The sequence below is a fragment of the Macrotis lagotis genome, chromosome X (assembly GCF_037893015.1).
Source record: "Macrotis lagotis isolate mMagLag1 chromosome X, bilby.v1.9.chrom.fasta, whole genome shotgun sequence".
Lineage (NCBI taxonomy): Eukaryota > Metazoa > Chordata > Mammalia > Peramelemorphia > Peramelidae > Macrotis > Macrotis lagotis.
The window spans coordinates 185,056,217-185,601,216 of NC_133666.1; the positions used below are offsets into that span (position 1 = coordinate 185,056,217).

Here is a 545,000-nt window from a genome sequence, read left to right on the forward strand (position 1 = left end):
CTCCACCCCAACCTCTCCCTTACCCCCAATTCTTTCTGATCTCTGCAAGGTCCTAACCTGGATTTCAGTTTGAGCAGCAATAGACAGTTGCTAGAAAAGTCCCTATCAGTCATCTTAAGAACTTTCAGAATGAACCACTTTGCTATTAAATTCCTATCTAGTTAACTCGTCTTTACACTTGACTAGATGCTGGGACTAAAACCTTGTTCTATTCCTGGGATCTGAACCCCACTACTCTTGCTTGCTTCTGAACCTTCTCCTTTCTCAATATACCACATAGAGCCTTTCTACCTGGTTATCCCCCTCTGCACAGATCACCATGGATCTATGACCTAGAACTTGGTAGCAGATACAAAACTGTCAGCTGATACCTATCCTGATTGCAGTGCCCTTGATGGGTCTGGTGGTGCCTCAGTATGGAACTGGGTTCTCCTCTTTCCCTAGTGTACAGTCTCTCCTTGGGTGCTGAAGTTCTTCATATGTTGTATTCCTGGTCCAACAACTCACAATTTCTATAGACCTTTCTCCTCATATGTGGATCTGGGTCAGATAAATAATGCACTGTGACTTTTTCTGGGTTTCCTAATTAAAATTTGGACTGGTGAATTTTCTAGGAATTTTACTTTTTTTTTTAACTTGGATAAAAACAAAGAACAAAGTCTACTAGATTTTATTTCCCTTTGGCCCCCCTCCCCAATCTAGTTCTATAGATCAGTAAGTGGCTGTAGTCAATTGGCTGTACTCTGGGAAGTTTTTAGACCAACTTTGGGACATTACAGAATAAGTGTTCCTGCATTAGAAAGATTCAGGCTTTGCTACAAATATTTAAAGAAATGATGACCAGTTACCCAGGAATATTATCCTCAATAGAAATGTAAATGGATAACATCTTTCCTATGTCAAGTGCAAGGTGGATGGGGAAAAAAGAAAAATGTAAGATACTCTCTCTACCTAACAGTGGTTCACCAGGGAAAGCAACATTGCTCATATGAAAAGGGAACTTTAGAACTCTATAGGCAGCAACCCATTCATGTTCTTTGGTTTGAGGTTATGGATCCGTGGAGACTGTTTCCTTCCATCCCTAAAAGGTCCATCTTAGGTCACTTGAAGGCTGCCAGGTTTCCTGCAATTTTAGTAACCTGAAACAGAATAAGTTCCATTGGTGATGGCTTCTGATTACCTCTGTAGAACATTGAAGGACACCTCTGATTACCTCTGTGGAACACTGTAGGACACTGAAACCTCAGTCAGATTCCTGAAGGGTTCTTCATCCAGAAAGACTCCATTTTTTCAGATTTCCAACATTCATGGTACTGATGTCTAGGCCAGGTAAGGAAGTAGAAGATTCATGAGAAAATGCCTCTGGGCTTTTTGCTTGGGAGAAGAATGGGGGTGTACTACTTGGAGTGGACTGGACTGAAGCAGCCAATCTTCTTTTGTCATTTCTACACTTTGTAACTTCAATTTAGGAACTGCCTCTGCCACATAGTGATACTTGATTTCTTCTCTGGTGAGGCCTTTGTGGGGGGGGGGAGTGTATCCCCCCTCTCTCAACCCTGCCTGATGGGTGCTCTCGTGTCTCTTTTGTATTTATAAAATACATGATGAAGAATGTAACTTTGGGACATTATTAATTTGATCAATGAAAGCTGATGGGGTTATGGAGAAACTATTTTCTCCCTTCTCAACCTGTGCAGGAAGGATGAGGAAACACTAGGAAAGCTTTGGTACTTCTGATCTGGAATGACAGACTTTTTCCACCACATCTTACAGCACAGGTCAGATGAAGGTGGAGTCATCAGTCTGGGATCCTCCAGGATATCATCATAACTGCATTCCAATTGGCAGTCATCTTGCCTAGAAGCCCACCTGTACTGTGCTCAATAGCACAGTGAAAATCTATGGAAGTTATGGAGATAGGACAAAGATGTCAAAAGGGAATATTCTGCAGCTAGTGATGAGACTAGCAAAGAGGTGCAAGCAGCGACCCTGTAGAGGTTCTATGACAGCTGTATCCATCAGGAGGAGGGTGGGATGGAGGAAAGGGATAGGGTGAAGAGACCATCTGCAGCCTGAGGCCCCAGACTAACAAGGATCCAGGACCCCATCACTCCCAAGCACCTAAGCACTGGGTCATGAGACCCAGACTCAACTGGCAGAAGTACAGTGAAGTTTCTAGGACATTTTAGAGAAATCTTGTGGATGGGGATTGACTATCCTGCACTATTAATGTACCATCTTGGCTTCCAGGTATGAAGTTCATTATTCCTGTTTATTCTTTATTGTTTCAGTTGTGTGCAATCGTTCATGACCTCATTTAGGATTTTCTTGGCAGAGATACTGGAGTGGTTTGTCATTTCCTTCTTCAGTTCATTTGACAGATGAGGGACTGAAGTGTCTTGCCTAGGGTCACATAACTAGTAAGTGACTGAGGCAAGATTTGAATTCAGAATGTTGAGTCTTCCTGACTTCTGACCCAGCACTCTATTCAATGCACCACTTGGCTGTCCCTATTAGTCTATTAGTGGATATAATCTTTGCATCCACACGTGGAAAAAAATGGATAGTGGGATTCAACTATACAGATTGGGTCAGAATCTAAGACAGCAGTGGTTTGGGAAAAATGAAACCAGGTCTCTAGTTCTGATTCAGCCACTAGGGGTAACTCTGGGAAAATAACTGTGCTCCTGATCCTCAGTTTCCTCTTCTAAGAAATGAGGAGGTTGTTAGCACTAGACATGTTAGGCTGGATGATGAGAGTTTCCCAAAATCTAGAAGGGAAGATCAGGTCAGAAAGAGCAATGTTAGGGACCGGGTTTGTGCCTGTTGATATTTTCCTTGTACAAACAAGGGCAGGCAGGTTTAAGTTTGCAAACCCCCAATAGCCGTAAGCAGAGGGGCAGAGGGGCCAGTTGCCTTTCATTAGAGCAGAGGTAGAGTTATCCTGTGAGATTAGCCACACACCTGTGATTTGCTTTGAAAAAGAAAAGAAAACAAAAAACAAATCCTTCCAGTGAATTTTGAAATAGCTTCTTGGCTTCATCAGGAGGAGGCTTCCCTTTTGCCCCCAAAACTCTCAAAGGGCTATATTGCAGAGTTCCAAGAAACCAAGAAGGAAACTTCTCTGAACTGATGCAGAGTGAATGGAGTAGGAAGAGAACAGTTTGTGCAATTACAATACTATAGAGAAAAACAACTTTGAAAGTCTTTAGAACTTGATCAGCTGAATGATAAAACACAAGTACAAAAGAATGAAGATAACTGCACCACTTGCCTCCTTCCTGATTGAGAATGCAGAAAGAGAAATTTCATGTGGATATTTGTTTCACCAAACTATATAGCTAGTTATCTAGTGCTTTCTTTTTCTAAGTTTACTCTGAAATAATTAGATTGATTTTGTGTCTTTTTAAAGTTGATCCTATTTATAATTTATTTATTTTGCCTATTTCTACCTGTCCTTTTTTTTTGTCTATTAACTTAGTTCAGAATTCATTCTTAGACTTCCAGCCAAGATGGTGGAGAGAAGAGAGGCACAGTTGTAAAGTCTCCTCATCTTTCCCCATCTATGATATGAAACAAAACAAACCTCTTAACAGAAATATGATCCACAAAACCCAGAAAGAAAAGCCAGGAGAAAGAACATCTACCTCAGGATTTGTCTTCCGCAGCTATGGGTGATCAGATCTGGTGCAGAACAGCTTGATTAGCCGCTGGATTGGAGCCCTGGGAGCCTGAGGTCCTGAATGCCTGACCTGATTGATCACAAGAGCGGCTAGACCACTGGGGCTTGGGTCTACTAGGGAGCAGAGGAACTGGTGTTGGTGCTGACCCTCTGGAGCTTGTTGACAGGGCTGAGGAGGAGAGTTCAGGTGCAGGAGAGCTATGGACACCATCCCTGGGCTCCTTGGGTCTGAAGAACTCTGAGTCCATGCCTCCATTACAGCTGAGGCCTCTTCCCAGAACAAACACAATTACAGACTACTTCTGCCTCAGGCACAGGTGTTTGAGTAGAAGAACCAGCCCAGCTGACTATAGGAAGAGGGATGACCTCACCCCAAGGTAAAGCCCACCATTGATTTAAGACAAAAGTATTCAACAGCTTCAATCATTCCCTCCAGACTAAGGGAGAAGTCCTCAATCAAGGTCACAGACACTCCAGAGAAAGCAACCATCACCCCTTACTGGCCAGCTGGAGAAATTACACTCAGTGAGGAAAGCCTCCAGGGATCCCAGCACCAAACCTCTGTGAACCAGCCCCTCCCCAACACAAGGTCTTAGTAAAACAAAGAAAGGTCATCAGAAAGGTGGATCCATAGAAAAATTCTTGGAAGGAAAAGACCATAACTTGGAGAGACCTAGAACCTGTGAGGAGAATAGGATATGGTCTCCAGCACAGAAAGACTTCCTTGAAAAAATAAGGAAGGAGTTTAAAAATCAATTAGAAAATTTGGAAAAAGAAACTCAAGAGAAGATTAACACCTTGCAACAAGAAAACAAATCATTGGAAAATACAATTGGACAAATACAAAATGAGAATAGTTCTCTCAGATCCTCAATTGGGCAAATGCAAAAAGAAAATAATTCTCTCAAAACCTCAATTGGTCAAATGGAAAGTTCTTTCAAAAGTAGAATTGAGGGGCAGCTAGGTGGCAGCACAGTGGATAAAGCACCGGCCCTGGAGTTGGAGTACCTGAGTTCAAATATGGTCTCAAACACTTAATAATTACCTAGCTATATGGCCTTGGGCAAGCCACTTAACCCCATTTGCCTTGTAAAAAGCTAAAAAAAGTAGAATTGACCAATTGGAAAAGGATTTGCAAAACTTCCCTAAAAAAAGAATGGAGTCTGCAGAAACTAATGACTTCATGAGACAGCAAGATCCTGTTAAATAAAATTAAAAAAATAGAAAAAATAGAAGAAAATGTAAAATAACTCATCCCCCAAACCACTGACATTGAGAATGGGTTGAGGAGGGGCAACCTGAGAATTATTGGACTTCCCGAAAACATTGAAGAGAAAAAAAGCCTGCACTTAATATTACAGGATCTAGTGATGGAAAATTGCCCTGATATCATGAAATCGGAGGGCAAAGTAGTTATTGAAAGCATACATTGATCCCCTCCAGAAAGAGATCCTAAGATGAAAACACCAAGGGATGTTGTGGCCAAATTCCAGAACTATCAGATAAAAGAGAAAATCCTGCAAGCAGCCAGAAAATAACAATTTAAATATCAAGGAGCCACAGTAAGGATCACGCAGGACCTGACTGCATCAACGTTAAGGGTTTGAAGGGCCTGGAATGAGATATTCTGAAGAGCAAGGGAGCTTGGAATGTAACCAAGAATCCATCATCCCGCAAAGCTGAGCCTTCTTTTTCAGGGTAAAAGATGGACACTTAATGAAAAGGAAGAATTCTAAAAATTCCTGATGAAAAGACCAGAGCTAAATAGAAAATTTGGACATCAAATAGGAGGTTCAAGAGACACATGAATAGGTAAAAATGGGGGGGGGGGTAAAGAAAAAATCTGCTATCCAATAAGTTGAAACTGGCTATATCCCAGCATGGGGAAAAAAGATTCTCATAACTCTTGAGAATTGTAACTCTAACAGAGAGAATATACCTAGCCAGAAGTGATATACATTCATGACTTATCCATGAGACTGCTATCCAATGGTATGTAACTGGCTATAAGCCCACTTGGGAGAAAGACTCTAATAACTCTCAAGAATTGTAACTCTATTAGATAGAATGTACTTAGCTAGAAGTGACAGATACTCAGAATTTTCTGTGACTCAGATAGAATGATTTTAAAAACACCACCTCCTTAAAAAGGGGGACAGGAAGGAGATGGGAGGAAGGAGGGGATTGAATGGGGTAAATCTCATTACACTAAGAGGTACAAAACACCTATGGTAATAGAGGGGGAGAAGGGAGGAGATGAGAAACACTTGAATCTTCTTCTCATCAGACTTGGCTTAAAGTTAGCTTACATGCATACTCAGTTAACTTAAAAAACATCTAACCTTTCAAGTATTAAAAGGGGAAAAGGGGAGTGGGGACAGGGAAAGAGGAGGGGAGGAAAAAAGGGGAACTAACAAAAGGAAGAGAAGGGGAAAAGGAAAAAGGGAAAGGGGAGAGAAGGGAGGGGTGGACATAGGAGGGAAAACACACTGAAGGGGGTGGTATTCAGAAACAAAATACTGGGGAATATGGATAAGGGGGAAAGGGGAAAATACAAATAGAGGGAAGATAGCATGGATGGCAATAAAGAATTAGTAATTATAACTTTGAATATGAATGGGATGAACTCTCCCTTAAAACGTAAGCAAATAGCAGAGTGGATTAAAAACAAAAATCCGACAATTTGTTGCTTACAAGAAACTCATTTGAAGAAGATATATATATATATATATATATACGTATATATATATATATATATATATATATATATATATATATATATATATAGAGAGAGAGAGAGAGAGAGAGAGAGAAAGAGAGAGAGAGAGAGAGAGAGAGAAGGTAAAAAGTTGGAGCAAAATATATTTTGCTTCATCTGAAGTGAAAAAAGCAGGTGAAGCAATTCTTATCTCAGACAAAGCAGCTGCAAAAATAGATAGTGTTAAAAGAGCTAAGGAAAGAAACTATATTCTCCTAAAAGGTACCATAGACATCAAAGTAATTTCAATACTGAATATATATGTACCCAATGGGATAGCATCCAAATTCTTAGAGGAGAAGCTGAAAGAACTACAGGAAGACATAGACAGAAAAACTCTACTAATGGGAGACCTCAACCTTCCACTCTCAGATCTAGATAAATCGAATCACAAAATAAACAAAAAAAGAAGTTAAGGAGGTAAATAGATTGTTAGAAAAACTAGATATGGTAGACTTATGGGGGAAATTGGATGGGGATAGAAAGGAATATACCTTTTTCTCTGCAGTACATGGCACTTATACAAAAATTGACCATGTACTAGGACATAAAAACCTAACGATCAACTGCAGAAAGGCAGAAATAGTGAATACATCTTTCTCAGATCACAATGCAATAAAAGTCATATGCAATATTGGGCCAGGGAGCTATAGACCAAGAACCAATTGGAAATTGAATAATCTCATTTTAGAGAATGAGTGGATCAAAAAAAAAACAAATTATAGAAAAAATTAATCGTTTTATCCTAGATAATGACAATAATGAAACAACATACCAAAACCTATGGGATTCACTCAAAGTGGATGTCAGGAGATATATTATATCTTTAAATGCTTACATGAATAAATTAGAAAAATAGAAAATCAATGAACTAAATATGCAACTAAAAAAATTAGAGAAAGAACAAATTAAAAATCCCCAATTAAATACCAAATTAGAAATTCTAAAAATTAAAGAAGAAATTAATAAAAGCAAAAGCAAAAAAACTATTGAATTAATAAATAAAACCAAAAGTTGGTCTTAATTTGATTAAAAAAAGAAGAAAACCAAATTGCTAGTATCATAAACAACAAAGGTGAACTTGCCACCAATGAGGAGGAAATTTAAGTAATAATTCAAAATTATTTTGCCCAACTCTATGCCAATAAATGTGACAATCTAAGTGAAATGGATGAATAGTTACAAAAATTTAAGTTGCCCAGGTTAAATGAAGAGGAGATTACATACCTAAACAACTTTATCTCAGAAAAAGAAATTCAACAAGCCATCATTGAACTCCCTAAGAAAAAATCTCCAGGGCTTGATGGATTCACAAGTGAATTCTATCAAATATTTAAGGAACAATTGGTTCCAATTCTATATAAACTCTTTGGGGAAAAATAGGGGAAGATGGAACTCTGCCTATTTCTTTCTATGAAACCAATATGGTGCTGATACCTAAACCAGGAAGAGTTAAAATAGAGAAAGAAAATTATAGGCCTATCTCCCTGATGAATATAGATGCAAAAATCTTAAATAAAATCTTAGCAAAATGATTACAACAACTTATCACTGGGCTAATATATTATGATCAAGTGGGATTTATCCCAGGAATGCAGGGTTGGTTCACTATTAGGAAAAATGTTAGTATAATCAATTATATCAATAACAAACCTATCAGAAATTATATGAGCATATCAATAGATGCTGAAAAAGCTTTTGACAAAATACAGCACACATTCCTACTAAAAACACTAGAGAGTGTAGGAATAAATGGATTGTTCCTTAGAATAATTAGCAATATCTGTCTGAAACCATCAACAAACATTATATTCACTGGGGATAGGCTAGAGGCATTCCCAATAAGATCAGCGGTGAAACAAGGATGCCCATTAGAAATGTTAGCTTCAGCAATTAGAGAAGAAAAAGGAATTGAAGGAATTAGAATTGGGAAGGAAGAGACAAAACTCTCACTTTTTGCAAATGACCTAGAGAATCTCAAGAAATCATCCAAAAAACTACTGGAAACAATTAAAATTTTAGCAAAGTTACAGGATATAAAATAAACCCTCATAAATCCTCAACTTTTCTATATATGGCTAGCAAGAAACAGAAGGAAAAGCTAGAAAGAGAAATCTCATTCAAAGTAACCTCAGACAATATAAAATACCTGGGACTCTATTTGCCAAGGCAGACTCAGAAACTTTTTGAAAACAATTATAAAACACTTCTCACACAAATTAAATCAGATTTAAATAACTGGACAAACATCAACTGCTCATGGATAGGTCAAACTAATATAATAAAAATGAAAATTCTACCAAAACTAAATTACCTGTTTAGCGCCCTACCAATCAAAATTCCAAAAAAATTACTTTAATGAGTTAGAAAAAGTTGTAAGTAAATTCATATGGAGAAATTAAAAGTCAAGAATTTCCAGAGATTTAATGAAAAAAGTGCATAAGAAGGAGGCTTAGCCCTACCAGATCCAAAATTATATTATAAAGCCTCAGTCATCAAAACTGTCTGGTATTGGCTAAGAAACAGAGTGGTAGACCAGTGGAATAGACTAGGTGCAATAGCAGTAATGATTATAGTAATTTGCTGTTTGATAAACCCAAAGAGTGTTCAGCTATTGGGATAAAAACTCCCTCTTTGATAAAAACTGCTGAGAAAACTGGAAGTTAGTATGGAAGAAACTTAGATTAGACAACACCTCACACCCTATTCCATTATAAGATCCAAATGGATATAGGATTTAGACATAACAAACAAAACTATAAACAAATTAGAAGATCAAGGACTAGTTTACCTGTCAGATCTATGGAATGGGAAGCAGTTTATAACTACAGAAGAGATGGAGAACATCACTAAATACAAACTAGATGATTTCGATTACATTAAATTAAAAAGGTTTTGCACAGATAAAACCACTGCAACCAAGATCAAAAGAAATGTAGTAAACTGGGAAACAATCTTTACAACTAGTGTTTCTGACAAAGGAGTCATTTCTAAAATATACAGAGAACTGAGTCATATTTAAAAAAAAAGCCATTCCCCAATTGACAAATGGTCAAAGGATATGCAAAGGCAAGTTACAGATGAAGAGATCAAAGCAATCCATAATCATATGAAAAATTGCTCTAAATCATTACTTATTAGAAAAATGCAAATTAAAGCTTCTCTGAGGTACCACCTCACATCTCTTAGACTGGCCAATATGACCAGAAAGGATAATGATCATTGTTGGAAGGGTTGTGGGAAATCTGGGACACTATTACATTGTTGGTGGAGTTGGTGGGCAAGAAAAATGTGCATACCCCTTGACCCAGCAATACCACTACTGGGTCTATGCCCTGAAGAAATGATGAAAAAGGGTAAAAACATCATTTGTACAAAAATATTCATAGCAGCTTTGTTTGTGGTGGCAAAGAACTGGACATCAAGTAAATGTCCTTCAATTGGGGAATGGTTTAGTAAACTTTGGTATATGTATGTCATGGAACACTATTGTTCTATTAGAAACCAGCAGGGATGGGAATTCAGGGAAGCCTGGAGGGATTTGCATGAACTGATGCTGAGTGAGATGAGCAGAACCAGAAAAACACTATACACGCTTACAGTAACATGGGGGCGATGATCAACCTTGATGGACTTACTCATTCCATCAGTGCAACAATCGGGAACAATTTTGGGCTGTCTGCAATGGAGAGTGCCATATGCATCCAGATAAAGAACCGTGGAGTTTGAACAAAGTTCAAGGACTATTCCCTTTAATTTAGAAAAAAAACCAAATGTCTTATTGTCTGATCTTGTTATCTCTTACACTTTCTGTTTCTTCCTTAAGGATATGATTTCTCTCTCTTCACACTCAATTTGGATCAATGTACAATATGGAAATAATGTAAAGACTGACAAATTACTTTCTGGGGGTGGGGGGGAGGGAAGTAAGATTGGGGAAAAAAATTTAAAACTCAAAATAAATAAAATCTTTAATAAAAAAAATAAGAATATAAGAATTCATTTTTGCCTCAAGGAAATCTTGTAACTGTGAGGGATATGGATAGACACCAGAGAATTTGATCCAGCATCTTCATACCACTAAACTATCCTTCAAGTATGTCTGGTCCATTATCCATTACCTTTCAGGTGAACTCAAAGAACATTTCTTAGTTACAGGAGGGAAGGAGGGAGTTGTTGCTAGCTCCTCATCCCCAATTTCCAAACTATATTGGCCCTGATACCTCAGTTCTGAAACTCATTATATCGATTTTTCTATTCATTACATTGAATGAATAATCTATAACTTGTTCCCTGCCTACTAAGTCCTGTTCTTCGTTCTGTACTCCCCAAAACTACGAAAGAGAGCTTCCCTCTCATTTGAGGTCTTGGCTTTTCTGAGGAAGTTGAAATATATTTATTAGTATTATGTTATTATGTGTTTATCTTTTCTAAAGCTTTTCCACAGCACTGATTGTTGCTATTTATTTTCAGTCATTTTTTCCATTTGGATACAAAATGAAATCTTAGGATTGTTTTGATGTAATGTGTTATTATTATTATTATTATTATTATTAATATTATTATTATTGGTAATTTAGCCCATTTTTTAATGTGGTTGTAAATATTTTATAATTCTTTTGTGAACTCTTTGTTCATGCCTTTTCATCACATATATACTGAGGAACAGCTTTTTGTTATATATGTAAATGACATTGTCATATATATGAATATTTGTGTATATGTCTATATATGTCTATATATATATTTAGCTTGGATACCAAATTTTATAGATAAATTTGATAGAAAACAGTTTTCATATTTGAACATTTCCTGTCTTATTCTAGATACATTAATGTTGTCCTGTAGAAGCTTTTCAGTTTCAAGTAATCAAAGTTATCTATTTTATCTTTTATAATTATATCTTGTTTGGTTTAGAAGACATCTCTTATCATAGCTGTCAGAGTTGTTTGATGTTTCCTCTTCTCATTTTTAGAAATACTTTAATCTTTATTATTAAGGTAATACATATATTTGAAATATATTATGGAGTGTGGTGTTCTAAGCTAATTCTTGCCAGATTGCTTTCCTTTTTTTTTTGCAAAGTAATAGGGCCTAAAGTCACACAGCTAAGTAAGTATTAAGCACCTGAGGTCGAATTTGAACTCTGGCCCTCCTGACTCCAGGGCCATTACTCTATCCAATGCACCACTAGCTGTCCCTGCGTCCCTTTTTTCCTAGTATTTTTTTGTCAAATAAGGAGTTTCTCCTAGGTAATTTATTCTTTCCACTTTATGAAACACTGTATTATTAAGTTCTATTGTTTCTGAATCTTACCCTTTAATCAGTACCAGATGTTTTTGTTGACTATTGCTTTATGTTAGTTTGAGGTCCAGAAGTAGTCCCTCTTCCTCCCTACTTATTTTCATCTTTTCCTTTGGTATTCTCTTTTCTTTTTCCAAATGAATTTTATCATTGATCAAGTTCTGTAAAATATTCTCTTAATAATTTGATTTGTATAGAATTAAAAGTATGATTTAATTTTGAAATATTGTTATTTTTATTTTATTGGCATAGTCGAGTCATGATCATTAGATTGTTCTTTATATCTTTAAGGAATACCTTGCAATTCAATCTATACAAGTCTTCTGTGTGCTTTGAGAGGTTGATCCTCTAATATTTTATGAATTTTGTAGTTATTTGAAATAAAATTCCTCTTTTTTGTTATTATTGTATAGAAATGATATTGATTTTTGAGGATTTATTTTGTAGCCTGCAACTTTGCTGAGGCTATTGACTCAATAGTATCTTTGTTGATTCCCTGGGGCTTTCCAAGTAAACCAACATATCATCAACAAACAGGAACATTTTATCTCCTTTTTTGATTATCTTTATTTCTTTAATTCCTTTCTCTTATCTTATTGCTAGTATTTCAAGAATTAAATCAAATAATAATGAGGAGGATAGACATTCTTGCTTCACTCCAATTTTTATTGGAAGAGCTTCTAGAGTATCCACGTTGCATGTGATGCTTGTTTTGAGGTTTAGATAGATACTTTTTATGATATTAAAAATAGTCACTTTATGCTTTCAGTTTGTAGATATTTTTCAGCATAGAAAAGGGCTTTTTCTGCTTCTATTGAGATTATTGTGTGTTCTTGGATGCATTGGTTTTTTAATATGATTGTTTTCCTAATGTTGAATTATCCTGGTATAAATCCTCTTTGATTATATTAATAATTTCTTTTGTATATATATATGTAGATATAGATAGATAGACAGATAGATAGATAGATAGATAGATGATAGAATTTAATAGAATTTTGTTTAGAATTTTTGATTCCAATGTTCATTAATGATTTGGGCTTTTAGTTTTCTTTCTGTATTTTATGTTTCCCTGACTTAGCTATTAGGACTATATTTATCAAGCTTTTCTTTCTCAGTTTTTGAGGATAAGTTGTGAAGTACGGGACCAAACTATTCTTTAAAAGTTTGATAGAATTTTCCTTTGAATTCCTCAAGTTCAGGAATTTTTTTTCTTTGATAGTTCCTGGGTCTATTATCTTTTCCAAGATTGGGTGATTGAAGAGCTCTCTCTTATCTTCTGATCATTTGGGTTTTTTATATTTCTAAAGATATTCCTCTATTTCTTTTATGTGCTGTTTATTGGTATATAACTGCACAGTATGTTCTTATTCTTTTTTTCTTTTTTTAACTACAATTTTCCTTGCTCATTTGTTACTTTATCCATTAGATTTTCTGCTTTTTTTTTTCAGTAAGATGAAATTTAATAAGGATCAAGGAATTTCCAAGTGAGAAGAAATCTCAGAAGCCACCCATTCCATACCTAAAAAACACCCCCCAACATTTCCTATATATTCAGTCAGCCACCATTCTTTTCCAAGGTAGCTTATTCTACTACTAAACAAATCTGTTAAGGAGTTTCTCCTTTCATGGAGCCCAAACACATCTCTGTTATTTCTATCCTTCCTTGAGGAGGTAGTTTTGATCCTAGTTTAAAATGCTTTAGAAAATCCCCTTGAGGGGGGAATTTAAAATGCTTTAGAAGTTCCCCACTTCCTACTCAGTAAAATATAAACTCTTTAGTTTAACAACTCTTAAACTATTGAAGATCTTCCAATTCTAGCTTTATCTTTCTACTCAGTTTGTTGGTGTTAGTCACTTTTCAGTCTTGTTGAACTCTTTGTGACCCCATTTCGGGTATTTTTGACAAAGATACTGAAGTGGCTTGTCATTTTCTTCTCCAGCTCATTTTTTCAGATGAAGAAATTGAGGCAAACAGCGTTAAGTGACTTGCCCAGGGTTACACAGGTAGTAAGTATCTGAGGCCAAATATTTGAACTCAGGAATATGAGTCTTTTTGACTCAAAGCACAGCACTCTATCAGCTTCACCACCTAGCATATACTTTATATTCCAGGCCCAATCTGGTGCTTGCCCCCTCTGTACTTCTGTGAACAAAGCACTGAATTTGGAAGTAGAGTATCTGATTCAAATTCTGACTCTGTTGTTTATGATTTATATAATGTTGAGCAAGTCACCTAAATCTCTCTAGACTTCAATTTCATTTTTTTAAATTATTTTTTGAATGTTACAATTTCCCCCCATCTCACTTCCCTCTCCCCACCCCCACAGAAGGCAGTCCAATAGTCTTTACATTGTTTCCATGCTATACATTGATCAAAATCGAATGTGTTGAGAGATAAATCATATCCTTAAGGAAAAAATAAACTATAAGAGCAAAATTACATAATAAGATAACTTTTTTAAAAAAGTCAAGGTAATAGTCTTTGGTCTTTCTTTAAATTCCACAATTCTTTCTTTGGATACAGATGGTATACTCCATTGCAGATACCCTAAAATTATCCCAGGTTATTGCACTGATGAAATGAGCAAGTCCATTAAGATTGATCATCACCCTCATGTTGCTATTAGGGTGTACAATGTTCTTCTAGTTCTGCTCATCTCACTCAGCATCAGATCATGCAAATCCTTCCAGGTTTCTCTGAATTCCCATCCCTCTTGGTTTCTTTCTTTCTTTTTTTAAATTTCCATTTATTTATTTATTTGTTTGTTTATTCTTATTTTGTACAAATAATGTTTTTTATACATTACTAAAATATTCTTGTTTAACAGTAAACATAATGCCCCTCCCCCAAAAAATATAGACCCACATGAGTAATAAAGTAAAGGGGAGAGAAAAAATTAAAATAATAATAATAATAATAATAATAAATTGTAGGTAAGGACAAGTGGCACAATGGACAGAGCACCTGGGTCCAAATCTGGCCTCAGACACTCAACAATCACCCAGCTGCGCAGCCACAGGCAGGCCACCCAGCCCCATTTGCCCTGCAACACCACCCCCAAAATAATAATAATAAAAAAATGTGCTTTAGTCTGTGTTCCAACACCACCTGCTTTGATGTGGGTGAATCACATTCTTTATGATAAGTCCATCAGAAAAGTTCATTCTATATTTTTTCACTGTTGCCATTGCTGATCACAACTCCCTCCTTTCATATTTCTCCACTACGATGTACTATATTTTCGCTCTCCTTTCACTGACTCTGCTGTAGGGTCGCTGAGTGGCGCAGCAGACAGATCCCCAGCTCTGGGGGCCAAGAGGCCCCTAACCCATATACCACCCTTTAGGCCCAGTATCCACCAGGCCCTATGGTCCCGTACAGGCCATTCAATCCCAGCCCCTTGCAAGAAGTCTCGCTCCAGCAGAGGTTCCCCCAATGATACCCCAAGTTGCACCTGTTGCTCCCCTGGGGTGTAAGTCAGGAAACTGCCCTTGCTGCTGTGAGCTGCGGCTCCCAGCACCCTGGTGCTGTGTCTGGGAGGCTGAAGTTCCTTTGCTCTGGAAGGCCACCCCTCTGACCCCATGGAGCTGAACCTTTCCATTCTTTTCCAGGTTACCTTGGATTGGAGAACTGCCTCACTGGATTCCTCTGTGGGTTCTGTCTCTCTCGAAAATTTAGAGTCCTTAGTTTATAAGTTTTAAGAGGGAGAACCTAAGAGACAATCCTCTCTTGTCATCATCTTGGCTCCGCCCCCTGCTCTCTTCTTTTTGATAAGATTATCTAAGGGCTTATTTTATTAATCTTTTTAAAGAACCAGCTTTTAGTTTTATTTATCATTTGTATTGGTTTTTTATTTCTAATTTCTAATTTTTTTTTTTTTTTTTTTAGTTTTTTGCAAGGCAATGGAGTTAAGGGGCGTGCTGGAGGCCACACAGCTAGGTAATTATTAAGTGCTTGAGGCCAGATTTGAACTCGGGTCCTCTTGACTCCAGGGCCGCTTGATCCACTGGACCACCTAGCCACTCCCAAATTTACTAATTTTTAATATTTCCTTTTATGTGTTAATTTTAGATTTGTTTATTTTGGGGGTTTCTAATTTTGTAAAATGAATATTCAGTTCATTAAGTCTCCATTTTCTCTCTTGTTTATATATTATTATAAGGATATGATTTCATCCCGAAGACTCCCCTAGCTGAATCCCAGAAATTTTGGTATGTTGTTTCATCATTTTCATTTTCTTTTTACATAATTTTAATTGTTTCTGTGATTTGTTTGATCCACTAAGTTATTTAAGTTCATTGTTAAGACTTTATTTGGCTCAGTATCTTTTGTTTGTGGCCTCTGAAACAATTTTTATTCTTATTGCATTATGGACTATTTAAAGGATATATTGACTATTTTTTCTTTTTTTTTACATTTGTTGCAATATCTCTGTGCCCTAGTATATAGTCAATTTCTGTAAAACTTTCATGGGGTACAGAACAATATTATAAATATGTGTATATATTTCTTTTGCATGTACATTTAGATGATGTTCTAAGTCTTTGAATGTTAGTTTCTCCAGAAATTTGTCAGTTCCTTATTTTCCCTTAGATTTATCCAAAACTGATAGATTATTAAAGTTTCCTATCACTACTATTCTATTGGCAGTCTGTTTTAAATTCAGATATTTTCTTTATGAATTTGGCTATTAAATCATTTAGAATGTGTAGGTTTATGTCTGATAAAGTGTTGATTCATTGTCTATGATTCCTTTCAATAATTTATTGTTTTCATGCTTATCCCTTTTTATCTTTTGAATTTTTATTTTTGCTTTTTCTCATTGCATGATGTCAACTCCAGCTGTTTTGAATTCACTTGCTGCATAATAAATTTTTTCCCATTTCCTTGCTTTTATTTGGTGCATGTCCTGTTTTTTTAAAAATGTTTCTTGTAGGCATCAGTTTTATTTTCTTATACAATCTGTCACTTTTTTTTGCTTTATTGAATTGTTAAGTTCATTCACATTTAAAGACATAAATGTATATTTTCTCTCATTTAAATTTTTTTTTCTGGTTATCAATCCTTTCCCCTCCTTCTACTATAAACACAGTATTATGTTCTTCAGTTTTCTTTTTAAATTGCCCTGTTCTCACTGGCTCTCTTCACTCTACCCCAATCTCTTCTTCTTGTTCCCCTTCTTACTTTAGGGCATTTTTAAGTGATTCCTTTTGCCCTCCTACTTTTATCTTGTTATAATAGACAAGACTGTTGGTGAAACAGAAACTTTTTTTTTCCTAGAAAGATTTTATTTATTTTGAATTTTTTGAGTTATACAATTTTCCCCCCTATTCTTGCTTCACCCCCATAGAAGGTAGTCTGTTACTTTACATTGTTTCCATGGTACACATTGATCCAAGTTGAATGTGATGAGAGAGAAATCATATCCTTAAAGAAGAAAAATAAAATATAAGAAATTGCAAAATTACATAATGAGAAAATGGCTCCCCCCCCCCCAAATTGAAGGTAATAGTCTTTGGTCTTTGTTCACACTTCACATTTCTTTCGCTGGATACAGATAGTATTCTCCATCACAGACAGCCCCAAATTGTTGATTGTTGCACTGATGGAATGAGCAAGTCCATCAAGGTTAATCATCACCCCCATGTTGCTGTTAGGATGTATAATGTTTTTTCTGGTTCTGTTCACTTGCTCAGCATCAGTTCATGCAAATCCCTCCAGGCTCCCCTGAATTCCCATCTCTCCTGGGTTCAAATAGAACAATAGTGTCCATCACATACATATACCAGTTTGTTAAAGCCATTCCCCAATTGAAGGACATTTACTTAATTTCCAATTCTTTGCCACCACAAACAAGGCTGCTATGAATATTTTTGCACAAGTGATGTTTTCACCCTTTTTTATAATCTCTTCAGGGTATAGACCCAGTAGTGGTATTGCTGGTTCAAAGGGTATGCACATTTTTGTTGCCCTTTGGCAACAAATAATTCCAAAAAAATAATTCCAAATTGCTCTCCAGAAAGGTTGGATGACTTCACAGTTCCACCAACAATGTATTACTGTCCCAGATTTCCCACATCCTTTCCAACATTGATCATTTTACTTTCTGGTCATATTGGCCAGTCTGAGAGGTTGTGAGGTGATATCTCAGAGATGCTCTAATTTGCATTTCTCTAATAAGTAATGATTTGGAGCAATTTTTCATTATGACTATGGATTGCTTTGATTTCCTCATCTGTAAATTGCCTTTGCATATCCTTTGACCCTTTGACAATTGGGGAATGGCTTTTTTAAAAAAAATATGACTCAGTTCTCTGTATATTTTAGAAATGAGTCCTTTGTCAGAAATACTAGTTGTAAAAATTATTTCCCAATTTACTACATTTCTTTTGATCTTGATTACAGTGGTTATTTCCTTAGCAAAAGCTTTTTAATTTAATGTAATCAAAATCATCTAGTTTGTTTTTATGATGTTCTCTATCTCTTCCTTGATCATAAACTGCTTCCCTTTCCATAGATCAGATAGGTATACGACTCCTTGATCATTTAGTTTGTTTATAATATTGTTTTTTGTCTAAATCCTGTATCCATTTTGACTTTATTTGGTATAGGGTGTGAGGTGTTGGTCTAATCTAAATTTCTTCCATACTAACTTCCAGTTTTCCCAACAGTTTTATTGAAGTGAGAGTTTTTATCCCAATAGCTGGACTCTTTGGGTTTATCAAACAGCAGATTACTATAATCATTTTCTGCTATTGCACCTAATCTATTCCACTGATCTACCACTCTGTTTCTTAGCCAATACCAGCCAGTTTTGATGACTGATACTTTATAATATAATTTTAGATCTGGTAAAGGCTAAGTCCCTTTCTTTTGCACTTTTTTTTTCATTGAATCCCTGGAAATTCTTGACTTTATATTTCTCCATATGAATTTACTTACAACTTTTTCTAACTATTAAAGTAATTTTTTGGAATTTTGATTGGCAGGGCACTAAACAGGTAGTTTAGTTTTGCTAGAATTATTATTTTTATTATATTAGTTTGACCTCTCCATGAGCAGTTGATGATTATTTAAATCTGATTTTATTTGTGTGAGAAGTGATTTGTAATTTTTTTCAAAAAGTTTTTGAGTCTGCCTTGGCAAAATAGACTCTCAGGTATTTTATATTGTCTGAGGTTACTTTGAATGGGATTTCACTTCTAGCTCTTTCTGTTGTATCTTGCTAGTCTTATATAGAAAAGTTGAGGATTTATGAGGGTTTATTTTATATCCCACAACTTCGCTAGTTACTAATTATTTCTAATAGTTTTTAGATGATTTTTTGTAATTCTTTAGGTGTACTATCATGTTGTTTGCAAAGAGTGAGGGTTTTGTCTCTTCCTTCCCAATTCTAATTCCTTCAATTACTTTTTCTTCTCTTATTGCTGAAGCTAACATTTCCTTTTTTCCTTGTTTTTAATATTTTATTTGAGTTTTACAATTTTTCTCCCAATCTTACTTCCTCCCCCCCCCCAGAAAGCATTCTTCATTTTGTTTCCATGTTGTACATTGATCCAAATTGAGTGTGATAAGAAAGAAATCACATCCTTAAGGAAGAAACAAAAAGTATGAGATAACAAGATCAGGCAATAAGATAATGGTTTTTTTTCCCTAAATTAAAGGGAATAGTCCTTGAGCTTTGTTCAAACTCCACGGCTCTTTATCTGGATACAGATGGCACTCTCCTTTGCAGACAGTCCAAAATTGTCCCTTGTTGTTGCACTGATGGAACAAGCAAGTCCATCGAGGATGAACATTACCTCCATGTTGCTGTTAGGGTGTACAGTGGTTTTTCTGGTTCTGCTCATCTCACTCAGCATCAGTTCATTCATATCCTTCCAGGCTTCCCTGAATTCCCGTCCCTCCTGGTTTCTAATAGAACAATAGTGTTCCATGACATACATATACCACAGTTTGCTAAGCCATTCCCCAATTGAAGGACATTTATTTGATTTCCAATTCTTTGCCACCACAAACAGGACTGCTATGAATATTTTTGTGCAAGTGAGGTTTTTACCCTTTTTCTTCATCTCTTCAGACCCAGTAGTGGTATTGCTAGGTCAAAGGGGATGCACATTTTTGTTGCCCTTTGGGCATAGTTCCAAATAGCTCTCCAGAAGGGTTGGATGAGTTCACAGCTCCACCAACAGTGTAGTAGTGTCCCAGATTTCCCACAACCCTTCCAACAATGATCATTATCCTTCCTGGTCATATTGGCCAATCTGAGAGGTGTGAGGGGGTACCTCAGAGAAGCTTTAATTTGCATTTCTCTAATAATTAATGATTTAGAGCATTTTTTCATATGGCTATGGATTGCTTTGATCTCCTCATCTGTAAATTGCCTTTGCATATCATTTGACCATTTGTTAACTGGGGAATGGCTTTTTGTTTTAAAAATATGACTGTATATTTTAGAAATGAATCCCTTGTCAGAATCATTAGTTGTAAAGATTGTTTTGCAATTTACTACCTTTCTTTTGATCTTGGTTACAATGGTTTTATCTGTGCAAAAGTGAAGCTAACATTTCTACTACAATATTGAATAGTAGTGGTGATAGTGGGCATCCTTGTTTCACCCCTGATCTTATTGGAAATGCCTCTTGCCTATCCCTGTTGAATATAATCCTTGTTGATGGTTTGAGGTAGATACTGCTTATTATTCTAAGGAACACTCCATTTATTCCTACACTCTCTAGTGTTTTTAGTAGGAATGGGTGTTGTATTTTGTTAAAAAACTTTATAAGCATCTATTAGTATAATCATATGATTTCTGATAGGTTTGTTATTGATATAGTTAATTATACTAGCATTTTTCCTAATAGTGAACCAACCCTGCATTCCTGGGATAAATCCTACTTAATCATAATGTATTATCCTAGTCATAACTTGTAATCATTTTGATAATATTTCATTTAAGATTTTTGCATCTATATTCAGGGAGATAGGTCTATAATTTTCTTTCTCTGTTTTAACTCTTCCTGGTTTAGGTATCGGTACCGTATTGGTGTCATAGAAAGGATTAGGCAGAGTTCCGTCTTCCCCTATTTTTCCAAAGAGTTTATATAGAATTGGAAACAATTGTTCCTTAAATGTTTGATGGAATTCACTTGTGAATCCATTTGAGCCTGGGGATTTTTTCTTAGGGAGTTCAGTTATTGCTTATTGAATTTTTTTCTGAGATAGGGTTGCTTAGGTAATTCATTTCCTCTTCATTTAATCTGGGCAACTTATATTTTTGTAAATAGCAATAGAAACTTTTTAAGAAAGTAAAAGTATATTTTATGAAGCAATGAATCCAAAAAGTGGGATTACACAAAACTTTCAGTTTAGAGGAAAAATGGCTTTAACATTGAGGAGGGGGTGAGAGAATGTTGGGTGGAGAAGAAAGGGGGAAAGGAATAGAATTTATTAAGTTTCTGTTATGTGTTAGACCCTATATCAGATGCTTTAAATCTCAATCAGCTGTTTGGAAGGATTCATTCAAGTACATTCCTAGACCATAATCCTCTGGGGGTCTAAAGGCAAGATATATTCTTTGCCTCATTTCTTATCTAGTCTTTATCAATGAATTGACATTGTTTCAGTCAAACTGAGACCTGAGAAAGGTCCCCAACTGAATCTGGGGCCATCTCTACTCAACATAATCCTATCTGGTCATTGAACTCAAATGGCTCCAGAGGAGAAAGTGAGGTTGGTGACTTTGCACAGCACCCCCTCACTCAAATCTTATTCACTTGCAAGGTCTGGTATCACCTTCCTGATGTTATGGTCCTCTCTGAAACAAAGGACAAACAACAAGAAGACTAAATCTAAAGGAACTGAAATGAAAGACATCAGAGGAAAATGAGCAAAATGACCCTTAAGATTGACTGTTGAAGAGGTTCCTAAATCCTTTAGTTCTCCATGTGTTCTGAGGAAGCCAGAGTCCTCTCTCATTCTCTAGAACAGGGCTATCCAAAATGCTGCCCACTTATGGGTTTATTAAATGTTTTAGTAAATGAAGTTGAGCTACTGCAGAGCTCTCATTAAAATGGCAAATCAAAATATACTATTGTTTCAAAAAAAACTTTTAAAAGGAAGGTTGGACAACCCTGCACTAGATCAAAGGATTGGTTTGAATCTCCTGGGGTTTCCTTAAGCTGATATGAATACCCTGGCTCCCTGAAAAGGTGTCTTCAGGCTTAATTTGACATAACTTTTCAGGGTCAGAAGGAGGCAGAATCACTCATTTGGTCTCTGGATGGTCTGGTCAATTTGCCCAGCAATTCAGTTCAGTTCCCTCTCTCCCATCCCATGGAACAGGACACTTGATGCTGGGAATTTCTCACTAACTTGTGTCAGGAATCCCACCTCCAAGATGATCAGTAATTGTTCCCTCCTGTTTTTCTTCTTGTCATCAAAATAAAATTCCTATTTTTCAGAAGCCCACCCTGCTCCTTCATCCTCTCCCAAAATTCAGACATAATACTCATTTATTTAAGGGATGGTGGTGGGGAGTGTAATAAGATTCATCCCCAAAGTATGCCATGATACATACTGAAATTTTCAAGTATGTTAAGGAACTAAAAAGCAGAACCCATTCTTTGGAAGAATAGGGAGAAGAGTTTGGTGGTGGTGTTAGTCATCCTTCCTTTTTGAAGAGGACCAATGACGTCATGAGGTGATGTCATGTGTGAATTTGATCCAAGTGAGGCAGAATTACACAAAGCCATTAGCCTACTTTGCCATCTTGGACCCTCCCCAGAATTCAGTACTACTGAATATTAAACCAACGTATCCCACCAGAAGCTTCTGAATTACAAAATAATATGATTACTAAATGCCTGAGTGGTGGTGACACCTCAGTGTGTGGGAATGTAGGAAATCATTGGAGTCGGCTGAAGAAAATGGCAGGCAATCTTCAAATCATCTGAAACCATCATATCCTATAGGATTGGCCTTTGTGACAGGTATTGTTTTTTCTCTTCTGGTGTGTGATTGGTAGGTGATAGTCTGAGAACAATTCTCAACACCCAAATATAGAGACCCACAAGGGAACATGGCTCCCTGAAAAAAATAACTAGGTGGCATAGTAAATACTTTGTTGTAACCTGATGTTGGACAGACTTAAGTTCAAATTTGGACTCATTGTCAGTAGCTGTGTGAATCTGGGCCAGTCACTTAATCTGCCTGCTTTAGTTCTTCAACTGCAAAATGGGGATTAAAAAAATGATAAAAATTCCTTTCGAGATTGTGAGGATCAAATCTGGCACATTGTAGGTACTTCACATATGCTCATTCCATTCTCTTCCCCACCCCCACCCCCCAGGCTTTAAACATTAATGGAGCAATTATCCATTTAAAAAATGACTGTACAAGAACAAACTACATTGGATTACTGGAGGTCATGGAGAGGGAGGTGAGTGATAGAAAAATGTGGAATTCAAAATCTTACAGAAATGAATGTTGAAAACTATATGTAATTGGAAAAAAATAACATTTCTATGCTTTATGTAAAAGAATAATTGAATTTGTTGCCTTAATGCTGACATAAGGACATGGAAAATTCCTGCTTCACTTTACTTCAGAGAAAATATGAATGTCACGAAATTGTTTTCTATGGGTTTTTGCTTTTACTATAGGTTTCCAACGCAGGTAGAGCTTAATTCAGTGGTCATTTGTGGTAATTGGCTAATCTTGGGTCTCTAGTAATATGTATTTCTTTTTATCAGAGTAGGAACTTAAATGCCTTCTGAATTACAGAAGTACCTTACTTTATGTTAAGCCTCCTCAAATCCAGAGAGAGAGAGAGAGAGAGAGAGAGAGAGAGAGAGAGAGAGAGCACTCAGTATTAACTCTCTAGTCTCTCACGTTAACTAAGATTATAAATTTTAGAGCAGGTATTCTAGAGTAGTCTCCTCATCAGAAGTTTCATATGCCAATGAAACATTAGTGCAATTTTTAAAAAAAGTGTAGAAAGCATGGGGGTACAAATATGAAAGTGAGTTCACATTTTATTGGAAGTATTGGGGGGGGATTCAACATTTTATACAAAATTAATATTAAGTTATTTGGAGAATGGGGACAGTAGCAACTGGGAAAACAAGAAAAGCCTTGGAAAGGAGGTAGTGCTTAAGATGAAGTCTAAAGGGAGATCAGGGGCCCAAAGTGGAAGTGAAGGAAATAGGCACAGTGGACAAGTTGTATAATTGGAAATTTATTGACTATGGTAGGTGAGGGGACGAAGCCTTTTGACAGAAATAAGGAAGATAGGAGGTAGTGTGTGTGTTTGGGGGGGGGGGGAAGAGATGAATTCAGTTTTAGATAGACTGAGTTCTGCCTCAGTTTCCTCAGCTATGAAATAGTACCTACCTTCCAGGGTTTTTGTGGGATCAAATGAGCTATGTCATTCTGAACTACTCACCACAGTATATAGCACACAGTAGGCACTTAATATTTTCTTCCCCTTAGTTCAGACTAACAGTCTTGACTAATATAACTCAAAAATTATGTGGCTAATTTTGAGATGATAGGAATACAGATGTTATATTCTACCTAAGATTGGGTGATTCTAGGCAAGTTACCTCTCAAGTTTCTTGTAAAATGTGAACTAAATAGAACCTTACAGGGTTGGTGTGAGGACCAAATGAAAAAACCCATAAAGTGCTTTGCAAATATTAAGCACCTTATATTAACTATTATAGTTTGCTGTAGGGCTTGGATTATAAATTATAAGATTAGAGGCTCCAGAAATTCTGATGCAATCTGTTCCCCAGTTCTCAAGGTTGTCCCCCACCCCATGAAGCTTTCTCAAATTTCTGAAGCTAGGAAAAGATTTATCTTTCTTCAGAACACTTTGTATACTTCTAGTATATGATTACATCTTAATTTTACTTGTGTACATTTTAATTAAGATCATAACAAATATCTTTTGGAATGAATGCCCCTTCCCACTGATCCCTGCTAATTAGAGCAAAATTAATATTAAGTGAATTTGGGGTATACATATGAATCCACTGCATCTAGACAATCTAGAAAGCAACACTTAAAACTTGAGACAATACTTTAAGGATAATAGGGTAAATGAGGATCTTCAATAAGGATGGAAGGTCTCTCAAAAGCATTTATGAAATACCTGAGGGCTAGAAAAACATTTGACAACTAGTATCTTTTTCCAGCTGAGCCCTATAAAGTTTTTAAGTTTCTGAAAGGCAATGGGGTTAAGTGGTTTGCCCAAGACCACACAGCTAGGTAATTATTGTCTGAGGCCAGATTTGAACTCAAGTACTTCGGACTCCAAGGCCAGTGCTCTATCCACTGCACCACCTAGCCGCCCCCTAATAAAGGTTTAGACACAAAATTGTTACTTTGCTAGCCACTTTAAAGTCACATCTTAATCTCTAAGGACTTTGTCTTTCATGATCCCATGATCAGGTAAAAGAGCCTTTGTTCCAACCTGCCTCTCCCACTCACAGCATCTACTCTTACCTTCTCAAGTTGGTGAATAAAGAGATTTCTATTTGGGTTATTCTTGCCTCATATAAGAAGAGTCTCTAGGAGACCTGTTTGTTGGTTCACATGTGCTTCAAGGTTATCCTCTGAAAAACCCTGGTTTGGGTATTAATTTTAACTAACCACTTCAATTGTTCTTTGGTGAATTTAACCCATGGTTCTAAATCATGTATAATCTTGTGTAAAAGCAAGAGATATATTCTTGTAAGGGTAAATTTCCATACCTTATGGGTCTTAATAGGACAACAAAGTGGCAGAACAAATGAAAAAATGAAACATGATTTGGAATGCAAAAGACTTAGCTTTAAATTCTGAACTCTGCTACTTGATTATACTGTGACCCTAGAAAACTAGACCCAAAGGGAATAACTTACTGGGCCTAGTTTTCCTTTTATAAAATGAGTTAGTTTGTTCCCATGATCTTTAAAAGCTTCAAATTTTAAATCAATTATTCTAAAAATTGAGAGGATGCAAGCAGTTCAATTTCTCAGTTAGACATGATATGCTAGTTCTAGATTTAAAAATTTTGAAATGCATCTATATCCACAATTTTTAAAAAGACTATTCATTGAGGTTTTAATGATTGTGTATAAACAATTGGAAATAAATCCAATTTCACACAGAGGTCACTTAATCTTATTTTTTTCTTAGGTTTTTGCAAAGCAATGGGGTTAAGTGGCTTGCCCATGGCTACACAGTTGGGTAATTATTAAGTGTCTGAGGCTGAATTTGAACTCAGGTCCTTCTGACTTCAGGGCCGATGCTCTCTCCACTGTGCCACCTAGCTGCCCCCTCATTGATCTATTTTAAAAGGAAATGTTGGGAAGCCAGAAATAATATTAGCATATCAGGGTAAAAATAATAGTAAAAGCTGGGGATTATAGTAAAATATCTATTTTTATGTTGCTCCTTCTCTGATAAAACAGATATAATCAATTTTGTGCTGAAAAGTGGCAACACTTGTATCATTTGGTTTCGGGACAACTCCAGCTGGATTGTGGAACTGCAGAACAAGTGCACTGATAGATGGTGAAGAAGAGAATGTAATTTGGAGATAGAGGAAAATGTAACTTTGTAAAATATTCCCACAAAATCTAAAATAGTTTGAAAAGCCTTGCTTTTTCTCATTGAAGAGTAATGCTAAGTCTTCCAGTCATTGCTGTTTGTAAATCCACTGGCTTTTTTTTCCTTGAAAAGAAGTTTTTCTAAGATGGTCTTTTCTATGTCCCTCCTCCCCAGAAGCATTATTGTGAAAAGGCAGAAAAGCAATAGGTACTTGATCTAGAAAAGACAGAAAGGTTCCTCTTTTTTATTCTTAAGAAAAGATTCTACATTCTGTCTAAATAATTGTCAGAGGGTTTTGTTTTTAAGCTACATATAATAGATACACTAAAGCATCATCACTCTTCATTTAATCAGCTAGCAGAATGCTGAGGATTGAATTTAGAATGTTGAAGATAGTTTAAAACCAAAAACAATATAAAGAAAATGCTAAAGAGGAAAACAATCACATATTTTTTAAAACTGAATCCATCATTCCACTAAGTAATGTGGGTTGATGGAAACTACCCCTGCCTCTCATTCAAAAGGTTTGGGTTCTAGATCTGCCATAACACTGATGAAGTTCTACGTGCCAGAGGCTGGGAATTCAAAGACTAAGGAACTATTTTTTTTTCAAGGCAATGGGGTTAAGTGACCTCCCCAAGGTCACACAGCTAGGTAATTATTGTCTGAGAAAAGATTTGAAATCAGGTTCTCTTGACTCCAGGGCTATTCTCTTTTGGGAGGAACTAACAAATCTATGTAAATACAGAATATAGAAAGGAAAGGTACAGATCTAACAGAAACGATAATTTGTTAACAACCCGGGGTGGGGGGTTCTGAGGACAACAGTCAGGTAGAAAAGAATGGGATCAAGGATGCTGGTGGGATTGAGCTGATAGGAATTCATTCCCCAGGATCCTATGAATCTTTCCTCTTTAGTTTCTACATAAGAATAACAACATTTATACCTCTTATTAGGGTTATTGAGGGAAGTGTTTTGCGAACTATAAAGCAGTATATTAAAATGAACACTGCTTAATAAAGAAGGCAATCATTTTAGAAACATTTTAAGCCATTACTATAATTACTGAAGAATGGTACTGGACTTTGGAATCTTAAGATCTGTCTAAAATAACTTTATATTAATTAAAACTTTACTGCTTGCTCAAGGCTCAAATTTCTGGTTCTATAATTTACTTGTTATATGACATGAGGTGATTCACAATATTTCAAAATCTAAGTACTGTCATTTGGAAAATGAGGGTTTGGACTAAATTAGCTCTAAAGTCCCTTTTAGTTATGAAAATATAATTTTGTGAGTGTAATATTTCAACTCATTTTTTTCATAGGGACTAATACATGATCTGTCTGTTAACAAGGTTATAAACACACACACACACACACACACACACATTTAAAAAACCAAATAAACTAGAAGAACTTTATCCTTTGTTGCAAAGCAGGAATCACAGTTTTGAAAAAAAAGTATTTGGAAGCAGACTTATAAATCAGAACCATTGTTTAATGAAGTAGGTGGAATCATACAAAATTCATAAATGAAGGAGAAAAACCAAGTGACAAGGAAGAAGGATCCAGTTTCCAATTTTATTTTAGGATATCAGGAGTTTACTTGGGGTTAAGAATTCCCTTCTGCCCTCTGGGTTGTGACCCAAGGCAGACACAGAGCATTTAAGGTCTATCTGTGCTCTGCAGAATCTCTCAGGAATCTAGTTCATGACTTAACTTGTCTGACAGTCACTTATTAAAGACATTAATTCACACAGGTTGCATTTTCCCCCTAGAACATCCAAAAAGGATGAGAAAATTAAGCTCGACTTATTTTACTCCAACTCTTCTTACGTATTCATTCCACATGGTTTCAGATGATCATCTGAAACAATTTATATAATCAAGAAGATAAAAGATAAAAAAGAGAAATAGTATTTCTTGGAGAAAGGAAGCTGGAAGGGGTGTCAAGAAACCAGCTTGAAAAAAGAATTTCATGTGAAGTGAGGACAAAAAAAGAAGCTAATGTTCTCCCCTTGAGTTACTGAGAGAACAAAATGGAAAAAAAAATCAGAATGAACAGCAATTCTACATGATGAAATATTAGTGACTGATATCCCTGAGAGCTCTCCTGAGCCATCTCTGCTTGGCAGCACATTTATAAAACAGAAACACGAACACACATTTAAAGGATCAGCAACGTGGTAAACCAGGCTATCGTTTTTTAAAGAGGCCTGAGAAGTACCTTTGTTATATGTATACCCCCCCCCCCCCCCCCGAGCACGAGGCTATTACTTAATAATTACATTTTAAGACTTTCTTGGTGATGCTTTTTAGCCATTATTTTATGTACTGTTTCTTAATACAAGTACATACTTCAGGATGTCTCTAAGATCATAGTGTGGCTGAAAGTTTTAATTGTTTTGGAAAAACCTTAATGGCTTGGAACCACACTAGGATTTTTGAGACACCCCTAGTTGTGTATTTCACTGTTCAGTGAAGGAGAATACTGTGCCTTCTCCAAACATTTATAAAAGCATAAATAAAAATCAGGGGCTCGGAGTGTAATCTGTTTACACACCCAAATGCAAAACCAGGAAGAATGACAAAAAATGCTAAGTATACATCATACATTTATTACTGAACAACCCTCTCAACTCCAAAATAGGGCACAGGGATTAAAAATAAAAATTCATTGCACTACTTAGTAAAGCATTACTAGTAAGTTTCATAAAAAATGTACAAATTTTGTTAAAAATTTATCAAGCCTTCAAATGATTTGGTTACAGGTATTTATAATACATTTAAAACTACATTAAATGATACAATAGAATACAATGAGGAAAAGACTCAACAAATATGATTTCCAACAAAAACTCCTAAGCTTTCATAATCATTAGTAAATTTGAAACAAACAGCAAAATGAGGTAACTGAATGTACCAAAAAGAAAATAAAAACAATTTTAATGGTGGCCCAAAGATATTGCCATCAAAAATGTTTTCCTAAAATGAAATTGAGTTGGTAGATCCCATCCAAAGTATTTACAATAGGCTTAAATTTTTAGAGTTTAACAAATCACAGTTAAGAGATCATATAAAACCTAAACATACTTACACATTTCCCCCATTTTGCTTGAAAAACTTTCAGTAAGAAAATGAGATTTTGATATCTGGAGGCCTTACTCTTTCAAAAATAATCAAATAGAGTTGACAATTCATGCAACAACACAGCAGACCTAAGATGGTAAAGCCAATCTTTTTTTTTTCTTTTTGGAAGGAAAGAGGGTAAAGGCAAGAAAAATAAATATCATATTGGATTCTGGTGCTGTAAATGACCACTGTAGGGTGGGAGTCAGACACATAAGTGTGCAGTAATTCAAAGGCAGTAATAGCTGAGCATGAAACCTTTCCCTTCCCCTTTTGTCAGCCACAACAGGGGAAGATCAATGCAGCTAGTCTGAGCTGGTTCAGAACATTACATGCATGTGTGCTTTAAATACACACTAACCACATGAAATAAATCTGCACACATCTCCAAAAGTCCCATGCAAATAATTTTTAAATTTCAGATTAGCTACAAGAGTGCAACAATTAAATTCAGTATTTTACCAAATTAGTCCTTACTGCCCCTAAACTGTCAACTACTTCACAGAACTTAGGTGGAAAAAGGACATTATGACAAGAATTCTTAAGTTTAAGGAAAAAAAAGTACTAGTTTATCTAAATATTAGTACAATGTGCCTTGTTAATTATTTATCTAAATTAGAAAAAGTGCTTTATTTGCATGCTTCAATAAAGTGAATACTGAGTGTAGTCGTGTTATTGTTAGATCTGTACAGATAAAAAGTCTTTTTGCAGCTATATAAAAGAGTCTATGTATAAGATGTGTGGCATATGCAATTTTAAACATGATTTCCTTATTTTAAAAAAATAAAGGTTAACTATACATGATTTAATTGGTTTGTGGTTGGTTCTGTCAAGAATTCTACTCTACCACATTTTGGGGGAAGGGGTCTATAACAATTTAAAAAATAGTATGCTGTATATTTTTAAATCATTTTTATTTAGTGCTCTTAAGATCTGACAAATATGGGCAGACCCAAAAGTTTTATAATTCTTTTTTAGTTAGGAGTCAACAGTGTCTGAAAAAATGGACAGAATTGTGCTTATTTTACTCAACTTTACGTTGCTATTAGTCTGTAGAGCTTTCAAGGGAGGGCAAAGCAGCATGGTGGTTAGCAATAACACTATCTGAAAAAAATTAGTTGACACTGAAGCCGAATGGTATCTGAAGCATTCAATGTTATGACACAAGGAACTTAAAGCTGGGATGAGACTGCTAATGAAGTGTGCTGCTCAGATATTTGCAACCAAAGTGACAACGTTCACCCAAGGTAAGAAGCAGAGGGATTTAAGAAATAAAACTTTTCAATCTAATTCTTTAATGAAAAATAGCCTAAAGCAATCTGAGATATGGATAGTGAATCAGTTTATTCAAATCTGCAACTATAATATTATTTAGGTCAATTGAAGGGAGATTAACTCCTTTTTCACAGCTTTTTTTTGTTCTAATCTGAGAATGGAATCCTCTTTTATACTGCTAACATCCTGGACACTGATTGTATTACACTTTACTCATTCATGCAAGGACCCCCCCCAAAAGAAAACCCAACAACCCCCCCCCCAAAACCCATGTCCCGAACCCCAGGGTTTGACAGAGAGAAAAAAAAAGCTGGGGTCTCTGAATCATGGAGTTCATCCATATGACAAAAGTTTAAAGGGGCATGATGGGAAATGATATTCTCCAAAAAAGAACTAGTTTGACTATGTTCAGAAATCAGAATTTTTAGTTAAAATACTTTCTAGGGAGAGAAATGTCATTTCCATACAACTTAATTTTGATTGCACTGACAAGGAATATATGCCAGGAATCCAGGTTTGAACTGGTTAACACAAATTAAAATTCAGATGAAGGACAATGCCTAATATTCAGGAAGTGGGATTGCATGGGATTGAGAATACCCTTAGTAACAAATTACTGAAGCATCTTAACAAGTAAAAATCTAACGATTAAAAAAAAATCATAGGTACTTTATTTAACAAGCTGACTGGAAATGTTAAGGAGATGGAACATAATCAACATTCAAATTACTGATCGAACATATTAATATTGCTAACTGAGTACGTGAATATTGCACCCTTCTAACAGGAAACAGCAAGCCTGACATTTAAAATTCACTTTAATAAGAGAATCTAAAAATTAGGTCCTGGTACACTTTTTCTCTAAGTGGCCAGAGTTGAGACCACCAAAAAAAGGGAAAGTATAACAGTCACCTGAAGAATAAAATGGTCTTTGTATCATTAATTATATTGGGAGGGAATTGGGGGAGAGAATATTAAATGCTTATAATTGATGCACCCATAGCATTCAGTGTGCACAGCAAACACAAGGAAAGAAACCAGTGTACAGTACTAGTACTGTTTAAATAACACATGAGATTATACATTGCAGCATAATGAACACTACACACATTCTCAGTACATGCTGGTATATAGGATCTCACACATACATTATGCTACCACACCTCACACAAATACTTTCATACCTTGCAGACATACACGGATATATTACCATACATTTCATTCATTTCCACTCACAGTTTCTGAAGGCTCTATATAAGGTAGATTGCTATATTGTTTGGAGCTACCACTCTTTATAAAAGCACATGCTAAGATCACACCCACAGTAATCTTGCAGCAACACTCGGAATGATCACACAAAAACCAGGGAATGTTAGTGCACACACAAAATTAAGCTAAAGAAAAAGTCTTTGGAGTTCCAATCACACCGTTAGTATAACAATCCCATAATTGTGATGACTAATTGTATGTAAGCTTTATAATTAATTAAATCACACAGTGCAAAGAAAGGTCCATTGACCTTTTTGGTAAAGGGAAGGCTGGAAGCCACACAGGTAAATTCAATGGCGAGTCCATATATACATGTGATGAGGAACACCCAAACTAATTTGTGCTCTTAGATTGGTCATTCTGAATCACGATGCACTTCTGATGCGTCAGCTCGACAAATTGGGCAGGTACGATTTGCCTGAAAGATAAAAGGCAAAACAAGGTTTGATTGAGTTGAAGAAAAACATTTCTTCTCACTATTGATACTCATTGTTAAAATGAAGATATTAAAGATGCTTCCATTCTGTATTCCAATCATCAAAATAGAGCTAATTTAGCATGGGAGAATCAGTATAGTAAAGAACTTTCTTAGAATTTAAAAAAATGCGTTTGAATTTTAGGTCACTTAACCCCTATGTGTCTCTCAGTTCTCTCCCCCATAAGTCAAAGAAAAATAATGTTGACTTGTAAGTTTGGAAAGCAAAATATTTAAAGTGAATTATTACTAGATTAACTTGGGGAACATTAGGCATTTAGCTTGTCACAATGGACATGGTTAAGTATAACCTTTAGATGGAATAAAATCAAACACAATATAAGGCAGCATTTAGCTTTTGATCAAAAAGGTCTTTGAGAGTGACAGTTATACAACTGAATGAGGGAGCAAGATATAATGGAAAAGACCACCTGATCCAGAGAATAAATAATATCTAGGTTTTGAATATGACATGTTTGTAAAGTTTTTTTTTTAGTATTAGCTCAATTGGTCCTGTGCCTAAATCCTGACTCTGAAATACTACCCATATGACTTCAGATAAGTCACTTGACCATTCTGGTATTGTTTCTTCAGGCATAAAAAAATTAGGCTAGATGATCTCTTAAGGATCCTTCCTGCTCTGAAGCTGCAATTCTATATTTTTTAACGTTTCAACATAAATTTCTAAAACAGAACAGTAACTTTCCTCACACCCAACTCTCAGATTGTAATGGGCAAAACAACCCTTAAAATAAAACAATACATTTTGAAATTTAAAATAAAAATCCAAACTGCTTCTTAATGTAGGAATTTATGTCAGTAAAATGCTAGGAGGACAGAATAACAATGAGAGCACTTTAGTACCTGAAATTTTTCCACTTAACTGTCCTTATTCTCTTTACCTTTGGTAGCCATAATTGTATAAGAACCAGAATTCTTTTTTAAATTTACTGACTAAATAGAATTTTGTGTTTATAGCTTCCATTTTATAAAAAACATAAAATCATTTCCTACAACTCTAGCCTGACTGAAATTACCTTTTTCTTTCTTCATGGCCTCTGTTCTTTGAGACAGTGACCTTTTACAGAGTAAATCTCTCACCCTCGGTTTAAACAAATTTAGGTATTGAATCAAAAATGGATATACCTCAGGGCCAATTTTTTTTTTTGTAAAATATGGCAGAGTGACATCTAGTGGTAATCTGGAAACTGTAAATTATATTTAGATCACATAATCTATATACCATTAATTTCAACTTTCTCTTCTGCATGGGTCAAATTACCCATGGGGTGGTTTTACACATGGATTAATGGAACTGGTGTCATTCTGTTGTATCAACAACACACTTGAAACTACCAACTTTGCTTTGAATGGATGGACTATATTAATTTATTCACTAAAGTAAATGTTTATATGTATATAATGATTATTATATTTCTTTTCTTCTTAATGGATGAGGGAGGGACTAAAAGGAGAGAATTTGGAATTCAAAATTAAAAGAAAAAAGATTTTTTTGGGAACCAATAAATGTTTATGGATAATGTATTTTGAAAAAAGTTCTAGAAGGGTTGGTGCAAAGCAAAGATGAACATAGATGGATTTTAAGGAACTTACAAACTTAGCAATGAAGACAATTCCTACATATATATAATTTACAGGTACACAACTTAATTGGGATTTGAAAAGTTACAGAAGAGATTATTTGGGGCAAAAATATCTTTAAAAAGGACCATCCCGGGGGTGGCTAGGTGGCACAGAGAATAGCACTGGCCCCGGAGTCAGAAGTACCTGAGTTCAAATCTGGTCTCAGACACTTAATAATTACCTAGCTGTGTGGCCTGGGGCAAGCCCCTTAACCCCATTTGCCTTACAAAATAAAAAAAGACCCCCCCCCATGGCTATTACTAAATTATGTTGACAAACAAGTAACCAATAAGGTTAAATTTATTAGACACTTACCAGGTAACTGGCAATATGTTAGCCCTTAGAATACAAAGAAAAAAACATCTGAATAGTTGCCCCTGCCTACAATGTTACATGGAGGAAGGTATAAGGAAGAAATCCACAGAGGGCCAAATCCAGTTAGACTGCAATAAAATTTATTTAAAAATATAAAACCATTCTTAGCTTCTTTGGCATTAATACATATAGAGGAGGACCCATTTGGCTTTGGGTTGTAATTTGTGGTTACCTATTCTAAGGAGTGTGTATCCTAGCAGTTTGTTTCAGAGCAGCCTTTCTAACAGATCAGGAATTTGAGGGATGAGCATTTCAATATACTTTGACTCTAAAGATATTTATATTGAAATACTTAAGACTACTTATGCATGAATCATTCCTGATTGGTTCATGTCCTTCATTATCTTAGAAGATCAAAATGACACCACTATGTTAGAGACAAATCACAGTGTATCCAATTATGGCTGACCAGACAAATGAATTCAGAATGCTCAACCACAGGTCAGGTACAAATAGTCCACATGAACACCTGGGATGTAAACTTAAGGTTTCCTTTGAGCTGCTTCAATCCAGCCTTATTCATACTTTAGATGGAATTAAATGCTGCCTTCTTAGAAATGGATCAACTATCCTGCTGGTAAACCCTGTGAAATTCTCAATTTTTCATTTAGCAATTTCCATATTTCTCCATCATTTTCATCAAACCAGTCTTAATGTTTGAGATTTTCTGGTCTAGAGGATCAAATGCAGTGGTGTGCATCAGATTTCTGAAAAGTTGCCCACCACTCCTTTTCTGCTCCACTGGCTGACAACTCTGTGTTGCCTCAATTTTCCCTCCAAGTTAGCAACAAACAGTCCCTGCTCAGACACTCTAACATCTTGACATTAATTCCTCCAAATTTCCAATAAAGCTCATTCATTTAATGCTAAGTCACCGAGATAGCTACATTGTTTATTTTTGTAAAAAAAGGTAGAGCAGAAAGGGAGTGGGCAGTTTTCAGAGATCTGATGCTGCATCTGCTCATGTCAAAAATTTTATTCTGGTCATTGCAACACTCATTTTTAATATAATATAAAGCATAATACAATTCATGTCTTTCAAATTACTTTCTACAAGCAATAAGAATTTTCATATATGTATAATTTTCACCATGTCAATGTAAAATAGGAGTTTCTTTGCTTTCCTTTAATAATGACAGGGTTTAAAGGTCATATTTTGTTTATTTTGACCTTCATCTATATATTTTATAATTTTTCCATTAATTCATCTAAGGCAAAGCCAAATAAATCACAATTTAAACATAACCAAGCAAGACTTATCGGCTTCAAAGCAATATAACTAATTTTTTTATTGAGAGGCAGTGTAGATAGTTTGTCTGTTTGAAGATCACAAGAAATAATATTTGTAAAATATTAAACACTTGGTATTATAGGAATTATATAAATGTTCTTAGATAAGAGTATATATCAGGATGTATCCCTGCTCCCATATATATGTATGCATGTATTCATATACACAATTTGCTTTTTTTTTTTAAAAAAGGGACACAAAGAATCAGTGTTACACTGTGTAATCTAAATTATTATGATGCATCCATGTGTACATTATATTACCAAAATCAATAAGTAGGTCATATAAATGATATAGAGTTGGGAAGATACAAAACTCTAACCCCTAAATTTTTATTTTCTTGCTTCAATAATTCTTTAAGATACAAAAACATATAACAAACTTGATTATTCTGTACTGTTTGAATAGAATGGGACTCTAGTTCATTTCCTTTTAGGCAGAAATATAAAATCACTTTAAGTGGTTCTGTTTCAATATGGGGTCATAATAATTTTTTTATGTTTAAATTTGTTCAGTGGTAAAATTATTGTGACTATAACAAGTCAAAAGCCTACACTATTTTATAAATTTATGTCTGATATTGTAAGATGAAGAGGCAGAAGGTATAAAAGAGGAAAAAGAAAACAAGAGAATGTTTAAACTCTTTAAATATAATAAATCAAAGTCCACTTTTGAGAACCAAAAGCAGTTTGGCATGGCAGAAAAAACAATAGACTGTATTAATTAAATCTAGACTCTCTAGTTCTAGTGTCACTGTTTAAATAAGCATTAAATAACTATGATGGGCATTGGAAGCAAAAACAAAAGGAAAGAATATTCCTACCCTAAAGGAGATTACGCTGATACTTGTAAAAAAAAAAGAATACATAGCCACAGTAACTGATGAGGTAGGTAGAAATGCTAACAAGAGAATCAAGAAAAACTATCTGAAGAGACAGCACATTACTTGAACTTGGATGTAGACTAGGAATTCTAACAGATAAAGGTAGTGCTAACTTTAGTTATATAGCTAGTAGACCAGTCTCTTTATTCATCCGTATAATGGAAATAACTGCATCTACTTTGTTTACTTTATAGGATTTTTTTGGTGAAGATTTTAGAGTAAGGAATGTGAAAGTACTCTGAAATTTGTAAAATGCATTCCAAATGGAAAGAATTATTAGATCCAAGAAACTCTTTCTGGTGCTCAAGAAAAATAAGAGCAATGCACTTGATTTGGCTTAAAAAAAAAATCAGTTACATTGAAAGAGGGGGGCATCTCCTCATTGATAATGTCTTCATGCCAATGAAATCACAGTTTAGGATAAAACAAAGCAGCTCATATTTACATAGCACTTTTAAGGTTTACAAAATGCTGCTCACATGAGAAAGGGAAATCTTATATATATTTGAAATTTCCTACAAACACACACACACACACACACACACACACACAACACACGCACACGCGCACACATCTAAGATACTCAATATAAATAGGGTTAATAAGACTGCAGCTAGTGAATTCAAGTCATGAGGCCCACAAAAACCATATTCTAAGGTATGGTATTAGGATTCTTTGAAAGATTGAAAAGGATAAAATCATTCCAATTTTCAAAAACTGAAGAATAGTGAATTTGCAAACTAGAATCAGTGAACTTGACTTTAAATCCTAGAAAAATTCTAGAGCATATTACCAAAGTGATGGTTAGAAAACTTCTAGAAACTGAGCAAAAAGAGAGAATATAGTTTCATCAAAAAACAGATCATGACAGTCTAACGTTATTTACTTTCTTAAACAGGTTTAACAAAACAAAACACTTCTTTACAGGTTCCTTTTCAAAAAAGGTATCTCCTATTTATATATCAGAATCAAGATTGCTTTGCAAGCAAAGACTAGATTCTTCTAGGGATGTTGAATTCTTTCAGATGGCCTGTTTGCAAATACCATTTGAAAGAGTGCATCAAGATCCAAAACATAACAGTCTCCTAGGAAAGATCTATAATCACCCAAACTCCTTTGAATTGTTTTTGCTTTTTTTAAGAATTCTGAGAACAAAGGATAAAAAGGTAAACAATCTCCATTGATACCCTCTTGATGTTGGGAGAAAGTAAGGAATTCTTCCTGCACAATAAGTAGATCGCTAATGTATATGTAGCTAAAGATGGACAGGTGTGGATGGGTTTTAATCCGCATTGTAAAGGGAACTCCTGAGTCAAAGAAATTAGATCTATTTAAGGACTACATTAATAAATCAGAAAACACTACACATTTGGCCTAGATTTTAACAAAGCAACAAATTTAGTATGATTCTTTAAACAAAATGAACAGATTCAGATTAGATGATGATTATAAGTAGCTTAAAAATTGGTTGAAAATGGCTAAATGTCTAGTTATAACGAAGTCTTCAAGGGTGCTGCTCTAGGGATTTTGCTTGTTTACAATGAAATAAAGGCACAGATGATATACTTATTACATCTGTACATGGCAACCTAAGATAGTCAGTTTGCTAGATGAAGTCAAGATTTAGAAGTATCTTAACAAGTATAAAGTCTGAATCATACATAACATGAATTATAATAAGGATAAGTAAAAGCCTTATACTTTAGTTAAAAAATAACATGATTTACAAGTTTAAGGTGGAGATGTAAGCTAGATAAGACAGCAGTTCATCTATAAATGACTGAATGATTTTAGCATACTGTAAATTCAATGACTCAACAGTGAGGAATGATGATCTAAAATGCCAATCAAATACTATGTTGCATTATGAAAGATATAGTAAAGAGGATTAAGGAAGTCGTTGCATTGTACTCTACCCCAGTCAAACCACATATGAAGTGGGTGAACAGCTGGGGATACTGAGTCAGAAGATAAGCTTCTAGATGGGAAATGATATATCCATTTCCAATTATCTGAAAGGATGATATGTGGAAAAGGGATTATACTTCTTTTGGTTCCTGTGGCAGGAACCAGTGTTTTCCAACTTCTTCCTTCATACCTACACATAAGGAGGCTTTATCTAAGTAAGAAAATAAAGCTGAGACCTGACTGGCCTCAGCTTTCTTTCTCTAGCCTTGACACCAATAAATCAAGCACCTTGGCTTCCCTTGGTGCATCTTCCTGGTCATTCAGAGGCAAAGCAAGTACCAGCCACATATAATCTTCCTCCCAGACTTCATGTGAGTCAAAGATCACAATATACACTGATAACTTATAGTTATCAGTTCCGAAGTATTATCAGGAGGAGACAAGAAAGGGTCCAATTTAGAGAAACTAGAAAAATCGTTTGTTAAATATTTAGTTTGAGGGTATGCTTTTTCATTCTAAAATCAAACACTAACTAAGATAGTACTGGCATTAAAGTCTAGGGGATAACTGACCCTGAAAGCAGATTCATAAATAATGGAGTGGAAATAACAAAGAATGAAGTTCAGGCTTGATATAAATAAAATTCATAACAATTATCCACCCAAAAGTGGAATGGGTTTTTGTCATCGGAATTCTTCAAGTACAGCTGGGGTGATCCAAATGTCCTTGTGCATATACAGGTAGAAATTGGTTAATTATGTCCTGCACCTATTTTTATATGGTTCTTAATATGAAATAAAAACCATTCTTAGTTTTTATTTTTAATTCTGTACAATAACAGCCTACAGGTTAGAGACAGCCTCAGTACTAGGCACTAGACAGATTCTGGGATTCCTTCCAACTAGATTCTATGACCACCATTTATGAAGAACTTTTTCAGTTCCTCTTAACTTGGATTGAGCCGTAGTAATATTTTGGAATGTGTCTTATGTGTCTCTTCCAAAACATGTCCTCTTCACTTCTATCACATTGTATTCTCCATAATAAAAACAAATCTCAACACAAGAATTTCAGGAATCTATCATATTTATGATGAGGAAAACATAAAAGCATGTTAAAATTTATCTATAGAAACTTCTACTTTACCTTAAGCCATTTGTCAACACACTTGGCATGAAACTCGTGGTTACAGGGTAAGACTCTTAGTAGCTGCCTTGACTCAAAATCACACATGCATACTACACACCTAAAGAGAAAACAAAATAATGGAATAATGCTAAGTAAAAGCGTATTAAGAGTTTTTTTGGACTTGTTTTATCTTTAAACATCTCAGAAACTGTCATAACCAGATATATATCTATCTTGAAATCCTGTCACATTTCCTTCTAAATTATAAGTTTAAATTGAAATTAATATATAATTATCTTGAAACATTTTCATTTAAAAATTTTAATCAAGGTATATTGAGAAATATATATATCTCCATATTTTAATATCCTAAAGGTGCTTCTTCAAGTACTGCAGCAAAGAAATATATTATCAGTCTTTTTTTACTATCTGTGAAACCTTTAAAGTTAAAGATATGGAATGTGAAATACATGAAAAAGAAAATTTGGTTTCCTAATGACTGAAACTCAGAAGCAGCTAGGTGGCACAGTGAATAGAGCACTGGCTGTGCAGTCAGGAAAACCTGAATTCAAATCTGACCTCAGACCTTAATAATTACCTAGCTGTGTGACCTTGGGCAAGACACTTAATCCCCACTGCCTTGACCAAAAGAACACCTCCCCCCCAAAAAACCCCAACCTAATGACCCAAACTCAAAAGAAAAATACATGCTTAATATAGACTTAACTCAACAGATAAACACTTACAAAGTCTGTTCTGACTGGTGGTTGTTAGGATTGAACCTGTAAGATGGAAGTTGTTCAATATCTGCTTTTGTTAATCCACGTGGCTTGGCCTCTCCTAGTCGTTCTGCCAGATTTAGTAATGCCTGTGAATGTAGTTAAGAATTAATTCACTTGCAAATTCTACTTATGTTTTTATTAGTCTCTTTTGTGTCTCTATCAAATATACTTTATCATCATGACAATGTAACGGTGGCTGGAGAGGTAAGAGGAGGAGAAACCTGGTCAACTCTGCTAAATGCTTGATTTAAAGCACAACCATGCCACACCCCCTACCCCAAAGTACTGTAAAAATTCACCTCATTTCCATTCCCCATTCATCTGCATAATTAATTTTACTGCTTTTTTTTTCTGAGAGGCAATAGGGGTTAAGTGAATTACCCAGGGTCACACAGCTAATCTGAGACAAGCTGAACTCAGGTTCCCTTAATTCCAGAGTCAATGCTCTGGCCATTGAGTCACCTTAGCTGTCCCACTTTGCTGCTTTATGTTACATTTATCTACTCAAATGCTTCTGAAGTGGGGTTCCATTGACAACTTAGGTAGACAACCAAAAAGGGAGATAGTGCTGCAGGCTGTCACTTAAAAAAAAAAAGGGAAATGACCATGGAATTAAAAAAAAAAAAAGGACAATCATACTTTTAAAAAGTTATTATGGGGGCGGCTAGGTGGTATAGTGGATAAAACATCGGCCCTGGAGTCAGGAGTACCTGAGTTCAAATCCGGTCTCAGACACTTAATAATTGCCTAGCTGTGTGGCCTTGGGCAAGCCACTTAACCCCATTTGCCTTGCAAAAAAAAAATAAAATAAAAAAAAAGTTATTATGTCAGGGGCGGCTAAGTGGTGCAGTGGATAAAGCACCGGCCCTGGAGTCAAGAGTACCTGGGTTCAAATCTGGTCTCAGACACTTAATAATTACCTAGCTGTGTGGCCTTGGGCAAGCCACTTAAACCCATTTGCCTTGCAAAAGTCTTAAAAAAAAAGTTATTATGCCAACTTCTTTCTTTCCCTTCCCCAGCACAAGGTGCTGTCATTACCGATGCTAGAGGCAGGAAAAGCCAAGAACAGATGAATAAGAACACCTGACTCAAAGAAAGTATTTTAAAAAAACCCAACCACTTCTATGTATGTCATGGAACACTATTGTTCTATTAGAAATCAAGAGGGACGGGAATTCAGGAAAGCCTGAAGTGATTTGCATGAGCTGATGCTGAGTGAGATGAGCAGAACCAGAAAAACACTGTACACCCTAACAGCAACATGGGGGTGATGATCAACTTCGATGGACTTGCAAGTTCCATCAGTGCAACAATCAGGGACAATTTTGGGCTGTCCACAATGGAGAATACCATCTGAATCCAGATAAAGAGCTGTGGAGTTTGAACAAAGTTCAAGGACTATTCCCTTTAATTTAGGAAAAAAACTCAGACATCTTATTGTCTGATCTTGTTATCTCTTTTACTTTATGTTTCTTCCTTAAGGATGTGATTTCGCTCTTATCACACTCAATTTGGATCAATGTACAACATGGAAACAAAGTAAAGAGTGACAAATTGCTTTCTGTGGCGGGGGAGTAAGATTGGGGGGAAAATTGTAAACTCAAATAAAATCTTTAATTAAAAAAACTCACTACAATGGCTTTTATGCTAATTACAAAGAATGAGCAACATAATTATTTTATAAATCTCTTAACCTTGGGGGGCAGCTAGGTGGCGAAATGGATAGAGCACCGGCCCAGAATCAGGAGGACCTGATCTAAAAATCTGGCCTAAGACACTTAATAATAACCTAGCTGTCTGACTTTGGACAAGTCACTTAACCCCATTGTCCCTAAATAAAATTCTAAAAAAAAAATTAAAAAATAAATCCCTTTCCTTACAATAAGTAAATTTATCAAGAAAAAAATTTATATTATCTTCCTGGACATACTTTTTAAAAGATGTAGAGCTACTGAAAATATACTCAAAATGGTGAAATTTTAAGAAAGCAGGCAAGTTTCTGACTTTGTGGCTCATTGGAGCTCAATCAATTCCCCAGGAAACTAAGAGCAGCAACCAGGCCTAAAAAAGAAAGCTGGAGTCTACCTATATCTACTTCATACTACAGAAACTAGAGAATCTCTGATGCTCTTTACCCACCAGTAAAGGATAGCAGATACTATGCTTAATCTCATAAAAATAAGTATTAATAGTAATGCTTAAAAACTGCAAATCAAAAATGAATTAATTTTTGTACACAGCAAAGATAAAGAAATCTAAGTTGAAGCAACAATGAACTGCTGTAAGTGTGCAAGAGTACAAGAGAAAAAATGAAATGGGATGATAAATGCACCTTAGCATTAGAATCTTAAAAAGACTAACCCAAGAGAAAAAAGCAACTAGGAAAACTGCAAAACATCATCTAAGAGAGAATATGCCATCCATATCCAGAGAAAAAACTACATGCAGAGCAAAGTATATAATATTCACTTTTAAAAATTTATTTTGTTGCTTTCTTTTCCATAGTTCCCCCCTTTAGTTCTAATTCTTCTTTCACAAGATGATATAGAAATATATTAAACATGTTTGAACATGTTCAGCTTTAAGAGACTGTTGTGGAAGAAAAATATGAACTCATAAACATGCAAATGATACATGCTGAAAAGTACTTTTGCATGTAACTGGAAAGAAAATAGAACAATTAAAAAAAAACCCCACTATCCAAATTGAGGGGGATGTCCATCAACTGGCGAACAAGTTATGGCATATGGATGCTATGGAGTAGTATTCTATAAGAAACCATGAATAGTCAGATTTTAAGAGAAGAATAGAAAGAATTACATGAACTGATGTTAAGTGAAAGGAGCAGAACCTAAAGAACATTATACATATTAACAACAATACTGTGAGTTGAACAACCTTGATGGAGGCAGCTCCTCTAAGCAATTCAGAGAGCTAGGACAACCCTAGGGAATCTGTTATGGAAAATAATATTCACATCCAGAGAACAAAACAACAAAGTGACAAAAACCCTACAGAATCTTAATGAACACTACATTCACTTTCTAAAAATTTCTGTTTTTCTGTCCCATCTCATGGTTTTCTTTCTTTCCCCTTAAACAGAAACTAACTAATCTGTAAAAATGTTAAACACAAATAAATGTCTAAGTGCAATATTCACCGACTGTTTCCAGTTGAGGGGAGAGTGGAAGGAACTTTTGTAACTTAAAAATATGCATACGCATATGGATGAAGACTGAAAAACTTTCAAAACATGTAATTAGAAAAATAAAATAAAAATATCAATAAAAAATTTTAAAAATCACTAAGATCAATTCATATCAAGGGAAGCTACACATAAAATTAAAGATCAATAGCCAAAAAAAATATGAAATTAAATAAAAAAAACCTAGGAAAGCAATAGAACTGAGAAGACAATGTAAACCCTGCCCCCCAACAGATTTGGAAGAGTAAAAGTTACAAAAATTACTGCCAGATGCTAGAAGATAAAGAAAGTTAGACCTTGAATCTAAGACATCAGAAATATTTTTCAAGGCACTATTATCAAGCAACATGCTTCAAAAAAGCCAGCAAAAATACATTTGGCACAAGCAAGGAGAATCCTAATTTGAATTCTTCTAAACAAATAATCACAGGACTCAACCCTCCCCTCAAAAACCCCATTACCTTATATTTAAAGAAATATTTATTAAAGTTTGCAAAAATAACTGAGTATACACTATGTAATCTTTCCTGCTGAATGGAACTCTAGGTTGGACACATGTGAAATACCTGTTCAATCATTTAATTAGGCAACATTTTAAAATAAAGAAATGACTAGCTATTTTCAAAGAATGTGCTATGTGCATTTCTGCAACAACTTAAAAATTCTGAAAAGCAAGACAAGAAATATGTTTGAAATGAATGTATTTGAAATGAAAATCACAAGTGGTTTTACATTTTGGACTGTATTTGAAGTGGTAAAATTATTCCATGTAAAAAGAAGTCAGAGTCCTTGCTTTGTTTAGGGTTTTTTTGGCACGGCAATGGGGTTAAGTGGCTTGCCCAAGGCCACATAGCCAGATAATTATTAAGTGTCTGAGGCTGCAACTCTATGCCAATAAATTGGATAATCTAAGTGAAATGGATGAATATTTACAAAAATATAAGTTGACCAGGTTAAATGAAGATGAGATTAAATACCTAACAACCCTATCTCAGAAAAAGAAATTCAACAAGCCATTATTGAACTTCCTAAAAAAAAAATCTCCAGGGCCTGATGGATTCACAAGTGAATTCTACCAAACATTTAAGGAACAATTGGTTCCAATCCTATATAAACTCTTTGGAAAAATAGGGAAAGATGGAACTCTGCCTAACTCTTTCTATGAAACCAATATGGTGCTGTTACCTAAACCAGGAAGAGTTAAAACAGAGAAAGAAAATTATAGACCTATCTCCCTGATGAATATAGATGAAAAAATCCTAAATAAAATCTTAGCAAAATGATTACAAGTCATCACTAGGATAATACATTATGATCAAGTAGGATTTATCCCAGGAATGCAGGGTTGGTTCAATATTAGGTAAACTGTTAATATACTCAATTATATCAAAAACAAACCTATCAGAAACCATATGATCATATCAATAGATGCTGAAAAAGCTTTTGAAAAAATACAGCATCCATTCCTATTAAAAACACTAGAGAGTGTAGGAATAAATAGACTGTTCCTTAAAATAATTAGCAGTATCTATTTGAAACCATCAACAAGCATTACATTCAATGGGGAGAGGCTAGAGGCATTCCCAATAAGATCAGGGATGAAACAAGGGTGCCCATTGTCATCACTACTATTCAATATTGTATTAGAAATGTTAGCATCAGCAATTAGAGAAGAAAAAGAAATTGAAGGAATTAGAATTGGGAAGGAAGAGACAAAACTCTCACTCTTCACAGATGACATGATGGTCTACCTAGAGAATCCCAAGAAATCATCTAAAAAACTACTGGAAACAATTAGCAATTTTTGCAAAGTTGCAGGTTATAAAATAAACCCCCATAAATCCTCAACTTTTCTATATATGTCTAGCAAGAAACAGCAGGAAGAGCTAGAAAGAAAAATCCCATTCAAAGTAACCTCAGACAATATAAAATATTTGGAAGTCTTATTTGCCAAGACAGACTCAAAATGTTTTTGAAAACAATTATAAAACACTTTTCACACAAGCTAAATCAGATTTAAATAACTGGGCAAATATCAACTGCTCATGGATAGGTAGAGCTAATATAATAAAAATGATAATTCTACCAAAACTAAACTATGTGTTTAGTGCCCTACCAATCAAAATTGCAAAAAATTACTTTAACGAGTTAGAAAAAATTGTAAGTAAATTCACATGGAGAAATAAAAAGTCAAGAATTGCCAGGAGCTTAATGAAAAAAAGTGCAAAAGACGGTGGCTTAGCCCTACCTGATCTAAAATTATATTATAAAGCATCAGTCATCAAAACTGTTTGGTACTGGCTAAGTAATAGAGTGGTGGACCAGTGGAATAGACTAGGTGCAAAAGCAGGAGATGATTATAGTAAATCTGCTGTTTGATAAACCCAAAGAGTCTGGCCACTGGGATAAAAACTCCCTCTTTGATAAAAATTGCTGGGATAATTGGAAGTTAGTATGGAAGAAACTTAGATTAGACCAACACCTCACACCCTTTACCAAGATAAGATCCAAATGGTTACAGGACATAGACATAAAAAACAATACTATAAGCAAATTGGAAGATCAAGGACCAGTCTACCTGTCAGATCTATGGAAAGGAGAGCAGTTTATGACTAAGGAAGAGTTGGAGAACATCACCAAAAACCAATTGGATGATTTCGATTACATTAAATTATAAAGCTTTTGCACAGATAAAAACCAAGATCAAAAGAAATGTAGTAAATTGGGAAACAATCTTTACAACTAATGATTCTGACAAAGGACTCATTTCTAAAATATACAGAAAACTGAGTCATATTTTTAAAACAAAAAGCCATTCCCCAGTTGACAAATGGTCAAAGGATATGCAAAGGCAATTTACAGATGAGGAGATCAAAGCAATCCATAGCTATATGAAAAAATGCTCCAAATCATTAATTATTAGAGAAATGCAAATTAAAGCTTCTCTGAGGTACCCCCTTCACACCTCTCAGATTGGCCAATATGACCAGGAAGGATAATGATCATTGTTGGAAGGGTTGTGGGATATCTGGGACACTACTGCACTGTTGGTGCTGTGAACTCATCCAACCCTTCTGGAGAGCTATTTGGAACTATGCCCAAAGGGCAACAAAAATGTACATACCCTTTGACCCAGCAATACCACTACTGGGTCCATACCCTGAAGAAATGATGAAAAAGGGTAAAAACATTACTTGTATAAAAATATTTATAGCAGCCCTGTTTGTGGTGGCAAAGAATTGGAAATCAAGTAAAAGTCCTTAAATTGGGGAATGGCTTAGCAAACTGTGGTATATGGATGTCATGGAACACTATTGTTCTATTAGAAACCAGGAGGGACGGAATTTCAGGGAAGCCTGGAGGGATTTGCATGAACTGATGCTGAGTGAGATGAGCAGAACCAGAAAAACACTGTACATCCTAACAGCAACATGGGAGTGATGTTCAACCTTTAAGGACTTGCTCATTCCATCAGTGCAACAATCGGAAACAATATTGGGCTGTCTGCAAAGGAGAGTGCCATCTGTATCCAGATAAAGAGCTGTGGAATTTGAACAAAGCTCAAGGACTATTCCCTTTAATTTAGGGCTAAAAAAACCCCCAACAGATATCTTATTGTCTGATCTTGTTACCTCTGAGACTTCTCTTCTTTAAGGATATTATTTCTCTCTCATCACACCCAATTTGGATCAAGTACAACATGGAAACAAAGTAAAGACTGACAGAGTGCTTTCCATAGGGGGTGGGGGTGGGGGGAGGGAAGCAAGATTGGGGGGAAAGAAAGATTGGAGGGGAAGATTGTAAAACTCAAATAAAATCTTTAATAAAAATAAATTTTAAAAAAGTGTCTGAGGCTGGATTTGAACTCAGGTACTCCTGACTCCAGAGCCGGTGCTCTATCCACCCCAGAGTTCTTGTTAAAGAGATTTATCATACTTTTTTTTTTTACTATAACTATTTACTAGCTGTGTAATCTTGGATAAAGACTTGGTCTGTCTGAGTTTCAGTATCCTGAACTGTAAAATGGGAATAACAGGACCAACATTCACTAGGTAGATATGAGAATCAAATGAAATTTAACTAATTGAAAACCTTAAAAGCACATATAAATGTTAGCTATTACTATTACATTTCTTTTCTCTTCATATTCATATGATTTAAAAATTATTTACTAACCTCATAATTTTCTACTTCTCCATCTTCTACATCCAATTCAAAGCTGAAGGCTGGACCTATTGCAGGTGGCACTGGAAGCATTGATCTGCAAGAAAGACAATGAACTATTTAACACATTTAAAAACTCAATGAATAGTGGGAGTGGAGGGGAATTAAAGAGGTCCATTTTGTTCTATTTGAAAAAGTTCAAGAAGATCTGTTTTCTAGAAGAGGTTGACCATAAATACCAAGATAAACAAAGAAAATAATGAGTTTTGATGAGGGGGCAGCTTGGGCAAAGAAAAGCAAACTGAAGTGGAAAAAGGAATGTGGGAGAAAAGAATAGATAGTTGCCAAAACATAGTAGCAGATTATAGAGACAAAGCGGCATAAAGTCATTTCAGTGGTATTAAGTAAAATAAGAAAGATAAAACATGGTGACCAAAAAGAAAGATTTGGTAGTCTAGGGCTATATTTCATTTAACTCTGATGGTAGTCTTTGAGCTCTAAAATGCTGATTTCAGAGATATGTTAATTAATTTTATTAATTTTCTAAAACTAAGAAAACTTTAAATGCTTACATACATACTGTCAAGGAAGGTTCCTTTCATTAAATAACACAAAGTTAATTTTCCCCCCACATCTTTTCTGCTAAAACCATGAGGTATTAGATATAAAAAAATTCAACCTTCAAAGAAAATTTACAATTAACTGTGAAAAATAAGTAGAAAGATTCTTTTAATGACAAAAATTTTCAATTTAATGGAAAACAGAGACATATCGGGAATTTAATCTAAGACTCAGAGAAAGAGGCTATTCTCCTAATCTGAAATAGTGATAGATATAGGTGATACTAGTTTTAATAAAAAACAAAACCTCACATTTTGAATCTTTTCTTGTTACCCATCTCCTTTGACACCTGCTGGCATCTAGTCCTCATAGAAGGACATAAATTCTTTGACAATAGAAACTATTTTTTTTTCTCAGCACCTTGTACATAATAGGTATTTGAAAAATGTTTGTAAAATTGAATTATCCTTGCATACTGTTATCCTTTTTTTGCTTTCCACTTCTTGGAAATAAAGTAAAACATTCTGAATAGGAAATACCCCCTAAAATACACATTTCAATAGCAATTTACTTATATTAAGTTTCATAGGCAGGATGGAGGGTTAACTAATACATAAAAGTAATGAATGTCTAATAAACTAGGGAAAAACATTAAAATAGCCAAGAGAGAACTTACAGTACATATGGTAGAAGGCCAGGATGATAAGGGGGAGGTGGTATTGGCTGCTGGGATCGATATCTACTACGTCCTGTGAGTCTTCGAGGCATAAAGGGAGGATAAGGCTGTAAGTAAAAAAAAGGAAAACTGTTATTTGCCCATGCAATTGGCTAATCAATAACTTTTATACAATATTCATTTTTAAAAAATAAAAACTTTAAAAAATTTTCTTGAGGAAGGGTAAGTTTGTGATTTCATTGCTATAGGAAAATTTGCTTAGTTTCCTGGAAGCATTGAGAGTTTAAGCCTTGCCCAGGATCACAAAGCCAGCATGTATCAGAGGTGGCACTGGAATTTAGACTGTCCTAGGGCTGACTCCAAGGACAGTCCATTCATTATGCAATGAAGTTTTCAAAAGTATTTAATTTTTGAAGGCTAAATATCTCTCAGGCAAATTTTATGCATATCAAACCCAGTTTTTTCATTGACTTTCATTCTAGTCTGTGGAAAAACAACTATTCAAAATATAACAAATTGTACTTTTTTGGGAAATAAATTTAATAAGGATAAGAATGAAGTCTTACTTTTGGATTTAAAAGTCATCATCACAAGGATAATATGTGGGATAAGGTCTAGAGAACAGTTCAATTCTAAGACTGCGAGCTTGCTATGAGTCAATGGTGAGAATTATCAAAGTAATTTCTGTTGTATAAGATGCAATAAGCAATCAGGTTTCAGTTCTGGAGTTCATAAAGATGCTTTTATGACCCATGTTTTCAGTTTCAGGAGCTAAGATCATTCCATAGGAAGATCATTTTAATGATAACGAGAATAATACCAACAGCTCATATATAAGATTTTCAACGAGTGTTAAATATATTATTGTCTTATCTGATCCTCACAATGTTACTTAATTCATAGGATTATTATTATTATCCTCATTTTACAGAAAAAGAAAACGAGGCTCACAAAGGATGAATGACTTTCTAAGGTCTCAAAGTTAGAATGTGTCTGAGGTATGGTTTGAGTATAAAGTTGTCCTAATCTGGAACTGGGGTGTTTAGACTGGAATAGAAGACTTCAAAGGGCTAACATGTAGGATTTAAAAAAAAAAAAAAAACAGAAACCAAAAACAATCCCAAACTATTTTCAATAGCCTCACAGGATAGAACAGGAAAATCAGCAAAAGAGGTAAGGAAGAGGACTTAGGAAGTTTATCCCCACATAAAATCTAACAATTAGAATGAGATGCCACAGGAGGAAGTAGTGGGTCCCCCCACTGGAAATATTGCAGGAGAAGCAGGAAGATCTTTCTAGTTATGTCCAAAGGCTATTTTTGTTCAAGTACAGGCTGGACTAAGGAGTCCTTTTTCAGTTCCAAGACAATGTTCCTGAGACTTAATAAAATTACAAGTATTATTCTGATGTCTGAGAAGACTAGAAAAACAGTGCCATGATTAACATAATGAATAAAGTCAAGGGAACCGACAGGTCTGGGGGGGGGGGGGTAAGTTCAGTTTTGACAAGTTGAGTCAGAGATGCTCCTGCTACCATAGACATCTAAGCCTCTAGAGATATGCAGGAAAAGATTTATGATTACAGGACTGAAATGTCACAGAGAGGCAACACTGAAGTGGGTGTTTTATTCTGGAGAAGACTTAATATATGTGTATATCTATGCTGAGGAAGGTGGAAAAGTTTAGAATTTTGAAGTGTTTGCCTTAGTAAAATATTCTTAATTGCTCCTGAGATACCTGTGAAGCAGTGAAGGATACTACTTTTACTCTATATCCCAATTTTCTTTCTTCACTTTTGTCTTTAAAATACAACAAAGGAAAACAATTAAAGCAAAATGGACAAAGTATCCATATCTGACAAGATATACAATGTTCTCACATCTCTAAATGAAATAATAGATTTGGAAGAGGAAGATACCTCCAAGGTTGACTGTAAAAGTGAGAACTGGTCTATCCCACTGTAACTAAAAAGTATAGGGGCATCCCTTGAAAATCCTAATTTTTACAAAAATTAGGGTATACCTGATTAAAAGACCTGTCATAATATTAAAGTCAAAAACAAAAAGAAAATGGTCACTTGGAATTTAAATTCCAAAAAATTTCTGACTAATTAAGTGCCTTTTGTGAAATTGGGGGGGTGGTTCCTAGAAAGATTTTATTTTTTTTGAGTTTTATGATTTTCCCCCATCCTTGCTCCCCCCTCCCATAGAAGGTAGTCTGTCAGTCTTTAAATTGTTTCCATGGTATACATTTTTGTGATTTTAAAAAAGCAACACTGTCGCATTCTTTAGATTTTATTTTTTAATCTTTAAATGTAGTTGATTACCCAATTATTTACTTGAAGCTAAACTAAAGAAACAAAACAAATCAAAAAACATAATTAATAGATTCTAAAACGCACTCTCTATCCCTAGATTTGTTCATTTGCAAGCCTAACTTTAAACTTTAGAGAAAATACAATAATAAACTTTATGCGAAGAATGAACAAATTACAACTACATAAAATGTCATATAAAAAAAGTCCTTAAATTGTTAAAATTGTTTATTCAGTTATCACTTTTTTCATGTGGTAGAATAAAAAAAAATTTACAAAAATGGCTCAAAAATCACATTTGGCTTTAGATTAAAAATAATGGTAGTATTCCATGTGAAACAATTATTTGAGAAAATATTTACTTTTTTACTATATTTTACAATAAGATTAACCTATTGCAATAAGAAAAATAAGAGAGAGAGAGAGAGAGAGAGAGAGAGAGAGGCAAAATTACTAATACTACTAAAAATAATGTTAACAAAAAAAAGAAACTTACTACTCCAAAAGATACCTCTTGGTGCAAAGGATCATGTGTTAAAAACTGGAGAGGGGCTGATGGAGGTAATGTTGGAGGATGGGCCGATGCAGGATAAGTAAAGCCACCTACAGGAAGGTGTTCTCCCAAGAGTTCGACTTCATTTTCTATCCTTTGTAATGGCTGATTAAACATACACACATAAAAATACTTTATTTCCATTTTCAGACAAACTGGGATCACTTTCAGCTTATGATTTGAAACAAATCTTTGCACAATAGTTTGATATTTAATTCATGAATTGCATATCAATAACCCCATTCTGAAACACCAAGTGAGAATATGGAACACAATGAACTTCTCTATAAGCTTTCTAACTTGAAAATAATATAAAATAAAAAGGCATTAATATGCATTTCCACTATTCAGAATCTTAAAGGATAAACTACTTTTCTTAATGTTTAAAGGGATTCAAATAGTAAAAGAACATCGTAGGATATACACAGTGCTTATGCTTCCGTTTCACAATCATTTGACATACACTCATGATTTTCAGCCACAACAATTAGTGGAACATACCAGTATGATTTATCAAACTAAGAATCAGGACAGGATGTGTATCTTACACAGAACTATTGACATTGGGATTATATAAATAGTGAAAACTAAAATAAATTGGTCCCAATTTTTAGTTATTTTCACATCTCTTATAAGGATTATCTTGCTCTGAGTTTTCAGGCACAAGTCTTTCCTCCCTCCAACCCAAGCAATGTACTGTTTTAAGTCTTTATCTGACGAAAAATCCATATGGCGATTTCTTCTGTATAGAAGTTTTTTTGGCACAACTCTGTAAAATGAAATTCTATAAATTGAAGGCTACTTCTACTTTTACGTATCTTAGTTCTTAAAAAAAGATAAATAAAATCTTGCTAGGGAGAAAGGTTCTAATAGTTTAATCTTTTATGCCACAATCAATTCTTATGAACATCCAAGTTAATAGTTGCTTTGCTCTAGGTTCCCAGCACTCACCTGCTATCGTACCTACATACAGAAGGGTGGAAGAAATGAATGAATATGACAGACAGACACCACATTATTGCTCATATGGAATATACCAAAGCCTAAGGTACTGTCTTCTAATTCATTGCTTAGAATTCCATCTCTGGGGTGGCTAGGTGGCGCAGTGTATAGAGCACCGGCCTTGGCGTCAGGAGTACCTGGGTTCAAATCTGGCCTCAGACACTTAATAATTACGTAGCTGTGTGGTCTTGGGCAAGCCAATTAACCCCATTTGCCTTGCAAAAACCTAAAAAAAAAAGGGGGGGGATTCCTTCTCTGCCAGTTCTCCTTTGCTTCACCTAATTTCTTGGTTGCTGATTGTGGATAGTTATCAATAGCTATCAATCCTGGAACTCATATTTTGACTATTTTTCTCCTGAATATATGGAACTCATGTGTGTCCCCATTCCCCAGCCATATAAGACTTACTGATCTCCACGACATAGCCATATGCTTACATCATACCCACAATATATAGCAAAACAGCAAGTCTAACAACATTTTAGTCAGAATCTGCCAAATGGCTGTTCATGACTGAGTAGGTACCAATATCACGAATGGCTAAAATAAATTTTTTGTATCATCTGAATTTACATTATAGCTGAACCTATTTCTCATGTTGGTTAAAAAAAAAAAAAGAAATCTAGGTTATTGTATACACCTAAGAGAGGTAGACAAAAAAGCATTTATGGGACAGCTAGGTGGTGCACTGGATAGAGCACCAGTCCTGGAGTAAGGACCTGGGTTCAAATCCAGCCTCAGACACTTAATAATTACCTAGTTGTCTAACCTTGCTCAAGTCACTTAATCCTTGCAGAAACTAAAAACAACAACAAAAAAAGAACAAAAACAAAAAATGGGCACTATATTAAGTTGTTCTAAATGTTGAGTAAACGCAGAAAAGGCAAAAAAATTTATGTTCTAATGGAGGAGATAAACATGTATACATATAGAAATATACACCTGTACATATATAAAAATAAATAAGATACATATTAAGTGAATGACAGGCAACTAGTACCTTGGGAGGGGGGAAAAAAGAGGAGAGAGGGGAATAGAAAAATTCTCTTGTGGTCAGTAGCATTTGTGTTGACTTTTGAAAGGAGTCAGGGATACCAGGGGGATGAAGATAAGAAGGGAGTATATTCTAAGCATGGTTAAAGTGGGTATAAAGACAGAAGGATGGGGCACATTATAGTTGAACAGCTAAAAGTCAAATACTGGCAAACAGCAGTGTGTGAAAGAGAAGTACATGTAAGAAAACTGTAGAGATAAAAAGGGATCCAGGATGTGAAGATCTTCAACTCCTCAAATAAGAGGTTATATTTGATCCTAGAGGTAATAAGAAGCACTAGAGTTGGAGGGACTAGAAGAAAAAAGAAACAGACAGGCCAATAAAGAAAGAGAAAGAGACAGACAGACATACAGGCACAAAGAAGAGTACCAAACTTCGGGAAAATTAGTTTGGCAGCAATATGGAGGATGGATTGAAGAAAAGGTCTAAAGAAGAGATTCAATTAGAAGTCAGGGAAAGAGGGAGAAAGATGTAAGAATTAGGTTGTGACTGAATGGAAAGGCATGTATTTAAGAAATACTATGGAGAAAGAAAAGTTATTTGGTAACGGGCTATATATGAGGTAAAAGATTGATGAATTGAGAATGTGAGTGACCTTGACAGTAATAGTAGTTCTGGAAGTGGGGGAGGGTTGTGGAGTTCTAATCTGGACATAATGAATTTGAGATAACTGAGAGGGCAAAGGAAGTTAGTGATGTAGGACTGAAGCACAGGATGGGCTGGAAAAAGATTATCTACACAGTGAGAATACTCAAATCCATAGGAGCAGATGAGATCACCAATAGGAAAAGTACAGGGAGAAGATGGCTTAGGACAGCACCTTGGGTAACACCCAAATTAGTGGGTAGGACATGGATGAAAAAGCCAGTAAAGGAAGTGAAGGAAAAAAAAAGGTAAGAGGAAAACCTAGACAGAGCACTGACATGAAAAGCAAGAGAATCCAGAAGGAGAAGCTGATTAATAGAGTCAAATGCTGATTTAATATTAAGAAAACAGTATTAGATTTGTCATTTTAGAAATCAATGGAAAACACCAGAGATATGCAAGTTTCAGTTAATTGATGAAAGAGAGAAGAAAGGTGCCAAATGTAAAGGCTTTTTCCCCTAAGGGATTTATTGAAAAAAGGGAGGCAATAAATATAATAAGAAGATCTAGAGAGGGCTTTTTTTAAAGATGGGGAAGACTTTGAAGTGCTTGTAAACAGTAGAGAAATGAACCAGTGGATAAGGAGTTTGAATATTATAGAAAAGAGATGAAATCCGGAGTAATTAATTGGAGACAACATAACCAAAGGCAAGTTAAAAGGTACACTGTTAAAGGTCACAGGTGCTAGATGACTCAAACTTAGACCTTTAAGAAAGCTGAGATTATTAAAAGAAAAAGAGAAGTCAATATTAAAACACTGAATCTAAGGCTTAGGGTGATCTTAAAAAAATTTATTCCTGCCCCCAAACTCCAAAAGAATTTTTATTTCAGTTTACTTTTACTACCGGGACCACAAAAGAATAGCAAAACAAAATTACAAAATATCATTAATACACATAAAGCAGAAATTCCTTATTAACTTCAAGTGAATCTGCATTAATTAATAAAACTTCTATTGGTATATACTCTTTTTTCCCTTACTACAAAACTTTAGTTTAACAGATACATGCATATTTGTTCTACCAAATGACAATTATATCAGTTCTGCACTTAAATTTTTGGGCAAATTTATAGGTAAAAAAATAAAAGCATATACATACCGATCGTGATTGCTGTGTTTGGAAGGGGACAAACTGGCCAGGTGGTGGCAAATGAGGAGGATGATGTGGAGAAAGGTGAGGTGGATGTAAAAGAAATGGATCACTGGAAATAAGGGGTGGGAATGCAGCATATGGTACTGGTAAGTGCTGGACAGAACATGCTTGAAGCATCTGTAAGAGAAAAGACCTTCATTTATTTTATGTTCCTAGTAAGAACTGGATATTCAATGATTTACATGAAAGAATACAGCAAAAGAAAGTCATTATATCAGAGAAAATGAGTAAACTACTGAACTACTTCCAAAAGATAAAATTAATAGTGAAATAAAACAAATGAAGAAAGTTCAGAACATGTTATTAATTAATTAAATTTCAATGTTGAAAACTGACATGACCATTAAAACTCATAAAATCACTGGTCCTTTTTCTAGTCACCCAAGTTGGCAACCAAAGAAACAGCAATGACTTCTTTTCCCTAATTACCTGCTTGTTATCAAGTCTTTTCTATTCTACCTTTAGGTCACTGCTGGCTATGATCTACTTGATTCTTAAGTGTTTTTAGACAGGAAGGTTAACTTGCTGCCACCTGGCAGAAGTGATTTAGCTGGAGGACCCTTACTGAAGGGAAATGAGGAAAAAGAAAGAATGTAGCAGTACCCTAGAATGCATCAGATGGTTGAACACTTATGGAAAGGAGGAAGGGATAAGACTAGATCAATTTATTAAGCATATACTGTGTGTGAAATACTGTGTTAAGCACTAAGGATACAAAGATAAAGCTAAACTAAACAATACTGAGGATGGCAGGTAGGGGATGGGGGCAGGATTATGCAATATACACACAAATAAATTAATAAAAGACAATTTGATAAGAAAGAAAAACAGGGGTGTGGAGGAGAGGAACAGATGCAAAAGCGAGAATCTAGGAAGAGATTCCAGCAAGAGGAATAAAACCATGGAAAGGACCTGAAGTTGAAAGATGGAATGATTAGGGAATGGCAAGTAGCAGGTTTAGTTGTAATGCAGAATGCTTCAAGGGGTACAAAGTGAAATAAACTAGAAAATATGGTATGGAGCAGAATATAGAAAAGTAAGAATATTTTAACTTAGCAATTAACTGGGAGCTCCTGAAATTTCTTAAGTCAGTGAATGACATGGTTAGACTTGTACTTTGGTAGCTATATCAAGGATGGACCCACAGCAACCCAAAACTAACTGCAGGATCAGGGTTAATCTCCAAAGGCAATAGGAAGTTACAGGAGTTGAGAGCAGAGATAGAATCATTTTCCAATTCTCTCTCCAGAGCTTGGTATAGCTTTAGAAAGTGTTTTTCTATCCCATTTCATGGCCTATAACTGCTAAGCTCTTACTAGCAGAACTAGATGAATACTTACGGGAGGAGGCACACTACAGACAGGAAGGTGCTGCCCACTGAAAACCACGGAGCATCCTGGAACCTGCTGTGTATTGCAAGCAGGGATGTGCTGGCCAGTGCAAAGTGGAATTCCATGTGGAGCAACTGTTGTTACAGTATAAGAAACTGGGACTGTGCCTTGATGAAGCTGCAACCAAGAGTGAATACATTAATGAGCACTAGTACCAGATGAAGTATAGAAGTCTGTTGAAAATATTGAGGCCAATGGACTTAGTCTCAGGAGATCTGGATTCGTGTGCCAGGACTGAGACTTTTAAAGCTATGGGAACTTTGGGAAGTTTTTCTTCACTTCAGTTTCCATCTCTAAAATGAATCCTTTAGATTAGCAACTGCCTCCAACTCTAACATTTAGAATTGTTTTCAAATGGCTGTTTTTATATTCTTCATTATTCCATTTTGCCTTTATATCTCCAACACTTAAAACAGCATCATCAACATCTGTTGAATCCTAGGGCTTCTCACAGAAGATCCTCTACCTTCTTATATAATGATCATCAGCATTATTTATAGGATACCTGCTATTGCCAGGTACTATATTAGATGTTTTACAAACATTACCTCATTTGATACTTTCAACAACCATGAAAGGATAACATTTTATCCACATTTTAAAAATGAGGAAACTGAGGCAAGCAATGATTAAGTAATTTGCCTAGGGTCACACAATTAGCATTAGCTCAAGTCTTTCTCACTCCAGGTCCAATGCACCAATCACTATCTAGCTTCCAGGGAATTAGTGAACAGATGTCCTTGTCTGTTTACAGGTGAGCAATCCACCGAAATAAGTTTTTTATAATTAGGTTCCCTTTGGCTCTTCTTAAGATCAAACTCTCAAAGAAAACTATCTTGCCAAAGAGACAAAAGCTTGACATCATAGAGCAAATTCAATATTCAGACTAAGAAATAGAGGTTGTCACATTTCCCCTTACACTGGAAAATATGTGTATAAAGGTTCTATGAAGATTCTAAATGATATAGAACACTATTGTTCTATTAGAAACCAGGAGGGATGGGAATTCAGGGAAGCCTGGAAAGATTTGCATGAACTGATGCTGAGTGAGATGAGCAGAACCAGAAAAACACTGTACATCCTAACAGCAACATGGGGGTGATGATCAACCTTGATGGACTTGCTCATTCTATCAGTGCAACAATCAGGGACAATTTTGGGTTGTCTGAAATGGAGAATACCATCTATATCCAACTGTGGAGTTTGAACAAAGTTCAAATTTAGAAAATTTAGAAAAAAAAAATTTAGAAAACCCCCCCTGCTATCTTATTGTCTGATCTTTATCGCTTATACTTTATGTTTCTTATGATTTCTCTTTCATCACACTCAATTTGGATCAACGTACAACATGGAAACAATATAAAGATTGACAAATTGCTTTCTGTGGGGGTGGGGGAGGGAAGTGAGATTGGGGGAAAAATTGTAAAAACTCAAAACAAAATCTTTAATTAAAAGTTAAAAAGAAGATTCTAAATGATAGGTCAATGTTTTATAGTTAATATTTAAGAGATAGAAGTTGGTTTTCTTGATTCTAAGGGATAGTGAAAAAGCCCTCTATCCATTAGACCATATTACCTCATGGGAAAGAAAGAATATGAATGACACAAAAAGAACCTCTCAAAGATCTGAATAGTATTATCTGAATATTATGATCAAACAATTTTAGGTTGAATGGAAAAGGAAACTCTCACTCTATTATCCAGAATGGGTGAATTTTTTTTAGCCTGACACACACAATTGACTTTGAACTAAAATAAAACCAAAACAGTTCCCTTAGGTCTTTTCTGATTATTTTCAACTCCTTAGGAGATTCTTTTCCCCTTTAATTGGAGAGTTCTAATAAAGTGAAACTGCCCATTTAAAAATATGATTTTTTTTCATAACCCAAACATTGATTTTTAAAATTTAGCTGCAAACTCAAGATATCCTGTGTATGCAAGTTAAATAGCTATCTTTTTTTTTGGAGGGGGGGGTAGGAGGAGAGGGATTAGAAAATTTGTCAAAAGGAAGAAATCTCAATGAAGTGTGTATTTAATAGGAACATTTCAGCACAATACCTGGTCATGTATGTCAACCATCACTGCATTCTGCTGAGGTGGATGAGCAGCAGGATGTAACATACGTGGCGATACATTCGGAGGATGGAAGGCTCGAGGCTCCTCTATTGCTTGCTGCTGTCCATATGAAAGATGGTGATAGTTTTCATCTTGACTAATGGAATTATGTCGAGAAAGACGATCCCTCCTTCCTCTCTGGCGTCTAACAGGAGGACTGAAACACATTAAAAGTGAAAATCAGACAAATTATTTAGGCTGCCAATGGAATCCAGTTCATTATTTCGGTTGTCAATAAAATCCTTTCATTGTTGGTTACTATGTAAGAATTTTGGGGGATGAATCTGTTATTTTGCTAGACTTTGGAGTCTCAGCTTGAGCAAGGGCTTATTTCTTGTGACATGGACCCATTGTACTCACAACCACATGCTGTTATATAAAACATTTAGGATTACAAAGAAAAGCAATTATATAGAAATAAGTTATCAAAATATTCAGAAAACAAGTTTATAGGTTGTTCAGAACAGATCCTAGGAAACTGCTTATGGGGCACTAATGGGTTAAGTGATTGACTCAGGTAAACTCCTTGAGATTAGTGATGATTTTATTCTTTCTACCTGTATCCCAAGGGCCAAGCATAGTGTCTGGCTGATAGAAAGTACCTAAAAAAATATAAATCTTTGTTGACTGAATATGGAATATATATGGATCTGAAAAGTTCCTTGTAAATATTAGGCCTGTCTTCCACCAAGTTCTCTCTGAGAACTTACCTCTCTACCAAGCTCTCTCTGAGAACTTACCTCTCTACCAAGCTCTGAGAACTTCTCTATCAAGAACTCTGAGTACTCAAAATTTATTATAAAATTTTAAGCCTATTATTACTCTTTGTAATAGGGATCATAGGACAGAGCTGCTAAGAGAGATAACATGATAAAGTAGACACAATACTAGATGTGTAATCAAATAATTCTACTCATTGCAATTTCTTTAACATCGTGCAACTCAATTCATCTCTTAACTAAGGCTCTAGTTCCTCTCATCTATAAAACCAGGATTAGAGAGATTTGGGGTCTTATGACCAATAACAGAAGACTAGGAAAATTATTCTACGGTCCTCTCAAAATCATCTTGGAAGAGGAACTAGTACAGAGGTTTCAGATTCTGAGACAGGATGAAGCCTAACAAGATTCAGTCTTGGGAATGAAATTGGAGAAGTTCATTCTGAGAAGACAAACTCTTTTCATGCTCTGTAATTTCCAGGTGGCTAATGCTGAGTTAGCCCTTGCCTAGGAATCTGTGGCTACAAGCAAAAAGCTCAACTCTGTCCCGACCTAGAAAGAGGGAAACGGTAGGAAGGCAGCACTCTATCTAGGACTGCACTACAACAGCTTTCAGGGATAGAACTAAAGAACAGAGGGAACTGCTCTGCATGAGGGGCTTGTACTAGGCTTGGAGAAAAGAGACTGAGGCTGATGAAAAATGAATTCTACAAGTGTGGGAAAAGGGTAAGACAGCTTGAGATTCAGTCCTAGGAACATTATCAAAGAGGAGGGAATCAAAAAGTGAGCAGCAGGATAACTTACAGGAGGAAAATGATCTCAAGTGCCAAAGATCTCAAGAAGAAACATCACTTAAAAACTCAAGAGCATAAGCAGATAATTCAACAGGAAAAGCAGAAGTAATGGTGGCTACCTAGACATCTAAACAAGTACAAATGTATCTAAATAAAAGTTGTAAGACAAAGGAAAATGAACCAATACCTCAAGCTTCAGCAGGATGTTCCAGAATGGTTTAAAAAAGAAAAAGTCTTGGAAGAAGTTAAAAGAGGGAAAAAAAGTAAAATTATTCACTCTGCAGCAGAACTAATTAGAAGAGGAAATATATGAAACTAAAGTATTAAAGATCCACTTAGAAAGCAAGAGAGAACAAGTTGTTGGAAATGTAAATATCCAAGTAAAACACAATCTGGAAGAAAAGAAACAAAAACCATTCACTTAACAGAAGGGAGAACTGAGGTCAACAGGGGTAAGGATTTGTCCAGGGTCACATAGCTAGTGTCTCAGGTTGGATTTGAACTGGGAAAGATGAATCTTCCTCAGTTAAGGTTTGGTACTCTAACCACTGTGCCACCACCTAGGTGTCCTAAGATTCTTTTTTTTTTTTTTTTAGGTTTTTCCAAGGCAAACTGGATTAAGTGGCTTGCCCAAGGCCACACAGCTAGGGAATTATTAAGTGTCTGAGACCGGATTTTAACTCAGGTACTCCTGACTCCAGGGCTGGTGCTTTATCCACTGCACCACCCAGCCACCCCCTAAGATTCTTTTTTTTAGGTGTTTTTTTTGCAAGGCAAATGGGGTTAAGTGGCTTGCCCAAGGCCACACAGCTAGGTACTTATTAAGTGTCTGAGACTGGATTTGAACCCAGGTACTCCTGACTCCAGGGATGGTGCTTTATCCACTGCGCCACTTAGCCACCCCTGCCCTAAGATTCTTAAAGAGTTCTAATACTAAGATATTCACTACACAATGTGTTGCTACAATTCAATATATTAAGTTTATAGATCAGGCATTTAAATATTCAGTAACAAGAGCACTGTATTAGTATATACATGGAGAAAAATTTATATAAGATCTAGCCCCTATCCTCAAGGGGACTAACAATACAATAGTTCCTCAAGGAACTAACAATACAGTACAACAAAAAACAACACTGGAGGGCTATTAGAATAAAATACTTGCAGTGAATGAATTTTATGGAGTAACAAAATGGGATATATGGAGGGGAATTCATTACTGACTGGGAGGCTTCAGAGAAACAAGGAGATATCTGAATCTAAAGGGCAGGCATTTCAATTATAGGTATCTAAGAAAGAAAATACATGTAAATATGTAACGTGTTTCTGGGGTGCAGAATTGTTAAGCTAGAGTGAACACAGACTAAGTAGATAAGAGAAGATAGATTAGATAGAATTGCAAAGACAGTTTGCTATCATGTTGTAGAAGGTCTGGTATATAAGATGAAGTCACAAAGCAATTTTAAACAGAGGACTAACATGCTCAGACTGATGCATATTAGAGCAGTAGTGGGTTATGATTGTTTGAAAATGAAAAAGAGTATGTAAATGTGTGTATGAAGACTTACAAGGAGGTTACTACAAATCTTAACGGGTAACTGAATTCACCAAAGCACTTAAATATGGCAGGCCTTGTGGTAGGTGCTGAAGATACAATACAGAAAGCGGACAGTCTCAGCCCTCACTTAAGCAGTTTATATTCTACTGGAATGGGAATCAAATGGGAAACAAAATGTATGCAAAAAATAGAAAATTAAGATTGGCTGAGAACAGCGCATTAAAAATTTAGTGTTATACTAATCACACAATTAGACATTAAAAACATTTTTGCACAAATAAAACCAAGCAACCAAGATTAGAAGAAACACAGAAAACTAAGAAACAATTTCCTCAACTAGTGTTTCTGATAAAGGATTAATTTCTTACACACACACAGAGAGAGAGAGAGAGAGAGAGAAGAGAAGAGAGAGAGAACCAAGTCAAAATAATAAGAATACCGGTCACTCTCTACCTGATAAATGGTCAAAGTATATGAACAGGCAGCTTTTAGATGAAGAAATTAAAATTATCTATAATCATGAAAAAATGCTCTAAATCATTATTGAATAGAGAAATGCAAATTACAGCAACACTGAAGCATAACCTCACAGCCCCTATCAGACTGGCTAAAATGACAAAAAAAAGAAAAATGATCAATGTTGGAAAGGTGTGGGAAAAGTGGGTTGGTGGAATTGAGAGATGATCCAACCATTCTGGAGAGCAATTTGGAACGACAAAAGGACTATTGTACATACCCCTTGATCCAGTAATAGCAGCCTTAGCTAGGTCTGTATCCTAAAGAGATCGTTAAAAAAACACACATGTACAAAAATATTAATAGCAGTACATTTTTGAAATGAAAATTGAGGGGATGCCCATCAGTTGGAGAATGGCTGAACAAATTGCAGTACATGAATAGGATGAAGTATGTACTATTATTCTGTAAGAAATCATGAGTGGACAGATTTCAGAGAAGCCTGGGAAGACTTATATGAATAATGAAGAGAGCAGAAACATGAAAACATTGTATGTGCTCTTTAACAGCAACATTGTGTGATGATCAATATGATAGACACAGCTCCTCTTGGCAGGTTCAGTGATCAAGCACAATTGTGATGGAAAATATCATTCAGATCCAGAGAAAAAACGATGGAGCCTGAATGCAAAACCAAAGCATACTATTTGCACTTTTTAAAATTTGTTTCGATATTTTTTTGGTCTCCTTTTTGTTCTGATTCTTCTTCCAAAACATGACTAATATGGAAATATGTTAAACATGATTGCACATGTATAACCTATGAGATAACCTGATGTCATGGAGGGGAGAGTGAAGGGAGAGATGTACAAAAATGTGAAACTCAAAAGCTTACAAATAGATGCATGTTCAAAGCTCTTTTTTGCCTGTAATTGAAAAAAAGTAAACACCAAAAATACAAAGCACCAGGGAAGTGACAGGAAATGTATATTATCTAACTCACCTAAAGAATCACCTCTGATAAATAAATAATAAAAGAGGGAGAAGAATCTTTTTAGTGATATGAATGTTAATAATGAACAAACTTACAATTTAGTAGCTATTAGGCTGTCAAGCGCTGTGCTAAGCTGAAGGGATTCAAAGTCACAAGGCAAACAGTCCCTTGTCCTCAAGGAGTTTGTACAGTAACATCAAAGACAACAGAGATAAAGAACAAAACATAAGGGGCAGCTAGGTGGCGTAGTGGATAAAGCACCGGCCCTGGAGTCAGGAGTACTGGGTTCAAATCTGGTCTCAGACACTTAATAATTACCTAGCTGTGTGGCCTTGGGCAAGCCACTTAACCCCGTTTGCCTTGCAAAAACCTAAAAAGCAAAAAAACAAAAAAAAAACAAAAAAAACAAAACAAAACATAGAAATTCTGGCATGGGGTAGATGGAAGGCATCAGGAGCTAATGGGGCCAAGAGATATCTCTACTTTATAATAGAGGCAAGGAAGGACTGCCTAACAGATAGTGGACAGGAAGTACAAAGGCAAAGAGATGAACAGTAAGAAAGCCAGTTTGGCTATACTGTATAGCGCCAGAAGAAAAAAGACATGGAATAACTGTGGAATGACATGGAATAAATGTGCAAAGGAAAGATGGGAAGGAAGGGGGCAGACAGTTTAAAATACCAAAGAGATTATATATGAACCTTGAGGGCTTACATTTGATCTTACTGAGAAGGGCTGGGAGGGTGACATGTCACCTACACTTGAGCAGTTGTGTGAAGGATAAACTGGAATGAAAGAGAGTGAGATCACTTTAGGAGGCAATTGCTACACCCAGAAAGAAGTGATGCTGGTCTGAACTACAGTGGCTGTAGTATGAGTAGAAATATGGGAATATTTCAAGCATATTTTAGAAATGGAAAAAAGAAGATGTAGTAAATGACTAGAATGTGGAATCAAAGATGGTAAATACTGAATCAGGTGCTTACCTTTCCCCCCCCCCAATTTATTTTTGAATTATACAATTTCCCTCCCTTATCTTGCTTCCTTTCCCCAACCCCCCCCCCAAGGCAGTCTGATAGTTTTTACATTGTTTCCATTGTTTTGATCAAAATAGAATGTGTAGAGAGAGAAATCAGATCCTTAAGGAAAAAAAAAGTAAGAGATAGCAAGATAACATAATAAGATAATTTTTTTTTTTTTAAATTAAAGGTAATAGTCTGGTCTTTGTTCAAACTCCACAATTCTTTCTCTGGATATAGATGGTATTCTCCACCACAGATATCCCAAGAATTGTCCCTGATTGTTGAGTTGCTTATCTCTTTAGAGGGGTAGGTTTATAGAGAAAGATAATGGATACTATCCTCAGACACAGTGAGTTTGAGATACCTATGGGACATTTAGTTGGAAATGTCCAGTAAGCAGTTTGTGATGCAGGAATGAATTCAGGAGAGAGATGAGGACCAGAGCTGGGAGTCTCTATATAAAGATGATTGATTAAATTAATGGAAAATAAAGATCACCAACAGAGAAAGTAGAGGGAAAAGATGAGAGACAGGGCATGTTTGTAGACAATGAGAAAGAACAATAGTTATGAGGGATAAAAGCTGGGAGTAATAATGGGAGCAATCTGTCAGAGGAGACAGGAGGGGATAGGAGCAGGGGGGGATCTGTAGAGAAGGGCTAACTCCATCAGATTGGAGTAATGAAGGTGACGGCAAGTTTTATCATCTCTGTGATGCTGCACATCTATAGTTCCTCACCTCTCTAAGGAAAAGAGTCAGGTATATTCTCTTCTTTTTTGAATCAAGTTTGGTCATAATTACAGAGTTTAGCACAATGCTTGATACCAACTAAGTGCTGAAAAGATACTTCATTCATTTTATAGCATTTGAATGAATCTTTTTCTATTTTTCCTCCTGACTTTCATAATTGTTATATAGAAATGCTACTCATTTTTGTATTCTGATTTTGAAAATTAATTTTTTATTGGTTATTTGGTGTTTTCCAAGCAAATCATCAAGTCATAAGCAAATAGATAATTCTATTTATTCTTTAGCTATGGTAATGTCTTTTTCTTCTCTTACTGATTTTATTAGTACTTCTAGAATTATAGCAAATAATGATGGTAGAAGGTAGTGATCTTTGCTTTACTCCATCCCCAATGCACACAATAGCTTTAATTTTTTGATGCACATTTAAAAAATTTTTTTCTAGATTTTTTTCAAGGCAATGGGGTTAAGTGGCTTGCCCAAGGCCACACGGCTAGGTAATTATTAAGTGTCTGAGGTCGGATTTGAACCCAGGTACTCCTGACTGGAAGGCCGGTGCTCTATTCACTGTGCCACCTAGCCACCCCCACATTTTAAAATTAAATTAAAAAGTGGCCCTTCTAAGCCTGAACTCTGAATGGTTTAGAGCTTTCAATGCTTTATAAAGAAAAATTAGCTTAGCCTATATAGCATATATTGAACAGTGCACCAAGTGCACCTACATTCCCACAACTCCAAACAATTGTCATTTTTCTTTTAAAATCTGCCAAACTGATAGATGTGAGGTAGAAAATCAAAATCCTATTAATTTATATTTATTTGGATTATTTGTCCTTTGGGGAAAATTTTCATAGAATTGTTAGTAGTTAAAGAAAAAATTCCAGGTATCATCTATTTGAATAAGTTTCTTATACATCGGGATATCAGATCTTTATCAAAGAAATGTCCTACGAAGACTTATCTCCCAGTTAACTGTTTGTCTGAATGTGGGAAGCTAAAGGATGCAGTGGCTAAGGCAAGCTGTGTAGCCAGGAGAAGCTGAGTTCAAATCCAACCTCAGAACTTGACACTTATTAGCTGTGTGACCCTGGGCAAGTCATTTAACCCTGACTACCGCACAAACACAGCCAGCACTAGTCATTTTGTTTTATCTGGCCACTGAACCTAGATGGCTCAGGAGGAGAAAGTGAGCTGGTAATTTTGCAAAGTATGCCCTCACTCAAATTCACATACATGTTATGGCATCATCCCCTTGATGGCATAATCTTCTTCAAATATGAAAGAAAAATAACAGGAATAATAATGATAATTCTTAGTGCATTTATTTTGTTTACACAAGAACTTTTCAATTATATATTATCAAAATTGTCCTTTTAACCTCTTGTGACCTCTTTAATCCTTGTTTGATTGATAACTCTCTCTCATCCAAAGCTGTGGATGTTATCTCCTTCCTTCTCTAAATTGTTTACAATATGACCTTGAACATCTAGGTTATGAAACTATTTAGAGATTATTTTGCTTTATGAGTTGGAAATACTGATGTAAACCTAATTTCTCCTAGACTGCTTTCCTGTTTTCCCAGAAGTTTGTCAAAAGTATGTACTGATCTGAAAAGACTACTGTTTGAATGTTATTCATTATACTACGTATTTACCTAATCTGTTCCACTAATTTACTATTTTTTTTAACCAAAAACCAAGCAGTGACAGCAGATGGCTGATCATGAATTTGCTTTCCATTTCCTTCCCGCCCCCCCCAAGACAATGGAGTTAAGTGGCTTGCCCAATGCCACACAGCTAAGTAATTATTTAAATGTCTGAGGCTGGATTTGAACTCAGGTACTCCTGACTCCAGGGTTGGAGCTCTATCCACTGTACCACCTAGCCACCCCTGCTTTCCATTTTTTGATAGAGAAGTAAAGGATTAGAAGAGTAATAGCTAATATGTTGTTTTGTTTTGCCTGGCAATACTTATTACAAAAAAGGGCACTTAGGGGTGGGGGTAAATGGGTAGTATTAGTGATGCAAAACAGAGAAGGAAACACAAAAAAGAACATTGATACATTTCAAAATTTAGACAAAGCAAGGGGTTTTTAAAAAAACTATTTCTTTATAATAAAAAGGCAAAAAAACAACGTAAACACCAAAAATTTCCACACACTTGAAGTTTTTTACCTCCTTCAAATTTTTATTAGAAACATAAGGAACTATCAGGTGGGAAAAAAGACAGATGCTGCTCAAACTTGTGAACATTCCACAGTTAAGGGAAAAATAATTTCTAATTAAATTTCTTTGATTTGAGAGAAAATTTCCAAACAATATTATGAACAGAAGAATTCATCTACTAACCTGCGTCTGTTGCGAGCAGGTGTGTTGCATCGTTCCCCTGAGAAGTGATGCTGATTAGGTCGAACTGAAGGAGGCTGCCTATTTGATGTCATCTCCCATGGTCGCATTGGTGGTGATGGGGCTGGTGATGCTGTATAATCAAAGACTGAATGAGAAAGCCGCTGTCTCTTGGGACTTGGGCTGTCTTCACTCTGCCAACATAACCAGACAAATACAGTGGGTATAAAGCTCCTCAAATGAAACATTCTATATTGTGTTAGAAAAACGATACTTTCAAATTTTATCTTAAAACAAAAAGATAATTTTTTTTAAAACATATATTTTTAACAACAAAGTAATTACAAAATTAATTTACAATAGATGCAATATTTAGCTAAATCATTTACTTTCATTACTCAGACCATAAACATACATACGATATTTGTAAAAAAACAAAAAACAAAACTTCAAATAAAGGAGTTTTCTCCCTCTTCTCTGTACTATGCTTATTATTGCAGTAATAAAGTTTAAGTAGGAAAAAAGTGAAAGGAGATTTTAAATTATTCTATAAATACTAGTGATCTACAGTTGTACAAAAACTCACAAAGCATCAGGACTTCGATAATTTACAAAACTTTATCCTAGAAAAATAATATAAATCAATTGCGTTTAGTTTCAAAACCGAGTTAGTTATCAGGTAAGTATGACAAAACTCTAGGTTATAGCATTACCAAATGGTGAGCATCTTGAAGTGCTCAATCCCCTCCCCCCCTTTTCAAAAAGATGAAGAACAGAAGCAAAGAAGGATTAAATTATTTGCCCAGTGTCACAGCTACTAAGTATCTGAGGAGGCCACATTTGAACTCAGACTTTCCTGACCCCAAGCCCAGAGTGCTAAACCTAACTGCACCCCTCTAGCTGTCTCAATTTTTTATTTTCATTATTTTACCTCCCTACTCTCTGCCCACAAAGCAACAGACCTGATTTTCTCATAGCATTATCAAAATTAACACAAGTTAAAAATAACGGTTTTTTTAAAATTCTAGAAGACTAACTAGTTAGTGAGATATAATATTAGAAGGTATAACAATATAGGAGATAGTCACTGGACCTGAACTCAGGGAAGATCTACATTATACGTAACCCCTTGGGCAAGTGTTTGAAATTACCTTATTTGTAAAATGAGAGGGGGCTGAACTCAATAATCTCTAAAGTCCCTTTTAGCTCAAAATCTATAACTCTGTTACATATATTAATTCTACTAAAGGGTAGCTTCAATTCAAACTGGACAAAAATAACACTTTGGTTGTAAATTGGATATTTTTCATTATCACTCATCACTTCAAAAGCAGGTATATTCACAGCATTCAGAAATACTGATTGAGAAATTTCAAATGTTGAGGCATACATAAGTTAGTGATTTCATTGAAACTGAAATAAATGCTAACAAAATTGCTAAGTAGTTATAATTTGTTACTTCAAATTATTTAGCCTAATATTAGGCTATTTTCCATTTATATTAAATGACAATATTTCCTTTAAAAATTACTAAATAACCTATATGACCTTGAAGACTCATCTTTTGAAATCCAATTATATTTTCATTCTCTGCACTGAAAACAAAGGAAACAAAATTCACACTCATCAACATTTCTTTTATTAAAAAGTAATAGTATCAGGACCTTAAAAAGACCTTGTCTACATTTTTCACTGTCTGGTTCAGCTACTTGTATGGCTTACAAGGAGAGACTAATTATACATTGCGGATGCTATGTTTTATTAGAACTAATTTCATTGGGCACAAAAAAGCATGGTTATCATTAAATAGTAACCATTTCCTTTTTATTTTTGTTTTGGATCATAAAACAGGTTCAGGGTCCTGCAGAATCCTCCTGGTGTAAAATTCATCAACACACCAAATACATCTGATTGTTTTATGCAGTCATGTCTAACTCATTGTAACTCTTTGCCATTTCCTTCTCCAACTCATTTTAAAGATGAGAAAACTAAGGCAAAAAGGGTTGTGTCTTGACCACGGTGACATAGTAAATATCTGAGGCCAAATTTGAACTCATGAAGATAGTCTTCCTGATGCCAAGCTCTGTCTTACTGCATACCACCTACCTATTCATAAATCTGAAATATGATCAAATTCTTAGCCAGGTTAACAAAATGAGAGTAAAGACTGCCATCCTACCAGTCCCCCCATTTCCAAATATCAAAACCAATTTTTCTTGGCAATTAATTTAACTTGTTATCCTAAAAGCATATGATGGAAAATAGCCTAACAACACAATGGTTTAGGTGGGATGACCAACATAAAATCAGGGCTAGTCCATCTCCTATTTGTATAGCCCCAAACTTTGGGGAGGAGACTGGGTAAAAGAGGAAGATGTCATACATCTTTTATATATTCAAACAGGAGGGAAGAGAAAATTCTTAAAGTTTGACTATGTTAGTCTAAGCCATCAATTTGCATTTGTATTATATTTTAATTCTGGCTGTATGTATATGGGAGTAAGAGGAGAAAAGTGAGCAAGAATGAGGGAGGCCATGATGACATGTAAACAGTTGTATTTTTATATAGGTTTAATATCATTGACAAGGAAACTGACAGAGATTTAAGCAACTTACTCAAGGTTAAACAACACTAAGTGTTGTCAAGAGAGATTCACCTAGGTTTTCCTGATTCCAAGTACACTACTGTAGCCACTAGACTCCAAAATAAAGTACACACACACACACACACACACACACACACACACACACACAAACACTGTTGCTAAATAACTGTAGTTTGAATTGTGTTCAAGTAGTCGTGGCTACCAAAATTTCTTACAGCTAAGAAATGATTTTATGGCTTAGAATAATAATCTATATACTGAAGATCTGAACAGCAAACTCAAAGATGTCTAAATTAGCTATCAAATTACTTTTATGAGTTAAGTGTTTTCAATGAAAATGAGTAATCGAGGGGTGGCTAGGTGGCGCAGAGGACAGAGCACCGGCCCTGGAGTCAGGAGTACCTGAGTTCAAATCTGGCCTCAAACATTTAAAATTACGTAGCTGTGTGGCCTTGGGCAAGCCACTTAACCCCATTGCTTTGGAAAAACCTAAACAATAAACAAATAAATAAAATTAAAAAATGAGTAATTGTATTTTTCCTCCCTTGGCTTTAATAAGGAAACTAATTGTATCATAAGAAACCTAAAAAGGAAGATGAAAAAAATTAATTTTAGATCTAACAAAAACAAAATTAGATGAGTCAGATTTGATACCCACACATAAGAATAGGTTTGAGTTGCCAAATAAAAGTGATTTTAAAAAATACTATCAGTGTGACTTTAGGCAACTACAATGCTCTCTGACCTTAAGTTTCTTCAATTAATACAATAAAGAAGAAAGGGAAAGTTGATATTCACTAAGTTCATTTTCAGTTTCAGTCCATTATCTTGCTTGTTAAATGTTAAATGAATGGAAAAAGGAAACAGCATTTAGTTGTTTTCACTTGATGTATACATTTAGGTCATCCTAAAGAAAACCAGGGCTTACTGGGAACTGTAATACACTGTAATTAGTTTGGTTTGGCAACTATCATTTTTTCAAAGTATTATAAATTAGCTCTTAAAATGAATTAAATATTTTAGTTTCATTTTGGAAATTTTGTAAGAAATATTGGGATGTTGCAAAATCATGAACAGAAAACACAACTCTGAAAAAATTCGAAAATTAAATGGGTTGGAGACATGTTACTCTTTGCCTCAGAAATTTCAAATTGCTTCAAAGCAGTAATATGGTACCTGTAATAATAAATTTCTTATAAGTTCCCTCAAATGAACATATCTCATCAATTAAGGAATAGAATTCCAAATATTTAACTACCCTCCTAAAATAGGAAATTATTTACAAATCCTCTTCAGAAAGAGAAAAGTCACCATTTCCCCCCTTTAATCTACCCAATCTAGGCATGGAAATTTTATGGTTATTCTCTATTAAGGGTTCCAAATTAGCATAGGCATACCTAGATTAGCACAATACAAGTGATCCAAAAAAGTCTCAGCAAGAAATAGAATTTTGGTCATTTAAAATGCAGTGGGAGTATAATGTAACTCTGCAGTGAATTTTGATTTCAAAAGAAATTAATAAAACTGTTACTAAGCACCTACAATATAGAAAGCAGTTAACAAAATACAAAAACTAGATCTTTACTATCAAGAATCAACTGAAGGGGCAGCTAGGTGGTATAGTGGATAGAGCACCGGCCCTGGAGCCAGGAGTACCTGGGTTCAAATCCTGTCTCAGACACTTAATAATTACCTAGCTGTGTGGCCTTGGGCAAGCCACTTAAGCCCGTTTGCCTTGCAAAAAATAAAGCCCTAAAAAAAAAGAATCAACCGAGCACATTAAAGTTTTCTAAACTTTTGGATGCCCTCAGGAAAAGTATGAAGTTGTTTCTTACACAAGCATCTACTTTCTCCCAACAAAAACAAAGTTCAGAGAGAGACAGAGAAACTGACAGATGATTTCACTCTAATAGCAAATGCAGAATAGTTATTTGATAAGGAAGGTAAAAATTTCAAGGGGCACTTGTGCTATTGTACCCTCATGATGTTTACTGCACCTGTCTAAAAACGAACTTTATTAGTACACATTTACTGTGTCCTAAGCAATGGGTTAAAATCTTGGGATACAAATTTGAGATGCAGTAGTCTCCGACTTCAAGAGACAACAAAACACATAGGAAGTGACAACCCACAAAGTTGTTTGTTTCCTCTTCAGTAGTAACACCACCATTATTATAGTTCTAGAGCTTGAAGGGGGAGGAAGAAAAGGGTAGACTCCTATGAAAATACTCAAGATGATGATCTGGATGTCAGTGAAGTATTACTGGAGATTCCTAGATGTAACAGGCAATGTGAAACACTAAACAATCAAGATGATGTGGGCCACTGGTCACAAGACAGATCTGAAATGGTTAAATTTCCCAGGACATAGTCAACATGCACAGAGACTCAAAGTTAAGCCATCTTTGTATGGATGTTACAAATATCATAAAAGCACCTACATTTCTCAACTTTATCATTCATATTGCTAAATATAAGAAACTAAACTTTGCTAAATAAAAATGTTGAAAATAAAAGCAACCTTACAATATCATAAGATCAGATAATTTTATTTTTCAACAATTAAACATAATTATCTGCAAATTTTTGTATAGTTCTAAAATTATTTTATGAGATAATAGTGAGATGAACTATATACACAAATGAGTAGAGTATAATGATGGTAAAGATACTAAAAATATACTTGAAAAAAATAGGATAAATGTTCCTAGAAAATGTAGTAGTGTTACAAATTCGATTTAAAAAGTAGAATTCAACAAAATACTTTATAGGAAACATTTATTCCAGGAAAATTTGTATCATTTTCCTATTCAGGCAAATTAAATATTTAAGCACCTTAAAAGCAATTATACTTAGATACAAATGCAGATATTTATGATGTTACTGAAGGATCAGATTTCTTGTTTGTTTTTGAGTTTTTGGAATCAATCAAGATCAAAGCATTAGGGTAAATGTGAACTCCTGACTCCAGGACCAAACTCTATTCATTTTACCAAGTAGCCGTCCCGTGAAGGTCAAGATTTCCGATTTTCAAATAGATATGGATTATGAAATTTAATTCATTTAAAGCTGAAGGAATGACTATGTCAAATATGCATGGAAAATTAAGGACTATATCTGAAAAGCAACTAAAAGTTTTTGAAATTATTATCAAACTCAAAATAAGTTAACAAGCCACTAAAAATAGGAATGGCACACTCCATGATAAAACTCAATAAAAAGACAGATGATTCTCACAAAACTTTCATGTATGAGGAATGTAGAATGATGGATACTGGAATTTTCATTCATCTTTTTGGGACATGAATATAATCTAAATTTTGCTTTTTTCTATTCTTGTTATCTTCTTTTCTTTCAGATATAGTGTGAATCAATGTCTCAATAGCAATTGGGTGACTTCTAACATGAAGCTCCTTTATGTACAGTTCTCTATTACCACAACCGAACCCTTCTACAGACCCCTCCATGGCTCTAAGTGGTTGGGAGCCAGGCAATTGAAGGTGTATTAGCGTTTGGGCCCCTCCTCCCCACCCCACCCCCAACAGTCCTGCTGCAGCAGAATAGAACTGTATAATTCCTGGAGTCAGAGGGACCCGAGTTCAAACATTTAAATAATTACCTATCTGTGTGACCTTGGTCAAGTCACTTAACCCCCACTGCCTAGCAAAAACCAACTAAAAAAAGAGAACAGCCTTTAAACACCTGTTGAGGAATGAGATTTTGCCTTATTTTTTTTTTAGCTGACCATTTATCTTGGAGACTAAATCATTATTTGAGAAATCTGATACATTGATTTTTTTTCTCCCTGTCAACATTTCAGTTATCAGAGGTATATAAATTTCGTTTGTGCTAAAGCTTTCCAATTTTTTTGTAATTAAAACTACTTTTATCATTTATAACTACCTGTATCCCTTGTTTAGTTAAAAAATTCATCAATTCAGAGTTATAAATGATCCACCTCCTGTTCAAGTTATTTTTTATGGTATGATCTTTCATTGTGTTGGTCAGAAATCAACTTTTTAAAAATTTATTATGGAAAATAATGCATTATTGTTCAAAGTATAATTTATGGCACATTACAGATTTCCTAATTCTTATTCAATACAGAATTCTTTCCTAAAATAATGTTTTTCTGGTTTATTTAAGTGACTTGTTGAATTTTATTATTTCTGATCCTCCCATCTAAACTGTTTTATTGCTCAGTTCTTCTCTCTTCTGTTAGAGGGAATATATCAAATGCTTTTGATGATTTCTGTTTTATAACATACTTTAAAGCCTAGAAGATCTATTCTTCCTATATCTTCTTCCTCCCATCCTCTGCATTATTTTCTCTGACATTCTACACCTTTTGTTCCTCATAAATCTGGCTATTATCCTAAGTAGAAATTCAAAGTTTCTCTTTGTAGCCTGATTAAGTATGGCATTAAAACTAAACTCACTGTTGTAGTACTGTCATTTTTATTAATTGCATAGTCCAACCATAAGCACTGAATAATTATTTAAATATTTAAGTTGTTCTTTACTTCTTTAAGTAATATTTTATAATTGAACCTAGAGAGCATGCCTTAGTAAATTTACTTCCAAATATTTTATGCATTATGTAGTTATTTTGAATGGGATTTCCCTTTCTATAATTTCCTTTTGTATTTTATTAGTATACAGAAAAATACTGTTGCTTTCTATATATTTGTTCTGTACCCTAATAGTTTGCAAATTGTCTCAATTAGTTTATTTGCTAATTCCCTAGCATATTCTAAGGATGCCACAATGTTATTAAATAGATTTTTCTTCTTAATGTCTATTATTCTGTTTCTAAATAGTTTCTCTAGGGTTATTACTATGACTAGCATTTCTATGAAACACAACTGATTCTTCAACATAGAAGAAAAAATTCTATAAAACAGTGAAGTGACATTATTGTTTTACTGCTAGTATTTAGAGGAAAGGCTTCTAGTGTATTCCCCTATTGCTTATACTAGTTGCTTTTGATTTTAGATACTTTAAAAATTATTTCTTTCAAATGAAAAAAACATCTTGCTAAACTGTAGCCCCCCCATATTAGCGAGTTTTACTTTGCCAAAGGCTTTGTTTTTTGCACAGATTAAAACACATGGATTTTAATATTTTTGTTTTTAACATGATTACAATGATTTTTTCCCTCCATAATGTTGAAACAATGCTATAGCCTGGGTATAAATCTAATTTGTCTATGATAAGTGATTTATTAGGTAAATTACTATAGCCATATAGGTTTTTAATTAAAATTTATGAAATTATATTCATTTAGAGATAGTATCTTTCTCTTCTGCACTTCTGTGCATTTATTTTTCTCATTAGAAGAGTTTAGTAGTATCACAATTTTTTTTGAATCATCTTGAATAGAATATTCAAATAAATTGTTAAGAGTTTAACAGAATTCTCCAGTAAATCTATCAGGACTTGCCCTTTTTTCCCCCCTTGGATAATTCCTTTATAGTTTGTTCTCTTTCCTTTTCTGAGACTGGATTAAGATACCCATTTGGTGTTCTATTTGAATATTTTGTATTTTTTAAGCCAAGTCTTTCCTATAACTATGTAATAGGTTATGAGAATCTTTTTATTTTTGTGATTATTTTCAGTTTTTCACTTTTGTTGTTTTATTGATTTAATTTCTGCTCTTTTTAATCAGATCAGCTAAAGATTCTTTTTTTTTAAAATTAAGTCTTTAGATCATTGCCCCAATATAAAAACTTCCTGAACTGTCCCCCAGGCCAATTGGACCCCTGGCTCTTCTCATGGTCAATTTCTTTCCCATATGTCTGAGAATCCCCCACTCTGGCTCTATGCCTACCTACCTTTCTAGTAGCTGGTTGTCCCTAAAGGTCTAAATTCCTTTTTTTTTGTTTGTTTTTGGAAAGGTTGATGCAATGGCCACAGAGGCACAATATTCTTTTCCAGAAAAGCAATCTTAATGTGCTGATTATAATGTATCAAGATTAAGTTTTTTATTAGTTACCTCTAACTAATGCTTTCAAAATCCGTGCAGGTTCACACAAGCAATTTTTAAAAATACCTTTTTGCACAAATATTCACAGTTAAGAGACAAAATTTCTTTTATAACTATAAGAAGAGGGTCAAAATTAAAGTAACTTAAAAAGACTTCTTTATAAAGGACAAATTTTCATTTACTACAATTGAGATAAAAACTTCATTCCTCAAAAGTATGTTGAATGAAGTACAATTGATTTCTTCTATTTAGAAGAATCTTCTATTTAGAAGAATCAAACTATGTTAATTTTTCAAACCTGAGAGACCCAGTGCAATAGGAATCTTACTCAATTTGAAGTCATTGACTTTTAGTTTGAATCTTCACAGAATCATGGTCTTTATGTTCTCTGGGCCAGTTTCCTAAGCTCTTAGATGAGTGAGACAGATTAGATGACTTCTAAGGTCTTGCTTTACAACAACCTTTAAAGCTATATTCTTCTTCCTTAAATATTGTTTTTATTTTTCTCTCAAAAATCACTGAAATTAATGTGAAGTCTGTAAAATGTTTTTCTCACTAAAAGCATGTAAGTCAATTCATAGATAAGGAAACAGAGGTTGGAAAATAATCTGGTTATCTTTAAGAAACAGAAGAATTTGAATCCAGTTTTCCTATATCCACTGATAAGATAACTAGGTGGTTTAAGAGGCAGAATACTAGACTTGGGATTCAGGAAGACCTGAGTTTGAATCCTGTCTCAGATATTTTTAGCCGTTTCACCTTGTAAAAGTCATTTAATCTTTTTCAATTTATTACCTCATCTATAAAACTGGAATAATAGAACACCTCACAGAGCTGCTGTATCAAATAATAAATGGAAGACATTTTGTAAACCTTTAAGTGCTATGCAAAAGTTATCTATTATTATTATTAGATAGCCATAAATCTGAAAAAAGATATGGAGGTTTTAGTTATATACAGTCAATATGTGAATAGGATGATGTAGCCATTAAAAACTCAAATGCCAGAGCAGCTAGGTGGTGCAGTGGATAGAGCATCGGCCCTGGAGTCAAGAGTACCTGAGTTCAAATCCGCCCTCAGACACTTAATAATTACCTAGTTTTGTGGCCTTGGGCAAGCCACTTAAAACCCATTGCCTTGCAAAAACATAAAAAATTAAAAAAAAAAAACTCAAACGCCATCTTTAGCTGAAGTTGGAAGCAAAGATTTGGAGAAAATGACAGTTGACTTTGAATACTTGAAAAACAGTCATGAAGCAGAGAAAAGAGGATGTCCTAAATGAGAGGGAAAGGGAAGAAAGTACCTCTTACAATTATGAACAGGGAAAGAATTCTTAACCAAACAATGGAAAAAAAAAAACAAGAAACATTTTCCAAATATATAAATGGTCAAAGAAATAAGAGTAATTCTCAAACTAAGAAAGATGAGCTATCAATAACCATGTTTAAAATATTTTTTTACAATATTAGTAAGAAAAATGCCATTTCAAACAACTCTGATGTCCTACTTCAAAACTACAAAGGGCAATAATGACAAAAAAGGAAAATGTAGATTGTTAGAGGGACAATGGAAGGATAGACACCCTAATACACGGTTGGTAGGGCTATAAATTAACCCAAACATTCTTAAAAACAGTTTGGAACTACAAGCCTAAAATCACATAATTGCTTTTGGTCTACTAATAACTTCTATGAGGAGACTAAGAAATACTCTATCAGATCTATGGAAAGGAGAGGAATTTATGACCAAACAAGAATTAGAGTACATTATAAACTGCAAAATGAATGATTCTGACTATATTAAAAGTTTTTTTACCACTAATAAAATCAATGCTGCCAGAATTAGAAGGAAAGTAGAAAGCTGAGAAACAATCTTCACAATTAGGAGTTCCAATGAAGGTCGATATAGAAAATTGCATCAAATTTATAAGGTTACAAGTCATTCCCCAATTAATAAATGGTCAAGGGATATGAATTGTTTTCAAATGAAGAAGTTAAAGCTATATATAATCATATGAAAAAATACTACAAATAATTATTGATCAGAGAAATACAAATTAAAACAACGAGGTATCACCTCACATGTATCGGAGAAAAAGGGAAAATGATCAATGTTGGAGAAGTTGTGGGAGGATTGGGACATTGATGAATTGCTGGTGAAGTTACAAACAAATCCAGCCTTTCTGGAGAGCAATATGGAATTATGTCCCAAAAAGCAATAAAACTGTTCATACCCTTTGACCCAGCAATTCCAAGTCTAGGTCTATCTCCAAAAGAAGAAATAAAAAAACTAGAAAACTCCTACATGTTCCAAAATATTCATAGCAGCTCTTTTTGTAGTGTCAAAGAATTGGAAATACAGGGGATGTCCATCAATTGGGGAATGGCTAAACAAGTTATAGTATATGATATTATGGAATATTATTGTTCTATAAGAAATCATTAATGGTTGGACTCTAGAAAAGCATGGAATGACTTGCAGGATCTGATAATGAGCAAAGGGAGCAAAACTAAGAACAATGTACACATTAACAACAATATTGTGAGATGATCAACTGTGATAGAAATAGTTCTTCTCAGCAGTTCAGAAAGCTAGGATAACCATATTTGACCGAATGGCCAATATTACTCCATTCAGAGGAAGAAAAATAAAACAAGGGCAATCAGTGGCACAGTGGATGGAGTATCCACCCTGGAGTCAGGAGAACCTGAGTTCAAATTTGATCTCAGACACTTAATAATTGCATAGCAGTGTGACCTTGATCTCACTGCCTTAAATAAACAAAATTTAAAAACAAAACAAAAGAGAAAAACCAACCCTTCAGAATCTGATGAACACTTTATAAAAATTATCTCCCATCTATCTCTTTCCCTTAAACCTAATTCCTCATACTGAAAATAACTAATATGTAAACATGCTTATCAAAAATATGTATGTATAATGCTAACCTGACTGCTGCTGAGGGGATGGGGGTGGGAAGGGAGGGTGGAAGGAAATTTTGTAACTTGAAAATATACACGTGCATATTGATAAAAATAAATAAATTTACTTCTTTGAGGAATTTGTCTCAAAAAGATCAAATTAAGAGGGAAAGAAGACCTCATTCAGATAAAGATTTTGCAGCACTTTTTCTTAGAGCAAAGAAGTAAAAACAAAGGAAAAGGCCTACTGAAAGTAATGAAACATCATCTTACTGAGGCAGTGTGAATCAAACAGACCCAGGAAAAAAAGGTGTAAAATGACAACACTCCAAGGGTAGACAACTATGAAAAACTATGAAAGAATCATGACTAAGCAATGATAAATTATGACCTCAAAGGAATCTCTCATTACATCTATGTAATGCCAAGAGACATAGAACTGACAAAACAGAATTGACGCATACATTTTTAAAATTTAATTTATTTATTTTGAATTTTACAACTTCCTCCCTAATCTTGCTTCCCTCCCCCCACCTCCCACAGAAGGCAGTCTGTTAGTCTTTCACACAAACATTTTTTGATAAGATCAATGTGTGGACTTGTTTTGCCTGACTAATTTTTTTTTAACTGAGGTTTTTGGTTCTTTTTCTTATTTTTTTTTTTGGTGGACCCCCAAAAAAGGAAAAGTAAAGAAAAAAGACTAACAACATTTTAAGAAACATACCAGAACATTTTAAGAAACATATAGAAATAAGTTTTAGAAAGAAGTTCAGAAGAGGACCAACTAAAGAAGCAGAACTGTGTCATAATGACTATCAAATTTAGCCTAAATTAAAAATCAACAACTTGAGATTTTTGTTATCATCTATCATTACTACTTTTCTGTTCTTTTTATAAGAACACGTTCCCATTGTTAAATTCAGGATGACAATTTTCTTTTAAATAATAAAACAAAAGTTAGCAAAAAATAATCTCATTCCCATTTGTAGTTACTTCAGTTGTATTATAAAGCTAAAGAACAGGGGCAGCTAGGTGGTGCAGTGGATAGAGCACTGGCCTTGGAGTCAGGAGTACCTGAGTTCAGACACTTAACACTTAATAATTACCTAGCTGTGTGGCCTTGGGCAAGCCACTTAACCCCATTGCCTTGAAAAATCTAAAAAAAAACCAAACAAAACAAAAACAAAACAAAACACTAAGAACAACTGGCTTAGGTAGATTCACATTGTTTTCTTTATATTCCTTTTCCTCTCCTCAATACCTTTTTCCTACTCAGTCTTCTATTGTCCTTCCCCAAAATGTTGTTCCAGTAAGTATGCACATTTTTCAAAAACCACTGTTGTCCTTCAGTACATCACAAAAAATAAAAATGATTTCAATAGACAGAATAAATATTAGTTACAGATAGTGGAGTCACAAAAATCAACTGATCCTGAGTAGTCAGTCATATTGCCAACTACTTAGGGGAAAGGTCAAATTCAATGTCAAATAAAAAAAAGGGTAAAGACATTGTGTGAAAATATAATAACTGCAATTCAATTTATTTTAGTCACCGTTTCCTAAAAGTTTAACATAAGACAACAGCCATAATAAACATCCAAATCATTCCAGAAATTACCTCCATTAACACAGTCTTGATCTCCTAGGAGAGTAGACACCTATAACTACAGTGAATTTAGCATAAAAGTTCTGATAACAAGATCTTTTTTGGTAATTAATTTTCATTTCACTTTTTAACCTAGAAATTATAATAAAAAACTTGTGATCATTATTCTTTATACAAGAAGAGAAGACCACTAGAAAGGATTGACATGAAAAATCTACAAGAGCTAAATTCGGAGCCAAAGGACTAAAGCTAAAATTCTAGCTTTGCCCTACAACTCTCTTGACCTCAGTTTTTGCTCATCTGTAAAATAGGAGATTTAGACTAAATTATCCCAAAGATCCTTTTCAACTCCAAATCATCATCCTTAGATATTAACTCTAGTTTCAAAAAGTTGCTTGTTGATGACATTAAAAATTATAAGCCAATCTCCTCCATCTCCTGGAACTTATTTTTATATATAATGCTTCCATTATTCTTTTTATAAAGCAGACAAATTCTTGAGACATGGCAAAATTATAATCAACTGCAGGTTTTTAAAGCCATATTCTACTAGTTATATATCCTTCAAGCAAGGATTGTTTTTGAATAAACCTCTTAAAGATACCAAGAAAGCAGCATGCAAGGAATATGCCTTTGTACACATACGGTTTTCTTGGAAGTCTAACACTTAGAATTCAAGTCTAGCTAATATTCAATTAATATCTTTTAATATGTCTATAATTCTTAAGAATTATTTGTTTTTACTTCTAAGATAAAAGATTAACTTTAAAATTTCAATTTCATGAAGCTTTCATTAGGCATGTAGCCTCCAAAAAGGAAATGATTTTTTCATTTCCAAAATATGCATCATCTAAAACTGTAGATGCTTAGTAAGCAACGATATTAATTAAAAAAAAATGAAAACAACATTGAGTCTTAGAGTTGCCCTATCCTACCCCCCTTATATTTTATTTACCTTGTCTGAGAATCATTACACTTCCTATGGGTCACTCAATACTTCCTTTTAGGTTAATTATACCTATAAAGTGAGTGATGTGGGACAAAAAGGTCAGAAAGTTGTTCAAGAGTATTAGGAGAACAAGTAAAAGTAGTTCAAGAGAAGATAAACATTCTTCAGAACAACTAGCTGAAACAGAAATATTAAAGAAATAATTTACGCGAAGAAGATTCATACTTATACCCACCCACCCCAGAAATTAAGTAGTCAGATGGTAACCTACAAGTGACCTAATGATTTCCATCTTCATGTCAAGCCTTCCTCGAAAAATTCCTATACCCTATAGTAGGGGAAGGGTAAACATATATAAGAACCTGGAAGAAAGCTTTGAAGTGGGCATCCTCTTGAACTGTAGTATCCTGATCACTTGGGATGAGAGGGAACAGGCTCTGAAGTCTCACCCTTTCACAAATCACCTTGTTAGGATGGCCAGGTAGAGGTGCTGAATTGGACCCGGGAGAGATCTGGGAAAAAGAGGGAGAAGAAAAGGATAGTTCATGGCTAACTGCACCAATATGGAGAATCAACCCCATGAGGGATATTCTGGATAATTCAAGTATTTGAAGAGTCTAAAGTGACTGGAAGAAAATCAACAATTATTTTAAAACATTAGATAAACCAAATGAAGGTGACAAAAACTCCCTCTGATCAGTGCCATCTCTTTTGAAAATCAGAGCTTGAAAAAATACACAATAACATTGCTAAATTTACAAGTGTTCACAACTATTTCTTCATCACAGTGCTAATTCTGAAATCTTAAAAGTTATATATAGATGATGGATATGATGCTAGACTCAAAAGATTTTTCTTCTACTTAAAATTCTTCTACTTAAAAAATTAAGGCAATGAGTGACTTGCCCGAGGTCACAGCTAAGCAATTAAAAAGTGTTTGAGGCCCGATTGGAACTCAGGTCATCCTGACTCGCAAGGCCAATGCTCTATCCATTCGTCACCTAGCTTCCCCTAGACTCAAAAGATTTTTGAAGAAAATTATTCTAGCTACAACTCTCATAAGCAAAAAATATATTCATGTACACTAAGAATCTAAATGAACTGAGATCTAATTTGTTTTGGTCTACAAAATTTAAGATCATTAAATAGTTAATGCAATCACATTAATCAAGTAAATTTAACAATTAGATTTTTTGTGGCAAATTCAGTAGAAGAAATATTTCTTTATTCATTGACAAATTCTCAGGGAAAATTCTACAGTCATGAAAACCTTCTGAACACAAAAGATAATAGACTCCTATTTCCAGGAATCATCAAGCAATAGAAAACAATACAGGATCATATGACCCCAGAAGGTTGAATAGTTACATACTTTAAATGTTTACATGAATATAAATTATTATTAAACATGAACAATATAAGTCAATTATCTATAACTTCCACTTTCTATGGTCAAGTATAGTTGGATGATGTTCAGCTCTACCAACATTCTCAATACATCTATTAATTTAAAGAAAATGAAGTTCCAGTCTTTTGTGATGAAAAAGAAGGGTGTCATGCAAGAATGCTTTAAAAAAAAAGTCCAAGTATAGAAAGGAGCAAAATGTAGAAATCAATGATTGTGACAAAATATCTCCAGACAAATGTAGAGAAAGGTACTAAAATATATATAGTTTTAAAGAAATCATTAAGTAGCCAAGACACATTTTAATAAAAAAACCAAAGATGGCATCAGACTACCTTCATTAATCATTATGACACATTTTGTGAGATCCTATCTATACTGCACCCATTCTGATTCTTTAGGATAGCTTTGCCACTCCTCTACATTAAAACAGAACTGCAAGTATTCAGTAAATAGTCTTCCACATCAGATCGATTTATAATTGTTACCAACTCTAAAGCTCCTATGGCCTCAGTCACGTAGAATACTACTATAAAGTAAAACACCATGAACAGGGAAACAGCTGAGGTCTTGGTCATTAACCCTATGGAAAGATTCAATTTATGCAAATCAAATATTACAGTCACAAGAAACATAAGCTAGAGAGGGTAGGTAGTAAAAGAGTCTAGTACAGAGGACAAAAAAAAAGAATACAAAAGAGAAAATAGAAATATTTTGAGAAAGAATAAGAACAAGGTATATTTTCATAGAATAAAAAGATTAAGGGAAAGGAATAAAGGTCCAGTTTTACATTTACCACAAAAGTTTTTCACTAACAGTCAGCTCCTAATTTAAGTGACTGTTAGAGGCAAATTTTAATTGGCAAAATGGAATTCTTTTGTTCACTGATAAATTTTTCTGATGTCCCTCTAGGTAGACGTTTGTATGCATCCAGAAAAGGAAAATAAGTTTTTTAACCTGAGACTCAGTACTTATAGTTTTATGACTTTATTAGATGAAGAGAATTCTCTCTAATAATGGAGAGCAAAACTCTTGGCCTTTGTATACCAGCTAGAAAAAAATGTATCATCTGGAGACCAACTGTGATGATGATCACAAAATCAGAGAAACCGGCTCCTGGATGACAGATATACAAGGCTGTCAGAAGCTGTACTTAAAAATCTTGCCAGAGTTCATATTCTATTCACACAGCCTTCAGGAACTCAAAGTAACAACTATAACACAATGAAGATCTGAAAGAAGACTTTAGTCTTTCCTAAGACATAAATAGAAAAAAAAATGTCTAAAAGCAAAATTATTTTTGGATATGTACCACTATTTTCCTTAAATATACACATTATCTGGAGGCTCTACAATATACTAGTTGTGGCTTGTACCACAAAGAAAATAAACAGACTAGATCTTAGGATGATATAGAGAAATATGCAGTCCTTACTATGTTGCCAGATAGTGTACAAAGCATGGGTAATGTAAAGACAAAGTAAAAACAGTATCTGTCTTCAAAGGGCTTACTTACATTGTAATGAAGAAACATATATATATAATAAGAACATGCAAGACAAACACATTGTAGATGGAAGTTAACCTGGGAGGTGTAAGGGGTGGGGTAGTATAGGACTAGTAGCATAGGGGGCATCAGCAAAGACCTTATGGAGGAGGTTAACACTTTAGTTGAGTCTGAAAAGAAGCCCAGAAGCAGCAAAGGAGAACATTTTAAAAACAGTAGAGTCAGTGTAAAAACAGAAATGAGAGAGAAGATCCTGTCAAAAGAAAAACAAGTCAAGGAGAGAAAATAAGGCTACACAAAACAACGAATCAAGAGAGAACTGGTGTGTTTGTGTATATATGTGTAAATGCGCGCACACACACACACACACACACACACATATATCTTCTACAAATGAATTTTCTATAAAACATTCTTAATGCAACCTTTGAAAAACTTTAGAATCTTTTCCTAAAATACAAGTCTCAGCTTTTTTATATCAGGTCAGGATTAAAAAACAAACCAAAAAACCCTAACTGATTTAACTTCCATTGGCTAACGGTCTGGGTGGGGAAGAAGGAAAAAAGGAGAAGGAGAGAATGGAAGATTAAGAGTGAGAGAGAAGAAATGTGCTTGAATTGGCAAAAACACATGCATTTGGGCAAAAAAAGCACCTAAAATTTGGGCTACTGTGTTTCCATCTAAAATAGCATTAATTACATCATTCTAGATTTGAAATCAATTCTAGCAGTCTACCTGTTCCAATCATCAAAGCAACACATGAACAAAGGAAGAACTTCATGAGGGGAAGGAATGAGGAAGCAATCTTGGGAATTCCAAAACATCAATATTCAAATTATACAAAAGTATTTTTAAAAGTTGAAAAATAAATAAGTTTTGGACACAGTTTTATTCCACTTACTCCAAGAGTAGAATACATAGCAAAATATCAAATTAGCATTCTTTTTTCTTATTTGCCTAATATAAACTGTTGTCCCTTAAGATGAATATCCACAGGGAATGTTTATAATAACAAATAGATCTGTGATCTCCTTGATTTTCAAGCTCCCTGCAATGAGTCAGATCATGAGAGAAATGATTATAAATAATTAATGATTTGAGGAGATTCAGAAATCCCCCTTTTCACTAGACTAATTTCAAGACTTCAGTCTCAGAAGAAGATTGAGCTTACTTTCCCCCCCTCTCTCATCCCTCTGACCTATAAGCAATCTCAAATCTAAGATGACTTCAAGCTTGGGTGAAGAACCAAGGTTGGGGGTGATCTAGACATTGAAATAAACTCTTAGTGCAAGGGTGCCTTAATGTCACTCTTGGCTCCACATTGGAGTAAGCCAATTTCTCTTTGTAAAATCATTAATTTTTAGCCAGAGTTGACTGTCATCCTTTTGAACACTCCTCTTCCACATTGAGAATCCATCATCACGAATGCCACTGGTATAAGATGGAGACAGCCAAATAACTATCCTTTTATTAAAATGCTGGTATTAATAAATTACCGCAAAATTACATCTACAAAATCACACATCATTATATGTGTATGTGCAGTCTTATGACTCTTGTGCAGATTCTTCCATAAATTTGCCACTGAGGGTCCTCCCTAAGTGGTAAGGACTTCTTCTTTCTCCTGACACTATAAGGTACCAGTGGGTCATCCTTACTGTCCTATCCATCCTCTTCCCTCACCCTTGTCATGTAACCATTTGATTTGCTAGGAAAATGCTGAACCCTATAGCTTCTTTTATTACAGATTGTTTCCTATCATATCCAAGGCATTCAAAAATTCTTGAGAGGTGTAACAGAAATAACCCAGTTCAAACATCAGAAAATACTTAAAATTTGTGCTCTTTAAAGGTGCCTATCACCATGGTGAAGGAAATCCAGCAAAATGTTCAAATTAAATAGGGAAATCCTATAGGTAGACCAGTGTGTGCTCATCACACCAGACCTGGAGAGCCTCCTGAAAAAGATCTACAAGTCAGCCAGTGCCCATTCGCACTGAAAAGACTAAGAATTAAATAAGAACTTCTGCTGTCCATGGCATTTGTATGGACATCCTACAGAGATTTTTCATTAATATGTATATGTGGGACAGACTACATTTGGCCATGAATTAGTTCCCAGAGATAATAAGAAGAGTAAGCTATTTACTCTGAGGAAACAGCAAAACTACTTTAAATGTACCCTCAAATTTTATCAGGAAAATAGACAACAATCTTTCCCAGTGTTCTATCTATTGTGCAACCTAATTACCAGGATGAGAGAGAACCTTCTATTATTTGTCAAAAGTGATGGCTATTCAAAATTTTTTTTTAAAAAAAAGTCATTCCCCAACTGATAATGATCAAAGGATATGGAAAAGCATTCTTCTAACAAAGAAATCAAAGCTATTACAGTCATATGAAAAACTGCTCTAAATCATTATGATTAGAGAAATCCAAATTAAAGCATCTCTGAGGTACCACCTCACACCTCTCAGATTGGCTAATATGACTAGAAAGGAAAGTGATCAATGTTGGAAGGGATGTGAAAAAACTGGACATTAATGCATTATTAGTGGAATTGTGAAGTAATCTAATGAACTTTCTGAAGAGCAATCTAGACCTATGCCTAAGGGGCAAAAAAAAATGCACATATCCTTTGATCCAGCAATACCACTGTAGGGTCTGTAAACTTAAGAGATGATGAAAAAGGGTAAAAATCCCACATATCCCAAAATATTGATAGCAGCTCTATGAATTCAAAATTGAGGGGATACCCATCAATTAGGGAATGGTTAAACAAATATGGCATAGGAAATGTATGGAATACTACTGCTCTCTTAGAAATCATGAGGATGGAATTTCAGAAAAGCATGTAAACACTTGCATGAATTGATGCTGAGTGAAATGAGCAGAACAATATTTACAAATTAACAACAACTTGGGGTGATGATCAACCGTGTAGGATGTGTTCATTTCAGCAGTACAATAATCAAAGATAATTTTAAAAGACTTGTGATGGAAAATACCATCCATATTCAGAGAAGGAACTGTGGAGTTTAAAAGAACAGCAAAGCTTATCTCCAATTTTTGAAAGTTGTCATTTTCCTCTCTAATGTTTTCTTTCTTCTATTTGGATACAACTCTTCTCTCACAACATGTTCAATATAGTAATCTATATTTTTAGCATAGTTATAAATAGAGAGCTTATATCAGATTGCTTTCTGTCAGAGGGAGGGGGGAAGGAAGGGAGGCAGAAAAGTTGTAAAATTCAAAAAACATTGCCAAAAAAAAAAAGAATGGTAAAAACTACTGTTGCATATAATTGGAAAAAGAAAGAAAATATTTAAGCATTTTTTAAAAGGCACACAAAGGGAAAAGTGATGACTGCTACTCACTTCTAATAAATGGGGATGGCAAAATTAATATTATCAAAAGGAATTTTGAAAATATTAAGAATAATCAAGTCTCTGGAAAGAAATTGAAGACTAGTGGCGAGTGGTGTCTTTTTCACTGCTACTGATAAAAGGTAAAGTTTTCAGAAGAAAAAGGCAGAATTGAGAAATAAACATGAGCAAATCACATAGCTTTCTTTAAATTTCTTCAACCCTAAAAGAAAGAAATTGTCAGATGTAGTATGTGACTCTACACAAATCACTTATTTCTAGGTATCTAGAAAATGAGAGGGTAGATTTGAAGAGCTAAGGTACCTTTCAGCTCTACATCTATAATTCTTTTCAAGAGAAAGTCTCAATGAAACCCCAGTGCACAAACACATAAAACAGGTTTGGGGTGGGGTAGAAGAGACATAGAATGACAGAGGAGTTTGAGAATAAGTTTTGGATTTTCAGCTCATAAAATAAATGGAATCACAGGCTCTTACCTAGGAATATAAGGGGTACAGGGGTACTTCAATGGTTGTTACCTGATGAAGAAGTTAATGGTACAGAATTCCATCTTATTTATGAAATTACACACACACACACACACTCAATATATTGTAATGTTTCTTTGTGTTCTATTTTAGGATAAAATAGTACATATGTAATACTTATTTTCTTAGATTTTTATGTTGCATTGTTTTCTGCAATTGATTATTAGGTTTTTATTCCCTAGTACATGGTCAATTTTTGTGTGCCATGTACTGCAGGAAAAAAAAAGTATATTCCTTTCTGTCTTCATTCAATTTCCTCCATAAGTCTATCATATCTAGGTTTTCTAACAATCCATTTACCCCCTTAACTTCCTTCTTGTTTATTTTAATTATTGGATTTACATAAATCTGAGGGTGGGAGGTTGAGGTCTCCCACTAGTAGTCTTGCTGTCTATGTCTTCTTTCACTTCTCTAAGAATTTGGATGCTATACCATTGGGTGCATACATATTTAGTACTGAAATTACTTTATTGTCTATGGTACCTTTTAGGACAATATAGTTTCCTTCCTTATCTCTTTTAACAAGATCTACTTTTGCACCAGCTTTGTCTGAGATAAGGATTGCTATCCCTGCTTATAGCAAACCTTCAGCTACAGCAAAATGTTTTGCTCTAAATTTTTACCTTTACTCTATATGTATCTCTCTTCTTCAAAAGAGTTTCAGCATATTATAGGATTCTGGGTTTTAATCTACTCTGCTATTCACTTATGTTTTATGGGAGAGTTCATCCCATTCACATTCAGAGTTATAATTAACTCTTTATTGTTCTCCCCCCCCCCCCCAAGTTAAGGGTAATAAAAGCCACAATTCTTTCTCTGGATACAGATGATATTCTCCATCACAGCCCAAAATTGTCTCCAATTGTTGCCCGGAAGGAATGAGCAAGTTCATTAAGGTTGATTATCACCCCCCCCCCCCCCAATATGTTGCTGTTAGCTCATCTCACTCAGCATCAGTTCATGCAAATCTTTCCAGGCTTCCCTGAAATCCCATCCCTCCTGGTTTCTAATAGAAGAATAAGTGTTCCATGACATACATATACCACAGTTTGTTAAGCCATTCCCCAATTGAAGGACATTTTCTTAATTTCCAATTCTTTGCCACCACAAACAGGGCTGCTAAGAATTTTTTTGTACAAGTGATGTTTTTACCCGTTTTCATCATCTCTTCAGGGTATAGACCCAGTAGTAAGTAGTATTGCTAGATCAAAGGGTATGCACATTTTTGTTGCATTTTGGGCACAATTCCAAAATGCTCTCCAGAAAGATTGGATGAGTTCATAGCTTCACCAACAACATACTAGTATCCTAGATTTCCCACATCCCTTTCAACATTGACCATTGTCCTTACTGGTTATATTGGCCAGTCTGAGAGATGTGAGGTGGTACCTCAGGAGATGCTTTAATTTGCATTTAATAAGTAATGATTTAGAGCAATTTTTCATATGACTATCAATAGCTTTGATTTCCTCATCTGTAAACTGCTAAAGGCCACAATTTCAATGGATCCAGAAAAGAACCTTTATAAAATAACAGAACTCATTTATGTTAAAAATCATTGGCAGGAAGGAGTCCTTGGCACATAACACAGGGCAAATTAATTAAGTTTTTGGTGATTCAGGCAGCATTCAAACAATAATTTGGTGAACATTTGCCAATCAGAGGAGGTTTCCTTGCCAGAAGCTTCCTACACTGATGGAAAAAGAAATCGGAATCAAAAACAAAACAGCAAACAGGAAGAGAAATTCCATTCAAATAACTATGAACTGTGTTTCCAAAGAATTGTGAGCTATCAATGAGAGCACGAAAAATATTCTCTAAATCACTAACAGGAAGACAAATGACAATTAAAACCACTCTCAGGTTTCACTTAAAAAACTGGCAAAGATGAAAAAAAAAAAAGATGGAAATAGTCAACATTAGAAAGATTATAGAAAGGCAGACACAAAGATGCAATATTTACAGAGCTGTGAAGTGTTTCAATTCTTCTTTATATCAATTTGGAATTAACAGAGAAGTGACTAAATTCTGAATAGACCATGACCCAGGAATTCTTTGATTAGGCATATACCTTAAAGAAATCAAAATAAGAAACAATATGATATAAAATAGTCCTTGAAGTACATTTTGTAGCTGCAGACAATTAGAAATAAAGTTAGCCTTTAGATTTGGACAATAGTTTTAAAAAACAAACAACAACAAAAGCAAAACCTCATAATGAATGTCATCTATGCCATAAAAATTTTGAGATTTAAGACAGATATGGAAAAAAAAGCAGCACTGAGAACAATGTGTACCATTATTACATATAAATGAAAAGCTAATTTGAGTAACTGAAAAGCCAGAAGATCTTGAAGGAGATAAAATAAAACATAATCCCTTCCTCATTTAAAAGAGGTGGGTGACCACTGGGGTAGAAAACTTTAAACACTACCAGATATGGTGATATCTAATCCTTTTGCTTAACTGTTTTTCATGGTCACAGACAAAGGTAGGAATTAACTGTTAAAGAAAAAAAGTAAAAATGTAATTTTTGTAATTATTTTGAACCTGGCTTTTATTAGTTAAAAAATTTAAATGGGGGGAAGGGATGGACTGCCTATGTTCTGTTCTAAGAGATTATTATGCAATGTATTATTAAAAAAATGATTACTGAACATCCAGGAAAGGAAGTGATCATTACAACGAACCAGTATGGCTCCAAGAACAGGTTATGCCAGACTAACTTTGTTTTCTTTTTTGACAGGGTTACTAAACTGGAAAACCAAGAGAAGATTGTATGATTTAACCTATATATGAAAAAAAATTGATAAGAGTATTTCATATTATTCATGTTATAAAGATGGAGAGATCAGCTAAACAAAGATATAATTAGAAGAATCTGGAATAATTGCCTGGACTTACCAGTGTAGCCATCAATAGATATCAAATTGGAAGACCATTTCCAATGGAATATTCCAAGGATCTATGTGCAGCCCTGTGCTATTTAAGATGTTTTTCAATTATCTAAATAAAACCAGAATGGATCCTTAAAAGAAACAGAAAGCAAGCTGGGGATGACAGAATAAGGATCCAAAGAGATGCTGACAAGCTAGAATAATGAAATGAAGATGATGAAATACAATAAAGATAACATATGGTCATACATTTAGATTTTTAAAAAGTCAACTTTTTAAGATGGCAGTTCACAGAAGCAAAAAATTTGAGAGCTGAAATGGACCTAAGTAATCATTTATTTAATCTAACTTATACATAAAAGAATCCCTGGGGGCAGCTAGATGGTGTAGTGGATAGAGCACCAGCCTTGGAGTCAGGAGGACTTGAGTTCAAATGTGACCTCAGACACCTTGGGCAAATCATTTAACCCTCTTGCCTTGCAAACAAACACACCAACCAAGATTCCGCAATGTAACACACCTAACAAGGGTTGTTCACCCTTGAAAATCTGTAGAGGTAGAAAGGTGGAAGAGCAGATGGACTCAATTAAGGTCCACTATTTCTTGTGGCCCATTCCACTTTGAATAACTAATTGTTGGGAGGTTCTTTCTGACATGAAATCCAAATTGGCCTCCTTGGAATGTTTGCCTGTTTTGCGTTGAGACCAAATAGAGTAACTTTAATATCCCCCTCTACACGACGGCAATATAAATTCTTGAACAAAACTATCATGTCCCACCAAGTCTTCTTTTCTTTAGTCTAAATATGCCTGGTTCAACCAATCTTCCTGTCATGAACACATAACCTTTCACTGACTTCTCTCTTCTAGATATTCTGCTCCTTGGAAATATTCAAGAGACTGAACAATCACTTGTTGGGGATGCTGTATAAGGGATTCTTTTTCAGGTATAGGTTGTATTACATAGCCTAAAGACTCTCAAACTCTCAAATTCTATAGAGAAATAAATTTGGGTTTTGCAAAATCAAACTTTTCAGATGCCTTGGATCCTTCTGAGCAAAAGTTTAAAGCTAGGATAGCATACACAACATCTATAATATGAAGGTGTGGTTTGGAATTATGTCTGCATGGAAAAATGGAAGCTTAAGAAATAAGATTTAAGAATAAAGATGACAAAGCTACAATAAAGTCCCAAATGGAAGCTATAATTTGTAGGGCACTCCATCAAAGAGTTCTTCTAGAGGGGACAGTTAGGTGATGCACTGGATAAACTTATGGACTTAAAAGCAAAAGGATCCCTGTTCAAATTTGACCTCAGATGCTTACTTAGGTGTGTGACCCTGGGCTAGTCATTTAACCCCTAATGCCGTCCATAAACAAATAAAAGCTAAAAAAAAACCCCTCCAGATTATTATATGGACTATAAACAAACATGGTAATAAAAGAGTTCTCCTAGAAATGTGGGTTGGAACAATTCTGAGGTACTATCTTATACCTACTGGATTAACACTAATAGGACAGAAAAAAGAAATGATGTTGGAGGGGATGTAGGAAAAATGAGACATTGATGCAATCAATAATTTAAAATGTTGGAGGAGTTGTAAAAGGATTCAACAATTTTGTAGAGCAATTTGGAACTATGTTCAAAGTGCTATTTAATATAGCAATGCCATTACCAGGTCTAAATACCAGAAGAGATAAAAAACTAAGGAAAAGGACCTACATGTAAAAGGATATTTATAGCAGTTCTTTTCTGGTGGCAAGGAACTGGAAATTGAGGGGGATACCCATCAATTGAGTAATGGCTGAACAAACTGGTATGTGATTTAAGACGAAAAGCTATTCTGTTACAAGAAATGATGAACAGGATGCTCTCGGTAAAAAAACAAAAAACAAAAAAATGAAAAAAAAACCTTGTACGGGCAGATTCAATGAGAAATGTACCATATACAAAAACATGAGCAATGTTGTAGAATGATCAGCTGTGAATTGACTTATGTTTTCTCAGTAATGTTGGCACCCAAGAGAACTCTGAAGGACTTACAATAAAGAATACTATCAACTGCAAAGACAGAGCTATGGTGTCTGGTTACAAACTGAAGCATGCTTTTTTTTTTAATTTTATTTTTCTTGGGGTTTCTTTTTTTTGAGGGGAGAAGTTTTGGTTACTTTTGCAACATTACTATTGTAGTCAGGTTTTTTCCATGACTACACTTTTTTTGACCTATATCAAATATCTTGCTTTCTCAATGAGGGAGGCTGGGGTGGGAGGAAGGGAGAAGATTCAGAATTCAAGATTTAAAAGTGATTATTGAACCTTGTTTTTGCATGTAACCAGGGAAAATAAGAGTTCTCCTAGCTTGCTTTTTTCAATATATATATATATTATATATGTATATATATATATATACATACACTTAATATTTACTGAATTATAACATTCAAAATTCTAAATTAAAAGGAATACATTTTCTATCCTGATAGCTTCACTCTGTGTGTGTGTGTGTGTGTGTGTGTGTATCCATTTTCTCAGATTATAGAGAATATATAGCAAGAGTTTCCATCAGAGAAGTTAACATATAAAATAGAATACTATGTGGAACATGAAATAAGCATACCATAACTAAGGATTGTCCCTAGGTTAACATCAGGAATTGGAAAACTGACTAAGCCTCTTTGAATGTAAGAAAATTCCAACCATGTTTCAAGTCACTTTGGTAACTAAAAATAAAGCTGTCTAAAAGCATGGATCAGCAATAACTATCAGCTCAGGGTAATTGCTCAAACCCCCAATTCAACTCTAGTTGACATGTCCCATTTAAAACTAGTTCATACTCTGAGTAAACATTTCATTACTGCTGAATGTTTCTAAACTGCTAGATTTTAGTTTGGAATATTTAATAGAATTTGTACTAGCTAGACAGATTATATTTCATATTCATCTGTAGCATTAGACTGGCATTTTGCTTAGTGTCATTAGGGAAGGGTAAGTCTGACAAATATCTGAGGGTATTAGTGGAATGTAATCTCAAACTAAGATGGGAGTGTGATATGAAAGTCAAGAAAAATAATGTGATCTTGAGCTGCAATTAAAGAGAGGTCTAAGGAGTGGGTAATGCTGAATGTTGCTCTGATCAAGACTCCATCTATTATATTGGGTTTAGTATCGTTCATCACTGTTTACAAAGGACAAAGTCAGGGAGAGTGTCTTTAGAAGAGTGTGGCCACGTTGAGAAGGGCAATCAAAATGGTAAAAGGACCTTAACAATCAGATTTTATTCCCTTATTTAACTTCTGTTGTTTCCATCAAAGCTCTTCTTCATTATTTTCATGTTTTTATCAGTTATTATTTCAGTGTAGCATTTAGATTGCCACTGATTATGTCAATTGTTGCTCACTTCTCTATAAACTATAATCATCCTGTACTCCATAATGTAGATGGCCCTTACAAAAAGAATAAACTCATTTCTAAGCCTTATTGACTATACTATTCATAAGTAATAATCAATAATAACCACAGTAGTAACCTGCTTGGGCATGTACCTTCATGGAAGCTGATTTTCAAGCAGAAACTTATTAAAAACATAACTTGAAATCTTGAGTAAAGTAGTAAAGATCCCTGATAATGAATGATAATCAGACCAGCCCATGACTAACACTGAAACATCTATTTCTACCAAAGTCTTTCTCTTAGGTGGTAAAAAGCTCTTTAGTCATGAAGTGATTCTTGTACTTCTGTCCTGCATCTAATGCCTAAAAAAATGCAAAATAATTCTATAAGGGCAGTGGTCAATATATCTAGAAGCTGAGATTTCATTTAGTCTTATGTTGGCACAATTCAGCTTTGTCTGTTTCTCACTGTATAATTCTCTCAGGTCAACAATTGAGACAATATAGATGCACATCTTAATATAACAACTCCTGAAGAGTTGTTTTTAAGGTAAATTTTGGGATATCAAATTCTCTTTTCCCATTTTCAACCTAAAATAATAAATGCATTCACCTAAGGAAAAAAAATTGACACTCTTCCAACTTACTAGCTATGATAAATGCTACAACTTTTAACAAATCTTTTCCTTTCAGTAATTCTAAACCTCTTTAACAAAATAAGTTATCAAATATAAATGAAAAGCATGGGTATGTAGGTGTGTTTTTTTGAGGGAGGCATAACATAAAAGGGAAAATTACAAGATGACTCAACTGACATACTATACTGAAGAAAATCATTCAACTTTTATAAAAAGTCCTCCCCTTATTATTTTTATAGTAAAATAACGTTTTTATTTAGCTACCGGCTACATGATCTGAGCTGAAGAGATTGAGAAATATGGCAAAAAAAAAAAAAAGGATTCAAAGTAAACTGTAAACTAACAAATCACAGCACACACTTAGATTCTCAATCTTATTTCTATCTTCTGTTTAATATTCAACAAACTGGAATGATTTCTGTCTATTTCTGCCCACTAAATTCTTACCAGTACTTTAATGATCAGGTCAAATGGCAAATGCCTCTTTTACAAAGCTTTGCTAGATCATACTAGATAGAAGAAATTTTCTTTCTTTTCTAGTCAAGTTCTAGATATATTCTTTGGTTTTACCTCTTTCAAGGCATTAATACTGCCTTTGAAGTTATCAGCATTCAAAGGCTTCCTAATGTAATGGAAAAAGGCACACAATTTGGAGTAAGAGAGACTAGACAAATTCTAGTTCTACTACATACCATGAATAAGTCACCACTTCTCTGGATCTTGGTTTCCTATTCTATAAAATCATGGGGCAGGACCAGATAAAGTCTAATTGCAGCTTAGTGTAGAAGATAGAAAGAGTACTCAGGGGCCAGCTCCTGTCTCTGACATTTCCTGCTGTGTGACCCTGGATATAGCATTTAATCTCTCTGTGCTTTGAAGAAAGAGGTGTCAACCTTCACTGGAGTTTCCTCCCCTTCTATCATTAGTCACAAATCTAGATCCTATTCCCTATATCAAAATCCAATTCATCTATAGCAATAAATATTTGCTTTCACAATTTCCACAAGTTCTAAGTAAAGAACTGCTCTTTACAGTGAAAGAGAACATTTATTATTAAAATGATAAACATAAGCACTTTGACTTCTATTTCTTGGTACTTCAAATTTAAGAATTTGATTCTAATGAAATCCCCATTTGGTGGTACAGTCTACCCCTCCTCTGTAAATGGATAAGCAAGAAGAGGAAAGAATCAATAGCTTAAGGGAGAATGTTTGGAAACCAAAATTCCTTCTGCTCCTATTGGCTACTAGGATGGTTTCCTTAAGGGGAGATTCATTGAACACAGTACATTCTGCTTAAAAGTGGTTAAAGTAGCTTGGGGTGCAGTGTGAGTGGGAGGTAGAACACCCTAATAAAATCTTTTCTTGAAACCTAGAACAGGGAATATGAGGATCAGAACCTAAAGTGAGATGGCTAACCAGATAGTAACAGATTTGCTGGGGATAAAATAGAAGGTGGGTCAGAAATCTCTCCTTCCTTGCTCTGGAGGGTGCTTAAGTCTATGGAGACCACCAACTATTCCCTATAGACCATCTGAAAACCTCCTTTTCATTACCCCTCCAAAGGGTACTAGCAGAAACAAAGGGTGGGGAAAGCAAAGTAAAAGAGGCTCTAGTTACCTCCAGCTGTAATTTTACTGCAGCCTACAGCTGAAAAATATTCTACTTGTATCTATGCTATTCAGTGTTATTAGGAAACCTGGATTTTTTACTCCTATGACCACGTTCTTGAATGCAAGGTTGGGGGGGGGCAGTCCTTTTAAGGGACAAGAGACATTCTTGTCCTAGGTAGATGGAGTAGGGAGAAGGAAAAAAAAGAGAGAATAAGCATGAGTTGGATAAGATTAATAATCTTCCAAATTACAAGTTCAGAAAACATTTATATATACCCCTAGAACTTTTCCTTTTAATCCAGTTTAAAAAAAATGTTAATAATGGCAAAGCATATGGGAGAGGATTTGTAAAAGATTATCAACTGGTGCTACATGCAAAAGTAATAATGGCTAATGCCCTGGTATTAGAAGGTAATTGGTATTTACATCCTTAAGCTTCCCCTATCCCCCAGTATTCACCTGAAGCTTAATCAGGAACTTTCCACCCACTTGGAGTGAACTCTTCAATAGTCACAGAGCACAATACCCTTTAACACTACAGTAACAACACATTATTTCTTGTTTATTTGAAGAAAGATGAGGCAATGTGTAATGGAAAAAGAGAAGTGTTAGGGAAAGCTCCTATCAAAAACCTGCCGATACTTAGTAGAAACATATTAATAACTGAAAACAAGATGATTACTGGCACTTGAATAGTCATTTTCAGTGTAAACTGAAGCTGTTCCTTGCAGGGGTTACTTAAGGGCAAGGAGAGAACACCTGGGCCTTGTTAAACTGGATGCCAGGGAAGGCAGACTAAGTTTCCTTGATGCTTCCATTCCTTCTCTTTAATCACACCAAGAAATAATCTTGACTGATATGGTTATATATTTCTTTGCTTTCCTCACTTGCAAAATTCCAGAGCTAATTTATACAGACTTTTTTTTTTTGCTTTTACTAAGTTAGCACACATCTTTTATTTCAGGAAAATGTGCATGGATTTGATACAACTGAGTGGGATTTGATAAAAAGAATGCTAGAATCAGGAAGAGCTGAATTCAAATTTTTCTCTAGACATGAGCTCTCAGCTTATTTCCTCATTAGTGAAACTTCTAGTCTAGGCTTTTTTTGTTCCATAATTAAGTTTGTTTCAACACTCATAGAGCTTACTTCAAACAGCGTAATCATTCATCAAAATACAAATACACAACAATATTTATGTGGGAAGAAATAGGTGGTAGCTATAACCACTGTCTTTCCCCAATTGAGCTGAGCTCATCATTCTTTCACTAGCGATTTTACATTACAAATATCAAGTTATGACTAACCCACAAAGATTTGGTAAATCAATGGATTTACCCTAACAAAATTTACCAATAAATAGCGATGAAGTCTGAAAAACAAAGGAATCAAAGTGAATCTTTGTGAATCAGTAAAGGGTAAATGAGACAATATACGAAGATATGCACGTAATAAAAAACATCCTTCAGCTGATATATATGTATGTGTATATATATAGAGTGTACAAGTGCTAGTCTACATGTGGATAATGAAAAATTGAATTCATTTTAAGAAAATGGAATTGAATTAGGAACTAGGAAATGAATAAATTTACTTTTTTCTTGACTAAATTTTTTCTACTGCAAATAGGCAATTGGGGAAAGTGATTAAAAGATTTCCCACAAGGTGAAGGGGTGGGGTGGGGGGAGGATTCACTCTTATCAGCTGTGGATGGATAGATTCTCAATCATGAAGCTTCCCAGCTCCCTCCATCTTTCACATAGAGCTCAAAGTTATTGCCAGTATTTATTAAGTGCTTGCAATATGCCAAGCATAGTGGGGAGAGGTGACAAATTCTGGCTTAAGGATATGCTTATCTGTCAAGGGATTTCTCAAAAAAATTAATTAAGCAGGTATTCTGCAATAAGATTAACTTCAATATACTTCATTATTTTTATTGACATAATATAAATTCTATTATTTGACATATACTCAAAATATTAGGTAAACTAAAAAAAAAAGTGACTCAAGTCAAGAGCTCAGTTTTGAAGGTTACCAGTTGTGAGACACTATGAAGCAAATTCCTTAACCTGCCAGGCCTCTTCTATAAAACAACAGGATTGAACTATTAGATAGTTTTTAAGGTCTTTTTTAGCTCCAAATCTATAATCTTATGAACCTTGTATAGACTAGAATTAAACTAAAACTATTCTGGTAGCCCATTGTTCCCCTCACTTAATGTCCAACTCTAGTGTTTCACTCATTATTAATATTAGCAATATAAGTAATCAGCATAGATTTATAGGAACAACCAGGTGCTCATCAATCTTCCAGCCTCATTATACATTATTTCCCTCCAAGCACTCTATGGTTCAGATTAGTATTTTTTTTTTTTTCAGCAAGGCATTGGGGTTAAGTGGCACAGCTAGGTAATTATTAAGTGTGTGAGGGTGGGTTTGAACTCAAATACTCCTGACTCCAAGGCCAGTGCTCTAGCCACTGCACCACCTAGCCACCCCTCACTCTGGTTCAGATAAATTGTTTTGTTGTTTTTCATCAGAGTATTCTATCAAATCCCTGATGTTCCCCATGCTTAGATGGCAAAGGGAGAGTCCAGGTTTTGGGATCAGAACAACCATATTCAAATCAAGATATACTAGCCTTGTGAACCTGCTTCAATTTCCTTATCTGTAAAATGTGGGTAATAATAGCACCAAACTTCCAGGGCTGTTGTAAGGATCAAATAGACAAACTGCAAAAGCATTTAGCACAGTCCTTAGCATATAGTAATCACTATAAAATGTTGGTTATTATTTCCTATTATCTCCATGTCCGAAAAACTTTATTCTTCAAAGCTGAGTTAATCATGTATTCTCCTAAAATGACTTTGTATCTATTTTGCATCTAACAAGAAATGTAATTTCTTCTTGACTCCTCTGGAAGACAGACTTTTGCCTTTGTATCCCCACCTCGGCTGACACGTGCCTAGCATACAGCATTAGTAAATGATTGTTGACTGTCCACACCTCCCTCCAATCCTGCCTTTAATATAGTTCTTAAATTTTTACTTTTATCAAAACTTAATAATTTACAATTTAAATCTGACTGTATGTGAAAAGGCAAATGGAAAGACAAAAGAAACAATTTATTGCCTTACTTAGACCTGACTGTGCTAGAAACAGTAAGCCTTAACAAGACTTTCTGAAGTGGAATTAAAACCAGTTTCTAAACTGTAGGATTCCAGATTTCTTGTCGTTCCCCCCCAAATAGTGAGCTAAGTTAAATAAGCATATCAAGCATGGGGCACCAAATAAGACCTCCCCTTAAGAAATTTAATGCTGTAAAACGAATATGGCCTACTTTATCCAAAAGATTTAATATTTCCTTGTATGATTATACAGAAATCATTGCTTTTTATACAGGAACTTATTATCCAGCTAAACAAAAGTTCCAGCAGGGAGTGACCACTGTCTGTCGTCCTCTAGAACGTGACGTTAATCATATAGATTATTTTCAGACAAAATATTTACTTGCTTTAACACTATTGAACGCTGAACTCAAATTTTATTCAACTTTTCAAAAGAAATGCAAATTAGTCAATAAACATTTCCTCAAAGTTAGTGCCCTCATCCAAAGTATAAAAACAGATTCTTTACCCAAGAACTAAAAGGGTCCTTGAAGACCATCTAATTCAATACCCTCATTTTGCAAGTAGAGAAACTGAGGCCCGGGGAGAGTGAGTGAACTAAGTACGTTCACAGGTCAGCAACCCCCTTAAAATAACCACGGAAGCTGAGGTACCAAGTTGTAAAAATCTAAACGGGGGTGCGTTGTACTTCGGCCATTTGCCACATCTCTACATAAACCGCAACATATATTCAACTAAAAACAGTTCATTTGGTCTTGAAAACGATCAAATGTAATATATTAAATATTCATACTCCCTAAGAGTTCGTCGCAAGTGAAGGAGAACAGCTTCCAGCCGCTTATATTCACTTCCAAAAGAAAACGTTTTTACTTCTGGTCTCCAAAGAGAAGACCAGAGAGAAGTGGCGATGCGGCGCCCCACTTCCTCACCCGGGGGCCCTCCCCGACAAACTTCCTAGAGTCCGGACAAAAGCCGATCCGCGGCCCGCGCCCGGCCGGCCCCAGAGCTCGCAGGCGGGCCCCGCCGGCCCGGGGCAGGGCGGCGAGCGCGCTTCCCAGGCTGCTCCGGGCGAGGCCTCGGCACCCGGGCCGTCGGGGCGGGCACGAACAAAGGCGCCGGGCAGGCCGCCCCGGCCCCGGCCCCCGCCCCGGCCCCGGCCCCCGCCCGGGCGCCCCCCCCCCCCCCCCGCAGCCCGCCGCCCTACCTGCGGAGGAGGCGCCGCCCCGCGGAGCAGCTTGTCGGGCTTCTCCCCGGCCCGGGCTTATGGCCGCGGCCGCTTCCTCCGCCAGCCGCTGGGGCGCCGCTCCGCCTCCCGGGCCCGGGCCGCCGCCTCTCGGATCCGCCTCCCGCCGCCGCCGCCGAGCCAGTGACCGCGAGGCTCGGCCGGCTTCCTTCCTCCCATCCCAGGAGCCGCAACAGGAAAGAGCCGCTGGGCCCGCGCTGCCCGGGCTCGCCCCGCGCCGCCGCGCGCCCTGCACCCCGGCCCCACCCCGCCGGCCGGCCGCAGCCCGCCCGCGGCGAGCCCCTTAAACCCGCGCTCCCCCCGGGCCGGGCGCGGGCCGGGCGCCACGCCGAGCCGCGCCCCCCGCCCTCTCGCCTACCTGGCCTCCCCGCCCCCCGGCCCGCACTCAGCGCGCCGGCGCCACAGCCCCTCGGCCGCGCGGCCGCCGCTTTCCGGGCGGACTAGGCCGCGATGCGCGCGCGCGAGCGACTCTCCGCCGGAGGGGCGGGCGGGGCGGGCGGGGCGCGCGCCAGACTCCCGAGCACAGGGGCGGCCCCGCCCCGGCCGAGCCCTCTTTGTTTTCACTCTCGTTTCCCCTCCCCTCCGCCCCCGGCCCAGCGCGCGGTTCGCCGGAAGACAGCCCCGCCCCGCCCCCAGGCCAGGTTTAAAGGGCCAGGCCTCCCAGCCCGCGGCCGGGGAAGCGCGCCCGAGCCGGCCCAGCGCTCCTCTCCGGGCAGCCGTGGGGAGCCCGCGGTCCTGGGCGCGGGGTAAGCGCTGACGATGACGAAGCAAAGCCAGAGCCAGCCCCTGCCCCTGCCCCTGCTCCTGCTCCGAGGGCGCCGCACACCCGCCACCGTGCACGCCGGGCGGGCTCCCCACCTCCCCACCCGCGCTCGGACTTCGGAGGCGGCCTTGGTGCGGCCCCAGCGGGCAGTCGGGGGCGCCGGGGGCAACGAAGAGCGTAGTCTCTGCGCGAGCTACATCCCACGGCCTCCCCCGCTCCCGTCTGCTGATACATCTCCTATCTAAGTATATAAATATCCTATTAAAAATTTACATTCCCCACTATTTATATAGTGCTTCATGCACTGCTAGGTGTACAATTATCCTCTCATTTGATCCAACCATCCTGGGAAGTATGGCCTATTATTATCCCCACTGACGGGTGAGGAAACAGAGGCAAGGAGGGGTAAAGCGATTTAGATCACACAGATAGAAACTATCTGAGGCCAAATTTGGGCTCATTTCTTCCTCACTCCAAGTCTAGGTGGTGGAAGTGAGAAGGGAGAGAATTTCCAATCAAGAGATCTCCCAGAAAACATTCAAGCCCTCAACTTACTAAGTTTAGCCCTGGGCAGCTACCCCCTCAATAACAGAAAGGGTAACCAGGAGGATAAATGGCTGTGAAATCGTCTAAATTAAAAGTAATAAATTATGGTGAAGAAAAAGCAAGACAATTCTAAAACCTATGTTTCATAACTCCTCAGAATAGAAAAGCTATTTTAAGAAGCATTTTTTGAGCACCCAGTAAGAGCCAGACATAAAGTTAAACCCTGGGGGATACAAAGAAAAGCAAAAACAGTTCCAGCCCTCAAGGGCTTTACATTCTAAGGGAGAAGAAAATACACAAACTATCTACAAACAAGTTAGACTTGGGGGGAAAAAATTAACAGAGGGATGGCAGAAAAATCAAAACGGTTTGAGACCCCTCTATCAGAAGTAAATAGTTGGAGGTGAAAAGGGGAGGTTGTCAGATCTAGCCAGCAACAAAGTGACAGTGTCTATTAGTAGTTAAGTACTGGAGGAACTTTGTACTCTCCAATTTTTAATCACTCTACTTAGGAAGGCTTTCTTCTTTTTTTTTTTGCTCCTACTTCTGTATCTAAGTACAATGTTTTAAAGCAAATAACTCTACTGACTAGCGGTCACAGGTGTATTTAAGTGAAAAAAATCATTACTTGAATTCAACAAGCCTCCACAACACAACTCTAACAATCACTCCATCAAATAAATGATTTATTGCAGAGAAGAGTGGGATGAGAACTAGAGAATTAGAGCAGCTACAAGTTAGAAAAGGAAGTTAGAGCCAAGTCTATGGTGCCTTAAAATAGGGGAAAGGGACTGGATCTCTGAAATCATTAATATGGAGAACTTCCCATAAGGAACCAGCACCTTCTCTGCAGCTTATAGTCTTGATAGAGCAACAGTGTGCTCAAATTGTTTGGATCACAAACTCCATAAGTTAAAAAAAAATAGATGAACACATTCTTAATATTTACATAGTTCTCTAATTAATTAATCAATTATGTACATCAATTAATGTGCTAATAATTATGTGCATTAGAAAACAAAATATAAAAGACTAAGTTAAGGGTGAAATAATATTTGATCCTGGAGTCTAGGCAAAGTCGTTAGAGTTTTCTAAGTAAGAAAGAAAAAAGGTTAGATCTTCAGGGAAATCAGTTTGGCACCCAAGTAGAGGATGAATTAGAGAAGGGAGATTTATGGCAAAGAAACTAATTAAGAGGCTTAGCCATAATCCAGGCAAAAGGAGATAAGAAACTAAATCAGGCCAGTAGCTGAGTGAAAATAGAGGAGTCAGATGTGAGATCATTATTCTAGACTTAGAGGGAACCTCAAAAGTCTAGTCAAATGCCCTCATTTTAACAGACAAGAAAAATGAGTTTAAGTGATTCACCCAAAGTCACAGAGGTAAGAAACAAGAGAGGTCCTCTGATTTCAGAATCATTACTCTTTCCAACATCCCAAATACAGAGGGAGAGATGACATGATACAGTAACTGACTGGTTATGTTCAATGAAGGAGAGTGGTGAACCTGGGTGATTCCAATTATAAAAATATCAATATTACTAGGAGGAACAAAGATAGTTCCACAACCAGGGAAAGACCTATGGAGTCTGAACGCAGACCAAAGCATACTTTAAATTTTTTTTCTTTCTAATGTTTTTTTCCCTTTCATCTTCTTATTCTTTTACTTCATGGTGAACATGGAAAGGTTTTAACATGACTATAGGTATAACTAAAATAAAAAAAAACATAATAGAGAAGTCTGGAAAAGACATAGGTTTGAGAGGAAATATAATGTAAGAAGACTTTCCATAGATAGCGACTCATCCACATCTATTCATCAAGCTGTACTTCACTTATCTGATCTGAAATGACAAGGAGAAAGGCAAGGCTCTTACCAGTCACTACTCTAGAGCACAGAGGTTAGGGGAAAGGAAAGGAGGCTGGATGATAAAAGTAGGCATAGTTGTTTTAGAGAAAAGCCCCATGCTGGCTAGCTAAGGGGAAAGAGGGAGGCCACCCTCTATGGAATCTGCATTCACATCTCATAATTTTTTCCTCTGACATGGATGCCATTTTCCATCACAAGGTCATTCTCTGAAAGTGGATACTGCTTGATGTCAGGCCACAGCTCCCACACTGGAGACCAATGGACTGGAGTATTGAGAGGTTAAGTGACTAGTTAGTTATGTGTCAGAGGCAGTACTTAAACCCGGGTCTTTCTGGCTCTGAGTATTCTTCTGAAATAGACTGTAGTAACAATAATAATATCTATTTATTTAAGTAGTCATCTACTACATGCCAAGCACTTTACAAATATCTCATTTGACTTTCACAAGAACCCTATGAGATGGGTGTTGCTATCCCTATTTTATAACAGGGTAAAAAATTGAAGCAAGTGACTTGTCCAGGATCACACAGCTAGTGAGTGTCAAAAGCCATATGAACTCAAGTTTTCCTAGGTCTAATCATCTATCCACTGAGCTAACTACCTGCCAATAACATAAGAATGGATTGTAACATGTGCTATACTTTTCCAGAATCTTATTCTTAGGAAGGACATATAGAGAAAGAAGGAACAAACAATAATATATATATATATATATATATAATGTATATGAATAAAAAATAGAATTTTGAATAAATGGAAGTAAAATATAGGTCCAAAATAAAGAAATTTCTTAGAAAAGAGTGTGACAAAAGAATTATTTTTCCAATGATATGTAAAGCTAGTTTTCAACATTATTTTTGTAAGATTTTGGATTCTACTTTTTTTTCTACTTTCTTCCCTTCCCTCCCCTCCCCTCTCCCATGATAGCAAGTAATCTGATATAGGTTACACATGTACATTCATGTTTAACATATTTCCATGATAATCATATTGTGAAAGATTCAGAACAAAAGGAAAAAAAACCACGATAAAGAAAAAATATAAAATAAATTTTTAAAAGTGAAAATAGTATGTTTTAGTCTGTATTCAGATTCCATAATTTTTTCTCATCTGATGTGGATGTCATTTTCCATCACAAGTCAAAAGAATATTTTTTAAAATATTAAATTGAGAAGGACAATTTTTGAGTAACAACCATAGCTGAGTAGGAAAAGAGATTAAAAAAAGAGAAAAAGCAAATTTAAAAAAAAGGAAAAATAACATTTTAAGTAGTTTCAAGTAATGTATTATAGGGCAAAAATGATAGGTCATTTAAAAATGATCTCCTTCTTCGTTTCTCTTCATAAAATCCATTGAATCAAATCCCACTCTCTTTTTCATTTTCTGAAGAGGTGGTCCTTGACCTTGCCAAGATCAACTTGCAAAATTTATAGGTAAGATGATAAATTTTGAATTTGACTACATTAAAAAAATACTCAATGCAGGAATTTTCCCCAATTTCCTGTAGAACAACTTCCTATATGTTCTAGATGCATAATTTTATTTGTGCAAATCTTGAAGATGTAATCAAAATTGTTTTATCTTTTGAGATCATGAAATTGTCTATTTTATCTTTTGTGATTGCCTCTTTCCTCTATTTGGTTAAGAACTCTCACTTTAGTCAAAGCTATGACAGAAATGTGTTCAGTTTTCCTTCTATTTTTTTTAATAATTAGCAATATTCAGGTCATATATTCATTCTAAGATTATTGTAGAAAGCTAGAATAATTTTAGTTAAATTATTGGTCTGTGGTAGGTAGGGGAACCAACCCAGCTCAATCTATTCCATTTAAGGATTCAAGGACTGTACAGAATCTACAATAGGTGGCACACAAGCATCTTTTAGTTGGGGACCATTTTCACAAACCTCTTCCAACTGGAAGAAAAGCATCAGAAGGGCTATGAGAAAGGAACACAGAAAAGAGAGGAAAAAGACAAATTTTATTTTTTCCAAATCTGGCATAGTTCTTTTTTTCAACAAAAGTAATTAGGGAAAAAAAATAAAATGAAAGAAAAAGGGAAGAAAAGAGAGAAAGAAAAAGGAAGGAAGTAAAGAAGGAAAGAAAATAATAATAATTGGTTTAAAGAAATCAAATTGATGACACTAATCTAAACTGACATTGTAAAGTTATGGGAGTGCTGAAAGAGTGTTTCCTTTTGGAGTATGGGGATGTGGGAGCTAGATAGCACTTTACAGGTTGGGATTGGGGGGAAATGTATTATAGACTGGGCCAAAATTTTCTTTCTAAGTGAGTTTTGTGTTACTGCAATATCATTCGTTTGTGTTATTTACCTGCTGTATAATCACTGTGTGTGATATGAGAAAGTATGGATGTATTTAGTGGGGCAATGGGGTTAAGTAACCTGCCCAAGGTCACGCAGTTACTAATTATCAGGTATCTAAGGCTGGATTTGAACTCAGGTCCTTCTGATGCCAGGGTCAGTGCTCTATCCACTTCGCCAACTGGCTGCCCCTGAGTACATATTATTATCCAGTTGTAAATTTTATTCAGAAAGGGACATGCAGGACTCTCTCCCCTAATAGTAACAAGAACAGAGAGGGGATAGAAGTCTGTTTGGAACTGGCAATTTGATGATTAGTAGATATCCCAGAGTCCAACGTATTATATATAATATACATAAAACTGTCAGTTGAAATCTAGGTCACAGTCAAGGAATCCAACAGAGGGTTTATGTGAAAGAGAGATCACAAGATTATAGAATTGAAGTTAGAAGAGAATGTTTAATACCTGTGTGATCTTGGGCTCTTTTGGGGGCTCAATTTACTCATGTGTAAAAGGACGAGGGTTAGATTGTTAAGGTCTAAGATCTCTCCTACTTCTAAGTCTATGAATAGAAAAAAAGAGAATTGGATTCAGTAGAATAAAAGACATTTTCATTCAGGTTGCAAGATGAGGATAAAATGGGTAGAAAGGAGAAAGAAGCATCAGGTGTGGATAATTAGATCCTACAAACAGTTTCAAGAAGTTTGTTACATTTTTGTATCACTGAATAAAGAGTGGAATTTTGACAAACTGGTCATGAAACCTTAGCTTAAATTATGTAAGCAATTCCCCACTTCCTATAAAAAAGTTTTTGCCTTTTCCATACTTTTAAGAAAATAATTTGCCACAAATATTTTTATCTTATTTTTATTCAAATAAAATTAAGAATTCATCACATTTTATAGGTCACAAATGCAAAATATGGCATTTAGTTATAAAAAATGAAGTTTTCCTATTTACAACTTAAAATATAACAATTCTAATAACATCATTACTATGGTCACAAATTAGGTCACAATTTTTTTCCAACTGTGTTACCAGTAATTAATAAACAATGATGTTTAATCTTTATAAAAGCTATGGCAAAAAACCCCCACTTTACAAAGATGTTGGAATAGTAAAATGTATATCATGTGGGGTTTTATTCAACTGTAGCCAAAACATGAAATTTTCAAGTTCAATTGCTTGTTTCATTATAATATACAAAAAAAAATTGATATATTTTTCTTTTCAGATAGTGTAAGGCCAATGTATCATTATAGTCCATGGTAATTAGATTCCTTATCCATTCATATTTAGATGCATCTGTATCTTCACAATACTGAAGTCTATTCTATAGACTAATCATGAGATTAATAAGCAGGTTATTCTGTTTTCAGGTAAAGCAGTTCTTAAATTAAGAAGCAAAAATTGATTTTTATAAATTTATTATATACAGCTCTGATTGTTTTATAAACTCAATCATTTTATTTTTCTATATCAGAGGATGATTTTAAGGTCTTGGCATTAATATATTTATAAAGTATTCAGTTTTGCAAAACTACCCACTTTCTTTTAGTAGACCTCTTAGAAAAAAATTAATTGTGGGTAATAATTTAAAAATAGTATATAGCTCCTCATTATTGCTTCTTGATACAAATTGACTGTCTATGAGGTAGCCAATGTGATCAAACTGCTTGGTGCTGCCCTCCCCATCCCCCACTTCTCCCACATTATAACTGTAATATCTGTTTCACTTAGGTTCTCCCACAGACACTAGATACTATTATTTATCTAAAGAAGCCAAAAGGAATGGAGAAATGGCTATATCTTTTCCAGTAGGGGCTGGAGAGAAGCTAGAGGAGAGAGAGGAAGAAAGGAGATAGCGGGGCTTTCCTCCTTGAATTTTAGTTCTTGATAACAAACTTGGGCTTCAAACTGTTGTTTGAGTAGTGCCTGGGGTGTTGTCTTTCTTTAAATGAAATGAAAATTCTCTTCTCCAATGCACTTGACATATTTGAGGTCACATCTCCACATTCAAAACAGAAAACAGTTCTCTCTCTCTCTCTCTCTCTGGTCTTATCTTGATGGTAGTATTTTTGCAACATGACTGAGATCTAAGTGATTCTTTAGACATTCTCATTGTTTTCAGGATCCAGGAGGACCTGTATGCATCCTTGCTCTCTTCTTCTTTTCCTAAAGTCAATTCTTTAGGATTTTGTTACTCACATGCATCCCACCTTAGGCTACATTCAATTTATGTGTCTGTCAATTCAAGCTACAGTTATAACCATGATATAAAGCCATCAATTTTTTTAAAATGGAATTGTCATCTTTAGGTTTGCAAAGTAAATCTTCACTAACCTTATTTTCAACAACATACCATATAAATATAATCAAATCAGAATCTTTGGTTCTTCATATGCTCCTTCATACATTTATGTGCTAGAATAAAATTTTAGTGTCTCAATTAATTGATCACAAAGACCTTCAGGTATGAGTAGTTCTTCTTTCCATCAAATTATCTGCAAGTGGAACTATTTATTTTTTATGGAAAAGGAGGATTTTTCCAATTATATGTAAAGATAACTTTCAACATTCATTTTTATAAGATTTTAAGCCACAAATTTTACTCTTTTCCTCCCTTCTTCCCTCCCCAAGATAAGAAGTAGTATGATATAGGTTATACATGTGCAATCATGTTAAGCATAGTTAAGTGAAACTATTTTAAGTTGCTTTAGATACATATATTTGCCAAGCATCATTTTGACCACACAGTTGTAGCAGCACTAACATTTGATTCAGGGTATTTTACACTTAGCAATTCTGTAAGCAACCTTATATAATGCAAACAATTTCTGTAATATCACAGATTTTTCTCAAGTCTCTTTTTGCTTGTTAAAAGCATCTAGTTTTCTTCAGAAAAATTCTCTTGTCTTGCCAATAAATTCTACATGTCCACTTTCAAAATGTTTCCATTTGTTAGGTTTCATTCAATCTGTAGCTACTAGCACATTTATTTATACAGGGCAAATAGTAGTCTTTCCAACAGTACTTGGGAATCCCAATGATAAACAGAGTGGATATTTTCTTGACATGGGGTTTCCCTGCCCCCACTTTGAGTTTCAGTATTACTAGTTCTTAAATTGTCTTAAAGATATTTTCTTAAGACACTAGGTTACTGAGTAGGTATTGATCTGCAATGACAGAAATTTCCTCTGTCATTGGGACAGAGGTTTATCTCAAAGGGATTATCTTACTAACCAAGTCACAGGTACCAGAACCTCCCCTAAAACTATCTCACCAAACTCCCTTCTCTCTCTCCCCCAAAGCTATCTTTTCTTATATTGGTTTTAGCTACTTCAGTCAGCCAATAAATGCTTGCTAGATTCTAGGCATTGTGCTAGTCATAGATTTTCTCTTCAATATGATTTTCTCTGTATTATCTGTATTTATTTTGAAGCACTACTTCTCTTTAAAAAAAATTAGAGACAATAAAAATTGACAATTTAATTTCATTACTGAAAATTTCAAATATTATGAATGATTGTTTTTCATTTTTTAATAAAAATTCATGGGGAGAAATCAACTTATTTTTTATATTGATCAAAATGATATTGAGAAATTATATATTGTTTAACTTCACATTTATATACTTCACATTCAAATGAAGTAAGCAGCTTAAGAAAACAACTCAGTTATATCACAGTCCTATTCCAACTGACTGTGACAATGGACAAGCCACTGCAGCACTTTGAGATAACCCAAAAAAAGACATTTGATTTTGTCTGTGCACATCGTGTTAAAAAAAGTTGTGTTGCACTATTGGTTCAAAAAATTTTTTGCCTGTTTTCTCACTTTTGTTGATTGATGTGAACTTTTATTTAAAGTTCATGCAATATTTGCACTTAAAACTATGTAAGAGTTTTTGGCCTTGCTCCACGCAATGAAGATCTCCAGCTGGGGAGTTGGGTCTGTACCATTACTTGGAAAACTTTCCTTAACTAGTCTTCCAAGTTCCAAGTTAAAAAATCATACAACATTTAAACTGGAAAGGTTCATGGAGATTATTTAGTTTCACTCATTCATTTTATAGCTAAAGAAATTGAAAGTCAGGCAGACACACAAAATACACTACCCAGGTTCACACAGTCAGTCAGTGACTGTTTAAATGACAATAGCTTTTGCTTTTTTTGTTGTTATTCGGTCATTTCAGTCATGTCTTGACTCTTTGTGACCTCATATAGTTTTCTTGGCAGAAATGCCATTTCCTGACTTAGCAAACTGTGGTATATGTATGTCATGGAACACTATTGTTCTATTAGAAACCAGGAGGGATGGGAAATCATGGAAGCCTGGAAGAATTTGCATGAACTGATTCTGAATGAGATGAGCAGAACCAGAAAAACGTTGTACACTCTAACAGCAACATGGGAGTAATGATAAACCTTGATGGACTCACTCATTCCATCAGTGCAACAATCAGGGATAATTTTGGGCTGTCTGCAATGGAGAATACCATCTATATCCAGAGAAAGAATTGTGGAGTTTGAACAAAGATCGAGGAAAGTTACCTTTAATTTAGGGAAAAAACCAAACCTAATATCTTATTGTCTGATCTTGCTATCTCTTTTTACTTTATGTTTCTTCCTTAAGGATATGATTTCTTTCTTATCACATTCAATCTGGATCAATGTATATACCGTGGAAACAATGTAAAGACTGACAAATTGCCTTCTGTGGGGGGGGTGGGGGGAGGGAAGTAAGATTAGGGGGAAAATTGTAAAACTCAAAATAAATAAAATCTTTAGAAAAGTAAAAATAAAAAAAATGCCATTTACTTCTCCACCTCATTTTACAGATGAGGAAACTTAGGCAGAAAAGCTTAAGTGACGTGCCCAAGGTCACACAGCTAAGTATGAATCTTTGACGAGATTTGATCTCAGGAAGATGAGTTTTCCTGACTCCAGGCTTTTCACTATACCAATGGAATTCCAAAGCATTCATTTTCAGTCTATTCTTTATGAGTTTATCTAAGGAAAGGATGAGAGTGAATTGCCCTGGTATGTTATAATTTTAAACAAAAAAAAAATGCTCTAAAGAAGAAAAAACTAAACAGCTTTTAGAATACTACAATTTTAATTATACAAATGTCAGATTTAAGGTTCTCATAAGGTTCCCTTCTCCTTACCTCCTTGTTTATATTGCAATAGGAGTCTTTTTAATAAAAAAAATACTCGTTTCCCACTTCTGCCCTAGGTTCTATACCCATTAACCCCCACCTGTAGGGCTCAATAATAGAAAATATAATTAGTGGGGTAATATACACTGTGAATATTTTAATAACTGAGTATCAAGAAGGATATGCATGAGCAAGATGAACAGAACCAGAAGAACACCGTATACCATAACAGCAACATGGGTTAATGATCAATCTTAATGGACTTGCTTATTTCATCAGTGCAACAATCAGGGACAATTTTAGGGTATCTGTGATGTAGAATACCATCTGTATCCAAAGAAAGAACTGTGGAGTTCAAACAAAGACCAAAGACTATAACCCTTAATTTAAAAAAGTTATCTTATTATGTAATTTTGATATCTCTTATTTTTTTCCTTAAGGATATCATTTCTCTCCCAACACATTCAAATTTGATCAATGTATAGCATGGAAACAATGTAAAGACTATCAGACTGTCATCTGTGGGGGAGGGAAGCGAGCTTGGGGGGGGAAATTCAAAAACCAATAAAAATAATAAAAATTTAAAAATTTTATATAATATTTTAGTCTGCCGATTTTCAATTGTCTTTGTTAGTGAAGATCTTCAGGATGAATAGGGGGAATGTATGAATAATCAAAAAATGTCAATTGCTATAAAGACTTCATATTTTCTATTAAAGCTTTTAAAGTAGCATTTCTAAAACAAAGAGAAATTTTTTACTTGTCCCTAGGGAAATGGCATTCCTAAGCAAAAGGCTTAGATACTGTAAGGATCAAAGTAAAAATCCAAAAGGAATATACAGTAAATATAGTTTACAAAAGACTCCCTTTTAATTTCATCTCCAAAAAGGGAATGAATTACTTAGTAGAATTTTAATTTCTAACATAAAAAACAGTACGTGAAACAGTATGAGGAAAAACCTTTAAGATTTAAAGCACCCCAAATAATCTTCCTCTTCCCAACCTCTTGATAGTACATGCTACTCTAGGGTCTTTTCATGAAAAACAAACAAACTTAAAGTCACTGGCTTTTGACATGAAAGATTGTCAAGAATCAGTTTTAAAATGACCAGCTTTGTGGTATTTCAAATAAAATATTTTTCAATATGTACAGAAGGGATCAAGGAGCAGGATGAAGAGGATATGAGTACAGGAAAATTCGATTAAAAAATTCAGAGTTGTGAGATTAAAATTCTAAATTAAACCTTTAAACAAAAATCACTCATATTCTGAATCCACATAAACTCAGTCACTTTTTTATTTTAATGATAAGAGGGTGCTCACACTGTAACTCTCCACTAAAGGAGTGCCTCCTAGCTGTGAAGTCACACCAGGTTCAACCCCAAAGGAGCTTGGCATCTAAAAAAAGGTTCTTTGTGACTCCACTCCAAAAACTTAGGGGAAAAAATAGCTAAAGCTTAGGTTTGTTTCTTGTCTAGGGAATTACCTAAAAGGTAGAAGTAGAAAAAGTACTCAATGTAAAATATAATTCAGATTTAGAATAGTTGTTTTATTTCCTCCACACAAATGAAATATCTAACACAAAAGACTCATGAAATTCCAAAAGGCAAACAAGCAGCATCAATCCAATAATAAATATTTATTAAGTACATACTAAGTGCCAATAACTGTTCTTAAACTTTCCCAGGAGTTTGAGATTAAAAATTCAGAATATGAAAGATCTGTAAAACTAGCATTTTACATTTTAACTAAGCTAAATACTCTAAACAACTCCCTTTCGGAGCACATCTTAGGGCAAGTCTGGCCAAGGATAGAGCCTTCTTCCTGACAATGGCCCTTTTCTTAGACATGGATGTTTCTTGGGTTACTGAACACCTACTGAGGGACTGAGGATCTTTGGACCTAAAGAAGTAACAAGCCTGCCTACAGAAATTTCCACCTACAGATTAATGCTATGATTAATCAATAAACATTTATTGATATAGCATGCACTGTGCTAAGCACTGGGGACACCAAGAGAGGCAAAAGACAGTCACTGCCCTCAAGGAACTTATAATTGAATGGAAAAGAAAAAAAGACAAAGAGATACCACCAGAGGACCAAGGTCTAGGTTCATTCTCATGCACCCAATGCAAATATTTCAACTGCCAAGGGTTCACAGTTGGATAGTTTTAACAGCAGTCATTGGTGCACAGTTGGTGGTTAATAAGTTTTTATTGATTGACTGATGCCACATGTTTGTCTTTTGGAAGTTCATGATTTTTATAGTTCTGGAGTCAAGAAAATCAAAGTTTGAATCAGCTCAGAACAACTACTTAACCACTGCCTGCCACTGTAAAATAAGGATAAAGGGTAGCCTATTCCCTCACCTCTTGGGAAGGTAAACTATTTGCTCCATCTTGAATCAAATTAAGGTTGGGGAAGAGGTTTCTCCTTTTCCCCGTTTAAGATGCACCGAATCAATCTGGAGACATATATGTAAGCTAGAAGTTGCTAGGAAATCTGCTTATCTAAGTGTTCTCATGGGTGATCCCTGAAAGTCTGGCCTCTGCCTGCTCCAGGAGTCAGTCCTTCCTCTGAATAAAAGTGCTCTGATATAAGTGTTCCCCAGAAATGAGTTTTTCTCTCACCCCTCTGATGTGTTTTTATAATGAGTTACCTTTCTCTCGTTCCTGCATTCACTGCTTCAAAAATGTACTCTGGTTCATCATTACATGAAAAATTGTTTTGAAAGATCTTAGGCTTTAGCTGACAGATCCTAACTACAACTCTGGGTAAGGGGCCAGATTGTATTCTTTTCTACTATAATTCTTTTTTCCCCTCCCAAATTGTTTGATGCCTGTTTCTGACCTTAAATAGATGTACCTGAGCTAAATAAATATACTTTCAAAAAATAAATATACATATCATAAAATTATAAAGCTACATTTCATGAAATTTTTTAAAAAGTGTTTCTAGAAATTGATCAATATATTGTCACCTTTCCTATTTTCTAAAACAAACAAAAGCAATAGCTGCTATTTACAATTTTAGATTATGTGAAGTTGAATAATAATAATAATAATAATAAAAAGGAAAGGATCAAAAATTTTTAAAAAGCCAGTCTCTCAAAAGCTATCTGAATAATCTTTTTTTGAGTTTCAGTGAGGTATGGCAAGACCTTTCTAATAAAATAATTGGAACTATATTGATTAGTTCTAATACATATTAACTTGGGCAATAGTTCTAATGTAGGTATCTCTCCTAAACTTGACTGGTCATTATTTCCACTTATTCCCCACTAAAAAACTGAATCCTGCCCTTGGAATCAATTTGGACTTTGAAAGACTAACTTTTGGCCTTATCTTGCTCTCTTCTAACCTTCCACAAGACTTCCTGTACATTTCCAGCCATTCACTGCACCTTTCCTTCTTCCAGCTCTTCCTTCTATTAGAATATAAGTTCTTAGAAGGCATAGAAGTTCTTGTTTTACTTGCTTATCAGTGTTTCAAAAGTCTGAAATTAAAACCTTTGAGATAGTCTCCTATTTTTATGTCTAGAGCTTAGTTTAGCACAATGCTTGGCCCATAGGATATGATTAATAATTTTTTCTCTACATATAGCAGACTCTCTGGTTGACTGACAGTCTCCAAAAAATACCAATAGCATCTCTTCCTCCCCCTATCCCCAACTCCTACCCCAGGAAGAACCCAATGCTGCAGCAGCTAGACAGAAAATTGCAGCTTTGAAAGTTAAGAACAATGGGAGAGGATGCAGTTTCAGTAGATAATGTCAACAGGATACAAGTAAAGAGATGGTGGCAAAAGGAAATTCAGGACTCAGGCAAAGAAGGTGCCAAAAGGCATGAGTCTCAAACAAGGCACAATAGATTGCCAAAGCTTAGAGTGAATGTGGAAGTATGTTGGAATGATGAAAATGATCTTTTTCTTGATTTTTTTTCTGTTATTCATCTAGCTAGTTTCTTTCTTTTTGGGGGTGGGGTGGGTAAGGCAATGGGGTTAAGTGACTTGCCCAAGGTCATATAGGTAGGTAATTATTAAATGCATGAATCTGGATTTGAACTCAAGTCCTCCTGATTCCAAGGCCAGTGCTCTATCATGCACCACCCTGTGTCTAATCTTTCAATTGCAGATTTGACTATTGATTTCTAGTTCCTGCTTGGTTGTATGAGATCATTTATACTCTATAGAGACTTGAACTGCATTTTTGTAACTCTGATGGTCAAAAACAGCTCAGAAAGTGAGTGGTTCCATAGTAACTTGAGACATGTGCTGCATGTTTACTTAATTAACTTCCCCTATTTAACTTCCCTTTAAAAACATGGAATATTTTACTTTGCATCTTCCTCAGAGTCTTGCACATAGTACTTAAAAATTTTCACCCAAAATTTTTATTTAATATTAGGAAAATTATAAACATAATATAAGGGAAAAGGGGGAAAGTCTTGTGTCCATTGGTATAGGGAATTCTGGGATGAGGAAACTCCCTCCCTTAATGCAGGTAAGCACCTTCTCTACCAGGTCAGCATCTCCTGTCTAAGTTAAAATTGCCTAGACCAATGGCATTGAAGTCAAATGGGGGTGGGGGGGAGAGTAGGGAAAAATGCAGTTACAAGAATTGATATGTATAGATGCCTTCTGGCAGCATTACTGCCTTAATTTTAAAATGAGATGTCATCTATATTTCATTGTACCTTTCTTTAGTTTCTTAAATATTCCCAAATACATTTTAATTAGTTTCAGGCCCCAGTCCCAAGTTATATGTTTGAGGATAGAGATAGGCTGGAAACAGTTTTTGACCATCACTTGGAAAATGGCTTAACAAATTATACCATATGATTGCAAATGAAATGTAAAAAAAAATGTATAAAAGTATGCTTTCAGAGAAACTGGGGAGACCCGCATGAATGGATACAATGTGAAGTTAAGCAGAACCAGGATGATGATTTATACAATGAATATTATATTGTAAAGAAAACAACTGTGCAAGATTTAAACTCCCTGATCAATGCAATAGTTAACTGAGATTCCAGATTCCAGGATTCCAGAGGAATCCTGCTTTTCCTCTTTTTGGATACTCCTCAGAACTTACCACATAATAGGTACTTATTAAACATTTGACTGGCTGACTAACAAGAGAGACCAGAAGCATGAATTGAGCTGTATATTTTTGGATATTTGGCAATGTGTGCATTTTTTTCCCTTATTTGTTACAAGGGATGGCTTGGGAGGAGGGGAGAAGGGGAACAAGAGAAATGACAAAATGACAGTGATGCCAAAAAAAAGATTAGAATAAAGAAAAGTGTCCAAAAAAACCCACTTAAAATTGTACAGAAAAGAGTAAGAGTTGGGTTCAAATTAGGTCTCAGACACTTAATAATTACCTAGCTGTGTGGCCTTGGGCAAGCCACTTAACCCCATTTGCCTTGCAAAAACCTAAAAAAAAAAAAAAAAAAGAGTAAGAGGAAATTCAGAGACAGACAAGCAGCACAGTTTTGGAACTACTTGCTCTAAATTTTTAAAAAAGAAAACACGTCATCAGTGACATTCATGATTTCATATTCTCTTTGCATATGGAAATAAGTTATGTTTTTTGTTGTTTGTCAAGTTCAAAATAATACATTTTTTAAAAAATTTTAAAGGTTATACCAGGATCTGAAAAATTAAGTTCACCTTCTATGAATAAGGACTTTAACAAAATAGATACCATAAGTTAATATATCTATTCTTAGAGTAAATATGTCACTGCTCAAGACTGAATTTCAGTTTATGTTGACATAACCACAAGTTCTGACTAATTTCAACATCTAGGTGAAAAACCAACACCACCCTCTAATTTTGTATGGTACTTCATTTTTTTCAGAAGTTCTCTTGCATATATTATTTCATTTGATCAACAAGATATTATATGGCAGTGATTATGACTTATGTTTCCAGTAAAAACTTGCTAAATGTTTTGCAAGAAAAAAAAATGGGTGGGGCAAAAGAGGGAAATAGGCAAGAGACCTAGAATGAAACTAAGGCTTAAAGAGAAGAGGTTTAGGAGAGTCCAGGAAAGAATCTATTAGTTGAGAATCAGGAGGTGAATAAGACCCAGCTTTCCAACTCCCTGGACATCAATGTGATTTTCTCAGAAGCTGCCAGACTAAGATAGTTTTTCTCTTGGGATGCCAGGAGCTGAGTGGATAAGATTAGGCTCTTCTAAAGGTCTCTCTGTTCATAGACCATTCACGAAGTGCTATGGGCTATTCTGTGAACCACTGAAACCAAGATAAAGATATAGTTCACAAAATAATTTACAAGGCTTAGCCATTTACTTAGCCACATTGCTGAATTTCAAGTTACTGAACTGGTTCTGGGGGAGGGGGAGCTCCATAGGTCATAAGCTGTTTTCTATCAAAGAAATGCAGATTCAATGCGAGAAACATGGATATGGGACCAAAACTTTCCCAGGGCTCTTCATTGTCTCCAGGGTCTTAAGCATATGTGCTTTAGAAAAGGAGAGTAAAAAAGTCTTTTCTCTGATCCAAATTCCTGTCAGTCTCTTTTGAAATATGATCAATTTAAGAGAAAAGTTCTGCATTTTTCAAAAACTACAATCATATATTCTCACTTCAAAATTCATGGAGTTAAACAGAAAGAAAATTTAACCTGCTAGATTTTGTTTTTGTACAGAAAATTTCTATCAGTATAAGGAGATGAATGCTTGAACAGAATAAACATTAATATGGCACAAATGATAAGAGTACTAGGCCTGGAATCAGGAAGATTCAACTTCCTCAGGTACTTACTAGCTATGTGACCCAGGGAAAGTCAATTAACTCTGTTTGCCTCAGTTTCCTCACATGTACAATAGGCTGGAGAAGGAAATGGCAGTATCTTTACCAAGAACAACCCAAATGAGGTCAAAGAGTCAGATAGGACTGAAAATGACTGAACAACAACAAAAAGACAAAATCAAAATCTAGTTGTTCACATCTAAATATACACTCCAAAAATTATAGGTTTCTACACAGGAAACCCTAAAAAAGTGATTGGGTTGTTATATTACCACCAGACCAGCTACCAAAAGAAAAAAGGAATTGTATGTACAAAAATATTTATAGCAACTTTTTCATAGTCACTCCAAATTAAAAATTAAGGGGTTATTATCTAATTAGAAACTAAGGGGGAATGATTGAACAAACTGTGGTATATAAATGTAATAAAATATTTTTGTGGGGGCGGCTAGGTGGCCCAGTGGATAAAGCACCAGCCCTGGAGTCAGGAGTACCTGGGTTCAAATCCGGTCTCAGACACTTAATAATTACCTAGCTGTGTGGCCTTGGGAAAGCTACTTAACCCCATTTGCCTTGCAGAAACCTAAAAATAAACAAATAAATAAATAAAATATTTTTGTGCCATAAGAAATGGACAGTTTTGAAGGAAACTAGAAGGCTCTATCAAATGATGCAAAGCTTAGTGAGAAAAACAAGAAGAACAATTTATACAACTAAAACATAATAAAGGAGAACAATTTTGAATGATATTAGAACTCTGATCCATGATATCAAAGGATGGGGAAGAATTTGAAACAAAAAAATTTTTTAAATGAATGATAAATTTTTTTACATGTACTTGGGAAATATATTAACCACTGGAAAAAAAAAGAACTCTGATTCTTATAATGATACTTTTAAGTCCAAAAAAATAAAGATGAAACCTCCCAATCTCCTGCCAGAAAGGTGATGCTCTTCAAGTGCAGAAGATACATTTACATACATATGGCAAACGTGAGAATACAGAAGGCTGTTCAGATTGTTATTTTTTTTAAAGCAAGGTGGATAAGTTAAGAGTATGAATTGAAAGTCCATTTCCATTTACAGAAACAATAACTGCTAAATATATGCTGGACAAGTAGGGGAGATTGAGAGAATTATAGCCTGAATTCTTTACATATTTTCAATCAATAATCATGCTACAATCTATTAAGAGTCTTCTATGCATAATGAAAGCTATGTTAGGAGATACTAAAATAAATAAGACATGATTTCTACTCTCAAAGAAGTTATAATCTAATAGAAGAGATAGAACCTGTACCTTAATTATGAAGCAAAATTTTTAAAAAGTAAGTACATTTTAGGTACAACATGATATGAAAATTTTGAAAAAAGGGAGCTCATGAGCACTTGAGTAGGACCTTGAAGAATAGTAAGGAAAGTCAAATGGAGGAAGGAGAGCACACCATGACTACTTAGGGAATATGTAAAAAGTAGATAAAGTGACAGATTAGGAAGAAGCTTGAATACCATGGTGAAATTTGGACTTTTATTCTGTGTGTGTGTGTGTGGGGAAGAGTCATTAAAGCCTTTTTATAATCACAGAGACATGATCAGATTTGAACAAAAGGAAGATTAATCTTGTTATTATAGAAATTGAATAGGGTGAGGCTAAAAGTGAAAACCAGGAAGTTACAGCACTATTCTAGCAAAGAGGTAATGAGTGTGAACTGAGGTTGTTTGAGAGGTAGTAGCAGTAGTATTTTTAAAAGTGTTTTGAGATTTGCAAAGCCATGTTATTTTATGGGATCCTCACAATAACACTGAATTAGGTGTCATACTATTCCCATTTTATAAGATGACAAAACTGAGAAAAGAGGAAGAATCTTGGTCCTGATTCAATTATTAATTATTAATACAAGAGAGAAATAATCATTTCTCTCATGCCTGATTCAGGATTTGAACTCAGGTCCTCCTGAGTACCTTGCACTATATCATCCAGCTGTCAAAGAAAAAAATATGATGTAGGTTAGTTTAAAATCAATGGTGTCAACTCATATAGAAATAGGGGTCACTGAGTTGTACATAAGGATGTCTGAAGGTCCACACACTGCCTTGGTTTCAAAATGTAATGTTATATACATTTAACTGTATTTTCATTTATCATGTAATCTGCTTTGGACTGGAATCTGAAATGTTGTGGGCTGCCTTTGCATGGGAAACATATTTTACTCCACTGTTCTACATCCCTTAACCCAGGGGGGAGGTGAGTAAACAGAGCAGTTAGAATAACTGAGTTCATAAATGTACTACCTGAAACTCCACTTCTTAATCCACATACAGATCACCCAAGCAAGACTGGGATACCGAGGGGTACCTGGGGCTGATTTACCTTAGATTAGTGTCCTTGGAAAAAGATTTTCATTATAAAAACAGAATAGCCCCAAACTGCCTTAGATCATCAGAGATCATACTGTCTTAGATCATCAGAGATCATACTAGAGAGTCAATTTCTTGGGCTGAGGTTCTGTGTTCAGCTTCCTTTATTAGAACCAGACCAAAATCAATAACCTAAGGTAGTAGAGAGGCAAAAACACCATCACCACTACCACTGAACAAAAGTTTTATTTTCTAATAAGTTTTTGAATTTGATATTTTTCCAGTGGTTTATATGTTATTAATAAATTAGATGGTTAGATAAGAAGTGGGTAAGACTTATGTTTCATTCACTGATATACAGAACTGGACTAATAAAGATCAGTGGATCTAGAGCACCAGCCTGAAATCAGATTTCAATCTAGCCTCAGATGCCAGACTAAATATGTGACCTGGGGCAAGTCCCTTAACCCATTTGTCTCAGTTTCCTTATGTATAAAAGGAGGATAATAACAGCAGTCTCTTGCAAAGTTGCTGTGAGGATCAAATAAGATAATATCTATAAAGTGTTTGGTTCAGTATCTGACACCTAGTAGGAACTATAAAAATTTTATTGATATATGATGTATAGTAGGTCCAGATGTAGAATCAAAAGGATTTGGTAGGGGTGGCTAGGTGGTGCAGTGGGTAGAGCGCTGGCCCTGGAGTCAGGAGTACCTGAGTTCAAATCCAGCCTCAGACACTTAATAATTACCTAGCTGTGTGGCCTTGGGCAAGCCACTTAACCCTATTTGCCTTGCAAAAATATAATAAATAAGTAAACAAACAAATAAAAAAGATTTGGTAAATAATTGGATATAGAAAGCAATACAAAGGAATCAAGTTTTGGGAGTTTTGAGGCAGAATGCCTGAGAAAACAGTGATTCCCTTATCAGCAACTGTATAATTCAGAAGGATAAGGACATTTTGGATTACAAGTGGCAATTTTTTAAGTGAGTTTAAAATACCAATAGGACATCTAGATGGATTCAATAACCAACTGAAAATGTGGATCTGAAGTTCAGAAGTAAGCTATATTATCATAATAAAAGAAAAGCTGAAATAATATGAATTGTATCACATATATTTTGAGAAACAGGTTCAAAATCTGGCTATGAATACCAGGGGGAAGACAAAATAAAGATCCATGGTGCTTCTAGAACTCTTTGGGGATCAGCAAATGTTATGATCTAGTTAGAACCAGTTGAGCAAGGAACTTGATCAACAGGATACAGAAAACATTTCCTTGGCTTGATTTCAACTAGAAAGTTAGTGACCAATTGATCTATTCCTGTGCACAAGAAATAAAAAATGGGAATTAAAGAATTAGGAATAGATGGCCTACAAATAAAGTAACAGTAATAATAATAATTTAATAATTTTAAGCCCAAATAGTCAGATGTTTTAAATATATAGGATTCATCAATGTTTTCTGAGAAGTCAGCTTTATTCACAGCAGAAGGAAGCAAGTGGGATCTTCGCCCTAGATTGTGAGAGTCACAGTGGAAGGAGGAGTCAGTTCCCTCTAATTCACTATGCAGGGGGATGGAGTAGGACAGGGCTCATGCCTTGAGGCCCTCTCAGAGACCTGAGTCCAATGCAATCTCTAGAGCTACCCCCAGATGACTGCATAGGGAGGCAACAAACAGGGCAAAGGCAAACATCAGCATGAAGCCTAAAAGAGGAGGCAAAAGCCAGAGACTGGTCCCAGATGCTCCATGAAGATTTGTAATAGGAAAGGTGCAACAGCATCTAGATTATAGAAAGGAGAGGAGCAAAAAGGTAGGGTACCCATCCTATGCTATCCAAGGGGTAGGAGGGAAGAGCTTGGCCTGGTTCAGGCTCCATCCAAGCAGTAAACTAGAATTAAGAGCAAAGAGAAGAAAATTCTTAATATGATATATAAATACTAAGGATTATGAAAAGTCTAAGAAATAAACACAAATGAGAATCTTCCCACTGTAGATAAGTTTTAGAGTTGTTGTTCATCATCTGCTTTTTACCTCAGTTCTAGGGCATTTTCTGATTTGTTCTCATTTCAGGATCTAAGGTAATCAAGGAGGTATGTTCTGATATTTCCTCATTAATTAATAAAATTGAATCAACTTTGTTGCTTAAGGACTTAGTACCCATGAAAATTCACTATATCTTATTATTTAATAAAGTGGAAAAATTTTCACATAAGCATTTCCTTACCTCTCTCATTTGCTATATGTATACCTGTATACATAAATAATATATGCATATAAATACAAACACATATAAATATAAACATTAAACTTATTCTCCTACATTTAATTAAACATCAAAGTTGCTAGCTATAATATTTATCAATGATGTAACAAACAATATAATAAGGAAATAATTATTTTGGATGAATCAGCTATGAGAGAGATTACAGCCAAAGGCATTACAATTTCTGTTCAACTCTAGAAACAATGGCCCAACTTTCAGGGTGCTTAGGATGCCAATTAAAATCTCTTTGCAAGAATTCATTTGATTTAGCAAATATCTGGAAGCTAAGGAGGGAATTGGGGAATACCTGAATAATATATGGTATATGAAATAATTTTATTGGACCATAATAAATGACTGAAAAGAAGTTTTCAGGAAAACTCTAGAAAGACTTGTATGAACAGATAATGGGTAAAGTAAGAACTGGTACACTAGTTTTTGCAGCAAAAACAACATAAAGACAAAAACCTCTCAAAGACTTAAGAACACTGACCTGGCTAGTGGTCAACTATCATCTCAGAGGACTGATGCTGAAGCCTGCTAGTCATCTACCTCCTAACGAAATGGTGATGGACTCAACTTGAAAAATGAGATATACTCATTGTCTGATCTTGTTAACTCTTGGACTTCTTGTCTCTTCTTTAAGGATTTGATTTCTCTCTCATCACATTCAATTTGGATCAAGGTACAACATGGAAACAAAGTAAAGACTGACAGATTGCTTTCCATGGGGGGTGGGGGAGGGAAGTAAGATTGGGGGGAAAATTGTAAAACTCAAATACTATCTTTAAAAAAATAAATTAAAAAAAAAGAAAAATGAGATGTACATTCTTGGACAGCACTAAGGTGGGAATGTTTTCTTATCTTATGTTTATTTGTAATAAAGGCTTTATTGTTCTTCTTTCTCAAATTGTGAAGTGGGAAGGAGAGAGAGAGAGAGAGAGAGAGAGAGGGGAGATAATCGGAATTTTTTTAAATGACAGAAGAAAACAGAAAGAAGGGGAGAAGGAATCACAGGCAAGCAAGACAATTGTGGAAAAAACATTATGAATTTATTATATGCTTAAATGAAAAGTAGAGTTTATATGTAAAAAAAGATTCGAGGATTCATGTACTAGTTTTTTTTTCTCTTCCCCCAAAGAGAGGACAATGAACTATAATATCTAATCTCCTACTTTATAGATGAGGAACCTGAGTTCCAGGGAAGCCAAATGACTTGCCCAAAATTACAAAGGTGGACCTTTGTTATGGAGCCTGGCAGATAGTTGAGTAGGAGCCAGCAAAAAGCACAACAAAACAAAAAAAACAACAAAAAAACTCGACTCTCTCACAGAGTAACTCCAAAAAGATTGAAGAAGAACAGAGGAGTTATAAGCAAATTTAAGGAAAAATTATAGTGGGAACCATTTTCTAGCAAAGAATATTAGTGAAGATGGTTTAGGCGATTCTTTCCAGTCTTTACTGCCATGCAAATCATTTGAGAACAAAGACTAAAAAGGTCATGCTAGAGCTAAGAAGCGGGTGGGGGTGGTGGTGTCATCTTTTTCCTAATTCACCCCCCCAACCAAAATCATTATACTTCCTTTAGTTTTTTATTTTTTTTGCAAGGCAAATGGGGTTAAGTGGCTTGCCCAAGGCCACACAGCTACGTAATTATTAAGTGTCTGAGACCGGATTTGAACTCAGGTACTCCTGACTCCAGTGCTTTATCCACTGCACCACCTAGCCACCCCCATACTTCCTTTAGATCTATTGTCTCTCTACCTTTGAATCTACAACTCTATTTCTAACTAGTTTCTGATCAGAACAAAACACCCCTCCCAGATTAACAATCTCTCCAGAATGAGAATGAAATTGTTTCACAAGATCCTTACAGAATATTTAAACTTTAACTCCAAGACATTACTTTTTTTTTTGAGGGGGGAGAGCAAGGCTATCAGGGTTAAGGGGTTTGCCCAGGATCACATAGCTAAGTAAATGGATATGAAACTGAATTTGAACTCAGATCCTCTTGATGCCAGGGTCGGTGTTCTATGCACTTTGCCACCTAGTTGCCCCTGACTCTATTGAGTCTTTTCATTTTATTTTATTTTGAATACTGATTATGAAAAGTACCTGTATCTACAATCTCTGAGGACAAGTTAATGATTTTACAGGTACATTTCTCCCCATAGAGAAAAATTTTAATTCTTTGAACATGATTTCACTGTATATCAAAAGAGGTTTGGGATCATGTGAACAATAAGATGGAAGACTAGATATTTTCTCTGATTCTCATGATTTTTCAAACTTCTCCCAAATAGAAAATATGTACTAAAGATTAGCTGACTCCATGACCTAGAATCCAAAAGAAGGAAAAAAAAATTCATGAACTGACATACAGGGACCCAGAGCTTGCTAAGTACCCCTCCCTCACCTATCATACTACTACGAGGGAGGCTGCACTAGCAGACCTGAGGACTTGACATCTATGTAGGAACTTGCAACAACATGGACCCCAGCTCTAGGTGGAGGAAGTCTACTTAGGAAGTGACACAGTCAAAGTGGCAGGTAGCTGCCCCTAAGAAAACTCCATCTAAGAGGACAGAGTCAGAAGATGAATAAGGAAAAAATCAAATGGGGGCAAAAAAGACTGAAATTATCAGACATCTCAGGAAGAAGAAAACTCAAAGGACCCTGAACAAAAGCAGATGAATCAACAGGGAAAACATTAACAATAGAAGGAAATATGGCCTCTAGATCTAGTTAATGAGTTCAGGCATCTATGAATAAATATTCCAAAAACAAAGAAAAATGATCCAAACTTGATGAGACAGAGAACCCTGTGAAATGTAAGGAAAGCAACACAATGTTTCTGAGAAGTTCAAAAGAGAAATGAAAATTATGAGAGCAGAATTTATGGCCTGTATAGCAAAAAATAACAGGCGGAAAAACTGGACTTGAGATGGCAAGTCTTACTGAAGAAATAAGAGAGAACTACAGATTAGGAATGCAAATACACAGAAGCGAAGGAGAATTTAGAAGAGAAGCAAAAAGCAATGACATTAAAAAAATATCGAGGGGCGGCTAGGTGGTGTAGTGGATAAAGCACCAGCCTTGGAGTCAGGAGTACCTGGGTTCAAATCCGGTCTCAGACACTTAATAATTATCTAGCTGTTTGGCCTTGGGCAAGCCACTTAACCCCATTTGCCTTTCAAAAAACCAAAAAAAAAATATCGAGAGAGGGAAGGGAAATAGGAAGAAAAATGTGGAACTCAAAATCTCACAGAAAATGAATGTTGAAAACTATCTTTACATGTAATTGGGAAAAAAACTAAAAAGAAAATATGATCATTATGCAATCTCAGAAGACAAAATACATAGAAACAACCTAAAGATCATAAGTGCCCAAAAATGACAGGACAAAAAAAACCCCTTAAAACCATAATGAAGAAATAGAACAGAACTTCTGAACATGGAAAATACAATATCAGTTCCAGGAAAAGAAAAAGCCAAGGTTGCAAACTCCAAGATATTACAGTAGTTAAATTTAACAATTAAATTCAGAAACAATGTGTTTTGCATTTCATCATGAGAAAGAACTTCAAATACAAAAGAAAGGAAGTTTGAAGAACTTAAGACCGTTCTGCACCCACCAAAAATTGTAATGTAATAATGTATGCCAAAGTGCTAAGGACTAAGGATTCAGTCCCAGGATGCCTCTCCTTGAAAGTTTGGGCTTAACTATAAATGAGAAAAGATGAACATCCAATAAAAAAGACATGTTTTTGAAACAGCTTTTGAAAGAAAAGGGGTGCAGCCAAGATAACAACAGGAGAAGATCCTCTCTTAGGTGCTCTCTCTCTTTCTAATATTCCCAAACCCACAAAATAAGAACTCTAACTAAATTTTTGAGAGACAGAGGGATCCAGTGAGGCACTTCTCCAGTCCAAGGTAACCTGGAAAATAGTGGAAAGGCTCCACTGCCCCATGGAGTTAGAGGGGTGGCCCGCCAGAGTGAAGGAGCTTCAGCCTCCTGAAGGCAGCCCCAGGGTGCTGGGAGAGCTCACCGCAGTGGGGCAGGTTCCTGACCTACACCCAGGAGAGCACCGGGAACAACTTGGAAGATCAGCAGGGGACTTATGCCAGAGCAAGCCATGAAGCCCAGCCCCCAGGGCACTCAGTGAGCAGCTTAGCCAAGGCAGCCCAGATCCAGGAAACCAAAATAGGTGGAACCTGTAAGCAGGAGCCCCCAAGCATGAGTGCTGAGCTTAGGTATGGAGTAGAGAGAGACTGCCAAGCTCGGTCCTCTGACCCTGGAACAGGACTCTGGGGCTGTGACCACATTCAAGTCCTGATCACAGCCTAGGCCCCCCCTCCATAGAACAGCAGGTCCCCCCACCTTAGTCCTGTGGCAGAGGGGTACACTTGTGGTCATTCACAGACCAGGAGGGAAGACAGAGCCTCACACACTGAGATCCTTGTGAGGTGTGTGGCCTAATAATACTCAAAAGCTCAGGAAGCACCCCCAAAACCAGGCACAGGCCAGGGAAATGGGTAAACAGAGAAAAAAGAGGCACATCATTGAGAAATAACTTTGTCTATGATCCCAAGAAGGATCAAAACACTCAACCTGAAGATGAGGAAGTACAAGCTCCTGCATCTAAAAGACTGCAAGAAAAATGGAAATTGGACTCAAAAAAGATTGAAAGAGCTCAAAAAAGATTTTGAAAATCAAGTGAGGGAGATAGAAAAAAAATGGGAAAAGAAATGAGAGATATGCAGGAAAAACATGAAAAACAAGTCAGCAGCTTAGTCAAGGAGATCAAAAAAAATGTTGAAGAAAATAATATGTTAAAAACCAGTATAGATCAAATGGATAAAACAGTTCAAAAAGTTATTGAGGAGAAGAATGCTTTAAAGACCAGAATTGGCCAGATGGAAAAGGAGATAAGAAAGCTCTCTGAGGAAAGTTGCTGACTTTAGGAGAAATCAAGACACAATACTTCAAAACCAAAAGAATGAAAAATTAGAAGAAAATGTGAAACATCTCATTGAAAAAACATCTGATCTGGAAAACAGATTAAGGAAAGATAATATAAAAATTATTGGGATACCTGAAAGTCATGATCAGGAAAAAAAGCCTTGTCCTCATTTTTAAAGAATTTCTACAGGAAAATTCCCCAGATATCCTAGCAGCAGAGGGCCAAATAGAAAGTGAGGGAATCCACCAATCTCCCCCCCGGAAAGAGATCCCCCAAAACCACCCTCAGGAATATTACAGCCAAGTTCCAGAACTCCCAAGTCAAAGAGAAAATATTACAAGCAACCAGAAGGACACAATTCAAATATCACGGAGCTGCAGTAAGGATCACAGAAGACTTAGCAGCAACTACATTAAAAACTCTCAGGGTTTGGAATAAAATATTCCGGAAGGCAAAAGAGCTCAGAATGCAACCAAGAATCAACTACCCAGCAAAACTGAATGTTCTATTCCAGGGAAAAAGATGGACTTTCAATGAACCAGGGGAATTTCAAATGTTCCTGTTGAAATGGCCAGAGCTGAAAAGAAAGTTTGATCTTCAAATATAGGAGTCAGGTGAAGCATGGAGAGTGGAGGAGAAGGGTAAAATATGAGGGACTTAATGATAATGAACTGCATGTATTCCTGTATAGAAAAATGATACTGATAATACTCATATGAACCTTCTCATTTAATAGAGCAGGTAGAAGGAACTTTTATAGATGAAATACAGGCGAGAGCTGAATTTGAAGACATGATATAATATAGTATAAAAATGGAGTCAATGGCTAAAAGGGAAATGTAATGGGAGTAAGAGAAAGGAGAGGTGGAATAGGTTAAGATATTTCATATAATAAATTTTTTTTATTACAATGAGCTATTGCAAAGATAGGGAAGGGGGAAGGCAAGGAGGAATGAGGGAACCTTCACTCTCATCAGAGGTGGCTAGGAGAGGAAACAACATATATATTCAATGGGGTATAGACATCTAGAATAAGAAGGAGAAAAAGGGGACAGGGGGAAGGGGGGGATGTGAGTGAAGGAGGAGAAGGTGGACCGTGGGAGGAGACTGGTCAGATGTAACACATTTTCTTTTTTACTTCTTGCAAGGGGCTGGGATTGGATGGCCTGTCTGGGACCACAGGACTGGATGGATGCTGGGCCTAAGGGGTGGTATGTGGGCTCAGGGTCTCTTGGCCCCAGGACAGGGATCTGTCTGCTGCACCACTCAGCAACCCTACAGCACATTTAAGAAGAGGGACAGAGTGAAAGGAGAGAGAAAATATAGTATATGGTAGTGGGGAGTATGTATGGAGGGAGTTGTGATGAGCAATGGCAATGGTGGAAAAATATGGAAGCAGCTTTTGTGATGGACTTATCATAAAGAATGAGATCCACCCACTACAGAGCTGAAGGTTTTGGAACACAGACTGAAGCACATTTATTACTATTAGTATTGCTATTGTTATTATTATTATTATTATTATTTGGGGTTTTCAGGGAAATGGGGTTGGGTGGCTTGCCTGGGGTTGGGTGGCTTGCCTGGGGTCGCACAGCTGGGTGATTGTTGGGCATCTGAGGCTGGATTTGGAGTTGGGTGTTCCTGGTTCCGGAGCTAATGCTCTGTCTGCTGTGCCACCTGGCCACCCCTACTATTATCATCATCATTATCATCATCATTATTATTATTATTATTATTACATTTTGGTTTTTTGTTTTTGCAGGGCAATGGGGTTGGGGTGGCTTGCCCACGGTCACACAGCTGGATGATTTTTGGGTGTCTGGGGTTGGATTTGAGCCCGACTCCAGGGCCAGTGCTCCGTCCACTGAATCACCTGGCTGCCATTATTATTATTATTATTATTATTATTTTATTTTATTTTAATTTTTTCTCTTTATTGCTCATGCGAGTCTATATTTTTTGGGGGGAGGGGGTGTTGTGTTTACTCTTGAACAAGAATATTTTAGTAATGTATAAAAAATCATTTGTACAAAAATCAGAATAAATTAAAAAAGAGAAAAAAAACTTGTCTTTTGTATACCCCAAATAAGAGAAACACAGGAAGAATGAAAATATGCAGTAGTCAAGGGTAGAATTGGCAACAAGGAAACAGTAAGAGCTTTCTTTTTAAATATATTCAAGGGTTGAATTCTGGAGGAGATATCAGTGGGGGGGTGCACCTGGGGTATGATGGAAAGGACCTGGAGACCCCTCTCCCAAAGATGAATCACTGCTTCTTTTGGGAGGTGACATTACAAATCGGAGGGTAGGTGAGGGGGAACTAGAATGGGGAAGAGATGTATGTAGGAAGATAGAGAGAATGTAGGAAGATAAAGAGGAATGTGATATGCCAGGGTCAAATCCAGTACCCACAGTGAGGAGAAGATGATCCCTGTGATCTTGGCAAGAAAAGAGACTAAGGGAGTCTGAGGCGAGGAGTGGTTGTAGGTGGGGAGGAAGTGAGGGAGACTGAAAAAGAGGACAAAGGAAGGAGGTTTTGCTTTGGTGGTAGCTGAAAAATGCTTCTTTGAGAAAAGAGTTATGATTTGTGAATGGAGATGGTGACCCAGTGCTGAGTGTGGCCTGGAGAAGTTTGTGTTTGAAAAGTCTACTAGTCCAACCTAGTGGGTGGTGGGGAGGGGGTTTGGCAAGAACTGGAATTTGTTGGGGGCAACTGGCCTTTGGGAGAATTTTGGGGAGATTACATGAACTCATGGAGGAAATTTTGAGGTCAATAGGGGAAAAATAGGTAACTAAGGGAAGGTATAGATAGATCAGTGGTAGGCCAAATAATTAGGGAAGGGTGGGGCCCTGCCATAGTCTCTCTGACACCTGCAATAACTAGTGTTTTGCCAGAAATGAAGCAGCTGGAAAAAAAAGAAACCAAGCAGAGGCAGAATCTGCCTGGGGGAAAAGCCTAGAACCGACACTTTGGAAGTTTTTCTGTGGTACTAAGAATACCAAGAAAATGTTTATAGAGGTCATGAACCAGAGAATGAGATTTAGAGCAAAACAGGATAAATTATGAAGTGTTTTATAGGAATCCTTCTGAGAAAGGAGCAATAAATAAATAATAATAATAAAATTAATGAACAAGACTAGAAGGGAAGGAGAGGAAGGGAGAATCTGCTTGACTGAGGTGTAGGAAGGGGTGTAAGAATTATATAATCAGAAAGAGAAAAGAAAAAGGAATGAATAAGCAAAACCTCAAAGGGAAAGAAAGTCCAACAAAAGAAAAAGGAGAAAGGATCAGGAATGAGAAGAGAGGGGTGGGAACAATGTCATCTTTAAAAAAATTTTTTAAGTAAATTAATTGAAGGTCTTATCTTTGCTGAAGAGGGAGGGCAATCATAAGCTGAAAAAAAATTACCCAATATTAGAAACATGCAGAGGAAACTATAAACCTAACTCTCAGTGTAGTAAGGGAACCCCTGGACAAGAACTGTACTGCTCAAATTTCATTACTTTTTGGTCATACCCTTTGGGGCAGGAGAAGCTGTAATATGTGGAATGCTACTCAGGTGTACTGAGTGCTGTCTTAGCCTCTCCTTGGGGACCCCCCTGTGGCATGCATATTGAATCCAGGTGTTTAACCATTCCTCAAGCATAACACTTGTGGAAGGAAATACATTTAAGCAAAAATCCAGGTGGAATCTCTTTGCTCCCAGCCTCACCCTAGGTGCTTCCTTTCTTCTCTTCTTCTAAGCTGATCGACCTGGTCTGGTCCATGCTGCTGGAACAATATGGCTCCAGCTCCATATGCCTTTATCTATGTTTTGGGGTTGGGTTTTTTTTTTTGGTTTTTGCAAGGCAATGAGGTTAAGTGACTTGCCCAAGGTCACATTGCTAGGTAATTATTAAGTGTCTGAGACTGGATTTGAATTCAGGTACTCCTGACTCCAGGGCTGGTGCTCTATTCATTGAGCCACCTAGCCACCCCTGGCTATATCTATGTTAATCTAAGGTTTTTTTTCTTTCCTTTTTTAGCACTTTAGCCTTTTTTTTTTAGGTTTTTTGCAAGGCAAATGGGGTTAAGTGGCTTGCCCACATGTCTGAGACCGGATTTGAACCCAGGTACTCCTGACTCCAGGGCCGGTGCTTTATTCACTGCCACCTAGCCGCCCCCACTTTAACCTTTCTTAAAACTCAACTCTGTTGATCAGCCTCTCCTTTTAAGAAATTCACTATCTTGCCACTTCTCCAAAAAACTTAATCTGTGAACTTTTTGTAGAAACCTGCAAACTTTGTAGTAATCTATAAATGTTTCTGCACCCTATGAATTTAAAGTCCAAGTCTTTCTTACTTCCTTGAGTCAGAGATTGTGGGCTTCACCCTCAAACAAACCCCCATAGGTCTCTCTTTAAGTTCCCTTTCCTGGATTCCATTTCCTCCTGTCTTCAATGTAACTTTAAATGTGAAGGGATTAAACAATTCAATAAAACGAAAGCCAGTGACAGTTTGGATAAGAAAACAAGACCCTGCAATCTGTTGTTTAGAAGTAGCACATTTAAGAAACAAAGATATACACAAAATAAAAGAGATTGGGGAAAAAAGCAGGATTACAACCCAACCATGGTATCTGACAAGGGAAAAACAAACATTCAAAAAATAAAGAGGGGGAAAAACAAGAAACTATATTATGTCGAAACCATTATCATTAATAAACTTACATACTCCAAATGCCTTAATACGTGTATTTATAAAGGAAATATTATCTGAGATAAAAGAAGATATAGACAGAAAGATGATTGTGACAGGAGATGTTAATATCCCTCTCTCAATTTTGGATAAATATAATAGATAAACAAAAGGAAAAATAGAGACTTAACAAATTCCTGTATGAACAAGAGTGAAAAGATTTAAAGTGCCTTCAAGGTACATCAAATTCACACTAATATGATATGTAACACATCTATAATGAAAAGTATGTTCTTTCAAAGAAGACTAAAAAAAATACAAGCCTAAGAACAGTAGTAATGATAGTTAAATATATTATTATGTATGGGCAGTACTATATATATGCACATATCAAAAGTACAAAGTAATAAATGTCATTTAACAATGACTTATATCTAGTAAGCATTTCTCTTGCAACAACATAATGCAACCTATTAAAAGTTTGGATGATTCTAATTCAGAAGCCTTTTGCCAACTATCTCCTCCTTTACCCCTAGGTCATGTGAAGAGGTGGACTTTGTCCCTGTCAAAACAAAACCAGATTTTGCACAAGTATTCCCATTCCATTCTGTCTCCTTTAGCAGATTACCCCCTTTATCATTCCTACTTTCTCACTAATCTTTAATCTCTCCCCATCTACTGACTGCTTTTCCTATGATTTATAAACAGGCTCATGTCACCCACATCCTCAAAAAATGTTCATTTGATCTGTCTGACCCTGTTAGCTATTGTTCTGTATCTCTTTTTATGGCTAAATTCCTTGAAAAGGCTTTCTATAATTAGTGACTCCACTGACTTTCTTTTTACTCTCTTCTAAACTCTGCAGTCTGACTTTTGGGCAGCTAGGTGGTGCATGGATAAAATACTGACCTCGAGTTCAGAAGGACTGGAGTTTGAATCTGGCCTCAGACACTTGCCACCTACTTAGCTATGTGCCTTAGCAACGTCACTTCATCCTGATTGCCTTGCATCCAGGACCATCTCCAGTCATCCAGAATCATATCTGGTCACTGGACCCAGATGGCTCTGAAGAACATGAGGCTGGTGACTTAGCACAGCCCCTGCCCCCCAATCAAATCCAATTCACATGCTTGTCATGGCATCACCTCCCTGATGTTGTGGTCTTCTTTGAAAATGAAGGACAAAACATTAAAAAAATTAGTCTGACTTTCAGCCTCATTAATTCAACTGAGACTACTATTCCCCAAATCATCAAACCCAATAGCTCTTTCTCAGTGTTCATCCTTTTTGACCCTTCTGAAGCCTTTGACAATGTCGATCACCCTCTCCTCCTTGTAACTCTTTTTTCTGCAGTTTTTTTTAATTACATTGCTCTCCTTTTACCACCTGTCTAACCACTCCTCATTCTCCTTTGCTGTATCTTCATCCAAGATGAAGTGTATCCACTACCATCCAAATAACTTTTTTCCCTCCTTTTACTTCTACATTATTTCATTTAATGATCTCATCAACTCCTTTAGATGAAATTAGATCTCTATGCAAAATCCCCAGAACTCCTTTTCTAGACATAACTAACTACTCTCTAAACTTGCAGTCTCAAACCTTCAATTATCAGCTGTTTCAAAATGCCTGTCCCATAGATATTTTAAGCCAAATATATCCCAAAACCAAACTTATCCCTTCTTCCTAACTCCTATTATTATCAAGACCACCACTATCCTCCCAGTGACTTAGGTTGATAATCCTTGACTAGTAATTCTCTTACACTTCCCCATCTGCTGTCAAGTCTTGTTTACTTTACCTTTATGACATGTCTCTTATTCACCCCTTTCCTCCAACACGGTCACCATCTCAGGCCCTCACTCTCACATGTCTGGACTACTACTGAAATGGTCTGCCAATTTGTCTGTCTCTCTCTTTTCCTGTCTATCCTCCACTCAATTATCAAATAAATCTTCCTCAAGTGCAAGTCTGACTATGTCACTCTTCCTTATTAAATAAACTTCAGTGCCTTCTGTCACCTTTACAAGCAAATATAAAAACTCACTACTGGCATTCAAGGCATTGCATAACCTAGCCCATTTCTATCCTTCCCTACTTGCTGTAACTTTCTCCTGCCCTCCTCCCCAGTGCTCTATGATCCAGTGACACTGTCTTTGTTGTTCTTCAAATAAATTCCATCTCTTGATTTGAGGTCTTTCCACTGGCTATTTCCCATTCTTGGAATTCTCCCTTCTGATCTCTATTTCCCAGCTTTGTTCTAGCTAAAATCCCATCATCTGCAAGAATCCCTTCCTAATCTTCCTCAGTAATAATGCCATCTCTCTGGATTATTCCAACTGATCCTGTATATATACTGTTTGTACATAGTTGTTTATTTGGTGTATTCCCCCAATAAACTGTGGTCTCCTTGAAAATAGGGACTATTTTTTTCTCTTCTTAGAAACACAGCACTTAACACAGAATAGTGACATATATTGATCTTTCTCCTCCTCTCCCTAAGCTGATGAATGATATGAGCTCATTATTAGCATTTGAAACTCGAAGACTTGCATCTTTATACTGGAAGTTTTAGAGTTAACATGCTGGGTAAGAAAAGTTTTGCATCTGGGTTCATCCTCTCTCCCTTTGATTGAACTGGCAAACCTGCTCAGTCCTAGTTAATAGGTTTCTATATGAAGCATCTACTTTACTTGGAGTCACACCTTTGTCAGAAGTTCTTTAAGCTAACTAGCCTTTGGGGTGGCTAGGTGGTGCAGTGAATAGAGCACCGGCCCTGGAGTCAGGAGTACCTGAGTTCAAATCTGGCCTCAGACACTTAATAATTACCTAGCTGTGTGGCCTTGGGCAAGCCACTTAACCCTTGCAAAAACTAAAAAAAAAAAAAAAAAAAAAAAGCTAACTAGCCTTCCACTTGTCTTTTTCAAAGTATAAGTTATCTTTCAAACATAGTATAAAAGTTCTTTTAGTATGTTTCTTTATATCCAAAATGCAAATATCTTGATTTCTTATAAATATAGACCTTTGGGGTGAGGGATGGCCTTTTAGTGGCTTCCTCATGAAAACATTCTTATACAAAGATGGTGAGAATGACCTTCAATAAAGCTCTTCTTGAATATCTCTTATCATTGTGGTTCACTGGGAAAGTAAAAATACTATCTGGTTTCCATAGTACCTGTGATTCTTGGAAGATGAGCTAATTTTAAGAACTAGAATGGCTCTCTTCCTGATTGGATATCTCCAAATTTGGTCAGAAGAAATGCTTAACAAGGTTCTGTAAAACATCACTTTTAATAGGATATAGATTAGCTATGACTAATTATAGTAATAGGGCATTGTGATTTTCCTATAGGATAGAGATTAGTTAAGAATAATTAGGATAGGGGTAGCTAGGTGGCACAGTGGATAGAGTACCAGCCCTGGAGTCAGGAGTACCTGAGTTCAAATCCAGTCTCAGACACTTAATAATTACCTAGCTGTGTGGCCTTGGGCAGGCTGCTTAATCCCATTTGCCTTGCAAAAACCTTTAAAAAAAAAAGGAGAAGAATTAGGATAACAAAGATTGAATTTGCTCTGCACTATTTGGGTAGTATTAGTAAAAAGATTGTGAGCTTGTCTTACCAGCCAATGGTGGGGTAAGACAGAATTTAGAAGTAGGATTAATATTATTATAAAAGTGGCCTGCAGGCTTTTTTTGGGGGGGGGGGACACTCCCTGGTTGATGACACTTTAACAACAGGGAGCTGGGTCCCTCCTCATGAGAAGAAATAAAGACCTTGCTGGCTCTCTGACTCACGCCAAACTCGATTCCTATGGTCATTATCCCACACATTTGTTCTACCTCACTTTTCAATTTCTTCTTCAGTTGAGATATCTCACACTGGAGGGTGTGTTGGTGCATTATCTTCTGTTTGCAGATAATTGTGCACTCTCTGAAGCTGACATGCAACAAAGTATGGATTGATTTTCTGCTGCTTGTGCTAATTTTGACTTAACAATTAACACCAAGAAACTCCATCAGCCAGCAACGAATAGAGACGTTTTGAATATTGTGGATAAGTTCACTTCCCTTGGTAGTATACTTTCCGGGGGGGGGGGGGTACACGTTGACAATGAGGCTGTCCATGTCAGAACTAGCTCAGTATTTGGGAGATTCTGAAAGTGTGGAAGAGAAGAGTACCAAGCTGAAGGTCTATAGAGCCCTTTCTTGACCTCATTGTTGTATGCCTATGAAACCAGCCCAATCTACCAGCATCACCTGGAAACTAAATTGCTTCCATTAAAGTTGTCTTAGGAAGATTCTGAAGATCACCTAGCAGGATAAAATATCAGACAATGATGTTGAGTTAAACTGCCAAGCATTCAAATAGTACTACAAAGAGCCCAACTTTGATGAACTGACTATATTATTCAAACACCAAATATATGCTTGTCAAAAAGACTCACACACAGGGAAAGTGCTCATAGGGGTTCAGAAAAAGTGATACAGTAACATTTTCATGATGTCTCTTTAGAACTTGGAATTAATTCTGCAGCATGGGACTGCCCGGCATGGCGTGCCCTCATGAGAGAGGGCGCTGTGCTCTATGAACAAGGCAGAACTGAAGCAGCTCACAGGAAACATGAGATGCTTACATTTAGAGTAAACACCTGGTTGTTCACCTGGAATGTTTGTGTTCCACCTGTAGCAGAGCATTCCAAGCTCATATTGGTCTGATCAGTCATAGTTTGGACCTACTCTAACTTGTTTCTAATATAGGGATGTCATTTTGATCCTCTTCAATAACAAAGGACAAAAACCAATCAATATTCTTTAAACACTAATTTTTCAATAAAGCCTAAATCGTTTAGTATTTGATTTAAAAAAAAACAACTAAACCTTGGGAGTTTCTCAGCAGTGGATATCTGCTTCCTCTAAACCAAGTGATAATTCTTTCAAGGGCACTTGTCCTATTTATGGGCAATTATTTGGTCCACGTTTTAAAGTGGAAAAATAATTATTCTTCTCTGCTTGTATCATGATGGTCAATTTTATTTAAAATTGCTGTAATCTGACTGATGAGGTTGTCCTTGCTAGTTTTTAGGGTCTGAGATGAGCTTCATCCTTGATCAAATCTTTATTTTCAAATATTAATTTGCTTATTTGCCAATTCTGTAGTCCTCTATCAAGTGTATTCCTCACTCCTCTGTTGATCTAGGACATAGTTGTAACACAAGATAATACTGTTTCTTTACTTTGTGATAATTTTGTTTAAGATTGATATGTCCTCTGGCTTTTCTGTCTTCTGTCTTTAGTAATACAAAGATTTTCCCGCCTACAGTGCCACTTTGCCACAAATCTTTGTGAACTTTTATATTTACAATCAATATTATCGTGCAACTCTCTTGTTATGTGCTTGTATGTAGCCCAAAGGACTAGGTGAGGTTGAATCTTCTCAGACAGTTTTGTGGTCCCAATCCATCCTTTATACTGCCATCTATGGATTTTTTTGAAACTGAACAGAAGTGAGTACAGATGAATGACAACTGGATATTGTTTTATCTCTCAGCTCTATCTCAAGTCATTACCCACTCATTCCAGACTAACCTCATCATCTTCCTCTAGCTTTACTGCTCTCCTCCTTAAAATGGCATTCCCTTGGGGCAGTTAAGTTGCATAGTAGATAGACCACTGCCTGGAGTCAGGAGGTCCTGAGTTCAAATGTGAACTCAGACACTTAATTATCTAGCTGTGGGACCTTGGGCAAGCCACTTAACCCCATTGCCTTGCAAAAACCCCAGCTTTCCCCTACAAAATCAGTAGACACTTTCCCTTTCTATCAAATGATAATTTTAACAAAGGAATCATAAGCTTCTCTTGGCAACTCAGAGACACTAAAACATCTAATATTAGAAAGGAGGTCTACCATCAAAGGATAAGCTGTTCCCCCATCCCAAATCCAGAAGCTGATCTTCTGAGGGAAGTTAATTATTTATCTTTGCTAACTGAGATGCCAATCAAGTCCAAAATAATTTTGTTACCTTGTGGATCTAAATTTTTCATGTTTGTTCCCTGGAAGGAACTTTACAAGAAAAGTTATCAGAACTTTATCAATTTCTAACTGACTTGAAATGTCCTTCTGTAATGATAAACCAACTTTCAGCAATACCCACAGGTATTACCTTCCCTGTTCAACTCCAGGGGTAAATTTACCCATGGGGAGTTATCTCATTCTGCTAAAGGGATCTAATTCTGCCCTTATCAGATGAATTATAAAGAACTCTCTAACTCCAGAATATTAAAAAAGTTAGCTATAACAAACCTTTGGAGAAAACTGAATGGAAAAGAAAAGAATATACATTTTTCTCAGTAGTACATGGTACTTTCACAAAAATTGACCATATATTTGGGGCATAAAAACCTCAAAATCTAATGTGAAATTGAAGAAATATTAATGTATTCTTTTCAGAAAAATCTGTGGTATATTAATGTAATGGAATATTGTTGTACAATAGGATATAAAGGCAGATTTCAGAAAAATCTGGAAAGACTTGTATGAACTGATGGAAAATGAAATGAGCATAACCAGGAAAACAATGTACAGACAATCAGCAACATCTTGTGATGATCAACTATAAATGACTCATCTCTTCTTATCAACACAATGATCCAATACAAATACAAAGGACTCACAAATGAAAATATTATTCATATAAAGGAGTGATGGACTCTGAATGCCGATGGAAACAAATTATTAAAAATTATTTTAAACTAAAAAAAACCTCATGGTTTTTTCCCTTTTGATCTGTTTCTTCTACAACTGAGACTAATATGAAAATAAATTTTACATGATAGCACATGCATAAACTATGTCAAATTGCCTACCATTTTCAGAACAGGGCAGAGAAGCAAAAGTAAGAGAAAAAGTTGGAATTCAAAATCTTGTAAAAATGAATGCTAAAAATGTTCTTGATATGTAATTGAGGGAAAAAATAAAACACTATTAAGAAGTCTCTTTAACTAAAGGCTTCAACTCCTCTGATCAACTCCTCTTCAAAATAAGATATGTAAAATAATTTTCCAAGTGCTATATAGTCAGTTTATCTGGTATTCTTTCATGATACAAAAATCAGGTGATGAACAGAATATTGATTGGTCTCCCCACCCCTGACCTTATTATGAATTTATTTTCAATATCTCCATTTTTTTCAATTTCAACTTGCTTATTATATTCTTATTTTTATTCTCACTCTTAAAATCAGGTGATCATATGAGTTTCCAGTTCAAAAATAATACAATATAATATTCATTAAATATGCCAACTTCCTTTATTTCCAAGAGTGACAATATAAAAATTATATTTGGCAAACCAAAGATTGCTAAAGTAATTAAACAAGTAGCATATTCATTAATAAGCAATTAATGTTGTACACAATTAATATATATATAAAATAAAACCATAAATCAAACAAATGAATGCCATTAATTGTCAGATGCAATGTCAGTCACTTTGCATCTATAATGCTACAAATTATAAGAGGTAGATAATGAAAGAAAAATTCTGTGATAATTTTTTTTAAATGATAAAACCTCAAACATGTGTTAGAGGGTTTGAGAGTAGACCATCTTTTAGGGAAGTCTAGGTGGGATGATCAGCTTTTTCTCTACTTGCTACTAAATCATTTTCCTTATTCCTTCTAATCCTAAACCCTAAGACAATCAGGAAAGTAAATTATGAGGGGAGTTAAAAAGGAAAGAAGTAAAATGTAAAAAATCAGTGAACAAGATTGGAATCACTTCAGTAACAGATAACTATGACAGATCCTACTCCATGTCTTTCCCTAGTTTATTCTTTCTTGTAAAGGAGATAGGGCAGGAAACAAGAAAAGGAAAAATTATAAGACAGATTATGATGATAGAAAATCTTAAATTCATCACGTCCAAAAAAGAACTCATTTTCTTTCAACCTTCCCCATCTCCTATCTTCCCTATTACTGTATAGGGCTGTAACATTCTCCCAGTTCCTCAGGCTCACCCCCAGGAATCCCACTGGTCTTCTTACTATCTCTCACCCCCATATGTGAGCTATTACCAAGGACTGTCAGTTTCACTTTTGCTCCATCTCTCAATTGCTACCTTCTTTCCTCTGATACTATCACCCTTCCAGTGCAAGCTCTCATCACTTTATTCCAGGATAAGTGCAACAAATCTGCTGGTAGGTCAGCCTACCTCAAGGCTCTCCCCATTCCATTCAGATCACCTCTCTAGTGACTTCCTATTGCCTCTAGGAACAGATATAAAAGATCCTGTTTGGCATTCAAATTTTTTCCTAACCTAACCCCCTACCCCCTCTCACCCTTTCGGTTACCTTATACCTTACTTTCTGAATGCTTCACCATCAAGGCACCCATTTCATGCCCAAGGTGCTTTCTGGCTGCCCCCCATATCTCGAATGTTCTCTCTGCTGTACTTTTCCTACTGACCTTGGTTTCCTCTAAGTCATAACTAAAATCCAATCTTCTATAGCCTTTCTCAATTCCTTTTCATTCTCTAAAGTCTTTCCTCTGTTAATTATCTCCTATAGGGACAGTTAGGTGACACAATGGATAGAGTACCATCCCTGGAGTCAGTAGGACCTGACTTCAAATCTGATCTCAGACATTTAACACTTATTAGCTAACGTGACCTTGCGCAAGTCACTCAATATTGATTGTCTCGCATCTCCAGTTGGCCTGATTCATATCTGATCCATGGACCCAAAAGATTCTGGAGGAGAAAGTAAGATTGGTAACTTAGTATAGCACTCCTTCACTCAAATCCAATTCACTAAGCTTATCATGGTATTACCTCTCTAATGTCATAGTCTTCTTCAACAACAAAGGACAAATCATCATCACCACCACCACCACCACCACCACCACTACCACCATCTCCAGTTTATCCTGTATAGAGCTTATTGGTCCATATATGTTTACTTGTTTTTTAATCTCTTTAGATTGTGAGTTCTTCCACATGTTCCAAAATATTCATAGCAGCCCTTTTTGTAGTGGCAAAGAATTGGAAATTGAGAGGATGCCCATCAATTGGGGATTGGTTAAACAAGTTATAGTATATGAATATTATGGAATACTATTGTTTTATAAGAAACCATAAATGGTCATACTCTTGAGAAGCATGAAATGAATTAAAGGATCTTATGCTGAGTGAAGGGAGCAGAACCAAAAGAACATTCTACACATTAACACCAAAATTGCGAGCTGATCAAACTTGATGGATGCGGCTTCTCTCAGCAGTTCAGAGAGCTAGAACAACCATAGGAAATCTGTTGTGGGCAATGCTATCCTCATACAGAGGAAGAAAAACAAAACCAAAAAGCCCTTCAGAATCTGATAAATACTACATTTACTTTTCTAAAAATTTTCTCTTATGTACTTCTTGCCTTTAATCCTAATTCCTCATAATGAAAATGACCAATCTGTAAAAATGTTTAACACAAATGTATGTATGTGTATATGTGCAATATTCACCTGTTTGCTGTTGAGGGAGGGGATGGGAAGGGGGGGGTAGAAGGAAATTATGCAACTTAAAAATATAAATATGCATCTGGATTAATGTTGAAAAACTTTCATAACATGTATTTGGAAAAATAAAATAACAATTAAAAAAGATTGTGAGTTCTTTGAGGGCAGATATTGTTTTTTGCTTCTTTGTATCCCCAGTACTTAATATAGTTAAACAATATTAAACTGATTGATAAAAAAATCATAACAGTGAATATAAATTAGGTGAAATCATTCATTTAAAAAATGGGAGAGTAGTAGAATGGAATGAAAACAAAATCCAAAAATAAATCAATTATAAAAGAAATTCACTTAAAACAAAGATTCACATAGAGGAAAGATTAAGGAATGAAGAAGAATTTATCATGCAAATGAAACAAAAAGCAAGAATAGTCTTGATTCCACAAAAAGGAAATTTAAGAAAAAGATGAAGTGATAATGATATAATAGTAACACTTATAGATGTATCAAATGGTACCCAGTATTTAAGTACTTAAAAATAAAAGACAATCAAATTGCAAAGAGAAATAATGAAGTGTCCCATTAAAGACCTAGAAAATTTAAACAGAAATATAAAGAAAGAAATTAAGGGCCCTGTTTAACATTTCTGATAATTAGTTATGTTAACACTGGTTATTACTAAATGAGAATCAAAGGATATGCATAAAAACTTTCCCAAAATAGCCTTATATATGTTATCACATAAAAATGCAAACAAAAGAAGGAAATGTTAAACACAACTTATTGACCACAATGAAATAAAAATTACAATAAAAAAGGTAGTTAAAAAAAGGAATTTAATTATTAAGTGAACAAAATTAAAAGAAGAATATGAAACTTTTAAAAAAGAACACAGAAATAATAGAACCTTTCAAAGAAAACATTATCAGTGAAACTATATAGCCAAAACCTCTAGTATACAATGAAAGCAAACATTTCAGGAAAAACTAAATTTATAAAAATCTTCATCAACATAAGAAAGAAAAAAATCAATAAGGTAGGTATGCAACTGAAAGAAAACACCATAAAAGCAAAAGTTGAAAAATCCCAATTTATCACAGAAATGTAAATTCTGAAATTAAAGAGATAAACAAAACAAAACCAAGAACACCAAAGAATTGTTAAATAAAATTAAGCTTTTTAAAAATTAAGAAAATAAACAAACTCTTAGCTTATTTAATCTTTAAAAGAGGAAAATTAAATCATATTCAATACTTAAAAGGGAGCAATCAGAACATGTGAAAAGGAAGTTTAAAATAATTATTTCAATCTACTTTACCAAAGAAAACTGAGTAATAAATGAAAAAGAATTATTAATTGCAAAAATACAAAATGCCCAAATGAATAAAAGAACTTGAGTTAAAATAGCCCGATCTCAAAGGAAAAAAAAAAACCGAACCCAAGAAAACCCCAGGACCATACAAATGAACAAGTGAATTCTATCAAATGTTCAAAGGAAAAAGAACCCCACAATCATACGGCTATTTGCAAAAAACAGAGGGAATCCTACCAAATTCTTTCTGTGAGACACAATCCCGAGATCTAAGCCAGAGTGAGAGAAAGCAAAGAGAGAAAATAGACCAATAATTCTCATTAAACTTGATAGAAAAATACTGAATTAAATGTGCAAAGGGACTTGGCAATAAACTAAAAAGATTATATGATATGATCATTTAAAATTATGTCCAGAATAAAGAATGTATTCAATGTTAGGAAAAGTTTCAAGATCAGAGATCATATTATAGCAACAAAAGCTAAAAATTAGAAAATCATGATCAACAGATTCAGAATAGATTTTTGACGAAATATAACATCTCATATGTTAGAAACAGAAATGAATGGATTTTTCCTTAGTATAGATAACAGTATTTAACAAAAACATTCTTTAATTTACCTAAAAGAGAAAAAGCCTTGGGAGCCTTTCTAGTAAGATCAGAGGTAATGAATGCAAAGATGTTCAGTGTTATTTGATATTGTTCTTGAACTTTTAGCTAAAACAATAATGCCAACAAAGAAATTGAAGAAATAAGCTTAGGTTTAAATAAAAAGAGAAATAAAATTATCTAAAAATTTCAATAAACCAGAAGGATTTAAAATAACTTCATAAAACATCTACTTTTTCTGTATATCACCAAAAATAAATAACAGGAAGAAAAAGAAATTGGATTCAAAATAATTACACAAACCAAAATACATAAAGATATTATGTGAATTGACATACAAAATAATTATTTATAGAAAGAAATGAAGACAAATAATTGGAGAGATTAATTGCTCAAGGTTGGGCTAGATTAGTATAATAAAAATGACATCACTTCCTAAATTTAATATATAGTTTTAATACCAAACCAATCTAATTTCCAAAGTGTTACTTTATAGAACTAGGCAAAAATAATAACAAAATTTATCTAGCTAAAGATCAAGAATTTCAAAGGAAATACAGGGGGGGGAAATGAGAATACAATGAGATCTAGTAATATTGAATACCTAATTATACTACAAAGCAATAATCACAAAAACTATTTGGTATCAGTTTAAAAAAATTACAAAAGTTAATTAGTAGAACATATTAGGTAAATAAGCTCCAGAAGCAATCAGTCACAGTAACTTAGTGTTCAATAAACACAAGCATCTCAACCATCAGCATTAGATTTAGTAGTTGATTAAAAACTGCTTAGAAAACCTGGAAAATAGTATGGCAGAAATTAGGTTTAGACAAATAGCTCACATTATGTATCTATCATATTAAGCACCAGATGGATATATGATCTAAATGTAAAAGGAACTCTCCTCTCATAAGCAAATGGGAAGACAAAGGAAGATGTTCTGTCTGCTCTATGACCCCATTTGGGGTTTTCTTGGCAAAGATACTGGAGTGGTTTGACATTTCCTTGGGTCACACAACTAATAAAAGTTTGAGACCAAATCAGAACTCGCAAAGATGAGTCTGTCTGACTCCAGAACTTGCACTCTATCTGATACACCACCTAGTTGCTTTTTAACAAGTATACATAAAGGACAAGTGATATAGATCACAAGAGATAAAATGGACAATACTGATTACATCAAACTGAAAACTTTTCACATAAACAAAATCAATAGCACATGTAAAGATCAAAGTAGATATTATACATTTGCAAAGTACTTTGCAAATTTTAATGTATTATCTAAATATTGATTTTTAAATATTGATTCTTCCTATTTTATGAAAACATGCTCCAAATCACACAGTAATAAGAAAAAAACACATTAAAACAAATTTGAAGTTCTAATTAACCAAATCTATCAGACTGAAAAGAGAATGAAGAGAAAAGAAAAGAAATGAAAAGTGCTACAACAGGAGCTGGGGAAAGAAAAGTGTACTAATCCACTATTGGTGGAACTGTGAATTAGTTCAACTATTCAGGAAAATAGTCTTTAACTATTTCCACTAAAATGTATCTAACTTTTAATTCACTGAAAATTATACTATTATACTACATACATACCTAAAAATCAAAAACAGAGGTGGTGATTCTGTGAATACAAACAGGACTTGGGAGTCAAAAAGACCTGAGTTCAAATCTTGATTCAGATACATGCTATCTGTGTAACCCAGGACAAGTCACTTAATTTTAGCCATTATCCTACTGTAAAACGGGATAACTAATAGTATCTATCTCCCAGGGTTGTTGCAAGGAGAAAGTGAGATAATTGTAAAAAGCTTAGCACATAGGAAAAGTGTTTAAAAATGTTAATTTTGAGGGCACTTAGATATCTCAGTGGATAGAGCACCAGTCCTGGAGTCAGGAGTACCTGAGTTCAAATCTGACCACAGATACTTAATAATTACCTAGCTCTGTGACCTTGGGCAAATCACTTAATCCCATTGCCTTAAAAAAAATTATTTTTTTCCCTCTTTTATTTTTTTCTTCTATATGTACAAGAACATTTATAGCAGGTCTTTCTGTAGTGAAAAAGAACTGGAAACAAAGTTTCCATTAATTGGAAAAAATAATTTATAAATTATGTGAGAAATGACAAAATGGGCAGATTTGGAGAAAGCTGGAAAGACTTAAATGAACTGATATTGAGTACAGCATTGAAAAAGGAAAAGATGTTAGAAATTTAATTAGTACAAACATCAATCATGACTTCAGAATACTGATGATGAATCCTGTTATCCATCTCTTGGGCAGGAGGAAGTGGACTGAAGATACATTTTTAGACATGGTCCATATGTCAGTTGTTTTGCATATTTGTTACAAGTAAGAGTTTTTTAATACTTTAAGAACTTTGGAAAGAGTGGCTGGATTATGATAATGATACAAAAAATTTTTTTAAAAGAACACCAAGAAAATAATTTAAAATACCCTGAAGAGAAGAGAAAGAAGTTCAGAAGAGGGTACACAGAAGCAAGGAAGTTTTATATACATTATTAAAATACATACACAAACATACCCTATACCTAATAGAAGGTCATAGTTTCATATACAAATTTTTTTCTGCTTTATTTTTGTACAAAGAGGTATTTATCATAGTTGTCAATGTAGAATTCCACAATAAAAAATTTAAATTAAAAAAGAAAACCTTGAAGGTTATCTCCAATTATGTAATAACAGATTTTAGAAATAGTTTTCCACACTAGAAGGGCAAATGATATATGAAAAATAACCCTACATCAAAATAATTCTAAGGTAGTTCCCTTAAGATAGTTTATAACATGACAATGATGAAGGACACAGGAGGAATTCTATTTATCCCTTAAAAATCAGATTTTCTGGAATAGCTGACAAACAGGCAAGGAGCTAAATAAGATGCCAGTAATTCCTTCCTCATCCCTTCATTTTCATCCTTTAGGCAGATGCTCACTACTCGGTTTTATATATGTATATGTATATGTGTGTGTATATATATATATATATATATATATATATATATATATACATATGAATAAAATAGAAACTAGGGCATCATACATTTCATCCAAGCAGCCATTTACACAGACCTCACCTTGTCACTGTCCTCATTACAGATGTGGTCATGATGTATTGTCTGGCATTGGAAAGGGGCACCAAAATTACCTATAAGAAAGGAAGGGAAAGGAAAAAGGAGTCAACAATATTGCAAACCCTCCATCTCTAAAACATCAAAATATACAGTCAAATAACTGCAGTAATCAGAATATTTTTTTCCCAACAAAAGAAAAGGCCATGTATAGAAATCTCAAATTTAAGTCACTTAATGGACTAAACTGCAGACTTTTTTTTGCATTCTACACATCTTTTCTAGATTTAAAAAATTTGCAAGTAAAAAGGCATTCATGGCATTCAGACTGGCAAGATAACAAAAAAAAAAGGAAAATGAAGAATGTTTGAAGAATAGCAGGAAAAACAGATTCAGGGATTCATTTTGTAGGGGCTATGGATTGGTCCAGGCATTGTGAAAAATAATTTGGAACCAAACCCTTAAAATTATTTAAATATGCAGCAATATAACTTGATCCAGCAATATAACTTACTAGCTATATACCCTAAAAACAAAAATAATAAAAAGGATCTATATGTGCAAAAAGTATTTATAGCAGCACTTTTTGTAGTGGCAAAATTCTGACACTATAAGAAATTATGAAAGGAAAAGTTTCAGACAAACCCAAGAGAATTTACATGAACTAACGCTGAGTGAATTAAGAGAACAATTTAATACAATTACTTCAAACTGCAAAGAAAAATAAATTTCACAGGATGGGAAGAGAATTTAGAAATACTCTATTAAAATAAGTTTAAAAAACTATATTGGGGAAAAATGTAAAATAAAAGATGAGATAGGATTGCTGTTTGGAGAAGGGAATAGAGAAGATAGAGAAAGGTTAGAGTTGCCCAACTCTAAATTTGCTTCCCATCTCCAAACAAGAAGAAAGATCTCTTAATTTTCCATCACACCACAGTGGCTCTTCCAAGTCTTCCCTTTTCTCCTTATCACTTCCCCCTTATTGCCCCCCCAATTCAGTTTCTCTTCAGCCCCTTGCCTCATTCTTTACTGAGAAAATTGAAATTGTTTTACCCCAAACTTGTTCTTTTTTCCCCTTCCCCTGATTTGAATAACTATTTAACCAGCATTTTATATGTATGCAAATGAGCTCCTTTAAAGTCTACCTCTCCTGCTTCATCCACTTACAGAGAAAAATTAAATTTGGTGTTTAAATGATCTCAAAAATCTTCAAACATATGGACAAATTCTCCTACTTAACATTATCAGCAAATGAAACCATTCATGGCAATTACTGTAGGTGGCACTGGCATTTTTGTTTTAAATAAAAAAATAAACCCAGTTTCTTCTCTAGAGTGAACTAAGACAGGGTAGCATGAGGCCTATTTATTTTAAAGGAATTGATTTGAAAAACAAAGAACTTAATACCTCAAACAATAATAGCTTCATGAAGGTCTCTATATAAGTACTAAGGCTAACAGTTGAGAGATATGGAAGCCCTGAGGATACTTACATCTTTTTTGTTATATAAATTTATTTATTTTTGAATTTTATAATTTATCCCCAAATCTAACTTCCTCCCCCCCCCCCCCCCCGCCCCGACAGAAGGCAGTTAGTCTTTACATTGTTTCCATGCTATACATTGATCTAAACTGAATATGTTGAGAGAGAAATCAGGACATTTCCATCTTCATGAGATGCCATAGTATAGAGCCAATTCAACGTTCTCATAGGAGATCCCATATCACAGTATGGAGCTCAAGCAGCAGATGAGGGAAGTGAAATCAGTACCACAATCTCACACTCATTTTCTTTCTTTTTTTTTTTTAACGGTTTCTGCAAGGCAATGGGGTTAAGTGGCTTGCCCAAGGCCACATAGCTAGGTAATTATTAAGTGTCTGAGACCAGATTTGAACCCAGGTACTCCTGACTCCAGGGCCAGTGCTTTATCCACTGCATCACCTAGCCACCCCTCACACTCATTTTCTTTCTGAGTTGCTTAAAAAACTCCTAAGTAATATTGGTTGTCATTGTTTTAACTAGGGTTAAGTGGTTCTATGACATTTCCCTGACCTTCCCCCTAACTCAAAGTCATATGAAGTAGGAATTTAAATATATTGAGGGCTTTTCCAGATGAACAAACACTGCAGAGGGGAAGCTTTTTACATTTAGCAGTTCTATAAGCAACTTTACATAATTGCAAGCCTGCCTTGTGATGCCCCAGACATGGTTTTTAAAAAGTCTGTTTTCCCTTACTAAGAGCATCTTAATGTTTCATATGCTGAATTTCATGTTATGGGCTGCTATTAAACCATTCACAGAAAGCAAATAGAATAACCATTCTCCTCCATCAATAAGATTCATGAATCCCACTGATAATAAAACTGATCATTTTTTTCTGAATTTAGGTTTTCCTCCTTGTTTTTTCTATATTTCTGCTATTAGAAATGTCTCTATGTTTGCTTGTATTAGGTTACCTGCTCCCCTGAGTTCTCTCTTAAAATTATTTACTCATCACAAAGGATATTCTTTCACTTGGATTAGAGACTGTGGTAGAACATTAGTAAATGGCATATTAAAGCATGCATTATTTTTTTAAAATGGAAAAATAAAAAAAATGCACAAAAAGAAAGGTATGGGTATGGGTGTGGTGGATGGTGATAGAACATTGTATTTAAAGTTATGAATGTGATATTGCCAACTATATCCCTTCTTTAGTCAAAGCACATTGGAATAGCGCATTTACTTCTGGGCACCATATTTTATGAAGGTCATTGATAAGATAAAAATTTGGTGGTTAAATCTGGAGATGGGCTGTGTGGCCTTGGGCAAGACACTTAACCCCACTGCCTTGCAAAAAACTAAAAAAAAAAATCTGGAGATGGAAAAGTAGATATTGTAGCTGTTGTAGAGTATTTGAAGGGCTGACAAGTGTTGAGGGATTACTTGTTGTTCTGGATCCCAGAATACAAAGCTAGGAGCAATGGGTACAAAATGTAAATCTGACATAAATAGAGCTCTGAAAAAGGGGAATGGTCTCTTGTGGGACAGATGGGGAAGGTTTCCCTTATTGGAAGTCTTCAAGCAAAAGCTATAATAACCACTATGCTGAATATTTTGTAGAATAATTTTTTCTTTAGTTACAATTTCTGATGTTCCTTCCAAATCTGAAATTGAGTGATTTTTGGTGCTTCAATTTTTAGTTTTTCAATTCAAATTAATTCACTTAATTTGATCTCATCAAATCACAGGATCTCAGAGTTGGACATATTACAAACCCTATCTAATATATGACTACTCTCTGGAACTATTTTAGAAATTAGTTTTTTTTTTGTATGTCCTCTGTTAAGGGTCTAAAATTACTCCATACCAGAAATAATGATTCTTGTAATAGATGGAATAATTTTAAGATACAATTTGCTACTTCTATGAGAAAGACAAAGATATACCCAAACTGTATGATACTTAAATTCAGATTTAAATGTAGAGCTTTTCTATAACACAAGCTGCTCAGCGCAAAAATTAGAATAAAAGAAGTCTGTCTGGAACCCTGACAAGATGAATTTCATTTCCAGAAGTACAAAAATAATCGACTGTTTTAGCACACAGTACCTCCCCCCTCCCCAAAGTAATCTCTGAAGCATTCAATACTGAAGCAGCAATAATACAAAAGTTACCTCTCATGCTTTAAGAAATAAAGTGACTTTTTAAGAAAACTTGGAATGCTAAATTATTACCTTGAAGTCAGAATTAAAAAAGCACTCTTTCTCACATTCCAGCAACCAAAACCAAGAGAATATATAAACAACAACCACAATAATGAAAAGGAAAATAACACTAAATAGAACTCAGATAATTGCAACAACCAATTCTGACCCTGGATTGATGAACAAATAGACGTCTCACCTCTTAGTAGAGAAAATAATAAACTAAAGATAATGAAGGAAGTATGTATCAGTTGGGTCCATGTGTTAATCTCTTTTTCTTAACTGTATTTTATTACAAAGTGGGGGAGGGATCCTATTGTGAAGAGCATTTATTAAGCAATGATAGACATAAAAATATTAATGTCACCTTGAAAAAAGAATAGGTCTCATTGCAGAGCCTCAGTATATAATATCAAAATATTCATAATAATACTTTTAGTATTAGCAAAAAATGAGAAACAAAGAGTGCCTGATGAATAGATAAATTGTGGTATATAACTGTAATCCACTGCACTATAAGAAAAGATGACTATGAACACTCAGACTGGTGCTGAGTGAAGCAAATGAAACCCCCCCAAAAATATGATGACAACAATGTAAATAAAAACAAACTAAAATACAAACTCATCTTAATTACAGTGATCAATAGGAACAGATGAGAAGCCTTTCCTGTTTTAGGGAGAGAAGTGGGGAAACTAAGGGAACAGAATGTTGGATATGCTGTTTCATTTTTAAAAGTGGTTTTGCATGGGGTTTTTTGATAGAAAAGGGAATTTAAAAGGGGCAAGGTTTTATCAAGAAACTACTGCAGCAAACAACACACTAATCAACCTCACATAAGAATAAAAAAAGTCATTCCAGCTTAACCTTTTTGTTTTTCTTGACAGATTAGCTAGACAAAAGATCTTGGAAATATGGAAATAATATTGTATTTCAGCAGAGCATAATAAAATTTCTAATTTGTTCCCCTTTTTCAAAAATTTTTTTTTCAGTTCCAAATTCTTTCCCTCCCTTCATGCCTCCCTCACACATCGAAAAGGCAAGAAATGTGATACCAATTAAACATATGAAGTTATGCAAAACCTATTCAACATTAACCATGTTTTTGGGGGGCAGGGCACAAGAAAAATAAAGAATCAATCTGTACCCAGAATCCATCAGTTTTCTATCTGGAGGTGGATAGCATACAATATAGTTTCTGATACTATCCTTGCTACAGCAATGGAGACTGCATAATAGCTCAGTAAGATGAATTTCAAACTGATAAAATGATGCACACTGAAAAAAATCATTAATAAGTTGATGGTTATTAGTTGATAAAGGGAAATCTTCAATGAGTATCCTAGGGATGTATTCTTGGTCCCATTTTCTTTGGCATTTTACCAACATTCTGAAAAATGGTTTATATATCATAATGTTCAAATATCTGATGATATGATCTGAGCTAAGGCAAGGGTAAAGTAGGAATAATCAATACACTGAATGACAGTGAAGATCCAAATGATCTTCTTCATCAGCTAGCATAATGGGACTGAATCTATAAAAAATTTAATATGAATAAATTGAAGTTCTATACTCTTCAAAAATAGGGCAGGAAAGTTATGGCTAAACAGCAGTTCCTATGAAAGACTTGAAATTTTAGTGGATAAATTCACGATGAGACAAGAATGTCCACCAAAAAAATCAAACCGCATTCTAAGTTACATGGAAAGATGCATAGTGCCCAGCTATAGCCACAATGCATAATACCTACATTCACATTTGAATGTAGCACTTTGCTAAAACATAATCAGCAAAATTTAGTGTAAAAGAAGCAAGGGAGGTGAAAATCAAGCAAAACTTGCTGTAGGGCCCTTTAAAAAATGACTGCTGAATCTGCAGGCTTTTATAGTATCTGTTTTATGATTTCTATAACCTTTCTTATGCTGAGTATAAAGATTTGCTAACTTCTTAGAATTTTGTAACTGCAAGTGCTAGCCTTCCTTTGGGAAATGCAAATGAATTTCTATTGCTTGACAGACATGCATATTTGTTCATTAATAATTGAGGCTTTCATTTCCATGTTAAGATCTTTTGCTATTGAAAGTTTATTCCTCCCTCCCATACAAAATGTGAGTTAGCTTCACAGGTAGATCCCAAAGCGAAAAGTTATTAGCATCACCTTTGATCATCACCTGATTAAAAAAAAATCCCAAGGCTTGTCTGCTTTAAGGCCAAATACAACTTTTAAGACAGAATTCTCTGGAAAAACTTAGGCCCATTGTGTTTTTATACACACACACACACACACACACACACACACACACAAACACACAGAAACAATTTCTAAATGGCTCCATTCATTCCTGAAACTAGCCAAGAAAATCTACTCATTTCCCTAATTAGAGTTTCGTAAATGTATCCATATGTATCTCTAGTCTTTTAGGTCATATATAGGATACTACATCCTCCATGTTAGGTAACGTTGAGTAAAAGGGGAATTATTCCTATTGCATATTTGCATTCCCTTAAGAAATTACTGCCAAGATCCCAAAGAGTACATCTGAAAGCAGAGATAATAGATAAGATCTTGCTTCTCACCAATTATCATCCTGGTTACCCCTAAAAGGAAAGATCATCTCTCACATGTCAGAGATGTAACTTTTTCTATACAAAAAGGGGAAAGCTAAGAAATCATCTTTGGAACTGCCATACTACTACCACATTCTCAACACAGATGGAGAATCACAGCATCTCCTAGCTCCAATTTTCCTGAAGCCTCAGTCAGCTGTATGGAATCTCTTTAGGACACATAAGTTGCATGCATGAATTTCACCCTTTTTTCTCCTCTGAAAGTGCAGATGCTGAATTTAGAAGAGGTTACTGATGAAGTAACTTGTGAGAGCCCTCAATCCAGTGAGTGACTCTAGAGTGGTCCCATGTCAAAGTTTGACTGTATCTATAGCTTCAAACATATAAAGGGTAATCATACTGAGAAAGCTCTGTATTTCATTCAGCAAATATTTATTAAATGTTTATTAAGTACTATGTATAACTCTGGGCAAGTCACATCTGACCATTTCACCTCCCTAATCAAGCAAAATAACTCCAGGACTTGTCTATTGACTCAAAGAGAAAACACAAATTATTCTGATAATTAAATCTCTTTGCAATATATTCCCTTCCTATCTTTCCAGTCTTCTATATTCCTTCCCCTCCTTGTATTCTGTAATCTAGTCAAACACATAAACATATTATCTCCAGTTTCTCTGTCTTCCTACTTGGCTGTGCCTCATTCCTATAAAATACTCCCTCACTTTTGCCATTGAAAAACCCTTGGTTGTCCTTTGAAATAAAGCTTATGTACTACATGAAGCCCTTCCTGATTCTTGTACAACCCCCCCCCAAATATAAGGCAGTAATCTTCTAAAACTATTTGGTACTAATTAAAAATAGACAAGTATATTAATGGAACAGATTAGATAAACAAGGTCTAGGGAGCAATCAAACATAGCCACATTGAGGTTCAACTCAACCAAGGACATCAACTACTGAGAAGGTCTCACTATTTGATACAAACTACAGGGAAAACTGTAAATCAGTGTAGCAGAAATCAGGTTTAGAATAATAACTCCCACATTTAATAAAATAAACCCCAAAGGAATTCATAATCCATCTCTAAAAGGTCACATCCTAAAGAAATTAGAAGAATAGGGAGTAGAAATTTTTCACATGTGTGGATATGGTAAGATCCCTTGACCAAACAAGAGATAGAGAGGATCACAGGAGATTAAATGGACAATTTTTCATACATAAAATGTTTCATACAACGAAAATCAATACAGTTAAAAATAGAAAGGAAGCAGTTATCTGGAAGGAAAAAAATCTTTCCAGAAAACTTCTCTGATATAACATACAAAAGGAGGTGCTTTTCCTTTCTAGTAGCTGAATGTTCAAAGTATATAAACAGTCTTCGAATGAAGCAATACAAGATATTAACAACATAAAAATGTTCCATACCAGCATCAAGAAAAATAATATTTATATAGCACCTACTAGGTGCCAAGTACAGTATTAACTGCTTTATACTTTTCAAAACAACCCATTTTACAGATGAGGAAACTGAGGTACAGGTTAAGAGGCTTGTCCAGGGTCACACATCTAGTAAGTGTGCTCGATTTTTTCTCACTCCAGGTCCAGTATGCTATCCATTGTATACCACCAACTGTTCAGAAGAGAAATGCAAATTTAAACTATCTAAAGGTCCACCTCAGCAAATCCTAAGTGAGGACCAGTGGTTCAGACTTGGTCCTAGAAGGAAACAAGACAGTAGTAAACCATATATAGTTTAGTTAATAATGGCCTAAAAAGAATATTCTGGAAATCTACAGTGTTGCTTCAGCTGGGTACAGTTTTTGATTTCACATTTGCTACAATCAGAAGGATATGCTATCTAGCAAAGTAATGGGAAATTAGTCAACCAAGAGAAGCTCCAACTACTTATGGCATGGGTTTTTATTTCTTAGGTGACAGGGAAGCTATTACAACAGTTGGAGTCTTAATACATGAGGTCTCAAGAAGGATTTCTTTGCTTTTTAGGAAAAGCGTGGTAGAGAAGACCTTCAAATCTTTCTGTCATGGTTACCAATAAGATTATATAGACCAGTAAGATTTTGATTCCTAAGATATCCCATTTTTTTACTGACAAGATCCTATGGGTCTTTTACAACTTAAATAACCTAAATCAATACTGAGGTTTATTCCATACTATCAGATGGAACCTTGCCCAACATGGTGCTGTGCTGTTACCCACTTTGCTGCCTGTATCGCTACCTATTTGGGCTGGTATCAAATCTGTGGTTCATCAGAGACTTTTGCTGAGGACCTACATCTTTCTTCCATAGGACTCAGGAAAGACTCTGTCTTACCTTTACTCAGTAACTCAGTATTGCTACCAAGTCATTTAAGGGATCTTTTTACCTCCAAGTAAATAGTTTTATCTTCCCTTTGTGATTAGAAAACAAGGCATCTCTCAAGAGCCTCTTGTACTGGATTCCCTATCTTCTTACTTCGGAAGAAGTTATTTAAATCATCACAGGAGAAAGAAAACCCGTCATTTAAAAGGGTACATGAGCAATTTCCCAAGGATATATAAAGTCTTCTGAAAAGGCAGGGACTACAAGATCTTGACCATATCCAGAACAGAAAAGAAAAGAGAAAGTCAGCAAGTGTGATCTAAGACATTATCTTAAAGTGATCCATCATTGCCTCGTATATCTTGTTGGAGACCATATCCAAGAACTACTGGATCAGAGAATCCTTTCCTCTCTATAATTGCCCCGATTTATCATGGACACCTTTTGTGGAAGGTAGAAACTCAGCCTGACAGGGTTAAATGATGAAACTGTTGCTGTAAGACTTCATTCAGGGGCAGCTAGGTGGCGTAGTGGATAAAGCACCAGCCCTGGAGTCAGGAGTATCTGGGTTCAAATTCGGTCTCAGACACTTAATAATTACCTAGCTGTGTGGCCTTGAGAAAGCTACTTAACCCTGTTTGCCTTGCAAAAACCTAAAAAAACCCAACCAACCAAACAAACAAAAAAAAAACTTCATTCAACTATTAATTGAAGGGCTTTTGTCTATTCTTTAAGTCTTGGGTAGAGTATAGTTATGGATATTTAACTGGAAACCACAAAGAGCTGCTTTGTCAGTTCCATACTGCAGTAAATAAAGAGCTATGATGGACTTGTTGGCATATTTTTTGGTACCCCAACACTGTACTGCTGCCCACTTTGTTACCTGCATCACTATTTTGCTGTACATCTTCCTAGGGTCTGCAATATTACCTGAACTGCTGGAGAGGGTTGTGTCTCTTGCAGGTCAAGATATCACTAATTTTGGTTGATCACATTGATAAGATCAGGTAAAACTGAAACAATTTACACACCAATTTTGTTTCTTATGTCCCCTTTATAAGCTGCAAGGCGCCAATCATCTTCTTCATGTTGTTATGAGAGAAAGTACTGTGCATACAGCTAAACAACATTACAGTAATTCCCCATATTAACCACTGAAAAAAGGGCAAAAACTCTGATTTAATTCACTTCGTTAAGTCTTCTGTGAGACAGCCAAGCAACATCTTAATCAACCATTATTCTAGCGATTAATTATTTAAATTTATTTAAATTTATTCTAAAAACTCTCAAGTTTCTATATAGTACAATCCTGCCTTTCAGTTTCCCCAGGGGAGGAAATCATTCCCAGGAGGTAGTAGTAGGGTAAGCCCAAGAACCTTACCATAGGGATAGGTTCTCAATTGCCATGATTCCCACTCTAATTCTCCTTTCTTATAGCCCTGATCTCATAAATGTTCAACATATTTTCCTCTTTCTAGTGATCCAGTCTTTTATGGATCATCAGCAATAGCCAGGCACTATGAGGAAGAGTGTTTATCTGTGAGGTCTATAAGGATACCTTGCACATAAAACTGGGTAATCCCATTGTGCCAGTTGGGGTCCCCCTCCTATTTCATTAAGATTTGGCAGTATTTGGCCACAAGGATAACAGTAATAGGATATAAAGTTTCCTCTTTAAGCGATGCAATCAACCAAGGCTTCTCATTACATAACTTTCCAGGATACATTAGTCATAATGTCTTTCCAATCTAATTCTACCAGTTATGGCAAGTGTTTTGACCAAGCCTAACCTAATGGCACTATGATGCTTCAGGTTTAGGAATGGAATAAAAGGAGACATACAAGAGTTATTAAAAAAAAGTTTACTTAACAACAGTATGGATAGGAAATTCTGCAACAATATAGTGTTGGGTCAAGTGGGTATAACTCCCTTCAACTAACATTTGCCAACAGTGATGCTCTATTCAACCAGCTTAACTAAAGAGCACTGGCTAAACTATATGCTATATTTTTAAGCCTTAAGGAAACAAAGCTATGTCAACAATCTGAGCCTTAATTTCTTGGATCAAACCAATTTGCCTATCTTGGCAGTCACTTTTCAGTCTTAATGCCATGGGTCTCAATTAAAATAACCTACATAGCTCTTATCTTCATACTTTCTCAATTTTATGACTATAATAGTAATGGATGTAATAATAATAGAAATAAATGATGCTTCTACCGTTCCCTCATATCCCTTGTCCTAAAAGAAGTGACAAAAAAAAAAAGGAAAATGGCAATTAATGGAGGGACTGTGGGAAGTCAGGTTCACTAAGTCACTATTGATAGAATCGTAAATAAGCAATTTGGAACTCAGTCCAAGAAGTCACTAAACTGTGTGTACCAGTATACCACTAATAGAAATATATTCCCTAAAAACAAAAGAATGAGTAAAAGGATTAATACACTAAAATATTTCCAGTAGAACTTTTTTTTTTAGGGGGAAAAAAACTTACCTATAAATTGTTCAAGCCTGATCAAATTATATGAAGGTAATGGAATATTATGTGACTTAAGAAATTTTGAAAACAAGTTGATTTTTTCATAAACACATCTTAAACATTTATTAAGAGACACAAAGAAGAGGCAGCTAGGTGGCACAGTGGATAGAGCACAGGCCCTGGAGTCAAGAGTATCTGAGTTCAAATCCGGCCTCAGACACTTAATAATTACCTAGTTGTGTGGACTTGGGCAAGCCACTTAACCCCATTGCCTTGCAAAAAAAACCAAACCAAACAAACCTAAAATAAAGAGACACAAAGAAATAGTGAGTTCTCTAGGCATATTCACTTGTACTTGACATAAGAATATTTTATTTAGACTTGGTCAATTCTGAAAGCAACAGTTTCAAAGAAACTTGGGAAGACTTGTTTGAACTGATGCAGAGTAAAATGGGAAAAAATTTCCACAATGAGACAACCATGATTCCAGAACATATATATAAAAATGAATTATACTTCCCCACCTCTCCACAGAGAAGGGATGATCTAATGGTGCATGCATGATAAGACATCATCTTTAGATATAGCTAATGAATATATAAATTTAGGGGAGATTATGTAAGAGAGTGGTTGAGTGATAGTAATACCTCAAAAAGGAAGAAAGGAGTATCAAGAAAATAATTTAAAATAAGCAGAGAAAATTATTTTTAAAAGAAGTACATACAGTCAGGAAGGACAATTCTGGAACTATTATGTTAAATTTATTATGTTCTTTAAAACCATAAGTAGTACACAGATTTATGGTTCAATATACAATTCTCTTTTTGTGTTCTTTGAACAGAGACATCTCTACTCCAAATGTTAATTATAGACTATCTGTATCCAACTTATGGTAGAATCTTCCAAGCTCATACTGATTAGCCACATTCAGACATACTGTACCTTAAACTCTGACATAGTGATGTTATTTTGGTTTTCTTCAAGCACAAAGAACAACCAACCATATATAGTTCTCTTTTTATGTTCTTTGTATATAAAAATGATCATATAATTAGTGTTTGTCAAGTTCAGAATAACAAAAATTAATGATAAAAAATCAGATTAATTTAATGTAATTCAACATACATGACTTGAATGCATAGTTTGAGAACCTATCATGCATGAAAAGCAAAGAAATCTGTCTTGAAACTGAGGTAGAGGAAAGACAGTACCTCATCTTTCTTTGGCACCATCCAGAACAATCAGTTATCTCCCCCAAAGTCATAATGACTGCACTGCAAAGAAAGCCATTATGAATAGTGCACGACCCACTTGATGCAAAATGAACTCCTTTATTCCATAGAAAAGCATAAGTTTTCAGATCTGGCAGAACTTAAAACATAGAAGTTAAAATGTTGTCTCTGGTTCTCAGAAGGCAAGGTTGAACAGGCTTAGATTCTACCAAGTGACCTGAAATTCCTGGAAATCCTAGATGAAGCTTATAGTATATTTCGTTCTACTAACAATGCTTTACCAATCTAAGAACACCAAACTAAGGGAGGATTCTGAGGTAAAGAACTAGATATAATGGCCAACAACTAAGCAAGTATTGTGGAATCAGAAATAGTAAGTAGCAGGTCACCAAGGCTGCTATGAGCTGATGAATGTTAATCTCCAGAATTAAAAAGAGCTTCTAAGACACTGACTGAATGCAAACTAAGCACTAATTCGGGGCACTCCCTACATTTTGTCTGTTTGGCATAAATAAAAAAAAAAACATAAACCCACAAACCCTTGACCATTTGGAACATCTGACCTTCCCTAGATTTCCTGCTCCTTTTATCTCTCCAGTTCTAGCTACACTTTACTTGGATCCTTGGTCTTCTCCAGACCAACTGCCAAGATGCCTGGACCAGAAATCATGACCCAACTGAATTTAACCCCCAGAATTTGATTACCACCTCAGTCATGCTTCCTTTTAAGCTCTGCTCTAGTCATCTCCTTACCAGCTGCCTCTTGCCCATCTCCCCCTAACTCTTTTTGTTAGGTTTTTGCAAGGCAAATGGGGTTAAGTGGCTTGCCCAAGGCCACACAGCTAGGTAATTAGTGTCTGAGACCGGATTTGAACCCAGGTACTCCTGACTCCAAGGCTGGTGCTTTATCCACTACACCACCTAGCTGCCCCCGGAATTCTTGATTACCGGTTTCAAACTATGATCAAATCAAAAGTGTGTCAATCTTAAATACCTATGCCCTTTCATCATCTTAGTAAGTTCTCAAACCAAAATATCCATAAGCACCCCCATTATATGAGTTGTTTCCCCTCCCATTACAGAGTGAATTCCTTGAGGAAAAAAAACTCTCCTTTTGAATCTCTATCCCAAATATTTAGTATAGTTTTTGGTACGTGACAAGCACTTAATCTTTTTATTTCTTTTTTAAACTTTTACTTTAATTTAAAATAAGATTTTTCTTCCTCTCACCTTCCTCCTTCCTTGAAAACAAAACAAATGCGTACAATCAAGAGAACAATTATTACCCATATTAGTCATGTCTCATTCTGCATTTTGAGTCCTTCATCTCTTTGTTGGGAAGTGGTTATTATGTTATAATCAGCCATCAATCACTGGACTTGAGGTTGGTCATTGCATTGATCAGAGTTTCTGAGTCTGTCAAAGCTTTTTTTTTCTTCATAGAGTTAAAAATCATAATATTAAAAACAACATATTATCAACTTTCCAGGTTCAGCTCTCCTTATTTGGCATGTCTTCTTACCTGGATTCTGAGACTTTACCAATGACATCTAAGAAATAATTGATAACTTTGGAGAAAGCATCTTCAGTTAAATAATGAGGGACTCATTCAAACCTCAGACAATACAAAATACCTCGGAGTCTATCTGCCAAGGCAGACTCAGAAACTTTTTGAAAACAATTATAAAACACTTCTCATACAAATTATATCAGATTTAAATAGCTGGGCAAATATCAACTGTTCATGGATGGGTAGAGCTAATATAATAAAAATGACAATTCTAACAAAAATAACTGTTTAGTGCCCTACCAAACAAAATTCCAAAAAATTACTTTAATGAGTTAGAAAAAGTTTTAAGTAAATTCATATGGATAAATAAAAAGTCAAGAATTTCTATGGATTTAGTGAAAAAAAGGTGCAAAAGAAGGGGGCTTATTTCAATATTGAATATATATACACCCAGTGGGACAGCACCCAAATTCTTAGAGGAGAAGCTGAAAGAACTACAGGAAGACATAGACCCTAAAACTCTACTAGTAGGAGACCTCAACCTCCCGTTATCAGATCTAGATAAATCGAATCATAAAATAAACAAGAATTTAATCAGGTAAATAGATTGCTAGAAAACTTAGATATGGTAGACTTATGGAGGAAACTGAATGGGGATAGAAAGGAATATACCTTTTTCTCTGCAGTACATGGAACTTATACAAAAATTGACCATGTACTAGGACATAAAAATCTAATGATCAACTGCAGAAAGGCAGAAATAGTGAATACATCTTTCTCAGCTCACAATGCAATAAAAGTCATATGTAATACTGGGCCAAGGAGATATAGATCCAGAACAAATTGGAATCTGAATAACCTCATTTTAAAAAATGAGTGGACCAAAAAACAAATTACACAAAGAATTAACCATTTTATCTTAGATAATGATAATAATGAAACAACATACCAAAACTTATGGGATTCATTCAAAGCGACTCTCAGGGGATATATTATAATAGCTCTAAATGCTTACATGAATAAATTGGAGAAAGAGGAAATTAATGAACTAAAAATGCAACTAAAAAAATTAGAGAAAGAACAAATCAAAAATCCCCAATTAAATGCCAAATTTGAAATTCTAAAAATTAAAGGAGAAATTAATAAAACTGAAAGCAAAAAAAAAACTATTGAATTAATAAATAAAACCAAAAGTTGGTATTATGAAAAAACCAATAAGATTGATAAACCTCTGGTCAATCTGATTAAAAAAAAGAAAGAAGAAAACCAAATTGCTAGTATCATAAATGAAAAAGGTGAACTCACCACCAATGAGGAGGAAATTAAAGTAATAATTCAAAATTATTTTGCCCAACTCTATACCAAAAAATTTGATAATCTAAGTCAAATGGATGAATATTTACAAAAATATAAGCTGCCCAGGTTAAATGAAGAAGAGATTAAATACCTAAACAACCCTATCTCAGAAAAAGAAATTCAACAAGCCATTATTGAACTCCCTAAAAAAAAATCTCCAGGGCCTGATGGATTCACAAGTGAATTCTACCAAACATTTAAGGAACAATTGGTTCCAATCCTATATAAACTCTTTGGAAAAATAGGGAAAGATGGAACTCTGCCTAACTCTTTCTATGAAACCAATATGGTACTGTTACCTAAACCAGGAAGAGTTAAAACAGAGAAAGAAAATTATAGACCTATTTCCCTGATGAATATAGATGCAAAAATCCTAAATAAACTCTTAGCAAAACGATTACAACAAGTCATCACTAGGATAATACATTATGATCAAGTAGGATTTATTCCAGGAATGCAGGGTTGGTTCAATATTAGGAAAACTGTTAGTATACTCAATTATATCAAGAACAAACCTATCAGAAATCATATGATCATATCAATAGATGCTGAAAAAGCTTCTGACAAAATACAGCATCCATTCCTATTAAAAACACTAGAGAGTGTAGGAATAAATGGATTGTTCCTTAAAATAATTAGCAGTATCTATTTGAAACCATCAACAAGAATTATATTCAATGGGGAGAGGCTAGAGGCATTCCCAATAAGATCAGGGGTGAAACAAGGGTGCCCATTATCACCACTACTATTCAATATTGTATTAGAAATGTTAGCATCAGCAATTAGAGAAAAAAAGAAATTGAAGGAATTAGAATTGGGAAGGAAGAGACAAAATTCTCACTCTTTGCAGATGACATGATGGTCTACCTAGAAAATCCCAAGAAATCATCCAAAAAACTACTGGGAACAATTAGCAATTTTAGCAAAGTTGCAGGTTATAAAATAAACCCTCATAAATCCTCAAATTTTCTATATATGTCTAGCAAGATACAGCAGGAAGAGCTAGAAAGAGAAATCCCATTCAAAGTAAACTCAGACAATATAAAATATTTGGGGGTCTATTTGTCAAGACAGACTCAGAATCTTTTGGAAAACAATTATAAAACACTTCTCACACAAATTAAATCAGATTTAAATAACTGGGCAAATATCAACTGCTCATGGATAGGTAGAGTTAATATAATAAAAATGACAATTCTACCAAAACTAAACTATCTGTTTAGTTCCCTAACCAATCAAAATTCCAAAAAATTACTTCAACGAGTTAGAAAAAAATTGTAAGTAAATTCATATGGAGAAATAAAAAGTCAAGAATTGCCAGGAGCTTAATGAAAAAAAGTGCAAAAGAAGGTGGCTTAGCCCTACCTGATCTAAAATTATATTATAAAGCATCAGTCATCAAAACTATTTGGTATTGGCTAAGAAACAGAGTGGTGGACCAGTGGAATAGACTAGGTGTAAAAGCAGGAGATAATTACAGTGATCTGCTGTTTGATAAACCCAAAGAGTCCAGCCATTGGGATAAAAACTCCCGCTTTGATAAAAATTGCTGGGGTAATTGGAAGTTAGTATGGAAGAAACAGATTAGACCAACACCTCACACCCTTTAGCAAGATAAGATCCAAATGGTTACAGGACATAGACATAAAAAACAATACTATAAGCAAATTAGAAGATCAAGGACTAGTCTACCTGTCAGATCTATGGAAAGAGGAGCAGTTTATGACTAAGGAAGAGTTGGAGAACACCACCAAAAACCAATTAGATGATTTCGATTACATTAAATTAAAAAGCTTTTGTACAGATAAAACCAATGTAACCAAGATCAAAAGAAATGTAGTAAATTGGGAAACAAATCTTTACAACTAATGATTCTGACAAAGGACTCATTTCTAAAATATACAGAGAACTGAGTCATATTTTTAAAACAAAAAGCCATTCCCCAGTTGACAAATGGTCAAAGGATATGCAAAGGCAATTTACAGATGAGGATATCAAAGTAATCCATAGCCATATGAAAAAATGCTCTAAATCATTAATTATTAGAGAAATGAAAACTAAAGCTTCTCTGAGGTACCATCTCACACCTCTCAGATTGGCCAATATGGCCAGGAAGGATAATGATCATTGTTGGAAGGGTTGTGGGAAATCTGGGACACTATTACACTGTTGGTGGAGCTGTGAACTCATCCAACCCTTCTGGAGAGCTATTTGGAACTATGCCCAAAGGGCAACAAAAATGTGCATGCCCTTTTACCCAGCAATACCACTACTGGGTCTATACCCTGAAGAGATGAAGAAAAAGGGTAAAAACCTCACTTGTACAAAAATATTCATAGCAGCCCTGTTTGTGGTGGCAAAGAATTGGAAATCAAGTAAATATCCTTCAACTGGAGAATGGCTTAGCCAACTGTGGTATATGTATGTCATGGAACACTTCTGTTCTATTAGAAACCTGGAGGCATGAGAATTCAGGGAAGCCTGGAGGGATTTGCATGAACTAATGCTGAATGAGATGAGCAGAACCAGAAAAACACTGTACACCCTAACAGCAACATTGTTGCACTGATGGACTCACTCATTCCATCAGTGCAACAATCAGGGACAATTTTGGGCTGTCTGCAATGAAGAATACCATCTGTATTGGTATATGGAGTTTGAACAAAGTCCAAGGACTATTCCCTTTAATTTAGAAAAAAAACCCTGATATCTTATTGTTTGATCTTGTTATCTCTTATACTTTGTTTCTTCCTTAAGGATATGATTTCTCTCTCATCACACTCTATTTGGAGCAATGTACAACATGAAAACAATGTAAAGACTGACATTGCTTTCTGTGGTGGGGTTGGGAGGGGAGGGAAGTAAGATAGGGGAAAAATTGTAAAACTCAATATAAATAAAATCTTTAATAAAAAAATAAATGATGCGGGACTGAGGGAGAAGAGAAAATAGACACAGCAAGCTTTTTCAAAGAGTTTTGACTGTGAAAGGGAGAAGAGATATAGGACCGTAGTTTGAGAGGATGGTAGGATCTAGTGAGTTTTTTTAATTGCTATTTTATTTTTATTTTTCCAATTACATGTTATGAAAGTTTTTCAACATTCATCCACTTGCATATTTATAAGTTACACATTTTTCTACCACCCTCCCTTCCCACTCCCTTCCCTCATCGGCAAACAATCTGGTATAGTGAGATGTTTTTAAGGATGAGCATATTTGAAGGCAACAGAAGAGGAATCAGCAAAAAAGGATAAGTGAAAAAGTGAAAAAAAAAACCCCTGAAGATGGAGAAAGAGACAGAGAAAGGAAGAAGTGGAGGAGGAGGGGAAGGAAGAAGAGAAGATTAAGGAAGAGAATGGAAAGAGAAGAGGTGAAAGAAAAGAAGGAAGAAAGAAGGCAGTCACAATTTGCTAGAGAAAATGGGAGAGCTTGACCTTGGCAAAGCATTGGGGGCACTAAACGCAGCAAGTGCTTAATAAATACAGAACTGTTCCACCTCCAGGACCAAAGATAAAATACTTTAAAGTTTAAAACTTTTCATACACACACACATACACACAATCTCACTCTTTCAGCCTTCTCCCACCTTCCTTTCCTCCAATTACTGGTACACTAGCCTCCTTGCTAGTTCTTCAACAAAACAATTTATCTCCCAATTCCAGGCATTCCCAAAAGCTATCTCCATAGAAATAGTTTCCTCCTCATTTCTGCCTCCTGACTTCTCCGGCTTCCTACATATCTCAGCTAAAATCTATCTTCTGCAAGAAACTTTTCCAAATCTTTATCAATACTGGTACCTTCCCTCTGCAGATTATTTACAATTTATCCCGTATACAGCTTTGAACATAGTTGTTTGCAAATTTTCACCCTCATTAGATTGTAAACTCCTTGAGGGGAGGGATTATCTTTTGCCTTTCTTTGTATCCACAATGCCTAGAACAGAGTTAGCCTTAAATAAATTCTTGCTGACTCTAGGAGCTAAAGAAATAGGAATTGCTTCTAATCAGGCTGTCAGGTAAGATTTTATGGAGGATATGGCAACTGAACTGGGCCAGAGAATTTCATTAAGAAGAGATGAAGAACTGAATTATCCTAAATCCCCATCAATTACATTTTTTTTCTATCCATTGCCTTGTTGTAGAAAGGAAATTTCAATATAATAGGCAATAGTACTTCTAATTAAGCTTAGTTAAATTTAGTTTAATTCATTCAAGCTGTATCTGTGATGTGCACAGTAGGGAATATATTCTGTTTGGAAGGTAGTAGGAGATTGATGCTGCCTTATGAAAATAAACAATCATAATTACTTAAAAATTCCATCAAACTTCCCAGAAGCATCATGCAATAAATGGAAAACTAGAAAATAAAAAAATTCAAATTCAGTCTTTCATTAGTATTGATTTGTTATCTATTCTTCAAGACAATCTACTTTAGAAATCTGTTACTGTGTTCTGAATAGGAAAGTGAACAATTACATCTGAAAAGGTTCCTTACTGAAAGAGGATCAAATTCATTTTGGGGAAAGAAAAATCACTCTCCTAGATATATCAAAAAAAACTTGGCTGTATTGGTTGGGATGCATTTACTAAGAAAATTTAGATATTTATGGGAGGAGAAACTCAAAATGACTAATTTTCTTCCTGTGCGAAATTCTCAAATGCAAGTTTGATTTCATTTAAGAATGACAGAAAGTGTTCCAGAAATAGGAAACAGAAATTCGTCATAATACTAAAATAGTTGTCATAAAGGATAAGATGAAATGCATTTAAATTATAGTTAAATGGATTAAGATTTGAAAAATAACAAGTTATTTAAGGAGATTATAGAATTTCCTTATTTGGGTCTCTTTTTTTTTCCCCCATACATATTCCAGGGAACCTAGGCATTTTCTAATATTAACATATAAACATTTGTTTTCTTTAGAGAAAGCTGCCAATAGCATCTGTAAACACTATACAGTCCTAATAAAGGCACTGAAATCAACAAAAGTTATTGAATCATTACTTTAAAAAACAGATCTTTTTTGGATGGGGTGGGTATCTTCCTAACTGAAAATGACCTTTTTAACATTCTTTCCAAACTTATGATTTTAAAATGAAAACAAATAGCATATTTTGAAACTTATTTTTAAGTCTCAGATACACAAAGAGCATTTGTGATTGTTAAATTTCTGAAAGGACAAAGTTCTTAGGTGAAGAACAAGGATGTGACAGAATGGGATGGGTTGGAATTGTGTAGTGAGTAAGGAAGGAAGGAATAACTGAATTTCAGCATCTATTAAGTGCTTATTATGCAGTATCTCAAAAGACTTAGTGCAAAAAAGTGCTTAAATGAGAGACAGGAGCTAAGGTAAGAGCTAAGATCCCAAATACATGTGAGCAAAACAATCAATCCCTGATTTCCAGAAGTTTATATGCTAAATTAAGAAGACAAAACAGGAAAAGAGCTGATGAAACCTATGAATATTAACTGAATTAAGGAAGAGGAAAAGTAATGAAAAGGTTCTTAACCTTTTTATGGTCTGAAATCCTTGAGTAGTCTGGTGAAGCCTTTTCAGATCCTTTTCAGAATAATTTTCTTAAATATATAAAATCAAATACATTGTATTATAAACAAAGTCAATTACATTAAAATATAAAATGCTTTTAAAAACAAGTTATCATGACTAATATGGAAATGTAAAACATATGTGCATGTATAATCTTGATCAGATTACTCACTGTCATGAAGAAAAAGTAGAAAAATGTGGACCTCAAAAGCTATAAAAAGATGAAAGTTGAAAACCATGTTTAAATGTAATTTGAAAAAATTAAGTAATATTCTCCAAAAAACCCTGAACAAAGTTCATAACCTTACTTTCATCAGATTTCTCTCAAAGAGGGAATAACATATATACTCAGTGGGTTATAGAAATCTATCTTACCATACAGAAAAGTTGTTGGGGAAAGGAGTAAGAGAAGGGGATGGAGAATTGATAGAAGGGAGGGTAGACTGGGGAAGGTGATAGTCAAAAGCAAAACACTTTTGAGAATGGACAGGGTACAAGGAGAGAAAGAGTAGGATAAAGCCGGTGAAAACAGAATTGAAGAACACACATAGTAATCAAAACTACAAAAAATTTTAAAGTAAACTTCTCTGATAAAGATATCATTTCCCAAATATATAGAGAGAACTTAGCCAAATTTATAGAAATAAGAGACATTCCTCGATTGATAAATAATCCAAGGGCAAGAACTGGCAGTTTTCAGATGAAACAATCAAAGCTACCTGTAATTATATGAAAAAAATGCTCTAAATCACTATTGCTTAGAAAAATGCAAATTAAAACTGAGCTACCACCCCAAACCTATTAGATCAGCTATGACATATAGGGGATGGGGAAAGGTTTGGGAGGGAGGGAAAGAAACAGGAACTCAGTTTTTAAAAACAAATGTTAAAAATTGTTTTTACATGTAATTGAGGAAAAGTAAAAATATTAAAAATAAAGACAAAATAAAGTTAATAGATTTCAGGTTAAGAATTCCTTTAAGAATTTGTTCATCTTCCACCCTTTACCACAAAACTTATTGTATTCTGACAGTTCCTATCACAACAAAAACTTAACCTTCATCAGCCTCAAGGCCAAATGAGAAGTTTAACTAAATAATGGAGATAGACTGAACTTGGGTAGGGGGCTTAAGGATTGGAAGGAGAGGGGAAATTCAAGATTTTATGGCAAGGAAGAATATACAATGTAATTTTTGTTCAGTTGTTTTCAGACTCTTCATGATTCCACTTAGGGTTTTCTTGGCAAAGACATTAGAGATTTGCCATTTTCTTCTCCATTTCATTTTACAGATGAAGAAATTGGGGCAAACAGGATTAAGCAATTTAACCAGGATTACTGTAAGTGTCTGAGTCTGAAACTGAATTCAGGAAAATGAATCTTCTTGCCTTCAAGCACTCTATCCACTACACCACCAAGTTTCGCCCTAAATGTGATTTACCCAGTTATTTCCAGTGCTTCCCTCTCTCTCTGAATCAGAAACACCATAAAAAAGATTCTTGAACTGATTAAGATTTAATCAATGAATCTACTTCATGTCAGGCACTATGCTAAGGGTTGAGGATATAATAAGGATGGAAAAACATCTGCCTTCAAAGAGTTCACAATCTAATGGAGTTGAATTCAGACAGACTAAAATGCCTTTGAGGACCTTTTTTTAAACATCTTTCCATAGGTTATTATGAAAATTCTAGTTCCATATGAATTCTCTCACCCTTCAGGTAGCACAAACCTATAACCATTAAAAGTTAATTCCCAGGAGCACAGTTTCTATGCATATGGACCAAATGGATGCAGCCTCACCTGAAACATCCCTTGACTACACTTCAGTAAGTAAAGTAAAAAGGGTGTTATTTGGGTTAAGTGTTGTTATTCTGATCTACTTCTGAGAAGCAGTTAGCCTATAATGGCAGCAAAGCATAAAGAACATTAAACATCTAAATATGCAAAGGTTCAACTAGCCTGAAGTACTGACATCTTACTCTAATACCTCACTGTGGTGGTCTAAAATGTTTCAATGGAACACAAATTTTATCAGTTTCCCTTCAAGATGAGAAAGCTCTAAGAACAGGCCTAGTGATGGATTATCTGTTCTCCAAGGACCATCATAACTAAACAGAGAGAGGATCATTCATGGTTGGGTTGCAAGATCGATAAATATTTCAGACACAGAAAGTTCTGAAGACTACTTGAATAACTTGTAGGAACACTGTGATCTGTGTTGATGAAGGGATTACCCACATGGACAAATTGCAGTGTTATAAAATACTGACGTATGTAAGAAGGTGTGGATTCTAACACAAATTTAAAATGGGAAATATTTGTCAGCATGCTGCTAATCCTAAATAGGGGCCATGAAATGATGGGATGTGTGATTAATGAATCAGAGGGTTAGATTCACAAAGATAGGGTCGCAATTCCCCTCCCCAAATGTGTCTTAGACTTGAACCCAACTATACCCCCTCCCTCAATATTTCCCTCTCCCCCACCCACCCACTACTGGCCTCATGTGTTGCCATTTGCTCAGGAAAAATTATCCTTGCACACTCTCTCCTACCAAGCTTCACTCCAGTGTCCTTGGTGTTGTCCTTAATCACAACACTAAGCCAGCAATGGGTACATCACTTATTATTTAATGAGAAAGTGAAGCACAAGTAAAGTAGACATAATAAGCTGCAATCCATTACTTTTGCTGCCAAACTTCTGCCTCTTCTGAACCTAAACTCAGTTTTATAGGTTTTCGAGCTGGAAGAGATCTTAGAAGTCCTACAATCAATCCAACCATTTCATTTTACAGATGAGGAGACTAAGATGTAGGAAGGTTAACTAACTTGGTCCCAAGACTAGTAAATCTCAGAGATGTTGATTTGGACCTAGGAGTTCCTGACTCTAAACCCAGTAGAACAATTGAGAGGCTTCATGTGGAACATTGGTTGAATCTTGACAGAAACTAGGGATTCTAAGAATTAGAGATGAGAAGAAAGTGTACTTCAAGTCTAGAGGAAATACAGGGAAATGGAAAAAGGAATATCCTGTATAAGGACCAGAAAGGAGGCTAATCTGGCTGAATCCAAAAACTGTGTGGAGGCAATGATGTAGAATATGAACAAAACTAGGTTGTCAGAAGTTTTAAAAGACAGAAATCTATTAAAAATCTAGGAATGAATAGGGAAGAAACTATTCCAAAGGAAAAGTTGTCTGTAACTGGATGGATATCAAGATAATGAGATAGACCCCCTCATACACAAACACAAACACAAAGCGGGGGAGGAAAATCAGCTTTCTATGCCCTGTTTAACTTTGCTGGTTACTCCACATAATAAGAAACGAATGTTGCCAGTCAGGAACAATAGCTTAATTTTGCAGAGGAAAACATCTCAACAATTCTCAGTCTTCTTTGTAGACTCTGAATCATTGATCTGAACCCTTAAAGAAGTGCCTCTACCACTAGGGTAATATGACTGCTACATCTGTCCAGTCATAGGTGAAATCAAAAGGAAAAAAAAAGCAGAAGAAGGCCAGGCCCTTGGGCCTATTTCTGTTGTGATCTCTAATGCTGCCAGTCATCCCTTGCTCACAGGTACAGATGGACTCAGGACATATTCTTCGGAGCTTGTTGGGAAACCACTCACCCACTACAACCAGCTGTGGGTTACTTGGACAAAAACCTAGAGCTGCTGCTAAATTTAAATGCTCCTATAAAAGATGAAAATAACACTAAGAGCCCAGACATCTCAGGACTCCAAATTCAAGAAAGATGGGAAGGTGGCCCAACAGAAAAATGTTCCAGCAAAATTTTCTGTTACTTAAGTTTGGGAACTAAGCAACTACTAAGTATGTCTAAAAATGTTAGAGAAGTCTGATGAGAGGAGAAATGCATTTAAATTGAAAACCTCCTGCTCTGTTGAAATCAAAGACAATTCACTTTTGCAAGTCACTTTGCATGGTATATGGTGTACAACTATAGAGACATGATTCCTGATAAAAACTTATGCCTGCTGCTTATGATGCATTATTTCAATAAAAAGTATCTAAAGAGAAATTTGCTTGCTTGGATAGTTACATTAATCAAGTTGAATAGTTAATAACCATTAATCAATTGCTTTACATCTATCTTTCAAATAAAAGGTATTTTAATTTTAATTTTTAAGTTTTTGCAAGGCAATGGGGTTAAGGGCTTGCCCAAGGCTACATAGCTAGGTAATTATTAAGTGTCTGAGGGCACATTTGAACTCAGGTACTCCTGACTCCAGAGTCTGTGCTCACTGCGCGACCTAGCCGCTCCATTAAAAGGTATTTTAAAAAGAAATTCATTTGTTTGGCTAGAAATAATTAATGAATAAACAACAAGTCTGTGCTGTGCCCCAGCCTAGGACATACAGAGGGTTTTAAAAAATGAACTATTTATTAGATAACATTGCTCTCACTAAAAACACTGTATATATATATATATATATATATATATATGTGTGTGTGTGTGTGTGTGTGTGTAAAACACTGTTTTATATATATATATATATATATATATATATATATATATATATATATATTTTAATGGGACAACTAAATGATTCAGTGGATAGAGCACTAGACCTGGAGTCAGTGAGTTCAAATCCAGCTTCAGACACTTAACTAGCTTGTGACTGAGCAAATCATTTAACCTCTATTTGCTTTAATCTACTGGAGAAGAAAATGGCAAACTACTACTGTATCTTTGCCAAGAAAATCCATGAGGAGTATGGTCCTTGGGGTCTTGAAGAGTCAGATGCAACCAAACAATAATAAATATGTGTCACATTTAATATTTCATTGCCAAAATAATATTATCCATGTTTTAAGCAAGAAAAAGATTCTTTGCCCCATTGATAAATGAAATAAAAATGTTTACATTATTATTTAATCTTTATCTCATCGTTTCTCAGTTTATATTTCTTCTGTCTGCAATATATAATGATTTATCAATATAGATGTATATGTGTGAATTTATAAGCAAATATGCAAATATTAGGGAGTGTTGACATTTTTTTTTTAATTCAGAAAGGCAGGAGATCAAAAAAGTTTGGAGAGAACTACCTTGGAGCATGAGAAAGTACTCTTTCCACAGAGGGCCCAGCTCTGACTTTTACGCGAACAGTCTCAAACCTATCTCAGAGTCTGTAGAATTCCATGGCCTTTTCTGATTTAAATTCTATCCTTCCTCAACTTCATGGCACAAGTTAGGATTACCACAATATCTCTCTTGGTTCTTTTCCTTCATGTTCCCATTGAAATACATTGTACATTTTTTTCCAAAAAAGAAAAAATTCTCCAATAATGATCTTCTCTGGTCTTCCCCAATCAAAACTTCAATTTACATTCTGTATAATGCACAGGTTTTGTTCTATCATAATGACAGGAATGAATCTCTATGACATCTATATGTATGATTTCTATATGCAACAAGAATATTCCCCTCATCCTCTGTACCTGTTGAAAATGAGACCTTCAGTTCTTTCTATTCTATATATTCTCCCACACTAACAGCCTTGGTAGTGAGGCCTACTGGACACAGGACTTCATTATGGATACCTTTGCTATCTTTTTTTTCTCTTGATAAACAGATAAATAAACCTCACATTCAGGGAGACCATTTAATTCATATCCCCAATCTCCTATACATCAACTTATAACAAAAAATAGCTCTATAGCCTTCCCAAAGCAAATAACTAAAATATGACAGAAAACAATCAAGACTGGTCAAATTAAAAACCATTGCTCACTTCTATCACAGATGATGGTGTCAGAAGGAATCTAGCAATCCTAATGATTAAAGTCTGAGATAAGAGTTAGGGCTCAGGTGTTGCCAATTGAAGACAAACGCTTTGATAGGTTAAAAAAAATTTAGGAAGTTAAACAGATGAGTAGTCAGTCAATAAATATTTATTAAAAGCCTACTATGTGCGAGTCACTGAGCTAAGCACTGGAGATACAAAGAGAGGCAAAATACAGTCCCTGCCTTCCAAGAGCTCACCCTCTAATGGTTAAGAAAATGATGGAATTATGTTCAAAGAATTATTAAACTGCCTACACACTTTGGCCCAGCAATTCCACTACTGGGTCTATTTCCCAAGATGAATCAGGGAAAAAGGAAAAGAACCTATATATTCTAAAATATTTATAGCAGTTCTCTTTGTGGTAACAAACTGAAAACTGCAGGGATGCCCATCAATTGGGGAGTGGCTGAATAAGTTGGGGCATATGATTGTGATGGAACACTGGAGTGTTATAGGAAATAATGAGTCAGTCTGTATAACCTACATCAGATTACTCACTGTCATGGGGAAGGGGAGGGAAGGAAGGAATGTAGAAAATGTGGAACTCAAAAACTTACAAAAACATGAATGTTGAAAACTATCTTTGCACATAATTGAAAAAATAAAATAACATTAAATAAGAAGTCAAATAATATTAGAAAAACACAGACAGATTGCCATGAAATAAGAAAGAGTGAAACGGGGGCGGCTAGGTGGCCACTAGGGAGGCTAGGTGGCCACTAGGGCAGCTAGGTGGCACAGTGGATAAAGCACCAGCCCTGGAGTCAGGAATACCTGGGTTCAAATCTGGTCTCAGACACTTAATAATTACCTAGCTGTGTGGCCTTGGGCAAGCTACTTAACCCCATTTGCCTTGCAATAAACCTAAAAAAAAAAAGTGAAATGAGCAGAACCAAGAGAACATTGTATAGAGTAACAGCAATATTATTTTAAGAAAACTTTGAGTAATTAAGTCATTTTGACTATTATAAATACCCAAATTAACTACAAATGACATGTGAAGGAAGATGCTATCTACATCCAGGGAAAGCATTGATAAATATAAATATTTATAGAAAGATTTTTGCATACATATGCACGCACACACAAACACACACACACACACACACACACACACACACCCCAACACATTTATGCCTAATGGCATAGTCATTTCTAGGGTGGGGAGAGGGGGAGGGAAGAAAAAAAGTTACACGTTAACTATATATATATTTAAAAGGAATAGCAAGTTATATGTAATAGATTTACAGTTTTATATATGGTCATCTTTTTTCTACTCCACTATGTTATGGAAATACTTGTTCTATTTCTTAAGGTTGAGAATAAAATAAATATTTTTTTAAAAGATGATGATGATGTCGAAGGAAGGGGTTTGCATTTTGAGATCATTCCATATTTGCCTAACAAGAATTGGTAAAAATGTATTTTCTGGGGGAGGTGGGAGAAAGCTGCATGCCTATATCCACTAGGATAGATACTTTAGAAATTAAAACTGATGTGGGGGTGAGAGAGAAAGTAACAGAAGTGCTCAGATATCCACATAAGACAAAATTGAAGGAAGAAGTCAGAAAGAAAACCCATGATCTTAGATTTATATAGACAAAAACACAGAGTATGAAAAAACAAGCCATATGAACTAAATCAAGGGAGATAAGTTTGACTTCACTGTATCAAACAGAGTTGCTGGAATTGAGACCTCTAAGTAGAAAATGAATTTGGAATGGAAAACATCATCTGCCCAAGATCGCTGCCTGAACAGAAACAGACCATTTCCCACATACCTATCCAAATAAAAACTTAAAATCTGCAGCACATCAAATAATGACCAAGAAATTCAATGAGAAATAACTGTGATTACTGTTACTCCAAACCAATCATTCAGAAGTTCACAAACAACAGAAAAGGGTCTAAAACTAAGACTAAAGTCAGAACCAGAAGTCAAGATGATAGCCTTCCTAGCAGGGCTAAGTCATGGGTTAAGATGCATATGGTCCAGAGGGACTTCTCCTCAGAGACAAGAAGAGCAAAGGGCTCTTCTGTGAAATTTATCTATCTATTATATGTATCCCCCGCCAAAAGCAAGAAGTCTGGGGAAAGAAAGACACTTCATCTCCTTTGAAGACAGGAGGTCTGCATATAATGATTTTTCCCCCCATGTGTTAATTGGTTTGGCTGGATATTTTTCTAAAAAGAAAATTATTTGTTATATATAGTGGCTCTCTGGGAGGGGGAAATGTAAAGAATTTAGGGGAAAATGAAGAGGATATTAAAAAACAAAATACACCAAATTATATGAGACGTTATGAAAGTGTACGAAATGTAATAAGCTGAGACAGTAGATGGAAACAGATGGTGAAGGGCTTTGAATGCAAAGAATTTTATATTTTAACCTAGAGACAAGAGGAAAGCAGCAGAGGTTTTTAGATCGGGGAGAGCTGTAGTCATGACCTTTATTTGTTTTACCAGTATCATTTCAGGATTTCTGTGAAAGACAGGACATGATGCCTCAAACTCAACATATTCAAAACAAACCCCTTATTCAACCCCCCCAAAGCCATTCCCTTTATTAAATAAATAAGCCTCATTCTCTAGAAGGTCCCAGCTCTATATTAATCTCTCAGCTCAGTAATGCTTTGGCCTCATCTTCTACTTACCCTCACTCCAATATCTAATCCAGTGTCAGATTCTGTAACTTTATTTCAACAATTTCTCCCCTTTGCAGTTCAATATCTCCTTACATTGTTAGCAGCTTAATTCAGACTTTTATTACATATAAGCTAGTCTTTGTCTCTTTTTAAAAAAATTCATTTAGGGGTGGCTAGGTGGCGCAGTGGATAGAGTGCCGGCCTTGGAGTCAGGAGTACCTGGGTTCAAATCTGACCTCAAATAGTTAATAATTACCTAGCTGTGTGGCCTTGGGCAAGCCACTTAACACCATTGCCTTGAAAAATCTAAAATAAAAATCATTTAGGGACAGCTAGGTAGTACAGTGGCTAGAGCATCAACCTTGGAGTCAGGGGACCTGAATTCAAATCCAACCTCAGACACTTAATAATTACCTAGCTGTGTGACCTTGGGCAAATCACTTAACCCCACTGCCTTAAATTTTAAAAAAATTTAAAAATTTATTATTTTATTTTTCCAAGTACAGGCAAATATAGTTTTCAACATTCATTTTTATAAGATTTTGAGTTCCATATTTTTCTTTCTCCCTTCCTTCCCTCCCTTGATAGCGAGTAGTTGAATATATATATATATATATATATATATATATATATATATATATCTATGTTAAACATATTTCCATATTAGTCACATTGTGAAAGGAGAATCAGAACAAAAGGGGGAAAACCATAGAGGGAAAAACTTAAAGCTTAAAACATTTTTAAAATGGAAAATCATATGCTTTTATCTGCATTCAGACTCCATAGTTCTTTCTCTGGATGTGGGTGGTATTTTTTATCACAAGTCCTTTAGAACTGTCTTTGATCATCGTACTATTAAGGAGAACTAAGTCTATATAGTTGATCATCACACAATATTGCTGTTAATGTGTACAAGTACTCCTGATACTCATGTCACTCAGCATCAGTTCATGTAAGTCTTTCTAAGTTTTTCTGAAGTCTGCCCATTCATGATTTCTTACAGAACAATATTACATTAATACACCACAATTTGTTCCGTCATTCCCTAATTAATGAGCATCCCCTCTATTTCCAATTCTTTGGCACTACAAAAAGAGATGCTATAAATATTTTTGAAAATGAGGATCTTTTCCCCTTTTTATGATCTCTTTGGGATTCAGTGGTTTTGCTGGATCAAAGGGTATTCACAGCTTTATATGCCTTTGGGCTCGATTCAAACTGTTTTCTAGAATGACTGGATTAGCTCATAACTCCACTAATGTACTAGTACATTAGTGTCCCAGCTTTCCCATATCCCCTCCAATATTGCTAATGGAAATGAGACCCTTTCAACCTCATCACAGATGTCAAAGTGATTTTCCTGAAGCATCAGACTCTCCTGTTCAATAAATTCCAGTGGCTCTCTACTGCCTCTAGGATTAAAATAGATTTCCCTCCACTAGGCTCCTAAAGCCCTTCAAAATCTGGCCTCATCTAATTTTCCTAGACTCATTATACATTATTTCTATTCCCACTTCTTATAGATCAGCCAACTGGCCTTCTCTCTCTGTTCTTCACTCAAATCTTTGTCCTATAAGCCTGCCTTTGTACTGTGTGCCTCCCAGGCCTGAAATACACTCTCTTCAAAATGATTCCTCATAGAAAACCTAACTTTCTCCAAGATGAAGCACCTTCAGAATTCTACACAGTCTTTTCTGATCCCCTTCCAAATCACCTTGTATTTATTTTGTATTTATTCTGTACATATACAGAATTAAATATACATCAACTGTCATTATTAATCACTTTAAAAGTACTAAGATCTGTGGTAAGCTTTGAGAATATAAAGGCAAGTAAGGGGATGACAGGTCAGACATGCATTTCTCTCCCAATAGAATGCAAACTCCCTGAGACCTGAGATTGTTTTTGCTTTTTTATTTTTGTGTAATTGGTGCCTAACATAATTAAGTGGTTAATTAAATTCCTACTCCCTGACTAATAAAAAGGAATATGTAGCATTATATTTAAGATTATATATTCTTTTAAAAATATTTATTTTTCCCAGTTACACGTAAAATTTTTTAACATTCATTTTTTTAAAGGTCTGAGTCCCATATCTTCTCTCTGCCCTTCCCCTCTCCCCTCGTTGGGAAGGTAAGCAATTTGATATAGATTATACATATAAATGTGTATGTAGAAGACTAGTTAAACAAAATATACTACATAACATATATTATATATAAATATATATTTATTTATATATAACATACAACATAAATATATAAACATATATTTACACATAATATACAACATAAAATATGCAAAATATATTTCCATATTAGTTATTTCTGTGAAAGAAAACTGATTTAAAAAACTAACCACAAGAAAAACAAAGTTAAAAAAAAGTTTGCTTCATCTCTTAAGGTACCACCTCACACCTCTCAGATTGGCCAATATGACCAGAAAGGACAATGATCAATGTTGGAAGGTATGTGGGAAATCTGGGACACTAATACATTGTTGGTCTCCTTTCTGGAGAGCAATTTGGAATTAAGCCTAAAGAGCAACAAAAATGTACATACCCTTTGATCTAGCCATAGCACTACTGGGTCTATACCCTGAAGAGATGATGAAAAAGGGTAAAAACATCACCTGTACAAAAAATATTCACAGCAGCCCTGTTTGTGGTGGCAAAGCATTGTAAATTAAGTAAGTGTCCTTCAACTGGGGAATAGCTTAGCAAACTGTGGTATATGTATATCATAGAACTGTATAGTCCTATTAGAAACCAGGAGGGATGGGAATTCAGGGAAGCCTGGAGGGATTTGCATGAACTGATGCTGAGCGAGATGAACAGAACCAGAGGAACATTGTACACCCTAACAGCAACATGGTGGCAATGATCATCAACCTTGATGAACTTGTTCATTCCTTCAGTGCAACAATCAGGGATAATTTGGGGCTGTATCCAGAGAATGAACTGTGGAGTTTGAACAAAGACCAAGGACAATTACCTTAAATTTAGGGGGAAAAAAACCTGCTATCTTATTGTCTGATCTTGCTATCTCTTGTACTTTATGTTTCTTCCTTAAAGATATGATTTTTCTCTCTCATCACACTCAATTTGGATCAATGTATACCATGGAAACAATGTAAAGACTGACAAATTGCCTTCTGTGGGGGGTGGGGGGAGGGAAGTAAGATTAGGGGAAAAATTGTAAAACTCAAAATAAATAAAATCTTTAATTAAAAAACAACAACAAGAAAAGCTCACAGACCTTAGGGTTAAGAAGTCTTGATCTAAATGGATTATTATCTAGCTCTATGTAAAAATGGTAATAAGGTCAGTCTGGCATGACCTGTTCCTGTTGAAGCCCTACTGGCTCTTACTAATCACTTTCCTTTTTAGTTTGCCAAAAATCTCTTTAATTCCAGAATTGCTCCCTGAAATCAAAGTTGTTACACTTAGCAGTCTACAGTATGCAGAATGTCCTTTATTAAAAACCAGGAGAACATCTATCCTCCTATTTGATGGCATCTTCCTTTATCTTCCAGAATCTTTTCTAAAAAAATACCTTTTTATTATGAACTTTGAAAAATAACAACAAACATGACTACTTCCAGTTGTGGGATTCAGCCAGTTCGCACCGGTTTGGCTGAACCGATACCTAATTCTACGTTGACTTCAGCGAACCAGTAGATATAACATGGCACTTATAATCAGGGTTCTTTCTAAGGTTGGCTCCTGAGCAGTTGCCCAATGTGGCAATCACAGATATACATTCCTTACTCTTTTTAAACATTCATCTGCACAACAGCATTTTCTAAGTGCTGTAAATAATGTTCATTCCATCCAATGGTGAAAAAAAATTGATAGAACTATGCTTGTAATATTTATTTATTAATTTCTTAAAATTTTTTATATCTTTGATGAAATAGTACACTTTTAATTTCTGTGTTTTTTGTTTCTGCTTTGTGTAATGCCCCAAATTCCCCCAAGATATTATGAGTGTGCTGGTGTTCCCTGAATGGTGAAACCAACAGGAAGCTGAGACACAATGAACCAATAGGAATAAGATTTCAAGGGTTATCTTATCATCCATTTCAGAAGCCATGTAAATAAAAGAAAAAAAGAGAATAGGTAGAATGAGTTTTGGTTCTGCAAATTTTCCAACATTGGCTGCTGTGGTCATGTGGCTTTCATTTCATGGACATGATTGCTTACTGTGAGTAAAATAACATAATCTAGTTTTGTGTACCTCTTTTATTGTTCTTATTTGAGTATTAAATGCATGAAATATTAAACTACCTTATGGTATATCTTTTTGAATACTTAAAAGGTCATTAGGGCAGAGAACCAGTTGTTAATTTATTTGAATCCCACTACCAACTAAATATATAGCATAGTAGATAGCATGCTAGGCCCGGAGTCAGGAGGACCTGAATTCAAATTGATTTCAGATTTCCATGACAATAGGACCCATGACAAGTCATTTCATCTTTGCCTCAGTTTCCTCAACTGTAAAAAGGGGATGATAATAATACTTGCTTCTCATGCTTGTGAGGATACAATGAGAATATTTGTAATGTGCTTTGCAAAAAATTATTAGATAGGGGGTGGCTAGGTGGCGTAGTGGATAAAGCACCGGCCCTGGAGTCAGGAGTACCTGGGTTCAAATCCGACCTCAGGCACTTAATAATTACCTAGCTGTGTGGCCTTGGGCAAGTCATTTAGCCTTGCAACCCTCCCCCCCCAAAAAATCTCTGGAGTGCAGCAGCAGATATGGAATACTGTTTGTACTTTCAAAAGTGATTACTATTTTAATAGTTTTGCTTCACTGTTTTTTTTTGTTTTAGATTTTTGCAAGGCAAATGGGGTTAAGTGGCTTGCCCAAGGTCACACAGCTAGGTAATTATTAAGTGCCTGAGATGGGATTTGAACCCAGGTACTCCTGACTCCAAGGCCAGTGCTTTTATCCACTATGCCACCTAGCCGCCCCTATTCACTGTTTTTTTACAAGAGACATTTCATTATATAAGAACAATTTATGTATATTTATAATATAAAAACAAAACCTATACATTAAATTTTTTTAAAGAAAAAGAAAAAGGAGATAACACAGATTTGCACTTTGGAAAAATCACTCAGGCACTGTGTGGAACAGTAGAGAGATTTTCTATAAGCTTCTTCAAGTAAGAGTGCTTGTTTTATTCACAGCTCTGTTTTCCTACAATGAATACACAGTTCAGTAAATATTAAATGAATTCAATTATACCAAACAATGGGCAGATTTCTAAACAATATTCCAGAAGCAGTCAAATGATCACCCTAGGTATTCTAATGATTTTTTGACAGAGACTAGAAATTTTCTATAAATTAAATGAAAATATGCACAAACTGCTGTGGTCAAAAATTTCTAGTCCTTAGAAAAGATATATACATATAGGTTACAATCCAGGTTATACATAAAAATTTTATAAGGAACTGCCCCCGTTTTACTTCTATGATTATAAACTCAGACATTTTCCTCAGTCTTAGATGTCCATAAAACAGAAACAATCTGAAGTGTTCTCTACTGGAAAGACTTGAAGCCAGGAGAAAGCTAGGTTAAATCCTACCTCTGCCACTTATCAGCAATGCGGTATAATGGAAAATATTGGACTTGGAGTCAAAAGAAGCCTGGGTTCAAATTCTTCTAAAACTCCTAAGTTGTGTGGCCATGGGCATGTCACAATCTCTGTGTTCCAGGGTTCTTACTGATTAAAACATTAATACAATAATAATTCTAATAACTAAACTTACAGGGATGCTATGAAAGAAAATGAAATAATATACGCATACAAAGCACTCAGTAAACTTCAAAGCTCTATATAAAGTTCAGTTGTTTTTTTTTTCATGTTATTTTGAGCGTTTTTAGGACAAGGATTATTTCACTTTTGTTTTTATATGCCCAGCTCTCAAACATAGTAAGTGCTTAACAAATGTCCATCAGTTGAATGGCTAAGTCAATTACTAGGTGGAGCAGTGGATAGAGCACTGGTCTTGGAGTCCCAAGGAAGGGAATTTGATTCCAGCTCAGACAACTGACACTTGCTAGCTATGTGACCGTGGCTAAGTCACTTAACCCTGACTGCCTCACATCCAGGACCCTCTCCAGTCGTCCTGATTCATATCCGGCCACTGGACCCAGATGGCTCTAGAGGAGAAAGTGAGGCTGGTGGCTTGGTACAACTTCCCTTCACTAAAATCAACAATAGGCAGTGAGCTCCTTGAGAGCAGGGACTGTCTTTTGCCTTTCTTTGTATTTCCCAATGCTTAGAACAGTGCCTTGATCATATTAAGTATTTAATAAATATTTGATGACTTGATAATGTTTGTCTTTCATTCTCTAAGACAACCATGACATCAGGAAGGTGATGTCATGACAAGTACGTAAATTGGATTTGAGTGAAGGGGTGCTGTGCTAAGTCACCAGCCTCACTTTCTCTTCTGGAGCCATGTGGGTCCATTAGTTAGATATGAATCAGGACGACTGGAGAGGGTCCTGGATGTGAGGCAGTCAGGGTTAAGTGACTTGCTCAAAGTCACACAGGTAGTTAGAGTAAATTTTCTGAGGCTGGATTCAAACTCCCATCGTACTGACTCCAAGGCCAGCTCTATTCACAGTTCCACATAGCTGCCCTAAAGGCTACCAACTATCTACTTCAATTCTCTCATTTCCCAATGGTTGTAGAGATAAGGAAAGATGAAATAACTTCCTAGAGTCAAAGAAGGAGATAATAGTAGAGCTAGGTTTCAAACTTAGAACAAGAAAAGTCAGGTTCTTAATATAATCTATAACTAGTGAAAAATGACTAATATTTTTACAAAATGATTGAAGTCTGAAAAAAAATCCTTTCAGGTGAGTTAGTATAAACTTAAAGCAAAAAGATAAAAATCCCTGCTCATCTTCCTTTCCCCTCCCTAGCTATTCCAAGAATTGTAGTCTTTGCTTTGTAATAAATATACAATTATCTATTTCCCCTAAACCAGTGGACTACCTGTTCTCCAACAGAAGAGCATACTACACAACGATTCCACCTAGTTTAGAGCAAGGAACATCACCTAATCTCCCCTCTTTCCATGCTTCCTGTGAATAATGATTATCAGCCTTTGGACACTTGTCTAATAGCATACTTGCTACATTCCTGGCATATTCTTTTCTCAGTTTCCTTCTTTCTTCTTCCTTTCTTTTAAGCTGATAGGATATAAAACTCCACTTTTTGTTCATAAAGACTTCTGAGATTCTCCCATCTAAATCTAAAATCAGTTTTAGATTGCCATGAAGCTAAAGAAAAATATTCAGTAAAACTAACTTAAGGGGTTACCTCAAAAGCCCTACAAGAATCTTTACAATTTTTCTCAGCTATTTATTCATAAAATATCTGTGATATCGAGTTGGAAAATTAAATTTTTATTAATTTGGCTTAAGAATACACCAATCATCAATCTTCATTAATCCTCTAAAAGGGAGTAATAAATATTGGTATATGCAAATCCTTTAATTTTTATCAAGAAACTCTTAAATTATTCTTTAGAAACAAAAAGCTCATGAACAGAAGACTTTCCTTCTAAATAGATTTATTTCCCCTTAAAACAGAGTCATATGTGTCCTGCACCATTGTTGAAATGTTGGGTTATTTTGTTTTTTTTTTTCCTAGGGATGGGGAAAAGTAGGAAAGAAAATCAAAGAAATTGGAGCAGGGCATGATAATCTTTTAAGTAACTCATGTTCTTAAAGCTGCTTTTCATTTGTTTGTACTCTTATATAGAAAATAAAATGTTTTGGCATTAGAGTAGAAAAACCCTATCCTGAAGAGCTCACTCCACCTATTTTATATATTATGTTGACTTTCTTTAGTGCAGGGAAGAGTACTTAATATATGCTTCTGTAGCACTGTAATCTATACTCCATTGCAAAGTTATAGTTTACAAGGTAATCTTGTTAGAATTTCTCATTATGTATACCTGAAATTTTGCAAAAGGCAGCTTGCTGTTATATCTATGCATCTTCGGGAGTTTGAAGAAGAGATTTGTTCTTTTGAGGGAATAAAGAGGAACTATTTTGAAATACTTAAGTTGGAAACTGCAACTATGTAGGAAATTTTTGGGGTTGTTTTTGGTTTTTAGCAATAAAGCAGCATGGGCTGAGAATGCACTGAAAAAAAAACTAACTTAAAAAAGTCTAATGACTTTTCCATTTTCCATATTCCATTTCCCTTGGCTCTGTAGAGAAGCAAGGGGAAGGTTGTACTAGAGACCACTCTGCAAGGATCTAAATTACTTCTAAATTTACTTCTGCAAGGATCTAAATTGGACAATGATCAAGAATGATCAAGAACATCATCAAGAATGATCAAAGAGGGGCAGCTAGGTGGCGCAGTGGATAGAGTACCGGCCTTGGAGTCAGGAGTACCTGAGTTCAAATTTGACCTCAGGCACTTAATAATTACCTAGCTGTGTGGCCTTGAGCAAGCCACTTAACCCCATTGCCTTGCAAAAGCCTTAAAAAAAAAAAAAAGAATGATCAAAGAAATCTAAAGGGTGAAAAACAACAATTATAATAAAGAGAACACAAAAACGAAGACTTTGTCCCTAAAATAATCCTGACTATCCAAATTTCAAAAGGCCTTGTAGTTAAATTACATAATATAGAGAGTTAAGAAAACAATCGGAGCTCTGAGCACAAAAAAAAAATCAGGAAAGGTAGAAGGTAACCACAGGTACACAGGAATCCAAGGTCAAAGTAAAGACCAAACTCATCTAGAAATGTGGAAGGAGGTGGAGTCTGAGCCTCATACAAAGACTTATACCAGGAATTGAGGTTGAAGATATAAATAAAGCAAAGACACTGAAAAAACTACAAGAAATCCAAGGGGGAGAGAGAAGCAGTTTGGCCACAAAGAGGCTGGAAGCCATGAAGCAAGTGATTAAAATGAAATAAAAGCGAAGTAAGGACTCCAGAGGAAAAAAATATAGAGATAATAAATGCTTTGTAATAAGAGGTCAAAAAATCTTACCTAAGTAATCATATTCCTGAAAGTTGGAATAGAGCAAATAACTCATTGATTCAGTAAGACAAACAAATATTAGAACAAAGTCAAAAGGTTGAAAAAATATAAGAAAATGTAAAGTATGATTTACAAAAAAAATTAATCTGGAAAACAGGTAATGGAAAAAATAATTTAAGAATTATTTGAGTATCTGAAAACTATGGGGGAAATAACTTGGATGCTATACTTAAAGAAGTCATAAAAAAAGGCTGTCCATATCTAATTAATGGGTAAAGTGAAAATGAAAATTATCTGCTAATCACTTCCTGAAAGGGATGCTAAATTGAAAAGATTTAAGAATATCAAAGCTAAAACCCAGAGTTTCCAAATTAAAAAAAAAGATATTATAAGCAACTAGGTAAAATTCAGATAACAAAGACCACCCAAATCTTAACAGTAACTACTAAAATTAACAGGAAAATCTGAGAATAGGCTATTTCAAAAGGCAAAACACTAGGGTTTACACCCCAGAATAATTTACTCTGGAAGAAGCAGCATAATCCTACAGGGAAAGAAATAGAACTTTTAATGGAAGAACTTAGTATAGACTTTAAGATGTAAACATAGGAAGCATGAAAAATCTAAACAGGTAAAGAGAACTGAATGACTGACTGGAAGGAACTAAATGATGAAAAAAATATTTTTTCTGATAGAGAAAGGAAGGACATATCTCTCTTGAAAAACCTAATGTCTTCAAGAATCATTGTGGAGTAAAACAAGACTAATACAAGGGCTAAAGGTGGTTTGTTCTATTCAGATGATCTTAAGAAAGGAAAGAAAAGGGTGAGAGAAAGGACTACCAGGAAATAGAAAGGGATAGAATTATTATTTCTCATAATTGAAATGCCTGAGAATCTTATAAAAACAGCAGCAATATGTGTGTGGAAAGTTGAACTCATATACACATAAACACTACACAAATATAGAAATAAATTAGGTTTAAAAATAAATTAAACAAGGCAAAAACAAAAAAGGGGAGCAAATTTTAAGAGGATGAGTAAAGGCAGAGAAGAAGAGCCACAGGCAAAACATTTCTATTTTGGAAGGATTATAAAGGGAGGAATTAAAAGGAAGGAGAGGGAAAAGATAAGAATCAGTGATTGAGGACAAGGAAAGGAGAAGAGGAGGGGTAATGAAATGGAAAATTTTAATCAGAGATTATTAATGCTGATCATATTCCTACTCTTTCACCCCATCTTCTTTGTAAAGCAGGGGAAGAAGGGATATTTGTAAAAGGACGAACTGCTAGCTTTATGAAGAAGGCAGGAAAAAGAAATTTAGGGAATAAGAACTGGCAAAGAGGAAACAAAATAATCATGTTTTGCAGACTAATGGTCTATCTAAAGGAAGCCAAGAGTCCAGTAAAAATACTAAGTAAAACAATAATTTTAGCAAAGTTGCAGAATATAAGTAAATCTACAAAACCATCAGTATTTCTTTATATACCAGCAAAATACAGTGGAAAGGGAAATTCCATTTAAAAGAAGAATGAATATATAAAAATATTTGGAAACTTGTCTACCGAGACACACACACACACACACACACACACACACACACACACAGGAATATACAGGATAAAACATTTCAGAGTAATAACAAGGATAAATAATTGGAGAAATACTTAACTGTTCATAGATAAGCTGAGCCTATATAATAAAAATGGCAAAACCACTAAAAGCAACTTATCTGTTCAGTGAAATATCTATCAATCAACCTATCAAAGAATTACTTTATGGAGCTATAAAAGCCAATAAAACACAAGGTCAAGAATTTCAAGGCAAATTATATAAAAAAATGGGAATTAAAACAATCTTGATGTTTCACCTTATACTCATCAGATTATCAAAGATGGCAAAAAAAGGAAAAATGATTATTATAAATCAGACTCAAAGAGCACACACAGGAAATCACCATAACAGAGATAGAACTGGTCCAGACAGACTGAAAAGCAACTTGGAACTATACCTAGAAAGATTAAACTGCATCTACTTATTTCATCCAGTGATACAAGTACATGCCAAAAGAGATCAAGCCTATAAAAGTTGAAACAGTATACATTAAGTAAGTCAAAAGAGCCCCCAAACTACCTGAGAAATACCTTATTTACTTGCTAAGTGGAGAAGATTGACAGCAAAAGGACAACATTGATTTAGAATTTAAGTTTATCTGGAAAAAAACTATGGAGAAAGCTGAAGATTATGAGAAATATCACAGGTAGTAGTAAGAGGGCAACAATATTTTAGAATATAAACTCCTTGGTAAAACATTATGGAGGAAGAACGTCAAGATTATAAGTAATGTAAAAATGGAAGCAAAAACAAATCTAAAGATAATTTGGTATAACACCTAAATGAGCCACCTCATTGAAAGAATATTCATAGATGAGAATGGAAGGAGCAAAAAATCGAACCTATTTCTCAATGTTCCAGTAACCATCTATTTTCATCATCAGTCTCAGAGGAACATTTGGACACTAACATCTCAGTTCATGATGTGCTATGTGAAAAAAATAAAACAGAACTTAAGACAAAGTTGGGAAGTACCTGGATCATAAAGAAGCTGTGCTGAAAGCAAGGGAAATTCTAGGTGCATAGATAATTCAATGTGGCAAAATGTGGTCCTGCTTATCTGTGTTCCCTTTTCAGCTTGTTTCTGTTCTTTTCAGTAAACTGAAAATGTTTCATTCTTGTTCACTTTTCTCCCTTTTTAACTGTTATCACTTATACTCCCACTCTTCTGTTCCTGCTAAATAAAAGTCCTCCACTGTAATAACTATAGTTAAATTAAAAAAAAAAACAACTGGTGTTGCACTGATTGTGAGTAAAAATGTCTCCTGCATCTCATTTGTTTATGGTATGATATTTTATAACTAGGTCACATATATACTTGGAGTTTAATGAGATATATGGGTGAGAGATACGGATCTACTTTGTACATGGAAATGTTCTTTGATTGTTATTTGTTAAATTCACAACAAAAAAAGTAACTTTTAAAAATATATTTCTCATTTTGCACCTAGTCCTCCCATCTACATCACATGCTAAGATGCATTCTACATTATCAAGACTTCAAGACTCAGCTCAAACATCACTTTCTACACGCTTTTCCTAGTCCCATTAGCTGCAAGCTAGAGTAAGAATTCTTAACATGGGGTCCACGAACTTGTGCCTAATTTTTGTAAATATTTTGAAAATGATATGTCAATAAATTGTTTTCCTTTGATTCAATGTATTTCATGCAATTTAAAAACATTATTCTAAGGTGTTCATAGGTTTCACCAGTCTGGCAAAGGAGCTCATGACAAAAATAAATTAAGAACCTTTACCTAAAGGAAAAGCTAAGATGACAGTCATAGGAAACAATACAGTTCCCCTCCACAAACTTCTAAGAGATCAAGAAAATGTGTCAGATCAAATCTTGGTGGGGAAATTCATAAAATGTCACAAAGAAACCTTTGTCTGAATCTCCTTTGCACAGGGAATCAGACATGGAAGTTTGTAGACACTGAGGACAGGTTAGTCAGCAATGAGATATGATGACCATGGAACACTCCAATACCCAAAGAGAACTCAGGCCCCCACTAGGACACCCCCAAACATAGACACTAAAGCACAGTGACTGAAGAGGTGCCAAGTGTCAGCCTGGTCAACCACCACCCAGTTCCTGGCCACAAATGGAGGGTGGAATGAGAAGGGCACCTGTACACAGAAATGTTCCCAGGTAGGGGAGTATATAGTATGTGGAGAAAGGAGGAAGTCCAAAAGTTAGGGGAAGTAGCAGCAAGAACAGTGATATGTCTCAGACCGCAAATGCAAACCAAGGTCTTAGTTCCATCATCTAGCCAAACCTGTAGAAAAATAACCAGGAAGAGAATCTTGGGCCAAAAGACAGTCACTCTGAGTTCTTCTACTCTGAGCCAATAGAACTTTCTAGTTGGCTGGTAGGAGGGCACTACAGATATAGTTCACACTTGATCAGATAAATTCAGATAAGAAACTGGTATAGCCTTTGCTCTGAATAAGACTACTTTAAGAATACTAGAAGCTTAAAAGTCTCAAACTGTTGGAAGCAGTAACGGGATCTACCCAGATCTTCCTTCCAGAATGCCAGACTCCAGTTCTTTTTTGGTTTTTTTTTTTTTTTTTAGGTTTTTGCAAGGCAAATGGGGTTAAGTGGCTTGCCCAAGGCCACACAGCTAGGTAATTATTAAGTGTCCTGACTCCAAGGCTGGTGCTTTATCCACTACGCCACCTAGCTGCTCCCCAGACTCCAGTCTTAACATCAACTCAACTTCAGGAAGTCCAGATGAATTGGCAAACAAAAAAAAGAACCATATCATAATGAGCTACTATGGTGGCAGAAAAAAATGACTCCAAAACAAAGTCTCAAAGAAAAACACAGTTCAGGCACAAATTCAGAATTCCTACAAGAGTTAATGGAAGATTTTTAAAAATTTTTTAAAAACTATGAAAATGCTTAAGGAAAAATGGAAAAGATATGAGGTTATGGAAGAAAAAACTGGAAAGAGAATTAACAGCTTCATACAAGAAGCCCAAAACCTTACCTAAAGTGACAAATTCTATGAAAATTTGAATGGATCAAATAGAAGCCAAAGACTCAATGAGGCAATTGGGAATATTAAAACAAAATCAAAAGACTGAAAAAAATAGAAGGAAATGTAGGGTAAAAAGCAAAAACAACTAACCTGGAAAATAATCAAGGAGAAAAAATTTAAATCACCAATCGAAAAGGACATCATGACCAACAAAAAATCCTAAATAGTTCAAAAAACCTTAAAGGAAACTTTCTGGATCTTTTTGAACCAGAGGGCCAAGCAGAAATCAAAGTAACCTACCAGTCACCTCCTGAAAGAAACTCCCAAATGAAAACTCCCAAGAACAAAATCCAGAGCTTCCAGGTCAAAGAAAAAAAATACTCTAAGCAGTCAGAACAAATTCAAGTATAAAGAGCCTAAATTGGGATTGCACACGATTTAATCACACCACTATAAAATGTGGAAAACTTGAACTATGATAATCCAAGAGGCAAAGAACTTGAGCTTACAGGCAAGAATAACTTTCCTGGCAAAATAGAGTATAATGTTACAAGGGGGGAAAATGAAAATTAAAGGAAATAGAGCACTTCTAAGCATTTCCAGACAAAAAAAAAAAACAAACAAAACAGAACTGTGAAGAGAATCTGAAGTACAAATACAGAAGTGAACAGAAACATTAAAAAAGTAAAGAGAGGGGTGGCTAGGTGGTGCAGTGGATAAAGCTCCAGCCCTGGAGTCAGGAGTACCTGGGTTCAAATCCGGTCTCAGACACTTAATAATTACCTAGCTGTGTGGCCTTGGGCAAGGCACTTAACCCCATTTGCCTTGCAAAATCAAAAAAATAAAAATAAAAAAGTAAATAATGATAAAGGACTAAAGAAGGATAGGTTAATTATATTCAAATTTGGGGAAAGTATACCCTATCTTCAAAAGAGTTCATAATTGGTCTAATTGACAAAGTCTAAGAAAAGCCTATGTCTTGATTACCTTAAGAAAAGAATGGGGGGGGGGGCACGGAGCCAAGATGGCGACAAGAAGTGATCCAGTCTTAGGTGCTCTGTGATAAAACTTGAAACTAAGGACTCTAACTAAACTTTCAAGAGACAGAACCCACAAAGGGACCCATTGAGGTAGTTCTCCTACTCAAGGTAACCTGGAAAAGAGCAGAAAGGCTCTGCTCCCCGGGATCGGAGAGGCAGCCTGCCACAGGAGTGGCCCGCCAGAGCGAAAGAACTTCAGCCTCCTGGAGGCAGCCCCAGGGCACTGGGAGCCGCAGCTCACAGCAGCGGGGGAGTCTCCTGAGCTGCACCCCGGGGAGCACTGGCACAAAGTGGGGGAACAGCAGGGGACCTCTGCCAGAGCGAGCACTCGGAGCCCAGCCCTCAGGGCACACAGATAGTACAGATAGTATAGTAGCTTGGTCTTTCAGCAGCCCAGATCCAGAAACAGAAGCAGGTGGAGCCCGTAAGCAGGAGCCCCCAGGGCATGAGCCCATTGAGCTGAGGGAGGGGAGTGAAGAGAGACTGCAGAGCTCTGTCCTCTGCCCCTGGAACAGGACTCTGGGGTTCTGACTATATTCAGATCCTGATCCCAGTCTAGGCCCCCCCATAGAACAGCAGGTCCCCCCCCACCTCAGCCCTGTGGCAGAGGGGGGCGCTTCTGGTCATTCACAGACCAGGAGGGAGGACAGACCCTCACACACTGAGACCCTTGTGGGAGTGTCCCAAAAGCTCAGGAAGCACCTCAAAACCAGGCCCAGGCTGGGAAAATGAGCAAGCAAAGACACAAGAGGAAGACCATTGAGAAATATTTTGCAAATGAGCCCAAGAAGGATCAAAATACTCAGTCTGAAGATGAGGAAGCACAAGCTCCTGCATCTAAAGACTCCAAGAAAAACAGAAATTGGGCTCAGGCTATGATAGAGCTCAAAAAAGACTTTGAAAATCAAATGAGGGAGTTGGAAGAAAAACCGGGAAAAGAAAGGAGAGAGATGCAGGAAAAACATGAAAATGAAGTCAGCAGCTTAGTCAAGGAAATCCAAAAAAATGTTGAAGAAAATAGTATGCTAAAAAACAGCTTAGGTCAAATGGATAAAACAGTTCAAAAAGTTATTGAGGAGAAGAATGCTTTAAAAAGTAAAATTGGCCAGATGGAAAAAGAGACAAGAAAACTCTCTGAGGAGAACAAATCCTTCAGACAAAGAATAGAATTCAGGGAGATTGATGAATTTACCAGAAATCAGCAATCAATACTTCAAAACAAAAAAAATGAAAAATTAGAAGAAAATGTGAAATATCTCATTGAAAAAACAACTGATATGGAAAACAGACTTAGGAAAGATAATTTAAAAATTATTGGAATACCTGAAAGTCATGATCAGGAAAAGAGCCTTGACATCATTTTCAAAGAATTACTACAGGAAAATTGCCCTGATATTCTAGAAGCAGAGGGTAAAATAGAAATGGAGAGAATCCACCAATCCCCCCGAGAAAGAGATCCCAAAAAACCAACCCCTAGGAATATTATAGCCAAGTTCCAGAACTCCCAAGTCAAAGAGAAAATATTGCAAGCAGCCAGTAGGACACAGTTCAAATATCGTGGAGCTGCAGTCAGGATCACACAGGACTTAGCAGAAACTACATTGGAAGCTCGTAGGGCTTGGAATATAATATACCGGAAGGCAAAAGAGCTTAGAATGCAGCCAAGAATGAACTACCCAGCAAGGCTGAATGTCCTCTTCCAGGGAAAAAGATGGACTTTCAATGAACCTGGGGAATTTCAAAGGTTCCTTTTGGAATGGCCAGAGGTAAACAGAAGGTTTGATCTTCAGATACAGGACTCAGGTGAAGCATGGAGATTGGAGGAGAGGGGGAAAATATGAGGGACTTAATGATGATGAACTGCATGTATTCCTGCACAGAAAAATGACACTGATAATACTCATATGAACCTTCTCAGTTAATAGAGCAGGTAGAGGGAGCTTTTATAGTTGAAGCACAGGAGAAAGCTGAATTCGAAGATAAAATATGGTGTAAAAATGGAGTCAATAGACAAAAAGGGAAATATAATGGGAGAAAGAAAAAGGAGAGGGGGAATAGGCCAGGATATTTCATATAATAAGATTTTTTTATTACAATGAGCTATTGCAATGATATGGAAGTGGGGAGGCATGGAGGAATGAGGAAACCTTTGCTCTCATCAGAGGTGACTAGGAGAGGAAACAGCATATATACTCAATGGGGTATGGGCATCTGGAGTAAGAAGGAGGGGGGAGCAAGGAGAAGGGGTGGGGATGTGAATAAAGGAGGAGAGGATGGACCATGGGGGGAGAGTGGTCAGATATAACACATTTTCTTTTTTACTTCTTGCAAAGGGCTGGGATTGGAAGGCCTGTCTGGGACCATAGGGCCAGGTGGATGCTGGGCCTAAGGGGTGGTATGGGGGCTCAGGGCTTCTTGGCCCCAGGACCAGGGATCTGTCTGCTGTGCCACTCAGCGACCCTACAGCTGAGTCAGAGTGAAAGGAGAGAGAAAATATAGTACATGGTAGTGAAGAAATAAGAAATGAGGGAATTGCGATCAGCAATGTCAACCTTGGAAAAATATGGAAGCAACTTTTGTGATGGACTTACCATAAAGAATGCAATCCACCCATGATAGAGTTGTTGGTGTTGGAACAAAGACTGAAGCACATTTTTTTTTACCATTATTATTTGGGGGAGGGTGCAGGGCAAATGGGGCTGGGTGGCCTGCCTGGGGCCACATAGCAGGGTGATCTTTGGGTGTCTGAGGCCGGATTTGGACCCGGGTGCTCCTGGCTCAGGGGCCAATGCTCTGTCTGCCACCCAGCCACCCTTACTATGATTACTATTTTATTTTATTTTGGGTCTTTTTTCCCCTTTATTTTGGTTTTTGCAGGGCAGTGGGGATCGGGTGGCTTGCATGTCACACGGCTCGGTGATTGTTGGGTCTATGGGGCTGGATGTGGGCTCGGGTGCTCATGGCTCTAGGGCTGGTGCTTCATCCATTGCGCCACCTGGCCATACCTACAATTATTACTATTATTTTTTTAATTTTAATTTTTTTTCTCTCCCCTTTACTTTATCACCCAAGCAAGTCTATATTCATGGGGGGGGGTATTTTGTTTACTCTTAAACAAGAATATTTTATTAATGTAAAAAAACATTTGTACAAAATGAGAATTAAAAAATAAAATAAAATAAAATATACATATATATACATACATATATATACATATATATATATATATATATATATATATATATATATATATATATATATATGTGAAGAATGGGGGCAGCTAGGTGGCTTAGTGGATAAAGCACCAGCCCTGGAGTCAGGAGTACCTGGGTTCAAATCCAGTCTCAGACACTTAATGATTACCTAGCTTTGTGGCCTTGGGCAAAACACTTAACCCCCATTTGCCTTGCAAAAACAAAAAAGAATGGAAGGAAAGACAAAAAGGAATATATTTTGTTTAAAGGAAAGAAAAACATTAGGGGGAAATTATCTCACAAAATCGGAGTACACAAGTAAAATTTTCAAAAGGGTACACCCCTTGAGGTAAAGGGAATATCTAACATTTAAACCTAGCTTAAATCTAAAACTGTTAAAAAGAATACAAAGAATTGGGAACAGAAATTATTTTTTCCCCAACAGGGAATGCAAAGAAGCAACAGGGAAATAGGAGAAGGGGAAAGTGAATTGGAGAGAGGGATTAGTCCTAAGAAAAATAAATTCTAAGGATATACAATGCTCTTTTGGGGGTGACAAAGAATAAGAGCTGAAGGGAGTGCTGATATATTAGAGAATGAACAAACAAGCTATAGTATAAAAATGTGATAGAATATTACTGTGTTCAACTTGATCTAGAGGACTAAGGATGAAACATATCTCCCACATCTTGAGAAAGTGTGAGGGTTTCAATGTAGGATGATAAAAATTATTTTTTTTAACATGGCCAATATGGACATTTGTTTTGATTGACCACATGCGTACCTAATAGATTGTTTTGTTTGCTTTTTTGGTATTTTTAATGGAGGCAGAATTTGGGGCGGAAGTTGAGAAGGCAAATCTTGGCTGATAAAAATCAGACAAGAGGACAGATAGATAGACAAATAGACAGCTAGACAGCTTGATAGATAATTGGTTCACAAAAAGTCTTTCCAAGTTTCTTTATTTCTTCTGTCATTGTTTATTATGCAGTGATATTCTATTACTTTTATATGGCATAATCTGTTCAGCTTTTTCTTAATTAACAAACATTCACTTGGTTTCCAGTTCTTTCAACAAAATGCTGCCATAATTTTTTACCTATAGTTCCTTTCTCTTTGACTCTAATCTCTGGGTCAAAGAGTAGGCAGAGTTTAATAACTTTTTTAGGTAAAGTTATAAATTGCTATTTCAAAAATGGTTACAGTAATTAACTATTCTATTAACAATATATTATTAGTGTACCTGTCTTAGTGTCATAGTACTTTCTACATAGAAAAAAATTAGTGTTATAGTACTTCTAACAATTATTTTCTAGCCACATATTATCCATACTAAAATTCTTCTGGCATTGTTCTATGGAAGTAAGAAATGGAACACAACTGCCTCAGAACTAAAAATGAATACCACACAGAACATAGTGGAGAGGCATAGGATGGTTATGTACAGGCTGAAATCTACTGTCAATTAATTCAGAACAGGAATCATCATCAAGGAACTCTTTGATAGGAAGATATAAGTTGGTTAATAGGAAGATTACAGGTGGACATATTACAGCACTCCTTTGATACTCTTGGCAATAGCAGGAAAAAAATCAAGGAAGGCCTTCACCATATTGGGTAGATTCCTCATCATGAATATTTTGAAAGGCATGGACACAAGATGAGGAAGCATGAATAAGTTTGCAATCTTTTAAATGAAGGAAACTGCAAAATTGATGGGATCAAAGAAACATAAGTGTATTTAAGTTTGTAGGAATAAAGAAAAACAGCAACCTTATTTCACTATGAATTAGTATATCTTTTTCAAAGTCTTGCCACAAACAAAATCCATAACATTTTTGGGATATTTAAAAATGAGTAAATCATTAAAGAGATGATCAGCAAACATATAGAATAGGAAGTGATGACTTAAAAGAACCTTTTTTTTAAATTAAATTTTATTTTCTTTCTGGTCCACACTCTTTCCCTCTCATTTATTCATCCTTTCCTTCTTTCCCTTCTTCTAATTGAAAATACAAGAAAAGAGAAATCTGTTACAAATGTGTAGTCAAGCAAAACAAATTCCCACATTGATCATATTAAAATGAAAATTTATATATATATATATGAAATGAATATATATATATATATATAACTATAATATATATTAGTATGTGGGTAGTATGTTTCACTATGAGTCCTCTAGAATTATGCTCATCACTGTGTTGATCATAGTTCCTAAGTCTTTCAGAGTTATTTACATTTACAATATTAGGGTTATTGCATAAATTGTCCTCTTGGTTTTGTTCACCTCATTATATAAGTTCAAATAAGTCTTTCCATCTTTCTCTGAAAGTACCTTCTCTATCATTTATTATAAGACAAGAGTATTCCATAACATACATATTTCATAATTTGTTCAGTTGTGGACATCACTTTGGTTTCTAGTTCTTTGCCACCACATACAAAAAAGAGCTGTTATATTTCGTACACAGGGGTTCTTTTCCACTTTCTCTGAGCTCTTTGTAGTAGTAGTGGTATCACTGGGTCAAAGGATATGCCCAGTTTAATTCCTATTTGGGCATGGTTCCATAGTGCTTTTTATAATGATCAGTTCACAATTCTATTACTAATGCATTAAAGTCATAAGCTTCTTCAATAACAAGTTATGTCAGACTAAATCTCATTTTCTTATTCAGACAGGTACCAAGGGGAATATTGTAGGAATGGTTTTATTAGATTGTGACAAAGCAAAATAAATTTTACTGAGATTCTTGGTTTTTATATAACCTACATTTTCCTTCTCCTGACCAGAGAGCCATATCTTACAATCAAGGAGAAAAAATCAAAACTAACAAGAACATCTTAAACTGTTTCACATTTATGGTCTTTTACCAATGCAAAGAAGCAAGAGAGGAAAGACGAGAGAAGAGGGAGGAAGGTGTTTTCTCATTTCCTTCTTTGGGGCCAAATTTGGTTCTTTAGGGTCAAACTTAGTTATTAAAAATTTACAACATACAATTTGAATTTTTTTAGCAAAGTTTTTGATAAAGTACCTCATATTCTTATGGAGAAAATGAATTAGACTAATACAAACAATGAGACAACTAGGTTCAGAACTTCCTGGATCGTTAGATGGCTAGATGGTTAGACTCACAAAATATCTGATAATAGTTCATTGTCAATTATAGCAAGAAATGTCTAGTGGGGTACCTCAAGGTTCTGTATTGGTCCTCTGCTGTTCATCATATTCATCAATGACTTGGATAAAAAAAATTGATAATATTCTCATACAAGGTCACAAAAAATTGCAACAACTAATACAATGAGGAGTTAAAAGATGCTAATAAAGCAATGATGGGTTTACATTATGGTACCTCATTTTTATAGAATATTCAGATGGGTTTCAGACTGGACAGAGGAAACAGTCTTGTAGGACGAGCATTACCTCTCAGTTTTGAGAAGGGTCAGTCAATTAATTGCAAGGATTTTTGGAAACAGTAATCTGCCTTTTTGAATCACTCTGAGACAGAGAAGGGAGTTAGAGGGAGTCTGTCTATGGAAGAGAGATGGGTAAGTATCAGCAACAAAATCATGGTGATCAAGTACTGAAGGCTTCTTGCTATACAGTATGTGCTTCAAGTTTAAAGTCTTAAGCTTACAAGGGGAGCTACTGGTCAGAGATTTTGTCCAAAGGGAAGCAGAACTCAAGACTACATGCCAGTTGCAACCATCACTTTAAAAAATGAGGAATGATCCAAAAGGTTACTTTCTCCAACCCTATCCCTATTTGTTAATAGGTACCTTGATGTGATTTTTTTTTCTTTTTAATGCTGATTTTGTTTCACATAAGATATACACAATCAATAGTCTCACACATGCCTGTATTTTTAATTCTGCATGTGATAGAATCACAGAATGAGATTTTGAAAGACTTCTCAGTGGGGCTCTCAAATCTTGAACCACAAACGGAAGTAATTTCCACTGTAACTATTTGACAAATGTATGCTTGATTACCCCTTCAGACTATCTATCCATTCTACTTTTGCACAGCTCTTTTTTTACTGTAAGGGAGTTTTAGATTTTGTTTTTACCCTCAATAACAAACCTCATAAACAGAATAAAATGAAAGGTACCAGTGAAGAGGTAACATATACAGGGTTTGTTTTTGATATGAGGGCACCAGAGCTGACTGTTTGAGAGGATCTCAAAATATTTGACAAACTGCCTCAATAGGAAGAGTTTAAACTAGATCCTGGAGAGCTTTACTTTTGTCCTTAGGTTAAAAACTAACAATTACTATAGCTACCTATGGGATGCTCAGGATGGCTAATGGGAGCTTCTGTCTCCAAAATGGCTAGGATACAATGGATATAGGCTAGTGGACTACCATAGGCTGCCCAGTGGAAAGAAGCAGCTCCTTACCAAATTCCAAAGAAAGGAGAATTCGACAGAAAAACAAACTTTGCAGCCAAAACTCTGCTCCACAGTGACACCAGCTGGTTTAAAAAGGGGTGAAGTTCTTTCCTCCAGTCCATATCTCTCCTATCCTCTTCAAAAGATCATGAGATGTTTTATCAAAAGCAAGGCAACTATATCAAAAGTACTACTCTTACTAGTTTCCTAATCTTACCAAAAACTAGTTTCTTCTGGTGTGGCTCTCACTCTCTTTAACTTTTCCTTTACTTTTCTTCAAAAACAGTCAAACTTATCTTTGAAAAAAAACAAGCCTGACCATGTTATGCAATCAATTAAGTTTACTAACTCCCTACTGGTTTCAGTATCAAAAAGAAAATTATCTGTTAGACTTTGCATTGATCAGCATTATTTAAGTCTTTACTCATTTGTCTTTTCTATTATTATTGTACAAATGTTTCTTCTGATTCTGATGATTTCATTCTCCTTAAGTTCATACAAACCCTCCTAGGCTGCTCTCAAAAGACCCTTGTCAAATTTCCTTAGGGAGTTATGGTGTAACATTCATATGCAATAATGTGCTCGGGGCCGCTAGGTGGTGCAGTGGATAAAGCACCAGTAAAGTACCAGCCCTGGAGTTAGGAGTACCTGGGTTCAAATCGGATCTCAGACACTTAATGATTACCTAGCTGTGTGGCCTTGGGCAAGCCACCTAACCCCATTTACCTTGCAAAAACATAAAAAAATAATGTGCTTATAGTCATTCCTAAGTTAATGAGCACTTTCTTAGTTTATAGTACTTTGCCACAACAATCATCCCCAAAAAGCTGTTAAACTATTGGTTATATATGGGGTCCTTTTCCTCTTTCTTTGATCTTGTTTTTTTAGGGAGGGATCTCTGAGTCAAAGAATATGCCTAGCTTTTAGTAACTTTGCGATTAGTGCAAAGTTCACTAAATTTTGCTAAGTTTAGTAATTTTTCAAATTTCTAGAAATTAATTTGGGAATATGTTCAAATTACTTTCCAGGCTGGTTAGAACAATTCAGAGTTCAACCAACAATGCATTAGTGTCCCTCTTTTCCCTCAGTTGCTCCAAAATTTGTCACTGTCCTTTTTTTGACATTATTGTTGATCTGATGGGTATGAGGGAGAAACCTCAGAACTGTTTTTTTTTTTTAGGTTTTTGCAAGGCAAATGGGGTTAGGCGGCTTGCCCAAGGCCACACAGCTAGGTAGTCATTAAGTGTCTGAGACTGGATTTGAACCCAGGGACTCCTGACTCCAGGGCTGGTGCTTTATCCACTGTGCCACCTAGCCACCCTGATAAGCACCACCTAGTCACCCCAGAACTGTTTTAATTTTTATTCTCTATTACTGATTTAGAGTGTTTTTCCATATGGTCATTAGTTGCTTGGATTTTTTTATTTCATTTTTGAATTAACAAGCTTTTATTTTCTCATTCTCCAACTCCTCCATACACCAATGTTTGACTCATAATAGTATTACCTTAGAGGGCTGTTGTGAGGACTAAATGAGATAATATTCACAAAACTCTTAGAACATTGCCTTTGACGTAGAAGGTACCACATGAATGCTCTTTCCCCTTAAAGTGACCATAATATCAAATGGCTTAAGAACAGTCAAGTTTTATATTGTTTTGGTACCTTGGATAGCAAGTCATCCTAGTTTTGGTGTCACAAAAACAGAAAAATGATGACACTAGACCCGTGGGAAGATGTTTTTGCAAGGCAATGGGGTTAAGTGGCTTGCCCAAGGCCACACAGCTAGGTAATTATTAAGTGTCTGAGGCTGGATTTGAACTCAGGTACTCCTGACTCTGGGGCTGATGCTCTATCCACTGCACCATCTAGCTCCCCACAACAGCACTTTCAAAGGTAATGAATAACTCCTGTCCTAGTTGCTATGATGACAATGTTCTTATCAACATAAATAATGAATAAAATGAAAATTAAAAAAAAGAATTAAAATTTGGAGAGTTTAATCTGCAAATTATTTTGTTAAAAGAAACTCATCAGGAATGAAATAATGTCAAGAGCACTGAATGAAACAAAAAGTTTAAAGACGCATAGATGCTAACAATAATGTATCTCCAAACACCATCAGATCCAATAAAAATTATGACAAGGGCAGAGTTTTAGCTAATTCTAATGAAAACTCCCTATCAAAAAATGATGACTTAAACATTAACTTTAAATAAAAGGAAAGATTCATTCTGAAAGAAACAAAAGCAAAGGCAAAACTTCTGCAAAGGTTGGACAAGAAAGAATTTTGAGTAATGAACAGTGCAAGGTGGAAAACACCATTTGTTTTGATTTTTTTAAATGCAAGGAGAGATGTACAAAATTATTGTTGTTTATCTTTTGTTCTCAAAGAGGACCATGACACCAGGGATGTGATGCCATGACATTGCAATTTTTAAAAGAAACAGAAAAAAACAAAATGTGGTGATCTAAGTACGAAAGATAAAGAATCAAACTCTGCAATGGAAAACGTCAAAATCTTTGAGATGCCAGAAACTATGGTATCAGAGAACCTCAAAAGTGTAACAGAATGTCCTCTAAATTAACCTGGCTTTTACAGTTGTGGAGCAAAAGAGTTACTGATACCTTGTAGCCATGCTCTCAGTACTTGCATACTTGGTAGTGCCATGGTAAACAGCTGACACCTTTTGGTGACTGTGACTGGGGATGAGGGCAGTTCAATAACCCATCTCTCCTCCAACTAGCTGCTGCCAGCATAGAAATGCTTCCTAATGATCACAGAATTGAAGGGGTGGAACTTCTAACTCTATTAACAGATTGCCCTTATTCAAAATTACTTCTTGTTGGCAGAACTCCAGTGAAGCATTTAAACAACACAGAAGGCAATACTGAGAAGGTAATGTGACTAGTTGGGCAGAATAGTCATAGATATGTTTCCTGAGTTTTGGCCTTTCACCTTGCCTCCTGTCCTCCTTCCCTCCCTGTGGGCTGAGGTAAGAGCCTGGAAGCTCTGTTCAGACTTTTCCTTCCTCTCTTTCCTGCAGCCTAGTGATAAGAGCAACCTCTGGGCTGAGCTTGGGGCCTCTTCCTTTCAAGCAAACATGATGGAGGTCTAGTTTTGCAGCCCTTTTCTTCTTTTTTAAATCTACTTCCTAGTAAAGTCCACAAAAATGTAAATTCAGGTTTGTCCACTGGCATTCATGAGAGATAATCCCATTCCTCTTTTAAGGGATTATTTTGCATATTATATTTCTAGGATTCTTGTCAATTTTTTTTTTAAATTTTATAGATGTTATTTTTCATAAAATTTATGTTGAAGTTATGATTCTTTCATGATCCAGATTTTTATTACTGAGCTAAGAATTCCCTTATAGTCTGAATTCTGACAATAAAACCTTCCCTCTAGAACAAAACTGTCATCATTTTTGTGGGGTTTTGCTTTCTAGCACAAGATCAAGGAAAAAAATATTCCAAGATACCAGACCCCAAAAGATTTAGAGGTGCACTTAAGAGTTGAAAATTAGGGATTTCTTGTTTTTGTTATTGCTGTTCAATTATTTTCAGTTGTGCTCTTCACGAACACATTTAGGGTTTTCTTGGCAAAGATAATGGAGTGGTTTGCCATTTCCTTCTTCAGTTCATTTTATAAATGAGGAAATTGAGGTAAACACAGGTAGGTAACTTGCCTAGGATCACACAGTGTCAGAGGTCACATTTGAACTCAGGATCATCATTCTTCCTGACTCTAGGCCCAGTACTCTAACCCCTGGGACACCTAGCTGCCCCCCTTTCTCTCTCTTTTCAGGCTAATCAACAGTATCAAACCAAGAATCCCTTCAATAAATTTTATCCCTGATACTGGGTCATCTATGCACTGCTTAAAGACTTTTAAGAATGGGAAAGAGGCAGAAAACAAGAGCATTGATGAGACACACTGAGAAACAATTCCAAGAGAAAAGGACCAGCTTAGGGTTTCTGTTTTCTTGTAGAGCTCAGGCTTCGGGTTTCCGTTTTGGTAACTCAGAAGAAAAAGCAATAGAAAAGTACCTGGGCCAACAGGAGAAGGTAGAGGCCCAGAAAAGGAGTAGTGGCCCAATTATTGTACAGACTGTCCCTGAGGGAGTCAAAGGACATTAAAGTCTTCTTTCCAGTGGAGTGAACTACCCTAGACACTGGCATTTCCTATACATCTGTATCTGGTCTGTGCTTTTCCAAGTTGGTGTCTCCTTCCTCCCTACTCCCACCGATCTAGGGGCAATAATATGTCCTCAGATGATGACTCTTGTTCTGTGCTCTATTTAGTAAATATTTAAGGTTAGGAATTAATGGTTATCATCTTAAATAATTTATTCATAATAATAACTAGTATAGGACTGAAAAGTTTGTGAAGCACTTGGTATATGTAATCTTATTTGATTCTCTCAACAAACTCTGTACAGAATTTTTATCCCCATTTTGCAGATGAGAAGACAGATTGATATAGGATAAATAGCTTGCCCAAAGCCAGCTATTGAGTATCTATGATAGAATAGGAACTCAAGTCTTGTTAAATGGGAAGCATACTAGTGAGGCCATTCTGCTGAGGTCTCAGGTACCACAGTGTGAACAGCAAGTCTTCCCCACACCAGAGTTATTCCCAGGTCTCCTAACAATGAAAGTCAACTGCTCAAAACCAAACCTATCAGCCAATAATTTCATCCTTTTCCCAAATTCCCTATTACTGTTGACAGTACCACCATCATCCCAGTCACCTACATTCATAACCTAGATATTATCTGAGACTTCTCACATTCACTCACCCTATATATTTAATAGTTGCCAAATCTGGCCACTTTTGCTTCCATATCCTCTCTCATATACATCCCCCTTTTCTCATTTTCCATAGCCCCAATTCTATTTCAGAACCTCATCTCTTGCCTGGATTCCAGCAAAAACTGGGGTCCCTGACTCAATTCCCTTACCATATCAATTTAACCTCTCTTCAGCTGTCAACATCATTTTTTAAAATCTTACTAGTATTTTATTTTTCCCAATTACATGTAGAGATAGTTTTCAACATTCATTTTTGTAAAATTGCCTCCCTCTTCCCTTTCTCCATTCCTCCTCCCAAGACAGCAAGCAACCTGATATTGGTTAATATGCATCACATTTCTAAAGTATACTTCTAACATGTCACTCCTTATTCAATAAACTTCAGTAGCTTCCTTTTATTTCTAGTTTCAAATACAAAACCTCCTGTTTGATACTTAAAGTACCTCATGGTCCTTTCATTCACTCTACAATCCAATCACGGTAGCCTAATTATTATTGCTTACATACTATGATACTGTATTTCCTAATCACTATTCTCTGGCCCTTGAATGTTTTCTTTCCTCACTTTTACTTCTAAGAAGTAATCTCTAGCTTCCTTTAAGAGTCAGATCAAGAGGAGGAGCAAAGAGAGAGGAGGAGGGAGAGAAAGCAAGGAAGAAGAGGAAAAGAAAATGTTAAAATAAACAAAAACAAGAGTCAATTTAAATCCCATCTTCTGAAAGAGACTTTGCAGTGCCTCTTTCCTTCCTCTATCCTCATCCAGCTACTACTGCCTTTCCCTTTACTTCAATCTACTATGCTATATACCTATTTCTATGCATGTTGCCTGGGTCTTTAGAATGTAAGCTTTTACCTTAAACTAATAGTGTCAAACTCAAATTCCTGCAGGTCAATGATTTCGAAAACCATGCCTTGAATTTTTTCTTTCTCAGCCTCCTCCCCCTCTGATTGGAGGACTGGAGAGTAGAGTACCAAGCTCTATCTAATGCCTTCCTTTATGGAGGGCAATAACTGGACTCTTTCCACTGTTGCCCTACCTGGTCATAACTCCATGGAACAAGATGTTCCTGTGTCAGATATCCCTTTTCGTGGCCCATCTAGCCCTACTTTTTACTGCCTCCTTTTGTTTGCTGTCACTGTTCCCCAAGGGCAGAGAATGTCTTTCTCTTTACTCATTGTATCCCCCACCTCTTACCACAATGTCTGGCATACAGGTGACTTAATAACGATTATTAGATTGAGAAGTTAAGTGTCTAATTATATTGAGTATAGGTCATTCTTGAATCTAGGTCTTCCTCCCTTCAAGATTAGTTTCCTGTAACCTGTCTTTGCTTTGAGGATAAATAAAAAATAAAATGACATAGAATGTTTGTCCAGACCTAAAAGCATTATATAAATGTGAGCTAGTTGATATTATTAACATTCAAAGCAATGAAGGTGATAGAATGATATATAGATATATAGCATAGGTCCTGCCCATAAACATAAGTTAATGATATGATAAAGAGTGTGTGTGTGTGTGTATGTGTGTGTGTGTGTGTGTGTGTGTGTGTGTGTGTGTGTTTTCTTAATGTAAAGAAAACAAATAAGACAGGGGGAGGGGTGCTGGCCCCATGGCACACAGGAGTTGATTATTAAATTTCAATGTAAGCATTTATACCTCAGAAATCAGCAAATGATTTATAATAGGGGCTTGATTTATGGTTCTGTTAATTTTCTAAACTTAAGAAATCAATGTATAAAATGTTAACAATGCTCTTAGATTTGAAAGTTGTACTTAATTTTTTTTTCTGGACAGCTGATTATTAAGCACTTACCAGCAGGCACACTACTGACTTATGTCAGTAAAATGATCCATATAAGCCAGTATTTGATCTCCAACTTGCCCCAGGATAGTTCATACTCTAGCATGGAACTATCTATGACATAAACCTCTATTATCCATGAATATATATAAATCCTTCTTAAATGTCATTATATTTCTATCTATATCACTTTAGGGGGTTTTAAAATTTGATAATCACCATGTCTAGCAGAACTTTGTTTAACATAATTTTATAACTACCTCTTTAATGCTTTGAAGGCAGTCTCTCAATTCTAATATTCAGTAAATCTACATTCATGTCATTATTCATTTTTCATGATTTAATAAATTATTTTTATGGTTCCTCTGCTGTCTTAATTTATTAAACTTGGAAGTCCTAGTATTTTTTTAAGGGGTTTTATTTGCAAAGCAAATGGGGTTAAGTGGCTTGCCCAACGCCACACAGCTAGGTAATTATTAAGTGTCTGAGGCCAGATTTGAACTCAGGTACTCCTGACTCCAGGGCCAGTGCTCTCTCCACTAAACCACCTAGCCACCCCTAGTATTTTTAATATATTATCTCAAGGTATTTATTTTTCCTTCCTGTGTAAAATATTTACCATAGTGTCTATATAGGGCACTTATTGCAAATTTATTTTCTCCTGTAACTCCCATAATATAGTATAAATTCATTATTTTAAATATTTGTGAAAAATTAATTTGGATATTCTATTAAATCAGCTAATAATGCTTGGATCCTCCAAGCAACAATAATTCATCTTATTGCAATTTCTGTAAGTCAGCAAATGAGTAACCATTCAGAAAAATCTATAACTGATCTAATAATATGATCAGGGGAGTATAGATCCAGTGCAAGAAGGAATCTTACAGTTCATCTGATTGAACCCCTTAATTTTACAAATGAGGGAACTAATTAACACAAGAAAGATTAAGCAACTTACCAGAGGTCATAGTTAAAGACAAGATAGAACCACTATTTTGTGCTAATGCACTTTTTAAAACTTTTTTCTATCAGTACTGAAGGTCTAGAAGAATTTGAATTTATGCAAGAAATGAATTTAGGACCAAAAAAAAAGAACTGAATCTAACAAAAAACCTCATCTACTATCCATTTGGAAACAGTATAAATGGTAGAGCTTCTTTTTTCATCTAGAAGACAGGATTATCTGAGAATTTATTTCTCTGTTTTTTAAAAGACTGATTGTTTGCTTTTTGTTTTTACATTAAGTTTCTTTCCATACATGCCTTTTCTACTTCCCCATCCAATAAGCCTTCCCTTGCGGCAAATGTTTAAAAAAGAAGGGGGGAGGGAAGTCAGTTCAGCAAAAGGAACCAACACATCAACCCAAAATTCCACACCCATAATCTCCATCCTCTGTAGTTATATTATTATATTATTATTATAATACAGCATCCATTTTAATTTTAATTGCTATTTGTTCTCTCTATCTACACACACACACACACACACACACACACACACACAAACATTTTTCAATTTCTATTTACTTCACCTGGTATTGGTGGGTGCTTATAATGAAATTATATATCAGAACTTGTTTAGCTGTTCCCCAGATGATGAGAACATATTTTACTTCCAGGTTCTTACTACCATATAAACTGCTGCTGTGACTATTTTGTTACATTACAGACCTTTCTTTTTTGTCTTCAATCTCCTTAAACACATAAAAAAGGGAATCTAGGGAGGGGTTCTTAATCTTTTTTAAGTAATGAATCCCCTGTATTACTTGGAAGTTTGGTTAAGACTATGTACTTTTTTTTTTCAGGTTTTTGCAAGGCAAATGGGGTTAAGTGGCTTGCCCAAGGCCACACAGCTAGGTAATTATTAAGTGTCTGAGGAGGGATTTGAACCCAGGTACTCCTGACTCCAAGGCTGATGCCTTATCCACTACGCCACCTAGATGCCGCTATGTACCTTTTTTAAAACAATTTTTTAAAAATATTTTTATTTATTTGTTTTTCCAACCACATACAACGGTAGTTTTCACTAATCATTTTTTTTTTTTGCAAGGCTCTAAATTTTACATTTTCCCTCCTCCCTTCCTTTCCTTTCCCCCTCTTGACAGAAGGCAATCTAATATAGGTTCATTATGTGCACCTATGCTAAATATAGATCCATATTAATCATGTAAAACAATATTTTAAGTGCACAGAGTAAAATATAAAGAACTACAAAAGAAGCCAATTATAAAGAAATAACAAAATTTTCTTTTTTAAAATTCAAGTTAATAGAGCCTAAGTAACAAATTTAAAGTATCAAGGTACCTTAGCCCTTATTTTATAAATGAAAAACGGAGACTGAGAGGAAATGATTTCTAAATTCTTAAAATCTAAATTTGCCATTAAAACTTTTGAAACGGGGTGGCTAGGTGGCACAGTATAGAGCACCGGCCCTGGAGTCAGGAGTACCTGAATTCAAATCCCTCCTCAGACACTTAATAATTACCTAGCTGTGTGGCCTTGGGCAAGCCACTTAACCCCATTTGCCTTGCAAAAACTAAAAGAAAAAAAAAAAAAGAAAAACTTTTGAACACCCTGTTTGAGGCTGATGACTAAAAATAGTAACAGGCAATATTTATATCTGAACTCCATTTACTTGTATTACAAAATTGTGAAATAAAAATAGAAAGGTGTTAAAATTATGGAATATAATAGGCATCACTACAATTACCATAAAAAGGAGAATAATTATGAACTATCTTTTGCAAAACTTAAAGACTACTTTAACAGTAAGTCTTCTCATAACTTCTATATGAATGGATTAACCACGAGAAGATAGCAAGTAAATTAGATAAACCTAAAACTAATCAAACAGCAAATGTAAGCCTAGAAATGAAAAATAATTCATCATAGCTCCTCACAGTTAATTAGACAATATGAGATAAAATTGCATTTAATTTATGGTCAAAGTAAGGCATGTCAATGAGAAAGAATTTATGGTGATTCAGGATGGGGTCATTACCACCTAAAATTATGGAGGGGTGAACAGTGGTACTGATAATTATAAGTGAAAGAAAAATAAAAAATAATTCAGGAGGCTTCAGAAGGTAGCTTTGTATTTATATTTAAACATAGATATGTCTAATACTCTGAATTTCTGATTCTTCCAAATAATGCAACCATAAAAACCGAAATCTTCATTTCACTCTCCCTGCCTACTGCCTCCCTTCATCAACAGGGAATGGACTGAATCACTGCTCATATTGGTACAAAGGGTCAGCCTGAAGAAAGACTGGGTCTAGGCTTTTTCTATAAACTTGGTGGTTTATACTGTCTCTGCAGGAAGGTAATTGTTTTAGCTGAAAACCTCTTCTTACTCCTGCTGGGCTAAAGTAAAATAAAGCTAAGGTTAATGTCAACAAAACAGTACTTAATTAAGCAGAGTAAAGGCAAGAGAAATTTGAAAATATTTGTCTCAGATTATCAACACTGTGGATAATCTGTTAATATATAACTTCTCAGTGATTCTATATGCTAGTAATTCCATACCAGAATTAGGCAACAGAGAGTAATGGAAAATAAAACCATTTTGTTTTACAATGTTTTGCAATTTTTTTCTTTTAAGACTTTATCTTTAACATTTACCTGGAAACCAAACTGCCCTTCAGTCTGTCAAATGCTGAAGAAGTAGTAACTATTTAAAGTTTTTTTAGTAGCCATCATTTTGATGGTGGAATAAGCCAAAAAAACAAACTCCAAAACCCACTGAAGTGTATTTTAATGCCTTTTAATAATCTATCAAATTTGATTAAGTTAGGACACATTTTCCGAAGTCTTAAAAAAATAAAATCAATGCAAACTACCAAGCATTATAGTTGAAAGATATCTCATTCCTTTTGAACAATAAATTGATCTTAACTGTCAAATCAATTCAACAAATATTTTTATATCTATGGGGGATATAAAAATGAGGAAGACAGGTTCCCTTAAGTTATAGCAAAAGACAAAATTTGATAAAAGATACAAAGTGGTATGGTATGTTTGTTTTTTTAAATGAAAGAAAGGTTATATACAATTAGAAATATCATAAGTCTTTTGGAATTGGGTGATATCATTGAACTGGACCCAGAATTATAGGATGTGTTAAGTCATGTAAGTAAAAGTTATTTGCCATTAGCAGGCTCAAATTTAAAAGAAAGGGAAAAGGTGTGTGTGTGTGTGTGTGTGTGTGTGTGTGTGTGTGTGTGTGTGTGTGTGTGTGTGAAGAGAGAGAGAGAGAACAACAAAAAAAGATGATCACTGAAAGTTATTTTGGTAACAGAGAAGACCAAGACACAAACACAGACTAGGACAACAATGTTAAAACATCTATGCTGTCCAGTTCCTCCTTTTGATTATGGCTTTTAAGATAATTAAATGATTTTGCTATTGTCTCTCTTGGATCTACTTTCCCCAAAGAAAAATGCGAAGTGATTACAAACCCAGAACAAATAAGTTTAAAAATCATATTAAGGAGGAGTGGAGCAAAGATAGTGGCCTGAAGGCAGCATTCCCCAACAACTCCGACCCCCCAAAGCCCAAAAAAACAAAGATGGCTCTAGCAAAAATTTAGCATGGCAGAACCCACAGAAAGACTGAGTGATACATTTTCCCAGTCCAAAATAACTTAGAAGTTCCATGGGAAAGGTATGTATCACCAGGACCAGGGGGTTGGGAAAGAAAGCTGAGAAGCAGCCCAGCAAAGCCCAGAGATCACCTGCGACAGCTTGAAGGGGCAGGGAGAGAACTCTGCTACACCAGAATGAGTGTGAAGTGAGGGATCACCAGCCACAGAACTTGCAGCGAGAATCAGGAGAAAGCATCCTGCACCCTAGAGATGGTAAGGGAAATCTGCAGAGATTTCTCTGCTCTCCCTGGAGTATGACTCTGCTGTTTGCCTGCACTCAGATAATGCAGTTTGGGCTTCCATACTAAGACAGCAGGATTCCACCTTATAGCCCCAGGGCAGAGGGCAGTATTTTGATCATCTACATATCAAAGCACTGGCTAGAGAACATAAGACACTGGAGGAATAAAGGTCCCAGTGCTGTATTCCCCCCCAAAAAAACAACCTCAAAGCCTTGAAGTACTATAAATTAACCTTGGGCTGAGGAAATGAGTAAACAACAGAAAAAGAAGAATATGACCCAAAGAAAATTAATTTAGTCTCATGGAAGATCAAAACACATACTCAGATGATGACAAAATCAAAGCTTCCATATTCAAAACCTCCAAGAGAAAGAGAAAAGGGGCTCAGACTACGGATGAGCTCAAAAAAGACTTTGAGGGACAGCTAGGTGGCATAGTGGATAGAGCACTGGCCCTGGAGTCAGGAGTATCTGAGTTCAAATCTGACCTCAGACACTTATTAGTTGCCTAGCTGTGTGGCCTTGGGCAAGCCACTTAACCCCATTTGCTCTGCCAAAAAAAAAAAGGATTTGAAAAGCAATTAAGGGACTTCCAGCCAAGATGGCAGAGAGAAGACAGGCTGCAGAGTTCTAAAGTCTCCTGATCTTTCCCCATCTATCATATGAAATAAACCACTTAACAGAAATCTGACCCACAAAACCCAGAAAGAAAAACCAGGAGAAAGAACATCTACCTCAGGATTTGTCTCCTGCAGCAGCATTGGACCAATTCGGGCTGGTGAGTCTGGGCTCAGAGGGTAGATCAGCCCTGGATCAGCCAGATTAGCAGCTGAATTGGAGCCAGGAGTCTGAGGGCCCTCTGGAGCTTGTCAACAGGGCTGAGGAGGAGAGTTCAGGTGCAAGAGAGCTACAGACACCATCCCTGGGCTCCTCTGGTCTGAGGAACTCTGAGTCCACACCTCCATTACAGTGGAGGCCTCTTCCCAGAACAAACAATTGCAGACTACTTCTGCCTCAGGAACAGAACCAGACCCTCTGACAATCCAGAGAGGAATGACCTCAGGCCAGGCAAAGTCCACCATTGATTGAAGGCAAAAGAATTCAATAGCTCCAACCCCTCCCTTCAAGCAAAGGGAGAAGGCCTCAATCAAGGTCACAGACACTTCAAAGAAAAGCAACCAGCAGCTCCTACTGGCCAGCCAGAGAAATTGCACTCAGTGAGTAAAGCCTTTAGCAATCTCAGGCCCCTGTGAACCAGCCCCTCCCCAACTCAAGGGCTTCGCAAAATGAAGAAGGGTCAGCAAAAAGGTGGATCCACAGAAAAATTCTAGGAAGGGAAAGACCCTAACTCAGAAAGACCTAGAACCTCTAAGGAGAATACGATCAAGTCATCAGCACAGAAAGACTTCCTTGAAGAAATAAGGAGTTTAAAAATCAACTGGAAAATTTGGGAGAGAGACAATATCTTGCAACAAGAAAACAAATCCTTAGAAAATAGAATTGGACAAATACAAAAGGAGAATAAATCTCTCACATCATCAATTGGACAAATACAAAATGAGAATAATTCTCTCAGATCCTCAACTGGGCAAATGCAAAAAGAAAATAATTCTCTCAAAACCTCAATTGGTCAAATGGAAAGCTCTTTCAAAAGTAGAATTGAACAACTGGAAAAGGAGTTGCAAAAGGTTAATGAAGAAAATTCCTCCTAAAAACAGAATGGAGTTTACAGGAAACTAATGACTCCATGAGACAGTAAGAGCCACTTAAACAAAATCAAAAAATAGAAAAAAATAGAAGAAAATGTAAAATACCTCATCAACAAAACCACTGACATTGAGAATAGATCGAGGAGGAGCAACCTGAGAATTATAGGACTTCCTGAAAACATTGAAGAGAAAAAAAGCCTGGACTTAATATTACAGGATCTAGTGATAGCAAACTGCCCTGATATCATGGAATTGGAGGGCAAAGTAGTTATTGAAAGAATATATCGATCCCCTCCAGAAAAAGATCCTAAAATGAAAACACCAAAGAATGTTGTGGACAAATTCCATAACTATCAGATAAAAGAGAAAATCCTGCAAGCAGTCAGAAAGAAACAATTTAAATATCAAGGAGCCACAGTAAGGATCATGCAGGACCTGGCTGCATCAACATTAAGGGATCGAAGGGCCTGGAACGCGATATTTCGAAGAGCAAGGGAGATTGGAATGCCGCCAAGAAACTAATATCCCGTGAAGCTGAGCTTTCTCTTCCAGGGAAAAAAGCTAGACATTTAACTAAATGAAAGAATTCCAAATATTCCTGATGAAAAGACCAGAGCTAAATAGAAAATTTGGATATCAAGCAGGAGGTTCAAGAGACACATGAAAAGGTTAAAAAAAAGGGGGGGATGGTAAAGAAAAAAAACCCTACTATCCAATAAGTTGAAACTGGCTATATCCCAGCATGGGGAAAAAGATTCTCAAAAATCTTGAGAACTGTAACTCTAACAGAGAGAATATACCTAGCTAGAAGTGATGGACATTCACGATCTATCCATGAGACTGCTATCTAATGGGTTTTAACTGGGTAACCCCACTTGGGAGAAAGACTAATAACTCTCAAGAATTTTAACTCTACTAGATAAAATATACTTAACTAGAAGTGACAGATACTCAGAATTTTCTATGACTCAGATAGAATGATCTAAAAAAACCCTACCTCCTTAAAAGTGGGACAGGAAAGAGATGGGAGGAGGGAGGGGATTGAATGGGGTAAATCTCATTACACTAAGAGGTACAAAATACCCATGGGAATAGAGGGGAAGAAGGGAGCAGATGAGAAACACCTGAATCTTCTTCTCATCAGACTTAGCTAAAAGTCAACCTACACATACTCAGTTAACTTATAAAACATCTAACCTTTCAAGTATTAAGAGGGGGAAAAAGGGAGGGGGGACAGAGAAAGGGAAGGGCAGTGGGAAAAAAGGAGAACTAACAAAAGGAAGGGAAGGGAAAAGGGGAAAGGGGAAAGAAAGGGGAGGGGCGATATAAGAAGGCAAAAACACAGAAGGGGGTGGTATTCAGAAACAAAATACTGGGTAATATGAATAAGGGGGAAGGGGGAAAATAAAAACAGGGAAGACAGCATGGAGGGCAATAAAGAATTAGTAATCATAACTTTGAATGTGACTGGGATGAACTCTCCCTTAAAATGTAAGCAAATAGCAGAGTGGATTAAAAACCACAATCCTACAATATGCTGCTTACAAGAAACTCATTTGAAGCAGAGAGAGATGCATATAGAATAAAAGGTAAAAGATTGGAGCAAAATATATTTTGCTTCAGCTGAAGTAAAAAAAGCAGGGGTAGCAATCCTTATCTCAGACAAAGCAGCAGCAAAAATAGATAGCGTTAAAAGAGATAAGGAAGGAAACTTTATCCTCCTAAAAGGTACCATAGACAATAAAGTTATTTCAACAGCTATGCACCCAGTGGGACAGCATCCAAAGTCTTAGAGGAGAAGCTGAAAGAACTACAAAAGACACAGATAGCAAAACTCTACTAGTGGGAGACCTCAACCTTCTAGTCTCAGATCTAGATAAATCGAAACATAAAAAAAACAAGAAAGAAGTTAAGGAGGTAACTAGATTGTTAGGAAAATTAGATATGGCAGACTTACAGAGGAAATTGAATGGGAATAGAAAGGAATATACTGTTTTCTCTGCAGTACATGGAACTTATACAAAAATTGACCATGTACTAGGACATAAAAACCTAATGATCAACTGCAGGCAGAAATAGTGAATACATCTTTCTCAGATCACAATGCAATAAAAGTCATATGCAATACTGGACCAAGGAGATATAGACCCAGAACAAATTGTAAACCGAATAACCTCATTTTAAAGAATGAGTGGACCAAAAAACAAATTATAGAAAGAATTAACCATTTTATCCTAGATAATGACAATAATGAAACAACATACCAAAACCTATGGAATTCATTCCAAGAGACTCTCAGGGGACATATCATAGCTTTAAATGCTTACATGAATAAATTGGAGAAAGAGGAAATCAACGAACTAAACATGCAACTAAAAAAAAATTAAAGAAAGAACAAATCAAAAATCTCCAATTAAATACCACGTTAGAAATTCTAAAAATTAAAGGAGAAATTAGTAAAATTGAAAGCAAAAAAATATTGAATTAATAAAGCCAAAAGTTGGTATTATGATAAAACCAATAAGATTGATAAACCTCTGGTCAATTTGATTAAAAAAAAAGAAAGAAGAAAACCAAATTGCTATCATAAATGAAAAAGGTGAACTTACCACCAATGAGGAGGAAATTAAAGTAATAATTCAAAATTATTTTTCCAAACTCTATGCCAATAAATTTGATAATCTAAGTGAAATGGATGAATATTTACAAAAATATAAATTGCCCAGGTTAAATGAAGAAGAGATTAAATACCTAAACAACCCTATCTCAGAAAAAGAAATTCAACAAGCCATCATTGAATTCCCTAAGAAAAAATCTCCAGGGCCTGATGGATTCACAAGTGAATTCTACCAAACATTTAAGGAACAAATGGTTCCAATTCTATATAAACTCTTTGGAAAAATAGGGAAAGATGGAACTCTGCCTAACTCTTTCTATGAAACCAATATGGTGCTGTTACCTAAACCAGGAAGAGTTAAAACAGAGAAAGAAAATTATAGACCTATCTCCCTGATGAATATAGATGCAAAAATCTTAAATAAAATCTTAGCAAAACGAATACAACAAGTTAATCACTAGGATAATACATTATGATCAAGTAGGATTTATTCCAGGAATGCAGGGTTGGTTCAATATTAGGAAAACTGTTAGTATACTCAATTATATCAACAACAAACCTATCAGAAATTATATGATCATATCAATAGATGCTGAAAAAGCTTTTGACAAAATACAGTACCCATTCCTACTAAAAACACTAGAGAGTGTAGGAATAAGTGGACTGTTCCTTAGAATAATTAGCAATATCTATCTGAAACCATCAACAAGCATTATATTCAATGGGGAGAGGCTAGAGGCATTCCCAATAAGATCAGGGATGAAACAAGGATGCCCATTGTCATCACTACTATTCAATATTGTATTAGAAATATTAGCATCAGTAATTAGAGAAAAAAAGAAATTGAAGGAATTAGAATTGGGAAGGAAGAGACAAAACTCTCACTCTTTGCAGATGACATGATGGTCTACCTAGAAAATCCCAAGAAATCATCCAAAAAACTACTGGGAACAATTAGCAATTTTAGTAAAGTTGCAGGTTATAAAATAAACCCTCATAAATCCTCAAATTTTCTATATATGTCTAGCAAGATACAGCAGGAAGAGCTAGAAAGAGAAATCCCATTCAAAGTAACTTCAGACAATATGAAATACTTGGGAGTCTATTTGCTAAGACAGACTCAGAATCTTTTTGAAAACAATTATAAAACAATTCTCACACAAATTAAATCAGATTTAAATAGCTGGGCAAATATCAACTGCTCATGGATAGGTAGAGATAATATAATAAAAATGACAACTCTACCAAAACTAAACTATCTGTTTAGTGCTCTACCAATAAAAATTCCTAAAAAAATTACTTTAATGAGTTAGAAAAATTGTAAGTAAAATCATATGGAGAAATAAAAAGTCAAGAACATCCAGGAGCTTAATGAAAAAAAAGTGCAAAAGAAGGTGGCTTAGCCCTACCTGATCTAAAATTATATTATAAAGCATCAGTCATCAAAACTGTTTGGTATTGGCTAAGAAATAGAGTGGTGGACCAGTGCAATAGACTAGGTGTAAAAGCAGGAGATGATTATAATAATCTGCTGTTTGATAAACCCAAAGAGTCCAGCTATTGGGATAAAAACTCCCTCTTTGATAAAAACTGCGGGGATAATTGGAAGTTAGTATGAAAGAAACTTACATTATTAGACCAACACCTAATGCCCTTTACCAAGAGAAGATCCAAATGGTTACAGGACTTAGACATAAAAAACAATACTATAAGCAAATTAGGGGGGCGGCTAGGTGGTGCAGTGGATAGAGCACTGGTCTTGGAGTCAGGAGTACCTGAGTTCAAATCCAAACCTCAGACACTTAATAATTACCTAGCCATGTGGCCTTGGGCAAACCACTTAATCCCCTTGCCTTGCAAAAAACTAAAAAAACAAAAAAAAAAAAACAAAAAAAAACCAACAAAAAAAAAATAAGCAAATTAGAAGATCAAGGACTTGTTTACCTGTCAGATCTATGGAAAGGGGAGCAGTTTATGACTAAGGAAGTGTTGGAAAAACATCACCAAAAACCAATTAGATGATTTTGATTACATTAAATTAAAAAGCTCTTGCACAGATAAAACCACTGTTACCAAGATCAAAAGAAATGTAATAAATTGGGAAACAATCTTTACAACTAATGATTCTGACAAAGGACTCATTTGTAAAATATACAGAGAACTGAGTCATATTTTTAAAACAAAAAGTCATTCCCCAATTGATAAATGGTCAAAGGACATGGAAAGGCAATTTACAGATGAGGAGATCAAAGCAATCCATATCCATATGAAAAACTGCTCTAAATCATTATTAGAGAAATGCAAATTAAAGCTTCTCTGAGGTACCACCTCACACCTCTCAGATTGGCCAATATGACCAGAAAGGATAATGATCATGGTGAGAAGGGTTGTGGGAAATCTATGACACTATTATACTGTTCGTGTTGCTGTGAACTCATCCAGCCTTTCTGGAGAACTATTTGGAACTATGCCCAAAGGGTAACAAAAATGTGCATACTCTCTGACCCAGCAATACAACTACTGGGTCTATATCCTGAAGAGATGATGAAAAAGGGTAAAAATATCACTTGTACAAAAATATTTATAGCAGCCCAGTTTGTGGTGGCAAAGAATTGGAAATCAAGTCAATGTCCTTCAATTGGAGAATGGCTTAGCAAACTGGTATTATGTATGTCATGGAACATTATTGTTCTATTAGAAACCAGGAGGGGTGGGAATTCAGGGAAGCCTGGAGGGATTTGCATGAACTGATGCTGAGTGAGATGAGCAGAACCAGAAAAACACTGTATACCCTAACAGCAACATGGGAGTGATGATCAACCTTGATGGACTGGCTCATTCCATCAGTGCAACAATTGGGGACAATTTTGGGCTGTCTACAAAGGGGAGTACCATCTGTATCCAGATAAGGAGCTGTGGAGTTTCAACGAAGTTCAAGGACTATTTCCTTTAATTTAGAAAAAAAGATATCTTATTGTCTGATCTTGTTACCTCTTAGACTTCTCTTCTCTTCTCTTCTTTAAGGATATGATTTCTCTCTCATCACACTCAATTTGGATCAAGGTACAACATGCAAACAAAGTAAAGACTGACAGATTGCATTCTGTGGGGGGCAGTAAGATGGGGGAAATTGTAAAACTCAAATAATATCTTTAATAAAAATAAATTTTTAAAAAAGCAATTAAGGTAGGTGGAGGAAAACTTGGTAGGAGATATGAGAGCAATGCAGAAAAATCATGAAAACCAAATCAAAAGCAACTTGGTTAAAAGATATACAAAAAAAATCCTGAATAAAATAATGTTAAAAACCAGTAGGCCTAATGGAAAAAAGCAAAACAAAAGGCAAATGAGGAGAAGAATGCCTTAGAAAGCAGAATTGGTCAGCTGGAAAAGGAGATAAAAAAGCTCTCTGAAGAAAATAACTCCTTCAAATGCAAAATGGAACTAAAGGAAGCTGATGACTTTGCAAGAAAGCTGGAAGAAATACAACTCTTCCAAAAAAAGCCAAAAATTAGAAGAAAATGTGAAATATCTCAATGGAAAAACAACTGACCTTGAAAACAGATCCAGAAGAAATAATCTCATAATTACTGGACTCTCTGAAAGTCAGGACCAGGAGAAGAGTCTAGACTTCATTTTCCAAGAAATAATGCAGTAAAATTGCCCTGAGATCCTAGAAGCAGAGGGTAAAATAAAAATTGAAAGAATTCACTGGTCACTCCCTGAAAGTGATCCCAAAAGAAAAACTTCCAGGAATATTATAGCCACATTCCAAAACTCCCAAGTCAAAGAGAAAATTCTAAAAGCTGCTAGAAACAGACAATTCTACTGAGACTCCATAGTCAGGATTACACAGGATCTGGCAGAATCTACATTAAGGGTCATAGGGATTGGAATATGATATTCCAGAAGGCAAAACATCTTTGTTTACAACTGAGAATCAACTATCCAGCAAAACAGAACATCTTCTTTCTGGGGAAAAGACAGATTTTCAATGAAATAGGGTACTTTCAAACTTTCCTAATGAGATGACCAGAGATGAACAGAAAGTTAAATCTCCAAGTACAGGACAAGGGTGAACCACAGAGGGAGTAGAAGAAAGGAACTAACTATGAGGAACTTGATGATGTTGAACTGTTTTTATTCCTGCACAGGAAGAAGATATTGATAACTCATATGAAATTTCTCATTTATAAGAGCTGTTAGAAGGAGCATATATAGACAGGACATAGGAAGGAGAGGAATATAATGGTATGATGTGGTAAAGGGATGGAGTCAATGGATGAAGGGGAAAAGTACTGGGAGGAAGGAAAAGGAGATGAAGAAGAAGCTGAAAGATTTCTTGTAAGAGTCAAAAAAAACCTTTTTCCAATGGAAGGGGGTGGGGAGGCAAGGGGGAATGAGTGAGCCTTCATTCTCATCAGAAATGGCTCAGGGAGGAAATGACATACACACTTCATAGGGTGAGGAAATCTGTCTTGCCTGGAGAAGGATGGGAGGAAAGGGACGGGATGAGGGGAAAGGAGGGAGGAAAGGGGGGAATAGGTGATAGAGGAGAGGGAAGATCAAAGAAGAGGGTACTCAGATGCAACACACTTTTGGACAGGGCCAGGATGAAAGGAAAGAGAGAACAGAATAAATGAGAGTGGGGAGAAATAGAGTGGAGGTACAGTTAGTAATAGCAACTGAGGGAAAAATATTGAAGCAACTTCTCTGGTGGACTTATGATAAAGAAAGCAACTCACCCCAGAGACAGAGGCATTGAAATCTGAACACAGACTAAAGTATATATAAGTATATATTTTTTTCTCTCTGTTCTTGAGGTTTCCCATCTTCTTGGGGGGGGGGGGTATTCTTATGTTTACTCTTATCACATTAAATTTACATCAATGTATGGCATGGAAACACTGTAGAGACTGCCAGACAGCCTTTGGGGGGGAGGAAAGGGAGGGGGGGGAAATTGTAGGATTCAGAGCCTTGCAAAAAATGATAGGTACATATTACTATTGTATATAATTGGAAAACAAAATGTTAAAAAAATCATATTAAGAAAAATAGAAGAAAAACTGGAAAAGGAAAACAACTGTTTAAAAAAGTAGAATTGGACAAACAGATTCCAAATATTAAAGGATCAGGGGTCATGGGAACATGATATTCCAGAGGGCAAAGGAGCTAGAACTACAACCAAGAATCACTTAACAAAATTAATTATAATACATCAAGGGAAAGAAAATGCTCATTTAATGATTATAACAGGGAGTTGATAAGCTCAGCTGATATAAAGTCAAGTTAAATTGGAGAAAGCTGTGATTATAATAGAAGGGCCAATTCCCCAGTTCAGAGTTATTCTATACCTGATTCTGATGTGTCAACATGGTAAAGAGACTGATCACAGCCTGGTTGCAAAGACAGAACTGAGGTATACCCAAAAGGCATTAAATGGCCAAAGGAAGAGTCCCATTCCTGGGGGCGGCTAGGTGGCACAGTGGATAAAGCACCGGCCCTGGAGTCAGGAGTACCTGGGTTCAAATCTAGTCTCAGACACTTAATAATTACCTAGCTGTGTGGCCTTGGGCAAGCCACTTAACCCCATTTGCCTTGCAAAAACCTTAAAAAAAAAAAAAGAGTCTCATTCCTACCTGGCTGTCAATGGACAAGGAGACTGAGCTGTTGAGGGTCTGTAGGTTGGGGAGGTGACTTGGTCTCTCTCTCTCTCTCTCACCTAGTGCTTCCACAAAGTCAAACTAGCCCTGCTTTTGCTTCTGTCTCTGTTGTGTCCATTCTTTCCTATTAGGTATTAAGAATGTCTATGATCTTGATCTACCTTGTGAGCATTGAAAGTTCAGGAAAGCAAACCACTAGAAATTTTGGGACTGGAGTCTACATTGTTGGAAACCATTCTTTAACCCAGACCAGTAATAGCAGAGATGCAATCTGATTTTTCCATCAGCTAGGGCACATTTATTAAGTCTGAGTTAACTGTTCTCAAGGACCAGGTGGGAGAGGAGAGAGTGTGCTGTGTACTGCCTCCCGAACCCACCATATGGGAGAATATTTGTATTGCTAGTCTCTGTTCTTTTTGTTTTTCAAAATAAATATCCTTTTATTGGGCAGCTAAGAGGCTGGTACATAGAGCACCAGGAATGAGGAAATCCTAAATCCAAAACAGACCTCTCACACTTCTTGCCTCAATTACCTCAATTGTAAAATGCAAATAATCATAGCAGGATTATTGTGTGACTCAAATAAGAAAATAAAACAGTAAAGCTCCTGGCACAGTGGCTGGCAATTAATAAGTTCTACAAAAATATTGGCAATTACTTATTACCACTTATTATTCTTATTTTTTATTTTTAATTAACTTACTTATTCTTATTTTGTACAAATAATATTTTTTATACATTACTAAAATATTCTTGTTTAAGAGTAAACATAATACCCCCTCCCCCCAAGAAAATATAGACCCACATAAGTGATAAAGTAAAGGGAAGAGAAAAAATTAAAATAATAATAATAATAATAATAATAATAATAATAATTTTAGGTATGGCTAGGTGGTGCAGTGGACGTAGCATCAGCCCTGAAGCCAGGAGCACCTGAACCTAAATCTGGCCCCAAACACCCAACAATCACCCAGCTGTGTGACCTCATGTAAGCCACCCCAACCCCATTGCCCTACAAAAACCAAAAAAAAAGACCCAAAATAAAATAAAACAGTAATAATAATAATAATAATAATAATAATAGTAAGGATGGCTGGGTGGCAAACAGATCACTGGCACTTGAGCCAGGAGCACCCAGGTCCAAATCCAGCCTCAGACATCCAACAATCACCCAGCTGTGTGGTCCCAGGCACGCCACTCAGTCCCATTTGCCCTGTAACACCCACCAGAAAATAATAACAATAAAAAATTTGTTTCAGTCTGTGTTCCAACACCACCAGCTCTGTTGTGGGTAAATCACATTCTTTAGGATAAGTCCATCACAAAAGCTGCTTCCATATTTTTCCACAATTGCCATTGCTGATCGCAACTCCCTCCATTCATACTTCTCTACTACCATGAAATATATTTTCTCTCTCCTTTCACTCTGTCTCTGCTGTAGGATAGTTGAGTGGCGCAGCAGACAGATCCCCAGCCCTGGGGCCAAGAGGCCCCTAACCCACATACCACCCCTTACCCAGCATCCACCTGGCCCTATGGTCCCAGACAGGCCATCCAATCCCAGCCCCTTACAAGAAGTAAAAAAGAAAATGTGTTATATCTCACCACTCTCCCCCCATGGTCCATCCTCTCCTCCATCACTCACATACCCCCCCTTCCCCCTGTCCCCCTTCTCTCCTTCTTACTCCACATGTCTATACCCCATTAAGTATATATGCTATTTCCTCTCCTAGCCACCTCTGATGAGGGCAAAGATTCCCTCATTCCCCCTCGCCTTCCCCACCTTCCATATCATTGCAATAGCTCATTGTGATATAGAAAAATCTTATTCTATGAAAGATCTTAGCCTATTCCTCCTCCCCTTTTTCTTTCTCCCATTACATTTCCCTTTTATCTATTGACTCCATTTTTATACCAAATATATCTTCAAATTCACTTTTCTCTTGTGCTTCATCTATAAAATCTCCTTCTACCTGCTCTATTAAATGTGAAGGTTCATATGAGTATTATCAGTATCATTTTTCTATACAGGAATATATGTAGTTCATCATCAAGTCCTTCATTTTTCCCCTTCTCCTCCAATCTCTATCCTTCACCTGAGTCCTGTATTTGAAGATCAAACCTTCTGTTCAGCTCTGGCCATTCCAACAGGAATATTTGAAATTCCTCTGGTTCATTGAAAGTCTGTCTTTTTTCCCTGGAAGAGGACATTCAGTTTTTCTGGGTAGTTGATTTTCAGTTGCATTTTAAGCTCTTTTGCCTCCTGGAATATTATATTCCAAGCCCTATGAGCTTTTAATGTAGTTTCTAAGTCCTGTGTGATCCTAACTGCAGCTCCACGATATTTGAATTGTGTCCTTCTGGCTGCTTGTAATATTTTCTCTTTAACTTGGGAGTTCTGGAACTTGGTTATAATAGTCCTGGGGGTTGGTTTTTTTTTTTTTTTTTTTTTTTGGATCTCTTTCTTGGGGAGATTGGTAGACTCTCTCCATTTCTATTTTTCCCTCTGCTTCTAAGGATATCAGGGCAATTTTCCTGTAATAATTCTTTGAAAATGATGTCAAGGCTCTTTTCCTGGTCATGACTTTCAGGTATTCCAATAATTTTTAAATTATCTTTCCTAAGTCTGTTTTTCATATCAGTTGTTTTGTCAATGAGATGTTTCACCTTTTCTTCTAATTTTTCATTTTTTTGGTTTTGAAGTATTGAGTCCTGATTTATAGTAAAATCAGCAATCTCCCTGAGTTCTATTCTTTGTCAGAAGGATTTGTTTTTCCTCAGAGAGCTTTCTTACCTCCATTCCATCTGGCCAGTTGTACTATTTCCAAGATCTAGAACTTTTCAAAAGCAGTCTCCCAACAAAACCTCCTTCCCATTTTCCCTCCTTCTCCCTCTGCCTCACTGTCTTTCACAATAAATCTACTCTTCACCATAGCCTAGATATGGTTCTCAGTCCTAGCTGCCCAATCCAACTTCCCCACTATGCTTTGGCTTGCCTCCATACCCAGCTGTGATCTAGTAGTTAATACTTTAATATTTCACAAACTACTACAGGGATGGGGAATCTTTTTTTCTGCCAAGGGGCATTTGGATATTTCTAACATCATTAGCAGGTCATACCAAATTATCAACTTAAAAAATCTGCCTGCTATATTTGTTGAAACATTTAATTCCACCCCTAAAAAGTTCCTAAATGTATTGAATTTTGAATACCACCCGCGGTTGCCTTGGCACCCCCAGACCACCCCTGAACTGCTACCCAAAATCTTTTGCTTCCTTAACTTTCTGCAAGTCCTGATGTATGTAGATCCCTCATCCCTAGGCAACCCTCACCACCTGAATCTTTTTTTTTATTTTTTGCTCCTAAACTACCAAGCATTGCTGAACAAAGTCATGCAATAACTTAATTTTACCCAGTACAAAATCATGGAACCTAAACTGAGTTAGTATGTTATTGCTCTTTGACAGACCTACTCTTTAACACATCTTTAACTCATTTTCGAAAGTTACTGGTCCAAACTTCTTCTTGTCTGTTGGTCACCAACAGTATCCCATTCACCATATTTTAAATAACCCAGCTATATACATTACTAAAAAACTGAGGGCATATGATGTGAACTTTTTTTGAAGATTACTAAGTGTATATAAAATGAAATTTCTCTAATCAGAATTATAGAGAAATCTAATTTTATATATGCTTAGCAATCAGGATTACAGAATCAGAAAATCTGAGTTGGAAGGACTCTTAGTAGCCATGTAGTCCATCCAACTCATATGCTAAACTATAAAATATACAGCAAGTGGTCAGTTGTAAGAGTTTGAAACCCTCTCAAAACAAGAGGGAATCAATTATCTCTCATGCAACCTGAGCAACTGCATATAACTCTAATTGTTAGTAAATTTCCTCAGATGTTAATATTAATCTAAGGTCTGAGGGAAATTCTAATGGGGCTGTGGGAAAAGTCTCATTTAAGCCATTCATCTAAAAATCTGGAAACACTTGCATGAATTGGTGCTGAATGAAGTGAGCAGAACATTAAAGCAAAATTGAGTGATAATCAACTATGATGGACTCAGAAATATAATGATCCAAGACAATTCTAAAAGACTTGTGATGGAAAATGCCATCCATATACAGAGAGAAAGAACTATGGAGTCTGAATGAAGACCAAAGCAATCTATGCTCACTTTTAAAAAAATGTGTTTCATCTTTTATTCTTTCTCATGGTTTTTTTTTGGTTCTGATTCTGCTTTCACAATATGACTAATAATAGAAATATATTTAACATGATTATACATGTATAACATATATCAGATTACTTGTTGTCAGAGGAAGACGGGAAAGCAAGGAAGGAGGCAGAAAAATGTGGAACTCAAAATCTTACAAAAAATGAATACTGAAAACTATTTTTATATGTAATTGGAAAAATAAAATAAAAATGTATTTTAAAAATAGTTTTTCATCTAATTTAAACTATTCATTGATTGAATTGAATATTGAATTCAATTGAATTGAAGTTTCTGGGTCTTCTGTGTTATTTGAAGTAGGGGCTAAAATCCCATACCTTACACTATATTAATTGAACATATTCAACCATTTCAGTATTTGTTATACTATATAAAATTAAACAATTACCACTGGGGAAAGATTTTTCTTTAATCTGTTAAATAAATATTACTTATCATACATTAAATAAGTGATATTTAAAGTATTGAGGTGGTACTAGCTAATTAATGAGATGGTGCAATTGTATGAATGAGAAAGAAAATAGAGTATATCACTGGATTATTCTAGAACTTACAATGACAAAATTTTTAAAAATGTAATGAGTCAAGAGGGCTAATACACAATAAGTCTCTTCATTCTGGCAATCTTTGTTGTTTTTCAGTCATATCCAACTCTTTGTGACCTTATTTGGGGTTCTCTTGTCAAGATGCTGGAGTGGTTTTCCATTTCCTTCTCCAACTCATTTTACAGAGGAGGAAACTGAAGCAAACAGGGTGATTTGCCCAGGGTACATAGTAAGTGTCAGAGGTTACATTTGAATTCAGGAGCCATCTGGCTGTCTTCCCAAGAGTTTACCGAGAGGCGGGTAATAAAGACAGCTTCTTGTCTTTATTTCATATCTCTCTGTAGAGCAATCCTGACTCAGCTCCTTTAAGCCCATTAGGTTCCCATGACTTTCTGAGTACCCACAGGGACACTGATCACTGTTAACTTATGATACCTATGAACAAAATAAATACTAAAAAATTAATGGTAATTAACTTTCCTTCTGGAACATGAGAAAGATATTACAGAGACAATGCAGCCTAATCAGAGAAAGACAAGCTGATGATGTTTGTCCTACGACATTGGGGAAGGTAATGCCATGACATAGATGTGAATTGAATTAGAGTGAAGGGGAGGTAGTGTTAAGTCACCACCTTACTGTCTCCTCCAGTCATCTGGGTCCAGTGACCAGATATGAATCAGGACGACTGGAGATGGTCCTGGATGTGGGGCAGTCAAGGTTAAGTGACTTGCCCAAGGTTACAGAGCTAGTTAAATGTCAAGTGTCTGAAATTGGACTTGAACTCCCATCCTCCTGATTCCAAAGCCACTGAGACACACACACACACACACACACACACACACACACACACACACACACAGACACACACACACACACACACACACACACACACACACACACACACACACACACACCAGGGCAAAACAATTTTTCTCTTTCCTCATTAACATTCCACTGCATCCACCATATGATTGTTCTAGGAGGTTTTGCTCAGGCAATTCTCCTTTTAACAGTAACCTAAAATGAAGAAGACAATGAATTCATTCCTCCAGTTACCTTATGATAGTTAATGCAACCTCAATATCCCTAGCACATCAACCTGGATCAAATATTCTGAGGAAGACATATTTCTATTCTAGACTCTCTCCAAATGAATCTAGCCTCAAATGGTAGAAAACATTTTGGGTTTTTCATATAGTGCACCCCCCAAAATCCTGAGTACAAAGATATTCAAAAAAAATGTGTGTGTACGAGAGAGAGAGAGAGAGAGAGAGAGAGAGAGAGAGAGAGAGAGAATAGTAACTTAAGTGCTACTTTCATTCTATTTGGTTTAAAACATATCTACCCATAGAAACTCTGCTTCAAAGTACACCTGAATGGAAGATTTGAAACAGAAAAAGACCACCAAAATTCAGAAATTAAAAACAAAGGAAAGCAGTTGTTTCTCAGTGAAGTAATAATGCTGGATAATTATATGATGTCAAACTATCTTTGGTGATTAAATATTACATTCTGATCAACTTTTAAGTAATATTAATGTTGAGTTCTAGACAGGTTAATTCATCACCTGGCTCAAGGTTGTCCAACCTTAGTTTTAGAAGACATATTTATATAGACATATTTTGATTTGCCATTTTAGTGAGAACTCTGTGCTAGCTTGGGTTTGTTTGTTAAAGCATTTAATAAACCCACAGGAAGCTGCATAAAATTGCACTGCGGGAGCTACATTTTAGAGAGCTTTAGGGCTTTTAGAGAGCCCTGACCTAAATTATATTTATTAATATTCATCAAATTAAGAGATAGCCCTTTGTATTCATTGTTCTTATCCTAGTGGTAGCTTAATTAGTAATAGCTGTTTTCACAAATAGAAGGCTGAGGCCCAAGAGTAAGGAAGCCTTATCTTCCTGACTTTAAATCAAGCCTTATGATACTTACTAGCTGTGTGACCTTAGGCAAGTCACTTCACCCCTTTGCCTCAGTTTTCTCATCTATAAAATGAGCTAGAGAAGGAATGGTAACCACAAACCCAAATGGGGTTTGAAATTTGAAAATGAAAATGGACTCAACAGCTTCATTTATTAGGAAATTTTTCTCAAGACTTTTTAGAATAACCATCATATTATGAAGCTTTGTACCAAAGTCAAGAACAGGGTTTATTCAATCCTACAGGTTTTTCCTTATAATTTTTTTGTTCATTTTAATGAAGTTGCCTTTTTATTTCTGACTTTTAAGTCAACTATTAGCTATTGGTCTATTTCCTGATCCTAGATAAAGAAGCTACAATGTAAGGAAAATGGCAATACTTTAGAAAACATTTAAAAAGAGAAGTTTTAGCAGTGATAATGGTGGTACTGAATATTCTGGATAGAATTATATAGTTACATTGTAACTGAGGAACATGTTGGGCAAGACAACATTTATTTTATTTAAATGCTCCAAAAGCAATAAACTTATGTGGATATAGTATTTACTGTTAACAAATCATAGTTCTTCCACCAAAGTCAAAATAATATTAATAAATAGAAGCTAACATTTACATGGAGCCTCATAACAACCCTGCAAGGTATGCATGTGAACATCTCTCTATATTTGTATATATATAAATATACACAGAAACACACACATCATATATACATACATTTACAACCCAATCTTTTAGCTCATAAGAACTTAGATTTAGACCTTCTGTCAAAAATCTCTAACTATAAAAATGGGGAGTAATAGTCATCATCCAATGCCATTAAACAATATTAAAGTGAATTATTTTAATCTATTCAATTTTTAATTTCTGGAAAAATAATAAATGCATACTTTATCTTGAAGCCCTTCAGGATAGGCTTTCTTCTTTAGAATCTGGATTTTTTCCCATTTTCCAGAACATCTGTATATAATAGGTGGGTCTGGAAAGTAGCATATAAATCAGACTTTAAAAATGGCCAACCTTGTCCCTGAAATATATGAGAAAATGTGTTCCTTTCTTTCTTGTAGGTTTTACCAAATTTTTGCCCCCTTTTCTTACTTTTTAAAAAAAATATTATTATTATTATTACAAGGGCTGGCTCACTGGAAAGGGAAGGAAATAGATATATTTGGAAATGAAGATTACATAGAAACAAAAGATAATGATAAAAATTAAATGTATTTGACAATACAGGGCCAGATAAGTGGGTCAGCAAATCCTATTGGGAATAAATTTTCAAAATGAATTTTTATGTAAAGCAAATAATTATCCATTTAACTTTGCTTATATTTTAATTTACAAGGTATATAGAAAAACATTTTACAACTGGCCTTTCTTCTGTGTTTGAAGTGATTCAGCTTTCTCTGTAACAAAGATTGTTCCCATTTTCCCCATGAACAAATTTGTTTTCTCCCTTTGTACTTGGGGGACATTTCTAACTTTTATTTTTCTGAATTCTTAGAAATTTGGCAAGGAAAGGTATATGATAGTAGATAAAATAACTATTTAAAAATAAAGACAATGGAAATGGGCAGGAATGTGGGAAAATTAATATTTGTTAATTAAAAAAGTAAAATTATATAAAAAATAAAGGGTAAATAAAATTTGAAATTAATAAGGCTTTTTTTTTCTTTTGTTAAAGTAGTGTGCTAAAAATGCTCACTTGACTCTAACTCAGGTTTTCAAACTGGAGTGTTTTGAATGCAGCAGACTCCAGACTGCCAGAGAGACTGCTGACAAAAGCTACAGATTTGTGGATTTGCATGAGGGGCAGAGTTAGTGAAAGAATTTTGAAGAGACACAAATTGTGTCAGACTCTCTTTCAGGCCAGCTACAGACGCACACAGAGAGAAAGACTTCATAAATTCGTAGGGGAAGCCAGCTCTTCAACACGTCCCTGGTTTCCTGCTTAGATAAATGGATCTACTCGCTATTCCACGGCATGGTCTTTTGTGTAAACAGAGTTTCAAAGGACGGAGTTATACCTGCTGGTATAAATTTGGGATGACTCTCCTTCCCTTTAAAAGGCAGCACCAGGCAATGCTTTTTGTTTTGAACCTAGAATAATAAAAAAATAAACTGAAGGGGGGCACTACTATAGATTAATTTTAATCCAGTATTCCTCTCAGAGACTAGAGTGTTTCATGGTCCTTCTCCTACTCCCCACACCCCCTTCAAAGCATGAATCAGAGCCTCCCTTGGAGAGGAAAGGAAGTGAGGAAGAAAAGAAGCTTTGATTTGTGTGTGCCAGCATTGCGTTACATTTTTTCCAAACATTATCTCATTTGAAACCAATAACCTGGGAGGTAGATATTTTTTTTACAGTTGAAGAAACTGAGGCAAATAGGGATTGGGTGACTTGTCCAGAGTCACACACTAAGAAGTGCCTAAGTCTAGATTTGAACTCAGAGAGATGGGCAAGATTCCTGAAATATCTATCAATGCCTCCCTTGAGACACATTTAGACAAGGCAGTGGAACATGCCTTTCATACCCAGACACGTACAAAAACTTGATAAGTAGGGTGCTTTATTAAAAATACCATTTCTGAGTGAATGAAAAGGATTTAAGCACTTAAATATAATGCCAAGCACCGTATTAAGTACAGGGAATGTAAACAGAAAAGGGAGATAGAACCAGATCTCAAGGAGTTTACATTCCATCTAATGAAGACAACATACATTTTTGATGATATAATTTTGAAAAGCATAAGACAAATAATTCGATGACACAGTGAAGTGGCATGGCAGATGGAATGCTAGATCTGGAATCAGGAAGAACTGATTTCAAATTTGGCCTCATTTAGAAGTGTGTAACACTGGGCAAGTCACTGTGTACCTCAGATTTCTTATTTGAACTTAAGAACCGTACCTATCTCCAAAGATTGTTTTGAGATCAAATGACATAGTATTTGTAAAATATTTTGTAAAACTTAAGGTGCTCTATAAATGCTAGTTCTTGCTACTACTGTTATTATCAGAATGGAATTTAAGAACTGGAAAAGTTGGTCTAAGTTATTTATGAACCAGAGTCCCCTCAATAACATAGATAAGTGATAATCTAACTTTTGCTTCAAAGCCTCCAGTGAAAGGAACTATTACCTCTAGAGCAACCTAACCCACTTTGGAATAGCTCTAATTGTAATGAAGTTCTTCTTACACAACGCCATTAAATGTATCTCTTTGTAACATTTACCCCATAGCTCCTAGTTCTGCTCCTAATTAATAGCTTCATGAACATGGGTTTCAATTCTCAAGGTCTCATTTTCCCTAGTTATAAAATTAGATGAAATTATTCCTCAAGTCCCTTCCAGTTGTATGTGATACTCACCATTCTGTTAAACCAAGAAAGTTAAAAATTTTACTCACAATTACTATTTTGTTCTCAATGAAATGTAACCAGAGTTTAAATACCTTTTTTTTCTAAGTGTTTTTGATGGTCTTTAAATATCAAAACCAATGCTTTGAGAAATATCATGTCTTGATCTAGTAATTTCTAGACTAGAAATCATAATTTCTTGGCAAGCTTTTGTAATATATAAGCTGGCACAGAGAGGGAGACAGAGATAAGAAAAGAAGAAGGAGGAGGAGGAGGAGGAGGAGGAGGAGGAGGAGAGAGAGAGAGAGAGAGAGAGAGAGAGAGAGAGAGAGAATGGTATGATGTTAAAGAAGAAGTAGAGCAAAATCCAAGAGGAAAATAAATCAAGGATAAGGGGAGAAAGGAAATGAAAGCTCATACAGCATCTACCTCATGCACTGTACTAAGCATTTTTTTTAACAAATATCTCATCTGACCCAACTCTAGGATGGAGGTGCTGTTATCGTCATTTTACAGCTAAAGAAACTGAGGGAGACAGAAGTTAAAGAACTTGTTCATAGTCACACAACTAGTGTCTAAGGGTGGATTTGAACTCAAGTTTTCCTGACATCCCCAGCAATTAAGCTATCAAAGTCATAGTCTATAGGTATATTCATAAATCAGAAGGTAAAAAGATAAATTGTTCAATTCATTTCTATGTATAAAGATGAAGAAATGGATTCTGTTTTTTTCAAAACTCAAATGAAATGTCACTTCTAAAATGACTGTCAGTTTGTTTCTCCAAAAATAAAAAAATATTGAATCAAATTAGCTCATGACACCACATTGCTATCCCCACAAATATATCAAATGACTTTTTTGATGCCAAGAAAAAGTCATGATAGGCACAAAAAATTAAAGAATCAAAATCAAAATCAAAGAATATTCTTTATATGTGACATATATTTCTCAAGCTGCTTCATTTAGGGGCGGCTAGGTGGTACAGTGGATAGAGTACTGGCCCTGGAGTCAAGCTGCTTCATTTATAATGTGCAAAGAGTTGCTGATGGAAGGCCATTGGATCTTGAATTAGAAGACCAAAGCTCCAATCTTACTGGGGGTGGATGGAACACATCCAATCTCAGTAAAACAGGGTTAAATAAAACTTTTACTAGCTACATTACAGACGTGTTGTAAGAATAAAGATGAGAAAATTTTGAGAAAATATTTTATTTTTGAGAAAATAAAATATATTCTATTACTATTATGCAAATGAATATTAACTATATTTGACAATATAAATATATTTAATATTAATAGTTATGATTAATAATAAAATTTATTCTAAATACTAGCTTGTGATCCTGGGCAAGTCACATAACTACTGTCTGCCTCAGTTTTCTCAACTGTAAAACTGGATAACAATGATACCTACTTCCTAGGACTGTTATGAGGATCAAATAAGACAATTTTAAAGCACTTAGCATAGTATCTGGCATACTATACAGATGTTATTGTTGCTGTTATAATTACCACTCTTCTTAACAATTTGTTACTGATGCAACAATTCACATTTATGAATATTACATATTATAATCTAATAATGTCTATCTTTTGTGGTCACCATCCATTAATGCCTTGGGAGCACAGCTGCTTTATAATCAGTGCTTTGTTTTAAACAGAGTTTAACATTTATTTAACATTTATTAAATGCCAACTAAGACATAAAAATAAAAGAATCTCCCATCAAAGGACAAATATTCTAAGGCAAGTGGAGCTATTCAATATATACTCCTCCACAATATACTATGTGAAAAAAATACTTAGTTCATCTCTTATTTCTAAAGCTAACTAATGAACTTTTGATATTTTTAGATAAAAACTTTTTATTTATTCCTTAATAAGACAAGACCATGGTATTTTTTTATTTTTATTTTTTGCAGGGCAATGGGGTTAAGTGACTTGCCCAAGGTCATACAGCTAGGCAATTATTAAGTGTCTGAGGCCAGATTTGAACTCAGGTATTCTTGACTCTAGGGCTGGTGCTCTATCCACCTGATAGAGGTGTCACCTAGCTGCCCCAAGACCATGGTATTTAAAAGCTACTAACCAAAAAAGAGAGACATAAAAATTTAAATTTTTCTTTTGACATCAGATGCATTAGTACTTCAATAAGGCTATTCCCTCTATTACTCAAACCCCCTCTAACTTTTTTCTAGGATTCCTACCCAAATCTTTCCTAAATCCTCTTGCATCGGTGTAATGGAGGCCTTCAAAAAAAATCACCACTAAAAAATTTAAAATAAAAGAAAATAACATAGTAAAACATATGACAACTACTATCTCATTTTGAATGGACAATATCTTATTTAAAAAAAACTAAGAAAATACAGTATTATCTAAAAGAAAGAATACTAATGTTTACTCAACACCAATATATACAAACTACACATAAGAGATGATCAGCTTTCTCAGGAAGAAAATTCAATGAATCATTCTGTGACCAGAAACATATATAAGCAAATAGTCTCACAAACTAGCTATTTTAACAATCTATTCTAGAATTTGTCCTGGGTCCCATGCTAAGCTCCACTGACCTAGACTTGGCAGCATATAAACTGAATACCAAGAATAGGATAAGCCCAAAGGCATGGAAGGAATGGGTTAATGGTAACACATTACAATGGAAAAGGAGAACTCAATTCTAACTGAGAGATTAATACTTACATTGAAAAAGGATACAGCAAGAAGATTCAAATGGGAACTAAAACCTTTACTTAGATAAATTACATTTCAGGGCATTGAATGAACCTATAAATATGATTAGTAAACTTGTTCCTGAAGATCTGTGAGCAATGGCAGGAAGTATTTCAGTTGTAATTTTTTTAAAAGGCAAATTCCATGCACTGCTGTGGCTCCAAAACAAAAAGTGCATAACTAATTATTAAGAAGATGACCACCTTATCTTATTTTTTAAACTAGTGCTCCAAGAACGGTGAATACCAAATAATTCCATAAGTAATGAAATACAAAATCTCAGCACAATTCCAAGTCTTTGGAGATGTCCTTTATATTGCATTTTAACTAACAGGAAAACATTACTGATGTAAAAATTATTTCTGATTCTTCTGTCTGTGAATGGCCCAAACAGGAAGAATGAAAAAAAATGAGAAAAAAATATGGTTTACTGATCAAGTTAAAAGCATTTATTCAACACCTATTATGTACAGAGGCACTGTTCTAAGTCTCGACAGTATGAAGAAAGTAAAAAAAAAAATCACCTCTGCTCTTGAGAAATTCAGTCTGTTGGATTGAGAAAGATATTATGACCAAGGAAAAGTAATTTACTACCACTGAGGGAAATCAGCAAGGCTTCTTATGCTTAGAATAAGGACATCCTCATTTGGGATATCCTTAGGTGGGAACTTGAAGGAAATAGTAAAGCCAAGTGTCAGAAAAGAAGAGGGAGAGAATTCCAGGGATAGGAAAATGTCAATGAAAATGCCAAGAATCGGAAAATTCAGTGAGAACCATCTTTTTTATCAATGAGTTGGAAAAAGAAAAAACGAAGTGGTAATAACTGACAATGATATGGTGCCTTACAATTTGCAAAATGCTTTTACAAAAATTATTCTATTTGAACCTCCTATTAATTCTAGGAAACATGCACTACACACTGGTATTATGACCCTATTTTATAGCCAAGAAGCTCAAGTTCACACAACTAGTTTCGAAGGTGAATGAAAGATATAAAGATCATATTTGTCCAATCTAGAGATGACAAAAAGCCTAAAGTTAATTTTTTTTTAGAAATTAGTTAAGATACTGGCAAGTCTGAAGCAAATAAGATATTTAACATAAAATCCTAGCACTTAGGTCCATAAAATAAATCTTACAAATACCAAGTGAAGGGCACGTGGTTAGAACTATCAGTTTTAACAGAACTGAATGAGTTAATGTAACACAGCTAATTTGATCTCAAATTGCAATGGTAAAAATTGCAATGATGCAGGTTCTAGGAGAAAGTTAGTTATAGTCCAACTGAATTCTGTCCCTGTCTGAATATAACATTTCATATATAATTTAATCTAGTCACATACTAGAAAGAACATTGATAAATTTGAGTATATCTAGGAGAATGGTAATCAGCACAGAAAAACAGTCTTAAACTAAAGATTATTCACCTGAAGAAAATCATGTTGGATTTTTTTTTTGTTAGAGCAAAGAATTAGAAACGAAGTATGTGCCCATCAATTTGTGAATGACTAAATAAACTGTGGTACATGAATGTAATAAAAAAATCATTGTGCTGTGAGAAATGAGATACATGATAAATACAGAGGACAAGATCTACATGAAGTAATGAGACCAAAGTAAGCAAAGTCAAGGAAAAAAATATATATACAATGACTTCAAACTTCAAAAAGGTACACCTCCACACATACACAAACACACATCAACTCTGAATGTTGCAAAATTTAAAAAAAAAGTATAACTCAAAAGAAGAGATGGGGGCGGTTAGGTGGCGCAGTGGATGGAGCACTAGAGTCAGGAGTACCTGAGTTCAAATCCAACCTCAGACACCTAATGATTATCTAGCTGTGTGGCCCTGGGCAAGCCACTTAACCCCATTTGCCTTGCCAAAAAAAAAACTTAGAAGAAAAAAAAAGAGATGGGCTCCATCTATTTGCAGAAGAGGTATGCATGTGTTGAAACCTGAACATATTTTCAAACTTTTTGAAATTTGATCACTTATGCTGATTTTTTCCTATTCTTTTTCTTTTTGGTCTTTAAAAAGATTATTTGTAATATTTAATAAATTTTAAGAAATTCATTTAAGAAATGAAATTCATGATGGAGGAGGGATGGGAGGACAGGACAGAATATAATCACATACTAAAATATTTGAAGTGTTGTCATTTGGAACAGGAATTAATATTCTGCTCAGTCCAAAAGGGGTTAAGATCAGTTAGTAAAAGGTAAAGAAAGAGTTCAGCTCAAGAGGGTTCTAATGTTAACACCTATTTCAACAAGCTTAGTGAATAAGAAAAGTGGAATGGGTTGCCTCATTAAGTAATGAGTTCCTCATCACTGCATATCTTCAAGCATAGGCCAGAGGACCACTTACAGAGGATGCCATAGAAATGACATATTCTTCAGTTAGTTAATATAGGTAACCTCTGAGGTCATCTCTAGCTCTGAAATTTTATGATTCATATAAATTCACAAATACCTTCTGGGTATAGTCCAATAGAGTTCACATTTGAAGGAAACAACAACTCCATATACTTACACTTCAAAATACTTCCTTGAAAAAAGTATTTCAAAGTTCCTAAATCCTAAAGCTTTAAATATAAAACTTCAAAACTTACTTTTCTTAAATATCCAAGTGTCTCCATCATCTAAATAGCCAACTTTCAATTAATGATTTTTTTAAGTAATGATTTTTTAAAATTCTGCCTCTAGTTTTTAATTCTACCCTTTGAACTAAATATTTCTAGGTCAACTCCACCCTAATCATATCTATTAGATAGTCTGCATTCAAGAAATTTTGATATCTTTCTGAAATCAGCCTTGCCACAGAGAATGTCTGGGCAAGTTCCAAGGTTCTAGGAGTGAAATCATCCATAAGAGTAACTGAGGGAGCAACAGCATCACTTCAGTTTCAGGTACAGGTCTCTTTTTGAGTCTCACATAATCTGGTCACCTGGGAGTTAAGAGGTACCTTCAAGGTCGTAGTCACAAGAGTACTACAATTTCAAAGCTAAAAGAATTCTTAGACATTCAGTTTCTTAATTTTACTGATGAGAAAAATGACACCCACACAATCAAAGTAGTTGCTAGATAGTTATAGACCAAAGGCTAGAACTTAATTTTTCCTGACTTTCACATCAGTTCTCTTTCCATTTTCATCCTAATTTTCTTATTAGTAGGTTCAGAAGATCATTCCAAGAGGTGAAAATATCCCACAAAAGTTGAGGAGACTGTAGTAAGCACTTAAATACTCACTATTTCTTTACATTATTACATTAGTCAGGTCTTCAAGAACCTAAGCAGTTCCTATAGCATAATGAACTTACTTCTTTATAGTTCATTATCAATCAACATAAACATTTCTAAATAATCGGAATACTAAAAGCATGAGAACCACTTGTGTCCAAATCTACTATGTGATATTTAGATGATTTTTTCTCCTAGTTTTAGTATCAGACAGAAAGTTTAATTTTTATGTTCCTCGTTATAGAAAAGTGAAAACAACTGTCTAAATATCATTAAAGGCACCTAAGAATAACCTTTCCATTCCCTTTTCTCAAACATTTTATTAAAGAGAAAAGTAAGAAATCACCACTTCAGCTATGCCACTACACCCAGAGTCAGCAAAATCACACTTCCATGCCAACTGCTGTCAAGACACTCTGCTATTGTTTCTAAAAAAGTCCTGTGAGGGCACAGATTCTCTAACCATTCTCCATTCCCTCTCCCACCCAGAAAAAAAAAAGAAAAAAGATACAAAATAACTAACAACCCTTAACAAAATGGACAAATGTTTCCAGAATGTTTTATCTAGAACACCACCATACTCACTGATTGCAGCCCTCTCATTAGAGAAAAAAATTATGTGAATAAAAAAAAATTACTTTCTCCTCAAAAACGAAGTTCAGAAATATGAAAAAGCTACTTCCTTTTTCCTCCTCCCTCTCCCTCAGATACCTTAGTATGTTTATAAATTCTCTCTTTAATTCATGGCACAGCTAGACAGTTATTTATAAATATGGGTATGTGTGCATACATACATACATATAACTTTGTAATAAATTTTCAGCTTTTAAGTATAACCTAAGCTCAATTGAACACAGTGATAAATAAGGTAACAAATAAAATAAGCTTCTCAAAAAGGAGAATTTTTCCAGAACAGTAACTGTTAGGCTGTTCTGTCTTTTTTTTTTTTTTTGGTATCCCCACAACGCCTATCACAGTGACTGACACACAGTAGGCACTTATAATAAATGTTTGTGGAATGACTTGTGGATTGACCTTTAGTTTCAAAAACACATTATGGGTCCAAAATTTAATGATGGATCAAGCCAACCCTCTTAAAGTCTCAGAAATACATGTCGTAATTCAAAAGGGAGACCTACCATGAATATATCTAATCAATACCTAATGCAGGACAAATAGTTCTAAAGCTGTAGCTTGTACAAAGCTTCCTGTCCAAAGTGACTATCAGGGAAAGCTCCTTTTTAAATGAAATTTCAGGACTACACATCATAGGTAAATAATTGCATAGAAGTCATAATCGAATGTTAATAACCATTTGTTAATACTACACTCGTCATAGATTCCCTAGGATTTAAGACAAATTAGCAAATTAGCAAATTTATCATCAGGCTATTAAAATCTGAAAATTAGCTTAAGATCCTAAATTTTGACTGTCTATATGAAACTCAAAATGCAAATATATGAACAGAATGAACAGCTGATAAATCTTGCACAGCAGGATTCTAATTTAAAGAATTTCCTAATCATTCCTTCATCTTCAGCACTGACAGAGACTGAACCACGTCAGGGAGGCAAGAGAACTTTTTTAAAGAACTGACTTCTGTGAATCCTCCATAAAGTAGCAATTTGGTAAAGAGCTCCTACAGCTCCAACACACTGTCTACCACCCCTCCAAAATGATAAAAAATCTAGTACTCGCTTAACTTTTATTCCTTCTCCAGATCAAACACCCAGACCTCCTCCTCTGTCCCATTCTCTCCCCCTTTTAAAAAGGCAAGTCACCCCTGCTTTTGTTGTAAACTTTTTGCAATCATTTTTTTCCCCTTCACTTGCATCTCCTCATAAGTCTCCCCTCAAGGAAAAAAGATTCCTCCAGCCTCTCCCCTTCGAAGCTGCACCCCGATAAAAACAAGGACAATGACTCCGAAACCTAAAAGAACAATCCACTTTGTGCTGCGGGGCCCCCCCCGCTCCCCCGGCGTCCAATCTCCCGAACTTCCTTCCTCCCAGCCGGGTACAAGCAACTTCTGTTCTTGGGCCCCGCACTCCTCCCCTCGGAGGCTCCCGGGGCTCCCGGCCCCGCGGTCTCGAGGGGTGGTCGGAGGCGGCGGCCCGCGGGGCTCTCGAGGGGGTCACGCTGGAAAGCACGTGCTCGCTCTCATTTCGGGGGACAGTCATTCCACGGGATTGTTTTTTTACAGAAACGGACAAAGTGGCTGCGGATTCACACAAGCCACAGAGTCTCGCCTTCACGAGTGGAGGCTGGGGGCGTGAGGCGCCGGGCACGTGAGGCTCGCGGGCCCCCCGGCTCGGCGCCGCCCGACCCCCGGCCGCAAAGTTTCGGACGCGGTCCCGGGGCCACTGCCTCCCCCAAAGTCTGGCGGGGTCGGAGCCCGCGGCGCCGAGGCTCTGCCCCGCATGGGCTTCTTTTCCTTCTTTCCCACCCCGCGCAGCCAGCCTCTTCCGTCCCCCGCGGAGCCCCCGCAGCCGCCTCCCCGGCCCCGGGGGAAGAGTCGGAAGGACTGCACATCTGGACTCCACTCGCGGGGCTTCCCGTCCCACCCCGCCCCCGCGGCCCCGCCCCGCTCCGCCGCCCCCTACCTGCTCCGGGGGCTGCCCTCTGGTGCCCGGGGCCGGGAGGGCCGGAGGCGGCGTGGCCCCCGGCGCCCCCTCCTCCGGCCTCGGGGCGCTGCGGCTGCCTCGGGTGGCGGTGGCGCCGGCCGTGCTCCGGCGGGCTGGCGGCGGGCGGCGGCGGGCAGGGGGCGGCGGCGGCGGCGGCGGCGCTTCCGCTCATGGCGAGCCGCCGGGAGCCCCGGGCCGGGCTGCGGCGGCTGTGCGCGGGAGCGGCCTGGGCCCGGGCGGCGGCGGCGGCGGCGGCGGGGAGCCCGAGCGGGAGGCGGCGGCGAGGGAGGAGGACGCGGCGGCGGCTCCCAGCAGGAGGAGGAGCAGGAGCGGGAGCGCGAGCCCGGGAGCGGCCCCAGCCCCGGAGCAGCCGCGGAGGAGGAGGAGGAAGCGGCCGGGGAAGGAGGAGCGAGGAGGAGGAGGCGGCACCGCCGCGGACCCCGGGCTCCGGGCGCTGCTGGGCGACCGGCCGAGCGCCGCGATGGGCATCGCCCCGGCGCCGCCGAGCTCGGGGGCCTGGGCGGCGCGACCCCGGCCCCGGCCCCGGCCGAGCCCCGGCCCTGGCCCTGGTCCCGGCGGCGCGGGCGGCGCTGGGCCCCGCGGGGCGGCTTCCGGACGCCCGCACAAACTAAGTTCAAGCGCCCAAGCGGCCGGAGGAGGAGCGCGGGCACGGCGGAGCCCGCCCGCCCCTGGCAGCCGCCCGCCCGCCCCTGGCAGCCGCGGCCCCGCCCGCCCCCGGGGATCCCGGCGGCTGCCCCGGGCGCCCACTTCCTGCCGCTCCCTCCCCTCCCCTCCCCAGGCCGTGGCCCGGGGCCGCTCATTCATTGTGTGGCCCCGGGTAAGCCTGCCCTCCTCCTCCTCCCTTGCTCAGGGTCGCCCTCTCCCTCTCGGTCTCTCCTTTCTGCCCTCTCTCCTCCCTTCTCCTCCTCTCTGCTCACTTTCACTCCCCGGACGTTTCCGCCCTCTCCTCCCCTGCTTTCTTTCCCCTTCTTTTCTCTTTGCCGCAGCTGAAAAGAAAAAAAAAGTATCCCTTCCATTCTTAGTATCTACGTGTTGTCTTCTCAGTTGACTCCGACAGATCCAATCCGGGGAGAGGGAGAAGGAGGAGGGGAAGGTACAATGGGGCTGAGCTACTCAAATGTCTTTTTTCAAAATCTTGACACACAGAAGGGACACTAAAAAGGAAAGCCCAAAAGAAAATTTCCAAGCTATCCATGACATCTGCTTCAGGAAGCAGATACAGAACGACTATTTCAGGTCTAATCATTCTTTTCATCGCTTCAGAACCAGAAGGGACCTTCATGATCATCTAATCCAGATGCTTAGTTGACAGAAGAGAAAATGAAGACCAGAGACTGTTTGCCTATAGTCAGACATATGTAGTCTGAACCTGAACCCAGAACCCTCAAGCTCCAAAGCCAACTATGCTTTTTTGCCTCTCACTCTCTGTCTCCCTCTCCACCCCGCCCCCCACATAGACATATACTTTTTATTTTATATTTAGGTTGGCTCCATGTTTATGGATAAACTATAAATATCAAGGAACTGGAGAGCCGATCAAGAAGGGTTCAACCCTGAAAAGAAGATGTTGAAAATGGAGTTGGGTTGAAAAGAGTATCCCCATATAGTTAGGTAGGCTCTTAAGTTTTGCTAAAAGTTTGTTAAGATATTTCCTATTCCTTTAGATGCTCCCTCTCTCTCTCTTCCCTAGTCCTCCTCCTAAATTGGGTATTTATATCTTCAGCTTTATTATATAAACACCTTTTATGTTATATAATTATATAATATTATGTTATATATTTTATTAGGAATTTATGTCTTTAAACAGTGGCATGGACTTGATTACTTTTGTCTTAGTAGACACAATGAAATGAGCACTGGCCTTCCAGAAATAGTCTAAATTCTAAAGCAATCTTGGATTGATTTCTGTAGTTTGATAAATTTAGAGCAGATCTCAGAGATCTTCTAACCTAACTCCATTTTATAGATATATAGACAGGAAAATTGAAGCCCAAAGAGGGCTTACTCTCTCCTGGTTCTCTTCATTGGCTGACGGGTCCTTGGCCAACTTTGCTGTTTTTTCCCAAGGTAAGCCCACTCACTGAAAGTAGTCCCAAAGTTCTGTCCTGGACCCTCTTATCTTCCTGTACTATCTCACCTGCTCCCAAAGAATTCAGAGATAATCTCAATGCAAATATTCTCCAATTTATACAGACCTACTCTCTATCTTGAGTTCTAGTCTCCCATAACTACCCATTGAACATCTCAAACTATATTTCCAAAGTCACCTCAACTCAACAAATCCAAAGTTTTATCTTCCCATCCACCCACCCCATTACTGTAAGCTCACCACTGTTATTGCCATTCTCAACTTCTTTCAAAACTCACCAAATTCAACTGGTTGCCAAGACTTGTCATTTACAGTCTCTAACACATTTGCCCTCTTCACTCCACTCAATACACCAGGTACAGATCTCCATCATCTCAAGGTGATCTTACTTCTTAAGAGACTTTTCTATCTTTCCCCAGTCCCCTATTACCAGTGCTTTCCCTCTAGAATTACCTCCTATTTGTACTATGAATGTTCATAGTTGTTTGCACGCTTTCTCCCTCGTTAAAATGGAAGTTTCTTGAGGGCAAGTTTCATATTTTTACCTATCTCATGGTGAGTACTTAATACATTTGTGTTAAGTGATTGATTTCTCCTACTTCTTACCCCTGAGGCTTCTCTTCTTAAGGCTAAGCATGCCTGTTTTCTTCAACTGATCTTTGTATGAGTTGGCTTCAAGGCCTTCTCCATCCTAAATTGATCTCTAAATTATCAGAATCTTTCTTAAACCATCATGTCCTCCCTCACTATGCCCTTAGATGAGTTCTGACAAAATTGTAATACAAAAGGATCTTCACTTCCTTATTCCCAGTAGCACTTCCTTTCAGCTTTCTTAGCTGTCCTATCACACAGCTCACTTATATTGAGCTTGAAGTCTGCTAATACTGAGATCATTTTCATAACTGTTATCTAATCATAACCTTCCATATTTTATACTATTATAGTAGGTTATTTATTATTATTATTATCATTATTACTTAAGTGTAGGTTTCTGTTGTATTTCAGCTCAATTAATTACTAGCTGTGCAACCACAGGCAAGTTTCAGTTTCCTCAACTATAAAATAGGACTAATAAACACCTATCTCCCTCAGGGTTAGTGTGAAGATCCAATAAAAGAATTTCTGTTTCTTTCCTTCCTTAACTTCCTAGTCAGTAATCCATTTTGGTAGCTAGCTCTTTCAATTTGATTTCATCTGAAGATTTGTTTAGCATGCCCTCTATGTTCATGAAATATTGATTAAATGGTATTGATGACTTTAAGTCACTGATAAAAATGTTAAACAGCACTGGGCCCAGTACAAATCCCTAAGGAACTTCACTGGACAACTACCATATTGATGTTTAATCATTAACAACTGTTCATTGATTACAGTCATCTAACCATCTAATTGTAGTCTGAACCCATCTAATTGTACTCTTGTCTAATCCTTATGTTCATCTTCTCTACAAGAAGAGTCTGAGATACATTATCAAAAAATTTGTTAAAGAAAGCTGTATCCACAGAATTTCAGGTCAACTTGTTTAGTAATCCTGTCAAAAAAGGAAATGAGGTTAGTCTGTCATGACCTGTTCTTGATGGAAACATACTGGTCCTTTGCAATGAACACTTCCCTTTCTAAGTGGTCACCAATTATCTCTTTCATGATCTATTTTACAATTTCCTCAAAAAATTGAAGTCAAGCTCACTTGGCATATGGTTTGCCAACTCTTCACCTTTTTGTCAAAAACTAGTATAGTATTTGCCTTTCTCCAATCTTACAGTGCCTCAAATTTCCCTAGTAGTGACTTAGCATTCAAAACCTACCAATTCACAGAGATGCTATGCTGGGAGGTATTTCAGGCTTGAAGTCAAGGACAGATAGATGAATTTTAACTACCTCCTTACTAATCTTGGTTATCACCTCCCTTTTTTCTAGCCTTGCCAGTTCATAGTCATTTTCTACTGCAATTATCTGGTTTACGAATAATTACCTGTATACCCTTAAGAGTGATAAGAGAATCATAGAGCTAGAACTGGAAAGGATATCAGAGGCCATCTAGACCAATAGCATTTTACAGATGAAGCTGAATCCCAGAAAGTTTTAGGAAACTCCTTGTCCCTCCAGGACCCATCTCCCATTGGTGAGTTCCTTCTGAGTCCCCTATTTTGGGTCATGCCCAGGCAAGACATCCTTCATTTTCCTCTCTGTTTCAGCTTCTGACTACAGTCTTTATCACCATGCCAGGCTCGACTTTTCAACTCCTTTTTATAAATTTTATTTCCCCATTAAAATCAGGAAAGCTCATCTTCCTAAATTCAAATCTGCCTCAAACACTAACGGTGAGTTTTGAATCAGGTCATCTTTCAGTGTTTCTTTCCCTGAGTCACAGTGCCTCCCCCCCTAGAAAATCACCTACTAGTTCTCTCTTCTTCCTCAGACCTTTACTAGATATTCTCTCACCTCATAGCTTTTTTGACAATTTTTCAATCTTAAAACATTTATTCTTTCCTCTTAAGGAGAAACTTCAAATCTTTTTTAAACTCTAATTGCACAGCTGGACAATTTCTTCTTTTCTATTTTCCATCATCCTGATTTCCCTCTGATTCCATTTTTCCCAATGATTATTCACTGCTATTTTCCTTAGGAATATTTCATTTCCTTAACAACCTGTAGCATGGAAAGGTGTTCTTTTCCAGGAGGGAGCCTGAAATATAAATAAGTCACAGAAATAAAAACATCAAGTCATTGACCAGCTTCCTTCTTTCCAATAGTTGAGATTTTCAGCCTTTTATTTGAAGCATTTGTGAGTTTTTACACTACAAACCTAAGTACCCAATTAAACCACTTATAGCCAATTATTTCTTCTTAACAACTTAAAAACTCTATTCAAATTCTTTTCCTTTTTTTCTTTAACTCCCCAGCCTCAGCCATAAGCTTCCTCATCCAGCTTTATACCAACCTCTAGTAGATTACCAAAGTTTTCCCTAACAATCTACTCTAACAATTTGCTTAATTATTCCTTTTTTTTCCATAATTACCTTGCTTTTTCACTGCAACTATCTTCTCTTAACCCTTCTGGAATCTACCTTACTAGATTCTACTCCCTAATTCTCCCTTCTGTCTCCTTAGTTTTCTCTAATCCTTTTATATTCTCCCTAATTGTCCTTGATCCTACTTTGCCTGTTCTTTGGCCAACTCATTATTTAGAATAATATTAATCAATCTCCTTTTTAGTTCATTTTCTTTATTTATATTTACTTTCTGTATTTGTCTGCTTCTTGCCTTTGTTTATAAGTTTTGTATGTCCCCACATGTGATCTGTTTTTGTGAAAGTGCTATGAGATGTTAAAAAAAAGTTAATCTTTGCTATTTAATTAAAATCTCAAATACTAGCAAATATATATAAGGCATTTTAAAATGATTCAACAAAGGATGAATCATTGAGTAAAGAAGATGGAAGGATATATTTTTAAATAATTATGGTATAAAAGATTAATAAAATAAAAACATTTAAAAGATTCTCCTTCAGAGATTACTAAAATGTTTATTATAGGCTCATAATTCAGAGATAAAAGAAGCTTTAAAGATCCTTTAGTTAAATCTCCTCACTTGACAAATGAAAGTGAAGACAAGAGAAGTTAAGTGATTTGGCTATGGTCAAAGTGATGCCCAAATAATAAGTGGCATGCTTATTTAATTAAATTAATTAATTAATTTTTTTTTCCTTTGGGGTCTTCATATATAAGATAGTTTCCCTATTTGTCTCTCTTAATTTTTTAAAAAATTCTGCAAAAGCATAATAAGTTCAAGTCCAATCTCTTCTTTTAAATTCTGCATGAAAGTTTGTTTTTAATGCTATTTTTTTTTTAGAGCAAAGTTTTGGATTTTGCTAAAGAATTTTGATAAAGTAGCCTACTTTGATTTTGATAAAGTAGTCCACTTTATCACTTTCCTCCATTTTATAAATTAGTTCATCTTATTCATATTCATGACTATATTTAAAATTTAGTTTTCCCTCCCTCAAATTTTATTATATTTTTTTCTCTTTAAAAAACAAAAAGGAGGAAAAAAGGAAATTAGCTCTAGGTATTTATAGTTTATTCTCTTAGGATCAATCTGATTTCAGTTACTTTCTTTTCCTGTTTCCTCCTTGCCTAGATATAAATCACCATATTCTGCCCTCTCTTCACACACTCCTCCTTTTCAGGATAATTAGCTTTCCATGGTTGTAGTATATTTTGCTTGAGGATATTCAATTTCTTGCCCCTCACTGGATTCAAATCGCCTTTCCCTCTTTCATTTTTCTTATCTGTAAAATTAACTGATTTATTAAGTCCCTTCCAGTTTTAAATTCTGTGACTCTCTCTCTCTCTCTCTCTCTCTCTCTCTCTCTCTCTCTCTCTCTCTATATATATATATATATATATATATATATATATATACATATATATATATACATATATATATACATATATATTTTGCAAGGCACTGAGGTTAAGTGGCTTGCCCAAGGCCACACAGCTAGGTAACTATTAAGTGTCTTAGTCTGGATTTGAACTCAGGTACTCCTGACTCCAGGGCCAGAGCTCTATCCACTGCGCCACCTAGCCACTTGATTCAATGTATCTTCAGTGATTTCTGCCCAGAAGAATTTCTCTTGAAATCTTTTAGTATCTTATTCAAACCTCCTTCTACACATAAAAGAGTTTGTTTTATGTTATACATGTACATACTTAAGTTCTTTTACTAGATTATAAATTAAATGAAGGTTGGGATTGTTCTTATTCATCTTTAATCTTCCTGAGAATCTAAAATAGAGGCTCCTAGGTGGGTCAATGAGTGCTGAACCTGGAGTCAGGAAAACCTGAGTTCAAATCCAGCCCTAGACACATACTAGTCATATAACCATGGTCAAGATATTGAACTTCTGTGTGCCTGAGTTTCTGCATCAGTAAACTGGAATTAATAATAGCATCTATCTCTCAGGCTTATTGTAAGGATAAATGGGATAATATTTGTAAAACTTTAAATACTTTATAAATCCTAGCAGTAATTATTATACATGGTAACTTGGTGGTGCCGTGGATAGAGTTCTAGGAAGTCAGGAAGATTCATTTTCTTGTGTTCAAATCTAGCCTTGGATACCTAATAGCTCTGTGACCCTAGGCAAGTCACTTAACCTTATTTGCCTCAGCTCCTCATCTATAAAATAAGCTGGAGAAGGAAATGGTTAACCTTTTCAGTCAATGACTGAACAGCAACAAATTATCATACAGAAATTTTAGAGAAGTTAAGAGATTTGCTCAAAGGGTTATAGTAGTGGAGTTGGATCTCAAACACAGGTCTGACATATATTAGTAAGATTCTGAACTGTTAGCTGAGCACCCCTGTGAGACTTTCATGAAAAATTATTTTAATTCATTAAATGGAACCTATTCTTTCCAGACCTTTTAATCTTTTAGACCTAGTTAAGGATTGCACAGCAGGATTGATTTTTCTTTGATCTGGAGCAACACAATGTCACTGTTGTTGTTATAATCATTCTAGTCCTGGATAAAGCAGCCTATCAATCTTTTAAGATGTTGAGAGATTGGGGGTAGATTGGAGAAAAGTCTATCCAAACAAGATGGAACATCAAAGTACCATTAGTAAAAACTTGTCTTGGTCATTATATTTTGACTTTGCTTTGCTTCCCTTTAGGAATTTGACATGGGCATCCTTGGCTCTCACTTTTTCTTGTCACTTTTGACCTTGTTCAGTTTGATTTACCTCAACATAACTAGCTTCCAGTTTTCCTATTCAAGGACCATCCTGTCTTTGGAAATAGATGCCCTGCCCTGATCTTTTAATTCCACAGATCAACTTGGTGACTCCAACTTTCTCCTATCCCCAGATGAATGAATTAATGAATTAAAAGAGCAAGTATTTCTGAAATGCAGACTATACTAAGCATTGAACAAATAGAAATAGAAAATAGAAAAGTTAAACAATCCCTTTTCTCACAGTGTTCCTCAAGGAAGATAGCACTTATAGTTGGAGGTTTGAACTACCTGTTATATGGAAAGACCCAGTGGTACTTAGGGTATAACAATAAGGCAGAAAGTAATGTACTTCTTTAGTGTCATTTCTATTAAGAAAATCATATCAACTTCTGATAGCCATTTGACAGTGGCAGGACTTTTTTTTTTTTTTTTTTTTTAGTTTTTGCAAGGCAATGGGGTTAAGTAGCTTGCCCAAGGCCACACAGCTAGGTAATTATTAAGTGTCTGAGGCCAGATTTGAACTCAGGTACTCCTGACTTCAGGGCCGTATCCACTGTGCCATCTAGCCGCCCCTAGTGGCAGGACTTTTGAGAATTCCCTAATTTTAAACCACTCCTTCTGTACTGATTCTTCCCCTACTTCTTTCAAATATGCCCAAGTCACCCTCATCCTTAAAAAAAAGCCCTTCACTATACCTTACTGTCTTCTTAATAGATTGTCCTTTATCTTTCCTATATTTTTCAGCAAAACTACTTGAAAAAACTATCTGCAACCATTGTTTTCACTTCTTTTTAATCCTCATTTCTATAAATTTGTTTTTGACTACATCAATCCACTAAAATTGTTCTTTCCAAAGTGACTAAATGATCTTAAATCACCAAATATAACTGTTATTTTCTTTTTCTCAGATCATTTTTTTTTTGCAGGGCAATGGAGCTAAGTAACACCTCTTCACTCAATTCATATTCTTCTTAAAGTATCTGGTACAGTTGACTGCATTGACCACTCTCTCCTCCTGGCGAGTCCTAAGTTTTTATGATACTACTCTCCCCTCATTCTCTCCTAATCTATTTGATTAGTTTGTCTCATCTGTTGGCTATGTTATCATCCATATTACACCTTTTATTATGAGTTTTCCCTAAGACTTAGGCCTTTTTAATTTCTACATACACTTTATCAACCTTTACTAGTTTAATTATCATCTCTATGACAGTGATTCACATGTATCCCGTCCCAGTCTCTTCCCTGAATTTCAATCCCACATCACTAGTTGTTTATATGACACTTTAAATTTGCAATCCTGGGGAAATCTTTGATTCTTCATTTACAAAACAGAGCATATTAGCTTTAACTTCAAATCTACTTCTCTTTCAAACTTCCCTGTTTCTGTAAAAAGTACCACCCTTAAAAAAAGTACCCCCATTTTTCCAGGTTCCTACATTTGTTTTTTTTTAAATTTTTTTTATTCTCATTTTGTACAGTTTTTTTACATTAATAAAATATTCTTGTTTACAAGTAAACAAAATACCCCTCCTCCCCCATGAATATAGATAGACTTGCTTGGGCCAAAAAAGTAAAGGGGAGAGAAAAAAATTAAAATAAAAAAAAATAATAGTAATAATTGTAGGTATGGCCAGGTGGCGCAATGGACAAAGCACCAGCCCTGGAGCTACGGGCACCCGAGTCCATATCCAGCCTCATAAACCCAACAATCACTCAGCTGTGTGACATGCAAGCCACCTGATCCCCACTGCCCTGCAAAAACCAAAAAGAAAAAAGAAAAAAAAGACGCAAAATAAAATAAAATTGTAATAATAGTAGGGGTGGCTGGGTGGCAGAAAGAGTATTGGCTCTTGAGCCGGGAGCACCTGGGTCCAAATCTGGCCCCAGACACCCAAAGATAACCCTGCTATGTGGCCCCAGACCAGCTATCCAGTCCCACTTGCCTTGCACCATCCCCCAAATAATAATAACAAAAAATGTGCTTGAGTCTTTGTTCCAACACCAACAACTCTGTCATGGGTGGATCTCATTCTTTATGATAAGTCCATCACAAAAGTTACTTCCATATTTTTCCACCGTTGCCATTGCTGATTGCAACTCCCTCCTTTCTTATTTCTCCACTACCATGTACTCTATTTTCTCTCTCCTTTCACTATGACTCTGCTGTAGGGTCGTTGATTGGCTCAGCATACAGATCCCTGGTCCTGGGGCCAAGAAGCCCTGAGCCTCCATACCACCCCTTAAGCCCAGCATCCACCTGGCCCCATGGTCCTGGGCAGGCCTTCCAATCCCAGCCCCTTGCAAGAAGTAAGAAAGAAAATGTGTTATATCTGACCAGTCTCTCCCCATGGTCCATCCTCTCCTTTATTCCCATCTCCACCCCTTCCCCCTGCTCCCCCCTCCTTATTCCAGATGTCTATACCCCATTGAGTATATATGCTGTTTCCTGTCCTAGCCATCTCTGATGAGAGCAAAGGTTCCCCTCATTCCCCCTTGCCTCCCCCCTTCCATATCATTGCAATAGCTCATTGTAATAAAAAAAAATATTATGTGAAATATCTTGGACTATTCCCCCTCTCCTTTTTCTTTCTCCCATTCCATTTCCCTTTTTTTCCCTATTGACTCCATTTTTAAACCATATTTTATCTTCGAATTCAGCTTTTTCCTGGGCTTCAACTATAAAAGCTCCCTCTACCTGCTCTATTAACTGAGATGGTTCATATGAATATTACCAGTATCATTTTTCTATACATGCAGTTCATCCTCATTAAGTCCCTCATATTTCCCCCCTCTCCTCCAATCTCCATGCTTCACCTGAGTCCTGTATCTGAAGATCAAACCTTCTGTTCAGCTCTGGCCATTCCAACAGGAACATTTGAAATTCCCCTGGTTCATTGAAAGTCCATCTTTTTCCCTGGAAGAGGACATTCAGCCTTGCTGGGTAGTTCATTCTTGGCTGCATTCTAAGCTCTTTTGCCTTCCGGCATATTGTATTCCAAGCCCTAAGAGCTTCCAATGTAGTTGCTGCTAAGTCCTGTGTGATCCTGACTTCAGCTCCACGATATTTGAACTGTGTCCTTCTGGCTGCTTGTAATATTTTCTCTCTGACTTGGGAGTTCTGGAACTTGGCTATAATATTCCTAGGGGTTGGTTTTTTGGGATCTCTTTCTCGGGGGGATCGGTGGATTCTCTCCATTTCTATTTTGCCCTCTGCTTCTAGAATATCAGGGCAATTTTCCTGTAGTAATTCTTTGAAAATGATGTCAAGGCTCTTTTTCTGATCATGACTTTCAGGTATTCCAATAATTTTTAAATTATCTTTCCTAAGTCTATTTTCCATATCAGTTGTTTTTTCAATGAGCTTTTTCACATTTTCTTCTAATTTTTCATTTTTTTGGTTTTGAAGTATTGATTCCTGATTTCTGGTAAATTCATGAATCTCCCTGAATTCTATTCTTTGTCTGAAGGATTTCTTCTCCTCAGAAAGGTTTCTTATCTCTTTTTCCATCTGGCCAATTTTACTTTTTAAAGCATTCTTCTCCTCAATAACTTTTTGAACTGATTTATCCATTTGACCGAAGCTGTTTTTTAGCATGCTATTTTCTTCAGTATTTTTTTGGATTTCCTTGACTAAGCTGCTGACTTCATTTTCATGTTTTTCCTGCATCTCTCTCCTTTCTTTTCCCAGTTTTTCTTCCAACTCCCTCATTTGATTTTCAAAGTCTTTTTTGAGCTCTGTCATAGCCTGAGCCCAATTTCTGTTTTTCTTGGAGTCTTTAGATGCAGGAGCTTGTGCTTCCTCATCTTCAGACTGAGTATTTTGATCCTTCTTGGGCTCATTTGCAAAATATTTCTCAATGGTCTTCCTCTTGTTTCTTTGCTTGTTCATTTTCCCAGCCTAAGCCTGTTTTTTGGGGTGCTTCTTGAGCTTTTGGGACACTCCCACAAGGGTCTCAGTGTATGAGGTTCTGTCCTCCCTCCTGGTCTGTGAATGACCATAAGTGCCCCCCACTGCCACGGGGCCGAGGTGGGGGGGCCTAGACTGGGATCAGGATCTGAATGTGGTCAGAGCCCCAGAGTCCTGCTCCAGGGGCAGAGGACAGAACTCTGCAGTCTCTCTCTTCACTGCCCTCCCTCAGCTCCATGGGCTCATGCCCTGGGGGCTCCTGCTTACTGGATCCACCTGCTTCTGTTTCCGGGTCTAGGCTGCCTAAAGACCAGGCTGCTTGCTGTGTGCCCTGAGGGCTGGGCTCCAAGTGCTCGCTCTGGCAGAAGTCCCCTGCTGTTCCCCCACTTTGTGCCGGTGCTCCTCGGGGTGCAGCTCAGGAGACCCCCGCTTCTGTGAGCCGCTGGCTCCCAGCACCCTGGGGCTGCTTCCAGGAGGCTGAAGTTCTTTCACTCTGGCGGGCCACTCCTCTGGCAGGCCGCCCCTCCGACCCCAGGGAGGAGAGCCTTTCTGCTCTTTTCCAGGTTACCTTGAGTAGGAGAACTGCCTCACTGGGTCCTTTTGTGGGTTCTGTCTTTCAAAAGTTTAGTTAGAGTCCTTAATTTATGAATTTTTATCAGAGATCTCGTAAGACTGGATCCCTTCATGTTGCCATCTTGGCTTCGCCCCCCATGTGCCTACATTTGTAACTTTATTGTGTCCAGTGAGGTGTCAGATTTTGCCATTTCTGCCATCACAAAATCTCACATCTGACCCCTTCTCTCCATTCTCAAAGCTAGTTCAGGCCTTTATCACCCCTAGCCTAGATTATAACATCAACCTACAAGGACAACAATTCTAAACTGGTCTCCCCTCTTCAAATCTCTCTCCATTTCAGGTTCATTCGACATAGTGTTGCCAGTTATCTCTCTCAACCAGAGATTCCACTGTTACTCCCCTACCCAGTCAACTCTAATATCAACTATAAACTCCTCAGTTTCATTTTTAAAACCTCATACCCCTCATTCCAGCCTGTCTCTCTGGCTTCATAGTATATTACTCCTCCTCCCATCAAATTGGCTTCTTTGTTCCTCACAAGGGACACACTATCTTTCACCTCTATGCCCTTTCATTGGCTATTGCTCCATCCCTAAAATGTACTTTTTTCTCACTAATACCTTATAGACTCCATTTTTCCTTTAACCTGCAGATTTAACCTTCTAAGATCCTTTTATGATTCCCCCAATTTTCCAGTGCCCTTCCTCCTAAACTACTTTATTATTTAATTATTTAACTATATGCTTGTAGTTATTGACTCGACATTTATGTGTTATATCTTTTCGTCTGGACTTGTCATCTTGCATTAATATGTAAGCTTCTTGCATGTAGCAAGTGTTTTATACTTTGTACTTGCCCATTGCCTGGCAATAAATGCATGCTGATTGATTGAAGGCTCCCAATGTTTGTGTATCCACATTTGAATACAGAAAAGAGCTCATTTTTTAACCTGCAGTAAAATGTGCTTTGTGGGCAGCTAGGTGACATATTGGATAGAATACCTGTAGTCAGGAAGGCTTATCTTCCTGAGTTCAAATCTGATCTCAGACGCTTGCTGTGTGATCTTTTGCAAGTCATTTAACCCTTTTTGCCTTAGTTTCCTCCTTTGTAAAATGATCTGGAGAAAGAAATGGCAAGCTACTCTGGGATATTTGTCAAGAAAAACCCCAAATAGAATCATCATAACTGAAAAAAAACAACTGAACAATAAAATGCTCATTTCATTGGGCAAAGAGGTCCAAACAGACCTTTTTCTCTATTATTTCAGGTAGCTTTAAAATACAGGTTTATTAATTTTAAAATGATATATTAATTCTTGACCCCTAGATCAGAACTGAAGTTTTATCAGTAGAACAGTGTTCCCCTGATCATTTATTTTCTTAATTCTGTATATTTCCCATCTCTATCCCCACTTCTAAGGTATGCAGTAATTATAGACATACAATAAGAGCATTTATGATCAATTATGGATTTTTGGAGAGAGTAAAAAATCAGGAAAAGAAACAGTTTAAATAAAGAACATGAAAAATAACATGCTAGCAAATAGGCAAGTTCAAGGAGAAGAAAAAGTTTTCAGAGCAGTCCTTAGTTCTTAAAATGGTGATGACAACTGGCATCCTGAGTCTGAGTTTTTTTGTTCCCTTTATCAGAGACTATACCCTCCCGTGCTATCAATGAAGACAAACTTCCTCTCTGTGAGCTGTGTTGTCTGTAATCCCTCTATCACAAAGAGCATGTCCCTTTTTCAAAACTTGCAGTCTGACCCCAGCTCAAAGATTACACTAGTCCAAAGTCTCAGAGCTAAAAGGGAACTTCATCTCTCCAAACTACAAATTCCAGAAAACCAGTAGTTTTCAAACATCTCTTACACAAGATTTAATTGCCCTTGAAAGGTATAACAGCTAATTTCCATTTTTGTTTGCTGAGAATCTATTTCACTAGTCTTGTGACTAGAGCTATCCAACTGTACTACAGAAGCAAAGAGAGCAAGTAAAGCTTGTTGCAAGTAATTGTGCACTGTCAGTCTAGTGTACAAAGGATATTATTTACTGGCCCTAACTGTTGCTTTGGAAAAAAATTAGCAGTTAAGTGCCTTAGCACAGTGCCTAGCACATAGTAGACAATAAATGTTTGTTGATTGATTCATTTATTGATGTTCGAGATTAACTAAAGTAAATCTATATGCTAAACTCTGGGAATACATGGGAAAATGAAATAGTTCTTGTCATCATAGAGTTTACATTCTGATGGAAATTAGAAGGAAATAACAGAAGAAGGTAACTCAGACTAAAACCTGGGAAGATGACCTAGTATAGGAGTTAGCCTATGAGAACCTGGAAGAGTGAAGAATTCTAAGACACCCAAGTAAGCAAGGTGAACTTTCCAGGAAAGTAGGACAGTGATATATATGTAAAAAGAATAGAAGTCGGAGATGGGACATCAAGTATAAGAAAAATCAAGTAATATTTTAAAATAATTAGGTAGGCAAAATGGGAAGTGGATGGAAGATGAAGAGAGACAATAGCATTGTTTGATCAGAAATACTTGTATTAGGAAAAACATGAATGGGGAGGGAAAGAATGGTGGAAGGTATTGGGATATACATCAGTAGATAATGAAGAAGATACAACATTTAGAACATATGAAAAGAGAAAATAAATATGGATTTTTAAAATGGATTTTAAAAATCTAGAATAGATGATTTTATACATCAGTAGTTCTTTCCCCCCCCCAAAAAAAACCAAAAAAATAAAACTGTACTATTATTAATCTCTCGATTTTCCTCAAAGGTAATCTCTTTCTTCAAAAGTCAGAGAAACCAATTCTGGACCTTGTTATCACATAAGGAAAAACTGATTACCAAAGCTGAAATAATTAGAACTTTGGGGAGAATTGACTACATCAACTTTGAATTTATGAGGAAGTAGATACAGTATAACATTTGCCAAGATTTTTGGGAAAACATTTCAAAGGATGTCAAAAAAAAGATTATCAAGAATTCTGATCAATACAATGATCAACCATGCTTCCAGGGGACCAGTTACATACAGTGCTACCCACCTCCTGACAGAAAGGTGTTGGACTAAATAAAAAGAACAAACACATCAACAACATTATGAGATGAACAACCTTGATGGAAGCAACTCCTCTCAACAGTCCAGAGAGCTGGGACAACTGTATTTGACTGGTTATGGTCTATATTATCCCAAGCAGAGAAAGAAAAACAAAACAAAACAAAACTCACAGGAAAAAAAAACCCTTCTGAATCTGATGAACACTTTATAAAAATTATCTCTTATGTATCTTTCTTTCAATCCTAATTCCTCATGCCCAAAATTACTAATTCTGTAAATGTGTTTAACAAAATATGTATGTAAAATGCTAACCTGACTGTTCCCTGCTGAGGGGAGAGAGATGGGAAGGAAGGGTAGAGTCCAGGATATTTTGTAACTTGGAAATATGCATATACAAATAGATGAAAATAAATACATTTTAAAATTTTAAAAAAAAGAAGAAACAAGTAAAGTAGGCAGGTTAGCTGGAATGTATCATGTGGTACTAGAATGTGAAAGACTTTTAATGCCTAACAGAGGATTTAGAATTTATCCTAAAAGTAGTAGGGACTCATTAGAACTTTTTGAAGAGGGGAATGGCTTTATTCTAAACAAAATTATTTGGTGTTTCTTGAACATAACATCTCTTAACTTCATATGCCTTCATATACACACACACACACTTTATTTCTCTTGGTTGAAATGTCCTTTACCATGTTTCTAGAATTCCAGTCACCTCTGATGCCATCTCTAAAAGGAGGCTTTTTCAACAATGAGCCCAGGCTTTCTCCCATTTACTTAGTTTTTATTTTATATATATTGCTTATATTTTCTCATCTGTAGATAACAGGCAGGTTTTCATAATTATCCTAATAATTAACAAGATGTCCCATCCCAAAAGTCTTAGTGTAGTTTGTTTTTGTTGTGGGTTTTTTTTTTTTTTGGCTTTTCAAGGTAATGGGGTTAAGTGACTTCCCCCAAGGTCACACAGCTAGGTAATTATTAAGTGTCAAATTTGAACTCAGGTTCCCCCCTCACTCCAGGGCTGTGCCACCTAGTTGCCCCCTAGTTTTAAACTACTAAAGCTTAAATGTGCTAATAGCCTAAATTTTGAGGACACTGAATAATCTCTTTAAAGCTGTTTAGTTTCTGTCATTTTATACCAGTTGTCTGGTACTTAATGTGATCTTAACAGGTAGTAGAATCCTAGGATCATCTATTTAGAAATAGAAGGGCTTTTATGGGGTTATAGAATTCAATCCATTCAGTTTGAGGAAACTGAGGGTCAAAGAAGTTAAATAATTTGGGCATGAGGTCATAAGTAAAGAGTTGAACACTGAACAATTGTTGTTGAACTAAAACTCCAGCTAGATCTATGATGATCTCAAGAAGTAGGCTTTTATAGACTGATTTATGAACCTGATCAGCAATAAAACTCTCTTTCTGGGAGAAAATGCACTAATTACAAGTTTTAGATTATCAACATACAAATGGAATTTTGATACCGCCTGCTTATAAGTTAGGGACTTCCTTTGATGACTGAATTTTTTTCTTTTAATCAAGTGATTATTGACATAAGGGGAGGGGCTCCTTTCAGAATATTCCTTTCAGAATTGACTCTTTGGTGCCATCTTCAGTTTTTTAAAAAAAGTAATTTATGTTTAACTGCCCTTCATTTATATGCATAGTCCATAGCTAGGGAAACTGCACTCAAACATAGGCTAAAATTGTCCACATTTGATGCTTTAAATTATGAGAAGTTCACAATACATATGATATATGCTAAATTTAAAGTCTAAAATTGGAAATAAGTAAATATTCTAGATTATATGAAATATGAAAAAAAGTCTATCAGAGTTGATTTTTTTGCTTCCTGTTTAACCAAAATGCCTAATGCATAGTTGTCATTGCTTAACTAGTGCTTTAAGACAAGGTTGCTTTCACCTAGGAATAAGTTATATATATATGCTCTCAATGAGACACTTCTAACTTCAGTAATCTGATTTTAGGGTACCTTTTTCCATCCTGGTTTTATTTCAAACTATCATCCATTTTAAAGCACCTACTATATAAGAATCCGTATGGCATAAGCAAAAGAGAACCAGCCTTAGATAGGGAGTCAGTCTCAGAGTTAATAAGGGTTCAAAGTATTTCCTCTCATGCATAGATCATACTTTTTTTTTTAGGTTTTTGCAAGGCAAATGGGGTTAAGTGGCTTGCCCAAGGCCACACAGCTAGGTAATTATTAAGTGTCTGAGACCGGATTTGAACCCAGGTACTCCTGACTCCAGGGGCGGTGCTTTATCCACTGCGCCACCTAGCTGCCTCCCCTCTCATGCATAATAGCAATGTGACCTGTCACTTCCCCCAGGTAAATCTCTAAGATAGTTGATTGCATATAAATTGCCAGTGTGGAGCAATGAAGAAAATATCCCTTACGGTGTTCCCTACTGGTTCCCTGAGGAAACCACTGGTCTAGACCTTCCCCTATGAAAAAATTTTTCTAGGCATCATGCTAAGTCCTGGAAAGAGACAAAAATGATAGTTCTCTTCCTTTAAAGAACTAGAGATTAGCACAAAGTGGGAATTCTGAGATTTCATAGTCAAAACACTTAGAGTGAACATTCATCAGCTGGGAACCCTGCTTCCATTAGCTTCATGTATAAGTTTGTATGACTTCTTTTGGGTCAGAGCATTTGAGATCAATAGAATTGATATATGTCTTGGTTCATATTCCCTCCACAGGTATTGGGATATATAGACCTCTGTCAATCTGCAGATAATTAGAATAACCAGGGGACCAGTATCAGCTAGTAAGTTCTAGAAATGATTAAAAGTTCTAAATGATTTATAAATAAATTCATAGACCAGCAAGGTTATAATGATTATTTTGCAAGATACAGCAATATGTGAACTGAGAAGTTCCAGACGAGCAGGCTGGTTTTTAGAGAAGTGGAGGAACTAAAGACCAAATTGCTAATTTTCATTAAATTATGGAGTATTTTGTTATGATCCCCACAATCACTTCAGCTTCATTGACTATACTAAAACTTTTGATTGTGGGGATCATAACAAAATGTGGCAAGTCTTCAAAGAAATGGGATTACCATATCACCTTATTTGTCTCCCAAGAAAACTGTATGCAGGCCAAGAAGCAATCGTTAGAACTGAACATGAAACAATTGATTGGTTTAAGATTGAAAAAAGAATACAACAAAATTATATATTGTCGGGGGCAGCCAGGTGGCGTAGTGGATAAAGCACCGGCTTTGGAGTCAGGAGTACCTGGGTTCAAAATCGGGCTCAGACACTTAATAATTGCCTAGCTGTGTGGCCTTGGGCAAGCGGCTTAACCTCGTTTACCTTGCAAAAAACCTAAAAAAAATTATATATTGTCATCTTATTTTTTTAATTATAGGCAAGATATATCTTGTGAAATACCAGGTGAGACAAATCAAAAGTTGGAATCGTCAGAAGTATCAGTAATTTCAGATACTGATGACACCACTCTGATGGCAAAAAGTGAGGAAGTATTAAGAAGCTTTTTGATGAGGATAAAAGAAAAGAGTAGAAAAACTGACTTGAAGATTAACATAAAAAAAAATCCTAAGGTCTTGGCAACTGGTCCCATTACCTCCTAACAAATAGAGAAGAAATGGAAATAGTATCTAAAAATCACTGCAGATGGTGACTATAGCCATGAAATTAAAAAGACATTTGCTCTTTGGAAAGAAAACTATGTGAATTTGTACAACAAACTAAAATGCAGAGATATCACCTTTCTGAAAAAGTCCAAATAGTCAGGTATAGTTTTTTCCAGTACCAATGAATGGCTGTAAGAATTGGATTATAACGAAAATTGAGTGCTGTCAAATTGATTCTTTTGGGGCACCTAGGTGGCCCAGTGGATAGAGTACCAGCCCTGGAATCAGGAGTCCCTGAGTTCAAATCGGGCCTCAGACACTTAATAATTACCTAGCTGTGTAGCCTTGGGCAAGCTACTTAACCCCATTTGCCTTGCAAAATCCTAAGAAAAACAAAAACAAAACAAAAACCAAATTGATTCTTTTGCTATAGAAGAACTTTGAGAGTCCCCTGAACAAAAATGAGATCAAATTAGTCAATATTTAAATAAATTCAGACTATTTACTGGAAGATCAAATATTGAAGTGAAATTTAAATACTTTCCCATATAATGAGAAGATGGAACTTATTGGAAAAGACCCTGATGTTGGGAATGATTGAAGGCAAAAAAGAAAAGAGGACAACAGAGGATTAAATAGATAAATAGTGTCATGGGAATAATGAACATAAACATGGACAAACTCTTAAGAGATGGTGGAGGATAGTAGAGTATATGGTCCATGGTGTCACATAGAGTTGAAAATGACTTAAGAAAAACAACATACAGCTAGAGTATCTAGAGTATCACAAGGCAGGGTGGTTAGGTGATGTAGTGGATAAAGCACTGGCCTTGGAGTCAGGAGTACCTGGGTTCAAATCTGGTCTCAGGCACTTAATAATTACCTAGCTGTGTGGCCTTGGGCAAGCCACTTAACCCCTTTTGCCTTGCAAAAAAACCTAAAAAAAAATAGATTATCACATTTTCCTGACTCTACCATTGTAAGAAGGTTCTCTCATAATATTATTTTCATTATTCTGTAAAAGTACTATGAATTTCAGAAATGCAAATTAAAACAACTCTAGCTAATATGACAAAAAAAGGAAACTGATAAATGTTAGAGAAGATATAAGAAAACTGGGATACTGTAGTCTGAGTTGTGAAGTGATCCAGGAATTTTGGAGAGCAATTTGAAACAATGCCCAAAGGATTATAAAACTGTATATTCCCTTTCAATTAACAATATCACTGCTAGGTATGTATCATAAAAAGGGGGGAAGGGGAGGGGAAAAGTTAAATAACATTTGTATAAAATATAGCAGCTCTTTTTGTGGTGGCAAAGAATTGGAAATTGAGGATATGTACATCAATTGGGGAATGACTGAACAAATTGTGATATATGAATGTGATTGTGTACTATTGTACTTTAAGAAATCTTGATAGACTTCAGAAAAGCCTAAAAAGACTTGCATGAACTGATGAACAGAACCAGGAGAACACTGTACATATTAACAGCAACATTTTTTGTTGATCCACTATAATGGACATAGCTTCTCTCAGCAGTTCAGTGATCAAGGACAATTCTAAAAGACTTGTGATGGAAAATATCATCCACCTCCAGAGGAAAAACTATGGAGTTTGAATGCAGACCAAAGAATACTGTTTTCACTTTTTAAAATTTGTGTTTTTTTTTTCCTTTCATGTGTTTTTCCCCCATTGGTTTTGATTCTTCTGTCACAACGTGTCTAATATGGGAATATGTTAAACATGATTGTACATGTATAACATCAAATTTGCTTGCTGTCATGGGAAAGAGGAAGAGAAAGGAGAGAGAAAAATCTGGAACTCAAAATCTTAGAAAAAGATGAATGTTGAAAGCTATTTTTCCATGTAATTGGAAAAAATAAAATAACATTAAAAAGACAAAAAATGTTGTATGATCAACTGTGAATTACATGCTATTCTCAACAATATATTAATCCAAGATAATCCCAAAGACTCATGATGAAAAATATTATCACCTGATGTAGCTTTCCTTTCTGCCGTTTTTCCTTCCCTCCTTCCCATCTACCTTCCTCCCTCTCTCTTTCCTTTCTTCCTCCTTTCTCTTTTCCCCTCCCCTCTCCTCCCTTCCCCTCTCCTCTCTTCCCCTCCCTTCCCCTCTCGACCTGCCCTCTTTTTCTATTTCTTTCACAGAAAGACGAATATAGAAATGTTTTATATAATTCTATGTGTATAACCTATATTGCATTACTATTTGAGGTAGGGGAAGGAGTAGGAAGAAGAAATAGAATTTGGTACTCAAAAGTTTAAAAAATATATTGAAAATTATTTTTACATGTAATTAAGGAAATTTTATCTATCTATCTATCTATCTATCTATCTATCTATCTATCTATCTAAATTCAATAGATAGTTTAGAGTGGTGCTAATTTAATGCTACCAGTGTGTTTATTAATCTAAGATACAAACTTATTCAGACCCTGCTACTAACTAGAATTTGGATTCTAGCCATAACATTTTGCCCATGTTCTCCTAAGCTTACAATATAAAGTTTACTAAGGACAAAGTGCCCTGCCCTTTGTATTCACCTACTATGTCAATGGGAAAGTGGTAATGCACACAAGGTTATTTCCATTTGGGAGTATGGTTCCCTTGAGGTTGCCAGCACAAGCTAGTATTCTGCTGCTTCTACTCTACTGTCTAACATTTTCTATGTACCTGTGAAAATCATGTGGAATTATGTTATGCACTAGCTGCCAACCACAGGATAGAGGTTCTTTTGTTTATCCCAGAATAAACCTGGTTTTGAGAGAGAAGCCAAGACAGTAGAGGAAGTTCTCTTTCTACTATGAACAAGAAATGTTTGTCATCTAGTGCAAAGGGGAAAATTAAACTTAGAACCTTAGATCCTGAGCTAGAAGGAAACTTTGAGGCTATCAGGTCTAATCTTTCTATTTTATAGATGAAGAAACTCAGGTATTGTGGGTACGCTTCTCTTAAGGTCACCCAGAGTAATGACTGTAAGTGGCAAATGTGGGGTTTGAACTTAGGGCCCCAGACTCCAGATTCTTGCTTTTTCCACTGTATATACCATGCTTCATTGGTACAATTTTAAGCACAAATCATTTTGGAAGTTTGATGAAGCCTTTACCCCCTTTAACAAAATAAGATTTTTAAATGTACAAAATAAAATACATAGAATTAAAAACAAGTTAATAGACCAGGGGTTAAGAATTAAGGTGGGAATATGCTTAATATAAGTTTATTTTAGTGATATAGTAATTTCCATTCATGTCTTGGTTATAGTTCAATCATTTAACAGAAATCGATTAATAAATAGTATCTACTGAGTTGCCTCACATTCAAGACAGTGATATTAATAATAATAATAATAATAATAACTAGCATTTAAATAGTACTTATTATATGCCCGGGTACTGTAGGTACGAAGCCCTTTACAAAAATGATCTCATCAGATTCTCCCAACAGCCCTGGGAGATAAGTACTATCTTCATTTTACAGATAAGGAAACTTAGATTTGTCCAGGTTCACATAGTAAGTATCTGAACTCAAATTTGAACCCTGATCTTTCTAACCCAAAGCCCTCCTTTGTTCATAGTACTTTAGTTTCTGGTTATAAAGCTCTTGGACATTTCCAGTTTGGATTATTTTGAACTGTCCTTTGCACTGTTCAGAATCATCTGCCCTGACTAAGTTGTTATGGGATGATTATTACTTTGGTATATGAGTTGACAATCTAGTGAAGATATGAAGCTAAACTGTGAAATCACAATCTTAGTGCTAAGATTAAAGGAGAGAAAAAATATTGAAAGAAATAAGGTAATTTGAGACACAAATAATCCAAGAATCACAAAATTTTAGAGCTGGAAGAGATTTTAGCAGTCACCTGGTATAACCTATACCTCAAAGGAATTCTGTTTAATACATTAGTTAAGAGGCTTGTAATTATAATGACCAAGTTTGACTTTTTGCTAAGAAATAAGAAAAAGCAATTCCTTCCTTTCATTACAGATGAGGGGTACTATAGTTATTGTCATTGCATATATTATTAGACTTGGTCAATAGGTCAGTTAATTTTGCTGAACAATTTTTTCCCTTTCAACTTTTCATTGTAAGGAAAAACATGCAGGGTTGAGGGCAGTGAAAATTTAGCAATTAATGTGATAATAAAACAAAAAGGTATCCAAAAGTTACTAAACTCAGGGCAGCTAGGTGGCAAAGTGGATAGAGCACCAGTCTTGGAGTCAGGAGGACCTGAGTTCAAATCTGACCTCAGACACTTAATAGTTACCTAGCTGTGTGACCTTGGGCAAGTTATTTAACCCCAATGCCTTGTGAAATAAAACAAAAAGTTAATTAACTCCATCTCTCAGGTCAGGATATTTTCTCTGGCTGCCCTCTGTATCTGAAATGCTCTTCCTCCTCAACTCTGTATTGATTTTCCTGGTTTCCTTTAAATCTTAGCTAAAAAAATCTCATCTTTTACAGAAAGTCTTTCTCAGCCACTTTTAATTCTGGTGCCTTCCCTCATTTAATTATTTCCTATTTATCCTACAAATGGATTGCTTTATTATAATTGTTTGCATGCTTTCCTCCCTTATTAGATTTTTAAGTTCCTTTAGGTCAGGAACTGTCTTTTGCTTCTTTTTATATCCCTAGCACCTAGCACAGTGTCTAACACATAATAGGGACTTAATGTTTATTGACTGATTGATTAAATGGTGCAGAACTACCAACCCAATGATACTACTAATAAAGCTATATTCCAAGGATACCAAAAGGAGAAGAAAAGGACCTATTTATAAAAATATTTAGGGAAATTCTATATGTAGTGGCAACTAGAAACTTAGATTTTTCTATCAATTGGGGAGTGGCAGTCAAATTATGGTATATTAATACCATGTGCCGTATGAAATGATGGAAATAATAGTTTCAGAGAAACTTGGGAAAACTTGTATGAATAGATACAGAACAAAATGAGCAGAAACCAGAAAACAATTTTAAAGACAAATCATTTTGAAAGACTTAGAACACTGATCAATGTGATGGTCAACGAAGATTTCAGGGGACCAGTTATGAAGCATGCTATCCCAGTCCTGATAGAAGGGTCTCAAGATGCATGCAGAATGAGATATACATCTTTGGACATGGTAGAAATTTATTTTTGCTTCACAATAATTATTGGTTACAAAGTTTTTGTTTTTGTTTCCTTAAATGATGGAAATGAGCTAGAGAAAATAAATGCTTATTAACTGAAAACAAAAAAGTAAAATTAAGGCATCAATGAGACAAAAATAAATCAAATAAAAATCTTGATAAACAGTCTCCACTACATTCCCTTGCTCTTTAGTTGAGAAGTCCTGACCAAAAAAAAAGGAAATATGCTTAATTTGACATTTTCTATCTGTTCCTGATAAAGTCATAATGGCTATTTGTAATAACTTTCATTTTCTAGATGCTCATTAACAGACTCTTTAATGATTGGTTCTAGATTTTCTCTGTGGTATCCTGAACTCCCTTCAAGACAGGTTACCCAAGCATAGAGTGGGTATCCTGAAGAACAGCACTGTGATATTGAGGAAGGATAGGAGGTATAACATATGATTGGCTGAGACCTTTAAGCCTTTCAAATAGTGTGGGGACACTGGAGATCTAGAGAGTGGACAAGACAGAGAATGATAGAGACAGAAACAGGTATATTTTGAGATAGATAAGATGTGAATTTTTGAATGGCAGATAGGAAATGTTTCTGGAATCATAGATATATGAGAAAGCTGGCTCCTACCATGTCCCTTGATTCTCATGCCTAGATTACCCTCCATCCTAGGTCAAAAACCAGACTACTCCAATCACCTTCTAGTTGACTGAGCTGAATTTTTATATTATTTCCATGATAAGGCTCTGGTGTATTCTTTCATATTTTCTAATCTATTTAACTTTCTCTATTTCTGTTTACTGTTTCTTCAGACAAAAGGAAAGGCAGCTAGGCAGTGCAGTGGATAGAGCACTGACCTTGAGTCAGGAGGACAGAAGTTTGAATGTAGTCTCAGACATTTGATACTTTACTAGCTGTGTGACTTGGGTAAGTCACATAACTCTGATTGTCTTGCATCCAGAGCTATCTCCAGGCATCCTGATTCATATCTGGCCACTGGACCCAGATGACTCTGGAGGAGAAAGGCACCCCCTTACTCAAATCCAATTTATGTGCCTGTCATGACAACACCTCCCTGATGTCATGGTCTTCTTCAGGAATAAAGGACAAACTTCAACAGATAAATGGATTTGTGTGCCAGTCCTTTGGTGGGAAGGAGATACTGGTAGATTTGCCTACCACAAGTCTTTTCCCCTCCAATTCATCCTTCATTCAGCCACAAAATTGATTTTCCTAAAGTGCAAGTCTGATCTTATCACTTCCTCCCTTATCCACTCAACAAACTTCAGTGCCTTCATATCACCTCAAAATCCTGTATTTGACATTCAAAACTCAGCTGCTTTTTAATCTTTTCAGCCTTCTTATCCTTACACCCTAGCACATATTATATAGTCCATAGACACTGGCCTCTTGTTTGTTCCATGAACAAGAAGACACTTTCTTAGTTTTGGGCATTTTCTCTATCTGCCATCCCTGTAAGATTCTCGTTCCTTATCTTTGCCTCCTGGCTTTTCTGGTCTTCTTCAAGATCCAGCTAAAAATTCTATCTTCTACAGGAAACCTTTTCAAACCACCTTTGCTTCTACTGTTTTCCCTTTGTTAATTATTTCCTATTTATCCTATATGTTGTTTGTGTGTATATGTTTTATATATATATATATATATATATATATATATATATATATATATATATATCTGTGTGTATATATTTGTATATATATTTTTCTCCCTTATTGTCAACTCCATTAGATTGTGAGCTCCTTGAGGGATGGGATTGTCAGGGAAAAGATAGAACTGATTTGGATCTTGCCCACTGCCCCTTCTCTGCTAGGCTACTGGTGGTATAGCCATGGCTCTTCTCCTTTTTTCTGATCAGATAGCTATTGGCTATTCTGCCACATTCAGACCATCTGTTCTGTATATTGGATGGCTATCCATATGTATTATACTATCACAAAGTCTAGGAAGGAGTGATCATTTCCCTCCAAGTTTCTCATAATTGACCATCAATTTTTGACCATAAAATGAAGGAAGGGAAATAATGTGTAATAATAATGGAAAGGTAATAATAATAATAATAATAATAATAATAATAATCAATAACCCTGGAGCTAGGTTATGAAGAATTTTAAATCTTAAGCAGGAGTTCAATTTTTATCCTAAGGAAAAAGAGACTCATTGGAACTTTTTGAAATGGATATGGCATATTCAGTTAGGACTATCATTTTGTCAAATGGTGGAGAAGATGGGGTGGGAGATCAATTAAGAGGCTATTATATTAGGCAAGGCAAAAAGTGATAAGGTGAGTTAGAGTGGTAGCCCATATTAGTGGAGATAGATACAAAGATTTTGTAGAATTAGAATCAACAAGGACTATATCTGACTGGATATAGCGGGTGAGAGAGAGTGAAGAGTTGAGTTTATTGATAATGGTTTGTTTATTTGATGTTGATGCTAAGATTTTAAATCTGAGTATCTTGGAAAATGGTGGTACAGCCTTTATTCTGGGTTGGGCTTACCAGATTCAGGTCTGGTAAATTAGGTTTAATATTAGAATAAAATGAGACAATCAGAGATCTTCCAATACTTAAATAAGGAGATTTATTTGACAAGAGAAGGATACTCAGTAAGGATAGGCATTGAGGACCTCAAGTGTTTCAGCAGATTGAAGTTCCCTTGCCTAAGTAGTCTTCCATGGTTTTTTTTTACCAAGCAAGTATGAGAACTCCCAGAGCTTCTTGTGATTGTTTTGTGCTCTAGTGACCAAGAAATGATATCAGCTGTCTTAACCTTTAGTCTCTTGAATCAATGAAGTCTTAAAGTGAATTTCAATATCCTTTAAAAACCAGCCCAACTTGTATGGGTGTAATGGGTGTAGGTATTAGGATTAAGTAATTGCTCATACCATAGCCCTAACCAGAAGTAGGAAAGTTAGGAAAAGGAATTTATTTGGAGTCTGCTTTGGGTATGTTGAGCTTTAGATGCCTACAGGCCATAGATAGTGGGAAACAGTTATTAGGGTGTCAGTGATGCAAGACTGGAGCTTAGGAGAAAGGCAAGAACTTGATATGTTGATCTGAGTTATCTGCATAGTGATTATATTTAAAAATATGTTTTTAGGGACAGCTAGGTGGCCCAGTGGATAGAGCACTGTCCCTGGAGTCAGGAGTACCTGAGTTCAAATCCTGTCGCACACACTTAATAATTACCTAGCTGTGTGGCCTTGGGCAAGCCACTTAACTCCAGTGCCTTGCAAAAAAATGTTTTTATATATCAATATCTATATTATAATATAGAAATAGTATAGATAAAGTTATCCTTTCTACATCATGTCTTTGCCTTCAAGGCATTCCCAATCTCAGATGAACCTAAAAATGGATTGCATTGTATAATATCAACCCAAATTTTACAATTAGATACTGTATATACCCCCCCAAAAGAAAAAGAAAAGAAATTCAGCTTTTTTCTCTGGCATAAAAGAAGAGTTAAAAACTTTTATGAGGATTTTTCTTATCATGGTGATGCCATGTGATAATACTGGATTGGTTTGCCATTTCTTTACAGATGAGAAACTAAGGCAAATAGAGGTTAAGTGACTTGCCACTTGGATCAGTTAGTGTGTCTGAAGCTGGATTTTTCTGACTCAGGCCCCATGCTGTATTCACTGCATCTTTTTCTTGTGCTTTACTTTGAAGAGAATTAGATTGTTAGAATAATTTTTCTTTAACTTTGTTAAGTTTTTCACATAAATATGTTCATTAGTGATGATCAACAAGCTAAAAATCTCTTTTCCTTGTTCAGCCTATATCTTTCATTACAATAGCCAAGAAATTCCCTAGAAATATTATTGAAAGTATTTTTCCAAATACTTTTCCTAGGTTAGTATCTCTGGATAATTAAAGGTTCAATACAAGCACAATGAAAAACAAATATATTAACTTTTATGTATCATATTGGCTATTTTTTTTAAGTTTATTTTTTTTGCTTATTTGTTTTTATCAGGTAAGATCCAACTCCTCACCAAACCTTTACATTCCTACTCCCCAACCTCAGTTGAGAACACAAGAAAAACAAAATCCATTACAAATATGTATACTCAATCAAAACAGATTTCCACATTGGCAACATCCAAAAAGTATTTGTCTTATTCTGCATTCTAAATCATTCACCTCTATCCTGAAGTAAATATGTTTCATCATTAGTCCTTTGGAATCATTGTTGTAGTATTTCAAAAATATTGTGAGCCAAAACTTCCAGTCATTCAGCCATTTATGGATACTTCTTTATATTCTCATTTTAGCTCTCTTTTCACTCTGTTCTATCTAGCTACCTCAAAATTAGATAATACTTAGGTTTGGTACAAATATGTCATTTTATTTTCATCTAATCAATTTTTGAAGAAGACCCCTTCCTGGAGAACTGTTTTGAGTGTGACTGTGGGTCCCTGGGATGTGTTCCTTGAAAGTGATTGTTCTCACCTTAGAGCTAAGACTGTTATCAACTCTGAGCTGGTTTATAACTACAGGAGTATAAGTGGTGAGATAGACTTCTATAATTTGGAGAATTTTTGTTTGTTTGTTTTGAACTGAGTACTGCAACAGAAGCAAGAAAGAGCAGTTGAATGGAGACCTAGAGAGAGCCATACAATAAGGAGGATAGACAGAAAGGCTGGAAGGGATTTCTAATTAGTGAAATCTAGGCCTAGTGTGAGACCTCAGGGTTAAGAGCTGAGTTCATTTTCTCTGGTTGGTGAAATAAAGGCTGGTCCATACCTGTTAACCATAATGTAGATTGAGTGTTTCTTTGCAACTTCTGACACTTGATCACTATCTTCCTAGATACTCTTCTTTAAGTTTTCATGAAATTACTCTTTCCAGGTTCCCTTTAGCTGTTTGAGCACTCCTCACTCTCTCATTCCCTGGATCAGTGATCCCCAAACTTATTAGCAAATTTGAGCCATCTCTAATATTATTTTTTTTAGTTTTTTTTTTTTACAAGGCAAATGGGGTTAAGTGGCTTGCCCAAGGCCACACAGCTAGGTAATTATTAAGTGTGTGCGACAGGATTTGAACCCAGGTACTCCTGACTCCAGGGCCAGTGCTTTATCCACTGCACCACCTAGCCACCCCCATCTCTAACATTATTAAAGATCTGTCTTAGAAGTATTGCCAAAGGGATCCAGATGTCTGCTGCTTTGGGGTAGAAATATCCCAATGTTCCCCTCCTCAACTGCCTCTTCCCTACATACAGTTTTAATCCAACCTTGAAACTAGTAATTTGTCAAGCTCACTTTGCTCCATCTTTTGGATTTATGAGAGTTAGAAAAGTCAGATGAAGGCTGCTGAGGGGCTGTACTGAAGTACTTGGAAGTGAGAGAGGGACTATAGCTAAAAGGTCAACAGGAAAGATTGTGGAACTGAAGTATTGTGGTTGAATATTGTGTTGCCAGATTCCATTTGGGTTGCAGGTGAAAGGTATTGATTGATTCCTTTAGTCCCTTCTCCCCTTTCCCTTTCTCTCTTTAGAAAGGATATGAAGCTGATGTTTCTTCAGGGTCCTGGTAGACTTTGCTTTGTTTCCTGAAAATCTGTTTATTCATTTACTCTTTAAACTTTTACTTTATCTCTTAAACTGGGAAAAATTGTTAACCAACCACGTTGCTAAATAGTATGTAGTAGAGATAGTAATTGGAAATCCTGGGGAGGGGAGATGGAGAGATTACAAATCAAACTATTTTTTTTGCCAGAGTATGGTGTCTGAAAGGTAGAGAAGGCAGTAAATGATTGGTTTTTACATCTTTCTAGGGAAAAGAGAATACATATACTGGTGATTCATTAGGCAGTAGCTGAATCAGTTTCTACTTGGATTTGCAAAGACAAAAAAAAAATGAAACAAATTCCTCCTTGCAAAGAGCTTATATTCTACAAGTGGGCAAGGTAAATATACTTAAACAGTACACTAATGCAAAGTATAAGAGGAAGAGAGATAAAAACTGAGATCCTGAGATGCTTCATGATGAAATTGTCACTTTTGAGCTATGCTTTTTAGGAAACTAGAAACTTTGGAAGAAGAAAGAGAGGGAGTATATTTCCAAAGTTTGGCAAAGATTAAGCAGAAGGAGCATTATATTACAGTGCTTATTAGTACATTCTCAGCTAGTTTTCAAGGACCTACTTGCAGTCAGATGGAAGAGTTGATGCCGGTGGAGAGCTGCCCCCCAGCAGCTGCTGTCAGCGATTCTAAGGTCACCTTTCATCTAATCTGTATTAAGTTTTTATGTACCTATATTGGGGCATAAATATATGTATATATATATATATTTATGTACACACACACATATTTGTATATAGTCTTCTCCATTAGAATTTAAGCAGAGGGGCTCTTAGATCCTTAATACACACACACACACACACACACACACACACACACACACATAGATGTAGAGTCTTCCCCATTAGAATTTAAGCAGAGGGGCTTGGAATTTGCTTTGACTATGCATATAAGGTTATAAAGGTGTTTTTTCAAAACCTTTCTTTTTTTTCCTTGGGGGGGGTTAAAAAAAATCGACCGATTGGCGGACACTGGGTTTGGAGGTAGACCGAGACTCAGATTCCAGTCTCTGTGGCTTTGGGCAAAAGACTTAAAACTTTCCGGGCCTCCGTTTCCCCCTCGGGTCACGACAGTATGGGAGCGGCTGGGCCGCCTGGAGCCTCTTCTAGCTCCAAGTCTGCGGTCCTGCCACCGGGGGCAGGGGTGAGGGAAACAGTAAAGCAGGAAGCGGCCCGGGCTCAGGCCAGCTGTACCAAGGCAAGGAAGAAGGAGGGGAGGCAGCTCCTGCCGGGCGGGCCGGCCCCCGGACAAGGGCCTGGAGGGCCTCGGGCTCCCGCGTGCCACGGGATTCGTGGCCAGTCAGAGACAAAGCACGGCCCTCGCCCCGCCCCCGCCCCGCCCCCGTCCTACCACACGCCTTTTCCGGCCTCTGCGATTTGATTCCATTGGCGGGCGGAAGCGGGGCGGGGAGCCGGGAGGTTTGAACCCGCTCCTCTCCCGGGAGCCTCCGCCGGCTTTCCTTCCCCGAGGCCCGTTCAACGGTTGGTCTCGCCTGCCCGCCGCCCCGCCCTGACCTCTTCCTCCTCCTCGTGGGTGAGTGGCGGGCACGGGAGCGGGAGGCCGGGCGCCGAGCCTCCGGAGGTCGCCCGCCGTGGCGCGGCGCTCTCACCCGCCGGGCGGCGGCCCAAGCCGGGCTGCGGCCGGCCGGCTTCCCTCGGCGCCCCGCGGGGCTGCTGTGGAATGCGGGTGGGTGCCGGAGTGGAGCCCCGGAGCCGTGAACGTGGGGGGCGGACAGTACGGAGCATGCCGCCCCCCGTAATCCTGCAATCAAAACTAGCATTTCCTTCTCCTAAGACCCTCTGTGTGGGCTACGAGTCTGCAGTCCGAGAAGGGGAAGAAAGGGTTAAAAGGGGGTGTGTGAGCAAACTACCTGTTATTCTGATGGGGGGGGGGGTCTGGAGACTCCGGAAGTGGTAATGGGCTCTGAGCTTTGCCAAACCCACGTTACCTGATGTAATAATAATAATAGCTAGCATTTTTTGTAGTACGATTCTATGGTTTGCAAAACACTTTTACCTGATTTAATAATAATGATAGAGTTTTCTATAATAGGGCTCTAAGACTTGCAAAGGACTTCTATGTTACCTGATATAATAATAATAGCGTTTTCTATAATAGGGCTCTAAGGTTTGCAAAACACTTTGTTACTTGATTTAATGGTGATAATAATAATAATAATAGCATTTTTTGCAGTAAGACTCTAAGGTTTGCAAAACACTTTTATGTTACCTAATTTAATAATAATAAAGCATTTATGTAGATAGGGCTCTAAGGTTTGCAAAACACTTTTATGTTACCTAATTTAATAATAATAAAGCATTTATGTAGATAGGGCTCTAAGGTTTGCAAAACACTTTCATGTTACCTGAAATAATGTTAATAATAGCTAGCATTTCTAGAGGGCTTTATAATTTGCAAAACACTTCAGGTGTTGTCTGATTCAATAATGATAGCTAGTATTTATATATTTTATTAGTATATATATATTTTTATAGTATATATATATATATATAGCAGTTATATAATTTGAGGTTTATAGGTGATCTGGTATATAATAATAACAGGGCTTTGCATTCTGATTTAATAATGATTGCTAGTCCTTAATAGCTCCTTAATTTCTTTTTTTTTCCCCGAGATAAGTGATTGACTCAGAGTCAAACAGCTAGTAAGTGACTGGAGTCACATTTGAACTTAGATCCTCTCTTCCCTAGGACTGGTGCTTTAACTCCTGGACCACCTAGCTTCCCTTAGCGCCTTAAGATTTGCAAAGTTCTTTTACATGTTTAATAATAATAATAATGAATATTGACATTTTATAGCATTTAAGTGCTTCCTAAATATCCCATTTTTATCCTCACAAAACCAAGATATTAATGTGACATTAATCATCCCCATTTTATAGGAGATGAAATGAAGATCTGAGTCAGAATTTGAATTCATGTTTTCTTGACAATAGGCCTGTATGCTCTGGGCTACCTGGCTAGTTGTAATAATAATAAAAATAATAATGATATTTAACATTATGAAGTGCTTATTCTATGCCAGACACCATGAAGCACTTTGCAATTATTATTTCATTAGATTCTCACGACAGCCTTGGGAGATAGGGGCTATTTTTAACCCCATTTTATGAGGCAGATAGGTTTAAATGACTTGCTCAGGGTCACATAGGTAGGAAATGTCTGAGGCTGGATTTGAATTCAAGTTTCCCTGCCTTCAGGACTAACCGAGAAGAAAGGCAGGAAGAATCCTCTCAGAGTAACTTTTTTAACATGAAAGCTGAAGGAGAAACATTCCCCTAAGAAAGGAGACTAGGTTTTAGGCCCAGTTTTGCCCCTTAGATTCACACATGCTTTTAAGTTGTTTAGTGGATGTTCAACCTCACTTTGAACACATTCAGTGAGGCAGGTGTTAATAGGAGATCTACAGGGGCTTTTTTAGCTCTGAATCCTATGACAAAAATGTTTGTTAGGAAACTCTTCTTTTATAAATCTCCTTTGTATGTATCACTTCTGCCTTTTGGAGTAACTAGGAATAGATTTTTTTTCTTCCTTCCACATGGATAGTGTTAGACTTGGAATCGGAAAGACTCATCTTCTTGAATTCAAATGTGGCCTTAGACATTTACTAGTGTGTTCCTGAGCAAGTCACGTAACCCTGTTTCTCTCAGTTCCTCCTCTGTAAAATGAGCTCAAGAAGGAAATGGCAAATGACTCCAGTATCTGCCAGGAAAACTCCAAATGTGATCACGAAGAGTGGGAAATGACTCATCTACAATGATTATCTCCCTGTTCTGCCTGTGCAGGCACTTCAGCTGCTTTTAACACATCAGGTGGAGGTATTTGTCTTTCCCTAACATAGTGGTATGAAGGGAGCTCAAGGAGTACAGGGAAAAAAGTTGGTCTTTCATTTTCCCAAACTTTTGAACTCCTACTCTATTCAGGGCCCTATGAATCATGGAGGAAATGAAGAGTAAGACATTCTTTACACTTACCAAGCTTCAGTCTTGTATGTAGGCTTATTTCTGTAGGCAGGGGACTGTTTTAGAGCATTGTAAACTCTTCCTCCCCCTCCTGCCCCTCACTCACTGTCTCATCTGCTTCATTAATTCTAGCTCTCAAAGCAACTTCATATCTTTCTCTGTCTCCAATCTTACGCCCTTTTGATTTTGTTTTAACTTACCTTGTGCTCCTTTGCTCTGTTCTTGCATTATTCCTCCGTTTCATTACCAGCAAAGGCTCATGTACACGCACACAGATAGACATACGATATTGGAAAGAATTTTTTTTTAAATAGGATTTTGAAGTTGGCCAGTTATCTTGATGATCATGAGAAAATTGAGACCAAGAGAAGCTAAGTAAATTACCTGGCCAAACTCATATGACCAATAAGTTGGTAGAGCCAGGATTAGAATCTAAATTGTTACAAAACACTTCTAGGAATCCAGGAATGCAATTCGGAATTCTGCCAAGCATCTTGTACTATGATGGTTTATTGTGCATGATAGATATTTGTCTAGAGGCAGTGTAATAGCAAGATTTATCTTGTTAAAGAAGCAGTCTACTATAAATAATGTTTCTTTCTGATTTATTAGATGGGAATGTCATGGCTAAATTTCATAGATAATCAAACAGTTGCATCTTAACCCAGAATCTTAAAATAATTTTCCTTTAGGCTATTCATTCGCCCAACATGAACTAGGGAGAAACAAGAAACAAAACCAACCCATTGGAGCTTCATCTCCTTTTACTTTCTCAACTCATTGATGGTAGGGATGCCAAAAGAGTGGGGGGTAGGTTCATTAGGAAGAAGAGACGCTCTGGGCCTGAATTTTATAGTTCCATGATCAACTCTGTAACTCAAAATTGACTTGTGTGTGTGTGTATTAACCATAGGTATTGATGCTAATCAAATGACTGTTTTCATCATGGTAACCATGATTATCAGATAGATGTTTGAATATTGAATATGTTGTAAAGAATTGTTGTGGGCATTGAGAAAACAGGATATTTTTGATCTCTGAGAAAGTTCAGATTTGACAATTCCTATCAATCATTTAGATCATCCTTAATTTTTAGTACTAGATTATAATGTTTTTGTGTTACTTCTTCTCAACAGATTGTGTTGCTTGTTTTGTATTTTTTGGTACCTTCAAACAAATTTTTACCATGGCTGTGGGAGATTATGATGAACTTCTCAAATATTATGAATTATATGAAACTATTGGGACAGGTAAGCTGTGTGTGTGTGTGTGTGTGTGTGTGTGTGTGTACACACATACAGACCAGTAACTTTTTGAGTTTTCAGCCCATGAATTCTGATTCCTAACCTGTGTTACTCTGTTAATTGAGCAGTCTTGTTTAATGATCAACACTACTATATATTTATTCTTCATGAGATTAGAAGGTGACATTTAGATAAACACTGATAGATGGAGTTTTGAGTTTTTAAGATTTAATTAATCACAGATTTTAAACTACTTATACCTATATATATACACTCATGGTCAATTATCTGTTGATTGAAGTGACTGTCCCCTAATGAAATGACCATAGTCATTTGACAGGCTTGATTCAATCTTAATTTTTTCAATATTAGTTTTATTTGAATACTCCATTAATTTAGATTGGTTCTTATATTATATTTTTATTTCCAGCCAGCAAAAGTTGTATATATTTTTCTAATTTGTCTAACTACTTAAGTAATTTGCTGTAACTTCATGAACTTTGTGTTCACTGCACAGTATATTACAGTGGATCTTGGAGTACCTGGATCTTGACACATTGATAGATGGTGTGTTGTTTCTCAGATTAAACTGAATGCTGTACAATATTTTCTTTGACTTTTAATTTCTCACAATTCATCTTTCTTACACTGCTGCTGCTCTTGGCATCTATGCATTCTTACTACCTTCTACATTGTTTTGTAACTTAAATCCTTCTATTTTGACACAGTGATTTTCTATTCAGTGGTGTTAATTTAGTTCTGTACCATATCAATCTTTATTAAAAAGTAATCACTTTTTGATACTATAATCATTGTCACACTCACTTCTCTGACTATATAAAACACATATTTTAATTTTAACCCATAATTTATTGTACTTTTTAATTTCCATACTCTAAGTAGAATAGCAATCTTAATTCAGGTTTAATAAATACAGTGAATTTGTAGAACTCACTTTTCCTTGGGGAGGGGTGTTATCTGTTATTATATTGTTTCAGGTAGCCTTCATTAAACAAGGCTTTTTAACAAGTTTGAGTCTATAGATTATTTCCTAAATGGAAATTGTAGAAAGGCAAGAATATTTTCACTAAACTGAATACTCAAATACTGCTGTAATGACATTACTTTTAATAAAAGTAATCAATTTTAAGTATTTTAATATGCGAAAAACCTATAGTTGATATGGGATTACATAATGTGGAATTAGGATGTATAGAATGATTTGCTGTACTCTCTGCTTTTATAGGTTAATATTGTGATGTTTGGCTTGAGTTTTTGGTAGAGAAATTGCTGCTAATGATGTATGTAATCTTTTTCCTCTAGGTTCCCATTTTAGGTAGAGTTCTGATGAGAGTAAATAGTCACTATTTCACTACTTAAATGGTTGGATTAATATCAATAATTTTTAACTAGAGAAATAACATAGAATAAGACATATTACTAGGCATGGAGTGGCACCTTAGGAAACCTCATTTAAAATCTAATGTGGAACTTGAACTTAAAAGACAGTATTTGTAGGACTATTTATACCTAGGAAGGTAGTAGGGAAATTCATTTTTACTCTCCCTGATTTAGATAACTGTTTCATTATTTTAACTCTCCTGCACAAAATATTGATAAGACTTTGGTTTATTTTGTTTTTGTTTTTTTTAGATTTTTCAAGGCAAATGGGGTTAAGTGGCTTGCCCAAGGCCACATGGCTAGGTATTTATTAAGTGTCTGAGGTCGGATTTGAACCCAGGTACTCCTGACTCCAAGGCCGGTGGTGCTCTATCCACTGTGCCACCTAGCCGCCCCAGCTTTTGGTTTATTTTGAAAGATTGTTGCTTATATTTACAATTTTATTAAAAGATGAATTGATGTTGAAAGTGTTAATCTTTTGTCATTGAATGATTATTTACAAACTTCCCCCTTTAATAAATTTTTGATTTCTTTTGTGTTTATATCATCTTTGTTTCCAATTGTATATTTCCTCTATCTTTTGTAATAAAGAATAAAACAGAGAGAGAAAAAGGCAGTTCAGCAGAACTAACTAATGAATTGATGAATCTGACAGCAAATGCAGTCTTGTTTCCATAGACTTCTGTTTCTTTAAGGAAAGGATAGTGATCCAAATTCTTTTCTCTTATCTGGTACCAAGTTTGATCATTATAAATTCACAATATTCAGTTTTGTTCATTTCTGCAGTTGGCTTATATTTGTGTTCATATATGTGTATATATATGTATACAGAAATATCCTTTTTTATATGTAATAAAATATATTTATGTATTGTTAGAGCAGTTTCCTCTGAAATTAGTTCTACATGTTACCCTGAAAAACATAGTTCAGTAATTTTTTTTTAAATGAAGAATTTAAGATAGTAACCTGGTATGCAATCAAATGTGAAGAAAGAATCAGGTTGTATATGGGAAAAGGTAGAAACATCAAGTTATTAGAAAATGACTTGTTTGCTTGAGTCTTTAATTATAGAGATTATTTTTACCTATTTTTATGTTGAAATGTTACTTTTTCTTAATAACTCAGGTGGTTTTGCAAAGGTTAAGCTTGCCCGCCATATTCTCACTGGAGAAAAGGTAGCAATAAAAATCATGGACAAGAATTCACTAGGGGTAAGTGTTTTTGTTTTCAAATGTTATATTAAATCAGCCTCATAACTCAAATTTGGCTTCTAATGCTCATCATGTAGGAATTTGAGATTAAATATTTTTTCTTTCTTTAAAAATTTATTTAGTATTTTATTTTTCCCCAGTCACATGGGGGGAAGAAATAGTGAACCAATCCCTATCCTTGAGTAGCTTGCATTTTAATGAGGAATATAAAAATTACATATATGACTACATATATAATAAGTTCAAATAATTACAAAGTATTTCTACATAAGTTAATTTGGGGAAGGAGAATACTAGCAGTTGAGGCAATCAGGAAAGACGCCTGCTTGAGTTCGGGCTTAAAGGAAAAGAGAGGTTTTTTTCGGAGGGAGTTCATTATATAGACATGGCAGATAATCAGTAGAAAAGCCTGAAGGTGGGAGAGGGTGTAATGTTTTTGAAGAATAGACTTTTAGTTTGATTGGATTGCCTGTTGTGGGAAAAGGAGAAATAGATATTGCAGCTGTAATATGTTAGGGTCAGGTTGGGAAGGGCTTTACAAACTCAACAAAGACACGTGTTTTTTCCTAGAGGCAATAGGGAACCCCTGGAGTTTGAGTAGGTAATTAGCACAGTTAGTTCTGCATTGAAGGAAAATCACTCTGGCGGTAGTGTGTAGGATGACCTGGAGTGAAAAGAGGCAGGAAGATAATTAGAAAGTCATTGGGATAATTTAGGTGAGAGGTTGTAAGGACCTAATCTAAGGTGGTAGCTTTGGGAGTAGAATAAAAGGGTCCGATTGAGATGTTGTAGAGGAAAGAAATGGCAAGAACATTTATACTAAATGTTAGTGTTTGCCAGGCTTGAAGGAGACCATTTGTTAAAAGGTCTTGACACTGAAAAGAATGCCTCTTTTAACCATAGGTTTTTTTCAGCTTGAATCTTGTAAAACTATAAAAATGCTGCAACACTACTATCATAATGTAGGTAGCAGAGTGATATTGATGTATTTTGGAAAAAAAGGGGAAAAGATTTATTATTCAGGTGCTTCAGAGAAAATAATCAGACTAGAATGTTGAGGGTCTGTGGCATCCAACTTTGTCAGAGAGCCGTTAAATAATGGTATGAATCCTATATTAGATGATTGAAATAAGATTTCTGAATAAGGTAGTAGAGCTGATAAAGTCTTCCATAGGGTGATATCTCCTCAATTCTTCACTTGTGACAATGGGTTTGGCATTCCATATTCCTGCTTTTGTAGTTTTTGTGATCAATATAATCAGTCTACTTGGGCCTTTGTCTCATTTGTTTCCACTTGTCTTTCAGTCCATGAGTTTGTTTCTTCTTAACTTTGCAAATTTGGTGAAGTAGAAGAGGGTGCTTACTATTTATGACTTATTGATGTATTTTTCCATTTCAACTAAAATGAAACATTTTACTCATATAATGTGCATTTTGTGAAATTACAATTTAATGAAATTAAATTTAATCAAATGCCAATATGAACTAGAGGTGTGTGAGCTTTAGAACAGAAGCTCAGGGTCTGATTTTCTTATTTTGTTATCAGTTTGGATAGGATCCTGTTTACAAATTGCTCATAATACATACACGGTCATTTTATGATGTTTAGAAGCATGTAAGTATAGAACATTAGTCCAGAACAGTGTTTCATATCAGTTCTTTCATGATAGAGCTATTGGGCTTTTAAGTCTTTGACTGAAGCTCCTTTGAGGTATACTTATTTCAATAGGGTTGTGTTTGGTCCAGTTTATGATTTCTCCCTAAATTGTTAATCTCTGTTAAGAGAAGCTACAGAGAAAGTTAGTTATTAGATATGAGGTACATTGAGATAAGGGGGATGCTTTTATACTTCTTAAATTTCCTTCAGCTAGAGTTCATAGAACCACTCAAAGCATAATGACTGCTTCAGAATCCATTAACATCTCTTGCTTTTTCTAAATTGATGCTCTGCTTCCTTTTAGTCTTTGATACTGTATATAATTCTATTTGCTATTCTATTTGTAAATTCTTTACATTTTTCTCCCCCCCCCTCAAATTTCTTTTATTTATTTATTTGTTTATTTTGGGATTAAAGGCAGTGGGGTTAAGTGACTTGCCCAAGGTCTAACAACTAGGTAAGTGTCTGAAGTCAAATTTGAACTCCGGCCCTCCTGACTCCAAGGCTGGTACGCTATCCACCCAGCCACCTAGCTACCCCTATTCTTTACATTTTTAAGAAGTCTCCCAGATCCTCCTATTTTTTTCTACATTTTCATTCAACCCTCTTGAATTAATGAACTTTCTAGGATTTATCCATTTCATACCAAGTTGAATTTTTAGAGAGAAATTTCAGCTTGTTAGGACTTTTTTGGATTGCACCATGTATTTATATGTATGATACTACTGGTTATAACCTACACAAGATGAGGGAATTAAGGGGGAGCAGATAGAAACCCTTCTTTTCTTCTTCATCTTCCCCAATCAAATATACTCATTAATTTTCTTTTGAAGTTTTGTACATATGAGGTACCGGCCTCAGGAGCCTGCAAGACTATAGATTAAAGAGTAATTGGGAAGTGTTTGACAAAATAAACAAAAATACAGCACAACATAGACAATATTAAGTTGTGATTGTCTTGGTCATTATGCAACTTAAAGGAATGTTTCTGTTTGAGGTTGAAATTACTGCTTTGGCTTGCAGATAAGGAAATAAGACTCTTTAGAAATGTAGAAAATGCAATATTCATTCATATTTAAAAATGACTGATTATTCTCTGTCTCTTCTGGAAAAGCCTGGAAGCTATCATTGTTATGATACAGATATTCTATAACATGTTTCCAATTGCTTAGCAGTATCATTTTGGTTGCAGAATGATTTGCCTCGAGTGAAAACGGAGATTGATGCTATGAAGAACTTAAGTCACCAACATATTTGTCGTCTTTACCATGTACTTGAGACTGAGAACAAAATATTTATGGTTATGGAGGTTAGTATGTAAGTTATACATAAAATACATTTGTAAAACTTAAAATGCTTCATGTTGAAAGTGAATATTCATTGTGAGTATGGATCAGTTTCACTTTCACAAATGCATCTATTAACAAAGTCTTTAAGTTTGTTTGGGATTTTGGACTTAGAACTCTATCAAGATTGTTCCTTTGTTCCTGCACAGTAAGTGTCTGTGCTCCTTGACTTGGAACATTAATAACAAAGGATAAAAGACTTGGGGGACAATAGAATGAAAAACAAATGAGTACAGATGCGAAATGGAGTTGAGTGAGTGGGTGCATGTGGAAGGATAGAGAAGTTAGTTGGGGAAGTTCTGTATTTATAATTTGTATCTCTAGAGGAAGAGAGATCTCTGTTGAATTTGAAAGTCTTAAGGTATAATGGGTAACTTCAGAAGATATTTGAATAATGAGATTGCTAAACAGACTGCTGAGCTAGGGTGTTTCAGCCAGGTGACATGGCTCAGCAATAGTGTTTGTTACCTGACTAAATGGAGAGGACTTAAAGCAGATGTGTCTGAGATGGACCTTGGAAACAAAATGGTGCTGGGGATTTGTTGTGGGGATTTGAAATCCAGGGCGCAAGACTATTGAATTAATTTATAGTGTGTCATTAGGATATATGCAGGATTTTATTGAGGATTGTGATAGTATAAAAAAATAACCTTTTGACAGCAGCAGTGAGATTAAATGATTAGATAGGATTAAGAGAGCTCATTAAATGGAGGTTATACTAGATGACTTTTTGGGGTCCTCTCCATTTCCAAGATTCTGTGAACCCATAGAAATGGGAAGTATGGTAAGGAAAAGATTATAATCTAGACTATAATATAGTCTAGGTAATATAATAAGAAAATGTCTGGACTAAGACACTATTAAGAAGGTTAGGAAGGCGTGCAAATATGGGAAATATGAGAGTGCAACAATTCTAGCAGTAGATTTGAGAATGTGAGGAGTAAGGAATAGTGATGAGTCAAAGATGTCTCAAGATTTCTTGATTGCTGTTTTGTCAAGATAGAATTGCCTGTTACGAAAGCAGAAGCTGCTCTATATTTTCATGTTTATTTTTATTCAAATAGGGTAACCAGTCTAAGATGTCAGGGACACAGTATTACATAGGAGTGATTTTCACGTTTTCTCATATATTCTAGGCTCTCTTTTCTTTGGATTGTATTTTTCCCTCATTGGCAATCAGATTTCCTCTCCTGACTTTACACTCTGACCTCTCATCTGACCTTTAGGTTCATGTAACATTATAGACTGAGAGTAAGAAGAGGCCTTACAGGCCCAGCTCCTTTAATTTGTAACTGCTAGCCCAGAGAGGTAAAGGGAAATGACTCAGTCCTGCAGAATGAAGAATCTAATTTAATCCCAAATCCATCACTCTCTACTATACTCTGTTGCTTCCCCTCCTGGCTCCTTGTTCCTTAATGTCCTGCTAGCATGTCAGATTCCACCTGTTCAATACCAAGCTTACTCTCTTTGCCTTGAAATTTCTTTATTTTAACTATTCATGTCCCTGGTATTAAAATTTGTGTCCTTGACTTTACTTTTTTGCCACCTTTCCTACTCATTGCCTTTTCAAGCTCTGACTTCTATGTTCTTGGCATGTTTTACTTTGGTGTGACTTCAGGTATTAACTTCGCTTTTCAGTCCTTAGTTTCCCTGTTGGTGAAGTGAAAGGATTAGATTAGATGATATCTAAGGTCCTTTTCAGTTCTTAAGTCAAGACCTGAGGGGAAAAAAAGTCTTGGCAGGCCTGTAGTCCCACCAAGTAAGCTGAAGTTCTTTGGACTGATATTCAAGGCCTTCCCCTGCCCAACCCCACCCTGCTGGAGCAGATTGTGTCCTCTTTCATGTCCTCTGTGCTATGGCCACACTGACCCTCTCTGTCTGGACTCTGCTCTCTGCCCTGCTTGGCTCTCTCCTTCCTATACCATCTGCTATATTCTTATATGGCTTTGAGCTCAAGTACCACATGGCTTTCTCCATGACTTCTTGACCTTTACTTTTGCTTACCTTTCTAATGTGCTTTCACTTAACAAATGTTTACTAAGCATCTGCCAATACCAATGCTTAGGGTCCTGGGTCAGCCTCTAGGGATGTAAAGTTGAAAAAAAAATCATAATGCTAATCTGGCACTATTAGTGTAAGTATAACAGTGGTAGAAGGTTAGAAGTGAAAAAGATCAAGACAAAATCCTCTAGAAAAGTTTCAGGATAAAGAACATTCTTCCAACTGGAGATTATGTTTGGAGAGATGGAGCTTCATCAGGGAGTACTTCAGGCTGTTGTGCCTATGCCAAGCCTTGAATGAAGGTAGAGATTCTTAAATGTGTGTGTGTGGGGGGTTATGAGTTCCAGGGACTGAGAATAACCTTTGTGCATTTACACAAGCAGAATGGACATCATAATGTGAAGGGGGGGGGGGGCTGGTGAAATAATTTGGCAGGCTGCTTGGAGCATATTGTGAGGGCTATACTTGTCAGGCTAAAGAGCTGCTAATTTCAGAGATAGGAGGAGACCAGGGAAGGTTTTGAGCAGTCTTGGTTAGATTATTTTTGGCAACTCTGGATGATGAAGGCAAGAGACTAGAGGCACTAAGACTGGTTAGTAACAATTATGAAAGTTCAAGGTAGAGACAGTGACAGATTCTAATGGTGGCAGTGTGGGTGGAGAAGGGCAGATAGCAGATGAGGGAGATATTGTCTTGTAAGAATTGATAATCTGGCAACTGATCAGGTCTGAGGGAGAATGTAGAGGTTTTGAGCTAGGGTGTAGTATATTCTCTAAAGTTGTGGTGAAAGGAGTGCTATACTCTGGGGAACTATATTATATGAGTTATTGTAATATTAACAAAAATATGCAGAAAACTATAATGTATGAATAATAGTTTTCTTTGTATTTTTGAACCCCTACTAATATATTCCATGAAGGCAGGGACTTAACCGAACTTTGTGTCTCCCCTGGGACCTGGCACACTGCCCTGCTTATAGAACACTTCATTGTTGTCTGAAGGAATGCTAAGGGGAGGCTTTTGGTGGATGCAATGGATTAAGAGCTGGCCTTGAAGTCAGGAAGACCTGAGTTCAAATGCACATTCAGGTACTTACTAGTTGTGTGACCCCACCCAAGTCTCCTAATCTATTTACTTCAGTTTCATTAACTATAAAATGGCAATAATAATAATAATAATAATAATAATAATAACAACAACAACACCTCCTCTGTAGAGTGAGGTTCAAATAAGGCAATATTTGTAAAGTGCTTAGCTCAGTGTCTGACACATGGTGGGTACTATATAAGGGCCTATCATCCTACTTTCCCCTATTCCCTTCCCCTCTCCCCCAAGATGGATAAAGAGGATTTTGGAAATTCTCTGAGTAAATTTTTGGAGACCTTAGTGTGAGGGCTACTACAAGCTAACCATGCCACTAAGGCTGGTTATTTCACCTTCTTGTTTTTAGTTTCTTCATCTGTAAAATAGCAGAGTTGAATAGATTATCTCTGCTTTGTCTTTTAGTGCCAATGTTCTGTTATTCTAGATGACTAGAGCCTCCTTAGAGAATAGGAACTATTGATTTTGTTTATATAGCCATGTATGCTTGAATATATTTATCTAAGATACTTAATCATGTTTAAATAATTCAGAACCAAGAGATTTTGGTCTTCTAATTCATTTAGAGAACTTGAGTGGGAACATCCCTCAGTTCTGCTTCTAATAATTTGAGGTGATTTACTTTTTTTGATAAATTAACGCAACCAAAATAAAAAAACCAAAAACTTATGGGAGAATATAAAATCATGTCTTTAAAAGACTGATGTCAAAACACATTTTTAATTGATCAGTAGAGAGGTGATGGAGTAAAACATGATTTCTTCTTCTGGGGTCTGAATTTTTTTTTAAGATTTTATTTATTTTGAGTTTTAGAATTTTCCCCCTGATCTTGCTTCCCTCCCCCCAGCCCCCACAGAAGGCATTTGTCAATCTTTACATTGTTTCCATGGTATACATTGATCCAGATCGAATGTGATGAGAGAGAGAGAAATCATATCCTTAAGGAAGAAACATAAAGTATAAGAGATAGCAAGATCAGACAATAATATATCAGGTTTTTTTTTTTTTTTCTAAATTAAAGGTAATAGTCCTTGGTCTTCAAACTCTACAACTCTTTCTCTGGATACAGATGGTATTCTCCATCGCAGAGAGCCCCAAATTGTCCCTGATTGTTGCACTGATGGAATTGAGCAAGTCCATCAAGGTTGATCATCACTCCCATGTTGCTGTTAGGTGTACAGTGTTTTTCTGGTTCTGCTCATCTCACTCAGCATCAGTTCATGCAAAGCCCTCCAGGCTTCCTTGAATTCCCATCCCTCCTGGTTTCTAATAGAACAATAGTGTTCCATGACATACATATACCACAGTTTGCTAAGCCATTCCCCAATTGAAGAACATTGACTTGATTTCCAATTCTTTGCCACCACAAACAGGGCTGCTATGAGTATTTTTGTACAAGTGATGTTTTTACCCTTTTTCATCATCTCTTCAGGGTATAGACCCAGTAGTGGTATTGCTGGATCAAAGGGTATACACATTTTTGTTGCCCTTTGGGCATATGTGAACTTGCTTTTTAAAAATATTTTGATAACTGTTTAAACACAGTTGATTTCCTTTGTAATCCTCTGATTTTATTTAATGCACTTAAGAATATTTTGAGAAGACTTCTCCAGACTGCCATAGCATTTAATGACATGAACAAAGTTAAGAGCCCTAGACCTAGAGATATGGAAATAGACTTGCTTTCTCATATATAGTCAGAACCTTGATTTGTTTTGCTTGCTTATGTAAATTTGTTATCAAGGAGGGTATCTGTTGTCAAGAGCAATGATAGATATGGGGGGGGGGAATGAGTGTATCTTTAGATTTCTACATATACATGTGTGAATCCACAATATAATAGCACCATGTCAGTATGTTTACGTGCACATACAAGCATAAATTCTGTATGTGGTGGAAAGTTTCTTTAATAGTCCTCTTCCTTTTTCTTCCTATTTTGATATGTGTGTGGTTGTTTATTGGTTTAAAGACAAAACATTGAAAAATGCTCATGAGGGAGGAAAGGTAGCAATCTTTATATTTTTTATAGAGAAAACACTAAGTACTGGTTGTTATGTTCTTGTTGCAGTACTGCCCTGGAGGAGAGCTGTTTGATTATATAATCGCCAAGGATCGTCTCTCAGAGGAGGAAACACGCATCTTCTTCCGTCAGATTGTGTCAGCTGTTGCTTATGTACACAGTCAGGGTTATGCTCATAGGGACCTTAAACCAGTAAGTGTCTGTTTTACACTTAGTTTGACATTGAACTTCAAAATTTCATTTGCTTGTGATTTTCAAATATTCAAACATTCCTTCCATTCAAGTCATTGTTGTTTCTCAGAGACAGTAAGTTTATTTATATGTTTAGTTTATTCTACTCCTCAGCTCCTTGTATTGGCATTACACTGAAGAAGACTGGATATGTTCAGATTTTTATTGAGTGCATATGGAGAGGCAGAATTCATTTCATTTCCAGGGTAGGAGGCCCTGGGGACACAAAGACAAAATGAAAACTTGTCCCTGCACTTGAGAAGCTTCTATTCTACTGGGGGATACAGGCTGTAAAGAGATTAGTAAATATAAGCAGGAGAAAGTTAATGAGATGAGGGAAGATTTCAGAGAGTAAGTGACACCTGAACTTTGATGAAGAGATGAAGTGCATTCCAGGTACAGAGAATGACTGTGAACATACAAAGGGCAGAGATGAATATTAGCAGTAGACCCATTCCTATATCAAATACATCTAAGGAAATAAAAGATACAAGAAGGAGGGAGAGGGAAGGGGATAGAAATGTAAAATATATTCAAGATGAAAAGTTAAGAATAGAAGTTCAGTACTTGAATGGAAGGAATAATCTGGTGAGAATTTTTAATAGACATGATCTATACACCTAATTTCATTTCCCTTCACTTCCGCTTTATTCCTCACTGACTAACTTTAGACTACTTTTTTAAATCCATATTTCAACTTACTTCATTTGATTCTAAAAAAATCCCTTTCATCTTTCCTTCATTGTACCCCTCCTACCTCCCAAAATCTTTTTAAAACTCAGTTCCTCTCCCTGTCTAAAGCACATTAGAAACACTATTTAGGTTGATGAGGTGGGAATCATATCTAGGCCCTCTTCTCAAATAGCAGAGCTTATTCTTTTGGGGTGTTATAAAATCCTTTAGAAGTCTAGTATAGGGTGGCTAGGTGGTGTGGTGGATAAAGCACCAGCCTTGGAGTCAGGAGTACCTGGGTTCAAATCCAGTCTCAGACACTTAATAATTACCTAGCTGTGTGGCCTTGGGCAAGCCACTTAACCCCATTTGCCTTAGGGGGAAAAAAAAAGTCTAGTATAGCCTATGGACTTTTTCTCAGAATAATGTTTTTAAGTGCAGAAAATAAAATACATAGTTACAAAGGAAACAACTATATTGAAATAGACTTATCAAAATATTAAAAAAAAGCAGTGCACAGATCCCATGTTAAGAATTTTTGTTTTTAGGAATTGGAGTCTACGGCTTTAAGCTGGGGAGATTTTCATCTTCAATGAAGTAGGCAGTGTTCCCATTAACTCAAGAGCTGCCCTCATACTCTCTGGGTGGATTTGATGCTTAGGTAGAAGATATAGGCCCCTAGTGGTTTGGAGGAAGTTTGATTTCTCATCCTTTGATATTTAGCCTCCCTTTCTTGAGGCTAGGATGGAATGTGGTAGGGTAGGGGTAATCCCAGAAAGGCATTCCTTGATATGATTCTTTAATCTGGTCCAAATTCTTAAATTCTCTCCTCCTTTGTTTACATGTCTCATCCCCTTAATAATTAAAAGTTTACCCCTGCCCCAGAATTATCTCCTGTAAAATTTATTGCTTTTTAGACATAATAAAGAGGAAAATTATGGTATTAATATCTTTTGATCAAGGAAACTTAGTTACTAGAGATTCTTTTTTTTTTTCCTTCAGGAAAACTTGCTGATTGATGAATCCCATAAATTGAAGTTAATTGACTTCGGTCTTTGTGCAAAGCCCAAAGTATGTATGATGAGTTAAATTATTTTACTTGTCAGCATTGCTCTTTTGTTTTTCAATATTAAAATATTAAATGATGCATCCTATGATAATCACTGAATTTTGGAGTTAGAAATAAGATCAAAAGGGACTATTTTAAAAACTGCTATTCTTTGTGCTTAAGATTGATATGCTACTTTGCATTTACTCCTACCTTGTTTTGATTTGGCTTATTAAATCTTTAAAGAAAGGAGTCTAAATTTACTAGTTGTATCAGTTGGAGAGAGGAAAATGTTTAACAGCTCTGATTTTAATATAATCAACTTTCAAAGAAATTAAATATCCTTTAATGGATCGGTGATCTGTTCATGAATGAGGTGTTCCTTCTTCAAGTTCAAATCATAATTCTGTCCTATCTTCTAATCATATGAATTGATCCTCCACATAAGGACCTTTCCCTCCAGTCTCCCAACTAGAAACCTTATTCTAAATCCTTTGAGGAATCATGAATACCAGAGTTTAAGTTCTCTAAAATTTGTTTGTTAGCCTTTTCTCCTCACAGGAACTCATTAAAACCTGAATGTTGACGTCTATTTGACCATTTCCTATATACTTATTATATATAATATGTTATAGGCTTATACCCTCCATTTTTTTATTTTATTTTTTTGCTCTTTGGATCATGTACAATTCTGAATGTTTTGAAGTTGATCTGTTTTGTGATTCAGTTATTTACCAGGATAAAATTGGTTTTAAAAAGATGAGTTTTTACTTCAGGGAGCAGTTTGGGATTATTGAATGGACTACATGATTTCTCCAAAGCAAAATTCCCTATTCTTTTCCAATTTAAATATGAACTCAACTCACTGTCCAGATGAACATTTCTATTGTAAGACATATCTAAGATATACTATTAATGGACTAGGTTAATGTACTGCTTATTTGGTATAGTAAAATCTTAGCAATTTTCAATCTTTATCTGCTTGGTTTTTTCCCATGTGGATTACTACACTGTTTTCATTTGAGTGATTGTCCAGCTCATTGAGGAGTCACTGTGACATTCCACTGCCCACTTAATTGCTTATGGTTTATGACTTTTAATACTGATAATCAAAGGAAGTTGAATAATTTCTGTCATTGCATCCATGGAAGAGTCTTTTTGGTTTTTGCATGGGAGACACTTTGGAGGAGAACCTTCTGCCTTATTAAGTCAAATGCTTTTATTTTTTTACCTTCAGTAACAATTGGATCTGCTGTTCTCTCATCCTCTCATGTAACTATGAAAATAGGATCTACTATAAAAAATTGTCTTTAAAATCCTGCCCTTTCAAAGTCTTTGCATGTTTTCATCAGTCTTCATGATTGCATAGACCATTCCCATAAAAGTTTATAAAGTTGAAAGGTATGATAGGGTTGGTAGATGCTGATTTTTAAAAATTTCCTTTTTTGGGTGGCTAGGTGGCGCAGTGGATAGAGTACTGTCCTTGGAGTCAGGAGTACCTGAGTTCAAATCCAGCCTCAGGCACTTAATAATTACCTAGCTGTGTGGCCTTGGGCAAGCCACTTAAACCCATTGCCTTGAAAAAATCTAAAAAAAAAAAAAATTTCATTTTTTTTTGAGTTCCAGTTTTTCTCCCTTCCTTTGATTCTTCTTCCACCCATTGAGAAGGTAAACAATATAATACCCATTATATATGTGAAGTCATGTAAAACATTTATTAGCCTTGTTTCCCCCCCCCCCCCCCCCCCAAATGGCAAGGAGAATAAAATGGAAGCTTTAATCTGTACTGAAAAAGTTCATCAGTTCTCTCTCTGGAAGTAGTCCTTTGGAATTATTGTGGATTATTGTATTGACCAGCATGGTTGCTGATACTTTCTTGGTTGAATGATTGAAAAATGTGTTTAAATGCTTGTTACATGCTGATATTATAAATATAAAAGACTCAAGGAGTTTATGTTTCTCATAGCATTGAGTAGTGTCCAGAGAAAGATGAAGTCATTGATGGTGAGTAGAGCCAGAAAGCAGTTGAAAGATGAACCTCTTCCCAGAAGCTCTGGTGGTATTGACTGGGGAAGGATAGGAAGAAGAAAATGGAATGTTTGGTTGACTGCAGGGAGATGTTGGGAGCTATCACTAGGGCAGAAATGAGGGATATCACTTGGAGGCAGTGTAGTGGCATCCCTCAGCAGAAGGAAAGGGGGGGCATGGTCAGGGGATTGGGGCCAGCTTTCTTTGGTGCCAGGACAGTGAGCATGGTAGATGACAGGAGGAGAGTATGCTGGGCTTGACTAGGTGACCTCTTAGCAATTAGCATGGCCCTGGCACTGGAGGAGGACAGTGTGGCAGGATGATTAGGAGTCTTTTTCTTTTTCCCTTTAAAACATGGGGTCACAGATGTAGAGTTCATAAAGGATCTTGGAGTTCATTAATCCAGTTGTTTCATTTTATCAATGAAGAGCTAAGGACACAGAGTTAAGTGATGTGTTCAAGGTTACCTAGTAAATATGAGAAACAGGATTTAGATTTGATATTGACTCTAATCCAGTACCTTTTCTGCTATGCCACATGACCTCCCACAATTTTTTTTAATTGCTTTGTAATCTTCTTTTTGAGCACCTGGATCAGAAGTGAAGTCAGGATTTGATTGTCTTTAACTTGCAGCAGCTCAAGTGTGGTTTTCCTTTGGGGTCAGACTCAGTTCTTCACTTTGTCATCTTGAAGTGCTGTTGCTTACTACTCATTTAGCACTGGATACTGAGATGTTCAACTCTAAATAGTGTAGTTACACAGTCATTGATTATGAAGGTTGCCCAATGTTGCTGGAGTGACAAGGTGCTTTGCTGATATGGGAGATAAAAATTGTCCTCAAGGGCTAAGGGCTCCCATAGCATCACGGAAAGTCCTGTTTCCTATCAAATCAGGCCATGGAGTGGACTGGTTCTGGTAAAGACAGGTGGTAAGGATGTCATTGCCCAACACTCCCTTGGGTATAATAAATATAATCGTACAAGTCATGTCATTAAGTATATGACAAGGTCCTCTTTGATTCTGAAGTTCGAACATCAATTGCCATAGAAACATGGACCTGACTAGTCCATAAACATTCTTGGGGCAATCTAGCTCAGGTAGTACACCTTGTGTAAGCTTTCTGTAAGATTGTTTTCTCCTCTATTAGATCTTATTTTATGAGACAATACAGACCACATTCTTCTGTCATTTTCTATCATATTTTGGAAATCATCTTTTTTTTTTTTTAAGACTTTTGCAAGGCAATAGGGTTAAGTGGCTTGCTCAAGGCCACACAGCTAGGTAATTATTAAGTGTCTGAGCCCAGATTTGAACTCAGGTACTCCTGACTCCAGGGCTGGTGCTCTATCCACTGTGCCACCTAGCTGCCCCAATCATCTTTTATTTTGAACAGCATTGGCTTTGACCCTCACATTTCTTCCCTTGATAAAGAGATGATGCTTGATTATTGAGATAGTCTTTGGGTACTTTTTGTCATCTAATCATGTTTCTTGTTCCCAAATTGTAAAGAATCTTTAAATAATGGTGGTAATTGGGGTGAGTGTCTTTAGTTTTAGCTAGTTACAATTTCCCAGAGGCAACAGCTTGATTAAATAGGTCAATTTAGAGCTATAGTTAATATTCCTGTTGTTTTCTTACCTTTATCTTACTAATTTGGTGGTGGCAATTTTGACCTTTGCTAACCAATCAGTTGATGACCTGATTGCATACAAGCAGTCAATAATGACCAATTTTTCACAAAGTAAGTAGTTTCTTGTCTGTATTTAGGGCATTTCCTTTTTTATGATGTTTAGTGTTTGTCATGGTGAATACTTTCCATTTCTCTTCTTAAAAGAAAATAATTTTAGTCATGAAGTCTCTAATGTGCATGACTTTATGCACTTTCCTTTTTTTTTTAAGTTTTCAAATTTTTTTCCAATCTCTTTTTTCAGTTCTTTACCCTGTGTCTATTAAATACCAAGGTTGTATTGCTCAGTCTCATAGGATCATACAGCTTGGGATAGAAAGGACATCAGAGACTTTTCTAGTTCCATCTCCTCATTTTATAGATGAGGAAACTGAGGTACAGGGAGGGTAAGCGACCTGCCAAAAGTCACACAGGTAGGGGCAGCTAGGTGGCATAGTGAATAAAGCACCGGCCCTGGAGTCAGGAGTACCTGAGTTCAAATCCGGTCTCAGACACTTAATAATTACTTAGCTGTATGGCCTTGGGCAAGCTACTTAACCCCGTTTGCCTTGCAAAAAACAATAAAAAAAAACAAACAAAAAGTCACACAGGTAAAAAGCATCTGATGCAAAATTAGAATCTGCATTTTCTTAATTCTAAAGCCAGTGCTTTCTTCCTGATGTTCTCAGGTTCTTCAGTGGAATTTTAACACTTTATACTTTACAATAAACATTAACCTATAGTAGTTTTTTTTGCTCCTAGATCAGCTAGGTGCTACAGCGAATAGAGCACTGACCTTGGAGTCAGGACTCCAGGAGGACCTAAGTTCCAATTTGACCTCATAACTTGACACTTTCTAGCTGTGTGACTTGGGGCAAGTCACTTAACCCTGATTGCTTCACATCCAGGGTCAGCTCCAGTAGTCCTGATTCATATCTGATGGCTTTGAAGGAGAAAGTGAGGCTGGTGACTTAAACACAGCACCCCGTCACTCAAATCTAATTCATTCACTTGTCATGGCATCACCTCCCTGATCTCATGCTCTTCTTTGAGAACAAAGGAAAACATCTTCTTCATCATCATCATCTTCATTATGATATTATAAAATAAAGATCCCATAAAATAATGTTTCAGCTCCTTTATCTTCATCTTCAAAAAGAATCAACATGTGAGTATTTCTTACATTTAGCTGCAGCTTCATTGTCTATTTTATTTGAATGAATGAAGCATTTATATATGCAGAGCACTTTGCTAAGCACTACAGATAAGCCTCGACAAACAAAACAGTCCTGTTCTGAAGGAGCTCACTTTCTAATGGGGACCATAATACCAATGGAAGACTTTAGCTACTAATCAGATGGAAAGCCCTGAGTACTCAAGGGGCAGTGGCAAAGTGGATCGTAAGAATTATCTTCATGTCACTTTTGCTATTAAAATCCTAAGTGTCTGATGTCAAACCATTTGTCAATGCAAGGGCTTTGGTGGCCCAGACTGCCTCTCTACAGGGATTACTTCTGGGGTGGGGATGACTGTGGGCCTTGGACTGGAGGTTTTCTCAGTCCTAAGTCTCTTGGGTTCAGGGCTAAAGGGAGATGTGGTGACTGGGTCTGCCCAACCCATGCAGATTCTAATCTCTTCCCATGTTGTCTTATGACTTCAGTGAGATTGTCTTGTCCACCCTGTGAATAAGAGTTCAGCAGAAATGTCAGTATAAATGTAGGAACTTTATTACATGTATAGCAATTTGTTGTGTAGACAAAATTCTAAAATTTAAAATGTAAAAATCATCCAAATCTTACTTTTTTTTGAAGCCTTTAACTATGGAAGTGGAATGAAACTGCACAAGATGGAGCCCTTGTGTACTTGTATAATGCATGCCTCATTGGAGTTTGGAAATGATTTGGGTTCTTGAATGTTCTACTGTTGAAGCTCAGGGGTCTATCTAACAATATTTTAGGCTGAAAAGGCTTTTAATACCATATTTTGCTGGAGATATTATATGTTCCCAAATCATGTATGTACTGTCATCACAGATGCCTGAAAGGACAGTGGAGAGTGGCCTCTGTAAGTAGATTTTGGTTTATTTTCAGTATTCAATTAAACATTTTATTGTCTATTAGCACATAGGGTGACTGTACAATGTGCCATGAAAAGTGTCATGTGGTGATCATATGATTTATAGGAGGTGAGCTGACTATCACTCAATAGCAAGGGTTAAGAGGTAGAGAGCCCCATATAATCAACTCACGTACTATTTGGAGATCTAGAGAAAGTTATGAAATCTAGATGAGTAGAGCCTGTAGAGGGGGATTTATGTAAGGAAATGGGCAATAATTGCAGAGAATGAGAAGTTTTGGTTTCTGTGGTTCAGCTAATGCATCCATTTATGTTTCTAAGTATTTGATGACCTAGTGTGGCCCACCTGCTGGTAATGAGTGAGTGAAGCATGTTTTCTTATAACATAGTAGTAAAATGCAGTGATCACTAAAATTGGCCTCTTTCTTCTGAGTTACTTAAGCCTAGTCTTGCTGTTAAATAAGACTGTAATTCTTAGTATTCAAAAAGAACATTTAAAGTTTATCTTCTTTACCTTTGGCAGTGGCTTTTATATATCTATATATCAAGCCTGAACTGTGGAAGACTTAGCTGTATTCTGTATCTGTTCTCCTAAGACTTTTTGTAGTTCAAAATGTCTTCACTTTAAAAATTATTATGTTTAAGTTTGATTTCAAATAATGAGTTACAACTATATTTTGGGTGGTTTAATATTAATTTTCTTACATGCCTATATTATGTTAACCTTAAGGATACTAAGTACATCTGTGAGATCATAAGCCTCTAGAAGTTTGCCTTTCATAACTTTCCTACCTTTTTTTTTTTTTTTTGGCAAGGCAATGGGATTAAGTGATTTGCCTAAGGTCACACAGCTAGGTAATATATTAAGTGTCTGAGGTTGGATTTGAACCCAGGTCCTTCCCGACTCCACGGCCAGTGCTCTCTATCCACTACACTACCTGGCTGCCCCCCCCCCCCTTTCTTAATATAGATAATTTGATCATTGCTTCTGTAGAAGTGGCCTGAATGTGAAATGACTAAAACACTTACTTTTTCTTCTGTGCTGATGATTTTGTCTGGCTGTCTTGTCACTTCTCACTGCCTATATTTTAGGGATTGAAGTATGAGAAAGTGTCACTGTGGTGTGACAAGTCAACATAGGAAATGTTTTTCAATGGAAGTATTGATCTGAGTTTGATCCAAATTCCCCCCCCACCCAAATCCTGAGTTGTAAATAAAAAAGCAGATCTTATGAGAAAAAAGAGTTCCTTCAGTTTAAATAGAGAAGTTTTTTGGACCTTATCAGAAAACTGTTCTGTGAAGTTTCTTTTATTTGCAGTGGATATAAAAGGTCCAATATGTAAATGAAGGCCAAATGATTTAGAATTGGGATCAGAAAACTGTTTAGGCCTGGGAACCCTGATTGGGGCTAAGTATTGCTGGTGTTGGTGTCATTATTAGATATTAGATATAAGGATAAAAGGAGAAGAAAGAGAGTAAAGGAGAAGTAAAAAGAAAAAGATTAGGGGAAAAGAGAAGCTCAAAGTTAGTAGTCTATTCTAATAAATTTTCCTATATTGGTGACTGATTTTTTTTTTTTTTTTGTTTTATCTTTTGTATTTCTCCCCAAGATCACTTCTTGGTCTCCTGTTTCTTGAATGTCCCTGAAAATGTTATTTCTACTATAAGAGGAATTATGTAGATAATGTGTGAGGTTATGCCCTGATAATCTCCCCTTTGGCTCCCTCTAGGCCCCAAGACCTATGTGCCTTTGTCCCCACTAGTCCTCTTTGCTCATTTTGGTAGCACTTTATCAACATTGTAAAAGAACCTCAGAGAGTAATAGTTCAGTGGTGTCAAACTCAAATAGAAACAGGGACCACATAACTATAATAAGACCACATATTGACTTAGTTTTAAAATGTAAGATTATTTATGTTTTATTAAATATTTCTCAATTGCATTTAATCTCAGAAGGCACTCGGAATGGCTCTTAGTCTTGTGTTTGACAGCTACAGTGTCATGAAACCTTTTTGTTTTATTAATTAAGGAACTGAGATTGAGACAGATGACTTCTCCAAGTCTCCAACAGTTAACGGCAGAAGAGAGATCAAATCTCAGGTTTCCCAATTTCTAATTTAGTGCTAACCTGAAATTGTAGAACTTTTTTAAAGCAATGAGGTTTCTGTTTATTGAGACCCGAGAAAGTTACTTTAACTCTCATTCCTTCTCTCTCTCTCTCTCTCTCTCTCTCTCTCTCTCTCTCTCTCTCTCTCTCTCCATATACACACACACACACACCAGAAAGAGTCACTTTTAATTCTTGAGTGTGTCAAAGTGGCATAATTTCTGTGATACCACATAGACGTGGGAAACCAAGAGGAGAATCTGTCCAGTTAGGATGCACTTTCATGAAGTAGAAGCCTGACTGTTTTTCTTCTATTTCATGCCCCCTGGTTGCAGTGTGTTCTAATTTCTGCTGTCTGTTGAATCTTTCATGTTCAGTATTCTGTCTCTTCTGCAGAGTAGCAAGGATTGCCATTTACAGACATGTTGTGGAAGTCCAGCTTATGCAGCTCCTGAACTCATTCAAGGCAAATCCTATATTGGATCAGAGGTATCTTATATGTTTTTCTTGTTTATTTTTTGTTGCATTTTTTTTTATTTTTATTTTTTCAAGGCAGTCAGGGTTAAGTGACTTGTTCAGGGTCACACAGTGTCAAGAGTCTGAACTCGAATTTGAACTCAGGTCCTCCTGACTCCAGGGCCAGTGCTCTGTCCTCTGTGTCACCTACCTGTCCCTAGTTGTTTTTGTAATAAAAGTTATTTCCCTCTTCTGGATTGGGTTAGCTAAACTGGTTATAGTATGATTCTCAGAGCATAGAGAAAGGCTGTTCCTTGACCACTAGCTTTGCCATCTCTTTTATAAATGACTGCCATCAAACATTTACAAAGGAAGATTGGCTTAGAGTATATAAATAGATCATTACCACAAGGGGGGGGGTTCAAAATGTGTGTTGTAATTGATGTTTCTTCTATGAAGAAACTGACTTGGTTATTAGGTTTTAAAAAAAATGAAAGGGAGATGTGGAGAGAAAACTTTGAAAGTTCAGTGACAAATATAATATTATAGATGCTTTACAAGTTGATTTATTATAGAGGAGAGGAGTTAGTTAACTCTTCCAAGTAAACTGTAGAGGCCAAGGACTGGCTTGTTTTTTATGTCCTTAATGTCTAAGGGCACATTGACTTGTACCCAGTAGGTAGTTTTTAAATGGATTTTGAGTTTTTATTCATAGATCTGAAAGAGAATAAATGCCTTTTTTCCCCCTCTAAATTGTTTGCATGTTACCTTTGATTTCTAGGTCACTGGTCTTTTTGGAACTTGTAAGCTATTGGTCCAAATCTAATGTCTGCCTGCCTGACTGTTATCTAGGTTTCCTAACAGTTTTTATCAGTAGTGAATTCTCATACTAGTAGTAATGATCTTTGTGTTTTCTACCATGAGGTTACTAGGTTTACTTTTATGTGGTTTTTTTTTTGTATTTGTAGCTGACCCTCATGTGAACCTATAGACATTGTTATACTTTATGAATTTAAAGATCATCTTCTGACTGGGTCAGTCAGTTTTTCTGTAGATTTAGTCACCTTTCCCTGTAACATCTATGTCTAAAACTCTCCTCCTTAGATATTACTCTCATATAGATATGTTGCTACTTCCATTAGATTGTCAATTCCTTGAGGGCAATGATTAGTTTACTTGCCTGATATACATACATACATACATACATATATATATATATATAGAGAGAGAGAGTGTCTTAATTTTTCTAAATTTATTCTTTTGTGTTCAAATTTTTTTTATTATATTTTATTTTTCCAATTATAGATAATATTTCTTGAATTTAACATTGTTTAAAAATCTGACCTTTAGTTTCTTAAGGCCTCAGTTTCCTCTTGTATTCAATAATGAGGAATTTGGAATAATAGTCTCACTGTTTCCTTCTAGCTCTAAGTTTAGACTGCCTACTTGTTTTTGCTAAATTTGTTGTTTGGTTTCATAGTTCAGGTTCATAGGTTTATATAATGATTTTTTCTAGATGACTGTATTGATTTGTTATAGTATCTCCCCAGACATTAATTTGAAACTGCTCCTATAATTACTAGGATCATCTCAGATTAACATATTTAAGTCCCATTTGACTTTTTAACATGCTTTTGACAGAGTAGAGACTTTGTTATCTGCAGCCTATAAAACATAGAAATTTGATACCTTAATTCCTTTATTCTTTTCATTATCCAGACAGTTAAGTGATTAGGAAATTACTTATAGTACGTAAGATTTATTGTTGGGTTAAAAATTGTCTTTAATGCAGTTTGAATGTTTTCTCCCTTAGGCAGATGTTTGGAGCATGGGAATTCTCTTATATGCACTACTATGTGGATTTCTACCATTTGATGATGATAATGTCATGGCTTTATACAAGAAGATTACTGTAAGTATTACATGCTCAAATTTAAATGAATGCCTTGTATTTTAGGCAATTGTTTAACATTGAACACAAGTGGTAAGTGGTTTATTTGGAAGATTATGCATACTTTCAGGACTCTGTGCTCACATCCATATGGGTACACTCCCATGGAACAGATATAATCCATGTATGCATTCTCATTCAATGAGATTCTAGTCCATGACCATTCGTAAATCTTCACTAGACATTCTAATACATTAGGGACCCTCCTCAAGCTCTCTTATTCAGACTTTCCATCAGTTATCTCTCCCTTTCCATACACACTGGCTTCAGTTTCTTTTTCAGGCCTAAGTTCTTCTGTGCCTCTCCATTTCCCTATTTATATTGAAATCTTCTAATTTTGTAGCACTTAGATTTCTGCTATACCCTTCTCCCTTTCAGATTACTATCCTTAGAATGAAGGATTTTTTTTTTGAGGTTTTTTTGCAAGGCAATGGGGTTAAGTGGCTTGCCTAAGGCCACACAGCTAGGTAATTATTAAGTATCTGAGGCTGAATTTGAACTCAGGAACTCCTGACTCCAAGGCCAGTGCACTATCCACTGTGCCACCTAGATGCACCAAGGATTTTTTTTTTTAGATTTTTCAAGGCAATGGGGTTAAATGGCTTGCCCAAGGCCACACAGCTAGGTAATTATTAAGTGTCTGAGACTGGATTTGAATCCAGGTACTCCTTACTCCAGGGCTGGTGCTTTATCCACTGTGCCACCTAACGAAAGAAGAGGAAAAAATCATCAAAGTCAATCAATATTTTGAAAAAAATCTGACAATATATGCAGTGTTTCATATCTGTAGACCCTCTCTTTCCTCACCTCTGAAAAGTAGATGGGAAAGGTGTCTTAAATGTCTCTTCTTTGGGGCTATGCTTATTTGTTGTAATTTTGCAATATTTCTCCTATTCTGAGATTTTAATTTATGTTGTATTCATTGTTCTGCTTCACTATAAATCAGTTCATTTAAGTATTTGAAGGGAGTCTCTGTAATTTTCATTTTTTATAGTACATTATATTTTCTTCCACTATTGTATCACAGTTTAGTTGATGTATATCTACTTAATTTTCAGTTCTTTGTTATTACAAAGAGTAGTATAAATATTTTGGTGTATACTTCCCCTTGCCTTTTGAATAATTTAATTCCTCTGATACTATGGTATTCTGTAACTTCAGTGAATCCTTGAATTCCACAAATCAAGTACGTTACATTTGTGAAAATGAGGGTATATTTCCTAAATGTAATTCATCTTGCTCTCTTTTTCCTTTTCAATTCTGGGACCAATTCACTGTTTATCTGCAGTGCCTGTCCAAGGTGTGTAGACACACACACACACACACTCTCTCTCTCTCTCTCTCTCTCTCTCTCTCTCTCTCTCTCTCTCAGCTCTACACATTGTTGATCTAAATGCATTTCCTAGTTTGGACAGTTGGCATTCATTATCTGTTTGTTGTTTTTATGTGTGGATACTTAGGTCCAACTCCTGAGTGAAAGTGGACCTCATTTAGGAAGTTCCTGGTCTTGAGGCTTTCAGCACAGTTCATTTTCACAGAGGAGTGTTTAGAGGATCCTACCATCTAGAGAAACTTCGTTTAATTTGGACTTTACACTGACCTCCTTAATGGTGGCAAATACATTTGTCAAATGTATCTACTTTACTTTACTTGATATTAGTTAGGGGGTTGCTGAAAACCATTATTTCTACTACGGTTTTATTAGAATCTTACATGATTTTAATATGTGTATGTGGAGACACCTTTGGGGGTGTGAGCATAAGATAGCATTTTTCTCTGTTGAATCAAATACTTTATTTGTTTATTCATTCATCCATTTATTTATTTATTTAGATTTTCCAAGGCAATGGGGTTAAGTGGCTTGCCCAAGGTCACACGGCCAGGTAATTGTCTGAGGCCAGATTTGAACTCAGGCACTCCTGACTCCAAGGCCAGTGCCACCTAGCTGCCCCTGAATCAAATACTTTAAAGAAAATTCAGTACACAATAAGTACAGTGGAATCCCATATATTCATTTTTCAGTCAGATGTATTACTATAGAGATACAATATGTGCATCTTTTTGATAGTAAAGAATTCTAAACAAATGGGTGTCCACTAGTTGGAGGATGATTGAGTAAAGCATATGAATGTGAAATAAATGATGAATTTTAAAGAATTCAGAGAAGCATGGGAGGACATGTATGGAACCTAAAACCTTTTTTTCACACAAAGAATGGAAAAAGAGGATTATATATGACATTCAACATCTTCATAATGCACAACATGATTTATTTTGTATGTTTCAAATGTGTAACATGGCAATTCCAATATTTTCCTGCTATATACATTCCCCCTTAAATATCTTTGCTTCTGGCTGATTCATTGGCACTCTTTTCTTCTTTTTTAATGTTTTTGTTAGTATCTTTCCTTTTCCTCTTCCCCTATAAATTTCTGCTTCAATCATCCATCTCCAAGAAAAAATGAAAAACCCCTCTATTTTAGCCATATCTCAATGTGTATGTCTTATTCTACACTTCTAATCTTTACGGAGGACTGGGAAACCTGCTTTATCATCAGTGCACTGGAGTCAAAATTGGTAATTATATTAATTGGAGTTTTTAAGACTTCCTTGTTTTCCTTTACAGTGTTGTAGTAATGAATCAGACCATACAAATACTTATAGGTATATCATGTTTTACAGAACACTGTTATCATATTTATTTATATGCTATAATTTGACCCTTTCCAAATGATATATGCTCACTTTATTTACTGAATTTTGGTTTAAAAAAAGTGCTGCAGTAAAATATTTTTATGAATATGCAATTTTTCCATCTTTCTTTGCTCTCTGGAGTATAAACCAAAATTGTGGTATTTCTTGGACAAAGCACAGGCACAATTTAGTAATATTTTGGTTATAGATCCAAATTGCTTTCAAGAGGGATTGGTTCATAAGTGCAAAGGGCAACAAAAATGGATGGGAATTCAGGGAATCCTGTAGGGATTTGCATGAACTGATGCTGAGTGAGATGAGCAGAACCAGAAAAACACTGTACACCCTAACAGCAACATGGGGGCAATGATCAACCTTGATGGACTCACTCATTCCATCAGTGCAACAATCAGGGACAATTTTGGGTTGTCTGCAATGGAGAATACTGTCTATATCCAGATAAAGAACTGTGGAGTTTGAATAAAGATCAAGGACTAATACTTTTAATTTAGGAGAAAAAAAACTGATATCTTATTGTCTGAGCTTGCTATTTCTTTTACTTTATGTTTCTTCCTTAAGGATATGATTTCTCTCTCATCACGTTCAATTTGGATCAATGTATACCATGGAAACAATTTAAAGACTGGCAAATTGCCTTCAATTCACAGTCTATCAACAGTGTATTAATGTTTTCTCCTATTTGTCTCTTTAACCATTTTCATTTCTTTTTGCAACTTTACTAATTTAATGGGTATGAGGGGAACCTCAACTGAACCCTCCCTGCTGTTAGGCAGTTATACTAGACTTCCCATACCTACTTAGTATCTCATTATCATTTTTCTAAATCTTTTAATACTGCCTTAAATCTTCCCTGACTTCCTTACCTAGCCCCCTCAGCTGAGAACCTTTGCCTCATGTTTTATTTTTTATTTATGTAAGGCAATGGGATTAGGTGCCTAGCTCAAGGTCACACAACTAGGAAGTTATTAAGTGTCTGAGGTCATATTTTAACTCGGGTCTTCCTGACCCCATGGCTAGTGCTCTATCCACCATGCCAACTAGCTGCCCCATTGCCTCATGTTTTGCAGAAACAATTGAGGCCATTTATTTACTCTGAACTCCCTCTTTTACCCTCTTCTCTGTCTCTCATCTCTCTCTCAGGTGCCTTGTGTCATTCTCTCTTCCTTCATCCTGTTTCACAAGACTAACTTCTTTATAGGTAGTCAAATGATCTATTCCATCTTATCCCCAACAGATTGCTCCCACTGTCATCCCACTCTCACTTATTTTCACTTTCTCTTTCTTTCTATACTCTCCCTCCCCCCTCCCTCTCTCCCCCCTCCCCCTCTCTCCCCCCCTCCCCCCTCTCCCCCCTCCCCCTCTCTCCCCCCTCCCCCCTCTCCCCCCCTCCCCCCCTCCCTCTCATCCCCCTCATGCTCACATCCTGGATTTGTCACCATCTCTCACTCTCCTTGTATCCAAGCTTTTCCCAAGGTCTTTGATTTAATCTCATTATCTTTCTAATCTGATATTTCCACACTCCATGGTGAGGACACTCACCCCTCTCACTGGACTGCTGCAGTAGCTTGCTGCTGGATCTATCTCTTTCAAACCTTTCCCCACTTAGTTCTGTTCTCCATTCAGTCCCCAAAGGTCCTGCGGTGTAACTCCCCTAGCCAAGAAGCTTTTTATATGTAGGTCAAGTGTTCATTTGGAGCTTATTGGTGTGTGTGTGTGTGTAAGCTGTTGGACCAATTTTGATTTCTTCCTGTCTGCTTTCCCATTTTCCTAGCAGTTTTTCTTGATTAGTGAATTCTTACCCCTGTTTGTTTTGGTAATTGTCATAATTCCTCTTGGTGATGTGGTAACTCCACATATTTTGTACATGCTTGGAGTGAAATTTCTTTTTCTTCCTTCTGAGTTTTGTTTAGATTGGTGATTTGGTTTCCTTTTTTGATTTCCCTCTACTGAAGTTATTGTTTCAGTTAATTTTCAGTTGTTTCTCTAGGGTTCTTTAAGCAAATCATTTCATCATTTTAAAAAATTGATAATTTTGATTCCTCTTTACAAATACTCTCTTAATTTTTTCCTTTTTTTTATTGATGCAGCAATAGCTAGCATTTTTAGAACTATGTTAAATAATTGGAACAATAAACATACTTGTTTTGATTTTGATTTCATCAGAAAGATCTCTAGTATTTCTACCTCTTTTTTAATAAGTATTAATTATTGTATTAAAAATAGATAACTTAATTATTTTTAACATGATGCTGCATTGCAAAAAATGCTTTTCTACATCTATTGATTTTTGTTGTTTGGGATATTGTGTATTATAATTTGTAATTTTTGTAATATTAACCAATCTTGCATTCATGGTACAAACAAAATGTATACTTTAAAAAAATACCTTCTTTGCTAATATTTTTGTCATTTATTAAGCATTAATTGCTTTTTAGCTTCATTTCTGTGCTTTATCTCTTCCTATTTTAGGAAATGGCTATGACATTCCTCAGTATTTTCACTTTGTAGTGTTTTTTAAATGGTCTTTGTTGATTATGTTTTTGCTTCTCACTCTGATTCTTGTTCCTGGTCAGTTTTCTTTTGTTACTTTTTTGTTCCCTATGTTTTTTCTTTGGGTTTATGCCTTTTTTGGAGTCATTTATTTTCTCTTTCAGTTTTTCACCTGGAAAAATATTTTGGCTTATCATGTAATGAGAGGGAAGAATCACAGATGGACAAACTGTTCCACTTGTCCTGAGGAAACACTTGAAAGATCTAGGTGACCCAGAAGGCCTTTAGCATGTTGGATAGATTTTCTACAGTATATGAACAAAATTCTCATGGTATGAGAAGGTGCAGATGGACTGAAATTAGTACTGGTACAGTCATACCTCATTTTTTTGTTGTTGTTGCTGCTTTACTGTACCTTGCAGTTATGGAGGGTTAGTTTTGTTGTTGTTGTTTATTTGTTTTTACAAGTGGAAAGTTTGTGGCAACTCTGAATTTAGCAGATCTATTAATCACCATTTTTCCAATAGCATGTGCTCACAATCATGTTTGTGCCTTGTTTTGGTAATTTTTGCAATATTTCAAACTTTTTCATTATTATATCTGATTTGGTGATCTGTGATCAGTGATCATTGATATTATTACTTTGTAATTGTTTTGGGGCACTGTGAACCACACCTTTATAAAATGGCAAACTTAATATTATGACAGATGTTATATGTGTTCTGACTTCTCCTGTGACTTAGCATTCCTCAGGCTCTTGGGCATCTATATTGCCTGAGACACAACAATGTTGAAGGGTATCACATAAGCTTAGTTGATAAACTGTAGCAGGGTTTGAAAGAACTTTTTCCTATTTTGAAAGTTCTACTATGAGTAGAATGCTATCATAAAGCATCTTATACTACAGCAAAAATCTTTCGTGGAAGGAAAAGTCAATTGATGTGGCAAATTTCATTGTTGTCCTACTTTAAGAAATTACTCTAGTCACCCCAGGCTTCAGAAACCGCTACCCGGCTCAGTTAGCAGCCATCAACATCGAGGCAAGACTTTCTACCAGCAAAAAGAAGACTTAGATGACATAATTTTTTTATCAAAAATTTTTTAAAATTCTTTTTCATTTTATTTATTTAAAGCAATGGGGTTAAGTGACTTGCCCAGGGCCTCACAGCTAGGCAGTTATTAAGTGTCTGAGGTCAAATTTGAACGCAGATTCTCCTGACTCCAGGACCAGTACTCTATCCATTGTGCCACCTAGCTGTCACTAAAAAAAAGTGTTTTTTAATTAAAGACATGTACATTGTTTTTTTCAGCTATAAGCTACACTTAATAGACTATAGTTTAAGCATAAGTGTAAACATTTTATATGTACTGGGGGAAAAATTGTGTGACCGACTTTATTGTGATATTCCCTTTACTGCAGTGGTCTGGAATTGAACCCACTATATTTCTTTTTTTTTTTCTGAACCCACTATATTTCTAAGGTATACCTGTATAAGAGGTAAAGGAGAAAAAATTAAGTAAGCCATAGACATTTGGTTGGGAGTAAAGAGTCCTACTTCTTCTATTAATTGAACCTAAACTTCAATACACTTCAGTTTCTTCATCTGTTAAATGAGAAGGTGTTATCTAAACATCTGTGATTCTCTTTATACTCAAGCCAGAAAACCAGCAAGATTTAAAAGGGAGAAGGATCCTTTCTGGTAACATAAAAGGATCAAGCAAGCTGAGCAATTAACCCTGACCATATGATTGAAACACAAAGTCCAGAGTATCTTGTGCATTAATGCTCTGGTATCAATATCTGTGTAAGTCTATTTATATTTTATTCTTCCTGGAAAAGATGGAGTTGTTTGAAGCAGAGGGCCAATGTTTGTAGTATTCTTTTTCTCTGCTGCTCTGGCTTTGTATATTCTTTTTGCTAGACTAGGCCCCAGTTTTCTATTTAATTGTGGCAAGAAAGATTTGATTTAGAAAAATACAATTCTCAGGGAGCAGAAAGGTGGCATGAGAGGTGGCAGACCCAGGTGGTCAGAATTACAACCTTTAAGGTTAGGATCCTAGTACCAAGTGTCAATAGGGTAGGTTGACACATGGTACTGGGATCCTACCCTTAGATTTTTCACTTGCTGTATTGTTTTCTTAGCCAATTTTCTCCGATGTTTGAAATTAGTGCAGTTTAATGCAAATTAAAGCTACAAAAAATAGGAGGAGCCAGTTTGGAATAGTGTCAGCAAGACTGGGGAGCTCAGTGTCTTCACAGCTGGAAGCTGTAGGCATAGCAGCGGCAGCAGCATCTGCTACTCCTTCTTTGTTAAATCCCTCTGTGCCTGGCTTCTTGATTTTTGGAAAGGAGGTGGAGATAGTATGAAGGACAGACTCCTGACATCTGGTAGAGTTCTAGAGGCACCCTAGTTCCTTAATCCCTTCCAATTCCCCTAGAGAAACAGTGACAAGGTCTGGAGACTTCCTCAAAGAATTGGTGGCTGTCATAGTTACTCCTTTAAGCTTGATTCCAGGAAGCAGAAATTTTGAGTTTTGTAAAAAAAAAAAAAAAAAAACAGATGCTGCTGGTTGAATAAATGATCTAGAAAAGAGAAACATTATGCTTCATGCTACTCAGTAAAGGGAGAGAGACAAAGTATTGTTTTGTGGTTTCATAAAACATTAAGCAATCTTCTTTATTCCTTTCAGTGTATTTTCTTATCAGCAAAGTGTTTATTGGCTACCCAAAACTATTCTGATATTTTTAAGCCTTCTAATATTTGCTATTTTGCCCTTTGGATAATAAGTCTCACCATTCCAAGGAAATGAACAGACTGATGGATCTTGTACTTTGTTGAAGTGAGCACTGGATTTGGAGTCAGAGGACTTGGGTTCAAATTCCAGCTTTTTTTTTTTTTTTTTCTAAGTTATTAACTTGAAATATTTAGATTTTTATAAGATCTTCTTGTCCTGGGTGTCTGGATCCATAAAGCAATCAGGCTGCATTGTAGTTGACTTCAAAGACCCCTTCCATTTCTAAATAGTATGTCTGTGATTAAAATTATCCTAACTGTTACGATTATAGTAACACCAGGTAGAAAGAGTTTATTGTTTATCCTTTGTTTTGTGAGTAGAGCCTTCCAGAACTGTGCTGCAGCTCTATGGAAAGTGTTCTTGGGCTAGGAGGAAGGCAGCCTTTTGGCCTCTGTCCCAAGTTAAACTTTGCTCTTGTAGGAGGGATCCTTATTTCTGGTCCTGCAGTCTCCCATCCTTCATACTTTACCGTTTTTAGTGTGAAGTGTCTTCAGTTGTCCTCTAAATATTGAAGTGAGCTGGGCTTTAGAATACTGATGAGAGGATAATGATTTGATATTCCTTTCTATTTCAACTTTACTTTAGGAATCTCAAGGTTCTGAATTCACATTCAAGCCTTTCTGGTTTTCTTTTCTCCTTTTTTCAAAGTATGAAAACTAAGATAACAAAGTGCCTTGAGATCATAACCTATGAAGATTGGTTCAAAGAACTTGGCTTGTTTACCTAGGAGAAGAGAACACTTGAGTGTTGGATAAGACATGATAGCTCATGTTCAAGTATTTGAGCTATTATTTGGAGAAGAGATTGGACTTGCCCTGCTTGGCCCATGGAAGCAGAAGTCAGAGCAATCAGTCAGCATTTCTTAAGCCTCTGCCCATTGCCAGCCCCTATGCTGGGTCTTGGAAGCATAGAATGCAAATGGGAAGCAGGCCTGTTTCTCCAGATATCATTTTACTGGGGATTGGGTAGAAGTTGTGGAGAGACATATTTAGGTCTGATCTAAAGAAATAACTATTAACATTTAGAGCCTTGCAGTCAATCAGCAAGCATTTATTAAGGACTTTCTCTCCTGTGCAGTGTGTGAAAGAGCTTCCATTTGAATGAGAGGACCATTATTCATAGTTCATTCCTTTAAAATAATTATCAAGTAGATAAATAACAAAGTGCTTTAGAGGAAAACCCTATCAGCTTTTGGGTTGAAAGTGGGACTGATAAAAGTCTCTTTTAGGAGGCTGTAGTGTAGTCAAATCTTAAAATAAACCAGGGGCTCTAAGAATGAGACCAAGGGATAGTGGTGCAAAGCCTTGGAGGTGTGAGTTCCTTAGACTGTGTGTCAGGAATGTTTGTTTAAACTCTGTCTTCCTTAGGACAAGGAACTGCTTTTACATTCCATTCTTTCCCTTTGTACCTGGCCTAACATAAGTTCTTCATAAACACTTATTGATTGATTAAAAGTTGGCTACTGTGGATAGATTGTTGGGGAAAATAGAAGTAAGTAAAGTGTTAAGATCAGACAGATAGGAAGGGGACTGACTTGTGAAGAGCTTTAATTGCCAAACACAAATTTATTTTTAATCCTAGAGGAAATAGCCATTGGGACTTAGCAAGTAGTAAGACCTACCTACTCTTAAAGAAGTTACAAGATTTGGGAAATGATTGAATATGTGGGATGATCCAGAGAGATGATGTAAATCTAGATCCATCCAGAGAGGCTGGAAAAATTAGGAGAAAGTAGAGTCACAGAAGTTCAGAGAAGAAAGAAGGCCCAGCAGTAGAGATGAAAGGTCAAGGATCATTCAGTCAAATATTTGTTAAGGGTCTACTATAATCCATACATATCTGAAGATATAGATACAACGAACGAAGCTATTCTGCCTCCAAATAGCTTGTTTCTTATCCTTTGTTATCGAGGTAGACCAAAATGACATCACTAAGTTAGAGACAAGTTACAGTGTGTCCAACTGTGGCTAATCAGACCTATATGAACTTAGAATGCTCTCCTGCTTCTCACAAAAACAGTCCATGGAAACACCTGGGGTAGGTACTCTAAACTTGGGTATCTCTCATTCAAAGGGGGGGAGTTAATTAGGTTGAGTTGAGTATACAGAAAAGACATTAGACTTGACAATTAGATCATCTTGGTAAGTTTAGGGAGAGGAATTTCCATTTTTAGAGAAAACAGTTTACATTAGGATGAGGTTGGAAGCAATGCATACTTTCATTGGATTGGAAACAGTGACCTATTTTACTTAATTATAACTTCAAATATTGTGATTTTTGAATACTTGTTACCACTTCATTATTCTTACTATTTGGGACCTCTCTGTATAGATTGAGTAGAATGCAGGAGTAGGTTATGGGTGCTGAGTAGATTAAGAAATTTCAGAGTTAAGATATTTGATGGAAAATGTTAAATTTGTCTAGAATGAGGGCAGATATTAGGGTGGAGAAGACAACTGTGAGACAGTAACTGAAATCATTGAGAAAGGAAGGAGAATGTTCTTTAGATAGGAAGGTAACAAAAGCCTCTAGATTGGGTGATAAAATTTGGATTTCATAAGAGAAGTTGCTGAGGTAGAGGGAGAATCTTGGGAAGCAAGAAGTATTACAACTCTATCACCATAACCAAAAGAGGAATGGATTGCCTTTGATTTGAGGTCCACTTTTAATACTTATATAGTTCACAGATAATATGTGATATGAGTAGGTTATTTTTAGTCATGGAGAGGAGGGACAGTAAAATGTTAGAATAAGCTCATAAATGATGAATTGGTAAAAATTGTATTTACTCTGTTTTAAGCTTTAGGAAATGATGAAGACAAGCAGTTGATATTACTTAAAATTCATTACAGTTCGACAGTATGAATAACACTCAAGAAAGAAGTACTCAGTTTTGACCCCTGGCAGCTACCATTGAATTTTTCACATTTCTCAACCTGACCATAGGACTGAAATTATCAAAGGGTTTGGAGAAACTATAGAAATAAATCATGTCCCTCAGAGTGACAGCTATTCATAGTTAGCCTATAAAGTGGATATTAGTTTTTTCCTGCAAAGTCAATGTTCTGAAAGGATGTTTGTAAGTTTCCCACTTCATTCAGGACTATTTCCAGTCCTCCTGATCCTAATCTGGTCACTGAATCCAGAAGACTCCAGAGGATAAAGTGAAGCTGGTGACTTTATACAGCCTTCTCTCGCTTAAATTCTGTTCCCTTATGTTTCATGGCATCACATCCCTGATGTCATGGTCTTCTTCAAGAATGAAGGAAAAACAGCAATACTTTACCAAGAAAACAGAAGCCAAAATTATGAACTCTTTTTTTTTTGTCCTCCTTAGTCTATATCTCAGAAACCGTTGACATCATCCTCAGGTTTTTTATTCTTTTTTTTTTCTCCTTAGTTTTTGCAAGGCAATGGGGTTAAGTGACTTGTCCCAGACCACACAGCTAGGTAATTATTAAGTGTCTGAAGCCAGATTTGAACTCAGGTACTCCTGACTCTAGGGCCAGTGCTCTATTCACTGCGCCACCTAGCCACCCCTCAGTTTTTCTATTCTCCTTTGCTTTAGTTTTTGACAAAAAGATGATTAATGACAATGATTTTGATCTCATTTTCCTTCATTATCAGGGAGCTTACCTATTTAATGATTTATTCTTTTTTTCTAGTCATTCTTCCTCCATTTACTCCTTCCCTTTTGTCAACTAACTTTTCTATATATCTTCACACTTAAAAATATTCATTTAATCCTACATCTTTGCATTGTCTTATGTATCATCTTTTATCATGGTCAAGCTTTTAGAAAACATTTGCTTTCATTTCCTTTCTTCTCATCCTCTTTTCAAATTTTAGCATTTAGGTTCTTGACTTTACAATTGAACTGTATTTCAGAGGTTGCTAATGATTTCTTTCTTTTTTTTTTAAAGACTTTAAAAATTTTTTTTATATCTATATTTCAGCAAAGGATCTAAATTTATTTATTTTACATTATTACAGTAATTGTTATAAGAGTAAACATAAGTCCACCCCCCCCCCCAAGAAGATGAGAAACCTCAAGAATAGTGAGAGAGAGAGAGAAAAAAAAATGTACTTTAGTCTCTGTTCAGATTCCAGTGGCTCAGTCTCTGGGGTGAGTTGCTTTCTTTATCATAAGTCTACCAGAGAAGTTGCTTCAGTATTTTTCCCACAGTTGCTATTACTAGCTATATTTCCCTCCACTCTATTCTTCTGCACTCATTTATTCTATTCTGTCTCTCCTTTCATCCTGGTCCTGTCCAAAATCTGAGTACCCTCCCCCACCATCTTCCTTCTCTTCTATCACCTATTCCCCCCCCCCTTCCCTCCTCCCATTCCCCCTTATCCCATCCCTTTATTCTCATTCTTCTCTAGGGTAGAATAGATTTCTATACCCTATTAAGTATGTATATTATTTCCTCTCTCAGTCATTTCTGATGAGAATGAAGGCTCACTCATTTCTCCTTGCCTTCCCCCCCATTCCACTCTATTGAAAAAGCTTTTTCTTGACTCTTATGTGAAATTTCTTAGCTACTTCTTCATCTCCTTTCCCTTCCTCCCAGTACTTTCCTCTATCAACCATTAACTCCATCTTTTTACTATATTATACCATTGTATTTTTCTCCTTCCTGTGCCCTGTCTATATATGTGCTCCTTTTAACAGCTTTTATAAATGAGAAAGTTCATATGAGTTATCAATATCTTCTTCACATGCAGGAATACAAACAGTTCAATATCATTAAGTTCCTCTTAGTTTCTCCTCATCCCCTCTATGGTTCACCAGAGTCCTGTACTTGGAGATCAAACTTTCTGTTCATCTCTGGTTGTTTCAATAGTAAAGTTTGAAAGTCCATCTTTTCCCCTGAAAGAGGATGTTCAGTTTTTTTTAATTATTTTATTTATTTTGAGTTTTACACTTTTTCCCCAAATCTCCCCCCACACAGAAAGCAACTTGTCAGTCTTTACATTGTTTCCATGTTGTACATTGATCCAAATTGAGTGTGATGAGAGAGAAATCATATCCTTAAGGAAGAAATATAAAGTATGAGATAACAAGATTAGACAATAAGATATCAGGTTTTTTTTCCTAAATTAAAGGGAATAGTCCTTGAATTTTGTTCAAACTCCATGGTTCTTTAACTGGTGTGTGTGTGTGTGTATGTGTATATAAATATATATATACACACACACATACATATACCTCAGTTTGCTAAGCCATTCCCCAATTGAAGGGCATTGACTTGATTTCCAATTCTTTGCCACCACAAATAGGGCTGCTATGAATATTTTTTGTATAAGTGATGTTTTTACCCTTTTTCATCATCTCTTCAGGCTATAGACCCACTAGTGGTATATTGCTGGATCAAAGAGTATGCACATTTTTGTTGCCCTTTGGGCTTAGTTCCAAATTTCTCTCCAGAAAGATTGGATGAGTTCACAGCTCCACCAACAATGTCATAGTGTCCCAGATTTCCCCAAACCCTTCCAACAATGATCATTATTCTTTTTGGTCATATTGGCCAATCTGAGAAAACAAAGATCTTTTGCCTTTTGGAATATCATTTTCCAATCCCTACGAGCCCTTAACGTAGATGCTGCCAATGTACAACTATGGAGCCTTGGTAGTTGAATTGTTTGTTTTCTGGCAGCTTTTAGAATTTTTCTCTCTGACTTGGGAGTTTTGGAATTTGGCTATAATCCTGGAAGTTTTTCCTTTTGGGATCTCTTTCAGGAGGTAACCCGTGAATTCCCTCAATTTCTATTTTACCCTCTGTTTCTAGGATCTCAGGGCAATTTTGCTGTATTATTTCTTGAAAAATGAAGTCTAGGCTCTTTTCGTGGTCATGACTTTCAGGTAGCCCAATAATTTTTAAATTATTTCTTCTGGATTTGTTTTTGAGGTTGATTATTTTTTCCAATGAGATGTTTTACATTTTCTTCTAAATTTTGGCTTTTTTGGAAGAGTTTTATTTCTTCCTGTTTTTTTTTTAACTTAAAGATTTTATTTATTTTGAGTTTTACAATTTTTCCCCTAATCTTACTTCCCTTCCCTCCCCCCACCCCCACAGAAGGCAATTTGCCAGTCTTTACGTTGTTCCATGGTATACATTGATCCAAATTGAATGTGATGAGAGAGAAATCATATCCTTAAAGAAGAAACATAAATTATAAGAAATAGCAAGATCAGACGATAAGATATCAGTTTTTTCCCTAAATTTAAGGTAATAGTCCTTGGTCTTTGTTCAAACTCCACAGTTCTTTCTCTGGATATAGATGGTATTCTCCATTGTAGTCAGCCCAGATTGTCACTGATTGTTGCACTGATGGAATGAGTGAGTCCATCAAGGTTGATCATCGCCCCCTTGTTGCTGTTAGGGTGTACAGTGATTTTCTGGTTCTGCTCATCTTTCTCAGCATGAGTTCATGCAAATCCCTCCAGACCTCCCTGTATTCCCATCCCTCCTGGTTTCTAATAGAACAATAGTGTCCCATGACATATATATGGTGCTCTCCAGAAAGATTGGATGAGTTCACAGTTCCACCAACAATGTATTAGTGTCCCAGATTTCCCACAACCTTTCCAACAATGATGATTATCCTTTCTGTCATTTTGACCAGTCTGAGAGGTGTGAGGTGGTACCTCAGAGAAGCTTTAATTTGCATTTCTCTAGTAAGTAATGATTTAGAGCAATTTTGCATATGACTTTGGATTGCTTTGATCTCCTCATCTGTAAATTGCTTTTGCATATCCTTTGACCCTTTGTCAGTTGGGGAATGACTTTTTTTTTTAAAGTTTGACTCAGTTGTACATTTTAGAAATTCTTTGTGGTCTTGAAAATTTATCAGCTTCCTTTAGTTCCTTTCTTCATTTGAAAGAGTTATTTTCTTCAGAGAGCTTTTTTATCTCCTTTTCCACCTGGCTAGTTCTTTTTAAGATGTTCTCCTTTTTGTTTTGCTTTTTCCATTTGACCTTAACTGGTTTTGAAGATATTATTTTTTCAGTATTTTATTGTATTTCTTTCTCCTAACTTCTGATTTGGTTTCTATGATTTGTCTGCATTGCTCTCATTTCTCCCAATTTTTCCTCCACCTCCCTTAATTGCTTGTCAAAGTCTTTTTTGAGCTCATCCATAGCCTGGGCCTATTTTCTATTTCTCTTGGCAATTTTGGATACGGAAGCTTTGATTTTGTCATCATCTGTGTATGTGTTTTGATCTTCCATAGGACTAAAGTAATTTTCTTTGGTCAGATTCTTCTTTTTCTGTTGTTTACTCATTTCTTCCACCCAAGACTAATTTATGGCACTTTTAAGACTTTGGGGTTTTTTTTGGGGGGGGACACACCTTTGGGACCTTTATTCCTCCAAGTCTTATGCTCTCTTGCCTTTACTTTGATATGTAGATGACCACAACACTCTCCTCTGCCCTGGAGCTGTAAGGACAGGCCCTGGTGGCCTAAATTAATATGGAAGCCCAAATTGCAACCTGGATCTGAGTGTGGACAAACAGCAGAGTCCTTGCCCCCAGGGAGAGCAGAGAAATGTATGCAGTCTCCCCTCTCCCCTGACCGCCTTACCTTCTGTGGGCTGTGCTCTGGAGGAGCAGGCTGGTTTCTTCCTATTCTCACCACAGGTTCTGCGGCTGGTGCTCCTCAATCCACACTCTTTCTCGTGTAGCAGAATCCTACCCCCACCCCTTCAAGCTGTGACCGGGGCTTTTTCCAAGTCTTCGTCCTGGTGAAACACACCTTTTCTGTGGAACTTTGAAGTTGTCTTGGACTGGGGAAATGTATCACTCAGTCTTTTTGTTGATTCTGCCCCTCTAAATTTTGGTTCGAGTCATAATTTGAGTGCTTTTGGAGTTTTTTTGGGAATGAGTTCCCAGGAAATGCTGCCATCCTGACACCAACCCCCCTGTTAATGATTTCTTAACTACTATGTGGTACCCTTTTTTAAGACTTCATCTTTTTTGAACTTTGTAGCATTTTACCCATTGACAACCCCCTTTTGAATATTCTTACATCCCTGGATTTTGTAGTTACTCTTCTATTTTATCCTGATTCTTCCATCTGGACACTAGTTTTTTTTTTCCCCCTCTTGAATTTATGTCCTATTCCCAAACTCTGATTCTTCTCTCTTGATAATCTCATCAGATTTTATATCCAGCTCTCATTTAAAGGCTAAGATATTTTGTACAAAAGGAAAGGTTTTTAATTAGTCTTTATGTTGACCTTCTGAAAATGTATTTTCTCTTTGGAAGAATTTTGTTATATCAGACTGTTACAGAAACCATAATTTAAGAAAGGAGCTATGATGTTGTTATTACTTATTACTTCTAAAAAATACCATGGGAGTTAAAGTATAAGAAATATTATTTTTCTGAAAGTTGATTTAAGAATAAGCACAATTCATTTATATATATATATGTGTCTGTGTGTGTGTGTGTGTGTGTGTGTGTGTGTGTTGATGGTGTCATTGTGTAATTGAATGTTCTCCCTGGAGGAAACATTTTAAGAGGTTTAGGAAAACTTGTTCAAAGATGAAAAGTCTATGACATTGTTGTCTATGTGATTCTTATCAATAAATATTTCATAACTTAACTATAAATAGGTTATTTTCTTTTACTATTTAAGATTGTTAAACATACTAGCTGCAATATATTTTCTCTTTCTTGTGACATCTTGCAGTGGGAAAACTAAATTGTTGACAACATTTTCTATGAATAAAAGATTAGATTCTTTTTTTTTTTTTTTTATCCCACATCTCCATTTCAATGTGTCCAAGACATAGCTTGTGCTCTTCTCCACTAAATTCTGGTTCCCTTTTTCTTTTGAGCATACCACCATTCAACCATCTGAGTTTGCAGCCTGAGAATTGCCCTTGTTTCTTCATTCTTCCTCAAACCCATAGCTAATCTGCTAAATCTCTTCCACTTTCAAAAAATGTCTTGAATTTGTCTCCTCTCTTACCACTCAATTTTACTATTGCAATAACCTCCCAATTAACTTCCAGTTTTTTTTAATCCATTTTCACTGACATTTAGAGCCTCTTATAGTTTAGCTCTGATCTATCTCTGCAGACTTACTTATTATTACTACCTTTTGTGTACTCTTTGTTTTATTCTAGCTGGTTTACTTGCTATTTCTTAATCTTGGCATTATATCTCCTTCCCCTAATGATTTTGCACAGATCTCATTTAACTAGAATGCCCTTCTTCTTTACCTCCCCCCCTCAGTATCCATAGTTCCCCTTACTTCAGGTGCTACCTCCTGTGGGAGCCATTCTTTAGAAAATTAATGACAGAGGAATCCTTTTTATACCACCAGTTCTAGTACTCTTTACATTATAGTGCTGTTTTTATTATAGACTTAATAGCCATTAACAGAGATAAATATGTAGATTAAAGATTGAGGTTTTCTGTAAAGCCCTTAGCATAAAACAAAGAAAGAGCAGATATATTCATAGGCTTAAGAAAAATGTTCGCTCTTAACCCTTTCCAATACTATCAAAAGTTCCACTGTATTTGATCCCCTTTTACACACACACACACACACACACACACACACACACACACATATTTATAGTTAACGTTAATGTGTATGCTGTGCTCCTGCTGATCATACTTTGCATATAAGCTTCTTTTGAGTAGGTGCTTGTACATCAAACACTTAGCACAGTGTGTTTGCTTAATAAATGCTTGTCAGTTGACTAATTTTGGATCGTTGTGTAGGTCATTTCCTATTTCCATATGTAGGCTTCAAAGCTATAATTTTTGTGTGTCACTATAATATTCCATTTAATTAATATGCTATACTTGTTTCAGCTGCTTTCCAATCTTTAAACATATAGGATGTTTCCATTTTTTTGTTATTATAAGTAAGTGGTTATGAATATTTTGTACAAATGTCACTTTTTTGGGTGGATACATTTAAGATGTATCCCTAGCAATAGGGTGTTTCAGTTATAGCTCTTGCAATGAATTTTCATATTTCATTCCAGAATTTGTTTACCCTTTCACAATTTTTCTAATGGGATGAGTGCCTTTTATTGCATCTTTGCCAACTTTTTTTTTCCTAATTTCTTTGAGTTAGGAAAGATAATAGCTATAAAAATTATTTTACTCGTATGTTTTGTGTTATCTGCATGACTTGGGGATTATATAGAAAACTAAGGTGTTTCTCCAATAGTGGTGGGGAAAGCTATTAGATTTAATTAATGATGCAGAGAAGTTTCAGTTTATTGAGATTGAAGCAAGATGACATAGTGAAGGAATTGTGATATCATTTATAGATTATTCTTTCTAGAAATCTGAAAGTGAAGAGGTAGAGAAAAGGAAGAACGATAGGTGGAAGATGGGAATAGATCTGAAGGAAGATTTTGAAGTTTTTAGAAGTAATGGAAAGTTTAGTATGTTCTATAGGGAAGGAGTAGAAAATGAAGGACACAGATGAGCTAATGGAATATTACAAATAATGGAATATTTAGTTTTTTTACCTTGAACTTGGAGGGCAATATGACTAATAAGGGGAAATTAAATATTTTTGAATCTTATTTCATTGTGTGTTCATGGACTTCAGGCATATTGCTTCTTATAATAGCTTACAGCTTTCCAACTGGTAATAGCATTAATAATTCCAGCTCAGCAGTGTGAAGGGAAAGAAATTCTTTGAGACATACCTTTGTTGACCCTCTCCCTCTTCCTCCTGCTCCCCATATCCCAGGATATTTTCCTTAAAAAAAAAGTTGCCATTTTAATTTTTGTTGTTGTAAATGCTGGTGAGAAGTTTAGGGGAGGAAGGAAGAAAACACTGGGAATATTTTACATAGGAAACTGAACAGAGAATAAGTATCATGTAGGGAAGAGAAATGTTCCCCAAAGCATTTTAGAATAGAAACAAAAGAATCCAATTGCCCTCTAAAACATGTTCCTTGAAAGGTCATTTTTCTTTAAGATCAGAATTAAAAGACTTTCTTTTGATTAAAGATCATGAAATCAATAAATCCCACAGGACTTGCTTTTGTCACTTGTGATATTGAAAGGCATCACTAAAGACATGAATGGAAAGGTGAAAAGGCAGTTAAAAGAGGACAAGTCTACCAACATCATTTAAAAGTAGTAGTTAAAAGTCAAGTACACACTGCTTGCCCCATCCTGCTCTAAAGAGTGGTAGAATTGGAGATGGGGAGGGAGAATGGAACTAAGTCTAGAGTTTAGGATCCTCCAGCAATTAGAGGTTTTGCCCAGGGTCACATTGACTGTTGCATTTGTGGTATTATAATATTGACTTCATGACTTCTAGGCCAGTATCTCTTCTTTCTTTTTTTTTAATCAAATTGACCAGAGGTTTATCAATTTTATTGGTTTTTTTCATAATAGCCAACTTTTGGTTTTATTTATTAATTCAATAGTTTTTTTGCTTTCAATTTTATTAATTCTTTAATTTTCAGAATTTCTAATTTGGTACTTAATTGGGGATTTTTGATTTGTTCTTTCTCTAATTTTTTTAGTTGCATGTTTAGTTCATTGACTTCCTCTTTCTCCAATTTATTCATTTAAGCATTTAGAACTATAATATATCCCCTGAGAGTTGCTTTGAATGAATCCCATAGGTTTTGGTATGTTGTTTCATTATTATCATTATCTAGGATAAAATGGTTAATTCTTTCTATAATTTGCTTTTTGGTCCACTCATTCTTTAAAATGAGGTTATTCAGTTTCCAATTTGTTCTGGGTCTATATCTCCTTGGCCCAGTATTGCATATGACTTTTATTGCATTGTGATCTGAGAAAGATGTATTCACTATTTCTGCCTTTCTGCAGTTGATCATTAGGTTTTTATGTCCTAGTACATGGTCAATTTTTGTATAAGTTCCATGTACTATAGAGAAAAAGGTATATTCCTTTCTATCCCCATTCAGTTTCCTCCATAAATCTGCCATATCTAATTTTTCTAACAATCTATTTACCTCCCTAATTTCTTTCTTGTTTGTTTTATGATTTGATTTATCTAGATCTGATAGCGGGAGGTTGAGGTCTCCCACTAGTAAAGTTTTGCTGTCTGTCTTCCTGTAATTCTTTCAGCTTCTCCTCTAAGAATTTGGATGCTGTCCCACTGGGTGCATATATATTCAATATTGAAATGACTTTATTGTCTATGGTACCTTTTAGGAGGATATAATTTCCTTCCTTATCTCTTTTAACGCTGTCTATTTTTGCTGCTGCTTTGTCTGAGATAAGGATTGCTACCCCTGCATTTTTTACTTCACCTGAAGCAAAATATATTTTGCTCCAACCTTTTACCTTTACTCTATATGTATCTCTCTGCTTCCAATGAGTTTCTTGTAAGCAGCATATTGTAGGATTCTGGTTTTTAATCCACTCTGCTATTTGCTTACGTTTTAAGGGAGAGTTCATCCCATTCACATTCAAGGTTATGATTACTAATTCTTTATTGCCCTCCATGCTATCTTCCCTCTGTTTGTATTTTCCCCCCTTCCCCTGCTTTTATCCATATTCCCCAGTCTTTTGTTTCTGAAAACCACCCCCTTCAGTGTGTTTGCCCTCCTATATCACACCCTCCCCTTTCTTTCCCCTTTCCCTTTTTCCCTTTCCCTTCCCTTCCTTTTATTATTTCCTTTTATTTCCCCCACTCCCCTTCCCTTTCTCCATCCCCCCTCCCCTTTTCCCCTTTTAATACTTGAAAGGTTAGATGTTTTATAAGTTAACTGAGTATGTGTAGGTTGACTTTAAGCCAAGTCTGATGAGAAGAAGATTCAGGTGTTTAACTGTGCCTGTCTTCTCTCCGTCATCTTGGCCGGAAGCTAGGCCAATATCTCTAATATTATTTCATCAAGGTCTCATGATCTTTGATCATCAAGGAGTATGATATTTGAACTGAATGAAGGGTAGATGATCCTACATCTAAGAGCAAAAATTATTCACATTCCTATGATAATTTGAGGGTAGCAGCCTTATGGATTTTGTGATTATGGTCATTTTAATTCATGTGATAATAATTCAGTTGTAGAAGAGTGATTTGGAATAAATATGGCTTTGGTTATGGTAGATTATTCAGGTCATCTCCTAGACTATAATCTTTATGAGGGCAGTGGGCATGTCTTTAATCTCCCTAGGACCTAATTCAATGTGGAATTGTGGGTAGTTACTTATGTGACTGTTGAATGAAGCCTCTGATTTGAGACCCCTCTAGTAATGTGTATGAGTAAACTCAGTACTTTGTCCCATGAAGGCTTTGTGGATCTGATGAAGCACTCTTAACCTTTCAGAAGAAACTCTTATAATATCATTGTAATAAATTAAACAACCAGGGATAATTTATTTTTTTAAATTTATATATACTTTATTTTTGTACAAATGATGTTTTTTATACACTATTAAAATATTCTTGTTTAAGAGTAAACATTATTAAAATATTCTTGTTTTAGAGTAAACATAATACCCCTCCCCCACAAAATATAGATCCTCTTGAGCAATAAAGGAAAGAGGAAAAAATTAAAATAATAACAATAATGATAATAGGGGCAACTAAGTGGCACATTGGATGGAGCCACTGGCCCTGGAGTCAGGAGCACCCAAGCCCAAATCCAGCTCCAGACACCCAACAGTTACCCAGCTGTGCCACCCTGGGCAAGCCACCCCAACCCTCCCTGCCCTGCAAAAACCAAAAAAAATCCCCCAAAATAAAATAAAATGATGATGATAATAATAGTAGGGGTGGCCAGGTGCAGTGGACAGAATACTGGCCCTGGAGTCAGGAGCACCCAGGTCCAAATCTGGCCTCAGACAACCCAACAATCACCCAGCTGTGCGACCTTGGGCAAGCCACCCAACCCCATCCACTCCATGACACCCCCCCAATAATAATAATAATAATAATAATAATGATAACAATGATAATAAATGTGCTTCAGTCTGTGTTCCAACACCACCAGCTCTGTTGTGGGTGGATCACATTCTCTAGGTTAAGTCCATCACAAAAGCTAATTCCATAATTTTCCACTGTTGCCACTGCTGATCGCAACTCCTTCCATTCGTACTTCCCCACTACCATACACTATATTTTCTCTCACCTTTCACTCTGTCCCTCTTCTTAAATGTGCTGTAGGGTAACTGAGTGACACAGCGCACTAATCACAGGCCCTGGGGCCAAGAGGCCCCAAGCTCACCCACCACCCCTAAGGCCCACCAACCACCCAGCCCTGTGGTCCCAGATAGGCCATCCAATCCCAGCCCCTTGCAAGAAGTAAAAAAGAAAATGTGTTATATCTGACCACTCTCCCCCATGGTCCACCCTCTCCTCCAGCACCCATATCCCCCTGTCCCTCTTCTCTCCTTATTCTAGATGTCTATACCCCATTGAGTATATATATGTGTGTGTGTGTATGCTGTTTCCTCTAGAGCCAAGCCACCTCTTTTTTTTTCTTTTTTTTAGATTTTTCAAGGCAATGGGGTTAAGTGGCTTGCCCAAGGCCTCATGACTAGGTAATTATTAAGTGTCTGAGGTCGGATTTGAGCCCAGGTACTCCTGACTCCAAGGCCATTGCTCTATTCTCTGCACCACCTAGCCACCCCTGTGCCACCTAGCCGCCCCTGAGCCACCTCTTTGAGAGTGAAGGTTTTCCCTCATTCCCCCTTGACTTCCTCCCTTCCATATGATTGCAATAGTTCATTGTAATAAAGAAAAATCTTATTATATGAAATATCTTAGCCTATTCCACCTCTCCTTTCTCTTACTCCTATTACATTTCCCTTTTAGCCATTGACTTTACAATATATTATATCTTCAAATTGAGCTCTCTCCTGTGCTTCATCCATAAAAGCTCCTACTACCTGCTCTATTAAATGAGAAGTTTCCTTTGAGTATTATTAATATGATTTTTCTATGCAGGAATACATACAATTCATCATAAAGTCCCTCATGTTTTACCCTACTCCTTCACTCTCTGCTTCACCTGAGTCCTGTATTTGAAGTTCAGACTTTCTGTTCAGCTCTGGTCATTTCAACAAGTACATTTGAAATTCCCCTGGTTCATTGAAAGTCCATCTTTTTCCCTGGAAGAGGACATTTACTTTTGCTGGGTAGTTGATTCTTGGTTGCATTCCGAGCTCTTTTGCCTTCCGGAATATTATATTCCAAGCCCTATGAGTTTTTAATGTAGTTGCGGCTAAGTCCTGTGTGATCCTGACTGCAGCAACACGATATTTGAATTGAGTCCTTCTGGCTGCTTGTAATATTTTCTCTTTGACTTGGGAGTTCTGGAACTTGGGTATAAGATTCCTGGGGTTCCCCCCCCCCGATTTCTTTCTAGGGGAGATTGGTGGATTCTCTCAATTTCTCTTTTTCCCTCTGCTTCTAGGATATCTGGGAAATTTTCCTGTAGGAATTCTTTAAAAATGAGGTCAAGGCTCTTTTCCTGATCATGACTTTCAAGTATCCCAATAATTTTTAAATTACCTTTCCTGAAACTGTTTTCCAGATCAGTTGTTTTTTCAATGAGATATTTCACATCTTCTAATTTTTCATTCTTTTGTTGTTGAAGTATTGTGTCTTGACTTCTTGTAAAGTTAGCAGCTTCCTTCAGCTCCATTCTAGTTCGGAATGATTTGGTTTCCTCAGAGAGATTTCGTACCTCTTGTTACATCTGGTCAATTCTGCTCCTTCAAGCATTCTTCTCCTCAATAACTTTTTGAACTGTTTTATCCATTTGGCCTAAGCTGGTTTTTAACATGTTATTTTCTAAAGCATTTTTTTTTGTATCTCCCTGACTAAGCTGCTGACTTATTTTTCATATTTTTCCTGCATCTCTCTCATTTCTTTTTCCAAATTTTCTTCTATCTCCCTCACTTGATTTTCTTTTTTTCTTTTTTAATTTATTTTGTACAAATAATGTTTTTTCTACATTACTAAAATATCCTTGTTAAAGAATAAACATAATAACCCCTCCCCCCAAAAATAGAGACCTGCATGAGCGATAAAGTAAAGGGGAGAGAAAAAATTAAAATTAAAATAATAATAATAATAATAATAATAATAATAATAATAATTGTAGGTATGGCCAGGTGGCACAGTGGATGGAGCACAGGCCCTGTAGCCAGGAGCACCTGAGCCCAAATCCGGCCCCAGAACTCCCCACAATCACCCAGCTGTGTGACCCTGTGCAAGCCACCCCAACCCATTGCCCTGCAAAAATTTAGAGTTCTTAGCTTATAAGTTTTGAGTGAGAGCACCTAAAAGACTGTCCTCTCCTGTCGCCATCTTGGCTCCGCCCCCCCCTTCTTGCCATGCTTTTTCTTTTGTTTTTCTTTTAATATTTAACATTTATTCTCATTTTATACAAATTTTTTATGCATTAATAAAATATTCTTGTTTAAGAGTAAACAAAATTCCCCCTTCCCCCCCCAAAAAAAATATAGACTAACTTGGTGATAAAGTAAAGGGGAGAGAAAAAAGTTAAAATTTAAAAAAAATAATAGTAATAATTGTAGGTATGGTCAGGTGGTGCAGTGGACAGAGCACCAGCCCTGGAGTCATGAGCACCCAAGTGCACATCTGGCCTCGTACACCCAAAAATCACCCAGCCATGTGACATGCAAACCACCCGAACCCCACTGCCCTGCAAAAACCAAAAAAAACAAAAAAAGAAAAAAACCCAAGTAAAATAAAATAGTAATCATAGTAAAGGTGGGTGGGTGGCAGACAGAGCATTGGCCCCTGAGCCAGGAGCACCCAGGTCCAAATCCGGCCTCAGACACCCAAAGAGCACCCTGCTATGTGGCCCCAGGCAGGCCACCCAGCCCCATTTGCCCTGCACCCTCCCCCAAATAATAATAGTAAAAAATGTGCTTGTCTTTGTTCCAACACCAACAACTCTGTCATGGGTGGATCACATTCTTTATGATAAGTCTATCACAAAAGTTGCTTCCATGTTTTTCCAACGTTGCCATTGCTGATTGCAACTCCCTCCTTTCTTATTTCTCCACTACCATGTACTATATTTTCTCTCTCCTTTCACTCTGACTCTACTGTAGGGTCGCTGAGTGGCACAGCAGACAGATCCTTGGTCCGGGGGCCAAGAGGTCCTGAGCCCCCATACCACCCCTTAGGCCCAGCATCCACTTGACCCTATGGTCCCGGACAGGCCATCCAATCCCAGCCCCTTGCAAGAAGTAAAAAAGAAAATGTGTTATATCTGACCAGTCTTCCCCTGTGTTCCATCCTCTCCTCCATCACTCACTTTCACCCTTTTCCCCCTGTCCCCCTTCTCTCCTTCTTACTCTAGATATCTATACCCCATTGAGTATATATGCTGTTTCCTCTCCTAGCCACCTCTGATGAGAGTGAAGATTCCCTCATTCCCCCTTGCCTTCCCCCCCTTCCATATCATTGCAGTAGCTCATTGTAATAAAGAAAAATTTTATTTTATGAAGTATCTTGGCCTATTCCCCCTCTCCTTTTTCTTTCTCCAATTACATTTCCCTTTTTTCTGTTGACTCCATTTTTACTCCATATTTTAGCTTTGAATTCAGCTTTCTCCTGTGCTTCAACTATAAAGGCTCCCTCTACCTGCTCTATTAACTGAGAAGGTTCATCTGAGTATTATCAGTGTCATTTTTCTATGCAGGAATACATGCAGTTCATTATCATTAAGTCCCTCATATTTTCCCCTTCTCCTCCACTCTCTGTGCTTCTTCTGAATCCTGTATCTGAAGATCAAACCTTCGTTCAGCTCTGGCCATTCCAACAGGAACATTTGAAATTCCCCTGGTTCATTGAAAGTCCATCTTCTTCCATGGAAGAGGACATTCAGTTTTGCTGGGTAGTTGATTCTTGGTCGCATTCGAAGCTCTTTTGCCTTCCAGTATATTATATTTCAAGCCCTACAAGCTTTTAATGTAGTTGCTGCTAAGTCCTGTGTGATCCTGACTGCAGCTCCACGATATTTGAACTGTGTCCTTCTGGCCACTTGTAATATTTTCTCTTTGACTTGGTAGTTCTGGAACTTAGCTATAATATTCCTAGGGGCTGGTTTTTCGGGATCTCTTTCTCAGGGGGGATCGGTGGATTCTCTCCATTTCTATTTTGCCCTCTGCTTCTAGAATATCAGGGCAATTTTCCTGTAGTAATTTTTTGAAAATGATGTCAAGCTTCTTTTCCTGATCATGACTTTCAGGTATTCAATAATTTTTAAATTATCTTTCCTAAGTCTGTTTTCCATATCAGTTGTTTTTTCAATGAGATATTTCACATTTTCTTCTAATTTTTCTTTTTTTCTTTTTTTCTTTTTTTGGTTTTGAAGTATTGATTCCTGATTTCTGGTAAATTCATCAATCTTCCTGAATTCTATTCTTTGTCTGAAGGATTTGTTCTCCTCAGAGAGTTTTCTTATCTCTTTTTCCATCTGGCCAATTTTGCTTTTTAAAGCATTCTTCTTCTCAACTTTTTGAACTCTTTTATCCATTTGACCTAAGCTGGTTTTTAGCATGCTATTTTCTTCAGCATTTTTTGGATTTCCTTGACTAGGCTGCTGACTTCATTTTCATGTTTTTCCTGCATCTCTCTCATTTCTTTTCCCAGTTTTTCTTCTAAGTGCCTCATTTTATTTTCAGTCTTTTTTGAGCTCTGTCATAGCCTGAGCCCAATTTCTATTTTTCTTGGAGTGTTTAGATGCAGGAGCTTGTGCTTCCTCATCTTCAGACTGAGTATATTGATCCTTCTTGGGTTCATAGATAATGTATTTCTCAATGGTGTTCCTCTTTTTTCTCTGCTTGCTCATTTTCCCAGCCTGGGCCTGGTTTTGGGGTGCTTCCTGAGCTTTTGGGACACTCCCACAAGGGTCTCAGTGTGTGAGGCTCTGTCCTCCCTCCTGGTCTGTGAATGACCATAAGTGCCCCCCTCTGCCCCGGGGCTGAGATGGGGGGCCCCTGCTCTTCTATGGTGGGGCCTAGACTGTGATCAGGATCTGAATGTGGTCAGAGCCCCAGAGTCCTGTTCCAGGGGCAGAGGACAGAGCTGGGCAGTCTCTCTCTTCACTCCCCTCCCTAGATTCAAGGGGCTCATGCCCTGGGGGCTCCTGCTTACGGCTCTGCCTGCTTCTGTTTCCTGGATCTGGAATGCTGTAGCCAAGCAGTTTGCTGTGTGCCCTGAGGGCTGGGCTCCAAGTGCTCGCTCTGGCAGAGGTCCCCTGCTGTTCCCCCACTTTGTGCCAGTGCTCCCCGGGGTGCAGCTCAGGAGACTCCCCCGCTGCTGTGAGCTGCGGCTCCCAGTGCCCTGGGGCTGCCTCCGGGAGGCTGAAGTTCTTTCGCTCTGGCGGGCCACTCCTGTGGCAGGCTGCCTCTCCGATCCCGGGGAGCAGAGCCTTTCTGCTCTTTTCCAGGTTACCTTGAGTAGGAGAATTGCCTCACTGGGTCCCTCTGTGGGTTCTGTCTCTTGAAAATTTAGTTGGAGTCCTTAGTTTCAAAGATTTATGAAAGAGCACCTAGGTCAAGATCCACTCTTGTTGCCATCTTGGCTCGGCCCCCCCCCCCCCCCCCTTGATTTTCAAAATCACTCTGTCATAGCCTGAGCCCAATTTCTGTTTTTCTTGGAGTCTTTAGATGCAGGAGCTTGTGCTTCCTCATCTTCAGATTGAGTATTTTGATCCTTCTTGGGATCATAGACAAAGTCTTTCCCAATGGTGTTCCTCTTTTTTCTCTGTTTACTCATTTCTTCAGCCTGTGCCTGGTCTTGGGGTGCTTTTTGAGTATTATTGGGACACCCCCCGACAAGGGTCTCAGTGTGTGAGGCTCTGTCCTCCCTCCTGGTCTGTGAATGACTATAAGCGCCCCCCTTTGCCATGGGGCTGAGGTGAGGGGGGGACCTGCTCTTCTGTGGGGGGACCTAGACTGTGGTCAGGATCTGAATGTGGTCAGAGCCCCAGAATCCTGTTCCAGGGGCAGATGACAGAGCTCGGCAGTCTTTCTCCTCTCCCCTGCCATGGCTGAGCACTCAAGCCTGGGGGCGCCTGCTTTTGGTTCCTGGATCTGGGCTACAGTGGCCACTGCTGCTGGCTGAGTGCCCTGAGGGCTGGCCTTCACATGCTTGCTCTGGCAGAGGTCCCCCCTGATCTTCCAAGTTGTTCTGGTGCTCCCCATGGTGTAGATCAGGAAACTGCCCCCGCTGCCGTGAGCCACGGCTCCCAGGAACCCTGGGGCTGCCTCTCCTTTGCTCTGGTGGCCGCCCCTCTAACCCTGTGGAGCCGAGCCTTTCCACTATTTTCCAGGTTACCTTGGACTGGAGAACTGCCTGCCTCCCTGGATCTCTCTGTGGGTTCTGTCTCTTGAAAATTTAGAGTCCTTATTTTATTAGTTTTGAGAGAGAGCACCTAAGAGGGGCTCTTCTTCTGTTGCCATCTTGGCTCTGCTCCCCCAGGGATAATTTCAAGGCTAAATGAAATTCACCTTCACTGCTCCCCGCCCCCCCCCCCCCCCCCACCTTCTCCAGCTGCTGGTGCCTTCACCATACCCTTACCTCTTATCTATTTTGTTTATACACTAATAGAATTATGTATGTTTCTTGAGGTCAGGGGTTGTGCCACTTTTGTTCTGTATTATCTACAGCACTGTTATGCTATGTGAAAGATAGGCATATAATAAATACTTCATTGATTCTTCATTGAGTTTGTTTCTTTAACTGTGAAATGATGAGTTTGTGTTAGATAATCTATAAAGTGCCTCTCAGCTTGAAATTCTGTGAATTTGTGTCTACTGATATTCCCCATGTTACCAACTTAGTGCTGATAGTAGTAGTAATACTTTTCTTTCTAGATTTATAAAAATACATATTCTTCTATTTTGCCAGTTCTTTATGCATTAATTCTTGATTTCTAACAGACCCCCTTTTGTATTTTAATTGTTTTTGAAAATGTCAGCTCTGGTAGTAATGTCTATTTGTGGTAAATTATTTTCCTTTTGCTAATTTTAGATTCTTTGCCTTAAAAGAACAAACAAACCCTCCCTAAAACATGGTAGTCTTTGGAAAATTCTGATTGTCTGGCCATTTTGGGTATAGCATATTAATGAGTTAGAAAGCTAACTTTAAAAATTTGAGTCAATTTTATTTTGGCCTTTCATTTTTAACAATGTTCAATGAGATGAATATAACCTTCCTAATTAATATTATTTTCCAATACTACATATTCTTTGTTTCTACTATCTTAAATTTTGTTTTTTAGGTTTTCATGTTTTTGCAAGTTGAAAATTGATTCAAATTAGGACTTTTATGCATTATTGTGGAATTTAATTTCACACATTATAGATTTTGAAATTTATTGTAATCTCAGCTGAGAACTATTGTTCCGAGTCGCAATGTAATACAGTCTGCTGGTTGAATCTAATTAAGGTGTCGTATCACTTGCATGCAGTATGTTTCCTTGCCTAGAATGTGCTAAAATTCCTCACTTGGGAATAACACTTCACTCAATGCTTTCTGGTTTGATTGAAAATCCACCAAAACTTGAAATCCTGTATGAAACTCTGGTTTGAGGCAGACTTATTTTGTTTATCTTCTGCATTTTAACCTAAAAGCTCAACTGCAATTTGTAGCATGACTTCTAATAAATTAGATTGAGTATTAATCTTATTAACTTCACCTATATTCATGTACCATAACTGTAGAGAGAGAAGCCTTGATATACTGCATTTCTTGGCACTCACATATTAGCAAAGTCTTTAAATGACTCATTTAATGAAAGGTAAAGTAAGATAGCTTAAGAGTATAGTTGCTTTTCTAACAACTCTAAATTATAATTTAAAATAAAATGAACATGTTGGTTTTTATAAGATATTTAAAAATTATAAAATAAACTTGTCTAATACTAATGAAATGAGAAAGATTATGTACCCCCAGAGAGTTCCACACCTTTCTCAGTAATATAAAATGAACAATTACATTCCTAATATAGAGTTCCTTGTATTTAGTGTATTTTCTGTGTCTGTTCGATTTAAATTGTAAGTCAGGGCCATAACTTTACCATGTTTTTGGTTTAAGACTGTGCCTTGTATTTCCATGGAACCAGGGTTCTATTTGTGAGGACCTTTTGAGTGTAACTAAATTGCCAGTAGCCAAGAATGCAAGGGAGCCAAAAAATATGGTGACATTTTAGAGAAACTGTTCAGGGTTTTCCATGTAATAGCCACAGCCTTTTTTCTTGTTAGGGATTAAATTTTCTGTATGCCATCTATTAGAGGTCTCCAAACATTTTTGTTGCATATCAGCCAACTGGAGTCCAGGAAGACCCAGGTCCTACTCCTGCCTTTGCCACATACTGGGGTGTGTGACCATAGCTAAATTTTTTAAGTTCTTTCTACTCTAGGCTGTTCTGAGGTTTTAGAGAGCCACCATTGAACTTTATGCCTATCCTTGCACTGTCCACATCAAGTCTAGCAATAGTGGGATTAACATTACCAGGAGTTCAAAGCAGGTCAGAGCTTCTGTGCTGGTCAACAGTGGGAGCCCATCCTGAGTAGCTGCTGCACTTCTACTGGGAGGATAGAGAGGGTGACCTGTTCTCTCTCTCTCATTCTAAAAATGTTGCAGAAAAGGTGTAGTAACCTTGCAATGGTTAAAGCAATTTCCTGGCTTGGGAACATCCTGTAGCAATAAAATTACAGGGATAGTCTGTCCATTTCCTACTTCTGTGTACTGGTGATCATTTCCATTATAAATAGGATAGAAATTTAAAAAGGACATCACAAGTGAGAGGGCACTACTTGACTCAAGGAGTTAGATTGTTGTGTGGAGTCCAATTTACTTTGGATATGAATGGGGAGGAACTGAAATAAGGTGTTGTTGCAGAAGGAGGTGATAGGGGCCTGAAATAAGTGAGTGGCCTTGTAGAGAGAAGGTAAGAGTTATATAGGAGATATGTGGAGGTAGAAACAAGACCAGAACATGTGAGATCAGAAATTTGAGGAATTAAAGATGATGCCAATATTGTGATCATGGGAGAAATGGGAAGATGGTGGTGTCCTTGACAAATGGAGAAATTTGAAAAGAGGAAAGATAATTTGCTGTTTTGCTTTTCTTGTTACTATCTGCTCATATTGTGTGACCCATTCTGTTTAAACCCTTATAAAATGGATAGTGATCTTACAAGAATACTGCTCTTCTCACCCAGAGCCTATTTTCTGAATCAAGTCAACAAATATTTATTATGATTTGACTTGACTTCTGGGGCCACCTGTCCCTAGCCTTGAAGTGACTTGATGAGCTACGTAGGTATAACATGTGGAAGGGTTCAGAATTTTCCATTGTCACTAATACAGCTGCTCCTATAGGCTTGGATAGTAGTTAGATTTCTAAGGGTCAGCCTCTAGTTCAGAAGTGAGCAAGCAGAGGAATGGGGGGGGGTATTATTGGGTAATAAAAATAGTTGGATTGTATTGACAAGCTGCGTGATTGACTGACTGTATGAAAGTGAGATGTAACTTTTCTTCTTACCCTTTCAATTAGTTGATCACAACCTAGGGCAAGACCATGGCCTCCAAGATTTTGTTCCTTCCACTTTGGATGCTTTCTCCCTTTATTACTGCCTTTTTGTAAAATTTAGCAATAGACTTTTCTCACAAGTGCATTTTAACTTACAAAAGGTATCTAAGTTGAGACACCCAGATACATCATAGTCACTTGAGACAAAAGTACATCTGATGTATACCCGTATGTTTTTTTTTTTTTTTTGTAATGTGCTTTTGGTATCTTAAGTGCTTCAGCAAGAAACTGGGGACCCTATTGTTCACATTTGGGAAACACTTGAGTTTATCAGAAGTTTTTCATTGAACAACTCCAGGTGAGGGCAGTAGTGTAAGAGAGAAACAAACCTTTTTGGAGTCAAGTCTTTAGTTTGACCTGGTCTATGAACCCAGCTCAGGACATCTAGCCCTCAGATGAAATGATCTTCATGTCACCTCAGGAGGAAGAGATTAATGACTCAGGAAGAGGTGGCCCTCCTGACCTGATCCATCTTATTTAAGGGATTTTTCCATTTCTCTCAACTGGAGTGCCTTTCAAGGGGGCTGCTATGTGGAAAACCAGGTATTTTATAGGAAGTATATTGATGAAATGTGTCTGATTATTCTCCTGTCTCTTGTCACAGGCAGAGAGATGCAAATAAATGAGGTTGTATGGGGAAATTTCTGGCATACAAGTTTCTGGATATTGGAGTTCCAGGGAAAGGGGCAGGTTGTATAGATAAAAGGGAAGGGGAGGGGATCATGTCTAGAAGTGGAAGCAACTTGATGCTAAAAAGGATAGGACCAAAAAGCCTACGTACTGCTAAATTAGACTATGATCTTTGTACTGAGAACATTTTCCTGCCCCAGTTCTTTGCTTACATTATTTCTTTTGCCTGGAATAGTCACCACTCTCACCAACTCTCCCACCAATTTCTGTCTATTAAAATCCTATCCATCCTTCAAAGTCCACTTTTATATGATCACTTTCATGAATCCTTCCTGATTTCTTCTCTGACCTCCAAAATTAATAGGATCTCCTCCCTGAAGCTTAAACTCAACCTCATGTTTTAGCTATTTTGGACTTGCTTTACTTGCCCTTGCCTACATTGAGATTTTAGGTCCTTTTATTCACCTTAATAAACATTGCTCCTCTCCCTCCTAGTATGAGAGCTGTTTCATAAGTACTCATTGATTTGCTGATTGATTTTGATAAGTAATGTCATGTCATACCTGGAAAGAAGGGTGAGGTTGATTCCAGGCAGGAAGTCTGCTGTGCAGCAACTATCCACTAGAGGGTCACAGGGAGCTGTTTGTTTACTTCTACTCAAAACTACTCTGGGATTCCTCATCCTATTTTGGTGCTGTACAATTCAGACAAAAGCTTAGTATTCCTAATATACATGTCTTAGGAATGCTCTGGTCATGAGTGACTCCTTGGACATTTAATAAACATGCTCATCATTCAAAGCTCCTTAGTGTGTAAATGGTTTGATTTTTGTAGCTCTGATAACCAGAAATGATCTTAAAGGCGCACATGGTTCTCATATCTACATAATCAAGTTGTTTTACATCCTTAGGAGTTTGAAGTAAGCATGTTTATTAAAAATTCCAGAAGGCCTCATAATATACTATATGTTCCATCAACTGGATCGTTTTTTTCTTATTGTTCTAGACTTCACTTGCCTGTTTTTATCGACATACATATTGTTGAGCTCCGAATATTTTCTTTCATCTATTCTCTACCCTAACCCATAACATGCTAACTCTTCTCTCCCTAGTGGATGTGGGATTGGAAGATCTGGATTCAAGTTCCTACTTTCCTATTTACTAATAGTGTGCCACTGGACAAATAACAGCCTCCATGAAGCTTCCTTTCCTCATCTATAAAATGGGGGTGGGAAGGGGTGTAATAATACATAATCTATACTCTGTAAGAGTGTTGTCAGGAAAGTGCTTGGCACATAGAAACTGTTGTAAATGCCAGCAATTATTATTGTTTCCAGTAAAGTATACTGAAAGTATGGTGTGCTTGCTGCTCTGAGGCTGGTGTGTGGCATGTACTGTTCAAATGCAGGTTGCAATAATGGAATGTAGCATTAAATCTGTTGATATTTAATGTCTCCTTCAAGCTTTTGATGGTTAATGGTCTCATACCTTACTTTCTGATTTGATTTCACTTTAAATGACCATTTCTTTGGGAGTGCTTTCATCGTACTAGGTAGCAGATATAAAATTGAAAGAGGCAAAAGAGCAAAGTCAATAGGAGGTCCTATCTTTGGGGTTCAGAAATAGATTTTCCTCCTTAAATGAAATGATTGGAAAAATGCTTACTGTACATTTTTAATGTGCTAATCAGTGGGAATTCAAAAAATGTGAGGCAGTTTTTACTCCCAAGAAGCTAATATTCTAATTAAGGGGAACTATACATGAAAAGAGTTTACCTGTAAGGATTTGAAAAAACTCAGAAATCCTAAAGTTATAGCAGGCTGGATGGTAAGGTGCAAGGATTCTTGGGTTGAATTAGAAGGACAGATAACAGTGCCAAGGATCTGGAGATCATAGAGGGCAGGGCGAATGGTAGGGCATGGTGGTCCTTTATCTCAAAAGAATGAGTTAGGGGTCTTAACTCCCATCTTATTCAAGTGGCGTGAGCAGGTATGTCACTCTTTCTGATGACAGCCCTTTCCCAACATTTGACATTGAATAATTGAAAACAGAAGAGAGTTTTACTGGATAATGGGGAAAAAAAGCCAATAAATTTAAATATAAGAACTATTCTTCATTACATGTGACTGGAAGTTGTGACCTAAATACATTTATATATTGTACCTGAAGAAGTTAGCCTAGGAATAATTTTCCTCTGAGATTATCACTGCTTATTCTTAAATTTATTTGACAGAATTTTTCCTTCATAGGTAAGATTACCACATTTATTAAATTTTAAGTATATATACCTAGTTAAACCTGATTTTATTTGCAATCACATCTTTTGAATTTACAGATTTTGGTAGCTACAATAGTAATCTCTGACCCATCCTATTTCTGTTCATCTTCCTAGGATCCTGGAATTGTTGCAGTTTGACTGCTTTTCATATCTAAATCCTGCTTTGTGGCCTGACTCCAGAACCAAAGATGATTTGTCATAGCCATAAAAAGATTTGACTAATTCTCCAGACCCAGAGTCACTCTGGATGGTCTATCAGAATTACTTCTGGGGCTAGATTGACTCTCTAAATAGTGTGTGTGTGTGTGTGTGTGTGTGTGTGTGTGTGTATGCGCGCACACCCACACACACTATTTAGAGAGTGTGTGTATACACACACACACGTATATATGTTCTTCCAATCTTATTGACAGATGATTAAGTGGAACCTGATATGTTTTGTGACAACTCTGCAAGCAATCAGAGGTGGTTTACTATGGGAGAAGTTTTTTCATTATCCAAAAATTAGGAAGGGAGTAACATAGACAATATATCTTATTCTTACTTGTTTACAATTTAATGTGGTAAATATAATGAAATTAGAGAGGCAGCATGGTATAGTGGATAGAGAGTTGTCTTCAGAACCAATGAGACCTGGACTCAGGTTCCATCTCCCAGAGATACATACTGGTTATGTAACTAGGTAAATCATTTAACATCTTAATGCTCTAGGCAACACCCTATGACTGTAAGTTGCCCAAAAAGTGCTGACCTGCTTTAGTTGAGAAATTTATTCACAGGTAACTCCTTGCACTTCTTAAATCAAAGTCACATGATACATCACAAAGCCAAATAAACCTAATCTTTTCACTGTCATTACTCTTAAGTACTGCTTTCTTCTGCTAGTGTAATTGAGAGTGGACTGCAGGGGCAGCTAGGTGGTGCAGTGGAGAGAGCACCAGTCCTTGAGTCAGGAGTACCTGAGTTCAAATCAGGCCTCAGACAATTGCCTTAGCTGTGTGGCTTTGGGTAAGCCACTTGCCATTGCGGAAAAAAAAAAAAGTCGATTCTAAAGAATGCTGTAAATGTTCCTATTCCCTTAAGTTAAAAAAAAAAATGCTTCCTAACTGGGAAAACATGGCAGAAACTTGGTATAGAGCAACAGCTCACACTGTATACCAAAATAATGTCAAAGTGGATATATGATTAACTCATAAAGGGTGATCTCATAAGTATATTAGGAGAACATGGAAGACTTTACCTTTCAAATCTATGGATAAGAGAAGAATTTAAAATCAAATAAGATGTAGATGGGGCAACTAGGTGGCGCAGTGGATAAAGCACCAGCCCTGGAGTCAGGAGTACCTGGGTTCAAATCTGGTCTCAGACACTTAATAATTACCTAGCTGTGTGGCCTTGGGCAAGCCACTTAACCCCATTTGCCTTGCAAAAACAAACAAAACAAAACAAAACAAAAAACCAAATAAGATGTAGAGAGCATTTAAAAATGTAAAATAGATAATTTTGATTATATAAAATTTAAAAGTTTTTGCACAAACAAAACCAGTGCAACCAAGATTAGAGGGAAAGTAGATGACTAGGGAAATTTTTTTGCAATAAATATCTCTGATTAAGGCCTCATTTCTCATATATATATCTTTCTCTCTCTCTCTCTCTCTCTCTCTCTCTCTCTCTCTCTCCATATATAGATATAGATAGATATATCTGAGTCAAATTTATAAGAATACAAGTCATTTCTCAATAAATGGTGGAAAGAGGGGGCAGCTTAAGTGATTCAGTGGATAGAGCACTGGCCCTGGAGTCAGGAGGGCCTGAATTCAAATTTTGCCTCAGAAAAAAAAAAACAACAAAAGAACCCCAAAACAAATGGTGGAAAGATATGAACAAGTGGGTTTTAGCTGAAGAAATAAAAGTTAGCTATACTCATGTTTAAAAAAAATGTTCTTAGGGGCAGCTAGGTGGCACAGTGGATAGAGCACTGGCCCTGGAGTCAGGAGTACCTGAGTTCAAATCCAGTCTCAGACACTTAATAATTACCTAGCTGTGTGGCCTTAGGCAAGCCATTTAACTCTGTTTGCCTTGGAAAAAAAAAAAAAACAACTAAAAAACAAAACCAAAAAATGTTCTTTAATCACCATTGGTTAGAGAATTGCAAATTAAAACACCTAAAGGTACCACCTCATATCTTGCAGATATGACAGAAAAGGAAAATAATAAATGTTGGAGGGGATGTGGGAAAACTGGGACACTAAATGCACTGATGGTGAAATTATAAACTGATCTGACCATTCTGGAGAGCAATTTGGAACTATGTTCAAAGGCACAGTATCAAATTGAGCATACTTTTGATCTAGCAATACCACTGAGAGATCTATATCCCAAAGAGATTATGAAGGGGAAAGGACCTGTTTGTACAAAAATATTTATGTTAACTCTTTTTGTGGTGGCTAAGAATTGCTATTATTTGTTCTTTGTTCTTGTAGAGGACCTTGACATCAGGAATGTGATAGATACTATGATATGCATGTGAATTGGATTTAAGTGAGGAAGGGCTGAGCAGAGCCACCTGCCTTACTTTCTCCTCTGGAGCCCCTTGGGCCTGGATCATAATTACTGGAGATGTCTCTCAATACAGTGGAAGACCTTAGCTTTTTAACCAAGGGTCTTTAACTGGGCTACTTGGGATGGGACAATGACTGCTATTTGAGCTGCTAAAGAATAGTTTTAAAAAATCAAAGTGAATGGGGAAGACCCTCTGATTTTATGGCCAAAACAAAAACAATTTCTGTCTACATTTATTCTGAGCCTATCAGGACTCAAACAATGAACTTGTGGGACTTGGCTTGGAACTTTTTTTGAGTAATCATTGAGAGCCAGATATGCTCTCAGTTTTCAGTGATCCTAGTTTGCATTCCTTTGGGCAGAGCATTCTTGGATAAGAGTGTAATTACTCTATGTGAACCAAAAGAATGAAGGGGGAGAGACCTTGACCTTGTGGCTAAGAATTGGAAATTGAAGGGATGTCCAACAGTTGAGGAATGACTGAATAAGTTGTGGTATATGATTGTGATGGAATATTGCTGTGTTATAAGAAATGACAAGCTGAATGATTTAAGAAAAACCTGGAAAGACTTAACATGAATTGATGCAGGATAAAGTGAGCAGAACCAGAACATTATATACAGTAATAACTATATTGTATGATGAACTATAAATAATTATTTTCAGCAATATATTGATCCAAGAAAATCCCAAAGGACTCATGATGAAACATGCTATCTGCTTCCAGAGACTAATATTGTCTGAAGCAAACTCTTTTTCCCTTTTCTTCTTTTTTTGTTTGAATCTTGTACAAAATGACCAATATGGAAATGTTTTAATGTTTAATGTTTAATATTCGGTAAAAAATAAAACATTTTATAAAGTTACTTTCCTTATATTTCTGTTAACTTTTATCAAATCAATATATCGACTAAGAAACTGTCAAGAATAATTAAATCCAACCTACTTTATTTCTTTTCTTTAGCGAGGAAAATATGACATTCCAAAATGGCTGTCTCCTGGCACTATTCTACTTCTTGAACAAATGCTGCAGGTAAAGTTTACTTTTAAGTAACTTTTGATCTTGTGAAATCACTACTTTGTACTCTTCTGAAAAATTTTCAGGTTGAATTAATCTTTTCTTTGATAAGAATTTTAATTGACCAATACTATTCTTCCTTACCCCCAAGTAATAATTCCTTTCCTGGTTTTACCATGTCATCATTCATAACAAATCAAAGCAAAAACAACTGCATTGGATTTCTTTGTTGAATTGAATTAATTATGTTAGGTTTTGAGGTCTTTATCATAATGTCCCTATATCACTAACTTTTTTTTTAACCTTGTCTTGTATCTATTTTCTAATTGTCTCAATCTCTCTCTTTGTTCTCATAACCCTATATTTGTCAATTTGACATATGACATGAAATAGAGGCAACAACTTCATGTCACTTGAACTGAAGAAAGGAGATCAGGTTCTTAGCTCCATTGTACCATTTACTCTTAGGCAAGTCATTTGCCATCTCTTTCATCTTCTCATATATACAATGTAGATGGTGATCTTTAAGGGTTATTGTGAGAATTTAATTAAATATTTAGTGGATTGTGAATAAAACTTAATTTCTTTGTTGTCAACTAAAATAGGAACTGTGACCCTAACCAAAGCTTTGGACTTTACACAGACATTTTTGAAAGCCTCTCTAAATTCTCCTTAACTTATTCCAGGTTTTCCTCTGGAAAAGTAAAAAAATTTAAAAGAGCATTGAGGGAAAGGTAGGTGGTGCAGTGGATAGAGCACCGGCCCTGGATTCAGGAGGACCCGAGTTTAAATCCAACCTCAGACACTTAATAATTACCTGTGTGACCTTGGACAAGTCACTTAAACCCATTTGGCTTGCCAAAAAAAGGGGGGGTGTTGAGCTTTGACTTGATCCTTTCAGGCATTGAATGTAGAGTTTATTTTATTTTACCCAGCAAAAAAACATAAAGTTATACTTGAACCTATGGGTAAGACATACATATATTTTTTCTTTCTGCTGGACTTCTATGTACTCTGGGGATTTATGAGTAAGCTTTCTGAAATGTTAGCTGATACTCAAGAATTGTAATAATGGGCTCATGAGTTTTGTTCAGTCTTATGAACTTAGACTTGTTTTGCCACTATCCAGATTTGATCAAGGAATCAGTATTTGGGTTGTTTTATTAAAGGAACTGCAGTTCCCATTCAAGTACTCGAGAGAACTGAATAAAGTATAGATTTTGTTTATACCAACAAAAAATTATGAAGGGTTCACAGTCAGGAAGCTAGATTTAACGATCCTTCCATCATTAACTTTCTAGGACTGGGAAAATTCAACATTTGAAATGCTGAAAATCCATTATTACATTATATTAATGTAACATGGTGTTACTATTGCTATGTATCTTTTCTTTGTCAAAATCTACTTCGGGTTCATCTACCTTGATTAAATAGGGGAAATGCAAATTAATTGTCCATAGCAAGACTGGAAAAATCTCATCCTTGACCATTCACCTTTCTGCTGAAAAAGCTTCATTGATTCCCTGTTGCCTATTGGATACAGACTCCTCTTGTCACTGCTGCAAGCCCTTTGCTGTTTAATTCCACCCTACCTTACCAGGCTCATTACCCTTGACTTTACGTTACACTAAAATGGTTTCTTCATGGTCCTTGTACGCAACATTTCATCTGTTTCCGTCCTTTGTACAAGCTGTCCCTCCTGTTCCCCTGCTCACCTCTGCCTCGTAGAAGCCCTGCTTCCTTCACAGCTGAGCTCAAGCGTTGCCCTGACAGGAGACCTTTCCAAACTGTTGCCTTCCTTCTAGCTACTATTAGGGTAACTTATTTTTACCCGTATTTTTTATGTATTAGGCATTTATTCCCTCAAATTGAATATAAGTTCCTCAAGGATAAAGAGTGTTTGATTTTTTTTGTCTTTGTATTTAGCACAGTTTTGGGCACACAGTAATATATGCTTATTGATTGTTTTTTTTCATTACATCTGAAAACTATATGGATTTAATGGAGTTATCCTTTTTGAAGTATTTTATTTGATTGCAAGTTTTTTTTTGAAAAGTGATCTTATGTATTTAATCTGGCACCCAGCATTGTAATTCCCTACATATTAAATTGGTGAATATTTATTTCCTAAGGATATTTTTTTTTGCAAAAAAGTATGCCATCATAAATTTACTGGCTGAACTTTATGAATAATATTTGTATCAATAAAGTTAATTCTGCTAAGGCACTTAACTTAAAAAGCCAGTATTGATTGCTTTAGGATTTTGTTTTGTTTTTTGCCTGGTTTCACATTTCAGAAGATCTTATATGAAGACCACTGCATCATAGCATTTTTGTGATTATAAAGTTTTTAACTGTTCAAATGAAGTTTGAGCCCTTAGGAGAAAAAAGTTTTCTGTCCATTTGAAAAAGGTAATCTTTGGCCAATTCTCAATGGCCACTAGGTGGACCCAAAGAAACGAATTTCTGTGAAACATCTGCTGAGCCACCCCTGGATCATGCAAGATAACTCGTGTCCTGTTGAATGGCAGAGTAAATATCCAGTGAGTATAATGGAAATATTATTTATTCTGCTTTATGTTTTTAAATCATCTCCTTGAATCTTCATCAAAAATTAGAATGCTTTATAATGCTAGATGATGCTTTCCATGATGATATGCTTGGTTCCACTCTGTATTCTTTTTACCCTCAGCTGATGTTACTGTACCATTTTTAACCCCTAGAAATCCTTGGGAAGCCAGGGTAGAATATGATGCTACTCCTCTCTCACTCTCACTATTCTTTGACTATTTTTATAATTCTACTGGATTCTGAATTGATACTATTCCCTCCCCACCAGCCTAAATTCATTCTTCTTTTGTTTTAGCAGTTTATGAACTAAGGACATCACAGTTAAAACTTGATTTCAAGAGTTATTTCAATTATGTAAATACAGCAATTTGTCTCATGTATTTTGCATAGCAACTAGAATGATTTTTTTTCCAGGATTTTAGTGATTATAAACTTTTAAGTTCCCTTTCAGCTCTAAAATCTTATATTAGATCATCTATGATGATCTAATGCCAATAAGAGAGTAGACAATGTAAAATGCCTCCACATGGCCATTGGGTGTCGTCACTTCTCCACATAAGGAGGTTTTTTTCATAGAATCTCAGTTTCTAGTCATATCCGTAAACCTAGTGAAATAAGATGCTTTAACAAATGAAATAAAATAAAGATGACATGTTAGATGAAGAGCAGGTGTATATTTTCTTTATCTACTCTTAAATATTTTTTCCCCTAATTTAGGACCATAATAGAAAGAATAATTATTTTAGAAAGTTTAGCTATTGTGATAAAGAATATAAACTTTATCTTTTGATAGAAAGGTAGCAGTTCTTACCTAAAATGTTTACATTATCTGAAATATGGAGATATCTGTGATACAAAAACTTCTAATACTTGCAGTTCCATTTTATCTAATTACTATCCTTAGGTCACAGAGTTGGAATTAACTTGATTCTGCTTGATCATTCACCAGGGTCTCATATCCCTATTCTCTGTGGAGCATATTGCATCAGAGTATTCTTTGGGACCCACAGGCTTCTTAGGATCAGAGGGGGAATCAGTAGCAGAGACAGCCTGCAGCTGTTCTTCCCCCCCCCCCCCACCCCATTAGTAAACACAGCTCTCCATTTCTTATCTCCCTCTTGTCTTCCCTTTCCTCTGGGAACTTAACTGTGGGCCCAAGACTAGGAATTAGCAAAATGTTTCTCATTTCTAACTGCTGTTTTCAGATTCTCCTGTCACTATCATTCAGCAATTACCTCCCTGACTTTAAAATTCACTCCATCTTTATTCACATCCTTGTTGCTTTCATCTTCAATTGTTAGATCACATACTCACCTTCCTAGTAAGTTTTACACCACCATTAGTTTTCTTCATTTCAACCCTTGCCTCATTCATACATCATGCCTCTCTGTTCTGGAGCTCTCATATCTTCCTTCCTATATTAATTCTTTCTTGAGTCTTTCTCAGCCTTTTCATCTGTAGTCCTGGTTTTTTGTCTGCCTCCTGATTGAGGCATAGTTTTATCACTGATTTTCCCTTCTAGAGTAGAGACTGAGCAGTGGAGAATCTATAAACTCAACATAGTTGTCCTCCACATTGTTTTTATGTAGTGATGCTAAGTAATTATGAATAAAATTCTATTTTAATTTTCAACACAATTTTTGTTAATCTAATTATTTATATTACTATTATAGTGTGGACGTCTTGATGAAGATTGTGTTATAGAACTTTCAGTATATCATAAACACAATAGACAAATAATGGAAGACTTGATTTCATTGGTAAGAATAATGGTTTGTTATAATATTTTTTTCTGTCTTCATTCAAAAATCTGTCCTTGTTTTATGAGCACAATATGAAAGCTTACTGATTGTTTTTATTGCAAACATATTGAAAATGAACTCATTAAAAATTTTAGCATTATTCCTACTCATAATTTTTCTGATGTTTTCTGGCCTTCAGTAAAAGTAGAATACTATGCCAAAGACACTAATTTGAATTAGAGTTGCAGTGACAGTACTCTTTAAGTCATTTCCCCTATAAATAACTATAGGTAAATCATCTCCCTCATTCTCCTTTATGCTATATTCTTTCTTTTTTCTTTTTTTTTGGTTGATATTTTATTTCATTTTTCCAATTACCTACATGATGGAAAGTTTTTCAACATTCATCCACTTGCATTCTCCATTCTTTCTCCACCTTGACTCTTATCTCTTGTCAGACTCTAGCTCTAGATTACTCCCACCACCTGATGCCTCCTCTGCTTCTACTTGCATGTTACTGAACAGAACTAGAGAATAAGTCATATAATTGTGCTAACAGATACACTGTAAATTTGTTATCCATGTTCAACTTGGCTCTCACTGCAGCAAGGCAATTCTTTTATTTTTCTCCAATTGATTCTTTAGTTTATTGCCAGAGAAGTTAATCTAAACTATATGTTCTTTTCTCAAGCTTCTTACATTCCCTGCTCTCACAGCTAAGAACTTTACCTCTGATTTTACTGAGAAAAATAAAGACTAAAATAAAGACTCTTCTTTTCATCTCTTCATCCTAAAACCTCTTAACACCAGTTTTTTGCTTTCAACCCAGGATAATGATGTGATTCTTTTTTCATCTCATAATCTCCCTTCTGCTCCAGCATGTGTCCTTTCAACCTCTCTCTATACTGGATTCTTCAAATTCCCAAGAATCTCCTTTCCTTAAAAAATTCTTGAAGCTATTGGTTTTTGTCTTCCTCACTTTTCTCAGCCATATTCTTTTTATATTTATTACTCCCCTTTCATTCCTCAACTCTGGCAATCTTTTATTTCACACTTATCTAAAGTAGAACTTCATGAATTTCTAGTTTAATTATTGCCATGATATTCTATTCTTACTCTTTGTACTCTGCAGTGTAACATCATGCCCATTTAAATGAATCATATAAACATGAAGTTTTATTTGTTTTCTGCTGTTTAGTTACCTTAAACTTCTAACTTTGTTTAATGTGATTGTCCTCTGAGGGATCTTTTCTTGAAATAGATATGTTTATACTTGTTTGAATGAATTTGAATGAAAGAAAATTGTAGTAAAGATTAAATTTTCTTATTTAGATTTTTAAAAAAATGTTTAAAAAATTTTTTTTGGTAGCTTTCAAGGTAGGAGTTCTGCCAAATAAATATTTTATTAAGCAGTGACTTTGAAGACACAGTAAGAGGCATTGGAAAGAATACTGAACTTAGAGTAATAGGACCAAAGTTTGAATCCAAACTCTGCCATGTACTACCAGTATGGCCTTGATCAAGTATCTTAACCTCTCTGAATCTCAGTTATTTCATTTGTAAAATGAAGAAGTTAGCTAAATGGCCTCTCAAGTCCTTTCAACTCTAGTCTGTCATCCAGTGACATCATTACCTGCTGCTCTTGTCTTTTGGGTGATCTTGATGTTCCTTCTCCCTCCCTGACCATATATTTTCTTAATCTCTTCCATTCCAATGACCTCCAACTCCAGCCCACTTTAGATTCATCATGATCAGCTTTTACCCTTCAACACATGGAACTGCCATATTAGCTTCAAAATCTTAACTTTTGAAATTCTGTTCTCCCATCCATTCCTTCATATACACCATTAATTAATAACTGATATTTGTTATTTCATTTGAACCTCTTAATAATCCTATGAGGTGCAAGTACTATAGATATTTTTCCCTTTTTACAAATGAAGCCAAGAAAGGTTAAGTGATTTTCTTAATGCCACACAGCTAGCTTTAAGTGTCTGAATGGGATTTTGAATTTGAGTGTTCTTGACTTCAAGTCTGGTGGCTTATTCTCTATGCCATGTTTTTTGTTTTCATTTTGATCTTTTGTGTTCAGCCTCTTCCTTTTCTCTTTATCTCCATTGCTCAAACTTGACTCCAGATTCCAATGTTTTAATAATTTACAGCCTCCAATCTAGAATCTTTTACCTTTTATTCCTAACCTGATTCTTGGGTAGCTTTCTCTATTTGGTTCTTCTATTCCTAACCAAAACTGCTGAACATCACTAGAGAAAATCATTGGTATCCAGTTAGGAGACAGTGATCTCTCCCAAGTTTTTACTGCTAGGCACTTTTTTTTTGTTTCATATATACCCTAAAGTTACTATTGTAAATCTTTTGCTTATTCTTCAAACTTTCATATATCTCCACTACTCATTTCATTCCTCTCTCTATATATAAAGCAGATGACTTAATTCCAGCTTAATTGAAAAAACAAAACCGGACTTTAATTAGTGGTTTGTCCAGCTCTCTTCTTCCATATCCTTCATGTGTTTACCTATTTTCCCTTTTTTAAAGGAAAAGGTATTGCTATTCCTTTAACTCTGCCTTTTGGTATGAGAACAATTAATTACCTTTACCTGGGGACTTGATTGGAATCAAGTCTTAGAGGTGGGAATGGGTCAAAGGGCACAGGTAAAGGTAATTAATTCTTCTTTTACAGTCTCCCTTGTGTAATAAAGAATTCTTTTTGTGTGTGTGTGGAGTGGGGCAGTTCAGTTTCAAGGCAGTTCGGTTAAGTGACTTGCCCAAGGTACATAGCTAGGCAATTATTAAGTATCTGAGGCAGGATTTAAACTCAGGTCCTCCTGACTCCTGGACTGGTGCTCTATCCACTGTGCCACTTAGCTGCCCCATAATAAAGAATTCTTTCCTGAATCTGTAATGTCTTTTTTCATTAATTCCTTTCCTTCTACCTGTAAGCATGTTTATGCCTTAACTGAATGTAAATTCCTCTCTTTCAAACTTCCCTTTTTCTCTTGAAAGCACCCCCATCTTTCCATTGTCCCAGGTTTAAATTTTAATATTATCCTTGGCTTTCTTTTTTCTCCCTTACCACACAAATAAGAAAAAGAAGTAAATATTTATTAGACACCCACTGTGTCAGGCTTTTATGAATATTAGCTCATTTAATTCTCCCTATTCTCTCAGATTGGTCCCTTATCACTACTACCCAGGATTATCATAGCTACTCTACTCTATGTTAAAAACTGATGCCAGAGTCATGTTCTTCCCCTTCTCAATCTACTCAGTTTTTCTCTGGCTGTCTTCCTTGCCTAGAATGTTCTCCTTGCTCATCTTCCCTATTGACTTCTCTACTTCCTTTGAGTCCCAACTCAAATCTCCCTTTCTACAGGAATACTTTTCCAGTCCTTTCAGTCCCTTCCCTCTGTTGATTACTTCCTATTTATATATTTAGCTTGTTGGTATATGGCTGTTTACATGTTGTCTTCCTCATTAGAGGATGAGCTCCTTCAATACAAGGACAGTCTATTATCTTTCTATGTCCAGCTCATGACACAGTGTCTGGCACTGTGCTTTTTGAATGCTTTTTTTACAGTCTTTATTTCTCATTTCCCTCAGAAATCTAAGAAAGCTATCATCTCTAATATGATAAATTGCTTTGAAAAGTGGGAGTTTGCTTTTGGGGACACTCAAAATTACAGGCCATGATCAAAAATTATATTATATGAAGTAGGATTTGGCATACTAAAGCCTTGCAGGCCTGGTTCCCCCTGCCCACTGATTTTGTACTGCTGTTGAATTGAGAATAGTTTTTACATTTTTAAAGTGAGGCAAAGTTTGCTGACCCTTTCTTATGGAAGGGTTAAGAATGACACCATTCTAGTAATAACTTGTTGTTCCAGAAACCAATATATTAGTATTCCAAACAGTTTTGTATTTTGTTTTTCCCCAGTGGCAATATGATCAACTTACTGCTACTTATCATTTACTTCTTGCTAAGAAATCTCATGGAAAACCAGTTCGATTAAGGCTTCCATCTGTAAGTGGAGAAAAAACAAGTGCTCCTTCATTAAAAGAACTACAGGTAAATTTTAGGTCTTCTGTTGCATAATATAGTTAGTTCTTAATTCATAATGTTATTTTTTTTAAGGTTTTTGCAAGGCAAATGGGGTTAAGTGGCTTGTCCAAGGCCACACAGCTAGGTAATTATTAAGTGTCCGAGGTCAGATTTGAACTCAGGTACTCCTGATTCCAGGGCCAATGCTCTATCCACTGCGCCACCTAGCCGTCCCTTTTTGTTAATTCTTACTGTTATGAGACATGTTGTACTGTTTGAAAAGCTAACTTTGCTAGTGAGAAGAAACCAGAATAGAATTATTTCAAAATATATTACCAAAAAATTTTAATAAGGGGAGTTTTGGGTAGAAAATTAACAATTTAGAAGTTAGACTGGGAGATTAATCTCATACAAAATGATGAAAGTATGGACTGGGTGATACTTGGGAAAAATAAAGGGACAGACATGAACGATATTTTGAAGAAAGGGATGACCAGATATAAGATGATAGAATTACTGAATTGGAATAAAAGTTAGAAGTAATATAGTTCAGTATCAAACTTAATGGTTGAATCTCTTCTATAGTATCCACAGCAAACAATCACAAGCGACTACTTGAAGTTAGGCTCTAACTGTCTATTGAAACATCTTTTTTCATTTTGCAATATGTTCACTTTTTTAGAAGGTTCTTTAGGTTGACCTTGAAATCACTGTGTCTTTCACCCTTTAATCTGAGTTTGCCCTTGGGGACTAAGCAGTCAGTCAAGATACACAGTTATTAAATGTAAACTTATGAGATAGAGACTGTGGTAAACAGGATACAAAAAAGGCAGAAAACCAGGTTTTGCTCCTAGGAAGCTCACATTCTAAGGATGTAAAAAGCATGCAAAAAAACTGTACCTGCAAATTATGTAGAGGGGAACTGGAAGACACTGGAACTGGGGGTGGTGTTTGGACTGGAGAGTGGCACATAGGAGGTGCAGTTTGAGAAGGAAAGAGGGGGGACATTCTAGACATGGGAAATAACTCGTGAAAAGGTGTGAGATTATAGAGTGTGGCACATGAGAACTAACACAGTGTCTCTGGATTGTAGAGAGGTCCAGGTTGGGAAGAGTGTTGAAGTTCTGGAGGATTTTATATTTGATCCTAATAGCAAGAAAGAGCTTTGAGTTGGAGTGGAAGATGGATCAGAGTGGGGAGAAAATGGAGGCTGAGGCTGGTGAGAGGGCTATGGCAGCAGTCCCAAATGAGAGGGAGAAGGGCCTATGTTTCCTTCACTTTTCTTGCCTTGGTCCTGATCACCAACCATTCTCCCCACCCCATCAGAAACATGGATTCCATCCTTGACTCCCCCCCCCCCACGACTTATGTAGTTGAGTCTTTTGACTGATTTTACTGAGAATCAGGCCTCCATGCTGTTCCCTGCAGTCTCTCCTTTGCTATCCCCAGACCTATGCTTTCTGGCCCCCACCCCCCACGTGTGGTCTTCTTATATAGAATATAAAATCCTCACTGACAGTCACTATTTTCATTCCTTCTGCACAGTGTGGTGGTCAGCAAATAGTAAACAATGAAAATCTTTGTCTAATCATTGACGTGCTATGGTTATCAGATTTTTATATTTAAAGTTGGGAGGTATTTAAAAAATTAGGTGACCGAAGTAGTATACAAAAAGATCTTAATCTAATAGGAACATAGGACAATTATTGTCATAACTGACTTTTTATATCACCTGGCAGTTTTCCAGGGACATTCTATACATTTCCATGTTTGAATCCCTGATACCCTAGAAGGGAGACACCACCAACATTGTTGTGTTATTCATTCATTCATTCATTCATTTACTTATTCATTTCTCTATTGTTTATTTTGATCTTAATTATTTTTTCCCAATAAAATGCAAAGGTAGCTTTCAACATTCATCCATTTGCAAGTTTGAGTTCTGCATTTTTCTACCACCCTCCTTTCCCCCTCTCCCCTTTCCATGGCAATGACCACCAATCTAATTAAAAGTTATACATGTACAATCATGTTTAACATGTTTCCATATTAGTCATAAAAAAGGAATTGGAACTAAGGGGGGGGGAGAACCATGAGAATGAAAGTAAAAATGTAAAAAGTTTTAAAAAGTGAACAGAGTATGCTTTGTTCTACATTCAGATTCCATAGTTTTTCCTCTGAATGTAGATGGATTGTCCTTGATAGCTGAACTGATGAGAGGAATTGCATTCATCATAGTTGATCATCTCACAGTGTTGCTGTTAATGTGGACAATATTCTCTTCACTCAACATTAGTTCATGCTAGTTTCTCCAGGTTTTCTAAAAGGACAATAGTACTCCATACCATTCATATGCCATGCCTTGTTAAGCCAGTCCCCAATTAATGGGCAACCCCTCAATTTCCAATTCTTTGCCACTACCAAAAGAATTTGCTATAAATATTTTTGTACTCTTGGTCTTTTCTCATTTATTATGATCTCTTTGAGATACAGACCTAGAAGTAGTATTGCTTGATCAAAGGGTATGCACAGTTGGATTGCCCTTTGGGTGTAGTTCCAAATTACTCTCCCAGTGCAATTGTTGGATCCATTCAAAACTCCACCATTAGTGTCATTAGTATCCCAGTTTTCCCATATCTTCTCCAACATTGATCATTTTCTTTTTTTCTTCATCTTAGCCAATCTGATAGTTGTGAGGTGGCACCTCAGAGTTGTTCTAATTTGCATTTCTCTAATCAGTAATGACTAGGAGCATTTTTTATATGACTATTGATAGCTTTAATTTTTTCATCTGAAAATTGTCTGTTGATATCCTTTGACCATTTATCATTTGGGAAGTGACTTGTGATCTTATAAATTTGATTCAATCCTCTATATATTTTAGAAATGAATCCTTTATTAAAAACACTAGCTATAAAAATTGTGTTCCAGCTTTTTACATTCCTTCTAATGTTGGTTTCATTGGTTTTGTTTGTGCAAAACATTTTTATTTAATATAGTCAAACTCATCCATTTTGCAAATTATAATGTTTTCTGTCTCCTGTTTGGTCATAAACTTCTCTCTGTAGATCTATTTATTGTTCTCTTAATTGTCCTGTGGTATCCCCCGCCCCATTATGTACTACAGACATTATGTTCAGTTTACAGATGAGGAAATTGAGGTTCAGAGAAGTTAAATAAATGATCTGTCCATGGTTACCTAGTATGAGTAAAGGGCATGTTTGAAATCTGGGTTTGCCTGACTTAACACAATATTCTGCGTATTATTCTATGCCACTCTTCACAATTAGTTTCTCTTTTAAAAATATTTTATCTTTAATACTCATTTAAAATTTTTTTGAGTTCTTTCCAGTCCCTCTCTCACCCATTGAGAAGGCAAGCAAAATAATATTGATTATACATGTGAGGTCATGCAAAACATATTTCATATTAGCCATGTTGTAGAAAAATAAAGAAAATGAAAAAAGTATACTTTATTCTGAACTCCAATTCCATCAGTTCTCTCTCTCGCTCGATAGTATTCTTATGTTTCATCCTGGGTGCTCAGAACTGTCCTGGATTATTGCATTGATCAGTTGCCAAGTCTTTCACAGTTGATCATTGTTACGATTTTGTTGCTACTGTTTATGTTCTCTTGATTCTGCTCACTTCATTTGGCATGAGTTCACATAAATCTTCCCAGGTTTATCTGGAACTATCCTCCTTGTCATTTTTTTTGTGAGGTTTTTTCAAGGCAAATGGGGTTAAGTGACTTGCCCAAGGTCACACAGCTAGGTAATTATTAAGTGTTTGAGACCAGATTTGAACCCAGGTACTCCTGACTCCAGGGCTAGTGCTTTATCCACTGCACCACCTAGCTGCCCCACCTCCTTGTCATTTTGACAATTGATTAACATCCCTTCAATTTCCAAGTTTTTTTCACCACAAGAAGAACAGCTATAAGTATTTTTGTTCAAAGATATTTTTCTTTTCCTTTGATCTCAATGTACAGACCTAGTAGGTGTAGCTATGTCAAAGGGGATGTCCAGTGTGACAGCCTCCAGATGGTTCTGCAGAATGTGTGGATCAGTTTTCCACATCTTTCCAGCATTTGATGTTTTGCCTTTTTATCTTGTTAATTAATCTGATTGATGTGCTCACAATTAATTTTTCAAAATATCCTGTAGAACTAAAGGATGTGGAAGATGTGTCTAGATGATAGTTTGTGTGAAAGAGATTTGGTGGTGTTAGTGAACTCTGATAGCCAGAAAACTAATAAAGTGAAGTGTATTAAGAGGGAAAAGGGAAGTAATGTGCTTTTATGAATGTCTTACTAGGTTTCAGGCAATGTGACAAGTACTTTACAAATTTTATCTCATTTGATCCTTACAACAATCTTTCGAATTGAGTGTTCTTATTATCCTCATTTTACAAGTGAGGAAACTGAGTCAGGCAGGTTTAAGTGACTTGCTTAGGGTCACTCAACTGAGTTAAGTGTCTGAGGGTGGATTTGAATACAGGTCTTCCTGACTCCAGGCCTTGCAAACTACTGTACCATGGATGTGTGTGGGGTGTAGGGTTTGTTCAAGCAAGACTAGCACTTCTGGTATGAGGACTGCTGAGCCCTTTTCAGGGCTGCTTTCCACCTTTGATATCAACTTAGCTCTCACTGTGGCTCCAAGGAGCATGCACAGTGACCCACCAGGTAAACCATTTCATCAGCTGGGTTAAACCAGGTTGAAGATAACAGAGGGATCTCAGATATCAGAGAGTTAGGCGGGGTGTCTGCCCCAAGCATTTCATGAAGTCTTCCCCTGGTGGAATGGGCAGATGAGAACAATTCATTCAGTGGACATGAAGACAGCTAAAGCAGGTGTTGTGTATATTGCTTTAGAACTTGGTTAGACTTTGAAGACACCAAGGTCACCCACTGTGTGTAGAGCTATCACCAATTGTCTTGACTCTGTTTTGCTACCAGACCTACTTGGAAGGGAGGCAGCTCTGCCTCCTTAAATCCAATTTACACACGAATCAAAAGATATCACCCAAAAGAAAAAAAAAAAGACTCTACCATGAAGCTGTGTCTTAGAGGCATGATTTTCAGAATAAGGGAGACAATAGTTTCACTAATTTATAATTGTCAGACTATGTTTGCATTGTTGTATGCAGTTCTTGTAAATCACATTTTGAGAGGGACATTGGTAGTCTGATAACTCATTTTGTTCACAAGAAAACCCAGAATGGTGAGAATGGATTCTCTGTCATCAGGATTGGGTAAAGGAACTGGGAGTGTTTACTTTGGAAAAGAAGATTTGGGAGAGATATGATAGCTTAAGTGTTAGAAGGACTGCCATGTGAAAGATTGTTTAGGATTGTTCTGCCTTGGTTTTAGAGGGCGTAACTAGAAGCAGGGGGTAGAATTTGCAAGGAGGCAGATTCAGGCAAGGACTTCCATACCAGTAATCAAAAATTAAAATTGGTTTCCTCATGAGGTAGAGGTTTAGAAGCCTTCAAGAAAGAGGCTGCGGGACTGTTTGTCAGGGATGTTGTAGAAGAGACTTCTTTTCAGGTATGGGTTGAATTAGATAGCCTTTGAGATCCTTCCTAACTCTAAGATCTCATAATATCATCTTAGATGTGAAAATATATCCTATAGGTTTTTTTTGTTTTTTTGCAAGGCAATGTAAGTGACTTACCCAAGGTCACACAGCTAAGTAAGTATTAAGTGTCTGAGGTCATATTTGAATTCAGGTTCTCCTGACTCCAGGGTCAGTGCTATGCCCACTAGACCGCTTAGCTGTCCTGATATGTCTTATAGTTTGAAAAAAAATGGTTGGATTCACAAAGGTCACCCAACCCCCAAGGGAGCCTTTCTAATGATTCTCAAATTAGTTTTTCATTTTAGTTTTTTTATAGTTTTTCTAGATAATCCATTTACCTATTTCTTATCTCCCCTATCCCAGCCACTGAATATAGTTAAAAGAACCTGAATTTGAACATGTGACTTATAATAAAAATAATTATATATTTGAAATCTTAGAATTTCTAGTTATTTATGAAGCATGTGAAGAGATTTCATCTGCAGAGATGTTTAAAGACTACCAAAATCTTACAGGGAATTTGTCTTAAATACAAAGTAATTTAAAATTATATGTAAACTCTTCAACTTAAATGTAGCAATGAAGTAGGAAACTAATATCAAAAATATATTGTGTAAAGGATTTGCAGATTCATGTACAATCCTCTTCTCTTCCACATTGTATATGGAAATGCTCATTTGGTTAGTGTTCACAATAACAAAATAACAAAAAAAGCAAAAAAGAGTTGCACATTTCAAGACAGAGATTATGCATGAAGAAAAATCTGTCAAGGAAAACCTAGCAATTATCCAGTTTCATAAACGCAAACTTTAATTTTAGGTACCATAAAGCTTTTTTTGTCATAGGTTCTTTCCTCCCCAGGGAATTTCTTTGGCATTAATGATGATTTTTTCTTATTTTTTTTAAATGCCTGTCACCTTTCTGACATCTTCCTTAGTCCCCCTCAAAATACCATTGCTTTCCCTTTTAAGTGTTTTCTATTTATTCTGTATATAGCTTTTTATTTCTTTGCATGTCTATTTCTTTCTTTGGACTGTAAGCTTCTTTAGGACAGGGAGTGTCTTTTGCCTCTTTTTGTATTTCTCAATGCTTAGCATAGTACTTTGCACATAGATAGTGCTTAATAAATGTTTATTGGTTGATTAATTGATTAATAAGTCTATGGATCTGGGGATGAAACATAATAGAGAAGACTTTGAACCTTACCCTAAAGTGATTGACATTTATTAATCTCAAGTGAATCTACATGCTCTTAAATAGATCTTGTTAATTCCTTTTATTAACTTCTGATTCTGTTAAATTTTTAAAAATGTGTTATATGGCAATTTTTAAGTGATTAAAGTATAATATGAGACATTAATTTTTTCTCTACTGCAATGAGCTTCATCCAGTAACTTTTTTGTATCTTGCAAAGCATTGGACAGAATCAAACGACGTGGAATCTAAGCCATTAACTCCAATATTATGCAGAGCTGCCACAAAGAAATCAGAGAACAAAGAAAATGTGTGCACACCTAAGACTGCTATGAAGGATGAAGAATGTTTTGTACTGCCCATTTCCAAGACTCCTGTTAACAAGAGTGTGCATGAAAGAGGAATATTAACTGTGCCAAATACTCCTCCTCCTCCTCACAAAGGTATCGATTATATGCTTATTAGAAGTTTGGATTAGGTCGTAATGAAAAAGTAGATCTATCCTTGAAAACAAGTCTATTATCAAGTAAGTCGAATGCCTGTATGGTAGTTAAGAGATGTACGAACAGCCTTATTGAAAAGATCTTCTAGAAGAATCTAAATTTCTTTTATTCTTCTGTGGTTTCTTTTATGTAAATATAGTCAGCTTCCAATTATCCTGAACTATTTGTGGCCATTTAGATAGACATATGCTTATTTTCTCTTTTCTACATCTGTAAAATCTTTCTGCCACCGAATATTGCTTCAGTGCCAGTCCTTTACCTGCCATGGGCAAGGTATTTATTGATGGGAACAGAAAAGCATCCCTGATGTCATTGAAAGGTGGTTGTGTATCTTTTGGAGAGATCAGATTTCAGTTGATAGATACTTAGCACTTTCAAAAATCTTAGAATAAAAACAAAATTCTCCGTGACTTGATGAAATGAATGTCTTAGTCCATTTTTATACACCTGTCATGTTACTTCTGACCTGCTAATGATGGGTAACAGAATAGTAAGGGCACTGCAAAGTACTCAAGATTCAGAGGACTTGGGTTTGAATCCCATCTCTCCTATGTATTACTTGTCATTTACAGGGTCATATGATGCAGGGTTGGAAAGGTTCCTCCATGCTCTGCCTCTGCTGCCACCACCATGAAGGTCCCAGGTTTAGAGAAGACTTGGATTTATCGAAGTACTTTATTGGACTGTCTAAAAGCTACAAAGAGCAAGCTTGTGGCAGCAAACATGGCTAAGAATTTCCTCTTTTCTCAGAATTACAAGGCTTCACCTTCACTGAGTCATGTTCCTTTTTCCTCCCATCCTTATGACTTTTAGAACTGTAGTTCTTTTTCTGTACCTTCTCAAACTCCATTCAGTTATCAGTCCAGGATCCACCTGCCTTAGTTGTTTAAACCCCTTATACAGTCATTAATTAACCTGCATCAATATGCAGTTTCCTGTCTCTGATCAAACGTTTTTTAAAAAAGAAAAATTTATTTTTAAAGTTTTTTCAAGGCAGATGGGGTTAAGTGGCTTGCCCAAGGCCACACAGCTAGGTAATTATTAAGTGTCTGAGATCGGATTTGAACCCAGTACTCCTGACTCCAAGGCTGGTGCTTTATCCACTGCACCACCTAGCCGCCCCAGAAGAAAAACTTCTAAGAGATGATTTGGTAAACTGGGAGCATTACAACTTCCTTCAAGAATTTAAAAGTTCACAGTGTGGAAAAGAGTGTTAGACTTATTCTGCTTATCCCAGAGAACAGATCTAGAAGCAGTAAGTGGAAATTTCAGAGAGAGAATCTGAATCAGTGTAAAGAAAGCTTCCTGAATATTAGGGCTAACCAGGAATCAAATTGCCTTAGCAGGTGGTGAGTTCCCCTATTCTTGGAGCCTTCAAGCATCTTCATCTATTTGTTAGGAACTCTTTAGTGAAGTATAAGTTGAATTCCCTTATGGCTCTAATCTTTTGTAAAGAACAATTTAGCATCATAAGCTCATAGATTGAGTTAGAAGAAACCTTTAAGACCTTTGAGTACATCTCTCACCCAGCCCCCACCTCCCTTTTTACAGACAAGGAAACTGAGACCCAGAGAACTCAAGTGGTTTGCTTAAGGTAGTGACCTTAAGGAGATGCCAGAGCTGGGATATGAACTTGAGTTCTTGGTTGCCAACCTAGGGTTTTTCCACTTTGCTTCTAGGCAGATGTTAAAATAGAAGGCAGGAAAAAGACTAGCATGGTCTTTGTAACTTTGTAACATGAGAGAATTTCTCCTTTCATCTCATTCAAGTTATGAATAACTGGTAAAGATTATATAAGCAGACTTAGATATTTTTCTTTTACCCATTCTCTTATTAGTTATTAACAGCTGATGAGTGCACCCTTTCTTCTTCCCCTCTCCAAGCTGTGACTGCTCCTATTAGTTATTAGCATGTCCTCCTTCCATCACACCTCTGTTGTAGGCCAGACCTGACTTGGTCCAGGGTCAAGATCCAGGTACAGGATTGGAATGAAAAGGGATAGTTGTAGATCAGCCAACAAAAGAATTTTACTTAAGTATAACTTGGAAAGAATATTCAACAAGATAAGGCATTGATTCAGTTTGGTCTAGGGTACTTGGCAGAGTTGGCCCACTGTTTTTTATTAGTTGTATGACCATGACAAGTTCTTTAACCTCTGAGTACTTTAAGCAGTTTCTGGGGACTTATTTATCAAGCCATACATGGGTAATTAGTGGAGGGAGTTATCACACTGACAGTTTATGCTTTTGAAATATAGATCATTCCTGTGTTTCTTTTCCAAACTTGCCATTAGTATGAATCCTCCAAAAATGTGCTTTGTAGGATGGCTTCCTTTTTAAAGTTGCTTATAAAGCTGATCCTACCTACCTTTGACTTCTGATAAGAAGATAAGAAATGTCTTCTCCAACTCCTACCTTTTGAAGGCAGCTTGAAGCAGGAAGAATGAGATATTTGAGAAGATTCCAACTACTTCTTTCCTCTGTTGCCATCACTTAAAACTAGCAATCACTGTTATTACCCAATTGCCTCTATTTATAGATTTACATAATTTTTGATCTCCATCTTTGCCATCAACATGAAGAAGAAACAATGCTAATTGCTCTTATTGTTAAATTTTGACTAGTTCTATTAAGTAATTGTAATGGAAGAGATCTATATTTGGAAAAATAATATAAAATGAAATTTCTAAGAAAAAACTTTTTGATATTATGTAATTTTCCAATTTCAAAATATACCTACAGCTTAAATTTTATATTGTTTATTTTTTGGTCCATCAGAGAGAACTCAGTGCAAGGAAGAAATACTGACTAGAACTATAAATCCAGAGAGGACGAAGGAATTACCAACAGCCATTATTAGTCCTGAGAGACGGTAAGTGTTTATTTACTTAAATGTTAAGTTCAACTAAGGGCAAAATTTCTTCAGTTCATAAAATAAGTGATATCAGATATGAAGAACTCTGTTTAGATTATTATGTAGATTATATAATCCTTCTATGTGTTTCTGGGCTAAATCTAGTCTTTCCTTATGCAATTAGCGTGTGAAGGAACGGGGTGTAGTGTAGTAAAGAACCCAGCAATGGGGGGCAAGAGCCTGGGGAGACAGACACTAAAATCAACTGTTACTAGTCACTTCTCTGAATGACAGTTTTTGTAAAATTAGGGGATTGGTTTAGATTATTTCTAAGATTCATCCAGATCTTTGATTTTAAGAAATGATGATTTAGTTCATTGTGCATTCCTGTGAGGCACATGCCTTGGATGCTTGTGTGACCTCTCCAAGTCTCTGTTTCTTCCTTCTGTAAAATGAAGACTCAGTAATCTATAGAGGTTCCTCCAGCTCTGGTTCTATAACCACCTCCCTGGGCCTGGAGTTTGAAACCTTGGTGTTCTCAGCTCTAGATTCTATGATTTGCTACCCTACTTTGAATCCTACTGGAACACCCTTTGCTCTCTTTGTCTACAAGATAGTTGGATTCTCTCAATCCCAAAGATATTTAATCATCATAGTGATAACCAGCATTTTACTTAGCACTTACTATATACCAGTCGCTATGCTGAATGCTTTATAATTATTATATCATTTGATCCTCACAATCACATGGGGAGATAGAGTCTATCATTATCCTCATGTTACAGATGATCAAAGCTGAGGCAGAGTAAGTGACTTGCCCAGGGTGAAACAATATGTAAATATCAGACTAGATTTGAACTTGGATCTTCCTGATGCCAGACCCAAAGGTCTATCCACTTAGCCAACAAATATAACAAAACTCAATTTTCTTTTTTAGGTTTTTGCAAGGCAAATGGGGTTAAGTGGCTTGCCCAAGGCCACACAGCTAGGTAATTATTAAGTGTCTGAGACTGGGTTTGAACCCAGGTACTCCTGACTCCAAGGCTGGTGCTTTATTCACTATGCCACTTAGCTGTCCCTAAAACTCAATTCTTAAATAAAATAAAAGTTCCCCCAAATGCCAGTTATGTAAATAACAAAAGAAAATGAAATTGTTGGGAAGCATTTAAAAATGTGAATTTTTGCAGCCAATATTGTTTTATAATTGGGAACACTTTATAAACAATCACTTTCCTATTAAGTAAGTTGTTTGTATATTGTTAGCTTTAGGAATAAAATTAATCCAAAAATGGAAATGTTTTAAAAACAAGCTTTATTTTTTAATACTCTTTGTAATTTCAAAAATATAATTTTAAAAAAGTGGCTCCTCCAAAGTTGATTATCTTCCATTTTTAAAAGTTGTCTTATGTTTTATGTACTATATAATTTTGTTATCTCTAATGTTTTCTTTCTTCATTTGAATCTGATTCTTCTTTCACTTCGTGTTCAATTTTGATCTGTGGTTAGCATGGTTACAAATGTAAAGTATATATTAGATTGCTTTCTGTCAAGTGCAGGGGCACTGCAGGGGCAGGTAGGGAAGGAGAAAAATTGTAAAACTCAAAGCCTTGTAAAAAAAAAAATGATTAGTAGGGGCTGCTAGGTGGCGCAGTGGATAAAGCACTGGCCCTGGAGTCAGGAGCACCTGGGTTCAAATCCGGTCTCAGACACTTAATTACCTAGCTGTGTGGCCTTGGGTAAGCTACTTAACCCCATTCGCCTTGAAAAAAAACCCCAAAAAACTAAAAAAAAATGATTAGTAAAAACTACAATTGTATGTAGTTGGAAAAATAAATAACATTTATTTAAAAAACAAAACAAAAAGCAAAAAATAAGGCCTCTTCCAGCAGAAAAAAATGAAAAAGGTCATCATAAAAGTTTTACTGAAGCTTTGTTTCAAGTTAGAGGGGTCTGTTATGGAGATTTTTTTTTTTTTTTTTTTTTTTTTTTTTTAGGTTTTTGCCTGGCAAATGGGGTTAAGTGGCTTGCCTAAGACCACACAGCTTGGTAATTATTAAGTGTCTGAGGCCGGATTTGAACTCAGGTACTCCTGACTCCAGGGCTGGTGCTCTATCCACTACACCACCTAGCCGCCCCTGTTATGGAGAATTTTGCAGAAAATTGACAGAAACATGTATAGTGTGTTTAATAATTTTAAGCCGTTAACTAATTTTTGGGCTAAATTTTTCTTTTAAAGATGCCGTTCAGTGGAATTGGATCTTAATCAAGCACATAGAGACAGTCCTCCAAAGAGAAAAGGAACCAAGATGTTTGGAAGTTTTGAACGGGGGTTGGATAAAGTGATTACTATGCTTACCCCAAACAAAAAGAAAGGCTCAGCTAGAGATGGACCAAGAAGACTAAGAGTAAATTTACTTTCAAAAAAGAAAAATATTTCTGTTGACATTACTGTATTTCTAACTCTTTTGTGTGTGTGTGTGTGTGTGTGTGTGTGTGTGTGTGTAGGTGTAGGAGGGGGGAAGGCCAGCCATTCTTTGGTTAAGATAAGAATGGAGTTTTTGCAATGCTTTCTTCCTTAAATCCTTCCTCTATGCTTTTGTTACACATCTTCTCAACCTTATTATGTAAAAAGAGTAAGTTCTTCTCCTTTCTTATATCTTCTCTTCTGTATTACTTTCTTCCTCTCTTTTCTTTCCTTACAAGTTGTGGAGTTAATCTATTTGCTTCTTGGTCATCTGTTAGTCCAAAGTATTTCTTTGTTGTATTCAGCATTTTCTTCTGTTTAATTATTTTTATCAGCCTCAGTTTCTGAATTGTGTATTTGTTCCAGGGCCAGATTCTGTTTCTGACACTCTTGGATGTTAGACCCTGCTTGATTGTGCCCTTGGTGGTCTGGATGCTCTTGTCATGGTGACTTTTGCATCATGTGGCTGGGGCAAGGTCCCATCTTCCTGGAATCCCTGGCTTCTGGGTTTATTTCCTAGGGGGCCCAACATGGATTTTGGCTTAGGTCTTTTTCTATTTACTCCTTTGTACAGTCCCCTCCCTGAAATTAGGTGTATCCCCTACTGTGGTCCTGGATAGATCCCAGTGAGATGTCCTTGATTGTACTGGTCACAAGACTCCTTGCAGGGCCCTTTGCTAGTGCTTCTTGGTGCTGTGCTAGCCTGTGTCTTCTCTTGTAATACTGGGGCTCCCCGAGTGCTTTGTGGATTTTGTCTTTTTTGGTATTCAGGCTGCTAGGACCTGACTTGAGGCATTGGAGAACCCAGATGTACATTTTATTGTCCAGGTCTATCTCCCTGTGCAGTAGTAACCCAGATGGACCTGACTCTGCTTCTGCAGTATACAGCAAGCATCCTTCTGGCTTTATGGCTCTTGCCGTACTTCTTGTTTCCTCCTCCTCCAAATGCTAATGGACTTCTGACTATCTTAGATAGTATTTATCTCCAGTCCAAAACTTACTGCTATTTTCCTTTTTTTTTTTTGGTGGATCTAAGATATTTTCTTTTATGAATTTGTCTTGCAAGTTATTTATTTCAAAACATACATTATGTGCATCAGGTGAGAGTTATTTGGTCCAGCTTTTTTATAGCTGATCTGGGTCCAGTACTCAGGCATCCCAATTCTCAGACTGCTACTGCCCCATGAAGCTGCTCTGTGGGTGGAAGCATCCTGGGTTGGGAGCCAGGAGACCCACCTCTGAGACTTGATAGCTCTAGTCTAAGCAAGAGCCTTTATTTTGTCTCTGAAATGGAGATAAAAATACCTGTAGTGCTTAACCTTTCAAAACTGTTGTGAGAAGTCATAAAAGGAGATATCTTTGCAAACTGTAAATACTTGTTAGCATCAGCAATTATTATTTTCATATGTAAAATAGGAATTCAAAATCAGATAAATTCTTCATTTTGTAAAAGATTCCTTTAAATGGTGAACCTTTTTATACATCTTATTTTCTGATTATTAAGGAGCACAGAAGCTTAAAACTAATGAGTTAGGAACTCCTGCTTATCGAATACCAATTAAAATTGAGGATAAACACTTCTGAAATTTATGATTAAGTCTGTGGAGTATAATTTGATTTATTACTTATAACTGGATTGTCTATATGCAAAATAGCTCTTTTAGCATCACCATAGATTCTTTTGCCTAGGTTTTGAACTCTGACAACTATCAGTTGTCCAGAGGAGATAGTTACTATTATGAATTATCCAGATCATTTGCTTCAGTTTTCTTCTGTTTATATTTCAGCACTAGTTAGTATTCCCACAATAGTGTGGGATGGAACGAAAGTCATATCTGATAACTTGGCCGTGACCTAGCATTTTGGATTAAAAACAAAAATAAAATAATTCTTTCGGTAGGAGAGAATGTTAAAACCCATGCTACCATGTCTACAAAATTATCTTGGAAATTCTTTTGTAGTTTTTGAAAATAGAGCATTGGATCTCTTAAGTCAGATAATAAATGTTAATATAAATTGTTACTGGATTGCTGTGGTGATAATAAGGTCTCTATTTTCTTTTGATTCTTTTAGGCTCAGTATAATGTGACCACAACCAGATTAGTGAATCCAGATCAGCTCTTGGCTGAAATCATTTCTGTCCTTCCAAAAAAACATGTTGACTTTGTGCAGAAGGGGTAAGTACCAAACTCACATTGTAGTGTGTAAGAATTCTGTACACTTGGGTTTGAATCCCAGTGCTGACACTTCGTATCTAGCTGATCTTGGCAAATCACTAATTTTTCTAAGTCTCAGTTTCTTTATTGGAAAATGGGAATGATAATACTTGCTTAATAAACCCTAAAGCATTGCATAAATTTAAGTTATTTTAGGTGATAAAGTCATACCATCTTATAACTGCCTAGTTTTTCATAGTTAATTCTATTTTGCTTTTAATTTTAAATATTCTCCCTCTTGCATTCCCATTCTACAGAAACATGATTTCTCTATTGTTTATGGCTCAACTCAAAAACCACCTTCTTAGGGAGCTTTCCTGGAACTCTCCACCTAGAAGTCATCTGTTCTTCTTCTGGAGGACTGTTTTATGCCTCACATATAATTGTCAAAATAATCCTTGCTGTAGGGTCTGGGAGAAATAGTAAGCCAGTTCAGTTCAGTTGGATGGAAATGTAGGTTATTGAAAGGAATTAGGATGAGTTAAAACTGGAAAAGTAGGTAGAAGTCATACTTTATGTAGGGTCTTGAAAATCTGGCTAAGGAATTTGGATTTTACCCCAAGGATAACAGGGAGCCATTGAAAAACCTTTGAGCAATAAATTGACATGATGAGAATTACGCATTGGGAAGGTTAATTTTATGTAAGAAGATGGGGCAGCTTGGTGGTGTAGTGGATAAAGCACTGGCCTTGGAGTCAGGAGTACCTGGGTTCAAATCTGGTCTCAGACACTTAATAATTACCTAGCTGTATAGCCTTGGGCAAGCCACTTAGCCCCATTTGCCTTGCCAAAAAAAAAAAAACCCTAAAAAAAAATTTATATAAGAAGATGGAATAAATTAGACTAGGAGAGACTGAACCAAAACTTTGGAGTTTCTTTCATAAATATAGATAAAACATTTGCTCACTTTTAGTGTAAATTAATTGCAGAACATGGCGTTGGCTTACATAAACTTTGGTTAATCTTTTTGCAATATAACTTTTGCTTAAAATGAGGTATATTAGTCTATAATGAAGACTGTAGTGGCAGACACTAGAAATATAATACCATGGAATACTATTGTTCTGTTAGAAACCAGGAGGGATGGGATTTCAGGGAAGCCTGGAGGGATTTGAATGAACTGATGCTGAGTGAGATGAGCAGAACCAGAAAAACCCTGTACACCCTAACAGCAACGTGGGGGTGATGTTCAAACTTGAAGGACTCGCTCATTCCATCAGTGCAACAATCGGGAACAATTTGGGGCTGTCTGCAAAGGAGAGTGCCAGGTATATCCAGATAAAGAGCCGTGGAGTTTGAACAAAGTTCAAGGACTATTCCCTTTAATTTAGAAAAAGAAATCAGATATCTTATTGTCTTATCTTGTCACATCTTAGACTACTTGTCTCTTCCTTAAGGATATGATTGCTCTCTCATCACACTCAATTTGGATCAATGTACAACATGGAAACAAAGTAAAGACTAACAGATTGCTTTCTGTGGGGGCAGGGAAGTAAGATGGGGGGGATTGTAAAACTCAAATAATATTTTTAATAAAAAAAAGGTAGAAAAAAAGAAATATAATGCCAAGTCAAGCAGTGTCATAAGTGTTCCATGGAATTCTGTTTTAACCTGATCACAGAGTGAGTTCACTAATCTTCCAACAAATGAAATTTAAGCTAAGTGGATCCTTACAAACAGACCATTCTCATTCTGTGTTGTAATAAGCATTACCCTTTTGTGGGGAAAAGTAAAAAATAAAATACTAAGATGTTAGAATTATGCAAAGGACAGCTATTCACAGAGCAACAAGACATATAAAATGACTTTTCATGCACTTGATTCCATAGGCAATGTGGCATAACATTTAATGTAAATTCTCCTGAAAGATTTGTTTGGGTAAAATAAGAAGAATGTATGAGAATAACTTGGTGTGTATAGTTATAATTTAAAAAAAAAACCCAAAAACAATCTAATACAGTATAAAAGAAGCTATTTCATTTGGAGAAAGGCAGAACTCTAGTATGCCTTTATTTTAAAAAAAAATTTTTTTTTAAACATCCCTATTCTTAGTATCCTCCTTCAGTTTCCAGGAGAAACCCCAGTCACACTGAAACATAATCACCATATTGACTTGGAAAAATTGTATACCTTAATACATTGTTTGATATGTAAAATGATTGTCTGTTTTATCTATTAGTCTCATAAAGGCTCAGAATTGTCTTATATATCATCCAGATTATTCATGGCTTTCCTACTAACTACCTTCTTATCTTGTTTCTCACAGCTATACACTGAAGTGTCAAACCCAGTCAGATTTTGGCAAAGTGACAATGCAGTTTGAGCTGGAAGTATGCCAACTTAGCAAACCTGAGGTGGTGGGTATCAGGAGGCAAAGGCTTAAGGGTGATGCTTGGGTTTACAAGAGATTAGTTGAAGACATCCTTTCTAGCTGCAAGATGTAATCGATATATGGTTCATATAGCCTGTGGGCTAAATGTGAATATTAGACTACCCAACTGAAAGCATGACTTGATCAGTTTGAATTTTACTTTGTCAGAACCCAAACTATATCTAAAAAGGTCTCTTGTAAGAACCAATTTATTTTTTGTTTTCAAACAGAAGACATTTTATGTTTGAATCTAAGGCAATCCCATCTGTTGTTATCCATTACTGTCTTTTTTTAATCATGTACCTTTGCATATTAATAGCTGTTGACTTTCTTATATTCACTTCCCTTTGTGAATGTGAACTTGTAACTTTGTCTTTGATGTGCAGTTTCTTTCTGGAATAAAATAATTTAATGAATAAAGCATTTGACTCTTCTTTTTTTGGACTTGAGATTATCATCTGAATAAAACATTGAATGTCTTTCTAAATTAAATAAAGACCATTTTTTGGTATGTTTTATCAGTTATCAAGTATGCCTTGGGCAGAAAAACAGATAAGAATTAATTTGCATAATTTTTTCCTATATCTGTTCTAAGTAGGATTTATGGAGATCGTTAACTAAGTCACAGCTGTGGTTATCAGAGTTAAACAACATGCTCAATATGTTGAATAAAATAGAATTGTCATCAATAAATATGTTAAGCCTACAATTGTAATGTTTGAACTATGAATTTACATATTATATTACAATATGATAATCTTTCTTAGTCTTACCTACCACTGACCTTACACATAGTAGGTAAGCATTAATACTTGTAGGAATGAATAAATGTTTGACTAACCTTTTTCATATATATATATATGTATATATATATATATATATATATATATATATATATATATATATATATATATATATATATATATATATATCCCTTTAACTTTGGCCTCGAAGGTTCATGGTAAAAATTACACTAGTAGAACTTTTACTTGACTGAACTGTCTGAAGAATGAATACTACTTTTCCTAAACAATAGTCAGAGAACATTTCATTATACCAGTTTTCTTTTCAACTGGATTTTTTCATTTTCACGTATTTACAAAATAATTCTGGATTTGAATTGCCATTATTAGAGGTTATGATATGAATCATTTTCTAACTAACAAAATAAGTACCATAGTTGCATGATTGCATTACTGCTACATTGATCTCCAAGGTGAGGTAGACCATTTATGGGAGGAGATGAGCAAGAGACAGGATGAGAAGGCATGGATACATCAAAATCTGCATCATTAAAAGGAGTGGTCATGTTGAGGAGATCACAGATACATTGAAACATTGAGGTAATTTGAAAAGCACATTCTGGCGTACTCCAGAGCAGAGTCAGAACAGATTAGGTCCAAATCCCTCCTGGGTCTCTTGTGGTTCTTCTGGGTTCACTGTACCTCTCTTGCAATCTTCAATGTCAACAAAAGCCTATCAATAAATTCTATTTAGTAAAACTTAATCCCTCAAGTAAAGGGAAGAAGTGACTGGAAATATTTATTTTAGGATAGGATTGCAGTTAATCTATTTTTTGTTTCTTGGGTTGTTTTCCCTGTTTAACTTAAAGGATGATTTAAGTCATATTCCTTATCTGTTTGTAAATATTGTTAGTTTTATTAGTTCCTTAGATTACTTTGATTTATATAGCTTATGTCAATATATAGATTTATATTCAGCTTGTACTGTCATATCTGCAGAATCCTTTCTTTGTGAGCCAAGAAAATAAAACCAAACCCTCAGGAATCCTAGCTCAAAATATAATCTGGAATCTTGGGTTGGTTTTTGCCTTAATTGGGACCATTTGATTTGAGCTTTGCTTTTGTCAGTAAGTATAACTCATTCACTGTCAGACAATTTGAGCACTTTGCTTTCTCATCTTGGTATGAGTTATGTGTCTATCACATTTGTGATATTCACAATTTTTCCAGAATATAGAAAATTATAACCTTCTAGGGACATGACTCAAACTTTTACTATTCAAAAGAATCTTGTTTCCAGAATGATAACTGGCTCATAGTACATTTAGCAATATGATGAATCTTTCCCCCTTAAAATTAGCCAGCTATTAGGCACCAATTATGTTGGGCTAGAAGCAAGGGAAAGAACTACTTAATAAAGGAGTTGATAAGACATTGAATTGAGAGAAAGCAGAAATGTAATGCCATTGTCTCCAGGAATTTGAAAAAGAACAATTGACAAAAGATTGGGGAGAATCTGAAGGGAATGCCACAGGTCTTTCCTCAGAGTGAATCATGAATTTTTCAAAATTAAAAAAGGATACCTTGAGAGTGAGTTTGGATGAAATAATTGTAGAATGGAGATAGGGAAGAGTGGAGTCTACAATATATCATTGTTCATTCTTCATTCTTTAAGAGGACCTATGACATCAGAAGGGTGATATCTTGACTTGAAAGTGAATTGAATTTAATGAGGTAGAGCTGTGCAAAGTCAGCCTCACTCTCTCCTCCAGAATAATCAGAGTCCAATGGTAATACATGAGTCAAGATAACTAGTGATGACTCAGACAATACAGCATAAGGAACAAGGAAAGACACCTTTGAGAGAGAGAAAAAGGAACTCAACATGACTAAACTGAAGAATTTGATGAAGGATTTGGAAAGCTGTAGACCCAGTCTTCTTTTGGGGTCCATAACATAGAAGATGATGTTATCTCCCCATATCCATTCAGTACCTATTGTCCTAAATTCTCCATTTCTTAACCATTTATCACCAGGAAAAAAAATGTCCAAGGATAAAAAGTAGACCTTATTCTAGTGACTCAAGCAGTGCAGCTGTCTGTCCCTGCTATTCTCTCCAAGAGTTCCTTCAAGAAACACCTTACCAGATTTTGAATTAAGGGGTCTAGATTTTTTAGGCTGATTTATATTAGATTTTTCAAAAGAAAATTTAAATTGTATTATTTTTAATAAAACATGTTATTTTCTCTCCCTCCAGTGGGAAAAAAGAAAAAGCTTTATAGAAAATACATTTAGTTAAGCAAAACTAGAAATTCCTTAGTTTGGTAGATTTAAAAAATTAATATTTTATACTTTGGTCGATTGAAGAGTTAGGTGCTGGTGGACTAGCATTGCTAATGGACAGAATGAACTTTCAGACATTTTATACTTGGTTGTAATTCTATTTAATAGACATTTTATTAAATACCTGCAATGTGCCTGTCAATGTGATGTGGTTTTTTGTAAGGTATAGTTAGGTGCCATTATTCCTATTTTACTGGAGAGGAAACTGAGAGAACTGAGATTAAATGAATTGCCCAGGGTCACAGAGCTAGTAAGTGTCTGAGATTGGTGTTGAACTTTGGTTTTCCTGACTCCAGGCTTGGCTGCCTCATAGAAAAGAACTTAGGTACTGTTGAAGTCAATGTGTTCATTTTACAAATTAGAACACTGAGGCAAAGAAGTGATATATCCACATTCGCACAAAGCATGAATAGTAAAACCAGGGTTTGATTCCAGATCTTCTGACTTTAAAGTGTCATTTTTTCTTTTAAACAAAACCATTAACAACTCTCCACTTTGTTTCTTCACTGATAGCTCTTAAACATGACTCCCTAAATTATTCTCATGTTAATGTGCAGTACACTTCCTTTTTTAAACACTCTAATAGGCTTATTATTTCAGCTATTTATATTTAACATTAAGGTTTAATCGTGAAGTTGTTAGCCATAAAAAAATTATTAAATAAGTGAGTTTTAAATTGAGTATGGAACATTTGAAAAAAATTAGTGAATATTTCTGAACACACACTTGGAAAATAAATTTATGCATAGAAAACAATGGAGAATTACAATTAAGAGCTCTGGGGATCTCAGACTGATTTGTCCAGCTATTACATAGTCATTTCAATTTAAATTAAAATTTTAACTATTTTCTAGTCTACTAAAAATATGTGGTGTCACATTAAGAGTTTTAATAGAGGCTTCTCTAGGGAATGCAAAACTGCTGGTTTGACTCACATAAATAACTAGATACTTGTGATTAAATAAATTCTCTGCCAAAAATGAATAACATAGAAACAAAAATGGCAATGGATTATTTTATATCCCCCTAATGAAGCACAACTCTTACATTAAGCCAAAGAAATAGTTCATGATGTATCTAATTCCATAGTACTTTAATCAGAACTGACTGAAACAAAAAATAATCTGCCTAATTTTTAAACTTGAACTCTTGTATCAAATGATATGTTTTGTTTCGGGACTAAAATATTTCTTTTAAAAGGAAATTGATATTAATATAGGATGACCCTGATTTATGGGTTGATGAATTCATCAAGACTTCAACCAATATAGAATATGTTTGTTAAAAAATAAAGTGTTTCTGTATGCAAATTTGAGTCCTATTAAATAAATGAAGGATATACATTAAATTGACATCATAAAGAAGGAAATAGTCTGAGACTGTGGGAACATAGGCATACTAAAACCCTGTTGTGTTTTGATCCATCCCAAGTATTCTAAAAATAATTTTGGAATTGTTTGAGTCTTACAAAAGTTTAGACACTTGGAATAATGGTCTCACTAACATACTCCCAAGGAGGACCATCACTGACACAAGTACATATATGCATATTCACATACGAATGAAGGGGGTGAAAAGAGAAAGGGACATCATAGAAAAATCTACAGGAAGTGCTGCTTGTTGAAAAATGGATGGGGGCACCATCCTTAAGCAGAAGTTCTGAGAGGAACCATTCAATCAGGACTTCAGGGGCAAAGGATATGAATTCCATGGCTGTAGTGATCTTATAGATTGAAGAGATTGCTGGGGCATGATGGAGAGGTTTTGAGGTTTGCATGTACTGTGGTGAGGTTGCAAGGGCTAATAGAGGGAGGATTAATTAGAGGAATAGAATTTCAAACTGAAAACTTTGGAGACCTAGTCTAAAAACAGTGTTGGAGGTGAGAGAGATTATTAATATACTACTTGCAAAATCAAATTGTCATAAATCCATTTCTGATTCCCTCCCTTGACTTCCATGAGTGATCTCCCTTAGATTTTCTAGAATATTAACAATTAACAAAAATTTGGTCTGCATTCAACTTTCAGAAGTATATGGTATTTGTAATGATGAGGGGGGCAATAAAGACATTTCTTTTAAATGTAGTTGATTTACCTGTTTTTTTTTTTTTTTGTTGTTGAGTATTTTGGTTTGTCTGGAGGCTTAGAAATTGGAAGAGATTTCATTTGCCAATTAGTTCATACCATACTCAAAGAATCCTTGCTATAGCATACCTAACTGGTCATCCCTGAAGACCTCTGAGGTGGAGAAACTCTTGCCTCCTGTAGTCTTATACTGTACCCAGGACCTATCCTCTACAGCCAGAGAAGGGGTTTATTATTTTTTTCTTATGACAGCCCTTCAAAAATTTGAAGATAGTGTTCCTTTCCTGCTTAACATGTCTCCTCTTATTTTTTTTCCTCCAGGTTAAACATGCCAAGATCTTTATCTGTAAATGATCATCTAAGGCATGACCTGGACAAGTTAAATCAGTCTTGGTGCCTATTTTCCGTTTCTGGTGTTAAAGCAACCAGTCATGAACTTTCAGCTTCTGAGCAATGTTCTTATATCAAAAAGAGCACTTTTAAATCAAAATATTTATCTACCCACCCCAAGGAAGAGAAGAATTAAATAGGTAGAAGTTGAGAGAGACAGAAACTGAGGGAAGGGGAGAGAGAAAAAAAGAGAGGCACTTCTGTGACTGGTCAGTAACACACAAATAACAAGATCAGGCACCATGATACAGGTGTTTGATAGTGAACAGAATCCTATGCCCTTGGCAAAAAGTCACACCCTCATGCAGAGAACCCTGGATGTAGCCATCAAACAATACTGTTTTGCCAAGATTCTCTCTTTCAGAACAATAAAAAAATTAGAATATAGCATATAGTTATTATTTTAAAATTTTAAAAGGAAGAGGACTGGTTTAAAATTCTTATCCTTTAGTATTTAAGGACCCCAAACAACAAAGTACAGTCTTAGGAAGGCAGTGTGACTTATAAATGATACAGAAGCAAGGTTATCTGCAGACCTGCACATTAGGCAGTCTGGGAAATCGTAACTTAAGAATGTCTCTGAAATAATGGTCATTTAAAGAGGGAAATGACTCTCTGAAACATTCAAGGTCTCCATAAGTCCAGCAAAGTTAGAAGATTATGAGTGGAGGCTGAATCTCCAAGGGGACACTTTGGATTTTAGCCACATCATTATCTGTGGTTATTATCTTTACTACAAATACTAATACACTTTTTAAACCACTGGCAAAGACCCAGGGCAAGTGGGTTTAAGTTCATATTATATCTGTTCTCATTATAAAGTGGGATAGGAGAATGAACAAAGGACAGTAATGCTGAATTAGAAGTTGAAAGAAAAAGGATAATTTAGAATACCAAAAAAAAAAAACCCCAAACAATTCTGCAGAATCAAAAGTTTTAACTACTTTTCATGAGGAACCTTAATGAAAAGTGGATCTTCTGACAGGTATTCTAATGCTGTGGTTTCTTTCCATCTCTTCATTAGAGTTTAAACAAACCAAAAGATTACTTTTTTCCTGCTCTTAGCTAAGGATATTACATGATATCTTCCCATTTCTTATGGGTTGACACACAGCAATGGAGGTTCCTCCTGAGAAGTTCCCACTTTCCTAGGAACCTATAGTCAAGTCCATAACTCCTTGCACTCATCTCTGAATGGGTAATTGTCCAGGAAAACACTTCAAATCACATACCTGGAAAATGGAGGCAGAATCTTAACCTTGAGTCACAGGGTCCTGTAAATTTCTAAGTGGGAAAATCTGTAACCCTTTAATAATAATAATAATAATAATAATAATAATAATAATAATAATAATAATAATAATAATAAGCTGCTTCATCTTAAGTGAGAGTCATTCCAGGAAGGATAGTGTAGTGGATAGTTTTAGTCCTATTTCTGATGTATATTGACTTGCCTGACCAGTACTCAATGTAAACCTCTCACATTATAAATTGCAAAGAAGGTGCCAGCCTTCATCTAGGATTATATCAGTGAAAGTGTAGGTCCAATTTCTATCTTGCTGCCTTAGCTGATAACCAGCATGAGGGCATTGATATTGCTGGTTCTTATAGACTAATTTAAGAGGAGTTTGAGAAGTAGCATGGAATAATTGAGAACCCATTTTAATTGTGTAACTATAGTTACTTCTTGCTCATTCCAGTGTGATTAACTATTTGCTTGGGGCTGCGACTTTTATCAAGATATAAGATTCTGTTTTCTGTTTGCATGAGGGGTTCTTTGAGTTGTGCTTTATATTGTAGAGCAGGAGAATGCTCTTGATATTTTGCCTAGATTTTGGCAAAGCATTTGACAAAGTCTCATTTTTTTTGTGGACAAGATGGAGAAATATAGGCTAGTTAAGAGCACAATTAAGGGCAACTGGCACTGCCAAGCACAAAGAATAGTTATTAATGGTTTGAAATTAGTTTCAAAGGAGAACTTTAATGGATCTGTATTATAGTTATAGGCTTTAAACAACAAAAGAAACCACACTTTTACTGATATTTTGAGACTTGGACCATTCACTTACCAAATTTACATGTTATATGTGTTAACTGGAATGACAGAATACAAATTCCAAAAAGATCTTATATGTTATATGTTGAATAGAATTTAATATAATTGCACCATAATAAATAAGGAATGTGAAGAATTCAGAGAAGTTTGGGAAAAATTGGATGAACTGATACAGTGTGAAATGAAAAGAACACTAAAAAACCCAAAACCCTGCAATGACAATAAAAACATAAAACTATTTAAAGACATTAGAATTCTGATCAGTATAGACCATGTGATAAAAATGAACTAGAGCAGTGATGGATTATAGATATTAGATGAGGCACATATTATCAGACATGACCAATGCTGGCTTGTTTGCTTAATTATCCTCCTTTGATTAAAAGGAAAATCTTGAGTGGAAGATATGACACTGAGAAGTGATACATACACACATACACACATACACACACACACACACACACACACACACACACACACACACATATATATCCATACATATTAAAAAGGTCAATGGGAGAGCATCCAAAAGAGAACGGGGAACGCATGCTATGAGACTTAATTGAAGGAACTGAAAAGTTTAATCTGTAGAAGAAAAGACTTTAGGAGTGGAAACTGGAGTTGGAGAACAATGATAGCAGTCTTCAAGTATTTTAGCAGGAGCAGAACTTCTAGCTGACCAGCTGTATTGATCTAGTGTTGCCAAGGCAACTGCAGGTAGGGACTTGAAATTCGATAAATCTAGGAGCATTTTAGGGGTGAATTAATTGTTTGACCTTATATGGCTTGTGAATGATATTATAAAGTCCAAATGACCCTTGGCAGAAAAATATGAAAAAAGTTCTGCATTCCTGATTGAAAAGGTTATCCTTCAGTATAGAAGAGGAATGAGATTTGTATTTCTTGTCCTTAACAAGCAGAAGCAAAAGACTCTAAATTTGCTGTTCCTATAATTCACCTTTTCTCTAGGGGGAGATAAATTAATCTATCTTAATTAAAACTCTTTTTCCAAGTCTGAGTGGGGAGAGAAATTTGAGTTTTTAGTTATTGTCTTTCTTCTTTCCATCTTTCCTGATTTGAAGACTGAATGAAGAGACAATAGACAATAAGCAGGTTCCACATTTCCTGATACCTGGAAATACAGGGAACAATTCTTTAAAAATACAGGGGGAAGGGTGAACCACATAGCAAAGCTCACTGTGTTTCTCCTTCATTCCCAAAGAAGACCACCATATCAGGGAGGTTATACCTTGATAAGCCCACGAATTGGATTTGAGTGAGGGGGTGCTGTGCTAAATAACTAGCTTCCCTTTCTCCTTCAGAGTCATCTCGGTCCAGTGGCCAGATATGAATCAGGATGACTGGAGATGGCCCCGGATGTGAGGCAATCAGGGTTGTGACTTGCCCATGATCACACAGCTATTCAATGTCTGAGACTGGATTCTAACTCCCATCCTCCTGACTCCTCCTGACCCATCTAACTGCCCAAAGCTCATTATAAAAAGGAAACTGGATAAGAGATCCTACTCTTCCTTGTGATTTCCTGAGTTTCATGCATTATTAAGTGTTTTCTGGTTTTTTTGAATGCTAGTTTTTGTCCCTGATCTTCTATCACGTGTTTTACTTACATTTTGGTTACTGCCTTAATCTCAATGTAACCTGACCTTTGGAATCCTTGTCCCAAGATACCTTTCCCATGATCTGTTCCTACTCTGTACACAGAAGAATTTGGATTTTTCATAGGGGTTGCCTGATTCTCCAAAGATCTCAGGTAAGTCCAGTAATTCAGGTTTGAGGTTAGAATGCAATGAAATGTTCCTGGGTTATAAACTGCAATAAAAATAGCTTCACTAATAACAAGGCATATAAAGTATATCTATTTATCAACATTGAAAATATATAAATTCTGATAAAATGATTATACCCTTCTGCCTCTTTATTCACCTTGGTAAGAAGCAAAAAAAAAAAAAAGACATTCCTGCAGGGTACTGGGAATTCTACTATGACCTCTGGCACTAACCAATTGTGATCTCAAGAATTCTCCTTTGCCTCCCCTTTAAGGGAAACCAGGTGAGCCTATGTAAATTAGCTACTGCTTTTATTATATCTCATCCTTTGGTGGCAAGGTACCCCAATTTCCCAGGATACTGTATACTTTTATATACAATGAAATGTAAAAACAATCTAAAATAAGTAGCATAGAAAGAAAAACAATACAAATAATACTACCACCTTTTAAGTGTTCCCTGGCTCACTAAACAAAACCTCTACCTCTTATTATGGAAATGGTGCCAAATTTTAGTCCCTTTAGAGACTTCTACCGAAGAATCACCTCTTTCTTCGATAGAAGTTGAATAAAGACTTTTTTTTTATCTTTACTGAAGGACTCATTATCACAAAGTCAACTACAAGATTCCCTTTCTTTCACATGAATTCTTATTCACCATAAATATAAAAAGACAATTTTACCTAATACCATTTGAAAGCAAAGCAGCTTCCAATTTTTACCCTTTGCTCCTCCAATACCTGTTATAGGAAGTTGTCCAGATCATCCTGGTGAGGAGAAATTAAAGGGTATTTGAACTATTTCCTTGGGTTATATAGAACCTTCTGAAGGACCAGAAATCTTAAGGCCATATAGAGGATGGAATAAAGAAGTGTTGGAGAAGTTTAACTGGAAATATTCAGAAATAGTCAATCCTTATTAGGTAAACCCTTCATGATGTCTGGATCCAGGAAACCTCTGAACTGGAGAGTCTTCTCCCTTATTTCCCCTTCCTTTCTCGTCTCTGGAATGTGTGATACTCAATGCTAATAATTAGGGATGGGATGACAAATCTTTTGTTTTGCCCAGCATTCAGTGATGCCAGTTAGTTGAGAATCATATGGGAGATGGAAAATACAGAGATAAAATAGTGACTAGTTCCATCTTAATAAAATGTGTGCTCAATCAGACACAGTGACCCAATAAGAGCTTTGTTGGTAGCTGTGGGATGATAGTGGATTTAATTGGCATTCCAGTCCCATAATCTGATTAAGAATTATATACAGAGAGGTAAAACTTCTTGCTCTGGAATGAAGAAAGAGGGCTAACAATGAATTTATCAATCAGAGATAGTCAAGAATTACAGGATCATGCCATACTAATCTTTCAAGAGTGAATTTTTCACATAGCATAAACAAAAATAGCTACATTATTCTTAGTGAAGAAGATAATGTGGTGTGTACCCATCAGAAAAATAACATCACAGAGCCCATGTCCAGAGTGATGATGGGACTGGCCCCTGATCTCTACTATACTCATGAGAACATCATTCTATTTAATCAGCCCAGCATAGAGGTAATCCCTTCCATTTGGTCCTGACAGCAAAAGTGGAGATAACTGTCCAGTTCTATTCTTTCTAGGTCCAGAATCATGGTCACCATCTGGATATCAGTATAAATGAAAATCTTGTCTGCTGGCTTCCTCAAAGTTCTCTTACTCACTTGCCATATACAGCTTGCAGATCAGCCCACTGAGATGACTTTCCAAGTCCCCCAGCCCTCAAAGTGTTCCTTGTATTAATCACTGTTAAGGTCCAGTTGTTAATAGCTCTTATAATAGTGGGCAGAGCCATCAGTGGACCAGGAAGAAGGTTATTTCTCAAAATGTCCCTGAGGAGGTACCAGAGGAGGCAAAGTATTGGGACTAGGATTTCAGGTCTCAACCCCTGGCAGAGTTACAACCTGTATATGAATGGCATTAATTCTTGAGGAGCATAGACAAACATGATCTTGGTTGTATCATTTCCATTTAACAACAGAAGCCTCCTATGTCCATCTTGCTAGAGGACATCTTATGTCATCCAACTCATAATAGACATCTCTGCAGGAATGGTAATGGAATGACTGAGTTATCTATTCAGTAACAACAGGGATTTAATAACAAATAAGCAACTAATTTCTGAAAGTGAAATAGTGATTTTGCCACTTAGAGTAGCTTATGATTCCAGAAGTCCAATTGACTATTTTATCTGACCACATATTGATGACTGCTAAAAGATCAAGGACTCTCAAATGTTTAGCCACCATTGATCATAAGGACCTGGGGGAGAGACTGTTGGACATCCTGTTTTAGGTTTTCCAAGGCTCTAGTTTATTCTAGTCTGCCTCAGAGGAGGTAGACTTTTGATTGACTCAGTAAATAAAGAAAATGTAAATATCTAAATGGGCAATATGGGTTTTCTAGAACTTAAATAGTTCAGCTCATTTTGAGTTTGTTTTTTAAACTGTGAAGAGGTGAGCATCAGTAACTTATTACAGACTCTTTCCAGAATCATCTGAGTTTCTTTATCCAGTGTAGTCTCTGAAAAGTTATCTGCAGAGGTTAGATCATGATTTTTTTCAGGTCTCCCATTCCTTCTCTCTCCAATGAACTGCCTTGGTGGTTTCCTCTTACTCAGTCAACATATCATCAGTATTTGGATATACATCAATTTCCTCAGATAATGGGATTTCTTTTGAGTTTCTGATGACTGAACTATGGCAATATAAAAGAAAATTCATATCCTTAAGGAAGGAAGGTAAAGGTATACACTACTCCTTCCAAAGTGAAAGTAAATTTCTCTTGACCGGTCTCAACCATGAGAATGAATCAAAAAACATTAGCAAGTTCATTAACTCCAGACCCTTCACATGGGTTCTGGACCATTTTGACAAGGTCAGATATACATATATATATATATATATATATATATGTATATATGTATATATATGTAAATTTTTTAACCTTAAAAGTCTATGAAATCATCATCATCATCATCAATCATCATTTGTGAGCCACAGTATCAGTTTCAGAGGAATTATGGAAAGATAAAGAGACACTGATGCATTGTTGGTGGAGCTATGAGCTGGTATAAGCACTTTGGAAACTGATTTGGAATTATACAAGCAACATGCCTAATGTGTTTTATACCCTTTGTCCTAGAGATGCTAGGCATATACTACTCCATGGAAGTCATTGGTAAAAAGAAAGACCCCTATAAACACCAAAAATATTTACAGCAGCATATGGTTCAGCATAGTTTGAGTGAAGATCAGTGGAACTACACAGGGTTAACTAACAGTTAACAAAGTTTTATTACTATTCATAAAAAAAAGAACAAATGCCAACAAGTGAGTTTTTGGGTGCATTGCTTCTGACCCTCTACAGAGGGCAGCATAAAGTAAGATGGCTTCTAGATGGTCAATCATTATTATCCTCCAGTTGAAGGTCCATAGCCTCTCAATGCTCAAACATAGAATTTTAGTCAAAGAGCTGAATGTCATCAGTAGGAAACTGCTGTGTTATTCCTAGGGGAAGGTTGTAAAAAGGCTAGTAAAATTAGGATGTTTTAAAAATTATCTAATAAAGAATATGGACCTAGGAAAAGGAAATTTAACCCTAATTGTTCCAATCTACCAAGAGAATGGTCCAATCTCTGGGTTTATTAGCTTTAACAAACATCTATGAGAGTGGGGGATACCTGGGCCATATATATCAGACCAACTTTCACTGATTTTTATAGCGTTGTAACCGTTTTATGTGAGCAAAATAATGGAAATAAAATGAATGCATATCAATTAGGGATTAAACAGTGGTATAGAAATGCAATGTTACTATGTTACAAGAAATGACAAATATGTTGAATATAGAGAATCACAAAAAATACATAAATGAACTAATGCAAACTCAAGTAAGAAGTCCAACTAAAACAATATACACATAGATACAATAAAAATGAAAAGAATAAACACAAAAAATGAAAAACAATTGAAAATGAATTACAAAATTGCAAAGATCAAGAATGACCCTAAAGAAGAGATTTGGGAAGACATCTCTCTCCAATGCTTTGCAGAGTAGGTAGAGGAGGAGAAGGTGGCATCTTTAGGTGAGAAACATGGCATATATTGTCAGATTATTTTTTTTGATGCACTGATTAGTTTTACTGATTTCCCCCCCCTCTTCTTTTTCTTTAAAAATATTCTTTGTCATATGGGATGGCTCTGTGGGAGGGTGCAGGTAAATATAGGGGAAAAATTAGGCTGTTTAAAAACATATATCAAAAATTAAGTTATAAAGATAACATAATGAGACTTTCCTAATTTTGGGTAACAAATAAATTATTCTTTAAGAGTTTTATAAAATTCTCCTATTAAAAACCTGTATTGGGGGCAACTATGGGGTACAGTGGATAGATCACTCACCCTGAAGTCAGGAGGACCTGAGTTCAAATCTGGGCTCAGACTCAATAATTAATTACTTAGCTATGTGATCTTGGTTAAGTCACTTAATCTCATTGCAAAAAACTAACAAAAACCCCACAAAAACCTGTATTAGGAAATTTATCTTGAGTAGTTACTTTTACAGTTAATACTCCAATGAGATTGGATTATTTGGTATCTGGTAATTTGTATATTTTATATTTTTATAGGTAGCTCTTTATTTCTTTTTAAGTTTCAGTTTTAATGGCATGTAAAGGTATACAATAAATCCTGATAATTATTTTAATTTTTTTCTCTTTTGTGATTTCACTTTGCATATTTTTTAGTTTGTTAATTTAATTTTCCATTTTATTTTTAACCAGGTTAGTTGAAATTTCATTAGCTTATAACTCAAAAAAAGTTGATTTTAGTTTTATTGATCAGTTTTGCAGTTTATGACTATTACCTCTAGTACAAAAGAAATGTATAAAACTCAAATGTCATATAAGTATACATTAACAAATAAAAGATGAAACAATCATACATCATCTGTTATAATTTTTATAGTAATTTTGTACACACAGGTCCTTTTCTTATTTTTGAATCTCTTTGGGATATAGAACTAGTAGTGATATTGCTGGATCAAAGGTTTTGCACAATGTGATAGCACTTTGGTAATTAATTCCGAATTGCTCTCCAGAAAGGTTGAATCACTTCCCAACTCTTCCAACAATGCATTAGTGACCCAATTTTTCCACATTTCAGACATTTATTATTTTCTTTTTTTTGTCATTTTAACCAATATGGTAGGTGTGAGGTGGTACCTCAGAGTTATTTTATTTTGCATTTTTCTCAACAATAGTGATTTAGGGCATTTCTCTCAAATAACTATAAATAGCTTTGATTTCTTCATCTGAAAACTGCCTGTTCATATCTTTTAAACATTCATTAATTGGGGAAGTGACTTATATTCTTACAAATTTGATTCAGTTCTCTCTATATTTGAGAAATGAGGCCTTTATCAGAGACACTATAAAAGTTGTTTCCTAGCCTTCAACTTTCCTTTTAATCTGGGTTACATTTTGTGTGTGTGTGTATGTGTGTGTGTGTGTGTGTGTGTGTGTGTGTGTAAACTTTTTAACTGAATATAATCAAAATTATCATTTTATATCTAATAATGTTCTCTAATTCTTATTTGGTCATAATTATTGCCTTCTCCACAGATCTGACAGATAAACTATTCCTTATTCTCCTAATTTGCTTATAGTATCACTCTTTATGGATAAATTATGTGCTCATTTTGACCTTATCTTGTTATATGGTATATGATGTTGGCCTATACTCAATTTCTGCCATATTGTTTTCCCAACAGTTTTTGCCAAATAGTGTGTTCTTATTCCAAAAGCTGAGATTTTGGGTTTAACAAACACTAGATTACTATAGTCATTTACTATTGTGTCTTGTTACCTTGTTACAGCACTTTATTGTTTAGTCAGTACCAGATAATTCTTATGATTTTTTTAAAGACAGTTTGATATCTGGTATGGTGAGTCCTTCCTTCTCATTTTTTTCCACTAATACCCTGGATATTCTTGAACTTTTGTTCTTCCACATCAATTTTATTATTTTTTTAATAGCATCATAAAGTGAATTTTTGGTAGTTTAATTGGCTTGGCACTAAATGAATAAATAAACTTGTGCCATGGATACCTTAAACCTGAAGTAGTTATTTTTTTGGTATCTAACTACAAATGAACTTCAGAGTAGATGCTAAACTTGAGGAATAACTTTGATCAAGGTTATTCACACATTTGGCACTAAAGATTTTACTATCCTTTGTCTTCTTATGAGGTTTTGATGCTGTTCTTCCTGGGTGCGGTGTTTCTTCTCAGGTCCTTCCATTAGCTCTCTGTAACTCAACTCTTTGTCATAAGATTGACTCTCTGATCTGAGAGGAAAGGGTCCTCAAAACACCCTTGATTATTTCTTTGGAGTTTTTCTAGTAGTACATTTTTTAGTTTTTTTAGTTTTTTTTTGCAAGGCAAATGGGGTTAAGTGGCTTGCCCAAGGCCACACAGCTAGGTAATTATTAAGTGTCTGAGACCGGATTTGAACCCAGGTACTCCTGACTCCAAGGCCGGTGCTTTATCCACTTCACTACCTAGCCGCCCTAGTAGTACATTTTTAATGCTGTTAGGCAGACATTAAACATGGCTGAACCTCAGATGGCAATTGATAATTCTGTCAAGTTGATTCAGGAACTTCTTTGCACTTAAGAATAAATGAAAAAAAGTGAAAAGTAAAAAAAAATAAAGAATTGGAACCTCTCTGTATTTTATACTGCCTAATCAAAGTCTGTAAGTGATATAAGGAGTAAATAGGCCATTCTCAGTTCTGAACAATTTACAGTCTGAAAATATTTCACTTGAGATGGGATCCACTTAGGGTTTCATTCCCTAAAAAATAATTATGAACCATAAAGGGGTAAAACCTTAACTCTTCACTGTCTCTTTTATTTACCCTCATGTCTTACACTTTTCACAAGTGAGTTAGGACACACTTACACAAAGAATTAACCCAAAGGAATAGAGTCCAAATTGTCTCTAGAAAGATGACAGTCAAATTTTCTATTATGCTATTATACCTTGCAAATTGGAAACTAGTAAATGGTTCAAATATGGGTTTGGTTTATTGTTTTGTTGATTATCTAGACTTAAGACAGTAATGGAGAAAATATCAGTGAAGCAATGTCAAAAGTTTGTTGTGTATTGTTGTTCAGTCATTTTTCACTCATGCCTGACTCTGCAACCCCACTTGAAGTTTTCTAGGCAAAGATACTGGAGTGGAAGTTTTTTTTTTCCCTCTCCAATTTCCTTCTCCAATTCATTTTACAGACGAAGAAACTGAGGCAAACAGGGTTAAGTAACTTGCCCAAAGTCACACAGCTTATAAATGTCTGAGGCCAGATTTGAATTCAGGAAGATGAGTATTCCCATCTCCTAACACCAGCTGCTGTATCACCTAGTTGCTCCATTGTGTGTACAAGTGATTTTTTTTTCTCTTGGAAAACTGGTTACTAAGCATTTACCAACACACTCTGTTCTCTTTCCTCATTTCATAATCCAATTGGGAAGTTAGATAATAATGGTAAGCAGTTTCTGAGTCTTTATCAAGAGTGAAAATGTTGCAGAATAGTCAGAGAAAGTGGGTAAAAGCACAATTGTTCTCCAAAGATAAATTTAGTCTTACATTGGAACATTATAAATCAACCTAAGTGTTGTAAGAAATCGACAATTTTAAAACTATGCCTTCATATTCTCCCTATACTTCTCTCTTTTTCCTGTTTTTCTCTTATATACATACATACATACATACATGAATGTACCTCATTACCCATGTATACATACTGTATAAACACAGAGAAAATAAAATAGATGAATGACAAACTTCACCTCTCAAAAAAAAAAAAAGAACCAAAATGAGAATTTCCCTTATGGAATGAGTATTCTCTAGTCACTGAAAATGCACAGAACATTCCTGTTATTTATCCTTCAAGCCTCTCCCTGGCTTTTTCCCATGTATTTCTGAGATGGCATTCATTTTATGCCACTCTCCTCAGGTACACACACCATTTATTACTACTTACAGAACATGATCACACTGCACAAAGAGAGGGGGTGCACTTCTGACTTATGGTAGTGAAAAGTTAGATGAATTGTTAAAAAGTGTGGTATTAAAGAGATGCCTGGCAGGAAGTGATTGATGTTCTCCATTATACCCCATTAGATATTTTATTCTTGTTAAATGAAGAGCAGCCAACTTTGTCAAGTATTTTTAGTTCCCTCTGGTCTTATTGGTCCAATCTATTCTCCAGGAAGGCCTGTAAATGGCCACATATGGCTTTATGTCTGTAGGAGTGATGGCCATACAGCTGGCTTTCATTGTCCACCAATTTACTGGAACCCCCTTTATTGTGAGCCTGACAGTGCTGGGGAGCCTTGTAGATACAACCAAATATATCTATTTTCTAATTGTCTATTTATCACCTTCCAGGGATTTGTGGGCCTCCTATCTGAAGGCAAAGGGGGGAAGGCCTTGAACAATGATTCTTGTCAAGGCGCTTGCTCACTTTAAATTAGGGTCTAGTTGCTAAATAACTAATTTAGTCCTGCTATCAAGCTGAAAAAGTGGGTATTCAGTGTAAAGTGCCAACTGGGGAATTGATTATGTCTTCCCTCAGTGTGTATGATAAAACTGCCAGGCCTGACAATGGCTGAAGGCTGGAGGCTGTTCCCATGAGGCAGGCGGCATTTCATCATGGAGAATTAGCACAAACTCCACCAAATAGCTTGCAGCTCAGCACGGCAGCTGAATCCCAGGGAGCCACAGCACAGCAGAAGAGGCCCGACACTCTTCCCCCTCCCTCCCACCCCCACCTCTTCCACCACCCCCGTGGAGCTGGCTCAGGCTTCGAACAGTTTATTGTTTGTACCATTTCTTTCCTTTCAGACAGTCTCTGTCCTGAAGGGAATACAGGGACCACTTGCCCATGTCACAGAGAAGGTGAGTGAAGGAAATCAAACTGCAGTTCCACTCCCAATTAAATTCAGATTATTGAAGGTGGGTCAGAATGGAAAATATGAGGGAGAAAGGACAGACTATACTGAGAAGGACAACTTCAGGAAAAGATCTTGAGCCATCCTTATCTTTCCTCTTATCAATATCTCCACCCACCTAGAAAAGACTTAGAGTAAGATATCAGAGTTATTGGGACCTTACAGCTTTGCAATTAATTATGAAGCTCCCATTTGTTAAGTTCCAACATACATGGATGAGTTACTCTTTTTTTAAAAAAATTGTATATTAGAGTTCTAACCCATTTGATTTCCAAGATTTCTGCCAGTTTTAAATTTCTATAGTTATATGAACTTTTATTAAGAGCATAAGGAGTTAAAATACTGAATGAGGGAGAAGTCACTATGCAGACAAAGACCTGGAAAGCAACTGTTTATCAGTTTACTTCTGTAGTTGAGTGAAACATTTATTTGGTGTTTGCTTTCTATTTTTCTTTGTAATAATATATACGGGCAACTCTTTGGTGACTTTTACATCATATAGTATGTTATTGATGGAAGCAATTTCTCAAACTTGAAAAATAGTCTTCAGGGCAAACACTGACTTACAATGAACACTAGTATTAAATGTTCAAGCAACTCTGTTGACCTACACACTGAACGGTCTATGGCTAAATTCAAACTGTTCATCGATAAGCAACAATCTCTCTTCTGTCTCAACATATAAGTGTCCACTAGAAATCTTCATGAAAGAGTCCTATCACTATCTAAAACTCAATATTTCCAAAACAGAACTTAGTATCATCCCTGAAACCTGCCCTTCCTCTGAACTTCTCTATTTCTGCTAAGGGTACCCCTACCCTTTCATCCTTTGCCTGGATTTGCAATGGGATTCATTCTCTAATCTTCCCTCTCCTTCACACCCTATGTACATTTTAATGCTGAGGTTTGTTAATTAGGCCTCCATGATAGTTCTCCCATCACTCCACATCTCTACACTCATACCACTACTACCCTCATTCAGGCCCTCATCTCTTTTTCTCCTATCACATAGCCTCCTAATTGGTCTCCTTGCTTCCAATTTCTCCCTTCTCTCTAATCCATTTTGCACATAGCTGCCAAAATAATCTTCCTAAATCACAGGTCTAACAGTGCCATTCCCCTTCAGTAACAGTATATTGCTTCTAGAATAAAATACAGACTCCTCTGTTTGCCATTTAAAACCTTGCACAATCTGGCTTGGCTCTTCCTTGCCTTCCCAGACATTTCATACTATTCCTCACTCATTCTCAGTTCTAGTAGTGATTGCTATTTGTTCCACATGCATAATATCCCATTTCCCATCTCATGGCCTTTGCTGAGGCCATGCCCCTTGCCTAGATTTTCTCTTTCTTTACATTGACCTCTAGGCATATTGGCTTCTTTTAAGACTCAGCTCAAAAGACAGCTCCCACATGGAACCTTTCCAGATTCTCCCAAATTTTAGTATCCTCTGCTTCCTGAAATCACTTTGTATTTACTTGGCATATACTTTGTATTTATGTATTTATGTACATACAGGAAAATGTAGCTCCTTTAATCAACAACTAATATTTTATTAAGCACATGCTTTAGCCCTGACCTTGTACTAGGGGTGCTGGGGATATAAAGACAGAAATGAAACATTTCCTGACTTCAAGAATCTTATATTCTGTTAGGGGAGATGGTACATACCGTGACTAGAGGTGGCCAAATCAGATAGAATCAGGCTGCTATTCCATACATTGTGATCCTGGCAGGCTGTATATTGGCTTAATTTTAAATTTTAAAATTTTTATGTTAATTATTATGTTATAATTATGTTTTACTATATATATTATATATATATCTATATATATATACATATATAGAGATTAAAAAAGTATTCAAGTTTAAAAGTAATCTAGTTTGGGCCATACTCAGATTGTGTGTTTGACAACTCTACTGTAGATATATAAATAAGTTTTCTTTTCTGCCTCATTATACATTATTCCATCAGGCAACCTGGATTTCTTTCTACTACTACACAAACACAGACACTCCATGTCCTCTCCCTATGCCTAAAAATTCACTCTCTTTTATACTTCCACCTACCTTATAGAATCTCTAAAATTTACTCTTTTTCGTTTCCATCTGCCTTATAGAATCTACTTCTTCCTTTAATATGCAACTCAAGCACTAGCTTCTATGTGTAGATTTTGCTGATTCTTCCCTAACTATGAGTGTCCTCTTTCCCTAATTATGTTACCTTTTCTTTTTTCTATGCTTGTATTTCAGATCTGGTACATGCCAAGATCACCTGAAATGGAATCTCCCCCATTCCATACTTATATATTTACTAATTCAAAAGAAATGTGAAATGTGAAATGTGCAAATGTTCATATGGACTATTTGTTCCCAAAGTGGACTAAAGCCTTCTGAAATCATATTGGTCTGAACATTCACAGTTGGACACACTGTATATTGACCCAGATACCATAGTGTCATTTTGGTTCTCTTTGATTGTGAAGAACAATGATGAACAAATGAAGAACTTGTTGTATCCCCCATTAGAATATGATATATTTATACAATATACATAATATCACACACACACACACATATATATGTATATATATATATATATATATATATATATATATATATATAATTAGAAAACATAGTCAACACATTTTATATTGACCCAGACATCATGGTACCATTTTGATTCTCTTTGATTGTGAAGCACAATGATGAACAAATGAAATATTTGCTATATCCCCCATTAGAAAATAAACTCCTGTTATTTTTGTTGTTGTTTTTGTGGGGCAATGGGGTTAACTGACTTGCCTGGGTCACACAGCTAGTGAATATCACATGTCTGAGACTGACTTTGAATTCAAGTCCTTCTGACTCCAGGACCAGTGCTCTATCCATGATACCATCCAGAACATAAATTCTATCAGAATAGGGATTGTTTCATCCTTGACATTTGTATTTCAAGTATCTAGCACAATGTCTAATATATAGTAGGTGCTTAATATATATACCTAGGAGATATACATAACATCTTTATTTGTATCTACTTACCAAATGAGCGCAGTATGATTAGGAGAAAGGGAAGGCAATAAGCTGAGATCATGAAAGGTCTCATAAGAAGATATTTACCTTTGGCAGAAATTAGGGATTCATATGGCATATTGAGGATGGGAATATATTCTAAGTATGGGGAAATAGCCTATATAAAGACAAAGAGAAAGGAGATGAAATATCATTTAAGACTAGTATGGCTAGACCATAAAGGATGTGAAGGAGAGTAAGATACAATAACACACTAAAGATAGATTGTAGTCTGATTATAAAATACCTTAAATGCTAAACAACATTTATATCTATCTGATCCTAGAGACAATAGGGAGCCATTGGACTTCATTGAGCAGGGAAATGAAATAGTCAAATGCATGATTTTTTGTTTTCTTTTTTTTTGTCCTTGTATTTACAGTACATGATGAATGCTTAATATTTGTTGAATTACTTTTTCATAGAATTTTATAAGTTCCACTAACTTTATTTCATTTGATCATTATAACAACACTTGGTCCTAGGCAGGACAGGTATTATTATCCTTTGAGGGCAGCCTGGAGACTGGGAAAGTATTGAATTTGGAGCTGGGAGACATAAGTTTGAATTCCAAATTCTGGCAGTTTCTATCTGTTTGACATTGGATTTATTGAAGTATTTCTGGATCTCAGTTACCTCATTAGTGAAATGAGATATGGCCTCTAAATTCTCTTCCATTTCTAAGGCTAGAGTTCAAATCTGGCCTCAGACACTTAATAATTACCTAGCTGTGTGGCCTTGGGCAAGCCACTTAACATCATTGCCTTGCAACCCCCCCCCCCAAAAAAAAAACCCCAAACCATTTCTAAGGCTATGGTCTTTAATTTAGAGTCTAGCAAACTGAGGCTCACAAAGGGCAACCAACATGCCAAGGGTTGAATAAATAGTAGCTATTGAAGCTAGACCTTGAATTCAGCTCTTCTGAATCTTAGTTCTGGATTCTTATGACTCTCCTATTATATGGGCCTTCATCCTTTAGAAAGGCTTAAATTTGTAAATATAATGGTATATTATTATATCTGAACAAATGAAGAATATAAAGAATTTAGAGAAACACGGGAAGATTTAAACAAATTGATGTAGGGTAGGGTAAGTAGAATCAGGAATTTTATTCATTGATGACTGCAACGTAAAAGAACAAATGTTCTTTGACAAATCATCTTGGCTAGGAAGAAGAGATAAGAAAGTATACCTCCCTTATTTCTTTGCAGAGGTAGGGAACTATGGATGTGGAACACTACACACACACACACACACACACACACACACACACACACACACACACACACACACACACCATCAGGATCAGTTGATATATTGGTTAGATTTGCTTAACTGTTTTTTTTTTTTAAACCTGTTTCTCTATTTGTTACAGGAGATGGCTTGCTGGTAGTGGTGGGAGTTGGAGGATGGAGAATATGTTCAGAAATTAAGGTGATGAAAAACAAAAGATATAAATAAAGATGAATTATTTTTTAAAAAAGGGTCCTACTTCAGCCACCAGGAATGGTTTCCCTGTTCCTGCATCTCAGCCAGGTGCCAACGATTGTCTATTCTCACCTATACTCCTCTTTCTTTGACTGATTCCTCTGGGATTGGTTTCTGACCTGCAGGAACCATAGAAAAACCCAGAAATAGAGCAGGAGACTGCTTCAGTGAACAAGTCTCCCTGACACTGGCATACATACATAATACATGCATCCATAACTGATGTTTGTGTAAGGCTTTAAGGTTTACAAAACATTGTATGCCAGCTGTCTGTTATTGTGCTTCTTCAATTCCCACTGGCTTCCCATCCTCTGACCCCTTGCTTTGGACTTTGGACTGCCCTGATTTCCGATCCCCTTGATGTATAGTGTCTTTTGGGTTTGCTTACACCAGGGCTGTCTATAAGTCTTCTTGATTGCTGCTGCTTGGGTTTCCTTGAATCCAGAGACCTGTACTTGCTCTACTATCATCCTCATTTCCTATTGTCAGATTCTGGATTGTACCAACTGTCTTGGTTCTGGCTTTTTAACTTGATCAGTAAGTTTGCCCCTGATATCACTGATACCATCATAATCAGAATCCTAAATCTGGAGGAGGATGGCCAACACATCTACCTCACATATCATTGACTCTATGAGCACCACCTTTATATAATGCTAGAAAGAATTTTAAAATAAAAAGATGGGTTTTTATATCATGGAGCATATAGGAAGTGTTGAAAACAGCTATGTAAAAAAGCTATGTAAGATAGGTCAGCTCTGAGTCCAGTTCACTGTCTAAGGGCTGTGTCTGTAGTGATGGATATTGATGGATTAACTTCAATTAACAGGTCAATAATCTGGGCAGCTTTATCCATTCTTGAATAAACTTAAATAAATTTCTTCTGAGTGACAGTGGCTCTTCTGGAGAAGATCTGAGATATTCTGGGGCTTGATGAAATAATCAGAATGTCATCTACAATTACGAGCATCTAGAAAATTTCATAGGATGTCAGGAATTCCTTTTATTTGAACATTACATAGGGCACTTGCTATGATTCTACTAAATACTTTTGGTTAGTTTATGCTTTTCTTTTGCAAATAGTATTTTATTTTTTCTAATTACATCTAAAGACAATTTTCAACATTCAATTCTTGGTAAAGTGTTGTTACAAATTGTTCTTCTCCCCTACCTCCTGTCTCCCTTCCCCAAGACATCAAATAATCTGATGTAGGCCATATATTTGTAATCATGTAAAAGTTTTTTCCTTATTAGTTATGTTTGTGAAAGAAGAAATAGACCAAAAGGTAAAAACCACCAAAAAATCCCAAAGAAAGTTAAAATAGTATTCTTCAGTCTCCATTCAGACTACATCAGTTCTTTCTCTGACTATGGTTAGCATTTTCCAGCTTTTGGAATTTTCTTGGATCATTGTATTGCTCAAAAGGGCCAAGTCATTCACAGTTCATCATTTCACAATGTGCTGTTACTATGTATAAGTGTTCTCCTCTTCTGCTCACTTCATTCAGTATCAGTTGTTGTAAACCTTTCTTGATTTTTCTGAAATCTGCCAGTTCATCATTTCTAATAGCAATGTGTTCTTGTTTTAAACCTTACTCAATATTGATGCAGTGAGTATTAATGAACAAAGTTATTTGCTACTATGATTTCATTGATCAAAAAAATCTCAGAATCATGGAGTTTCAACATTGGAAGTAACCTTAGAGGATATTTAATCCAACCTATAATCTGAATAGAAATTTTCATTATATCATACATGGCAAACGATACTTAAAGATCTTTGGTAGGGGCAGCTAGGTGGTGTAGTGGATAGAGCACTAGCCCTGGAGTCAGGAGAACCTGAGTTCAAATCTGGCCTCAGACACTTAATAATTACCTAGCTGTGTGATCTTGGGCAACTTACTTAACCCCATTACCTTACAAAAAAACAAACAAAAAAATATCTATGGCAAAAGGGAACTACTTTCACCTCCACCACCCAAGGTCACTTTTGAATATTTCTAATTTTTAGGAGGGTTTCTGTTATAGTAAATCTACATTTGATTTTTAGTAATTTTGTCTCCTTATTTCCAGTTCTGCCCTCCAAGCCCAGGTGGAACAAATCCAATTTCTCTTCTTATGGGATTCCAGTAGATATGATGTGGTAGAGTGAATAGGGTACTACTGTACTTGGAATAAGGAAGATCTAGGTCCAAATTCTGCCTCTGATATTTACTCTCTGAATGACTTTGGGCTAGTCACTTATCCTTTTCTGTGTTTCATCTGTTAAATGAGGGGGTTTCCTGACAAAATTGCTCTTAGGATTTCTTCCAACCACAAAATCAATGACCCTTTTGTAACAATGGTGGATGACTCTGAAGTAAATATTAAATCTTTTCTGTTCTCTTTGCTTTTGGAAGAAGTAGAGCTAAATCTTACCCAATCTGTTGAGTACAAAATATAAAAAGCCATAGAGGAATTTCCTTTATGGAAGTTTTGTAAATTGACATGGAGAAGAATTTTAATGGGTGAGAGGTATGGAATTGATTTGGATTTTTGTTTCATTGAGATTACAGCTCTAACAAAATGCTGAAATAAGAAGAATGGCACACTTGTAATTAGCAGGAGATGGATTTCCTTGGGTATATTATTCTAATGAGGGCTTTTATGAATTGCTTTTGTTCAATTTTGTCCAAAGGCAGAGTCATTTTTGAAACCTCTCTGAGGCAATATTTCCAGAATTTTTCTTTAATTTTATATCCTCCAGATTGTAATGTGCAAAGAAGTGTCAGAAGTTGGGAAATCTGGGGATACTGACAGGGAAAGATAGATAAGTGCTTCCCTTTCTGTGAGATTTCCTTAATATATCCTAAAAAGTTGAGTATTCTTTGGGAAATGGATGAACAAATTATGGTACACAAATTCAAAGGAATATTGTTCTATTATCCAAAAGGTAAAAAAAAGAGAGTAGATGAATGTGGAAATGTGCACAATTAGTAGTAGATCGATTTCTAGTTCAGTATTTTTTCATAGCTTCACAACCTAGTCAAGGATACTATTTGCAATACTTGCAATACTATAGATAAAATTTGATTCCACAGTCACTAGGCTGCTGTACTTGGTGGCTTCTGGGACGCATATTATAAACAATAAAAATATTGCTTGACCCCTGATGGCTGCCTCACCTTCCAAATGCTATATATTCCCGTTCTAATCCCCAGGCCATGTTGTTATCCTATTTCAGGGTATAAATCAGACAGGCTCACAGTTCTGTTGGAGGGCCATAGGAAGGGCGATTTGGTAGATAGAAGGAAAAGAAACTGAGCATACAGGAACAATTGTAATCCCCTAACCTCATTTTGCTGAAGATAAGCTGCTGTCTAAGTTTTTTGTACTTTTAAGTCTTTTACAAACATTCATTGATAATTGCTTTAGACATTGTGCTAAGCATTGGGAAAGAGCAAAAATAGAATACTAATCCTCAAGGAGCTTACATTCTAATGGGAGAGACAATATGCAAACAAGATATTTACAAATTTTGTTGAAAAAGTGCAGTATAGGGGCAACTAGATGGCACAGTGAATAGAGCATGGATCATGGAATCAGGAGGACCTGTGTTCAAATTCAGCCTCAGACACTTAATAATCTCTAACTGTGTGACCTTGGGCAAGTCACTTAACCTTGTTGCCTTGTGAAAAAACAACATAAAAACAAAAAACCCCAAACAAACAAAAAAAGAAAAAGTTCATTATAGGACCAGAGATTTAGGGGGCAGTTTAATGATATTTTCATTTAATCTCCTAAATTATGTAATTTTTACATTCTCCACATGTGTTTTCTTCCTTTCTCCTGGTAAATGACTAAGTGTGTCAAGAATTATATCCTATTTTGATAAAAATACAAAAGACCTTGGGAAATTTGAATATCTATGAAGGAGTTTCTGTGAGAGTAGGTTAACCTTTATGAATTTTTGGCCTTGAATAAAAATTATACAACCTTATTAGACCATGGCTGTGTTGGGGCAGATGTTTATGAAACAGCTTCTATGAGGAAAAAAATTTTCCATGGAATTTAACTGAGAAAAAAAAGACAATATATCTGTTTCTGTTGAAATGTATGTGGAAACAAAGAAAGCCTTTGTGAATTTTAGTCTGAGAAAAACAGATAATTAGAAAATTGATTTGGTGGTTTTAAAGTTTCATATTAATTGTTCCAAAAGAGCTACATGAATTTTGGTGAGTGTTTATAATAGGTTATGAGTCTGATTGTTTTGAACAATTTCTCTGTTTTTCAGAGTACCTAAGAGATGTCTCACATCCCCCTTCCAACACAATCCATTTTTCCCAAAAGTGGGAGGCTGGTGATTCTCTGACACTTTATTCAGTTAATTTGATGTTATATTTGTTTAGATATTTTTATCTTTATATTCATTTAGATTTTTTCTTTATATCTTTTGTCTCCAAGTTTGTAATAGTAAGTAGGCAGTCTCCTTCATAGATACCTAACGAGTACATAAGAAATAATGTTTGACTTAAAAGTAATATAGCTCACAAGGATATGATTATTTAGAATGCATTTAAATTGTGGCAAGGTTACCTATGCAGAACATAAATGATTTTATTTGATGAATTTTTCTTTATTTTTATGTCTGAAAACTGGATTCTTGTTTTACAGTTACTGTTAATGGATTATCATAGTTATTAATTTTAGATTATCATTGATTCATGAGATAATTGGATAATTATTGCATCCTTATTTATTTTACATCAAAATTATTTTTCTCAGATGATAGTACAAATTGATTTATTCAAAACTTTCTTCCTTGCCCATTTGCTAGTCATTGTAGAGGAAGAGACAAAATAATGGAACAGAGACTATTTTTACAACTTTATATATGGTAAGAGTTTCAGTTGCTGGGAGGGGTTGAAGATACAAAGACTTTTATTTCTAGGCCTTCAAGAAGAGAAAATGCTTTGAAACTTGCTGAAAGAAGGCCTCATTAGATACCCACAATTCTTGGTGCTGCTGCTAAATCAGAATCTTCAATCTTGGACCCAAGGTTAGTTTAGTCCCTATAGCCTCAGAGATATTAATCCATTTTGGCTAACCTGGGTGGGTGTTATTACTGTCCTAAGCACTATTTTTTTTTCATGCATGTCTGATACTTTGTGACCTGGCTTGGTGTTTTCTTGGTAAAGATACTGGAGAGGTTTGCTATTTCCTTCTTTAGCCCATTTTTACAGATGAGGAAAACAGACCAGATTTGAACTAAGTATAGTGAATTTTCCTGAATTCACATCTGGTACTCTATCCACCACACTTCCTAACTGCTCCCAAGCAAGATATATTATTTCTTGGTAAAGTCATATTAATTTGTCAATTGATTTTCAGTGTCATACAGCAGGCTCCTTTCTATAGTGTACTTTGGCTATTAACAATGGAAGATACCCACAGGTTGCTTAATTCTTTTTTTTTAAGGTTTTTTTTTTCCAGGAAGTGGGGTTAAGTGGCTTGCCCAAGGCCACACAGCTAGGTAATTGTTAAGTGTCTGAGACTGGATTTGAACTCGGGTACTCCTGACTTCAGAGCCAGTACTCTGTCCACTGTGCCACCTAGCTGCCCCCAAGGATGCTTAATTCTTATTGAAAACACATTAGGCACTGAATATTGAGAAAGGATTTGAATGGAAAGATCTTGTTCTTTAGTGCTGATAACTTCATATTAATTAGAAAGCCATAGTTATTGAAAAGACTGAGTTATGGTCAAGAGTTTATATGAAGATTAAGAAAAGGAAAAACTTAAGGAAAAAGAAAATTTTATATAAGACTATATAGTCTCTTCTACAGATAAAAACTGAGTTTATCATTATTTGGGAGCTAATATTTGCCCAAATATGAGGCTTAACTATTTTCCCCTAAAAATAAACAAGCAACCACACGACATGATTGTTTTATTTTTTTATGATCAATAAGTTGTACCATCATTTGTATCAAAATGTATTAAACTAAGAAGAAAGGAAAAGAAAACACAACTTTTATGAGCTTAATGAGTACCTAGATGAATGATTTCTAATGCATTTCACATAATATGCCATATGCCATTACACTTTACAGTTGCTTTAATGAAATTCTTTTTGATTCTACATTTTTGCTCTCATTGCCTTGGTGTTCCTACCACCCACAAATCTACACTTTTTGTCTGCAGTAATTTTTCTTTCATCTTAGAACCAGAGTTAGGCAAACACATATGTAGGTGTGCTAATGTGGTTAAATAGCATTTGCTCAGGTAAGGATCTGGGGTCTTAGTGGTCTGTAAGCTCACTAGGAACCAGTAGTGAGATAGCCAAAAAAGCTCCCGAAAATATAGTGCTGTGGGACTCTGGAGTAGTGTGTTCAAACCTGAGTGGGCAATCAGCCACTCATTAAAGATTTGTTAAGTGGTTACTATATGTATATTTACTAAGTATACTTTGTGTTAAGTGAGTTGAATTTCTTTGGACACCACAGTTTAAGAAAAACATAGTTAACTTAGAAAGTATACAGAGAAGATCAACCAAGATGGTGGAGGAACTTGAGTATGTGTCCTATGAGGACTGCTTAAAGAATTTGGGGATGTGTAGCCAACTGAAGCAAAGACTGGGAGGTTGTGATTAGTGGGTTCAAATATTTGAATGATAATAATAAAAATTAAGAACTGTGGGAGGAAGTTGTAAGAAGGCAAATTTAGGCTTGATGTCAGGAAGAACTTTCTAACCACCAGAGATGTCCAGAAATGGAAGATCTTCCCTCTTTTTTGGAACTTTTGCCCTATGACTGAGCCGTTTTGATTGAGGACTAGTGAATCCAAATTGACCTAACTTACTATATATATCTCACCCTTGATAACCAGACCTTTCTTCATATCCCATTCAGCGATACTCAGGTCCATCTTGCCTTCTACCTACTCCAACTCTTAGTCTCTTGCTCCGGTGATAGTTAACCTATCAATATTACTATTGCTTCAGGAAAGGTCATTCCTATTGAAAGGAAGGGAACAAACATTTATTAAGCACCTACTATATGTTAGTATGTTCCAAGTATCATTTTATCCTCACAGCAAACTTGGGATAAAGATAACTACTACAATTATTATTCCCATTTTACAGTTGAGGAAATGGAGCCAGAGGGTAAGAGATTTGCCCACAGATACACAGAAAAGAAATACCTGAGGGTGAATTTGAACTGAGTTCTTCCTGATTTTGGGTCCAGTGTTCAATTCACTGTGCTACAGATCTTCCAGATCAAATTACACTCCCTACAATTCCCCCAAACAAAACTCTTTCCCTGGCCACCATTACCTTTCTATGTTGTCTCCCCCATTTAGAAGGTAAGCTCCTTGAAGGAAGGAGCTATTTTCTTGTATTTGTATCCACAGAGTGTACCTGACTCATAGTAATCTAATAAATTCTTTTTCATTCTTTCATTCATTTATGCATCTGTGTGAGTGGGTTTTCTCTTTTCCACTCCCTTTTGAGTTTAAAATATTCTAATTTTAGTTCACAAAACTTTGGGGAAAATGTTTTTATTAACCCTTGACAGGGACACTCTTTCTCTTGCTAAGAACCCTCCCCATATTTTAAGCTCTGGTCCAAAAAATCCAAATCCTTTACTCAAGCACCAGTTTTTTTACTTCCCACATCTGCCCTTCTCTTCTGAATCTCCCTCTTTCAATAGTGATTTTAAAAAAATAAAAAGAAACTATCTATGCCCTCAAAGTCTTCACTTGTTCTTCCCTTCCTTCCCCATCTTTGACTTCATAATCCTTAGCAATACTCTCTAGGTTTCTACTGCTGGTATCATTTGTCCATTTGAGTCACTGGAGGTAGGGAGAGGTTATCCAAGTTTGACAGGTTAAGAAGTCTTGTCACATGCTGGATACATGCTCTGGGTAGACAACAGACGTCTCATGTTCATCAAATACAATCTCTGTGGAACTCTTCAGCAGTCATTTTTGCATCTGTGTTTCTGACACCTGTCACTCCCAAAGCAGCTCAGTAGCATGTGCCAGCCAGAGTTCAAATTTCTCTTTTTCTTCTAAGGCCATAGTGTCTCCTGTGCATAAAAGCAACTCTCAATAGGGGATCAATCTACCCAGGATGCAGTTGTAATATCCATCTCAGATCCTGGGCAAGGACTTGCACCCATATTTCTGCTGACATGGCTATGTTCTGAGTTGGAGGGACAAGTCTTATGCTGTTTTTCCTTTCTTTCCTGGGAATGGGGTCAGCCTCTTAGACTTAAGTTGGTGTCTGAGTTGGGGTTTAAATGATCATTTGCCATGTACCCTCTTCCTCAGGTATCTTAGTAGGAAATCTTGAATGGAGGAAAGTTTTGATTTTAAAAAACTCATACCTTAGCAATTGCATTGTCCTAAACACTTTGATTTTCTCTACTAGCCTGGAGATGATAACAATTATGATTACTACTAATAATAGCTAGCATTTGCATATCATTTTAAGGTTTACAAAGAACTTTACATATGCTATCTCATTTGATCTTCACAATAACCCCATGAAGGAGATGCTCTTATTATTCCCATATTTCTGATGAGAAGACTGAGATTTAAACAGGTTAAGTAAATTACTTGGTCACTCAGTCATCTTTCTTTGACATTAGACTGTTTCTCTAAGTTAGAATTACATAGAATTTCCTATACAAGGTCTCTTTTGGTGGAGGTCTCCCTTCCTCACCTCATGTATATAGTCTCTCCTGTGATTTGTGGGAGAGTATACACTGTTGTTGAAGTTTATTTTTTTGGAGTGGTTAGTGGAAATGATTTATTAAGTGTAAGGAAAGCGAAGTGTTTATTACCTGAAACACTTTTTAAGGCCTTTGGTCTTCTAATAGTGACAATTGACTTATTCTCTTTAAATTTCTATACACAATTCTTGTGTTGGTCATTTAGTCGTATCTATTAGAGAGGCAGATGGATGGTTCAATGCATTGAGCACTGGACTTGGATTCAGGAGGATTTGAGTTCAAATTTGGCCTTAGATTTTTACTAGCTTTGTGACCCTGGGTAAGTCATTTAACCTCTGATGCCTGAATTTACTAGAGAAGGAAATGACAAATTGCTCCATTATCTTTGTCAAGGAAATCCCATACAAGGTCATTAAAAGTTGGACTTGAACGAATGACTCAACTGCAATAACAACTAGATTGCATGGTGAATAGAACACTGGACCTGGATTTAGAAAGTTCTGAATTCAAATACAGTCTCAGACACTTCCCAATTGTGTGATCCTGGGCAAATCATTTAACCTCTTTTTGCCTCAATTTCTTCAGTTATAAAAATGGGAAGAATCATGACCTCTCCTTACATGGTTTTTGGGGGAATTTTATGAGATAATATTTGCTTAGGATAGGATCTGGCACATAACAAATTAACAATTTTTAACAAATGCTTATTCCCTTCCCCTTTTATGTTTTTTTCTGTATCTCATTTTCAAAATCAGTAACATTTAAATAGGTCAGATTGGAATTATTTTAATTGCCTAGCATATCTTTTCCTCATTTTTATTCTAGAGGTCTACTTACTTTGATTTTTTTTTTTTTTTGCTCTATCAGGTCAGTACCCTGTTTTATATAGAAAATTGATTGAGAAAAGGCTCCCATTAGATATTTCCTGCCAGTTAGAAAACAATCAATTTTATTTCTCTGTGTGATGCTATTTGATACTTGATCTGTCTGGCACCTACTGACTTTTTTTTTCTCGAAGAAAGTATTCATGATATATGGGTTTCTGTGTGGCCTGTGATCCTTGGCTGTCTCTCATTTCATATTCTTGATCCATATTTTCCCACATATTTACCCACTATTCTTATTTATTCCCACCCTTGCACTGGAGTCACTAAGTATCAAAGCATATGTCATTCTCATTTGGAGGGTCTCATCAGTATCTGCAGATAATTTTTGTATCTCTTAATTTTCCCTAATAGAGATCTCTACTTAAGTCATAATTATTTTCAAATTGGTCTTTTTGAAAATACTTATCCTGGTCCCAAAATATAAAGTGACCTGTTGCCCCTCAAAATGACTTTTCTTATCTTTAGATCTATGATAAGCAAATTCTCTCAACTCCTTTCTTTGTTTCTTCAAGGAGAACTTGTGTTCCATTCTTCCATCAAGTTACAACTTCCTTCTGTCTTCTCACTTCATTTGCAGTAAGAATGTCATGTTTGATATGATTCAGTTCCTTTGGTATCACTTAGACAGGGACCACTTAAAAACCATCAGCTAAGTTGATTGTGAATCTTAGTATCCTCAGACTACTTTCTTTTCTTTTTTTTCTATATATCTTTATTTTTAAAATTTTTTTAAATTTTTGTGCAAATGATGTTTTTTAATACATTACTAAAATATTCTTGTTTAAGAGTAAACACAATACCTCCTCCCCTCCAAAAAATATAGACCTTCATGAGCGATAAAGTAAAGGAAAGAGAAAAAATAAAAATAAAAAAATGTGCTTCAGTCTGTGTTCCAACACCACCAGCTCTGTCATGGGTGGATCACATTCTTTAGGATAAGTCCATCACAAAAGCCACTTCCATATTTTTCTACCATTGCCATTGCTAATCGCAGCTCCCTCCATTCATACCTCTCTACTACCATATACTATATTTTCTCACTCATTTCACTCTGTCCCTCTTCTTAAATGTGCTGTAGGGTAGCTGAGTGGCACAGCAGACAGATCCCTGGTCCTGGGGCCAAGAGGCCCCAAGCCCTTAGGCCCAGCAACCACCCAGCCCTGTGGTCCTGGACATGCTATCCAATCCCAGCCCCTTGCAAGAAGTAAAAAAGAAAATGTGTTATATCTGACCAGTCTCCCCCCATGGTCCATCCTCTCCTCCATCATTCACATCCCCCCTCCCCCTTGTCCCCCTCCTTCTTTTTTTATTCTCATTTTGTACAAATGTTTTTTTTACATTAATAAAATATTCTTGTTTAAGAGTAAACAAAATACCCCTCCCCCATGAATATAGACTTGCTTGGGTGATAAAGTAAAGGGGAGAGAAAAAAAATTAAAATTAAAAAAAATAATAGTAATAATTGTAGGTATGGCCAGGTGGCGCAATGGACAAATCACCAGCCCTGGAGCCATGAGCACCTGAGCCAGGAGCACCCGGGTCCAAATCCCGCCTCAAACACCCCAAGATCACCTTGCTATGTGGCCCCAGGCAGGCCACCCAGCCCCATTTGCCCTGCACCCTCCCCCAAATAATAATAGTAAAAAATGTGCTTGTCTTTGTTCTAACACCAACAACTGTCATGGGTGGATCACATTCTTTATGATAAGTCTATCACAAAAGTTGCTTCCATATTTTTCCAACGTTGCCATTGCTGATTGCAACTCCCTCCTTTCTTATTTCTCCACTACCATGTACTATATTTTCTCTCTCCTCTCACTCTGACTCTGCTGTATGGTAGCTGAGTGGCACAGCAGACAGATCCCTGGTCCTGGGGCCAAGAAGCCCTGAGCCCGCATACCACCCCTTAGGCCCAGAATCTATCTGGCCCTATGGTCCTGGACAGGCCTTCCAATCCCAGCCCCTTGCAAGAAGTAAAAAAGAAAATGTGTTATATCTGACCACTCTCCTCCCATGGTCCATGCTGTCCTCTTTTATTCACAACCCCACCCCTTCCCCCTGCTCCCCGCCTCCTTCTTACTCCAGATGCCTGTACCCCATTGAGTATATATGCTGTTTCCTCTCCTAGTCACCTCTGATGAGAGCAAAGGTTCCCTCATTCCTCCTTGCCTCCCCCCTTCCATATCATTGCAATAGCTCATTGTAATAAAAAAATCTTATTATATGAAATATATTGGCCTATTCCCCCTCTCCTTTTTTCTTTCTCCCATTACATTTCCCTTTTTTTCTATTGACTCCATTTTTACACCATATTTTATCTTCAAATTCAGCTTTCTCCTGTGCTTCAACTATAAAAGCTCCCTCTATCTGCTCTATTAACTGAGAAGGTTCATATGAGTTTTATCAGTGTCATTTTTCTATGCAGGAATACATGCAGTTCATCATCATTAAGTCCCTCATATTCCACCCCCCCCCCCCCTCCAATCTCCATGCTTCACCTGAGTCCTGTATCTGAAGATCAAACCTTCTATTCAGCTCTGGCCATTCCAAAAGGAACATTTGAAATTCCCCTGGTTCATTGAAAGTCCATCTTTTTCCCTGGAAGAGGACATTCAGCCTTGCTGGGTAGTTCATTCTTGGCTGCATTCTAAGCTCTTTTGCCTTCTGGTATATTATATTCCAAGCCCTACAAGCTTCCAATGTAGTTGCTGCTAAATCCTGTGTGATCCTGACTGCAGCTCCATGATATTTGAACTGTATCCTTCTGGCTGCTTGTAATATTTTCTCTTTGACTTGGGAGTTCTGGAACTTGGCTATAATATTCCTAGGGGTTGGTTTTTTGGGATCTCTTTCTCGGGGGGCGGGGATCGGTAGATGCTCTCCATTTCTATTTTGCCCTCTGCTTCTAGAATATCAGGGCAATTTTCCAGTAGTAATTCTTTGAAAATGATGTCAAGGCTCTTTTCCTGATCATGACTTTCAGGTATTCCAATAATTTTTAAATTATCTTTCCTAAGTCTGTTTTCCATATCAGTTGTTTTTTCAATGAGATATTTCACATTTTCTTCTAATTTTTCATTTTTTTTGGTTTTGAAGTATTGATTCCTGATTTCTGGTAAATTCATGAATCTCCCTGAATTCTATTCTTTGTCTGAAGAATTTGTTCTCCTCAGAGAGTTTTCTTATTCCTTTTTCCATCTGGCCAATTTTGCTTTTTAAGGCATTCTTCTCAATAACTTTTTTAACTGTTTTATCCATTTGACCTAAGCTGGTTTTTAACATGCTATTTTCTTCAGCATTTTTTTGGATTTCCTTGACTAAGCTGCTGACTTCATTTTCATGTTTGTCCTGCATCTCTCTCCTTTCTTTTCCCAGTTTTTCTTCCAACTCCCTCATTTGATTTTCAAAGTCTTTTTTGAGTTCTGTCATGGCCTGAGCCCAATTTTTGTTTTTCTTGGAGTCTTTAGATGCAGGAGCTTGTGCTTCCTCATCTTCAGACTGAGTATTTTGATCCTTCTTGGGCTCATTTGTAAAATATTTCTCAATGGTCTTCCTCTTGTTTCTTTGCTTGCTCATTTTCCCAGCTTGGGCCTGGTTTTGGGGTGCTTACTGAGCTTTTGGGACACTCCCACAAGGGTCTCAGAGTGTGAGGCTCTGTCCTCCCTCCTGGTCTGTGAATGACCAGAAACCTCCCTCTGCCACAGGCCGAGGTGGGGGGGCCCCCTGCTGTTTTATGGGTGGGGCAAGACTGCGATCAGGATCTGAATGTGGTCAGAGCCCCAAAATCCTGTTCCAGGGGCAGAGGACAGAGCTCAGCAGTCTCTCTTCACTCCCCTCTCTCAGCTCAATGGGCTCATGCCCTGGGGGCTCCTGCTTACTGGCTCAGTTTGCTTCTGTTTCCGCATCTGGGCTGGTGTGGTCTTGCTGCTCTCTGTGTGCCCTGAGGGCTGGGTTCCACATGCTCCCTCTGGCAGAGGTCCCCCGCTGTTCCCCCACTTTGTGCCCGGTGCTCCCCGGGGTGCAGCTCAGGAGACTCTCCTGCTGCTGTGAGCCGCAGCTCCCAGCAGGCTGCCCCTCCGACCCCGGGGAGCAAAGCCTTTCTGCTCTTTTCCATGTTACCTTGAGTAGAACTGCCTCACTGGGTCCCTTTGTGGGTTCTGTCTCTCGAAAGTTTAGTTAGAGTCCTTAGTTTCAAGTTTTATCACAGAGCTACTAAGACTGGATCACTTCTTGTCGCCATCTTGGCTCTGCCCCACCCCCCTCCTTCTTAGTCCAGATGTCTATACCCTATTGAGTATATATGCTGTTTCCTCTCTGAGCCACCTTTGATGAGAGTGAAGGTTCCCTTATCCCCCCTCACCTTCCCCCCTTCCATATCATTGCAATAATAAAAAAAAAATCTTATTATGTGAAATATCTTGGCCTATTCCACCTCTCCTTTCGCTTACTCCTATTACATTTCCCTTTTAGCCATTGACTCCATTTTTACACTATAGTATATCTTCAAATTCAGCTCTCTCCTGTGCTTCATCTATAAAAGCTCCTTCTACCTGTTCTATTAAATGTACCTGTTCAGGCACAGAGGACAGACCTCGGAAGTCTCTCTTCACTCCCCTAACTTTGGTAGGCTGAGCACTCAAGGCTCATTTGCCTGGGGACTCCTGCTTACCCGCTCTGCTTGCTTCTGGTTCCTGGATCTGGGCTGCCCTGGCTACACTGCTGCTGGCTGAGTGCCCTGAGGGCTGGGCTTCATGTGCTCACTCTGGGAGAGGCCCCCCCCCCCCATCTTCCAAGTTGTGCCCAGTGCTCCCCAGGGTATAGGTCAGGAAACTGCCCCTGCTGCCATGAGCTGTGGCTCCCAGGTGCCCTGAGGCTTCCTCTGGGAGGCTGAAGTTCCTTCACTCTGCTGGGCTGCCCTTCAAACCATGTGGAGCCTAGCCTTTCCACTATTTTCCAGTTTACCTTGGTCTGGAGAATTGCCTCACTGGATCTTTCTGGGGTTCTGTCTCTCGAAAATTTAGTTAGAGTCATAATTTTATGATTTTTGAAATATTATGGAGAGAACATCTAGGAGAGGCTCTTCTGTTGCCATCTTGACTCTGCCCCCCCCCCCCCCATTTATAGCTAGGTAATTATTAAGCATCTGATGCTTGAGAACTTTTAACATTTGTACCTGGATCATCTAGAGAGAAGCACACCCTAGGTTGCTATGTAGACATAGGGTTCTCAGACTACTTACTGCTCCCACTTCCCAAACACTGCATAAACCAGAAAGGAGTTCAAAGAACTGAGAATCATTTAGGATTTTCCTTCTTCTAAGTGTTAGGGTCAAAGAATTCATCACCAAGTGGATAGACTATTGGGGAGGAGCCTCTCTTCCTAGTGGAACTGGTCTCCAAGAAATCAGACTCAGTCTATTGCTAACCTTAAAGAACTCAGGGCCACTTCCACAAGGGCAATTGATGGTATAGTGGAGAGACTTTTGGGTCAGGGGCCAGGAACCTGACTTCAAATCCAACCTTATATATTTATTGACTGTGTAATCTTGGATAAATCACTTAAACTCTTTGTGCTAGTTTTTTCATCCATAAAATGAGGATAATAGGAGTACCTATTTCCCAGAGTTTCTCATATGAAGATCATATGAGATTATATATATGTATATACTTTAATATATCACTTTGACAACATCTTAAAATACTATATAGAGGGTAGTTATCATATTCTAAAATTAGGAATTATTTGGGAAGGCTCTCCATCTTCTAGGTGCTTAATAATTAGTCAATGAGTTAAGTTGAAAAATTCAGTTTCCTTCATCCTATGCATACTTGTATGGATGATTTTTTAAACTTTGTGAATAATTTTATGTTAAACTCTTAAAATTTCATCTTTTAGATTCCCTCTCTGTCTTTTTCTATGCTACCTTCCCTAGGTGTTCTTCTAGGAATTCATCCATACCACCAACCAGTAATCCCCTTAGTGCAAATTTTCTTAGGGTAGTAAAGGATTTGGAAAAGGGAATTTAGACTGTGGATAAATCCAAAGGGTGGTATCATTATAGCTTGTATGATTCATGATTCTGACACAATGCTTTGTATTCTTCTTCTCAGAGAAGAAAAGAGATGAAAATTCAGTTGGGTTTTGTTCAGGAAGGGAAGTGATAGTGTGAGAGAGATTCATATACCTCTCTCTATCCAGGACTGTTCTCCTCTGAGAAAGCCATAGCATTGAACACCTACACAAGAGTGGTACCAGGCTGCTAAGAACAATTATTTCTATGATCAAAGACAGTTAATCTTATTTTTGTTGAGCTCCTTCTGTAGGCCTGAACACTATCCTAGGCACTGTAGGAGTATTTGAAAGAAAAAAAAATAGGAGATACCACTTTCACCCTAAAAGAATTTTCTATTTGGTTAGAAATTCAGAATATACACACGAAAAGAACTATGGGTTCCTAAGGAACAACACTATGAAGAGAGGAGCTTGTTCACAGAAATACATCCATTTTTAAAGAGGTTGACTTAGTCTACATGAGCACTAAAAAACCCCTTTTCTTTATCACTGTATTTGAGCAAATCTATTTACCTCTGGCTAAAAGAAACCTGTCCAAATGAGTTCTTACTGTCTTCCAAATAATAGTCTCAGAAATTTAGGATGAAATCATTTAGTAGCTAAAATATATCATTTTTTTGGTAAACTTTTGAAAAAGTTTTTGTTTTTTATTCACATTTTTTGTGTAAGACAAACCCTAATTTCTATCAGTCTCTCACCTTCCTTCTCTCTCTCTCTCTCTCTCTCTCTCTCTCTCTCTCTCTCTCTCTCTCTCTCTCTCTCTCTCTCTCTCCTTCCCTTCCTCCCTCCTTCCCCAACACAATCTACTTTACTAGTACACAGCCAGATTAACCAGATAGTCCTAGGGGAAAGGCAAGAGACTTGAAGAGGTGACAGGAGCACATATCCACATATCCACACTCTTACCTCTCTGCTTGTATCATGCTGGGCTTTCTTTGAACTGTGAGGGAATTATAGAAGCTGCCTATAAAATTCCTTATGTCCTGTCAAGCTGTCAGAACCTAAAAGTCTCTTAAATACTGAAATAAAAATGTCAGCCACCAATGTAATCCATGGGCCTCTGAATGAAGAGATGGTAGAACTGGGTTCTAGTCCTGCTCCAAGTACTTAACTTTCATCACAATAAATATTGTATACTTTAGAGTATCTATTTTATATATATGATCCCCAGGGTTTGTGGTACTCTGTATTCCTCTGTTTTCTGATTGAGTCAAACTTTGACATAGTGTCTTTCCTTGCTAGTGTGGACCTCTTCACTCCACAGAATGTAATCAGAGGGTGAAGAAGTAGCTAGAAGTGGAAAATTAGCATATTAAGCATAGATCTTTAAAAAGAGAGATTGAATTCCTTGGTTGGGTTAAGCCATTCAGATCACAAAATGGAACAAGAGTACAGTCATACCAAATCTCTTCATGCTCTGTCTTGCTATTAGGCAAAGGTCACCTTACTTGATAGATGGGTTCCCTCTTCTTTTGAACATACTGGAATTGGAGATCAAGATCCCCAAGGATTTATGTGTGAGAGAAAGAGGTGATAGAGATAGATAGATAGATAGATAGAGAGACAGACAGACAGAAACAGAGACACACACACACACACACACACACACACACACACAGAGAGAGAGAGAGAGAGAGAGAGAGAGAGAGAGAGAGAGAGAGAGAGAGAGAATGGGAGAAACAGACAGAGATAGGGACACAGAGACAGACAGAGTGAGAGATGGAGACATGGGGAGACATCCAGAAACACAGGCAAGGAGACGTGAGAGAGACAGAGACAATGAGGCAGAGAGACAGAGAGAGAGACAAAGACAGAGAGACAGAGAGAGAGAGAGAGAGAGAGAGAGAGAGAGAGAGAGAGAGACATACAGACAGGCTTACTTGCTTAAGCAGTCCAACAGGGAGAACAGTGGAAATGGCATGTTGAGCTACTGAATTCTGGAAAGAAATATCCTGGCTCCTGACCCGGACTCCTCTGATGATTTGCCTAGAGTCAGGAGGGTATGGTGAGATAGAATATTCTACCATTCTTATGAAATGGAAGAGGGAGGGGAGGAAAATTCCTACTGCCTTTGGGAGTGATTTGTTGGTTCCCTTGGAATGAGTTACTCAGGAAGAAATAACCACTTCTAGGAAAGACAGTGTTTGACCCTTTTACTTGAGTGTGAAGTAGTCCCTTGGGGAGTCTCAAAATTGTGTTTTATTATATTCTTTATTTCACAAATTAAAGATACATACTCATCTATAATGTGTGTGTTTTTTGTGTGTCATAAAGAATGAAGAAGGAAATAATAAACAATAAGACCTGTGCTATATACCTACGCTAGCTTTAGGAGGAAATTCCAGATGGGGGAGCAAAATATAAACTAAAAATTGTGGCAAATTTATGAAAAATTATATATGAATGATTCAATTAATTCTATTAATTAAATTATGTATGTGCAATGTATGAGATAATATAGAGTTAGTGGACACAGGACTGGTCTTGGAGTCAAAAAGACTCTCTAGGACATATTAGCTTGCATACTAAAGTGACAAGGGCATGTCACTTTACTGTATTTTATAGAGAAGGAAACTGAAGTTTAGAGAGAATACATAATTTGCCCACAGTCTTAAAGCCACAAACAGTCTAAGGTAGTATTTGATTTCAGGTGTTCTTGACTGTCCGACACTTATTATTGTTGTTCAGTTGTGTGCAAAATTTTGTGATCCTGTAGACCACAGTACACCAGTTCTGTCCTTGGTATTTCTTGGCAAAGACAATGGAGTGATTTGCCATTTCCTTCTCCCGTGGATTATGACAAACAGAGGACTTGCCTAGGGTCTCACAGCTAGTAAGTGTCTGCAGCTGGGTTTGAACTCAAGTCATCTTCAACTATAGAGCTTCCTCTCTCTACTATGGAGTGAAAAACCAATAAGAGGAACTTTTGGGTATTGCAAATCTCACATGTGCTCACTCCAAATTTAGTTCTAATTTGTCTATGATAGTTTCTGTTTATCCAGGTGGCCAGTGAATTAGTCTACAATGCAATTTAGAATTTCTGGGTTATGCAATTTAGATTTGGAACTATTCCTTTGGCTATCTACACCTGTAATATATACTCTGGGACACCAGGTGGCAGTATAGTCATGCCTATTGAAGGAAGAGGTCTGCTACTTGTAAATTTAGCTATTCGACAAATATTTATTAAGCATTTGCCCTGTATGTGCTAGTTGTAAGGGATGTTATCGGCTATAAAACAATTAACCCTTTAAAATAATAATTATTATAGCAAGTTAAATTTGATCATTAAGGAAAAAAAGAAAATCAACACAAATGAAAACACTATCATCATTGCAAAATGACCCTATTTTTTAACAGATTATTCAATTATTTCTATCAATAGACTTAATTGATTAACATGTTTAACCCTCACAACCCTGTGCCCTGTCTTTAAAAAAAACAAACTCAACAATTTCCTAATTTAGCCTCCCTTTCTTTAAGTCTATTAATGTCAGTATAGGATATTGGATGGTGTAGGACAGACCAGGTTTGGAATGATTATAAGACCAGCAAGTCCAAGAAGACAGCTAGTTGGCATCAGGGAACTTCTACATTAGCTCATTAGAAAATGTCCCATCAGGTAAGTAAGGGCATGCAAACAGGATCAAGGAGATCTGAAAAATATTGGTTTGCCAATAGGTAGGCATAGGCATGGAATGAAAAGTCTAGAGACAAGCAGTTGACCAAAATCCAGGCAAGCAGGTATGTGTTAAGAATTTTGACCTTCTCTTCTTACCAGAGAAGTCTGAATTTTTTTTCCTTTTTCTTTTATAGGTGTTTATAATACCCTGTTATAAAAATTGGGTTAAGTATTTGTTCATACTTTAACTTTAGAAAAGAAATCATGCATATTCATGATATTATAAAAGATAAAGTATGTTGATATTATATGATATTATATATTATATATATATATATTTTTTATACATTTCTGACTTTCTAGACTTTTTCTGTGTCATCTGTGGCTTCTGCAAAACTCCCTAAAAATTCCCACTTCATTTCTTATACTAATTTATGAGATATCAAAATCTCAATGGGGATAATTGCAATGTGGAAGGGATAATTATAGTCCCCAACAACAGACTGTGTCAGTTCAGTAGAGAGGCATCACCACAAGTTGTCCACTAGGTAAAGAATCTTGTCATTTTGCTTGCTAACAACTCTTTTAATATAGTTTATTAGTTTATTAAAATTCAATGAAAGCTTTTTAAAAAATTTCTAAATAAAGGCTAAATTGCTCTCACATGAACTTATTAGAGTAGAGACAAAAAGTGCAAAATGATCCTCAGACCTATGTAAACCCCTTTCACTTTTGCAGTAATGGTGAAAAAAAAGGAGGTAGAAGGACACAAATAGCATGTTTTTAGAACACCTGCTAACATTAATTTAACTATTAGTAACCTTAATCCAAAATATTTGTTTGATGAATAATTTAGTTAATACTAGATTGTCAGGAGTCTTTAGTGTCCATGATGCTGACTTTTCAAAAAAAATTTGGTAACTATATTTTAATGTATTTCAATTTAAACATTTTAATTAATATTTTCAATTAATTTTTTCTATATAATTTAATATTTTCACTATAATTATTTCCTCTTTAATATTTTTCATTATATTTCAATATAATTTCAATTTCAAGTATTTCAATATATTTCAACATAATTTCATTTCATTATAATTAATTTCCTCCATAATCTCATATATTTTATTTCATACTTTTAAAACAGACATTCTGAGAAAAGCTTCATAAGTTTCACTAGATTACCAAAAAAGATCATGACACAAAAAGGGTTAAGAATTCTGATCTAGAAGAATGAAAATACATTTATACTAATACTCTCTGCAGGAATGACAAAGAGAAGACAAAGAAAAATTCATGCTAAATGAAAGAATGGTTCCAAGTTCTTCTAAAAGAAATTAAGTAAGGAGGTTGGTGAAAGGGTTGGTATCATGAATGTTCATGGAGGCAACAGGAGACATTTTTCATGGGGTAATAATCTTTCTTTGCACTGTTTGTAAATATAAGCAAATAGTCTAATATGCAGATAATTGAAGTGTGTATATATGACAATATTTAATTAAAAATTAGAAAATCTATGAAGAACTTGTGAAACCAGAAAAGTTTTTGTAAAAAAGAAATACATATCATGAATTGGAGGGACTAATTATGGACAGAATAGATAATCATAATGCTGTGAAAAATCAAATGAACTATATCTTAAAAAATCAAATCTATCTTAAAAATAAAAAATAACAAATTTATCTTAAAAAACCAAATTTATTGTATTAGAGTAGTATAAGTAAATTACTGGTTTCTGATTTGTCTTCAGATCTTCTTGTCAAATATCAGTGAACACCATGAGATTGGAGTGTGATCTCTTTTGTAAAATACAAGATAGGGAGAAGGATTTTGGAAAGTTGTAAATTGTTTTACTTCAGAAAGCAGCTTCAAGAAGTGAGGTGAAAAGTAAGTCTGAAGAAAGCTTGGGGGTGAAGCCAGATGGTGCAGTGAATAGAGTATTGGCCCCAAATTCAAAACCAGTCTCAGACCCTTGATATTGTGTGACCCTGGACAAGTCACTTAACTCTAATTCCCTTGTAAAAGACAAAATAACAAACAAAAGAGAAAGACTGGCATGTCAACTCAGCCTAAGCATCCTGAGATTGTTGAGAGCATCAACAATAAACATGAAATGAAACAGGTCAGCCCAAATGTCTCTTACAATTTATTATCATCATTAGTGACAGTGGAATCACCATAACTGAGTGTGTATTGAAGCAGAGATAACACTTAAGAAGACGAAGACAGCTGGAACCAAAAAAAAAAAATATTTACCAAAGATGTCCATTTAGAAAGGAACACAATTTTAAAGGTATTCTGGTAATGATTTTGAGGATATTAAAAAGAGGGGAAGATTCCAAAAGTCTCCAAATGCCTGGGAAGATGTTAGTAACTACTGAGTTAAATATCTATTGTCTCATTTGTATGAAACTGGTATGTATTTTTTGGTATGTATTTTTGATCAAAAAATAGTGAAAGAAAAACGGATTTTTACACATCATATTTTCATAAGTCATCGTAGGTAGACAGGTGTATTGAATGAAAGATCTGGTTGTATTCATTGTTTATTTAAAATAATAAATAATTTAACTTCAGAGAGTAAAGGACAAAAACTTTGAGCAACCCTCTCAAATAAGACATCTTCCAAGGTCATTAGCCAAATCTGTGGATTTTAAATCAAATTTCCTTCCTTCCTTCCTTCCTTCCTTCCTTCCTTCCTTCCTTCCTTCCTCTCTTCCTTCCTTCCTCTCTTCCTTCCTTACTCCCTTCCTCCATCTTCCCTTCCTCCCTTCCTCTCTCTCGCTCTCGCTCTCGCTCTCGCTCTCGCTCTCGCTCTCGCTCTCGCTCTTTCTTTCTTTCTTTCCTCCGAGTTTCCCATCTTACCCAGATTGGAAGTGCAGTGACCACCCATAGGCCTGATTGACACAGAAGATTTGGTCTGATTTTATATTGATCTGGACTAGTTCACTTCTCCTGAGGCAGCCTGGTGACATTAATCTTGGTGTGGCCTTACTCTGAATAGCTGATTGGCATTAGGGCTACTTCAATTCAGAATTAAGTGATCTACCAGCCTTCATCATCACAGTAGAAGGGATTATGCCACCACCTACCTAGCTAGGATGTACTTTTGAATTTATTTGGACCAATATTGATTTTTTTTTCTTTTCTTGGAGTTCACTTGTAGAGTCCAATTTTTTTTCTTTCTTTTTTTTGAGAGATTTCTAATTCCTGCATTGCTAATTTGAGTATTTTATACAAAGTGTTCTAAAAATCTTAGTGTAGTTTTAAATAATTAAAGTCAACAAAATGAAAACAAAAATATATAAATATTTATAAAAACACAGGGCTTAAATCTGTACAAAGACTTCTGGAACTCCTATTTTAAAATTTTTTCCATTTTAATTTAATCTTTCAGTTTTGTTGGCATTTAATTGAGAACTGAAATTTCTAAAAAAATATTTACCTCCTAGTGAGTTGTAAAATCTCCCCTTTTCTACATGTCACTTATGCCTGACTCAGTTTCCTTAAGGGTAATAGTACTTTATTCTTTTCTTTCTTTAAGCTTTTTTTTTTTTTAAGAAGGCAATGGGGTTAAGTGGTTTGCCCAAGGCCACACAGCTAGGTAATTATTAAGTGTCTGAGGTCAAATTTGAACTCAGGTACTCCTGACTCCACCACCCAGCCGCCCCTAATAGTACCTTTTTCAAAGGGTTGTCCATGAGAACTAAATGAGATAACATTCACAGTAGTGCTTCCTTAACCTTAAAGAGCTAAATAAATGCTAATAATTGTTTTTTTTTTAACTTGGCAATTTAGTTTATCTCTCTTTTATTAAAAAGCTAATGTTTTATTTATGTTGTTGGTCTTTTTTAATTAAAAAAAGCTTCTTGATCAGCTTTTTTTTTGTAATTGTTTTGTTTTTAGTTTCCATTTTTTAAAAATCTTGGTTTTGGTTTTCAAAATTCTTACCATTGTGCTTCTTTGGGGATTATTAGTTTGCTATGTTTAGATTTTTTTTATGGTTGCATGCTATTCATTCATCTTTCTCTTATGTTAATAAATGCCTTCAGAGATACAAATTTGAATCAAAGGACTATGTTAGCTGCATCCTATTACTCATAATATTTTCTCTAATAATAACTGAACTTCTAGTTCCCATTAAATACTTTCTCACAGAGGTAAACCAAACCAATTAGCAGAATTAGGCATAAGGTGACTTAGATTCTTTCCCACTTTCTTTTTCTTTTTTTCTTCACCCTTTCAAACAGTTGCAATTCTCAATTCTCAAAAAAGTTGAGCTAAAAGGCAAAACTTCATTTCCCAGCAATAATTCTAGCACCCCCAGAACCTCTGGGAAATGAGTAAAAAACTAGTAAGCCATTACTGAAACACATCAGAGATTGTAATCTTTTCTGAATAAAAAGAGGAAGCTTGGTTAAACCAGCTTGGTTTTATTCCACCATCATCTTCTTCCTCTCACTATGACCTAGTCTGATACCATTGATATAATTTCTTAAGTCAGTTAGTGGAGGTCACAGCAGAGATAGTGATGTGAAAGCTTGTAGTATCCTTTGTTTCTAACCCTAATGAGACTATTGTCAACTATAAAGAATATTCTTCAACAATTTTCAAATTTCATTTGAAATTCTTGGATCCTTTTTTTCCTCTTTCTTAATACGGGCATGACTTTAGCATAAAAATAATGAATTTAGATCATTTTCCCTAGATAATAGTGAAATATGGATGGGGAGATAGATTACTTTTTTTTTTTTAGATTTTTCAAGGCAATGGGGTTAAGTGACTTGCCCAAGGCTGCACAGCTAGGTAATTATTAAGTGTCTGAGGCCGGATTTGAACTCAGGTACTCCTGACTCCAAGGCCAGTGCTCTAGCCACTACGCCACCTAGCCGCCCCTAGATTACTTTTTTTTTCCATTCATTTCATGGACCTGAAATATCACCAAATTAATCCTGGTATATGACAGTCAATCATCTTTCTGAGTGAACTAAAACTGATGCTCCTCTCTTAGCATCTTATGAATTCAGCTAAACTACTTCACCTGAATTTTCTTTTTGTTTTCCTGAAATATGATATTCTTATTTTTTCATAATTTTCCCCTGAGATATCAGTGATTCTGAAAATAGGGCCCCGAGTCCTGTTTTTATGTCAATTTTTAAATTTATGTATTTACATGTGTTTTTCTAATTTTGCTCTTTTGTCTTTATGATAATTTTTTGTTATGTGATTGAATTTTTTTAGTACTAGCTCCTACAATATTTTGGGGTTCACTTCTTTACTAAGGTTTTCTATCTTCTTTCCTAAACTAAAATTTTTCAAGTTATTTCATCCTCTCCAGTGTTGTTCAGGAGACTGCTATCAATATTGTCATACTCCCTAATATGCATTATTTCTGATTTCTATTATCTATAAATATGGACATTTCCTTACTCTGTAAAAAGTACTCATTTGATCCTATCATCACTCCTAACTACCATCCTATGTTTCTTCTCCCCTTTTCAATTCACTTTTTTTTAAGGTTTTTGCAAGGCAATGGGGTTAAGTGGCTTGCCCAAGGCCACACAGCTAGGTAATTATTAAGTGTCTGAGGCCGGATTTGAAGTCAGGTACTCCTGACTCCAGGGGCTGGTACTCTATCCACTGCGCCACCTAGCCGCCCCCAATTCACATTTTTGAAAGTCATCTACTCTATTTCCACTTTCTCTTCTATCACTCTCTTACTTTATCATTCAACTTCTGCTCTCTTCAAAGTTATCAATGATTTTTAATTGCTAATTCTAATAGCCTTAAAAAATCAATCTATATCTTTCTTAACCTCTCTAAAGCATTAGATATAATTGAGTCTATTCTCTTTTCTATTTATATGTGGAGATTTCATCAGCTCCCTCCCACCACTTTAATTTTTATTTCTATGCATATGATTCCTAGGTTTATTTATCTAATCTTATTTCATCACCTGACATCCAGGACCATATCATCAACTAACTATTGGATATTTAGAACTGGATATCTTAGAGGCATCTGAAACTTAACATGTCCAAAACTGCAATCATTATCTTCCATCCTAACCCACTCTTTCAGTTCTTCCAATTCTTCTTTCTTCTCATTCATACCTTATATCCAATCAGCTATCAAATTTTATCATTTCTCAAAAATATCTCATATATCTTTTCTCTTCTCTGCTCCTGCAGCCATTTCCATAGTTCAGGTCTTCAGTACTTCTTGTCTGTGGTAGTGTAAGATTTCTAGTTGATCCCCACACTTTAAGTATTTCCTCAATCAATCTATTTTCCATGTGATAGGTTAAGCTAAGATACAGAGCTGATCATGTCATTCCCCTATCTACTAACTCCTGTGTTGTATTTAATGTATTGCAATCCTGGCTCCTTCCTATCTTTTTAGTCTTTTAATTCATTATTCCCCTACATATAGTTCAAGCCATATTGGCCTACTTTCAATCAATCAATCAATCAATAAGCATTTATGAAAGATTTACTATATAATAGACATTATGCTAAAGACTGAAGATACAAAGAAAGGTAAAAAAAAAAACCACAGCTGCTCAAGTAACTAGATATGTAAAAGATACATACACAGTCTATAAAAGATGACTTTGGAGCATCTGGGAACAGTGAGAAAGACACAAGAGAAGTGGGTGTTGTAGCTGAATCTAGAAAAAGGTTAGGGATTCTAAGAGACTGAGATGAATAAACTTCTTTTCACACATGATGTTTAATTTCACATTTCTGCAATGTCCTCCCCTTTCATGTTCTAGAATCTTTGGTTTCCTTCAAGACTCAGCAGAAATGCTGCTTTTCTGCAAGAGACCTTTCCCATTCTACCTCACGCTATAAAGTTTCCCTTTTTTCCTTTGTGTCTTATTTGAATCCACTTAAATATAAATTTATTTGCTCCATTAGACTGTAAGCACCTTAAAGGCAGGAAATATTTTTGGTCTTTTCTTTGTATCCTCTTTGCTTGGCAGTGCTGGGCCTATAGTAAACACTAAAAAAATGCTTTGTTCACTGAATGGTTGATTAACAACTCTAATTTCATTCCTCATCTTTTTGTTCAGTTATTTCATTAGACCTTCCAATCTCTTTGGGGGTTCCTATGTTCATTCCAAACTCTTTGCAGATGTGGTTATTATAGAATTGTTTCATTTTTTGGCAGTTTTATATTAGCATTCTCTTACCCTATAGAATTGCTTATATCATGACCTTTTTTCATCAGATCATTTCCTTAGTTTCTTTGCAGGGTTCTGACTTCCACCTCCCCCCCGCCATGTCATAGAACCTAATCACATTGAGATTTCTGCTATTTGTTTCCTTATTGCTGAAGTTGTTTAATGTTATTTAGCACATTTTTAGTTGCTTTGAATCAATAAAAGACAGACTGGGCTTGTAATAGAACCTCTTACTAGGACTTTGCTGGAAGTTGATTGGATAGATTTTTTTTTTAATTATCTGCAAGTCTGATCTGTTTCAGTTTTACAAGGTATAGTAGATCCTGCGAAACTTCACCCCTATAACATTCATAACATTCATCTGGCTTTCTCAGAAAAGCAAAACAAAGCAAAAAACTCATCTAGTCCAATTCTTTACATAGACATTTGGCTTTGAGGATCTGAATTTTATTTTTAAGTTAAAGTAAAAAATATTAGCATCTTCACAGACTTTTCAAACGATAAGCTTGCTTCAAATCCATCTGGCAGCATGAAACATTAATTAAAGAAGCTATAACCATGGTGCATAATTTCAGCAAAAGCTGTTAAAATACAGCCAGATGTGCCATCAGCCAAGAATAAAATCAAATCATTTCATATGAACATCTGTATTCCTTTTACATGACAGACTCTCCAATAAGCAAAGGCATGGATTCCAGAATAGATAGTATTGGAGATTAGGAGTTTTATATAGTTTGGAACTACTGAGAATAGATCATATGATCATAGTGAGGAAGGAATGTTAGCAAAATTAATTCCTTGAGAGGGTCAGGAATTATCTGGAGGGAATTTATTTATTGAATGGAGAGCTTTGACTAGATGAACTCTTAAGGTCCCTTCCAATTTTTAAATTCCAAGATTCTAAGAAATGTATGAATCATATTACATTGCAGGGTTTGGAAAAAAATCATTAATTGAAGTGGACTATTTATCAGGCATTTCAAATAAATTTCAAGATGGGTCAATGGTTGCTCTTGGTATTATTATTGTTGATGATGTGCTGCAACCTGCACTGATGGAGGGAGTTCTCATATTTGAATTTATCTTTGCTGAGGAAATTCTATATCACTGTGTTTTCAAATTATTATTGTTAGCTTAAATCATCCAAGAGTGGGCTAAGAAATCCCATCTCCTCTAACAGTAGAAAGGGACAATCCAGGTATGAATTTAGGAATTCTTTTTTCCTAATGAGACTCCAGAAATTATTAGGGAGGCACATAAAAAAGTTAAATGTAGAAATAACCTGGCATCTATCCCTCCAATGTCAGTGACTGTTGAACTCTTGGCAAATAGTATCAGATCAGTCAGTAAAAGTTTTAATTGTTTGTTATGTTATTATTGGTTGACCTCTCAGTCAGTGAGTGATAGAGGATGACTAGCATGCTGGAAGAGTATAGGATTATTGATTTAGAGCTGGGAAAAAAAAACCTTAGAAATCATCTACTTCAACTTCTCCATTTTACAGATTGGGAAGCTGAGGTCTGGAAAGATTAAGTGATTTGCCAAAGGAAGAAGGGAATAAACATTTATGAATAACTTAGTATGTGCTATAGAAGTAGCCAAATGGCTTAGTGAATACAGTCCTGAGTCTGGTGTCAGGAAGATCTGAATTCAAATACAGCCTCAGATATTTATTTACCAGTTGTGTGAACTTGGATGAATCATTTAACCTCTGTTTGCCTAGCAAACCTAGGTTGCTCCATAGATGGAGAGTCTGGAATTCAGAACCTGAATTCATATTTGACCTCATATACTTACAAGGTAGGTGACACTTAACCTCTGTTTGCAATAATCTACTTTGCCAAGAAAATCTCTCTAATGTATGGTCCATGGAGTCGGACTCTACTAAAGAATTGGATACTACTAAAGTGTCAACCATTTTACAAATATTATGTCATTTGACTGATTCTCACAACAATCCTGTGAGGTGGGTGCTATTATTATCTTTAGTAGGAAACTGAAGAAGATAGAGGTCAGGTGACTTGCCAAGGGGGTCACATAATTTGAATCAAGACCCAACTATTCATCCTGTACTTCTTAGCTAATGTAGAGAGTAAGCTGAAATAGCTAGCATTTGAACCTAGATCTTTTGACTTCAAATTCAGGGCTTTTTCTACTCTATAACAGTATATTTATTGATTCTGTTTACAGATTCAGAATAAGAAGAAAGTCAGGGTCAAAGGGCAGAATTTGGCTGTTACTCTGGAAACTAGGGAATAGTTCAATTCAATTCAATAAGTATTTAATAAGTACATAACAGGTTTTAGGCATTCTATTAGTCTCCTAGGATACAAATACAAAAATGAAAACACTTCCTGCTGTTAAGGTGCTTTCTTTTAACAGTAAAGTTGACTCACCTCTTAGACTGTTTAATGTTTATTTCACAAATCATAGCTGAGGAAGAGGGTAGAACAAGGAGAATTTCTAGTTGAAGTCTGGAAAAGTTTGGGGGTTTAGCCTGAAGTCAGCCAGTTGCCATCTGGTGGACAACTCCATAATTATGTATTAAAGTAGGCATAACATTTACTAAGACTAGACATTTCTTGTTCCAGAGATTAAGTTTTGTTTTTGTATTCCCCTAAAGAAGGCAATGAAAGCATTCATCTTGGAGACTTCGTTGGTACAGGAGATTAAGGCTCAAAGATCAAGTCAATCTACACAGCTGCCATGTGAGTCAATACACCCTCCTGATTGGACTGAGCATCATGGCAAATGCAGAGGCAATAAGAATTACACTCATTTGAATCAACACAGTATCCTTGCCAAATATCTTTTCCATTCTACCATTAGCTAAGGTTCTTTTAAAAATTGGGTTTATGGCATTTGTGAATCTTACTTTCTTTTTATTCTAAATCTGAATCACTGAAATGGTCTGAGTCATTTTTGACTCTGAACAGGAATATAGAGTTGGTGAGGGGTAGTATGATGGACAGAGAGAGGGGGTATTGAGTACTGATCAAAAGAATAGCATTTTTTCTCATATCTTTTATCTTTTTCTTCCTCCTTTTTATTTCTCCCTCCTCTTCTTTTCATCCCTTTTCTTTACCATCTCTTTTCCCTTCTAACTTTTCCTTTTCTTTCTACACTTTTTTTCCTCCCTGCTTTCTTCGCTATCTTCTCTTTCCCAAGTCCTATTGCATTCTTCCTATCCTAGATTAATGTTCTAAAGATTTGGCTGGTGCAAGAAGACTAACCCTGGGCACAAGAATATTGATTAAACCTATAAATGCTGATTGTTTTTTAGATAGGAGAAGAAATTAATCATCTTCTCATGTGGATTTTTTAAATCTAATTTTCAAAAATTATATCTGATGTGCAACATTTTTTGGTAGGGTAGCAAAGAACATTCATAGGCAGTTGGGTGATCCACTGCATAGAGTGCTGGCCTTGCAGTCAAGAGGACTTGAGTTCATATGTGGACTTAGACATTTACTAGTTATGTGGCCTTGGGCAAGTCACTTAACCTGTTTGCTTCAGTTTCCTCATTTATAAAATGATTTGGAGAAATAAATGGCAAAACACTCTACTATCTTTGCCAAGAAAACCCAAATGGACTCATGAAGAACCAGAGACTAATCAACTAAACAATAATAACAACAAAGTATATTCCTAGAGAGAAACTGAATTGGCCCCACTTGTTGATACAGATTAGAATATATTTTTATTAGCTACAAAAAAATTTACCATGATTAAGAGTGATTCTAGTAAGGAAAGAATTACCATTGAGGCAGTGAGGTGCAGCAGGGTGATAAGGACCTGGTCTTGGAGTTATAAAGAACTAAGATCGATACCTCCTTCAGACACTTCCTGTTGTGAGACTGGCAAAGTTCCTTAATCTCCCTTAGCCTCAGTTTCCCCCTCTGTGAAATGAGAATAATAATAGCATTTGCATCATAGAGTTATTGTGGGAGGTAATTGAAATAACACACATAAGAGTATAAATCTTAAGATGTCATATAAATGCTAGTCTTTTTATTACTACTGGGATCAGAGAGATCAAAAACAGAAAGGTTCCATATGTACTAAAATTAGAAGGACACTTTTCTGGTAGTAAAAAAGATGGAGACACAGTGATTATACATCATTTGGGGAACAAACAATGATATATGAATGTCGCATAAGAAATGACAAATATTAGGAGTTCAGGAAGGCATGAGGGGACCCTCCTGAACCAATTCAGAGCAAAGTTAGCAGAACTGAAGCATTAGAGCTACCATTAACACCAGTGTAAATGATGCTATAATAATGATGAATTATGAAAAGCATTTTTAAGGAGAGGTGGTGTTAGAGGAGGGGGATCAGCAAACATTAATTAGTTACCTGCTACATGTTCAGGCATTGTGCCAAGTGCTGGGGAGGAGGGGATTACAAAAAGAGGAAAAGACAGTCCCTACTCTTAAGGAACTTAATCTCAACAAGCTGACAAATATATATAAAGCAAGCTGTATTCAGAATAAATAGGAAGTAATTAAGAGAGGAAAAAGTCATTAGAATTAAGAGGGGTTGAGAAATATTTCCTGTTGAAGACAAAATTTTAGTTGGAAATGTAAGAAGACCAGGGAAAGCAGCAGATCTGTAGATGAGGAAGAAGAACATTCCAGACATGAGGAACAACCAGAGAGAATTCTTAGAGCTGAGGTTCCTTTCTTGTTTATTGAACAATGAGAGAGTTAGAAACCTTGGGTTCAAATCCTACCTCAGACACTTATTAGCTATGTGATGTGGAGCAAGACACAATCTTCTGTGTCTTAGTTTCCTCATCTGTAAAGCTAGGGGAGCTGACTCCCTGATATCGAAGATTCCTTTCAGCTCAAGATCTGTGATCCAATGGGAAAGCTGCATTTCACTCAACTCTTTGGGAAACTCAATCAAAAACAGTTTGTATAGGAAGACATTTGGTCATTCATGACCAAACCATGTCATGTACAACCTGGAAGAGACCTCAGAGGTTATCTAATATTTGGGGGGCACCAAATTTTTTCATTCCCTGTATTCTTTCTCTTACCTCCTATTCATTATGAAAGGAAATTTATTTGAAGTTCACATGTATATGAAAATGGAGATTGATTTTTCATAAATTTATTTGGTACATAATATTTTTTCCACCAACTATTGGAATATTCCAATGGGATAGTGTAATTATTTACCAAATATTCCAATTTTTCCTTGACAAATTTCTCATATCCCTGGTTAAGAATCTGTCCACCTTTAGTTTAGTCTAGAATCTAGTCAACTCATGTCATTTGATAGAAGGGAAAATTAAAGTCTTTTGAATGGAAGTAATTTACCCAAGAACTTAGGCATTGTCCCATAAAACTATTTCTTCTTTCTCTGTTAAATGTCATTTTTTTTTTCCTTACAGAAGTCACATGAGGGGGATGTTATACTTCTCAAGAAGTGTAGAATGGAAAAATGATGAAATATCAGTAACCAAATTAAGCTAATCAGGACCCACATTTCCTTTGAGTCCCCCACCTGCCCCTAGAACTGGGTCTGAGGTAAGTGACCCAACTTTGAATCCCTATGAAATGTTGGTGGTGTTGAGGAAATACTATCATGAATGGGGGTTACCAGGAGAAGAAATAGATGCTAAGTAACAAGGCAAATGTGCTAAGAGGACCTGTTTCATGGCGAAGACCAGATGTGACTGGAAGAGCAGAGGTGGGGGCTGAATTATCAAAACTGGAGAATCAAACTTCGGTAGAGATATGAACAGGCTTCTTGCCAGCTTGCCTTGAGGAGATGAATTGTAAATTTGGAGAATGACTGTAGAGGATTTTTTAAAAAATTTCTTTTTGTTTCTAATTAAATACTTTTGTGAATCCCCAAGTTGGTTTGTTTGGGTTTCTGTTAGCATGGCAATAAGTGAATATCTAGAACCAAATCGTTTTTAGAGGCACATAGTTTCACTCTGTCATTAGGCTTTGGCTGTATGTAATATAGAAAATAATTTCCCTTTCTCTTTCTCCTTTTATCTGCCATAGATTCTAAGACTCTGAGACGGTACAGGGAAAATATTTACTGGGGTTAGGAAGTTCTGAGTTCAGATTTGGCCTTAGGACATTTACCAGCTATTATCTTTTTTTTTTTTAATTATTTATTTATTTTAATTTTAAAATCCCCCCCCCCAATCTTGCTTCCCTCTCCGCACCCCCCACAGAAGGCAGTCTGTTAGTCTTTACATTGTTTCCATGTTATACATTGATCTAAGTTGAATGTGATGAAAGAGAAATCATATCCTTAAGGAATAAAAATAAAGTATGAGATAGCAAAATTACATAATAAGATAAAGGTTTTCTTTTTCTAATTTGAAGGTAATAGTCTTTGGTCTTTGTTTAAACTCCACAATTCTTTCTCTGGATACATATGGTATTCTCCATCATAGATACCCCCAAATTGTGCCTGATTGTTGCACTGATGGAATGAGCAAGTCCATTAAGGTTGATCATCGCCCCCATGTTGCTGTTAGGGTGTACAATATTCTTCTGGTTCTGTTCATCCTCACTCAACATCAGGTCATGCAAATTCTTCCAGGCTTCCCTGAATTTCCATCTCTCTTCAACTGTGTTATCTTAACCTTTTTTGTGCCTCAATTTCCTCATTCACCTACCTCCAAGGATAGTTATGAGGGAATGCTGTATTATGTTAGCTGCTATTATATGACAGTTATAATCATCATTATTACATAATAATTATAGTTAATAATAATAATGTCACACAATATATGATAATAACATGATATAATAATATAATGACTACAGTGATCATTATAATTAATGGTGATAATAGTAATTAAAATTATCATCATCTGCTTCATTTTCCTAGAAGACTTAGGAGATATTTACATCCTGTAAATATCAAAGATACTAATTAGTGCTAAGTTCCAAAAGGGGAAGGTCTACTAACTTTAGCCAACATTGTAGTTTCTAAAAGAAACTTAGGAAATTTGTATAGCATTCATAAAGAAAACCCAGCCTAGGAAATATCCTGAGCTTTACATTAACAAGCCTATTTATAGTTAAAAAAATCAGTGGATACAGTTCAGCAACTAGAGTTAAGGTTAAATTGAATTCAAATATGGTCTTAGACCATTACTAGTTATGTGACTCTGTCTAAATCACTTAACTTAAATCACTTAATCCACTCTAAATAACCATCCCTTTCAGTTTCTTCTTTGGAGAATTACTAAACTCCTCATTATGATGAAGTGCCCTATTTCAGGAACCCACAAGACAAGACTTTAGAGCAAGACTATTCTATGAATTACAATTTTTATAATTCCTCTATGGTCTCAGAGCTATAAACTTTCATACTGCCTGTGTGACCTTAAGAAGGCACAGGATCTCTCCATACCTCAGTTTTCTCATCTGTAAGAGGGAAGTTTTTTGACCTATATGGTCCCTAGTGTCCCTTCTAGCCATACATCAATGAGCCTATAACTTTTCCCCAAGAAAGTAGACCAGTTGGCCACCAAGCTAACATGGATTCCAAACAGGCAAGGTGAAAAATGCTCAGTATTTTGAAAAAAGAATGGAGAAAAGGAATGGAAATTGAGCCACAATGGAACTCAGATAAAGGAGCAAAAGAGCAATTAGCTCCTCTTTTCAAAAAGCATCTTAAAAAGAGAGGGTTTAGTAGGCATACATGATAGTTGTTTTAAGCATTTAAAAATACAAAAGAAGCAGGAAATTTGTTTTGTTTAGCCCCACAAGGCAAAACTAGAAGATAAGATGTCAACAGAAGTATACTGGAACCAACTGAACTGGCTTATTGTTAAATTTTTTTTTGTATTGAGCATTTCTATCTTAGAAATAGGCAAATATTACAAATCAGGACCTGAGTGTTTGTTTTGTTGATTGTCTAAATCAGGTATTGGCAAATTCATAGGTCAAATCTGACCATGTACCTGGGTACATGGTTGTGCAACCTGAGAAAATAACAATGGTTATGATATTTTAAAATGCAATAAAACTTTATTTTTAAAAATGTCAAAATGATTCTTATCTACTTGGTCATACCTACTGATTTGACTTCTTGTCTAGAGGAAAAAGTTAATATTGCAGTTTAAACTTAAAATTGTATTGAATGAAATCCCTCCCCCCCACTGAGGGTTGGTTTTTAAACATCAGCCTACCCCTGAATGTAAGGAACAAGCTACTTCACAATTAGAGCTAGCCAAAGAGTTCCCTGTCATTGGAGGTCATTAAGCAGTGACTCAATTACTACTGGTAAGAGATTATATATAAAGCAGGATTTCTCTTCAGTCATAAGTTAGACCAGCTAGTCTCTGAGGGGGCTACCAGTTCATATTCTGTGATATTAATGAGGAGCCAGTGGGTCCTTTTAAAGTCTATTGAGGAGGTGGCTCTTCCTGCCTTGGTGCCATTTGTCTTTGGCTCTCCCCTCATGCCATAATGGAATCAAGGGATTTCCAAGAGTCAGATCTTTAAGAATGGAGCCAGTATCTGTGGGATCAGAAAGGACTCAACTCCAAGGCATGTGGCATTGGAAGGGACCCAGCTCTCAGTATATTCCTTGGGACATCTTTTATAGGTCCACGGGCAATACTTTATGTAATTTGGTTTTCTACTTGTCATAAATCTTTTAGCAAATTTTTGTGAAGGAAAATTAATCTCTTTTGGTCAAGAATTGAGTTGTTTCTGCATTGCCAAAGGGGAAGTAGACATGCCAGAAAACTCTAGGGACCTTGGGGCTTTTTCTGCAGGTGAAATGGGTAAACTGTGAACCAAAACCAAGTATAAAAACATCACTGTGGGGGAAGATGAATGATTATTTTGGTTAATAATCTCATAACATTTTTTTGTCCAATAGACAAACATAGAGCAGCAAAGCAGTCATGCAAGGGGTTTCCCTGATGAATGCCTTTCCCATATATATCCAGTAACCAAAACTTCCCAAGTAAAAATCAGAACCCATGGCTTGATAAAAAAAACCCCAAAACATCCTTTTTTTGCAGTCTTTAAAAAGTATACTGACTTTTATTAAAGTTGAACTATTCTAGAAAATCCAGGATGCAGTGCTGTCATTCCACTAGATTGTCCAGGGACTGCCCTAATTAAGAAGTTAGTATTCTGGTCACAGGAGTCTGGTTGCACGCAGAGTTGACATGAACTGTGCAGGGTCAAGTGGTTTACTCTCTCAGAGACCTGGGAGCAAAGTTCTCCCATCTCCTGGCTCAGTCCAGAGCTTTATCTATAAGGTCACACTGCACCCTGCTGGCCTATTAGCAAATGCATAATATTTTTCCAGTTTTTACAGGACTCAGGAAATGAGATTCTTGTGTAGGCAGCATCATATAATAAATGAAGAAGTGAAAAAGAAGAACTGAAATAAAGAATGGTATCTGTAATATGTGTCATTGAAAATATGTGGGCTGGTCATGTGCCAACTGTTAACAGGTGGATAGCCCATGTGAGCCATTGGTATTGTTGTAATGTCAGGAGAAACCAAGGAAAGCCATAGTATATTTGGTGGAGTCCCTTCTGGTGAACTTTTGGGAGAACATGGATAAGAGTCACAAATGATATGTAGACATGGGTAGATTGCAATCTGTATCATTGAAGGGAACATCCACAAGAGGAGATCAGAGATTCACCTGAATTTTTTTAATGTAATGGGTAAAATCAAGAGATACTCCATTATTAATTCTGTTTAGAACGTATCTCAAGGAGAAAGCCAGTAACTGGGCCCCTTCCAGTGTCACATAACTTGGAACTGTATCCCTTCTGGTCTCATGTATGTCTACTTTTTACAGAAAGATTTCATGTTTTAGAATGATCCAGAAATCCTTTGGTTCCCTTGATGAAATCAAGGGAGGATGCCAAATAGCTGACAACCAAGGCAGGAAGCGTCACTTACACAGTGGACTTTAAAAAGAGTGACCATTATCTCTCACTCCCTCTTTTCTTCTACCATTTAGAATATGTGGCATCTGTCTCCTTTGTCTGTCTGGAATTGTTCTTTGGGGGAGGAGGACATTTCTTAGGTAAGTCTGATCCTAGACCTTTGACTGACTCTTCTGTTTGCCTTCTTTTCTCTGAGCATTGGTGCCTGAATAGAAAGACTAATCAAATTTGATCCTGGAAGTGATATGGAACCAATAAATGTATTAGGATGGGAGATGAGTGTGTACATGTGTTTGAGACATATTAGAATATATAAGACAGTGAGATACTACTGGAAGAATTAGAACACAAAGGCAGACATCAACATTCTTCAATGGAATACTATGTCATACCAGTCCCACACATCATACTAGGAAGCAGCTGATGATGTCCAGTGTACATTGCTTTATGTCCATGAAGCTATTACATGGAAACTTTGGATATGTGAAACAAGAGAGAGATTCCTAGAGTTTATAAGTAAATGTGACAACAGATGCCACTAAAAAGTAGTGGGCATATTTAATATCCCTATGAAGAAAAGGGTGTCCTCATGTTGAATAATTGGAGACAGAAGCACTAACAAACCTTTGGAACCCTGTTTGCATTGAGGGAGAAAGAACCTAATCTTAGCTGTGATTGTGCATTTCACCAATTATTAGGCATTCCTAACTAGAAGCTAGAAAACTTTCCCAGTTACTAAAGTATTACAGAAAAAATATTTCTCAGAGTATGGATTCCCTGCTAGGAGTTATGATGACTAAGAGGAAGACTTTGAGAACTAGATCCTCAAAGAAATGTTAGAGCTGGCAGGTAATAAGAACTCTGGAACTATATCTCCACACCCAGAGTTTGACTGTTTCAATTGCACATTGCTAAACCAGAACAAAAGCTGAACAAAACTGGTCTTATATTGAGACCAGGACTCATGGAATCAAAATATGATACTTCTAGTACATTGATACAACTTTCCCAAGAATGACACCACAATATTTACAATGTAACTTTGGTGATGTTTGGATGAGGAGACACATCTACCTACTTAAAGTTTGGAACAGTCTCAGTAGATGGAGGGAATGTAAATACTCATAGTCAGTATATCTTCCAACTAGAGAAGCAATATCAAGTAACCATAACTTTAATTCATAAGAGTGCTGACAGAAACAAATGACAATTCATGCCCAAATTCATTGTCAAGACCTTTAATGTGAAGAATCATCAGGAAGATCTCATTTCGAGTTCTGCCTCAGAAACTTACTGTGTGACTCTAGGCAAGTCACTTAACCTTTTTTTTTTAATGTGGGGAAACCCACGTAAAATGGAGATTAATAATAGTACCATGGGGTAGGTAAGTGGTACAGTAGATACAACATTTGCCTTGGAATCAGGGAAAACTTGTCTTCATGTGTTCAAATTCAACCTAAGACATTTACTAACTGTGAGACCCCAAGAAAGTCATTTAATCCTATTTGCCTTGGTTTCTTCATCTGTAAAATGAACTGAAGAGGGAAATAACAAATCACTTCAGTATCTTTGCCAAGAAAACTCACACAGAGTCAGAATGACTGAAATGATTGAATTAAAACAACAAATAATACCTGCTTTATAGGGTTATAGTGAGAATCAAGTGACACATAAAGCACTTTGTATACTCCAAAACATCATATAAATATTTGCTATTATTATTACCAATTTGTTGAGAGATGGACAAATTTGCTTATCTACAAGAAATGATTCCAGAAAGAGATCTAATAAGATCATTCCATACTAGCAACCAGATTAGCACTAGGAATAGAAAGTTCCATCTGATTTAGTTGTCCAAGTTTCTAATCCTGACATTACCTTCAATTTATTTCCTGTCATTCTACATATCCCATCGGTTTTCCTAACTTGCCATTTCCACTCTCTCAATATCTCCCACATCTGATTGCTTCTTTCTTCTTAAATACTTACCACCTTCCTTTGGGTCCTCATCACCTAACGCCTAGATTAATACAATGGCTTCTTTTGGGGTCTCCTTGCCTCACATCTCTTGAAACTCAAGTCTTTTCTCCATATTACTGCTAAAGTAATTTTCTTTAAGTATAAATCTGAGTATGTGATTTCCCTTCCTTTTTTTCTTTAAGATTTTATTTATTTTGAGTTTTACAATTTTTCCCCTAATCTTCTTTCCCTCCCCCAGAAGGCAGTCTGTTAGTCTTTACAATGTTTCCATATTATACATTGATCTAAGTAGAATGTGATGAGAGAGAGAGAGAGAGAGAGAGAGAGAGAGTAATTTCCCTTCTTAATCAATTTTAGTGACTTCCTTTTATAACTGGTTTAAAATATAAACTATTCAGTTTAGTTTTTAAACCCTTTCACAAACTTGCCCCAGTCATTCCAGTTTCTTTCCACTTCCACTGCATGTCCCTCCTACTTTTCCACTCTAAATTCTAGCCAAATTGTCTTTCTCTCTTTCTCACATATGATTCCCTATCTCTTGACTCCAAGTCCATGCACCCTACTCCTTCTTAACTGCACCCAACGCTCCACTTTTCTTTTAAGATACACCTTGACTTCCCTTGGTGAGCCATTCAACTCTACCCTGTATTACTCTATAAGCTTTGCTTAAGCTTGGCAGAAGTAAGCAGTCCAAGCAGGAGTGTTGAGCTAATGACTTTCTGACTATAATGGAAACTCAAAACTCTTGAGTGCTAGAATCAGATTAAAATGTAATTGGGAAATAGTTAAGAAAATAAACAAAACTACAACATAGTTAATGCTAATCTGTAGTTTTCCTAGGTAAATGTGTGGTAACAGGGATCCGTTTCTATTTGCATTTGACACTAGTGGTCTAAAGCTCAAGGAAGACAATGATCACCAGAGTGGAGACCTGGTTGACTATAACCTAAAAATAATGGTTTTTAATAGAGCACTTTAATGTTTACAAAGTGTTTTGCATTCATGTTCTCATATGTACCTCAGAATATCTTTGGACACACATCTGCTTCTTACAATCTAAAAATGAGTATCATATAGAGAGTGTTGGAGAGGCACATAGTGAGTGGAAGCAGGCTAGAACATACAACCCATGGGAGATTCCAAAGAAGAATAAAAAATGTCATCAAGGAACTGCATTGTGGAAAGAAAAGATGTGGGATGTTTGAGTGAATACCAGGGTTTGCTTGTGATGTTAGGAGAAAGCAAGGAATGTTTCTACCGAAATGAGTGGACTCTCTAAGGTGAACATTTTTTTAGTTTTTTTTTGCAAGGCAATGGCATTAAGTGGCTTGCCCAAGACCACACAGCTAGGTAATTATTAAGTATCTGAGGCCAGATTTGAACTCAGGTACTCCTGACTCCAGGGCCAGTGCTCTATCCATTGCATCACCTAGCCTCCCCTCTAAGGTGAACTTTTGAGAGGCCATAGAGAAGAATTACAGAATGGAGAAGGCATGGATACTTGCAGTTTGAATCTTTGAAGAGAGCTCCCAAATTGATGAGATCAAAATCCATTTGGGTATTATATTCACATCATTAATTATACAGCTGATTTGAGGATACTTTTTGTGTTGCCCCTGGTTGCCAAAATTGCTGACTGTAGCCTTGCCCTTGGCCATGAGAATTCAGCTTCCCTCGATGCAAAAACAGCTTCTCTTTGACTGCCAATCTCCCCTCTCAACCTGTTTGTTAGACAAAATGGAATTAAAAGATAGTGATTGAGTCTCCCAGGATAAGAATTCATTGACTTCAAACCACATCTAAAGCTTTTGCCTCGGTAGCCCCATGGCTAAGTATTAGATATTTGCATAATCAACTGTAAGGTGACCATTTCTGAGCACTTCTTATAGTATGCAGATCTCTGGTCATCCATAATGTGCTTGGTTTTCTACTCTATACCGGTTGATACACATCTCTAGGCTCTAGGCACGAGACTAGACAAAGAATGGAAAGCATATTGCTGGAACCTATGAGCATTCAATCGAAGACATGGAACTGAATTTATCATAGATTAATGTCACTCAACGGGTACAAATTAAACACCTAGACATTGTATTAGACTCTGGAGATACAATGATAGAAACAGAACAGCTCCTTCCCTTAAGGACCTTGAATTCTACTTGAGGGAAACTATATATACAAAAATGTCAGCTCAAAATAGACATAAAATGATGGAGTGGATTAGATGCTAAAAAGTGAGGAAATCAAGAAAGAACTGATATAGGAGTGTAGAGAGGTAGGGAAGTAGGGAAGAGACATGTTCAGATCTATGCTTTGGGAATATCAATTTGGCAGCAGTATGAAGCATGGGTTGGAAAGGGGAGAGAGTTCAAATCTTACCTTAGACATTTCCTAGCTGTGTGACCCTGGACAAGTCACTTAATCTTGTTTGTCTCAGTTTCCTCATCTGTTAAATGAGTTGGAGAAGGAAATGGCCAACCGCTCCAGTATCTTTGCCAGGAAAATCCATATTGGAGGGTCATGAAGAGTCAGACATGACTGAAATGATTGAACAACAAACAGATCAATTAGGATGTTATTACTATAAAAAGTGATAGAGGGGCAGTTAGGTGGAACAGTAGATAGAATGCTGGCCCTGTAGTCAGGAGGACCCGAGTTCAAATATGACCTCAGATACTTAATAATTACCTAGCTGTGTGACCTTGGGCAAATCACTTAACCCCACTGCCTTGCAAAAAAAAATCCCCAAAAAGCAATGGAAATCTGAACTATGATGTTAAAAATGGATAAGGAAAGATTAGGAATGGATACTGGACTTGTAATTTTATTAAAACTAGAACTCCTGGGAGAGGAAATTCTATCAGACAAATTGTCATCTTCACTAAAACTTATAATGTAGTCTTAGAGAATTGCCTAAAGTAGTGATGTCAAACTCAAATATAAATATGTCAGTGGCATATTGAATTAGAAAACTATATATTAACATTATTTATTTCCTATTAGGCAGCTAGATTGGCTCAGTGAATAGAACAGCATACTTGGATCAGGAAGATCTGAATTCAAATGTGACCTTTGACACTTATGAGCCATGTGATCTGAGTTGGTGAAGAGAATGGCAAATCACTCCACCATCTTCACCAAGAAAATCTCTAATGGAGTTCATGAAGAGTCAGACACACCTGAAAATGACTTAACAGCAATAACATTTAAAAAGAATTGTTAACTCTTTCCCAATTACATATTGATTTACTTCTTGAAGCTCTAGGGAGTGTTGGTCTATGTTTGACACCTCTGCTTTAGAGCCCAGGGAGATGAAGTGGTGACCCATAAGATGTACCTTAATTTGGGGGTCTGAAAATTGAAAAAAAATTACATAAAGTTATTGAACTCATTTTATTCATCATAAAATTCATACAGCTCCTCATCACTGTCAAAACTCCCATCCATTAGCTTGTCCTCATCTGTGTTTGATGATGAATCACTGTTTTAGGAGAGGCTCTGACTGTTCTCCTGCCTGTGCTCTGGTCTGTGGTTGACCACAAGCACTCCCTGAGCAAGTCTGGTGCCTGGACATATGTTTAGACCATTCAATTTCATAAAAACCTGAAGCACCAATTGTGTCTTCCTATGAAATCAGTAACTTTTTCATCAGTAATATTTTTTGCCTCCTACTGAACAGTCTTTGTGGACACAAGAATTCTAATCACCCTTTGCTCTTCAATCCATTCAATTCCCTTTATAAATCAGGCCATTGGACTGACTTGTCTCTTGTGGCCTTCTTCTGCTGGGGTGTTTTCAGTAGGTTTCTTCTATCCATAACCAGTTTTGGATTGTTTTCTCAGTTGGAGGAGGACCAAACTTAGCTTCACCAGCATGATTTCCATTCACTTTTGCAAACTGGATCACTTTAAACTTGAAATAGGCATTGTATGAAAATTTCTGAGCCTTTTTTGGGCAGAATGTAAATAAATATAACCTCAAATGTGAAACAATGAGCACAAAGACAAGTGTGCTAAAGTGGGAAATGCAAGTAAAAGAAATCTACAACCACTGTATAAGATGTTCTCAGTTTTTAGAACCCAAAATTTTCGAAAAATGGTACATCTTATACATGAAAAAATATGGTATGTCTCAGGTTTTCATGTTTTCAAGGTCATTAGCTTTTTGCTACTGCCTCTATTAGAAAGATATTATTAAATAATAAATAAATGCAGATTCTGAAGAAGAAAGAAAATATGGTCCTGTAGACCTGGAGTTGGGATAAAGCTGTGTGACCTTGAGCAATTTTTTAAACACCCTGAGACTCCGTTTTCTCAATTGTAAAAATGAGAGGGTTAGATTAGTTAGTCTTTGAGGTATCTTCTAGAACTAAATTTATGAACCTACAGGGAAGTGACTTTTTTGAGGCAAATGAGTAGCATACTGGAGAGAGTGTGGAACTTGGAATTAGAAATTCCTGAGTTCAAATGGCTTCAGACACTTCCTAGCTATGTGACCCTGGCCAAGTAACTTTGTATGACCCTTTGTATACTTGATTAAGAATATAACAGAGGGAGGAAGAAATCAAAATACCAGAAAGGCAGAAAGAGGACAGGTTATGAACACTAAGCAGGGAATTTTATATTTGTTCCTGAAGTTAATAAGAAGCCACCAGAGTCTATTGAATGGGAGTGAGTTGAGTGAGGAGGATAATTTGGTTAAATCTGAATTTTGGGAACATCAATTTGATAGCTTAATGGAGAATGGACTGGATATGGAGAGACTTGTTGCAAGAAGATCAGCCATCAGGTTATTTTCATAGTTTAGCATGAGATTTAAATGATTATATTGAAAACTTAACAATCAGTGGGAGCTACTTAGAGCTGACTTCAGCATACCCCTGTCTATGTCTCACTGAGAAATAGACACTGATTAAATTTTAGTTTTGAAAAGACAGACCCTTGCTTTCAAGGGAAACTTAGTTTCATTTATACTTTTCTCCTTTTTGACTCTGGGTCCAGTTCATCTTGACATCTAAGCTCTACTTACCATTGGATAATGTGTGTTGATATATAGGGTGGGAAATAGAAAATAGAAATTAAATCAACTTTAAATATAATCATTTCATCCAGAAGTTTAGCCAATGTAAACTAATTGTCATAACAAAGAAAAAACAACAAAAAAGTCCAGAAAGCACCTTAGTCAGCAGACATCTGACTTTCTTGACAAACAGAGAGAGTTGTCAGCCAAAGCAATTTTAGGCTAGAATATAAATTCGTTTGTAAAATCTTACAAAGAAGGATGATGGAAGATTATGAGCAATATTGTCTCATAAAACAGAGAAGCAGTGGAGGGTAAAACCAGTTTAAAGAAAGCTTGGCAAAATATCGAACTAAGCAATAATCCTATAGCCATTCAAGGATGAAAATGGAAGGACTGCAAACAGAAGAAAAATGGAAAAGATTTGCAAAAACCATTTTAACACACTGGAGCCTCAACACTTGGACCCAACTATCATAGTCTCCTTATAGAGGAGGTAGAAAGGGCACTAAAGAGAGCAAAGATGGATGTGGACCAAGTATATAGAAGAAACTGTGTTGAAGACAATATGATTTTGAGGACAACAAAGGGCAGATATATAAATTATCTGAAGGAGGGGAAGATAACTATGGGCAAGGAAAAAATCTCAGACCTTATTAATATCAGAAAAATGTGAATGAGAAAATACCCTACTGACCTCTATGCCAGGTTTCCCATTTAAACAAAATCTTTTGGGAGTCATCTGTATGTGAATAGAGGTCTCCATCAAAGAGGTCTTAGTAGGGAACTAACAGATTTCTTCTAGTGATATTTAACTATGGATAATATCTTTACCATTTTCAGTCAGTTAGCTAATAAAATTTTATTTAGTGTTTGCAGTCTGCCAGGCATTGTTCTAAGTAAAGCCTGAGGATATAAAGAAAGATAAAAGACAGTTCCTGCTCTCAAGGAGTCCATAGTCTAATGAGGAAGATACCCTGCAAATAAATGTGAAAATAACTTGAAATTTATAGAGAATATAAGTGCCATTTTGCTTACAGTTGATTTTTAAAAGTGAATTTGATTCATCAGATGAAAAACCCCATCTTATAGGAGGAAATGTTTAAGATATATTAAATTTAGATGAGCAAGAGGGCAGACTTGGGACCTGAGAAGAGAAACCAAAGCACCATCTCTGCAGTTGGAAAACCTGGAGACTGCTTTCCTGAGCAGTGGGGGTTAGGGATCAAGGTAGAGCTGAGCTAGGAGAAATTTTCTTAGGAGAAGAAAGGCACATTTGATAGTTTTCTATTTTAACTAATTATCTTGGTATGTAGGTATTAAGCTCATTTTTTTGTCTGCTTCTGGAGTGTAAATATTGTCACAATGTAAATAGGTTTTATAGTAGGAAGATAGAGGATGTAGTGGATAAAATGCTAGACCTGGAGTTAAAAAGATCTGATTACAAGTTTTAGCTAAGACACTTACTGGTTGTGTTACCTTGGACTAGTCACTTAACCTCTGTCTTCCTCAGTCTCTTCATCTATAAAATAAAATAATAGCATCTATCTTCCAGTGTTATAGCAAGGATCAAATAAGATATGATTTGCAAAGAGCCTTGTAAACCTTAAAGATATATAAATGCTACCTGTTATTAATAATATATACTTAAAATTTTTTAATCCTCTACATTTTTGTGCTTTGGCTTAAAGGCCAAGTTGTTCTACTTTTGGTTTGACTGTGGTTAGAGATGCTAAGTCTTTTCACATCATATCACTGGCATGTGGGGAGAGAGAGCAGAGGAATACATGAAAATTGAATGGTTGAATGAATGGGCTTCTTCTATGGCTCTGGGAAAAAAAAAAAGACCAAACCTGCCTTGATTCAATTTAGACTTGACTCTTAAAATAATCTGTCCTATAACATACAATCCTGTTAGCAGAGGAAATATGTTCCACTACTCACTGCTAAAAAAGCCAGAGATCAGAGGTTGGGTCTGACCCTTTAAAAGCATGCCCTCTACTCTGATAAATCAGATCACATGGAAACTGCCAGGGCCAGGAGATTAGTGCTGGCGCTGGGTGGCTAGTTCATCGCCTTTATTAATGCAACTTTCTGCAATGAGATATGTCTGAAGACTGGTGGGGACAATAGCAAATGAAATTTAGACATTTGGCATACTGAATTTTGCCCAGGTTTGGGGGAACCTTCCAGACCAGTGCACCCAGTTATTGGCTCTGGGAAAGGGATTTCACTTTCTCCATTTAGCTGTCTAATAGTTAATTGAGGAATTGAGGACTTGGAATCAGGACATTTGGGTTCTAGCCCAGGCCTTGACAATTAGCAATGTGACCTTGGGGAAAGTAGTCTCATCTCTTAGAGCCTTGGTCTCTTCATCTGTAAAATGATAGGAGTGAATTGAATGGTCTCTGAGATCTTTAGAATTATGATTATTAGGAAAAGAAATCCTAGCTCTAATGTCCTCTACTTGCAGTTAGATTAAAATAGCTTACCTGCCTCCTGTTCACTTCAGCTCCCTAACTCTGACATTTTTATTAACTTAACCCTTACCTGTAGTCGCAGGTTCTAGGACCAACCCTGGTCCAGGCCAGGAGGAACATGAGGAACCCTAGGACAATTTCCATTGACTTAGAAGTGAGTCCTTCCTGCTGATCCAGTTCTGACCTTGGCACCCAATTCTCTAGGACCCTGCTTTATCTTTTTCTCAGTTTAATAAATTCCTTTATCTGTGGACCTAAACATATGTTGGGCACATAGTAGGCAATTAATGAATGCTTGAATTGAATTGAATTGTCCCTTAGCTCTACAGTAACAAACTTGGTTCAATGAACATGGAGTCATAGGAGCTGAATTTGACTTTCACCTCAGCCACTTAATATCTTGGTGACTAGAACAAGTGAGTTTAATCCTCTGGGTCTTTGTGCTCTCATTTATAAAATGAAGGGATTGAACTAGTCCCTTCCAAGATTAGTTATATGATACTATCATTGTAGAACCTCAGTTTCATCCTTTGTAATATGGACTAGATGACCTCAGAGGTCACTGAGTTCAATGCCCTCATATTGGCTATAGAGAGTCAGAGATATTAAGGAATCCGACTCTTTTCTTTTAGAGAATAGGCAGCCTCAACACTGTGCCTCATCCACATGACCCCACAGCCCTCTAGAGAGTCTTTAGAGGGAGAGGGAGAATACTCTAGCCTTACTGAGCCCAATGTGTCTGTTGCTACAAAATATTATCATTGCACTTTAAAAATATCCTAAATACCAAGAATAAAGAAATAAGGAAAACATGAATATGATGTAGATAATGAAATATTCAGAATAAAGTAATGCTGATTATATAAAATAAGAACAATGAAATCTGATAAGTACTAGATAGAAAATAGGTCAAAAAGAGATATATGGGGCAATGTAAATTGGTGTCCATCACACCTTTAAAGCAAAGGCTTTGGGTATGCATTATTGTTTCTTTGGAGTATTGAGGGTTCAATAGGCATGTGAGAAGAAGGAAAACCAGTTTCTGGAGTCATAAATTTAGACTTGTGGATATTAAATCCAGAGGCATGATATGGAACATGTTGAAGAAGTTGGACTATTTGTCTGACATAACTTTTCTAAACAATGTTTTAATCTTTTATGTTGTCTACATTCTCTATGCCTGCCCTATATGGTTGTACTAATGTGGTCTTGAGTTGGTCTTATCTTGTCCTATTGTCATGGCCTCAGAACGATGTTATTCTTTTTAGCTTGTGAGAGTCTATCCTTATACATACACACACACACACACACACACACACACACACTCACAAATACATACATATTTATTTATACACACATATCCTTTTAGCAATTACAAGTATACAAGTAATTTATAGGTTTTTTTTGTATTAAGTATGACCTTATTTCTTCTTTTATATTTTCTTTTTTTCTGGATACTGGGTCTTCCTATCTTGTCCAGGTTGGAAGTATAGTACTATAGCCATCAGGGGCTAATCCTAGTACTGATTGACATGGAAACTTTAACCTGTTCAGCTTTCCAACTTAGGTCAGCCCTCCTCTCCTTATGCAACCTGTTGGCCCTTAACTCTGAAGGACATTGTTTCTGATATTAGTTTGGGCCACAATCAGCTTTGACTCTACTGTACATCAAAACTTCTCAGTGATAGTATTCTACCAGCCTCGGAACACTCTTGTATCAGGGATTACCAACATGGGCCACCATGTCTTACTATCAAGTTTATTTAAAAATTTTTTTTATTGAAGACAATGGGGTTAAGTGACTTGCCCAACACCACACAGCTAGGCAGTTATTAGGTATCGGAGGTTGTATTTGAACTCAGGTCCTCCTGACTCCAGGGTCAGTGCTCTATTCATTGCACCACCCAGCTGCCCCATATCAAGTTTACTTTTTTAAAAAAATCATTAAAAAGTTCAAAAGTTGTAATTGTAACGTTCTGTCCCAAACCCAACTTCCCAACTCTTGAAATTCTTTTTCTAAATTTGGAAGGTCCTAAGGATTAGGAATTGAAGTTTTTATTCATCAATAATGAGATGGCCCTTAACTTCCACTTTTGGGAGATGACTCCAATTTGTCTGAATGATTTAGGCATTTAAGGTATCTGTAAAGAAATTTCTTCTAGGAAAACGTGTGGTATGCTGGAAAAAGCATTGAATTTGGAGTCAGAAGAGATAAGTTCAAATCTCAGCTCTGCCCATGTGACTTTACCTGTGTAATTTTGATTATGGTTTCTCTGGAGCTCTGAGTTCAACAGGCATGAGAGATGTAGGAAAACCAGTTTCAGGAGTCATAAAGTGGGAATGATGGTACTGGATCTATAGGTATAACATGGAGCATGTCAGAGAAGCTGGATCATTTGCTGAACACAACTTCTTTCAACAAAGTTTTGACCATTTATAGTGGCAAATCATACGGTTCTCAGAGACTGTTTCTTCATCTGCAAAATGAGAGAACTGGACTAGATAAACTCCAAAATACCTTTCAATTATGAATTTACAATCCTACAACAGAGAATTTGCTGACGGAGAAAAGTACTGGAGGATTACGTTTTGACAGAGGCTGCAGATCATTGAAGGCTGAATTTTAAAACAAACTTTGTCCTCTTTAGTATGTAAAAGAAAGTCCTCTAGATAAAAACAAGACAAAACATTTTATTATCTCCAGAATTATTTCAATAGAGGTTCTTCCCTTCTAGACCAGATGCAGATTGCTTGAATATTTTTGGTAGGTTAAAAATATTTAATAAAGCCCTTGGAGGCTCTCCCAGATCTAATCAAAGTGGGAAATTCACTTGACTGACAGCTTCCATTGAAAAGAAAAACTAGAGGAAAAATAACATAATATTTCAGCAGTAGCTAAAGTCCACCAGTCAAAATGCATGTAGTTTTTATCTTGAATAACAAAGGAAATTATTTTCCTGTCCTCTCTGTCTTTGGAGACAAGGAAAGAAGGGAAGAAATCTTACAAGCTAGACAAACTGCAGTTTGTAGAGTTGTTGGGGGGAGCTTCAGCACCTCTTAGTTTTTCACCAGCTCTCTTGTACTATGGGAAATTTAAGAAAATACTTTAAACTTTAACTTATTTATATATCTCCTTTATAGATATTGAAGATCCACCAATTGCTATCTCTCATTTATTCATCCTGTGTCCTGCAGGGGCCTACTGCAACCAAATGTATTTAAGTAGGAATGAGTCCCCCTCCTGAACAGATCAAACAACCTTTTACTTGAATTTTTAAGCTGGAGTGAATAGACTTTAACTGGAGGTCTGGGAGAGAGCTTGCAATAGGTGTCCAACATCAGTCAGGATGGAAGACTAGAAACACTGGCAGTCACTGTGGTGACACCAGCGCCAGTCTAGCCTGTCTGCGTCTTAGCCCCAAATTACACTTTTCCCCTAGCCTCTTAGGGAATGGGCAGAGAGACCTTTGCAGGCCTGGTGCTCACCCCTTTTTCTTGAATTCTAAGCTGTGACATGACAGGCCTGCAGGCAGAACAATGGTTCTCTCCTTGCTCATTTCTCTTTATGTAATTTCTGCTCCCTCCAACAGGCTCATATCGGGCTTGAATATGTAATAGCTACCTCCACCTGGGTGATGGGCACCTCCCGTGACTCTCTGGGACTACCTGACAACTGTGGGGTTGCAATTTTAATAGACTCTGGGTAGTTTTCTCGGAGAGAAGTCTTTAAAACTCCCTAAGGAGAGATCATCAAGCAGAATGGTCCCTAGTGCAGGATTTATTAGCAGGCAGGATGGGTAGGTTGATTAGCCTCGGTGGCTGAACGGACATGCTGTCAGACGGGCCTCTTAATCCAATCAGTTACCTGTCGGAGGGGGAAGTGTCTGAGTGTTTCCACAGAATAGTGTTCCTCTCTGGCTCTCAATTCCTGCCACCAGTTAGGAAGGCTTCCCCTGACTGGGAAGACTTGTTTTTAACAACCCTTTTCCTCTGGGAATATGTGGAGTTTAGGTGAGGGAGAGAGTTCAGTGGACCTGCCTTTCTTCTGACATAACAAATGTTTGTATTTCAGAACTCAGACTGGCTTAATTTTGGAGGCCTGGTAGAAATAGTAGGAAATCTGCACATCAGAATAGAAACTGATAAATAGAAATGCCACCCAAAGACCCTCACCTTGCAAAGAAGATTCAAGAGATTCTGAGCCTAGGAACTTTGGAAATTTGAGAGACCAAAAGATTATTTTGTGCAAGGAACAGAGTTGGTGGGTTGGGTTTCACTGACCAAGAGTATCATCTGATTCTTAGGTAACCTTGATAGAAATATAGTGTATAAAACAAATGAGAGAAATATAGTGTCCAGGGCAAGAGAAGTAATGGTGCAGTTATCTTCTGTATAGGCTAGATTAAACCTATAGCTTTTTTTTTAGGCAAAGCTGTAAGTAGCAATTCTTATGCCCAGGTAAGTGAAAGGGATGAAGACACTCATCAGGGAAGTACAGGATATCTACCTCGATTAAAATCTGACCTCTATTGGAGGAAAAGGGCAGAAACGGTGGAAGTCAGGGTACTGCTGAGGAAACTGCTGCTGGGGTTGGGGGAAGGTTTTTGCTTTGTTGAAAGGGAATGAGTCAGGGGCGGCTAGGTGGCGCAGTGGATAAAGCACCAGCCCTGGACTCAGGAGTACCTGGGTTCAAATCTGGTTTCAAATACAATAATTACCTATCTGTGTGACCTTGGGCAAGCCACTTAGCCCCATTTACCTTCAAAAAACCTAAAAAAAAAAAGAGAGAAAGGGAATGAGTCTACCATTGCTGCCTGAGGACTGGGTGGATGGGAGAAGAGATATGAACCAGGAAGCTTCACATTCTAAACTTCTGTTTGGGGACACAGCTCTCAGATTGATGTTTTTCTTCATTTCTTCAAAGAAGACTATAACATCAGAAGAGGTGATGCCATGACAAGCACATGAATTGGATTTGAATGAGGGAAGTACTAAGTCACCAACCTCACCTTCTCCTCCAGAGCCATCTGGGTCCAGTAGCCAGTTATGAATCAGAACAACTGGAGATGGCTCTGTATGCAAGGCAATCAGGGTTAAGTGACTTATCTAAGGTCACACAGCTAGTAAATGGCAAATGTCTGAGGTAGGATTCGAATTCCCATCCTCCTGACTCCAAGGTACTACCTAGTTGCCCCTTATCTCAGATTACTACTTAGGGATAGTTCCTCTTCAGGATTTTAACAAATAGTATATTCAAAATATAGTTGAAGCATAGAAACCATGTCATTTGAGGACAATTAAAGAGTTCTCCAGTTTAGGAATGAATTAGATTAAATAATCTCTATTATCTAGTTTCAGCCAGACTTTTCTAATTTTCCTCTGCAATTTTTGCAAATAGAGAGTTCTTGTCCCAAAAGGGGTCTTGGGTAAATCACACACTAGATTACAATGGTCATTTGCTCCTGAGCCTTGAGTACCTCTATTCCACTGATCCACCACTCTAGTTCTTAGTCAGTACCACATTATTTTGATGATTACCACCTTATAATATTGTTTGAGATCTGATATGATCATTTAAATCTCTTCAAGTTTCAGCTTCTTTATCTGTAAAATGGAGATAATTGTACTTTTTGTTGTTCACCCGTTTTAGTTATATTTCACTCTTTGTGATCACATTTGAGATTTTTATGACAAGGATACTGGAGTGGTCTGTCATTTTCTTTTTCAGTTCATCTTATAGATGAGGAACTTAGACAAATAGTGTTAAGTGACTTGCTCAGGCTCACACAGTTGGTAAGTGCCTGAGGTCAGATTTGAATTGGGGGAAGATGAGTCTTTTTGACTCCAGGCTTGGCACCCTATCCACTGTGCCATCTAGCTGTCCATATACTTGTACTATCTACCTGGGAAGAAAGCACTTTGCAAAATTTTAAAACTTTGAAGAAGCAGAAATCTTTCTCAGTGCAGAAATTCTAGGAAAAAAGTATATAGTTTGATTAATACATATATTTGATATTTCCATGGAGCTGTGATTTTACTTATGTAATTACTCTCTTCTGTGGTGTAAGATTACAGTTCATCTGGTCAGTCATTAAGCATGTATTAATTGACTATGATGTGTCAGACACCATACTAAACCCTGGGGATAGAAAAAGAAACAAAAAATTTTCTCTGCTCTCAAGGAGTTCATAATCTGATGGACCAGACAATTAAGCAAGCAAATTTGTGTATAATCTACATACAGGATAAACAAGAAAAAATGACAAAGGAAAGATGCTAAAATTAAGAAAGGTTAGAAAAAGCTTCCTGTAGAAGATAGACTTTTAATTGGGAATAGAAGAATCCAGGGAATTCAATAGTTGTGGATGAGAAAAGAGAACATCCCAGACATGGAGGTCATGCCCAGAGCCTAAAGATAGAGTATCTTGTTTATGGAGCAGGAAGGAGCCCAGAGTGACTGGATGGAAGCATCGGTGACAGGGAATAAATTGTAAGAATCATATTCATCCTGTGTGGTTCTTGTGTACAAGTTCCTATAACTTCTCTAAAGAATATGGACCTCCCTCTAGATATTTTAACATTGCATGGAAACTGATGCAGTGTGAGGATTGTTCACTGGTTATTCTTCATTCCAGCTATATTTATTTTTTAAAAAACATTGATGATTTTTGTTTTATTACCAGTCCTTTCCTGACTATCACTCAAAGTATCACCCCTTCTAATAAAATGAACAGTTAAATAACATTGACCAGCTATGTGTAATTTTTGTCTTTGTTGTCTTCTTATTTTCTGTAGAGAAAGGAAAAACCATGAAGTTTCTCAGTAGAGAAGAGGTTCAGGTTTCATCATCTGTTCAGCAGAAACAAGGTATGACCCACACATATTATATAAATTAAACATCTTTTCTCATTGAAGTTTGTAAGTGAACATACAGAAAAGATAATAGAGGAAATTCATTTTTTCCACATGAATAGAATGACCTTTAAAAGCTTCTATGCAGTTAAGTAATGCAGAGGATGAAGCATTGAACCTGTACACAGGAAGACCTGATTTCAAATCCAGCTTCAGATGCTTACTCTATAGAAGGTCTCTATAGAGGCAAGTAATTTCCTCATCTGTAAAATGCGGTGGGGGGGGAACCTATGATACTTACCTGTCAGGGTTTTTGTGAGGTTCCTACAAAGTAAAATTTGTAAAGGGCTTTGCAAAACTTAAATTGCTATGTAAATTGCTAACATTATTTTTTTTTTTGGTCTTCAAATTTATTATTTATTTATTTTTAAACATATTTTTCCTTTGAAATTTTGAGTCTCAAATTCTTTCTCTCCTCCCTCCCATCCCTCCCTCCATGCATTGAGAAGGCAAGCAGTAATATATTAATTATGCTTGTGAAATCATGCAAAGCATAATATAAATATGTAAGTATAAAATGTTTATATATACAAAATATATACACATATTTTTAAAACAAGAAAAATAAAGTGAGAAAAATAATACTTAAATTTTAACTTGGAGTTTATCACTTCTCTTTGTAGAGATAGCATTTTTTTTATCATGAGCCTTTTGGAATTGTCTTTGATCATTGTATTGATTAAAGTAGCCAGATCTGTTACAGTTGATCACCATTATAACATTGCTCTTACTGCTTACAATGATCTTCTAGTTCTTCTTACTTCAATTTTCATCAGTTCATATAGATCTTATCAAGTTTTTCTGAAAAAAAACTCCCATCATTTTTTTAGTATTATATCACAATCACATGCAATAACTCATTCAGTAATTTCCCAGTCAATGAGAAACCCCTCAATACCCTTGTGTTTGCTACTACAAAAAGAGCTGCTATAAACATATATATATAAATATATATATATATATATATATATATATATATATATATATATATCTCCTTTTCCTTTTCCTTTGATCTCTTTGGGATATGGACCTGGTAGTAGTATCAACTATATATTATTTATTAAAAGAACATTCCTATTTCTAGCACACAGACAATGTTTTTAAAGGAAATAGCATTACTCATTGTTCAACTAATAAGAGATAACTAATAAACTTTTCTATAGACCTATAGTTCATAGGGAAGACAAAATTCCTGTGGACATTGTGGAGAAGTTTAAATATGGGAGTTTTGGTAAAATCCTCTTGGAAAGGTTTATTTGTTTGCCCTTTAGAGTAGGTCAAAGGGGACTTGCAGAGTCTTCATTAATGACAATTCTTTTTCTGTTATATGTTTTCTTGGCTTAGTTCCACTGCGCTTGGAACATCTGGCTTTGCCTTGGTCCCATATGTCACCCTTGATTATTGATCCGATACCCAGAGATGCTTTGGCCTCAGTGAATACATTCTTCTTTCTTAATCCAGATGTCCAATTGTTCCTGAACGTGGCAGATGGTGCCCATGTGGTATAGTGGAAAAAGGAATGGATTTGAAATTAGAGGACCAGTATATCCACTGACTTTGACAGTATATGTTGTATTTGACACCTATATTCCCCCCTCCCCGACATCTGTAAAGAAGAGATGGGTTGCGTTTTCTCAGAAGTTCATAGATCTAGAGTCCAGAATGGACATAACTAGTCCAAGTTTGCCCAGTTTGTTAGCCCCAGGAACCATATTCTTTTTTTCTTCCTGAGGTCATATTCTTTGCTCTAGTCTCACCTTTTTTTAGGTTTTTGCAAGGCAAATGGGGTTAAGTGGCTTGCCCTAGACCACACAGCTAGGTAATTATTAAGTGTCTGAGACCAGACTTGAACCCAGGTACTCCTGACTCCAGGGCCGGTGCTTTATCCACTACGCCACCTAGCCACCCCTCTCACCTTTTCTTCAAGAGTAAACTTGATAGTTATTAGAGCTCAATTTATTTGTTGTTATTCTTTCTATTTGCATTGTTATAGTCACTGTGTTTATTGTCTTCCTACTTCTAATGAAGGTTTTTTTTGAGAATGACGGATAAAATATATGTATTTTAATTAGAGAGGAAGAAACTAATTGATAAAGGGAAATCTAAAGTAAAAGAGAGAAGAAATGATTGAAAGGACAAATTTCTGAAGGAAAATGGAAGGGGAGGGCCTTTTGGTCCCAATCTTGGAAAGAAAAAGGGTCAACTTTTTCTTAGAGACTGAAATAGAGGAGAAGATAGATGATATCAAACATCTGAAATGGTGGGTAAGAGAGAAGAAGGAGCTCTCATGGGAAGTGGTTTCCTTTTGAGAGGGAGAAGACAAAAGATTTTGTAGGGTGTTTGAGAAAAAAGTTGGAATGGCTGATGTAGGAAAGTTTGAATTGGCAAGTCTCAAGTAGAAAAAGGCAAGGAAATAAGTAAGGAAAGAGTATAGGTTATTATAAAGCTGAAAGTGTCAATCATAGGGTCAAGACTTTGAGAGGAAAGTATATTCAGGCAATGGGCTTAGAGAACAGGGAAGGGTGAGACTTGAAAGTTATGGTGAGGTTAAAGAATGAGTTGAGGGGTGGCTAGGTGGCATAGTGGATAAAGCACCAGCTCTGGAGTCAAATCCGGTCTCAGACACTTAATAATTACCTAGCTGTGTGGCCTTGGGCAAGCCACTTAACCCTGTTTGCCTTGCAAAAACCTAAGGAAAAAAATGAGTTGAGTAGGAGTGAGACGGTGGGTGGGTGGTGGAATGGAAGAATAAGAGTCAATAATCAGAAAGAAGAATTTTTGAGTTCAAGACCATGGGGGTAGAATCATTATAGTGATGATGAGATCTAAAGTATAGTTATCCATCTGCCTTGCTGTGTCATTCATAATAATCGAGGACTTTAATGTACTAGGAAGCTAGGGTATTTGGGCATGAATACACATTTTGATATCCATGAGTATGAGGGTGTCCATTAGGGTGAAAAAGAAGTCATGCTTGTAACTTTTTGAGAAAAGATGGAGAATGATATGAAGGCTGGTATATTGCCATAATAAAGATCTATATCAGATGATATAAACCAATGAAGTAAACCTCAAAGAAGGAAAAGTTTCTGAGTAATGTTGGAAAGAGGGAGGGTTTAAAAAATGGCAGTAAAGAGCAAAGGATACATAGGCATCCTTTTCTTTCTGGTGTTGGGATGAATGAGAAAATAACTACCAAATTTCTAGAGCAGGTAGCCCGGATTTCAGTGCCCTTTGAAGAGTAGTTTTCAAGAATAAAATCAAATCAAAATCATGAGAGGGTTTGTTTTACACACACACACACACACACACACACACACACACACACACACACGTAGTTATAATGGGGTGGGTTTCAGAGACCATAGTGGAAAGGAAGGGCAGATGAAGAGACTGAGGGAGTGAGGAGTGGGAGAACAACACTGGCATTTTCATCTTAGTAGACTAAGTTTCCTTCTCTAAAGTCTTACTCAAGTTCAGGGAAGAAAGAGATCAATGTCTACTGGAGTAGTTGGGGGAAGCATTTTTAAATAAGTGAAACTTGAGCTAGATCTTGAAGGATCTGGAAAAGGAAGAGAAAAGAACATTCGAAACTAGGGGAATAGCATGAACAAAGATATAGAGGGGAATGAACATAGTGAATTCTTAGGATAGTAAGTAGATTGAATTTACTGAAAGTGAAGGTAGAGTGGTAAATGAAGTTAAATAATAGAAGGTCTTAGGAATAGGACCAGAGGAGTTTGGCAATAAGCAATATGAAACCACTGTGGGTATAGGTTCTGAGTACAGTGATGGAAAATGGAGTTTTAAGAAGATGTATGGTATAGGTTTATTGGAAAAGACTGTAGAAAGATCAAGATAAGTTTTAGAGATATTTTAGGAACATGGACATAAGGTATTATCTATATGCACTAGGAAGTTCAAGACCATCTTAAAGGTGCTTAATAAAGAACAGAAACAGTATAGATGAACCTTAAGGTCACTGGGGGACGCCAAAATGGACTAAAAAAGAGATCATTTCTTAACTCAGGTTTTGTTAACCTAAAGACTAGGCTATTCTTGGCCCTGAAAAAACAAATTGATCAACCTTAATCTCCCCATTCTAATGATTGTCTCTGATCCATCTTATAAACCTTGCCAGAGAGAAAAGGAAGGACATTTCATACATGTAAATATATGTGTGTGTATAATATATATATATATATATGTATATACATAAAATAGGTATAAACACATACATACATTTTGATTAAATATTTCCCAGTTGCATTAAAATTTCTAAACATTTTTGAATATGGCAATTTATTTATTTTCTAATTACATGCAAAGATAGTTTTCAACATTCATCCTTTTGTAAGCTTTTGAGTTCATATTTTTCTACAACCCACCTTTCCTTCTATTCTCCCCCTGGCTGTGAACAATTTGTTACATTGCACATGTATAATTGGATTTAACATATTTCCATATTAGTCATTAACATTCATTTTTTCAAAAATTTGAGTTCCAGTTTCTCTTCCTTCTGTCTAGCCCTCCCTCACCCAATGAGAAGGAAAGTAATATGTTGATTATTCATATGAAGTCATGCAAAATATATTCCCTATTAGCCACATTACAAAGGAACATATATACACAAAACTCCATGAAAAAGGCAGTGAAAAAAGTTTGTTTCCAACTGATCTGCCAATTCATTAATTCTATCTGGAGATGCAAACATCTTTCATCCTGGGTCCATTGGAATTCTCTTGATCAGAGTAGCTGTTTTTTGCAGTTGTTCATGATTAAAATTTTATTGTTACTGTGTACATTGTTGTCCTTGTTCTGCTCACTTCACTTTGTATCATTTCATATAAGACTAAGGAAGGACATTTATGATCAACTTATTCAAACAAAACTTTTCCTTCCTCCAAGACTGAACAAATTCATAGTAGAAATGTCAAATATCCACAGAAAATTATTACCTCCTCATATTAGTCATAGGGGCTGTATGGATTCTGGCTAGCATATCTTGGGTTAGGTGGGAGATTTATGACAAATGTATCAACCTTGCTTCAGTTACTATAACGTGTTCAAGTATAACAAAATATTGAAGCCCTGTGTACTAGAATATCATAACATTTATGAGAACTTAACTGAAGTTGCAATAAGATCCAGAAATAATTGACTTGGTCCATGAATAGTTTTTTAAACTGTCCTAGTTTTTTTTTTAAATTTATTTATTTATTTTGAATTCTACAATTTTCCCTCAATCCCACTTCCCTCCCCTCCCCCTCTACAGAAGGCATTCTGTTGGTCTTTACATTGTTTCCATGGTATACATTGATCTATGTTGAATGTGATGAGAGAGAAATCATATCCTTAAGGACAAAAAATAAAGTATGAGAGATAGCAAAATTACATAATAAGATAACATTTTTTTTAATTAAAGGTAATAGTCTTTGGTCTTTGTTTAAACTCCATAGTTCTTTCTCTGGATGCAGATGATATTCTCCATTGTGGGTACCCCAAAATTGTGCCTGATTGTTGCACTGATGGAATGAGCAAGTTCTTTAAAGTTGATCATCACCCCCATGTTGCTGTTAGGGTGTACAATGTTCTTCTGGTTCTTCTCATATTGCTCAGCATAAGTTCATGCAAATCATATTGCTCAGCATAAGTTCATGCAAATCCTTCCAGGCTTCCCTGAATTCCTATTCCATCTAACAATAGTGTTCCATTACATACATACATATACTACAGTTTATTAAGCCATTCCCCAATTGATGGACATTTTTCTCAATTTCCAATTCTTTGTCACCACAAACAGGGCTACTATGAATATCTATGAATAACTTTTTCAAAAATAGCCAGGTATGATAGATAGAGCTAGGATCTGAAGTCAGAAACCCTAGACCCAAATCTTAGCTTGTATACTTACTATGTTATTGAGTAATTCAGTGTCCAACTCTTTTTGATTTCAAGGACCATTTTCTCCCATGGATTTTCTTGGCAAATATTCTGGAGTTGGTTTGCCATTATGGATCATTATATTTTGTCAGAGCTTTGACCCTGATTTTTCTGTCATAGTTTCACTAAACTGTGTCAGCCCCTCTGCCATAATACCAGGAGGGGTATTTTAAGGCAAGCATGATGTTGAGTGGCACATGTCCACATCACACAGCTCGTGTCTGAGGCTGAATTTGAACTCAAGTATACTGAATCCAACCACTCCATCCACTTTACACCTAATTTTTCTTAACTGTGCAAATCCAGACAAATTATGTAACCCCTCAGGTCCTCACTTGTAAAATGGTAGTAATAATACTTTCACTCTTTACTTTATATGTAGTGAAGAAAGTGCTTTACAGGACTTCTGGCCAAGATGGTGGGAGAAGACGGCACAGTTCTAAAGTCTCCTGATCTTTTCCCATCTATGATATGAAACAAACCTCTTAACAGAAATCCAACCCACAAAACCCAGAAAGAAAAGTCAGGAGAAAGAACATCTACCTCAGGATTTGTCCTCCACAGCCATGGGTGAGTCTGGGCACAGAGGGCAGATCAGCCACGGATCAGCCTGATAAGGGGCTGGATTGGAGCCTGAGTGCTGGACCTGCTTGATCAGTGGTGGGGCTAGACCTTGGGAGTTTGGGTCTACTGGGGAGCAGAAGCACTGGTGTTGGCGCTGACCCTCTGGAGCTTACTGACAGGGCTGGGAGGAGAGTTCCAGTGCAGGAGAGCTATGGACACCATCCCTGGGCTCCTTAAGTCTGAGGAACTCTGAGTCCATGCCTCCTTTGCAGCTGAGGCCTCTTCCCAGAACAAACATATTTACAGACTACTTCTGCCCCAGGTATAGGTGTGTGAGCAGAAGAACCAGCCCAGCTGACAATAGGAAGAGGGATGACCTCACCCCAGGGTAGAGCTCACCATTGACTGAGGACAAAAGTATTTAACAGCTTCAATCACTCCCTCTAGGACAAGGGAAAAGTCCTCAATCAAGGTCACAGACACTTCAGAGAAAGCAACCAGCACCTCCTACTGGCCAGCTGGCGAAACTGAATGCAGTGATTAAAGCTTCTAGGGATCCCAACACCAAGCCTCTGTGAACCAGCCCCTCCCCAACTCAAGGTCTTAGCAAAATGAAGAAAGGTCAGAGGAAAGGTGGAGCCATAGAAAAATTCTTGGAAGGAAAAGACTGTAATTCAGACAGACTTAGAAACTCTGAGGAGAATATGATCTGGTCTCCAGCACAGAAAGACTCCCTTGAAGAAATAGGAAAGGAGTTTAAAAATCAATTGGAAAATTTGGAAAAAGAAACCCAAGAGAAGATTAACACCTTGCAACAAGAAAACAAATCACTGGAAAATACAATTGGACAAATACAAAATGAGAATAAATATCTCAGATCCTCAACTGGGCAAATGCAAAAAGAAAATAATTCTCTCAAAACCTCAATTGGTCAAATGGAAAGCTCATTCAAAAGCAGAATTGACCAAGTGGAAAAGGAGTTGCAAAAGGTAAATGAAGACAACTCCTCCCTAAAAAAAGAATGGAGTTTGCGGAAACTAATGACTCCATGAGACAGCAAGAGGCTGTTAAACAAAATCAAAAATAGAAAAAATAGAACAAAATGTAAAAATCTCATCAGCGAAACCACTGACCTCAACAATAGATCGAGGCAACCTGAGAATTATTGGACTTCTTGAAAACATTGAAGAGAAAAAAAAGCCTGGACTTAATATTACAAGATCTAGTGATAGAAAATTGCCCTGACATCATGGAACCAGAGGGCAAAGTACTTATTGAAAGAATTCATTGATCCCCTCCAGAAAGAGATCCTAAAATGAAAACACCAAGGAATGTTGTGGCTAAATTCCAGAACTATAAGATAAAAGAGAAAATCCTATAAGCAGCCAGAAGGAAACAATTTAAATGCCAAGGGGCCACAGTAAGAATTACACAGGACCTGGCTGCATCAATGTTAAGGGATCAAAGGGCCTGGAACAAGATATTCTGAAGAGCAAGGGAGCTTGGAATGCAGCCAAGAATCCACTATCTGCAAAGCTGAGCCTTCTTTTTCAGGGGAAAAGATGGGCATTTAACGAAATGGAAGAATTCCAAAAATTCCTGATGAAAAAACCAGAGCTAAATAGAAAATTTGGGAATCAAACAGGAGGTTCAAGAGACACATGAAAAGGTAAAATGAGGGGGGGTAAAGAAAAAAAACCCTGCTGTCCAAATAAGTTGAAACTGGCTATATCCCAGCATGGGGAAAAAGATTCTCATAACTCTTGAGAATTGTAACTCTAATAGAATATACCTAGCCAGAAGTGATGGACATTCATGACCTATCCATGAGACTGCTATCCAATGGGATGTAACTGGTCATAACCCCACTTGGGAGAAAGACTCTCATAACTTTCAAGAATTTTAACTCTATTAGATAGAATGTACTTAGCTAGAAGTGATGGATACTCAGAATTTTCTATGACTCAGATAGAATGATTTTAAAAACACCTCCTCCTTAAAAAGGGGGACAGGAAGGAGATGGGAGGAGGGAGGGGACTGAATGGGGTAAATCTCCTTACACTAAGAGGTACAAAATGCCTATGGTAATAGAGGGGAAGAAGGGAGGAGATGAGAAACACCTGAATCTTCTTCTCATCAGATTTCGCTTAAAGTCAACTTAAATACATACTCAGTTAACTTAAAAAACATCTAACCTTTCAAGAATTAAAAGGGGAAAAGGGGATGGGGGGAATGGAGAAAGGGAGGGGAGGGGAAAAAAGAGGGAACTAATAAAAGAAAGTGCTTTACAAACATTGAAATGCTATACAAATGTATGTTACTACTGCCAGTTTGGCTACCCTTTGTTTTCTGCTTGAACTTGTTTGAGCATTTGAATTTGAATTTTTTTCCCACCCTCTGAGTCTGTTTATACAGACTTTTCATAATATATTTTCTTCACCACCAGTGCTCTTATCACTGAAATGAACAAAGTTGTAAGATTTTGCAAAACCACATTTGAGAACTGCTGCTGTGTTTCTCTCCTTGTAGAGACTATCATTACCTTGTACTTAGTAACAATTTGTTATCCAGCAAACTACTCTTGACTTTTTTCTTTTTTCTCTGATGAAAAAATGACTTGCATTCAGACCCAACTTGTCCAATAGAAATTTTTTCTGTGAACTAACTGATCTCTGTTCAGCTTGCAATATAAATGATTTTAAAAATTATTTTTGTCCACAAATTTGAGTAGAAGGGTTTTTTTTTCATTTAAAAATTTAAAATTTTACTGCAGTGGGAGTTAAGATGGGAGCCTGGTTTCTGGCACTAAAGTACAAAGTAGCTTTGGTCATAGAGAAACAAATCTAAAACTTTGATTCTAGTACCAACTTCTGTTTGAACAGGAAGTCTGACATTACTGAACCAGTGAGATGCTGATTTAAGGCTAGTTATTGTCCCCTATCTTTTTATTTTAATAAGTATTCATGAATGTTTATTTTTGATATTTTATTTTATTTTTTAGTTTTCAACATTCATCTTTTTTTTTATTAGATTTTGTGTTCCACATATTTCCACCTCCTTCCCTTCACTCCCCCTTTCCCATGACAGTGAGCAATCTGATATAGGTTGTACATGTACAATCATGTTTAACATATTTCCATATTAGTCATGTTATGAAAGAAAAATCAGAACTAATGAAGAAAAATCTTGAAAAAGAAAGAAAAAACATAAAAGAACATTTAAAAAGTGAAAAATAGTGTGCTTGGGTCTGTATTTAGACAATAGCTTTTTTTTCCCTGAATGTCTGTCTCTGTCTTTTAGAATTGCATTGATCACTGAATTGCTTAGAGGAGCTAAGTCCATCATAGCTGATTATCACACAATGTTTCTGTTAATGTGTACAATGTTCTCCTGGTTTTGCTCACTTTACTCAACATTGATTCATATAAGTTTTTCCAGATTTTTCTTAAATTCAGACAGTCATGATTTCTTTTTTTTAATTTCTTTTTTTTTTTTTTAGTTTTTGCAAGGCAATGGGGTTAAGTGGCTTGCCCAAGGCCACACAGCTAGGTAATTATTAAGTGTCTGAGACCTGATTTGAACCCAGGCACTCCTGACTCCAAGGCCGGTGCTTTATCCACTACGCCACCTAGCCGCCCAGTCATGATTTCTAATAGAACAATAATAATCCATCACATTCATATACCATAATTTGTTCAGTCATTTTCCAATTGATGGGCACCCCCTCATTTCCCAATTTGTAGCCTCCACAAAAAGAGCTGTTATAAATGTTCTTGTAATGTGGATCTTTCTCCCCCTATTTATGATCTCTTTGTAGAGTACCCTGTCTTACAAATAGGTATGGTTTGTGAACCCGAGATAGATATGAACCTACAGGTAGGGGTTAAGTAGCTTGAATATTGAAGGTTAGAGGAATACAGGGACAGAGAACCTCTGCAGGCATCTGTTCAGAACACCTAGTTAGTGCAGCTGCTGGGTATTAGCAGAGGCAGTAAATGGCTAGGGGCCAAAAGGCACTGAGCCCATAAGTTCTTCCTGCCAGCTAATATTTCTCTCCTCTTGTTTCTGATAAAGTCATAGGAGCAGAGATTAAGAGCTGGAAGGGACCTTGGGAATGAGCTAGTCTAACACTCTCATGTTATACCTGAGGAAACTGAGGCCAAAATTGCTTAAGTGATGTTATAGTCACATAGTAAGTGGCTGAATTTGGATTAGAATTTAGCTCCTCAGACTCTAAGCAACCCTCACTCCACAACTGCCTTCATTGTTTCCCTGTTGTTTTCTTCACATCTAGTTCTTGAGTCTAGTTCCTTAGTATTGTTCCCTGAAGCCCAAATGACTCTCCTTGGTATGGGACCCCCAATAGGGTGGTTGACACCCCAAGAAATTCTCCTCTGTAGCTGCAGTTTAGATAACATATGCAAAGTACTTTGGAAACTTTAAAACATCCTGCAAACAGTTATTATTATTATTATTATTATTATTATTATTATTGTTATTGCTTCTGTTGTCACCATTATAGCTGTGAGTTCTTTTGGAGAGAGCTCTCTTCCCAAATAGACAGCTCCTCCTGGCTTGTGTCAAGGGTTTCCAAAGAAATAACTTCATTTTGGGCATCTTGGTGATGCAGTCGATAGAGAACTGGTCCTGGAGTACCTGGGTTCAAATTTGACTGCAGACACTTAATAATTACTTAGCTGTGTGACCTTGGGCAATTCACTTAACCTCATTGCCTTGCAAAAATAAAAAAAAAATTAAATTAAAAAAGAAATTACTTCCTTTTTCATAGGATGCCCTTTGAGAAAACTTTCTAACTAGTGGTGGTGATGAGGACCTGCAGTTGCAGAGAGAGAGAGAGAGAGAGAGAGAGAGAGAGAGAGAGAGAGAGAGCAAGACAGAATTAGAGAGAGACTGAGACAAAGACAAAGACAGAGAGAGAGAGAGAGAAAGAGACAGAGAGTGACAGAAAGAAAGAGACACCCAGAGAGAAGTAACAGTGAAGAAACAGGGAATTATAGCAGAGATTGTGGGAAAGATAGGAACAATGTTCTTCCATAATTTCTATCTCGTGAGAAGAATCCACAGTGTGGGACTTTGTCAGAACTGGAAGGGCTGACATACATTAACAGAATATGGTGGTTTTCCATTCTCTTCAAAACTTGATTTTGATGTAGTATGGATTCTAAAAAAAGGTAGAGATGGTTAAACTATACTAAGTTTTTCACAGATTTTTTTTTGGTGGGGAGGCTTGACCCTAGGAGCATGAGACTCTCCTTGGTGTGGGACCCCCACTAGAATGGTTGATACCCCCCAAAATTTGTCCACTATAGCTACAGTTTAGATAACATATGTAAAGTATTTTGAAAACTTTGAAACATCCACAAATAGTTATTGTTATTATTCTCACTAAAACATGAACATCTTTGATACATGGTTGAATCAGCAAAGTAGGCTTTGAAAATGAATACTAGTTATGGGTCACGATCAGAGGAATAAGGACAAACTGTTAAAGTGGGTTTTGAACCCTTTAGATTCACACATGTTTTCTGTGTTTTTATTAAGGGAGCTTGGGCCAATTGGCAAAGTTTTAGGGTGCAGTTTAAAAATTCAGGGTAATGGGCAGGTAGGTGGTACAATGGATAGAGCACCCACCAGTCCTGGAGTCAAGAGTACTTGAGTTCAAATCCAGTCTCAGACACTTAATAATTACCTAGCTGTGTGGCCTTGGGCAAGCCACTTAACCAACCATTTGCCTTGCAAAAACCTAAAACAAAATTTAGGGTAAGCGAACAAAAGGCCTGTTTTTGATCTCATCAAAAGGTAAAAGGAAAAGGAACAATACCAAATGATCAGACAAATCCTAATCAATGCCCAACCATGCTAGTATGATTGTGCACTCTTACTGCCTGTAATAAGGCAAGGAGCATGTGCATTCTGGATCATTGGTAAGTTATATAACGATTTGCCACTGATTTGCATTCATTTTTCTTGGCATTTTGGAAATTCATCTTTGCTGTACAAATCTATTTACTGCATGAAATCTGATTATCTTTGCTGCTGATTGCCATCTTCTCCTACAACATCCTGATTCTGGCTTAAATTTTTTCTTCTTTTTTTATGCTGTTCTTCTCTGTTCTAATCTTTCCCCTAGCATTTGGCTTAAAAAAAAAAGAGAGACAGGAAGAAAGAAAGAGAAGGGAAGGAAGAAGGCTAGGGATATAATCCCTCTAATCCTCCATACCCCACTGCTCTGTTTAAAAAAATTAGCTGTTCTATTAAAAAAATTGAATAATAACTCTTTTTTCTTAGGTTTTTTTTTTGCAAGGCAAATGGGGTTAAGTGGCTTGCCCAAGGCCACACAGCTAGGTAATTAAGTGTCTGAGACCGGATCCCAGGTACTCCTGACTCCAAGGCCAGTGCTTTATCCACTGCCACCTAGCCGCCCTGGAATAATAACTCTTAAAGGGACTTTGAATGATCATCTAATGTAATTCGCGACCTTCCAAACTTCTGGAGCACAACCACCTATATCTCCAGAGGTGTGCTGGAACCAGCTCAAATTGCCTTCTTATTATTTAATATTCAATATGAACATTTGTACCTCAGAAATGAATGAATGACCACAAATCAGTATTTGGTTTATTTTTTATTTTTGGTGATTGTGTAGACTTAAGAAAGTGAGGGGGGAAATACCAGTAATGTAGATTAAGCTTAAAAGTGTTGTGTGTCTTCTCAGAGATCTTAAACATTTAGCAACACATTCATGCATGTCTTTCCCCAGGTCTCCACTCTCCAAACTCTACCTAAATCCTGTTGACATACAGACATTCATACAAATAGGCACTTATGCACACATGCACACACATTTGTATATTCCACTATCACTAGGTGGGATTTTCACTAACAAGGATCTTTTCAGGGGAATGAGAAGAAGTATTTGGGGACCTGGATTGAACATCATTTATGAAAATTTCCTCTTCAAGTTGGAGTTTATCTACCACTTTTCTTCCCACTTACCTATCCTCATAAAACTGTACTACTATTTATCCCTGTTAACCAGGTACAATGTTATTTGAAAGCTGGAACAATTCACCATGAACTGTTTTTTAAAAAAATAATTTGCAGTGTCAAATAAACTGACCCCAAATCTGACCCTTAGAGGGACACGTTTATATCAAGAAATCTTCCAATTTTCCTCTACCCTTCATTTCTTGTCTGTATGGAAGTTCCCTATCCATCATAAAATTATTCTCTTTACTCCTATAGTGAAAAAGAGATGGGGACTGGATCTGAATTCCAATAAGGAACTTTACCAGTGCAAATCAGAATCTTCTCTGAGGCTTAATAGTTAAAAGTTGCCTGAATACTAAAAGGTTAAGTGACTTCCTTAGGGTTACATATCTATTATGGATCAGAGTCAGGACTTGAACCCAGATCTTCCTGATTCTGAAGTCATGGCACTACTTCATGTTATTAAAGTCATGCTCTCATAGACAAAACATATATGAGCAATTTACTAGGTAAGTACTAGGTATATTGAGAAAATAAATTATTATATAAAATTGTGGTCCCCACAATTTTTGATCCCACAATCCTTTCAGTAATAAAGCCTTCACATATATTTATTAATTATATATTAATTCACTAATACATTATGAAAATCAAGACATTCCTCCAAATAGAAATTATAAAGGAGAGATAAAGATAAAATGAAAAATATTTTTAAATTGCTTTCTTAGCTTTACAAATTATTTTTTTGTTAAAATATTGTTATTCATATTTTTAGTGAAAGCAATGTGATAAAACAGGTTTTAATAGTTTTAATAATCTTGGTCTAACAGTGTGATTCAGTGCAGGTCTACTTTTAAGTTCAGTTTATTTTGATAGATGGTTTTAATGTGGGTCACAGATGAAAAAAATGCCGTGCAAACCTATAGAGTCAAAGGGAAGAATTATGTCATTAGTTGTGCTTAATAAATTAAGATGCACATTTTTCTGCCCCTTCCCCTAATTATGCAGATTTTTATTGAAATTTGCAATCTTCCCTGATGTTGATCAGTTGTCCTTGAAAATTAATTGGAGAACTTTCATTTTTATGCTTTTAACAAATGGGTTTAAAACTCACCAAAGGTTATTTGAGAGATTTTAAAACAAGTTAGAAAATTAAGTTTCCAAAATTTTGTCTTTATAGTGCTTATAGGTGAGATCATTTTGTGAACAAAAGGTAGCTTTTAAGAGTATTAATCTTGCTATCTTCATAGTATTTATGGCTAATAAAGCAAGATACAGAATATACTTAGGATGAAATTAATTATTAATGATAATGGATATAAATCTTTATTTCAAATTATCTTCTTGGTAATTATTTTTTCTTGACTTGGTCACATCTTATTAAATTGTTTTTCCCTTATGGTATGACTGTCAAAGAGCTCAAAGTAGAAGTGGAAGCTTCCTTCAATTTATGGGGTTTCTGGAATCTTCTAAAGTTGCTTGTTTATTTTGTGAGGATTGATTTAGTTAAAATGACAGTATTTGAAAAGCATTTAGCAAAGAGCCTGGCAAATAGAAGGGGGTTAATAAATGCTTATTCTTTTTAAAGCAGATAATAAAATACATAATCCACTTTCATGAACATGTAGATCACATTGCACTGAAAGTGACTGAATGAGTGAGTAGCTCATCACCAACTCTTTCAAGTTGTGCAACTCATACTTCTCTCAGAATACCCTTTAAGGATAAAATAATCATGACAAAAAGTCCAAGTAATAAGGGTGCCCATGCTAGTCTGTATATATTAAACATAAACTTAATTCCATTCTTATTTTTAGTTAAAATAAGTATAGAATATATAGAATAGAAATATATATGAATAGAAATATATATGACATTTTTCTACTACACACCCTCATCTTGTATACCCCTTTGGATGTATGCATCCAACATTGGAGACCATTGGCTTAAAGGAAAAAAGAATCATAAAATGAAAGAGTTAGAACTGGAAGCAGCTTCAGAAGTTTTATTGGTCATTCTCATTTTACAGATGAATGAGAAATTGAACTATATCATACCCAAATCTAAAACTGCATACAATCCACAAATTTTCTCCCGAAACACCACATGGTTAAAGAATCCTTATAAAATTAATTTTATTCTTAGTTTTTGAAGTGAGCTAATAAAATAAACTTACCTGAGGGAATGATAAATGTATAAGGAAAAATGTTTTCACAAGAGACTAGGAGATACTGCATAGAAAACAAAACATAACAAAACAACTGTCTTCCAGGTTGAATAGAAGGGAGAGAGAGCCTATGACAATAACCTCTAGTTTTTGTCTTCTCTTTTTTCCATTGGATATTACTGGAAATAAGCAGATTATAAAATGGGGTCAGGGATGTATTGGAGTTAGTTTGAACTGGTTCTCCAGGGCCTATTGTTAATTTTCAGTCTAAAACCAGCAAATACTATAAATTCAGACTTGATTTATTGTTTTGTTGATTTCTAGACTTAAAATAATTGATAAGGAAAATGTTAACAATTCAGACTAAACTTAAAAGTTTGTCCAGCTTTTTTGAGAACAAGTTGTTAAATATTTACCAGCACACTACTGATCTGCTTCCTAATAACCTCATTAAAGAGATAGAATTAGTTCTTGGAGTTGGTATGGCATAGTGAATAAAGTCCTGGATTCAGAATCAGGAGATCTAGTTTATCACCTTCTCTAGACACTTACTAGCTTTGTAACCATGGTCAAATCACATAGCCTCTAAAGTCTTCAGTTTGCCCCTCTGTAAAATGGGGATGCTAACACCTGCACAAGAATATCTCAAGAGGTCATTGTGAGAGCAGTGCTCTGCAAACCTTAAAGGTTAAGTAAATCATCTCTTATTTCTTGTCATGGAATGTATTCTAAATATATCACAAGTATAAAGGTTTCCTTTTTCTGTGGTAGAAATGATTGAATTAAAATATTTATTAATACTATTTACCAAATATGGTGCTAACACAAATACAAAAGTGAGATAATACTCTCAAGGAACACAGCCATGGTGATATGTATGTAATCAGTAGAGCAGTTAAACAGTGCAGTGTGAAGAGCACTGGCCCTGAAATCAGGAGGATCTGAGTTCAGATTTGAGCTCAGACACTTACTAGCTGTGTGACCTTGGGCAAGTCTCCTAACCCTGATTGTCTTACAACCAGGGCTATCTCTGGTTATCCTGATCCATATCTGGCCTCTAGACTCAGATGGCTCTGGAGGAGAAAGTAAAGTCACTTAACACAGCACCCTCTCACTCAAATTCAATTCATGTAATTTTCATGGCATCACCTCCCTGATGTCCTTCAAGAATGAAGAACAAGCACCATCATCATATAGTCAATTGACACACTATTTCCAGCGACAATTATAGTATAGTATAGTAAGATTTGACTATTGAACCTAGAGTTAATGAAAAACTATTGAACCTAGAGAAAGTGAGGAATGAAGGAGGCTTTCTGTGACTGTAGGGTGAAAAGCAAGATAACTGGAGTATTTGGCTCAATAGAATGTGAAATATGGTCTGGTGGTCTGCAGCTGGTTAGATGGAGAAGGCTGGCTGAGTTTGTGGTTACCTACATACCAATCAGACTTGGCCCAGAGTGAGAGTTTCAACATAGAACAAATTATTCCTTGATGAACTGGGGAACATATTTTCTGTTGGCATGATCCAAAGTTAGGGGTAACTGATACAGTTAGTAGTGTAGATGGCTATATGATTAGGTTGAACAGCTTGATGAAGCTGTTAATAAAGCATAGGGAATAGTTGGATAATTGGGAAAATTTAATTGATTATCAGTGAAAGAAGAATGATCACATTGGTTGATTTCCAGCAGTTATTTGTACAGGATAATAATTATGGTGGGATTTTGAGAAGTTCATCAAGTACTTTCCTTCCAAGCATTTCCACCCAATATGCTTAGATTACCTTTTTTCTTTTTCCTACTTATACCAATGACTTAGACAAAATTGCTTCAACTCCTCTTCTATCTGATCATTTCATGCCCATTTCAATTTCTTCTCCTATGGATGAACTACATGGCTTTGGTGTTGACCATACTTTTATAGTTGATCAAGATGTTTCCCTTCTATCATTTAAATATCTCTGCATCATCTCCTCCATGAAGTTTTCCTGGACTGATCAGAGATGATTTCTAAGATTTTTTTGATCTATTGATGATCTCTGAAATATAGTTCTCTTTAAAATTAGGAAATATTGATCATTATTCCTAGTTTTCTTTCAACCCATTCCTTCTTTTCCAGGTCTTCAGGAAAAAAATAGTCTCTTCAAGACAATGTAGAGGAAAATACCTTCTATTACCCTTTATTGACAGTAGAGAAAAAAAATTTCCCAATCTATCCTAAACTGTAGATAAATTTTCCATTTTGTTCTTTGTAGATGAAAAAAAGGAGTCATTTTAACTTCATTTTTGGTATGCCTTTTTAAATTGTCATCAGTGTCAGATTTTTGAGTTATAAAGAGTAGACCCCTAAAGGGCAGGGGTAATTACATAAGATAGTATCAGGCCCAGTAGTAAGGTTTTTTTTTGGGGGGGGGGAGGTTTACAAGGCAATGGGGTCAAGTAACTTGCCAAGGTCACACAGCTAAGTAAGTATTAAGTCTCTGAGACCAAATTTGAATTCAGGTTCTCCTGACTCCAGGGTCAGTCTTCTATCCACTGTGTCATCTAACTGTCCCAACAGTAATGTTTTTGATGATGAAAATAGTAATTTTTTTAAAAGGGAAAATAAATCACTATAGTTGGTGAAAGACCCTAAAGGATTTAAATACTTTTTGCTATGTAGCTCAAAGTTTCTTGATGTATTTCAATAATGTGATTCATTTATATTATCTGTGGTGTGTTGTGTGCACACTCATAGATTAGTAGAGGATTTAATTAAGATCTTGTATTTAAAAGTGGAAGGGACTTCATTAGTCATCTAGTACACACTCTCATTTTATAGATGGGGAAACTGAGGTTCATAAAGATTAAATGAATCGTCCTAATATCATTCAAATAGTAATAAAGCTGGGATTTGAATGCAAATTTCCTACTCCAAATCCAACTTTCTTTTCACCTTATTTCTTAGGTAATTATTGAGCTAATTCATTCACAGAGTGTTTATCAGTAACATCAGAATATCTGAATCTAAAAAATATTTTGGGTTCATTTCCTTTAATCTCCACTTTTTGGACTCAGGCCTAAATATAGTTGTCATGTGTATTTTGCACTCATTGAATTATCTTTAAGAGAGTCACAGATATAGACAGTACAGGAGAAAGACCTCTATCTAAGGGGAAGAGAAGGTTCTGCCATTTGCTTTGGGGATTAAAATGGACACAGCAGGAATTGTTTTCTATGAAGTCATATCTGTGAGCTCTAGGGGCATGGGTACCCTGGGAATCCAAGGTCCTTTGTTGTTCCTACTCTCCTGGGGTTCTGTACTGAGAGATGGTTACCAGACAACAACAATCAGCTGTCTGGTAAGAAAAGGCAGCTGGATGATAGGTGCTCTCAGTGATCCAGTCTATAACTGACCCTTGGGACTGTGAAAGCTGGCATGGAGACAGGCCCATGGAAACTTCTGCAATACCCTGAATCCATTTTGACCTTTAAGTCTCCAAAAAAAAGTCAAGGTGATGACAAGACACATCTATCGCATCTCAACCATCATTATAGTTGAAAGATCGGCCCTGGAGCAGGTGGACTGTTTCAATGATGATGGATGAGGACTGTGACAGCTCTCAGGAGATCTGCAGGAAGCTGGCAAGTGCTCAGTCAGCTATGACTCCTCTGGTAACAATTTGACGAGATCAGAGCACTTTATGGAACTCAAAAGTTTAGGTACTTCTGGGTTTTGGTTTGTCCTGTAACTATGTCTACAAAATCACCCTTCAAAGAATGAAGGTGGCATCCATGGGTTCTCTCTCAGACATGTGAGACCTGCCACAAAATTAGTCTGTAGGTAGGGGAAGGGGAAAAAAGTCTTAAATAGACTTGGAAGAACCCTAGTGGTTAATGGCCAGGCATCTTCCTGTCTCTTGCCTTCCTGAATCAGCCAGTTTCTTCAACTGGAAAAAAAGTTGTAATCACACATTTTCAGGAATGAAAGATGACATGAAACTAAAAAGCATCTCACCCAAAAGATCTGGTGGCCATTGTTAGCTTTTAAGAACCACAACTTGATGGGTCACTTGCTTTCATGGTTAGAGTTTAAATCTCCTTGGTGCTGGGACCCAACTAATTCTCCCTGGGCATAGTTTGGTTAAAGTCTCAACCTGAAGAGAATATTTGTGCTTGCTGGGAATATAAGCTTCTTGAGGGACTTCCGTGGTGACATATTTTTGACTGAACTCACATACATGCCATCCATGGAAAACCCATTGATTCTACTCTTGGATCTTAGCCATTTCAAAGACTCTAATCCAGAGGGAAACCAATTTCAGTCATATTTGACATATCCATTATGTGCCTTGTTATTGGCTTTTATTCTTGTTCATTGACATGATGTCTGCTTATTTTAGAAGTAAATATGTAGGTTTCAGAAGATGTTTAGGTAAATGAAGACTGACTATTCACACAATCTTTGTTTCTCTAGTCTTGGAATCAGTGGGTATATTTGAATCATCTTCTAGTTTCTAGAGTTTTGCTAAGATTTTCCTAGGAGCTATAGAACCCTTTTGGCTGAAGATCATTGAAAATGTCCCTTAGGAATGCCTTCACCTCCCAAGCATACCATACTACATTATGTTGTGAACCTTGAAGGAGTAGAGGCTATGAAAATCCTCTGTGCAACATTTAAATAGATTCTCCTCTTTGCGACATTTAAATAGATTTAGATCTTGAAGGAAATCTTAGAGATCTTTTGTTTCAATTCCTTTATTTTGCAGATGAAGATATTAAAGACTATTGGGTTTAATTGACTTGCCCAGGATTTCAAGTGTAGTAAACAGTGGGACCAGAATTTGAACCCACTCCATCTAAGCTAGTGACTTTCCACTTTATCATATTCAGTTAATAGGTTTAAAAAATTGCTTCTCAATATTTTGGCTAAAAGCAAGATTCTCCTACCCATGTTTCATGCTTCAATCAAGGTCAACTATGTAGTCCATACCTTCATACTCATTCCACTCACTCTATTTATGATAGTCTTTTTCCTGTTCTCCACTAGCCCAAATCCTTCAAGGCTTAGTTTAGTTAAATGCCTAATTCCAGGAAGGAATGAAGTGAGATGTGGGTGGAAGACTGATTCCTCTATATAGGCAGAGTAAAAAGGGTTTCAGAGCTAAATTGCATAAGTTTCTTGGAAATGAAATTTCCAAACATAGAGTATTGTTTTCTTCCTGTTCTGGGAGAACTTGATGAATTCTCATGAGAGACAGCACATGAAGGGCACATGATTTGTAGATGAGACTGAGAGCACAATTTAAGAAAGAGGAGCACCAGGAGATGAAGGGGGTAGGTTACCACTGCTGCTACTTCCATGGTAGCCCATGTGCAAACAAACACTGAAGTTGGGAGGAGAATAGAGGATGTATGTCTAAATCAGGTTTTCTTTTTGGTTCTTTAAAGTTGTTTATAGATTGTTTAAAGTTGTTTAAATAGAAACAAATCAATTGATTGGAGATAAAGCAGTGGTAATGGCTTGTGGTAAATAGAAATAGAGACAGAAGTTCACATCTTCTGTTTACAATGTCAAGACTATATCCTGACTGGATCTTGATTCAAATAAGAGAGAATCTTATTGATATTAATATTGTTATATTTTTTCAAACATTCCAAATAGGGTAACACAGCCTCAAAATACAGATCATTAATTCTTAATAATTTTCAGTTTTTTAGTGTTGCTAAAATAGTAAAATGCCTCCTATTCTTCCTGTATTCTTACCTGGGATACAGTATGTGTTATTATCACATCCCAGACAAAGATATACTTTGGTTATGAGAACTTTTTCAAATTTATGAGTTGTAAAGATAGCTATTATTTGCCCTTCTTTGTATTTTCAGGACTTGACCCAGAGTAAACATTTAATAAATTCTCATTGGTTTGACCTAACTTGGCTCACTCAGAGCTACCAGTAGTTGAGGAGCTCAGGGTATGTGTGTCCTTAAGGTAATGCACCCTTTCACATAATGAGAAAAAATTTTTTTCTACCCAATTTAGTTGCAGAGATGGTAGGAGTCTATATTAAGAGTTGGAAGAATATTCAGAGGTTTTCTTGGCTGACCATCTCATGTTACAGGTGAGGAAACTGTGGCCCAGATAGTCCAAGGTCCTCAGGTGTCAATTGGCAGAGCTGGGATTTAAACCAAGGATCTCTTGACTCCAATTCCCTCCTACTTCATCATGTTGTAGTACACAAAGACTTATATTTACTAAGTATGCTTAGGCAATCCAAAAGGTGTAGATTTCTTGGGAAGGAAACATTTACCTTAATCTAAGATCAAACAGAAATATGGTCAGCACTCTTGAGATTCTTGTCATCTTCCAACAGGATATTATAAGCATCAGGACTGATTTTAGGATGACATTGTAAATTTATCTTTCCTTTTTCCCCCTCCCATCAACTTTTTGTTATACCTTTTTTGATCTATTTTTTGTGCTTCTCTTCTTTTGTGATTCCTTCTTTGGTTCCATCATTTTCTCCTCACTAATTTTTGTAATCTCTCTCAGGTCCCTGGTTTAGTATTGCCATTCTACTCTTAATTGTCAGAATCACTCCTATGTCCTGCCAGGACTATTCCTTCTTTGGAAGTCAATTCCAGATGCCCCCCCCCCCCCAATCAAAGATTGTCAATGCCATGTTCCTTTGCTCCATATTCAATCTTGCTGATGGAAACTTACCTGTACCTCTTCTGTTTCTTATAAATAAGAATAATCAACTCATATGTCAGGTTAATTATAAGGTCATAGGTTTTGAGATGGAAGGAACCACAGAAGTTCACTAGAATAATTCTCTCATTTTATAGATGACAAAACTCAAGTTCAGACAGTATAAGTAATTTACCCAGGGTCATATAGCTAGTAAATGTCAGCGAAAGGACTTAAACCTTAATTTGGTGATTTCAAGACCCATTCCCATGAACTATGCGAATGGTATCAAATTCAAATAGAAAAGGGGCTTCTATACCATACAATATGATTTAGAAAACTACATATTAACATAATCTTATATTCTATTGCATTATTATTTTATCCTTTTATTCATTTATTTATATATAGCATCAAAAAAATTTCAAGTTCAAAATTCTCTCCCTCCTTATCATCCCTCCCCCACCCATTGAGAAGGCAAGGAATATGATATCTATCAAGCATTTGATATAAAACATTTCCTGGTTATCCATGGTGCAAAAAAAAAAAGAGAAAAGAGACATAAAATGGAAAAAGTGTATTCTAATTTGCAGAGTTCATCAGATTTCTCTCTCTCTCTCTCTTTCTCTCTCTCTGGATGTGGATAGCATTTTTCATGATGAGTTCTTATGAATTATCTTGAATCATTATCAGACTCTCGTTTTATATTCTTTACAATATTGCTGTTACTGGATTCACTGTTCTCTTGATTCTTCTCATTCTCTTGATTCTTCTCACTCACTCTAAATCAGTTCATATAAGTCTTGCTAGATTTTTCTGAAATCATTCTGCTTGTCATTTCTTATAGCAAAATAACACTCCATCATAGTCATAGGTCATAACACATTCAGCTATTCCCCACTTGTTGAGGATTTTTCTTTTTCTTGGGGGGAGTTTGCAAGGCAAATGGGGTTAAGTGGCTTGCCCAAGGCTACACAGATAGGTAATAATTAAGTGGCTGAGGCTGGATTTGAACTCAGGGAACTCCTGACTCCAGGGCTGGTGTTCTATCTACTGCACCACCCAGCTGCCCCAAGGATTTTCTTAATTTCCAGTCTTTTGCCACAACAAAAAGAACTGCTATAAATATTTTTGAACTATAGACTCCTTTTCTTTTTCTTTGATCTCTTTGTGATATAGACCTAGTAGTAGCATTACTGGATCAAGGGATATATGAAGTTTTATAGTCCTTTGGGCATAGTTTCAAATTGTTATCCAAAATGGTTGGATCAATTTACAATTCTACAATAGTTTCTTGTTAACAATTTTTTCTACATCCTTTCTGTTAATCATAATTTTTCTTTTCTATCATGTTTACCAATTGAGAAAGTATGAGGTATTACCTAAAAAATAATTTAATTTGAATTTCTCTAATCAATAGTGATTTAGAGTATTTTTTCATAGGATTTGATTGTTTTGATTTCTTTTTCTGAAAACTTTGTTCATATTCTTTGACCATTTATAAATTAGGGAATGGATTTTATTTCTTTTAAATTTGACTCAGTCCCCTAAATATTTGAAAAATGAGACCTTTATCAGAGAAATTTGTTATAAAATTTCAGCATCCCTCTGCCCCATTTCTTAATTTCTTGTAAAGTTTTTGTTTGTGTAAAATCTTTTAAATTTCATGCAATCAAAATTACCCATTTAATTTCCCACAGTCCTCTATATCTCTTGTTTGATTATAACTTCTTCCCTTCTCCAGAAATCTGACAGGTAAAATTTTCTATGCCCTCTAATCTGTCTATGATATCACCCTTTTTGTCTAAATAATGTACCCAATTTAACTTTGTCTTGGTAAATGTGTGAGATGTTGATCTATGCCTAATTTCTGCCAAATTGTTCTTCAGTTTTCCCAGCAATTTTTGTCAGATGTTGAGTTCTTACCCTAAAAAGCTTTTGAATTTATCAAACACTAGATTATTTTGGTCATTTGCTATTATGTATTGGTACCTAATCTATTTCATTAATTTGCCAATCTATTCCTTAGGCCAGATTGTTTTGATGATCATTGTCCTGTAATATAGTTTGAAATTTGATATTGTTAGGGCTCTTTCATTCATATTTTTAATTGATACCCTCGATATTCTTGACCTTTTGTTCTTGCAGATAAATTTTGTTTTCTTCCCTAGCGATAAAAATAATTCTTTGGTAGTTCAATTGTAAATAGCACTGAATATATAAATCAATTCAGGCAGAATTGTCATTTTTATTATATTGACTTGGCCTACTTTTAAGCAAATACTATTTCTCCAGTTGTTTAGGTCTTTTTTTTTATTTGTGTGAAAAATGTTTTGAAATTGTCTTGTAATAGTCCCCAGAATTATCATGGCTGGTAGACTCCCAAGTATTTTGCACTGTTTGCAGTTATTTTAAATGGAATTTCTCTTCTTTCTTTTTCTGATGGATTTTGTTGGTGATATATAGAAATGCTGATGATTAATGTGGGTTTATTTTATATCCTACAATTCTACTAAAATTGTTAATTGTTTCAACTAGCTTTTTTAAGTTGTCTTTCTAGATTTCTCTAAAATATACTATCATACCATGTGCAAAAAGTGATAGTTTTGTTTCCTTGTTGATTATTTTTATTACTTCAATTTCTTTTTCTTATCTTATTGCTGTAGCTAGCATTTATAAAACAATATTGAGTATTAGTGGTGCTATTGGACATCCTTAGTCTTCTCTGATCTTATTGGGAAGGCTTCAGCTTATGCCCATTTTGTATAACTCTTGCTCTAGGTTTTAAAAACAACTTATTGTTTTAAGAAATGGTCCATTTATTCACATACTTCCTAGTATTGTTTTTAAATAGAAATGGATATTATATTTTGTCAAAATAAAATGATTTTTATTGGGGCAGCTAAATGGTGCAGTGGGTAGAGCACCAGTCCTGAAGTCAAGAGGACCTGAGTTCAAATGCAGCCTCAGACACAATAATTACTTAGCTGTGTGACCTTAGGCAAGTCACTTAATCCTATTGCCTTGCAAAAACAACAAAAAAGCTTTGTTTTAAAAATTGCATCTGCTGTTCACTGATATTGCATCATATGATTCTTGATATTTTGTTTGCCATTAACATGGGCTATTATGCTGATATATTCCCATTGTTGACCCCAACCTTATATTCCTGGTATAAATCCTTACAGGTGATAGTGTATGATCTTTGTGATATATTGCTGTAATGTATTTGTGAATATTTTATTTAATAATTTTACATTAGGGAATTCATTAAGGAAGTTGGCCTATAGTTTTCTTTCTCTGATTTTGTTCTCCCTAGTTTAGATGTCAAAACCATATTTATGTTGTAAAAAAAAAATTCGTAGGACTCCTATTTCACCTACTTTTTGAAACATGTTTTGGGGGATTAATTGTTCCTTAAATGCTTGGTAGAGTTGATTTGTAAATCATCTAGTCCTGGGGATTTTTTCTTAGTTTATGTATTGATTAATTGTTCAATTACTTTTTCTAAGTAGAATTATTTAAGTATCTTATTTCCTTTTCTATTAATCTGGGCAATTTATATTTATGTGAATATTTCTCCATTTCTTAGATTGTCAGTTTTACTGGCTTATGATTGGGTGAAATAATCCTAATAATTTCTTTAATTTCATCTTCATTTTTGATTTGCAGTTTTGATAATGATAATTTATTTTTCTCCTTTTTTACAAATGAAATTAATAAGTAGTTTATATATTTTATTACTTTTTTATAAAACCAAAGCTTAATTCTATTTATTAGTCATTTTTACTCTCAATTTAATTAATGTCTCCATGAAGTTATAGGATTTACATTTCGATATTTAATTGAGGATTTAAAATCTGTTCTTTTTTTAGCTTTTTAAAAGTTACATCTCTGATTCAACAATATACTTCTCACTTTTATTGATGTATTGATATATATGGTTAGAAATAAAAAAAATTTCCCTAAGGACTACTTTGATTGCATCCCACAGATTTTGGTGTATTGTTTCACTATTGTCATTCTCTTTAGTGAAATTCATTTCTTTGTTCTTTAACCTACTCATTATTTAGAATTAGATTATTTAATTTATGCTTCCATTGTCATTTATTCCATGTAATTTTTATAACATGATGTTCCAAAATGGGTGATTTTATATTTATGTTTGTGGCATTTTTGTGCGGCTTTTAATGTCTTAATATATGGTCAGTTTTTGTGAAGGTGCCATGCACACTTAGAAAAAAGTATACTCCTTTCTATTCTTATTCAGTTTTCTCCAGAGACCTATGATAATCACTTTTCTAAAATTCTATTTCTCTCCTTAGCTTCTTTCTTATTTCTTTTATAGTTAGATTTATCTAGTTCTGAAAGGTTAATGTTGAGATTCCCCCAGAATAGTTTTATTATTTCCTCTAGTAACTCATTTAATTTTTCCTTTTAAAAGCTCAAGACATTATATTATTTGATACTTATATATTTAGTGTCGATATCATTTCATTGTCTTTGGTACCTTTTAGCAAGATGAAATTTCCTTGCTAATCTCTTTATTTCTAATTTTGCTTTTGTTTTGTCTGAAATCTTGATTACCTCCTTGCCTTTTTTATTTCTGCTAAAGCATAATGGACTCTAGTCTCCTATTTGAACTTTGTGTCTTTCTGATTCAAGTGTGTTTCTTGTAAACAACAAATTGTTGGATCCTGGTTTTTCATATATTTTGCAATCTTTATGGATAAATTTATCCCATTCATATTCATAGTTATAATTACTATTACTAATGACTCTATCCTGTTTTCTTTTTTCTTCTCTCTCTCTTTTTAAATTCTTATTCTCCTGTTTTGCTTCTCATCACAGCCTCCCTTATTCTGTTCTCCCTTTAATCACTCCCCTCCTTTCTCTTATTCTATTCCCTTCTTATTTTCCTGTAGAAAGATTGATGTCTATACTCAATTGAGAGTGTGTAAATGTATGTGTATTTATCTATATTTCCCTCTTTGGAACGATTCAGGTGAGAGTGAGGTTCAAGTATTGCCTCTTTCCACCATTTCCCCTTCTATTGAAAAATATTTTCTTGAACAAATTCTTTTATGGAAGGCATTCCCCCACACTTTTCCCTATATTTTTATTTCAGTGTATCTTTTTTACTCATTAAATTTTTTTAGAGATCATTCCTTTAGGAGATCATTATAAGGGATAGTCACCTCATTCTTGTGCCTTCTGTCTATATTGAGTTCTTTCAACTGCTCTAATAATGACAAAGTTCTTAGGAGTTGCGTATTTCATCTTTCAATAAGAATATAAACAGTTTAATCTTGAGTTCCTTATGATTTCTACTTCATATTTACCTTTTTATTGAGACATGTATTTCAATACTCTTGAGTTTTGTATTTGAAATTCAATTTTCCTATTCATCTTTGGTCTTTTATCAGAAGTGTTTGAAAGTTTTATCATTAAATCTTCATTTTTCCCTGGAAGAATTATACTCAGTTTTCCTGGTCAGGTAATTTTTGGGTTATATTGCTAGTTCTTTACCTTACAGAATAGCATATTTCAAGGCTTCTCCTCCTTTAACGGGGTAACTGTTAAATCTTGTGTGATCCTGACTGTGAATTCATTACATTTGGATTGTTTCTTTTTGGCAGCTTGAAGTATTTTCTCTTTGACCTGAGAGCTCTGGAATTTGTCTATAATAATATCCTTGGGGTGGCTAGATTGTGCAGTGGATAGAGCACCAACCCTGGAGTCAGGGGTACCTGAGTTCAAATCTGGCCTCAGACACTTAATAATTACCTAGCTGTGTGGCCTTGGGCAAGCCATTTAACCCCATTTGCCTTGCAAAAACCTAAAAAAAATTTAAAAAATAATATCCTTGGAGTGGTTATTTTTAGTATTTAGTATCTTTTTTTCAGGAAGTAATTGGTTGATTCTTTTTTTAATTTTGAATTTTTTACAATTTTCCCCCAAATCTTGCTTCTCTCCCCCTACCCCCACCCAGAAGGCAGTCTGTTAGTCTTTACAATGTTTCCATGGTATACATTGATCTAAGTTGAATGTGAAGAGAGAGAAATCATATCCTTAAGAAAAATAAAGTATTGTGCCTGATTGTTGCACCAATGGAATGAGTAGGTCCATCAAGGTTGGTCATCACCCCCATGTTGCTGCTAGGGTGCACAATGTTCCTCTGGTTTTGCTCCTCTCCAGGATCAGTCCATGTAAATCTTTCCAGGCTTCCCTGAATTCCCATCTCTCCTGGCTTCTAATAGCACAATAGTGTTCTATCACATACATATACGACATTTTGTTAAGCCATTCTCCAATTGAAGAACATTTACTTAATTTCCAATTCTTTGCCAACACGAACAATTTTAAATTTATCACCTTGTTCTAGGATATTGGGGAAGTTTTTTTATGATTTCTTGATATATGATGTCTAAGCTCCTTCTTTGATCATACTTTCAGGAAATGCAATAATTTTGAAATTCTTTCTCCTCAACCTATTTTTCAGTTCAATAGTTTTTCTGATGAGATATTTCACTTTTTTCATTTTTGACTTTGTTTTTATTAATTAGTGATGTCTCATGGATTAACATTCATTAATTCAATTTTAATTTTTTCAATTTTAATTTTGAAGGAAATATTTTCTTCAATGAAATTTTATACCTCTTTTTTCCATTCAGCCAATTCTGCCTTTTAAAGAGTTATTTTCATCAGTGAAGTTTTGTACCTCTTTTATTTATTTGGACAATTCTGTGTTTTAAGGCATTATGTTCTTCCATAACTTTTGTGATTCTTTTTCAAGTTGTTAATTATCTTTTCATCATTTTTTGCATCACTTTTATTTCTTTTTAACATTTTCTAATGTCTTATTTTATTTTTAAAACAATTTTATCTCTTTGAGAAATTCTTGTTGAACTTATGTGAAATTTACACTTTTTCTTTGAGGTTTTGCTTATAGCTGTTTTGATATCACTGTCTTCTGAGTTTATGTCTTGTTCTTTTTTATCACCACAATATTTTTATGGTCAGGCTCTTTTTTTTGTTTATTGCTCATTTTTCTAGCCTATATCTTGGCTTTGAACTTTATGTTTAAAAGTGGGGGTGTCCCAAGCTTGAGTCTTTTTTTCACATTACTGTTTTTAGAGCTAGTTCCAGAAATTTGGAAGTTTTCAGTGCTTCCAAGTGGGTGTAATTTGGGGAGAGTTGTAGTCATTACTCTCCTATTACTGAAAGCAATACTGCTCCTCAGGGCCTCTGCTCCCTTGGAATTAGAAACAATACTGCTCCTCAAGCTTTTGATGCCTTGGGATTGCTAGCACTCCATCTTGGAACTGTGAGCCAGAACTGAATTTAGGCAATGGAGTTGCCTAAATTGTTCTACACTCATTGTTAAGCACATAAGTGTCCTATAGTTTTTATCTGACTTTGGATAAGATTATCTACTTTTCCAAGCTTCATTTTCCTCATCTTTTGGGGTTATCCTGTCTATCTTATGGAATTGTTGCAAGAAAAACAATTTGTAGATCTATAAAATTCTATATTGAAGTTTAATTCTAAAATGAAAAGTTGAAGTATTGTTTTTCCTTTTTCAGAGAATTAAAAAAATTAATGGTGGTGTTCTGTAGATGATGTTTCAGACTTTTTGTCAATGAGGAAATTTCAGACTGAGGAAAAGGAGATGACTCTATTGTGAGCCTGTTTAGAGGATGGTCTTAAGTAGATGGTTCTTTGTATAATTCCTCTGTTCAAACTAATGGAAAAAACTATTCTCCCATTTCATAAGGCTCCCTGAGTTAGATTATCAAAAGAAGGTCTTCAGAGCTGTATCTCCTCAGGGAGGAAAGTTTCCTATATTTTTTGGCAGTAATATTGATAGCTAACTGATGCACCAGGGCTGGTTGTATTTGATAAATTAGGTGGCAGGGGTGAATCATATAGAAAGAGCAGGTATTTCAAAGGAATTCAACTGTTTCTCAATGTATTTTCTTCATGACTCATTTTCCCCCACATTTGTGACAAGGATATTTTACAAACCCCACAAATTTTCAATAATGGATATGACATTAAAATAAGTGAATAGCTTAATGCATGCTTTAATCCAGACTAATCCCTCATGGCTAGGTTCTACTGACATTGAAAGGATTGACAGAGAGAATGGGGTAGATTGATGTGGTGAGTATGAAATTCATTGTTCTGTGGTAGAAAATGACCTGGATGGAAAGTCAGAAGACCTAGGCTCTAGTCTCAGTTTTGTCACTAACTAGCTATATGACTTTGGGTAAGTCCTTTACCCTCCCAAGACATTAATTACCTCATTTGTAAATGATGAGGTAAGATTAGATTCTCTATGGCCCCTTCTAGTTCAGTTATTATGTATTTTGCTCCTTCAATTCATTTCTAATCCAGCTCTTCTATGGAAAAATAGCCTAAAGAGACATCTTTTGGATAGTAGACTAGGCATGTTTATTTGTTTCACTTCGTTGCTAGAACTCTGGTCTTAGTATTTAGAAATAAGCTTCACTCATTGGAAAATGGAAGGTTTATAGATAATAGGTGATTTTTAAGTTCAATAGAATTAGGTTTCCCAACAATTTTAGTGTTCCATACCCTCAGTTGTTCTACCTATGTTTTGGCAATATTGTTATTAACTTTCATCTCTTATGAATGAGACAATGTGATGCAGTAGGTGCATTAGTAGTTGTAGTGGTGCAACTGGCCTTGAAGCTAGGAAGAACTGACATCAAGTTTTGCCTATGATGCCTTCTGTTAGTGGAAGGGATTTCTTTACTTGAGAATTTCTTATACCATTGAAATCACAATGTGTAGAACATCTTCAAGACTCATAAACTCATAAAATGTTGTAGGTGAAAAAGATCTTATGGAATGTCTAGCTAGATCAGCTTCTGCTCTAATACATTCTGTAAGGAGAAATTCACTTCCTTACAAAGCAGCACATCAATGGAGATGGACAGATCTTCATATTTAGGAATGCATTCCTAATAGTAAGCCAAAATCTCTAACTTTTTAACTTCCTCTCATTATTCTCCATTTTGTCTCCTGTAATCATATGAAATAAGTTTAATCTCTGTTTCATTTAAAGATAATGATGAACACTCTTCCTGTTTCTCCTTTACCCTCAAGCTAGTCTTTTCTTCATCAGATTAGTCATTTTCAAATCCTTCCAGCTTGCTAGTTGCTTTCCTTGTATATTCTTCAGGGAAGATGTAAGTCAAATTAGAACAAATTTCTTTCATGTGTATCTATAGAAAAAGTTTTCCAGATGAAAATTTAGAATTGTCTGTGGATTCTAGTTTTTCCATGTTATCTCTGACCTCCACAGATAATTCAAAGCTCATTATCTTTGGTGAGGCTCTTGCTGCTATATAAACTCAGAAGCCTGTGTTTCAGAGAACCCTGGCTAAGATCAGGGAAGCTGATGGGGGCTTTTGAAACATGTGTATAAGTTCAGAGCAGATTTTCATTTTATGATCCAGGCATGGGGAACAAAAGTATATGCCCTAGGTTTTTAAATTCCTTGAATGATAATGAAGGCAGTGGCAGTTTCCCATGTAAATAAAACACTCCTCTGAGTAGTGGCAGCAGAGGATACCTGACACAGAACACAGACACAATCAAGCAGAAGACATCTTCTCCAGTGTCAGTGAGCTTATAATGAACAAGTAATTTATGTCCGAAAATCAACAGAGCCTGTCATATAGGCCTTCGTTGAAATGCTACATACTAGAAAAGTCTATTGAAGGTCACTGGCCTGCTGTTGTAATTGTTAAGGTGATTCTGTAAATGATATACCCTTGGAGGAACTTACCTTGTTCTGGAAGCTATTTTAGGGAGTCATTTTGATCTTTTAAAAGGCTTGGATAAGCGTTTGGGGGATTATTGAAAAATTTACAGTGGATAATTTCTATGAGCTATTCCTAGAGTTGTCCAGGATTCTTTATTGAGAAGACTGCCATGATTAGATTTTTGATCCATATGAAAAAAACTAGACCTTCAGTCACAACTTCAACATGGAAAGTTTATGCAGACTCCAGTTAAGTTATGAGACAGAAACCTGGCTAGGCAAGGATGATATTTATATTTCTGTCCATAAGAGAGTTAATGGATTTGACAAGTCCCCTGCTCACTACTCTGAGAGCTGTCCTTGGTGCTGACTTCAGCGAGAGCCTCTTCATCCCATCTCTCCTTTAGAAGGATTTAGAAATGTGATAAAGTTAAGACACTCAAATCAGCTATCTCTCGGGGCTGTGTCCAACTCTTCCTCTCTGCTGTGGGGTTCAAAGGCAAAAAACTTCTTGCCCTCAAAGAGGCTTAGATTCTACTTGGGAAAACCCAATAAGCACTCTCAAAGGGAACTAGAAATTCCAAGAAGTGGAGGCAGAAATTATTTATCATTCTGTATATACTTTATATTCTGTTCACTCTTATTTTACCTGAATAGAATGGAAGTTCCTTGAGAGAAGAAATAACTTCATTTTTGTTATTGTATCCTCAGCATCTGCTTGTATCCTTGAAATACTGCTTGGCACATAGTAAAGGGAAAGAGCATTCCAGGTACAGTGCACAGCCTGTGCAAACACACAAAGGTGGGAAATAAACTGAAGACAGAATGTCTCCATTAGGGGAAATAAGTAGAGCCATGAAGAGAAGTTATGAGAAATCAAAACACAGAGTCAAGGGCTTCATTATGCATCTGTGGCAGATACAATTCTCTGCTGCTATGTGAGGAATAAACACCCATACGTACTCATTGTTGAAAGAATGCTTTCTGTGAATTAAGCCATATTTCAAATGGAAAAATCTGTGCAAGGTTGTCTCAGCAGGAAGCAGGAGACATTTAGTGAAGGAGTTTTTATTTCCCCTGCCTTTGATTAGGTGTACATTGTCTAGGTATTGAGTCATGCTGAATTACTCTGCTTCTTGCCACCCAGCACCGACATCATCATTTTCAGCTCCATTTCCCAAGTTTGGCTGTGGATATGAGAATTTCTGGCCTGAAACATGATCAATAAGTCCTGAGCTGACTGATGTATTTTTTTTTACTGAGTGTGGAACTCTGTTTTTAATTTACTTGAATGTTTAAAAAATTATCCACTAGGTAGGAAATGAGAACTGAATTGGAAATATCCTGTGTAAGGAGTAATTGACCAATTCAATGTAAGGGCTGGCTCTGATGTTGTAGTGTGCACAGAAACATACTTTGAAGCTGAATAGAGATGAAAAACCAGTTTCCCATTGGTTTTATTAGAGCACAGTAAGCAGTAAGTTGTCATCTGGAAAACATGAAGGATGTACTTCCATGGTGTCAAGCCGTTAGGAAGAATATGTGGATAAAAGGTCATTGCTGTTCATTTCATAGCTTTAGAAAAGTTCCTACAATGAAGGTTGGTTGCAAAGGTCTTGACTGGATGACTGGTTGTCCCAGGTAGCATCTTTATGGCTGTGAGCATCTGGGTTCATGTGAATATATAAGCACCCTTTCTACCTCTCATTTATACACCCAGATACAACTACATGTCCACACTGGTTCTTTGGTATAGTCCTAAGCACAATCCCTAGTAGAGAGATATTGTTTCCTCTTTGTCTCAAGAAGTCTTACCTCAATTAAAAATCTGCAAGAGTGTGTGTACATATGTACATATATGTGTCTGACTGCTGACTGGTAATTTCCATCTGGATATCTCCCTAGCATCTCACCAATTGCTGATCTCACCAATTGATTTTTCTGATTTATCTGTATCTGTCAAAAAATGTGATAATTTCCCCAGTCACTCAAGCCTGAAATCTCAGAACATTCTTGGACTGCTTCCTCTTATTCTTGTAGCTGATCAGTTCAGAAGTCTTATCTCTGTTACCCTCTTCTAAGGGATTTCTAAGGGATGCCAGGATGACAGTCTCAGCAGAAGTGCTCACACTAGCTTGAGGCTAATTTTCACCAGTTCTTGCCCCATAGAAATGTGGCCATCTCCATATCTATCCCTTAGTTCCCCCTAAAACAATCTAATGAGATCTCTCCAGGGATTTATACTTTTCTAGGGATGTAAGGATGAGATGAATTTATCCCTGAACAAGTCAAGTTAACAAACTCTTCAGGTACTGTTCAAACCCTGGAAATACAAAGTCAAAGAAAGGCAAAGATTCTCAGAATTCATTGAGGGAGACAACTTGGAAGCCACTATGTACAAACAAAATATAAAGTATAATCTGGAGCTAATCCCTGAAGGAAGGTGCTAACATTAAGAGGATCAGGAAAAACTTATTGTAGAAGGCAAGATTTTAGTTGACACTTGAAGGAAACCAGGGAAGCCAAGAACCAGAGATTAAAAAGGAAGAGTTCTAAGTATGGAATTAATTGAAAATGAATGGAGTGGGGGAAGTGGAGTGTCTTGGATTTTTTGGGTGTTGTTGTTGTTGCTTTTATTGAGTGTAATTATTAAGTAATTATTAGAGTCTGAGGCTGGATTTGAAGACAGGTCCTCCTGACTCCAGAGCCCGTGTTCTATCACCTTGCTGCCCTGATTGTGTCTCTAGATCACAGAATATATGAAGGGGAATAAGATATAAGAAGACTGGTAGATGTCGGACATTAAGGTAAATTGTAAGTGGCTTTAAAAACCACACAGAGGATTTTATATCTGATCTTAGAAACCATAGATGTTAGTGATCTGGTACTGCTTATTGAAGTTCATTGGCTGATATGACCCCAGTTGAACTCTTTAATGCTATGACCCCATACTGCTTTGGGTCTGTTTTTGTTTTGGTTCATTGATACACCACATATATATCAGTGCAATATAAAGAATCAAATGTTGTAGTGTTGAGGTGGTAGAAAGACAAAGAGCATTAATTTCTACTGTTTAAGAACTTATGAACAATATGAACTACCTGGTTATAGGTTTAGTGGGGGTTCTGTACATCCATAGACCAGATAAGATGGTGTCATTTAGATGAAAGACACTGGAGATATATTTCAATGAGAGTGGAGCACTAGACATGTGTGGGTATTCTGTGTTGGCCTTCTGTGTGGTTATGAGAAGTCTTTTTTTTCCCTTGGGCTGCATAACTGGAACCATTGGCATCTTTATTTCTTTTTTTATTTTTTTAGTTTTTGCAAGGCAATGGGGTTAAGTGGCTTGCCCAAGACCACACAGCTAGGTAATTATTAAGTGTCTGAGGTCAGATTTGAACCCAGGTACTCCTGACTCCAAGGCCGGTGCTCTATCCACTGTGCCACCTAGCCGCCCCCATTGGCATCTTTAAAACTAGTAACTGCCAAGGTTTTTGCTACAAACCTCCCTGAGAAAGAAGGACATTTTTTTTATTGATATTATGCAGAAAGAAGGAGGGTGTGGGGACCATCTCCTTTCCAACTCCTCTTCAATACCTAGCATTTATACAATATTTTAAGATGAGAGCACTTTGCAAATGTCTCATTTTATCTTTACAACTACTAAGACGGTCAAATGACTTGTAAGTGTCCAAGGCTAATTTTGAACTCAGGTCTTTCTCACTCCAGCTTCAGTACTTTATTCACTGTGACACCTAGTTTCCTGGTGTTCTAGATATACTGTATTAGATATTTCTTGAGAGTATGACTTGGACCAGATGGTAATTGAAGTTCTTTTTACTTTTAAATTTCTTAGGGGATTAAGGACAATTTCTACTTTCATATTTAGGAAGACCCTAACCTTTTCACAGGGTTGTTTTGTGAGGATCAAATGAGATAAATATATAAGGTACTTCACAAAATGCTGTATAAATATTGGTTTATAATGATGATAATGATGATGCAATTTTCAGAGACTTGTAAGAATCATTTTAATGATGGCCTCACAAATTGCCCTTTGGTAGTTAAATAATTTATTTTTAATTTGAAAGAATTGAAGATGACTTCTTTCCTCTTTGAGGCTGCAAAGGATGAGTTGTGGGTTGTAGTTTTAACCTTAAGGAATTGCTTCCATGCCTACTCCCTGTCCTGTATCATAATTTGCAGTCTGACTGAGTAGGTTCAGTCCTGAGAGAGTCTACTTCTAATGATAAATGTTAGGTGTACTTTTTGTACTCTTTGATTCATTAAATTCCAACCCTGGTGGCCAAAAGGTGATTTTACTTTTAACTTAGGTTGTGGGTCACATCCAGTGATTCTCTTAAAAGGGGGAAAACAAAGGAAGGCATGTACAAAATGAATCAAGTATAGGAGAGGTAATTTATTCATACACTCAAAAAGGAAGTTAAACATAAAAGACTCATATCATAGCATACACTAATAGAATGAATGAAAAATATTTATTGAACCCTTATGTCAGTCAATAGTTATCAAGTATCTAATATGATCCAGGCATTGTGCTTTGGGTTGGGGATAATAAAAGAGGTAATATGCCATTTACTGTGTTAAATGAACAACTTAAAAGCAAGGTTCAATAACTTAAATTACAGATGCTTTTACAGTTCTACTGGAAGGTTGATCTATAACTTATTCACAATATAAAACAGATTTTGGAATTGCCAATTGGACATTTTACATTTCACTTTGGTTCAGCACTGACCAAATAACTCCTTCTATCTGTCTACTGGTAAAACAGCCAGTCATAGGACAATTTCTTGTCAATGATTGTTCTCTCTAAGAATGATAAAGAAGGTCCCATAGATTTCTGCTGCCATTCAACTCCAAACTGATGGGACCTCTCATACTCAAAAGATCACCTTAAAAGCCTAGCTCTGTGCATCTCAGGCTAGTTAGTTATTTTCCTAAGATCATGAAAGAAAAGAGGTAGCCCACAACCAGACTCAGACTTATTTTTGAAGGACATATGCTGTTGCTGATGACATGGAATCCACACGTTAGGAATAAGGCAAGCTTCCCCTCTCTTGTGAAAGCAGCTTGAAACTATTCTTACATAATCACAGCTCAAAAGGAAGAAACTACCATAAGAGAACGACTGCTTCACTTTGTGTGTTCTCTGAGTCTTCTGTTGCAATAGTAAGGGAATTTTGTCATCCCAAAGGGAAAACCTTTTGGCTCAAAGTGATATATAGCTAGAAGCAAGACTCAGCCCTTGATTAATCAGAACAGAAATGACAACTCTGAACATGCACCATGGTATGTCTGTCATGATCAATTCAACTTTGCTAACTATTTACCAGACTTGAATAAACTACATTCAGAATATTAGAAGAACTGATAGGTAATTGATGTTGCTATAACTGAACATTAAAAAATTGTGTAGACTGGAAGAGGTGCTACAGGACTGAAGATGAAAATATGTTCTGATTTTTCAAAGAAAGGAAAGAGGGTAGTCTTCAAACATAGACCATTGAATTTGGCTTTTATTCCTGGAAAAATTCTAGAATATATTATTAAAGCAATGGTTTGTGAGCATTTAGAAAGAATTCAGTGATCAATAAGAACCACCATTACTTTATCAAAAGTAAGTTATGCCAGACTAAAATGATTTCTTTGTTTATACTTTACTGTTTTGTTGATGCTTTTTATAAACTTTAATGCCATTTTCCAATACTATCTCTATACAGAATTCTCTTTTATAATAAAGAAGTAGAGGCTTACCTTGTTTAACTGTGTTTTACTTAATTGAGTTCAGATAATGTATTTTGTTTTTGTTTTGTTTCATTTTTCACAAATTGAAGGTTTGTGGCAACTCTCCATCAAGAAGGTCTATTGGGGCCATTCCCCCCCCCCCCCCAATAGCTTATACTTACATCATGTCTCTGTGAAATACATTCAGGTATTTTAGACTTTTTCATTATTATTATTATTATATCTTTTGTTAGTGATTTTTGATGTAACTACTGTCATTATTTTGGAGCACCACAAACTGTACTCATAAAAGATGATGAATTTAATTGATAAATGTTGTATGTATTCTCATTTGTCCACTAATCAGTTATTCCCCTGTTTCCATCTTCTTAGATCTCACTTTATTGCATTATTCACTTTATTTTGATAGTCTGGAACCAAATCCACACTATCTCTGAGGTATGCCTATAAAGTTAAGCAAAGTAAATTCATACATTGATCACATCAGAAAATATTTTGCACTTGTAGTCTACTAACTAATGTTCTATTGATAGAAGAGAAGACTACTTCATTAATTCTCTGATCATAGCTGGTAATTACTGAATATGTGTGTCTGCTAGCATTATTTTCTTTAAATTTCTATGGTCACTTTATACATATATGTATGTATGCTTATATGCACATCTCTTTTTCTTATGGCACTTTTCTTCACTTGGCATTCATTTCTCCCAGGTTTTGCTGAATTGTTCTCATTTTATCTTTCTTATAATACAATAATATTCAATGTAATTTAATTAAATTCAACATAGCAATACATTTATGCAAACAATTTATTAGTCATTCTTCAACCAATGGTTGTTTACTTATAATTTAAAAAATTAACAAATGAATGAATGAAAATGCATTTATTAATAGCTTACTATGTGCCAAGCACAAAACAAGTGCCAAATAGAAAAAGGGTGCTAGTCTCTGCTCTCATGTAGCTTACAATTTAATTGCAGAAAATATAACATAAAAGAAAATTCATTTGCTTGGTAGATGGAAAGATCTCTCATTCCTAAAGGTACTGTGGTTGGAACCAGGAGTTCCAAGGTTATATAAGTAGTCAATAACAATATCATGAAACTTTGGGGCAATGAAGCAGGGCTTCAATGAAGCAGTGCACAGTGGATAATAAGGACTAGTGGTCCTCCATGTTACCAGAAGAAATCAATCATTGTTTCTCTTCTCACTCAAGCAACTTAATGTGAATAGTCAAGACCCTGGGGTGGGGTGGGAATGAAGAGTTCTTCATGAATCTTCCCCACTATCTAGCAGTTCTGCTGGGTTTCTTTTGGAGGAAGGAAGTAGAGAGAAAGGTGGTAATAATAATAATAATAATAATAATAATAATAATAATAATAATAATAAAGCATTTTTGCCTATTATGTGCCAGGTATGAGAAATTTTGGTGAATATCCTGACCATCCATCTTCCTTTTCCTTTTTATTTGCATTTTTCCTTGTTCTTTGATTATTTCTCTCTTTACCTATGTGTCTCTATCTCTGTCCAAGCACTTCACAAATATTTGATCATCATAAGAGTCCTGAGAACAGATATAGTCATTACCTCCATTTTACAGTTGGAGAAACTGAAGCAAACAAAGGTTAAGGGACTTGCCCAAGGTCATATAGTTAGTATTTGAGTCTAAATTGAACTCAAGTCTTCCTGACTCCAGGCTCAGTACTCTAGTTACTGTGTCCCCTGGCTGCCTCAAAGTAAGAGAAGGGCACCCTCAATGGTAAAAGCTTAATTTGTATTCGTATTATCAGCTTTAGGGTCTCATTCTGGATTGTGATGGAACATACTATCTGTTATTTCTTTCCCTGAGTCACACACCCTTTAGATTATTAAAAGGTAGTATTTTTATCTCTGAATCATTAAGTTTGCTTGCTTAGCCATTCCCTGGAAGACCTTTTTGTGCTCTGAAAAACTCTGATTATAAATAGTTCAATAATACATGTCTTCCTTATTTGAAGACTATAACTTATATAATTGGAAATCTGGATGTGGAGTAAGTTAAAGTTGATGCCATAAAGGAGGTGAAATAATTAATCACTTTGCACTGTTTAATGGATTCAAGGGCATAGGAACATTCTTAAGGCCTGGGCAAGATCTCAGAAAAGCCATGGTGTAGAGAAGCAGAAAAGCTCTGAATGATCATGGACAATAGTGTTCAGAAATGCCACTGAGAATTAAGCATGTCAGACATTTTGCTGTCATAACTGGGCAGCTGAATTTTCCTAGGATTATTTAATTTTAAAAATAGTAGAAATTTGTGATCAATTTCCTGACCATTCATCTTCCTTTTCCTTTTTATTTGCATTTGTCTCTGTTCTTTGATTATTTTTCTCTTTGTCTCTGTGTCTGTCTCTGACTTTCTCTGCATCTCTCTGTCTAGGTCTGTATCTTTGTCATAAATGTATGGGAGTGTCTCTGGGTTTTTTTAGATGGGTGACTGTCTGAAGCTATAAGGTGGCTATATCTGTATATAAGCCAAATTTGTTTAAACCAACTATATATATATTTTCCCAAGTTATTTCACATACAAAACTGACAATATTTATATTTGTAGGAAGATCTTTAAGCCTTATTTCTCTCCTCCTCTGGAAATTCAATAAACTAATTCCAATTCTATTTTAATATATTAATATATAATTATATAATTGTATATAAATGAATAGTGCAAATCTCTCTCTCTCTCTCTCTCTCTCTCTCTCTCTCTCTCTCTCTCTCTGTCTATCTATCTATCTATCTCTCTCTCTCTCTCTGGTGTTTGTCTTTCATTCTAGAAGAAGACCATGACATCTGGGAGGTGATACCATGACAAGTACATGAATTAGATTAGAGTGTTAAGTCACCAACCTCATTTTCTCCTCTAGGGTCATCTGGGTCCAGTAACCAGATATGAATCAGGATAACTGGAGATGATCCTGGATGTGAAGTAATCAGGGTTAAGTAACCTGCCCAAGGTCACACAGTAATAAATGTCTGAGTCTGGATTCGAACTCCTGTCCTCTTGACTCCAAGACCAGAACTCTATCCTCTGTGCCACATGGTTGCCTGTCCCTCTCTATCTTTATCTCTATTCCTCTGTCTGTCTACCTGTCTCTCTTTCTCACTCAGCATATATCACTGTACATATCTTAATGTAGGAATAACCCTCAGCAAAATTGTTGAGCAGAACTTTATCTTCAGACTTCTCATCCTTCCCTTTCTCCATTTAATAACAAGTCTTCCCCCTGTCCTCAACTTAGGTGCTAAGTTTTCTCATTCATGATTATCATGAAAATAATCTTATTCCTATAGAACTTTACAAAGAGCTTTCACATTTGTTAACTTGTTTGATTTTCACAAGAATTTTCTGAGACAGATATTATTGTTTCTATTTTACAGATGAATGAACTGAAACTCAGAGATGTTGACAACCAGATTCATTCAGCTTCTAAGAGTTAATAATTGAACCTACATCTTCTGACCTCACTTTAGTGCTTTTCCTACCACTTCAGCCTGGTCTTCATATTATTATATCATCTACTATGTACAAAGTACTAGACTAAGTACTGGAGTATTCCAAATATATGATGGAACAAATTTGACTATAATTTGGTTAAAGACATAAAATGCTTGTCAAATCTGTGAATGGCACAAAGTTGGGAAGGATAACTAATAGGTTAGACAATGGAATTGAATTCCCCAAAGATTTCTTTCATGAGATCATAGGATTAAGAACAAGGAGCATTTGATGTTATTTAGTCTAATGCTCCCATTATTTTGTAAGTCATTTTTTGCAACATACCATCCTATCTATAAGATTTTTCAAATGATTTATACTCTAAATTGTTGTCCTAATCTGTCATATTTTTTCACTTGCCAAATATTGCTGGTTTTATTTAGTGTAGTTTCTAGGTTCCTTTGGTACTCTCTTTTCATTGAAGTGATTGCTTTACAGTCATTGAGATTCTACTGCAAATTGTGATCATCTGTATTAATGGCTTATATATTTAAATATCTATTCTTTTATCTATTTCTCAGTTTTCAAAATCAATGACTTATCTACTTAGGATTGGTAGAAACTGTTTTAGTCACATGTGATATCTTCTCATTTTTATTCTTTACTCTAATGTGGTATTGATTTTGCTCATTACTATGTCTAATAGATAGTCTTATTGGAAAGACCATCTGATTCCTATATAAGCAAGCAATCTCCCCATCTGTATTGATATTATATAGATTTGAGGCTTTTATGGAGTAAATAAGACTTTGGCTTATTTCTAAATACTGAGACACATTTCCTATTGTATTTTTTAAAATTGTTGCTATATAAATTGTTGCAATATAAATTCTTATATTGATGCTAATGAGGATTTAAGTTCAAGGTTCAGTCCAGTCCCTAGACTGAACCTGAGATTTCAATAGTACAGTTGTAATAAGGAGATTAGCCAATATCAAGTTAGTTTTTGGAGTGTGTACTATTTGCCCTCGTTGATGGATTATATAGGGTATACGTACTATTTTTCTGTTTGTTACTATGAGTCAAACTTCAGTGCCCAGGTTTAGACATGAAAGTTCAGAACTACTACTGTGGGATGAAGAAAATTCTTCTGGTTGTCTGAGGAGCCATGACTTATAACTCAGTAGAAATATAAAAGGTTTATGTGTATGATTTCTCAGTCTCTTCCTTGGTGGCTTTGAAATAACAAAGATCTTTGTGAGCAGCCAAGTAGGATCAGGGCAGAGACTGCCTGTCTCTTTACCTGGCTGCTGTGGATCTGTGCTTGTATGATGCATCTCTTTATTTGGTTTCTATTATGTTTATTCATCCCTGATACAAGGTGAAGGAGTATCCAGAGATGGAATTGAGCAGGTTTTGATCTTCAAAAGGTTAGAAGAGTCAGCAGAGATCCCTTAAGCAAACTGAGCTAGTAGCAGATGACACCAGAGTCAGTAGCAGCAGCAATTGAATCTGGTGAGGAGTGAGCACAACATCTGAATAACCTGTTTGACCCAACTCAACAGTACAATTGACCTGTCATCCAGGAATCTGAGTTCAGCACAGAGTCAACTTGGAGGAAAAATGAGGCCCCACAGTTGCTTAGAATATTGAGTTACACAGTCAATTTGTGTCACAGGCAGGACTTGAACCCAAGTCATCTGGGTTCTGAGGAAGGTTCTCTATTCACAATGGCATGCTGCTTCTTATATTTAAGTATATGTTGATTTAACTTTGTGGGGGGGGTTAAGAAGTTCTCTGATGAATTTCTCTACCTCCTTATGCTATAAAAAAGATGAGAGAAAATAAATTGAGGATATTTTCATAGTGATCTTTTTGTTTGTGTTTTTTCTTGAACATAAACTCACTGAAATGTGAGATGACCAAATATCCTATGAGATGATGTTCTTAATTTATTTTGGATGCATGAGAAAACCAATTTCTCATTTATTTACCTTTTCAAGGAGAACCTGTGAGCCACCTCTGCAGTCAGCTGCAAACTATCTTTTATTACCTGGGTTCATGTATAGACATAATGCCAATATTGATATTGATTCAGTTCTTCCAGGAGCAGATCTACTCATTGCTCATTAGACGAGGACCTCACATTTAGAGGAACAACTATTAGGTTAATGTTTATAGGCAGTTTCAAAATTGAGTGATTCTGTCTTCTTTTTTAGAACTCTGCTGCTATTACAGCAAAATCACAAGATTGAGGGGTATTTTTCACTATTTAATAGGTTCTTGTGCTCAAAAAATTTGTGTAAACTATTGGTGTTGAGTCTCTTTATACCTAGCATGATGGGTTCCTAGAAGACATGGATAGTCAAATATAGCAAATAAATTATATTTGAAGATTTTCCAGAATGGTAGATATTGTGGTCCACTGGAATGCCTTTTAAGTACCCAGGGTTACATGCCAACCATGATGAAGCCCTGGAGGAGAATTTTTGACTAGACTAGAATTTAATGTCATTTGAAAATTTGATTTTTAAGCTGTAAAAATGAGGGGATTAAACTAAATGAACCTTAAAGTTCCTTTTAGCTCTCAGATTCTATGATTCAATGATGTTGCATGGTGGGGAAGTTCTATGTTCAATAAGGTATGTACCATAGTCTTCATTTTTGTCTTTGTTCCATAGTTAGAACTTAATAAATGTTTGCTGAATTGATTTGAAGTAGGAAAGATAGTGTGTTGGGGAAGAGGAAAATGGAGCTAGACATTGTCAGCCTCATAAACTATCATCCTATTGCTGTCCTGCCTTTCTCAGCTAAACTGGAAAAAGCTGCCTAATTGACTCCACCTCTCTTTTCAGCCCTTTGCAATTTGACTTCCAACTTCATTACTCAACTAAAACTACTCTTTCCAAAGTTTCTAATGATTTCTTAACCACCTAATTTGATGACCTTCTCTCTATCCTAATTCTTATTTTCATTTGACACTGTTGATCATCTCATCTCTTACTATTCTCCTCACTGGGTTTTCATGATACTTCCTTCTCTTCCCGACCCGCCCTCCCCATTTTCTTATTTATCTAATCATTTCTTTCCAGGCTCCCTTGCTGGCTTATTATCACAACATCTCTCTTAAATATGAATATATAAGAAGGTTCTATTTTTGGTGCCTTTCTCTTATTTATATCCTTTCCTTTGATGTTCTCATTAATACCTGTGAATTTAAATAATATCTCTATGCAGATGACTTTCAATTCTATATATCCATCTCTAGTCTATCTTCTAGTCCTTCATCACTTACTGGCTATTGAATATTTTCAAATTGAATATCTGTAGGAATCTCAAACTCAACAGATCTGAAATAGGACTCATTAACTTCCTCCTCTCACCCACAAAACCACCTTTTTCTAAATTTCCTTATTTCTTTTGAGGGTATCATCATCCTTCCAGTGGCCCAGATTCACAACCTCAGGTTCATCTTCAATTCTTCATTATTATTCAATAGACTACATATCTTGCTATTTCTACTACCACAGCATCCCTGGCAACTGTCCTCTTTACTTACATAGCCACCACTCTAGTTCAAATTCTCATCATTTCTTGCTTAAATGATTGCAATAGTCTCCTAATTGCTCTCCCTACTTCAGGTCTCTTTCTGATTCAAACCATCTTTCACACAGCTCTTGATGTGTGAATGTGGCTATATAACTCCCTTATTCAATAAATACTTTAAATTATAGACTTCTCTTCTTGGTATTTGAAACTCTTCATAACCTGGACCCAATCAACATTTCTTGCTTTTTTACAGATCACTTTTGTTTATGTTTATATACTCTACAATCCAGTCATACTGAACTTCTTATAGTTTCTTGATATAATATGCAACCTATGCTCTCTGGATGCTTTTGTACTGGCTATCCTCTCTACTAGGAAACATTTTCTCCTCTTCATATAATTCTTTAAGACTAAGCTTGAATACTATCTTCTACATGAATCCTTTCCTGATCCACTTAGTTTTTAGTGTCTTCCCTTCAAATTATCTTTTATCTAATTTGTGCACATAACATCAGTTTCAACAGACTCTTCCAGACTTGCAAGGTGGAGCCAAGATGGCAGCATGAAGCAAACATACTCTCTGAACTTTTCCCTACACAATGCTGAATGAAACCTCTACACAGACATTAAAGCTACAGACCCCACCAAAAAAAGACAAGATTGAAACAAGTTTTCATCTGTAGACATTATGGAGTATCTTCAGGAAAGGTCTGTCTCTTTGGGGGAAAAGGGGAAGTAAAGCTCAGCTAGGCGGGGAGAGTGGAAAAGCCAGTGGGAGGCTTTTAGCCACAGAACAATTTAGGTCCTGGCAGCTTGTAAGCCAGTAGTGAAAGTCCCAAACCCACACAACCTGAACCCTGGGAACACTGGGGTAAAAGACAGGACAGGGTTGGGAACAAACCACTACATAGGTAGAACCTGGACATAAAAGAGGAAACAGACCTCTGCATGGACAGTGTCTGAGCTGTGCAGGTAACATCTTGGCCAATGACAAGTCAGGCATCAGATCTCAGCCCCAGTATAAAAAGCTTGAGTCTATACTCCTCTTATCCCAGAAGCATAATCAATAATCAAAATGAGCAAAAAAGCTAAAAGAACATGAACCATAGAAAACTACTATGCAGATAAAGACGATAACAATGCCACTTTAGAAGAAAAAAGTAATGAAAAATTACCTATATGGAAAGTCTCAAAAGAGTCTATGAATTGAACTGAAATCCAAAAATTCAGAGAAGAGCTTAAAAAAGAATTAAAAAACCAAAGAAAAGATGAAGAAGAAAAATGGAAAAAAGAAATCAGAGCCATGTAGGAAATTATGAAAAACTGACCAAAGATATCAACTCCTTTAAAAGTAAAAATAACCAACTGGAACAAGAATGCAACTCTTCAAAAAATAAATTCAACCAGCTGGAAAAGGAATGCAACTTATCTAAAGCTCAAATTGACTAATTGGAAAGAGAATGCAACTCAGCAAAAAGCAAAATTAAGAAAAGGAAACACAAAAGCTAACTGAAGAAATAAAATCATAAAAATTAGAACAGGACAAATAAAAAATTATCAGTTTCTCTACCAGAGTCTATGTAAAAAAAAACCCAATCAATTTATCAATCAATAAGGCATTTATTAAGTGCCTACTATAATGTACCAGTTACTTGTTGAATACTAGGGATTTAAATACAGAGAATGAAATGATCCCACTCTCAAAGAGATTATATTTTAATAATATTATTACTGTATCTTCAAGAGAGATGACACTTGGGTAAGTTACAATTTACTAACATTCTGAGAACATCCCTAACTGGAGATATGGACTATATGTAACCAAGCAAAGCAAATCTATATGTTGACCCTGCTTAAAATATATATTTTATTATATTTCCTAAATATATCACCTTCCTAAGAGGTATGAAACATGGCTCATTATCAGTCTCTTGAAGTCTTGATTGATCATTGCATTGGTCAGAAAGATTTTTGAGTTCCAAATTTTTCTCCCTCTTCCTTCTCCTCCCCTGCTCAAGATGACAAGCAATCTGGTATAGGTTATCTATGTCAATCCTATTAAACATGGTTCTAAATTCATCATGTTGTGAAAGAAAAAATGATACAAAATAAAAAAATAATGCCACCCCCCAAAGTGATGATAATATGTTTTGATCTGCATTCAGGCTTGTCAGTTTTTCTCTGGATATGGATAACATTTTCCATAATGAATTTCTTGGAATTGTCTTGGATCATTGTATTGCTGAGAAGAGCTAAGTCAATCACAGTTGAGCATGATACAATATTATTTTTACTGTGTACAATGTTTTCCTGATTCTGCTCACTTCACTCACCCTCAGTTTATGTAACTCTTTCCAGGTTTTTCTAAAATCTGCCTGCTCATTATTTCTTATAGCAAAATAATATTCCATCATATTCACATGCTATAGCTTGTTCAGTCATTCTCCAATTGATGGGCATTTCTCAATTTCTAATTCTTTTCCACAAAAGAGCTGCTATAAATATTTTTGTATTTGTAGGTCAGATCACATTTCCAAGAGAAAACCTGCTCAAAATTTTTCCTTTTTCTCTCTGAAATAATCTGATCTTTAAATTCTTGAATTTGTGAATTCTTGAGATGGGTTAGTTGTGAGACAACTTTCAAGCATGGAATTGCTCAAGAAATTTCCTTTTTCTGACTAGATGGCTGGGAGATTGGCCTCTTGAATTTCAGCAAACATCTTGGAGGGGGGATTGATAGTCACTGAAAAAAGTTAAATATTGTTAATTTTCTTTTTAATAACTAGCCAATTTATAAGTCTATATAAGTGGTAGAGCTAAGCTACATTCCCCTGGTTATGCAATGGATAAAGTGAAAAATGTATTGTGATAAGGAGGTAAACTGACCCTTCCATTACTGCCATTGAGAATTGTTTACATCTATTATCCTACATGGTGTTGTGAATTTTTGAGTGTGAATCCTTTCCTGGTAGAAGGATATTAGTTCTGCCTGAAATATTAATTAGTCACAGCTGTCTCAGTTGTGTTCTGTAAATGAAGAGCCAGAAATGGAACTAGCTTTGAAGTAGAAAAAGAAGGAGAATTGGTTGGGAAACTTCTCTGAAAGAGTTAGTACTGTCCACTTGATGGAACCAGGCCAAGGAGATAGGGGGATGTGAGCAATAACTAATAAGATTAGGAAGCTGTGCTAGGCATTTCTCTTTAGACTAGATCTAAGTTAGGGTAAGTCTTGTGTTCTGTGATGCAGCAATTCTGTTTTCTATTTTATAAAAAAAATATTGTGTCTTTCAATGAATCAGCTCTGGAAAGACCCAACTTTTGTCACATATGGGCCAAGGAAAAGGGAGAGTAGTTTAAGGCTAAGCAAAACATGGTAGCAAAAGGACCCAACAGTTCAGAAACTCTAGGTACTAGACAGTGAAAGATGAGTGGGGTTAGGGTGGAGATAGCATTGTGAGATTGAGCTTCCTTCCTTTCCAGAGTCCATATCCTCACAGACAGTTTGTCAAGTCTGATTTTTCCATATAAACAGTGTTATAATAAGGTGTTAAGTTTTTGACCAAGGACCTGATGTTCAGATTTTAATAAAAATGACCACAAACACCACATTTAATCAACTATAGATGATAAATGTTGGATAATATAAAGCTTTCTAAAGTCTATATAAATCAACTTAATAGTAGCTGCTCCTATAAAACGTAATATGATTCAGTACTATAGTGTACTATACAAAGTTCATGTCTTCATAATTCCTGCCTTATTTTTACTACAAGAAGCTGATAAATGAACACCTTCCCCAGGGTCATAGAACTCAGAAGGACTCCTGTGTAAAAAGTATAATAAGCCATAGAATTCAGAAGGACTTCTTTGATGATGAAAGATGATGCACATCTTTCAGAAGACATTTGAGAGAGACTCAGAGCATTTGGGTTGATTTCTTTGCGAAACAATTCCAGAAATGTTTCTTTTAAAGTCCTCTCATTTTCATCATAAATTTTCTGGTATCCATTACAGTCATTAGAAATTAGGTTGTTGGTTTTTCTCCAATATTTCAGATTCTCCCCCAAATCTGCTATATTTGTATATCATATATTTTATTGGATATTGTATAATTGTAAATTTACATTTATTTGTGTGTTGCCTATTATAAGTTCCCTAGTAATAATATTATAGTTTATTGACAGATTATTTTAAGTTTGAATTGCTCTGTTTCACCAAATTTCTGGTCTGAGGGGAGATTTTAGGTAAAGCTGAATGTAAAGGATGTGTAAAATTTTCTAACTATAAAATTTTATTAATATAGGTGAGAAAGACCTTGGTTCAAAATTTCTACCCTAAATACAAACTTGATAATACACGTGGAGAGTGTCCAACAAAGTCCAGCTTTGGACAGGTGAGAGATGATGTCCCATACCAGTCGAAAGAACTCAGAGCTTTTCAACCAAGCTCTGGTTAGACACATTCACTAATTTATAGTTTAATATTTGAGAGTGAAACCCTGTTGTTAGGCATATATATATATATATATATATATATATATATATATATATATACATATATATACACATATAAACTCTTTGAATTGTACTGAACTAAGCATTTACAACTCTACCAAATCAATGAGAGTTATCCAAACTTTGCATTGGCCTAGACCTATGATTTCACTGGCCTAGAGAAAGGAAACTTTCTTTTTTTCTTTTTCTTTTTTCTTTTTTACTAAAATAGATTGGGGGCAGCTAGGTGGTGCAGTGGATAGAGCACCAGCCCTGGAGTCAGGAGGACCTGAGTTCAAATCCAGCCTCAGACACTTAATAATTACCTAGCTGTGTGACCTTGGGCAAGTCACTTAACCCCATTGTCTTAAAAAAAATAAAGTAGATTGGCTGTTTCCTAGTTCATCACCTTACAAAGTTACCTAGGATACTCAGAATTTAATTGACTTACCCACAGCCAGAGGCTGGATTCAAACCCATCCCTTTCTGACTTTGAGAACAATTCCATTTTCCACATACCACATAAGCTTTTCCTTTTTCTTTCTGTCTTTCATGAAATTGGAGTTAAGTGACTTGCCCAAGGTTACACAGCTAGGTAATTATTAAGTTTCTGAGGTGAGATTTGGACTCAGTCCTCCTGACTCCAGGGCTGATATTCTTTTCATTGTGCTACCTAGCTGCCCCAATAACTTTTTCTTTAACTGAACTTTTTATCTCCCTCAGTAGCTAACAAAATGTTCTTACCGAAGGGGTTTAATTAATGTTGGAAGGAATTGAATTGAATCCTGGAGATTGATAGATTGATTTTCTTCTTTTTTAATCTCTTAATACATTTCCATTCAAGAAACATTTATTAAGTTTCTACTATTGAAGAAAAAATATAAGAAAAACATTAAAGACTAATTATAAGGCACTCATTACGGTCAAACTGTTTACTGATTATATATATGTATATATATATGTGAAAATTTTAGTATTCTTAAAATTGTGATCATTATTAAGGTAGTTTGAAAGAAAGATTGGGGCTAGTTTGTATAAGATGGAGTGGTTCTAAAAATTGGGTAGGAAAAGGTAAAAGGGAGCAATTATATTATAAAAAGTGGGTGTGAAAGGAAGAACTAACATAGAGGAAGCAGTTGGGGTAGAAGGCTAGTAATTTTGGTAATTTACTCTCATTTGGATTGAAGAGAAAACACATGTAGATTGGAATGGCATAGAAGTCTTCTGAATGTGAAAGAAAGTTAGACAATTGGGGAACTGGGTAGTAGAGGGACTTTTAGAGGGATATGTGGATTGAAATTTGAGAGGGTGGGGCAGAGAATGAGGGAAATCTTGGAGGAGTGGGTGAAGTGGGGGATGAGAGAATGGGGGTGGAGAAATTAAGGTTACAAGGATAGGGATAAAAAGAGAAGCAGAAAAAAAGAAAATAATGACTAAAAATAAGATGAAGGGAAATTTACAAATACTAATTTGTAAATTGGATGTATAAAGCAACTCTTTTTGTTGTGGGAAAGAACTGGAAAATGCAGGGATTCCCGTCATTTGGGCTGTGCAAGTTGTGGTGTAAGATTGTGATGGAATATTACTGTACTTTAAGAAATGATGAGCTCAACAACCTTTAGAAAGGCATGGAAAGGCTTACATGAAATGATGAAGAGAAAAGTGAGCAGAACCAAGTGAATATTGAATATAGTAATAGAAATATTGTTTTAGGAATGGCTTAGTGACTGAGTATTTTTACTATTATAAATACACAGATTAAAAATAAAGGGCATATCTGTATCCAGAAAAGGAACTGATAAATATATGTATCTATAGATAATTTATATATATATATATATGTATATATAGGTAGATGTATTTGTATATCTATATCTATAGATATAGATTAATGTTTGTCCTTCATTTTCAAAAAAAGACCATGACATCAGGGAGATGATGTCACAACAAGCACATGAATTGAAGTCGAGAGGGGGGTGCTGTGCTAAGTGACCAGTCTCACTTCTCCTCCAGAGCCATTTGGGGTCCAGTGGTCAGATATGAATCAGGATAACTGGAGATAATCCTGGATGTGAGGTAATCAGGGTTAAGTGACTTGCCCAAGGTCACACAGCTAAAAAGAGTCATAGTCTGGATTTAAACTCCAATCCTCCTGATTCTAAGGTCACTGTGCATCTAGCTGCTATATATGTATGTAGATATATATGTCTGCACACAGACACATATTTTATACCTATTTGTGTCTTATGGTAGCCATCTCTATGGTGGAGAGGGAGAGGGAAGAAAAAAAGGAAAAAATATTTAAATGATAACTCTGATATATGTTTGGAGGGAAGAGCAATTTGTACATGGTAGATTTGCAGTTTCATGTGCTATTATTTTTTTTTTATTATGCTATTGTATCGCTATGGAAATGTTTGTTTTGTTCTGTGAATTGAAAAATGAAATAAATATTTTAAAAGCCCCTACTATGTGGAAGCCACGGTGTCAAGCACTGCCTGAAAAAAAAATAATCCCTTTCTTCCAAGTGTTTAAATCCTACTGGAGGCCTGCATCAGAAAGGATACTTTCTAAAATGAATGCAGTCTCAGCATATGTGACAATAATAGCAAGAATCTATATGTTGTTATAGCATTTGCAAAGAATTTTGCAAATATTACCTCATTTTTATCCTCTCAACCTAGGAGGAAGATACTATTATTATCTACATTTTATAGATGAAGAAACTAAGACAAACAGAAGAGAAATGGCTTAGCCAAGGTCACACAGGTAATATGAGACTGAATTTGACCTTGGTTCTTCCTAATTCTGGTTCCAGAGCTTTATCTATTTTACTGTTCAGCTACCAAATGACACTGATCTTCTAATCCAGCTTGATAAACTTGTTTTGATGAATTGAACAACTATTTTTTTTTTTAGGTTTTTGCAAGGCAGACGGGGTTAAGTGGCTTGCCCAAGGCCACACAGCTTGGTAATTATTAAGTGTCTGAGACCAGATTTGAACCCAGGTACTCCTGACTCCAAGGCCGGTGCTTTATCCACTACGCCACCTAGCTGCCCCTGAACAACTATTTCTTGCTAAGTCAAGTCATTTGTTTATACTGTCAGATCAAACTAGTTTTCTTTGCTCTTTTTATTTTTCATAATTAGCCACACCCTCACTTTACAATCCTCAGAATTTAAATACAAGTTATTTGCTACTAAAGCCAACTTGCCTTTCTCTCTTGAAAGTAGATTGATTACCCATTTCCTTTGTAGCACTATCTCATAGCACTGTATTTGTCACATTGTAGATACTTAATAAAGAATTATTAACTAATTGTTTCTGATATTAATTATTTTGTCCTTCATTTTTGAAGAAGATCACATCAGGGAGGTGATGCCATGACAAGCACACGAATTGGCTTTGAGTGAAAGGGTACTGTGCAAAGTCACTCCTCCAGAGTCATTTGGGTCCAGTGACCAGATATGAATTGGATGACTGAAGATGGCTCTGGTAAGTGACTTTCCCAAAGACACACAGCTAGTAAGTGGCAAGTATTTGAGGCTGGATTCGAATCCCCATCCTCCTGACTCCAAGACCAGGACTTTATCCACTGCGCCATCTAGCTGTTTCTATTTGTTTTCTCCAGGGGGGCAATGTGGATCAATAGAAAGAGTAACAGACAAAGCAGATTTCAGTTTGAATTTTGGTTCTGAATTCCTTAGCTATGTGATCATGAGAACTTTATCTAAGTCTTAGGTTCCTTATGTAAAAATGGGGATGATGATAATGTCTATATTACTTGCCTTGAAAGATTGTGGAAAATAAAACCCTAAAGTAGTATAGAAATCTAAGTTATTACTACTTCTCCAAGTAGATTTTAAGTCTCCTGAGGTAGAAAATTATTGTTGCTCAGTTGTGTCTGACTCTTTGTGACTCATTTGGGGTATTCCTGGCAAAAATAGTAAGGTGGTTTGCCATTTCCTTCTTCAACTCACCTTATAGAGGAGGAAACTAAGGCAAATAGCACTAAATGACTGAGGCCAGGATGAGTTACAGCAAATTACAAGTCTCATTATGTGATCTTTTCTTCCAAATCCATCCTTTTTTCAAACTTTTCTACTATTATCAAAGGCACCATCATCATTTCAGTTATTCCAGTTTATAACCTTGGAGTTAGTTAAACTCTTTGTTCTTCTTTCTCACTCTACATATATAATCTGTAGTCAGATATTCTTGTTTTACCTTTCATATGCTTTCCTTCCCTCTACTCATAAAACCACCACCTTAGTCACACACATTGTAGATACTTAATCCAACTTGATAAACTTGTTTTGATAAATTGAACAACTATTTCTCACTTAGGCAAGTTGCCTTTAGTAGAAAATAACTTGTATTTAAATTCTGAGGATTGTAAAGTGAAGGTGTGGCTAATTATGAAAAATAAACCACCTCCAAATCTTTCATATGCTTTCCTTCCCTCTACTCATATAACCACCACCTCTAGATGGATGCCTATGTTCATGTCTCTCCCTACTTTAGTCTTTTTTTTCACATAGTTGTCAAAATGATTTTCCTAAAATTACAGGGTGAGAAAGTATCATTGGGTTGTAATTTGAATTACCGGAGGGTATACTCTCTTTTTTTTCCTTTTCTTTTTCAAGGCAATGGGTTTAAGTGACTTGCCCAAGGCCACACGGCTAGGTAATTATTAAGTGTCTGAGGTCAGATTTGAACCCAGGTACTCCTGATTCCAAGGCCGATGCTTTATTCACTGTGCCACCTAGCTGCCCCATGGAGGGTATACTCTCAACAAGATCCCAAATCCATCGAAATCTTGGATTACTCACTCTGCATAGTGGGTTGATTGTTAGTCTTGAAGTTAGGTTGAATTCAAATCCTACCTCAGACACTAACTAGCTAGGAAGCAAGTCAGGGCAGCTAGGTGGTGCAGTGGCTATAGCACTGACCTTGGAGTCAGGCGGTCAGGAGTTTGAATCCAGCCTCTGACACTTGCACTTTACTAGCTGTGTGACCATGGGCAGGACATCTCCATTTGTCCTAATTCATATCTTACCACTGGACCCAGATGACTCTGGTGGAGAAAGTGAGGCTGGTGACTTAGCACAGCACCACTTCACTCAAATCCAATTCATGTGCTTGTTATGGCATCACCTCTCTGATGTCATGGTCTTTAAGAATGAAGAAAATTACATAGTTTCTTAACCTCTCTATGCCTCAGCTATAAAATGAAGGTGTTAGACTTGATGGTCTCAAAGGTCTTTTAAAGTTTAAAATTGATATCTTATCTTGTTTACAACAACTTTGTAAAGTATGTAGCATCAATATTATTCCCATATTTTTGAAGAGTAACCTGTGACTTGTTCGATTGATTGATTAACATGGAAAAAGAGGCAGACTAGTCATGTAGTGAGAATGGAAACTAAGAGATAGACTTTCTGAGTGGCATTTTGGTATTCTTAAAATACTAAAAGAAGCAAAAGTTATTTTCTTCCACATTGAATGGATTCTTAATGAATAAATATGGTAAAGGACAAAAAAGTGGGGAGCCAATACAGTCAGCACACAAAAGAAGGGAATAAAGATTTATATAGTGCCTATATTATTTCATTTAATCCTCACAACAAACGTGGGAAAGAAATAGTATTATTATCTATATTTTACAGTTGAGCAAACTAAGTAAGACAGTGAGTGAGTGACTTGCCCAGGATCATACAGCTAAAAGTGGAGATAAGGGCAATGTGGAAAAGTCAGGATAAATAGGAATTGAGCTGGGTAAGAAGTGAGCATTTCAGCTATGGAAACTGAAAGCAGGGGTAACAGATAATCCCTTTATTTCTCCATTAATCACTTCCCCAAAAATACAAAATCTGATGGAGCATCCTTAATACATACAAGAGATGGGAATATTTTTGTACAAAAAAAGAGAACTGGGAAGCCATCTTTGGAGGTTTTGATTTGCTGTAAGGAAGATCCTTTGATAAATTGGAAGCATAGGTTTTGTGTGTAGGTTTTTCCTTTTTTCCCCCTGTCTTAGCTTTGGAGATGATGTACCAAAGAACTTCCTTTCCCTACTTCATTTGGAGAGGCAATTTCTGTGAAATGTTGGAATTAATATAGGAAAAATCTATTGATTTCAACTTTTCATTTTAAAGGAATAACATAAACCTTGAGATAGCACAGGCAGAATGGATTAGTCAATGGCCTGGTCTTAGGAACCCTCAGCATAAGAAGTAGCATAATATGTTGATAAATACCTAAGGTGTGCCTTTTGAGTGAGACTATTTCAAAGCTGAGTTAAAAGAAGAGTGGAAAAAAGATAGGAAACTCAAAGTAAACAAACTTTGCTTACTTCACAATTTTGTTATAGGTGGACCTAGAGATTTCCATGCTATGTCCTATCTAGATAGTCTTTCAGTCAAATTCAGGAGAGAAAAACTTGATTTTTATTGTTGTTCAGTCATGTCTAATTCTTAGTTAATTCTTTTGGGGGGTTTCTAAGCAAAGACACTGGAGTAGTTTACCTTTTCCTTATCCAAGTCATTTTACAGATGAGGAAAACTGGGGCAAATAGGGATAAGTGGCTTGCCCAAGGTCATACAGCTAGTAAGTGTTTGAGGTCAGATTTGAACTCAGGGAGAGGAGTCTTCTGCCTCAGTCTAGACACTCTATCCCTTGAGCTACCTACCTGCTTCTTTTTTGTTGGTGGTGTTGTTTTTGCAAGGTAATGGGATGAACTGACTTGCTCAAGGTCACACATCTGGGTTTTAAGTGCCTGAGGTCAGATTTGAACTCAAGTCCACCTTACTCCAGGGAGGATGCTCTATCCACTGTACCACCTAGCTGCCCCCTTACCTGCTTCTTAATTAGATTACCTATTTTTTTTAAAAAAGTTACTTACTGTCTTAGTTTGCTCAACTGTAAAATGTAGATAATAATAACACCTCTTTCCTAGGTTTGTTGTGAAGATTAAATGAGACAATATAGGCACTATATAAAATCTTTATTCCCTTCTAAACCTGTGATTTCATCCCTATGAAGGTTCCTTTTACTGATTTACAAGGTTGGCAACTTGGCTATAACATAAAATCTTAGGTAGTTGCCTTGGAAATTGAAAGGCCAAGCATCTCATTCATGGTCACACAGCTAGTATGCATTAGAAGGCAGGATTTGAATCTACTTCTTTCTTAATTCTATTCATTATGCCAGACTTGACTGTCTTAATTAACTTCAAATCATTTGTATCAGTCCATTGGTTGGAGAAATGAGATTGGTTATTCCATTCCAGAACAATATATTTCTCTGAAATTTTCTATTTCCACTCTGATGTTTGCTATTATGTTAGTTCCTTAAGACCATGCTTGCATTTATCCACTGTTGGCTTCCCTATTTGTAAATAGTTAGACATGGCTCTCTTTGCCTGTGAGAGTGTGTAAATGTTCTCTAGACAGCATCAGACTTTATAAATCTCGAGGATTACAGTCCAATTTTAGAGTTTGCAGGAATAATTGAAGTGACATAAAACTAGGAAACTAGATTCAAATGAAAGCTCAAATATAGTTGGCCAAAATGAACAATTACAGGAAACAAAGGGAAAATAACGATTAAAGATCTTTCATTACAGCCAGCTAATTATCATGAGTGCTGGACTTAACTGTTCAGGCATAGAATTAAAAACCTTAATTATATTGTCACCTTTGTCTCTCAGCTCCCATTGCCCACAAATGAATCCATTTACTGTAACTGCCGCTGATGAGAAAAAATTGATGGCAGTCCCAGTGAGGTGGCAAAGAGGAGTGCCGGGATGAAAAAAAAATATATATGTGAGAGGCAACATTGTCATGGCTGCACAGCTGGGTGACATCTGCATTCCAGGACATTATAAATTAAAAACACTTTTAATGAGACAAATACAGGTTTGATGGATTTCATGATTTTTCCTCTCCCCTTCAAGTGGTGAATGATGCACTGGGTATTTTCTTCCTTTTTATTAAAGCCATTCCCTTGTTAAATGATTGCATTAATGGTCTTCGGAGACAGGTGGAGTGTAAGAGGACAAGGGGGGACTTCCTGAGTGAGGGTATGGGAGACCCAAAAGGGCAGAGCTGGAAGGTACTTTCTCCTTAGAAGAAAATTACCAATTATTCTGTCAAATCCAACCATTTTAAAGCTTGTTTAAATATAGAGGTAGAAGATCATTTTGAAATCAAGTGAACTTGAAAAGGAAAATGTTGCTCTAGTTGTTATTGCCTGGTTCTGAAATTAAGTTGGTTTGGTTGGTTCAAATGAGCAACCACGAAACCCAGGTTCTAGTGCTTGCTTTGTCAATGCCATTGTGCAATGGTGGGTGACTGGGTTAGTCTTTCTGGGCTTTGTTTTTTCCTTATTTGGCATAATGACTGACCACCATTTCCAAGACCACATGATATAAGATGCTATCCTCCTCTTGACACAGAGATGATAGACTCAGGGTATAGATTAAAACATATATTTTTAGACAAAGATCACTATGGGAATTTGTTTTGCTTGACCATGCGTATTTGTGACAAAATTTTCTTTTTCTTTTTTAAGGTAGAAGGAGGTGAGAAGGAGAGAAAATTTGATTTTTATTAATTAAAAATATATTGTCTGAATCGGACAGTTTCTAAAGATGTTTCCAATTCTGAATTTCTATGATTTTGATGATTGAGTTAAACAAATTAATTGCATGGGTTGATAATAAAAAAAATTATCATTCATCTGTTAATTCTGGGAAGTTACAAATAGGAAACTGGGGATGAATTGTAAGACATTCACTAACTCTTACATGAGAAGCCTTGCTGGCCTAGGGAAAGTTCTTCCATGTTTACCTTCAACATATAATATGAGCCAATTGGAGGTCTAGGCAAGAAATATTTTCTGCTCTCTGCCATGCTGAGGACATTCAAATTTTCCCAGTGGGTCCTTATAAGAATATAGTTCAATTCGGCTAGGGGTCTGTGAAAACTTCACCCAGTGTGCCTTCAACACATAGGATAAATCAAATTTTTTCGACAGGACCTTTGCTAATACATAGGGCAATCAACATGGAGTGTTTAACTTATTTATGATAGGACAAGCAGATCAAATTAAAAAAAAAAAGAAATTCAAGTGAATTCTAAAAAGTTGTTTTGGCTCCCCAAAAGGGATTAAGCACTCCATGTTACCTGAAAGCAGTCATTCAGAAACCAGGCAAAGTGCCCAAGACTAACAAGAAAACCCAAAGCTGGGTCCAAGGATTAAGGCATTCTACCCTTTTCTTTTCTTTTCTTTTCTTTTCTTTACTAAGAGAAGTCCCTTTTTCTCTGGACCTATGTAAATTGTCCAAACTGGGTTCAGTCCTGAGGGAGCTTGCTACTTTTAAAATAAGAATCAGACTTCTTTCCTTAGTTCTTTACATCCTGATTCTGGTGCCTTGTGGGAAAAAATTATTTAAAACTTGGATTCTTGGATCAGGATCTCTCTAAAGGGAGGAAGTAGAAAGAAAACAAATCACATGGGACAAATATTTATTTTTGCTGCATTAAAGAAAAGCTTAGTACAAACACCCACAAATGTGACAGGCTTCAATAACTTGCAACTATTGTTGTAATTGGTGGATGTTAACAGAAAATAAGCAAGCAATAGTAATATCTCCTAGAAAGAAGAAAGCAAGTCAGCTACTGTTTTAAGCACTTGTCAAATATTCTATCATTTGAGCCTCACAGCAACCCTGTGATTCCAAACAAGCCATTGTGATTCATATTTTACAGTTGAGGAAACTGAAGTTGCCAAATGTTAAGAGATTTATTCATAGTCAAAGAGCTTGTAAATATCTGAGACTGGATTTCAACTCAGACTAATAGTCTTCTTTCTGTGAAATTGAACCCAAAGCGTCCAAACATAAAGCATTTTTTTAGGACTGTTCAATAGGAATATCACATTTCACCTTGGCTCTTCACTCTTTTCCTCAGAGTTCATCTCTTCTGAAAAGTCAGGACTTGGGTTCCTTCTTTTGCAGGTAGGAACAGTTTCTCCTGTTGTTAGTCAGTGAAAACAAAGAGATCCAAGATCTCCAGCCAAGATTGCCTGAACTCAACTCAGGACTGCTATTTGATCACTTATATTTAGAAAGACAAACAGGAAAAAAAAGAGGAAGAAAAGAAAGTTAGAGGTTCCAAGATCCAGGTTCAACCTACTGATTGCCTACTCTAGCTTGCCATGTGGGAGGTGTTGGCATTTCTTATGGGGTAGGGGAAAGGCCAGCCTCCATCTATTCTCCCTCCCTCTAGAAATATCCTCTAATAAACCTGACACAATCTGCAGGCAGGAAGAGAAGTTAGTATTTCACCGATATTTTAGATTTCAGTGTCCTGGGGGACTTGATTCAGCTTTGGAGATAATAGGAAATTAACTCACTATTGAAGATGCTTTGGCAAAGTAGAAAGAATGCCAGTTTTTGGTCAAAGGATCTGGGTTTGCATCACAGTTCTTGTCTTACTTGCTGTGTAAACTTTGGCACTTTACATATACGTTTTCTCATCTATAAAATAAGGGGTTTGAACTAGATGGTTCCCAAGTATCGTCCAATCTTAAATATATGATCAATTTAAGTCATTTAAAGTCAATTTGCTGAAGTTGAGGGGCACCTGGAAGGAAAGCTTTTGACCTTTCTATGTATTTGGAGATATTATATCCTACACATTGTGACTTTGTATGGACAGAAATTTTAGCTTTTGTTGCCATGGTGATAGAGGGAGTACTTAATGTATTGGAACTCATCAAAGAGCAGAGTGGGTTGTTTCAGACAGTGACTATGATCTATTCAGCAGCAAGAAAATGACTGGAGTTGCAGGAACATAAAATGGTCAATATAGTTTACCAACCCAACTAAACTCAACATTTTATTTCAGCCTTTGCTTAAAATAAAACTCATCAATCATATCACTCACTGTTTTTTTTTTTTATTTTCATTTCATCCTCTTGACCCTAACCTAAGAAAAGAATAAAAGCAATCTGAATGACTCAATTCATGCCTCAGTTCACAGTATGGTTTGCCTGTCCTTAGCCAATAGACTCTGATTAAATTTGGGAAAATAATAGCTCAATAGAAAGAACATTGGAATGTAGCATCAGAAGACCTGGGTTCAAGTTTGATAATACAGTAAGCTTTCTACTATACCAAATTTGCTTTCCCAATGCCTAGGACAGTGTTTTTCAAAGGGTAAGAATATAATTAATGCTTCTTTGAATTGAACATTTCCTAGAAATGTGTGTGAAATTCTGTTGTGTCTGATATGGAGAAGAGGTTGTTGTCATCTTCAATGATAGTAGTCATCTCAGCAATTAGTTATGAGTCTAGTGCCAGATATGAGCAAACTGGTAGCTAGGATTGGTTTTATGGCTAATGGGAAGCCATGATCTAACCTCTTCATAGAATAATGCCCAAATCCACTTCAGGGATTCAGAGATGCTGGAAGAACAGCAGAACTCAGAGACAGTGACCTCATTTCTTTCAAAAGAGTGATTGGAGCAGAAAAAAAACCAAACTTGTTTTTGGGCAGAGACATATAGCATCTTCTCCTGGGTGCTATGGACTTTCAGTTCTGGGAGTGAGACTCATTACATGCAGAGGCTACTGAACAACATTCATATCATGTCTGACATGAACTCTGTTCTTGCCACTAATTGTGAGAAATTTCTTTAGGAAGAAAGGATAATATTGGCTGGTCCAAGATATTTACAGGAAGCATGACCTTGGGCAAATCACTTTACATCTTTAAGGCTCAATTTCCTGTGCAGTAAACTAAGAACAATACTTAACTTTTTTTTTTTTGCCATTGTGCTGCTGTGGAAAAGTTGCTTTGTATCCCCAAGGTAAGTATTTAATAAGTACGATTCATTTTCTCATTTGTTTGTTCATTCATTCTTTGGCACATTCTCTGTATATATATATATATATATATATATATATATATATATATATATATATATATATATATATATATATATATATATATGGGAGAATAACAAGAATGCTACAAAGAATTCTACAAACTTGGAACTGACTTCAAAAGATACTTAGTCCAACTTTTTTATTTCTTTTTTTTCTTTCTCTTTCTTTTTCATTCATTCTTTGATCTCTCTCTCTCTCTCTCTCTCTCTCTCTCTCTCTCTCCTTTAGCTTTCTTATGAAAACGTGAAGTCTAGAAAGATTATTTCTTCAAGGTCTTTTACCATGCAACTTTCATTAGTATGTGTCAGAGATTAAAATGCCAACCCAAGGTTAGTAAGTGGCAATCATTTTTTACATTGAAGATATAATATTTAGCTGTAGAGTCTTCTTAGGGGACCTCCTTGGCCTCAAAAACAATTACCAAAGCAATAATGGGTTGAGCCAGCTAGTATATAAAATTTTGCCGATTGTTCAATATTGGCCTGTGAAGAAACACTCTTGTGACCCAGGGGTGCAGGTGTACAAGAAAATAGAGATTTAATAAAAAGAAGTTACAACCCCAAGAAAGTAATAGGAAAGTTAAGAGTTTAAGGAAAACCTAGTTAATCTTGGCAGACTCAGCAGAAATCTGGTAAGAGAGAGGGAGAGGAAGAAGGAGAGGGAAAGAGAGAGGGAGAGGGAAAGGGAGTGGGAGAGGGAGAGAAGGCCAGGCAGCCATGAGGCTTGGGTTAACAAGGCCACATGGTGAAGCCCATGGAGCTCCACATGGATTAAAGAAGAGCCAGAGAAAGCTTCATCCTTCTGGATGGGAGGCCGGAAGAAGCAAGAGACTCAAAGGGGCAGCACTTCCTGTTAAATACCCCTCCACTGTAGGTTGGGCAGAGGGTCTTGTTTGGGGGGGTAGTCTTATACCTTGGAACCAGGTACCCCCTGTGGAAAACCATGTGCTAGTCCTTCCTGACATTTAAACACACCATTTCCTGGCCACCAGTGTCTAAGGCCAAGGTTAGGTGAAAGGCAAAATGGGGAATAAGATACAAACAACAGGATCAAGGGGAGATAGGATACAATCAACAGTATGTAGGGGAAGTATAATCTCAAGAGTAGGACCCTCCACCAATTTAACAGACTTTGTTTCTGCTACATTCATAATTTTCTACATCAAAAGTATTTGTTAAGAACTAATCATGCCGCTTTTCTGGGGTGGAGCCAAGATAGTAGTGCAAATCTAACATGCTCCTGGAGCCTTTCCTTATCAAAGATAATTGAAGCCTCTACTTTGACATTTATGCTACATATCTCACCAAGAAACAGAGAAGATTGAAGAAGTTTTCACCTATAAAGTCTATCTCTTTGGGGGAAAAGGAGAAGTAAAGTCCAGGAGATGGGAGAGCAGGGAAAGCCAGCAGGAGGTTTTTAGCAACAGTACCATTCAGGTCCCGACAGCTTAATAATAGAGGTCTTGACAGCTAGATAGCAAGCCAGCAGGGAGGATCCCAACCCCAAAGTCTGAACCCTGAGAGCACAAGGGTAAAAGACAGTACTGGATTGAGAACAATCCTGTTAAGTCAGAATCTGGACATAAAGGAGGAAACAAACCTCTGTAAAGGCAAGGCTTGGACTGAATAGGCAACATCTTGGTAAACAATGAACAAGGATCATACCCCAGCCCCAGTAAAATAAAAACTTGGATCTAGGAGCAGAACTACAACAAAAATGAACAAAAAAGCTAAATGAGCACTCACTATAGATAAATATTTTACAGATAGAGATGACAGCAATTCCATGTCTGAAGAAGAAAGCAGCAAAAAATTACTCACAAAGTATCAAAACAGTCTACAAATAGGACTCAAATACAAAAGCTCATCAAAGAGCTTAAAAAAGAACTTAAAAACTAAAGAAAAGAAGAAAAATGGAAAAAAGAAATGAAAGTCATGCAAGAAAATTTGTGACATGTTGGCCAAAGAAATCAACTCCATTAAAAGTAAAAATAACCAGCTGGAAAAGGAAACATAGAAGATAATGAAGGCAATAAAATCCTATAAATTAGAATTGAACAGTTAGAAACTAATGAATTTATAAAACTGCAAGATTCCATCAAACAAAATTAAAAGACTGAAAAGAACTAAAGAAAATGTAAAGTACCTTCTAGGAAAATGAATGACCTGGGAAACAGATCCAGAAGAGACAATCTATGAATCATTGGTCTACTAGAAAGCCTGGATGAACAGAAGAACCTGGAAAACATCATGCAGGAAATTATAAGGGAAAACTGCCCCAACCTACTAGAACAAGATAACAATATAACAATTTAAAGAATACACAGAACCCCTCCAGAAAGAGACCCTAGGATAAAAACTCCAAGGGCTGTAATAGGCAAATTCTAGAACACTCAAATAAAAGAGAAAATATTGCAAGCAGCAAAAAGAAAACATTTCAAATACAAAGGGAACACAGTCAGACTAACATAGGACCTATCAGCCTCAACAACGAAGGATTGGAAGAACTGGAATAACGTATTTCATAGAGCTAAGGACCTGGGATTACAACCCAGAATGCACTACCCTGCAAAATTCAGCATATACTATCAGGGAAATAGATGGATGTTCATTGAAATACAGGACTTCCAGAACTTCCTGACACAAAGACTAAAGCTGAACAGAGAATTCAATTGTCAAATACAGTACTAAAAAAGTTACATATAAAGAAAAGGTAAATGACAAAGGAGACTGAAAAAAAAAAGTAAAATTGTTTTAAACAAATGTTGGTCCCTAAAAGGAAAGATATAACAATTCTAATTCTTTATAACTTTACTTCTTTAAGGAAAATTAGAGGGTAGAATATACTTGAAGAATGAACCTAAAGGATAAGGATATAATTAGGTCTTGTCTCTCAATTGAAGAAGCCCAAGACCACATCACTATATTTGAGACAAAAAGCCCTGAAAAAAAATCAGGAGTGTTAACTTCAACCTGTGTCTCATTATATCATGACTCACTTTAATCACAAAGTGCTAAGCACCTTGTCTAATGAGGGCATCATAAGCTTCAAGGATCTGAGACAATGTCTCTGTTACAATCATTTGTAAACTTCACAGTGAGACCTCCAGAGCCTCCCAGTACTCAGAGGTCTTCAAGATTCTTACAGTTAATTAGATCAATGTCCTGTGCTTCACTTAACAAGGGGTTAAATAGCTGGGGGGGGGGGGGTGTAAAGTGTGAAAGAATATAGGCCCTGGGGGGGACAGGCCCAAATAATTCAAGAAATGATATGGCTTTGGATGATGGAAGAGAACTGTGTGTACCTGAAAGATACTTGAAAAGGAGGGTAAGACCATTTGTATCCAGATAAAGAACCATGGAGTTTGAACAAAGTCCAAGGACTATTTCTTTTAATTTAGGAAAAAACCCTGATATCTTATTGTCTGATCTTGTTATTTCTTATACTGCATGTTTCTTCTTTAAGGATATGATTTCTCTCTCATCACACTCAATTTAGATCATTGTATAACATGGAAACAATGTAAAGACTGACAAATTGCCTTCTGTGGGGGGATGGGGGGATGGAAGTAAGATTGGGGAAAAATTGTCAAACTCATAATAAATAAAATCTTTAATGAAAAAAGAAAAGGAGGTTAAGGTAAAAATGATTATAATTGCAGTTTGATGCAATTTGAGTCAGTGCTGCTCATCAAACAATAAAGTAAACAATCCGTGAAGATATCTTGATAACAATAGGAATTTACCAAGAAATAAAATAATTCAACTGTGATTGTTGATACCTGATTAATAATATTAGAGCACCAAGGGAAGAGGCACAAAGATTTATAATTTTAGAGGGAATGAAGGGAGAATGTGAATTCTGAGTAAATTCTATTCAATAGATTTAGCCCAGTGAGGGAATAAGGTGCATTCCCATGTGGATTAAAAAATCTAACTTAATCTACAGGGAAAGGTGGGACAGGGAATGGGAAAAATAAGGGAAGAAGGAACTGAAGGGAAGGGAAGGTATAAGTGAAAATAAACTGAAACTTAAATACCTAAAACTCAAATACCTAAGAGAAAAGTGAAAGGGGAAAGGTAGTAAAATTTTGGTAAGGAAGAATAAGAGAAAAGGAAAGAAATAAATTTAAGTGGAAAAAGATAGCATGGAGGAAAATACAGAATTAAGAATCTTAACTGTAAATTTGAACAGGATGAACTGTCCCGTAAAACAGAAGTGGATAACATAATGAATTAAAAACCAGAACCTTACAATATGTTGTTTACAAGAAACATATTTGAAGCAGAGAGATATGCACAGGGTAAAGGTAAAAGGTTGGAGCAAAATATATTATGCCTCAGAAGAAGTAAAAAAAAAAAATCTGGAGAAGCAATCTTAATCTCAGACAAAGTAAAAGCAAAAATCAATCTCATTAAAAGGAACAAAGAAGGAAACTATATTTTCTTAAAAGGTACCATTGGTAGTGAAGCTATATCGTTACTAAACATGTATGAACCTAGTGGTATAGCATCCAGATTCCTAGAGGAAAAGTTGAGTGAATTACAAGGAGAAATAGAGAGCAAAATTTTAATAATGGAAGACCTCAATCTTCCTCTCTCAGAACTGGACAAATCTAACAATGAAAGAAGCAAGAAGAAAATTAAGAAGGTGAATGAAATCTTAGAAAACTTAGATATGATAGACTTCTGGAGAAAACTTAATAGAAATAATATACCTTTTTCCTGGCAGTACATGACACCTTCACCAAAATTGAACATGTAATAGGGCACAAAAATCTTAAAGTCAAATGCAGAAAGGCAGAAATAATAAATATACACCTCTCAGACCATGATGCAATAAAAATTGCATGCAATAAAGGGTCAGGGAAAGATAAACCAAGAACTAATTGGAAACTAGCTAACTTTATCTTAAATAATGTTTGGATCAAACAGCAAATAATGGAAGTAATCAATAATTATATCCAAGAAAATGATAATAATGAGACATCATACCAAAATTTATGGGATGCAGAAAAGGAAGTTTTGATGGAAACTTTAGATTTTAAAATTCCTATATGAATAAAATAGATAAAAAGGAAATCAATGAATTGGGTATGCAACAAAAAATAAAGCTAGAAAGAGAACTAACTCCAATTAAATACAAAATTAGAAATTCTGAAAATCAAGGGAGAGATTAACAAAATGGAAAGCAAGAAAACCATTGCTCTCATAAATAAAACTAAGAGTTGCTTTATGAAAAAGCCAGTAAAATAGACAAACCTCTGGTTAATCTGATTAAAAAAAGAAGACAAATTACCAGTATCAAAAATGTAAAGGGTGAATTAACCACCAATGAGGAGGAAATTAAAGGGATAATTTGGAGCTACTTTGCTGAACTATATGACAATAAATTGGACATCTTGAGTGAAATAGATGAATATTTTAGAGGGAAAGAAGGGAGAATGTGAATGCTGAGTACAAACTGCCCAGATTAACAGAAGAGAAAATAAATTCCTTAAATAACCCCATTTCAGAAAAAGAAATTGAAGAAACCATCAATAAACTCCCTAAGAAAAAGTCTCCAGGTCCAGATGGATTTACAAATGAATTCTACCAAACATTTAAGGAACAATTAATTCCTATTCTATGTAAACTATTTTAAAAAATAGGAGGGGAAGGAGTTCTGCCAAATTCCTTTTATGACATCAACCTGGTGCTGATACCTAAGCCAGGAAGAACCAAAACAAAGAAAATTATAGATCAGTCTCCCTAATGAATATTGATGCAAAAATCTTAAGTAAAATTTTAGCAATGAGACTACAGCAAGTTATTACCAGGATAATAATACCATGATCAGGTTGGATTTATACCAGGTAGACATTGATGGTTCAACATTAGGAAAACACTCAACATAATTAAACATATCAATAGTAAAACTAACAGAAACCGTATGATTATCTCAATAGATGCTGAAAAAGGCTTTGATAAAATACAACATCCATTCTTTTTAAAAATACTAGAAAGTTTAGGGATAAATGGAGTTTTCCTTAAAATAATAAATAGCATCTATCTAAAACCATCAACAAATATTTTATTTAATGGGAATAAACTCAGAGCATTTCCAATAAAATCAGGGGTGAAACAAGAATGCCCATTATCACCATTACTATTCAATGTAGTAATGGAAATACAAGCAGTAGCAATAAGAGAAGAAAAAGAAATTGAAATATCAGAATGGGCAATGAAGAAGTAAAACTTTCATTCTTTACAGATATGATACCTAGAGAACCTGAGAAAATCATCTAAAAAACTCCATGAAACAATTATCAAACTCAGCAAGGATACAAAATGAACAGGATATAAAATAAACCCACATAAATCATCAGCATTTCTGTATATGAACAACAAAGCCCAAGAACAAGATTTAGAAAGAGAAATTCCATTTAAAATAACTGTAGACAACATTAAATACTTGGGAAATCTACCTCCCAAGACAAACCCAGAAACTGTATGAACACAATTATAAAGCTCTCCTCACCCAAATAAAGTCAGATCTAAATAATTGGAAAAATGTCAAATGCTCATGGTTTCGTCGAGCTAATATAATAAAAATCACAATTCTACTCAAATTAAATTATTTATTGAGTGCTATACCAATCAAACTACCAAATAAACTACTTTACTGAACTAGAAAAAATAGTAACACAATTCATCTGGAGCAGCAAAAGGGCAAGAATAGCAAGGGAACTGATGAAAAAAATGTAAAGGAAGGTGATCTAGCTCTACTAGATCTCAAACTATACTATAAAGCAGCAGTCATCAAAACTGCCTGGTACTGTTTAAGAAATAGAGTCATGGATCAGTGGATTAGGATAGGTTCAAAAGAAACTGCAGCAAATGACTACAGCAATCTCCTATTTGACAAACCCAAAGACATCAGCTTCTTCGATGAGAACTCACTATTTGATAAAAATTGTTGGGAAGACTGGAAAATAGTATTGCAAAACCAGGCATAGATCTACATCTCACACCCTATACCAAAATAAGGTCAAAATGGGTAAAGGATTTAGACATAATGAACAATACAATAGATAACTTGATAGACCAAAAAAATTTCTATCTGATATATGGAAAAGGGATAAATTTATGACCAAATAAGAATAGAGCAAATTATAAACTGCAAAATGAATGATTTTGACTTTATTAAATTAAAAAGGTTTTGCACTAATAAAATTAATACTGCCAAAATTTAAAGCAGAAAGCTGGGAAACAATATTCACAACCAGGAGTTCTGATAAAGGTCTCATTTCTAAAATATATAGAGAATTACATCAAATTTATAGGTCACAAGTCATTCCCCAATTGATAACTGGTCAAAGGATATGAACAGACAGTTTTCAAATGAAGAAATTAAAGCTATATATAATATATATAATCATATGAAAAAATGCTGCAAATCACTATTGATTAGAGAAATGCAAATTCAAAATTCAAACAACAATGAGGTATCATCTAACACCTATTAGATTAGCCCAGATGAGAAAAAGGGAAGATGATCAATGTTGGAGAGGTTGTGGGAGGATTGAGACATGGATGCATTGCTGGTGGAGTTGTGAATGGATCCAACCGTTCTGGAGAGCAATATGGAACTATGACCAAAGAGCAATCCTGTTCATACCAGTTGACCTAGCAATTCCAATTGTCAGACTATATCCAGAAGAAATTGCAAAAAATGGAAAAAATCCTACATGTTCCAAAATATCCATAGCAGTTCTTTTTATAATGGCTAAACAATTTATGGTACATGAATATTATGGAATACTATTGTTCTATAAGAAACCACAAATGGTCAGACTAGAGAAACATGGAATGACTTACAGGATCTGATATCGAGCAAAAGGAGGAGAGTTAAGGGAACAATGTACATATCAACAGCATTATGAGATGAACAACCTTGATGGACACAATTCCTCTGGACAGTCCAGAGAGCTAGAATGACTATATTAGACCACATTATCCTCAACCAGAGGAAGAAAAACAAAACACATAGAAAAAAATCCCTTTCGAATCTGATGAACACTTTTTTTTTTTAGTTTTTGCAAGGCAATGGGGTTAAGTGGCTTGCCCAAGGCCACACAGCTGGGTAATTATTAAGTGTCTGAGGCTGGATTTGAACTCAGGTACTCTGACTCCAGGGCCAGTGCTCTATACACTGTGCCACCTGGCTACCTGGATGAACACTTTTAAAAAAGTATCTCTTATGTATCCCTTTACCTTAATTCTAATTCCTCATGCCAAAAATTACTAATTTGTAAAAATGTTTAACAAAATATGTATGTAAAATGCTAACCTGACTGTTCCCTACTTGGGGGAGGGGAATGGGAAGGGAGGGTGGAGGAAAATTTTGTAACTTGGAAATATGCATGTACAAATGGATGAAAAGAATAAAAAGAACTGATCATGCCAAGTACTGTGCCAAGTTCTAGAAAAAACAAATAGAAATTAGCTAGTTCCTGCTCTGAAGGATTTCACATTTTAATGGAGAAAAGAACGTATATTAATGATTTCAGGGGCAAATCAAAGGAAAAGGTTCTATGGCCTTTAGGTTGCAAAGGCAAAGTGTATGGCATTGCAACTTTGATGTATTTTCTGCTGCTAAAATCATATCAGTTTCTGATTTTGAGCAATTTGACTGAACTAGAAACTTTTAGTGAAGAAATTTTCCTTCTTGGTTTTCAGTGGCAGTGGTTGTAATACTTAAAGAAGGAGTTGCCAGGCTGAATTTCTATGTGGATTGCTTCTCAAGAGTGGTTACTACAAGGATTGTTCTGGAAGATGATGTGGGAGGTGCTGCCACTCTGAGGGCTTTTGGGCTTCCTTGTGTGAAAACTTTCCTCCGGGGTGGCTAGGTGGCACAGTAGATAGAGTACTGGCCCTGGAGTCAGGAGTACTGGAGTTCAAATCCGGCCTCAGACACTTAATAATTACCCAGCTGTGTGGCCTTGGGCAAGCCACTTAACCCCATTGGGTTGCAAAAAAAACCCAAACCTAAAAACAAAACGGAAGCAAAAAACTTTCCTCCAAAATGAGCTCCTCACTGAGTCCTGGCTTGCTAAAAATAAATATATGTTAACTAACCTTCTCAGTGTTTGTCCTAATCAAGGGCATACATCACCAGAGGTTTGGGCCTTAAGAATGAGCAAAACAGAATTATTTATTGACCTTTCTCTAAGTCGAGAATTAGCCAGGTATTCATGGGGGGTGGGGGTGGGTCAAGCTAGAGAGCCAACCTCCCCTCTAAATGGAGGCCTACAATGGGTCAATAACCTTGACCATCAGAAGGTGTGATTTGGAATATCACCTCTGCCTTGTCCAATCAACGTACCGTACAGTCCCCCAACCCAGGATGGGGGGGGCAGGGGCAACCTAGGAAATGGCTTGAGAACTGACATCAGGCATTCCAATAAAAGGAATGCCTTAACATAAAAGACCTTCAAAGAAATGGAGATAGTTGCATGGGGATCTTGATGGGATTAAGAAGCCAAGCCTTTGTTCCCTTTACAATTGAGTTTTCTGTAAGCAAGATTTCCAATTGCTAAATTGATCTGATTAAAGGTGACATTCATTACTCAACTCTGCTCTGAGATCCAGAAAAATTATATACACACACATATATATATATGTATATGTACACATATATTTTATTTTTTAAAGTTTGATTTATTTATTTTTATTTTTTTGTACAAATGATGTTTTTTATACATTACTAAAATCTTCTTGTTTAAGAGTAAACATAATGCCCTCTCCCCCGAAAAAATATAGACCTTCATGAACAATAAAGTAAAGAAAAAAATTGAAATTAATCTAAAAAAAATAATAATAAGGGCAACTAGGTGGTGCAATGGACAGAGCACTGGCCCTGGAGTCAGGAGCACATGAGCCCAAATCCGGCCCCAGACACCCAACAATCACCCAGCTGTGTGACCCTGGGCAAGCCACCCTAACACCATTGCCCTGCAACCCCCCCCCCAAAATAAATAAAATAATAATAATAATGATAGGGGTGGCTAGGTGGTGCAGTGGACAGAGCACTGGCCCTGGAGCCTGGATCACCCAGGCTCAAATTGGGCTTCAGATACCCAACAACCACCCAGCTGTGTGGCCCTGGGTAAGCCACCCAACCCCATTTGCCCTGCAACCCCCCCAAATAATAATAATAATAATAATAATAATAATAATAATAATAATAATAATAATAATAATTGTGCTTCAGTCTGTGTTCCAACACCACCAGCTCTGTCTTGGGTGGATCTCATTCTTTATGCTAAGTCCATCACAAAAGGTACTTACATATTTTTCCACTGTTTCCATTGCTGATTGCAATTACCTCCATTCATACTTCCCCACTACCATGTACTATATTTTCTCTCTACTTTCACTCTATCCCTCTTCTTAAATGTGCTGTAGGGTAGCTGACTGGCACAGCAGACTGACCACTGGCCCTGGGACCAAGAGGCCCCGAGCCCACATACCACCCCTAAGGCCCAGCAACCACCCAGCCCTGTTGTCCTGGACTGGTCATCCAATCCCAGCCCCTTGCAAGAAGTAAAAAAGAAAATGTGTTATATCTGACCACTCTCTCTCATTCTCTACCCTCTCTCCTCCATCACTCACATTCCCCCCCCCCTTCAACCGTCACCCTCTCTCCTTCTCCCTCTAGATGTCTATAGCCCATTGAGTATATATGCTGTTTCCTCTCTGAGCCACTTTTGATGAGAGTGAACGTTCTCTCATTCGCCCTTGCCTTCCCCCTTCCATATCATTGCAATAGCTCATTGTAATAAAAAAATCTTATATGAAATATTTTAGCCTATTCTCCCTCTACTTTCTCTTACTCCATTACATTTCCCTTTTAGCCATTGACTCCATTTTTACAATATATTATATCTTCAAATTCAGCTCTCTCCTGTGCTTCATCTACAAAAGCTCCTTCTACCTACTCTATTAAATGAGATGTTTCATATGAGTATTACCAGTATCATTTTTCTATGCAGGAATACATGCAGTTCATCATCATTAAGCCCCTCATATTTTTCCCTTCTCTTCCACTCTCTATGCTTTACCTGAGTCCTGTATTTTAAGGTCAAACTTTCTGTTCAGCTCTGATTGTTTCAACAGGAACAATTGAAATTCCCCTGGTTCATTGAAAGTCCATCTTTTTCCCTGGAAGAGGATGTTCAGTTTTGCTAGATAATTGATTCTTGGTTGCATTCCTAGCTCTTTTGCCTTCTGGAATATTATATTTCAAGCCCCATGGGCCTTTAATGTAGTTGCTGCTAAGTCCTGTGTGATCCTGACTGAAGCTACATGATATTTGAATTGTGTCCTTCTGGCTGCTTGTAATATTTTCTCTTTGACTTGGGAGTTCTGGAACTTGGCTATAATATTCCTGGCAGTTGTTTTTTGTTTTTTGGATCTCTTTCTGGGGGAGATCAGTGAATTCTCTCAATTTCTATTTTTCCCTCTGCTTCTAAGATATCTGGGCAATTTTCCTATAGAATTCTTTAAAAATGATGTCAAGCTCTTTTCCTGATCATGACTTTCAGGTATTCCAATAATTTTAAAATTATCTTTCCTGAATCTATTTTCCAGATCAATTGTTTTTTCAATGAGATGTTTCACATTTTTTCTAATTTTTCATGCTTTTGGTTTTAAAGTATTGTGTCTTGACTTCTCGTAAAGTCAGCAGCTTCCTTTAGTTCCATTCTAATTCTGAAGGATTTGTTTTCCTCAGAGAGCTTTCTTATCTCTTTTTCCATCTGGCCAATTCTGCTTTTTAAAGTATTCTTCTCCTCAATAACTTTTTGAACTGTTTTATCCATTTGACCTATGCTGGTTTTTAACATGTTATTTTCTTCAGCATTTTTTTGGATTTCCTTGACTAAGCTGCTGACTTTTTTTTTAAGGTTTTTGCAAGCCAATGGGGTTAAGTGGTTTGCCCAAGGCCATACAGCTAGGTAATTATTAAGTGTCTTAGGCTGGATTTGAACTCAGGTACTCCTGACTCCAGGGCCAGTGCTCTATCCACTTCGCCATCTAGCTGCCCTGCTGACTTCTTTTTCATGTTTCCTGCATCTCTCTCATTTCTTTTCCCAATTTTTCTTCTATCTCCCTCACTTAATTTTCAAAATATTTTTTGAGTTCTGTCATAGCCTGAGCCCAATTTCTGCTTTTCTTGCAGTCTTGAGATGCAGGAGCTTGTACTTCATCATCTTCAGACTGAGTATTTTGATCCTTCTTGGAATCATAGACAATGTATTTCTCAATGGTGTTCCTCTTTTTTCTCTGTTTACTCATTTTCCCCAGCCTGTGCCTGGTCTTGGAGTGCTTCCTGAGCTTTTGAGTATTATTGAGAAATACCCCCCCTCTCCCCACAAGGATCTAAGTGTGTGAAGCTCTGTCTTCCTTCCTGGTCTCTGAATGACCACAAGCTGCTCTTCTATGGGGGGCCTAGACTGTGATCAGGATCTGAATGTGGTCAGAGCCCCAGAGTCCTCTTCCAGGGACAGAGGAAAGGCCTTGGAAGTCTCTCTCCACTCCCCTCCCTTTGGTAAGCTGAGCTCTCAAGGCTTAGTTGCCTGAGGGACTCCTACTTATCAGCTCTACCTGCTTCTGCTTCCTGGACCTGGGCTATTTCAGCTATGCTGCTGGCTGAGTGCCCTGAGGGCACCCCCTCTGGCAGAGCTCCACCTATTTATCTTCCAAGTTGTGCTCCATGCTCCCCAGGGTGTAGATCAGGTAACTGCCCCTGCTGCCTTGAGCTGTGGCTCCCAGGTGCATGGGAGGCTGAAGTTTCTTCACTCTGGTGGGCCAACCCTCTTACCCTGTGGATCGGAGCCTTTCCACTATTTTCCAGGTTACCTTGGTCTGGAGAATTGTCTCACTGGATCCTTCTGTGGGTTCTGTGTCTCAAAAATTTAGTTAGAGTCCTTATTTTATGAGTTTTGAGAGAGAGCACCTAAGAGAGTCTCTGCTCCTGTAGCCATCTTTGCTCCTACACACATATTTTAAAAGGGTAAAATTCACACCACCTTTTAGAAAGCAAGTGGGTCATATTAGCAAGAAAAGTATGTCCTTTCTCTAGTGTGATTGAACATTTGAGGCATGACTGGAACTAGGGTAAGTAGTCTAGGAGTGGGGTGGGGTGGAACACAGCTATTTCTCAGATTCTAGCATCTTAAGTCCCAGACTACCTCTACTGGGGTCTGTGGCTGCCAAGGTAGACAGACTTATAATGCTTCAAGCACTGTGCTAGATTTTAAGGGTACAAAGACAAAATGAGTGTTATTTCTGCCAAAGAACTCATATTCTTTTGGGGAGAAACAAGTATACAGATAAGTGGATAAAAAAGGAAGATCATTTGTTCCAAAGGAGTTGGGGAGTGTTTCTGCCTTTGTCTGGAATAAAATCCACAAAACTGAAATGTCCAAAAGAATAAGATTACAAGTTATGTTAGTGGATATATTAAAGTGTGAGGGAAGTCAGATATTGGGAGGCATCAAGCAGGAGGCAATCTTACTGCTAGCAGAGGGATGAACAGAACAACCTAATCGCTCTCTTTCTCTTGAATTTCTGCCCAGCCATTTGTTTCCCATGGCAGAAGAGGAGGACAGGAGAAAGGGAGAGGAAAATATATGAGCTTCTCTGTGCTTTGCATTTGTAATGGTGAGACCTAAGGACACAGAGTCATAGGTTGTGTATTCAGGAAAGAACACCTTCCTTCAGACAAAGCATGTTCCCTTCAGGGGAACTATCTCTGTGGTTATTTCTGGAAACTTGCAAGTCCTAAGATCAGATGTCATTTCGACAGCTTCTCTGAGATCTGTCTGGTGGATCTTCCCAGTGGAGGATTTCACCTCTTGCCCTGTGACTGGTGGCCCATTAATCATAGCAAGTGTTTCAACTATTGGAAAAGATAGGATTATGGATGAAGCTGGGGGTGGGGTGGGGATGGAGATCTATCTTCAGAGTAAATGGATTTATCTTTTTCCAGACCTAAGTCGAACAACTCAGAATGGAAGAAGCAATTTATCTACTTGAGAGATGATTTCAGAGGTATAGTTGGGGATATGTCAATTCCATAGCTTGCAAACTTAAGGGTAATATATAAAGGATTGAACCAAATTTTCCAGGACTTGGACAATGCCATGTTCTTTTGAAGACTACATAAAGCAATGAGGGTGACTATAGATTCCAATATTGATCTGTCTGGCAGTGATACCAGCAACAGCAGGGTGCTAATTACAAAATCCTTTCCTGAATTTGAATATATATTGTTCCTCTTCACTTCTTTTTGATTATCTCAATGCAATTTAGAAATAGCTGAAGATCAGTGTAAGTGGAGACATGGTTTGTATTATTGCCTTCATATGAGCTTAAATAGCTCCCTCTAAAATATGGAGTTTATTTATCTTCCCTTCATGGTCCTGAATTTCTTTCTATGTTGTTCTTCAAATTGTATTTAAGCAATAAGGGCATAGATTCATTGTATATCTTATCTACCATGTTTTATTTTCATTTTCACCCATGTATAATGAGAAAGTTTATCATTTTTATGTAATCTAAAAATATAATGAAAGAAACACATGTTCAGAGGCCAAGGAAGTTCCTATCACTCTTCCCTATTTCTAGGACAAATGAATTATCCTTCTCCAAACCCTTTAACTTAAAAAAAATGTCAATTTGCAGTTTGTACTTGTGATCCTAAGTTGCATTGTTAATTTAAATTTTCAGTTTTTTTCTGTGATGATATACAGGAATGACACATGATTGGTGAGCAAAATATCTTTTTTAATAGTTCAATTTAGGCTAGTGACATGAGGAACACTGGTTTATAGGGCTTCCATTTTCCCTTATCTGTGGACTCAACTCCATTTACTATGTCCTTTTGACAGAAGCATTTGTAACCATTTCTTCCATTTTTTTTCTCATGAGATAGCTTATTTGTGAACATCTTTCTAATCCTTCTAAGATGGGTCAGCAGGCAAGTAAATATGGTGTATATTTCACATGAAATGTTTCCCAAGAATCACTGATTCATACTTCTGTCTCTCAGGTTCCTCATCTCCCTTCCTAGTTAGAACCAACACTCTTGGCTCTTAAGTTCATCCTTTTACTTCGGAATTAAATAAATAAAATTAGTCTGGAAAGTTAGGTTAGTGTAAAATTTAGAAGAATTTTACATGAAACTGAAGCATTTGCATTTTGGCCTAGAGGTAATAGGGACCTGCTGAAGGTTTTTGAGTGAGCTACTGATAATTAAGTCTGAGTTTTAGGATTATCAATTTGGCATCTGTGTAGATGATAGATTAGACTGGGAAGGGATTGGAAGCAAGAAAACTAAATGACTAGTAGATAGCAGACAAGTCAGGAACATCTGAACTCAGGTATTTGCAAAGTACTTTATATTATCTCCTTTGATCCTCATAGCAAAATACCATTAGTACCATATGTATATGTATATGTATATGTGTGTGAATGAATATGTGTGTACATACATGAAATGACTTACCCAGAGTCACACAGTCTAGATTTGACTTCAGGTCCTTGTGATTTCAGGTCCAGCTTTCTAGTCACTGTGCCACCCAGTTACCTTTTATTTTTATTTTCTATATGACCTTTGACATGTCACTCAATCTCTCTGAGCTTCAGTTCCCTTCATTTGCTAGTTGAAAGGGGTATCCAGTAGGAAACCAGAGCAAAATCATGATTTTGGAAACATCATCCCCCAAACCCCATTTTTCTTTTTTCCTGTTTTTTATAAACTTTATTTTTTTATTTTTTATAGTGTTTTTATAATAAAATTTTCCCAATGACATATAATAATAATTTTTGCATTCATTTTTACAAGATTTTGAGTTCCAATTTTTTTCTCCCTCCCTGTCTCCCCTAACAGTTTTCTCTTTAAAACTCTATCATTTGGGGAGTTATTAAGTGGGGATACTTCATAACACCTATTTCACAGATGTTATGTTATTTATATTATATATAAAATCTCATTTGTTCCTTACCTGAAATAGTTGAAACGTATAGAAATAGCAAACATTAGCTATTATTAGTAGTTTTGTTATTTTTTGTTATTGTTTTGTTATTTTTGTTATTTTGTTATTTTTTTGAAGAGTGATAAGGGTCTGAACTAGGAGAGTGGTTCTGTGACTGGAGAGGACATGACAAAGATAGGTATTGTGCAGGTAAAATTGTAAAGACTTGTCAGCTGATTACTATGGGGAGTGGAGGAGGGGAAAGAGTCCTGCTGAGTCCAAGGCTGTGTTCTGTGTGATTGGAAGGAGGGTAGAGTCTTCAGCAGAAATGGAGAAGATGAAATTTAAAAGGCAAGCTGGAAAAAGAAGTTGGGGGGGGGGTGGAGGTTGCTCCCATATGGCTACAGGTGAGGAAGTGGAACAGCATTCAGAGTGAAATGAGCTAGGAGTGAAAATCCCTCCTGAAGTGGTGATCACAGATAAGAACTCACCAGTGGGAGGGGGCGGAGCAGATTCCAAGGGTGATGGCATTTTTCAAATAGGGAGTGAGGACAATGGTACTGGTGAGGAAAAAGAGCAGTCTTTAGTGAATGGAGTTGGAGGATAAGATGATGAGTTCAGTTTTGGATGGCCTGTATTTGAAATACCTATTAGACATCCAGGTGGAAATGGCTGGTAGGCAGTAGGTAATTCAGTTCAGGAGAAGAGTGAGGATTAGCTATATGAAATATCCCAAAAGTCTTAGTGAAATTTTAAACAACTGCACTAAGACTTTGGGGACACTCCATATAAGTTGGGAGACATTTGCCTAGTCACGAAAATTAGATCCATGGAAATACTTATAATCAACAAGGCAGTAAGAGTAGGACAAGGGAATTTGGCCCCTATTTCAAAAACTCTTTTCTTTCACTCACACTTCTTAGACTATATTTTGCTTTTTCCTATCTCTTCTCCTTCACACTAGATGTTAATTTTAATTGATGTTGCCTGGATAAAAATGTGATGGAACTGAAATAAGGAAAGAAAAACTCTAGAATACTGTGGTCTCAGAAGACTGGGGCTTCAGGAATAAATATTCTAATTGTGGGAGACAACAAATATGTGGAGGGGGCATCAGCATCAGGGCTAATGAACCCACAGGATAACCTGGAACAAGTTTTAGAAGCATAGATAGTCAGTTCAAGTAAAACCTGGGAAATACATTGGCATGGTGCATATTAATAATTGGAAGTAGAAGGACTATAGCTGGTGACTTCCTCCCTGCTCCTCAGAATGTTTCGAATGAACATGTCCACTTTGTAGTCCTGAGGCAGGTGGGGTCCAAGTTATAGGTTCTTAAGACTATTCTGGCTATTGCTGAATTCCCACTTTGTGGCCCACTCTAATCCCAAGATTTAAGGAGAAATAAGCTGAGGAAGCCTCAGCCTAGCTCAGTCCCAGAATCTTGGCTGAATTTGTGAAGTGACCATGCAGCCAAAATAATTATGCATCCTTGGTTTAGGTTAATATGATCATACCTTATATCTTATATCAATATCGTACTAACTACAGATTAGTTAAATGAACCATAGCATCTGGGAATGAGCTTTTAAATACAATTATTATTGTAAATGTATTCATATTTTAGTAGGCACCCTGTATATGAAACTTTATGCAAATATCAATACACATTTATTTGATTGACAAAAACAGATCAAACCAAAGTCAGCAAATTAATCCCAGTAATCTCATTCTTAATTTCCCTCTTTGTCTTTTCCCTAAGGGTATAAATGATGGAAAGACCTTGGGTTTTAGGCTGGTGTGCCATTGTTCTGATAGTTTATATGATGATTTATCTTTCAACTTACCAAATTCATTGACACTTACTGGTACTTTATCTCTCACAATAACTAAATAATGGTGGAGAAGATTTACAGGCCCTCTTCCCCCTCCTCACCCCATCCTCTCCAGAAGGCCAGAAGTTGTGAACCACAAAGTTAAAAAGCGATGCTAATGAATATTGTTAAAGGCTCCAAATGTACAAAGATGTATCTGTGATTTAGTTGTTTGGAACTTAGAAAGCATTTCCTAGAGCTGGGAATGGGGAACCTTTTTCCTGTCAAGAACTATTTGGCTATTTATAACATCATTTGCCTTCTATGTTTAGTCAAACAGTTAATTAATTCACCCTAAACCTAGATTTATTGAATTTTGAGTCTTGCCTAAGCTACAGTATGGGAGGTTCTCTGATCATGTACAAAAAATAAACTGAGCAAGAAAGAGACTACCTAGTAAAAGTCCCATACCTCTTTATTTATTTTATTCTCATTCCTGGAATGCTCTTTCCTCTCTCTCTCTCTCTCTCTCTCTCTCTCTCTCTCTCTCTCTCTCTCTCTCTCTCTCTCAAGAAATCCCTACCTTTTTTTTCAAAATGTAGCTCTAATACCATCTTCTATAACAGACTTATTCAGATCTCCTCAGTTGCTAATATTGCCTTTTCTCTGGTAATTGCTATTTATTTTTTATCTACTTTTCCATCCCTGCCCTAATTTAAGTTTCTTGAGGATATGGACTAAACTTCTGACTGTGACCATTTCCCCATTTCCCTTTCTTCCTTTTTTTGGTCTTCCTTAGCTTTTTCTGCAAAACCACCCTGCCCTTTCCTTCCCCCCCCCCCCCCCACTGCAACATACCCCTCCAGTTCTCTCTGGTCTCAGTCTGGATGATCCTTTCCTTCAGTGCTTGAGAAGTCCTACTGAAGTCACATTTTTGGGAGAAATAACTTGGCTTTTTGATTTTTTTTTTTTTTTTGCTTTGGGGAAAGGGGAACTGACACTGAGGAGAAAATGATCTGACACAAATAATAAAAATGTTGGAAGCAAAAAAAAATCCTGGCATTACTTGTTATTTAGTTGTTTTCAGTTGTATCTAACTCTCTATGACCCCAGACACTTGTCATTTCCTTCTCTAACTCATTTTACTGATGAGGTAACTGAGGCTAATAGGGTTAAGTAATTTGCTCAGGGTCACACAGCTAATAAGTGTCTGAGACTTCATTTGAACTCAGATCTTCCTGACTTCAGGCTCAGTTCTCTATTCACCAGAGATAATTTTTTTATACTTTTTTTTGCAAGGCAATGACTTGCCCAAGGCCACACAGCTAGGAAATTATTAAGTGTCTGAGGCCGGATTTGAACTCAGGTACTCCTGACTCCAGGGCCAGTGCTCTATCCACTGTGCCACCTAGCCACCCTTATGGGAGAGATAATTTAAGTTTCTACTTGAATGTCATGATCAAAAAAAAAGAATCTAGACATCATCTTTCAAGATGATTTCAAGAAATTTCAAGAAATATATACACTCAGTTGGGTGTAGAAATCTATCTTACCACACAGGCAAATAGGAAGAGAAGAGGATAAGAGAAAGGAGGGAATTTTGGGGGAGGTAATGTCAAACACAGAAAACTTTTGAGAATGGACAGGGTAAAAGGAGAGAGTCAGATAAATGAAGAAAATGGGTTTCTCTGATAAATTTCATTTCTCAGACATATATAAAGCTGAGTCTAATTTTAGAAATAAGAGCTATTCCTCAGTTTATAAATGGCCAAATGATATGAACAGGTAGTTTTCAGACAAAGTAATCAAACTATCTATGGTCATATGAAAATGTTCTAAATCACTATTGATGAGAGACGTAAATTAAAAGAACTCTGAGGTACTGCCTCACACCTGTTAGACTGAATAATAAAACAGAAAAAGAAAATAACAAATATTGGAGAGGAGGTGGGAAAAATAAAACATTAAGAAACTATTGGTGAAGTTGTAAATCTATCTAGGTATTCTGGAAAACAATTTGAACTATTCCAAAGGACAATAAAACCATGCATACCCTTTGACCAAGCAATATCACTAATAGGTCTTTATCCCAAAGAGATAAAAACAAAAAGGAAAAGGACCCTATATGTACAAAAATATTTATAGCAGCTCTTTTAGTGGTGGCAGAGAATTAGAAATTGGGGGAATAGCCATCATTTTTGGATTGGCTGTGTAAGTTGTTTTATATGATTGTGATGGAATACTATGTGCTTTATGAAATAATGAGCAAGATATCCTCAGAAAAACCTGGAAAGACTTAGATGAACTGATACAAAGAGAAATGAGCAGAAGGAGGAGGATGCTGTAATAACTTAGCTATTCACATTAATAAAATGATCCAAGACAAATCTGTAGGATTTATGATGAAAGTTGTTATCCATCTCCCAAGGAAAACTGGTAGAGCCTGAATGCACATCAAAGATACGTTTTCTTTACTTTCTTTATTTTTCTTGTTTTTTTTGTTGTCTGTATTTTCTTTTACAGAACAATTTACATGACTACAGATGTATAACCTATGCCAAATTGTTTGCTTTCTTAGCTGTGAGGAGATGAAGGAGAGCTTTGAAACTCAAAATTTGAAAAAAAAAAGAATGCTAAAATTGTTTTTACAAAAACTTTGAATTAGTAAAGCAAAAAAATTCTCATAAGAAACCTGTTAAGGTAGGTAATACAATTATTATCATTCTTATTTAAGAAGTAAGGAAGCTGGGATTTTGAGAGGTTAAGTAGATTGTCCATCATCAGACAACTAGTAATTGTCTTTACAAATAGACTTAACAGTTAGTCTTTATGAGTTTCATGGCCAAACAATTTATCATATTTGCCAACCTGATGATGAGGTTAAACCTTAGACCAGGGTTACACTCAAAGCCTTCTATCACATGAGGATCAGTTAGTCCTTGAACTCAGTTGCCATAGCCTTCAACATCTCCACACCAAAAATTAGACATTAGAGTAGTATTTTTTTTTTTTTTTAGGTTTTTGCAAGGCAAATGGGGTTAAGTGGCTTGCCCAAGGCCACACAGCTAGGTAATTATTAAGTGTCTGAGACCGGATTTGAACTCAGGTACTCCTGACTCCAGGGCCGGTGCTTTATCTACTGCGCCACCTAGCCACCCCAGAGTAGTATTTAATTGGAAGTTCACCCTCCATATGGGCAGCAGGTGGCATAGTGAATTGAATGCTGGGCTTGGAGTCAGGAAGATTAGAGTGCAAATCTGGCCTTGGATACTTACGATTTATGTGATCTTGGTCAAGATACTTAACCCCAATTTGTCTCAGTTCCTCATTTGTAAAATGTGGACACACACAAATGACAAAAAAATTCTTGCATCTTTGCCAAGAAATCCCTATGGACTTTGTCCATGGGGTCATGTAGAATCAGATATAACCACTGAACAATAACAATAACAATAACAAAAACAACCCTCAGCATAATTGAAATATGACTTGTCTATAAAATGAATATTAGTAAATAAGACTGATGAAATATCCATAATCTTTAAAATCAGAAAAAATAATTAAACTGAATAGGAAATATATTTTAACTTACTTTAAGTTCTGGTGTTTTATTTTGAAGAAATCCATAACATCAGGGAGGTGATACCATGACAAGCAAGTGAATTGGATTTGAATGAGGGGTGCTGTTATAAGTCACCAGCCTCACTTTCTCTTCCAGAGCTATCTGGGTTCAGTGATCAGATATGGATCGGGATGACTGGAGATGAACCTGGATGTAAAACAATCAGGGTTAAGTGACTTGCCCCAGGTCACATATCTAATAAGGCTGGATTTGAACTTGGATCCTCCTGACTTCACTGCACCAGCTAACTGTTCCTAAAGAGGTAGATGGAAATCATTGCTCCACTTCTGGATTGCAGAATTTTTCCCAAGGCACAGTGGCCTGATGGAAAGAGCATTACTCTAGAGTCAAATCCTACCACTGATACTTTAGTATCTGTGTGATCTTGGATAAATAACTCCTTTGACCTCAATTTCCTCATGTATAAATTGCACAGTTGGACAAGAAAGACCCTACAAAGGCTTCCTTCATTCTCTAGTTCTATGATCCCATTTTAAGTGATTTGGGTCTATATCCCAACTTTGTACTTTTCATCTGTGTTATCTCAAGGAAGTCATTGGGTTTCTATGGTTCTATTCTAATTATGAATAGTCACTAATTCTTTATTCACTGAGGTACTTTATCTTGTCATTTTTCAGTTATGTCCTGTTCTTTGTGATGCTATTTGGAATTTTCTTGGTAAAGATAGTGTAGTATTTTGACATTTCTTTCTCCAGCTCATTTTACAGATGAGAAAACTGAGGCAAACAGGGTCAAGACACTTGCTGAAGGTCACACAGCTAGTAAGTGTCTGATATTTGACCTCCTGTCTTTAGATCTAGCACTCTCTCTGTTCTGCCACCGAGCCACTTAATTGCCTCTAAATAAAGTAAGCTTTTCATAGTTCATATATTTTATCATAAATTAGGGCAGCTAGATAGTACTATCTAGCTGTCAATTGAATGCCAATCCTTGAATCAGTTCAAATTTGACCTCGGACATATATTAGTTGAATGAAAGTGAACAAGTCACTTTTGACCCTGTCTATCTTTCCTCATCTGAAAAGTACCTGGAGAAGGAAATGTCAAATCACCCCAGTTTATCTGCCAAGAAAACCCCAAATGGAATCATGAGGAGTCAGGCAAAACTGAAAAACAATTGAACAACAAAAAATCATATATTTATAATTTTCTTCCTACTTTTCTAATTGAATTTTCCCCCTCCTCAATCTTCTGTCTCAAACAGTACAATGGATCCTCTTTTTTTAAAAAAAATTATTTAGGGCAGCGGGTTTAAATGACTTGCCCAAGGTCACTCAGCTAGGCAATTATTAAGTGTCTGAGACTGGATTTGAACTCAGATGGTGCTCTATCCACTGCACCACCTAGCTGCCCCAATTAATCCTCTTAAAAAAAAAGCAGAACTGAAATGCCAAATAATTCATCAAAAATCAAAGGACAGTACTTGCTTGTTGTTGAATGAATGAATGAATGAGGGTAGGATAGATAAGGAAAGGAAAGGATGTGCATGGAACTTTCCTCTTTCCCTTACCAGTTTCAGAAGATCCCTTTCTTGAAGTATTCTATACTATAATAGAGAGGCTAGAGCTTCAACCTTCTGCCCTAAACCCCACCCCCCAAAAACAAAACCATGGAAACAAAATCTAGAAACACCCTTTTAAATAAATTTCTTCCATAATATCATAGTTCTAAAAGACCTGGCAGAGTTCAAAAATGTATTTAATAGAATTTAATGACAGAAAAGTCATCCATTAGATGATGGATATTTAGCTCATATCAAGATATGAGAATATTTACCAAGGAAGGAGTGGAGAGTCATCTACTTTGGTGGAAGGAGAACTTTTGCTGATAAAATCTCATTTTTGAAGAGGTTTTTTTTGGCATTGGGTTAGATTTTTATTAATTAGGGTCTTGTTGTAAATGTACCTTTTCCCCAGGGAATCAACACAGGAAAATAGGTGTTGGTTGAAGCCTGTAGACACTTGAAAAAAAATTTTTTTAATTGGTTGTTTGCTTGGAAGTGTTGCAGTTTTAGAACTTGTTCAGAAAGATATTTGACCTAATTTGTGGCAAGCTCTTTATAGGTGTTCCTTTACCTTTAGACTCATCTAACTGAACTACCATTACTGTGTACACCTGAGTGGAACTCTAGGTCAGATGAAAGGGCCCTTTAGAGTTTCCTTCATTTTACAAATGAGAAAATAGACAGAGAGATTAAATGACTTTCTTATCTTAAGGTCACAAGGTGTTTTTTTGATGGGAGATTCAGGAGTCAAACCCAGAAATGTTCACTCCAAATTCAATACTTTCTCTGACAGTACCATATTTTCACTACTACCATACTCCATCTGATTCTGACTGTCCTTTGTAGCTTTTGCTGTCAATTCAAGGAACTCATTGATTTTTCTTATGACATTTGAAAAAGTATTTCTTTCATTGGAAAACTATTTTACTTAAGTCTCCAAACATGATGCCAACTGTGAGAAAGAAAATTTCTTTAAGAGTAGGTAAACATCAGTCATCAAAACTGTCTGGTATTGGCTAAGAAACAGAGTTGTCAATCAGTGGAATAGACTATGTGCAATAGAAGGAAATGATCACAGTAACCTGTTGTTTGATAAACCCAAAGAGTCCAGCTATTGGCATAAAAACTCTCTCTTCGATAAAAACTGTTGGAAAAATTGGAAGTTAATATGGAAGAAACTTAGATTAGACCAACACCTCACACCCTATACCAAGATAAGATCAAAATGGATACAGGATCTAGACATAAAAAAATATTATAAGCAAACTTGAAGATCAAGGAATAGTTTAGTTTAGAATAGTTTAGAATAGAATAGTTTACCTGTCAGATCTATGGGAAGGGAAGCAATTTATAGCCAATGAAGAGATGGAGAACACCATTAAAAATAAACTAGATAATTTTGATTACATTAAATTAAAAAACTTTTGCACAGACAAAACCACAGTAACCAAGATCAAAAGAAATGTAGTAAATTGGTAAACAATTTTTATGACTAGTGTTTCTGACATAAGACTCATCTTTAAAATATACAGAGAACTGAGTCAATTTTTTTTTTAAAAAGACAAGCCATTCCCCACTTGACAAATGGTCAAAGGATATGCAAAGGCAATTTACAGCTGAGGAAATCAAAGCAATTCATAGTCATATGAAAAATTTCTTTAAGAGAAATGCAAATTAAAACATCTCTGAGGTACTACTTCATACCTCTCAGACTGGCCAATATGACCAGAAAGGACAATGATCAATGTTGGAAAGGATGTGGGAAATCTGGGACACTAATACATTGTTGGTGGATCTGTGAAGTCGTCCAACCTTTCTGGAGAGCAGTTTGAAATTTTGCCCAAAAGGCAACAAAAATGTGCATACCCTTTGATCCATCAAAAGCACTACTGAACCTAATACCCTGAAGAGATTATGAAAAAGGGTAAAAATATCACTTGTACAAAAATGTTCATAACAGCTCTGCTTGTGGTGGCAAAGAAATGGAAACTAAGGGAATGTCCATCAATTGGGGAATGGCTCAACAAACTGTGGTATATGTATCTGATGGAACACTATTGTTCTATTAGAAACCAGGAGGGATGGGAATTTAGGGGAGCTTGTAAGGATTCGTATGAACTGATGCTGAGTGAGATGAGCAGAACCAGAAGAACATTGTACACCCTAACAGCAACATGGGGGTGATGATCAACCTTGATGGACTTTATCATACCAACGGGACAACAATCAGGCACAATTTTGGGATATCTGCAATAGACAGTGCCATCTGTATCCTGAGAAAGAATTGTGGAGTTTGAACGAAGACCAAAGACTATTACCTTTAATTTAAAAAATTGTCTTATTATGTAATTCTGCTATATCTCACTATATGTTTTTTCCTTAAGGATATGATTTTTCTCTCTCATCACATTCAACTTGGATCAATGCATACTATGGGAATTATGTAAAGACTAGAAATTACCTTCTGTGGTGGGTGGGGGGAAGGAAGCAAGATTGGGGGAAAATTATAAAACTCAAAATAAATAAAACCTTTCCAAAATTAAAAAAAATAAAAAAATAAAGAGTAGGTAAACAAATCAGGGATCAAAGGATATGTACAGATACATATGTACTTGATCATTAAGATTTCATTTCCTACAATGCTTTGGATCAAAAAAAGCATCTCTTATTAGGAGAAAATTATTGGCTACAGTGTGGTGATGCCACTAGGTAAGGATTCTGATGATCAAGCAGAGATCAATGAGATGAGAAGTTTAAAATGAAACAACTGTAGAATTAAGAACAGATATAGGTGAAGCAACCCATAATGGGGCTACACTTGCAAAGGAAGATAGAAGAGGATTACATGGACAAGAATAGTCACAGCATTCCTGGACCCAGGTTGTAAGGTACTAAAGAAAGAATACAGATTCTGGATTCAGAATAATTCAAAGCCTACCATTGTCAATGTAGCACTACCCCTGTGACTTTGTTGTTGTTGTTGAGAACTTTTAATCATGTTTGACTCTCTGTACTCTCATTTGGAATTTTCTTTTCAGGGATGCTAGAGTGGCTTGCCATTTCCTTCACCAATTCCAGCATACAGTGTTAAATGACTTGCCCAGGGTCACACAGCTAGTAAGCATCTGAGGCTGGATTTGAACTGACAAAGATGAATCTTCCTGACTCCAGACCTACTCTATCCATGGCACTACCTAGCTGCCCATGTGGCTTTAGATAAGTCAATTAACTTTCCTGACCTTTAGTTTCCTCACCTGTAAAGGAAAGGATGTTGCACTGGATGGTCTTGGAGGTCCCTTCCAATTTTAGATTTGTGATCCTATATTATGGAGTGACCCTGCTGACTCTAGAACCAAGATGAAAGATTTCAATTGCTCTGTAGACTGGCACTAAGCATTTACTACTGGACTTGTGAATTAGGAAGATACTGAAAAGAATCATAGGGAGATTATGAATTCCCTAATACATAGTCCTGGATGTATATGTTGCCAAGAATTCTTTTACTACATTCTTGTTGTTTTTATAAGATTTTATTTTTTAGTTAAATATTTCTACTATTGAATTTTCATGTCTTATATGGTCTTCTGGTAGAGAATGGATGGGAGGGGAATTCAGATTGTGAATTGCACAGGTGATTACACCAAATAAGTCCACATTGAACCTGAGGGTAGGTAATAAGGGGTGATACATGTAGCTCCAACTTTCAAAATACACATAGAGATCTTCAGGAAACTTCCCAAGGAACAAGAATAACAGTGCAAATAGCACAAATAATCTGAGGTATCTGTTTATACAAGGGTGAATTTCATCCTTCTTCTCGATATTTCCTTCCCATGCCCCTTCTACTTATGTAGATTTTTGATATTTATGAATTAAAGTTCTAACCTGAAATTGGGACTTGTCAAAAAGTACCCACTTTAGAGTTAACTCCTACTGATCTCTAATTAAGGAAATGGAAAACAAGTTCTTTTTACAATTCTGATAATATCAGGCAGGTACCAATCCAAAAGAAATATTCTTTTCTGGTAGATAGATGTGAAATAAAATCTCCTTCTAAGGAAGCTTCTGAAAATTTCCCCTTGGGCTATAGGAAATTTCAGAGCACTAAATAAATTCTTTATGGCATCATCCCTTCTCCCATCCCTGGTTATGGTAGGTGGAATGAAGACTGAAAAAATCTTGAGACTACTGTCCCTGAGCTGCAGTGATCCTGGTAGTTAATATGGATCATTTTAAAAAAGCCTCAGGGATGAGGGACTCTGCAGGGACCACCCACAATTAAACCTGTGACCTCCAAAAGGAAACCACTGAAGAATAGATAAAAGAGAATGTGTGGTCGTGTCTCCTTCTTGACTAGAAAAGTATGTCTGTTCATTACTGAGCCTTTGCTAAGTGTATCAACTAATGGAGCAAGAGACATGAAAGATTTTCACAGGCCATCTGGAAATGTAATTCAAATCTACCTGAGGAGGTCAGAGTAAGTATGATTAATTCTTGTCTTGCCTTTTTTTTATAATATCCACCTTTGCCTTAGAAAAAAGTGATCTAAAAAGAGATAATTCAGTGTTTATCTGGCATCTGGATATGCTTTGTTAGCTGTAGTCTTGTTGGAAATGTACCTGGTTCTCTGGGAACTGGCGCTGGAAAATGTTTATTGATCTTTGGTACTGAAAATAATCACTCTGAGTTTGAAACCTATCAAGTATTGGAAATTCAAATTAAGCCATTTGTGAAGTTCTTTTTAATGAAGGTTATTAACGGATCTATTCATTTATTAGTATTATCAACTGACCTCTTTGATTCCCTTGCATTGTTATCCTGAGGGGGAAAAAGATTGAACTCTCTGACTCTCTCTTTTTCTGTCTGTTTGTCTGTCTGTCTCTCCTTTGAAAACGTATCCAGTGGTAATATTAGAATAAGAACACCATTTTATATAGCATATTTTTGTCTCTACAAATTTGTTGAGCGTTTTGGCAGAAATTCCACTCTTTATTCCACCTTGATTTTTAATCAGAGAAGCTAGGTCCAAATCTTAGCTTTGCAATCTCTCTGTACCTCTTATTTTCCTCCCTTATAAAGTGAGGGGGTAGGTTTCAATGACCTCTAAGGTTCAAGCTCTAGACCTATGATCCTATAATTGTCTTTTATTTGAGCTTGTATTTGTATTCCCAGTACTTAGAGCAGTGCTGGCAAATAGAAAATATAAAAAGAGTTTTCTTTAATTCTACTCTGTCTTCTATTTTTTGTTACATCTTTTTTTTTCTTTCTCCTTCCATTTTAGTATTGCCTTGTTGCTTGATTGTTATTTACAAAGGAACATAAATAAACATAAGATTTAGACCAATAGTGCTATCTTCTCAAATAATCATATGACATGTATCCTCCTAGGGAATTTAATTTCTCTGAGGGCAGAGGCTATTTTTAATTTTGTTTGTATGAATTACAATGTCTTCTATATCACAGATACTTAATAAATGATTATTGGTTTACCATCTAGCTTGATATTATGTCTCAAATATCAATTACAAAAGATCTTTGGTGGAAGAATGTAACTGGTCTCTATAATGATTAGGGAGGTCTCTTAAGCCTATTAACCATAGTGTTATGGGAATTAAAATTGAAAAAAGCTTAAAGAACAAACTCATTTTACAGAGGAGGATACTGAGTTCAGAGATTTTATGTGAGTTTCCTAACATTACAAGGTAGTAAGGGTCAATTCTAGTATGAAACCAAGATTCTCTGACTCCAAATTCAGGACTGTTCATTATATGACAACATTTTCCTTATAACAATCAATAAGCATTTATTAAATACCTACTATATACCAATGCTAGGCAATATGAATGCAAAAGAAAAAGTGCAAGAGTACCTGCTCTTAGGGAACTTGAATTCTATCAAATAAAGCAAAGTAACAGAAGGTAGTTTTTTTAAAAAAAAACAGTAGCAGCTGATCAATCAGGAAAGATCAAATGTAGAAAATATCACTAGAACTTGTTCTTGGTTTTTTTTTTAGCTTTTTTTTTTGCAAGGCAAATGGGGTTAAGTGGCTTGCCCAAGGCCACACAGCTAGGTAATTAGTAAGTGTCTGAGACTGGATTTGAACCCAGGTACTCCTGACTCCAGGGCTGGTGCTTTATCCACTAAGCCACCTAGCTGCCCCTAGAACTTATTCTTAAAGTAAAATAAAGAATATAAGAAGTAGAGAGAGAGAAGGAATCATTTCAGGCATAGTAAATAACTTGTCCAAAGGTAAACAGACATAGAATGTTCTATGCGAGGAATAGAAAAATGCCCAGTTTAGGCTGACCTGGAAAGGTCAAGTAAGGTTGAAGGAGAGTAAGGTTTAATAAAACTGAGGAGGAGGCAAACAGATGAATTCATAATTTTTTCCTAGAGGTGAGTTTATTGAGCAAGAGAGTGATATGGTCAGAATGGTATCTTAGAAATGTCTGTTTGGCAGTTATGTGGAAGACAGATTGAAGATGCTAATCAGATAATCAGAAGGTAATCAGGAAGCTGCTTCAGTAGTATGAGTATAGGATGCTATTCTAATAGTCCAGTCAAGATGAGAGTTGAAAGCTATAGTCTAGTTGAGAAATAATGAGGACCCAAACTAAGGCTCTATAATTTTAGAGGAGACAAATGAGAGATGTGTTGTAGAGGTACACTTGAGAAGACCTAGTAATTGTTTGTATATATGTAAGGTATGGGAAACTGAGGAATAAAAAAACCCTGAATTTACAACCCTGGGTACCTAGAGCAGTAATAATATCCTTGCTAGAAATAAGGAAGTTTGGAAGATGGGGTTTTTGAGAAAGATAATTAATTTTATTTCAGACATATGGAATTTGAGATGCCTATGGGATATCCAGTGAAAAATGACACATAGGGAGTTGGGATATAGAAATGGAGACTAGGAGAGAGAGATATATGGATAATAAATAGGGAGACAACAGAATCTAGGACCTGTATAGAACCTGGCACCTTGAGCATAGATATTGATGGGTGCCAACAAATATTCAAATAAGAATCTAACAGTCAAAGAGAAGAAAGGTTGCATCAATTGAACATGGGTCAGTTGGTTGCAAGAGAATAGGCTAATTGGAAGAGACAGGTGATTATTCCATTGCCTTAACTTTCCAAAAGGGAGCTGGATCTATATACTTGAATTCAGAGGGCTTGGTGAAGGTTTTAGATGAGTTCTTGGGAGTAAACTGGTATCAGAGAATACTTTCTGACATAAGAACCTGGATGTACTTTTAGGGGAGCTTCTTACAAAATCTGTCTAGCATAAACCCATCCAGGGAAATCTTGGCAATGGATCAGGTCCATCTTCCATAATCATAAAAGATTTCTCATTTTCCACCAAAGCATTCAGGCTAATAAAATATCTAATGCCAAATAATTTTATTTAACTTAAAAGTAAATGCAGAAATGGCTCAACCTATAGTAAAGAAAATGTCTCTTTAGGGAGGGGATCAAGAAATTAAGTCTCACTTTCCCTAATTTCCCCATTTTTTCTCACTTCTCAGTTCACATGACTATGTTCATTGATTCCTTTTGTATGGGATTTTTGTTTACCCAGTCTTTCTCTCTCCTCTGACTTTCTGTTCCATTTCTCTTTTCTGCATTAGCTCTTTCTCTTGGTGAGCAAGCTCCTCCCCAGAAGGAGGTGGATTCAGTATGTTTCATTGCAAATATCTTTCCAGGTGAGTATGCATTTCAGTTCCCCCACTTAGCACCAAGTTCATTTGACTTTCTTTCTCCTGTCTATCTAGTCCTTGTATTTAGAAACAGTTGCTTTTGTATATAGCCTCAGAGGTTGTAAACCTTTGTTTTCTATTCCTATCCTAGTTGCCAACTGATATCCAGTGGGAAATGTCACTTGGGGAGTTAGAGATATGGAAAACATATCAATCAAACAATAAACATTTATTTTTTCATGTACCAGACACTGTACTAAATCTTGGGGAAAACAAATAATAAAGTAAAAAACTCAACCCTCGAACAATGTACTTGAAAATAGGTGATGGATTTAATCTATACTATGAAGGATATATAGAAAGCTAAGAAGATTTAGAAGAGTCATGATCTGACCTAAGCCTGGTCCTGAGTAAGCACTAAATTAATACTTGTTGACTGACTAACGATACTGGTAGAGTAAATATCTTCCTAGATAAAATTGTGAATTTGTTGAAGTATACATTTTATAGTTTTCATTGACTTATAAAGTATGGAAATGGAACCATTCTTTTAGGAATCAAAGCAATGATCTAAAAAGTCTCCAGTAGAGTATTTTATTAATTAGAATTATTCTGAATATATTCTGAAAAAAAGCATTTATTGAGCAAGCATTTACTCTACACCAAGTACTCTAATAACAACTAGATACAAGTACAAAAGTATTACTTGTTGCTGTTCACTCATCCAGCTCTTTGTGATCCCATGAACCATAGCATGTGGGGTTCTCTTGACAAAAATAACTGGTGGCTTCTCTGGTGGCTTAAAAGAAAGAAATCAGGTGACTTTACTGGGGTCACACAACAAGTAAGTATCTGAGACTGAATTTGAACCCAGGTTTTTCTAGCTTTAATCTCAAGGTTCTATGTACTAAACTAGCTTTTTAATTCTAGTTATAGGAGATAATACATATAAAGGAAGTGGAGGCTGTGGATATTTTAGTTTGGGATGATGGAAGGGAACTATGTCTTTAGGTTGTTAATTTAATACTATTTCAAAAGAAAACAGCAATCTTGCTAACATTGTCATTAATAAGGAGAAAAAAATTTAAAATTTTTTGGGTATGCAAATGTACCTTTTGAATTACCTTTAGCATGCATAGGATTGTAAATGGGAAAGAACTATAGTGATATTTTTGTCTAGATATTTTATTTTACAGAGAAAGAAACTGTGGCTCAGAGGTGGTAAGTGACTTGACTAAATTCACACAGCTTATAAATGACAATCAGAATTTAGGAATCCAGTTTCCTCACTCTTAGTTTAGGGCTTTTTCTCAGAGTGACAGAGAAAAGAAGCTGAGAAGACATACTATGCTGTCTCTCTAAATAGTTTCCTGGCTTTAATACATGTATGAATTGTGAAAAAACTTAAAATTTCCAATTTTAAGTTGTTGAATTGTATCATATAACAATAACTTATAAGCTATTATAACAATAACTCCAATTCAAAATTATTTTATTATTAACACAATAATTATCAAATCATCATTTATTAAGCACTTACTGTATGCTAGGCATTATACAAAACCATGAGACAAAAAAATCATAAAAAACCCAAGACTTTATACCCTTTATTTACATTTTGGTAAAAGGGAATAATAGAAAATATGGTTATTGGTTTGGTTTTTGGTAAGAAATAGGGTAAAGATCACTGTTACCTTTCATTTTTCTCTACTAAGCTCCTGTGATTTGCACAAATAATTGGCACCATGGTAAAAAGAAGCATTATGTCAAATAAGAGTTTAAACTAAGAGATATAGACATGAGAGAAAAAAAGAGTAAAAGAAAGACATTTTAAAAATTCCATGTGCTTCCCTAACTAGCTGACTGGGTTCTGATGACTGGAGTCTGCATTACAAAAGAACTAAAATAGTCCTTGGTATGTGACACCACAGAGATTCTTATATACAGATTAGTGGCCCCATTTTTATTTGACTTTGGTACCACTGCTATATACTATTCTTGTGTTATCTCTGCACAGATGGATCTATCTCATAGGATTACAAAATGGCAGGATTAGAAATGGCTTTAGAAATAATCTAATCCAATCCATTCATTTTACAGATGAAGGAAGATGAGGTACAAAGATTTAATGACTTGTTCAAATGCATACAGGTACTAACAGATAGACATAGGATTTGAATTCTAATCAATGAAACATTGACAGGGATTTGAATGAAAATATATTTTATATATATATATATATAAATATATATATATATATATATATATATATATATATATATATACACACATATATGTGGTTAGGTGTTAACGATGTGTCTAGGATTGTACTATATCCTGGGAATAAAAATAGAAAAGTCAAGACAGCTCCTGGTTTCAAGGACTTCATGCTCTAATTAGGATATACATATAAAAGAAGGTTCAGTTGCAGGACAGATTGAAAGACCTGGAAGTCCTTGAGTCTCCAGCAGGGAAGATGACCAGGAGTAGGGATCTTGAATCATTAGGGTGGAGGTGGAAGTGCAGAACCAAAGCAATCAAGAAGGAGGGGGAAGGTAGACTAGCAATGGAATGACAGTTTTGATTAGCCTTGATATCCTTTGCAACCAAGCTTTTATGTCATACCCCTTTCTTAAAAAGAAATCTCGTTATGGGACCTAAGACATCCATAAATTGCCTTTTATTTGACAAACTCTGAGCACAAATTTTTCAGCCACTTTGACCCCCCCCCCATTGATGTCAAAGTTGAGTGTTGTTACCAAGATATGTAGATATTCCTTGTAGAGGTTTCTCCTTATCTTATTCTCATATTCCTCAAAGTTTCTGATATTAGTGGGATATAACTTGAAGAGCAATGAAGAACTGACAAAATGAATTCTGACAAAAGATAATTGCATGGTTCCTTCGTAGTTAAGCATTTAGCATGACTCCACACTGTCAGTTCTTATTTCATTCAAATCCTGGAATTGACACCATGTATACTACACAGGTATGGGACTTGGACAGTAGAAAGGGGGTTGGGAGGAAAATGGTTCAAGCTCAGGGGAAGAAGAAGAAGAAATGACTTTCTTTGAACCCCCCCCCCCAAGTTGGTATTCAGGAACTTTCTTAGGAAAAAGAGGCATGTGGCATGTCACTTTTCAAATTTCATTTTGGGTCTAGAGTAATATCTCAGACAAACTAATGGTGTATTTGAGGGATTGACACATTGACACCATTAGTCAGGATGGGAATAGCAACTATAATGAGCAATAAATGCCTTGATGAGCCAGGAAAGGGATCACTTCCATTTGAGATGACTAACCTACCTCCCAGAGGTGAGCAGAGACACAGAAGTTAGGGAATTCAAGTGACCTTGCAGAAAATCACATGGACACTTACTTCTAAGGTTATACTGATAATATGAATGGAGTTTTGTGGAACACAGCCTTGAGAAATATGTTTTGCTCTTCTGAAAATCTAAATATTTCTTCTCGTGTTTATGGGAATGCTGCCCTTTTCTGATGAGAGGAGATCTTAAGAAAATTTTACATGGTGTTGTTACCATCAATCATTAAGTTGTTGATTATCACTTATTAAGCACTTACTGCTTAGGCATTGTGCTAAATCCTGGGGGGTACAAAGGAAGGCAAAAGACAGTCCTTGCTGTCAAGGAGTTAGGCCTAATGGGAGAGACACTATGTAAAACAAGTATGTAGAAACAAACTACATGCAGGATAAACTGGATCTATTCATCAGAAGGAAGGCACTGGAAATAAAGACTTCTTGTAGAAACTGGAGTTTTTAGCTGAGATGGAGAGGAAAATGGGATGAAGGGGAAGAGAGAGAGAATTTCAGGCAAGGGATGTCAGTGAAAAAAGCCTAGAATCAAAAGATGGAAAGTCTTTTGTGAGGGACAGCAAGGAAATCAATGTCAGTGGATCACAGTAATGGAGGGTGAATAAGATGGAAGAATACTAGAAAAGTAAGAAGGACAGGTTATTGTTGTTGCTGTTTGACCTTCATATTTTGGGGGGGTTGTTTTTTGTTTTTGCAAGGCAACATGGTTAAATGACTTGCCCAAGATCACACAGCTAGATAATTATGAAGTGTCTGAAACTGGATTTGAACTCAGGTTCTTCTGACTCCAGGACTGGTGCTCTATCCACTGCACCACTTAGCTGCCCCATGTCCTTCATTTTTTAAAAGGACCACAACATCAGGGTGGTGATGCCATGACATGCAAATGAAGTGAGAAGGGTGCTGTATAGTCATCAGCCTCATTTTATCCTCTGGAACCATCTGGGTCCAGTGGCCAGACATGAATCAGGACAACTGGAGATGCAGTGGAGGATCTTTTTAAAGCTAGGATCCTTAACAACTCTGATTGAGCCCAGGTTTTGAACATCAAACAGAAATTTAGATTTGATCTGAGAGATAGTAGGGAATAATAAGAGTTTTTAAATACAGGGTTGAATCAGACTTGTATTTTTGTTTAGATCTCTTTGACAGCTGAGTGGAGGATGCATACAGTGTGTGATATTTGTAGTTCTATGGTGACTCATAATGGTGACTCTTTTACCTCCTAAAAGAGAAAATCAAGAGACTCAAAGAATGACTCTCCACTGTCCAAGTTATCAGACAGAAAAAAATACATTCAATCTGAAGCAACAATTAGATCAGGAATCTGAAATTTCAGAGAAAAATTGTGATCTATGTCTGGGGATCAGAAGGTGGAGAGTGCCTCAGAATAGGGTCAAATGCAAGCAATGCAAAAATTAAGACATGAAGTGATGATGGTCTTATCAGAGGAGGGTTAGATGTTACAGAGGTAAAATTGATGGAACTTGGCAACAGTTTGGATATGAAAGGTGAGAGACTGAATAATTGAGAACAACATCTAGGTTGGAAACCTGGGTGGCTTGGAAAGCTGGTGAGATAATCTTGGAAGTAATGGGAAGCTAGGAAAATGGAATGGGAATTAAGAAAAGGGAACTAAGTTCAGTTTTGTATGCATTAGATTTAAAATATCTATGGCATATTCAATCTGAGATGTCCAAAAAAATCGCGTTAGCTAAGTAGTTTTGAGAATTGGCAGCATAGAGATGATAAACGAATCCATATGAGCTGGTGAGATCACCAGGTGAAATAGGATATATATAGAAAAGAGTGGACCAAGGACAAAGCCCTGTGGGACAATTACAGTTACTGGGTTTGATCTGGACAAGACCTGGATGTATACCAAGGAATATAAGGAACAGTAAGAAGAGTAGGAGTAGATGCAGTTGATTAATGTTTGTCTTTCATTCTCAAAGAAGACCATGCTATCAGGGAAGTAATGCCATGACATGCAAGTCAATTGGATTTAAATGAGGAAGGGTTATACAAAGTCACCAACTTCACTTTCTTCTCCAGAGTCTGGAAATGGCCTTGGATGCAGTGGAAGACCTTGGCTTTTTAAAGTTCAGATCTTTTCCAGATATGTCTGTCTGAGACACTCTCCACCTTCTGATCTCCTGATATAGCACACAATTCCTCTGCAATTTCAAATTCCTTGTCTAATTGCTGGTTCACTTTGAATCTTTTTTTTTCCTTCTGTCTGATAATTTGGACAATGGAGAGTCATTCTTTGAGTTTCTTGACATTCTCTTTTAGGAAATTAAAGAGCCATCATTATGAGCAAAGGTAATATTCTCTTAGTCATGATAGAAACACAAACATCATATATGCTAATGTGAGTTATTGTAAAATTTCTCTTCATATTTGTTAAAAGTGAGATTCTCAGTTCTTTAATATTTTTTTTTACTAGCAGTTTCCCTGTAGAACTTCTATGACAAACTACTTGAGGGTCTTTAACTCTAAATCTGTCACTCCTCTCAAAGTATCAGCAACTTTTCACTTCATTAGCATCTTGACAACCACAACCAACTTTGTTTGCCTTGTCTTATTTACATCTCATCTTTTCTTACCAACTTGTCTAAATGACCTCTTCCACCAACTTCTTCAGCTTTTCCTTCTCAGATTCTTCTAATCAGGTAGAGTCTCCCTTCAACTATGGCCCTTCTCTTCTTTCTACTCTAGGCCTTACTTTCCCAATATTCCTAGTCCTTCTACTTTTCCTTCTTTTCAAGGCCTCTAAAATGCCCCTTTGAACAAAATACTCTCCAACCTTTCTCACATTTCAATAGCATCCCAAATCTTCTTTGCACCTACTTCTCTTTTTTTCAGCCTAAGTCTTCACTTATGTATATATAACTTTCTCTAACTAAAGTTGGAAGTAGTCCTGGTTGGGTAATAACATACACACACACACACACACACACACACACACACACACACACACACACACATGTTAGAAGGTCTTGCATACGAACACTAATTTGGGCACAAAAGAAATGGAAATGGAGGGAATGGAGGGAATGTTTATCAATTGGGGAATGGCTGTGCAAGTTATAGAATATGAATACTATGGAGTACTATGTTCTGTAAGAAATCTTGAACAACAAACTTTAGAAAAGCCTGGAAATATATGCATAAACTGATGCTGAGTGAACAGAACCAGAACATTGTTAACAGCATTAACAGCAACATCATGAGATCAGCTATTACTTATCCAGGACTACTCCCAACTGCAGCAAGAGAAAGTTATATACATGAGTGAAGACTTGAGCTGAAAAAAGAGAAGTGAGTACAAAGGAGATTTGGGATGCTTTTGAATTGTGAGGGCCTCATCTAGGGGAAAAAACATGGACTCTGAATGCAAAGCAAAGCATGCTATGTTTACTTTTGAAAACTTCTTTTATGTTTTTTCTTTCTCAGTTTTTCCTCTCAATTAATTCTTTTTCTTTTTTTAGGTTTTTGCAAGGCAAACAGGGTTAAGTGGCTTGCCCAAGGTCACACAGCTAGGTAATTGTTAAGTGTCTGAGACTGGATTTGAACCCAGGTACTCCTGACTCCAGGGCTGGTGCTTTAGCCACTACGCCACCTAGCCGCCCCTCTCATTTAATTCTAATTCTTCTTTCACAACACGACTTATATGGAAATATGTCCAACATAATTATAAATGTTTAATTTCGATCAGACTGCTGCCATGGGGAGGGGGAAAGGAAGGGAGGGTAATAGAAAAATATGGAACCAAAATCTTGCGAAAGGATGAATGTTGAAAACAGTCTTTGCATGTAATTAGAAAAAATAAAATAAAAGCTTTGTTGAAAAAAAATAAGTTGCCCAGATTAGCATAGGAAATGAAAATTGGGACAGACATCACTTGGCAATAGGTATAGCACTTTCTGTGATTTTTTTAAAAGACAAAAACCTTCCTAATTCACCAAGGTAGCATATGTAGGATACCTCAACTTTATTGCTGAGGCTATGGAAACTTTGACCTGTTCCATTTTTAACAGCAGTCAGTTTTTCCCTCTTCAGGGAACCTCATGGACCCTTCCTTCTCCTCAGAATTTACCATATTGATCCAGTCTTGGCAGAGATTGAAGTGATTGACTTTAGCCCTATGTCAGTTCAGAACTCCCATGTTCAAGTAATCTACTGACCTCAGTCTTCCCAGCATAAGATCGTAAGTTTCTTCCTGACACAAAAACCTATATTTTAAGTACAAATGAACTTTCTGTGATGCTATATGTTTGTGATTCACGGACCACTTGGATGACAGAAGAATAAAATTTTAGGTGACCCAAAGCATATCAAAGGGATTTTTAATAAAAATTAACCCTGGGAAAAAAAAGATTAAACAAAAGCATAGCTTATCACTTTGCTACATTAGCAAAATACCATTTTGATGGAGTAAGAGTGCCTAATGAAGACAACAACCATCTGTTAACTGGACAAACCATTAGGTTGAGAATAGAAATGTCAACATAGGAACAATCTACTAATTTGCTGATTGTTTATGGACATTAGCCATGCCATCTGTTGGAAGTATTCTTGGTTATTAGGTGTCTTGTGCTGAGAAATAGTCCTCTGACTTTTCAAGGTATGTACTATAATCCATAGATAATAGTTCACCTTGAAGGTACTTTGACCTCAGATAGAGAAACTTCAATGTTCAATTAATAATATTAATGTAATTATTTTGGTTCTTAATATTAATTTAATTCATTAAGTAGCTAATTATTATGCTAGCAATCTACATAGCAATAAGAAAGAATAACCTGATAAATATTTCTTAGCACTTTTTCTAAAGTGAATATTACTATTTTAGAGAGATTAAAAAATTAGTGGTTTAATGGGGAAAAATACTGGCTTAGAACCATAACATTTACCACTTCATAGAATCTTAGGGCTAAAAGAGACCATAGAACTCATCTTATAAATCTATATTTTAACCATGACTTTTTCCAACAACTCTATAACATCTCTGAAACATGTTCATTCAATATTGATTTAAAGATTTCTAATTTTTCCTTTTAAATTTTCTCTTAAAAATTTGTACCCACTTGTTTTTCTTTATAATATTGTTGTCCTTTTGTAAATTGTTCTTTTAGTTTTTCTCCCTTTGCTTTGAATGAGTTTAAATTACCCAGGATTATCTGAAATTATCTATTTCATCATTTCTTATAACTATAATATTCCATTACATTAATAATCTACATTTTCCAACAGTTTGCCAACTGTCTATGCCAACAATCTATGACAACATTTTAAATTCTAGTTCTTTTCTTTCCTTCCAACTTTCAATCCTCCTTTTAGGATCAGGAAATTTGTATCATTTGTGACTAATTTATCCCCACTATTATCCTCCCTTTAACTCTCTTCTTCCTACCCCTAATGGTTCCTTTGCTGAATTTGCTGTATTTCTATATCAAATGATATATGTATACATGTATGTTTAATCCTTCTTTATCTATTTCAAGTAAGATTAAGGCTAATTTAATACTTATTCCTTCCATCCCTTCCTTCATGTTTATATTTTTCTTTTATTTTGAGAAAATTTGAGAATTAACAAATTCCATCCCTTCTTTCTCCTTTCTGCACTAATGTATTTCTCCTTTCTCCTTTCCTAACTTTAGGAGCAGAATCACTTTATCTCAAAGGACCTCTTCTTTCCTAATTTCTCCTTCAATCCCTTTAAAAACATTTAAGTTCTGAAGGGACACTTGTTTCTTTTCTCCCTATTAGAATGTTAGCTCTATGTCATCATAAAGTTCCTTCAAATCACTCAGACAAGTTTACCTTTCTAAGTTTCTTTGAACTTTGGGGTTTACATTTCAAAGTTCTTACTTGTTCTGGTCTTTTCATCAGAAATGCTTGGAAGTCTTTTATTTAATTATAGGCTTATTTTCCCCCTTATATGAGATTATACTCAACTTTGCTGAGTGAGTTATTCTTGGTTGTGAATCTATATCTTTTGCTTTTTGAAATACTGTATTTCAAGATTTCTTTTTATTTTGAGTATAAAATTGTGTATAAAATTGTGACTGTCATTTTTTGATATTTGAACTGCGTCTTTCAAATACATGTAACATTTTCTTCCTTTATGGAAATTCTTATTTTTTGCTATAACATTTTGAGGGCTCTTCTTTTGGGGAGCTCTTTATAGAAGAGAGTAGTGAATTTTTGTCTTTGTCCCTTGGTTTTAATAAATCTGGGCAGTTTTATTTATGATTTCTTGAAATTTAACTTATAGGATTTTTTAAAACTCATTTTTAGGGAGTCTAATGATTCTTAAATTCTTTTTTTTTGACCAGTTTTTCAGGTCAGTTGTGTTTGACAGCAAGCATCTTACATTTTCTTTTTTTCTTTTTTTTTTTTTTTTTTTGGGTCTTTGGATTAGAGGCTAATAATTTTTGCCATTTCATGGGGTCATTGAATTCTGGTTGGTGTATTCTACTTTTCAGTGAGTCCATTTCCTGAATAAAGTTTGCCATTTTTTTCTTCTAAAATACTTATTCTTTTTCCAATTCTTTGCTCAAGAGCTTTTATTTAATTTTTCCTTCTGCTTTGTTTTTTTTTTTTTCCCTCTAGGTAATCCTTGTGGAGATCAGTTTTTCTTTTTATACTTTGAATTTTATGGAGTTACATTTCCAATAATATTTGATACTGAGTGGTGTTTTCATTTTAGTTTTAGTTTTAGTCTTAGTTTAGTTTTAGCTTTAGTTTTAGTTTTAGTTTTAATTTTAGTTTTAGTTTTAGTTTTAGTTTTAGTTTTAGTTTTAGTTTTAGTTTTAGTTTTAGTTTTAGTTTTAGTTTTAGTTTTAGTTTTAGTTTTAGTTTTAGTTCCTGATTTGTCAGGGCTGGGTTTTACCTTACTGATTTGCCTTTGGATGGGGTAGTGGTTGGCCCTGCTTGGTTTTGCTCTGGTACTTTTTGGTTCTTGTGTCGACTTCCATCTCCTGGGGTTAGTCCCTCCTGGATTTTTAAGACCCTTTTTGAGATAACAAGATAGAATGTTAGGGACATGTTAGAGTTCCTGGACTTTGTTCAGTTCTGAGTGCTGATGTATCATTTTGGTTTGTTTGGCATTATGTGGGTCAGTATCAACCTTGTCACATAACTGGTACTGTTTCCCAAGGCTTCCAAAGTCTACAGATGGAGATTTCCAATAACCCCCAGTCTTTCTCAGAGGAATCCCCTATTTGTGCTATCCCTGGATACAGAGACTTGTAGGTTATGGTTGCCTATGATTGGTCTGGTGCTTTCTTTGCTTGAAATCTCCAATTTCTTTTATCTTTTGGATTTATGGCTGATTTTGGGCAGTTCTGTGGTGGAAGATGCCATTTAATGATGTATCCCATTGAATTTTTTAATTGTTATTTGGTTTGGGTCTTTATTTTGTGGTTTCTTTTGCCATATCACCAATGAATTGCTTCTCTATTTCAAATAGTTCTAGGAATTTTTCTTTTATGATTTATTGGATTATAATATCCAAGTTTTTTTTTGTCTGATCATATTTTTCAGGAGATCTGATAATTTGCAAATTTTCTCTTGTTTTGGGGGGTCCAATTAAAAAACAAATTGATAATCCACGTTCTGGTGTTTCAGTTGATTTTAGTCTAATATTACTTTTTTGTCCTATATAATCATTGAATTCTTTTTGCTTTATTCCATTTCTCCATGGAGCCCATTACTTGAATCCTGTTTTCTATTTTCTTTTCTAGGCTTTTTTTCTAATTATTTTCTTCAAGTTTTCTTTTTTCCTCCTTAATTTTTTCTATCTATTACTAAATTCCTAATAGTCAAAGCATTCTTTTTTTTTTTTTAACAAGGCAATTGGGTTAAATAACTTGCCCAAATTCACACAACTAGATAATTATTAAGTGTCTGAGAATGGATTTGAACTCAGGTCCTCCTGACTCCAGAGCCAGTGCTCTATGCATTGTGCCACCTAGTTGCCCCTAACATTCTTTTTTTTAAAAAAAAAAATTCTCCCTGATTTTCTACTTGAACTTATTATGTATTGCTTTCTGTTTAGGTTTACCTCTTAGGTTTCTCTCAACCCCCAAAATTTCTTCATTGTTAGGAGTTTTCTTCTTTCTCTAAACTTTGTTCTTAGATTGGCATTTTTTTACACTTTGAGTAATTTGAAGCAGTAAAATGAACATCAAGTTCTTATCTTCTAACAGAGGAGGATCTTCAAATTTACTTACAGAAAAAAGAAAAAAAATGTAAAAGCTGAACTTCCCTCACTCTTGGGCGGGGTAGTGAATCCCTGGTGCAGAATGAATATTACTGGCTTATCACTGCTCTGGATCTCATGCTTGATCTCTCCCTTAACCTTGACCTGGAATCGGGAACTGTACCTATAACTGTATCACTGTGTCTATTACTGTATCACTGTCCCTGTAACTGTAGCACTGTACATGTAACTGTGACATTGCACATGTAACTCTATCACTATCAATGTAACTATATCACTGTGCCTGATGCCTACTGTCTCAGTTCCTGGCTTTGATCTCTATCCCCCAGCAGCCTGAAAAGAATACTGGCCTCAGTCCTATTTTTATTCCCTTATCAAACTGTGAATTGGATTTAGAACCATCACTGTGACAGTCCCTGCTAACCTATCAGAGCTTGTGCTGGCTTTAGTCTTCCTCAGGCTATCTGGGCTTCTGTCCCAACATTGAACTCTGCACAGTCACTTTACTGGGAGCTGGTTTTGGGCTGATGTGGTTTGACAGGCTAAGACTGAATTCCCAGAGACTTTAGAATAATTTACTAGAGATCATGCTGGTGACTTTAGGCCTCCCTGGTGGGTCAACAATGAGAAGGTCCACAGAATTTTTAGGACATCTTGTATGATATTGGACTAGACATGGAAAAACTTATTGGTATTTCTTCTGTAGCCTTATTGATTATTGTTTCCTTTTAAGATTTTTGCTGGGACATTTCTGAGGGCAACTGACTTGGTCTAGAGTCTTTCAAGTCTTTTGCTGAACATGTATGCCAATTTTCATAAGCACAAGAAACTACTTCCTCCTCACAGGATCCAACTATTCACTGGATCTTGTTCTTTCTTTTTCTTCCATCTGAAACACTCATACAAGTTAGGAGCCTTCTTTTTTTCTTTTATTCCTTCTGCCCTTTTTTGACCTTGTACTTATTCTTCCTCACCCACTCCACCCCCCAGAATACTTCTTAATCCTTCCCTCATTCCCACCCCCCAAAACATGGAAAACAGATTTTTTTCTCTTTAGCTCTTCTACCTTCTCTGAGGTGACTCAAAGTCACTTTGTCTCCCGATTGAGAAATTCATTACTCCATGCTCCATACCTGCAGGAGGGATACAGTTGCTGCACACTGGAGAGGGAAGAGAAACATTAATCTTTTATGGATTCCAGCTTTGAGAGAGAAGACATACGGTTGGAGACTTTTCAAGTTCCACCAACTCTTCAAGTTCCAAACTTGGGAAGATATGCAACATTGAACAATCAATCTCTACCAATAAGGGGGAGAGGGGTCTTATGTATTTCTTGCAGGGAGATCAGTCAACCTTCATTTTGTGCATTTGCACCCCATTACCTTACCCTGGAAGGAAACATAAACATTTAGCTTGTGGACCAATTCCTCTGTAGAAGCAAGAGTCTCTTACTAACTGTTTGCTGGGCTAGTAAGTAAATCTTTCTAAGCTTTGATTTCTCATTAGTAAATTATTTGTAAATTATAGTAATAATGGCTCTTCCTACCTCAATACATCATTTTGGAAAGACAAAATTTAAAAAATAAATACAGTTATGCACATTCATAATAGATGCATACACACATACATATACACATGTGTGAATATATATATATATGTAAAAAGTACATTTAAACATAAGATGCTGCATAAATAAGAATAAGGAGTAATTTCTATTCCTATGATGATACTGGACAAAGGGATGATGGAGGGTATTTATTCATTTGCTAAGCCAAAACTTTTCTCTTTATCACCAGCTCAATGTCTTTGTGGAGGCATTAAACTAATTATTATAACAATTCAGGAATTTATATAGCCTGAATTGCCCTGAAGTTCCAAAAGTTTCTAAGTTGTTTGGAACTTGAATACATTTTGCAATAGAAATAATGTTGAGAATGTTGATTACTTCTTAGACTAGCACTCAAATTCTTATTTAAACCCAATTATAGCTGGAATTCTATAATTTTTAAATAAAGAATAGAAAAAACATACATAGATTTCAAGGATATTTGATTTCAGTTCATGCTGATTCTATGTTTTATCTCTGAGAATTGTTGTGGCTAAAAAAGTCATCACCCTGTGATAAACCCAAGGATGAACCTCTCTCAAATTAGCTTGGTGACACTTGGATGAAAGACACAGTTTATTTTGAGGCCTTTTTAGCTTGGTAGAAGATACTACAGCTTATATTCTACTGAAATAATTTTCCTAAACCTAGAGTTTCTTTGATATGGTGGAGCATCAGAATAAGACATTACTTACTCTCTGTAAGGATAGATAAGAAAGGCTATTGGAATATTGTAAGTAAAAAATCCCCTTTTTTGAACAAGATTTTTTCTTCATTATTTTGAATGCTGGCAGAGGGTATTGAAGTGGAACTTTTAAGGGAGGGCAACTTACATTAACTAGGATATTGAAGAACAGGTTCATTGTTGAGACACTGTCAGTGATCTTTGAAAAAGTGGAAAAGAGTAGTAATGTCATACAACAAGAGCTGATAAAGTGTTCCAGTTTTCAATAAAGGATATGTATAGAGTCTTCAAATTGTATACCATCTGGTTTGAGTTAATTCTTGGCAGAATTCTAGGCTATACTATGTGAAAGGGTTGGCTTATGAGAATTTAGAAAGAGAAGTGATCATAAAGAACTATCACTTCAAGCTTAATAATACTAATAACTACTTTGACTATAATACTTTAAGGTTTGAAAAATACTTTATAAATATACCTCATTTTATCCTCATACAACCCCTCTGACATAGGTGCTATTAATAAACTAATTCTACAGATGAGGAAATTAGGGAAAAAAACAGAGGTTAAATGACTTATCCAAGATTACACAACTATTAAAGGTTTGAACTAGGGTCTTCTTGATTTTGGTTCAGTGATTCACTGTTACTATCCAGCTTGTCTCTGTTAGGCCATGCCACACTAATCTCATAATCATTTTTAATTCATTACTAGACTGGTTGAAAAATTCCATAAACAGAATGGTATGTTGGAAATTTTGGTATGTTGGAAATAAATCTTCCCTGTCATTCTTATGGTAAAGACAGAAAGGTGTGAACTAGATGACAAAATAGTCAAATGAAATCATAATTGCTTAAATGTTTGAACCCAAATTATAGTCAATGATTCTTTGTCAATGTGAAGGGAATTCTTTAGTGAAATTACTATGACTCAAGAATCTATTATGAACCAAACATTATTCAACATTTTTTATCAACTTGAATGAACCCATAAATAGCATACTTATCAAATTTGAAGATAACTCAAAACTGGGAGGGGGCAACTTTAGTCGACAGAATCAGGAATCTAAAAAAAAATATATGCTACAATTACAGGAAGAAATAATAAGATGTATTTCCATAAAGCCTACACAGGCTAAAAAAATCAATTTTACAAGTTCAGGATTGGGAAGTTATGGCTAATCAGTATGAGTCAACAGTGTGACATGACAGCCAAAAAAAATCCTTAACAAGATATATTATGTGGTATTAATCTAAACATGATGTAAAGAACAAAGGAAATGACATTAGCCTTTGTCCAAATGCATTCAATTCTTCAAATAACATTTTAGAAAGAAAGATGACAAAGATGCAGTGCACCAGATAGGGTAAAGCAAGATGGTGAAGAGAGTGGAAACCACATTATATAAAGATTGAGTGAAGGAACTGGGCATTTTGGGCTAGGGTTTGGAATCACTATGGGGAATGGGGGGGGAGGAATGCATAATACCTGTCTTGAAATATATGAAGGGTGACATATAGAAGAGGGATTAGGCTTTTTCTGTTTGATTCTGAAAGACAGACCTATGAGCTATGTGGGGGAAGCTGTAGGGTAATGTTTCAGTTCTTTTTAATTAAACTTGTCCCTAGAAATTAGAACTGTCCAAAAGTAGAATGTCCTGCCTCAGAAAGTAGAGTTTCCTCTTAATGGAGACTTTATTTTTCAAGGGGAGTCTGGATATCTATTTGTACACAGAAGTTGTAGAGGGAAAATTTGTTCTTATGGACTGGGCTAGATGACCTTTGAAGTCATATCTGATTCTGAGATATTGTGTTTGTGATTATGTGAAGTCCTGAGGTTTTATTGTACATGGAATTAATTTCGCATTTTCAAAGAATATGTTAGAAGTGCACAACTCACCCTATAGCATGTTGTCACACATTTCACGTAACATGGCATGCCAATCATAGAATATACCATATCATGCTTTACTATATGAAAACATATCACATCATATCATGTCATATTAATTTATACCATATTGCAACATATATGGGGTGATGGTTAATTCTTTCCTATCTTA

The 545,000-nt window shown here is 36.1% G+C and overlaps 2 protein-coding genes and 1 pseudogene across 15 annotated transcripts; 1 reads left to right on the top strand and 2 right to left on the bottom strand.

The window, feature by feature from the left end:
* The window catches only part of LOC141498916 (putative monooxygenase p33MONOX), a 13,941-nt pseudogene extending 10,048 nt beyond the window's left edge, over positions 1 to 3,893 (bottom strand).
* A 27,508-nt stretch (positions 3,894 to 31,401) lies between these two features.
* Positions 31,402 to 273,800, bottom strand: RNF38 (ring finger protein 38). 8 transcript variants are annotated; one of them, XM_074200436.1, is made up of 13 exons: positions 273,591 to 273,800; positions 148,017 to 148,087; positions 82,406 to 82,555; positions 67,979 to 68,169; positions 59,284 to 59,497; positions 57,176 to 57,343; positions 55,782 to 55,952; positions 51,939 to 52,085; positions 49,115 to 49,221; positions 47,890 to 47,974; positions 40,473 to 40,594; positions 39,745 to 39,844; positions 31,402 to 32,440 (listed from the first exon to the last, which is right to left on the bottom strand). In XM_074200436.1, the coding sequence occupies exons 1-13, from the start codon at positions 273,616 to 273,618 to the stop codon at positions 32,378 to 32,380; spliced, it is 1,617 nt and encodes a 538-aa protein (XP_074056537.1). In that variant the 5' UTR covers positions 273,619 to 273,800; the 3' UTR covers positions 31,402 to 32,377. The 8 variants fall into 8 exon arrangements, with proteins under 8 accessions (XP_074056537.1, XP_074056538.1, XP_074056536.1 ...); XM_074200437.1 differs by having other exon boundaries at positions 51,924 to 52,085; positions 82,508 to 82,555; positions 273,591 to 273,799; XM_074200435.1 differs by having other exon boundaries at positions 51,924 to 52,085; positions 273,591 to 273,799.
* On the top strand, positions 270,807 to 361,592 carry MELK (maternal embryonic leucine zipper kinase). Of its 7 annotated transcripts, none has more exons than XM_074200428.1 (17): positions 270,807 to 270,941; positions 274,527 to 274,640; positions 277,161 to 277,246; positions 280,096 to 280,212; positions 285,420 to 285,563; positions 287,277 to 287,345; positions 295,596 to 295,688; positions 297,469 to 297,567; positions 335,597 to 335,665; positions 338,095 to 338,193; positions 339,895 to 339,981; positions 343,916 to 344,047; positions 351,014 to 351,236; positions 354,074 to 354,167; positions 356,386 to 356,554; positions 358,687 to 358,790; positions 361,096 to 361,592. In XM_074200428.1, exons 2-17 carry the CDS (start codon positions 274,577 to 274,579, stop codon positions 361,271 to 361,273), a joined length of 1,827 nt encoding a protein of 608 aa, XP_074056529.1. In that variant the 5' UTR covers positions 270,807 to 270,941; positions 274,527 to 274,576; the 3' UTR covers positions 361,274 to 361,592. The 7 variants fall into 7 exon arrangements, with proteins under 7 accessions (XP_074056529.1, XP_074056531.1, XP_074056532.1 ...); XM_074200429.1 differs by lacking the exon at positions 270,807 to 270,941 and adding an exon at positions 272,880 to 274,176; XM_074200430.1 differs by lacking the exon at positions 339,895 to 339,981.
* The last annotated feature ends 183,408 nt before the right edge of the window (positions 361,593 to 545,000 follow it).

Excerpts from the sequence above, each read along its gene's own strand:
- MELK (XM_074200428.1), top strand. The coding sequence starts at position 274,577 with ATGGCTGTGGGAGATTATGATGAACTTCTCAAATATTATGAATTATAT. Across the intron at positions 287,346-295,595 it reads GTCTTTGTGCAAAGCCCAAA|AGTAGCAAGGATTGCCATTT; the intron begins GTATGTATGATG and ends TCTCTTCTGCAG. Across the intron at positions 295,689-297,468 it reads AATCCTATATTGGATCAGAG|GCAGATGTTTGGAGCATGGG; the intron begins GTATCTTATATG and ends TTTCTCCCTTAG.
- RNF38 (XM_074200435.1), bottom strand. The coding sequence starts at position 273,618 with ATGCAAGAACAGAGCAAAGGAGCACAAG. Across the intron at positions 39,845-40,472 it reads CACCAGTCAGAACAGACTTT|GTGTGTAGTATGCATGTGTG; the intron begins GTAAGTGTTTAT and ends TTTTCTCTTTAG. Across the intron at positions 32,441-39,744 it reads GTGTTGACAAATGGCTTAAG|GCAAATCGTACCTGCCCAAT; the intron begins GTAAAGTAGAAG and ends TTTATCTTTCAG.